The 497,685-nt window shown below is 39.8% G+C and overlaps 9 protein-coding genes and 1 long non-coding RNA gene across 24 annotated transcripts; 6 read left to right on the forward strand and 4 right to left on the reverse strand.

Annotated features, from left to right (window-relative positions):
• The first annotated feature begins 18,467 nt into the window (after positions 1-18,467).
• Positions 18,468-197,003, forward strand: LOC309704004. 5 transcript variants are annotated; one of them, XR_014276106.1, is made up of 4 exons: positions 18,468-18,517; positions 46,993-47,138; positions 89,346-89,399; positions 196,742-197,003. It is a non-coding gene; the product is annotated as an uncharacterized lncRNA (long non-coding RNA). The 5 variants fall into 5 exon arrangements; XR_014276110.1 differs by lacking the exon at positions 196,742-197,003 and adding an exon at positions 91,378-92,075; XR_014276107.1 differs by lacking the exon at positions 89,346-89,399.
• LOC309710160 (uncharacterized protein) lies at positions 27,274-30,040 on the forward strand. Its single transcript, XM_082539409.1, has 2 exons — positions 27,274-28,050; positions 28,168-30,040. The coding sequence occupies exons 1-2, from the start codon at positions 27,745-27,747 to the stop codon at positions 29,728-29,730; spliced, it is 1,869 nt and encodes a 622-aa protein (XP_082395535.1). The 5' UTR covers positions 27,274-27,744; the 3' UTR covers positions 29,731-30,040.
• A 420-nt stretch (positions 197,004-197,423) lies between the features above and the next one.
• Positions 197,424-319,195, reverse strand: LOC309708453 (A-kinase anchoring protein 13). Of its 5 annotated transcripts, none has more exons than XM_082536506.1 (40): positions 318,703-319,195; positions 299,261-299,304; positions 289,025-289,178; positions 284,516-284,670; positions 283,764-283,935; positions 275,922-276,105; positions 274,370-274,565; positions 271,987-274,096; positions 270,584-270,669; positions 258,567-258,621; positions 250,092-250,237; positions 247,104-247,468; positions 242,247-242,294; positions 238,717-238,894; positions 238,170-238,272; positions 237,589-237,714; positions 235,810-235,849; positions 235,476-235,587; positions 230,760-230,919; positions 227,822-227,889; positions 227,644-227,710; positions 226,848-226,995; positions 226,545-226,657; positions 226,180-226,326; positions 224,896-225,152; positions 224,373-224,498; positions 223,752-223,869; positions 219,348-219,596; positions 219,166-219,242; positions 216,359-216,540; positions 215,423-215,505; positions 215,120-215,308; positions 211,384-211,539; positions 208,627-208,700; positions 207,685-207,729; positions 205,692-205,739; positions 205,229-205,501; positions 203,529-203,708; positions 202,791-203,088; positions 197,424-200,147 (listed from the first exon to the last, which is right to left on the reverse strand). In XM_082536506.1, exons 2-40 carry the CDS (start codon positions 299,291-299,293, stop codon positions 200,095-200,097), a joined length of 7,374 nt encoding a protein of 2,457 aa, XP_082392632.1. In that variant the 5' UTR covers positions 299,294-299,304; positions 318,703-319,195; the 3' UTR covers positions 197,424-200,094. The 5 variants fall into 5 exon arrangements, with proteins under 5 accessions (XP_082392632.1, XP_082392630.1, XP_082392631.1 ...); XM_082536504.1 differs by having other exon boundaries at positions 205,692-205,742; positions 318,703-319,194; XM_082536505.1 differs by lacking the exon at positions 318,703-319,195 and adding an exon at positions 311,130-311,233 and having other exon boundaries at positions 205,692-205,742.
• Positions 319,196-330,944: 11,749 nt separating this feature from the next.
• sv2ba (synaptic vesicle glycoprotein 2Ba) lies at positions 330,945-348,953 on the forward strand. The gene is made up of 13 exons (XM_082541132.1): positions 330,945-331,103; positions 334,872-335,600; positions 339,701-339,881; positions 341,551-341,702; positions 342,981-343,114; positions 343,598-343,687; positions 344,871-344,984; positions 345,115-345,203; positions 345,337-345,501; positions 345,596-345,729; positions 345,826-346,026; positions 346,125-346,284; positions 347,564-348,953. The coding sequence occupies exons 2-13, from the start codon at positions 335,123-335,125 to the stop codon at positions 347,745-347,747; spliced, it is 2,082 nt and encodes a 693-aa protein (XP_082397258.1). The 5' UTR covers positions 330,945-331,103; positions 334,872-335,122; the 3' UTR covers positions 347,748-348,953.
• Positions 348,954-355,434: 6,481 nt separating this feature from the next.
• Positions 355,435-356,377, forward strand: LOC309708880 (uncharacterized protein; the record flags this gene model as incomplete). The annotated part of the gene is made up of 2 exons (XM_082537206.1): positions 355,435-356,187; positions 356,294-356,377. The coding sequence occupies 2 exons, from the start codon at positions 355,435-355,437 to the stop codon at positions 356,345-356,347; spliced, it is 807 nt and encodes a 268-aa protein (XP_082393332.1). The 3' UTR covers positions 356,348-356,377.
• An 8,011-nt stretch (positions 356,378-364,388) lies between these two features.
• LOC309709881 (aminopeptidase Ey-like) lies at positions 364,389-377,655 on the reverse strand. The gene is made up of 21 exons (XM_082538793.1): positions 377,482-377,655; positions 373,521-374,130; positions 372,559-372,701; positions 372,262-372,404; positions 371,565-371,691; positions 371,329-371,483; positions 371,129-371,242; positions 370,872-371,015; positions 370,405-370,470; positions 370,220-370,285; positions 368,642-368,814; positions 368,437-368,513; positions 368,218-368,351; positions 368,082-368,137; positions 367,843-367,990; positions 367,560-367,651; positions 366,211-366,321; positions 365,819-365,986; positions 365,467-365,607; positions 364,839-364,920; positions 364,389-364,718 (listed from the first exon to the last, which is right to left on the reverse strand). Exons 2-21 carry the CDS (start codon positions 374,126-374,128, stop codon positions 364,560-364,562), a joined length of 2,907 nt encoding a protein of 968 aa, XP_082394919.1. The 5' UTR covers positions 374,129-374,130; positions 377,482-377,655; the 3' UTR covers positions 364,389-364,559.
• Positions 377,656-378,920: 1,265 nt separating this feature from the next.
• Positions 378,921-402,770, reverse strand: LOC309705917 (aminopeptidase N-like). 3 transcript variants are annotated; one of them, XM_082531996.1, is made up of 21 exons: positions 402,528-402,770; positions 391,136-391,846; positions 390,283-390,425; positions 389,876-390,012; positions 389,582-389,708; positions 389,348-389,502; positions 388,837-388,950; positions 388,545-388,688; positions 388,136-388,201; positions 387,889-387,954; positions 387,578-387,753; positions 387,188-387,264; positions 386,913-387,046; positions 384,414-384,469; positions 384,188-384,335; positions 383,986-384,077; positions 383,781-383,891; positions 382,659-382,826; positions 381,674-381,814; positions 381,335-381,416; positions 378,921-381,206 (listed from the first exon to the last, which is right to left on the reverse strand). In XM_082531996.1, exons 2-21 carry the CDS (start codon positions 391,738-391,740, stop codon positions 381,054-381,056), a joined length of 2,895 nt encoding a protein of 964 aa, XP_082388122.1. In that variant the 5' UTR covers positions 391,741-391,846; positions 402,528-402,770; the 3' UTR covers positions 378,921-381,053. The 3 variants fall into 3 exon arrangements, with proteins under 3 accessions (XP_082388122.1, XP_082388121.1, XP_082388120.1); XM_082531995.1 differs by having other exon boundaries at positions 402,519-402,770; XM_082531994.1 differs by lacking the exon at positions 402,528-402,770 and adding an exon at positions 393,875-394,086.
• Positions 402,771-403,601: 831 nt separating this feature from the next.
• Positions 403,602-412,710, reverse strand: ap3s2 (adaptor related protein complex 3 subunit sigma 2). Its single transcript, XM_082533914.1, has 6 exons — positions 412,515-412,710; positions 410,617-410,708; positions 410,018-410,129; positions 407,287-407,358; positions 406,039-406,146; positions 403,602-404,603 (listed from the first exon to the last, which is right to left on the reverse strand). The coding sequence occupies exons 1-6, from the start codon at positions 412,581-412,583 to the stop codon at positions 404,478-404,480; spliced, it is 579 nt and encodes a 192-aa protein (XP_082390040.1). The 5' UTR covers positions 412,584-412,710; the 3' UTR covers positions 403,602-404,477.
• Positions 412,711-422,875: 10,165 nt separating this feature from the next.
• Positions 422,876-483,525, forward strand: LOC309720403 (insulin-like growth factor 1 receptor). 3 transcript variants are annotated; one of them, XM_082557310.1, is made up of 22 exons: positions 422,876-422,997; positions 423,756-423,890; positions 433,539-434,105; positions 463,850-464,156; positions 464,479-464,615; positions 465,656-465,800; positions 466,812-467,020; positions 467,254-467,380; positions 467,928-468,163; positions 469,561-469,728; positions 469,821-470,025; positions 471,278-471,582; positions 471,688-471,821; positions 472,646-472,805; positions 472,947-473,046; positions 474,022-474,092; positions 474,582-474,811; positions 474,950-475,057; positions 475,265-475,427; positions 476,328-476,457; positions 476,591-476,725; positions 477,835-483,525. In XM_082557310.1, exons 2-22 carry the CDS (start codon positions 423,800-423,802, stop codon positions 478,358-478,360), a joined length of 4,254 nt encoding a protein of 1,417 aa, XP_082413436.1. In that variant the 5' UTR covers positions 422,876-422,997; positions 423,756-423,799; the 3' UTR covers positions 478,361-483,525. The 3 variants fall into 3 exon arrangements, with proteins under 3 accessions (XP_082413436.1, XP_082413437.1, XP_082413435.1); XM_082557311.1 differs by having other exon boundaries at positions 422,876-422,987; XM_082557309.1 differs by having other exon boundaries at positions 422,876-423,890.
• A 716-nt stretch (positions 483,526-484,241) lies between these two features.
• Positions 484,242-496,898, forward strand: lrrc28 (leucine rich repeat containing 28). 3 transcript variants are annotated; one of them, XM_082534124.1, is made up of 10 exons: positions 484,242-484,428; positions 491,826-492,066; positions 492,163-492,203; positions 492,432-492,469; positions 492,552-492,689; positions 494,267-494,473; positions 494,566-494,668; positions 495,064-495,248; positions 495,351-495,510; positions 495,596-496,898. In XM_082534124.1, exons 2-10 carry the CDS (start codon positions 491,899-491,901, stop codon positions 495,663-495,665), a joined length of 1,110 nt encoding a protein of 369 aa, XP_082390250.1. In that variant the 5' UTR covers positions 484,242-484,428; positions 491,826-491,898; the 3' UTR covers positions 495,666-496,898. The 3 variants fall into 3 exon arrangements, with proteins under 3 accessions (XP_082390250.1, XP_082390249.1, XP_082390248.1); XM_082534123.1 differs by lacking the exon at positions 484,242-484,428 and adding an exon at positions 491,307-491,411; XM_082534122.1 differs by lacking the exon at positions 484,242-484,428 and adding an exon at positions 491,309-491,544.
• The last annotated feature ends 787 nt before the right edge of the window (positions 496,899-497,685 follow it).

Genomic DNA, 497,685 nt, shown 5'->3' on the forward strand with positions numbered 1-497,685 from the left:
TTGTCTCTGTTTCCCTTGGGACTGTGTAAATCATTAATGAGCATTTGGTTATTTCGAGTATTTTGTATGAAAGGCGAGATCCAGTCCATTGAGTTACCCAAAGCATTGAGTTTTTGTGTATTCTCTTGTGGTAAAGATAAACGCTTAAAGACATTATGACACAGACCGTGAGCGTTTGCAGGGTATTGTAATCCTTTCATGGTGAGTTGAATATTCTTTAAAAAGTCTTTTTTTTTTTTTCTTGGATGAACTAACTGAACACTTTTTGAAGCAAAGTTGGCATATTACCATGTACACATGTTACAGAATATTAAAATGTGGTATAACATCTACAGTATATAAAATACTGGTATTCCATGATAGATCTTTGTATTAATGTGACTCTCTTAAGAAAATGTCTTCAAACAATCAGACGATCTCTTTTTCCATTTTGTCCTGTCTTATAAAGATGTGTGAATTTGACTAAATCTTGTCTTCATCTAAATCTCTCACAAAGCTGAACAGCATGGGTTCAGTGTGTGTCTGTGTTGTCTTCTCCTCTTCTATCCATTGTTGATGTGATAGAAGTGATAGAAATATGTCTTTTTCTCAGGTAGTTTGGTATTTCTAAAGGTACATAGTTTATATCCTTGGATACTACAGGATGAGTCCAAGGGGAAACCTATTCTTCTGAAAAATGAAGCCAATGCTGTTTATCTAAGGCCCACTGAGGCTTTTCCATAGACTCCCATGTTAAAATGTCCAACTTTACAACAGGAAAAAAACCCCCACATGTTTACAGCCTGGTACAAAAATCAGTTTTTTATTTATTGAGTTTATTTTCCTTTTTGTGACAACTTAACAGGAGGTACATTTCATTTCATATATTTTATTTTGCGCTACAACATCGTAGGGATAACCAAAATTATTGCAACTGTGTGCAATGAACTTGGGAATTGATTGCCTTTGAAATAGTGGCTCCAAAGATAGGGACCAGGTCTGCAACCACTCGCAGTCAGTTGCTGTCAGAGCAACTCTGATGTGTCAAGAGGATAGTAAAAAGACAGAGTCAGTCTGTAATCAGTCAACTAGATTCCACTGAATAAAACCAGGCAATTACATACAATCTGACAATTAACTGACAAACTAGTAAAAATCACAAATTCTTTTCCCATCTGTTGTAAACCAGTTTCAATCTACATACACAAACATTCATATTAAACAGTAATTCACATTAAAGACTTAGTGTACATTCAGCCAGATTGACATCGATTTGAAACAGGGACTCAGAAATACCTCCACAACATATTTGCTGCAGGACTGCAATTTCACTGCAAAATAACACAGGCCTTGGCAACCTTGCTTTTATATAGGAATATAATTAGAATCTAACCAGTTGACAACCTGACAGTTATTTGCAGACAAGTTGTGCTCATTGATCAGCTCTGATTGATTCCAGCATATTGGCAATCAGGTTTGTAAATTAGATGGCATGTATTTCAGTCACCTTAAATACTTGCAATCAGTTGCCAAATGAGAAAAGAAATTCAATGCAGTCACCAGGCAACCATCAGTTAGTTGCAAGGAGGTTGGCATCCTATTTTAACTCTGGTGTGACTGAGCATTTTATAATTATTTAATAATTAAACTTAATAATAATTTAATGATTTTCTGAATCAACGTGAACGTGATCAACATGAGCACAAACATTATGGATAGTAAGAAAATTTTCATCAAAATATGCACCAACAGAGCCAAACTTAAGTTTAAGCCTTAACTTATATTAAGGTTAGAGGTCACCATAGAGACCAGCCTGCAAGCATATTAATCCCTCAGCTTGGACGTTTTAACAGGGAGTCTATGAGGATTGACTAATTTGGGGGTTAGCTTAGTTTTTCTGCTGATTGCTCTAAATGAACCTGGTTACGTGGTTAATGTGATGGGTTATTAAGAGCATGGCTGCTTTGAGTGACAAGTAGGTCCTAACACCAACACTAGCTGTCTGCTAAGCTTTACCTTCACTAATTCCAGTCACTGAATTAGACCTCTCAACATTTGGTATGTTTGTTAAGATAAGATAAGATAAGATAACCTTTATTAGTCCCACACGTGGGAAATTTGTTTTGTCACAGCAGGAAGTGGACAGTGCAAAAGTTATGAGGCAAAAATTAGAATACAATAAGAATAAATACAGTACACAACTGTACAGAATAGAATAAAATACTATATACAGTAGAATACAATAAAATAAATATACAATAAGATAAAAATAGAATACAAATACAAATACTATATACAACTGAGTAAAAATACAACGATGACAGAAAGGATTATTGCACTTAGTATTATTGCATATGTATGGATGTGTGTGCTTGATCAGTTAAAGTCTTTATTATGGAGTCTGACAGCAGTGGGGAGGAAAGACCTGCGAAATCTGCCGCAGTCTCCCACTGAAGGAGCTGCTCAGTGCTGTCACAGTCTGCTGCATGGGGTGGGAGATGTTGTCCAACAGGGATGACAGCTTAGCCGCCGTTCTCCTGTCACTCACCACCTCCACTGGGTCCAGAGGGCATCCTAGAACAGAGCTGGCCCTTCGGATCACCCTGTTCAGTCTCTTCCTGTCCCCAGCAGAGATGCTGCCGCCCCAGCAGACCACACCATAAAAGATAGCAGAAGCCACAACAGAGTCATAGAAGGTCTTCAGGAGTGGGCCCTCCACTCCAAACGATGATACCCTGCAAACGATGTTGGTGACTTTTGGAATATTTTAATGCAATTATCTAGGATTACACTATTATTAATTATACTAACAGCCTCTCCAAGAATTCTGTGCTCTAGTTTTGGTGAGAAATGGGAATTCACAAAATGACACAAAGGTTGAAAATATGTAGACTTCATTGTCAATTCTAAAGCTGTGTTGGTTTACACAGTAACCAGTAAACCTATAAAATATCTTAGTGTAAGTACATACATATATATAGAGAGAGATAGATATAGATAGATACACACACACACACACACACACACACACACACATATACTGGCTGTTTTCAAACTCAAAGTTTCAGTTTTAGGTATTATGCTGAAAAAGCCTTTACAGTCCAATTACTTCCTGAAGTCTTCACTGCAGACACCTACAGCTTCTGCCTGCTGTGGAGTGTATCTGACTTTAAAGAAGGGAATGAATGCATCTTTATCAGACTGAGATCAAGCAGCTGATATCAATGGAGTATAGTCCAGCTCTTCACCCTGAAGAACTCAAGTTGAAAAGATCTGGCTGATAGATGAAATGTCATGCAGTGAATTTTCAGCCATACATGCCCAAAGCCATAACACACACACACACACACACACACACACACACACACACACGTTTAAAAGAAGCTGGTGGTGCGCTGGGCCATAAACTGCTTCTTTCTTTTCCTCCATTCATTTCAGCACTTTGCAAGATGTTGATCTTCACCGCTCTCTAGAAGTCTGAAAGTTTCTTTCTTTATTTGTGAGTTCTCAATTTATTGATGTTTATCAGAGTTTGCATCTTGTACTGAGTCCTTGGAGGTTCCACTCATGAAATCTTGACAGTTCACAGGGAAACATTTTTGCCAGTAACCTGGAGAGCTTTGATAGCTGGCTATTCACTTGTATAGGTTTTGGGGGGTTTTTTTCTCTTGAACATTTCAGATGATTTTGAACCTATTCTTGTCTTCAAGCTTGTTTTCCATTTTCTGCATTTTTCTTAGATTATTTTTTAAAATGAGCCGAAATGTTGCTACTTTTGACAACACTCTAAAATTTTTGAGCCCCATAATTTCTTTCTTCTTGTGTGGTCAACTTATGTAAGCTTTAAATTATGAGCTGATGGCAGATTCCAATTAGCAAGGGCTTGAAAGAGCCACACCTCCCACACAGTTCTTTCACCCTACTCAAAACAAAGGTGAGATCTGGCAATCTAGCATCATTTTACTTTAAAATTAAGCGACCTGAAGCACTGCCTGACTCATGGCTCTGAGGTCATGATGAGCTAAAACTGTTAATCTCAAACATATTTAGTTCCTCCCTTCTTCATCAGGTCAACCTTACATGTAGAGAAGAACATTTAAGACACTGATGCCAAAAGCTATGACCCCTTTCAACTTTTCAATCTTATCCTACAGCACAGATATGCCACAACTCTAAATAAACAGGTGAAGTGAATAAGTGAATAATATTGATCATATATTTCAATGCAATCTGTTTCTGGAAAGCAACAGATGCAAGCAGTCAAATTAATATTACCATCCACATGAATATTGCTGCAGATCTGCACACATGGAAAAACTTCCGTTTCCTAGTGGTTTTAAACCTCGAGTCTCTGTTGGCAAGTGTCCACATTAAATGACAGTGGTTTCCAGTATTGTTTTAGCCATATGTGTGCAAACAAGAAGAAAGCTGAGACACAGGCAGCGCCGAGGGATTTGAGGTCAGTAAGCAGTGTGTTATGACGATGGTGCTATAATTGTGTATTGATTTACAATTACAAAGTGTTTTGTGTGCTAGGATTCAGTGTGTGTGTGCATGTGTACTCATACTGAGGTTTGGGTTTTCTGGCTGTTGCCCAACATCAGCTTGAGGAAAAGTACCACAAGTATGACACAGTACATTTTTCTTAGTAATTAAGTTTAGAAGAGTTGAATGTTTTTCTAAGTTTTAGATAACTGTGTTAGATTTCAACTGAGAGCAAGAGCATAAGTGTCAGTTAACTTGCTGGACAAAGGTCCATTACAGGTTGTCTGCAGCTTTAATGCCTGAAATATAAAAACACCTGCATGAAAATATTGCTCTTGTAAATGTAGATGATGGAAGTTTAATTTTATTTCATCTGGCAGCTCTTGAACTATGACACCAAAACTGTGTTTTCAAATGTTTAGTGTCAAACAGCTAGCGGGGTTACATAAAGGAAGCATTATCTGTACACATGCTGATAAGAATTTTATTTTCCTGCTCAGTGAAAAAAGCCTAACAATATGAGTCACATATACAGAGAGCGAACAGTTGAATGCATGGCACACCTTTAGAATTATTCATAGTAATGATATTAATGCTATAGCTATGTAAAATAATAATAACAATACTAATTACACTGATAACAATAATATTATCAGTAACATTACTGTAGTAAGGTAGTAAGGGAGTCTGTAACCATAAATGTAGAGAAGCAATAACAAAATAACAATTACACGGTTATTTTGATCACATTTACATTATTGAATGATTGATCTGTTGTTATAGATCAACTTAGATTTCATATAGAAATATAAAAGAAAACAATATAGCTTTAATCGGTGTCAATACATGAATACTGAAGATAAGCCTTTAGTTGATGCAAAAATTGATTTCAATTTAACTGTTAAAAACCTTAAAAACACCAACCGAATGAGTAAAAGAGGAGAACCCACTCAGATGCTTCCTAGGCAAAATCACTGTCTGTTTTACTGCAACCCAATCAGGTCTTGCTTTTTTATGGACATATGTACTATACATGTGCATATTTACAATTAATATTTCAGCTCACTAAATGCAAATGAACTTTTCCTTTATTATATGCTATCAATTTAAAAGCAAGTAAAGTCTGGAGAAGGAAATTATTCTTCTAATAATAATGAATATAATTGATAAAGAAATATAACATTCTTTAAAACCTTTAGTGCCTAATCACTTCAATTTGGATTCAATTTTTTTAATTCACACATTTCTATTCAGCTCTATGTAGACATGTTTAAAAGAGCTGAAGAAGATTTTCAGATTAGGGTGAAATATTTTGAAGAATCTAAACAAGCCCAGTTGCCTTTTTCTCAAGCACTTTAAACCACCAAGAATTGGATGAGAAGGAATGTCTGCAGACATAAGCAAACACACACAAACAAAAATGTATTACTGTTTGAATAATCTTGCATAAAACAGAGACACTGCTTTTGTCTCCACAATTTCTCATAGAATCAATTCTATGTTAAGTATTTTGTTAAGTATTATATAAAAGTGATGACAGATATCATGTTACGTTCATTGGTAGATTAAAATATGAATTACTGAGATTGCATTTTGCATTCTTTTTATTATTGCGAGTGTGGTAACATGTCAACAAATACAGGATAATTTGTCAAGCTCAAGATGCAGCCCACAGTTAACTGACTCCTGCAGCCTGGAGGATAATGTTAAATGTGAACATGCAGACACGATGCATATTTTTAGATTCACTGTGACTCACACTCTCCAAAGATAGATAAACCAGACGGTCTTTGCGTGAATACGCACTGGATTAAAAAAAATTGTAATGGTTAATTCATTCGCTATTTTTTGAGTAAAATGTAATGTAAACAGGATGATGTAAAAACCCCAGCCTAAATAAGCAGTGGTTGCTTTAATCCTCTTCAGGAATTGACAACTGCTAATATTTTTTCAGGTGAGGTGAGGCATGTATTAGATTATAGTCAGCAATGTGTAGGGTAACTTAGCTGAACCAATGAGAGCAGGCTTTAAAAATCCAAACACAAAATGTCACTTACATGCATAGGATACCAGTGCCTTTATTGAGGCAGTATACAGGGAGTGCAGAATTATTAGGCAAATGAGTATTTTGTCCACATCATCCTCTTCATGCATGTTGTCTTACTCCAAGCTGTATAGGCTCGAAAGCCTACTACCAATTAAGCATATTAGGTGATGTGCATCTCTGTAATGAGAAGGGGTGTGGTCTAATGACATCAACACCCTATATCAGGTGTGCATAATTATTAGGCAACGTCCTTTCCTTTGGCAAAATGGGTCAAAAGAAGGACTTGACAGGCTCAGAAAAGTCAAAAATAGTGAGATATCTTGCAGAGGGATGCAGCAGTCTCAAAATTGCAAAGCTTCTGAAGCGTGATCATCGAACAATCAAGCGTTTCATTCAAAATAGTCAACAGGGTCTCAAGAAGCGTGTGGAAAAACCAAGGCGCAAAATAACTGCCCATGAACTGAGAAAAGTCAAGCGTGCAGCTGCCAAGATGCCACTTGCCACCAGTTTGGCCATATTTCAGAGCTGCAACATCACTGGAGTGCCCAAAAGCACAAGGTGTGCAATACTCAGAGACATGGCCAAGGTAAGAAAGGCTGAAAGACGACCACCACTGAACAAGACACACAAGCTGAAACGTCAAGACTGGGCCAAGAAATATCTCAAGACTGATTTTTCTAAGGTTTTATGGACTGATGAAATGAGAGTGAGTCTTGATGGGCCAGATGGATGGGCCCGTGGCTGGATTGGTAAAGGGCAGAGAGCTCCAGTCCGACTCAGACGCCAGCAAGGTGGAGGTGGAGTACTGGTTTGGGCTGGTATCATCAAAGATGAGCTTGTGGGGCCTTTTCGGGTTGAGGATGGAGTCAAGCTCAACTCCCAGTCCTACTGCCAGTTTCTGGAAGACACCTTCTTCAAGCAGTGGTACAGGAAGAAGTCTGCATCCTTCAAGAAAAACATGATTTTCATGCAGGACAATGCTCCATCACACGCGTCCAAGTACTCCACAGCGTGGCTGGCAAGAAAGGGTATAAAAGAAGAAAAACTAATGACATGGCCTCCTTGTTCACCTGATCTGAACCCCATTGAGAACCTGTGGTCCATCATCAAATGTGAGATTTACAAGGAGGGAAAACAGTACACATCTCTGAACAGTGTCTGGGAGGCTGTGGTTGCTGCTGCACGCAATGTTGATGGTGAACAGATCAAAACACTGACAGAATCCATGGATGGCAGGCTTTTGAGTGTCCTTGCAAAGAAAGGTGGCTATATTGGTCGCTGATTTGTTTTTGTTTTGTTTTTGAATGTCAGAAATGTATCTTTGTGAATGTGGAGATGTTATATTGGTTTCACTGGTAAAAATAAATAATTGAAATGGACATATTTGTTTTTTGGTAAGTTGCCTAATAATTATGCACAGTAATAGTCACCTGCACACACAGATATCCCCCTAAAATAGCTAAAACTAAAAACTACTTCCAAAAACATTCAGCTTTGATATTAATGAGTTTTTTGGGTTCATTGAGAACATGGTTGTTGTTCAATAATAAAAGTATTCCTCAAAAATACAACTTGCCTAATAATTCTGCACTCCCTGTACAAACTGACAGAATCTAAACTCAGAGGTGCGGTGTTGGTTTGAATCACTCATCACTTTCGGCCAGGAGATACATTGATTTTTTTGGTTAGGTTTAACTTAACAACATCAACCAGAAGTTAGAAGAACCTTCTCCCATCAGCAAAAAGCTCCTTCTTCATTTCTTTGCTACCTAACACTGCGATGAGTCATCCTTTTCTAAAGAGGTTGCCTATTGAAACTCATTATAATCTACTTCAAAAATCCATTACTATTGTTGTTAGGGGCTTTATTTTATATAGTTTGACTGGACATTTGAGAGATTAAGGTCACCAGTGTGAGGAAAATCAATACATTACTCGGGTACAGAACAGTATTTATTTGCCAGTCCATATACACCAGCTAGCTGGCTGATTGCTCCCCTGTGACATGAAAGCTTTAAATATGGTGAGAGCGTATTCAGAGTGAATATGCTGTATTGTTGCATGTTTCAGGAAGATTGCTTCTCTCTATTTAAGTATTGCTTGTCAGCATGAAGTGCTGCAACACAGCCGAGCAATTTGAGAGGCAATCCAAGCATATAGAGGGAAAAGATTCGCTCCCAAATTGCTTTTAAAAGAGACCTCACCTTGATTCATCTGCATTTTTTTTTAACGCAAAACGACTACAGGGAAATGATTCACCTTCCACACTGGAGATGGTCTGTCTTCTTTTGTCAAAATAATCCTGAAGTTAATACAGCTGTGTCAGCTCACCGTGGATAAGCTTGTATTGGACTTCATTGATAACTGTGGCAGCTTTATAGCAAACACAAGCACAGGAAATGGGGGCTGAGGGCTCTTTGCATCTGGTCTTTGGTGCAAAGAGGAGGAGGTGAGCTAGTTTGTGAAACAAAAAAGCGAAGCTGCGTTTATGCTCATTATATTATCCTGCACCTTGTTCTCTTACCTGCAGACTCACAGGCAAATATACTGGCCTTGAATGCAAAATTGCCTGCTGCTGTTTGATCAAAAGCAGTTTCTTCCATAAGATAAGTTGGGAAATCCTAATCTTCTGTTCTGCCTCAAAGCAGTCTCTGGTGCTATCTCACTGCAAACAGTGTTTTTGTTGAGTACCTGAACCCAGAGCAGCCACTTCACCACCCAGGGAGAATGCCTTTGACTAATCCCTACGGCTTTCTTATCAAGTATGATTGAATAGTGCCCTCAGTCCCCAGAAGACAGGCTAACCTTTATCTTTTTATTTTCTATTCTTGCGTCTTTCTTTTCCCTCCCAAAAAGTTGTTTGTGGGGAAAGGAGGCCTATTAACTGTTTACTCCCTCCAGTATGCGCATCTTTTCCCCAGTAGGTGTGCGTTTAAAACATAAAAGGCTCAGAACAAAATAGGAAATTTCCACTCCATTTGCCATGCAGCCAATCAGTGCGCAGTGACCCAGATAAGGAGTGTGATATTGATAATGACAGCAATAAAGATGTATTTTCACCACAAGCCTTCCTTCTAATTAGGTTGATGTGTGAAGAAAATAAATTAATTTTGACAAAAAGCAAAAGAAAAAAGAAAAAATGTGCCCAGAGGATTAGACAGGCAAGTGTGACAGAAGAGGAGAGGGTGAGATTCTGGAGGTTTCTGGGGGTTAAGTGACTCCACTGTTGGGGAATGGGTGACAATTACCAGTGAAATGAGATTTTGTGGCTTCAGGTGCCTTCCAAATACGGTGTTTGGTCAGAGTAATTGTTCAGGGTCAAGTGGGTGATACTCACTGATGATGCTGTGGCTGTTTTTGCATCTCTTAATGAGCCCTTCCAGAACAGAAAAATATAAGGGTATTAAGAAGAATATAGGGTAGTGACTGTCTTGAGAACTTATTGTTGTTATAATACCAGGCTGGCTTTAACAGTTTGGCAGTTGGGAAGCTCTGCCTTCACTCAGTCAACACACTTTCTTTGTCTTTCTTTTTTTAAGGTACTATTTTTTTTTCTGTCATTTAAAAACTCTTTAAAAGCTACTCCCTGTAAGGAAGAAGGCAGCAATTAAGCCACAATTTGCTAAAAGGGGCCTGTAATTTTCAAGTAATTTCACATGCTCTCTTTCAGCAAAGCATTTTTGTTTCATTATGTGTTTTACTTTAAATGTGCCAGCTGACACAAAATGAACATTATTTTTAAAAATCTGTCCATGGGAAATAATTACATTGAGCGCATTCATGAGAGTGTCATTGAAATTATTTTAAAATATATATTTTATTAAATGGAATTATAGTTTTAACACCTTTCAGAATGCCATCAAGTTCATTATAGCAAGTCATTTATTTTTAGATTGTAGATTCTGGCTGACTAATGCTGTGAATTAGAAGGAAATAGTTCAAATATGATTCATGATTTTTTTTCTTAGAAAGTTTTACAAAACTAAAAAAATATGTTTGTAAAAATTTCATGCTATCTTGTTTCAGCTTTCTTGTGCATTAAAATAAATAGGTAAATAAATAATAAAAATTGCAAAAGTTCTTTCATTTGTAGGACTTAAATGTGTAATTTCAAACTAGGGCTATTAGATAACCAGCCAGTCAAATTATCTGATTATCTGAAACCAAGCAATTTAATAAAATTCCACAACTCTGATCAGATTTGAGAGTGTACAGGAAGTTGGTAAATTCTGCTAAACTAGACTAGTTAGCTTTTAAATCATGTGAGGTGCAAAGTGTAGGTACACTGGGAATATTTTTTAAGAATTAAAAATAAAAAGGATACAATTGTTAATTAACTGTGTAACCCACTACAGTTTGAACATGAAAGTTGAACATGCCAACAAGCCACGTAATATATATATATATATATATATATATATATATATATATATATATACAGACGGACAAAATGGTGGTGGCTAACCAACCGGACATAGTGGTGGTAGACAAACAGAAGAAGACGGCCGTAGTGATCGATGTAGCGGTTCCGAATGACAGCAATTTCAGGAAGAAGGAACACGAGAAGCTGGAGAAATACCAAGGGCTCAGAGAAGAGCTCGAGAGGATGTGGAGGGTGAAGGTAACGGTGGTCCCCGTGGTAATCGGAGCACTAGGTGTGTGTGTGTATATATATATATATATATATATATAACACCCAGCACGCCCCTGCGGGCGGTTTATCCTTCAAGCTCGGGTCCTCTACCAGAGGCCTGGGAGCTTGAGGGTCCTGCGCAGTATCTTAGCTGTTCCCAGGACTGCGCTCTTCTGGACAGAGATCTCCGATGTTGTTCCCGGGATCTGCTGGAGCCACTCGCCTAGCTTGGGAGTCACCGCACCTAGTGCTCCGATTACCACGGGGACCACCGACCATCGAAATCCACCGAGCAGTAATTTTTTTTAAGCTTCAACAGCCCGCGCCATCATGTCCACTGATCACTGCATTCCTTCACACAACTGTTTCTGTACAGAAAACATGTCCTCAGCCCACGGGAAACATGGGACTACAGACCCTATAGAAGCAGTATTAAAAAAATTATAATGAGTGTAAGTTTGACTTGAAAAGACGTCCAAGACAACCATTTGGACGATAAATTGCCCGTACACAGAGATCCTATGGACATCAACACTAAACGTTCACATGTCACCTGGTGTTACAAAACAACCCAAAGACATCACTCCAATGTCACTTTGAGCAGTGGATAATTTTACTGTTAAATCTATACTGTTTGTAAAAGAGGGTTCATTCCACCATTTGTTTCTGGACTCCACATTGGGAAGACTCAAATTGAGCATTTTGGCTGACAACATGTTTGGCACCATTCACTTGTCTGCTCTCACATGCATATGAATTCGAGGGACATCTGCTTCCTATTCCATAGAGTTTAATATGATATGAGCCCACCCTTTGCAGCTACACCAGCTTCAAGTCTTCTGAGAAGGCTTTCCACAGGGTTTAGAAGTGTGTGCATAGGAATTTTTATCTATTCTTCAAAAAGTGCATTTGTGAAGTCAGATACTGATGTTGGATGAGAAGACTGGTTTGCAGTCTCTGCTCTAACATCTAAAGGTGTTTTATTGAGTTGAGGTCAGAACTCTGTCAAATCCTTCAACACCATTCATCCATGTCTTTATGGACCTTGTTTTGTGCATTGATGTGCAGTCATGTTGGAATAGGTAGGGGAAATCCCAGACGGTTTCCAAAACGTTGGCATGAATGTCTTGTCCAAAATATCTTGCTAATGTAAGCATTAAGAGTTCTTTCACAAATGCTTGCGGAAGCAGTCTCCATGTCTAGGTTCTTGATTTTATACACCTGTGGGCATGGAAGTGATTGGAACTGAATGCAAAGAACTATATAAGTCAATTACAATTACTGCATTTCCACAATGAAAATATTGTTATCACTGTTTTATCCTCTTTTTCACAAGTTTTTATTTATGTTATATTTCCATAATCATGTTATCATTATATCATCAATGAGTTAATAGAAAGAGTTACACAATGAACTACAGGCTGTGAGAATGTTGCTTTCTCCAAGCCACCTAAAATAAATATCCTGCATTCAAGCCCATATGAGAATATCATAGAGGAGTATGGGAGTGTGGCTAGAGTGGATAGGAAGCAATCAAGCAAGCACGTAAGGAGGTCAGCAGCCAACACTGCCAGGAGGAACCGTCATGCATGGCAGAACAGAAATGCCAACCCCTACACTTCCCACTAGAGGAAGAGGAGGAATCAGCTGCTGTGTTAAGCTTCTACAGCATAGGGGAAGATGGGAGATGTCACCCCACAGCAATATGCTGCAGACTCAGCAGGTGTTGACATCTAGATTAACCTTGGACTGCTGTGAGCACAACTCCTCTGGAAGTGCCGACCTGTTCTCATTTCCATGGCATCAAATACTGCCTTTCAGTCAAAGCCGCTGGCATCTCGGAGATATACATATATATAAGTTGTTCAACACCCTTTGGTGCCATGACACATCAGTCACAGCAATATTGGACTTGGAAAGCAAACCCTGGTTTGAAAGAGTGACAAAGTTTGTGTCCAGTGTGGAGGCCTTGTTTTTACTTGCTGTGTACGTTTTGTTTTCACTTACTGTTGAGTTTGAAATTTTACACACCAAAATAATAATTAACAGTACACCCCTTTACAAAATTAGCTATACAGAGTGAAAAAATAGGCTTTTAAAATACCCAATATTTTAAAATTTGATGCCAAAGGGTTGTGGCCAGGTTTAGGATGTGACAAGCTGGCAGTGAGGCTCAGAAAGCAGGGTCTTATTAGAATGCACACAGAGAGCTTGTACCCAGTCCCCGAGGCTTTCAGGTACTGCCCCTCATTTGCTGACCTGTCAGTCAAATCATCAGAGAGCACTGCTGCAGGGACATGGCAAACTTGGCTGGGACTTTTAACCCAACAATGCTTGCCCTAATTCATATTACTCTGGCTGCTCCTGGTGCTTATCAGGTTCATTCATATGGGGCCAACATCAAAAGGTAAATTCTGTATCAAATGTACAACTTAACCCTTAAAGTGGGTGTATTATGCTCATTTCCAGCTCCGTATTTTTATTCTGAAACTCCAGAGAGATGTTCTGCATAATTCATAGTTTTAAAAAAAATCCTTGTTTATCTTATGATTGCTGTGGCTGCAGTTCCTCATTTTGTTCACTGTCTAACACAAGCTCCTTTCCTTTTAAGCCTATCCTCGTTTTAAACTAATTTAAACTTCTTTTTTTTTTTATCTTTTCACCATATTTCACCAAAATTTTATATTGGTAAATTGCCTGTCTACAAACATTGCACCGACATAACAAAAAAAGGAGATCCACACAGCAATTTAGTCAAAAACTATTGAAAAGTGTATTAAAGATGAACCGAATAGAGCAGCTGATAACCCAAAACAGCTTGTTGCTTGAACTGGTTACAAAACTAGTGATAACTCCAAAGCATTCAATGCAAAGAAAATGTAAACCAAGCCTTTCAAGAGAGAGAGAACTACTGGGGGAGGAAACTGACATACGCAAACTCCTAAGTATGAAAACCTATTGATCGGGACCTGAAAAAGTGAAAGCAAGAGAAGCAAAATTAAGAGTAACGTCTGAGGCATTGTTTATAGCAACATCATTTAAATATGACATTGGACACACCTGCATTGTTAATTGTTTTGTCAGAGCTTGACAGCTGCTGTTATTTCTGATAGCTGGTGTAATAGTTCTTGTGACTTCTTTTATATTTACAGATACAGATACCTTTAATTAAATTCATAACCTGTTAGAATGTGGCAAGATATAGAAAATAGTGAAAGGCAGCACATTTAAACATAATAATAACAAATGAATACATGTGAAGTTTTGTTCACACAGTCCTCCTCCTGTTTGGTTTATGTATTCCAGCTGTGGACCATGACGCTTTAAACACTGAAGGTAAAAAACACAGGTAACACCTACTGTATAAGCTCCTCCAACAAGCCTCCTCTTCCCTCTGTCTTGTGTCCTCCAGATGCATTTTAGGAACAGAGACATCCTTCAGCACTGAGACTGATTTCTGGGTCACGGGCAGCAGGATGGAGGACAGAGTAGACAAGGGAGCACAAATTAGAGAAATGAGAAAACACCTACCATGAGGCCTGGGGCTGTCACAATATGTTGTACAGTGATATACTTTGGCTGCTCTAACACCTCAGAGATGATTCAAACAAATTAGTCAGCACAATATCAAATCAGAGCAATTTCCTTGTGGTGTTGTCGTCGCAACACCGTTGCAATCCAGCATTTTGAAGTCAAGTTTGAATCTGGTGAACTTGTTACATTTGTTTTGCATCACACCTTTAAGACCACTGACAGGTGAAATGATTTACTATCACAGACCGCTTTATTAGTTACACCTGGCTAGTACCAGACTGGACACAGATTCTTTGTTGCAAAGATTCAACAAGGTGCTAGAAACATTCTTCAGAGATTTTAGTCTGTATGGACAAAATAGCATAAACGATTCTTTATTGTCATTCTTTATGAAAGAAAAATGAATGAAGAATAAAAGATAGTTACCTAGATCTTGCGGTTGATGTAGATTTGTCAGGAGCACATCTATGTATACAACACATTGTATAGGTGCGCTATGGAGTTGAGATCTGATGACTGTGGAAGCCATTTGCATGTGGAGAACTCACTGTTATGTTCAACAAAACAGCACAATATCCTACTGAAAGCAGCCATCAGTATACTGACAGAGTGTGGTCTTTCACTGCTGTAGCCCACCTGCTTCAAGGTTCAATGTGTTGTGTGTTCAGAGATGCTGTTGCGCATACCTTGGTTGTAATGAGTGGTTATTTGGGTTACCGTTGTCTTCCTTTCAGCTTAAAGAGGTCTGGACATCATTCTCGGAACTCTCGCATAAACCAGGCTTTGTCACCCAGAGACAGTGGATATTTTCTTTTTCTGTAAACCCTTGAGATGGTTGTGCAGGAAAATTCCAGCCATTCAACAGTTTCTGAAATGCTCTGTGTGGCATCACAAACACGCCACATTCAAAGTCGCTTAAATCTCCTTTCATCCCCCGTTTTGATCCTTTGTTTGAACTCCAGCAGTCATTTGTCCATGTCTACGTGCCTAAATGCACTGAGGTGCTGCCATGTGACTGGCTGATTAGATGTTTGCTTTATTGAGCAGTTCAGCAGTGTATCTAATGAAAAGGCTGGTGAAGTTATCCCCTGAGAATCACACGAGAGGAGGGAACAAAACAAGTCCATCAAACTACAAAGACGTGTAGTACAGCACGCTTACATAAAATAGCTAATAATGAGACGGTGTGGATGTGGGTTTAAAATAAAGATTACTTTATTAATTCATCTCAAAAAGACTAATTCAAAAATACATTATGTTTCAATACATGTGATTACAGGTTACTGTATAGGCAAAAAAAATCAGGAATCTAGTATCTGAAATTATTAGAATAAGTAATTTTAAGTTTGAGTAAATTATTGCAAACAGTATAAATGCTGCATACTTCTCAGTTGAGTTCATTACACGCAACTTTGTGTCGAAGACATGGCAGTTGTCTAGAGGAGGACAATCATAAAACATGGCAACTAATGACATGCTGGTTGAGATGAATTGTAATTCTTCCATCATTTCATCACCACTGCTCCTGAGCAAAAGCCATGTAAATACTAATTACATATATTTACTAATTAACCCATACACTGTGAATGAAATGTAATCACTCCACAGTGGAGAACATGAATATCAGCTGGCAACACTGAATTAATATTCTCTGCTATGCGTAAAATCCATAGTGGAAGTCACACAACCTGTTGTCAGAGCAACTCTGAGAAAGAACAATATTTCAGATGGGGTTGTCGGTCAGTTCGGACAAAAATGGAAAACAATGTAGATTCTTTCCTTCTGCTTGAGGATGAATAAAAGATGGCAAAACTAATATATTTTCCTAAACCAATACAGCACATTGCAATGAAAGTGGGTGGTGTAGCTCCAGTAACTGTTTCTTGTGAGGAGATGCTGGTGACCCCATTTTTGCCAAGTGGGAATAACAGTGTTTATGATCTCCTGTGAAACGCACAATAATCTAAGCAGCTCTCGACCTAATCCACTGGCAGTTTTCACCATTAAATGCCAAAGCAGCAGAAAAAGTGTTTTTGGCACATTTTAGTTGTTTGTCTCAGTCATATAAAGAAACAGGCTCTTAAAGGCATACGATTCTGTATTTTTCAGTTAGCCCTTAACCTATCTGGTTTCAAACAATTTGTATCTTATAAAATATGTGAAAGATGAAAAAATCAGCCAGTTGCCTAAAGTTCATAAAAATTCAAGCTTTTAAATAATAGTTGAAAAAAAAATGGAGTGTCGTTATTCCCAGTTTTACCCCAAGGTATGCTATGTCCCAAATAAATCAAGACACAGTCATTAAGAAGTGCATCTATGTGGCCTTCAGCTCATCATTTTATTGGTGTTTGTATTGGCATCAAGATGAAGATGTACCTGAAGCTACTGAAGAGAAGTGTCTGTAAATGTCTCATGTCATTGATGCAGATCTTTTGAAAGCAGGAAAAAAGACGTAATCTGGTTTGCAGAAGGCTGTTTTAAATTCATCATAATTTCTAATATACGAAATGGTGACTTTCAGAGACCTTTCATGATCTCAAAATAATCCGATCGCATGGAGAATTTTCTGTAACATATGGCAATGTTATACAACAACACAAACAGGACATATTTTACCAACATCAAGGTATTTTTAAATATAAATACAAGGTATATTGTTTGGTAATGATGCAGCTCTTAGGCTCTGGGGCTTTGTGTTTCACGATGTGTGTCCTTGCATTAAAGAGGGCATTCGTGTCAGTGTTACATTTGTTTTTTATATATGTATAATCCACTGGAGAAACAAATTCCATAAAGTGTTCTTTTATTTTGGACTATTTCGTGGTTGGTCAGTCATTGACTGTCAGGTCGAATTCGGTGTCTGATTGGTTAGAGAAGGAAAAATTTCCTGTTGAATGAAATGCGTAAAGCCCCGCCCATGCAGCCTAGCAAGACCAACGGAATTGAGTTAGCGAAAACTTCTTAGCTCTGATGCGGAAAGAGCTTGTAAACATTTTGGAAAGGTGATTCATTTGTGTTCAAATAGGTGTTTTAACGCAATGCATAGCAACTGCGTGACCTAAATAATACACCTGTGAAAATTTACTGTCAAGATATTACAGGTACAATTTTTGAACGCTTCTGCAATGTCTAATGGTGCTTTATGCTTAGCTGTAAGGAAAGTATTCTGCTTGCTTAAAGCCTAAATGATGATTTTATTCATCCATAAGAAAATATGTAAAAGACATTGTGTATAATCACTTAAAATATATTTTTTAATTTGTATGTATAATTTTGATATTTATGTTATTTTAGCGTACATTTTGTACTGTTCCTGAGCTCATGATAGATGTATTCTGTGTACAATTTCTATGGTTTACGTTTTAAAATTCAGAATTAAAATGAAAACGCATTTAATGGCTGATTGAACTGCAGTGTCATGTTAAGGGTTATTGATTAGCTTATGGCCATACAGGTGTTTCCCTGCCATATAATTCGAGGGGTCACTTCACACACTGGTTCGTGCAAAGTCAGTTTTATTTAAAATAGAAATATGAACATTTCCCTATTTCTGATCGTTTATTAATAATATGAAGAAATGAAATCCCAATAAACAAAACTGATTAAATATCTATTTACATTACAATTCTGGTGAGTTTTGGGTGCTTATCAATTTACTATTCAGGATATACTCTGCAATAATACCCACAATAACAGTCCTGTTGGTGTCTGTGCCAGGTTTTTGAGACTTCTTAAGGATACTGTGTCTTGGACCTTGGACTCTGGCTTATCTCTAGTGATGGCAAGTTACCAATCTTCAGAAAGAAGAAGACAGACCTCAGCTTGGCGGGAGCACTATGGTAGGACAATCACCCAGTTACTGCAGTCCTTTTGCTTGAATTGCCAGAACTTGAAACAAAACTGATTTTAGCTTTAAATGGTAAATGGTCTGTATTTGTATAGCGCTTTACTAGTCCCTAAGGACCCCAAAGCGCTTTACACATTCAGTCATCCACCCATTCACACACACACATTCACACACTGGTGATGGTAAGCTACATTGTAGCCACAGCTGCCCTGGGGCGCACTGACAGAGGCGAGGCTGCCGGACACTGGCGCCACCGGGCCCTCTGACCACCACCAGTAGGCAACGGGTGAAGTGTCTTGCCCAAGGACACAACGACTGAGACTGTCCAAGCCGGGGCTCAAACTGGCAACCTTCCGATTACAAGGTGAACTCCCAGCTCTTGTTCAGGAAGTCCTGACATTACTATCCAGAGTTATAATTTTTTAATGTAGCCCTAGTAAAGAAAACACTTCACAGATATCACCGAGATATCACCAAGGTCTCTTGGATGTTTTGGATGGTCCAAATAAAACCTTTAATTTCTAACCCAATTTGAGTGTTCACTGTTTAAAAGACCTTGGGTAAGTCACATTTTCTTCCTTTCGTTTCTTTTTTTTGTGCCCACACTTTCAATTTAGTTTAACTTTTGTAGTGCCAGTAAAACGACAAACATTTGGAGAGATTAAAAAAATCCTAAAAATACATCCATGCAGAAATAAAAATTAAAATGGGGAAAAAGGAGGATAAATGAATGAGTTCAATTAACTTGTTGAAATGTTTGTTTTGTTTTGTTTACATCTTCATTTATATATTTTTACCTTTTATTATAATAACTTGGGCGGTCCCAATCGCACTTGAAGTGATTGCGCAGTTTAAAGCAAGTAGACATCTGAAGATGATATATCTGATATATATGTTCTGACTGAAGTATTTCTAAAACAACTAAAATGAAAAGTAGTGGTTTTAACTGATGGATGCGAACTATTAATGAAAATTGAAAAACAGTTGAGGGCTTATAAAGTTTCTCTAGTTGGTGTATTGTGTAACGATGTGTTACCTGCTGTTTAAGTAGATAGCTGTGGTTGTATTAACACATCAGGATGAGGGTTAAATTGTTCTCAGTGATAGTCCATGTTGAGAGCATCTGATGGGCAGCGACAGATGCCATTGTATGGCGCAAATAAGACATGGAAAATTGACCAAACTTTACCAAAATGAACACCAGGTTTGTTATTAATATGCTGCTGTGTGGTTTTGATTGAAGTGCTAAAATAATCCAGGACAAAAGGGTTTTGTGGTATGCTGTGAGTTCTTAAAAACTGACCTTAAAGTGCAACACATAAATAGTGCTAATAAAAACTCTAGGGGCAGAATGGCAACTGAATCGTTTTTTTGGGGACTTGTGTCTGTGTAGATAACAAGGGACAAAGCACAGCAGCACGCTAAAAGATGAGCACCTCATCCAGCACAGACGAGGCCTGGACCTGGAAATGGAACATTGCTATAAATGTTGAAGCTCTCACTAGCCAGCCCTAGAAATACATGTTGGTTAAATAAATTATTATTCTAATATATTAATGTAATGCAACGCCAGTTAGCTGCTGTTTTTTGAGATTCTGTGTTGTTACCAATCACTAACCTGTGCCCCAGCAGGCAACAGCTGCAGCCCACTCAGAAATATGCCACTTTAAGAACCGTGACATTATATCATTTATGCCCTTCTGCATTTAGGAAATCTCTAGATTTATTTCTTGAGATATTCAGTTTTCTTTTAAATATATATGGCATTAGGTTATGTAAGTATATTTAACTGTTTATGCCATCCATACTAGAACAACATATGGCAACAAAGTTTCTCCCCTTATAATAATTCAGTAACTATTTAAAACAAAACTGCCGGCTGTGTCGAGTCACTATGAAGGAATTTAAGAAAAAGAAATGAAAAGGCTGAATCCACAGTGGGAGGTGAAGGGTTAAGATGAAAACTGACATACAGTTTTTGATGATAATAAATGTGATGCCTCAGCTTACTAACACAGAGCAAAAAAGTCTCAAAACATCTGCGTCCCCCTCTGTATTCCTGTTATTTATAAAATTTCTGTATCACTGCACCTCTATTCAAATTCAAATTCAGTGTCTTGCAACAAAGTGTTGAATTTACTCAGCTGTAAACCTGCTGACTGGCTGCTTGCATGCTGTGAATGACATGCAGTGGAAGTTTCACACTAAATCCCTGTTGCAACGCTGAGCTGGCTTTATGCTGAAAATACTCAAAATCTGATAGAGCATGTGCTTCTCTGTGGACTCGCTAGGGCACAGAAGATCAAACAGGGTTAAAGATACTCTCTGGTGGTGACTGAATATTAGGCTTTAGTGCTGGACATTTTCACAGATCAAATGTAACTCTGGTAGTCCACAAACTGCACAGTCTTGACTTGTGGGGTCTTTTTTGGCTCCCTAATATATGTACCTGCACCAGACCTTAAAGTTTGGAGTCTAATTACGCTGGTCTTAAGCGTCCTCTCGACTTTATTGCTATGCAGAAGTCCGGGCCTTTGACCTGTAAAGGTATTTTGATCTGGGATTATGGTTGTGTGATGGAAGGATTAAGACCCAATTAACTGAAGGGCTGTGAATGATGATGATGTTTGAGGACTTTTCTTTGCTTTCTTCAAAAGTGAAGCACCATTTCCTGTGTGAAGCATTCCAAAATTCTTGAGAATTATAGTCCATCAACAGCAGGATTTTCAACAGCTCATGTTTTTTTAGACACTCCACAAGCATTTGTTACATATTTGTCCATGTCGTATATATAGACATATATTTATATGTGAGTTTGAGTGTGTTTTGGGGGCATGGTAGTGTGTGTGTGTGTGTGTGTGTGTTTGTGCACAGCAAACTGCCCACTCTCTATGGCAGTGAAGTCAGTGGTTCATATTTTGGATGATATAAAGATTAGATATGCTCTAAATTCAAATAGCTTCACACCGCAATAATTCCACTCTTTGTGTGTCTTTGTATGTGCACACATTTGTGCGTGCGTGGGCCGTGCATCTGCACATATGTTTATGTCAGTATAATAATACGATTCTGCATTAAATTTCCCCTCTTACTGCGATTCTCAGACTTGGCTGTGACATTATTGTAAATCCTTCAGTAGCGATACAGTAGTACTACATCAGACTCAGCGAGCCGGCCTTCCTCCTTAGAGCCAAAACACCTCCGCCACTCACGCACACATTCAGGCAGAATTGGCATCTTTTATCCTCAACTGGCCTCTTTTTTCAGAGATTGAAATTTACTATTCAACATTCTTCCCCTTGTTAGAAAATAGAATATTGCTTTCTGCCACTGACAAAGTTGGCTGAATTAGAAAATATGCAACAACCTGACACCACCTTCTGTTGCAGAAAAGAGCCTCTTTTTCATTTTTTGATTGAATTATGTATAAAGACTTAGAAGACACTCCCTGGCCATGGTGGTGTTACTTTCCCCATATTACTTATTCAACATGTCTAACCTTAGGCCCCATTAGCGTTGCAGAAGTGGAGCTATTTCCTCAGCTCTTCATGTTCAAACACAAGACTAACATAGAAGCAGGAGCTGAAACCCCACAGTGAGTCACACAGTCACAGTGTCTTCCCTCTCTGCCTCCTGCTCTGCCCACCTTTGGCAAATTAAGGCAAGATTTCATAGCTTTAACCTACAGATAGCATGCACTGCCACAGGCAGTATGGTCCCAAGGTTTGCCATATTTGTCTACAGGATGTGACATTGTTCCTCTGCACGTCTTTGATCTGCTTTGTCTTTTTATGTAGGCTTGTCTCTGTGAATCAGCGACGGAGAATAGTGTTTATTTTTATGAAATGTGTAGTACTCCAGCCGTCACCTGGATGAGGTGATTTGTATGTACCTCCGATGCACATATCGAGTCTAATGCTTTGACTGTTCTGTTCATTTTATATCACGATCCCAAGCGTTGTGCAGCAATTGAATTTGGGCATTTTTTTATTCCTTTGTGTCTGTCTTCCTTTGACATGTTGTCAACGTGGAAATTCACAGCACCCCGCCACTTTTCCTCAAGCAACCTCTTGATGTGCCACAGTGAGAGTCGTGTCATGAATAAACATGCTGATGTACAAAGGGATGAGTGTTGGTTAGAGATGAGATAGACAGTTTACATGTGTTTGAAAGGGAGGGCCTGCAGAGAGGAGAGTGACAGGGTCACGGAGCCCAAATGTTTAAAAAAAAAAAAGCTGCTTCCACTAACATCTTTTTCTTTTCTCTTTTTTTTTTCAGTGGTTAAAACATGCTTCTGTTGAAATTCTAGTTGTGGCTCCTGCTGTTGCTCTGCGATTAGTGAAATCCTGTTTGCAGCACTCCTTTTTTTTTTAAAAGTTAAAATATTTTTTCCAGAAGTCGGTGCTCTGAGTGGTAAAAACACGTTGAGTTCTCAGCATTGTCAGGAATGAGCAGCAGCACCTTCTTAAGTTTGGAAATAATCAGAGGAAAAAAAGCTGGTACTTTACACTGAGACTCCTGGAGCTCTGGCAGCACTTGTCAAATCACATCAGCCTATGTCAGACCATAAGACCACAAAGCTGATAACCTTCTCTTCCAACTCTGTATACTCCTAGTCGAGCGCTAAGACCATCAGGTCAATTACTCTTGGTGCAACCTAGGTCTCGGCTGAGGACCAGAGGCGATCGTGCTTTTGTCTAAGCTGCACCTAACCTCTGGAACAGCCTTCCTGCTACTATTCGTGCCTCGGACTCTATCCAATCTTTCAAATCACGGTTGAAAACTTACCTATTTAATCTGGCATTCCCGACTAGCTAGTGCCCTCATCTCATCTATTTTAATCTTATTATTGCATCTTTGTTTAGCCTCCTAGTGGATATTTTATATATGTGAACTGACCCTATCTCTGAATTGAGGTCTGATACCTACTTTATTGAGCCCACACTTCTGGTCTAATTAGTGCTTCCCATCTGTTAGTGTTAGTGCCTTATTTTGTTACTGCCTTTCTATATAGGGCTGGGCCATATCATACTGTTCACGGTAATACCAGTATAAGGTTAGGCAATAAGAAAATTAATTGCCCTGCCCTACTTTTATATACATTTATTTTGGTCTATTGTATTATTGTGAAGCACTTTGATATACCTTTGGTTTTAAATGTGCTATATAAGTAAAGTTGTATTATATTGCATTGTTATTTTATTTGTTTTATCTGGGTAGTTATTTGTTCCTACTTTTGCAGAAGGATAGTTAATCTTGAAACATTTAATGGTTGTTTCAGCTCTTCATCCCAATTTTTAAGCATTTAGCTAGTACAAAATAATGTGAAAACAAAAAATATTTGACATTGATAACTGATAATTGGCTGATGTGGGTAGTTAGTTATTCAGGTGATTTATCTGTATTCCATTTTAAGTTTTGCAAAGTGTGGTTCATATAGTGGTTTCATTAATTGGACAAAAAGATGATGTTAAAAGTTGTGAATGGACTTGGAAGAAATCTAATTTGTTTGTTTTTGCTATACTTTAGAAAGCACAGCAAAATTTTAAAATGTGGCTTTTTAACATGAGATGGTGAAGCATTCCAGGTTTCGAGTGTTTAATCAGAAAAGGCTTCGCCACCAGCTTGTTCATGGGCTCTCCGGTGCGAGAGCAGCAGGGGAGTATTGGAGGACCGTGGGATACGAGCTGGGATTAGTACCTCTACAAAATGGGTTGGGGCTAAGCCATTTAATGTTTTGCAAATCATTAAAAGAACTTTAAACAACTGACTTTTAAGAATGACTGGGGAATAAGTTGGAGAAGCTAAAGTCGCTATCCTGTCCTCACACTGGTTGTGAGCCTCAGAGTGGAGCTTTAGATAAGTTGTTGCTGTTTTGTGGCTTTTTTATAAGTTCTTAAAAGTAATCAGATCTTTGAAGGCAAGAGTGATTTTTATCGCCTTCCTGTTTTTTTTATTAAATTACTGAGGTCACTGAGTAACACCCAGGCTTGTAACTTCTGATTAGCTCGTCCAGCTAAAGGACCAATGAGCTGATGCCATTGTGCCTCTGTCTACAGTTAACAAGAATCACTACTACTCCCAGAGTATTGTTCAGATTTCAGTGAAATTTGCACACAATGATAATCTAATGGGTCTTTACTCAAATGCATGGTCAAGGTCATATTTATCATTCTGCAGCTGAAACCAGTATTTTGTTAGCTAGCTGTGCAGAAGCCTGTTTTCTTTTTATGAGCAAAGCCACTTCAGAACCGTTCCAGCCATTCCAGACTTTTAGGGTTTGACATTACCTAACCTTACATTGGTGACCATTTGTTTGGAATGATTATGCCTTGAGTTCTGGTCTATTATGTGTTTATTACCTTGCGGTCGTGTCCTGGTGATTTGTGTGCGTTGCCAGACATGATAGAAACAACCAAAATGCGGACGTCTTTGTGCAAGTCATTTTTTGTCAGGGGAAAACATATTTATTCCTCTTCTTTTTCCACTTCTTTTTACTTTCCCGTACATCCATTCTGACAGTTTCAATAATGTCCCAATTTGCTGACATTTATGAGTGCTTATATTGATGCTGTGATTATTATTCTTTATGTGTTATTCTCTCACTGAGAAATTCAAAAAATGTGGCAGAAAAGTAGCTGGAATTGCACAGAAGGAATCTATGCTACTGAACTGGCCAATCATAATAGTTGTGGGTAGGGCTGTGCGATATGACCAAAATCTCATATCCCGATATAAGAATTCTATCGTCCCGATAACGATATAAATCACAAAAATGTAACATTTTCTGTAAATTCTGTGAATCTCGGGCAGCTCGACTTGCGGGAAGTGTTTCCAGCTGCGCGTCATGTAGCTGGAGTCGAGTGTTTTAACCAATGCATCAAACTATACATTTTTAGACATAAGTTGTAACAGCCGCCGTTTTCTTTGTATTTATTATACGGCGTGCTGCGGGGAAAAGCCTGTTCTAACGTTTGAGTCTAAGGTTTATTTTTTAGCACCTGGAAGCTATTTTTTTGCTTCTCATCCGTAAATAATCTGCTCTTTCACGTGGTTCAGTTTATTTTGAAAAGTCTCAACAGGATCTTGAGCTTTATTGTGAAAGGTTTATGTGGAACATAAACAAGCGGACACGCGATGCTGTTACCGTCGTTGTTGCTAACCACAACGCATAAAAAGAGGCGCTTGTCCGTCCGTGGTGTGGTTATATTAAATATAAGAGAAAGAGAGAACTTTAAGAAATTAATATAGCCACTACAGTGACTAGAGATGGACCGATCCGATATTACGTATCGGTATCGGTCCGATACTGACCTAAATTACTGGATCGGATATCGGAGAAAAATAAAAAATGTAATCCGATCCATTAAATATCACGAAAGCACCTCACAAAACTTGCAACACGCGTAACTCACCTCAGAACGTTAGCACGTCGGAGCAGTATGCATCACGTGATAGAGCGGCTGTGACATTTGTGACCTGTCGGTGGTCTGGATAGCATGTGGAGCTTCGCTAGCAACCCGGCATTTCATCTCCGACAAAGTTATCCCCGAGAGAAGTAAAGCAAGTGTGTAAGTCCATCTCTGAATGTTTGTAAAGCATTCCTGCGTTAAGCTTAACAAGCGACTGCCTCTTCTTGCTGCTACTTCAATCATGAAACTGCTTAATGATCAGCTGATCGGCTTTTCTGTCGCGACTCCGTCTCTCTGGTTTGTTTTTGGTCCACTTTGCACCAGAAAGAGGAAACCAGCGGCTGAACAACAGCAGCGCTTGATAAGCTGTTGTTAGAATGTATTTAATATTACTTTCTACTCGAGGATCTTTTGTAGCTGACGGCTGGTAACTGTGCAGGGGCGGATCTAGCAAAGTTTAGCCAGGGGGGGCGATAGGGCATTAACAGGGAAAAGAGGGCACAAAGACATACTTTTCTTTCTTATTCTCATTTAAAATGTCTAGCTTTTAATAAATAATTATCTGACACCCAAAGTTTTAATTTGATGTAAAATGAATAGAAGTCCATTATTGTATATAGTAACTATTAAGTCTAATATACCCTAGTAAGCTATAGTACTTTTTCCTTTGGGAAGGTACCATCTGTGCAGTCTGCAATTTTGTTGAAGAAAGATGTTGAATCTATTTAATATTTCTTGAAAAATAATTGATTTCTGTGCATTTTTTTTTTTCACACTGCATCAAATTAAGGTTGATTACATCGATTAAGCATCATGAGGTGGAGCGTGAGGGGTGGTTCACTATTTTTTATTTATTTATTTTTGTTGTTCCTGGGAGTTGGAACCCTATTAGTTAGGTTGCTTAATATTTACGCTAAGTACTCTTTAAAATACCAGAATAGGGAGGATGGTGTAGGTTTAAGTTTATTAGATTGATCAGTATTGCTGAACTATGAAATTTTTTTTTTTTTGCATACAGGTATAACAGAATAGCTTTAGTGTAGTTGTTGTTTTAAACTTGAGTATGAACTTATACAAAATGCAGCAAGATATTTAAAAAACAGTTTTGTTGATTAAAAAACACTATATCGGATTCATATCGGTATCGGCAGATATCCAAATTTATGATATCGGTATCGGACATAAAAAAGTGGTATCGTGCCATCTCTAACAGTGACCATCAAAACGATGAAAAAATATTGCCGTAAACAGTTTATTTTGCGACACCACGAAACAAATGATTGCGTAAAATGAAACGATAGACGTTTTTATATCGTCATCCGATATATAGGGGAGACCGGGGATAGTTGTAACGTGGGTCAGTTGTAACACTTTTAATTTCTCCAATCAGGGCTAAGTTTCAAATCATGTGATTCACTCGGTACATGCGCAATTCAGTTCTTCCATCACTGGTGAAAAATCAGCACCCTTCGACAAACACAGACAATTTTAGAAGAAAAAAACTAATTTGTATGCCAAAAAGTAAGTTTTTTGACTTTATTTCATTTTCTAATAGCACTAACTGCTTTGCAGTTAAACTCATCAAACTTAAATTATGTTATTTGTATGTCTATGGGGATATATTCTGTGCATGTCTTTAGTGCTAATGTTTTAGGTGTTAGCTGTAATGCGAACTAGATCGTGGCTATAGGAGTCTGGGTCAGTTGTAACAGCAACAGCCTGGGTTAGTTGTAACAACCACGCAAATGTTACAACTTACCCCACTATTACTTTAACTCATATTTTTTTGTTTTCTTTGAATTACAGTATGCCTAGGTCATGGAAAAGACAGACTGACCGAGGGGTGCCACTCAGTATTTTGGAGAGAGCATCAAATGATGTTAGAAATCAGGGAAAGTCCACCAGATCTGTGGCAAAATTGTATGGCATTTGCCATGTCACTTTGCACCGATTTTGTAAAGAGAGGAAGAAGCTGGAAGAGCAGGGATCAATGGAACTCCCACCTGTAGGATACCATAGTGGAAAGAAGGTCTTCACTGATAAACAAGAGAAGGAATTAACAGAATACCTGATGAGAGCTGCAGATGCATTTTATGGACTATGTCCACGTGAGGTAAGCAGATAGGAAGCAATAAAGGATAAGACAAGGGAAAGTTAGAAATTTGTAATGGTAGCAATTTAAAATATAGTATATCAGAAATACTAACATATTTCGTGATTAAAATTACAGGTAAAAGAACTGGCATATCAGCTTGCAGTGAAACATGGATGCAAATATCCAAAGTCATGGGACAAATTCTCAAGGGCTGGACCAGACTGGTTCTCAGCCTACATGAAACGAAACCCAACTTTGTCCATTAGAAGTGCTGAGGCTACAAGTCTGGCACGGGCCACCAGTTTTAATCAACACAATGTAGCAATGTTTTTCCAAAAATTTGATGAAGTGCTAAAGAGACACACCTTAACAGCAAATGACATATGGAATATTGATGAGACTGGCATAACAACTGTGCAAACCCCGGACAGAGTGATTGCAAAACGTGGCACTAAACAAGTTTGTGCAATGACATCGGCAGAGAGAGGTTCACTGGTCACCCTTGCATGTGCAGTTAATGCCATTGGCAACACAATTCCTCCAATGTTTGTGTTCCCACGCATACGTTATGCAGACCACTTTGTCAGAGATGGGCCAGTAGGAAGTATTGGCAGTGGAAATAAGTCAGGATGGATGCAAGAAACAGAGTTCCTCATCTTTTTAAAGCACTTTGCAAATCACACCAAGGTCAGCAATGAAAAAAAAGTGATTCTTCTCATGGATAACCACAGTTCACACCTGTCAATTGCAGCCATTGACTTCTGCAAGAGCAATGGAATTGTGATGCTCACATTTCCCCCTCACTGCAGTCACAAACTCCAACCACTTGACAGGAGTGTTTATGGCCCACTGAAAAAGATGGTGAACAGTGCAAGTGATTCCTGGATGAGAATGAATCCAGGAAAGACCATGACAATATATGAAATACCAGGTCTTATCAGGACGGCACTTCCAGCAGCAGCTACACCAAAGAATATACAGGCTGGATTCCAGTGCTGTGGAATTTGGCCATACAATCCAAACATATTTGAAGACAGTGACTTTGCTCCATCACAGGTCACAGATCGTCCTTCTCCAGCAGTCCATATGGACATTTCTCCAGCTGACCAACAGTCTGCTCCTATTGCTGCTCATCTCACCAGTCCTACAGCTGACGACATGACCACTCCTCCAGATGCTCACATCTCCAGTCTCCCAACTGACCTCCAAGCTGCTCCCTCATCAGGCTGTGATGAAAACCCACAGACCTCCTTGGGCTTTAACCCAGAAGATGTGCGACCCTTACCAAAAGCTGGACCTAGAAAAACCCCTTCAACGGGAAGAAAAAGGAAACAAACAGCAATACTCACTGATACACCAGTTAAGATGGCCCTTGAGGCAGAACAGAGAAGCAGGAAAATAAGTTTTCCAAAGAAGAGGCTGTGCCAGAAAAAAGGCAAATCCACTCCCACAAACCTAAAACAATCCAAGCTTTCCACATCACGAAAGAAAAATCAGAAAATGAAAAACACTGAACAGGACAACACAGATTCCTCAGATGCTGATGAGAATTTCTGTATTGTGTGCATGGAAAACTTCAATAACTCAAAGCCAGAAGAAGCTTGGGTTAAGTGCCTGACCTGTGCACTGTGGGCGCATGAGGCCTGCACTCCAGGACAGCCATACATCTGTCACCACTGTGATTCTGATGGTGATTAAAAACTTGACAGAAACACATACAGTTCATTTGATGAAGCTGGTGCACAGCTACATTTTTTCAGGTTAATTATTATGTTCAAATGTGGCAAGAGTTGTCGGTTATAATCCCCACCGAGCCAATGAAGACTCAATGAAGGCCAACCAAAAGTATTGAAAAATTCAGTTGGTGAAAAGTTTTTGTTACAGTATGTTCAAAATCTATATTTCTGCACTCTGTCACACACTCCTACACACACTCACAAACACACAAATAGCTACATAAATGTTTATAAGTGCATTCAGGTGTTGAATAAAATAGATTACATCTTAAGATTTTGTCAGTACCCTTATTTCATTGTGTTACATCTCACCCCGGGGTATGTTACAACTAACCCAGACTATGGGGTTAATTGTAACATTTCACTCTTTGTGTTTGAGAGCATACCATGCAATGGGTAATTGTGCTGCAGAGAAAATAGCTGCACTATTTAATAGCAGAGACATGTAAATACTTTGCATTAAATTTTGAATCCACTACCTTAAAAGAGCTCCAAGCTACAGACAGAAATGTCAAAAATGTTACAACTATCCCCGGTCTCCCCTATCGTTATATCGAACAGCCCTAGTTGTGGGCTGCGTTGACGCAAACTTTAGCTACATTTTTAGGTAGGTGCACACCAGGTTTGGCCATGCAGAGAAAAATGTTGCCCATACCTGAGCTAGGGTCAAAGCAAGACATTTGTACAGAGTTGTAATTTCCCTTTATTGCTACCACATGTTAGCTTGGTTTTGAACCTTTATCCAGTTCTACCAATATACATTATTAACTGTTGTAGTACTACCGAACCAGCATTCTGAGTGGATTATCAGATGAGTCTCACAATCATCTGCTTTTACATGCATGTGGCACACACTCTGTCTGTCTCCTATCCTCTGTGGAACGTGAATGAATAGGATGAAGTACTGAATAGCGGTTGCTGAATGCTATAGTGAGAAGAAAAGCAGCAGTGAGATGTTATCAGTGGGGGAAATGGTCTCTCCTGGTTGATTTACTAGTCATGTAGTGTGCTTGTCTGACTGCAGTATAGCAGATAGTGTCAGAGGGACATCAGAAGAGGCCCAAGGGACTGTCCGCTAAGAGATCAACCAGAAAAACATGTTATCAGTGACATACTGTGTGACCATGAGCTAATGCTGGCTGCGTTTTCACTATGAGATCAAAAGGGATTTTTAAGATCAACTGTCTGAATATTTGCTCAAAGCTGCACCGAAGCAAATTTATATGTACACAAGCACCCGTCTTATTAAATCAGAAGTTTGAGCCCTACAAGAGTAATGCAGTCCAATATTTCTAACTGAGATGCCATTGATTTACCCTGTTTGGCCAAATTAAATTCAGGTATGGGCACTGATACAGCAGGAAATCTGCTCACTACAGGAAGTCACATTCAATAATTAAGACTGAAATGCAAACAGTATTCTAATCAGCAGTGAGTAAGTACCCTCTCAGAAAACTTTACCTTTGAATATAAGCTTTTCTTTCTTCCCCATCTGGTTTTCTTTTCTTTTCTTTTCTTTCTTTCTTTGTCTTTCAGTGTAAACCATCAGGTATTGGTTGTGTCTGTTATGGTGGTTGATGTAAGAGTTTCAGCGACAATCTTTTGCCATCATTTCCTACAGCAGACATTCCCAAGACTGCCACGGCCCAGTTTCAAAATCTAAAAATCCACCCAAGCCGATTATAACATGAGCTCAACATAAAGTAATTCCTTCATTGTGTTTTTGTGCATTCATTTTGATCACTATTTGCTTATTTAGGTTGATTTCCTATTAACAAGCCTCTGCCACCTGATAGCTGCTTCTTTGTCGCTAGTAAGAAAAACAAAAAATAGACAAAATACTTGGTAACCACTTTACACCTACAGGAGCTGACTTGATAATGAAAACTTGTAGCATGAAGCTCCTGGTGCACAGTTCTTAAGTTTTCATTAGTTCTTAAAGTTGTCATTAGCTAGTTCCTCCATGGCCCACACTTTGGAAATCACTGTCCTCCAGGGTATCAGTGAGTCATTTAAGAAGATGCTAAATTTCTTCTTTTATGTATTAATGCTGGTAGAAATATTAGTAACATACACAGGGTTTTCCTGTATATAGAAAATCTTGGCGCTCAATAAAAGAATAAATCAGGACTGTAATTTAAAATTGTTTTTTGTGAGTTTTATTTCCTCTAGATTAAAATACTGTCAATAACTGGCAAAGTTTTGTTTATTAAAGTAATACTCATTCTTTGGGTAGTTATTTGTGGTATTGGAAAACCTGTCCATTTCCCATTAAATAGTACCACATCTGAGTATGTGGGTTGCACCAATTAAAAAACTTACCTGTCTGGACCAAAACAGCTTATTCTACTATTGCATCTTGTTTTGACCTTCTGGTACCGTAGACAATCAGGTGCTGACAGTTAAGAGTTCTGACTGGAACCTGATTAGGGCTGTTTAGCAATGAGTCTAGATTCTGCCTATGGCATTTGCATCTAAGGGTTGAAGGAGAAGATGTAGAGAACTCTATCCTGATTGCTGGACCAATAGGGTAACAGAGTTTAGTGGAGGCAGTATCATGGTGTGGGGCGACATGTCCCTCACTGGAAAAACAAGGCACTTGTGGGATCAGATTGGGCGTGCTGTTCGTGTCAGAGTGAACTACACTGCCACACTGGCTGTTGACTACAATTACGAGTATTAAGAGAGTTCTCCTAATGCTACAGTCACACAGGGAAAACAATGGCTGAAGACCATGGCACAATCAAAATTATTGTGACTGAACTTGCAATCAATACGATTAGATGATGATAAGTCTGCTGTTACTTTTCTACTGAATGGGATTAAGTTTGCAAATACATGCAATGTATTTGTGATAATGCAACAATAATACTGTGATACTTTGGTGAAAGTTGCAAACCTGCTGTCATCAACATACACAGAAATTTACATCAAACACAAATTGATATTAACTACAGTATTCTGCAACCTGAGCCAACCCTCATTTCTTTATATATTGCTTCCAGAGAGCCAGACTTACCTGTATTTTTAAAAACTGGTATTAAGCAGTATTTCTCTAAGCTGTCTGTGCCTTAACACTTAATCATAGGTTAACTTACTTATGACACATTCAAACATTAAAATTGGCACCTAACTCAAGGTATGAACTAGGGTTGTGTCTACACACAACAGAAACTGTAGGAAAAAAAACAGATTTAAATGATATCTTTAGGGACACTAGGCACAGCCTGTTGCATAAACACAATTTGTTACCATTTTGTTAGTCAAATCCATGAAAACTGCCAACGGGCAAGAAATAGAATTCTTGCATCAACAAGGTTACTCTTGAAGACCTATTAACAAAAATCTTGGCATATCTAGACATGTTACAACAGTTATTTAACTGCAAAATGACACAGACACTTTGTAATCTTGCTTTTGGCATATAGGAATATAATCAGCATACCAAACACCAGACTCGACTCCATGAGTCTGCTGTTGCAAAGAGAAATTGCAATTAATGTCAGACTTTATAAATTAGACAGCCATTATTTGAAAACCTATGCCAATCTGGCTGGGAGAGTTTGCGGTCAATCTGAATTGGACTAAAATTGTTTGACAAGTTGCCTCCCACCAGATAAACTATGTAGTCACTTTGAGATTAAATGTAGTTGTTTAGAGGTTGGTGGTGTTGCATGTCAAGCACTTGTCAGCCAGTAACAGCAATTACTTGCAATCGGATGCAGAATATGAGAAAAGATTATGCGATCAGGCAGATTTTTTGTTTGTTTGTTTGTACTCTAGTATTATTCTATCAGGCTGTCATATCAGTGTAAACTATAGGTGAAGAATCCTAACTTGCTGTTTACATGTGTTCCCATTTTAATCTACAAAATCCACACGGGCTCTTCCTGTAGATAAAAGCCGAAACTGGTTTATTAATCTCCAGGTCGGCAAGTATCGACAAAGGGCAGTTGTCAATGACTCAGTTATGACCCTGCAGAAAAAACTATTATGCTTCAGTATTCTCTCACTGCTGCTGCCTGCCTTTAAGTACTCATTAAGCACTGTTATGTATTGGTAGTGGTCTTGTATGAGTATGCAACTCTACGTGTAACTCTACATTCATCAGTGTTGGGAAGGTTACTTTTAAAATGTATTCCACTACAGATTACAGAATACATGCCCCAAAATGTATTTTGTAACGTATTCCATTACGTTACTCAAGTAAGTAACGAGTAACGTATTCTGAACACTTTGAATTACCTATTATATTCTCATGCTTTTTACAACCACATGAATGTACGATTGCTGTGTGAATTATTATTTTTACTGACGGTTACTCGCCACACCCCCCATATGGAAAAGATATATATAAATCTTATAAAGTTTGTATCTGTCTTGTGTGAAACTTGTATGAAAAGCATACAAGAGTGAAAACAGATATAAGATCCCTTGAAAAATTATATAATGAAACTTGTATGTTTTGGATACTTACTAAAACAATAAATGAAAGTAATGAGAAAGTGGCCACTTTCATGAGTAAATCATGTAAGTTTTTACTATTTCTTTTCCATATGGGCAATACCGACTAGATCTTTAAATCTTAATATAAAATGAGTAACAGTAGGGTGGGCATTAGGGTAAGGCTGCATTTTTGCAGCGATGTCGTATAGAAAACTGTTTTACGTGTATATAAAACAGGTCCGCGGCTCCAAACCGTAGTTAAGGAACCTCTGGCTAATACGTCGGGTTCCATGTCGGGCTCATAGCCGAAAACTAGCTTTACTTTGTTGTCTGGGTCAACTTTGCTTGTGAGAGACAAAGAGAGGCGTTGAAAGGCTGCTCCAACGGAACTTATTGTTTCGGAGGAAAACACGAACACAGTGTACAGTCGAGTTTTAATAGCTTACTTACAACTGGGCTCGTCAGGCACTGTTCTTGACTGCAGTGGTTATTATTATATTTACATGCTTCCAGCTCCCATTTCTGCTCGGTGACAGCTCGGACCTTTCCACTCTCCTTTTTCTCCCTTCCTCGCGCTCACAAACACATAACGGGTATGGCAGTCCATTCTCCCTGGAGTACGGACTACACTGCCCATGAAGCTACATTCTTTAGGGCTATGCCTGTAACACTCTGCCTATTGCCTTTATATTAAATCATTTTTGTGAAGAATTTTTTAAAATATTTCTTCACGTCATTATGCAGGCCGCAAGTAGAGGTGACATGGGCCGCAAGATTGAGACACAGACATGAGCCTCTTAATGCGTGTTTTATTTGGGGCGTGGAAACCAAAAATAGAGAGGGCATAGCCGAACATATGAAACAGGAAAATCCCTTTATTTCAGCAAAGTAACTATATTCTGAATACCACCTTTTTAAACTGTAACTGTAACGGAATACAGTTACTCATATTTTGTATTTTAAATACGTAACGGTAGTACATGTATTCCGTTACTCCCCAACACTGACATTCATGTAACTCTACATTTATTATACAGTTGGGAGGAAATTATTCATGATAATGCAGATTAGACTACAACTAAAGTGTCATTTTTTAGCACTGTGGCTGAATGTAATATGACAGTAAATATTAATACACTGTAATTTGTTCAAACTGCAAATCAAATTCACATCCTCAGATACGCCGCCTTGTCGAACTAAGTCAAAAAAAGCCAACAAGACTCACTTTGCTATTATGTATGATAAAGAAAAACATAAATTAGAGTTTTGTAAGGATTAGTAAACTGTTGAATATTTGCATACCTGACTAAGTAATTATTATTTTTTAGTGTAAAGTTTTGTTTCTAAATCGAGGTCTTACAAAGCCTTTAAAAAATTTGTTGTGTTATTTATTTCTTTTTTTAATGAATGGAGCAGGAACACTGGCATAGTAGTGAAGTCCAAGGTCTGTTGCCAGTTTAACTAGTTCCATTTTAAGCTGTGTGTGGGATGTCGGTGTCAGTGGTCAGTGTTTATTTGAGCTGCCAGTGGGTAAAGAGGGAGGAAAGTTTCTGGATAGGTCAGAAGACCATCATCGACCAAAAAATGTATTATTTTTGTAACAGTTAACTCTTCATTTGATATTTGTAACCACTGGACTGTAATCAAAATGCCTATAGGAAAAAAGTAGGCTGTCAGCAAAAGACTGGAAGCTTTATGTTATTGGATAAAACTCATCAGAAACAGAATATTTTATTAATCCCAGAGGACATTATGTGGTCACAGTTGCTCCAAGACAGTAAGAACATTAACTAACAAGTTAAAGTACCAATCAAATATTACAATATTTTACAAAATATTGCAAAATAGCTCTAATATATAAATATCTCAATATATTACACTCAATTAAATATAGATAAAGTTGTAATTGAGGTGCCCCTCTTATCATCCCGACTTGATGTTATTTTCTCTGTAGAGACTGTGCAGATATTAACGGTGTGCAACTACTGCAGTGTGTACTTCTGCTTTTAGATGGAGGAGTTGTACAGAGAGATGGCCGCAGGCAGGAATGATTTTCTGTGTCGTTCAGCGGTGCATTTGGGTAATCTCAGTTTCGCACTGAACATGCTCCTGTGACTGGCCAGCACGTCATGGAGTGGTTGGGAGAATATTGTCTTTAGCTTAAACGACATCTACCTCTCTGACACCGCCTTTAGAGAGTCCAGCTCCACCTCCGCAATGTTACTGCTGTGCGGATCAGTTTTCTGGCATCCACAACCCTCAGCCTGCTGCCCCAGCATGCAACAGCAGACAGTATGGCACTGGCCACAACAGGCTCATAGAAAATCCTGAGCATTGTCCAACAGATTAAAAGACTTCAGCCATCTCATAAATAGTCATGGCTCTGGCCCTTCCTGTACAGTGCATTTGTTTTTAACCCAGTCTAGTTTATTGTCAGTGTGTACTTTGAGGTATTTATGGTCCTCCACCATGTCCACATCAACTCCCTGGATTGAAACAGGGTCCACAATCATGTCCTTGGTCTTTATTACGTTGAGCTGCAGATGATTGTGCTTGCACCATATGACAAAGGAGTCCACCACAGCCTCATCGTCTCATCACCCCAGCGGATGCATCTAACCACCGCAGAGTCATCAGGTGCAGGTGTCGGTGCAGCAGCTGAAGTCTGTGTTGTAGAGGGTGAATAGGAAAGGGGAGAAGATGGTCCCTTGTTTTGCTCCAGTGTTGCTGACCACCATGTCAGACACACACAGTGTTAAAGACGCTCAAGTCAAACTTGGGATATAGTTTGTAGAGAAAAAAAAGTGGTAATAATGTATTGCAGTTTATGGTATTGTAATACTCTGCATATGGAAAATGTTTATCATTGAAATCGTATCATTTTATGAATTAAGATTTCTGATGATATTGTGGACTCTACAGGGATTCCAACCTGTAGTGAAAAATTAAACCTGGACAGTTCTGAAGCTTTTGATGTATAAAATGAAGGGTATGTAATGTTGGCTGTTTCTAAGTAAACTGACATAATATGTTGTGTTGTGTACGTGCCACATATTTTAGCAACATTTCAAATATAATTAGGTTATTGAAGAATGTGTTTCTGACTCTTAAAAGGCTCTTATATGTATACAAAATAAGTACATACAGTATTTGGTTGGAAAACAGTTTAACTAGCCCCGTTTAATTGCTCTTAATTTTGACTGTTTTCTCATTGTTTTCTACTTTTACACTAGTCTATTAGTTTTATATTTTTTCTCCAGTTTAATGGAGTCTGAAATTAGTCGCCAAGAACATCTCTAGTCCATTTACCATTGCACACTGTTCCCAGTCAGTGTGATTATGTTCATTTGCAACAAAAAGTCACAAACGAGCATAATCCTGAGTAAGTAAGATTGGAGAAGGCAATTTTTCCCCTTTTACAGAAACTTCAGAAGTCAACAAATCAGTGATGCTGAAAGGGGCCGTGGCAGCAATCAAGGACTATTTTCCTATATACCTATCTTTGACTGAAAAAACATCAAGTTCAAACATTTTCTCTGGGTCTGGAATTGCCATTCAATAAAATACAGAAAATAACTGACTAAAGTACAAGTGGACAAGCTCTTTGAAGGAAAAGTCGGGGGAACAATAAAGTAATGCAAAACCAAGCATAAGCTTGATGTGTTAACAAATGTCTCAGAGGCTGAACTGTCCTCAGATGAATATGAATGAACTTTTACAGATGTATGTGGCTAACATAAAAGAAAATGTTAGAATAAGAGGGAAAGGGGTATTTCCAGTGTGTTAAATAAGATTGAAATGCAGACTGGTAGCCTAATCGGGTTGTTCTTCTGTTCCCATTGCTGCTGTAGTCTGCCTCCATCAGGGAGTGCTGTTAAGAATCTGCAACTATGTTCCTTCTCATCTTCCTTCCCTACTTTAATCTCGACCCGAGTGCTTGGTTTTACAGTGAGTGAAGTGTGTCTTCTAAGCTTTGGTGAAGGAGAGACAAGGTTCTTCAAGTCCCAGCAGGTCTGAGAAGCTTCTTATGAGGCCCCTTAAAGACAACTTTTCAACAGAAGTGAGATCCTGACTGACTACAGCATTTTGCTTCTCTACAGAATTCTAGTGAAACTTCTGTACATTCTTGATAATTATTTGTGTTGTCCACATTGATGGCAAAAGGTGAGGAGCATAAAAATGATGCCATCACAAATGGCTTCATTTCTTGGGAGTGAAATGCTCTGAACCTATAGCCATTTCAGTCACGAACTGGATTAAGCACAGATAGAAGAAAGCATTTCCCTGCTGGGCATCTGTCCTACCCAGTGGCTCATTTCTTTCACTTAGAAGAGTGGTGGTCTTACATTAATGAAGCCTGTGTACCCAGGATGCTTCAGGCCAGCATTGACTTTTGGCTGTTTACTTGACTGTCTTTCCCTGGAAAGCTGTCAGGCCAGACAAGACTTTATGATGCCATTAAACATTAGCGTCAGACTGCTGAGGGACTGGATCTGGTCACTCTAACTGAGGTTAAATTAGCTTTTTTGGCAGACAAAAGAAATGCTACTGAGCTTAGAGCAGTATCAGAAGTGGAGCCATCAAGCCTAGTGTTACCTCAATATAGAAAGAAATTAGGTTATTCGGTTGACTTATGAATGAGCCATAATGAAGGTTTAAGGCTTTTGGGAATAGTGGCTTCATTACAAAATGCTTTATGTTAATAACTGGCATCTCCAAAAATAACTGAATTCAGCCTAGCAAAAGGATTCAATAAGGCAAAGCGGGCCTGATTTTAAAAGGGAACATAAGACATACAAAAAAAGCAATGAATGATGTCATAATTACTGCTTCAGGTAGTCTTAAATTGATAGGTTTTTACCTCAGTGACCTGGTGCTGATCATAAATCCAGCTATGTCCTGTAGGACACATTACTAAATATCAACGAAACACAAACAGTACTCATCACACACATTGTTGTGATGTTGTGCGATCATTGTGTAAAGATCTTTTGTGTGTTAACAGGACTAAATAAAGAGTTATACGAATACACCTTATTAACCTTATTTTGAACTGCGCTTCCTATTTTAGTCAAAGTTCTATTTGCCTTTTTTTTTTTTTTGCCACATGTTAGTTCTCATATGTATATAATAGGGGTGCAACGATACTCGTATCGATATTGAACCGTTCGATACAGTGCTTTCGGTTTGGTACGCATATGTATCGAACAATACAAAATTTTTAATTTTATCAACTTTTCTTCTGACTATGCTGTCTGTGTTGAGAGCTCAGTGGATCTGCGTTCGACTACTCCGCCTAGGCTGCACTGTCAAGCGCAGATCCACTGAGCGCAGCGCAAGCTAGCAAGACAGAAGCTAAGCTCGTTGCAACATGGCAAATTGAACCTCCCCCACCCTCATTCAGATCTGGCCTTTGGAACTATTTTGGTCTTCATGTGAAGTATGACCCTAAAGGTAAGCGCGTCATGGACAAAAGTAAAACAGTATGTCGGATGTGCACCGCAATGCTCAATTACATGGGTGGGAACTACTGCGTTAGCGCAGTTTGCTCGTTAACGTGTTGATGCTGTCCAGCCCCAGGCACGGGGCGATCCGAGGTAGCTTGTTAACGGAGATTTGCCGTGTTGTGGCGTTAACGTCATTTCAGATTAACACTGACAGCACTTGTGGGAACACAATGAATATGACTGCCCATTTACGCCGACATCATCCTAGTGCAAAGACAAGTGGAAGCAGACAAAAACAACAAGCACGCATGCTACAAACTTTACCCGAGTCATTTAGACAGCCGTTAGCACACGATTCTCCTTATGGGGACCTGATATGTTTAATATGCTGCTGAGAATATAGCCCAGAAGAAGCGTATAGTATAGCTTTTATTTTGGAAAGAGACATTTCTCTGTAATAAACTCTCTTTTCCAAAGATGAGTGATTTCTCGATCAGATAGATTTATTATTTTATCCCTTTGTTGTTTCAGCAACATTAAATTTAAAAACTGTACTTTTGAGTTAAAATATATATTTATAATTTTAATAAATGACAAATTAAAAAAAGCATGAGCATTTTTTGTATCGAAAAAATATCGAACCGTGACACCAAAGTATCGAACCGAACCGTGAATTTTGTGTATTGTTGCACCCCTAGTATATAAATATGATGTGCGATGTTGTATCTGTTACTCAGGATATCTGCAAGTCCTTAAAAAGTCTTTATTTGCTAATTAAAATATTACAAAATTATTAACTGTCCTAAATTTAGTTTGAAGGATTCTTAAATGTTATTTGGATGTTTCATAAATGAGATTTTGAAGTACACAATGTTTTCACCACCTGTTCAGATTTAGATCACGCAAAATGACATGAATTTAGACGACAGAAGACATGACAAGCAGAATTTAAGCTGTTCTTTAAGATTTTGTTCTTTGTAGGCTTTTTTTTAAAATACATTTTAAAAAAGTTAATTGTAATAGTAAATTGATAAGACACATTATACTTCAAGGTTGGTTCATCTATATAAGATACTTTTGCCTGATACATATACCTAGTGGGGTCATTTTGGGTCCATTTTCAGGCCACAGACATGTTTCATCATAGTAACTGAGATTACACTGCTTTTCAATCATAACTACCGCAATCCCTTCATACCTTTTGTTACTGCTCATACTAAAATCCAAGTTCTCCTGAAAAGTCCTGAAGAAGCGTGAATGCACAGTAGCATTGTCTCCATAAAACACATTAAACTACTAAATTATTTCCTCTGGGTCTTAATCACCTTACAGACTTTGTTCATCTTATTGTCCCAAGACCTCACATTCCCTGTGATGATAGCTGGAACAGGTGATTTATATTTAAACTTAGATGTCTACTTTGCTCGACCTCTGAAGCCTTGTTGTCTCCCCCGTAGCTCCTCTGGGATTACAGGCCTTCCTCCGGGCAGTAAAACTGTCATGACGATTAGCTGCTGCTGATTCCAATAGTGCAATGTGAAACCACAATTAGACTTGCAAAACTTGACTTGCCATTTATATTTTTTAAATAAATTTTAATGGATGATAAAAGTCATAAAAATAATAACATTAAAATAAACTAAAATTAAATTGGTATGAAACATTAAATTTGTGGTTTAAATGTAGACAACAGCATCTTGGTGCAGTTGTTAACACTGTCATCTCACTTACAGTATATAGGTGTTGGTGACCTGTGCAGTGTGTATTCTGCGTCTTGCTGTATGACAGCTGGGATAGGCTCAAGTCCCTGCCCCAGAACACTGAAATGGATAAGTGGATGAAGATAGATGGATAACTTTAGACAGCCTGCTACCACCGAGGAAGCATGTAGTCATGCCCAAAAGTTTTTGATTGAGTTCCACCAGTTCAGCTTTACAACAAGATGGCAAGGTAGGACGAACCGTGACAAATTCTCCAAGGTGCTGGGAACAATTCATACACAAAGTACCTTTAAAAAAAAAAAAAAAACAGAAACCTTGCACGATACACAATGGATAAAAACTGGTGCTAACATCAAATTTTGTGGTTTGAATCATTCACACTTCTCTTGTAGCACCAAATACATTTCCACAGTACAGATTTTTTTTTTTCAGTTCCCTTTTAACATGGTCAGAGAATAACCAACAGAGGATACGTCTTTAAGCAAGAGCTACACTTTGAATCTAAAATATAAAACGCATACTAAGCAGTAGAGGCTGCACACCACAGCTAGTGCAAGCATAGTGACCCAGTTTTCAAAAGAGCGTTGACTAAGTGGGACTTGGATCATCATCCTTACTTTTATTCTGAAAAAGATCCTGATAACAAGGAGCCCTTACATAGTGGTTCATGCTGTATTTAATTGGTGCACCATAATATACTGATTTTAACAACTTGTGTTTTTATGTGTAGCAGGCCTGGGTTTGACAAAAGAGGATACAGGGCAGTTTTAGATCCTTGTGTTGTGATCCCTGGTGTTGATGGAGAGGAATCCTGTGAGTTCAGTGATAAATGTTTTTCTTTCTGGAGTTTAACACTGAATTTTGAGCAGAGCAAGCAGTTTTCCTTTGTCTTTTGAGGGCATTAAATAGCTTGAAATTAAAATACTGGTGGGCAAATTTCCATTTTTTTCACATATTGATGATGTGGAGACAAAAAGCAATTAAGCTCTTTGCAATAATGCAATTAGACTCTTAGTTTTAACCAACAGAGAAGGTTATCCCCCTTTAATTTGGACACTTTAATGATAGTATGTGAGGAAAATGAGGGAGCATTTGTTTTCTCTACTTAAATTTGTGTAGCTGATCTGCGGATTCTAATTGGCAACATTCTCACCAGTCCAGCTCTCTAATCTAAAAGCCACCAACAGGCCAAATATACCGCAGTCAAGTTAATTTAAATTGGGCTCTACCAGCATGATGAAGAGTAAGGCACAGTGCCAGAATAACTGCATCTGCAGTTAGTCCCAGTTGGAGATGGTATTTCACTGAGACAAATGAAGACAGACACTGAGAGAATTGGGAACCCCCAAATTAAAGGCATAGCACAGTAAGGATTGGCCTAGATTGATCCCTTTTTTGAAGCATAAAAGCAGCATTTGTTTTCTCAAGCATAAAAGCACTGTCGACTGTGTGAGTAGATAAAAAAAAAAAAGATGTTTACGTTTTTTAGTTTTTCTAGTATGTTCAGTCCCTTATCTGAAAAGGACACTACAAGATTAGCACAGGTAATGTTTTATTCAGTTTTTCTTGCAATTTGGTTTGTAAGATTTTTGCTTTTGTAGAATTCTAAAAAAACTACAAGAAGAAAAGCACGGCTCCTTTGAAAGCTAATGGGACTGGCTTGGAAAGATTGCATAGTTGTAAGTCCACATACTGCTGTGCTTTCATAGTATTTTACATGTAATCACAGTGCTTTTTTTTCATCAGAGTTACATATTCGGTTTCTGACTGAGGCAACTGTTGTTGTGATTTGGTGGTACATACATAAAATTGAATTGAACTAATCTATGCTTTACATCACTTGCACTTTCCCACACTGACGGGCTCATTGGTGACGTCAGTGGTGTAGTCCAATAATCTTTCTATCCGACTTCTTCAGGCCAACCAGCCTCCACTCTGTGTACTTTAAATTCTCATTGCCCATCTGTCATTCTCCCTTGTAACCTACCTCCTCCCCATCTATGCCTCTCCTCCATGTTACTCAGGCTCCTTCAAAGCCTCTATCTTCATAACCACCACCAGCACGTAGACTTCAGGAGGTCATGACCTAATACTATGGACTGGACTATTGGAGTCAAATCGCCAAATAGGTTAATTGAATTCTATACATGTATATCAAGAATTCCTTATTGAACTGATATTTGGATCAGATATCGGGGACAACAAGCCTAGTTGCATAGGCCTAAACCATCTGGCAACCACCGACCACTAGGGGAAAGTATGTTCTGTGACAGGTTGGCAAATGGTTGCTGGGAGTTTCTAGGTGAAATTGTTTGCAAAGAAGCATAAGGATGCAGAATCAAAAAGCTCCTTTGGAATTCTTTTGGCAACGAGCAGTTTGCCATGCTCGTCAGTAGAGGCTCATGGAGGAGCTAGCATTAGCTCAAACACTTGGAAAGCCGAGAAAAAGCAGAAGGAAGAGAAGACAACAAAAAGTAATTAAAGTAAAAACGAATTCTTTAACAACTTGCAGAGCTTTACTCAACTGAACTCAGAGTGTGGACTCAGAGGTTTCATAGCACCTGTTAAACTGAGCTGCGTGACTCAGTCTAACTTAGCAGGTTTGTCATAGGAGATAGGAGTCTATCGGTGTTTGAGAAAAGTTGCAGCAGTGACAAAAAAGTGAATGCAGTTTTAGTGGCTGTCAGATTATTTCAGTCATCCATAAAGTGTGCTGATAAGCTGTGGTTGCGAAAAAATAGTAAGTGAAACAGGCTGCCAAGTTAGTCTGTTACCCTAATTGTGCTGTTGTAGTTTGCTTACTGCATTTCTCTATGCATGTTTGGAATGCAGTGTGAAATTTACTGTGCAGGGGAATCTGGAATATACGTGGATACTACCACATGACACATACCATCCATATTAATGTTGTTGTACACCCCCTGTGGGACTATAGCCACTCCCTGGTAGCAGCAGCCTAACCTATCATGGTAAAATACCCCATAACACTGCACAATCGCTTATGAATGGTTCAGAGACACGGCAGAGATCACTCCACATATGATCACCTCATCTGCCTCAGTTTATGTACACACTTCTTTGTGCTGCTTCCTTGTTTTTTAGGGAGTGGCTGAGGTTATTGCCAATTGTTCACAAAGATGCTTGATGAGTGCCAACCCTATCATCAATATTATAGTAGATTTTCACTGTTTAGAGAGCTCTTTATATAAAATATTAAATTTTAAAATACCTGGGAAAAAAAGCCTGAGGACGAGCCAGTTGATCAGATTCTTGCAATGAATTATTAATGAAACACAGTAGGAGCACAGCACATTCTATCTCTCTCTATCTTTTTCTCTCTCTTTTTTTTATAAGTATGCAGATTTATTTTCTCTTCTGTTCCAGCAACTGCTCGTCCTTTTTTTTTTTTTATCTGTCACACAAGTAACAGACAGAAAAGATAGAAGTTGCAGAAACATGAGCCAGTGTGTGAGGATTTAGCTCCTGTCACTTAATAATCAACATTATTCAAGGCTGTGTCATACACAGCAGTCTTCACCACAAGTGTGAAACCACAGGATTTCTGTTAATAACAAGTATGTTTGCGTGAAAGGCATCAAAAGAAAAGGCAGGTGCATATTGCAGGTAGAAATAACAAAGAAGCTTCCAGTAGACAAGCAGTTTGATGGACACACATTCTATAGGGAGGATGTATAGTCTACATTAGGGCTGTGCGATATGACCAAAATCTCATATCCCGATATAAAACATCTATCGTCCAATAACAATATAAATCACAAAAAATTTAATATTTTCTGTAAATTCTGTGAATCTCGGGTAGGTGAAGTGTTTCCAGCTGGGCGTCGTGTACCTGGAGTCGAGTGTTTTAACCGATGCATGAAACTGTACATTTTTAGACATAAGTTGTAACGGCCGCCGTTTTCTTTGTGAGTATTTATTACACGGCGTGCTGCGGGGAAAAGCCTGTTCTAACGTTTGAGTCTAAGGTTTATTTTTTAGCACCTGACGACTTTTTTTTTGCTTCTCCTCCCTCCATAATACTTTTTCACGTGATTCCATTTATTTTGAAAAGTCTCAACAGGATCTTGAGCTTTATTGTGAAAGGTTTATGTGAAAAATAAACAAGCGGACATGTGATGGTTTTACCGTCGTTGTTGCTAACAACAACCCATAAAAACAGGCGCTTGTCCATCCGTAGTGTGGTTATATTAAATATAAGAGAAAGAGAGAACTTTAAGAAATTAATATAGCCACTACAGTGACCAACAAAACGATGAAAAAAATATTGCCGTAAACAGTTTATTTTGCGACACCACGAAACAAACGATAGCGTAAAATGAAACGATAGACGTTTTTATATCGTCATCTGATATATATCGTTATATCGAACAGCCCTAGTCTACATGTCTACATCTTTTTATGAATCTGACAGATATCCATGGCGATGCTGGCCTCCCAGAATGTTGCAGGAAATGTAGATGTGATTTCAGAAACTGAAAATGTATTGTCCGGTTTTAAAAAGCAAGATTTTGATAAAATAATCAGTTGCAGGAAATGCAATTTTACGATAACAAGAAAAACATGGCTCAGTCACAGAATCAAATAATACAGAAGCCATTCCTGTTCCAATATTCTCCCAGATAAATATCAATGAAAGGCTCTTTTCTTTCCAGATGGCATCTCATTCAATCAAGTGCTACCTTAGACCACAAGCTGGGCAGTAATTTAGTAGATTTTTATTGTTTATTTTGTGAATCAAACAAAACAGTCAAAAATCAGCTCTGTAATCATGACTCATCTCTGCATGCTTTAGAGGAATTACTTCATATTAGCCTGTGGCCAATCCATGCAAAAGAGAACAGGTCAGTATGTCAAACCTCAAATTTATGAAAATAAGGAAAATAAACATAATCACGCAGTTTAACCAATATTTATTTTGCATTTTTTTGGTCTATTTTGCAATAATATAATTTTTTATTGACAACAAGACTTTTTACAGGAGCGGCTCCCATCCATCAGCATACACACAGCTCAGTGATACACGTGATAGCTGGTCTGCCTTCATTAACCATGCACGCCACATCCATGTCTTGTTTGATGGATAACTTCTTGGCACATGAGTGCATTTCTCTGAAACATCTGACCTTTATTGACACAGTCCACTTCAATATACTGAGCAATGAAGGGCTCCATCTATTCAATACATGATTGCTTTCGTGAAACGCCTGCTTAAAGAACTCTTTTTGGAATATGTGGGTAGAATTAGCATTTTGCCAAATAAATGAAATCAAGTGACCTTATATGATGAATAGAACAAACAGCATCCTATTCATCACATTCATCAAGAGCTGAAGATGAATAAAAGATTATCATTTACACCCACAATCAGTACAGGTCAATGATTTTAACCCAGACAAATTATTTAGACAAATGTCTTTTTTTTACTCTGAGAATTTTCTAAACGAGCCTCTGTATTTGTCAGGAAAATGTATAGACATAGACATAGTTGTGAAACTTGGTTAATAAAGTCATAGTCATCCAGTGCACAGTGTGAATACAGAGGTTTAAGTTCTGTTATAATTGGTTGGCTTTGATCTCCGAACTCTGCAGGAGACTGCTTATGATCCATCCCCAGAGAAACCTGTACTGTGCGCCTCAGTCAGCTCCAAAACCTCCAGGTTCTCATCCTTTTCCAGAATTGAAGACAACACAGCCGGCAGCTCATTCTGATGTAACAGCTTTACTCTTACTTGAAGGTCAGTAACTCTGTTTTGTGGCCTGAAGCTTGTAGTCATTTCTTTCCTGACTGTCTTAGCTGGGACTCCTCCTGCAGGACTACGAAAGCCATATGTCTTCTCCTATTAATATTTTAATTTAAATTTTTCCATATCTTCAGTTTAGGATCTTGATTTCTTTTTTATTAATTAGCTATATTTACATGTATCATTATATCATTTATGTAGTAAGTTGAGTTTCATTTTAGTAATAGTATTGTTTCCGAAACTATTTTGGATTGAAAGTTCTTTTGTATATTACAGTATAATTTATCACTGATAAATTGTTGTTTCTAAAAAAAAAAAAAAGGACAGCTGGAAAATTTGTTAATCATGGATGCATACATGTGCATCCGGTTCTGATATACATTAATGCAGTTCACTAGTGTTATGTGTGGGTTCAAACACACATCTGTGTGTACAAATCTGCACTCAGAGTCGATTAGAAAAATTTCAGTAGAAATGACTGCTTGCCTGTGTCTGTCCACATATTCAAGCAAATATATAGGGGGGGGTCATGCTTCATCCAACCTATACAGCCACATTGACGTATCGACGCAATGAACAGCAGCGGTGGAAGACGGATGAATGTGTATATATCCATTGGCTGTGACAGCTAAATTAACTGTTGCCAACTAAACTTTTCACCACCTACAGCTTGTTAAGAGACTTCTTTGTCTGATTAAATAAGATAAGTTGGAAAGGCCAAGGTTATAGTTAAGTATATGATAAAGCAAAGGACAAAGCAAAGTAAACATATACCTTAACATAGCATCTATTCCAGTTATGCTTCCCTCGCCTAAGCATGGTATTAATTATACAGTAATAAGGACTCAAAACAACATCATTGACTTTGGAGGCCACCGTTGTCAATATCATCCTTTTCAATAACAGGCCACCAGTTGATGTTACTTCTTCTCTGTGCTACTTGCTTGTGCTTTGTAGACATGCTGCAGGGATTGGTTTGCTGTCTGTATACATCCCTGAGAGAGGGTCTGTCATTCATAGCCACACTGTTTATTTTTTGACCTTTGCATTCGTTGTATCCATCTGTCCTTTGGCTGGCTTTGCAAGTGGAGCCGTGTCCTCTGAGGAAAGGCAAGGAGGAGGAGATGAAAGATTCATACAGGCACACGCGGCATGAGGGAGGTAGCAGGAGAGCTCCACCAGAGAGAGTTAATTAGGATCTCCCTTTCCCAGGCAATCACTCTGCTCTTGACATTTCATCTCACTTTTTCCCGAACAAATCTCCCTACGACTTGCAGAGACAGAGAGGAAGTGCTTGACCTTGGTTAGGTGTTGTGCTGCATTGCTAGTTTTAGCTCACATCAGTCTGCCTGCCCATGATAACGTTCAACATGAAACAGTGGAATAATCCCACAGCTCTCCAAGCAACCTGTCTCTAACAGTCTGCCTCCTTTCACCTGAAAGGAAGAGCCCATTCTTTTGTCCTCCCTGGTGCAAATTCATTATTTTGTAGAAGAAGCACACATATAAATGTTCCACAGACACATTTCCGAAGGCCCATACTTTCCCTGCTGTATCAAAACCCCCAGAAAAACACATTCATACGCAAATCAGTCCCAATGGTGAGGTTAGCAAGAGTGCAGCGATACAATAAATGAACAAAACAGACCATCAACACTTTAGGATTTTTTTTCTTCTCATAATAATAAAAATAGGAAACATAATCATAGCTTGGCTAAATTGAAAACCTTCAGTGTTCAGTGAGAGAGAGAGAAAGATCTGATGATCAAGCCATAACAAGAGAAAGGATTGGTCTGAGAGAGAGACACTGTGAGAGTGTGTGAGGAGGTAAAATGTGTTTATTGTCCCTGTCTCCCTGTCTGTCATTTGAAATTGAAGAAAGCAGACTGTATTATTGGACACCAGTGCCAGTCGCAGCCAATGATCTGGCTCCGTGATAGATCTGTTTAATGCTCACTTTATAGCTGGCAATCCCCTGCTGAGGATTTTTCAGAAAGCTGACAGAGTGGTGTGTAGGTAACCTGCACGCAGAGAAAGGGGAAAATTACTGTTCTGAAATTACTTTGACTCAAAGCTTTAAAGTGGCATCTCAGTCCCCTCAACCTTTTTCGACTAGGCCGAAATAAATGACAGAATTTCCTCACCTCTCAAAGGTTTCATGGTGATAGGAACAAACAAAAGTGGGAGTATTTGTGACAACACACATAATACGTATGAAACGTGACTTGCCTCTGACATCCTCACTGAGTTTTACAGCCATTCGTTGCTGTTTTTATGTAGTCTGGCATGAAACGGTGCAAGGACTTCTTTGATTACAGTTCTGAGATGCTTGTCACATGACCCGAGGGGTCATGAAGTCAGTGGTGGGCATTCAGCAGGACCTTGGCAGAGGCATTACCAATTTGTTCATTAGACCTTTATATGGGTGTAGGTCAGTGGGGCTCTGACAGGTGTTGTTGAGATGAACGACTTGGTTGTAAACTCGCACACATTTCGATCTTCACTCGTCAGTGAGGGCAAACGCTTCCAATAGAAACAGTAGTCATGGAAATGAGGGTTACTAACCCTGCCATGCTTAATTCATAAATCAGCTTCTGTGACCGCTAATGAAGCCAGTGTTTAGCGGAAGAGTTTTTCCATCCAAGTGTTGTTTTTTTGACACAAGAAATAATATCAGTGGAATAATTTCCCAGTCCTTTGTCAGATGTCTGACAGCTCTGAAGTGAAGTCCTTAATGATTTGTATAATTGTAATCATCTTTCTTTTTTCCATTTTCCATTGTCTTAGGAACTCCACTGTCAGAATAATTTCATTTTAAACATTTAAATAATTCTCTTACTATGAACACAACCCAAAGAAATACATTGCAGTTCACATTGTACTTCACTAGAACTCCAAGTTAAAAGTCAAGTCTTCCAGTTAGACCATGTCAAGTCTTCATGTAGCCTTATATTTAACAATTGTATGGTAATTTATGGTAATAACAGTTGCCTCTAGATTAAAGAATGTCACGGCTTTAAAGTGTTTTTTAAAATTAGCTAAAACAGAGTCAGCTTGGACATTTTAAAACTGTTTTTCGGTGCTACAGTTGAGTGCTTAATTATCCCTAATTTCCTCTGTCAAATTGTCTTCATCTGCAGATGGGGAATGTTTGTCAAAAGGAAGTACTAAAACACATTCAGAGCCAACTGAAGCCGTGCAGCAAAATGATTGCAACTAGTACGTTGAATTATAAATAGCAGCTGCTTTCAATTTGCTGAAATTAATATTTTGAAAGAATGTATTTGGGGAATACAGTTATTTGCTTCCTTGCTGAATGCTTAATGAGGAACTGATACCACACTCATGTTTGCAGAGTAAACATGAAGTTACACCAGCAGCCATTTAACTTAGCTTAGCACTGGGGGGAAAGGCTAGAAACAGCTTTACTAAAGCATAAAAAACAGGTTTACAGCTGCTTTCTTTCTTTCTTTGACTGGATCTGACCCGAGATTTAGTCCTGTGCACTTAAGAATTCATCCTATTACTTTTATGAGCAATCATAAATAAGCACTGGAGACTCAGTTCCACTGGCTTTAAAGGCAAGTCCTAAAAATTACATTGTGCACAAATGACTCATGAAATCAGTTAAAGAGACTGATGATACAGTAAAGAAAAATTCTTGTTACTTTACAATAATTAAAATCAAAATAAATCAAAATAAATGATCAAACTAAAATTTTAGCTAGGGAACTGTGTGGCAGCGCACCTAAATAAGATCATGTCTTAGAGGTACACACTGTCATTTCCTGTTATTTTCTGATTTCTCCAGTTTAAAACATTATCCTCGTGTGCACAGTAACTAGTGTTTTCACTGTGCTGGAAGTCTATAGCTCTATCTGTTTGGAGATATTCATATGGATCCTGCTGCTATATGAGGCTACAGTGAAGAAACATCTGAATATTAATCCAGACAAATGATCTGTGACACTATATTACCTATAATTTTCAACTAGTTGTCTCTGCTCCATCCACAGCAGGTCTGTGCTCTATGTTTGGGGCCTGCCCCACAGTTTGAGAACCACTGGTGTACACATATCGCGTATTGTTATTTCGGTAAGCTCTGTGTATCTTCATTGTGTAAACACTGGAGCTGAAATGTGGAAAAAGCCTGATACTCAGACTTTGTCCAGTCTGCAAAGAAAGGCTGGTTAACATATAAAAGGAGGGACTTTGAAGCTGAGACATAGCCTGAGAGCTGGTGTCTTAAGCGTGACAGTTTGCAACCCTGGTATAAACATTTTCCTTTTTTCATATTCTGTACACAGTTCAGTTCTGTTTACTTTAGCTCAAGGGCTTTAAAGTCACTGAAACCGAGTATGTGGTACAGACCCTGTGGAAGCTCCTCTGAGACCAACTTAGCTTGGTGTGCTTGCTGATTCAGGGTCATGCACCTTTGTGTGTCTGGCAGAAACACAATGAAATATGAGTTAAAGTTTGTCAGAATCCAAAGAACTTATTGTGCTATGCCCATCTTTTGAAGTCTTCTGTATTTTGTGTTTTATTGTCAGTGAAGTGTAAACTCAATAAAAGTAATGAACAGCAAGTTTATCTCTGCATCACTGAAGTAACAATTTTCATTTGATGTACTGTCTATCTTACTCTTATCTAAAGTGACTGAGTGGGAGAACACATCAAGTGCATTACTGTAATAATCGGGGACTTAATGTTGTAATATTCCATTAAAGTTGGGCACTTTGGCCTGTTAGAAATCCTGCACAGAAGAACGTTCCAGGAAAATTGAAGGGGGAAAATGAGTGAAGCATCAAGAAAGGTTAAGAAAGGATTATTTTACCATATAAGAGGACATTAGAGTAAGTACGGGACCAGGGGAAGCAAGTGACTGGAGCGCATACTGTGAAGATGATTTCATACAAGCAAAAAAAGTGTTTGCAACCAAAAGTTAATAATCAGGTCATGTTGAAAGAGAGAAAATATGATAAGTATGTTTAACAGGAGCACAGAGGTTCAGCTTAAAGTTATGATTATGACACAATGAAAACGTTTTTAGTATAAAATCCCTTAATTAAAGATCCCATTCTTTTTCGTGGGACTTTCTCACCATTTATTTAGTCTATAGATTTAGCCGCTCTTTCATCACCACACAATGGATGATTTTCAGCTATAAAACACAGATCTTGATAAGGCGTCAAACGTTTGTCCAGAGACATTTCAAACAATCCCCATCTTGAAAGAGACAAATTATCAGCTAGCCTGCAATTAAATTGGATGTCATTTGTAGTGAAAAAGAACTCAAAGAGAAATAAGTGACACATTATAAAACTATCTAATTGTCTCGGTTCATTGCACGTTTTTTTTTTTTCTATTCTCGCTGATTTATGTCTTTCCCTGCAGTACTTAGCATGTCTGTCAGCGGCCATAGGTTCTGACAGAGTGTCCTCGAGCAAAACAAAACCTGTTTATCTTGGAGCCCACTCTTCCTTAAATTATACTTTGTCTGTTGAATTCCTTGAATATAACTACAATCCTGTCCTCTGAATCAACAAATATTTCCCCATCCTTTCTTTAATGTGAATCTTATCTGGTACATGACCACTGATCCAAAAAATTTGGCTTATTCTTTCTTAGCGTAAGCATGTACTGGATTCGTATACAGTACATGCAGATTTAAAAACAACCCAGATCAGATTGTAAAGGTTTAGAAAATAATCCACCTCATTTTTTTCTTTTTGACGTGGGACAAGCTGTTATTTTGGTTGTCTGTTACAGGGTTTGTGTCATTAAGCTGGACAAAAGACTCTTGCTTTGTTTTAATTGAACATAGGTTTATTTTGGGAACACTGATTCATTGTTCATTTGTCTGCATCACTTGGTAGATATTCATTAACACAAAAGAGACATGCATCAGCCTGTTCTAGTGCGAGTCATCTGACGGCATTTGTTTCGGTTTACTTTGTTTTATGGATCTGGATGTTTCTCACTGCTGCCCACTATGTAGGACAGGTGCTATTCCACCGTTTTTTAAATTTAAATCCTACAGTGTACAGTTCACCTTTGCTAAACTCTAGGGTATAGCGGCATATTGGAAAAATACAAGTATTTTAATTTGTTAAACCATTTATGCATCTAAAAAGGAACATGGCAACAGAGATAGATTTGCAAAGATCCAGTGAACAACCCAGAACACTTTAATGTTCTTTGGGAAGACAAAAGTAAAGTGGCCATAATACATTGCATTACATTTACCAAACGTAGCATATCAGGACCTCATGGGCTTTAGGCGTCTTTTGGAGCTATAGGACCTAGCAATGTTGCAGTCTCTGAGCCATCCACAAACTTCTCTGTATACCTTAGTATTCTAGCGTCAAATGTAAGACCATCTGTGCAACAGCTTGGCCCAAATTGGGTCATGGAACAGAACAATGCTCCCAATCACACCAGTAAGTCTACAACAAAATTACTGAAAAAGAATCAAGGCAATGGCTGACTCGTGGGATGTGCTCTTTTACAAGTCACAATTTTCTTTTGATTTTTTTACAAGATGATAATTGCAGAGCACTGTCTGTTTTATACCTCATGAGTTTGTCATGATTTCCAAATGTCTAAACTTAAGTCAGAGATAATCTTATTCTCTCTCTCACACAGACAAAAAGCTTCCTCTAACTTTAGGTAATTTCAGGTAATTTGGTATTATACCACGCCCTAATGATTACTGATGTATATTATCATTGAATGAAATGTGCTTAGTGTGCTTGAAATTGAATTGGGAGGCGCACATTGGTTTTGACGCTGCAGGGCAAATACCGAGAGTCATTAGACGCGCTTCTGAGATAAAAACGTAAACTCTCTCGTTGTAGATTCAGCTCCCTCTGGCAGATAGTGCCTTATTAGGAAAATATTGTCTGACTTGTTTGTTCGCTCCAGTGTACAATTATCTCCACAAATATAACATACTAAAGACACAACAGTGAGAATAGCTTCAAGTCAGAGAATTTTAAGAGGTTGCGTGAACTTCCTATACTTGTAACATCGGTAATCCAGAAACAAGAATTCAGTCATTCATAAACCATGTCAGGTCAGTGAGACAGACACATTTGACAACAGTTACCCATTTTACCATGCATTTTATTTTAGAAGTTACAGACATATAAAGCCAGAATACATAAATATTGCAGGAGCTGAAAATAAGAGCAAGTTTTATCACTTTTTTCTGAATAGATTGCTGCCTTACGCTCTGCTGTCCTAGTTAACAGACCTGCAGGACATTTTTCCTAGAGGCCAAAGGGACAGTAGCGTTTACTCATGGAAATTCAATCTATAGATTGAACCACCATAAACACATAGAAACGTGGTGACAAACAGACAAAAAAGAAAAACAAAATAACCACAAAGCAATACACAAAATGGTCACAAGGAAGTACAAAGAGAAAAAAGATTAATAAAGATTTAGATTTGTAGTACCCCAAAAAGTTGATTCTGTTCATCTGGACATAGCGAAACACTACCCTCAGATGGCATTTCCTGGTTGATTGAGCATGCATCAAGACAGATCTGTTGTAGATTTTATTTTCTGAGGAGAGATTTTGTATTTAAAACCAGAGCTGATGAGAGCAGTGACATTAAATGGAAACCTTAAAGTTATTGCATGTAGGTACAAAATGTTGACCTGGAAGTTAAACCATAAACCATAAAAGCTGAAGTCTAGTTAGACAGAATTTTGCATTTCAAGTACACCCTTTATGTGTGCACCTAATCTCACATACAGCCTCAGATGCCAGGCCCATTGGTCATTTAAAAGTATTATTTAAAATCATTAAACGACATTGGTCATTTAACAAAATTATTCATTAACTTAACAAATCCATGGTGTAATGGTTTAAGCATTCACACAACATAAATTGAAAGATCAGTGGTTTGTTCCTGGGAGGAAACAAAGATCCGTCAGGAATCCAATGTAAAAAAAACACACCTGCCAAATCAAAACATGCAGAGCTACCCACTGTGGTGACCCCTTGTGAATAATGAAGCAGCCAAAAGCAGCTTTTAACAAAGATACTGTACAACAATTAAAACACGGCATCAATGGAGAACCGTGTTAAAACAGATAAAAGCATAAATATCAAAAGAATATCAACTGAAGGCCTGATTAAACAAAATGTTTTTGTTTTTTAAAAGACTCCACTGAGCTGGAGCGGTAAACTGTTCCAGAGCTTTGGTGCCACAGACTTACAGACCCTGTCACCCCCTAGTCTTTATGAGGGGCTACTAATAGATTTTGAGCTTGTGAGCGAAGACAGAGAACAGCAGTGTGCTTAATAAAAAGTTGGGATAAATATTCTGGAGCTTGTCCATTTAGTGCTCTGTATGCAGGAATGAGAATTTAAAAACGAATTCTAAAATCAACTGGATGCCAATGTAAAGAGATAAAATAGGGTAATGTGAGCCCACTTACTAGAGTGTGTTAGAAGTGTGGCTCTCGGTAGGGGCCGTGCTAACACCTGCTGCTCTCTGGCAGCAGCACCATGCTCTCCCGTGTTTTAAATGCACCTTAGAACAACACGCAGCAACACTACACATGAGCGAGAGGAGGGAGGTTTGGGGTCTTCACACACCCCTGTTCTCTGCTGGCCATCGGGGCGGGGGGTGGCTGGGTGGAGGTGTTGGCCGTCCGATTGGGATCTGGGATGCGGGGCCTCCCTGCTGCTGCGGAGCCTGGGGCGGTCTGCTTGCCTCCACCCCGAGGGAAAGGGTAACATCTCCTGGGTCTAGGTGCCGTTTCCCCCTCCAGGGGCGAGGGTACCTGGACCTGGGGTATAGAGTTTGTTTGGGGAGTGTGATTGTGTGTCTTTCTCACTGTCCCTCTTCCCTTCTGTCTTTCTTTCTCCCTTTCCTATCCCTCAGTCATGTCTGTCCCGTCTGTAACAACTGAAAATAAAATAAAATAAATAATAACAACAAAGGTCGATCAAATGGACCAATACGGCAAGGCCGTGATGATCCATTTGGCAAAGTAAATCCATTGGGTATCCTTGTTGTTCTTCAGACAACAATTCTGACGGCTAAAGAACCAAATGGGACAGGCAAAAAAAAAAAAAAGAAGTGTGGCTGCAAAATGTTGTACAGAAAGACTGTCGTTTGTGTCTTTTAACAGAACTCTTATGAATAAGAATTAAATAAGTTTAAAAAAACATCTGGAGCTGATAGAGGTCGCAGTTAAAGCCCATTTTACAAGGGCAACTGTCAGCCCCTGTCAATCTGCCTCCATATCACAGACTTTGCAAATGCAGGTTGAAAAGAGACCCAGGCAGCAGTGGGCTTATGTGCCCGAAGGAACTGCAGTGACAGAGACCCAAGTGTCGAGTGCCACCGAACGTTGACTGAGTAAGATTACCCCAAGTGATCAATAGGCAAAGGCAACTGTTAATGATCCTTCCACAGGTTCCTCCCTCGATGTCAAGTTCACGTCTTTGTCTGAGGCTGTGTGTGTGTGTGTGTGTGTATTACTTCCTGTTTTATTTTGCAGTCTCCTGTCTGGTTTGTGATGCTCAGTTTTGCTTCCCCTGTCTCGTTAGTTATGATGTAGTTTAGCACGTGTCTTCACTTTCCTTAATCACCCTCTTGTGTATATATTGTCTGCATCTCCTCTGTCTGTTGTTGGTTCTCCTTCATTGTGGGTGTTGTTTCCATCTGTCTGTCATTTCAGCTTGTTGTCAACTCTGTAGTCAGTCGGCCAATTAATTCTGTCCTCTGTTATAGTTTTGCTTTTGTTTTTCTTGCATTTTTTTTTGCCAGCAATAAAGCTGTGATATTTGGTTTTATTTATGTCTGTTGAGTCCTTCATTCTACTCCCTGCCCACCACTTGCCCCGCTTCACATGACACGTTCTAGCAACAAAATCCTTATTCACCTTCATCATGTTATTCATTAAAACACAGACACATGTATCTCACAGTCATTATTTAATTTTTATTGTATGTGTACAACTGCAGTGGGGAAGAGCCATTTGTTCAGGCTTAGTGCAAACTGTATGCATAAACATGGCAAATAAAAATGCATAAATTCTGTGTGCATGTATATGTACAAGAAATTTCTCTTAGAAACACTGTTTAATAAGAATCTCAATAAAACAAAGCACACAGTCGTATGTTTATAAATACAAATAACCTTTACTGCTACTTTCCAGCCAGCTAGCTTTTTCATTTACTTTGGCAGAGCTGATAAGGCTTTGTGCTTGTTGCAGCTCATCCAACTACTGATTTTAAGCATGTAATTTAATCCTGGGGTTTGCCAGTAATTGATCTGAGGGGCACACAAAATGTCAAAAAGCAGAAGTAAACTGCTTTCAGCTTTCAGCATTGTTGAATATTATGTAGGGCTGAACGATTATGGAAAATAATCTAATTGCGATTTTTTTGCCCCAATATTGCGATTGCGATGCGATATGCGATTATTTTTTAAGGTCTTTGTCTTCTGTATTATTAAACAAAGACAAGCAATACATCATATAGTATGGCCAATACTATATTACATTAATTTTAAACTGTTCTTTCCTGGAAGACAGACCTCTGTTATGATGACATGAGGTGATGCATGAATTGATGACTGACATTTTTATTTAACTTCTTCAATCACAACAGTATATTTGAACATACACAATAGTTTATTTTTAGCTTACAAACATCTGAGCATAAAGTGCTGACAAGGAACCCTGGTGTAAACATTAAAATGAAAGTCAGTACAATGTGCAGATTGCAGAAATATACATAAAAAAAATCAGTGGCTTTACCACACTCAGTTTTTCGACATCTGTGAACTACTAGACAGTCATTCAATTAAAAAATAATATTAAATAAATAAAACTAATAAATAAAAAATACACACATCTTACTGATCTCTGCAGTCAGTAACATTACACATAAAGTGCAAACATAATAGCAATTGTATAAACACACACACAAACACGCCTTTAAAATTTAAAGGCGTGAAATTGGACGGTCTAGTTCTGATTAGCGTCACCGCTGTCTCGGTGGAGTTTAATAAACTCGGCCGTCTGCTTCTTGCTATCTAAAATATAACCAGACACTGGTGTAAATTCTCGACTGTCTCATACTTCTGTTTAATAAGTTTTCTGTTTGACGTTTAGTCAGCTGTGTGAAAACCAAGGAGGAACCTACCCGGGGGATTAATAAAGTTTTATTTTATCTAATCTAATAACTTTAATCTCAGCCAAACCGATTTACTCACGAACAAACAAAACACTGAAAAAAGCCCAACAATAACATTTTTAGGTTGTCTAAGTGACTTATATATTACGTTTAACCCGAGCAGCGAAACTCCGCGGTGATCTGAAAATGATGTGCCGGGAGTTGTGCCGTTCTCGGCCGCATCAGTAACCCTCGAGCTCCCGGCTAGCTGTCGAGCTGGTGGGTAGCAGACGCCTCTGAAAACGTCGAAGCACTTTTGCAAATATGGGATATCTTGATAAACCGAGCAGATATTTGATGTTTACACAACTACTTTCTCGCCTGAAAATATGTTAAAAGTTTATTTTGTGACCCAGAAAGATTAGTATGAGTAATTTTAAAACTTAGTAGCGGCCGCCATTGCTGTGAAACTGGAGTTTGGCTGGGCCGCGCTATGAATTCTGGGATATGGTAGTAATTTGGACAGCCTTCGGCACGTCGCTGTGACGTAATCGGTCTACAAATGTGGCCTCAGGAGGATGCAGCCCATGAATTTGGACATGTCCAGAGTATAATCGCAGCCTTTGCGGTTAGAAAATTGCACTTGATCATGTCGCGATATTATCGCAAATGCGATATATCGTTCAGCCCTAATATTATGCAAAGAAAGGTTGATTAGGAAGTGTATGGAAAGAGGTAACTGTCAATACATTTGAATGTATTCATACTGGAGCATTTGAATCACATATAATATACATTTAATTTATTTTTACCATCCAATCCAGTTTTGTGGGTTTGTGTTTCCTCTCAATACTGGAAAATGTTATTTTCTTTTTGTTATCATCTGTGTCTTTTCTTTTAACTTACCAGCCAGCAACCTTACCAGCCCGTTCTCACTCCCGAGGCGTAACATGCCAACGTTTTGTCACGTCCCGCGGCGTTCCTGAGGAACGTGAAAGGAGACCTTCGGCGTTCTTATGGTACGCGGCGGGTTATGGCTGAAATCCAGTGCAATGACGCTCCCGCGGTAATAGACGTTGCAGCCCTGTATTCCAGCCCTAAACCTAACCTTATCCCTAGCCCTAACCATAACCTTTTTCCTGATCTTAACCAGGACTTTAATGATGTTAAATAGCGTGTTTCTAAGTGATTTGAAGAAAAAGAGAAAACATGTGTAGATTGAGTCCATACAGTTGTCATATTTCCTCATTTTTCCGAGGTCGTCATTTAGGAACGTGGTGGGATTGGTTCAGATCTCTAGATTCATGTATGTCCAAATTCCTTTGGAAAAATAAACCCCCACGTATAAGCTTAAAAACACTACAAAAGACTAGAACTGCCTAACTTTCAGCACTACTTCTTAGCCAACAGGCTTCAGTTTATCTCAGGATGGCTAAAACATACCCTCTTAGATGAACCTTGGCTAGATGTAGAACAAGCACTCTGCAATAATGTAGAGATCTCAGACCTACCATTTATCAGCTCAAACATCCAACGACATGAATGCTTTAAAAGCATCAACATCAGCTCTTCTCTGACAGCATGGTGAGAGTTTCTAAAATTGATGGCGTCTTCATTAATCCCATGCAAACGTACACCTATCTGGAACAACCCTGACATATTACAAAACAATAATATGATAAACTTTTCAGATTGGAGTGGTAAAGGAATCAAATATTTAGAACATATACTAGAAGGAACAGAATTTATTTCATTTGACGGACTAGTTACAAAATATGGGATCAACAAGAAAAGATTTTTAGAATATCAACAAATTAAATCCATAGTAAAAAAGAAATTTAAACCGGGTCAAGTTGAACTACAAACACCACCAAGTGTGGTTCAATTTCTTACTCTTAAAACCCCCAAATTACTATCCAAAATATACAGAATGCTTTCTAAAACAGAGGAATCAATATCACTTCCTATTGCAAAATGGGAAGCGGATTTATCAGTTAACTTAGACCAAAACTTCTGGTCTCAGATTTGCTTAAAAACCTTTCATCTAATTAGAAATCCCAGTCTTCAATTAATTCAATACAAAATATTCCATGGAGTGCACTATACAGGTCATCGGATGTTCAAGATGGGCTTTACGTCTACCAACAACTGCTCACACTGCCAAACCAATTCACCGGACAATTATATCCACGCTCTTTGGTTCTGTCCACCAGTTCAGAAGTTTTGGCGCGAGATATGTGAAGACTTATCGAAGTGTCTGAAATGTAACACTCCAACTTCCCCCTTAGTGTGTTTGTTGGGCAGCTTAGATAATGTCACTTCAGAAAAGAATATCGCCCATATGGTTTTCACTGCCCTATGCATAGCCAAGAAAACAGTCCTCATGAACTGGAAAAATAAAAATAATCTTAATTCTAACCAATATAGAAATTATCTATTAGATTACATTGGTGTGGGGGTAGGGACAGGCTTAGGGCGTCGGGGGGTTCCCCGGAGGCATCTTCCTTGGGGGGCTCAACCCGGGGTAGCGGTCATGTCCGGTTAGGGGCTCTGTTGGCTCTCAGGTGACTGTTTCCTCGCGGCTGCGTGCAGCGGGGCTAGGGGAGGGTCTGTGCTGACGGACGTGGGTTACTGACCTGGTAGCCTGGCTGCCCCTGGGTGGGTCCGGGATGGGCGTGAGGTTCTGGGGGCGCTCCGTCTCTGGGCTGGGACCCGGACCGGGCCTCGGGGTCTTGGGTCCTGGTTGGTGTGTTGCCGGGGTTGTGGGCGGGTGGGTGCATGGGGGCCTAGCCCTGGAGCAGGGTGCCGCCGGTGCATCGAGCCACCTGGGGGGCTCTTCAACTGGTGGGGGAGATTGTCACATCTTGCAGGAGCTTTCCTCTCCTCAGGAGCTCCCTCTGCAGGAGGGGGAGATACAGAAGAGGTAGAGGAAGATCTCAGCCTGGGTGTTTATTGTCTTATGTAGTCTGGAAGATGAGTGGATGGTGGGGTGGGTGCAGTTTTGTCTGTGGTGGGGTTGGGTGGACTGTCCCGGGCTCTGTGGGGCCGGGAGGCGCTGCTGCACTGGTCCCCGGTCTGGATGGGCCTGGGCCCCCTTTCCCTGGCGGGTCGCGGAGTATGGGGGTGCCTACTGGGGTCAGCGGGGGAGCTCTTCCCTCCCCATCTCACCCCCATTCTCTGCGACCTGCTGGAGCGGGGGGGCTAGGAGGAGGAGTTGGCCGTCCGACTGCGGTCTGGAGTGTGGGGCCTTCCTGCTGCTGCGGAGTCGGGGTGGTCTGCCTCCCCCCACCACAGGGAAAAGGGTAACACCACCTGGGTCTGGGTGCAGTTCCCCCCTCCAGGGGCAAGGGTACCTAGACCCGGTTTGTAGAGTACGCTTGGGGAGTGTGATCGTGTGTACAGCGTCTCTTTATGTCTGTCTCCACGTTGGTTGAGTGTGGAGTAAGTGCATATGAGAGCATGAGGGTGGGAATGGATGTTTGTGTCTGTGTGTGCCTGTATGTCTGTGTCTATATGTCAGGTTGGGTGTCAGGCGCCACCTCTCTTGGGACATCTCAGGCCCTCCAAGGTTTGGAGGCCTATCTCCCCCTACCACCACTTCCCCTGCCAGTGGTGGACCCCCTCAGACATCGGTGCGTTGGTGGTTCTTTGTGTCCGGGGATGGGCGTCCAGGTACACACCGGCTCACTCCTTGGCGGCCGCTTATCGGGGCCTGGAGCCTGGGGCTCGCTCGGGCCACTTCGGAGGTGGGGTGCCCCCGGCCTCTCGGCCTGGGGCTCGGTCACTCAGGCACGGCTGGCTGCCGGCGGAGCTCACGGGCGCGTCACTGCAACTCCCCCTGGCTTCTGCTCCGCGGCTGCTGAGTGAGCCCTCATCTGGGACTCTCCTCAGCTCTTTCTGGGACAGTGGCGCAGCTGCCCCTCTGTTGGTCTTCCTTGGTCTCTTGTGTTCTGGGGGCCTCTGGATGTCTGGAGTTTTGATCTCCTCCATACCTGCTTCATGCCCTGGAGGACGGGGCTGTGGCCCCCCCACACCCTCTAGCAGATTATTACATGAAGGAACCTTTTAAAAAACAAAAAACAAGCGCGTCCATGCTCACAGGTGTACACACGGGTGATCACACCCACAAACTACACCCTTTTTGGCTCCTACCTCAAAGCACACTGTGTTCTGTTGATCTTATGTGCTGCACAATAATGTTTAACATTTAGTATTTACTGTCATATTCCCATATATCATTGTGATGTTGTTTATTCTATTACTCTTGTTCTCTTCTGCTTGTTTTCTTTTTTCTTTCTCAGCAGGTGATCCAGGTGATTGATATATGCATTTTTTTTATTTTTTTTTCTGCTCATTCTGTTGGTTTTTGTTTATTGCCCTTCTCCCCCGTCCCTCTTCTCCACTGCTTCTCTTTCCCTCTTTCTTTCTCCCCTTCTTTCCCCCAGTCAAGTCTGTCCCGTATTCAGTAAGTGAAGAAAAAAAAAAAAAAGGAACGTGGTGGGTAGCCGAAAAGGTAACATGTTGACGATTTGGCACCTAGCGCAAAATGTTACGCTTTAGGAGTGAGAACATGTTGACCTTACATATGTACACGTCATGGTAAAGTTGGTGTGCAAGGCTGTGTAGGTACATCTGGTTTAAAGAAACACAATTGTCAACCAGATGTAGACGTACAGTAAATGAGTGGTGCTCAAAGAGGTTTTAATTTAGTGTAGCTGAGCATACTGTGGAGCATTGCAAGGAGATGGATGTTTTTCCACATTACAAGATGCATACAGATAATGGATGCAATATAGAAAAGTTACATTGTTATTTTTTTACCCATATTTATGCATATTAAATGTGGGGATTTTAAAAGCCTTACTCTGTGTCTTTCGTTGACATGTTGTCACACTGTGCTATCCAGTATCACATATTAACTTAAGCATATTTAAATGTTGGTCAAACAAAGGCAATATTGTGACTGAGGAAGATCTAAAACATGTTAATGCCTGACTGTCACAGTAATGTCTTTCATGTGTTATTTAATTGAATGTCATTCAGGATTTTGCAAAAACATTAATTTCACTGATATACTGTTTGTCCCTCACAGCCGCCTTATTGTCAGATTTCCCGTCAACTTTACACAACAACAAATATTAAAAAAGGGCTTCATTTAATTGAGTGGGATGTCTATGTTTGTGCACGTGACAAGCAAGGGTAATTTCATTAACACATAGTCAGGATCAGACGGTAGAACGTTCTGAGTTCTTCTACACATCTGAAAGGTTAGCCGCTGCACACAGTGTACTGATGGAATTGTTTGTAATAAGCTCAGCTTCATCAGAACTGTCAGTGCATTTTTATTAAGACAAGGTTATCATTATGCATACAATTAAATTTCAGAGTTGGAACATCAACTTCTGAAGGTTAATTTTCTGACAGCTCAAATAAACTTACCGGTCACTTTATTACTGTTGGTGCTAGTTCTGGGTTGGAGCCCAGTTTCCTTTTAAAACTGCCTTAATTCTTTGTGGCACAGATTCAACAAGGTGTTGGAAACATTTGTGTGTGATTTGGTCCATATTGACATCATTGACATGACCATGTCGGTCAGCAACAACACTGATTTAGGTTGAGGCATTTAAATGGCATTTAATATCCCGACATTTTTACAGTCTTCTGCTGTGCTGTTTTGAGGAGTCTGGTATGAGTTATAGTTTCCTGTTCTTAGTTGACATGGGTGGCACCTTTTGCTTAATCCCATATGTTTTAAGGTTCTATGTGTTGTCCATCGAGAGGTGCTCCTCCTCATATAATGAGCAGTTTTTTGAGTTACTGTTGCTGTCCTGTCAGCTTGAAACATTCTCCTATGACAAAGTATTTGGGTTACCCTTTGCATGGATATGGAACTGCTGTTATAAGTATCCTAAGGTAATAATAGAGCCTAGGTGTATTTTTCTTAATTTGACTGCCTATGGGTTATTTCAGTCTTTTTTAGGCTGACTTGTTTATTTTAGTGTTTATTTTATATTTTTCTTTGTTTATGCCCTCTACTCCCATATGTGCCATCTAGAAGACTAAGATTGCCCAAACAACTGCATTAGTCATCTCTGATAATTGGTTACCCAAAATAGCCACAGAAACAAAGAGTGCACTGCTCTCAGTGTGTGTGTGTGTGTCTGTGTGTGTGCGTAGGTTCAGCAGCAAGCCAAACTCCATTCAAAAGAACACACTGCAACGCCACTCTGAATCAGAGTGAAACTAAAACCTAAAAACAAAATAATACAATAAGTAAGGTGCTTAATACAATGATATAGTACTGCTCCACGTGTATCTGTTTGAGAATGCTTAAGATGTATTGTCTCTACTAATGTTAAAGCAAAGAGAAGAGAAGCTACAATATGTCAAATATAAAAATACAGTTATCAAAGCTCCTTTAAATGTCCTTATTTACTTTACAGCAGGTCAAGAGGAGCAATAAAAGACAAGGATATGTTTATATAATAGGCCATCTTATATATACACAACATGTGGTTACATACAGAACACAAACCTACCAACCTGTTACTAAAATCTGGTTCTCTACCCTTAAGTTAACAAGTTCTTACAGACGATCATTCAAAGGCATAATCAAGAAAGAGGTTTGCAGAAGATAATTACAGGAACCCTTCAGCACATGTGCACCTGCTTATCCCAGCTAACATGGCTCACAATTCGAAGTTTTTAACTCCGGATCCGAGCCGGCCGAGTGAGATCTCGAGGGAGAACAAAGGGAAGCGGCGGCGGCCTAGAGGGAAGCGAGCCGGCGTCAGGAACAGGCTGAGAGCTCGTGCACACCGCACACCTCTGCCTAGCATCCTGCTCGCCAACGTCCAGTCACTGGAGAACAAGCTTGACGACCTCAGGGCCAGGATAAAGTTCCAGAGAGACATTCGGGACTGCAATCTCCTGTGCTTCACCGAGACATGGCTGAACCCAGCGGTGCCGGACCACGCCATCCAGCCGGCCGAGTTCTTCTCGGTTCACCGCATGGACAGGACACGGGACTCGGGGAAGTCAAGGGGAGGCGGCGTGTGTTTAATGGTGAACAACAACTGGTGCAACAGTGCGAACGTTGTTCCTCTCACACGCTCCTGCACACCAAATCTGGAACTACTGTCCATCATGTGTCGTCCTTTTTATCTACCTCGGGAATTTACATCGGTCATTGTAAGTGCCGTTTATATTCCACCACAAGCGGACACGGTCACCGCCTTATGCGAGCTGCATGAGGCACTCACACAGCACCAGACACAACACCGGGACGCTGCGCTTATTGTGACGGGGGACTTTAATAGCGCCAACCTCAAACGCGCAGCGCCGAACTTTTATCAACACATCACCTGCCCCACCAGGGGTGAAAGGACACTGGACCACTGCTACACTACGGTCAAGGACGGCTACAAGGCACAATCCCGCCCCCCGTTTGGCAAATCTGATCACGCCGCCATCTTCCTCATGCCAAAATACAAACAAAGGCTGAAACAGGAAGTTCCGGTCCAGAGGAAGGTCGCGCGCTGGACGGATCAATCGGTGGCCGCGTTACAGGACGCACTCGATGACGCAGACTGGGGCATGTTCAGAAACAGCTCCGACGATGACGTCAACGTGTTTACGGAAGCGGTTGTGGGATTCATCGGGAAACTAGCGGATGATACCGTGGAGACAAAGACTATCACAACGTTTCCCAACCAGAAGCTGTGGGTGGATAAAACCATCCGCGACGCTCTGAGATCCCGCACCGCTGCCTACAACACGGGACTCATGACGGGGGACATGGACCCGTACAAAGCCGCGTCATATAACGTGCGGAGGGCGGTGAAAGAGGCGAAGCAGCGCTACGGGAGGAAACTAGAGTCACAACTCCAACAGAGTGACTCTAGGAGCCTGTGGCATGGACTAAGGACAATAACGGACTATAAAGCACCAACAACCGGTATGACGAACGCGGCCGTGACTCTGGCAGACGAGCTGAACACTTTCTATGCTCGCTTCGAGGCTGCAGCTAAGGTCTCCAACAATGCTAGTGTTAGCGGCGCTAACGGCTGCAGACAGGAAGATACTGCCAGCACCGGAAACGTGCTCGTCATCTCCGAGCATGAAGTAAGGAGAGCCTTCAAGAGAGTGAACACCAGGAAAGCAGCAGGACCAGATGGCATCCCAGGTCGTATCCTAAGAGACTGCGCATACCAGCTAGCTCCTGTGTTCACTGAGATATTCAACATCTCTTTATCTCAGTCGGTGATCCCCACATGCTTCAAAGAGTCCATCATTGTTCCTGTCCCGAAGAAACCCCACCCTGCTTCTCTCAATGACTATCGCCCTGTAGCCCTCACCTCAGTAGTGATGAAGTGCTTTGAACGCCTGGTCAGAGACTTCATCATTTCTTCACTACCAGACACACTGGACCCACTACAGTTCGCTTACCGTCCAAATCGTTCCACAGACGATGCCATCTCTCATCTCCTCCACACATCACTCACTCACTTGGACACTAGAAGGGGGAATTATGTTAAAATGCTCTTCATAGACTACAGCTCTGCATTTAACACCATAATTCCCTCCACACTCACCACCAAGCTGGAGCATCTGGGACTCAGCTCATCTATGTGTCAGTGGACCTCCAACTTCCTAACTGGCAGACCACAGGCAGTAAGGATGGGCGGACATGTCTCAGCCTCCACCACTCTCAGCACTGGAGCCCCCCAGGGGTGTGTTCTGAGCCCCCTGCTGTACTCTTTGTACACATATGACTGTGTGGCCACTACCAGCTCCACCACCATCATCAAGTTTGCTGACGACACCGTCGTGGTGGGCCTGATCTCTGATAACAACGAGACGGCCTACCTGAAGGAGATTAGGAATCTGGAGAACTGGTGCCAGAGGAACAACCACCTCCTAAACGTCAGTAAGACAAAGGAGCTGATAGTGGACTTCAGCACTAAGCAGGAGAGGAACTACCAGACCCCCGTCATCAACGAGTGCCCAGTGGAGAGAGTGGACAGCTTCAAATACCTCGGAGTTCACATCACGCAGGACCTGTCATGGTCCTGTCACATCAACACCGTGGTGAAAAAGGCCCGTCAGCGTCTCTACCACCTCAGACGCTTGAGAGACTTCCAACTGCCCTCCAAGGTGCTCAGGAACTTTTACTCGTGCACCATAGAGAGCATCCTGGCGGGAAACATCTTAACCTGGTTCGGGAACAGCACCATGCAGGACAGACGAGCTCTACAGAGGGTTGTGCGGTCAGCTGAGCGCACCATCCGCTCCGAGCTCCCTGACCTGCACTCAATCTACAGCAGGCGGTGCTGGACCAAGGCCAGGAAGATCGTGAAGGACCTCAGCCATCCCAACAACAGACTGTTCTCTCTGTTGAGGTCAGGAAAGCGATTCCGCTCCCTGAAGACCAACACAGAGAGACTGAGGAGGAGCTTCTTCCCGCAGGCGATACGGTCTCTCAATCACACCACCACACAGTACTGACCCACACATATGGTTCTTACACACACACTGGACTTTCTGGACTTTGGTTTTGCACAACACTGGTCACTATATTCTTCATTTCCGGTTAATACTTGTACAGCTGCTGTTATTGTGTATATATTTATTTATATTTAGATTTCTTCATACATTCTTATATAGTTCTATATTGTGTATTGTGTATTTTGTTGTACAGTTATTTTATTTTCAACTTTAATTTATATATTTATCTTTATCTTATTCTTCCCAGTTAAATTTACCCTTCATTCTAATTTGTGTTGTACAGTTATTTCATTTTTAACCTTAATTTATATTTTATTCCTTCCTAGTTAAATTTACCCTTTTTAATTTTTCATATTTATTTCCTATCTTATTCATAGCCTTTTCCTTTTTTTTGTTTTCTTTAGGTCACGAGCAGTTGTCCAAGCATTTCACTACATATCGTACTGTGTATGACTGTGTACGTGACAAATAAAATTTGAATTTGAATGGCTAACTTCCTGTTCTGGGTCAAAGTGTATGCCACATTAACAACAATTTGTTAAACCCAGGGCAGAACAAAGAGGTTTAATTGCAGCAATCGGGCTGCAGCAAACAACACGCTGGCGATCACAGTTTGAGAGCAACAAGCCGAGTCCCATTAGGTTTCCCAGAAAAATAAACACTTGGTTTTTTACAGCCATGTGGAAGGTGTACAGAAATTCTGTGTGTAAAATTAGCGTAGATTTTACTTGTTCCGGACAGACATGGCATCTTTACTCTATCATAACATTTTTTTTATGCATAACACCTGCCAAATGATTTGTGATACACTAAAAATGTAAAGCTCAGCACACAGAGAAATTCATTTTTAATTCCATTAATCAGTTAAAGCAGTTTGAGTTTGTGACCTAGTATGTAAGACACTGTATGGAGTCTGAGCTGCTACAGTCATGTTTACCTGTCATCATAAGAGGAGGGGGTGGGAACTGGAGGCCATTTTTGTTCTGTTTTTCAGGTAGCTAAAGGAAATAAGATAAAATTCTGCACAATGATCACAACTTTTGTTTCAACCAGTTTTAAATCATCAGCCAAGTTGTAATGACTAAAAAAATTTACTACAGTATCTAGTATAGTAAGTGCCCTATATAGATAAAACATACCAAATTGTCCAATTTAGATGCCCACTAGGACACCTTCATTCAGGCCTGAGTGTTGTTTAGGTAACTAGCTTTTTACTTGCTCTTACACAACCAAGGTCACAGGGCTTAGTCAGTCCTATCTACATGTGCTTGTTGAATTTTGAAAGATTCCTGCAGATATCCTGTTTAGGCTGTCAGATTTGGTACTCATGATTCATTTCCTCTGTGTACAGTTAAACCGAGAATGTTATCTGCACTCCTACGTGGTAAAGGTAGGCATGAGTATTCTTTCATTTATATTTATATTTGCTGAAAGTACTGAGTTTGTCCATTACTTTTGTCAAGAATTAAATGATTTTATAACTGATTTCCATTTAAATTTGGTGCCAAAATTATTGGTTCCCTTGATGATAGATTCCATAGAGTTTGGTGATTTTTTTAATACCAGCGTACTGAGACTGAAATTTAAGGTTTGTGCAGTGAAATTCTGAAATTCACACTTGGTTGCTTTAGACCAGCAAACTGCCAAAACGACTGCTTTTATTGGTGGTAAAACTTTCTGATGATCATTTAATCAAGTGCATTTTATGGGCAGAACCTGGATGTTCCTTACCCTATTAATTCCTATGGAAGAAGTAGATCATTCTTCACAGGACCATATATAGTCATGTGAAAAATATGTTCAAACAAATCATATGGACTTAAAACCTGTAGTGGAATCAAATAAGAAACAGTTTGATTTTCATTTCATTGATTTTTAATCCACCGTTACTTTAGCTGGATTAGTACCTGAGGTGTCAATTTAAAGGGCCATCAGATACTCTAGGAGTTATCACAGCAGTAAATTATATGTATTGTGAGAGGTTTAACTAAAATATCTGATTCATTTTGCAAAATGGTCTACTGGGAATTTTTGCTTGCATGTATATACACTCAACAAAAATATAAACGCAACACCTTTGTTACTGCTCCCATTCCCCATGGGATGGACGTAGAGACCTAAAATTCATTCCAGATACACAATATAACCATCCCTCCCAAACAGTGGTCACAAATCAGTCCAAATGTGTGGTAGTGGGCACATCTGCCATATTGAGATAATCCATCCCACCTCACAGGTGTGCCACATCAGGATGCTGATCTGACATCATGAGTAGTGCACAGGTGTACCTCAGACTGCCCACAACAAAAGGCCACCCTGGAATGTGCAGTTTTGTCTCACAGCAAAATGCCACAGATGCCACAAGCAATGAGGGAGCGTGCAATTGGCATGCTGACAGCAGGAATGTCAACCAGATCTGTCGCCCGTGCATTGAATGTTCATTTCTCAACCATAAGCCGTCTCCACAGGCGTTTCAGAGAATATGGCAGCACATCCAACCGGCCTCACAACCGCAGACCTCGTGTAACCACACCAGCCCAGGACCTCCACATCCAGCAGGTTCACCTCCAAGATCGTCTGAGACCAGCCACCCAGACAGCTGCTGGAACAATTGGTTTGCACAACCAAACAATTTCTGCACAAACTGTCAGAAACCGTCTCAGGGACGCTCAACTGCATGCCCGTCGTCCTCATCGGGGTCTTGACCTGACTCCAGCTCGTCGCCGTAACAGACTTGTGTGGGCAAATGCTCACATTCGATGGCGTCTGGCACGTTGGAGAGGTGTGCGCTTCACGGATGAATCATGGTTCACATTGTTCAGGGCAGATGGCAGCTGAGAATGTCCCAGTTCTTGCATGGCCAGCATACTCACCGGACATGTCACCCATTGAGCATGTTCGGGATGTGCTAAATTCAACTAGGGTAAGGCCTTAGATGGCTGAATATACTGCTATTATTATCGATTACATGAGTGGTGGATATATTAACCATTAACCAGCTTAAAATGTAAAAATAACACACAGCTTAAACTGTAATTTTGTGTTCTGGGAGTGAGGTTTTTGTCTAACTATCCGTTTAGTTTCTCCAAGGGACTCACTTTTGTAGAGCTTGTCCTTCAAAGGAATCAGGCACTGAACTGGGGCACGGCTATTGTTCTGATTAATTTGAGTTTTTAAATAATGTCAGCTAGAAGGAGGCCATCAGCTCAGGAGAGTAATAAATTACAACAAGGACAGAAAAGCTGTTAGCGGTGAAAATCTGTGTAGTTAAAAACACAATGTGAATGTCTTCCAGAAAAAATGAAATTGCAAATTTAAAAAATAATTTGTGCTATTAGGAGCAGAGTACGTGGGATGTTGTTTCGAGCGTAGTGCTTCAGTCTAAGGATTCAAACATACATGTGACAGACAAAGGCCCGCCGCAAGGAAGAAAAAATAGAAAGTGAGAGCGAAAGTAAAGAGAGAGGCAGAGAGCAGTGTTGCGTGTGCGATCTCCATTAGCTGTGACAGCCAAACCAGGATCACCGTGCCAGTAAAAGCCCACAGGTGAAGGAGCCAATTTTATAACTAAAAAGGTTTTCAATATTTCATTGATGGTAACGCTGACATTACCTATGAACTCGCCATATTTATTTTACATGCCCATTTTAGGCAACTATGCTTTTTAAAGTGCAAGTTGTCGTATGTGGGATGGATGAAGATGAGTGCTTTGTGCAAATGGGAGCAGATATGGGCCCAGTTAGCATGAGAAATTAATGAAGGCACTAGAAGGTATATTTTAACTTGAATCACTAAGAAAATGAATGCGTATCATGGTTTAGACTTATACTTGCTGTCACCCCTGTCAGGTGAAAGATTGTGTTTTAAAAGCTCTTCTGAAAACACAGAAATACTTCTTATATTATCTCATACTTGAAAACATGCAGTAATTAGATGATGCTCATTTATACTGTACAAACACATGGGGAAAGCATCCACAAAATTTATTCATGTTATTCAGTGAGTTTAGAAGCATCCACAACAATCATGTGCTGCTAAGTTTTGGAGAGCTCAGAGACACCCCCCCCCCAAACATCCCAGCGCACCTCACTCCCTGCAGTTCAGCTCGTAATGACACAGTGATTTGATCCTGCAGAGAAAAGAGGCATGTGCATAAGAATGAAACACTAATTAAGAAATTCAGTCATGTGTGAACCTGGAAGAGCATGTAGCATTCAGATTAAGTCGCCAGCCCTACTGTCGTTACCTGGCCACACCCCATCAATCAGATAAGACTTTGCAGCTGAAAGGACAGGATTGTTGCAAAGAAGAGGGAGCCTGTACTACTTACAGATACCACAGCAAGAGGGAAGTAATATGCTGATGTTATGCAGGTTCACCATTTATTGTGTTTAGTGTGTTTGTTTACTGTAATTGATAATTAGGTAGTTACGTAGTATAGTTGAAGCTGATGTTAGTGTTCTTATGGGCTCAAGACCATCAGTGAGTTTTGGGAGTGTGGGGTTTTGGGGCCCTTGTTACTGGCTATTATATCCTGTACAGCCATAACTAGAACTTGGTTAGCATTGCAGAAAATCAGACTTGTTTGCGATGGGTATTAGAGCCCACCAGGGCTGCCCTTTGTCACCAATTTGGTTCAGACAGAATTTCTAGGTGCAGGGTATGGAGGGTGTTGGGTTTGGTGGCCTCAGTATCTCATCTCAGCCTTTTGTGAGTGACCTTTGTCATGCAGGCATCACTAAATGATGACCTTCAGTTTGGAAAGTGTTGCAGCTGAGTGTGAAGTGGCTCAGATGATATTTAGCACCTCTAAGTCTGAGACCATGGTTCTCAGATGTGGGTTGGGAATGAGTTCCTGCCCAAGTAGTGGAGTTTAAGTATCTTGTGGTCTTGTTCAGAAGTGAGGGAAGAAGGGAGTGAGAGATTTTTTGACAGATTGGTGCAACACCTGCAGTAATGTGTGTGCTGCACTGGTCTGTTGTGATAACAAGAGCTGACCGCGAAGCCGAGGCAGTCGATTTACTGGACACTCTACATTCCTGCTCTCACTTCTGGCCATGTGGTAACCGAAAGAATGAGACTGTGGATATAAGTGCCTGCAATAAGATTCCTCCAAAGGATGCCTGAGCTCAGTGTTAAAGATAGCGAGAGGAGCTCAGTCATTCAGGAGGAGTTCAGAGCAGAGATGCTACTCCTCATCAAACCAAGCCAATTGGCTTGGTTCAGCAGAAAAGGATGCCTCGTGGACACCTTTTAGAAGTGTTTCAGCCATGTCCATCCAGGAAATCCTGGGGCAGACCCAGGACATGCTGACAAGATTATTCTAAAATTTTTATTGTCAAAATCATGTAACTATAATACACATACAGACAGAAAAAAATGAAGTCCAAATTCCGGGCATACAAATATAAATCCATAATAAATTATATTTTCAAATCAGATTTAGTTAAACTAAAAATATAAGTGATTACATGAATCCTAAAACACAAGTAAAATCTGTTGATACAAATATGAATGACACAGGCTAATAACATAAATCCCTTGTTGTTATAAGAATCAAATTGTAAGTCGCAGCTCTCTGTAATCTCAAAGATCTGTGAAACACTTCTCTCAACTCTTTAAAGAGAGATCTGCAGTTTATTTTCAATATTTCTTCTTGTTAACTGTCCACTATGCTTTGCTTATATAGAGAATAGTTTTTCTCTTTGTTAACAGTTTCTAGAGTTTTGGAGCAGCTTGAAAAATAGCAGAGTCGGCCATAGACATTGTTGATGATCTGATGCGGAGCTTGTGTAGATTCCTTCTGTTTAATCTTCAAGTCCTTTTGAAAGCACTGGTGTGGGGCTGTGTCAGATAAGGAATTTCACCCATTCATATGTACGTTTTTGAAAGGAAAATGAGTAAAAGTTGTTACTTATCTTAATCAGAAGTTAAACTTTAAAGTAAAAGGTTCATCAAAGTTACTACAATCCACCAGTTTTGCACATCAAAGTCTGTCTTGAGGAGTACTACAACATATGTGAGAAAGTTATCTGAAGCTTTTATTTTTAGTCTGCAGAGAAAGCTCTACAAAATGTCTCACAAGGCAGTGTTGTTTAGGGCTGATGACTACAAGTTTCTGGTGAAGATAGAAAAAAGTGAGTTTACCAGATCTCTGAAGCTCTGTTAGAGGTTAAAAACTCAAGGCTACACTAATTGTTTCTGCTGTGACTTTTGCACATGGCTCAGCAAACTGTTTGTGGGAACCAGAGAGGAAGGATTAAAATGGGTGAATTTATAAAGGTTTCATTGGGATGTCAGTCTGTTTTTCTTACCCATTTCCCTCTTTACCTTTGGAGCTTCCACAGATCTGTAGAACTATTGAGATAAACATAGAGCAAATCTAAGCTGCATTTAAACACTGACTATAATCATCTATGCAATTTAAAAAAAAATTGATGACCTACCTGCTTTGATGGAACCCTGTTTTCCTCCAAACTCAAAACATATGCCATGTATTTTTTTTTTTTACCTGAGATACATGGTTATTAACTACTTTTCCATTTTGCCTTCCTGCTGTCTGCTGGATACCTTGACCTCTGCCAAGCAGTTAGTTAGTAAGGCTGTGTCATATAGTCCCGATCAAAAGTTTAAGACCACTTGAAAAATGGTAAAAAAAATTGTATTTTGCATGTTTGGATCTTAACGTTTCAAGCAGAGCTTCAACATCCAACAAGAAGAAATGGGAGTGAGACAAAACATTTTTTGAGCATTTATTGAAAACAATGTTTAAAGTGAAACAGGCTGTTTTACAACAACCCAGGCCGTTATGGCATCCCCTCCACTGTGGCGCTTAGAAAACCATCAGGACCATCAACGTTACATTTCTTTGTCATCAGAGAATAAAACTTTCTTCCACTTTTCAGTGTCCCATGTTTGGTGCTGTCTTGCAAAGTCCAAATGGTCAGTTCTGTGGCATTCAAAGAGATGAGGCCGTCTGATGGTTATGGGGCTGCAGTCGGCACCACTAACCGCCTTAATTTGGGTCGAGGATTGTCCAGTGTCGTTACAGACAGCCAATTGGATCCTCTGGCTCAGTGCTGGTGAAATTTTTTTTTTTTTTTGGTCTTTCACTTGACTTTTTGTGTTCCATAACCCATAGGATCATTTAAGAAATTCCAAATGACTGTCTTACTTCGTCCCGCCTCAGCAGTGATGGCGCACTGCAAAAGACACTGCTTATGCAGTTCAACAACCCGCCCATGTTCAAAAAAGGCCTTTGCAATCAGAATGTCATGACAGTGTGACTACATGACAAAAAATGGCACTGAATCCACATTTTTGCACAGGATTGGATTTTTAAAGGCATGTGGTCTTAAACTTTTGATCAGCTGTAGAACAGCCTTTTTCAGTTTAAGCATTGTTTTCAATAAATTGCATACTCAAAAAATGTTTAGTCTCACTCCCATTTCTTCTTGTTGGATGTTGAAGCTCAACTTGAAACGTTGTTAAGATCCAAACATGCAAAATGTGATTTTTCTTTGCCATTTTTCAAGTGGTCTTAAACTTAAACGTCCTACCTCATATATGAGTTGGTTATGAAACGTCTTACACGGACCAGAAAACTGTACTGCTGCAAACTGGTAGCACAGCAAACCTCGTCTACCACCTACGCAAGAATCACCTGGACAAGCCGAGTAACACATCCCTGTATGAGCACTTCATCCGAGACTGCACACTCTGCAGTTGATGACTGAAGACGGGCTATTTTCCTGATGTGAGAAATGATAGCCAGAGGCCTCAGGGAACCTCTTGAGTCATGTGGCTTTGTCCATGTCACTACAGGTAACAACACATAAGGCCTATATTTATTTTGTTTGAAGTGTTTATTAATCTTATATAGTTGTTTGTGTTTTATTCTTTTCATATTTAATATATGTTGTGAGCCTGATATTACTGCTACAGTTTGCATTTTGTTGGTCTGTGTATTTAATATAGCAGTATATTATGTTGGGCCTTTTATCATTTGTTACTGAAAAAAGATTTTACATTTATGCATTAATATTTTTATGTTTACATTCTTAGTGAAATATTTTCCCAGGTGTTTTAAATAAAAGGACAGAAATCACATATGAATGCGTAGCCTTTATCTTTGACTATTTAATTGAAAAAAAGAAATAATAATTCTGTGTGATCATGATATAAACTATTCATTGAGTTGACAGAAAATGCACTATATTGTGATATATGTTATTGGAAAAAGAAATAAGTTGCATTGGGATATGAGATTTTGGTCATATTGCACACTCGTTGAAGACAACTTTCAAATTTTTCTGCCTGCAAGCACTCCTGAGCTGTGTGCAGTCACAAAGATGGACCATGGTTCTGTGAAACAAGCCAATTGAAATAGTGGTGTTCCAAGTGCAACACATAAACGTCTGGTGTGAACGTATCTTACACAGCAACATCTTCAAAGTTTTTTTTCAGTCAAGTTGCATGGCCAAATTTTCTATGCAGTACAGAAAAGTATTACGTTTTTGTCCTTTAGTGCTATAAGGTACTAAGGTGCCAAAAATGTGCTAAGAAAACTTAAACCCTACATCCTGTCTTAATACAAGACGGATATATCTATAGTATGGAAATTCTGTTACCAGAAATATGCTACCATACAAAATCAAGACTCATCAGACCAGCCCACTCACTGGCAGCTCTCTTTTTTAGACCATTAAACCCTATAGATGGTTGTGTGGGAAATTTCCAGTAGATCAGCAGTTTTTAAAATACCCATTATGTTGTTTCAACTTCAGCAGGCCGCCTTGACAATATCTATATGCCTAATACATAAATGCTTTGAATTGGTCCATGTGATAGATATTTGCATTAATGGATTTTGTTTTTTCTTCGACATAGCTGTGCAGATGATTTCTGCAAACTGTGCAACAACTGCAGTAGTGTTTGGATTCATGGCATATTGCAGTTATCAGTGGATAGAACAAATGTAAACTAGAGGCTGTTTGAGAAACTGCACAGTTATCTGGAAGAGGAGACTGCCTCTGAATTCCCCAGCATATGGAGTTGTAGACTGCATTATTCACATTGCACTGAACTCACTCTAAATTGTTCTTATTGGCTTTTTTGGGAATCCCCAGCCAGAAGTGACTGTTGCACTGAAGTAACGGTTCAGTGGTTGTGCCTCTCAGATACTGTCAACATAGATCGTTGGAAAATGTCACTAAAAAGGCAAAAAAGAGCCATTAGAATATATCCAAGGGCTCTAGACATGCTGTGTGCTGCTAATGTTAGTGCCTTTACAACTGTAAAAAATAAATGAATTCTTTTGGTCTGTTTAAAAAAACAAAACAAAAACAGAACCCAAAAGACATGTCATGTTATTGCTAAAAATCAAAACATCTTCCTCTCCATTGCTCAAGAGTGTCACGCTTCTCTAATAAAGTTTCTAACTGATAAGCTGATGCTACCTTTCCTGGAAGATGATCTTTTCACCACACTAAAGTGCTTTCTTCAGGGATTTGTCACGGATCATTCACTTAAGGAGGTGGTGAAGCTCTTCTCAGACAACTTCAGAGGTTGAGTAATTCACAATCATGCCTCCGTTATCAACATAGGATTTGATCAGGAAAAAGATTTTGCCAGTGTCTGCAACCCGAGTGAAATACCTCACAATGACTCACACGTACCTTCAGATCTTCTGCACACCAAGATCACAGACCGAGACCTTCGCACCTTTTCATCTTTTGCATGTCTTCTTAACACAGTTAACCAAAGAGCATCCATCAAATATCTATGAAATATAACCCAAAAGGTTCTCCTTTCTGTACCATGGAAAGACTTCTGTAGAAAAAAGGTTTTCTGCTTGCAGGTATTGGTACACCCCCTGAGCAATGGTAATGTCACTACTAGCTAAGGTATAAATGGTAGACTATGGCAGTCTGCTGTCAGTGCAAGATGAAGAGAGCGGAGAACAGAGAAACAAAAGTAATTGAGCAGTAATGTGAAACAGTCTGCATGATAGTTTGGCCTGCATGGGAATTTAGTTTAAAAAATATCTCAATTTTTTTCTTTGTTTTTGGAAAAAACTTCATAAAGTAGTATACTACACCTTTCCCTTAGACATTTGGGCATTTGATTTTTGCTGAGTTTGACTTGAGTGACAAATTTTTGTCTTTGCAAGCCATGGCTTGCACTGTCAAGCTCAGACTTGTTTAAGCAAGCTGCTTTTTTTTTTTTTTTTTTTTTTTTTTTTGCTGTGAACAAATTTAACTTGTACATCGAGTAACTGCCACTTAAAACTGACGTGAACAAGCTGTGAATAACATACCAAAAAACAGCATCTAACATTAGATACTACAGCAAAGTGAAACAGTTCCAGCATGAAGGAGGTTAGTACCATATATGCTCAATAATTCAGTATGGCCCTCAACGGATGTTATAAGAACTGAAGTGGCCTTTCATAGGAAAAAGATCCTACATTCCTGTACAGGGTGAGGTGGATCCACTTAAGATGAAGAGAAGAAAGCTTCAGATGAGCATTAAATGCACTTCTGTTATGTGCAGGTGAAGTTGCAGTTGCAGTGGTGGGCACCGACAAGATCTTGTTCCTTGAAATAAATTAAATAGATAGCAAAAGATTATTCAGTCTAGAGTTAAAGAATGGAGCACACAATTACTTAGTAGACAAACGCTGACCCTGTTAACCTGGCTAAAAAAGCCTGCAACTGCACAAGGCTTTCAAGCAAGCAGAAATGTATTTTAATTGGTGCTGTCAGCGCTAATCTCGATAAAATGACGTTAACGCTATAACCGCATTAAAGTGGCAAATCTTCAAATCAAATCAAATCACTTTTTATTGTCACATCACATGTGCAGGCACACTGGCACAGCACATGCGAGTGAAATTCTTGTGTGCGAGCCCCACAAGCAACAGAGATGTGCAAACACAACAACACAAACGAGCAAAATACAAGAATGGCCAATCTGAAACTAATAAATATATGTACAATATATAATAGTGTATGCATTTCTGGATGTGTATACTAAATATTTTCCTACGTGTGTGTGTGTGTGTGTGTGTGTGTGTGTGTGTGTGTGTATATGTATACACATTTTTACAAATTAAATAGTAAAAAAATAAAATAAAATAATAATAATAATAATAAAATATATAAAATATACAGAGTTGAATATGTGCAAAACAAGTGGCATTTATATACAGTGTGGAGTGCATAATGTTGAAGTTCCAGTAGTGAAGCTGAGGTGTCTATGACGTGTTCAGCAGTCTGATGGCCTGATGGAAAAAGCTGTCTCTCAGTCTGCTGGTACGGGACCGGATGCTGCAGAACCTCCTTCCTGATGGAAGCAGTCTGAACAGTTTATGGCTGGGGTGACTGGAGTCCTTGATGATCCTCCCCGCTTTCCTCAGGCACCGCTTCCTGTAGATGTCTTGGAGGGAGGGAAGCTCACCTCCAATTATCCGTTCAGAGCACCGCACTACTCGCTGGAGAGCTTTGCAGTTGTAGGCGGTGCTGTTGCCATACCAGGTGGTGATGCATCCAGTGAGGATGCTCTCAATGGCACAGTGATAGAAGGTCCTGAGGATGCGGGGGCTCATGCCGAATCTTTTCAGTCTCCTGAGAAAGAAGAGGCGCTGCTGCGCCTTCTTCACTGTTTTGTTTGTGTGTACTGACCACGTAAGATCCTCAGCCAGGTGTACGCCAAGGAACCGGAAGCTGCTCACTCTCTCCACAGCAGTGCCGTTGATGGTGATGGGGGTGTGTACTTCTCTGCACCTCCGGAAGTCCACTATCAACTCCTTTGTCTTTGCGACGTTGAGGGTGAGATGGTTGTCTTGACACCAGTGGGTCAGGGCGCTGACCTCCTCCCTGTAAGCCGTCTCATCACCGTTGGTGATAAGACCCACCACTGTAGTGTCGTCCGCAAACTTCACAATGATGTTGGAGCTGTTAGTGGCTGTGCAGTCGTAGGTGTAGAGTGAGTATAGGAGAGGGCTCAGTACACACCCCTGTGGAGCACCAGTGTTCAGTGTGATGGGGGATGAGGTGATGCTGCCCAGTCTGACCACCTGGCGTCTGTCAGACAGGAAGCTAAGGATCCAGCTGCAGAGGGAGCTGCTCAGTCCTAGATCCTGCAGTTTCCTGTCCAGCTTCGAGGGAACGATGGTATTGAATGCTGAGCTGTAATCTACAAACAGCATCCTCACATACGTGTCTCTCTTCTCCAGGTGTGACAGGGCAGTGTGTAGTGTCAGGGCTATGGCATCATCAGTGGACCTGTTGTGGCGGTATGCAAACTGTAGAGGGTCCAGTGAGTCGGGTAGTGCAGAGCAGATGAAGTCCCTGACCAGCTTCTCGAAGCATTTGCTTACGATGGGGGTCAGGGCTACAGGTCGCCAGTCGTTCAATGAGGAGATGGTGGAGGATTTGGGTACAGGGACGATGGTGGCCATTTTGAAGCAGGCTGGGACTACAGACACTAATTTTAATCCAAATCTTCGTCAGCGAGTTAACGCGGATTGCTCCGTGTGTGGGGCTGGATGGCGCTGACGCGTTGACACAACACACGGGGCGATCCGCGTTAACCAGCTAACGGAGATTTGCCACGTTAATGCGGTTATAGCGTTAACGTCATTTTAACTAGATTAACGCTGACAGCACTAATTTTAATCCAAAGTGATCTTTAACTAAATCTAAACAAGTGGTACCACAGTACCAAACTGTGACTGGAAATAACAGAAAAGAATAGACATACGGCCAGACAGTCCTCACATGTCATAAACTCACATGTTGAATTGTAACTGGGAGGCTCGTTTTTATTTCAGTCACACATGAAGATTCTGTTCTGTCTTCCTTCTCTCACACCAACCAGTCGCAGCAGATGGCCGGCCCTCCCTGAATCTGGTACTGCTGGAGGTTTCTTCCTGTTAAAAGGAAGCTTTTCCTTCCCACTTTCGCCAGAGTGCTTGGGTTTTTGTCTGCATGTATTACTGTAGGGTCTACCTTACAATATAAAGCGACTTGGGGTGACTGTTGTTGTGATTTGGCGCTGTATAAATAAAATTGAATTGTTACGTCATTTAGTCAACTTCAAGTTATACATCAGTAGTATGAAAATTAAATTGAAGAAATTTTAGTTGGGAGCATAGCACAGATACGTGCTTCTATGTTGAACCACTGGACTGCATTTGTATTAACAGAGAGAAATGTTACAATTTGAACTACAGGTTTGAATTTGATTGATCAGGCTCAGTATTTTTGCTCAAATATCTGGAAATTCCCATAGTTTAATCTTAAATTTGAGATTGTCATTGGTGGATTGCCACCAGCTATATGTGTTATTTCAGGCTAAATTTATATCAAAGCAGTCTCCTAGTATAGGGATTATTGTTTCATCTAATCTCATGAGTAAGGGGCTCCAAGCTGATCCACTAAGCTCTCTTTCATTGTATTTTAAGCTTTTTAGTAGGTTTGATCCATTGCTCTCCAGGTCTTTGCTGACCTAGTCAGCATGGAGGGCGCTGGCATTTTTTAGCAACCAGCATCACATCTCCAGCAGTGGCAGCCGTCTGGCTTAGCACAGCTTCTGTGTGTTTGGCTGTTTTATGAGGCAGAAAATGCTTCCACAATGCAACTGCTTTATGATGCATTTCAAGCTTGGCAGCGATCGGGGGGGACGTTGTATTAGGTACTTGCAAAATCGATGTCCTGGGCCAGACTGGAGCCAGAGCTGATGTTTGGCTGATCTCCTTGGCCCTGTGAGATCAATACAGCAGGAGATCTTTTATTTAGCAATGCTTGACTTCATCTTATATGCCTTACACAGTCACACGTTTACTACATGTCACGTGTGGACTATTTGTGTGGCTGTTCTGGCTCTATGGGTCATATTGACTTTGCTTTCCAAAATTCAATGTATTTATAGTAGTTTTGGCAAACCTGCATTTGCTCCCTGGTTTTTCCATTTTTTATCTGATGATCAAAGGCAAAGGACTAAAGGAAATAAAGCAAATGCCATCATGACCTCAGCCGTCAACACTGTGATTGATTATTGTGTTTTTGAGATGATCGATTGTTAATGTGTTTATTAATGCATTCACTGACATACAACTATACCAGCAGATTTATGTAGATATATAGCATTCAGCCACAACATTAAAATTACCAACGGGTAAAGTGATTGATCATCTCATTACAATGCAATGGAAAACATGGTTCATGCTGTTCATGTGAATGGTATGTTGACATTTAATGGATGGGGCGTGTTTGCAAAGACCACTCCCATCAGGATAGATATGTTTCATCATAGGATAAAGGGGTCCATTTCTAGAAAAGTGCAAAATTTCAAAGATTACCTATGCTTTCACAACAGTAAAACCTTTCAAACTTGTGCTGTTGTCTTTATGAAATTGCGATGAAACGTAATTGCAATTACTTTCATTTTTACCCCTTCTTTCATAGATAATAAAGCAGATGTTGGTTAAAAAAGAGATGTTGTATATTTAGAGAAATAACGTCATAAATTTGCAAGAAAAACTATTTTGTTTTATTTTATATTTTGTCTAAGGATCACATCCTTTTGCTTTTGCAAGTTCAGATCAATGTCATCATAACACAAATGGCACCAGGAAACAATTTAAACAGTATATTACAAGTTAAAGTTATATTACAAGTTTTTCTGTATTACGATTTGCAGTCATACAGTAATACAAGTAAAAGCATCATTTTTTTCTCTCGTAGTAATAACCTCTTCCACTTACTCTATAGCTTCTTGTTCTTAAAATGGCCCTAATGTTTTTTTCATACTTTCTTTGTAATCAGCGATTTATTTACTGCAACCTTACACTGGTATCCCTCTTTCAGCTGCAAATAGCAGTTTATGTTGCTGTTTTCCCCATAGAGCTGTATTAAAAAGAATCCTCCAAGGCTGAAAAATGAGTGTCAAAAACTGCAGTTCCTCTAGATCAGGGCTGCCCAATCCCGGTCCTCGAGAGCTACCGTCCTGCAGCTTTTAGATGCATCCCTACTCCAACACAGCTGAATCAAATGGTTTGATTACCTCTTCAGCATGCCATCGTGTTTGGCAAAGGCCTGATAACAAGCCATTCATTTGATTCAGCTGTGTTGGAGTAGGGATGCATCTAAAAGCTGCAGGACGGTAGCTCTCGAGGACCGGGATTGGGCACCCCTGCTCTAGATGAGGCTGGTTCAGAAGACAGTCAATCCCCACAGACTCCCATGTTAAAAAGTATTCTACAGCCAGGTACACGCTACAGTTTTGGCCTCTATGGATAATTTCTCCTTCATAACAACTCTGAGTAGGGCAATTCTTCTTTTTTCTTTTTTTTCCATGACTCATTCACCTGGATAATTAAATTAGGGGTGTGGCTGATTTGATTGACAGGTGTCCTAGAAAAGGCAGCTGGGGCTGATGGGTGTCTGCAAGCATCATTTCTGCTACTTTGGTCATTAAATTGGACCTCAATACTATGTGTGTGACATTTGGAAAATTTTAAATGATTTTCTGGCTTGCTTTGGCAGAGACCGTCCACGAAGTTCATGCCTAAATTTTGGTGACTGAACTTTTAGTATTTGGTTTGTACCTAAAAAGCAGGTATCTGGATCTTTGCATTGCACCTGTACAATTTAGGTATGCAGCTGCTAAGTAAACTTGCTCTTGTTAGCTGCTAACCTAGCGCTTCACCCTCAAGAAAACAACATGCTGATGGGCAAAAAATTTATGTTGAAGCTTTGAAATATGAATCTTAAGACCAATGGATGTTGCCACTTTAGTTAAGTTCATCTTTCATACCGTCTATGATCTGAATGCAGATATCTGTTCTTAAACAGTCTTTGTGACTGAAGCTCCTCCCATCTGACTTTGAGTTCATTGTCAGGAAACAAAGTCAAAACAATCTTTCATCTAGGCATACTGATGCAAAATTATTATTATCTAGGCCTATTTAGCATTTTTATACACACCTTATAATAGCTCAGGTGTACCATGCAGTGGATTAGTATTTCTCCGTTTTTTTTATCCAGGGTTTTCCTTTAATTTGTCACTCGTCTGTACATTTATTAATGACTTTAACTAATTGACTGACTCCGACAGTGAAATTTACATGCAGAGCTCTACGCAGCGCTGAGATATTCCTGTGAACCGTAATGAGTGTGCATTAGCGTAATCAGAGTATCAGCGGAGTGTGTGTATGTTTTGGAGCTGAAATGCATATGAACACACTCCGAGTGTTTCCACTTTGCTGAGCAGAGAGGTCTGATGTGGAGGTTTAGAGTGAGGCTAAGCTGCAATTGAATACCAACAGGACTGGTGTTTCTGCTCAGACCTCTGAAGGAAGATCTGACCTTGAGACGCTACCACTGATAGACAGCAACACAAAGACCGGGCTAGCTAATTAGATTAAAAAACATGGATCCCAAGGGATGGAGATGTGACAAGCACATTGATTCACTACATCTCTTCAATTTCCATCTCTCTCCAGCCTTCTCCCTCCTTTCCACCTCCCCCTATCCACTCATTCCCTGCCGGGTTTTTTTTCCCTTCTCATTGTGCTATATATCTCAGCTCTATATTTTTCCTTTCCCACTGTCTTTGTTGCTCCCTTTTTGTCTCTTTTCTTAAGATTCACAATATCCACATATCTTAATCAAATATTACTCAGGAATTGATAGGAATTGTGACATTTTCAAAAAAGTGAAATTGACAAATGATAAAGTAGTGATATAAAAATATCTAAGACCGAATGTCATCGCCTTATCTTACAAAGATGTCTTACAAATGTTTCACTGTCATTTCAAAATCTTATTGTCACTAAACTGTCTGTCCAGCATGACCTCTATAAAAGTCATGTCTGCCATCTGTCCCTTTGTATGAGGGCAAGTAGCTATTAAATAGCCATTACCAAAGCATTGCCATTTCTTGATCTTTTTTCTGCAGACATTCTATCTGAAAAGTACATATAGAAATAGAAAAGATTAATGTTATCAAAATGTGAATCTTCATACTAAAAAAAACTAAATGTAATGCAGTTTTCTAGATTACTGGCCAGTTCATAATAAATTGTATTCTCTTGTGTTTTGCTTCCTCCTTTGAGTTTTAGGTATTATTAGTACAGTGAGTTTGGAACAGGTGTATGGGGCATTAATGCTGGGTGGGATGACCAAAATAATATTGTCACAGCATTATATGATGATCATCATTATTATTAGTAGTAGCAGTAATAGCATTTCTAATCCTCCATAAGAAGGGCTTCATAAAGCTTTACATTAAAAGTTATGTGGCTCTGTTAGCAATAAATTCTTTTCCAGTTTTTTTAACAACATATGAGTAAGAATAACAAAAGAAATTATTTATTTATCTCAGATTTTTGTAAGCGTTTTGTGAGAGAGGTTTGTATAATAATACCATCAATATTAATAAGTGAAATATTTCAAAATCAATGAAGCACAACATGATTTAAAAATAGTAGAAAAGAACATTCTCTGCTAGACAACTGTGTTGATTTGTAGAGAGAGATTGCATGAAGAATAAAAGATTTGATTTACTCGTTAGCGGTAACATTACAGCTTTGACACAAACTCTAGTTTGATTTATTCTTCTAAATTTTGTGGCATAAATAAACCTGTCTCCACTTAAAAAATACCTCTTAGCCATGAGTAACACGTTTTATTTTAGTCCCTCTCTGCTCTCTTTTCTTCCTCTTCTACATTTCAAAAGATTTTGAATCATGCACTGTGTACCAGTCATGCAAGTCTGATCCACCGCTCGCTTGTTACCAAAATGCTCGAGGCTTCAAAACAGGACTTCACAAACTAGTGGCTGCTGTCATGAAACATATAAGGAAAGATATAGTCCTCTAACTTTTTAAATACAACTCCCAAACAGAAATCTCTCTGTGACTGCTTAATTCAGAGCGGCTGTTAGTCACATGCATCGGTTATAAAATTCACCTTTTTTTTTGGATTAAATAACTAATTAAAGCAAACTCTTGAATGAATATAAGTGCCATAAGAACTGAGAGGATGAGACAGTATTTGTGAAAATTAATAGAAGGTATACAACCTTTAACTTGACTGAGCTTGTATATTGGATTCAAGTGATTCTCATGTCAGGCTCCATAATATCTGGCTTTTGTTACTTAGACTATGCTCGTTAATACAACAGATTAATTGTTGCGCATCATAATCCTTAAAAGTAGCAGAAGGCAATGAAATACTACAACTACTGTGTGTTTCATAATGCTCATCTTAGCAGTCTTTCCCACCCCTGTTCCCACCACTAACACATGACCCTACGCTGTGTTCACTGCATCATTCCATGTTTGGCACTGATCACCACCTGCACTCATGTATATATCTTTCTACGTAGCACTTTTAATTCTTATTCTCATGTATATATCTCATGTATATCTCGTGCATATATCTTTCTACGTAGCACTTTTAATTCTTCTTCTTACTTTTATTTTTTCATGTCTATTTAAGCGCAATTTATGACAGTATGTTTGCACTGAAGCACCGCAGCAATTTCCTAATGTTGTAAACCTGCTCAACATTTGGCAATAAAACCCTTTCTGATTCTGATTCTGATTCTGATTCTTTGGAAAGGGCAGAAGCATCAGTTACAGATGGGGGGCAGGTAATCCTAAGTGCAGACCTCGGTAAAAAGAGGCAAAATGCATCATCATTCCACTCCCTTCTTGCTCCTTCACTAATTAAGCCATCTCCTGTTAACAAGGCTGCAGGCCCTGCTCTTTATGAAGGGATAGACTGAAAGGACACCAAGCAAACTCCTGACAGTTAATCACTACATTCTCCCACATCGATCACAGACCAAAGAAAAATGTCAAATGAGCAAACTGCATATGCTTACTTTTCAGATTATATGGAGAGGCTTTGATATGCATACTGAGTATTATTTTCAAGATATCACTATGACACTAAAAAAATCTTTCTTGCTTTAGAAACCGTCATATGACTAAAGAAGTAGTATTGATCTTTTTTTCAAAGAGGAGGATAAAACGTGCACGTTCGTGATCCTATTTAATACAGTGAGAGAACTGTAATTCTCTCATCAGCTTAGCGCGTACAGCATTGCTATCCATACACAAAGGAAAGAGCGGGAGACATTCATCAGCCTGATTAACAACTTCAGTCATTGTCTTCTTTAATTACAACAAAGTCAACAGCTCCATTACTTCCCTTGCTATCTATCTTTCATCTCTGCTCTCTCTGAGGATTGCGATGTTGGAACAAAACAGAGCAGGCTTTAGTCTCATCTGTAGGCCGTCGAGAAGGTCGACTCCCACAGCGGAATATAATCAGCATTCAGAGGAAGACGAGGAATCGAGACATCCAACCAAAACATGTATCCGTGGCTCCTGGTGGTGATTAGTGTTCCTTCTGCCAATTGGGCTCAGTTCTCTACCGTTGCAACCACCGCTCGCCTTGAAATTGATTTGCTCGGTATCAAGCGAGTCAGTCAACTCAGCCAGTCACACGGTAAACCAATCTCTCAGTCACTCAATTAGTTTCTCAACAGTTAAGTAAGTCAGCTAGTAGGGCAGCTGTATCTGTTAGTGAGCAGATAGTCTTTGAGTAACACAAACTTATCCAACAAATAAATAAATAACTCAGTCCACCAGCTTTCTAGTCAGAAGTTCTCTCAGATGGTTACTTATCAAAGATAAATCAGTCAGTCGATCCTCGTCTTGTGTTATAGTGGCTACTCTGAAGCGGAGGGAGCTTAAACTAATGCTGTGCAGCTTTACGAAGAGAGTGATTGCCGACACGATCAGCATAACAAATGATCTGCGTCGATTTGTGCGGTTCTAAAACAGCACAATGAGAGTTATGGCGTGCCGTTAATGACTGTAACATTTAACAACAGCTATAATATCACTTGGTAGTGTGGCTGGAACCGCATTAAGACTGATAAGAGATGATAATGGTAGTTTACTTCACATTATCTCCCAACAGGGGACAATTTTGGACATAATGTTTTTTTCTAAATTGGGGCAGCTGTGTGGTATAGGTTAGAGAGGCAGGCTTATGATTGAAGGGTCAAAGGCTTGAATGGGGAATGTTAAATGGGAAAAATCTGGGTGAAGGAAACGGGTGAGTTGAGCACTCTTCTAAAAAGTGCTCTTGAGCAAGAGTCTTAAGCCAGACACCTAACCCCAAAATGCTCTAGCTCCTCATTTAAAAAAAAAAAAAAAGGAATTTAGACTATAAATAATAACCTGCTCCCTCCTCATATCCAGATTCACTGAAAGGAGGCAGTGTGTTAAATCACAGCAGCCCTGCAGAGCCAGGCACTTTACACAGCTAGGCCAAAAATGGATGCATGACTCTGTACTGTATAAGTCATCTTGCCTAAAAGCCCCAAATGTTATAATGCTGCATTTTATTCTCACTCCCCTAAACCTCTGTAGATCTACTCAAACACAAAGACAAAAATAGCAACTCAAGGATATAAGGATATATTTTTAGCCAGTATTGTTTCACAATCCAAGCACATGTGTTAATGGATAGTGGTAACATACTGCTGTGCCTTGAGGTAAACCCAAGTGTGCCCTGGGATTTTGTGTCAAATCAAACATTAATATTATTGCAAATGCACAAAAAAGTAATGAATTGAAATAAAGTGTCAAAGGCTCTAAGGACCAGCTGATCTTACATTTTTCACAGGGCAATTGCATAGGTGGCCTAGTGGTAGGGAACAGCTTCAGACAAATTAAGGAGCTTGAAAAGAAAAAGTGACTGGACTTCTTCATCTCTCATTTGAGAAGCTTCTTAGGGACAAAGAACAAATGGTGGAAAGTCCCAGCTATTTAAGCCCTAGTGGGAGTTGTCCCTTAAGAGGGTCGTTGACCCACTATCGATCAGGTGCCTCATCACATGAGCCAAGGTGTGAAAAAGGGTGTGGGTTAGTATCAGCAGTGGTTTCAGGTGAAACCTTTACTTACCCTATCATGTGACCTATTGAGATCAGCTGACGCCAGATGTGAGTGGGCGTTAAAGTGCTGGGGAGAAGATCTCAAAACTGGATTGTAGGTGGCAGACAGTGGGCGTGATAAGCCGACCGTCTGTTCAAGGATGGTCGTTCACAGATGGCTTCTTCACTCCTCTTTCAATACGTTTATGGAGTGGCTGTTTGGTTTCTCTAATGTAGAGGTCTGAGCGTTCCTCGCTGCACTGCACAGCACACACTAAGTTGTTTGGTTTGTCTCTGGGAGTTTTGTACTTGGGATGAACCAGTTTTTTGTCTGAGTGTGTGGCTAGGTTTGAAGTGCACTGGGATGTCATGAGTGGAGAAGATTATCCTGAGTTTCTCTGATAAACCTGCTACATACAGGATGACAACGTTGTTTCTGTTTGTTGTTGTCTGACCTTCTAAATTGTGCATCTTTGTTGATTTGATCAAAACCCAACTGGGATAACAACTTGTTTTAAGAGGTTTCTTTACATGTGTGTGCTCCTTCTCTTTTGGTCTTCTTTTTTAGATGGATTGTTTTCTGTTGCAGGGTCCTGATTACTCCAAGTCTGTGTTCCAGAGGGTGGTGGGAGTCAAAGAGCAGGTACTGGCCTGTGTGTGTGGGCTTCTTCGGTGTTGAGGTTTCCATTCTCCTCAGTGTACACAGCACGGTCCACAAATGGCAAACTATTATCCTTTGTATCTTCCCTAATTAAATATTTCTTTTCACTGAGTTGATTTGGACAGTAAAGGTTGGTTACAATAGGTGGGACTGGGGTGCCCATTGCACATCCATGTTTTTGTCTGTAGAAACCCTTGTTGTATTTAAAATATGTGGTGGCAGAGGTCTAACAGTCTGCATATCTGATCAAGGGTAAATCTGATTCTGTTTTTTTAAGGAGCTGTCTTGCTGTAGTCGTTTTCTGACTCCACAGCCTCAGTTATAGGTATACAGGTGAAGAGTGAGACCACATCAAAGGACACTATGGTTTCATCTGTGTACGTTTCTGGACCTTATTGGTGAAGTCAATGGGGTTTTTGATGTGATGGGGTGTATTCCCCACAAGGGGAATCAGGATGGTGTCAAGGTGGTTGAAAATGTTGTAGGTGGCTGAGTTTATACTGCTAACAATGGGTCTGAGAGGGACTCCTTTGTGGATCTTTGGAAGTCCATGAATACAGGGTATAACATTCCCTGGGTACAGGCAGTGGTATGTAGGATGGTCAATGGCTTTATCCTTTCAAGTTGTTGTAGCCAACTGATGATTTTCCTTTGTAGTTGCTTTTCTGGTCTCGTCTTAAGGCTTCATAGGTATCTTTGTCACTGAGGAGTGCAGTAATTTTTGTGTAATAATCAGTTGAGTTTAGAACAAAAGGCAGTTGGTAATATGGTGATAATAGGAAGTGATAGTCTTCTTTTCTTGTATTGTTAAGTTAAACAGAGTAATTTTTGCTCAGGAAAATGTATCTGAAACCTTTAGCGTGATTTGCTCTGCTTCAGGTTGTGTTAATTTATTAATCCTTATCACTGTTTCTGTGGTTGTGATGAGTTGCTGTTGTGGAGAAATGGCAGAAATGAGACCTTTGGCTAACACCTTCTTTTCAGGTTCAGTGAGGTTCCTGTCTGATAAGCTCTTCACCAGTGTTGGGCAAGTTACTTTGTAAAAGTAATTAATTATAGTTACTAGTTACTTCTTCAAAAAAGTAACTGAGTTAGTAACTGAGTTACAATATTCTAAAAGTAATTAATTACTTGAAAAGTAACTATTGCGTTACTTTTAAAAAAACACGTTTAACCCTCTGGGGTCCAGGGTATAATTGGCCATTTTTAACTACTTTTGATTTTCCCTCCAGATTTTCCCTTTAAAAACGATTTACTTTGCCTTATTTGGTATCATCCTTTTCAGCACAACCTCACGTGTCTGAATTTACAGTTGTGTTTTCATTTTGACATACTGTATTAACAGAATTCATCTAAAATCAGACAAAAAACATAAAATCAGAGTAGAAAGTTATATTTTTTACTGTAACAACCACAAACATGTTTAATGAATCATATTTCATAACTTTCAAATGCAAATATAAATTGTCAGTTTTAAAATCCTATGCACAAGTTTTGCAAACAACAAAGTTATTTGCATCCATTTACATTTTACCTTGATTTTTTAAATAACCATTTCAAACTATTTACAGAACAATCAGCTGTTCTGCATTCAATAAGATGCTACACAAATTATTTGTGCCACTCCAAAAAATACTTTCTGTCCACTATAAAGGAGAACATCACAGCCTGATACCTGCAGGTCTGACAGCAGCAGGTGTATCGCTCCTTTTTCTACCTGGAGACAGCAGTCGCCCCATTGTTCTGACACACTACACAGAACTATCCACAACACTACACACTAACTACAAAAGACAACACATTAACTACACACTCCAAACACGCTTGTCTTGTCTGTATGGTCTAGGGATTGATTTGGAATTATACGCTTTTGTTTGCAATGTATTGAATTTCCAGAATTGTCTTTCTTTTCCTTTAATGTAAGCTGATCCTTATCCACAAACTCAGAAATCTCTTCTAGGACTTTCCAGTTTTTGATGGATGGTAGGATAGTAAACAGCCTCCCAAAAAAACCGACATAAGCTATCCTGAAGACAATATAAACACAGGTAAAAATCATTGTTCCTCCAATTGTGAGAAAGGGTTGAAACCTGCTCTACTCATCGATAAAATCAACGAAACAAAATCACGTGAAGAAACCGATGCTAGATGTCACACAGCTAACCTGGCTTCAGATGATCCCAGTGAAGGGGAACATCTGATGAATTTAACCATGATTCTTAGAGAAATATGCAACTTCAGACAAGATGTCAAAGAACAGCTCGAAGATACTAAAGGAGAAATATCGAAAACCGACACAAGACTGGATGAGGTGGGAGCTAGAATCCTGGAAAATGAGGAGAGACTGCAGAAAACGGAGGAGGCTATATCTAAGCTGCTAAATATGTACAAGCAGACCCAGCTGAGACTAACCAACCAAGAGCGATGCTTAAGAAGAGAAAATGTGAGAATATATGGTGTCCTGGAGGGAGCTGAGGGTGAGCCAAAAGCGATGATTCAGTTCGTAGAGAAATTACCGAGAGAAAATTTGGACACTGACAATGAGAAAAACATGGTGATTGAGAGAGCTCACAGAGCGTTGATTCCAAAGCCCCCACCGGGAGCACAGCCCCGATCCATCCTCATGAAGTTCCTGAATTACAGAATGAAGGAGGAAGTGGTGAGGCAGGCCTGGCAAAAGAAAGGCTACCCACGGGACAACTGTAAGATCAGCATCGACCGCGACTACGCTCTGAGAATCCTTGCCAGAAGACGTGATTGCATGGAAGTAAGGAATGGTCTGAAGGATAAAAACCTCTACCCTGCTCATCTCAGCATTCTTTACGAAGACGAGACAAAGATATACGAGACTGCTAAGGATTCAGATGGTGAAGCCTCCATGAACAGCAATCAAGAAAGCCTCAACTTACAGAGAAAAGTTGAACTTTTCGGACTTCAATTTCAAGTTAAACCCTATACTAGACTCATTGTGATCATCACCTCAGAACAAACCCCTTCCTAAACAAGTGAAAACGTTAATGGAAGAGATGGACATAATAGATGTTTCGAGAGATCTTCACCCAAAGAGTAGAGGCTACATACACTACTCCATCCCACATTAAGTTTACTCTATAATTGATTATGTTTTATATTTACTGCAGACAGATTTAAAATGAAGGACTGCAAGATTCTGACAATTGACTTGGTTTGTCCCTGCTACCCGGAATGAGAAATAGGAAAACATGGACTGACTGATAGCAAACTGACTCTTATTGCAATTTTATCTCTGTTGTGATGTGCCAACATTGGTTTGAAGAAAGCAGCTGTGAGTGTTCCCATACCTGCCTTCTGTCTTTGAAGCAGGCATTTCAGTAGCAGTGCAGCTACAAGTTCATTGAACACAGTCGTAATAATTCTGGTAGGCAAAGTCTCCAACAACTGTTTTCCTTAGTGTGACTCTCGCATAAGGGGATGACAGAGTGAAATTAAGCACTGTTTTGTGCAAAGCAAAGCACTGTGACTTAAATTGTAGGTGACATGCTAGCACCATTATTTCAAAAAGAGGAATGACAACATTCCAGATTATATCAAGGTACTTTTGTTTACTTGTTTTAGCTATTATAAATGCAGTTTTCCCTTTACATATTGGTTTAAAACATGTGGTTTAAAAAAATCTACATTCTCAGACACTGTTTCCGTGCTGTGTTTTTGGTCATTGTGGTTGGAGAAAAAAGTTATTTATCGTAAATCTCTCTTTCCTGTCCTTTGCATTTTTTCCAACTGGCTGCAGGGCATTGGGACCCAAACACCGTGAAAACAAGCTCCATGCATAATGAGCAATTCTACTGTTTTTGCAGAGATGTTAAAAAAAGTTTGTGCAGTGGAACTCAAACCAGCAACCTACAGTCTTAGTCTTATTTGAGTTGCTCTAGTATTATTTGATTATACCCCATTTATTAAATGATTGTGTGGCTGAGTTTAGTGCCAACCCAGCAAGTCTTAAAAATAAAATTTCACTTTCTTGTTATGCTTTATTAAGTATAATTTGTTTAGGTACAAATCAAATGTAATCAGATTAACATATTTGCAAAAATGCAGGACTCTCAATGCTGTTACTTAACTTAAATATCAAGTGCGGGTCAATTATCTGCTCGTCATTGCTTTTAGAGACAACTGCACTTACAGTTTTGTGTTCTTGTGTTGCTATATGGAGGCCCTGATTAGTGTGTTTACAGATCCTAGCTAAAAGTCGTAACTTGGTCAGAGTGTGCAGCTGAATGTGCCAGGAAAGGAACATCCATTTTTTGTCGCCTGTTTCATTATGTATATGAATGAGTCATTTGTTACTTTTGCTCATTTCGCCATCTCTAATTAGATTTAGAAAACAAAGTAGGAAAGTATGGCTAAAAGCAGTGACACAGCCTGAACCAAATTAGAAAATGACAACGTGATTCAAAGGCCTCTGGTGTGGAACAATTAATGAACTCTGCAGACTCGCTGTGATAACCAGGGAGCTAATGTTGTGCAGCACTGCCAGAGCAAACAAGCAGGGGCGCTTTTGACTGCGAATCCTGGGTAAACACTGCAGTTTGGCATTCCTCAAAACAGCAAGTTTCACCCTCCAACAAGTAAATAACATCTCCAGAACATCTTCTCACAAACACTACAATGTGTTGTTGGAGTAAACAGGTTTAAGGTCATTCTGTTACATGCTTAAAACTTTTTTGGTATTAACAACTGTTTTTTGCAGTTGAATTATGTTCCACAGGCCTGGGAGTCGCACAAAAGTTTTAAAAATTAAAACTGTGCTAAAACTGTAACTTACAAAAAAAAAATCGACCCTTGCTCTTTTATCCTTTTCTTTATTCTCCCCACTAAGCATTGCTCAATGTGAACTCTTGAATCAGCAACCTGAGAGATGTAATGAAATGTAATGGGAAATGAAATGTGAACCAAAGAAGCTGCAGTTCTCTGTGTTCCAAATGCACAACTTCTGAATCCCACCTGTTAAAATGGATTATGTGTCCATTCACCACATGAGTTTTTGTGTAGCTGTGCCTCCTGAGTCAGCTCTCTGGTCAATTTTTGACATTTTCTAAAGCAGTGGCTGCAGATCATGTTTATCAATGAGTGATGCTCCACATAGAGAGGGAAGAACATTAACTCAGCCTCTCCTTTCTTTTGCCCTGCTTGGCTCAAGCCCAGCAATGTGAACCAACACTACACAGCCTCTGGGCTGAATCAACCAAGCCTCAATTATAAAAATTATGGATATTACTGGCAACTGATTTCCTAGTTGATTAAAGAGTAGGAAAAAAGCAACTAAGCAACTAGTCTAAAAGTAAGAAAACATTCAGAACATAGTCCAAATGTAGCCAATTTTAGCTAATGGGATTAGACATACAAGTCCATGCAACTACTCCATATGTGTTTATGAGGTATATGGCACTGTTATTAACATCCTTCTAAAATAAAAATAGCATTGTACATACACTTGATGTTTTGCCTAATATTGACTAGTTTACTGAGTGTGGCTAATGTAAGCACTGGTTACACCGGCAGCTTTCTTTACTTGCTCGTTAGCATCGAAAAACACATTCAGAATGTGTTACACGTGTGGTAATATGCCACTTTATTCTCCCACAGCCAATATAACGGTTCAGTTTGTTCATCACAATGCTAAAGAATCAGGGTGATTTTACTGGGATTTAATTTTTTCATCACCCTGCTTGTTTACAGCTTCCTGTCAGACAGAGAGTGTTGCTTTCTGTTGCATGTACATCTTAAGCCTAACAGTTATCTGGCTTTGCATGTCCATGAATATCAAGAAGTACAGCTGGACAAGTTGAATTTTAATTTCAGTTCTGATTTTGGCTTCCAACGATTATCAAAAAGAAATAATTATGATCAGCCGAATCCTTTTCACAGATTTTTATTCTGTGCACCAGTGCATTTTCACCCACCCCATAACCTTCAAACTCACTCACTGTTCATCTCCAGCCAAGGTGACGAAAGGAGGGCATCCGTTTCTTTCTAAAAGAATTAAAACTCACAATGTTTCCAATGATCAACCACTGGAAGGATATTAACGGAGCTTAGCTTTTGTCTCAACATCTCAGGGTCTTCATCTTTTTTTGGCAGACAACACAGTTTGCTGTTGGCTTCAGCTCTCTGCAAATCACATGGCTTTCTTAAGGCCTCTTTACTGATTGAGGCTCTCAAGGCTCCCATCTGCATACATAGACATCACGCAGTGGAAGCAGGTGGCCAGAGAACAGTGGTACCCTTTGCAACACAAGCTTTAGAGTCAAGATCACCTCATCAGGATACCCTACTAGGTGACTGTGTGGCAAAAACCTATTCATCACCTATTTCTGTAATATTTTCATATCTTTCCCTTTCGTTTTATTTTCAAAGCACATAAACGAAATCCTTAGTTAAAAAAAAAGACAAGGTTTTAGTTTTAGTAAGTGCATGATGTTCATTAAGTAAATGAATAGTCTTTTTAAAAGTTGGAAATTACAGTATTGATCAATATTTATTTATTTTTGCTATAGTCAGACTACCTCTGCTCAGTTGACTGGGGTTTTTGGTGCTAGAATTGCTTACATGGCAATTTGAAACACCCGTGCATCTATTTTCTTAACCTTTTTTCCAGTATACAATAACCACAGGCCTGAAGGCTGTTCCAGCAAAGAGCAATGAGCAGGGTACATCCTGGACAGGCCACCAGTCCATCAGAGGGCTGCCATAATTCCTGTTCACAAAACACAAAGAGATAGAAAACCTTTTTTTTTTTTTTTTTCCACATTCACCCCTATGGGCAATTTATAGTACCCAATTAAGGGAAACAACAATCAACAACAATCTTTATTTATAGAGCACATTTAAAAGCCTTGGGCATACCAAAGTGCTTTACATAAAACAATAAAAGGTTCAAACATTGATAACGGATAAAAAAAATAAAAAATAACGAGTTATGTTCATAGATAAAAGCTACCAATGACTAAGAATGACTACAGCACATGGGTAATAGCAAGATAAAAGCTGTACCACCATAATAAAAGACACCAATAGAAAGATAGGAGGGAATTAATACAAGAGGTCAATAGGTCACAGCAACCAAACAAACAAACAAACAAACAAACCAGCAATTAAAAGGTGGAGAAGGCAAGTTTAAAAAGATATGTTTTAAGCTGTGATTTAAAAGAATGAATAGAATCAGATGCCCGGATGCCAATCGGGAGATTGTTCCACAGCACAGGTGCAACAAGAGCAAACGATCGATCACCTCTAGTCTTAAGTCGAGATCTGGGCTGAGCCAGCAGTAACTGTGACGATGACCTTAAAGCCCTAGCAGGAGCATAAGGGTTTAAAAGGTCCTTAAGGTAGCTGGGTGCAGTGTTGTTAGTAATTTTAAAAGTAAACAACAAAATTTTAAATTGAATACGATATTTGACAGGCAACCACGCTGCATGTCTTTGTACTGTGAGAGGAAGCTGGAGTACCTGGAGAGAACCTATGCAGGCACAGAGAGAGCATGCAAACTCCACACAGAAACAATCCAGCTGACCAGCTGGTTAGAACCAGGAATCTTCTTGTGTGAGGTGATGGGACTAAACACTGTTTTACCATGCTGTGCACTATTAAAAACAGATTCCTTAAAGAATGTAATGTTACTATAATGAAGGTGGTCTTTATTCTGTTATTGTTTGCTTTTGCGAAGGAAATAGAAAGTTTAGGTTTGCATCATGGAGCAGGAAATATAAAGTGCATCCCCTCTCTGTTACATGTATCCTACTGAACTAGTAAAGCCTCTGCTGCCATTGTCACAGCTCTGCATTTTTATGACCAAAATCCATATGCAAATTAAAAGCATTCTCCAGCTGAGCTGGTTCAGATGATTATGATGTGGGTCAGACATGGTGGTGGAACATTACTGATGATTAAGTTACCAAATGAAGCATTGTTCATTGTTCTGCAGCTTGCTACAAGTCTTTAATGTGTTGGGCTGAATCATTAAACACTTTGTACAACAATGGCCTTTCCCGGGATATTATGATTCAAACTTGTTATGTAATAGTTGCATCACATTATTAGTATGCTTATTTTTATTACAGACTTCTACACAGCCCTCTTAACACTGTCAGGGTGCTGCTGTTTTGTCAAAGCTGCTGGCATCTCACAGATGGTAATAGTGAGACAGATCTGTCCTATGGACACTTGTAGTGGGCCCATGATGTCACATTTAACATTAGCAGCGTTAATATTGTGAAAGGGACTATTGGGATCCAAATAAGGGTCTTCTAAATACAACAAAGTAGATTTGTATGAAGGGATATTAGAGCTGCATTAAGAAAAAAATATTTGATTATTTTGAGAATAAAGTTGAATTTTTGAGATTTAAGTTAAGTCATTAAGTCATAATTGTATTTTGAGGGAAAAAAGGTCAAATTACTGTTTCAAGTCAAGTCAAGTTGGCTTTATTGTCACTTCAAACATATACAGTTTAACAGTACACAGTGAGGCGAAACAACGTTCCTCCAGGAACCAAGGTGCTACATGTAACATAAATTTACAACATAAATTAACAGAAAACACTAAACTAGCTAACTAAGAGGCCTAGTTAGCTGGCTAGCAGAGACAAGACAGACTGACCTAACATAAATTACAACATAAATTAACAAAAAAAAAACTAACTATCTAACTATCTAAGGAAGACTTTTTTTTTCTTTTTGTTATCAGACAGCAGACAACAAAGTGCACGTGCAAATGTGCAAACAAGAGCAGCAAAGTGACAGAATGATAGAAAAACACAACGTAACATAATAATAAGGTTTTGTGATGATGAGTTGAGGTAGTGGAGGGACAGTAAACATTCCTTAGTGTAGCAGCAAAAATTAGGAAGTACAGAAGTTAGTGCAAAAAGTCCAGTAATAATATTGTGCAAAAGAGCATTTACAGGTTGGTGTGTACGATGGTTTGGTGGTGTAGGTCAGTGTGTTTGCGCTTGTGTTGATTAGTCAGTCCAGTCTCAATGTTTTGAGGTAGTTGAGTTAACCTGAGTGATAGTGTGTGTGTGTGTGTGCGCGTGCGTGCGTGCGTGCGTGCGTGCGCGTTTATCAGTCCAGTCCCTTTTTGCTGAGGAGACGGATGGCTTGTGGAAAAAAGCTGTTGCGCAGTCTGGATGTGTGTGCCCGAATGCTTCGGTACCTTTTTCCAGATGGCAGGAGTGTGAAGAGTGTGTGAGAGGGGTGTGTCCGATCAGCCACAATGCTGGTGGCTTTGCGAATGCATCGTGTGGTGTAGATGTCCTCATTAGAGGGGAGAGAGACCCCGATGATCTTCTCTGCTGTTCCCACTATCCGCTGTAGGGTCTTGCAGTCCGATATGGCACAGTTCCCAAACCAGACAGTGATGCAGCCGCTCAGGATGCTCTCGATAGTTCCTCTATAGAAGGTGGTCAGGATCGGTGGTGGAAGCCGGGCCTTTCTCAGTCTCCTCAGAAAGAAGAGACGCTGTTGTTTCAAGATAAAAGTAAATGGTTCAAGACAAACTTATATACCTTGCTATACCCTCAATATCTCAATATCTCTCACTAAGTCTCACTAAGTCATCTACAAAAGGAGGTGTAGGAGGTGTAGCAGCCATGGCAGATTGCCATGAATCAATCGTAATCTCCACATTATGACTTTTTTCTGAAAATTTAATTTCAACTTTATTTCCCAAGATTTTTCTACTTTAATTTCAAAATTTTGTCTGTATTCTCTAAATGTTCAATCAATTTTTTTTTTCTTAATGTGTCCCTAATACTCGTAGGCTAGTCATAGAAATTTGATGCCTAAACCAAATATATGCGACTATATACAACTATAGTAAAACGTGAAAAGAAAATCAACACAAAGCAACACCTTATGCAAAACATAAAGATCCCAAGTGGAATATGCACTGCACTAACCTGGCTGGCAAAGTCCTGCTGCAGACTTTGCCAGCTTGGAGTCACCTCTTAGTGACTCCAAGTTTCAGTCATAATCTCAGAAACAAACCATTTGTCTTTGAACTGATGCTGTGGATCCTATTTGAATGAAACTTGCTGACCTTGATGTCATAAAGCGAGCCATCTTTAAATGCACCAGAGGTGTCAGTTCAGCCTGCAGCAAAGTGCCTGTATTCAATATGTGTGGACATAAGGCAGAGCTATTTTCACTTGTCAGTAATGGCTACTTTGATGAGTGTCTACATCAACAGCATATCTGTTAAGTTTCAGCTCAAGAATGTTAAGAGATAACGGCCAAATGGAGCCTTTGACATGACTGTGTTTGGATCAATAAGCACTCTGATCTTAAGCTCTATTCAGATGGGATTAGGGTGATTGGTATAAGAGATGTAAACATGTCTATGTACGTATGTACACTTGAAGACAAACTCTAAACAGAACAGTAATGATATGACAAGGTGAGTTATATATGAGTTATATATAAAAGTATATTCTAAAATTTTCTTTTACAAACTAGTCAGAGCAAAATTTTGACTTTTATTTATGTTTTTTTATTTTACTTTTTGTTTTTACGTGAGTCTCGTGTGTTTTTTTTGTTTATTACACAGTATCATTCTGTTCATTTTGTGAATAGAAATTTTGAATTGCGCAGGTTGTTATATTTGTTCGATCTGGTGTAGCATGACACCTAAAGGGGATTGTCTTTGATTTTCCTCAAATATGTCCAGTCAGAATGGTAGATATTCATATTATACAGGGCCAGGACATGTACAAATCCAAATCTCAATTTATCCATTTGAGAGAAAAGCTCAGGCTTCAGGCTGCTCTAAAGACTTAATTCCAGGGTTATTGTTTTTTTTACCCATGGCTCTGTATGTTTTCAGTAAGAAAAGGTAGTCTTAATATGGCCATTTCAGGCAGACAGCCCTGAGTGTGAAGCCAAAAGAACAAAAGAGGGGCTGCACCAAGGCCCAGTATGAGACAAATGAGGACTATTTTGAACTGTAAATGCAGAACTGCTGAAATTAAATTCAAGAATAAAAATGTGAAGTTGTAAATCAGAATAATTAGTCCTCTATAAGTAGCCACAGAAGTGTCTTCTATCCTGTTTCACACATTTTATTTAATTAAGGTTTGTCTTTTATTTGTGCCGTCTTGTTGCTGTAGCTGGTGGGAGATTTAGCACCACCAGCTGGTGATCTCATCTTGATTCTTCCTATGCATAGTAAATTGCACGTTTTAAAATGAGGTCTGGAAATTCTTTTAAAAACACCATCACATCAGCAGCAGTGAGACAGTGGTGCAGTGGTTAGAACCATCGCCTCAGATCAATGACGTTCTGGTTCCAAACCTGCTGCCTGGCTGGAGTCATTCTTGGTGGAGTTTATATCTCTTTCAGTGTGTTTGCAGTGGATTCTCTTGGGGAGCTCTGGCTTCTTACCACAGTTCAAGACATGCATGCTAGGTTTAAGTGGTGGGTCTCAATATGAGCATGGATGACTGTCTCTCTGTGTTACCCTATGAGTGTACTGCCTCTTGCCAGAAATCAGCTGGGATGGGTCCCCTGGAACCTTGAATTGGATAAGCAGTTAAGACTTTAATGGATGGATTCACTGTTACTTTGTAGTGTGCTCCTGGAGACATTTCTGTTATAGTATGTACTATTAGAAGGTCATGTCTGCATTCACCACTTGTTTCTGTAATTTGTGGTGCTGAAGTTTTGTGCTGAGTTCTCAGGGTCATAGGTTTATAATTTTCTACTTAAATAAATGCACTGGGAGGATAAGTGGTAGTGCAAAACAACTGTACAGAAAATAAAAAGAAATGTCTTTAACATACTGTAAATTAACTGTCAGTATAAAGAATGATCACACCCATAAGATGACACAGTTCTGCAACTTTGCAAAAAGATGTATTTGTGCTTGACATCCTGTACATCGGTTGTTACAGTGATAATGCTTAAATAAACCATGCAACATTTTTCACAGTTTGATCCTGAGCTGCTTGAACAATAACGAACCAGCACAGCTGTGGAGGAAAAAGAGAAAGTGAACTAAAGCACAGCGTCTGAGTCTGATCTCAGTTTGGAGTGAACTGAGTGTTTCTGTGCTTTTAGGTATAGTTTAGGCAGATGGCTCTCCACCATATGCTGTTGGAGGGAGGCTTGCCAACATCCTCATAGACATCATTTTGCACAGGTCTAGTTACATGTGAGCTTATTTTTTACTGAGTATTTAAGAGAAGGTTGAAAAGAGGACTGAGTTTTTCCTGGCGTGACTGTAAAAATTACTGGCTTGCTGAATCCATGTGGGACTACAAATGCAGGTGTAGGTAATCCAGTTCAAATATGCATTTAGCAGACGTTCTTATCAGGGAGACTTGCAGCAAGCGTGCAGTAAAATAAGCCTGAGTTCTCCTATCACCAAGAGGGTGCCAACAGGAAGGAGTTTATAGCTCTTTTTAGAAACATGAAATATAATCAAAGGAAAAGCATGAGAACAACTTCTTTGTCACAGAAGGAAAAACATTGCTTTGATTTGAGTCCAACCAGATTTCTTACCATGTATGAATCCCACTTAAAATAGGAGTTTTTACAGAGCTTTGAATAGTGAGACAATATATGAATCACTAGTTCTCCACCATCCAAGCAGTCTTTGTTCATCCTCTTACGTTTGACATTCCCTATTTTAAGCCCTACATGTCATGTCTCTTTCATATGAAATTAGGCTTTGATGAATATTGTATGAAAAAGAACCTGCTCGCAAAGAGACTGACCTTCACAGCTGCTTTGCTACTGCCTTTGAAGTATTGTCAAGTCCTGTGAGCTTACGAAGGCACTTAGACTAACAGATGTAAAAAAAGAGAAAAGGACTGCAAAATATTTAACTACCGTCGCATTGATTTGAAAAGGCTAGCCATGAGGCTCAACAGGCGAGGGCTTAATCACCAGGATGGTGGTATTTGAAGCGGCAGTTTAAATGCCCTTTCTCCTTGTTCTGTATTGGTGAGCTGTCTGCGTTGGTCCATTCAGCTGCATAGCTGTGATAAAGGTTAATCTGTCCGTGTCAGATATCACAGTGTAATGGCTGTCTTTGGATTAAAATAACAAACCAGGAGAAACCAGGCTAAAAGATGCATGCACATACACATCAAGTCTTTGACTCTGTCTCCATTAGTGATTTTGCTGTATAATGTGTTTTATCAATCTTTTTATCAGTTTGGCTCCTTTGAAAACACACTGTCCTTCCTGCTAAAGGCACTTTATAAATAAATGTATCTGGACTTAATTTTTCCCTTTCACAGTCTGATGGTCTGCGGCACTGCCAGCCATCTGAAGAGTTTTGAGTAAATAACTACTGACTTTTTAATCAAAGACACTGAGGCTTATGGCCCCACCTTAACACACGCGCCTGAAACATCTGGGTGACCAGCTGCTTCTTTCACTAATCCGATCGACTCTTTAATGTTCTCTGAGAACATCTGGCAGCGCCTCAGATCTTTGATTGATCTCACCTGGCAGAATCCTGCTTTTTGGCTGCTACCTTGCTCAGTAAGCATTTTTTTAAGAACACGCTTTAAAAATGTCATTGCACCTCACTGCGATGCGTCGATTGAAAAGTGGAGACATAACCGGTGGCACATCTGAGGTGCTAGTCAGGTGTTTGGCCTGCAACTTTTTATGTTGACACAACGGCCTCAGGTGACTCTGATTGCTGGCTCATTTGCTCTTTTTAACGTGTCACTGACTGTTCATACTCGGTGTTATTGTGACCAGCAGCCTGTTAATATCAGCTGCTCTGATGTGGGGCAGAAACGCTGCAGGCTCCACTGACTTCACGCTGCATCCTTCACTTTCCTTCAAAGCAGAAAAATGACAGAACCTTGATAGCAGAATGTGACCAAGGTGATTGCCCCTGTAGATCTAAATCAAACCTCAGTGCATGATTACCTTTCAAAAGGATGTATGAGATATGTTTGGAATGTCTGGAGGAACAAATGATAGCTCTTGGTAATGTGCCACCATTAGTAAGGATATAATAATTGGGGAGGTAGGGGATAACATAGAGGGCCATGCTCTTAATCAGTGTTGATTATAATTCTAAGACTGATGGCAATGGATTATCCAATAATACTTTGAAAAATCAAATCAAGCATTCTATTTTGAGCGTAATTCAAAAACATTTCACTAGTTAAACAGCGCAGTCTGAGGCTCTGGAGCCACAGAGTAAACAATAAAAGATGCTAAATATGAGAACAGACCTCCATATGCATAGAATTTGTCAGACTGGCCTATAGGGCCGCTTGTGCTGTGCTTGGCCCACTTCCTGTTTGAAACCTGAGATGCAGAGCGTCTGTCGGGGCAGTTGTCCAAACTACAGCCTAATCAGGCCCTGTGCCATCTTTGTACAACTTCACCACAAGCTGTCGAGCTCAAGAAAGCTCTGGTGCCCTTGTGGGCAGCGAAAATGGCCATCACTTACTATGGAAACACAATCTTGGTAAATTTAGATGGAGAGACGTGGAGCACAGCTCTGTTCACTACATGCTGTGCAGTTTCTCTCCTAGTAGCTTCTTACCATAATGAAACTGGCAATTGAGATGCTTATCTGAACAGCTGGGTGGCTCAGTCTGTAGATATCACAAGCAAGACCACTCTCAACCCTTTTTTGTGCCTTTCTCCCTCTCATCCCATCCACGTCATCCTGCTGAGTACCTGGACTAAATAAATGGTTGGAGTCATAAATTGTATGTGGTGCACCCTCAAAGTGTCTCTATTCTGGGATGTTATGCAGTTGAGGAGCTGGCTTCACCCAGACCACGTGCTTCTCTCTCCGTGCTGTTAAAATTGTCAGCTGCACTCATTTTCACCACTTGAGTGCAGGTTCTTATGAACTCAACCTTGGCTAATCCGCAGAGCAAGACTTCTTATAGCGTCTTTGTGGAGATAATATTATTGGATAACATGTGATAAATCTTGATTGTTAGCAATCTGTTTTAGAGAGATTTGGAGAAGAGGGGGAGGTAGGAAATGGTAATCAACATTGTGAATGGCCTGATCACCCTTAGGGGATGTACACTTGTTACTTTTCAATTCAATGAGCTTCACAGCTGTTGATTTATCCTACAGCAACCCGTGTCTGTCTGTTCTGTGTCTGTATAGACAGTGATAACCTATTTTAAAAGTCACAGCTCCCAGTTCACACAAAGAGCGGGCTTGTCACTAGAGATGGCACGATACCACTTTTTTATGTCCGATACCGATATCATAAATTCGGATATCTGCCGATACTGATATGAATCCGATATAGTGTTTTTTAATCAATAAAACAGTTTTTTTTTTTATATATTGCTGCATTTTGTATAAGTTCATACTCAAGTTTAAATAAACGCCAACACTAAAGCTATTCTGTTATACCTGTATGTAAAAAATACACTGCACCCAAAATATTTCAAAGTTCAGCAATACTGATCAATCTAATAAACTTAAACCTACTCCATCCTCCCTATTCTGGTATTTCAAAGAGTACTTAGCAGAAATATTAAGCAACCTAACTAATAGGGTTGCAAACTCCCAGCAAAAAAAAAAAAAAAATAGGGAACCACCCCCCACGCTCCACCTCATGATGCTTAATCAACGTAATCAACTTTAATTTGATGTAGGGGGGGAAAATGCACAGAATTAAATTATTTTTCAAGAATAATTAAATAGATTCAACATCTTTCTTCAACAGAATTGCAGACTGCACAGATGGTATCTTCCCAAAGGAAAAAGTACTATAGCTTAATAATAATGGATTGGATTTATATAGCGCTTTTCAAGGCATCCAAAGCGCTTTACAATGCCACTATTCATTCACTCTCACATTCACACACTGGTGGAGGCAAGCTACGGTTGTAGCCACAGCTGCCCTGGGGCAGACTGACAGAAGCGATGCCGCGATATGGCAGCCTCGGCCCCTCTGGCCAACACCAGTAGGCGGTAGGGTAAAGTGTCTTGCCCAAGAACACAACGACCAGGACAGAGAGCCCGGTGATCGAAGCGGCGACCTTCCGGTTACAGATACGCTTCCCAACCCCCTGAGCCACGGTTGCCTTACTAGGGTATATTAGACTTAACAGTTACTATATACAGTAATGGACTTCTATATATTTTACATCAGATTAAAACTTTGGGTGTAAGATTCAGATAATTATTTATTAAAAGCTCGACATTTTAAATGAGAATAAGAAAGAAAAGTACGTCTTTGTGCCCCCTTCTCCCTGTTCATGCCCTATCGGCCCCCCTGGCTAAACTTTGCTAGATCCGCCCATGCACAGTTACCAGCCGTCAGCTGCGTAGAAAAGGATCCAGGTGTAGAAAGTAATATTAAATAAATTCTAATCAAGGTTAAACGTGCTGCTGTTGTTCAGCCGCTGGTTTCCTCTTTCTGGCGCAAAGTGGGCCAAAAACAAACAAGAGAGACAGACTCACGACAGAAAAGCCGATCAGCTGATCATTAATCAGTTTCACGATTGAAGTAGCAGCAAGAAGAGGCAGTCGCTCCATATATTGGTTGTTAAGCTTAACGTGGGAATGCTTTACAAACATTCAGAGATAAACTTACACACTTGCTTTACTTCTCTCTGGGATCACTTCCTCGGAGATAAAATGCCGGTTTGGTAGCGAGGCTCCAAATACACACAGCCGCTCTATCACGTGAGCACACTGCTCCGACGTGCTACAGTTATGAGCAGAGTTACGCCGTGTCGCAAGTTTTGTGAGGTGCTTTTTTGATATTTAATGGATCGGATTACATTTTTTATTTCTCTCCGATATCCGATCCAGTAATTTACGTCAGTATCAGACCGATACCGATACGTGATATCGGATCGGTCCATCTCTACTTGTCACAATGTGATCATAATGTGATATCGATAACAACACAGCTGAGTCTTAAAGCCCAAACACTTCTGTTCACCTTCACTTCCACAGTTTATTCTTACAGATGGAGATTTTCTGTAGGATAAAGATGTTTTTGAAGAGTGAGAAGATGCAGCTTCACTCATCACATTAAAACCCAACTGATGTCCTCTAGGATTAGGTGGAATAGGATGTGGCAAAAAAAACAAAACAAACTATGGCAACTGCTATGCCAAAATGGGCAAAGATCCCTGCAGCATTGCTCGCTTAGTTCACATGCAAAGACAGTATGCTCTGCGTGTGTATAAGCTCAACGTGTCAAGCTATCTTTCACACATTGCAGCAGCTCCTGTTTTTGTTTTGTGCCTAACAAACTCAGACATGCTAAGCAGAAACAAAGAGAAGCAGGGACAATAGATGAAAGGAGACAAGGGGAAAAGAAAAAGCAAAGGCACAATGCTATGTGTTTTTCTCAGTGAACAGCTATTGATGCATAATTTGTTTTGAACTGATTAACTAGCATGCATAAGGACTGTGAGGTGCTATTGTACAGCACTGTAATGATCTGTCACCTCTCCTGGGAGCATAGTGTTTTTCGGATTGAGTGTGACACTTTTCTTGGTGGATAACCTTCAAGAAAGTGAGAGTGGACAGCTTTGCAGCAGCCTGGTCTCATAGTAATAAGTTAAGTTGCCATAACCACCAACACAGTGCATGCTGTGGCGGTAAAATATAGACTTTACAAAACAACAAAAAACAAATTTGGATTACACATTCTCAGTTCAAGCGGCATGAATCTTGAATCCAATTTAGTTTCAGTTAATTTCCCAGAGTGAGTTAGCTCAGTTTAATGTTTGTTCTATGAAACTTTTTAGTTTTAGTTGAGGTAGTTGGGCAAAGATACAGTTTTTGTAGTTTTGCCTTTGTACACCACAAGAATAAAGTTTAAATCTGACAACTTGAGCTGTGATTGAAGTACACGGCTTTAAGTCAAGAGCATTAACTGTTTTAAAATTGTGGCCAGTCTCATACATATTATTCCAGATATACATATCAGAGGCAAAATATTAACATCTTCCTCTCCTGTTGCAAACACACCCTTGTGTTTCAGACTAATTATAAAGCTAGAAAAGTGAGAATACAAAGCTTGTTTTGTTTTTGTTTTTTTTATATTTTTACCTGAAGTGAAAAGGCCATTGCTTCAAAAAAGTACTATCATTGTAAATTGTTTGTATATAACCCCACAGCAAACAACTAATACCTGTTTAAATAAACAGAACATAGCACTGAACCTAAGCCTCTGTTTACATCAAGAACTGGTATGGTTTTTTTTTTGTCACAGTGTCGTCTATTCATCTTAAAGCTTCAGATGCCATCACAAGGCTATTCTAAGCTGCAGGCCATGCTCAATCTATCATCTCTTTGTAAAAAAAAGAAAGAAAAAATCTATCAGTGAAAAAGTCAGCCATAGCCACCTTCTGTGACATCTCAAAGTGGGTCTGAACCGCTGCTGTATCGCTACAGGATTACAGGTGATCTGTCAAAGCAGCCAGGTGTTTTGTATGCTCTTCAGTGTCCCTTAGAAACAGCATCTGCTCCCTCGCATCCTCCCAATCAGCTGCCCTGTGCACACACACACACATGCACTCTTTGTGCTCTATGCCCTCTCCAGCCCTGCTGTTTATCTACACTTTCCCTGACACTGTTCACCTCAACTTGGAGGCGACACAGTCATACCTGGGCACAGGCGTTTTCTAAGTAGCAGAGTTTGGCCTGTCAGCAGGCTGGATTTGCTGTAAAGCTCTGTGAATGCACAGGGAATTAGGCCAGTAGCGGTTGGATGGGCACAGTAACAATTAGTTGCGGTGGAAGACAGCGAGAGGCGTCTCTGGCTGTGAATATGCATGCTGTGGTTCTCCACTCCTTGTCATTGGGACTTAATAAAAATGCACGACTCAACAAGGGGCACTGAGCAGAAAGATTAAACTGGGTTAAGCCACCAAACTGCCTGCATCTCTTGAATTTTACATCTTACAGGGCTAGAGGCACAGTCTATCCTTCTGACATACTCCACTGGTCTTTCAGGCAGATCTCAATGCATTCACCGATGTGTGTGAAGTGATACAGGAAGGCCCCTCCAATCTCCTTACCAGTGGACTGGAACGAAGCTCACCAACACTGCATCTCTGTATCTGGACGGGGCTTAGATCTGAGCCACAACATTCAAAAGGAGTCCTTACATGGGTCAGCCTAAACCAGGTCTAAACAGATACAGGGAAGAATGACTAACCATGACTCACATGACGATGCAGGTGGGAGCATTTGGTAATAATACACACTGACAGCAGGGAGTTACCTCAGACTTTGAACTTTAGTTCAAATATAAAGTAGTAGATAAGGTGATACCCCCAAAATTTGAATAAATAAATAATCTGCAAAGTCGGAATGTGGTTCCAATTCAAATATTTGAGCTAAAAAATGTTTTACTTTAAGCTGAGACTCAAGAAAATATTGTGGCCAAATAATTCAGACTTTGTCTGATCTGACCATAAAACGTTTCTCCAGAAAGCATTTGGCTTCAAATTTCAGATGAACTGCAGGGTGTTGATTTTGGAGCAGAGGCTTCTTTCTTGGTCAGAACCCCCTCTGTTCATAGTGATGTAAAACTCGATTCAGTGTGGACAGTAAACCCTGGTGTTTCACTAGTTTTCAGGTCATGACAGGTTTGAGCTTTTGGGGTTGTTCTTGAACATCCTAACCGATGACATGTTGGAAGAACTTGCACTTAGTACATACAATTGTTTGAACTGATGATGCTGTAATATGCAGTTGTTTAGAAATGGCCAGCTAATCTTCTGGAATGCATTCCCTATAAAAAAAATCAGAATTTATTGACTAAAAGCAAGCTTTGTACCAACAAACTAACTAATTTGAAAGCAGTCTACTAATGCTGCCAAGAAGAGTAATCAAATATTCAGCCAGATTTATGCCAGAAGCTTATAGAATAGAATAGAATAGAATAGAATAGAAAACTTTATTTGTCAATTTCTTCAAATGTACTTGCCATACAAAGGAATTGAAATTACGTCCCATGCGTAGACACTGACAACAATAAAGTGCAGATGCACAACAAAAACAGCCCTAACAATAAGGTAATATTAAATAGGTAACAGGATAGACAAAAAATAAATAAAATAAAGTGTTCCAACAGTGTTCCCTGGAACAGCTTGATGGGCATCAAAGGTATCTGGTCAAGGTGCAACTTCCTAAGGAACATCTTAGTGATGGATTAAATAGAATCTAAAATAATTTTGAACTTGTGTACCGAATTTCTTATTTTTTAAGTCGTTAAAGATGTATGCTGTTCATCTTTCCACCCTGGAAAAAAAAATAGTTCAAAGAAATCATTAAAAACCCAAACCAACTGTGATATTCATCCCCGTGATAATTGTATGTGAACTTTTGACCACTATTGTATCAAATTTGCACATAGATTAAACCTCTGGTATAATTCTGTTTTTATAGTTATTTTTTACTGTTAAACACTGATGAGACTACAGCTAAAAGAATAAAAACAAAATCATTCTCACACAGATTTTAATATTAATTCAATTTAATTTTAATGGAGAAGGAGTTGTGAACGATTCCTCCATGTTTTAATGTTGGAGCTGTGATGCTGGTAAGTCTGTTAACTCGCACAGTTGGCAGTTTTGTCAGCTTCAGATAGGCTAAGCTTTTCCAAACAGTACATCTTTTCAGAACCTTTAAAGCACACAAACTGTAATACAGCTCCTGAACACAAAATGACTGTTCAGTGCTGTTCTTGTTACAGAAACTCTGCTAGCATATCACTGAATTTTCTGCAACAACGGTAAATAGCATGCCAGTCACAGCCAAGTCAGAAAAGTAGGCGTATTTTACGCCAGTGACTTGAACGTGTCTCTCAAATTAAATTACATATAAGTGACATCACAGCTTGATAAAAAATCCTACTGTAAATTGACAAAACTGCCCACAACTATGTATTAAGTCTAACATGATTGAATTTGCATTGCTTCACGCATGCAGCATTGTCACATTTTTCACCTGAGCGCCACACTTTACAAACAAAATGTTCAAAATGAGGTAGAATGATGATCATGTAACATAATTGATCACAGTAAAAAACTAACTTTTTAAGGCTTTGATACTTTTTGAGACGATGTGAAAATTTGTAACCATAAAATGTCATTGGAGATATGTGGCTAAAAAAAGAAGGATTATTTAGATTAATATGAGTACTGATTCATCCTTCTCCCACTCGATCATATGCAATAACGACAGTAGTGGCCTGTCTGTGTGTGGGCTACCATCTGCTTCTCTTTCGCATTCACTGGGCATCTTCATTGCAGTCAAGAGAGGAGGGATACATCATTCATCAGAGGAAGAAAGCCTTCACTTGATATTCAAAAATCAGCCATGTTACTCTGTCAGCGTACAACTTCTGATTTCCAGGCTCTTTGTAACACTCTGATTTGCTCACCTTCCTTCTCTGGTCTTCTTCAGTCCATTCCTTTTAACTTTGTCAGGGAGAAAGGATTCATTATTTGAATACATCCGCTCTGTCACTAATTTAGAGGAGAGTGAAATGGAGACTGATGCCCTCTCCGACCTGAATCTGCCGTGTCTAATTATGCAGTCTACTTTTTTTAGGTCGTACCTGGTGTCACAGCGCCACACTCCAGCAATGTTAAGTGGCATTTTAATGGGTTTCCTGCCACTGGTTCATGTTAAAAAATAAGGACTGCTCCGTATTAGGGATCAAAATTACCTGCAAGAGGGGGCAGAGTCATTTACTATCTTGAGTAGAGGGGTAAAATGAAAAATTGAAATGAAGCAATTCCCGTCTTGCTGGCTTTCTATTAATAATTTTGTTACTCATTCATTATTGTTACTATTAGGTAAACACGCGCAGGTTCATATGTATGCAAAAACAGATGGTAGAAGAATACGGCATCAGTTTTCTAGCTCTGGTTGTGTTTTGTTAAAAAGATAATCAGGATTTCATTTATTTCTCTTTCCACAGCCCTCAAAGCGCTGCCTTCAGATCTTTAAATGACACAGCATGAAAGTCTGTTGCTGCCGACCTAATAAACAGCCAGGCTCATACTCAAGATGTTGTATAGCTAAAAATGAGATGCTGTCCTAAAGGACACCTGGCAGGTCAAATAGACCAGATTTAATCTGTTCTACTTAGCTGCACTGTGTCAGGAAAAACAAGACTGTGTCAGTAGAAAAAAATCCTAAATAAATCAGAAAATCTGTGAGGCAAAAGTACAGGCTAACAGAGAGACTGAAAAGGAGACACTCCCACACCTGAAGCCAGTACAGAATCACCTGTGGTAAAATTGTAAAGCTACATCCACACAGGGAGAGATGCTCATTGAACATCACTTAAAAGCTCATGGATAGTCCAGGCTCTGGTTGCCTAGGTAACACTCTCATATCTTTACTAGGTCATATGTCAATCAGTGATACCCTGCGCTCCCACGAGTACTTGCTGCAGTCCCTGGCCTTAAAATTTGAGAAAAGTTTATTTCAGGACCCAACCACTTCCGATCAGAGTTTTTTTTTCTCTTTTTTTCTAAATTTTGTTCCCCCATTCGTAATCACTTGAAGTTGCCAAATGCCGCTGACTTTCTATGGTCTTTGCTCGCCACATCACAGTGAATCACTTCCTGTGTGGAAACTTAACTGTAAGCTTGTCTTTTATCCCTTCTCGCATAATGCTGTCTGCATTTATGTTTGGCAATTATTTGTACCTTGTAACGTTCTCTCTTTAAGCACAGCTGATTTACAATATCTGGTGGGTAAGCTAACCAGGAAAATGCATTTAAGTATTAAATAAAAAATATAAATATTAAGATCAGAAAAGTATCTCCTACTATTATTATTATTAATAATATTAAGTGTCAAGTTATTATTTACAGGGGATGAGAGAAGATGTGTGAGGACAGATGCGTAATGCCACCAGAGCATAATGAAAATATGACAGCAGTATGCTAATGATATACAAAGCGTCAATGGATTTAATCTTTTCATTAATTTCTATTCATTAGGATTTTTATTTCCATTTTTGATAGAAAGCAGAAGGCCAGCCCAACTGAACAGGCTGACGTCAGATGTGTGTCCTTCTACAAACCAAGTCAGAGTATAATAGGCAGTACACAGCCTAAAACAGGACATATAAGCATGCGATGTAAGCTTCTTTAGTGTGCTTGTATATTAACAATATAAAATGTAAACCTCCTGAGACAATTTTATAATAACCTCACTTATCTTAGCTTATTTTTTATATAAATGTGCGGGTGCTTTCAACAAGTTAACAGTTTCTTCTTTAACATTCATTTTCATATTTCTAAGGTTTAAGTTAGTAAACTGTGATTGCTATTATAAAGACTAGTGCAACAGGTCATTTCTGTAGAAAGTCTAATTGTGAGAACTGACTAAAGGAGGAAATTGCTTTGTTATTTTATATTTTGTTTGCATTTGTTCATGTAGTATGTTTCTTCATAGTGCGTCACTTGAACTATTTATTTTAATTTGGTGTTGTAGCAATTGTGAGAAATGCATTTCCCATGAATATTGTTGGTCATTGTTTTGCAGAAAGGTCACTGGGGCTGATGTTCGCAAGGAAAACTACTTAACTTTCTTAGTAAACCTAGCTTAATACTCGATATTACCATAACTTCTTACAGACGTTGAAACCAATTTTTTAAAGCATTTTTATTCAACTTTTTACAGGTATACAGGATTGAGATGTTCTCCTTTGCACAATACTGTAAGAGTGCATAGCCATAAGCCTTTAAAGGTTTTAATCCTTTTTTGAAAAATTTTATGTTATCCACATTAGCTTTACATCCTTCTGCCATCCTCCTCTAAAGTGAAATATTTACCCCCTGAATGTCCTACCAGCTGCTATTGGCCCAGTGAGGGAAGTCTGTGGTTGTACTTATATGTGGAACTCATTCAACTCTCTGCTTAAGTCCGGATTAAAATAAATACTTTTATTGCTCTGATACTATGAGTGCTCAGTATAAAGACTTATGTTAGACTAAGAGAAACGGGAAAGCCCTATTTTGCAAATCAAAAGGTGAGTAAACTGAGTTTAGATGGGTTTATCTTCCTCTATAAAGTGAATTTCAGTCTAACTCCCTTGACACTCAGGCTTTGCTTAACAAGAGGAGCTGAGACAGAAAGCCCAAGGCACTGAAAGTGAAGGACTGTTAAATAATTTTTGTCAGAAGGGGTGGCAGGCTTGGATTCAAGCAGACAAGGCTTCAGCAAAACACAAGGGATCATCCTGTGGGGGGAAAAAGAATGTGTGTCATGCTCAACACCTTCGCAGGCCATTCTGATCAAGCTTTTTCACTAGATTGGCAGCTGCTGAACAGAGCAAAGTCCTGAAACACACACTTATATAAGTCACACACATACTTTAGATTGAAACTGAGGATGTGCATTTCAAGAAATAAATGCTATTTGATTTTCAATGGGAACTATTCCTTTGTTTATCGAGGAGTTCCCCAAAACTGGTCTCAAATGCTGCACTTAGTCCATCCATCCATCCAACCATCCAGCCTCTTCCTGGTGGGACATGCCCAGAACACCTCACCCAGGAGGCATCCAGGAGGCATTCTTGTCAGGTGCCCAAACAACCTTAACTGGCTCCTTTCGATGTGCAGGTGTAAGTGGCTCTACTCTGAGCCTCTCCCGGATGGTCGAACTCCTCATCCTATCCTAATGTGGGCAACAACAGTGAGACCTGGCTGCACTTAGTTGTGGCAGATTTGTGAAGTGATAACTTTATTTGCCACAATTTGCACTGGACTTGAATTTTATTTTGTTTTGTTCTAGTACCGTCTAATCCCGCGTCTCACACATTTTATTGGTCTTATTTCTGTTCTTCTAATTCTGTTTAATGGTCATCAGCAGACCACTTCTCGATACATTATCACCATCTTCTGGCATTAGCAACACATTAAATGAGGGCAAAAATTTTGACAAAGGGGTGTTCAAGTCGGTCAAGGGTCCTTGTCGTGATCCGATAGTTAGTAGGTAGGAAAAGCTCCTCTTGTGCTGCATTACTTACAACGCTTTACCTCTGCTGTGCTGATTACTCATACGTCTGCTATACCTCCTACTCAAAACTTCCAACCTTATCTGTTTATTTCCCAGAACTGCATGCCACAACACTGGGTGCATCTTAATTGGAAAAAAGTAAATGTTTTTAGTGTTAGGAACTTTCAAAAAAAAGGTTATTTCTCTGTGTTACTAGTAGAAACTTTCTAGTTATGTTGATATTCTTTCTCATATATATATTGTACTTCTCACACAGATGATGATCACAAATGATCACCACAGAGCTGGGATCACAGTCTCACAAAATGATCTTTAAATTGGTCTATATATCATGAGCCCAATGTGCCGTGGGCCTGTAGCTTCTATGCTCTCTGACCAAGCTAAAGACAAAGATATGAAGAGCTGTAATACACTATTATGTGAGAAAGACATATTTTCCCAGACACACAAGGTTTTCTACAGATGAGTTTTCTGTGTCCTTCAAGTTCTGTTTTTTAAAGTAAATTTGGCCAACTGAGTTACTTGGACTATGGAAATATCCACAAATGCTGTGCAATTTACAACAATAGGATTAAAACACTTGAGAACAAATTGGATGATAATAGCCCCAGACATCAGATTCATGGAGAAATGTCCTGCAATTCTTCACAGATTATTCTTTTCAGCTGCTCTTTGCTGCTGGTGTTCAATTCGTTTAAAATCAAGATAGAGAGATAGAAAGAACTTGCACTTTTGCCTCCTTTCAAACCTTGGGGAGTCAGCGTCATGTTGTAATATCATATCCTTTTTGACACTGGGTGCAGGACTGCTCAATTATGAATTGAAATCTGTGCTATTTAACATAATTAATCAGGAACTTAACAACCATTGTGCATTTGTTGAACCTAAAAAACATTTGCGTTACATGGGATTCCCATGAACGTAAGTTCAATGAAAAATACCTAAACAAATGTATCGAATGGTACTATGGTAGTGGGGACATGTAGCAAGTTAAACTTAATTTGTACTTTTGGTTAACGCGTATGTAGAGCCAGCCTATACAAGAGGCTGACTTGGCAGCATTTATACCTGTACATCTCGCGGCTTCATTTCTCTGGATTTTCACGATGCGGTTTCTGTCTTTGGGTTGACATAAGTTGATCCATTCTCTTCTAATCAGTTTGTAAAATTATGTGACACAAGAAGTAGCTAAAGATGCATAAAAGGAAATAATGGTGCTTTACAGGTCAGTCGCAGTTACTGCAGGCTATGTCGACATGAAGTGTGGACAACCACCAGTCGCGCAGCCACCAGTCCCAAATCCTCCAAGTGGGCTGCCTGGGTGAAGAGGCCCACATGGGAGTGGATGGTAATCACAGCGAGAGCAATGGAGAGCTGACAGCCAGCCAACACTTGGAACATGGAAAGCTGAAAGCAAGTCGCAGAACCCAGTGTTGTGTTCAGAATTTTTGGAAGGAAGTTTTTGGAAGAAATCTCAGGAGAAAGATTTGTCTTTTAAAAAAGGATTTACTTTGCTTTTGGCAGTTGAAATTACAAGTTTACACAGCGCTGCGGACCTCTATGTGAACCAACAGCATGTTTCACAAAAAGGATGCCCCTCAAACGGGCTGTACACATCTTCCTCCATATTTCCATGTCCTCAAAACTTCTATAAATCTTTATCTTTGTTGCTAGTGTCAAAGTGGATGCATTTTGAGCTCTTTTGATTTTCCGCTGATTTTTCTTGTCCATTGTCCATGTTGTTCCAATCTTCTTCTTTCTCCCTCCTTTACGGAGGGAAAGTACGGCAAAAAGTACGGCATTTACAATTCCGTCTTTTTCAGAAACTCCCACGAAAATCTATTTTGTAAAGGCCACTCCTTGTGCCAGTGCCTGTTTGTTCACAAAAACGCCACTTCTCCTTTCTGAGTCCAAGTCAGTTCAGCTGTAGAATGTCTCTTGGCAATGGTTAAAATGTTCAATGATGAAATTATTGCTCCAGCATCAGCCATCGAACACATCTTTTCATCCTCGATTGTACAGGTCTCCATTGGCTCCGTCATAGGTGTTGTAATTGAACCTACATATATTCCAGGGTCCTATCAGTATGGGTTTTGGTCCAGATCTCGGGAACCGCCTCTCCCTTTAAGCGGGGGCCTTTTTTGGTAGTCTGGTGCTCTCTTATTATCATACTCTGGAATCCATTGTTGTCATCCAGATGTTGGTCTCTGGGCACTTATCTGTTGTGGATATTGGTTTGGACATTCCTTCCTTCAATGTCCTCTCATTCGACAGGCAGAACAAAGATCACTGTCAGCGTGAGGCCTTCCTTGTAGTCTTTCATACACTTCTGCCTGGCGTTCCCCTCTCAAGCATTTTCTTTCAGCATTCCACATTTGTTAAGGTCATGGGCCTGGACCTTGTTCTTGTTGTTGCCTTGGTTTACACTCAGGCTTTGTTTGTGTAGCCAATGCAGCAGCCACAGCTTGTCATTTCCTACAATATATTAGTCCGGACAGTCACGCCGAACGAAGCTTATGACCTTCAGAAGACTGAGTGCCAACTCATTATGAGCACGTTTGCAGTAAATGTATGCAAATGATTATAACCACTTATTTTATGAAAAGAAATCAAACATTTTCAATCCCAACCCCAGAGGTAAAAGCAGTGGTTGGCTGCTATTAATGATTCCTCTACAGGTTTACCTGCAAAAAACTTTTACATAGTTTGAGTGCACCTTAGATCCTCTTTCTATTTGGGTCGTAAATGATAAACAAAGATGGACAATGTGTCAGCACATCTTCCCATTGTGCAATTGTGAAACTACAAAAGGTACTGCCATCATTTACAGCCTCGTTTCATCTTCAAAGTTCTCACTGATGGAAGAAGGTTTCGGCTCAAAATCTCACGATACATGGCCCCATTCATTCTGTCCTTAACACGGATCAGTCGTCCTGTCCCCTTGGCAGAAAAACAGCCCCATAGCATGATGTTTCCACCCCCATGCTTCACAGTAGGTATGGTGTTCTTGGGATGCAACTCAGTATTCGTCTTCCTCCAAACACGACGAGTTGAGTTTATACCAAAAAGTTCTACTTTGGTTTCATCTGACCACATGACATTCTCCCAATCCTCTGCTGTATCATCCATGTGCTCTCTGGCAAACTTCAGACGGGCCTGGACATGCACTGGCTTCAGCAGCGGAACACGTCTGGCACTGCGGGATTTGATTCCCTGCCGTTGTAGTGTGTTACTGATGGTGACCTTTGTTACTTTGGTCCCAGCTCTCTGCAGGTCATTCACCAGGTCCCCCCGTGTGGTTCTGGGATCTTTGCTCACCGTTCTCATGATCATTTTGACCCCACGGGATGAGATCTTGCGTGGAGCCCCAGATCGAGGGAGATTATCAGTGGTCTTGTATGTCTTCCATTTTCTGATGATTGCTCCCACAGTTGATTTTTTCACACCAAGCTGCTTGCCTATTGTAGATTCACTCTTCCCAGTCTGGTGCAGGTCTACAATACTTTTCCTGGTGTCCTTCGAAAGCTCTTTGGTCTTGGCCATGGCGGAGTTTGGAGTCTGACTGTTTGAGGCTGTGGACAGGTGTCTTTTATACAGATGATGAGTTCAAACAGGTGCCATTCATACAGGTAACGAGTGGGGGACAGAAAAGCTTCTTACAGAAGACGTTACAGGTCTGTGAGAGCCAGAGATTTTCCTTGTTTGAGGTGACCAAATACTTATTTTCCACCCTAATTTACGAATAAATTCTTTACAAATCCTACCATGTGGATTCATGGATTTTTTTTTCACATTCTGTCTCTCACAGTTGAAGTGTACCTCTAGTGCAAATTACTGACCTCTGTCATCATTTTAAGTGGGGGAACTTGCACAATCGGTGGCTGACTAAATACTTTTTTGCCCCACTGTATATGGATAACCTGCTATATAAGAGACTTCAACTGCCTTTTAACTTAGTGTGAAGGACTAGGAAAGAGGCATGACCTTGGTACTGATTCTCTAGACCCCTGTCACTACTGTACATACACATTGAGATTGGAAGCATCACCAGTGCAAAATGGTAGCTCCCATTTAAGACGTATTTTGCATTTATACAACCCCATATCCCCATTCTCCCACCTCTTTGTTTCGCATTCAGCACTAGTCACTGTGGCAGTGCTGGCCAGATCCAAGTCAAAACACGCTGGACCCCATCTGTCCCAAACTAATCTATTTTGGTTTCATCTGACCGAATGTACTGCCAAACTTCACCAGCCTGTTTTTCGCCTCTTCCCTGTATTTGGAGACATTTATTCTTGTATTTTTGTGTCCTTTTGTGATTTTCTTCTTGTTTATAGACGTTGATTTCATAAAAAGTCCTTCGCACTGTTTGAGCATCTCCAAGACACCAGTTTTCAGAGTTAAATCCTCTGCCAGATCAGAATAACTTAATATATGTATGGGCAGAGAAATTAATCAGCATTCAAGGATAACCTCTGTAAAAGAAGACACACAAGTTCAATACATGCATTCTTTGGGCTAACTAAACAAGATTACAAGTCATGTATTCAGTCATGTTAATTATTTTTTCCATATTCAAGCAGCTCTAACTGGAAATGATTTTTACTTTGCATGCTCCTAACCACTGCAGCAACTTTATGTTCAGAACTTGCTAATTCTCATGTACCTTTGTATCTTGGAGTTTTTTAGACTGTATCTAGGGGGATTTGGGAATTTCCTGAAGTTTTGTTTTACTGATGTTGTCAAACACCTGTTTAGACCATTACACAAAAATGTCCCCACAGGTCAGTAAGTTGGATTAGCTACCTATAGCAGGCTGAACCTGGGTTTGGTGTAACTTTGGCATCCCTGAGGCTCTTTACACAAACATCCACTACAACAGAATTGTGCAAGCTATAGCTAAGGGGGTAGTGCTTTCAAACAAGGGCAAAAGGTTTTATTATTTTAATGAGGGAGCTAAAGACTGTCCAGAATTTTATGTATTTTATGTATGGTATGTCCCAGTATAATTCAGTTTGTTACCTGTTCAGATAGAAAATGTTGTTAATGGCTCCGCGTGCTTCCACCAAAACAGGAAGTTCTTTTATACCTGTAGGAGGTCAGGGAGAAGGAGAGTCACAGTCTGATTAATATTGTAGGTCTTGACTTCTCTTGGATCTGCATCTGATTTCTGTTTGAGAACTCCCCAATCTGCTCCTCTGTGTGAAAAGTTTTAACTCCTGGTAGACAAAATACAGTGTTTACATTGAGCTGTCTCCTTTGAAATGATAAATATCAGCAACAGTATCAATATCTTACCCATATTTTGGTCTTTTAAAGGCTTTTTTATCCTATGAAATGCTTTTAAAGAAAACTGATGATTTTATTGTGTGCACTTTAAAACATCAGAATGTGCATGTGTATGAATCTATAGTGTGTTTACAGATGGCAATGCTTCAAGAAAGTATGTGGTTGTGCAGGAGGCATTTCTTATGCACATGCACATGCACTCCTCCTGCTGCTAATGGCCTTTTGCTTTTTGCATCTGTATGCTAGTCGTGACGCTGCTTTCTCTGTCAGGTCTCCCTGGAAAAAGAGCTTTAATCTCAACAGGATTATTCTGTTGCTAAACAAGGTTAAATAAAGTCAATATGAGTTAAATATGAGGTTGAATAAAATAATAAGGTAAATACTGTGCCAAATTATGCATGCTAGACTTGGTCCCAGTTTTGCCTGATTTGTGTTTGGTTCACTCTCTCAATAAAAACAAACAAACAAAAAACAAGAAAGTCTTTTACTGAAGACTACAGTGGATGTGTGCAGTAGCTGTTAATCATGTGCTGATGTGATGTCACATTAGATTTCTTTTCTAATGTAGCATGGTGGGTAACTGTGATTTAATTCAGCTTTATAACATTATCAATGATGTGAAGCCTGATATATTTTGAAGGGTACAATGTTAAACTATTTAACTGTTGATGTTAATCACACTGCTACTGCTCTTATGTTACATATGTTATTCATTACTACAATTTTTTTTGTTTTTATTGTTCACATCATTTCTTCTATATAGAGAGTTTCACATAAAAATTTGGCCCAGTTGCCCAGATCCAGTTCAAAAGTATGTTGGGCAAACTGATTTGCTGTTTCCACCAATCAAATCTGTCTGTGAAGCCAACTGGTTGATACGGACTCTTGTAGGGAGCTTTTTCTCCGACCTCAGACTTTTCACATCAAAATACCAATAAAATTCCTTAATTTTCGAACAGATATTTTATATGTGAAGAAAACCAATGTTTATAGCTCTCCTAAACTGTCAGTTTGTTTTATAGAGTGACAGCAATACAATTAAATTAAGAACAACCTAAGATACAAGCTGTCTGTATGCAGATAAATGAATAAATCTTTACTTGTCAGATTTATGTAAACTCCTGTTGGCTGACTGTTGCCACACTCTCTACCAGCAGTACCTGCAGCATTCAGGTATTCCATGCTGCATGCAGACTAAAATAGTACATCTGATCTTAAATGTTAATATGTAATCTACCAGTTACGTGGCAGCAACTCGGTGAACTTGAGTGACGATCTTCTGGAATTCAAGTATCAAAGAGAAGATAGATGAATTGTGAGTAACTTTGAACATGGCATTATTATTGGTGCCAGTCAGGCTGGTCTGAGTATTTCAGAAACTGATGATTTATTAAATTTTCCCATAAAACTAATTCTAGGATTTACAGAGAATGGTCTGAGAAAGAGAACATATCCAGCAAGCAGCAGTTTTCTGGGTGAAAAAACCTTGTTGATGCTAGAGATCATATTAGAATGGGTTGATTGCTTGGAGCTGATAGGAGGGCAACAGTAACATCTGTGACATTCAGATGGTAGAGTCAGAATTTTGCTTATACTGCATGAACATATGGATCAGTGGTTCAGGCTGATGGTGGTGTAATAGTTTCGTGGGCATTTTTTGGCACACTTTGGGCCCCTTAATACTAATTGAGCATCATTTAAATGCCTACCTGACTGTTTGTACTGACCGTGTCCATCCCTTTATGACATGCCATGTCATGCTCAATGTGTCTCAGACTGGTCTCAAACTATTGAATGTGACAGTGAGTTCACGATGGCTACCAGAGTGAATCAAATAAAAGACCACTGGGATGTGTTAAAACGGGAGATTTGCATCATGGATGTACAGCCAACAAATATGAAGCAACTGCATGATGCTGTCATATCAGTATAGATCAAAATCACAAAGCAACATTTCCAGCACCTTGTTGAATCTGTGCCACAAAAGATTACGGCAGTTCTGAAGGCAAAAGGGTGTCCATACAGGTACAAGCAAGGTGTACCTCACATAGTGGCTGGTGAATGTAGATTGATAATTTAGAGAATCCACTAAAAAAATTTTTTTTTACCACATTAAGCTAATAATTAAAAGAATTCAAATAGTCTTTTTCTGGGCCAGTCAAGTTATACAGAGGGTAAAACCCTGATCTGCTATTCCAGTAGGAAAGAAATGTTCTGTTTGAACACTGTGTACTGTATGTTAAACTATACAGCAAGTGTTTGGAAGGACACTGAGGAGGCATAATAGGTTTTATATAACTTAAATACCTTTTACTCTTTAACCAATTTAGAACAAATGAAAGCATTTTCTATGCCAGGGTTCTGGAAAGGAGAGTTCGTCCGTTAGTCGAACCTCGGATACAGGAGGAACAATGCGGTTTTCGTCCTGGTCGCGGAACACTGGACCAGCTCTTTATCCTCTCCAGGATACTTGAGGGTGCATGGGAGTTTGCCCAACCAGTCTACATGTGTTTTGTGGACTTGGAGAAGGCATTCAACCGTGTCCCTCGGGGTGTCCTGTGGGAGGTGCTATTGGAGTATAGGGTGTCTGGCCCATTGCTACGGGCTATTCGATCCCTATACAACCATTGCAAGAGCTCGGTTCGCATTACCGGCAATAAGTCGGACTCGTTTCCGGTGGTGATGGGCTGCGCCAGGGCTGCCCTTTGTCACCGATTCTTTTCATAATTTTTATGGACAGGATTTCTAGGCGCAGCCAAGTGGCGGAGGGCTTTCACTTCGGTGGCCTCAGAATCTCATCTCTGCTTTTCGCGGATGATGTGGTTCTGTTGGCTTCATCGGGTGATGGCCTCCAGCTTGCACTGGAACGGTTCACAGTTCAGTGTGAAGCAGCGGGAATGAGGATCAGCACCTCCAAATCTGAGGCCATGGTTCTCAGCCGGAAAAGGGTGGAGTGCCCACTCCGGGTCGGGGATGAGTTCCTGCCCCAAGTGGAGGAGTTCAAGTATATCGGGGTCTTGTTCGTGAGTGATGGGAGAAGGGAGCCGGAGATCAACAGACGGATTGGTGCTGCGGCTGCAGTGATGCGGACACTGCACCGGTCCGTCGTGGTGAAGAGGGAGCTGAGTATAAAAGCGAAGCTCTCGATTTACTGGTCGATCTACGTCCCTACCCTCACCTATGGCCACGAGCTGTGGGTAGTGACCGAAAGAACGAGATTGCGGATACAAGCGGCGGAAATGAGCTTCCTCCGAAGGGTGGCTGGCCTCTACCTTAGAGATAGGGTGAGAAGTTCGGCCATCCGGGAGGGGCTCAGAGTAGAGCCCCTCCCGGATGGCTGCTCCACATTGAAAGGAGCCAGCTGAGGTGGTTTGGGCATCTGACAAGGATGCCTCCTGGGCGCCTCCTGGGCGAGGTGTTCCGGAGAGACACGCTGGAGATATTATATCTCTCTGCTGGCCTTGGAACGCCTTGGTGTTCCCCCGGATAAGCTGGAGGGAGGAGAGGGGAGGTCTGGGCTTCTCTGCTTAGGCTGCTGCCCCCGCGACCCGGCCCCGGATAAAGTGGATGAAGAGGGATGGATGAAAGCATTTTAATCTTTTATCTTTTATCTATCAGAAGTCCCTAACTGACTTTTAATGTCCCTCCCACTTTGTGTATTCACAGCACAAACTGGCAGTGCAATTGTTTGTCATTTGGCTTCACTGTTGTACTGTTGGAGAAAGCAATAACACATTTTCCATCTATTAAAAGAAGAGCAAATTCACCTTACCAGCACCTCTAAAGCTCATTAAATTATGTTTTATCTTGCTTGTTTAATCTGCAGAAAAAAAAACAAAATGTAAAAGTGGAAATTAAATCCACATTGATAACCTCGTCTAACTTTAGTTGTATAAGCCAATAAAAGTATTGACTTATTGACTACTCCTTTAATGAGTTATAATGAAACCAAGCAGTTTGAATAAATCAGCATAACGAAAAAGTACGAATAAGGTGCTTTATCAGTCAAGAAAAAGATAAGGGGAAGTGGCATCCATTGACCACCAGCACACTTTCCTATTCAGATTGGCATCATCAGGATTGTAGGTTTGGAAATAATTGTACTTTTCCAACCTGGACACCACTCTGAAGGTAAAACTATATCGCTTCTTGTTCTCTTTCCACATTCTTTGCACAACTTTTCAATCAGCAGGTCACAACTGAGCACAATACCATGAATATCTGAAAGGGAAAATTACCAAAAGCATGCGCCATTATCCATATTTGTATGATTTACGGCCGTGTTCCCATCTCTGACAGCAGCCTTTCCACTCCACCTTCTAGTCAGACCATTAACAGACTTGTCGCCAAGGGCTCTAAGCACGGCTCTACCTGCCAAAATTAATTTTAAAGCACAAAAAATGGAGACTGATTAACAATTACTGTGTCCACAGAGGATGCTGCAGCAAGCTGGTTTGCTTGAAGCATATTGAACCGTTTATTGAGCCAAATGGACAGAAACTCAATGGTGAACGCAGTGCATTTACAAAAAAGGGAGAAAACAATGAGCTGCACTGATTAATTTTCATTAATATGTGATTAATGGCACTCCTGACATTTTGTGTCAGGTAAAGACATTTAAACACACTATGCACCATATCTGAACAGTCGTTGCAGTGATGAACTAAAGCAATAACAATAATACCACAAGTTGTTTCAAAATTACATTAGTTGCTTCTAAGATATTGAAAGGGTCTGACAAATGAATAAAACATGCATTGTGAGAGAACCTAAAGTTCACTTTGTCTTCTCCTATCAATGTTACTAGAGGAGAAAACGGGCCGCAGCTGTATTTTGACAGACAACAAACTAATGTTTCAGTCATGCAGCAAAAAAGATTAACGAGAGCCTCCCATCGAGTTTCATATCGTGCAAAACATGATACTAATGTTCCTTTTTCTGCAGATGATGCCGTGTTTCTGCCTCACGGAGTTCATCTAGCTGGTTTCATACGTGTCTTTACCACATCATTAACGAGTCAACGAGGCGAAAAACTGCACTGGCCTCAGACAGACTGAGACTTGCAGCCCAGTGCTGAAAATAAAAGTAAGAGAAATATACTACTTTTCTCCCCATGGCCCTTATTTCTCCTAGAATAGGGGTCTGGCTTTCTCCTTGGATTCTATTTTCAAGGCTTTGTTACTGTGACCCATTGAACACCTTTGTTAACGCTTTGTAAGCATCAAGGGGTTGTGTTTGTGTTCACTCAATTTTTTTTCTATCACCTTTTGCTGCTGTCACAATTGGTCTGTGCACTGCTGAAGATTTTCTTCTAGTGTCTGTGCCTAACACCACAGTTTCACTTGGACAAATAGTCAATAGACTTAAGTTGTTCTTATTATGGGATTACTTTGTTCTGTTCCAAATTCCCTTTTACACATTAAGAAAATAAAAGTTCAGAATTTGTCTCCCTTGCATTTTAAACATCTTCATTTAAATCTCCATCCACGTTCAACTTACACAATAATAACTAGATGATGATGAATTGGCTAATCGCATTGGGAAATTAGCTAGCATCCCAACGAGACATTCTGATTAATTGCTTGTGTGTAATGTAAAATTAGGTGGCATATTTTAAAAACTAGTTATGGACTAAAAATTGTTCTGTATGTATAATGTCCTGGTCAAAATTTTAGTTCTAACCAGAAAATTAAACCAAAGTCAGTGCAGCAAACAACTTTGTAATTGCGTTGTTTCAAGGATTCAAGGAGGATTCAAGGAGCTTTATGTCATTCGCATCACATGTTAACATGAGGCGGAATGGAATTATGTACACACGGTCCAGAGTGAAAAGAAACAAAAATAATGAAGAAACAGAAATTTTTTCTTAAAGTTATAATAAATAGTTGGGGTTTTTTTGGGGTTTTTTTTTTTAACAAACAGAAATGACAAGTAATAAGACAATAAACAAGTAATAAGACAATACGACAAGTAATAAGACAACACGACAAGTAATAAGACAACACGACAAGTAATAAGACAACATGACAAGTAATAAGACAATAAACAAATAATAAGACAATAAACAAGTAATAGACAATACGACAAGTAATAAGACAACACGACAAGTAATAAGACAACATGACAAGGAATGAGACAATAAACAAGTAATAAGACAATAAGAGCGTGAGTAGCTGCTGCTCTACTGTGCGCCGACATGTTGAGATTAGAGTTTAGAGTTCCTTATCAAAAATAATGAAGCCAGAAATGTATCATCTGTAAAAATATGAGCACCCTTCTTGGGGACATAGATTCCAAAAGGTCCTTTAATGAGATTTTAATCCACATTAACGGAATGGGCCACAATAATACTTAGGTAGGATGTGGTGTTTAAACAATGTCTATTTTGTACTAAGGGACCAAAGTGTGCCAAGGAAATACCACCCACACTATTACATCACAACCATCCGCCTGAACCATTGATACAAGGCAGGATGGAACTATGCTTTCATGCTGGTCAAGCCAAATTCTGATCCTACCATCTGAATATTTTCGTTGAAATTGAGACTTACCAGACCAGTCTTCCTTTTTCAAGTCTTCTGTTTTGCACTTTTGGTGAGTGGATGCAAATCGTAGCCTCAGTTTTCTGCTCTTAGCTGATTGGAGTGGCAGCCAGTGTGATCTTGGGCTGCTGACCCATCTGCTTCAAGGAGTTGTGCATTGAGAGATGCTCTTCTGCATACCTTTGTTGGAACAAATGGTTATTTGAGATACTATTGCCATCCTATAAGCTTGATGTAGTCGCTCTCCTCTGAACTCTGGTATCAAAAAGGCATTTTGGCAAGAGAACCGCCACTCAGTGGATATGTTGTCTTTGTTTTAGACGACTGTTTGTGAAACCAAATCGACTCCACCAATGACCAACGACCATGCTATGTTCAAAGTCACTTAAATCACCTTTCTTTCCCATTTTGATTCCTGCTTTGAACATCCAGCAGTCAAGTTCACATGACTACATGCCTAAATGCACTGGCTAATTAGATATGTGCAAATAAAAAATTGCAGTGTGTAATTACTAGGGCTGCCACAAACGATTATTTTGATAGTCGACTAGTCACCGATTATTTTTGCGATTAGTTGACTAATCAGATCATGCATCCATTGGACGTAAAACGTACAGCTTATTGCACCATCATGCATCTGCTCTTATATAACTATCATTAGCTTACAGCTTTAAGTGTTTAAGGTATGTGCTAACTAAAAATAAAGACAAGATGATAGTTTATTAAATGTTAATGAAATTTGTAGATTGTTTCGCTGAAGTTTAATAAACTCCTTGCTATCTAAAATATAACAGGACACTGGAGTATATTCTCGAGCATCTCACACTTCTGATAATCAGTTGTCTGCTTGACGTGTATTCAGCTGTGTAAAAACTATAACTTTAATCTCAGCCAAACCGATTTACTCAGGAACAAATAAAATACTAAAAAAAAAGCCAAACAATAACATTTTTAAGTTATCTAAGTGACTTATATATATTTAACCTGAGTAGCGAAAGAAGGCGATGGGTTTGAAAACGATTTGCCGGGAGTCCGGTGTTCTCACGGGTTCTAGTGAGCCTTGCCCCCGGCTCGCTATCGAGCTAGTGGGTAACAGACATCTCCGAAAACGTCGGAGCGCTTTTGAAAATATGTGGTGTCTTGATAAACTGAGCAGATATTTGAGGTTTACACAGCTACATTCTCGCCTGAAAATATGTTAAACGTTTATTTTGTGACTCAGAAAGAATAATAAGAGTAATATTAAAACTAACTAGCTGCCGCCATTGTTGACAACTGCGCTGGGCCGCGCTATGAATTCTGGGACACAGCTTCTTCTTCTTCGGGGTTTAACGGCAGCTGGCATCCTTGTACATGCAGTGCTGCCATCTTCTGTTTCAGTCTGTTATTACACTCTTAAATCCTACTACTTATTCCTGCGTCTTTTGTGATCTTACAAAGCTTCAAACGACACGTCGACTATTAAATCAGTCGTCGACGATTTTGATAGTCGACGTAATCATGACTAGTTGACGAATTTCTAGAAGGCATTTCTTGTTTTGTTTTTTTCCTGTAAAATATAACTGATTTAGCAATCCTAAAGCAACATCTGCATTATGCCCGCTCCACAGAGATAATTTTGCTGTCATCAATAAATAATGTGATACAGTTTGGTAAAGAAACAGTGAAACACCTGAGTGTTTCCCTCAGGCGTTTCCAAAACCCAAAGCTAATTATTTGGTAAATTTTAGCTTAGTGTAGCGTACTAGCTTTTGCTTGAAGAGGCTCTGCACCCAGTGTTGGTCCCAGTGTGTGGTGAGTTAAATCTCTCTACTTTGCGCACAATGTTACTTTATTTAAGTTAAGTGTTGTTAACCTAACCCTACATATTTTCCTTAGGCCTTAATTTCTTTTTGAATGACTATGTACATGTAGTTAGAATTGAAACAGATAGAATTATACATGGATCTATAATCGCACATATAGTTACAATTTGTGATGTGTTTTGTAGCCTGTAAAAAGGATTGATTAATTAAATGTGACTGGCACTTGCAGCACTGTCTTAAATGCAATTTTAACATTTTGTTTGTTTGCTTGTTTTTAACCGGTCATCTTGGTGTAAAACACTCATTTTTATTCACACTGTGTATGTGTGCAGCCACAACTATACACATAAGTGTCAACTCTGTCATAGTTTTTATGAAACACCAATGTGAGGTGAGCCAAATGCCCCCCAGAAACGTCTATCCTTGCTGATCAACATCAACGTACCTATACCAAGGGAGAGAGAAAAACTTTAGCATCAGTATATAAATCCCTTGAAGGTGAAAGAGAAGAGAGGAGGTGCTCAGTGCGTCATGTGAGGTCCCCCACAAGCTTGAGCCTATAGTAGAATAAAAAGCCCCTAAAATAGACTTTATTAAAAAGGAATGTTTTAACCCTGTTCTTAAAAGTAGAGTGGATGTCTCCCACCTAAACCCAAACTGCGAGCTGGTACCACAAGTGAGGAGCCTGATAGCTGAAGGCTCTGCCTCCCACTGTACTTTTGTAGACTCTAGGAACGACAGGTAAGCCTGCCTACATTCTGAAAGTGGAGTGCTCTATAGATACAATGCAATACCGTGACCTCTGCAAGATATGATGTAGCTTTGCTGTCGAGGGCTGGAAAGACAAGGGTTTAAATTCACCTGAAGACTTTTGTAGACTAAGTGACAAGACAACTTAGGTGGGAATAATATGAACCCTCCTAGTCCTGTCATTGCAACGTTTTTGATCAGCTGGAGGCTTTTCGAGAAGCTTTTAGGACAACTTGAAAATAAGAAAGTAGAAATGCATGGGTTCGTTTTTCAGCATCATTCTGCAAAAGAATATTTTTACTTTCAACATTGTCACTCAGATGGAAGAAGACAATCCCAGAGATGTGTTGTGTGTTTGAGCTCAAGGATATATTCTAGTTAAAAATAACTTCAAGATTTCTCACAGTAATACTGGAGGCCAAGAAACGATTAGATAGTATTGTAGTTTGGGAACTGACTTGATAAGATTCTTTATATTGTATAGCCAAATATATAATATAGCCAATAATATTTAAATTATTGGCTATATTTCAAAAGCATGCCAAAGCTGTCGTTTTGGAAGCATAGAGTATTCAGCTGTTTTAGCCCTAATTGTGTCTAAAGCAGCTTCAAGCAGCACAGACATAATTCTTGGATGTTTTCCATTTCCTCTGTGTAGCCGCAGTGTAAACCGCTGCTTCCTTTGGCTTTTCAAGGACAGCGGGGTGCACTGTGTGGTTAACCTCTGTTGTTGAATATAATAAAGTATGCAGCATTGTGCAGTATTTCGCCGGTGAGAGTATGATCCATGAAGGAGAGAGCATTATAAAACCATCATAAATGAAAAGAGGCTGCAGATAACATTCCCTAAACACTGCTGCTGCTCTACCGCTATCCATAATCACCAAAGAAACGGTGCATTACAGAGCGCCCAAACAAAATACAGCACAAACACTTGGTCATTTAACCTTGACTTAACATCTAATTCTCTCCAACAGAGGATAGATATTAGCTGTGTCATCCAGCGGAGAGGAAAGTACAATGAGGAATCTGTTCTTTTGTTTGAAATGAGTAATTTGTCTTTTTTTTCCCTGAGCATCACGCCGCACCACAGGCAGACAGTTTAATCTCAAATGTACATATTCTGCACTCATTTCCCGTTTTTAAATGTGTTATAATTTAGATTTTTACTTTGTAGTGTAATGGTGCAATTCTTTCTCATACATTTGTATTCTGAGTGTAATTGGCCAGATGGAAGGATTGGATGCTTTACTTTATAATTTTGGTTGATGATTTTAATGTTTAATAAAAAATCATTTAGAGTGTAGCCTTGAGTATTTCTGTTCAAACTGCTCCATTTCCATTTCTTATCGTGCTCTAAAGTTTTTTTTTTCTCGTTTGACACAATTTCCCCTGGGGAATAATTGGAAGATTAGTCTACTTCATATGTTTTGCAATCCAATTCATTCATCTTAAACCATCATTTATGAATAACTATTTGAATACAGGTTGCAGAAACGCAGACATTTAGGCGTGGGGTGGCTGTGCTTGAAGGAGCTCACAGATAACAGTGTTTGGTTGCTGATTGGCTGTAATTGTGCAGCAGAGCAGTGGGAGGCTGGCTTTAAAGGTGGCTGCCAGGCCAATATTCTGCGTGTGTGCTGGCGTGGCGATGCCAGTCCAGGCTGCAGATGAATAACAGATGTCGGCTGACAGGCTAGGCCATTTGTCATTTAACTGTCTAAGCAAAATAGGCTGGAGGGTGTCACCATAAGTCAATGTCACCAGCTTGGACGGCAAGGAAGAGATCCAAACATTTCAATACTGTTTAACCCCTCTCAGCTTTGTAGCATTGTATAACAGTGTGACCTGTTGTGCCTTTCCACTGCAGATACCCACTCTTCTTCTATGATCCTGATAAATTGCCGGATGTCACTCAGCTTAGAGGTGCTGACGAAAACTCTTCACATGTGTCTTCAGAGTTGGTGTAGTGGTTTAGACATTCTAGCTTCCTGTCTGTGCTTCTATATTTGGAAAAAAAGAAATCCCGACAGCTAAATTGTGATATGAAAATTGATTTTTTTATGCCTGCTGTTCTCACTCTCACTAGACTGTTTTGAAGAATATCGCGGCAGTTATCTCGATTAATTTCTGATGAAGTCTGATGGTTTTTCAATTCTTCCGATTTCTGTTATTACTTTCTGTCACCACCTGTGGAGAATAAACTGTCCCAGTCTTAAAAATGCACAGATTTTTTTTTTTACCATGTTCTCAGGCCGTTGCTTTCAGAACACTGAGATTTACCACTGCCGTTTAAGCAACTGAAATGGAACTATAACTGTAAATCATGATATTTTACTAGCGTGAAATGCATATGCTCCATTCCTTCCTAGCTACCATCTTTAATAAACAGCTGAACTGCCTGGAGGTAGTTTAGAGCCACAGCAAATGCCAAATTGACCATTAATAGTCAAATATATAATAAAAAGCTCTATTGTCCCATGATGTACTGTATTACGTTTTGGTTTAATAAATGTCAAAAAGCTAATAACATATCAAAGCTGTGAAAGGCATGCATCTCTGGGTGGTTCATTTCTTCATGTTGTCGAGGTACAGACTGTGTTCTGTGGCGAATGATGGCTGCTTTTATTACCAGACAACAGCACAACAACATCCCTCATGTTGACAGGTCTCCATATTCTCCTCAGTACTCTGGAGGCGCAGCTCGGCCATTTCTTCCAGAGCTAAACTCAAGGTCACCAACTCCGCTCGCACTAAAAATCTCTCCCGGTTGTTTTGTAGTGCGCGACGAGAGTGGGATGCACTCAGCTAGATTTGGATTCTGTCCTCTCTCTCACCCCTCCTCGTGGAAGGATCGCATGTTATTTTCTGTCGCCGTCATAATGCTGCCTGTGGATAACTGTGACACAATACCCACCGGAAAAAAATGGCAACAAGACATCACGGCAAGGAGGCGTGATGCAAACAGTCGAAGCCCTGCGAGATGTTGGCCCTGCGGCATCACAAATCAACCCTCCAAAAATCCTCATGAAACTTAACTTACACTCCAACAATGAAAAATGAGCAGTTATATCACTGCACAGACAGCTGCCAAAAAGAATATTAATAGAATTCAATTGCGGAAGAGATTGGACACAGATCTTCTTGTATGCATGTATTAATAAGAGGCAGCCTCTGTCCACGACGCCAACTCTAATGTGGGGTTATGAGGAGGAATGTATAGAAGCGGAAGAGAGAAAAGCATTCACAGTTAGAGCACTGATCTGAAACTATTATCCAGGGTGACATACAATGAATAAGAGATAGAAAGAATGAGTAAGAGAGAGAGGCAGCGAGGAGGCTCACGGAGCAAAGGAGGGTTAAAAAAACTTTAATGAGAGAGAGAAAATGAGAAGGATAGACAGACCTCAGCAGCACATCACAGCTGGGAATTGGTCTCTTCCTGAGGCTTTCAGTCTGAGAAAAATCTTTGAACCTGTTTTTCAAAACCTCCCAATTTCTTTTATTAAATTAGTCAAATTCCTACAAGAAAAAAAAGAATTCTGAACATTGGAATAATAGCAATGAAGTAGAGGGGACACAGAACACAGTTAGATAATACCCGCTGACCCTGCTTATCTTATGTATAGACAGCTTAACACGCATCAAAATCAAGGCTTTTTCTTGACTTAAACCAAAAGTTGAATCTACAGTGTACCTGCAAACTAATAAGCCTTCTATGTAGCAATCAATGCAGCAAAAAGGAAAGTCTGTGCTGAAGCCAGACAATTTCAGCTGAGGTAGGAGACTGAGTAGTTTACGTCTTTAAGCGAGTGCAAAGAGAGGTACATGCACCCATTTACCACGAGATGTCCTCTGTTTTTGCTTTTTTTTTAAAAACATCGATGTTTGAATCCATATACCAGCAAAAATTTGGAGCTGTAGAGGGAGAACACAGGCTTCAGAAAGTTGCTGAACTGAAAAAAAGGCATGTATCTGCAGCAAAATAAGTTTTCTCAAGCTCAGTCTCAAAGTGATAGAGCTCCAAGGTTTTGTTTTTATGTTCAGTCAGTTTCATGTCTGGAGGGAGGGCTGTATGTTACAGGTAAACTAAATTATCAAGATTTTTTTTCTTTCTTTAATGAAACTTTCCACGCAGCCATTGAGTCGTGATGTTCAGGCTAGGCAGTATTTACAGAGATTATAGTGAAATTAAAAATTTAATTTTAAAATTGAGTATTTTGGTCTAAATAACCCAAAATGTGATGTCCACATATGTGGATGCCAGGTCCTAGGAGGTTAAAGGTGGTTCTACAACCTGTAGCCTTTAGTTTTTAGCAGACTGAAGAAGCACCTGGTATGCTGTTGGAGCTGATCTGCTTACAACACATTGTTTGTTCTTCTGCCTACCTGGTTTGTAACAATTGAGTTACCAGTAACAGTATGGACAAGTGTGGACCATTCTCTTGTAAACCCCAGGGATGGTCTCTTTTCCAGCAGATTAGCAGCTTCTGAAATACTCAAACAGCCCTTCGTTCAGTTACTTATGTCACCCCATTCTGATGTTCAGCAGGTCATCTTGACCACGCCTGTTTGCTTAAATATAGGTGTTGCCACATGATTGGCTGACGAGATATTTGTGTTAATGGGCAGTTGAACAGATGAAGTGGCCAGTGAGTAGTTTTTAAGGGATCTTGCTCTAACCTTGATCTCTGATTGTGTTTAACAGGTTACCTTGCATATGCACCTTGTCTTTTTTCCCAGATTGCTATTATTTCTGCCCACATTTTAAAAATCGTTTCCCTTGATTAGGCAGCTGCAATATCTATGAATCCTCTGAGTCTAATTTGGCATGCGGAATTGCTCTCATTCAACAATTGTTAAATGTAGTGTTTCTTTTTGTGGCATTCGTGCTCTATTTAATTTAATCAGCACTCTTGTGCATTGGGTATCATGTGTTTTGGAACTGAATCACTTGCTTTTTACTCTGCTTATCCTTAATCAGTTAGTCCAGTTCACCCTGTCCGCTCTTAAAAGTTGAACTTTTCTCTCTGCCTTGACTGCTATCATTATTTTCAACTTTGGGAAAATGATGTGCAAAGGGGCTTGCTCCTCGCTCCTCGCTCTGCTGCCTTTTTTTGTGGACTGAGACAATCCTCAATAGGCAGGATTACAGCAGGTTATTATATTTTTAGGGATTGCAAAGCAGTATGCTAAAATCGCCAGCGACAAACAATACTGAAACAATATCAAATCTTGAATGAATATTAGAGTCTGCTATCTTAGAATAGCTCTTATATAGACAGAAGGAGAGGAGGAGTGAGCTGCGGCATCCATCATCATGACCATAAAGCCAGCACACACCTTCAGGTGAATCCCTGCGGCCCGTCATATCCAGAAAACACTTTAGTCAGAAAACATATCCTCATCCAAGTCTGACAGTGAGCAGGTTGAGGGACTAAACTGAATTTGCATATAAATGAATTTGGGAATTACTATCAGTTTGTTCTTGAAGGGAAGCTTTACTTGTTTGAGTGTATAGAGTAATAGTATGTTGAGGGCATGTCAGCGTATGTACAAAGACATCTTCTGCAGACGTTCATGCCTTCCATCATTTATGCAGGCGATATCTGCATCCAGCCAGTCAAAGGATCAGTCTGACTTTTATTTTAAGGGGAGCTCTTTTAACCACAATTATCAATAATAGCCATCAATTTCATGGCTTATAGGTAGATGTACCTATTTTCTCCCATAATTAGCTTCTCTTCATTGGCTTAAATCCTAATAATTTCACATTCTTCATCTTTCACACTCTTTCTTTAAACGTTCCTTTTTGATAAAGCTTATAGTTGGTGCTTCCATCTGGCACAATTAGTTGAGGCAGCTCTTCCATGCGCCCAACATCATTTCTCATAGAGGTTTATCTGATTGTTGGGGTTCTCTCTCTCTGATTTTGTGTGGTCGTTACTGAACAGTACAAAGCACCTTGAGAAGACTGTTGTGAACCGGAGCTATATAAATGAAATGGAGTTGAAAGGTCTTTTACAGTGACAAATACACGGCATAAATGTGTCTCCTCCATTAGTTACTGTAAGATTTCACCACAAGCTTTCCTTCTTCAGACCCAAAACAGAAAGAATGTGTGATCTGTCACAAAGCAAACTTCTCTCCAGTTCTTTAGTTGTGGAATGTATGAAAAACATTTACAGTCAGTGTTTACTTTATTCTTTTTTTTGTAACATCTGGTAAACACTTGTATTCTAGTTTTTGTACATGTTTCAACAGAACACCAGTGATTTAAGAATTGGCATCTGATATAGGAGAGGCATGCACTTTTGTTGTGTATTAAAAAGGTAAAATTGGGGATCCAGAGTGTGAGCTGTTGATTGTTTTTATATATTTGTCATTAGTTTCAGAACTTTTAGTTCTGAAATCTTTAGTTCAGTTAAGTAAATATCTAGTTACTTAACTCAAGACAGAAGTTTGCGTTTATCCTTAGTTTGTTATGCAATTTAGGGAAATAAATTATAATTCTTCTTAAGGAAGCTATTTTTTGCGTGTGTTTAAATATGTTTGCAAATTGAAAAAGAACAGATACATTCTGAAGACATTTACTTTTAACCATTTGTTTATATTTTATTTACAAAATAAACATTTCTGTAATTTCATTCAAATCCAGTCAGTTTCCTCTAATTCAAAACAAATACTACTCTTACAATCTAGGCTTCTAGGCCTTACTATCCTACTTCGGGGTGGTATAAGATGCCATAGGGACTTTATTTGTCAGAGAGGAGTTGGTAAAACAGACGATTCAGACGTCTGGCTGAGATGAAGTTAACATCTATGCAACCACTTCCTGTTGAAATAGAGTGAAAAGTCCAAAATGCATGCTGCCCTTCTCTGCAATTTGCACATTCTGCAAAGCTATCCAGAGAGTTACTCTGGATTCTGTCGCATTCTGGTTTTGGCCCTCAGGCTGCATGCTTGACCTACTAATGGAATGCAAAATGTAATTTCTTTAAATTAGCACAACTAAATGATTAAATTTGGATGTCATTTTTGCTCTTAAAAATACAGTATGCTGATGTTTTTGTAAAAGGAAGCTACAGCTTACATTGAAAAGGCAAAAAACATCACACAGTCAAAAGACACGTCCCATTATAGTTTTTAATTTGAAAAGCTAAAAATGTTAATTTTTACCTGATGAGAGAGCATGAGATGAGAGCAGAAATATGTGCAAAGGGATCATTTAAAAAGTAATTTAATTGGGCAATGGAGAATTCAACATGGTTATTTAATCAGGAAAGTTGGATAGTAAGAAGAGTAATATAGCAAGATAGTAAAAGCATAAGAAAAGTAATTAAACCAAATAATAAAAAAAAGGGACATTTTCAGTAAATTATGAATTTTGTGAATTGATTAGCTGTTAGCACGAAGTAAATGAGTTTCTCCTCTTGCCTGGAAGTTTGGGGTCTAATATCTTACAATATTATGATGTCTTAATCACCGTGTTTTTTTTAATTACATTGAACAGAGTGTGGCTATTGACAGGCAGATTATAGGGGAAGATTATTACATAATGAAGGATTTGCTTTATGTCAAGACACACTGAGCAAATAGTATGTCATGCATTAAAGGATCGGCCATATGATGTTGCACAATTTAAATTTGAACACATCAGCAGCTTTTAACACAAACACAGGAAGTTGAGGAGGTTCACCACACAATGTCCAGTTTAGTGTGTAAATGTAGTCTTTGTTTAAATTTCACTCTAAAGTAATAATAACGGGGATTTTTCAGGATTTAAGATTAAATCAACACTCATCTGTTTCAGCTGTGTGGTACATAAGCAGTGATGGATTTTTCTCTCCTGCTCGCAGGAAACTAATGAAATATGTGATGTCTTACAAATGCTTCCATTAAGTGCGACATCATCCTTTTTCTCTATTTCCCATGTGTCAGTAAGTGGTTTTCAGGCCTATGGGAGCCTTCCACAACTCTCATTAGAAACTCAGTTGTGACCCTGCCTTAAACATGTCATCTTGCGAGCGTCTCTGAGGAACCATGCATTACTTAAAGGGCTCATTGATTACCAGCAGAATCACTCGGCTTCTGACTGTCAGCCAGGCTGATGAATCCAGAGGGCCGTGGACATCCGCCGACTCCACCAGCCTCCCGCAGTTCAATTCCCTCCACATCAGCGCATCGGTCAATACCGCTTTCTATCGATAGGACACTGAGGAGAAAGGAATGGGTTTTCATCACCTGAACTGCCCACTGGTACTGACAGCTGTCAGCATCTTCAAAGATAAAATCAGAAGTACTAAATAATAATAGCGGGCTGCGCTGGAAACGGCCAGCCCATGAAGACTTCAGACAACCATGTTTACCTTTAGCCGGGGTAGGGCTGGGCGATATGACCCAAAATTCATATCTCGATATTTTTTAGCTGGATGGCGATATAAGATATATATCTCGATTTTTTTTTTAAGCCATAAAGTAAGAACAAAAAGAGAGTTCTTAGTCAAAGCTGTGTCCCAGATGTCACACAGGCACTTTTATTAACATACAGCACAGATGTACATGAAAAATTACTCAAAATTAAATTATGAGCATTCATTAAATAATAATGCTCCATAAATAAAAGAAAACAAGGTTGTTTTTGTGCTAAACAAAGAGCTCACAATTGTGCAGTCAAAATGTAAACTAAAAGACGCTGAGCGTAATAACAAAGACAGACAGATTTCACAGCTGCTCTGTTCCCAAGTTTTACTGTGTGACTGATAGCCTGGAGTTTGAAATCCGCTTCATAACCACGTCTCTTACAGGTGCCATTTATGGTCCTTATCCACACACAATACGGTAATATTACGTTGATGCACAGTACGTATCACTCCGCGAAGCTCCTCGGTAGCCGTAATGCGCCGACAATCTATCAAGCGGTGCAGCTCCGTAGCTTACCAAAGTCGTACTCAAACATTTGTGACAGATTGCTGAGCGCCGTGTACCACATAAAATCAGTTCGCGGCCATCAAGCACAACCAGAATTCATACATAAGGCGCGCTATCAACTTTTGAGAGAATGAAAGGATTTTAGGGTTAGCGCTGTTAGCTCGTTAGCATGTTTAGCTTGTTAGCACGTTGACGCCGTCCAGCCCCACGCATGGGGCGATGCGCAGTAACTCGTTAACGGAGATTTGCCGTGTCCGTCTTGTCGCTGCCTGCATGTGAAGCGATGGGGGAGGAGGGGGAGTTGTCTTCAGTGAAGGCGAGGCGGAGTAACGTTGCGTAGAGACAAAAGTGGACGAAAGAGAGGCAAACTTGCGGCTCCACAACTATAATTATAACGTAACATAGACTATATCGATATAAAGGATATTGTCACATCTTATATCTCGTATAAAAATATATCGATATGTTTTAAAAACTCGATATATCGCCCAGCTCTAAGCCGGGGGTATAATTACTCGCAGGTGATTGGGCGATTGAATCAGCCATTGATTCTCACTGATTGTGAGCAGACTGACAACAGAGGAGTGCATCTCTCACTCTCAAGATGAGCAACTGTTTACGTGCCTAAAATCAACTCAACTAATTAAGACTGTGTTGTCTCCCTCTGCAAACAATCAGATCACTTCTCTTTGCGAAATTTAAGATTTTTGGTATGGAAGAGAGGCTGTGCAATTACAGTGTTGTGCCTCCCTTTAAATTCACTGAGTTCTGAGGTGCATCCATTAAATTAAAAAGCCTGACTTGCTATGACAAGGGGGGTGCCGTGTCTTGGTGTGCACACACAGTGCAACTGATTGAAGGAGAATGCCACTGATGGAAAATGTGCCAACTGCTGAAGGAAGAGAGCAGTAGATAAAACAGGAGAGATAAATATCCCATCAGCCTCAGGCATGGGATTTAATTTTCCTCTATGAGCATTTCTACTTCAGCTTGGAAATTGATCATTTATATTCCCACACCAGGTGGAAAAGTGGAAGGGCTTGTGTGCACGGCGGTGTGAGTGTGAAATTCGATGTGTATGTGTCTGGAGGAGAGAGAATCTGAGAGGAGAGAATGCATGAGAGCATAACTAACCACACCGAGCCCAGAACAGCGATTCACGGCGGCGATACAGTTGTTACTCAGTTAAATGATTCAGCAGTAACAGGATAAACAGAAAAACAAAACAAATATCAAACTGACAGTCTGCTGGGGAAAAACCAACAGAAGCTGACAGGTAGATTAACGCAATCCCACAGCCTGTTTAGCTCCCAAGAATAACATGATCATATTAATCACGCCTATTGATTGATAGCCACTCTGCTAGTTGACATCTCTATCATGCATCACCAACTGCGTGGTATTCACACGTGTGCAGTCCCTCCAGCTGTAGTCATGTTTCATCACAGTATATCCAGCATCAGCCTGCTCTTCACCCATCCTGGCGTTCTATAAAACATTATGCTCCTTTTATGTACATTATTGGAGATATGCAACACATACAGCGTGTTCAGTCATGTCCTTGTCAGCTTTTTTCTCATAAATAGACATCAGTGCTTGTGTGGGCTACGTGTACACCACTGTTGAAAACAATCTCTTCAGCCACGCACGGTGACATTAAGATCACTTGACAACAACACACAAATACTCCCACGAGGCAGAACATGGAAACGCATTTGCATTGACTCGACTGCTCAGCTGTAATACCTTTCAGAGCTTTAGGGCCCTGCTGGGAGGCAGAAGTGTGCAGTGTAGGTTTGAGATAATGACCTTGTTTATACTACGGCTTAAAACTGTTTCACTGCAGTGGTAGGAAATAATTCCCATTTTGAACACCAAAAACAGCGTGTTAAAGTAGTATTTAACTGCAGTTGAAAACTGGTCAGCGCAACCAGATGTCGCCTTTTTACTTTTAGTTGCTACCTTCTTGGTATTTAAAAGCAGTCCAGGGACTCATAAAGTCCTTCTTCACCAGTACCTACTTGCTCAGCTCAACTATGTGGTAGTACCTGGTACTAGGTAAGTTTTTTTAGTTCAACTCAGCCGGGATTTCAAGCGATCTGAAAATGTGACATCAGCAGACTGCCACCGAATAGCTTGTCAGCGGTGTGAGTCGATGAGTCATGAGAGTAATTCCTTCAAGAAAATCAAAGCCACCATTTTTGAAAGCCAGCAATGAGGGAATTGGCCGCACAAAAACCAACACTGTGGTTACAGAATCTGACAAAAAGCCAGACACCGAGCAGCAGGTGCACCGTCACCTTGACGTCCTCTATTACTGTGTTGCATTTGTGTCGTCTACAAATGGCATCACGAGACTTTCGGCTGCGTTGTTATGACAACTTCATGCACAGTGTAGGTACTAGAGATGGACCGATCCGATATTACGTATCGGTCCGATACTGACCTAAATTACTGGATCGGATATCGGAGAAAAATAAATGTAATCCGATCCATTAAATATCACGAAAGCACCTCACAAAACTTGCAACGCGCCGTAACTCACCTCAGAACGTTAGCACGTCGGAGCAGTATGCATCACGTGATAGAGCGGCTGTGGCATGCGGCAGGGGCGGAGCGTGGGGGTGGCTTACTGGGCTTAAGCCCGGGTTGTTTTGTCAGAAGCCCGGGGTCTTTTGGAGTGTAATTTTTTCATAGTTAGATGCCTGGCTGACAACTGTATAAAACAAAAAGTACACATAATATTCGAAGCACATAGTGCACACTGTGGGAATTTACGACTGTGCGTGAATCCCCCCTGATATTGGTATGATCCGAGCTCAGGCACTAAGCGACTGAGCGAGGGGGCGGGGCAGCTGCTACCTGTCAGTGCGCTGTTGGAGAAACAGAGCCAGCCATACTAAGGAGAGCTTAAGTTTGACCAGGTACCAAAGAAAATCATTCGTACCGTACAAATAATGTAAATATGACGGTGCATCACGAAAGATTGATATCAAACTGATCACTTGACCAATATTACGTTACTTGCTCTTCAAGTGAATCAACAAATGGCGAAATGAAAAGCCGAACAAATGCTATTTTTTTTAGAGAGTCTTAGCTTACGTGTGTTTATTTCATATTTTCAGTTCTTACCCTCCCCGACTAAATTGGTTTCAGTTATGTACTGAAATATAAGAATGGATGTCAGAAGTAAACAGTTATCAAACACTCAGGTGAAGAAATGACACTCAGACACTTAGAGCAGTTTTAACGTGCACGGGTGAGAGCTCAAGAGAGACTCACACCCCCTGCAGCAGTTCTCTGCTTTGTGTTCCCATACAAGGTCGTTTCTTGGGTGGCGATTTCCTGTAGCTTGACAGATAATATGAAGGCAAACAGTTTCCGTTGTAGAGCAGAGAGCCAGCAATTAAAAAGTGCAGCTGGTTGAGTACAAGTTGAGTACAAACAGAAATATAAACACTCTTAGCTGATTATTATATAAAAGTAAAAGTAAAAATCCTCTGACAATGGACATTAGAGTGTTCTTTCAAAGAGAAAACTCAGGTAAATGTTATTTTATATATTATGCTTTGTATGTTGTTCAGTATATTTCTATGCAAAACAAGAGGGATTTCAGTACACAGCAGGATATTCACATTTGTAACCAGATATTTACACTTTAGGGAGAAAACATAAAACATTTTTACTGTACAACAACAATTTAGAGTAAACTGTTTGTTTTAGATAAATATTGAAATATATTTTGAATTAGTTAAATGTCAGAATAAAGAGAGACAGAGCTGTCTATTTTTTATCACTTTCATCAAATTTAGGAGTACATGTACACTAAGTTTGTTGATTAATAAGAAAACTCCAGACGATTCCATTCTGAGCTGCAGAAGCTTCTGATAGGTTAGTAGAGTCCATGTGAGTAAATTGGTGGCACAGCTATGGATGCATATAAGGCAAAACACAGAGCCTGTTTCTGTGACATGGGAACATCAAGAGATGTCAACCAAAACACCAGGAAAAGAACTGTGGAGCTCCATAAGTGTGGCTCAGTTTTGAATACAATTTGGTGCCATTTGCAATTAAGAAATACAGACAGTTTCTCTCTTTACTCTTAAAGTTAACAAATATGTTTTTTATATTTATCAATCTAAAAAAAATAAACATTTAGTCTGATTTGATGTTACAATTAAAAAAGTGTTTGTGTTTTGATCTGAAGAGTTTGTAAATATCTGGTTTCAACTGTCTATTTGATGATTGTCAGCACAAAGAGGGAGAGAGAGGAACAGAGAGGGAGATGGAGAATGAGGACAGAACAGAGGTGGAACAAGAGCAGGTGAGACACACATGTTAGTCAAATGGTTGTTTAGCAAAAGTATCACCGTATCATAGGTCCTCATGTATCTCGTACCTAGTGTTTCTTTTTAGGTTTGTTATTTTTCAAATTCTATATTTATTAAGTTATGCAGGCTTGTTTGCACAACAAGGCTAAATAATTATATAAACTTTTCTCAATCTAAATAGTGGACTTTGGTAGATTTAAAAAAATAAGTGTAGTGCAGGTCTATGATGATTTTTAGTGCTACTATCATCTAGTTCTGATTCTGGTTCTGTCTTGGTTAAATCCTAAGTAGTGCTGATTTTGAACTGTTGCAGTCCTGTTTTAATTCTGGATCAGTTCTGCGTCTGGTTGAATTGGGGTTAGTCCTCGTGTCTTGATACAGCCCCGACTTCGTTCTGCCTCGCTGCTTAATTAAAAAACTAGTTTAAGGTGTCCTGCATGTGTGATATATATTTTTCCCTATATGAAGTCATTCTTTTTTGAACAAAACTCAAAACAGAGCCAATTAATCTTTCAGTCATTTCTAAGCCCCCCCCCCCCCCCCCCCCCCCCAAAAAAAAAAAAATCCCACATGCATACTACCCTTTAGGGCTAAGCCCCGGGTGTTTCAAATGTCTGGCTCCGCCTCTGGCATGCGGGACCTGTCGGTGGTCTGGATAGCATGTGGAGCTTCGCTAGCAACCCGGCATTTCATCTCCGACAAAGTTATCCCCGAGAGAAGTAAAGCAAGTGTGTAAGTCCATCTCTGAATGTTTGTAAAGCATTACTGCGTTTAGCTTAACAAGCGACTGCCTCTCGCTCTCCTGCTGCTACTTCAATCATGAAACTGCTTAACGATCAGCTGATCGGCTTTTCTGTCGCGAGTCCGTGTCTCTAGTTTGCTTTTGGCCCACTTCGCACCAGAAAGAGGAAACCAGCGGCTGAACAACAGCAGCACGTTTAAGCTTGATAAGCTGTTGTTAGAATTTATTTAATATTACTTTCTACTCGAGGATCTTTTTCTACGTAGCTGACGCTGGTAACTGTGCAGGGGCGGATCTAGCAAAGTTTAGCCAGGGGGGCCGATAGGGCATGAACAGGGAAAAGGGGGAACAAAGACATACTTTTCTTTCTTATTCTCATTTAAAATGTCTAGCTTTTAATAAATAATTATCTGACACCCAAAGTTTTAATTTGATGCAAAATGAATAGAAGTCCATTACTGTATATAGTAACTATTAAGTCTAATATATATATATATATATACCCTAGTAAGCTATAGTACTTTTTCCTTTGGGAAGGTACCATCTGTGCAGTCTGCAATTTTGTTGAAGAAAGATGTTGAATCTATTTAATATTTCTTGAAAAATAATTGATTTCTGTGCATTTTTTTTCCACACTGCATCAATTTAAGGTTGATTACGTTGATTAAGCATCATGAGGTGGAGCGTGAGGGGTGGTTCCCTATTTTTTATTTATTTATTTTTGTTGTTGCTGGGAGTTGGAACCCTATTAGTTAGGTTGCTTAATATTTATGCTAAGTACTCTTTAAAATACCAGAATAGGGAGGATGGTGTAGGTTTAAGTTTATTAGATTGATCAGTATTGCTGAACTATGAAATATTTTTTTTTGCATACAGGTATAACAGAATAGCTTTAGTGTAGTTGTTGTTTTAAACTTGAGTATGAACTTTAAAAAACAGTTTTGTTGATTAAAAAACACTATATCGGATTCATATCGGTATCGGCAGATATCCAAATTTATGATATCGGTATCGGTATTGGACATAAAAAAGTGGTATCGTGCCATCTCTAGTAGGTACTGAGGGAAAAACGCTATTAGCGTTTAACCGGAACGGCACATCCACAGATGGAAAGCATTTACACGCGTTTCCAAGAAATAGACTTAATTTACTAGTGGACAATCCCTTTGCTAGCTTTTGGAAAATTCAGTTGTTGTGAACCAACCACTACTGCCCTATCCTGTTTTCATGTTTCCCAGCCAAAAAGCTCACCCAATCACTGAATCTTATCCTGCTGTTCAGGTAACACCATTATCTGGTGCAAGCTAGGGCTTTGCTAACCAGAAGCTGCTGAAAGACAGATGATTCACATGCAGCTAGTATGACCTCCCTAAAGGTCTGCTCTTACAGAGCAAAACAAAGATCACTGTTATCAACTACAGTTCAAGATTTTGGAGTTATTAAATCACATCACCAAACATCACATCACATCCTGCCAATTGGTGGACACAAATTTTTACAGGATTTACATAACACCGCCTTTTTGACCCGGAAGGTCCTCTTATCTACTAACCGTTGCATTGAGCATGGAGAGAATCCTGTAAGAAAAGGAACTGTTCAATTTTCCATCCATTTTCTAAACTGCTTATCCAGTTCAGATACGTGTGGGGGCTCGACCCTATCCCATGTGTCACAGGATGAGAGGAAGGGTAGATCTGGACATGTCGCCTGCATATTGTGAGGCTAACACATTTGTTTAATCTTTTTCTCATTTATTTGGTTACATTCTGAAGGAATGTTTTAAGAATACTTAAATGTCAGTTAATTCCATTCCATAAGATTAGATTTTAAAGGAAATGGAAATGCCAAGATGATAGATGCCTTAAGGATTGTACATTACTGTGTAACAGTCTTGAGACATTTCACATTTCTTTGTATTTTGCGTTCAAGGAGTCATATAGTTTTGTATTTCTTTTAAAAGTGACATTAAACAGTAATTTTCCAGGTTTTCTGAAGTTCTTTCAAACTTTTGCTTTGGACACTGACTGCTTATTTTTAGTCCAGTTCTTGTACCTCACATTTTTTTGGCACTTTTTTTTTATTAATCCACTTAAGAGTGACATGTGAATCATTCAAGTCTGAAAAGAATTACAAAGACATTTATAAGGCTTTGGGACTTTAATGAATAAGGGGAAAAGTTCCAATATAGCTGAATTAAAAGATTTCTGCCAAAAAATCGAGTGGGCCAAAATTCCTCCATAGCGATGTGAAAGACTCATTGCAGAAACTTGTACAAACAACAAACTGTCCAAACTCTATTTTTGATTTAATACTGTATCCGTGTATATTTACACAGTATTCAATAATTAGCTTAATTCCCTTCTCCTAGCACAATGTAAAGAAATAAGGGATGACTCAAGACTAGCAAAGTTCTATCATCCTAATTTTTTTTAATTCAATTAGCAGTTTGTTAGCATGGGCATTTTACTTTATATTGCATTTGTATTTATTTGTCTCTGATTTTTATTTCTCTTGTGTACAAAAAAGAAAATCCTCCATCTAATGACCCACCTATCTAACTAACCATTATTAATTAATAATAATAATGATAATGGATTGCATTTATATGGCGCTTTTCGGGACCCCTCAAAGCGCTTTACAATACCACTATTCATTCACTCTCACATTCATACACTGGTCAAGGCAAGCTACAGTTGTAGCCACAGCTACCCTGGGGCAGACTGACATCGGCCCCTCTGGCCATCACCAGTAGGTGAAGTGTCTTGCCCAAGGACACAACGACCGAGACTGTCGGAGCCGGGGCTTGAACCGGCAACCTTCCGATTACAAGACGAACGTCCAACTCTTGAGCCACATTCGCCCCCAAATTGTAAGAAACAAACCTTTGGAACAGCTTTCTGTATCCCGTGTATAAGTGCGCATAGCACATAGGATTTTCTTTGGTCCAAGGAATCCCATTTACTGTAGTGTTTTCAAGAGTTTTATTCTGTCCACATGGTCACAGACTCACTAGAGAGACTAATTAGTGTGCTGTTTTCATATATATATATAAATATATATATATATATATATATATATATGAAGGAAACAATTTCTGGTATTATTTATTAATTTATGCACACACATGGATGTTTTGCTCCTCCTGCTATGTCCACAAAGAAAATACAACACTGATTTACGTCAACACAACAAGTATATCATAACCTTTGGTCCCAAGTATGTTCTCTTTGGGGAAATGAGAAAAATGCACATAACCAGAAACAGGAAAATAAGGGATTTCGTGGAAACGTTCCTCCCAGTACTGGGTTCCAGACCCTAAAAATTCAGAGAATTGCTTTTCTAGGTTGTTATTGAAGGAAATGCTAGTAAGATGCAGCCTTAGAACTGCAATAGAAGGGAGAAATCTCAGTCTAAACACATCTTAAGAAAATAAAAAATAAAAAGATGTATCACTGTATGTGCTGGAGTTTAAAATTAAAAACATCTATGCCATTTGAACATGTACTGAATATTAGTACATAATATGCAATTAAAGCAAATGATGTTGTGTGTAAAAATCTAGTTTAGCAGCATGAATGCTGGTAGATCTTCAAGTGTACAGATATGTAATCATGCATAGTAAAAATATAATTATATTTTGTGAAGCACTGCAGTCTGAAACAGCTTTAACAAGTTTGATAAAAATGTGTTTCCCCTTTAACAGCAAAGGGCTAAAGAAATGATAGTCGCCACTGATCTGAATTTGGAGGAAAAAGATTTAAAAAACATCCTTAAAAAAAGAAATATAATTCATCTTCTGCACCTTCTGATTGCGATTCAAGTGATGCCGTTGGTGGTGGCTCCCATGGGAGAGGCTCTGGGGGAGCTGGGCTAATCAGATCGCTTCGTTCTAAATTAGACCTCCAGGGAATAAAATGCCCAAACAAACCGAAACATTAAGTGTGTTTCTCCGAACACAGAGCGACAAGAAAGATTTCCCCTACAGTGCTGCTGAGATTGGACTACCTCTTCTCCAGCTAGGTTCTCTCTTATCTCGTCCTGGAAATGTTTTGGTACATTTTTGTCCCCCCTGTAACCCGCTTCTTGTTTTGTTACTCCTTAAAACACAGTGTTGTCTTGTCAGGCACAAACAGAGCAGGTTCCCACAGCTCCGGAGGTCCGACAACAACAGCAGACTATCCAATCAGCTGTCACTCCGTGTCTCATACCAACAGGGAAGTAGCTTTCCTCCCTGCCGCTGAGCACGGAAGCAGCCAGCAGTGCTGCTATCTAGCATCCCCACTTAGGCAAAAAGGTGTAATTAGCTGCTACAAATTACAGGATCCTTTTTCTAATTATGTATGAATGTTTGCCTTTAAAAAAGACTTACATATTAAAGAAGGAACTTGCTGTTGTAATGAATATATTAATGTCCAAAAGTTACTTGTTAGAATTTATGCAAAACTTGGCTGAATGTCTTTGCTATGTTTATCACAGGGGATTCTAGACAGCATGCAGTTTGAATGAGATACTGATGAGAGTAAGGTGGGACACTGCAGTGCCAGTGACCTTCAAAGATAGAAGGCAACAAGGCAAAACAAGGCATGAGTTTGCCTAACAAGGCACACTCATGAGCTGCGTTATCTAACATGCATAAATTAAACATAACCTTTGGAACTGAACTTAATCTGTTGATTTTTCTGTACTTTCGCAGCACTACCGTCACTCTTTTAATGCATGCGGAAGCCACTAATTATGTGCTGGGTTGCTTAAGTGAGAGCATCACTCAAATATTGTCGTGAGCAGCAGTATGTAAGCTTGTAATGGCTTTCTGAGACATCCTGTTTCAAATACCTCTCATGGCCTTGACTCTTTTCCTAGTATTCACACTCACATCTCTCACATTTGTCATAAAATCTGTACTTGCAGGATCCCATTGCAGTGAACATGAGAACCTATAGATGTGTTCTGAGCTGTAGCGTTTAATGCCCCTGCTGCTAAAAATGTTATATGTGCAGATACGTGAGTTTGGCTTGCAGTGTGTGGCATTGCTAAAGGAGACACTTTCCCACCTGTTTTGTTGGGTTTCTCTGCAGTACCCTTAATCTAATGAGAAAAAACATCATCACATAAGTGAAATATGAAATAATGTAGTAAGTTAAGTCTGCATTTGTGGATCTCAATTATCAGGCACAGACTCACACTGGCTCCTTTTGGCTTCTTGAAGTGGTCAGAAGCAGTTCCCCTGACAGTTCCCATTTTTCCCACAATCTCTGTGAGCTCATCATCTGTGACAGCAGTAATTCTTTGCTATTTGGCAGATTGATTTCGAGATTCAGCTCTGCAGTGAAGACGTCAAGAAATGCTATGAGTTTGTTAGCTGGTGAGTTGTTGTTTATTTCATCTGTGGCATCAAAACATGTCATAGATGCCTTTAGAAACTTCTGCTAGCTAAATTGGGCTAACGCTGTTAGTTATGACTAACTCTTAATGTTCCACTAAACTGGCTGAATGTAGTCTCTAGCATTTCAACATTGAAGTTAAAAGAAGCTACTTTTGGCTGCTCACTTGTCACTCGGGGTTGTCACAGCGGGGAGCTCCGCATGTTTGATTTGGACAAGTTTTACACCAAATAGCCTTCCTGACGCAACATGAAAGAGGATTTGTGTTTCCAGCTGTAATCGAACCAACTACAAATGTCCCATAATGCAACACTATCTGTAAAAGATGTAGTGTTCCAAATGTTGACTAGATGCAAGTGATTTCCAAAAGTAAATATAGTCCTTTTTTGTAGCCATAAAGTTTGATTACATTTGTATGTGTTTTCACCCTGGGGGGGCTGTAGAAGAAACAATAAGTTAACAATATTTGTCCTATTTTTAGCCATAGACAGTAAAAAATGTGGACCTAGCTATCGTGACGTCACCCACTGAACGTCAGCTTCAGCTGTTTGGAGCTTCAGCATCTCCGTGTGCACTGCATGCAGAATATTTTATCACTTTGCAGCTCTTTTTTTTCTTTCTTTTTTTTCTAGCACCATATTCTTTGGATGTTAGAAAGCACCCTGGGAACATGCGTTTGCATGATGAATTCATAGGTAGCTATCAAACTGTGGACTGTAATACCAGTAGTAGTAAATGGAGAACTGCTGATGCTAATGCACTTTGATGTTTCTAAATTTATATTGTTAGTGGAGATGGCGTGCTAAGGTCACTTGATATGTCCAAAAAACCGATTAAAAAAACCGTTTTCACTGTCAAACTCTTAAACTCTACATGCCACGTAAATTTAGAAACAAATCTTTGGTTTTCTTGTAAGACCTTAAGACTAAAGATAGGAATTAAGAACCAATTATCCAGTCCTTATTTAGATCTCTCCAGGCTTATCAGCTCCTTATAGCATTGGCATGTTTTCTGACAGTTGAACACCAGAAAACAGTGGTGTGAAACTCTTACATGCTTGAGTCATATGCAAACATTTTTCTTTGTGTTCAGATAAAAAAAAAAGTAGTCCTGATGGTTTAAACTCTATGTTGGCCAGCTTTGCTTCTCACACAGATAATCAGGAACGCAATCTGAAATTGAAATCATTAAAGAACTGGATCGGTTAGCAGGAGTGATGACTCTAAATGGTGAATCATATTAATTTCCACTCCTACTTAAGACAAGATCCTAACAGGATCAGCAGTCCCTGTGCTGCTTTTTAATCACGAAACCACACTGGTATAAACCTCCCAGTCCTGAAGCTCTACAAGCCATCAACCGCTGAGTTTCTGTGTAGAGTGGAGGTCAGGACTGTGCCTCGCAGGTTACAGGCTTAAACATTTGGGAAATTGGCCTTGCTGCTCCATGCATAATTTAAATCAGGACTGGTGTGAGGACAGATATAGTCAGGAAGATGAAAAGGTCTGGCAGCTCACACATAGCCCGAGTCAGAAAAAAAGTCCATAATCTCAGTGCTAACAGTGGTTGTCAGGGATGGCTTGAGCACCTTGATCTTCATAATGCTTGTTTTTTTTCCCCACCAGAATCAGTTTCTGAAATGTTCTTTCCCTCAAGTATTGGAGGGAAACAGGTTTGATATGATAATTCTGCTGCTCAGCTCTCCACTCTGCCATATGCCTGACCTCTCTGTGGGGAGAGGAATGCAGCTGGCTCTTCTCACTATTAATCAGCCTGATGGGGGAGGTGGAGGATGGTGGTTGTGGTGATGGGGCTAGGATAGGGAGGTACTAGCTGCATCCGGATGCCGGCCAAAGTTTCATTACACAAACACACACACACACACACACACACACACACACACACACACACACACACACACACTACTACATGTGTGAAGATAGCTGGTTCAGCATTCTCCTGTTTGGCTTCTCCTCTGTACATCTTTTGCTTCTTGTCTCCTTCGACCCTTTCCTCGCTCACCTGTTCTCGCCTCCTTTCTTCTTACATTTAAAAGTCTCTAACATCAATCACCCCTCAGACCAAATACACTGAGCACAGAGACTAGCAGTGAAGGCCCCAGCAGGGCAAATCTACCGAGTGGACAAAATATGAGGATATCAGGAGCAAGTACTGTCTCCATCTATCAGCCTGCTCAGGTGAATCCAGGTGAAAGCTCTGATCCCTGATTGATTTACCTGTTAAATCCACTTGAGTCATGAAGGAGAGATGGAGATGAAGGAGACTAGACAGTCGAAAGACAGCGGCATAAACCTCGAGGAACCTGAGGTATGAGAGATGAGTCAGACATAATATCAGGCAATAAAAACAGAATCTTGAAATGCAGAGAAGTTAAATGTATAGTGAGGAGAAAATTAAATAGCATAAAGTGAACATAAAACAATGAATCAAAGAATGGCAAAAATGTCATTTTCATTTATTCCACTGCTTATTTGCATAGTTATTTATGCAGGAATGCACAATTTTACTGATTAAAAGTAGCCCAGTGGATTCATTTCTACTGCAAGCTAATAAGGTTACACTCAACTTCGCAGCTCTTATGCAGTAAAGGATGTTGCAGAATACCCTATGAGGCGGAATCATGTTGAAATACCACACAAGTCCCTAAAGGTCTCACCTCTTTGTTGCTAACAGTTGTACACACTACAGCACAGTAATCAGGCTAAGTAGACTATTCTCTGTAGTAATATCCACATATGATTTGTATTTATCCTGCAATTGCAGGCAACACAGAACAAGCTGTCCGAAAGGTTGTAGTTTGTAAAAACTGAAAAATACTTCTGTTTTTTTTCTGTTCCACAAAATGAAACATTTTGAAGTTGTTGATTTGGTAAATGCACATCTAGTTTACCCTAACACCTGCAGTACAGCTTCCTTCAGCCTCTTTATGAAACTTTCAGGGATTAATTCAAGAATACTGTACAACTCCTTCAAAGATAATGCTATACTTTTACTACGAAGATGCACGATAATTAGGTACCACTACTGTACTTTCTGCTAGGCGTAATGCCCTTTGACATCTGGAAATCTCACGGCTCATGCATAGTGCCATGTTCAACTCGTACTGTACAGAGCATAATTGCAAACAGCTAGAGAAGAATAAATGCTCAGCCTCCTACTTGTAATTACAGGCTGTAGATGGAAGATACTCTGAAATCTGGCAACAACAGCTACAGTATAAGATTGCTGCATTACTCACAGATACATCTAAAGGTTTTTACAACTGAGCTTTTGCTTCACTTCTAAATGAACTGCTACAGATATGTAACAAGATATAAATAGTACATTTGGGTCAATTTATCTAGCACGCCTGTAAGATTAATAAACAGGATAATTACATTTTTGATAACTTGGAGGCTGACATTAATAAACCTGAACTATCTATAAATTATCTCCCATTTGGTTATTATAATATGAATAAACACTCTCCACCTCCAGAAAAAGGTTGTTTGTAATATAGGTCCCAATAATTTCTTGCGCAGAGTACAGCCACCTCTAATGTTGTGTGAATAATTGGATGTAAAATGTGGGCTTGTGTCATGACCTTTAGGTGGGAGGGAACCCTAGAAGCCTCAGAGAATGGAGCTTTATTTCAAAGACGTGTTTAACGCTGTAGAACCTAAATTATGAACTTTTCCTGCTGTGGTCAAGAAGTTTTGAAGACTAAACCTAACCGGACCATGAGAGGAAAAAGAAAGCAAACATTTAACAAACATGAACTCAGATCTCCAAGTCAAATGCAAGTACAGTGTGTGTTTCGTAATACTGACTTTTTGGTTTATTTAAGTCTAAATGCTACTCTACATCATTTCTAATGACTTGCACAAGTCTATTTTATGGGTTGCGCCAACTCGAGAACAAGCAATGTAGAACTTTTAAATTGATAACATAAATGTATCTACTAAAATTCTTGGATGAGGTTCAATCTCAGCGACCTTGGCCCCAAAGTCAGAGGTCAAGCTTTCTGAAAATCTTGTGAATGCCATAACTCAAGAAGGAAGTCATCTAGTATTTTCTCATTCATACCATAGGTGGATCTATTAGGAGGCTGGTGGCTGCCACTAGTGTATTTATTTGCAGCCACACAAGCCTCATGGCTCAGTATTGTGCTCTCTGTTTCAGTCCATTGCTGACAGTGTCAAAGTATCAAAATGGATTGAGCCAACTCTATATCATCTTTCAGACAGGCTGACTGAAATATAGGAGAGAAGGATAGTGCTTTTGGATGTGTTTCACAGGCTTAAAAAACTCCCCTGTGTTTTACCATGAAAATATTTGCTTTGGGAATGTGGCTTTTAACAGGACACGGCATCAGCCTCAGGGTACAGTATGATAGAAAACAGATGGCCTATTCGATTCGTGCCTTGTGGTTGTTGGTGTGGAGTTACTGGAGCTGTAATGGAATGTGATGGGAGAAGATGATAGGTGGTCTAGATAGGTGTTGAAAACAGATCAATGGTTAGATCCTCGCTGTTTTGTTTCTCAAAAATCTTTTTGTGGGGTTTTTTTCTGTACATATTTTTCTTTACAATAATTTAATCAGTGAGATTTTGATTAAATCTTCCAAAATTAATTTCTTCTACTTCTTACCGTGAATGGTAAAATCTGAAATATAAGATCAGGGTTTTATAAGGGTTTTTTCATATTGCACATTTCAGTATTCTGATGTTTTTCACTAATTATAAGTGGGTGGGACTCCACTGTAAACAAACTTATGTGCACCTAACAGACTTTGGCAGTTTTTAAATACTAATAAGGCTGCTTTAATGTCAACCCACAGGAACAGCCATGAAAGTGTTTAAAAAAGTAATGCTGCCACTAAGTTGAATAAAAGTTCTTAGTTTTATGAAAACAAAAATATTGTTTATATCTACTTAATATGATCCAAATGCCATTTGAAGCCACGGTAACTTTATTAGGTACACCTTACCTGAGACATCTTTCAATTTCATTGTACCTGTGACAATGACAGTAAAGAATATTCATATTCATTCATATTCATATTCATTCATATTCATTCATATTCATTCATATTCATATTCAACTGGGTTGAACTTTTTCCTGCCTTCAGAACTTCTGTGACTCTTTAACAAGGTGCTGGAAACCTCCTCAGAGGTTTTAATGTCAGTGATACCACATCCTATTCTCTGTTAGACTGAGATCTTTGACTGTGGAGGTCATTTGAGTACAGTGAACTTATTGTCCTCTTTTTTTCTTTTCTTTTGCCTGTCCCATTTGGCTCTTTTGCCATCAGAATTATTGTCTGAAGGCGAAGAAAGATGCCCAACGGATTTACTTTACCAAATGGACCATCCCAGCTTTGCCGTAATGGTCCATTTGATTCATCTTTTTTTTTTTTATTGTTTATTTTATTTCATTTTCACTTGCTAAATACGGGACAGATTTGACTGGGGAAAAGAAAGGGGAGAAAGAAAGAGGGAAAGAAAAACAGCGGGGAAGACAGACGGGGATAAAGGGCAGACAACAAAAACCAACAAAATAAGCAGCCAAGAAAGAAAAAAGAGAAAGAAAAAAGAGAAAACCCCTTGCCCCTGGAGGGGGAAACTGCACCCAGACCCAGGTAGTGTTACCCTTTTCCCTGGGGTGGAGAGAAGCAGACTGCCCCGACTAGGCAGCAGCAGGGAGGCCCCACATTCCAGACCCCAATCGGACGGCCAACTCCTCCTCCCAGACATGTGTTCTAAGGTGCATTTAAAACCCAGGAGGACATGGAGCTACCTGCCAGAGAGCAGCAGGTAAGCGCATAGCCCCTCCTGATAGCCCTCAATGTCTACATGTATTTAAAATTGAGAGGTGGGCAACGACGCCAGGGGTGTGGTGTACACCCTGATGGTCTTTTGGATTCCGTGTAGCGTGCCCACCCCCAAGGTCCTATATGTATGTGTTATGAGAGTGTGAGTAATGTGAATGTCTAAGTCAGGGGTGCCCAATCCCGGTCCTCGAGAGCTACCGTCCTGCAGCTTTTAGATGCATCCCTACTCCAACACAGCTGAATCAAATGGTTTGATTACCTCTTCGTGTTTGGCAAAGGCCTGATAACAAGCCATTCATTTGATTCAGGGAGTTGTAGGGATGCATCTAAAAGCTGCAGGGTAGTAGCTCTCGAGGACTGGGATTGGGCACCCCTGGTCTAAGTTGTGGGATAAAATTGAGGCACAGGCAGCCAGAAGGGGACAGAGGGGGGGATGGCTCCCCTGCACTCTGGTGAGTGTACTGGTGCTGACAGCCACAGCAAGACAGTGTTGAGGTACGGATGATCTGATATCCTCGTGTTGGTGTTGTTCCCAGACCATCATGAAAATGTTGTTCCAGGTTCAACATTGCAAGTGACCAATCACATTGTTGTGACGTTATTCTTTTGCGCGCCAAGCCATTCGTGCATTTATGAAATTCCAATGTTGCAAGGACAATATCAATTCTGCTTACTGTTTATTAAAGGGTTACGGTTAGGGTTAGGGTTAGGGTCAGGGTCCGTTGATCGCGGACAGAGGCGGTTTCTCGCAGCTTAAGTACAGTTTTTTGTTTTACGCCGGTTTTTCCCGAAGTCGCAAAAGTATGACGTCACAACATTCTGATTGGTCACTTGCAATGTTGATCCTGGTACAACATTTAGTATGATGATCTGGGAACAACACCAACACGAGGATATCAGATCGTGCTTGAGGTACACAGTTGGGGTGACAGAAGGATTCAAGGTGGGGGTGGGATTACACCAGGTGTAATTTCTGAGCACCTTCTTGTTTACTGTTTACTTATGATGGACAGGTTGACAGATGATGAGGTGAGACAGGACTCCCCATGGACTATGATGTTTGCAGATGACATTGTGATTTGTACTAAGAGTAAGGAGGAGGTGAAAGAGAGTCTGGGGAAGGGGAGGCATGCTCTGGAGAGAAGAGGAATGAAAGTCAGTAGAAGCAAGACTGAATACATGTATGTAAATAAGAGGGAAACGGGTGTAACAGTAAAGCTGTAAGGAGTGGAGATGGTGATAAATTTAAGTATTTAAACCTTAGCTGTTTACATGATTTTGTTGAGACCTGCAATGAAATATGGTTTGGAGACTGTGGCATAGGCACAAAGACAGTAGGTGGAGCTGAAGGTGGCAAAGCTAAAGATGTTAACGTTTTCGTTGGGAGTGAGTAGAATGGACCAGATTAGCAAAGAGTACATCATAGGGACAGTACAGGTTGATTGGTTTGGAGACAAAGTTAGAGGTGCAAAGTTGAAATGGTTTAGGTATTTGCAAAGAAGGGATAGTTGATATATTGGAGGAGGAAACGAGGAAGATCACAATACAGACGTTTCTTAGATGTAGTGAAGGTTGGTGTGACAGAAGAGGATACCAGGCATAGGACGGGACGGAGGCAGAAGATCTGCTGTGGTAAACCCTAAAAGGAGCAGCCATAAAAAGAACAACAGATTATACAACTAGATTATTCTTGCAGTTCCTGAGGTCCATTAGCTACAAGCTAGCTAAAAACACAACCTTCAACCAAAGATTTCCTGTTTTCCTCTGTTTGTGAGAAAGCTCTGCCTCTGACTGATGTCAGAACTCACCAAGAACCCCTGCTTTTTTCCCCCAGTTGGCTTTTTTCCTCACATCGCTGTTCATTTCAAAGTAGATTCATAAAGCCCAGAGAAATGCAATATTTTTACAGGAGTTGAAGCATTTTCAGCTCAGCCTGATGCATCACCTGCTCAGATTGCAACACTCCGAGTGAATTTGAGTCTAATCATGCCCACTGGCGTCTTTTCATTGACTTTGCATGCAAACATCCATCCCATAAAATTTGTATTATGTTCTGTCTGAGAGCGCCTGAGCACATTTTCCATAGAAAGATTGTTTGACCAGCTGGATGGAACTGTACACTGTGTGTTGCCCTTGCAACAGATATTCAGAGGCCACATAAACACCTCCCAAGTATTTGATGCCAAATCACCTCTGTGAATGTCATCTCTTAAAGGTGGTACGTGGCTGTGAAGAAGTCCAAGAGAAGCACAATGCCAGGCATCCAGTTGTAGTTAGGATTCCTGTCAGGAAATGTGACATGAAATATTAACCTTGATTTTGTCCTAATTGGCTGATGCTTCTAAGGAGGTTAAAGGTGAAGTTTAAAAAGCACTTTGAACATGAACAGAAAGAAAATAGAAGGCGACAGCTTACGGTAGGATGCTGTGAATGTGAGAGGTCACATTTAATGAAATTTGTTTTCAAGCTGTTTCCTACTCTTCGGTTAATAAATTTCCCGCACATCTATCCGTATCACTTACCTGCTGTACCTCTGTGGTAGCTGTCTTCAGGAAATGTTCTGCAGGAACACAATAATAATATAAAGTCACTTTTCAGGACTGTGACAAATCCTGCATGGCAGCCAGCAGCTTGTACCATTGTGTTTCACATTAAAACAAATCTATTGATATTCAGTGGGTATCAGTGTTTTGAGTTCCTTTGGACTTTCTGGCTTAAATATTTATTCAGTAAGTTCGGGAACACAACCGTACCTGTCACTTTTCAATCTTTCCTTTCTTCTTGTGAACATTCACTCCACCCACACGCACTTCATTCATTTGTTTAATTCCTCTTGCCTGTTCTGTATCTCGATGTAGTTGTGTTCCTCCTCTCTATTGTGTTACATAATTTCGGTTTCTTGTACCTGTTTATGTTTGCTATCTTTATTTGCTATCTCGATTTGGTGAACTTTATATTTATATGATTTTTATTATGTTTTTTTTTTCCTCTAAAGTTTTTCTATATTTTCTTTGTCATTTGGGAGTTGATAAAACTAAGCTATGGTAAACAATGATCTCCCTTCTTTGTTAATGTGAAGCAGGAGCTTGTTTTCTAACACAAACACTGCTAACTTTAAGAGAAAACAATGTAATGACGTAAGTGCAAGAACGTTAGGTGAATGTGGGCTCAGTGCCTTACCTTTAATTGAATCCTTCCTTCTTCTCCAGACAAAAACTTGTGCCACAGCAGCACCCTTTATTTATTGTCCTTCATCCTGAATTATTACGGGGGAGAAGAAAGGGAGCCATTAATTAGACAGGGATATAAGATGTCTCAATGCCAACAATTTGTCTTGCAAGTGATTACTTAGAGAAAAGCTTTTTCTTTGATACGTGGCTGAAAGCCACAGAGTTCCCGGGAAGCTGTACAGGAATGAAGATAAGGAGCACGGTATCCTTCAAAAATACGCAAATCCAGATCGGTGTAGTGACAATGGTCACCTATTTATGGCCAAGAAAAATTCTGATACAATGGCTAATTATGAACAACCACAAATCATGTCCATTGGGATAGCTGAAGTATAAACACTGTTAGATCACATTTCATGTCTCAGCAAGATCACGCTAAAGATGGATTAAAGTAGCAAAGTCTATCCAGAAGAAAGTCTCAATACCCAGCAGATATTTTGTTAGCAATTCTGAGCAGCTATTTGGACAATCAAGTCCTTATCTGTATGAATGGGGTGGGAAGTTCAGCTTTTATTATAGTAGTGTCGTATAACCAGTCAATCGGATAAAAACTGTTTTAAAACTTGCGTGACTTTGCACCAAAATTAAATTTAATATTTGCATTTTCTTCTTGCAACTTATGATACTACTAGCAGAAACATTAGAGAGATATGTGGTCCTCAAATCAATGGGAGATGTTCTAAGACCAAAGTGCTCATCAGTAGTTAAACCAGTTAACGTATGAGCCAATCATGTTGTTGCACTGAAGCGCTGGTAATGCAAAGATGTAGATAAGTGTACTCTTGTTTATCTTGACTTACTGTGTTCATTATGTGCATTACCATAGCAGTTTTTCCAAGTGTCCTGATGGGATGAACCAGATATGTTGATAAAGCAAGTCTCACCACTCTGCAGCCATATTTTTAACATCTAACAATGGGTGATCGTGGCTCAAGAGTTGGGAGTTCGCCTTATAATCGGAAGGTTGCCGGTTCGAGCCCCGGCTTGGACAGTCTCGGTCGTTGTGTCCTTGGGCAAGACACTTCACCCGTTTGCCTACTGGTGGTGGTCAGAGGTTCCGGTGGCGCCAGTGTCCGGCAGCCCCGCCTCTGTCAGTGCGCCCCAGGGTGGCTGTGGCTACAATGTAGCTTGCTATCACCAGTGTGTGAATGGGTGGATGACTGGATGTGTAAAGCGCTTTGAGGTCCTTAGGGACTAGTAAAGCGCTATACGAATACAGGCCATTTACCATGTAGGTGCAGCTTTGATGCCCCTGTATTAAATAAAACAGGAGAGAGCAACATATTTAATTTCAAAGGTCATTTGGACACAAAATGCATGTATCTGATAATCTGACAACAAATGCTTAAAATATTGTTGACTTACATTCTGTTAAATTAGTACTACATGACAGCTAAATTTACAGCTCAGAGACAGCCGATACGATCAACGCTTTTCCCATCAGAGCACTAACTCAAGGTACAGATATGGTCAGTGAAAAGAAATCATCAGTAGACTTGCCTATATCTTTACTGTGCTTAAATTGTGTTGTATGCTATATGTGTGAGTGCAACACTGATTGGCTCAATATGTTCCACAGTTCATTTGTTAAGTGGTTCTTTGGGGCAGGTCAGCTACCATCTTTAATTTAAGAAATTCTCCTATAGCTTTCTATTCAGGATTCTTCGAGTGTATCACTCCCTTATAATGTCTCTGGCAGTAAGCTTTCTCATACTCCTTAATTAGAGCAGCCTAACCATGCTGAGAACAGACTGAGATCAGCTGCTTTCACACTTAAGCTGTTAAAATATGTGAGTAGAACATGTGAGGTAGCTTGATGCACATCCAGTCATTGATGTAAAAATACAAGTCCCATGGAAAAACTTGTTTTTTACTAAAGTTTTTGCAGATAAAAATGCAAACAATGATAAGCAGAAACATTCAGTTTTACGCATAGATAATGAGTGTGTAAAATATATTGTGATTTTTTTCTGTGGAAAAAGTATGTCTTAGAAGCTAATATTGCTTCTTTGCAGCATTTTTTGACCACTCGTCCATGAAAAATTCCTTAACTTGGAAGATGTTTGGAGGGTTTTCCTGTATGCACTGCCCATTTTTAAACCCCCCACAATGTTTCAATGGGATTCAGCTCTGGGCTTTGACTATGCCATTCTAAACCCCTTTCTGAGTTATTCCTTGGTGGATTTGCTGGTGTGCTTTGGATCATTATCCTGTTAAAAGGTCCAATTCAACTTTAGCTCCCAGATAGATGGGCTCACATTATCTTCAGGCACTCTTTGATATGATACAGAATTCATAGTTGAATCAATGACTGTGAGTCTCTGAGGCAGCAAAGAAACCTTAAACCATCACATCACCGATCTCATGGTTAGTATGGGATTCTTCTATTTGTACAAGTGACCAGCTTGTTTATTTCATTCATTTTCATGCAGTATACTTTTTCATATGAATGTATATTTTAGTGCAACATGTTATATGCAAGTAGTATTTTAACTTTAAAATTCATGTTTAATGTTGCCAACTGGGAACTGGTTTTAGTAGTTGCAACACACAAGATCATAACATCACTGATTGATTAATGAAGATATTGGCTTTTTTAAACATTTTATTATTATTGCAAGTATTATTTTTTAAAATTAATGTATTATTACCCCTGATTAATGAAATTAGGCATTCAATTCTATTTAAAAAAATATTTTCTCATACCTGTCCCCTCTCCTCTTTATCACTGGGACTCCTGAGAACAACCTGTCAACAAGTGTGAATAGAACATGAGGCTATTTTTAAGAGAAGCGCTATCTATAAATTATGCCACCTGAATTAAATGTTGAAATAAGCTGCAGACTTAATGCAACAGGCCTTTGGATTGACTTTACACATGCATGTTATGTATTTATCTGACAGCTAATCCCAGGTTGATGGGGCAGGCATTTAATTAGATACGCAAAAGCCAAGCATAAACAAATGGATGATAATAAATAAGATTAATGAATGTTATACTTTCAGACTCAGTGTTTACAGTAATATCACATGGCAACACTAAAGTACAAAGTTAGAAATACGTTTAAATATTTCTACTAAAGTTGTAATAATAATATGATATATATTTTTCAGGGATCTGAAAAGGTATCATTGTGTCCTCTAACAAGCCCATGGGCTTGTTAAAGCTGTTTCCTATTTATTTAGTCAAAAAAAAAGAAATATCCTGGGCGTGCTCACTGCTCTATTAGGCTGTGTGGTAAAACCTGCTTCCATATAAATCAAACTTTCTTTAGGTTGTCTGCCTGATTATAGCTATTTGTAACAGGGCTGATAGCTGACAGACATACATCTCCTTCCTAAATGCCTCCTCAGTGAGATATCCAGTGAGAGCAAAGGCAGGATTTCTTTGAAATCTCTGTTTTGAACATTGCAGCAGGACAATGACTGGGCTACAGTTTCTGTTTGCACTTTAATCTGGATATGACATTAAACAAAACCACGGGTGTTTGCTGCGATTTATACCATACATCTGAGTGCATGACTTCATTTCTGTGATCATGTCTAAAACCCTCTCTGTGCTTGAAATCGGCTTTTCAGTAATGATTAGAACACGGGCATGGCGGCAGAGCGGGGAGGTTATGAGCATGCTAATCCATTCATAAACATTGCTTTCTCACACAGGCAGTGCAGTAGACAATACTGAGAAGTAATGCAGAGTCGGTCGTGTGCTTATACTTGATGCTTGCCAAGATTTTCCTTAAGCAGGCAAAAGGTGTTTGATTTTTTTTCTCCAAATCCTAAGCAGTGATATTAAGAAGTTTTGCAACAAGATGAGATTATTATTAGTGCTCTTCATGTACCATATGTCCCTCTGTCATTGTGAGATTGCCTGACAGTTCATTCTTCTCTATCCCTGTCTCTCACTCGCTCTTATTTTCCTTCTGCTTGCTGTGTTGCTATCAGCAGCAAGTCAGAAATGTTCCTGTTATTGATGCACACCAATGCACAGCCTCTGACAGGAGCAGACAGCATGAAAAGAGAAGCTTCTGAAATAAATACATATGTAATGAGGGAAAAAGGGGCTGCCAAATGACTTGCCAATTTGTGTTTGTCAAAGGCTGAAATGGGGTTACACTGACATATAGATCTATAATAGAACCACTTCTTAAGTCATTTGGAGGGGTCTACTCAAGGCGTCACACCTTCCCCAACAGCACAATCTTTTTGGAGAGGTACTAGATTAGCGAACTGTCCAATTTTTGTCATTACAGAAAATTGTTTTGTCCAACGGAGACTTGAAGGCACTTTGGCTGTCTTCATGGGGAAAATCACACACCATTTCTCCAAAGGCAAAAATTGCAACCTGGAGCTGCCAAGCTCTGTATTTCAACAGCAATTTCTGTAATGTAGAAAAGTATAGCAGCTGCACTCACACTAAGTTAGTAAATTCACAAGATTTTCAGGTGGATTTCAGTGCTGTACAGCCACACAAGTCTACACATGTGGGTATCTTTTTGTCTCAGTAGGTCTTGGTCACAGTCACAAGGAAAACAAAATCTGTGGTCTCGTGTTTTACCTGCTTCCACTAAAGTTGGGGATAAAAGTTCATTAAAAAAAACAAAGAAAATGATTTCCATTTAAGCCCTATATTTAACTGAAAATAGTACAAAAAGAGCAAATCTAACATTGAAGCTTTAAAATATTCATTTTTGTACTGAAGGCTGATCTGACAGGAATCCAGGAGGAAAATCCAGGAAAACCTGCTACATAATAGATGCAAGCATAACCAAAGTCAACTACTAAGGCACTCTGTCTGCTGATATTCTTGTATATCAGGTGTTATATTGATCCAATCAAAGTCAGTCCAGTACTGCGGTGCGACCTTAAGAGAGTGGTGCATGAATAATACCAACAAGACACAATTAACTGAAGCAAGGCTGTAAAGAGGAGTGGGTTAAAATTCCTCCACAATGATTTAAGAGGTCATACAGAATGAAGTCATACAGGAAATGATTCTTTCAAATTATTGCTAGTAAAGGTGCTCCTATAAGCTACTGAACCATGGGATGTACGTAGTTCTTCAGACATTGCTTCTGCATTTTGGCTTAGTTTGTGCTAAACAAATAATGGCACACTGTAATGTATCACATGATGTTGTCAATTTGAGGTTTTATTAAATAATATTAGAACCTGATTAGGATCAGATGCTTTTTATGATGTCCTGATATGTGAAAACTTTAGGATTGTCGGTTTTATTAAGACTGTAAACCTCTTAGACAAACATTGAAAGTAAATAAGTAGCAAGCAGAAAAAAGGTTTAATTACATTATATTTAGGGTTTTCATTCAGTGTTGCTTTTTATTATCCTTCAGGATTTGCTCCTTTTGCAGAATATGTACTGTTGAGTGTACTCCTCAGGTGTTGCCTTTGTATTTATAGCATCTTCTATGCAATATGCACAATGCCAAGGGCTGCTATTTAACTCAGACTGAGTCGGTGTTTGTCAGATGAGGACTAAGTCAGTCGTGCTTGACTTTTTATTCTGACAATTTGCTCAAACGATAAACTTCGGTATCAATGCTATTTTGAGTTTTTTTGCTACTCTTTGGTGAAATTTAGTTTGAATTCAGAAAACATTTAAGAAAAATTGGGATATGGAAAACAAAACAAGACTAGTTTTGAGGCTTAAATCACTGTTAATAACCGTATCATTAATACAGTTTACAGGTTATATCCACAAATAGAAAAAACCTCTTTACCATATAAAAAAAGAACCTTATCTGGTCCAAAACTCATCAAAGTGTTAATTTTTAGCTCGTCCATAAAAGCGCCAATGAGTTTATGCCATTGCAAACTGTCTTCCTGTTGCTATTTGTTCTTCCACATTTCAAAAGGATCGCTACTCTTTCAGCAGCATTGGTCAAAATGTAATCAGATTTGCATGCAATGGTCATCCAATGGGCTTTCACCTAGTGACCACCTGCTTGTTATCATCACACGGTTTAAAAGCCAGCACACCTAACTCTGTGGATGGTGCATTAGTGTAGCGCTGTTCCATCTGGGCAAGCAAGGCAACCAGTGCTACTTTAATGAAAACATATTAAAGTAAAGCAATCTCACCATTCATCTAGGTCAAGGTCACTGTGAGAAAGCTTCCCTCATGCATGTTTGCATCCATCCTTTGCATTGTGACCAACTTGTAGCCACAGTTGGCTATTGTCTCCGTAAGCAGAATTATCTGTGTTTGATTACAGATCCTGAAATCGGCACGGTCCTGTCTGTGTCCTGTTAACAATGCCTCGAGCATGTCGAGCTGATGGGCTGGCAGCTTTTTTCTTGTTGTTTCAGCAGGAGTATTTAGAAAAGTGTGTGATTTTTTTTTTTTTTTTTTTTTTTTACAGAACACTGATGGAATATTAGTGCACAAAGCAAGGACGAAATTCATTATGTGGACAGATACTTATTGTACAGCTGCCATCAGGAGTACCTGTAATGACTGATTGATTGATTGATAAATTGTAATCCACACAGCCAATTTGTAGTTATTTCACTCACTGATATGCAGATCTATTTATACCTTTTATGGAATGTGTTTCTTTTCCAGATCTTTGGTAGCATTGTGAACTTAAAAAAATGATAAAAAGATTACAAGTTTAAAAAAAAAAACCCAAAACACTAACTTATTAGGAAGCAGGGTTTTAATACACCTGAAAAAAATGTTGATTTACCTTTCCAAATCACCAAAGAAAACTCAGTTCTTACTGTAAATTAGCTTTAACTATCTTTTATATACTCATATCATTCCACAGGTTTTATACAATATTTTTAACAATGTGGACATGCTTACCTTTAACAAAGTATGTCCACGTCTGTGAAAGAGCCGCTCACGGCAGCTTTTCTGAGCTTTATGGGAACCATCCAAGGCTGTTTCCCACACAGGGAGCGAGGTCATCACAAGCATACTAAACTCTTAAACAGCTGAGATAGAAGTCATGCTCTGATGTCAAATATCTGCAGTGTACACCAAGAAATCTAAAGTACAGACAAAGTTTCAGCAAACACAGCTGTTTTTTCACCATAGCACTGCTCACACTCAGGATAGAGGATAAAATAAGTTTCTAAAAGGAGCTGCTGGAGTTGTTATATTTTTAAAATGTTTTTCTTTTTTCTAAAATTATGTTATGTAAGCTGTCAGAAAAGAAAAAAGGAAAAATCTAGCCGTAGAGCTCTTTCAGTGACAAAGAAAAATAAATGAGTAAATGTGATGATTCATATTTGCGCTCACTGGCTACAGTGGCGATTTGAGAGCTCCCACTGACGCACATGATTGTTTCTGTGGAATCGGTCTGATAAATCAACAACATGGAACTTGAAAGTTTTGTTTCACTGTGGTAAACATCCATTTTCTCTCTGGTAGGGAAGTATGTACACACCGCTGAGCACTGGTCAAAAAAACAGTCCAATGAGTCCAATAACAGAACAGTTTCTTTCTTAGCTACATTTTTGTGTTAACACAGTTGATCAGTTCAGATTAGTCTTGCTTTGTGTCTAGACTGAGTGTTTTCCACTCATCAGAACACTCCTGTTGCACATTTCTCAAAAAATGAGTTAAACTTAGCTTTCCAAAATTTAAAAAAAGGCAACAGAATGTGAATAAACAACAGCTTTATTGTTATGCCCAGCTCCGTTTAGTTTTACACATTAGATCAGAAAAATCAAATTATTTAGTTTTGAGTAATATCAGTTTTTACCACTAAAAACATGTAGCGAGTCAGTGTGTCTTTCCTGAGCCGAACGGGAGAAAAATACTCCGGACAGCTTCCAGGTTGGAAAAATGAAGATGTGTGTGAAGACCACCTCATGGTGATAGCTGTGGTTGTGACAAAGAATACATGAACACGTGTAGGTAGCTGCTTTCTACACCTGTGCAAACACAGTGAGTGAATGAGAGAAGCAGAGGGGAGTTTGTTCCTCACTTCCAGCATGAGGAGACAGGTTTTTACCAGCCAAAGCAGAGAGTCTATGATTAACTGTGTTTACATACAGAAATGGATGATTAATTCTACTGTAATTAATCAGTCAACTGATAGGCAAATTGTGTAAAATGGCTTTCCCTAATATTATGTGTATTCTTTCTTCATATTTCTTTATCTTAGAGGGGAGGGTAGCAGTAGGCTTATAAGGTATCTTTGCTGAACAATAGCTCTATTAAAAGTTGTGGCTGTTGCCTGTTAAATACAGAACCCCTGTTGCTTAGGCTCAGCTGGGGAAGCTAAGCTGGGGTCAACTGTATCCAACTGTTACTGGGGGATCTCACATAATCTATAAATCAATTTTCTTAATCATGTTGGGCTGGAGCATAGACAGAAGAGTTGCTCTAATGTTCACATTTACGGCCAGTTAATGTAACAAACCCACCTTTTTAAACCGTGGAATAACAGAAAGACTCCAGATGAGCAGGAAATTTGAGCAAAAAAAACTTTTTGTTGTAAGGAATCGGTGCTGACCACTGCACCACCCCAATTTCATCCTAAATACAGCATTTCTTTGTTTATTACTGCAGGGAGAGCTACACCAACACTTTCTCATTAAACGTTGCCCTAGTGGTGAAATTTAAAATTGTTTTTTTTTTTTTTTCAATTCTATTTGCTCCTTTAAAGTGGTGATGAGATATATTTTAACCCAAAAAAGGACTTTTTCACAGGCCTAAATGTCTTTGGTGAATAAAATCTAGATAGAATGAGATTAACAGCAAATAACAAAAAAGGGAATTAACCTGTTGCTTCCTGATTAAAGGTGTTGTGATTAAGTAGGATACCTTGTGTGTAACTTTGATAAAATATTTGATGCCCTGGAATTGAGAATGGGTTTGTCAGATTACAAACCTCAAATAGCCTTTAGCTTGTCAACTATGCTAACCTGATATGACATGCCAGTACATTAATTTCAGTCGATTAGCAGTGAACTAAAGAAGATTATTGCTTTTCTAATACTTTCCAGCTCATTTGTATCAATATGACCACTATCTCATTTCTTTTTTTTTTTACTCAGTTGCCTTTGACAGGAAGATCATGAAGAGTGGAGAGCTGGAAAGTAATAAATAAAGGCCACCCATCCAGAATACAAAAACAGAAATATAAATATCTGTTCAGCCTTTAAGGACTCTGGACTCTGAATTGCCTGAATGTCAATCACGTCCTTGAGTGTACCTGCATCTTGGTTGCCCGCATTTGCATTTTTTTGTGTTTCAAATTCAATTATTCTATTGGCATGAATGGAAATGGAAAGTGGTGAGAAAAACACAATTTAATTGTCCAAGGCTTTGACAGTATTTTGCAGAATGCTTGCTGCGGCACATTTCCCCCGAGGAGTGTGCAAAAAACATAAGCTTCCCTCTCTGTTTAGCTACATTTAGCCTGGAAACAAATGGCTCACAGATAAAGAAGTTTTGTTTTAGGGGAGCAGAAGACGCATAGGACGTATACAGTGTACGGGTATGTTTGGTGTTCTGTGAGCTGACAGAAATAGCCGGTGCTCTGAAAGTATTTTTGAACTTATAGTTGTTTGTAGCACATCACATCTCTGACATCTGAGTGAAAACTGCATATGTATGAGTACTGCAGTCATGTTTTCACTGGGGGAAATTGTTGAGTGATTGTTCCACTCATTTTGTCACATTATTGATCGCTTGTTGCGATTTATATATATAACCATTAGTAATTACAGCAAGAAATGGAAACGCTCACAATGAGCCCTAAAACGAAAGATTTTACATCAGCTTTCAATTTTTCATTCTGCAGCGGTGCCTCGAGACAGGGAGTAAAATTACCAGCATTACCAGAGGAAACAGGAAACAAATTCTGCCTAATTTACCTCGAAAACTAAATAACTACTGCATTATTGAAAATGAAAAATAATATTGCTTTTATAATTCAAGATTAAGAATCGTTTAATTTTCATTACACAACAAGAAACTGCACAATGAAAACACAGATTAAGTATCCCCAGTTTAAAAAGAGCTCAACATTAAAATGTTTTCTATTAAGCTGACTCCCAGGAACCAAAATCTGTGTTCATCTGGTGCACATTATTCAAAGTATCATTGTGAGAATAATGTCATTCCTATTTCCCCAACTTCTTCTTTTCACATCTCTTCTTAGCACTTCTTTCTTACAGTATATACAGTTATAAATAAGGTACTTGTAATATTCATTATCTAAGATCTGGAAACATTTGCAATGCTCATGTAAGAATAGTTTTTATATACATGTTTGGACAGCAGTTCTGTTTTGAATTGTTTTTCATTTTTTTTAAAAAGCGAGGAGTAAACTGAACTAATTACACAGTCTGCTGATCCACTCTTAATATAACTCAGCATTGGCAAAACATGGTAAACAAAAGTTAATTTTGACGGGGTTAGACAGCTAGAAACTTTAGAAACTAACCAGTTTCTTGTAAATTCTTATCTAAGATTAATCTAATTACATTATGGATATTGTTCAACCCTCATGGCTCAGTCACATAAGTGAAAACAGAATGGCAACCTCATTGTGAGCGGGAAAATTTGGTGCTTTCAAGACAAAGAAAAATAAATGAGTCAATGTGATGATACATGTTATATTACAATCATCTAATATAATGTGATTATATTAATTATATTAGATTTTTTTTACTTTCGGTTGCCAATTTCAAGTGGTGGCAACCAACTGCAACTTTTGCTTATGTATCCAGTAAATCAATATATTTTATATGACTTCAAACCTGATCTGATTCTATCACAAACCGATACTGACTGGCTGTCTTTTGTCATTTTATAGCCATGTTCATGTACCAAAGTCACTGTGATGACGGAAGCTGACCGCAAGAAGCCACAGACCACTTTAGCAACCATTTAGTAACAAGATTCTAGTTCATTGTACATATTCGTGGAAATTTTGGTTGTTCCGCTGTCTAAACCACCACTTTCACTAGTGTGACTGCAACATTATAGAAAAGGATGTAAAGCAATATTTATATACTGGAAACGGCTATCACAAAGTTTTGTAGTATATCAGGTGTTTCTGTGTTTCAATGTAAAACATACCAAATGTGAAAGTCCATCTTGGGAATGAGACAGAGGATCTTTTAATCATTATTATCAGTTATACTTTAAAAATGACAGAAAAGAAAACTTTTATTACAACTAGAGTCAAACCGTTGGTGCCAAAAACATGGCAGCTGTTGCTTTTCTGTGTTAAAGTAAAAAGTAAGTAAAGTGTAAAGTGTGCGTGTTAGTGGAACTGACACTACCATCATTAATAACTTTGTAGCTCGCTTTATTAGCAAACCTATAATGTCACCACCTCTTGTAATATTAAAATTCAAATATGCAACCAATGAAAACCAGATAAAGACAATATATTATGTTCTCAGTATTTTTGGTTAGCCCTGCAGACCAACTGCATTGTTTGGACTAGATAAAATGTACAATACTACATCCATTACTTTACTGCAATATAATAGCAGTGCTGATTCTTCCTTTGCATGTCTTTGTGAGGATGCTTTAGCTTCATTCTTATGTCATATATGGAGGCAAATAAGTGCATTTTTAGGACAGGGCTGCCAACACTCGCTCTCTGGCTCCATCCACACAGCCTGAACAAACCTAACACTAGAAAACACAAATATTCAATTTTACAGTTTGCAGACTGGTAAACATGAGAGGATCCACTTCCAGTTAATGAATGTGAAATTGAGGGTGGCTATCAAGCAGTATGAATGCAAGCAGCAAAGACTTAGTTCCCCCATGAAACCGTTTTTTCTTTTACTTTTTGTGTTTCCGCATTTGTGCTGTAAAATGCATAACTTGTGGATGCATTGTGTGCTAGGCATGAAAGTATGAAATTATGTTTTACTGAAAACAAATTCCTTAAAACAACCCATTAAAAAAATAATGGCAGAAATGAATGTGAGTTACCAGTAATTTGTTTGGACAGTGGAGTTTAAAATTAAGCAATATGAACATGGGCTTGTACTTGACTGTGAATAACACCACCAGTTGGTTTGTTACGGGTTAATAGTTTTATAGATGTTTAACTGTTAGGCGCCAATATCAAAGAACTGTAGAAGATGCCAAAAGAAAACACTTATCTGACATTATTTTGTCAAACTGCCACAACCCGCGTGTTTTATTTAAAACTATTAACTCTGTTCTTAATGCACCATATACTGACTGTATTGAGCCCTCATCAGTCTCTGTTTCCTGCTCTGCTGTCTTTGACAGGTTTGAGCCTGTGACTCTGTCCTTTTTAAAGGAGACTGTTGGTCATCTTAAGCCTGCAGGGTCTCCAAATGATGCTGTCCCTCCTCGACTTTTAAAAGAGGCGTTACCTACAGTTGGTCCTTTGGTTCTTGAGCTAGTAAACCATAGTCTGATGTCAGGTGTTGTCCCTAAAGATTTTAAACATGCAGTAGTCAAACCCCTGATTAAAAAACCTGCTCTTGATCCTACGGTTCTTGCAAATTACAGGCCTATCTCCAAACTACCTTTTCTTTCCAAAATTCTTGAAAAGGTAGTTTACAGCCAAATAATGGCCTTCCTGGAAAAGCAAAATGTTTTAGAGGTTTTCCAATCTGGTTTTAAACCCTTTCATAGCACTGAATCAGCCCTTTTAAAAGTTTTTAATGACATATTTTTAGCGACTGATGCTGGGGACTGTGTTGTTCTTGTGCTTTTAGATTTGACAGCTGCGTTTGATACCGTGGATTGTGCCATTTTATTCTCTCGTTTGGAGCACTGGGTGGGCATTAGGGGCACAGCACTGGAGTGGTTCAGGTCCTACTTGACGGGGCGAACTTTTTGTGTCAGCCTTGGTGACTATGTGTCGTCCTCCGCTCCCCTCTTGTGTGGTGTCCCACAGGGCTCAGTTCTAGGCCCCCTCCTCTTCTCTTTATATCTGCTTCCTCTTGGTTCTGTACTGAGAAAGCACGGCATTGCTTTCCACTTTTATGCTGATGACTGTCAGATCTATGTCCCTCTAAAGAAAAAAGGCAGATACCTTACACAGCCATTACTTCAGTGTCTCGATGACATTAAGGCTTGGATGTCTGTTAACTTTTTAAAATTCAATGATAAAAAGACAGAGGTGATGGTTTTTGGTAGCCCCACTGAGACCCCCAATGTGTATGTAGATTCCCTGGCACAGTATGTTAAGCCAACTGTCACAAACCTGGGGGTCAAAGTGGACCGTGATCTGAAGTTTGATAATCAAATTAAGGCAGTGGTAAAATCTAGCTTCTTTCACCTCAGGCAGCTGGCAAAAATAAAGCCAATTCTTTCACGGCAGCACTTTGAGACAGTGATCCACGCCTTTGTTAGCACTCGGCTGGATTACTGTAATGCACTTTATATTGGGGTCAGCGCATTATATATTAGTCATCTACAGAGGGTGCAAAATGCCGCAGCTCGTCTTTTAACTGGCACTTGAAAGTTTGAGCACATTTCCCCTGTTTTAGCTTCACTTCACTGGCTGCCCATTTCTTTTAGGATTCATTTTAAAATTATTTTATTTACTTTTAAAGCTCTCCATGGCCTAGCCCCATCTTATCTCTCTGAGCTGCTACAGCCTTATACACCCACCCGCTCTCTCAGGTCAGCTGATCAGCTGCTACTGAAGATACCCAGGACTGGGCGTAAACTTAGAGGAGATCGTGCTTTTGCTGTAGCAGCTCCAAAACTGTGGAACGAGCTTCCTTTAGAGATTAGACAGGCCACTTCTTTATCTGGTTTTAAGTCACTCTTGAAAACCCACCTCTTTACCCTGGCCTTTGACACCACGTGAGATGTTGGTTTTTTATTTTTTATTTTAGTTGTTTTTAGGTGATTCGATGCTGTTTTATCTTGTTTTTGTTTTAATATAGGGCTGTTTTAATTTTATGTTTTATGTGTTTTATTTATTTATTTTGCTGTTTTCTGTTATTCTATTGTTTTAACTTATTTTCTGTACAGCACTTTGTTCCTGTGCTGGGTATTTTAAAGTGCTTTATAAATAAAATTGGATTGGATTGGATTGGAACTGTGTCATCACACATATAAAGCATTTTGTTTATTCAGAAAATCCTGGTTAAACTTAGAGAATTCTTCTGTTATAAAAATAATATCATCTTTAATACAAGGTCATTCAAAAGGTCAGATTACTGTAGAGTATTACTTTAGAACTTTTCTCTCGGGATGCATTGATATATCGTCTGAATATCAATATTTGCCTGGCTGACTGATATTGGCCTACTTGATGTTGACATTTTCAAATGTTGATGTTTGTCTACTGTGTAACATCAGTTTAACATTGACTAAAGGTTCAAGCAGTTGAAGGATGCAGTAAAAGACAAAAAAAATACTATTTTCATAAAGATTATGTTTGTTCTTTTTTTCTTTCACAAACAAGGAAATGAAACAAAAAAATGAACATATACAATTATTTGCATAATTTGTTGGACAAAAAACTTTTTATATTTTTGCTTTTGTACTCAATCATAGTGATTTTAGTGATTTTGAAATCAAACAATCAAGACATGATTGAATGCAGACTTTTGAATTTAATTAAAGGGGTTTTACAAAAAAATTTGAGCTCAACTGATCAGGAAGAACATCCATTTTCAGCAGCTCAAAATTAATTGAACTGAGGGAGGAGCAGTTTCATGGCCAGGTGACCCCTGTTCCTTGTTATTTCATGACAAATGAAGCAGGCTAATTAATATGTGAAGTTGATTCACAGTATTGATTTTGTATTTTACTTTCATTTTAATTATGAAGCCAAAGGAGGCCATGAATAGGCTTAGGAAGCACCAACTTCAACTACCTGGAACATTTTTAAAATGTTAATGCATTCACCAGCTCAGCAACACCAAAAGGCCTGAAAGACCATAGAAGACACTGCAGAATCATTTCTTAGGTTTAAAAAAAAAGGAAGGTATGGAGAATGAGAGGAACGCCTTATAATCTGAAGCACATCATCCGTCAAACATGGAGGAAACAATGTTAAATCCTGGGCACGTATGGCTGCCAACTGTCTGGACTGTCAAGTCCGCTGCTGAACTGGATCACTAGTATGTATTGATGATGTGACTGTTGATTGAAGTAGCAGGATAAACTGTGAAGTGTAAAGGGCTAGGCTCTTTGCTCAGATTCAGTCAAATGCTGAAAATCTGATCAGACAGCAGTTTGGTGCAAATGGATAATAACCCAAAGCATACTGCAAAAGCAGCCCAAGAGTATTCTAGATGTTAACCAGACACTGCTGCAAAGGATTTTCTCAGAAACTTTAAAAACTATCCATATATTTCAAATTATGCTAGTTTGCCATTTAATTTGGATCTCTGAGGGGATTATGCATTAAAATGTAAATGACTTAAAGAGTTAATCATTTTAATTCCTTGAATCAAAACTGAAAGTCACATATTCATCATTGATCACATATTGATTGTATGACTGAAAATCCACTGCAGTTGTGTAAGGGTGCAATAAAATTGTGCCTTAATCCAACAAATTATGAACCTAACTGTATATACTGGTGTCAGCGTTGGTCATTGAACATTGTAGTTTGGTTCATGTTCATTTGGTCTGAACGTTTACAACGCGGATCCAAAATTAGCAGAAAACAGATAAAACATTTATGTTACCAGTGCTTGTTTCTGCTGCTCTACAACAAGGATGTTCTATTGATATAGTGTTGCTATCAAGGCCAAGACATATTCCAATAATATTGATGCTCAAACTTGGTTTTAGAAAAAATGTGCTGAATAAAATCAAAGTTTTGGTTTAAGCTCGACACTTGAAGTGAGTGTAAAAGCTTCAAGTGTCTTCAAGTGAGATGGTTGCAGTTTTTAACAGAGTTTGTGTTTTTCAGCTGTGAAAATATAAATATACCACATCTATTATAAAATCTAAAAATATAAATATCATATAAATTTTTCCATTATTGTACAATGACATCAGCTGATTCTGAGAGGGAACTTTTTTCAGATTTATACTTTTTTTACATTTTTTATCAAGATCTTCTCAAATACCTCTGGCACTCTCTGCATCCAGATATGTTTGCGCACATACTTGTCCTTATATATTTATATTTAGAACTGTTTCTCTATATTTTCTAATTGTCTTAATATTTATCTATCAATATCTCTGTTTCTCATTTTATATGAGTGCTTGATGTTTGTTTGTTGTATATTTGCTGCTATGACAACTCAATTTCCCTGTGGCATTAATCTCTGTTAAGTGTCATTAAGTGTCTCTGATTCTGATCCTCAGTTTTAGAATGGTGGAGTTGTTTTTAAGGTGGAGATGAATAAAATAAGACATACTTACCGTACTAATTCCTCTGTTAGAGCAGGTACAAATGAAGTTAAACACAAGGAATAACATAGATATCTTAAGACGGTAAAAACGAATCTGAAATTGAATACAATGATTTTACTTAAGATGATTTTGTTTTTTGGAACGATTCTTTCCGAACAACCGTTCATTAACACAACAGAATTTTTGTGCATTTTGCAACAGGGTCTTTAAATGTTGTCCAACATGTTAACATCTAAATCAGTGTGAACAGCATCTTAGAAACGCCTCTCAGATTCGGTGCAAATGCGGTGATAGTGGAGCTCCACATTCACTGATTCATGAGCCACAATCGCAACTGAGACATCAGGAAGTAGCTGCTGTTGTACCCACAAACAATCCGTGCTCCTTCACTTATCTGCTTCCAGCTGCTGCACATCCCAAGCATTCAGATTGCGATTTGTTTTTGTTTTTTTCGGAGCAAATGATCTCTGAGTGTGAATACAGTGATCAGCTGCTCGTAGGTAATCAGTCAATCAGAGATACATTATGCAGTTTTACACTGCGGCACTGTCGGTCTGTGTGTTGTTTACTAACAGCCTGCACTTTGCTTCAGTGGAGAGCAAATCAGATCCCCGTGGTCCGCGTGAAAGAAAAATCACGCACATGCCAAGTTCATATTATGGGCTGTGCAAAAACAGGCCTACCTTACATGATTTTTTTTCTCTTCTACTGACTGGAAGGCAAGAAAAATAGAAAAGCCCCAGCAGCATTTCCTGCTGACGGTATTACTGCTCCTCCCGCTCCCTCCTCTCTCTCTCACACTCTCTCACTCTTTCTCCGGCGGTCTGATTATCTCTCTCCTCCTCTGACATCAGAGTAGCTTCACCAGTAATGTTCACTGACTGGATCTCATGCCAGTACCCACATAAGTCGACATGCCCCCATCATACACACACATGCAACCGCACATCCTCTCTCTGTGATGTGTACACATGCTTCTTCCCCATCGTTCTCCTCCTATTCGTTCGGAGCACGCAGGATGCAGTATAGGGGATATTACATGGGATCTGGGACCAGACAGTTTCCACCCGTTCCCTCAGTCGCTGATGTGGTTTGAATCCCTGTGTGTCTTTCTCCTCATTTGTCTCTCTCCTCCTCGTTTCTCTCTCTTTACAGCGAGCATGTGCTTTGAGTGAGCGACCTTCTAACTCTGCTGCAACAATGGCAGTCCTATATCTAGCTGGGGAACAGGGTCTAATCTACAGAGCTGCACCCCGCTATGGCACACACGGAGACATACATTAATCCTCACCATTGCACTCAGAGAGAAAAGGGAGACAGAATTCAGTTTTAAAGTAGCTCATAGAAAGACAACACGGGTTGATCTGTTTGTGCCTTTTGTTTCTCGCTCCTCCTGCCTTGTTGTGCTGCTCCCTGGATATCAAAATTAATAAGAAAACATGACTTGCATTATTGTGGTCAGTCACTGCAAAAACAAAATAAGTTTGTTGATGATGAGCAGAGGCGCAGCCCAGCATCAGTGTACAACGAACAGCAATATGTCACAAGTTCCATTTAAATTTAGACGTGCCAGGCTAAAATGATTGGCTCTTTAATTAATTGCATTATCATCAGCAAACACAGTGATTTTCTCCCAGCCACGAAAGCTCCTGAGAGAAGACAGATATAATGTGGCAGAGGCTACTATCCTCTCAGCAACTGCAGGTGGAAATCAACAGGCACATCCCTGACACAAAGTCACAGTGCCCCCTACTGGGTAACATAGCACCAACATTCTGAGAGAGAGCAGTACCCTTGGCACTTCATCCAGTAGCAAAAAACCAAGGGGAGGGCATTTGTGCACAGAGCCATGGGACACTCAGAGAATGGCATCCCTTCAGCATATGAAAAGGATTTTCTGCCAAGTGTTTGGCAGTCCGTGCAGTGCTCATGCATACTCGATTTCAGGGTTGCATTTGATAGAAATATTCAGCCTCCCATGTAAAGCATTTGTAGGCTGCCAGAAGGAGGTTTAGAAATAGAGTCAGAGTGTATCCACATCTGTGCCACAAAGGTTCAGAGGTTCGTGCACTGATATGGATACAGGCAATGTAGTGTGCAAGACTGAATCTACATATCTAAATGCATTTCTACAAGTCTTTCCGCAATCGTCAAACATCTCTTGACGAGTTCCAGATTATTCCATTGAAAAGACAGAATCCACAGGATGTAAATGACTAAAATTGACTGAAATGTGTATTCTTAAGCCGAGCAGCAGAGAGAGACAGGTTATGTGGAGACACGCTGAAGCTGATCCATACACGCTGAATAATGGAACAACTGTTAGCACACTGCACTGCATGGCATGTTTGCAGCTGTGGTGAGAGTTTAATGGGATATCGTGAGATTTTGTGATCCACAGCTGGAAGCTACTGTGATATAAAACTCAGTCGGATTGAATAGCTCGAGCAAAAAAAAAAAAAAAAAAAAATGGTGAGGTAACAAGTCTGGTAGGAAATTTAGCATCAATTACAGAACATAAGCTCAGCAGTTAAACGAATGTCATGCTCTGGAGACTTACTTTAGTGCATCATGACTTCACTGTCTAAAAGCGTAGCTGGATGTTAAGTCTGATTTAGGGGGATTTTCTCCTTTAACCTCTGCTTCTCCAGCTCTGTTTCTAATGCAGAAACTGTCTGCATTAATACTACTTGAAACAGACGTGCCAAACACAGACTTGTTGTGCTAAAGTGATGCAGTTTGTTTGGAAACAGCAGCAGCAGAACGGGCATATGGTTGAACTGGGCAGAGCATATGTCCCCAGCATTCATGCTCAAGTCTATCTCTGCAAACATGACAGACCCAGGCCAACATCCCGGGGCAAAGAGTCTGCTCCTTCCTTCCTTCAAACAACTCCCAAGTGCTCAGTGTGCATTGCAGTTAACGTCCTTTGGAGTGAGAATAATTTACAGTAGAAATAATTGAAACGTAGATCATACTTTTTTTTTTATATGTCCATCCTATTGTTTTACTCATTTAAATGGTATGACTGCAGAGAAATGAAATTCTGTACAGCATCTCCTCTGATCTTGATATGTGGAATCAGCAATCGGGAGAACTTTAATAATCCCCACAAGGAAATTGTTTTGCAATAGTTTCTCAATTTTAGAATGAGAAAGATTAAATAAAATATAACGAAAATTGAGTTCAGGGGAAAGAAGATTTATATAACTAGATGGCCACAGGAATGAAATACCTCTTCGTCTTTTAGTTGGGCATTTAGTCATTTTTAGTCTCTGACTGTTCCCTGGCTAACAAGAACACTGTGTGTAGCCTGGGAGATGGGGTCCATGGTGGAGAGGAGTTTTGACATCATCTCATCTCTACCAGTGCAATTAGATTGTCCAGCTTCACCCCCAGGACTGATGCAGCCTAAATAGGTTTGAGTTGTTTGGTGACATCCTTCTTTAGGGTTTTGCTCCAGCAGACAACAATCTGCAGAATTGCACTGGTGACATCTAGAGCTGAAGGAGTCAGGTCACTCCGGCCCATCATTTAGAGCAGTGCAGAGTTTTTGGTCCTATTTCCTCTCCAGGTGTTTGCATTCATGTACCTGCCCTGTAACTTCTTAAGTCCACCATTAGTTTCACCACCCAAGCTGCAGATGATTCAACTCCCAACTGTCTACAGCACTCTTAGACACACCTCAGTGAGCATCCATCACATGCCGAGTCATTGGAGAGGCAGTTGTGCTATGAGAAAAGAGGTCAAAAACATCCACGTTTGAGTTTGTTTAGTACCTCTAACCTTATTAACAGAAATGCTCAAAGGATTGTAGTTGATGTTGTTGCTGGGTGGTTGATGATCAATGTGGTGAATGTGAATCTGTTAAATAAAGCTCATCGGCTCTATCCGTGTTCTCATCTCTTGTTTGACTGTTGGGTTTAGTCGGTGATAAACATATTCTTTACTGTTGGCTTGAAGGATATAGATTGCACTGCCTTCTACATTTACAAGATTTTTGAACACAGAGCTAAAAAGCAAATTCTGGTACGTGGAATCTGCTTATAAGTGATGATCTTAGATCATCATGTGTTCTCCGCAAATGGCTACAAGCCTAGAAAACTCAGTGGAGATATATTAGAAGATGAAAGTTACCTGCATGTTTGCTAGAAAGAGGATTTGTGTTTGAAAGTTGGACAATAAACTTAAAGAAAAAGCTTTGACGGAAACATCCTATGCACAGCAACAAATAATATACATTTACATTTTAAACAGCTCAAATTAAAAAAAAAAATAGGAAAGATGTGCTGTGATGGATGCTGATCTTAACGAGCCATCAGAGGAAGTGTAGCAGTAATCAACCATGTTTCACAGCAGACACTTTGACGTGTCAAAGCAGGAAAATCTGTGTTTTAATTAATATCGCTAAGGACGCTGTATTCCATTTAGGTGAGTCAGGGGTCTGTGGTTCAGTGTTGTAGATATTGGTTGACTGGAGAAATCTCCTGGGATATTTAATGGATCAGAGCCATTGTTAATGTAAGTAGTTCTGCCTGTGCAGTCAGAATACTGCTGTGAAAATGGGTTATAGTCCCAAATTATAGAAGAAGAAAAGTTATGTAAGTGTTATGATATAAAATATTCCTGCAGTGAAATATGTGACAAAAATGTATCAGCATCCACCCACGCATTTTCTTTCAGATGACTTTATTGAGCAGTGCGGTACACCCTGGTTGCCGGTATGATTTACATTAAAAAATAAAGAGCAGTACACACAAAAAATGACTGAGCTCACACTGCATGTAGTGTAATATTCATATACACTGCTACTAAAGATATTCATATCTATCCATCCATAGATATGATCCAGTTTTTGGTAGTATTAAGTGCCAATACTTTTTTCTTTTTTAACCACATTTGATCAGTGTTTGGATTGATGAGATTAATCTTTGCACCCATCTTTGGTCCTGAGCACTGATACAGATCTGTTTTAATTATCGTTCATCTCGGTTCAGCATTTAACACTGTTGACTGAATTTTTTTAATTGTCTATGTGTCAAACCACTCCTGTGGAGTTTGGGGTTCCCTATTGTGTAGTATCTACATGTCTTTTACTTGCCATTGAACATATAATATTACCTTTCACTGCTATGAACATGATACGATAAATATCTATGGCATCGTAAATGATTTATTGATGATCTCCTGAATTAAAAAAGCATCATGAACATGCTCGTCCTGGTGCTTTTTTTTTTTTATCCAGTTGCTTTTTCTTAACAGTTGTCTTAACTGATTTCATCTGGTCATGTGCGATATGATTATGGATGTTATATCGCTATTATTGTTTTTTAAGTCACTAGGTTAGGGAGTCAGTTTTAGCTGGAAACAAAGCTGAATGCCATCAACATACAACAATTGAAATCAGCTGTTTCATGCTATTAAAGAAAAATCTGAAAAATAGCAGTGGCTCAAGCATTGAACGCTGAGGCGCTTTAAATAGGACCTGATTTCATTTTGTTAAAAAACACCCACACGGGCTCCCAGATGACATGTAATTCAAGTTTAATGGGTCTTGGTGGCAATAACAAGATGCAATGAATATTAATATTTTAAATTTGTTGAATTAATTGAATTTGACTAAAAACAGAAAATGGGGTTCCTCTTAAAAATAATAAGAATAAATGGGACCAGTGGAACATTTTTACAGAACATTTTTCAGAAACAAAGAGAGCACTCTGCAGTATTTTCAATACATTTTTAAACATTTTTAAAAGAAAGGAAATCGGTATCTATTTCTCTTTTGTAAATTTGGATTTCTAGATGTTTAGTGTAAAAGCCAAGCAAGCCTTTCAATATGTAGGGAATATGTCAAATTATACTGGAGTATTTATCAGTAGCAGTTATCATTTTAAATGCTCACTGCATCCTTTCATTAACCCTCTACCAACAATGAAGTGCTCAACCCAGCTGGAATCGGGCCCAAAGAAAAAGGCAGATGGGATTTATTTTCTGCACAATGAAATGCACAGTGACCCTCTTCACTGGAGTAGTTGTTTCCTGAGTAACAGTACTTGTTCTTCTGAAAGCAACAAAGCTACTTGGATCTAATAGATGACTCCCCTATTCTCCCTCACCTCCTCCTCCTCCGCAGCTGAAAGAGGAGCGCCGCTTCTCCTCTGTATGTTCGTTCCAGTCAGCAGGTTCACGTGGACTGCATCCAACTTCCCTGCAGTCTGCAGGGTGAACAGAAGGTCTCTGCAGTACTTGCCATTTCCTTTACAACCCAGCAATTAACTTCACCCGGTGAAAAAACAAAGATTTTTCTCAATGCAATCTAAATAGGAAGTGATTTCATTTTGTTAAAAAACACCCACACAGGCTCCCAGGGGATACAAATGACATGTAATTCAAGTTTAATGGGTCTTGGTGGCAATAACAAGAAGCAATGAATATTAATGTTTTAAAATGACAATAGTGCTCTGTATGGATTTAAAATCCTGTGAGTCGCTGCAGCGTAACATATCAAAGGCTGTAAAACGGCATCTGTTTAGTAGTAGCATGACCTGCTGAGCCAGAGCAGAAGCACACGAGTTTATTCAGACTTGGTGTCACAGTTCGGCCAGGCTCAATGCAAAAACAGATGGTGCACTTAGGAGTAGAGGCAACACAGAGAGACACAGATAGGCCTCTGCAGCAGCCTTGCTCCCAGATTACTTTTTAGAGCGTACTGTAATTATTCTGGGAGAGTCAGCTGAGCTCCACGCTGTTTGTCAGCATCGCCCAGCTTCACGCTCATACACTTCCTCACATTCATGCTGGTAGACAACCAGGGGCTGCTGCTGTCAGCTGCAGAGCTGTCTTATTGGACAAACAGGAGGCCACCCTCCTCCATCCTCAGAAGCATGGATTGTTGCTGAAGGGAGAAGTGTTTGCTTTCCAAGCTCGTAGAGTTTTGCCAAACCATCTAGGATTCACACCACTTACACACTAACACGTTTGCTTCACTTCTCTCCAGGTTAGTGATTCCCAAACAGCAAAACTGGTGCAGGTGCCAACTGATACTTGGAAATGTTGTAGAGCAGCTCGTGGAATAACACAAAATAGGTGTTTTTATTTGACTGATTTCATGTTTTAAAATGTATTTGCAATTTATAGTCTCTAAAGTAGTGGTTTACTGTAATGCAGCAGCTTAAATTAAGAGATAACAAAATTCAAACAGGTATGTAAATGTCAGGCATTTGTTATGTAATGGTATGCATAGAAAGCTGTGAAGCTGAAACACTAAAAGTGAACCTGCATGGCTGAAAATTTAAAGCAAGTACCAAAAATTGGATTAAAGGTAATCTAATATCCACTGTTCCTGATTGCTCTGTACTATGTGTTAACTCAGAACCAGGATCACTTGAATATTTAACTGCGGCAGACAGGATGCCAAGAAGCCTTTTTAAAAACGTATTTTCTTCTGTTGCCCCCACACTTCTGGAAGACTGCACCACCTTCCATGCAGTGAACTCAATTAAACTCTGCTACTGACCCATTTCCCTAGCAATGAGCTCAGGGATGTATCTGACAAATGCTAGTTCATGCCTGCATGTGCCCGGAGGATTGTGGCTTCAAGGAACAAAGTTTTGAGATCAAAACTTTGAGGTAAGCATAATTGCATGCAAATTTCTGACACGCAACAAGCTCAAAGAGACTAGATGAAGCAGACTTTGAGTATTAATAGTCTGTTGTTTTTCTACAAAATATTGCTATGACTCATGTTAAAACTGCAGTTTAATCTCTCAAATCAAATGGTTAATTCCAACACTCTGCATCTGATTGTGTGATAAAATAATAAATTGCACCAGTGGAATGATTCCTTGTAGAATAAGTCACAGGCTTCAAAGGGATTCTATTAGCAGATGAAGTAGTAACGATTTTAGGACACCAATCCATTAAAAGCCATTTCCTTTAAAGAGTTGAGAGGAAGGCTCTATAGTCTTTGGAGTCCAGTTCCACTCCTATCAGCTCCAGTGTGAGGAAAATAAGGAAAAAAAACAGGCGCGCTGGGCCACTGGGACCTTCCTGCAAGCATTATCAGCGCTCTTTAACTATTCTAAACTGACATGAATTGCTGTGCCGGCACGATCCCAGCGGACCTTGTTAGCTCCATTTAATGGCAAAATGAGCCAACTTCTAAGTCCTGTGCTGGCACTGGGAGCTATGAATCCTGCCTGCACTGTTGTATTAGATGGTGAATGTAAGAAGATATCACACTAATTACTGAAGGGACACAGGTTTGGGAAGGCTAAATATTTGTACATTTGTTAACACATGGAGCCAATTTGTCAGAGCAATCACAGAAAGACATTTCCATATAGACACTATAACTATGGCATTATACACACACTGTGTTTTTACAATGACCGTCTCAATGACATGACCTCTGACCCTTGACTGCTGAACTGTAATCTATATTCCAGTTTGTTATAGAATTCTGGACAGCTATACTTCTTCACAATCAAACCTTTAACATGAACCAGAAGTGTTGTCCCCTGATGGCTGTTGGAAGACTACAGATGAATAGAGCTAATACACTCAACAAAAATATAAACGCAACACCTTTGTTACTGCTCCCATTCCCCATGGGATGGACGTAGAGACCTAAAATTCATTCCAGATACACAATATAACCATCCCTCCCAAACAGTGGTCACAAATCAGTCCAAATGTGTGGTAGTGGGCACATCTGCTATATTGAGATAATCCATCCCACCTCACAGGTGTGCCACATCAGGATGCTGATCTGACATCATGAGTAGTGCACAGGTGTACCTCAGACTGCCCACAACAAAAGGCCACCCTGGAATGTGCAGTTTTGTCTCACAGCAAAATGCCACAGATGCCACAAGCAATGAGGGAGCGTGCAATTGGCATGCTGACAGCAGGAATGTCAACCAGATCTGTCGCCCGTGCATTGAATGTTCATTTCTCAACCATAAGCCGTCTCCACAGGCGTTCCAGAGAATATGGCAGCACATCCAACCGGCCTCACAACCGCAGACCTCGTGTAACCACACCAGCCCAGGACCTCCACATCCAGCAGGTTCACCTCCAAGATCGTCTGAGACCAGCCACCCAGACAGCTGCTGGAACAATTGGTTTGCACAACCAAACAATTTCTGCACAAACTGTCAGAAACCGTCTCAGGGACGCTCAACTGCATGCCCGTCGTCCTCATCGGGGTCTTGACCTGACTCCAGCTCTTTGCCGTAACAGACTTGTGTGGGCAAATGCTCACATTCGATGGCGTCTGGCATGTTGGAGAGGTGTGCGCTTCACGGATGAATCATGGTTCACATTGTTCAGGGCAGATGGCAGCTGAGAATGTCCCAGTTCTTGCATGGCCAGCATACTCACCGGACATGTCACCCATTGAGCATGTTCGGGATGTGCTTGACCGGCGTATACGACAGCGTGTACCAGTTCCCACGAATATCCAACAACCTCGCACAGCCATTGAAGTGGAGTGGACCAACATTCCACAGGCCACAATTGACAATCTGATAGACTCCATGCGACGATGTGTTGCACTGCATGAGGCAAATGGTGGTCACACCAGATACTGACCGGTTCTGGGTCCCCAGACCCCCAATAGCGCAAAAAACTGCACATTCCAGGGTGGCCTTTTGTTGTGGGCAGTCTGAGGTACACCTGTGCACTACTCATGATGTCAGATCAGCATCCTGATGTGGCACACCTGTGAGGTGGGATGGATTATCTCAATATAGCAGATGTGCCCACTACCACACATTTGGACTGATTTGTGACCACTGTTTGGGAGGGATGGTTATATTGTGTATCTGGAATGAATTTTAGGTCTCTACGTCCATCCCATGGGGAATGGGAGCAGTAACAAAGGTGTTGCGTTTATATTTTTGTTGAGTGTAAAAAGCTGGAGAGGCCCAGAATGGCAAGTTAATAGTTTTGAAGGGCTGTGTCCGTTCAGAGAACAAGAGAAAAGGCACTGCGGCATGTTAACATGGTCCCAAGCATGGCAGGAACAAGATTATTATGTCAGTAGTTAACAGGTGAATTGTTTAAAAGCAAAGTTTTTAATTTAACTGTTTGCATCTACTTGACTTGACATGAGAACCACACTGGTTTAGAGGCTTTACAGCAGCTGCTTGACCTGTTGAACAGTCTAAATTTTGCTTTAGACTCATGTCAAAGGGTTCATTTCCAGCTCCATAATTTTTATTCTTTTTCATTCTGAACTTTACTGGCGTTGCTTCACTTAATTCAGATTTAAACGAATCTTTATGTATTAAACTGTGCCTTGTTGCAGCTTATCAGTGCAGCCACTGTCTGAAACCAGCTGTTTTAGCTGTATGCCTGGGATGACCGTATTAGCACATCTACTCTCTTTGACATCATCCAGATTCAAGATTAGAAAAACTGTGTGAAACAGGGTGTTTAGATCACTCTGAAGCCTGAGCTTTTGTCTAACAGAGATTAGCATGCACTGACCTCATTATTTCACACTTTAACATGAGCAGCCAACACTGTAACAGCATGCAATAACAGTTCTCCTTAAAAGAAGAACTATCATTGTGATATCAGCAATTTTAGTCTCTTCCTTTGAGCTAAAACTAGACAGTGAAGTCTATTTTAAATAACTAGTGAGTGAGCCCAGCCACACTGACGTGAGGGCGTAGATGTGTTCGTGTTAGGTGAGCACTAAAAGCCGAATGGAGACGAGATCAGATCAGGGAACGCAGCTCTGCCACAGACGGCCACAGTTTGAAAATGTTAACCGAGTTTATTGAACAGAGTCAGACTGTTGTATTGCTGCAGAGTAAAGTCGTGTGTGTGTGCCTGTGTGGACAGTGTAACCATAGTAACTGCCTGGACAAAACAGAGGTGGTGACAGCTGCAATCTCAGACTGCTAGAATGAAATATCTGTGGTTGTTGTATTTTAAACAAAACTAAGGCTGTATCGTGACTAAAGACTTCAGAGTCTGTGTGATATTTTTCTGTATCAGACATGTTTTCAAAACCCTACACAGAAGTTAAAAGGCAGAAAAAGTTGGAAGGGGTTTTGGAACATAATGAAGATCTAAGGAAGAGAACTCACTTCTGCCCTTTGAAAGGCTGGCTGACATTTCCTCCACCTTGCCAATCAGATCAGCACAAATGTCCTGGGGAAGAGGCCTCTGCACGTTGTCATCTTTAGTTTGAAGGATGCGACCCCTAGCAGAAAGCTTTATTAAAAAGTTTGATCAGGAAGTTTGTCTTTACTTCCTGAAGGTGAAGTTAATGGGGGTGCTGGAGCTGTTTATTATATTGCTGTAAATAGTACAAGAGAAACTATGGTAAGGTGTATGAAAGGTTGTTTTGTTTTTAGGTGCACTTACTCAAAATATGAATATAGCACAGGGCGTTTAACTGAGCCCACAGAAATATACTACTCTTATCTTAATCATTAGTTATTACTTGTTTTACAACTGATAATTTTTAATATACAGTATAAATAGGATAATAAATTATGCTATATTAATATTAATTAAGCTAACCAGGCAAAGACAAAGTAATGAAAATGTAGCCGATGCTAAAACATGACATTTTGTACTTAAAGCACGTTCGTTTGTATATTTGCATCATCTGTTGCAACACAGAGCAGCACACACAGTAATAAAGTACTTTTTCCATTTTGGTAGTATTAGTATTTAGTATTTTACTTTTTATTAATGACACGCGGGGCACTCGAGATAATTCTAAATATGTAGGAGCAGATGATGCAAAGACAGACAGCGTTATCAAAATGCTGTTTTATTTTTGCAAACGTATACATTCACCAGCTACTTTATTAAGTGTACCCGTCTAATATCGGATCAAACCCCCTTTCCCCTTTAGAACTGCCTCCTTTCTACATCGCATAGCTTCGACAAGCTGCTAGACACGTTCCTCTGAGACTTTGGACCGCATCGACATACTAGCATCACACCTCAGATTGCATTGCACGTTTGTCAGCTGCACGTCCATGATGTGAATCTCCTTTTCCACCACATCCCAAAGGGACTCTCTTGGATTGAGATCTGGTGACTGGGGAGGTTATTTGAGTATCGTGAAATCAGTTTGAAATGACCTAAGTTTGTGATCGGGTGTATTGTCGTGCTGGAAAAAGAAGATGGGTACACTGTGGTCCTAAAGGGATGAACACGATGATCACTACTAACACTCCAGTAGACTGTGACATTTAAATGATGCTCAATTAGTGCTAAGGGACCCAAAATGTGCCAGGAAAATGTCCCCCACACCATTGATAGAAAGCAGGGTGGATGTTTGCTTTCATGTTACTCCAAACTGTGACCATCCATCCATCCATCCATCTTCATCCTCTTTATCCGAGACCGGGTCGCGGGGGCAGCAGCCTAAGCAAAGAGGCCCAGACCTCCCTCTCCCCAGCCACCTCCTCCAGCTTATCCGGGGGAACACCAAGGCGTTCCCAGCCGAGAGATATAATCTCTCCAGCGTGTCCTGGGTCTGCCCCGGGGCCTCCTCCCGGTGGGACATGCCTGGAACACCCCACCCAGGAGGCGCCCAGGGGGCATCCTTGTCAGATGCCCGAACCACCTCAGCTGGCTCCTTTCCTCCAGCTGGCACACCCTCACTACCTAAACGCATAGTGAGGGTGTGCTGGGAACGTCTAGCAGAGGCCCCAGTCCGCGAGATCTTCAACGCACACCTCCGGCAGAGCTTCAACAGCATTCCGAGGGAGACTGGGGACATTGAGTCCGAATGGACCATGTTCAGCATCTCCATTGCCGAAGCTGCTGCATTGAGCTGCGGCCGCAAGGTGGTTGGTGCCTGCCGTGGTGGTAATCCCCGAACCAAATCGTGGACTCCAGAGGTGAAGGGAGCCACCAGGCTGAAGAAGGAGTCCTATTGGGCTTGGTTAGCCTGTGGGACTCCGAAGGCAGCCGACAGGTATCGACAGGCCAAGCGGAATGCGGCTCGGGCAGTGGCTGAAGCAAAAACTCGGGTGTGGGAGGAGTTCGGAGAGGCCATGGAAAAAGACTTTCAGACTGCCTCGAAGAGATTCTGGCAAACCGTCAGGTGTCTCAGGAGGGGAAAGCGGTGCTCTACCTGCACTGTGTATAGTGCTGGCGGAGCGCTGCTGACGTTGACTGAGAAAATTGTCAGGCGGTGAAAGGAATACTTCGAGGACCTCCTTAATCCCACTGACACGTCTTCCGAGGAGGAAGCAGAGTCTGGGGATGAGGGGAATGACCCGCCAATTTCCGGGGGCGAGGTCACTGAGGCAGTTAAACAACTCCTTTGGTGGCAGAGCCCCTGGTGTTGATGAGGTCTGCCCCGAGTTCCTGAAGGCTCTGGACGTTGTAGGGCTGTCCTGGTTGACACGCCTCTGCAATGTTGCGTGGAGATCAGGGGCAGTACCTGTGGACTGGCAGACCAAACTGTGACCCTGCCATCCAAATGTTTCAGCAGACCAGACAACATTTGTCCAATCACCTATTGTCCAACTTTGGTAAGATTGTGCAAATTGTAGGCTCAGTTTCCTGTTTTTAGCTTATAGGAGCATCAACAGGTATGGTCTTTGCTGCTGTAGCCCATCTGCTTTAAGGTTCAGTATGTTGTGCATTCAGAGATCCTCCTCTACTCCCTCTCCCCTCCCCTTCACCTCAGCTTGAAGCAGTCGGACATCAACAAGGTATTTTCACTCAGAGAACTGCAGCTCACTGGATATTTTCTATTTTTTGGATCATTCACTGTGTACTCTAGAAATGTGTAGAAAAATCACAGCAGATCAGCAATTTCTGAAATTCTCAGAGCAATGCATGGTTGTTGGTGTCCGTCTGGCACCAACAACCATGCTTGTACCATGCAGGCTATTGTGCTAGTAAATGGTGATTGGTCTGTTAAGGATTTAGAACAGGTGATCCTACTTCATTGGCTCATCCATCCATCCATCCTGTTCAGGGTTGTGGAGGGACTGGAGCTTATATATTATATTTTTGGACTATACTTTATTTAGTCATTCTGATTAATCTCACGAGCATCCCTGTATGAAGTAGAAGGTTCCTAGATGAGATATAGTGCATCACTCAGAATTTATGTTTCAAAATATTTCTGCACCTTACGTTCACCACCCAATATTCAGATACAATTTCACCACTGCTGTACATCAATACTGCCTTGACAAAGGACATACAGCAGAACATAATGTATGCATTTATGTCTGGGTAAAAACAAAAACAGCAGCAAAAGGTTCATTTTCTGCCTCCGTCCAGACTTTCTTTGGCTGTTGCAGCCTGTGGGGAGTCGAGGTGACACAGGCAAACATGTTGATCACAGCTCAATAAGCAGCACCGAGGTCATCAAGAGCTTCTTTAAATGAGATGGGCTAACTGTTACCTCGGCAACAGGCTAGACCAATGCACAAACAGAGCATCCCCAGACAATATGAACGTGCACATGTCCGTATGCCGGCACATTTTCATGTGTCCATGTGTGGCTTTGAGACGCGTGTTTAGCAAAAGAGTGTTTGCTCAATGTCTAGAGGTGCGTGTGTGTGTGTGTGCCTGTGTGTGTGCATGTATGGGTGTCTGTGTGTGTTTTATTTTACCATTTTAGACCTCAGACTGCAGAATCATAGGTAGTTGTTTTGTCCTTTCTATTTTACAAAAAGGAGAAAATTGCTCTGCATTGCAGTCCATATAGTCCCAAGATCATTACTGATAATGGCAGCCTGTTTATAACAGTGAACATGTGATTTACTGAAGCAGAATGCCATGTGAAATCTTAAAAGTCATTAAAAAGATTTACAGGAGCTGACAGAGACGCTGAAGTCCTGTTTGGCTTACTATGACTAGTAAAAACTATAAGAGGCTCAGCCACCATTCATTGACAACACTGTTTTATAGAAAATCTGAACCATTATATTCACCACATTTGTTGTGTCGGTTAATTCAGTTCATTTTGATTCATAGAGCGATAATTCTCAACAACAGTTGCCCCAAGACATGTTATATTGCAAGAAAAATACACTAAAATTTAAGAGAGAAAATCTCAACGAGGTGGTAGCAAAGTGGGAAAGAAGAATTCTCTTATAAGAGAAAGACAGGAAGACATCTCTGGCAGAGCCAGGCACAGGGAGGGGCAACCATCTGCCACAACCAGTTCAAAAGAGAAGAGGGAAAAGGATGAGCGTAGAGAAAGTCAGAGATGGCATCTTTGGAAAAGGTCAACAGTACCAAAGCAAGTTTAAAATGGAGCAGGTACCCAAATCGACATATGGAAATATATAATTGAAGCCCTGCTCTGTTGAAGGTGTCCAATGATATGCAATATTTCAGTCTGCTGGTTCCTGCTCCATTTTAGTCCTGCTTGATCTCAGTGCTGTTTTTGATACTGTCAGCCTTGTTTTTGACATGTCTGCAGGGTGAAGGCGGCTAGTAGCAGAACTAGTTTTAAATTGATTTTCCTCTTCTTTGAGTGATTGAAACTTCTCTGTCAGAAAGGGAAATGGTTGCTGGGGCATCCCAAGGATCTATTTTAAGTCCTCTTCTTTTTTAACAGTACATGTTAGCCTTTGGCTCCGTCTTTCCGAACCACAATATTCAGAATTGCTGAATGGCGATGGTGGCGCTGACAAAAAGACAGGAGGTTGAGCTGGAGGTGGCAGAGTTGAAGATGTTATGATTATCAGTGGAAGTGACAGTAGCTATATTGAGCAAATATGGAGCTGCCAGGCAGAAGGAAAATAGGAAGACCACAGAGAAGATTCATGGATGTAGTAAGGGAGGACATGTGGAAGCTGGTGTGACAGAAGAGAATGCTCAACGTAGGGGGAGATGGAGTAATGCTGCAGGTTGAACATATCCGGTCGTTAAGTCTGACGTCACTAGCCGTGTCTGGGCCTAAACTCTGCTGCAGGTCCATATATCAAACGATCACTATGGCATTACTGAGAGTTGAAAAACTGTCTAAAGTCTTTCATCTTTAATAAAATGATCAGCGTTCTGCTCTACCAGGTGTAACAATTGAGTTTAACATCCAGGCATCCATGAAAACGGAGTTTATGACATTTAACGGAGTTAGAATTTAGCAGGGAGTTAGCTCGCTAGCTTCTATCTAAATACAATATAGCATGTCCTGACTGCGGGGTTTTGGAAACAAATTAAAACGTACAGCTCTGTTATCACTTCCAACATAAATGAAGACAGAAAACTAAACAGCAGTGACGTTTGTAGGGTTACTGAAGTTTGGCTAGCTGGTATATAATGATGTGCTACGTGACCGCTAGCGACACAGCTATGTTAGCATAATATAAGCGGTATATTAAGATTAGCGGTAATAAAAGCCGAGGGAGGTCAACAGTGATCACTGACTGTTTTAGGAGCTTTTTGAGTTTAAATAGAAGAAAATACAAAACATTAAACATGTTAACAACACAAAAGCCATATTAAACGCAGACTACTTTAGGCCCGGAAGTAGGATTCGTCACGTCATCACTTAACGACCGGATAGACATAAAAAAGATAACAGATATAGCACCTGGGTCTGAAAAGCAAAGCAAATTGGAAGTGCTGTAAAACTTGTACTTTTTAATGGCCAAACTGGGAGCCAACCCTCAGCTGAGGTCATGTTAAAGTGAATAGAACATGAAGTTAATTTTGTAAATTACGGTCATTATTAGAGTCAGAAAGAAGGATTATCCAGCGTCTGCTCCGCTTGAGTAAATGACAGTCAGTTGCACGTCTTTGTCACTTGCTCCCTGCATCCAGCTTTAAAACACCACGAGTGTAATGGCAAAAATACCCTCTTATTAGGTTTCATAATGGGACTTTACTGACCAAGAGGTAACATCACAGTGGCTCCATCCATCTTTCATACTGTCTAGGGTTGTCAGCAAATGAGCCAGCTAACAAAATGCATCCGCACAAAGAAAAACACTGCTCCTTCTAAGGGGTTTCTGGATGTGCTAATATTTCAGTGCCATCCTTGAAAGGGGTTGAACTGTAGCAAAACCCCATCTGCATGACTGATGGTGAATGGCAGTAATAGCTAAATGTTTATTTTCATTAGCCAGATAAAAACCTTTGTCTTAGTCCTGTTTTCTCATGAATGAGAGCAAAAAACATGTAAACATAGTAATTGGGAACTTGGAAGGTCACAGCTGTGCACAAAGGATATTTGTATATATGTGGCCAACTCTGCTCTTCACAGAACTGCTGTGAGACTGGCTAAAAATGCCAGGATATCGCCTACTAAATCATTGCAGTGAATTAGATAAAGTTATTAACATAATGGTTTTCTAGTGTGAACAGCTTGTGAGCTTTACATTGTGCTATAGTGATGGTGCTTCTTGAAGTACACTGCCAGCTGGTTTTTGACTACAGTGTGGTCCTTAAGTGTGGTGGCAGCTTCCTGCACACTGTTTGAGCCTTCCAGCCATTGGAAAGTGTGTGTAATCAGTGTGTGTGTGTGTGTGTGTGTGTGTGTGTGTGTGTGTGTGTGTGTGTGCAGGGTCATTGAGGAGTAATAGGATTGCTCGGCCCCGCTCCTTCTCTGGACACCCTGGCAAAGACAGGCCTCCTAAATCATCCTCACATCTCTGAGCAAGATGGAGGACCTGGCATAGGCTCTCCCCGCCCTGTATCCCCGCTGCAGCCGTAACTACTCACCCCGCTGTGGTGCTGTGATTTTCCTGCAACCTGCAGGAAGACTGGAATAATATCTACTCAGCATTCTGTAAATATCCGCTGGGAGAAAGTACTCCTGTTCATCGCAGCTGTGCCACATTTAGTGTTTAGGGGCTCGGCTGCTCATCCTAAACTTCTGCTGTTTGTTATTGAACTTTTCATCCTATGACTCCTAAGAAGGATGCGACACGTTAGGTGAAGGAGCCTACTCAGCTGCTGTAATTTATTATTCATGTTCTGTACGCGCTTTCTCCTGTTCAGGGTCGTAAAGAGGCTGAAGCCATTTAAACCTGATGTCTGCATATGACAGCTTTTGCTGGTAAAAAGAAAAAGAAAAAAACGCTTTGAGACAATGAGGACTTGTTTCAAGGTACTTCTTTTAAATTCAAGACATTAAGGTAGTTCAGTCAAGTGGCACAGAAAGTCAAAGTTGCCCTTTTTTCTTCTTTCTTATGTGTTTAGTCCCAAATGGGAAGCAGTATTGGCCCAGAACATAAAAGCAGTGGTTGGGTCTTTATGTATTTTTGATGAAAACAAATGCAGAGGTCCGCAGACACCAAAGTGTCACCAAAGATTTCTTTTAAAAAAAGAGCAGATTACAGATTATTGTAGTCCATCCTTACTAGACCAGATAAGACATGCAGCATAATGTGAGCATGACGAGTAAAAACCAATCAGGTCAAGTGAGATATCGTGTGAATGGCACAGATGGACAGCATGAAAATATAATGCCTCTGGCCACGGCTGTCGCCAGCAGGGACAGTGTGCCACTCAGCCTCGCCCACAGTTTTCCCAGCAGTTACTTGCTTATTGTAACAAGAAAAAAAAATCCACAGCAGCCCCAGAAGGATTATCCACGTAGATCTCCATTTCAAAAGAGATGTTTGTAAAACTAATGTGACAGGAAGCTTCCAGCTGGAAATAAGGCCATTTTGACACACTGCCTGTTATTAATTTCAACCCATGAAAGTTCCTCCTCGACAGTGTCGATGTTATGGACGGGCTCTGGGGGCCCAGGAGCATCCTAAAGGTCACTATGCCCCATCAGCTGAATTCTAATGATGTGTTTTTGGAACTGTAAGTAAAACTCTGCTGTATTTTTGGTAATGAGAGGTTAACCATCCACATTCCTGATAAGATTTTGCAGTAACAAACAAAGTTTATTACTGGTTAATGTAACTTGTTGCATCTGCAGCAAGATGGTGGCATGACCGAGCAGGACTTTGGAGCACATGGGGGGATGCAAGTAAAACTTTGCAAAGTACCCCTCATGTCTCTTTGGAACTAAAAGGAGGTGATTCATCAGCTTGTGAGGCTAGTTTTAAAACTAGCTGATCTCACTTGATTTCACTCCAAAATTGCTAAACAAATGGAAATGCGCTGAGGGTGTTCAGAATTTAAAGTCAGTGACCCAAACGTCCCAGTGTGTGGTGAGTTCATTAATCTACTTCTGCAGTCGGAGAAAATGTCTCTCCTGCTTTTTTACACTATACTTTACACTTTCTTAACATTTGTAACTGTGGCGAGATTTTCATTTTAGTGTGCTAAATGTGTGCAGGCTCATGATGTGGCTTAAGGTAGGTTTTTATTCTTGAATTTGTCGTGTAGCCTGTAAAAGTTTCCCCTCTGATTTGTGGACACGGCTTGTGTGATTGCACGTAGGCGACAGTATGAATGCAGTTGTTAAATGGGATGCTAACTCACCCTTGGAATAAAACTGTCAACTGTTCCTTTATCACAACAAAATGCTAAACAGCATCCACCTTTAAATCACCTAGAAAGTGGCCACCGAGAAAGTGCTCTCAGCAATGAATAACTTGAAGCCTTAATAGAATTTAATTCAATTCCATTCAGTTTTATTTATACCGCATTCACAACAATAGTCACCTCAAGGCGCTTTACATTGTAAGGTAGACCCTACAATAATACATAGAGAAAAACCCAACAATCATATGACCCCCTATGAGCAATCACTTTGGCGACAGTGGGAAGGAAAAACTCCCTTTTAACAGGAAGAAACCTCCAGCAGAACCAGGCTCAGAGAGGGGCGGGGCCATCTGATGTGACCATTTGGGGTGAGGGGAGTAAGACTAGATAAAAGACATACAAAAGAGCCAGAGATTAATAACAAGTAATGATTCAATCTAAACAGGATTCAAACACAAATATATTTTCAGTGCTTGATGATAGGTGATTAGGTTTTGGGACTTTTTTGTGTGTTTTTTTTCCACATCCACAGGTTGATTATACAGTGCACAGATCAGCGTCTCCTAAATTTTGATGCTGAACCCGTCTGGATATTTTCTTAATGTGACTTGATTGGCCGATGCCTGTGTTGGCTTGAAATGTAACTTTTTAGTGCAAATAACCAGAAAAAAAGTCTTGCAGTGGATCCACAATTCAGTCCGGTAACATGTGACATCACTGCATGTAAAGTGAGTACGAAGAGCACTGACGGCTAATCCTGTCTAAGAGGAACGTCTGGAGCTTCTGGATTGGGTTAATTTGAAAATGTCAGAGATTACAGCACGTTTATTGCCCCGAATGGCTAAAATTGGTTCCTGCAGGTTTGTGGTTTTATATTGTGGTATTTCTCCTTTGACTCATGAAGGAAATATGAGTACGTCTTCCACTCCTGAAGATCTGCTGGTGATGGTCTTATTAGTGTTTCTGAGTTCTATTTTCTACTGACCAAAGGCCAAGTGAGTGGAACGAGCTGCAGAGAGATTATTTCTCAGTGAAAGTGAAGCCTTTTGCTGTAACACATCAGTCTATTGGAAAGTGGTGATGCTTCGATAAAGTTGGCCGTTCTAGTTCAGCTCAATTCAAAGCCGCTTTCAAACTATCAATTAGACAGATTTAGACAGTTATCATGTGACGGTAATTAGCTCAACAATGCCAAATTTATCTTATCAGCAGCAGATAATTAATAAATCTGAGAATGTACCATGAAGTTTATCGTTAGTCACTCAAGCCTCACAGAGTTATCAGCATGAGCAGCACGGCTGTTCTCCTCTTCTTCTAAGCTATGATGAAATTTTTAATTTGGAATATTTACATATTCATGCTTTTATTTCCCCTCTTTCCCTCTCTGCCTCCCAGCTTCCACTTTTCACTCGAGGCTGTGTGGTTTTCTGTCACTGCACGTCACAGGCAGACTTGCTGTTTGCTGCTCCAAACAGAGATAGGTGAACTTTTACAGGGGTTTGGACCAAGAAACAGAATTTGCACTGCACCTTATCAGGCTACCAACACGGCTGAGTCTTATCAGCTGGTATTTTGTCTCTGGAGCTTATATGTGGAATGAGCAAAATGGGGAAATATTTAGAAAGATCCCATGGTGATGAACTGGGCATAGCATACAAGATCCTACAGTTAAGGGGGAAAAAAGCCTCCGCAGTCGAGGTTTCCAGAGGCAAAACACCGCCGAGCATGGAGAGATTAAAGCAGCTGGCTCTTTATTTATCAGGAGAAACGAGTGCTGCCGTGTGCCACCACTGCTGTCAATCCATCAAGATCTCTGTCAGCATTTTCCTCTGGTGGTGTTCAAACTGCAGCACGACAACAGGAAACAGGAAATCAAAGCATTAGCACAATTTAGTGATAGCAATTTAATTGCCTCTGGAACAAAAATTGGATTAATGAGAATGATTTTTTTTTTCATTATTGTGATAAAGCTTCCAAAACAAAACAGACACAGTTGCTGCAGTCAGGACCAGAATACTGATCAGGATAAAGGGGAGAGAAAGAATCCCAGTTAAAAACTGTACTCATTACCAGCCTGGATTATGTACTGGGCAAAGTGGGCAAAAATCAAGGATGGTCAATTGGATTATAGTTTTATTAACCTGACAGTGTGGGTCTACATGGCAGACTACCCTGTTAATACACATGGTGGTATAAGTACATGTGTTAGTTCTAAAGTCTAATAGAGCTTTCTTATTGGTAGGCAGTGTCCAGATGTGAAACGCTCACACTTATTTATTACGAGATGACACAGCCTGAGGGTTGGAAATGTGCGAACAGCCACCTTCCTAATGGCAGCGGATCCAGTGAGTGTGCTCGGTCGTGCAGGTAGGCCAGAGGTCTTTAGCATGAAGCAAGACGGGGGGCTTAGCATAGTCACCTCAGGTTTGAATCCATGTTTTCAGTGTTATGAAGGTGGCTTAAAGATGAAGCTGTGATACCAATAAGTACCCTATCATACCATAAACATGCACGTTTGCAAGCTTCCCAAAATGATTTTCTGTATCCCTTACGTTGATATAATGTTGATGGTTTTTGCTTTTACAACATCGTTTAATGTAGTTTGATTTAGAACAGGGGTGTCAAACTCCAGTACTTGAGGGCCGGTGTCCTGAAACTTTTCCATGTGTCCCTGTGCCAACATACCCGCATAAAATTAGTAGCAAGAGTATAGAACTTGACTGCCTGCTGAAGTGGCAACCCCTAACCCTACTCACGTAAAATGTGTTTGGAAAAATTTTGTTCTAAAAGTACTTTTATTGCATCGTGTTCATTCACTTATGAGCTGCTGTAACATGAATCAAATTGTCAACTCAGTTCTACAGAGTCTTGCTAATGACTTACTAATTTTATTCAGGTGTGTTGAAACAGAGACTGGAGTTTGAGACAGCAGTGAGTCGAAACCTGAGCACTGTACTTTGAAACAACTTAATTTTTCAAACCTTTCTTCATCACACTTGGTACCCAAACTCAGGTGGGGGTGATGATATCGTCCCCCTGACCTGTCGTCCGGCTCCTTGCCGTAGCATGTGTCGTCAGTCTCTAGCTGTGAGATCAGTTATCAGTTATCAACAACAACAACAACAAGATCCCAGTTGTTGTTGTTGTTGTTGTTTGTGAATGTTGGGTATCGAAAATTCCATTCCATATTCCAATTCCAGTAGGCTTGGTTAGCATGTGTCTAGCCTAGGACCCTTACTGGATACGAACTTGCGACTCCCACTCCGAAGGCGTGTATTACACTTAACAATATAATGTTCTGTTAAATCAAATTAATTTACTTTTGGAAATCCTGCTAAATAATGAAAGTGGTGCATTTTAAATTCTGTGAGTATCGTTCGTTGGTAAAATAATAATTAGAAAAAATGTTGAGGACAAATAAGTCAGCAAATCTAATAAGTTATTGGGGCAGAAACTAATTTGAAAATCTTCCCCCTGAAGGCACAAAAACATACTGTTCTCTCAAGAACTGCAGTGATGTCTTTTTTCTTTTTCTTTTTACAAAAAGATGAGAACTTTCAGAAAGTTGGACATTTTTTTTTTAAACTACAAGTCTTCGTTCTGTATGAAGTCAAAAAGGGAGGACCTTGATATCGTCCTCTCAGACGCCCCACCATTCTGCTGTTCAAACCATCTGTTTCCATTGGGCTCGAACTGTAACATCAGCAGTCTTGTAAGTTCACTACAAGTCACGCTATGTGACACGCATAAACTTTTTTGTTTTCTTTTTCTTGCAGCCTCTTGTAGAATCTGCAGAATGAAGGCAAAGATGCACCACTGTTACTTCTCTGCATTCCCCATGGTTCGATCACAACAACAGCTGGAGGACAAATATACAAGCAAGTATCTGCTGCCAAAATTGAACTAGATTTTTCTTCTTTGCTACATCTAGTTTGATTTATTTATTTATTTTTTAAGTACAGAAACCAGGAGAAACAGTATACAAGATGGGTGTAGTCTCTGGGTCTCCTGGTTTCAAAAACACTTGTAATAGTAAAACAGAAAACCAGACCTCCTCACTCTTGTGACCTCTGTAACCAAGTTTCTGATGATTTTGTCCTCAATCAGTAGTTTCAGGTCATAGTGAATAAAAAGATGAGATCATCTGTAAACGATGTCCATCGCTAGAGTGAGAAAGGAGTCGTTATTCAGGGTGTACTCTGAATACCACCCTTTTAAACAGTAACTGTAACGGAATACAGTTACTCATATTTTGTCTTTTAAATACGTAATGCGGTACATGTATTCCGTTACTCCCCAACACTGGCTGTACATTACATTCCTATTGGTTGATTAGCAGACATCCTATTTTGTCACAATTCTTTCATGTTGGTTACAGTGTATACAAACTGAAGCTTGACCAAGACAGAACAAAAAAAGAATAGCTGTAAAAAAAAAATAACCCACAAATACTCAGGATGTCAATTGTGGTATTTTTTTATTATGAGAGAAATACACCTTGACATTGTTTATCACCTTGTTGGTGAGAATAAAACATAAATAAAACATTCTTACAAAATGCTTCAATAAATCACAAGTCAATTATTTTTTACAAGTAATTTGTATTATACATAAATCATATTTACACATTTGCCCTTTTTTTTCTTCTTTTTTTTTTACATTGCTGAGAACGAAACAACTGTGTACCAGTTGAATAGTACAAACATTTCCTTCCTTTCAAAGCAGAGGTATAAAAGCTCTCCTCTCTCCCGAGAAGACGCTGGGTTCTACTCTAGTGCATTTTATCATTAAGATTTAAGGCTACGCAGGGTTCACCTAATGGACACACTCGTCTCTCGGACAGGCTTATCATCATCACTGGTGAGGGAGTTCATTTTCCCGACTTGTGTCTGCTGATTGTCCCTTACAGAGGTCTGTGGTTCTGCCCAGTCGCTTCCTCCAACCTTTTTATTCCCCCCACATTAAAGCTGCTGCTGACTGGTTACACTGAATAACCAATTACAATCTCTGACAACTTATTTGTTTCTGCAGTCAATTACAAATGCCGTGGGGAAAAATGTCGCAGAGTGTGAGAGCCCACGCTCATCACATTATCTCTGACCTGCTGAGAAAAAAATACATCAATTTCTCACAGCAGGAGTCACAGGGGGAAAAAAACAAAACAAAAAACGAAACAGTTTCATACTTTCTGGTTGTTGCTGTTGTGTGAGGGAGGGAAATTATTTAGTTATAGGTGCAGTGCTCCCTAGTGGTCAAAACACACCTTAAAGCAACACCAAAAGTCTACCCCTCTCCGTTTCTTTGACAGGATTACACCAAAGCCATAAACAAAAGACATGAAGCAACTAATTGGCAGGCCGCATAAGCCTCTTACAAGACACACTATAATAAACCAGCCTGGATGTGAAGTCAAATCCTCAACACAAGACAGCGAGTTAACAAACAAGCACTTAAACGTGAGAAAAAGAGGCAGCAAGGAAGCAGTTCGGCAATGCTGCTCTGCCTTTCATGGGAAGAGGATCCTTTTTAAACGTCTCTTTGTCCTTCCTACCTGTCCCGCAGGTAGTCCTGCCCACAGCGTGAGCTTCGCAGGTCTTAAATATTAAGACGGGTCATCTTTGAAAAACTCCATAAAAGCTCACAGCCCCTTATTTAATCCACTTAAACACTTTAACCGTCTTTGGATCATTTTGCCCTTGATTAAAAAAAAAGAAATCATATTTCCTCGTATCTCACACCGATTAAAAATAAACGTGTTAACATTTTTAGGACAAAGTGCTCAAAAACACTGATGAGTGCTGACTAATCTGAAATGATCAGAGACTCACGAGCTACCTGCTGAGTCGGTTTAGTCACGAAACAACAACAGAACATATTTGTAGCTAATGTCCACTCTCATTCCCTCTAAGCGGTTGCTTTGTCCGTAAATTAACGGCCTCCGTTCCTACGACCAGCAGCTGTGTCGGCGTTCAGATGAAAGATGAGGGCTGCATAAAAGCCCATTGACAGGCAGATGAAACGACAATCGAGCCAATATCCATCCAAGACTCTAAAACACACTAAAGGATATGAATTGAGCCATTAGACAGAGAGAGATAACTCTCAATCCTTTCATTACTGAGCGTCTAAGAAAATACACATCTGAAGAGCTTCACTCCAAATTGGAGATAGCCATAATTCAAATAAATTAAAACCTCATTAAGGAACATGATTGATGGCATGAAGTCATCATTAAGGATTACACAAGTTAGCCAATTCCCTTTTGCTTGCAAACTGGGGACAGACTCGGCGGATCTAATCGCATCTGCTTTTTGAACACTCGACGCGAACGCCGGGCTATGATTCACTGCGACTGAAGCACTGAAACGGCTTTGGACTCTCTCTGATTAAGAAATGTTGCTAGGACCCGTAAGTTCCCCCCCCCCGTGGGTTCAGTCATCAATTAGCTGTCAATTAATATGATTAGGTGTGAGGAGTTTCCAGTGCCACAGGGAGCTCGCTGACATTCACAGTGGCATTTGGATTTGTCTGTGTCTTTGAACGTGTGGTTAAAGTTGCATGGAAAAGGCCCTGCTTCTGTAAATTAACATCACAGCCTGCTGGTGCGGGGCTCTAGGAAAAAAGGCAGCCGTAACACACGAGCCCCTGACAGACTTGGAAGAGCCTGAAAGGCAATTCGCTGTGAAATGCTTTCAGCGTGATACTGAGCTGTCACAGATGTCTGATTTTTCAAAATGAAGAAATTCGAACCATTTATTTGGAAAAGGAAAAGATGAATTTTGGACATAGAATAACGAAAAAGTGCAGAGACAGTCCATCCTTCCCACTTTAGCTACTGAACTGAATCCTAAACGCACACCACAGCAGAGCCTAATATATCCTAATTCCCAACAAACTAAAAGCTGTGGTATTTGATTTTAAAATGTATCTTCTTCCATGTAATGTTAAACAGCTCTATGTTATGACATGGAAAATTAACTAAAAGCCTTTTCAAGGTGATTCAAAAAGCCTGTGTGCGCAGGTGAATGTGTTACTACTTGGCAGCACATTCCACCGTCAGAGTGGTTTGATGGGTTCATGGTAATGATGATGAGGAGGAGGAGGAGGAGGAGGAGGAGAGCCACTTGTCTCAGCAGAAAAAAATCTCTCCATCCAGAGGCGGCTCTGGAAGGGGCTGGGAGTCTGTGAAGAGGAGAACAGGAGTCAGCATCACCCCGAAAACACAGGATTTTGATTTCTGATCAGTTGCCGGTGACGTTTCACCTTATACACATCAGGATTTTGCAACCCACAAATATTCTCTAAATGCCAAAACGAGAACTAAATGCTTCCAAAATGCAACTCATGGCTGAAATTTAGTAACAGCAACATATTTGCAGAAACTCCCAGCTTGTTTTTCTTCAAGGACAATAGGCTTGTCCTCCATTTTCCATTGCTGGAGGCCAAAAGAGAAACCACAGTCTACGAGAGAATCTGAGTTATAAGGCTTTTGTAACATAGTGTCACCAAATTTTGCACAGAAATTGAAATATGAGTTCCAAATAATTCAGAGTTGCCCGTATCACTGCTGCAAGAACACTTGTCTGAATAGTGTCCACACTGCATGAACCCGGGAGGTCAGAGTTCCTGCAACACAGGGTGTGCCTGTGTGCCTCAGGGTGAGTACTGTCCAGCACCAGCAGCCTTTACATTTACAGTGATTAGCCCAGAAGCAGCAACTGGCAAATTTGTGTTGGAACTGAACACAGAGAAAAAGACCAAGAATAAAGTCCAGGCTTTATTAAGCCTTTATGCCTCTAAGCTGTTATGGAAGTAACACAAGTGAAAATGTTTAAAATTCTATAGCATTTCCTCTAATCTTTCTGAGCCATCCAGGAAATTATAGTGGGGAAAATGCAAGAGAAAATGGTGACGCTGAAATGGAATTACACCCAAAGAAGATCTGAAATGGTTTAGTGGACACCCTTTTTGTCACTGATGTTTATTTGCTGCTAATTTAAACATAAACAATTCATTACTCAAGGGTGGTGGTTGTCATCAATGACACCGTAGCTTCTGTTTAAGCTCTTAGTAACACGTACTGAAAACTGTTACTGGTGGAGTTGTATAATGAAGCTGGCCAGTATGGGTTAACTGCATAGTCTAAATTCAACACTATAGTATCTCTTTTTGAACTCTGCTGCCATTAAGAGACCCACAACACACAGCAAACACACTGCTGCAGTCACAGCTGGGTAGGATATTAGCATTCCCCTTTGGGCACTTTAATGCAAACACAAAATAAACTCCTAAAGATATGTTGTTACCAACAGGGAGTCCCAACTGTGTGGCCTTATGCTGGCTCACTGCTCATTTCAGAACCATCAGTTCACATCTACATGTAGTTCATGTGTTTTATAACAAGTGTAGTTCTTCTGTGTCAGACATAAGCTCACTTCTAACAGTGTTCAAGATCCCCCTAAAAATGTAGGACAGTTGAATAATTTACTTTTGTGACTAATTTAATATTGTAACAAATTTAAGCTCCATGTGAGACCTCGTGACAGCCTGAGCAGATCTGAGCATGTGACCAAAATTACACGTCTGCTTCTCACTGAGCTCACAGTTTTTTCAAGTCTGCTTTAAAACAAGATTGGCTTCAGATCATTCTGATCAATTTCATTGTGACAGAACATATCAGGCCAACAGCTGACACAGAAAGTGGTTTAATATGGTGCAATATAGTGTTTACATGCAGGGATGCACAATGTATTTCTAATCACTGATCAGCTCTCTAAAGGTGGATTTTCTTTTTAAGTGTTATTTATTCATTAAGCATTTGCATTTTAAAAAATTCAGAAAGAAGCTGTTCAGATCAGAAGCAGACATTTCTACAAAGAGCAGAAGCATACGTCACCGCATATGTACATCAACATTGTGGACTTGTGCAGGAAAAATGCTCAAATTTTCTTTAATTGGATTAGGAAACGGAATATTTCTCCACTCTGAATCCAATGCAAATGTAACTAATTCTGGACCCGTTTCTTTCTGGCTGAGGTATTTATATGGAGCCTTTTTATTCTGTTTGTAGTTCTAATGCAGTTAGACTAGAAACACCATCATGCATGTAAACTGGGCAGTAGGAAAACAGGAAACTCCCTGTTCATGTTCTTCCAATAGGGGAAAACAAAAGATAAAATCTAGTCTTCGTGTTTGTAATGTATATTCCAACGTTAGCCAGGTGCATATATCAACTCAAGCGGCTCTCTCCTAAAATATCTTCTTTTTAGTTTACATTTTCATTCTGTTTCCTGAGGCAGTGTCATCAAACTGAGCTGTCGTGGTGGGATAGTAACACAAAGATTGAATTTTGCACCAAAAAAAAAGGTAAAACTTTGAAACATTCTCCTTTCATACGTCTAACTCCGACTTGGCTTCAGATTAGATACTTAAGAGCATACATTTAAACAGAATAAACAGTTTGGATTTTGTCTCCAATCATTTCCGTGGTGGTTTCTCTGAAGTGCTGCAGTTTAGCAGAAAAAAATTATTATTTTTTCTACATTAGTCATAAAGAACACTAACTTTTTTGGCTGGTTGTGACAGATGATGCACTGTGGCAGGAAACAAAAAACTACCTTGAAACTTTGCACTAAGCTGTAGACCTGACATATCCTTCCTTCTTCTTCCATTATCCATCCATCCACATGTCTACCAATAATGTCTCCTTTTCAATAATAACTAAACACAGTACATCCTTGACAAAAAGCACTCCACTCCAACCTGCTGACTCACTGTGAAACACTGAACAATTCGACTCGATCCAGCCAGTTTATCATCTTATACCTGCTGACTGTGCGCTCCCCCCTTTGGCCTTTTTCTTCTTCTTCTCCTTCTCCTTCCCATCTTTGCCCTTGTTCTTGGCTAGCTGCAGGAGGCTCTTTGAGATCTGGTTGTTGCCTTCGCTGCCCTTGAGGTTCGTGGAGGATGAGGTAAAGGGATTGAGGCCTTTCCCTTTGGGCTTGGACCGCTGGGGCTGCAGCCTCGGCAGAGAGGAGGAAGAGGAGGAGGAGAACTCCAGCGGGTCCAGCTCCAGAGACTGGGAGCTGCCAGCGAACTCATCAGACGTTGTAGAGGGAGTCCTCTGGAAAGGAAGGAACAAGAGGCGCTTAGGAAGATGAACAGCTGCGGTCTACATCTGTATGTGAATATGCATGAAAGGCTTTTTGCTAAATGATGAGCACGACTGTTTCTAGAAGAGCTCAGTTTTGGAAAATGATCATATTTAGATTTTTTGGAGAAACATAACAGTGCTGTTTGGTTTGCGTTGCAGCGACGCTCGCCAGTTAAAATGTGGCCAAGAGCTTTTTTAAATCCACTTTTAAGAGGACCCAAGTTCAAGCCTCTGCTGTAAGCATCCATAAACATCAACCAGGCTGGAGTGTCATTGAGTGCAAAAAATGAATCCCTCCAGGCTCACACCGTGTTCCCCTGCAGCTGAGGGGCGACAGAAGAGGCGGTTTCCCTGCAGGGATCAGCAGATCGTGTTATCATTATTATGATTTTCAGAGTGTCCCTGCTCACCTCAGCTAGACGCAGGTCCTCCATCTTGTTGAGGTGCCGCTGCATAGCCTCCCTGTCCCTCTCCAGCTTCCTCTGGGCATCTCTCAGTCTCTCCAGGTCCTTCTGGTACTCCTCCTTCTTGTTCTGCAGCTCCTGCTTCTCCTCCTCCAGGTCCTTCTGCCGCTTCAGGATTTCCTCCTCCTGCAGCGGTTGATACAAGTGTAGATTGATTTATTGAACTGACAGACACGTGAGGCGTCACATCGTATGTTTTCAGCTCCTTTCCTTTAGTGGAAACCTGCAATAACTGAGCCTGAATGAATAAAAGCTAATGACTGCCTGATTTAATATTGTGATCACATTCAGTGTCTCAACCTCTCCTTAGTGCACGTTTCCCCATCAGGAAAAAATAAGCTGGAAAAAAAAAACCTGAAGTCTAGACTTTACCAATGCTGACTGAATAATTTATTGTCTCCTCATATATTAAATCAACTTCATAACTCCACAGGTGCTGCTGCCTGCTGTGCATTATGAAGCTGATCACAACTGCATTTAACTTGTTGATTTTAAACGACATTAAGTTGATTGTGGGCTAAGTATTCAAACTTTGGGGACACACTGCAGGGAATCACACGCGCTGGTGATAATGAGTGTGAAATTCATTTAAACAAACAATGACCCACTCGACAGATGCAAGGATATACTGCTCATATCATCCAAGGTGCAGTCACTACCAGTAAACAAACCATAGACTGCTGCTCTTGTTGCTGTTTACACCTGCAGCATATGATCAGCGTACCACCCTGAACTTTAATCCCTAACCCCATCAAAATAAAATTTCTCCAAAGTCAAAGCAATCAGAAAATACTAACATTGTTATTGCAAGTATCACGATTCAGGTGTGTTTTTTCAAAATGTACGATTAGACGTAACCCTGTGGTGGGTTAGAACTCGAGGGTTAATCCAGAAGTTGTGGCTTTTTAAAAGAACGTTAATCATCTCCATGTCTGCTCGAATAGTTCGGGTTTCTTGTACTGTTGTAATGCTCAAACTCTTAAACATTAGTTTCTTTGCAGATCTGGATGACTAAGTGATCACTATTTTGTAATCATTCTGCCATTTGGCAGTAATTTAATATGGAAAACAATGAGAATAAATTGCACAATTGAGCACTCATGTGTCTCATTCACCCACTTTTTTCTACATCTTAAGTTAACATTCAGACAGATGATGAACGTGTCAAATATCCTTGCCCAAGGATGCTTTGGCACACAGACTGGAGCAGCCAGAAATCAAACCACCAACCTACTAGATGGTTTACTTTACCTCCTGAGCCACAGCTGCCCTAATTCACAAACAGAGAGAATGTTTACTACATGTTGTTCAGCCTTTAGTTAGTGCGACGTTTCAGCCAGCCGTGGAGGTGAATCTACTACCACGCCTTTGCAGCCTTGTCAGATGAAATTTGACCCTGCAACTTTTCTTTCAGCGTTTCAAGCTTGTCAGTGAAAGCTATATTTGAAGGCAGTGTACCATCTCTTTAAAGCACCACAGAAGACTTTAATGCCCTGCACAAGTACGCATTGTAATTTATCAGATAAAACACTGCATGAGGTGAAACACTGCAGCATGAAACCATCCTGGGGGGTTACTGTCAGAATTATAGCTGCCCTGAAACTATTAATAATAAACAGGGCTAGTGGAAGATGATGCATAGTTACCTGTGCGTGCACCTGTGCCTCCCTCTCAGCGAGCTGCTTTTCCCTGAGCTCCCACTCCTTCTCTCTTCTCCTCTTCTCCTCAGCATGAGCTGCCTGTTGTCTCTGCAGGGATGCCAACTCCTGCCGCTGCTTCTCCAGGCTGCGCTGCTTCTCCTGTTCGATCAGCGAGCTGGGCCGGGAGGACGGTCGTGATAACGATGTGCAAGAGGACGAGCGCTCACTCAGGGCCTGCCGCTGGTCCTCTATAAAACTGTCCTGCTGGACTACCACTGCCTGTGTTAGACAGAGCCACAGAGATTAGGTTAGACATACCCATCCTGTGGATTGTGGGGTATTCTGCACTGGCTCTGTGTGGATGGAGGTCTTTTTTCTGTTCTTTTCATTGGAAAGCTTCACAGACTTGCATCATGTCAGTTCTGATCTGGAGCGCTGGATGTATTGTCCTGCTTAGAAACCATCATACCTGCAGAGTGCTTAGCAGAAGATGCAGGTTGGAGACACTGTGGAGGACCTGCTGTTGAAAAAGAGAGAGCAGTGAGTATAACCTCAAACCTCCGGCTGTGTTCTTGTTATCCAGGAGAAAAATCCACTTCGGCTGCAAGGACAAAGCTCTTTGATGTTGCCTTACTTACTGCTCCACTTGACATGTTAAAACTCACCATTATTGGTAGCGGTGTTTTATACAATATCAATTTATAACAATATGCTGATTTAACTTTACAGAGATCTGACCTTTCCTGCGCTCAGATATTAGCACAGTAACCTTGTATTTGTCATCCGTGTTTACAAGGACTCAAAACTGATCCAAACCACGTTACTGCGAACTAAACAAAGCAGCTTTCAGAAAGTGACACGTCTGGAGGAAATGTTGTGGTGTCACACAGAATATTTTAATATAATAATAAAAAACTGATTTTACTAAACTTAAAGTTGTTTATAGCTCCACAAACCAAGTATTGCTTTAAAAATCACACTTTGCAGCCACGATAATAAAACCACTGACAGATGAAGTTACAAACGTTGATCTTCTTTGAATCGTTAAGTCTTGCATTATTGTAAATGCTACTTTAATTCACTGACCTACACATCATGACTGACTAAGCACACACATATTATCAAAAGCACACAAACTACCAGGAAAATGTTCCCTGCTTCACTGCAAAAAAATGTCCAGGAATAGCTCAACGAATATGACAAGGAGCCAAAGGCATCAATACACCAGAATAGGACCCATATCTGCAGACAGAGGCATGTACAAAGAGAGGCCATGGAAAGCCTCCTTAACTCGTTTCCCCCTTGGACTTATTCTAACCCTTGTTTTTCTTTGCTAAAGACTGGCTATTCTGACTAAGGAGTAATTTTACTTTTTAAATAAAATACTTTTAGGAAGAAAAATTGAAGAAATAAAATAATTAGAACTACTTTGGGCATATTTTTATGGTTAATGTTTTATTATACTTAAATAAGTTTATGACTTATTCAAATAAAAGGTTCTAAATACCCATTTTGCCATTTTGCAAAACAGCTCAGGGCTGGATATCAGCTTAAAAATTATTCACAGTGATTTTTGCACAGATTTCCGACAATGTATCTCTTCCTGATCAAATGTTCTGATTTCCTGTTGTTCCTACAGTTGAAAATGCTCCCAAAGCTGCAAAAGTCATGTAGCCTAAGCTCTGCACCATTTATGGTTTTATATCGCGTGCAGCGTTAGCAACATGAAACGCAAACAACTTCACCGACCCACTAACATGGTTTTAGACTTTTAGTCTTGTATTAACTGCTTATTGCTCTTTGATGCTGCAAAAATATCATATTTATTAGTTAAGCCTTATTTCTTCCTGTTATTTTACAGCGCTACGCTGCATGAGCTGCTTCTGATTATTGTGCATTTTAATAACAATTTTCACTTAAAACTCTTCCTACTTTTATTAAATGACAGCTTACTTTGCTTGGCACATGCTCACTTTCACTTTGAGCTATTTTGTTATTTATTACTTAGCAGAGCTTTTTACAGAAACAGCAGTAAATCCCTAAATGTGGGCAGCAGGGTCGTTTAGATTAAGTAAAAACAATTTCAAATTTGAATTTCTAAAAAAAAATTTATATGTTGTTATTGATGGAGTATAAAAGTGTTTGATAGGTGGCAAAAGGAAAGCTGTTAGCGGCAAATCAACCTCAACAAGTGAATAATAATAATTAAACGAGTCGATCAAAACCAAAAGGAGGAAACAGTCCATCACAGTTCTGAGTCATGATCAGTGCTGTGGTTAAAGGTTTGTGGAAGACTTTCAGATTTCAAACTGGGCCGACGCATTCTGGCTGAACTTGAGCTTTACTGCTGTTTGAGACAACACGCTGATTAATGCCGGTAACAATGCCGTTGACACAGGGTTTTGGCAGTTTCTATGTAAACAGCGACTTGAACTGAATTAGACACAGGAAGTCAGTGTTACCTCACTGTTCCTCTTCAGCAGCTGCAGCAGGTTGGCGTTTCCTCCCTGCACACAAACATTAAGACACACTGAGCAAGCTAAAACACAATAATATACTCGCATGCAAACATCTGCTCTTGTGTACAGTGCTCTTGTGGGCCTGTATACTGTATATATCACGGAGCGAATGTGATTAAAGTTGCACATGTGGGTGTGCTGTGAAGTCTAATTGTATCTGGCTATGATTATGTATGACGGATTTAGTGTCGTGCCGCTTTATTTTAAATGGGGACGAGACGAACGGTTCTAAAAAGGTATTTTCAGTTTACAAAAGAACGGCACAGACCAACGTGAATACAATAGAAGATGGAAGGCTGGAATTAACTCTGCATTGTATTTTTTAATGATGACTCGGACTTCTGAACACCGTCCTTTTACTGCTGAACTCTCTTTGAACTTTGGCACCATGCCTGGGGTGAAATGTTAAGAAAAATTAAATGCTTCTCTTCTGTTTTCAGAGAGCAGCATTTACAAGGAATGGCCTGGTGAATAGCTGGCTCCTTTTTCTTTATTAAACAGCACATTACGTTTACTGTAGCCTGTCTCTGCTAAAAGATTCAAGACACAATAATGTGCAGTCCAGCTGCTGGTATATGCAGTATAAATGACTACAAAGGCTGGCATCCAGTGCAGAGCTACAATAGCAGCACCCAAAGGCACTCCATTCATTTCCATCATCTATTGAATCCTACACAACTGATGGTTGCCATTAGCAACGGGACCTGGGAGGAAGAGTCAAGAGGCTAATTCATTGGAGGGAGAGAAGCAGTTAAATTCATCTTAATGGTATTGTTAGTGTTGGAGGACAAATGCACCCCCACACATGCCCTCAGGTTCTCTGTGACGTGTAGGGGCACATTGGCTTCAGAGTCAAGGAGAATAACTGGCTGCTGGGATGCAGACCTTCTTTAAAACGCTGTCGGACTCAGTCCTGCGCAGGTCTCCCGCCATATCCTCACTCTCATCTCTGTCTCCACCTGATATAAAGAGAAACCACAGGAAAAAAAGATGTGATCAAGAAGAGTGCTGCAAGACAAAAGGAGAACTCTAAGAGCTAGAATATGAAAAAAGACAAATGTGACTGGAATTCAACCAAAACAACAGGCTATGTCCTCAAAAAAAACAAACAAACCAAACAAACCCAACAACAGTAAGCTGCTCTGCTCAGTCAAAGTCAAATGCTGGGGGAAAAACCAAACCAAAAACAGCTAGGGTGAACAGGAAAGGAAAGCACTGCAGATCACAAGTTCACCACAAAGAAAGAAAACACACAGAAAAAGATCCGAAACACTGCAGTGGTCAGATGTCATGTCAATGAACAGTTTAAGTTCTTTGAAGTATCAGTGAGAGCACAGATTTATATGAAGCATGCCAGGTAATCCACATATTTTTGACATTGCCTCCTGGTGACAGCAGCTACAGACTACCAGCACCAAATCATGCCAGGACCTTTAGCTTCTCCACAGCTGTGGCACATCTGCAGGCTGCTTTGCAACCCCCACCACCACCCCAGATCCTCTTTTAATGCTAAAACTTCATCGGTGACAATGTCTGTCATTAATGGCTGTTCTGTTATGGCAGCTCATGTTGCCTTTCCTTCCACATATGTGCACACGGAAGAGCGGGAACGTCCCAGAACAGAGCCAAACCGCCAAATCTAAACTACTGCAGATGGAAATAACAACCTCTTGATTACAATGGCCCAGCCTGAATTATGGTTACTTATCAGAATGTGGGTGATTAAATGCAAACTCTTTCTTCTTGGTGAAAAGTTTTGGTGGCGAATATGAGCACAAATATGTAACTGAAAAGCAAAATTCGTGTTTTATGAAGCAGGATGGAGACTTAGTGAGTAACTACAGGTTGGAAAAATCAACCTCTTCAGATCCATTTTTACCAATTTTGTAGTTTTGCTGGGTTGTTTTTCCCACATTTGTCATTTAACACCACCAGGGCTGCAGCTGAAAAACAATGGCATCTAAATGACACATGGATTTCATTAAATAAATACACTGCAATTATAGTCAAATCTCCACATCTTAATGACAGAGCTGTGATGCTGAAAGTCTATTAACTTATGCAGTCTGCATTTTGACCAATTTTCCTTCCGGCTTCTAATCAGGCCCCAGAAGAGGAACAAAATTAGCTAAATGAACACCGCAGCTTTAGCTTTTATCAAAGGAAAAAAGCAGTGTGTAGATTTGTAACTTAAACAGAGTTGGTAGACGTGGTGTACAAATTAAGAATTTGTTTGGTGTTCATACTGAAATAATGTGAGGTGATGTAATGATTAATATTAATATCAACCGAGACCTCAAGCTGATCAACCCCGCCCTGCAAGGAAACACTTTTTCTCTGCACCCTGTCGTTTCCGACAAGGTTAATAAAAGTCCTTCGTTTACCATTAGAGAGAGATCCTGTGCAATTTTGTGTGATAGTGAAATTCTATGATTTTAAAAAACAGAAATGACACTTAAAATTGGGGGACTCGTAGATATAATTCATGCTTTTGACACAGAGTCGACTTCCTTGGCGGCCATCATTTCTTTGGATGTATGGAAAATGAGAAATTCTCACTACATTTCAGTGAAAAGCAAAGTCTGACAGATCAGTGCAGCAGAGCAGGCCATTCAGATATGCAACCTCTCAAACAGTCTGCAGGAGAGCTTTTGTAAACCCCCCCTCCCCCACCACCAAAAAAAAATCCAAAGTATTACAGGTTTTATATTGTCAACAAGTGACTCCTGTGAAGGTTACAGCCGGGTTTGCTATGTCAATAAAATAAGTGGCTCTCACATGCAGAAACTCGGGAAGGAATCAAAAGATTTTCTGCTGACCTACATTCATGTTGTGTTTATGTTGAATCTGACATCTCATCTGATTTATTATTTATTATGAATTATGTTCTGCCTTTTTCTTTTACATTCTTTTAGTTTCACTGCTATTCTTTTATTTACATTTTCTTCCTTCTCCACCTACAGAGACTTGTGTAAAGTCTACATTTACTTTAAAATATAATTAACAGTCAACACATTTATCTATCTGTTATATTCCCTTACATTAGTCTCTATATTTCATTATGTTTGCTTATTTAAATAAATCAAGGCTGCAATAGTGTTTAAGAGACATCCCCCTCAGACAAAAATATCATTGTTTAGCTGTAGTTTTCCAGGTATGCTAGCGATGTAGAGATCTGGACCTCTTAGAGCTCTTGTGGTTCAATGGATTCGACACTATCAGCTTGCAAGCCACCAGTTCAGAGATATCGCCCCAGGCCACCTTTCCCTCAGGAAGCTCCAGCTCTGCTGTCCAAGCCTCCGTCTGAAATGTTTTATCTAACTGCTCTGAACAGGGGAATTGTGGGGAGAGGTGGGTATGACCACCAAAACCCCGTTTCAAGATGAAAAATGAAATATTCCACTTTTAAAAACTGTGCTTTGGCTTTCAGCAGTGTTGTTACACATTTGCAGTCCAGTCACCAAGTCGGTGCAGTTATCTTGACAAGCAGGTGGGGGTTCAGCATGTTTCCCTGCACTGGATTGCACAATGTTTAAAAAAGAAGAAGAAGAAGAAGAAGAAGAAGAAGAAGAAGAAGAAGAAGAAGAAAATAAAACGTAAAGGAAAAAAGACACCAACAAATGTTCAGAGCAGCACACTTACTCTTACTGCTGTGCATCTGGTGACTGTCGAAGCCTCCGAAGGTCTCAGCCCTGCGGGGCAAACACACCGGCCCCGCACCACCACCACCTCCTCCCTCCTGGACGCTGGCCATGGCCCCGCCCAGGCTGCCATTCACCAGTGTCTGTAACGTCTCCACTGTCACGGACACACACAGAAGGAAACATCAGCGTGCAGGTCAGTAAGTGAATTATCCAGCTAACTGTGTTACAGTTCAGCTCTGCAGCCATATATCCTGGCAGGCTGCTACCGGCTCCTGTTGCTAAGCAACTATTGACAACCTATTAGCGCCACAGAGCCTCTTCACTAAAAGTTTAAACAACTTCGCAATTTGAAATGTATAGAAACTCTGAAAAGATGTGTGCATTGCTATCAGCATACAGTGTACTGATGCAACACTGTGACCTTTCCTGTCTGGCAGATTCTCAGTAAAACACAATAACCTGAGGAGGAGAAATCACATTACTGCTGCCAATTCACATATCAAATAAGGACAATTACTGCTCCAGGCTTTACAAGGACGAGGTGAAAAAGACATTGTGCTGTAGAGTAGGTAAACTTTTACTGCTAGTTTGAAAAGTTATAATCATTACAGGAGTTTTCCTTCATTCATCCAACCGCCATTAGAGCTGCAGCCTGTTTTTCTTTGAACTGTCACAAACTTACCAAACCTGTAAACTTTAAAACAAATCCTTTGTATTTTTAACCAGCTCCAGATTTTTGTGGAACACTCTTTGCCTGCAGCGGGACTAAATAATAATAAGGAGCTGTTTCCTTACGCAAGTCACACTCTGACCACCGAAGCTCCTCGGCTCCTTCACAGACAAGAACACACACCAACAACAGGTTCAGCTTTTCTCTTCATTTTGTCATATTTAAGTCATATTCAACTACATTTTAAGAACGGTAAGGATTTCCCAGCATACATAATCAAAATTAATGTTTCACTTCATTATTACTCAAAGCTTGATGTCACTGTGCTACAAGAGGACATCAATGGGCCGTAAAAAGTCCAAAATTGTCTTAAATCCACATTTACTGGTAAAAATCCTTAAAACAGATCAAACTCTCTTAAATTATTTTGGCTTCCAATTCTTAGAACACAATGACACTATTCATGTAACCTCTCTACAGTTCAGACAATGCAGTTGCACTGCTGTTAAGGCCACGGTGGCTTAATTTAGGCCCCACAGCCTGCTGAGTTTGCAGTTCACTGTTAGGAATGCTGAAGATGATGAAGGAGAGGGCCTTCCAACCAGCACGCTCATTAGTCTACGGAAATGGAAAGATAGGAAGCGGATAATCCTAGAAATTTTATTTGTGTTGCGGTCTTACCTGATTTCAACTAATAGATATCAGACATCAGATGGATATGTCCATGAGAATTTTGGTCATTAATTATATCTAAAATGTTATTTAAAAGTTCTTTAAATAAACACTGTGATTGATTATTGGTTATGCAATCATTTGCTTCCATTTTTGACTGTAGGAAGGAGCTAAAACTCTCCTGATCTTGATCTTTTTTGCATTTACAGCTTTCACGCTAATGCTTATTAGAATAACAAACTCCAACCCACTGATCTCTCAAAGGGTACACATGGAAAAAAAAACGTTATTAAACTTTCTCCAATTTATTCTTTTCAATTATTTAAAATCAGAATCAGAATCAGAATACTTTATTGATCCCTGGGGGAAATTAAAAAGCAAACTGTCTAATATTCAAACAGCAATTCCCCATTAAAGTAATGCAAATACAGTTTCAAGCACTTAATCCAAAATCCAAGCACTTTTCAAACCTTGAAAACATCATCTTAAAATTCACGAGTTTGCAGCACCTGCAAAATCCCTGCATGTTGTTGTTAGACTGCATCATGTAAAATCCAAAGTAAACCCATACACTTGAAATAAAGCAGTGCAAATGATAAGTAAAGTGAAAGCTATACATACATATATTTCAATACCTTTAACACAGGATACAGTAATTGCTCTGAGCTCACCTCTCCGCTTTCTTCTAACACATTTGATGAACAACACTGCCAAAGCACCAACAAGCGCTGGAGTAAAATCTCAAAACGCATCCCGACTCCTTTAATGTTTGCTATACACTTGAATCTCTCTCTCGGGCTATGAAGGGATCCAACTACTGAGCTCATTACATACTCAATTACATCATTTCCTTAGGGATTAATAACACGGTAGGCTCTCATCAGAAGAATTAAAATGAATAAACAAGTTTTCTTTACATACAAATTGTTTATAAACTCCTTACATACAAAAAGTACTGAAATTCACATTTTTTTACAGTGAATTTTTCCATGTGGTTGCCAAAGTGTATCCTTTTCACCTGCAGCCTCAAAAATGTGTGGTGGAAAGAATTTATCAGAACTTTTTTATGAAAAGTGAGGGCAGAACTGTCCATATGTAATAATCGATGAAAAACAATAAGGTGCTTTTTTAGCAGATGGCTTTATGCCTCATGTCATGACACAAGTTTTGCTTAATAATTGATATTAGCTATACATATGAATGAGTCAGTGCTTTCTCTTCAATGAGATATTATAATACCCTGTTTTATTCTCAAGGTGTCATTTACAAATGCAGTGTTAGGACCGCTTTGGTGTTAAGAACTCAAACCTCACTAAAAGGAGAATAGACCAAAAACTAAGAGGGAAAAAATGGTCCGCCTGCCTCCCTATCCTCACCTATGGTCATGGTCTTTGGATAGTGACCGAAAGACTGTGGATACAAACAGCGATAATGAGCTTTCTTCGAAGGCAGAGTGGCTTGTCCCTTAGAGACGGGTTGATGAGATCAGTCATTTGCGAGGGGCTCAGAGAAAAGCTGCTACATTTCCACATCGAAAGGAGCCAGTTGAGGTGATTTGGGGATCTGACAAGCACGTCTGCCCGATGTCTAGGACAGACGCCCACCACAGTGGATGCTAATAGCTCAGTCACACCAGAGTTAAAAATAGGAAGAAACCCTCCTTCCAACTAGGAAAAAAAAAATCAGTGGTTGCCCATTGATTCAATTGAATGTTTTTGCTGTCAGAGATTCATTGCAAGTAGTTGCAGTGTACAACATCCTCAGTCACCATGCGATCAGTTTTGATCACAGGTAAGATAAGATAAGATAAGATAAGATAAGATAAGATAAGATAAGATAAGATAAGATAGAACTTTATTAATCCCTCAGGTTGCCTGGTGGGAAGCAACTTGTCTCCACACAATTACAATTTGACTCAGACCGACTGCAACCACTGTGACAGGTTTGAAGGTTTGCAAGTAATTGCAATCTGATTTATATCTGATGTTTATTTTCTAACTTGTGGTATCATTTAAAGTAAAACAGACAATGAAGGGCTGGGCATGATTAGGCCATAGGTATCCTGATTGAGGAGCCGAAAACGCTTCGTTTAAGGCTTAAAAACACAACTTCAGGATATCGCACTTACCCACTCAATCTTTTACATACCTTTCTTATAATCTTTTAAGTTTGCCTAGATGATAAAATTTAAAAACGTAAACAGGATAACATGTGTAAGATGTACTTTATGTTCATAAAGCAGCAATGACACATGCCACATACTAACAATGTGTAACAATGTTAGTATACAAGCCTCTCACTGTGTTTTTTTTCGTTCATTCAAATTTATTTCTCAGTATATTCAATGAATGACGCATCCACAGCACACATCTTAGAAACCCGTCTTTCTTACCTTCCTGCAGGGCATCTTTCATGATGGACGCCCCCCCAGGCGGCTCCAGGCTGCAGGGTGACCTGAAGAAAGGTTGGACCTGCCGACAGGCCTCCTCGCCTGGGCTCACGCCCTCCCACATCCCTCTGAAAAGCCGCACCTTCTCCTCCAGCAGAGACATGATTTCTGTATCCTTTTGCCTCAACAGTTCTGACCAGCAGAGACAGACAGACAGGAAGACACAAAGACAAACAGTGAGAAATCTCAGGCAAATGTGTGTGTGTGCTTGCTATCATACAAACAAATTTAATAGATTTCTCTCACCTCTCATTTCCTTTGCTTTAGTCTCTAGCTGTCTCTTGTCATCTTCTGTCTCACTGGGAATCCCTTCATCCTCATCCTTGTCCCTGTCCAATAAAGAAAATAAAGATGATGTACAACATCCCATAAATTAGACAGGATTAAAGACCAACAAACAACCAGAAATCTACATCACTTACAGTGTACAAGTGTTTAATCAATTAACTGGAGTTAAATTATTCACTAAAGTTTTGGTAATTAAAAACTTAAAAACAGTATTCCGAAACATTTTCATTAATTTGCAACATTTTACAGATTTCTCGTCTTAAAAAGACAAGTCATGAAAATAACCATTAGCTTCCATCCCACAGGACAACAGACAAGTGTCCCAAAAGTTTGAAGCACATGAACACATGGTGTTTTTAGTTCAAGAGAAAAAAAAACAGAAGCCATAGCCTTTAAAAAAAAAAAAATTCATTTCTGCCAATAGCATGATCTCCATTTGTGTTTTGGCAGAAGTCAGACTGCGAAGGAGACAGAGTGCCTAATCTCTCTCCTTCCCACTGGCTGCATTCAAATAATCCTCTGCTTATAGCGAGCTGTCCTTGAAGCCAAACCAGCATTAGACTGTCCCTGAGTACATCCTATCCCCAGGTAGAGTAGTGCTACTCCTCCTGACAGCACAGTGCTCTGTCCACAGAACTGGGCTTGGTCTAACTCGTGGTTTACATCACAGATGGACGGGTGATGAACTCTGAGAGACAGAGCCCTTAATGTAAAGCACAGTGGAGTTTCTTCTGCGGAAGAGGTTGCAGGTTATGGTAAACCAGAAAAGATCGGGGTCTAAGCTTGCTCTTACATGTAGATTACAAGATGCAAAAATAATTGTGTGTCAAGTACAGTAATATATTTAGTCTTCATATGTTTTAAAATAAAAACACTGACATGAATTCTACTCACATAGACTGCATGGCTTCCTGGATGAGCTGCATCCAGGTGTTGCGTTCGTCTTTCGAGCTGGCCAGGACCTCCATCATCTCCGGCTTCTCTATGCCTGCCGTGATGAGGAAGAGGCCGCGCTCTTCGTTAGCGACCTCCCTGACAATCAGCTTCTGGAGGGAGATCACGGTGGAGCGCTGATCCTGCAGGGAGAGAGGCAACATGGGAGGAGAATGAAAAAAGAGAAGGAAAAAAAAGAGAGAGGAGAGATGATAAGGGGAGGGCCAGGAGGGAGGAAAGGGGGTGGAGGGAAAACAAATGGTGAGGATCAGGGAAGAGGATGGAAAAGGCAGGAAGAAGGGTGGGCTAAAGCAGAGGAGGAAAAAGGATAATTACAGGAGAAAAGCGTAAGAGAAACAAAGACAAAGGGGTGGATAGGGATCACAGACACAAAGGGGAGAATGAAAAAATATGGAATAAAGAGAAAAGAAGAAGCCAAATTGACATTCTGGCTAATTTTATGATTATCATGGCTGTCGGCTGATTCACAGAGCCTCTGCTAACCTTGCATTCTTAAGAGTGCCAACACTGTAAAGCACATTTTAGTACACCACAAACCACTCCATCATTTCTTTTCAAACTAGTAAAACTCCAAAGCTGTAACCACATCCCTACATTTTTTCTCCAACCACTTGTCTGAGGTTTAAAGAATAGGTTGAGTTTTTTTCCTGTGTGTTTGTCTTCCTGGTGTGACTACATTGTAAACAATAGGAAGAAAATCCACAGCACACGTTCTACAGTTTAAACCAAATCAAGTATTTTAGAGGGGAAAAAATGTTGTTGATGCAGCACAACAAGTGGAACAGAAAGATTGAGTTTGCACTAAAAATACTCCACATTCAACATGAAGAGGGGGGGAACTATGCATTCCTACATCAGTCACCTAAACATAAATGCAAATAGTCACCTTTAATTGGATACTTTCACCAAAAATACTGCAATAACTGCTAACTGCAGCCTTTATCAACAGCCGTCAGTCTGCAGGAACTTATGTGGGCTATTTCTCAGACACTTCTTTGTCAGTTAAACCGATAAAAGGTCTGGAGATTTAGATGTGGCATTTGCATTCAGAAATCCCACAACATGCAACCCAGAAGAGCTCGCAATACTATCTTTAAGCTGCAAAAGCAAAACTAACGCATCACAGAGAGAAAGAGGGGGAACATTACAAGAGACCAGATCAAGAGCTTTGTTACGTGTGGATGGGAAACAAAAGAACACACAGCTACATAAAAAGGCCTTGATGTCCACAGAAGAGAGCAGTAGTGGATGATCACAGGATCCTTTCCATAGCAAAGGAAAGCAACCAAGCAGAAGGACTCCAAAAACACAAAAACAAAAACCCAACTGAAGACAAGACAAAAACCAGGAAAAATATTTCAGAGGAAGTCTTTTCTGTGTGATGATCATTGGTTCCAAGCTTTAGGGAGTCACTGACTGAAAGTGTTTAACATGCTGCTAATTTGTCCAATTACATGTGAGTTTGAACTACAATGGCTACCATTCCTGTGCAGTTTATGTAACTTTTTTTCCCATCAACCCATGAGAAAAAAGCACTTTAGCTTTGTTTATTTTTGGGCTTCCAGCTTCAAGCTGTGGTGATGATGCACACATCACACTAGATAGAATAGAGCATGGCCACCACATCTGTGCGCCAGCAAGCTAAGAGCACTGAATGCAACAAAATAGAAAGCTGAGGTGTATTTACTGAGTATGTAACAATTTCCTAAGAGACAATTTCTGCTTTCAAAGTCGATCATTTCTGCTGTCATTTTGATGTTTGAATCGTCATTCCAGCTAAGATATGGAGCCACGGACAGAAGAGAGCATCTTTGAGGCCAGCCCCAGAGTAATGAAGTAAAAGCAGGTTTAAATTTTGGAGCCATTGTCACAGCGGAAGGTTGTGCTGTACAGTTAAAGCAAATATGACGAAAGATCTTTTGCTTTTCCTTCTTGTTTTATGCTTTTGTCAAACCTCTCAGCTTTGAGTTGTTCAGGCCTTTGACAGAGGCAAGGCAATACTCCCCTGTCTTAATCACTGTTACTAAGTAACAGCAGTTTGAATATATGTAACACAAAAATATGGAGCCAAATCTATAATATGCAGGTTTGGTAATAAAGCTCCAAATGTTTCAGCTGAAAACATTTAGATTCTCCTCGTCTTTTTGTTTATTTACTATCATCCATTCTCTTTTAGCTCTACAGGTCTGTGTTCCTGTAAAGGTGGTGATGATCTACGACCTGCTACAGTAGCTGCATGTACTCTTGTTGATCCACAGAACTGATGCCTATACTCTCAAAAACAAACCCTCTCCACATGGCTGCCATCCATTTCAAACCACATGTTATTCCCCTTTCTAATGTCAACAGCTCCAACTCAAACATTGCAGGCTTTTTTTTCTTTTTTACTGATGGATGTGATTATTAAGCCACCAGCCTGCCTCTGTTTCCATTCCTGCGAGTGTGAGAGAGGGAGAGAGAGTGTGGCATGCCATGAAGCTGTGAGTCCTGTAAACATGGAAAAAACAACTCAAACCTATATGATTTATCACAGCTGGGTTAAGGAGCCCAGGGCCAGATAAGCTTTATTAGGTGCAGCTAACGTGCTAGCAAGAGGCAGGCATTATTTCACAATGGGATAGCTAAGAAGGGCAGCTCCTGCTAACAGCAACAACAGTGGGAGAGGAAAATATGACAGCATCATCTCTGGCAGCACTCATGAGTTCTTCATAACTGTAGGGCAAAGGAGAGGGAAAGAGATGACCTACCAGCATGGCAAAGACATATTTCTGGTCTTTCTCTTGGAGGAAGACGAAGACGTCTGATAGGAGCAGAGCATGAACCTCTGGAAGACGACCAGAAGAAAATCAGTTGTTGTTGGATTAGTTTAAATACATCGAAATGTTAGACCCTAAAAAGACTAACAAATTTCCCATCCCCAACTCCTCACCCTTTAATCTTCCCTGGGTGTTTTTCAGCTGTAGCGCTCCATCGTGGATCAGCCGCCTCCTAAGCAGATCCTCCCTGGCGAAAATTTGCCCGTTCTTCATCATCATAATTGACTTGTTGTCCATACGGCCGTGAAATTCCTTCAGGCGCCGTCTTTTCTCGTGTTCGTTCACCTTGCTATCAACCGCCGCTATCACCTCCTTCACGAGTCGAATAGCCTCCGTCAGGTCAAAGTAGTCTTCGTCGCTCTCTGTGTTAGACGTGTGACAAGATTTTAGAAAATTTATTCTACAAGAGATTACCATAGGAATGTGATTTTAAACCAGCTGAAGCAAAAATGGAGCACCGTTACATTTGGTAGTTTAATGACTCCAATCTAACACACTTAACCCTGAACGGCTCAGACAGGTGGCGTTTAAGTGCGGCAGACGATGAAGTGACATTTTACTTCTCATTTCAGTATTTTAACCGTGGCTGCATTTACACTCACTGGAAGAGAGTACTGAAAGCTTTTTTATGGTATTAGCTGGTCACAGTGAGTCACACATATTATTATAGAGACATCTAAGACATCTTATAATTGTGTGGATGCCCTCATAGGGCATCCACACTATTGAGTTCCTGTTTCTCTTTATTCTTTATTCCACTATTTTATTCTAGTTGCTTCCGTACACTTTTTGGCGCTTAACTACTCCCACAGTTTTTGTGCTATTTTCACCGTTCAAATCTTAAAAAATTCTGCTCTTTCTGCTAATGCGGGCTTTGACTTTTGGTGCTCATAACTTCTATACTTTTTGAGATATTGAAATTTTTTTTGCAATATTTTTTGCCCATTTCTGCATATTATCAGTGGCCTCACTGGTTTTCCTTGCCGGGTTGACCTGTGTTTTAGCTCAGTGAGATGAGCATCCGTTCTCAGATTGGGAGGCCCGGGTTCAAATCCCGCTTATAGCAACATTTCTTTCAGTTAACAGTTAAACTTTTTTAACTCTTTTCAACACAAATTTCAGTTTTTTCACCACTTTTCAGCACAAATACCAGCTTTTTCAGCTGTTTTCAGCAAAAACCTCTTTTCAGCAGAAATTCTGCTGATTGAACTCTTTTCAGCAGAATTTTCACCTCTTATCAGCACAAATCTCAGCTGTTTTCAGAAAAAACTCTTGAGCAGAAATTCTGCTGATTCATCTCTTTTCAGCGAAACTTTTTGCTTCTTTACCTCTTTTCAGCAGAAATTCTGCTGATTCACCCCTTTTCTGCAAAATTTTTAGCCTTTTCACCTCTCATCAGCACAATTCTCAGCAGCTTCTGCTCATTTCAGCAGAATTGTCAGTCTCTCCACCTCTTCTTTGTGAGAATGAGTTTGGCTCTGTGAGATGAGTAGCCGCCTTGAGACCAGAAGTGCCAGGTTCGAATCCTGCTCAGGGCAACGTTTTTTCAACTTTTTCAGCTTTTTTCAGCAGACATCTTCAGCGTTAAGGCATCCACACAGCATTTTCCCAGGAAATGCAAATTTTTCTAGTTTGTTTTTAATTCTTGTACATGTCTAATGAAAAACCTTCATTTACAGTATGTATATAGCAAATTAAAATGATCATTAAGTTTCTTAGTAAGATGTTCGAGCAATACTTGGAGCCAGAATACCTTCAGTGTAGCTTTAACATCATTTAAAATGTTAAAGCCGTTTGATGTTTTGATAATTTTGGAGAACGCTGCAGAACAATTTAGAGATCGTGCCTGAAAAGCACAAAATGTACAGATATTTGTGATTAAGAAACAATAGTGTTTTACTCGATGATTAAAATAAATATGTCGTTCTGTATGGATTTTGCATGTTCTCCCCATGTGGGTTTTTCCACATACTTGGCTTCCTTCCACAGTCCAAACACATGGAGTTACGGTAACTGGTGAGTCTGAATTGGCCATAGGTGTGAATGTGAATGCGAATGGTTGTCCGTCACCCCTGATGTGGAAGAAAATGGTTGGATGGAAGGACGGACAGACAGAATAACTTGTTTAGACCTAGAAAAACTTTTTAGCTATCTAGACTTTTTCATTCCCCTGTACTTATGCCTTCATGTGCACACCACAAATCACAAACCGTAGTAATTGATGACTTCGCAAAGCCAACCTGTGGGCTGAATTAGACCCTCTACTCTAAGGGGACTCAAGCCATAAGAGCACCCACTGTATGTGTATATTACATTTTCTCTTTTACAAAATGCTCCGATGCTCCTTACTCTACAAATCCAAATATTTAACTTATTTTCTTTGCAGCAAATTGGACAAGAAGACTGATACCGCTTCCTTTGCATTATCTGCTAACTAGCTGCTGGCGATAGACTCATGCAGTGGACACACACCCAATACATATCAGTTTCAGCTTATGCTCAGCAGGAAAGAGAACGAGGATGGAATTATTTCTAATGAAATACATTTTTAATCAGCGTAGCTGCAAAAGCCATCTGGTTATCTAAATAAAGTGCGCACATAAAAGCCTTGATTAACTTGACAGCGGCTGAGTCACTGTCAAGTGACTCAAGCTTAACATTTATTTATAGAAAAGTACTGGGATTTTGTTTTTTAAAGTATAACAACAAAGGAGTAAAATATCAGGGTCTGCCATGAGTCAGGAAACATGGAGTCTCCGCTGGGGTACTCTAAGGATTACAGCAAAGTCACGAGTGTCCTTTAAGTCTGCAAAGTGAGGAAAACCCCAGTCAAACTGTCCCGAATGCACACTTGTTGTACTCTATATAACACTCTTGAGTTTTAGGCTCAGCATGCAACATCCTTCCCTAAAGTGGAATATTTTCCTCCTGCGTTGTATGTCTGTGCTCCAAAGCAAGAAAATATAATCTCAAACTGTGACTCTACTGTGTTATTTCCTCTCAGTACATATCAGAGTTGGCAGGAGAGACTCTTCTTAAAGCACCTTGGGGATTAAGGCAGAGCTCCCCCATCCCACATAGAACTATAAACAGGCTTTGGGGAGGGATTAGAGAGAATGCACACAGTGGGAGGCCAGCTGATGAGAGCTGCTTTAAATCAGATATAAATATGGTGTGAAATATTCCAGCTCCTCAAAGTGTGCTTGATCTATTATCCTATAAACATCCATCCAGCACATGTCTCATTTTTCTCAAAATATATGAAACTGTGTGCGAGAAATTGTACTTTTCAGGATGTTTCCTAAAACAAACGGCACACTGCTGTGGGCGGCTTTTCAGTGTACGAGCGGAGCCGAATGCTGTCAGGAAAAATATTAATAATGAGGTACTCCAGGAGTTTATTTTCTATTCTCAGGATAAAGGTGATGTGATAAATATTACTGTAGATAAACTCTCTAAATAAATATATAAATCATAGAGAATGATGTAAAGAAAATATTGTATTTGGTTTGTGAAAAGTTCTAAAATTAAAAAAGCCAAAACTGAAATGGGAAAAATGACTTAATTATATTGCTTAAATCTCCAACTTTAAATTCACACATTTTTTTCTGCACTAAGTGAAACTTAGTGAAATTTAGAATTAAGATTTAAGCAGCATCCACATAGGAAGTAAACTTGTAGGAACGCGGTGACCAGACCACAGACTTTATAAGCGACAATGGAAATAACCAGGTCAACCGACTGAAGCAGCTACCATTAACATATTTAAGGGTAGTAAATACATTAGGGCCTTGATGCATACTCAATCATGCAGGTAAGTAAATCCCCAAAAGTTGATTCTGTTCATCTGGACGTAACGTCAGTGGAAGAAACGTTTCGTCACTTATCCAAGTGACCTGACTGCAGGATTCCCCAATCTTATGAACAGTACATTTGCATAATGACTGAAACCAGCCCACTGAAGGAACAATGGGCTGGGAGGCCAGTTCCTTGATCATTAACATGCAAATTCTCATGACCATTGATCAACAGGCCATGGCCATGAGTACCATTCACAGAGAGTTGGGGAAGGCTGCAATCACAGCATTGTGAGATGGTGACAGATGTACCCTTAGGCCCCCTCCTCGATTCAGACATGTCTTTCCCTTTTCACGAAAATGGCCTCCTTTGATCAGTGGTTGCTGATCAATGGTCATGAGAATTTGCATATTTTGGTGGTATTAGGGCCTTATTCGGGCAACTGCAACCTGGAATGTTTGCTATCAACAAACTTACAAAGTGATACTCGATTAGGAAACCTTCTGGTTGTTTTGTCTTTGTTAGTTTCTTGAAGTTGCTTTGCTTGTTAGTTTATTGAAAATGTGTAATAAATATATCGATTAATAAGAAATTCAGTATATTTAGCCTGCAGCAGCAACCTGTAGTAATCCAGCATCTGAAAAATTAGAACCAAGTTCGTGCTTCTGATTCTGATTCTGAAAGTAAAAACAGTGAAAAAAGGCCAACATGAAAATAACCTTTAGTGTGCTGCAGCAGTCTCTGAATCAGCACGGGGTACTTCGTTATCCTCTGGGTCACAAGAAGGATGCATTCTGGGATGCCAAGCCTCCGCACAATGCTGCTACTCATCTTTTTCTGAAAGAATAAACAAGAGGTGCTTTTAGTAAAACATGCCCACACACAACAGGTGGCAGGGTCTCACATAACCAGCGAGAAGCTGCAAAACTCATTTGGCGTAGAACAATACAGCAGTAGTACTTGAGAGGGTGTTTATTGTTATTGTTTATGACGGCGAGCACTGGCGTTTCTATAATCTGCCTCGAGGGTAATACAGCTTTTATTCAAATGTCTCCGGCACATGCCCTGATTGAAATGAACTGCAGATGCAAAATAATACAACTAAAAGGAAAGCAACACAGAATAAGAACAAGCTCTTTGTTCAACGCTACTTCAAGCACTTCCATACAAGAGAAAACAATGTCAGAACTCTATTCAACAAACACAATCGTGTCTGGAAAGCCAGACATCCTGAAGAAAAATGTGTTTTCATCAAAAAGCATGAAAAGAGACTTCTCCGGAAAGTTCGTCTGCTGTGTGACAGACACTTGATAAATCCACGAGAGAAGCCTGACGCTTACTTTGATGAACGCTTTGAAGCGTTTGTCTTTGGTTAGAAGATCCTTGTGGAAGTTAACAGCTTCGTTGTGGCGACTGCAGAATCTTCCGTAAACCCTCTTCATGCTTTCACCATTTGATCCCGAAAACTAGAGAAGGAGTTGACAGATGTAAGCACACAAAAACTAATGTTGGTAGAGCAGAAATAAATAAAGGTTAAAAAGCTAACATTATTTTCAAAGCTTCAGAACTTCAAACGTGAGTTGAGACAAATGTTTGGGATTTGTGGGAGCAATATTTGACTCAGAGATTGTGTAAATTTACTTTGGAGGTGTAAACTTAGACGAGAACAAAAAAAACCAACATTAGGCCTTTCATAACAGCCATGAACACACATGCATTCTGTCGATAACCTTTCAGAAAAAGCTCTCGTTTCTGTAAAATAAACAGTCATGTTACCTTTTAGGTTTTCTGTAAAACCAGCTTGTGTTAAATCAGCTGTAAAGAATAGAAATGAATTTTGAACCAGCCCCTGCCCCCTCTCACCTGGCTACCCAGGATGTCCCCTATCCTGCTGATGATGAAGCCTCCTTCAAAGACTCTTCCCTCTAACTGGCTCTCCTTTTTCCTCTCCAGGAGGCGCAGGAGGTGCTGTGTGTGGAGCTCAAGTAGATCATCTAGAACGGGGAAGAGCTTCTCCAACATCTGCTGCTCCAGCTGAACCTCCTTCTGCAGGCCTTTGCTGTACACTTCTGACATGATGCGCAGCGTCCGAACGTGATGCATCTCTGTCTGCATCAGTTCTGCAGGACATGAAGGGAAATGACACTTAAGCCTCCGTTATAGTCACTGACATATAACATCAGCACCATCGCCATTTCCACTTGTATGTGATTCCCTGCATGATTCTCCTAAATAACAGGTTTCACAGCTCAGAAAGAGAACAGCTTCACTGGTGGAACAGGAAAAGAAGTAGTCGCTAACAAAGTGGTTATGGAGGTTTTTCCAAAGTTTTCTGCAGACTTTCTCATATTTTCAAACTGCTGCAGCAATCTGTGCCATCTGGGAATCCCTGCACTCATGTATCATAAGATGCCTGCAGAGACTCATGCCTCCAGCAGGTACCCAAAAGAAAATTGGAGGTGCACAATAAGCTGAAATGACAGCCACCAGCATACACCACCTGCTATTCAAATACATCTATACCCTCCCCGTATCAGAGGTGCACAGAGTTTTATAGAGTTCATAACTTTGCAACTGATCTGCAACTACAGTGGTAGGGGTCACTGCATAGCTCGTGTAAAAGGAATACGAAGAAAATTTGACTACAAATAGATTCAAATCAGCTCAGGCGCATTAAGAGTATCTCAGTGCACATTTCAATCAGGTAAAAAAAAAGCCATATTAGATCACAGAGCCTGGTAGATACAACTGAAGAAAATTCAGGAGAAAGTCCTTAAGTGGGGCCCAATTAAAATACTGTAGGTTCACCCTTAAACAAAGTACATCAGGCATGAAAATAACAATGACACAGATGAAACAGCAGTGACATTTTTATTTTATCTAACACTGTTAATCCTGGGCTTAAAGGCGTTACCTCCTTTCTCGAGTTTTTGTCTGCTTTAAATAACATTGGTCCACTTTTACTAGATGCTTCCTTACTAGCTGACACACAGAAATGTAGGAAACCAGGCCAAGAATGAGCTTGATTAAAAATGTTGCTACTCCATTTAAGAAACTATTACCTTTCCTTGCTTTGCCAGTAACCATCTTCAGATTAAATTACGTTTAATCAAAGTTACTGCAGTGAGTATTATATGTGGTGATTACCGTAGATGACATCTTGTCTCTTCACCAGCTCTTTGTCCAGCTGCTGCAGGTATTGCTGATCCACACCTAAACTCCACGAGTCTGCTTCCAGCTCTTTGGCCTCGGCCTCAAACTCCCCCATCAGCTGCCCATCCATCATTTCTGTTCCTGAGTCAACAACACAGCCTGAATTAATAAAACTAACTTCCATTTATACGATAATCTACAGGTGAGAGGTTTGGATAAACCACATTAAGTTTCTGTTCGGTGCAGTATATGCATTAATCATTTATTTATTTTTTAAAAAGTAATTATTTTTTTCACATTAAACTAGCTTAAATTAAAAAATGTGGAAAATGAATTTGTGTGTGTGTGCCTTTATTAACCTTCATCAGTAAGTGATTCCATGGATTCTGTGACCTGGTTGGTTCTGTTGAGCGAGTCGGTGGACTGAGAGAGATACCGCAGACCTTTAATGGGCATCTCGTCAAACACCGGACTGAATGGAGACACGATAATAAAATTCACGTTATTAATGTTGTCTTTGTAACAGGCCATACACAGTTATGTGTATCTGTTTAAACACATTGTACAGGGGTCAAATAATGCATTAAAAACTAAACTATTAAAAATGAAATTAGATTAAGTACAGAAACATTTCACTCCAACACACACACAGATCAGCTCACCCAGCAATGTTGCTTATTGAGAGACTCTTGGAGAGGTTGTTTCCTGTGAAAGTCATGATGTTGGTGTGTCTCCGTGATGGGATCATTAAGGTGGAATGGTCCTCAGGGGGCAAGATGGCCGACCAGGGGCGTTCCTTTGTCCCACCAGCTGGACCAGAGCAAACTTAGATTACAACAATAATCTGAACACTTTTCAAAACCAGCAGGAGATCCTAACTTATCCTGACTTTTTGGGGCCTCTGGTATAGTTAGAAACCTCGGTTTCATGACAAGTCATTGCTTCCAAATGCTAAATTTAAAAAGCTAAATCACTGACAGGTAAAAGCAATGGTTTTAAGACTGTATTTTGGCAAATACAGTCCATCTTTTTCTCTCCTCACAGACTGTCTACCTTCTTAGACATAATTTATTAGGAGACTTCAGAGCAAGCGGACAGCACAAAGCTTCTCTATTCAAAGGAAAAAAGGTTTTGTCCTTTGACTAATTTAACAGTTTAAATCTGTTTAAATCATATTTATGTGTATGTGTGTGTGTGAGTGTGGCTGAATATTCTAGGAGCAACACTTTGAGCTCTGGTCCTAAGAACAACCCCAAAGAAGCACTCTGTCACGGTGTGTAGATAAAAGCTACACTTTTTGCCAACTTTAGTGTAAGTAATTATCAGAACAAAATAAATGTGCACAAAAACCCTTCAATCTCCTCTTATTAGGGGATCAGAGAAGTTTGGCGATAAATCTGCAAATAATTACAGGCTGTGACAACTGTGTAGGCAATCTTGAGCTGGTTTCACACTCACGTTTGTTCCTCATCGTTACTGTAGGAAACAAGCTCGAATCTGGTACCGCAAACTGCTGGTTGGGCAACTAAGCAGAGAAACGGTGAGAAAAAGCATAAATGAAAAGAAAATCGATATTGGCTTCGGGACAGCAGAGTACTACAGAATCGGTGGAGGAGTAACTGCGAGGAAGCTGTACCTTCATCTTCACCTTGGCACAAACAGCCAGGCTGTCTCTGCAGCCCTTGTGGACGGAAGCATTGCAGTCTGGAAAGAAAAGAAGGAGTGAATACTGTTAGCCTGATGGTGGTGGTGGTGGGGCATGTGAGGGTGTGCGGAAAAGTGGGGGCTAGAAAATCTGACTGGTTTTTCATAGCCGGCCAGGAAACTCCACCAGCCTGCTAATGAAAGCCAGACTGGAGCAAAGCATGTGATGCAATCGAGGAGTAATGCTGCTCGTGGACGATGGGGGGAAAAAAAACAGATATGACACACACGCACGTCACCACCGAATTGCATGGGAAAATTTAAATCATGTAAACATTCTCGAATCACCATTTAAGAACAAAGTCATGGTTTTAGATTGCTGACATTTGACCTCTTCTACAGGCTGATCTGTCCACTAAACTCAAATTCTCAGTTTTTCCTAATATTCGCTCTTTATTTTTAATGCTCACATCAAGGAGGGAAAAAAATGGTGGCTGATCAGGATTTAATCATACGGGCATATTTCCAGGAGACAGAAGTCCACTCAACACACATGTGAAACCCACAAACGCACTATCAGACCTAGTCACCCAAGCTAGAATGCATACAGTGCAACATTTCCGTTCCTGGGATTACTTCAACAGCCACTTTTAGTCTGGGTGAGAAAATAGCGCTGCACGAGTCAGAAAGGCAGCAACACTGTCAGGGCAGGGAGCTATCGCCTGAAAATGTCTCACTGTAAAAATATTAGCAAGTAGAAGATTGCATGATTATCAAAGCACCTTGATTTCCTGCAGTGATTTTTTTTTTTACATGCCTCTGGATTTTATTAGGTTTTTTACTGCTTTTTGGTGACATTCAAATAAGACCAGCTAATCTGAGACAAAGGATCACTGTATTCCTCTGCTGAATGGACACTAGCCAGAGTACAAACCTCCCTCACTGTCTGTGGCTCTAACAATGTGAACCAGACTGACTGAATACAACAGGGGCTGTTTTTGCCAGTCTGAAGCATCTGAGGCAGATTGTGGCCAAGAGGTCTGCTGTGATCCATCGCAGAGCTTGTTTCTCCTTTTTAGGCTTTTTCTGGGCTTGCGCCAAAGACTTGTGCAATAAACTAGAACCTCTTTAGGGCTGCCTCTGCCGCTCCAGTAAAAAACAATGCAAAAAACCAGTTCTGTTGTCTGTAATCAAAGTCTGACTGGGTTGCATTAGAAGTAGCTCTTTGGGGAGTTTCGCTGCAGCTGCACAACTAACTGCTAATATAAAGTTCAGTTGGTGTTTCATGTTTTCTTGCACTGTCCTTTATAATCAAATAAAGAAATTCTAATTTACTTTTTCTTTAAATTAAATCTTTTCATTTAGTGCCTAAATGTAAACACAGAGCCTTTACAGTAAACTGACTTGACCTACTGTAGGGTCTGACTCCTCTGCTACTCATGCAGTTCCTGTTCATGAGCTATGATTTAGAGATATTACCTAAATGCATCACATGCAGGAAATCAGTTGTTGTGAAAGTTAACAGATATAAACATAGCTTTACTGCTCTGAAAACAATGACTGAACACGCGTCTGTGTCACTGCTAAAGGTGTCATTTAACTGACGTAGAAACACTATTTTCTTGCTATACAAATGTGTGTCATGTCCCATCACACATAAGGCAGGCTGTAGTCCACCAAGGATATCCTCCATACATTTATGTTTGTTTTAAAAATTTCAACCAGGGTCCTGCTTTAGAACTACCTGCAAAAGGTGCCAAATAACCTCTTAACCATTTGCTCACTGTCAACTTCAGTCATGCCGGTCACCATGATTGCTATAAAAACACTAAACTACTGTAAACCAAATAATTAAATTGAGCTTGCATTGCATTAACTTAGCAGTGATACAGGTGTTTACCTTTTTTTTTATTACCAAATAGCTTGAATTAATGTAACTTATAGCTGAAATATATCAGTAGAATTCAGCTGAGGGGGCACAACGCTGGTAACACAAAACAACTTTTAGCCAAGCAGCAACCCCAGATGCTACCGCTAAACGAGAATCACTCCACACAGACTCTCATTTTAAAATGCCCAACTTCAGCTACAAAGTGAACACCTTATTTTATTTTTCAAATTAACTAATTTAAATTGGCAAGTTGATATATTAAGTTGGTTTAATTGACAGGTGCGCTGACATGTACAGCTTTGGCTGGCAGCTGTCTGCTAGGCCAGTTCTTAACAAAATTATCTGACAAATAACACGGCCTGCTTTGTGGTACAGCCGTCAAAGAAGTCTGTGCTACATTTTTGGCAGGAGAAATTCTACACTGTATAATTCTGCTCCTCAGCACCAACTTAGCAGCCATTTGTGCCTGTTTGTTTGGGAATGCAGCTTGCTAACCGAGATAGCTAGCGTTAGCTGACAACTTGACTCTTTTAATCCTAATATGGTCACCTCAGGCTTTTTAAAACAAGTGTGTACCAACTATGAAGCCTCAAAATTCATAATCCAGAGACTACTGGGTAATTTCATAGACGTGTGGTCCATCATTTACATACAGTCTGTGCTTTTAGCCAAACAATGAGAACTGCTAATCAAAACAACTTTAGACTCAGCACCGCTCTTACTTAGGTTCTCAGTAACACACATAGCAAGTGTGAAGTGGATCGGATGAATGGTTGTTGAGAGACAAAGACGAGAAGAAACAAACTAACATATTCAAACATGCATATTCCTGGATTTATTGGTGAAATCTTTTCATTTCCTCTCCTTATGTTCAGCATCGTCTTTCAGAAACGACTTGCAGCTTAGTGTGCTTTCAGATAAGAAATTAAAATCTTCTAATAAAATAATTAAAGGTTATTAGGATTTAATATAATTTAAAGCTACAGCAACTCTGCAGAAAACCAACAAGACAAAAAGGAAAAAAAACAAAGTTACTTACATGTGCAATGGAACGCATCCTTGCCATTAAAACCTTTATTGCACTGGGAGCACTGGGTGGTGTGGTTTGAGCTGACTGGTGTAAAAACATGACCGTTCACAATCTTCTTGTCCTTCTCCTTGCCCTCCTTGTCCTTCTCCCGTTTGTCTCGCTCCTTTTCCTGCACAAATGGAAATTAATTAGTTAAGAAGACAACCCAACCTTGAACTTCGCTAATTGCTTCAACTTTGCCATCCAATTAGAAGTTTCGAAGTGAAGCGTGGTGACGTGTAGCATCCACTAACATACCAGACACTGACACTGGGCCAGTCGCTTCTGTTAAATTCCAATCTGAACCCTGCAGAGCAACATTATTACTCGGATGTAGGACGCAGCAGGAGGGTTTGCATATTAAGTGATGCATTATTTATCCTGACAACAAATTGTCTCATTAAGGAACTCTTTAAAATAAAATTCAGACACTTTGAATCCTTTTTTCTGAGGTGAGACAGAAGACTCAGAGGTGGAGATCTTCAATGACCATTTATCCCAAAAGGGCAGCATATTTTCATATTACGTATTCGTTTGGTTTCTCAAGACACTCGAATACTACTATTCAAAATCTCTTATGAAGAATGAGGCATTTCTGCAGGATGCATGACTGGTGACGGAGACACACTGTCTGGGAATCACTTCTATGACCTTTCCATAACAGTGTGGGCTTTCTGCTGCCTCTGCATTAATGGATGAGATCGTCCTCAGCAGCTGGTCATCTCTGGACACTGAGCTGAATCACAATCCCATAAAGTGATGCAGAGAAGAACAGAGCTCTCATTCTCTTGGATTTACATCACAGAGCCTCCACCCAAACCCAGAGGAAATGGGAAAATGCAGTTTTCCAGCTCATTTTAATGACCAGCCCTGGGCCTCTTGGTTTGAAGGGACCACAAAGCTCTGACATACTAGAGCTCATTTGGCTCAGCCATTTCAAGATACCAAAAGCCTGACTGGCCCACGCTATGTTTCAGAGCCAGTACAACACACAGCTTTCATTCTCACTTCCTGCAACAACTGTCTAACCAGCACTAAACCACAATAAACGGCCTGAAAAAGTATTCTTCATGGCAGCAAGAATGCTTGTTTGATATCACGCCTATTGATGCCCGGCAAAAAAAAAACAAAAACAAGAAAACGCCAGCAGTTCAACGCATTTGAAAAAGATGATTCTCTGTACTCTTTGTTTTGGCTGCAAGCATACACAACAGGATAAGTAATCACTAGTGACATCTAAACCAGAGATTTAAACAAAAAGACATTCCAGTAAAACACACTGTTAACGGGCAATGACTTCACTGGAAAAAGACATCAGCCCAGAGGAAAACACCAGCCCCTTTTAACATGATATTGTGACAGTCTCTTTCACTACAATTCAACTGGGAAACCAGAGCACTGTGTTAGCCTACCTCCAGCCAACCTTTCCATCTCAGTGAGAAGCCACGGCTCCCTGGGAAACTCCTGTATAACATCCCTGGTTGTGGCTCAGTGGCTCAAGCTACTACCAGCAAGTCTCCATTAGGAAGGCTGTGAATGAGGAAGTCACTGGCTCGCTGCGGGAGGTGCTATTTCTGCAATGACCCTTCCTTCAGTCTGACAGAGACATGATGACAAAACTGCACAAACTAGATCCCCTTCCAGAACAGTCAGACTTTCAATGTTTAACCTAAAGAGGAAGACACAAATTATCCTCCTTAAAACTGGTTCTGGTTTATTAACGACAGGAAGAAATGAGATTACCAATTCTTCAACACATTTGACAGTTACAGATGCAATCTCAATGCTCCAAGGAGAGCCAATAGACACCAGGCAAACCCATTTTGAACATCAAAGCTTTAACAGTGGCCAATAACTCTGACAGAGAGCAATGAGCTGCAGGCGGAGGGAAGCTTTTTCAGAATCCTGTTGCTTTAAAAGCAAAGTGACGGCTGAGGTTAGAGGGGAGATTATTAAACCACCAACTCTATCTTCCTGTTTTACTTCCTGTTCACCCTTCAGTGTCTCTTTGCAAGGGCTGCATATTTACAGGAAGCAAACAGACATTTCACTTCCCAATCAGAAATAAAAACTCTGTGCTAAATTCAGGGCATTTCAGACCCTTTAATCACCACATGGTACAAATTTAAATGCACGCTTTGTGATCAAAGCAGCTATGACTGGCAGCAGAAACATGGATATCTATCATTACAGCCCGTTTTTCTTTTCTAATACTTTCAGGTAGCATCTAACAGCAATTTTGATCATGAAGTAAACTACATATCAGAATAGCTATCAAAAGGTAATATGTTAATTTGTGGTTTTAGTGAAAACAGAATTTGCCTTTTGTACTTCCTGGTGCTGTGTGAGTGTCCTTTGGTTCAATATACTGTCACAACAATCACACACAGTTTATAGCTGTGTAAGGTCTACCACACAGCCCACAACTGGATATATTGGATATAAAAATGCTGTATAATTACATTACTGCTTATAATCTGTGAATTAAATGTAAGACTATTTAATACCTTCCAAGGCCTCTTTTTTGGGGAGAAGATTGAATGCAATTATTTTTACTTTTAAGCACCCACAGCTACCCCGTTGAGTTTTAAAGTCTTGATACAGACAACTGTATTCCTAAATCATATTAATGGCTACTGCAATACAGTAAATGCCACTTCTGCAATTTAAAGTGAGCAGTGCTGAGCATTGTGATTTTTAAATGCAGTACTGTACAATAATTTCCATGTCATAATAGTGTTGAAGCCATTGTTTCACTAAAGTGTCAGTGCACCCCAGGGCAGCTGTGGCTACAATGTAGCTTGCCATCGCCAGTGTGTGAATGTGTGTGTGAATGGGTGAATGACTGAATGTAGTGTGAAGCGCTTTGGGGTCCTTAGGGACTAGAAAAGCGCTATACAAATGCAGGCCATTTACCATAAAGTAACTTTAACTGATCGATATTTCAACAAACTAACAGCATATTATTGTCACCCTGTGACAGGAATGGAGACACTGCAGCTAGATCCCCTAACAGAGTACGAAGGGCAGGAGAAAGAAAGTCTGCTTTGACCACATCTTACATAGAGGCTTATCTCTCTGAGAAGACATTGCTGTGAGGCGCTTGGGAAATTTGAGAGTGGGAAGTTGCATCTAACAACGACTTGGGCAAAGGCAGGACATATAAGGAGCTTTTGACCCAGAGGGGCCTATTCATAGTTCTTAGAACTTTTTAAAGGAAGTCTTTTGTGTGGCGTTGCATGAGGGACCATCAAAGTTCTCAGAAGCTCATTTGTCTGTCATTTTTTACCTCCTACTTTACGGTTGATCCTCCAGCAGAAGGGGAAGCTCTAACTGACATAAGTGTGTGGTCTGAATGCAAGCATGCATTGCAACATGATGAACGTCTTATTTGTAAAAAGAACACGTAAACTTAACATAGAAATTACAGCAAAACCATCAGTTAGCTCTTAAACATGAAACACAAACAGTTGAGCTGGCAGGGAAGACCAGGCGTTATTAAGCCTGTGTGCTACAGAGGAAATAAAAACTCCTGTCACCTCCTTGAAGGAAAACAAAAGTACTTCCTCTCAACTAACTTTTTCGCATAGAGTGAAGCCAGCGTAAGGAGAAAATAATGACGCTAGAATAGAAACTAAATGACACATTCATCAAAGTGAAGCTTAATTGGTTTGGTTTACTGCATGTTATCCTTGGAAAGAGCCATGCATTTGTTTGTAGAGTAGATGGAAAGGATTTGTTAAGCCTAGTTTATGGTCATCTCATTGGTTGTTTTGCATGCCAACTGCAAAGCTGCAAAAGTACAATCGCGATTTGAACGATAGGTATTCAAGAGAGTAGTAAGGACCCGAGATTCAGGAGCACTGTTATAAGCGTAGAAGCAAAGAAATTGGAGGTTTTTCCCACAGTTTTCTCTGGAGAGTGTCATCTTTTCAAACTCCTGCAGCATCTCACATTGTATCGGAGAATCTCTGAGCTCCTGTACTGATGTTTATTTGAAATGGTGGTAAAGACCAACATGATCTTACATTCATGCCTTCGACCTGCCTGCACCCGGTTCCCAAAACAAGGGGTGCACATCAATCTGAAACACCAAAGCATGACTCAGTTCTGATGCCAACATTGGCTTACGCTGCCACACGTAAACAGACTTTAATAAGGATTCTGGATCCTATTACCAGCCACAGTGGGAGCTCTGCCTGAGGTTCGTCTGTGATACACCTGACATAAAAAGACAATTAGCCACTCGTAATGTTATGTTATTTTAACTTAAATCAGAATGCAAGGCATCTGCCATCAGGAAACTCAAACGCACAGTATGCTCCAACTTATTCTTGTGGTTGTAGTTTAGTTGTTGCTATGCTAATCGCCGCCTGCTTAATACACCACGCACCTATTGGGAGTTGTAGTGAAAACAAAGAAAAGGAAAAAGAGGACAAACATGTGTAGAACTGCCTATAACAGCCCTGCTGTGAGACTGAAGCTAGTCAGGGACCAACAGAACAAGAAGCTTAAGATTCATATATGTGTGAATACTTGAAAACTGTGGTTGGGCATTAACTGCTCACTGCTCAAAGGGGATACACTTGTAAGAAAACACTGAAGGTGGTTGCCTACTGAATGAACTGTAAGAAGCAGACTACAGTGAAGTGTAGTCAAAAGAAGAAAAACTCCATGTTCCCTCACCCTGGTCTTTTTGTACATCTTGTTCTTGAGGTAGCTGAAGGTCCGGCTAACTTTTGTCACACTCTTTCCCTCTGTGTCACTCCGCAGAGGCCCAGGCTCCTCCTCTGATATACTGGAACACACAAACAGGTTTAATTTCATCTCCAGCAGCTGCATTCACACAGCATACCTGTTCACACATTGTGAAATGGTTCTTTGAAGCACCATAAAGGTCTTATGGAATAATTTGACCACTACTCCACACTGCTCTTTATAGGACTATAAAAGGTCCTCCAAGCAATGAAAGCCTGAAGAACAATTTTCTGGTAAAATGTAAGCGCAGGATTAGACTGACCTGTATGCTAGTGACCCAGAGGTGCTGGAAAATCTCATACCTGGAAAAAAAAAGGAGAGGAAGTGAGTGGCAGGATAGTAAAAACAAAAAAATATGTCTTTAGGGGCTGACCGCACTTTTCTTATTTTTCCTGATTATGATTGAGAGTAAGCTACAGATTTGGCTCCCTAAAGGTAAATATGCAACACTTTAGGTACCCTTGTACAGCTGTGTGACAACTGACAACCCACTGACATGACTAAAGGAGGCCAACAGCTATGTCGAGGACTTCCTTTTCTACCATGTCCTTTAAAGGTGACCTATTGTGATCCCCCCCCAATTATGGTCAACTAAAGCACAAAGCTGAAACTATAAACACAACAACCCCACACAACTGCAAGGGGCAGCCAATCAGCAGAAAGTGTAAAAGCTATTTTTTGCCATCCCCAACTTCAGAGGCCAATTTCAAGTAATAATTAACAATAAAAATGATTGAAGTATAATTTTAGTAAAATAAAAGCACAATCACAAATGTAGTTATTATTTTTCCCTGGTTGGCCAGTCCTCACCTGCTGTAGCTCTGTGCTCTACAGAAGTGAGCTAAACTGCTCTGTTTTGAGACAGGGGGATAAATGAGGGGCTGTAATACAGTCAAAGACTAAAATTATAGAGTTTTAAATTATCGTGCATTGAAGGCTGGACAATGGATGATGACTCGGGCAAAATTCATATTTTTTGGTTTGCTCATCCTATTAGAACAAAGCTATGCTGGGTGTAGCTCCTCCCAGACTCTATTGTTGAAAATCTGGATTTTCTGGCTGCAGTAACAGCCAGAACATGTGTGTTTTTCAATTAATCTCTGTGCCAAACGTTAAGCACAGAGTTAAACATAAGGCATGCATCTTTTCTAGGCAACGAGCTGCTTCTCTCTAAACAATCATTTCTACCAATATCCAGACGCACACGAAAATATGCAAAGCGCTGCTCGCATGCGCTGCAGAAGAAAGTCAAACCCAAAACAGGATAATGAGGACAAAATCTTGGCCTGCCTGTGTTCCCAGCAATGGAGACAAGGAGACAGAGAACAGTGCTAATGGAAATATTGCACAGATAAGAAAAAGGAAGGAATGGCTCGGTGTCTTTGACTAAAGGTGACAGGCTCGTATTTATCTGCAGAGAAGAAAGGGCTTCCTCAGTTCACCTGCAGTGTTTATGATTATTTTCCTCTTTCTCTGGTAATTGTGTTTCAGTTTTTTCAAAAAGACTGAAGTAAAGCTAGTTTATGTAAAGGTCATCCAATTCTTGTGCTGCGTAGGAAACACGAGAAGCCAAGGTCTTATTTATTGCTGTCAACATGGATTATAATTTAAACACAATGCTGCCTAGCCGAAAGGTGATTTTCTACACTAGCAATCTGGCTACAAGCGTTGTCTAATTGCATTCTCACACTGCAAGTAGATTAATATCAGCAGCAATTAGAAGCTTCTTCATGACAAGATTGTTGCGGCTGAATGTTTGGACTTTATCTTTGATGAAGTTTAAAGAGTAAAAATTTTAATTTTCCTTCAGACAACTTTGCTTCTTCTGTTTGACTCAGTCTAGGAGCGTTTCACGCACACACTTCATGTTGAGTCACAAGTAAACACTTCAGTGTGGGATCAGGCTAGCTGCTAGCTGATCTGGGTGCATCGCTGTCATCTTTGCAGCTCAGATCCAGGTTGCTAACCGGAGCAGCTACTGTTCTCCTTCTGACATCACAGCTATTTTCTACTGCAGCTAAGTTTACATGTCAGTACTTACTGAAGTCATCCTCATCATCACTAGATGAGGAGTCCCCATAAATGAACTGAGACTTAGATTTGGTGAGGATGGGGGAAAGGTTGAAAGAGAAGGAAATTCGCCTCTTACGTCTCAGGCGTCCCACCGCTGGGGAGCAGGAAGGAAAGAACCACAACAGGCACTGATCACTTATTGAAATATATAATAACCTAATAAATAGTGAGGATGGGGGCAGGAAGTGGAGATGTACGGGAAACGTGTAATAAGAGCGATTCAGTTTAAATATCTGCATGTTAAACTACCACTTTCTCTCTTTATCTAGCTTTTTGACCTTTTTTTCTATTCTCTTTGCGATGGGGCTTACAGTGAAAAACATAATGAACTCTAAATTTCCAATTACAAGCTGAAATGATTGTGTCCCTCTGCTGAGTCTGGTGATGTTAAAATGAGGAAATGAAGAATGAGGACTTGGCATTGTACTTAAATTTAGTAAGTTAAAGCCTAAAGAGGATAACAAAGAAAACCAAAGGATAAAAAGGTGAAGAAAAGGGCTGAATGTTACAAGAAGGAACTTGATAGCTGCCTCATAACGTGTCACTCACCATCCATGTCTCTCTGGCTGATGGCCAGCATAGATACAGACTTAGTGAGGGGCAGACTCATGGGAGGACAGCTGTTTCGCAGGGGCCGATATCGTCTGGATTTCTGCAGCAAGAGACAGGAGACTGAATGAAACCAAGTGCATGAAAATTTAAAAAAAAAAAATGGAGTGAGCCAGGCAGCGATAATGTGGAACAAAGCATTGCCAGCCAGTCAACTGGAAACAGGAACATGAACTAAAAGAGGAAACTCGGCATTTTGAATCGGGACATTATGTTTACAATTTGTTTTAAATTCAATGGGAGAAGTATAAATCTGCCCGAAGAAAGTCATGTTTATTAATTCTCACTAATCCCCAAACTGACAAGGCTCAGATTTCCCTTGACTGTTTATAAGTCTTGTTTATGTACAAGCTTTACAACGACTCTTTTGTCTCGTGAATTAGGCTGTGTGGGTTTTTCAGGATCTCTTGGTGGCCGACTGTGTGACAGTGTAAAGAAGTGGCAACATATCAACAAACTTCATGTGTGAGTGTGTTTATTAGCTCACCGGGTCATGCACTCTGCTATACTCCCCCCGGTCCTCCTGTTCCTCTGTCAGAGAAACCAAAGAGCCTCTGTCATCGCTGTCTTGCCGGGGAATCCTTATAGGTTCTAGGATACGGGGCCCCTGGCTGGTGGGGCCCCTGAGCTCTTCAGGGCTTCCACTGAGCCCCTCCAAGCTGTAACTGTGTACAAACAGAAAGCAGAGATGACCTCAATAAAAGAACACACACTGTATTCAACATAATCACATCTTTCTGAATGTACACAACTGTCGCTGCAGCAAACACAAACACACAAAGATGTACCTGTTGTCACACACACACACACACACACACACACACACACACACACACACACACACACACACACACACACACACACACACACACACACACACACACAGCTGGTCCTACACTGTGTTTAGCCAGCTGAGTTATCACTAGCCTCTGGAGCAGATTTACAGCTGAAGCAGCTGCAAATGACTCCCAACATCAGCATCAGCATGGAGAGCTCTGCAGCTGTGATTTACAAACCCAATTACATCGAGCTATGACTGGAAATAAAAGGCCTTGAAAAATCCAATCCAATGATTATGGAGAGGAAAACTACTGCTACATTTCAGGATGAGCTATGCCACGAGGCTGCAGCTCTATTTGCTTCAGGACAGACTCTATGATAGTTAAAGCTCCAGCAGTAAATCTCTCATCTCCGGCCCATGGGTTTGTATGCTACTCCATTATCCAGCAAATCATCAGTCCAACTCATCCAAGCTTCACTAACTAAAACCAGAGTAAAAGAATCATGATTTGGTGATTATAAGTGTCCAGAGTGGAGCAGCACTCACCTATCCTCAGGGCTGTGAATGTAGATGGCTATATCTGTCATACTAAGGCCTCCTTGGTGGCAGTATTATTACATACTATTCTACAGAGCCACAGGGCCCTCCATGCTCAAACACTAGCAGCTATTTCAGCTCCCTCTCTCTCCTTGGTGTAGAAGGTTGCTGACTGAAAGGGTTGGGCATTCATATACACACGAAAACACCCACAACAACGGCTAATGCAAATCAAGCAGCATGTAAATATGCCATGTTCAAATAAGGACATGTGCCCTCGGCAAATAAGAAAACATCAAACAGTAATGCAGTACACCTGAGGAAACAACTTCCACACTGTAGCCAATGGCGAGGGGGCGGGGGCACATGCTCATACTAAGAGAAAGTGAGGTGAAAGAGGTTAGGAGAGTGATGGGAAGATTGATAAGAGAGTATGGCAGAGTGGCAGTGAAGCACACAGATGAGGACATGAGGATAGAGTTGCAGGCGTATCTGAGAACACTGGCGTTATTCTGAAATAACTGGGCAGAGTGAATGTACTTTACATCGTGAAGCATAAACATTGCAAATGGGTTAAAGCTGATTTCCTGCTGCAGCGTTGTTGTAATATCAGTAGCAGACAGGAAATCAAGTTGAACCCAGGGTGTTTCCCAGAAATGAAAAACTGGCAGAATAGCCAAGGCACCATTAACACAGCTGGAGCCGCTGCTAGGGTGGCCGCTGGCTTCTTGAACGTGACAGATGTGACCAGATGGTTACAGCAGTGGACTGTGACAATAACAGACTTGTCTTCATTACAACTTGACAGAGATGGAGGAGGGGTGATATTATTGGCCATTATTAGCTAGTAAGCGTTGATATATCTGTATTAAAATACATGTCAGCCAGCAAGTGATGAGAATCTGGAGGTAAGAAATACTACAGTCTGTGGACCAAGGAGTCGTTAATATATACTGAAGTCAAAAATATAAGTAATGTTTAACCCTGATTGTGATTCTGTGATTATGCATCTAATTAAAACTAGCACAAGTGTGGAAGACACTAGTGCTAGCGGTGGGTATAGATATTGGTTTTTGTTTATGTTAAATATATTGTATTAACTTCATTTCATGTTTTATTTTCTGTATTTATTTTTCTGTTTTTTTCTCTTGTTCATTAACTAACTTGTGGAGCACTTCGGTCAAACTAGCCCAACAAAGAGTCCAGTCCACTGGATAGCCGTGAATACTTCAGAGATGAAGGGCTTAATATTTGTACTTTTCAGTGTAAGAATGAATCACCTAATGAGAGTGAATCATTGTCAGTCTTAAAGCCTTGTTACTCATAAATACAGCGAAGCGGTGGTTTGCCTAAGGAGCTGTCCAGATGTGTTTGTTTTTAATGAGAGCAGACAAATTGCACCTTCTTTTTGAACAGGACACTTTCATCTTGGTAAATAGTTGTTAACATTTTCAGAATATGTTTGTACCTCTTTATATTAAAAGAAAGAGGAAAACGTTTATATTTTTCCATAGGTTAATATAAAATGGCCTTTACCGGTCCCTGCCGTTTGAGATCAAATTGGACTGTATGGACTAAAATGAGTTTGACAACGCTAATCTACACCATGAACCTGTCTTTTATCACCAAGAAGCTCTCTACACCATTCCTGAACAAACTTATTTTCAGTTAGATATTTTTTTTTAGTAAGTTTTTATTAAAAATGTTACATTTTAGTTTGAGTCTTACTTTAACTCATTTTGATGACCTTATTAAAAGGATAATAATCAGGAGAAAGAGTTGACATGTTTACACCAGTTATTAAAATATAAATACCTAATTCTAATTAGCCTTTAGTCATTAGTGCAAAATATCGCTTCATATATATTACTATTTACAGCCTAGTTTTATTTTTATTTTATTTAACTGAAGAAGTTTTTCCACTCCTAGCTTAGTTTTCAGTTTAATTAACTACAATAACCACGACACACTTCAGATGTGTCTTACTAAAGAAACCTTTTACCGTTTTCAGACACTGTTGTCAAACATTTTCATATCCAACAGACTTTCTGAGTAGGAGTGTAAGCATTCGGCTCACCCAGCAGAGTTGAAATAGATCTATTCTGCATATAATCAAGATCAAGTGAAAGATGCTGACTCTTTTTTTTCCACTGCTTCCTCCCTCCTCCTTCTGGGTCAAAGAGCAACATTTCATACAGTCAACAAAGCTATTTTGCAGTGAGAACAACTTGCATTCTGTTTTTACTGCTGCAGCCCACTGTCTTCTGTCTTCTGATGTTTTAGAGTTTTGAATAATTCTCTACAGGAAGTTATTAAACCCACAAAATAAAAAAAAATAAAAAACAATCGTCTGTTCTAAAACTCTAGCCAATGCAGTTCAGCCTCCAGAAAGAGAGGAGCTAAACTCCTCTCTTTCTGTGTGGCTGCTTGTTATTACCAATGCTATACAAAACAGCGGTGCCACCACCACCCATTTGCCACAGTATTTCATACAAACTCCAACGGGGGTGAAAAGAGAGCAGCATTTTTCAGAGCAGTTGCCTGCAGGGACGGAGAGAATGCAACAGCAGTTCAGCAAGCATACATTAAAAGCCGGGAGGTCCACAAAGGGCACGACTGCATAAATTTGCCATAGCATGCCACTAAAAAGCAGGGCAAGCTTAACAAAACATGAACTGATGAATGTGATGTATTAATACCTTCTCCTGTGAAAGGCCGGCTTCCTCTCACCAGAGCTACGAGTGGAACTGGAGGTGATGGAGACGGAGACAGAGACAGAGTTGTGGATGAAGGTGGAAATGAAGTGGGATTTGAACGGAAGCCATGACAGCAAGAAAATAATTAATCAACGAACTGTTCTTATTGCCGATGGGACCATTGGATTTTTATGGCTACTACTGTATAGGTAATGATCTAAGAGAAGACAAGAGTGATCAGACTGCTGTACTCAGAGTAAATGATGAAAGATGATAAGCATGAAATAATTGTGGTGATATCTTTGCTCATAGTTTCAAAATGATGTTTAGTATTCCCACCTCACAGTGAGATTGCTGGTACAAACTAAAGTTTCCACAGGCAAAAGCTTGCATCTCATCATTCAGCAGCTTGTAGAAGCACCTTTAGCAGCTCTAAGTTGAAGTAATCATTTCATGTATGAGTCATCACACATCAGTCTCTCACATTTTTTAGTGGAGGAAGTCTGGCCAACTTTTCTCTATAAGATTGTTTCAGTTCATTGAGGTTTGTGGACATTAGTGATTGCAAATGAAGGTGCCCAAAGAAAAAAAAAGTAAAAACAGGAAAGCACTGAATCATCACCCCTGCACCACAGTGATTGACAGCAGGTATGAGGTGTTTGTGCTGATATGCTGCGTTTGGCTTTCCCCAAATATAGAGCTGTGAATTATTATCAAACATTTCCACTTTGACCTCATCTGTCTAAAGGACAATGTTTCAGACGTCTTGTGGTTTATTCAGATGCAATTTTACAAAGCCAAGTTGTGCTTCATATTCTTTTTAAGCTTTGTCCTGGCAAAGAAGTCTTTTTTTGTCTGTACTTCCATGAAATATAACATTTAAAAGGCCAACTGAGGCCTGCAGAGTCTGATGTCATTCTTCTGTTTGTGGCATTGCAGGATCTGACTTTGGTGTGAATTTACTGGAAGGTCGGAAGATTCTTAAAACTTGAGCTTTTATAGAGGTTTTCACACTTGCCGATGACTAGTGAAGCCAGTGTATTGGAATATCAGCACATACCTGCTACATTCCCTCTTAATTTGTATGAAAGCAATAAAGGTGTACTTTATTTTTCACATGACTGCACATAATCCTGTGAAAATGTTCTTTTTCGTGGAACTGTACATCTTCTAATCAACTGATAATAACACAGCATGAATTGAAACACTCAATAGACAGAAATGTGTCAAACAAAATGTTTGGGATTCAAAGTTAGAGTTCCAGTTGAGTATTGTGAGCAGAAACCCTATTTGTATCATAACCACATGAAGGACAGAGTCTCTGCTGGTCAGTGGACAACCTCTGAAGTCAACTTTAAAGGATGTTACTGGATTCCGACAAGAATTATCCTTGTGCATTCATCCCCTGTGATACCATTTAGCAAGATAACCTATCCTCTAATTAGTGAACTTTAGAGTTGCTGGTACCGGAGGAGTTAAGAGTAGTGTGGGCGCACTGGTACCCTATTACCAGGCTTTATTTCCAGTCTGTGCTAAACTATGATAACAGCCTCCCGGTTTTTAATGGTAACACTATTTTGAAGGCCACTTCACATTTCAAAGAGTATTCTGCAGTCGGTTACTTGTCCACCTCAGAAATTAGACAGATTTTCATTCTTTCAAATCTATCAGAAGAAGGACTCTGTATCATCGGCAGAGACTCTGAGGAATGCATCTGTGGTGCCCCATGTTTTCGTTTGTTTGCTTCACACTTTAAGTCAATTTTTTCAGGCACACTTTGTGGTGCATGATGTCTCCACAGACAGCTGTTTAAACCAAACAAATTTACTGAACTTGACGAACATAACGCACCATAATACCACACTGTATCTAAAAGTATCGATGATTCCTTCCTGCTGCGACCACATGAAAGCTGCCTTTATCCAGTAAACTTCTGTTTAGACCAGCTGCTCCTTTCAGCTCCTCTGTGCTGACAGACATCTGTTTGGCATCTCTGTCTGAGGATGGAGTTTGTGTGGACTGAACAGATCAAATGCTTCAGTAGGGCTTATGCAACACTCATGTCCCTTTTATTGTGGATTCCTAATAATCTTTGGCAACCAAATAAGCATAATTACCAAATGCTAGACTGTTACTTTAAAATGTCACCAAACACTATACGAGACATTCCGAAATCTTGTTTTTCTCATAATTTAAAATCTCATTACATTTATTTTGTCTTTTTTTAAAAAAGATGTGTCCTAGACCCCACTCACACACAGGCAAACCCCCTGGTAACCTTTGTTTATAGGGAAAAATGTGTATTCCCTGACAGGCTGGCGAGTGTTTGCTGGAGCGGTTACTGTTGCAAGTTGCAACGACGTATATGGTGCTGCACTAAAGAAAAACCTCCTTGCAATTGTTTTGTTTGCTAGCAGATTGCCACGGTTTCCTGTAGTTTGCATAGAAGAATCAATTTGCACCTTGTGAAATGGTAAGCCACGACTTTTACTTTCAAGGCAAACATTCTCCATTTTGGGTTTGTGTTTGTCACGGGGTGGAAATGGACAAGTTAACTAGATTTTTATCTCGCATGAGTTGCTGTGTTTTATTATTGCTAATATTTTAATATTGTATAGTGTTTTATTCTTGTTTTATTGCATGCTTTTATTTTATTTATTGTTGAATTGTCCTGGAGAGACTATACCCCTCCCTGATTACAAACTTGGCAGACCTGGGAGGTCACAGAGGCCCAATAAGAGGGCCTAGCCGGTCAGGAGAAGCAGGGCAGCAGAGATGGCGGAGTAGATGCTGGCAGGCAGCGGCGGCGGCCGCAAGCAGAGGGCGGCGTTGGTGTGCAGTACGTGGCGAGGGCATATGACGGCCAGTGCGTAGAGAAGCAGTGAGAGCTGTGCTGCTGCTGGAATAGCTTGACGCCAGAGGACACTGTGGTGGGGGATTAGTTTGGAGTGGGACAGCGCCCTACCTCCGACGGTGAGACCATAGTGCTGGCGTGCCACAGAAAAGCGGCGGGCAGAGTTAGGAGCTCTGCCCATCCGGGCACTCCGGATCAGAGAGACTGACAGGACGGCCGGGGACGCCGCCGGGTTTTCCTTGCCCGCTCCGATTTTGCTGGATTTTAACGCCGTGGCTGACCCCACTGGACTTTTAGTGTGTTTATGTTTTATTTTGATTTTTACTGTGTGTTCTCCCTGGCCAGGGTTGTTTTAATTGCTTTTACATTTTTAACTGTTTTTGTATAAAAACTTATGTTTTAGTGATACAGTTTTTATATCGTTCTGTTCCCTTGGCTGCTCCACTGCTCCGTCCGTTTTTTGGAGGGTTTCCCTCCTTTAATAACACCTGTTAATCCACTATTACATGTTGACTAGAGGAGGTCGCAGTACCCTCTTTATGATTTTACTTAGCGAGTCAGTAGGCTTCTATGTGACTGGTCCTTATTTAGGTTGATCTATAATGATATGATATGATATGATATGATATGATATGAGTTACTTAGCAAAGCTGGAGAAATGAGCCTAGCTTTTGACTTTATTATGATCAGGAAATCTGGGTAGCAAAACAAGACAGCATATTAACCATGCATGCTTTCTTCATGGCCATCCGGTATAGGCCAGACTTCCAAACACTGTCCTCCAGTGTTTGGAAGCTAGAGCCTATCACAATGTGTCACATGTCTCCGTTTGTGGGATAGAAATGCTCTAAAGTTCCACTTAAAGCAGGAAAACTGCCACCAATACATTGCAGAGTTGTATCACAGTTGAGCAGATGGTGATGCAGGCAAGAGGCATTTTTACATTAAGTTGCTGCCTAACTTTTGAAATAAATAATTTTATCTAAAAAGTAAATAATGATATCAAAAGTTGCTGTAAAACAATGCCTGCATATATACATCTAAGCTCTGTGGCTCATGAGGCAGCACAGGTTACTTAATAACTGAAAGGCCGGTGGTTCAATCCCCAGCTACTCTAATCTGCATCTTGAAATATCCTTGGGCATAATGAACCGGAGTTGCCCCAGTGCATCCATCGGAGCGTGAGCATGTGCACAAACGTAAGACGTAAGGTATAAGAAAAAAGTACTTGTGTGAATAAGGATTGTAGTAAAAAACGTTTCGAGTACTCAGAGTAGAAGAGTGCTATACAAGTTCCTGGCCATTTGCCATATACTAAAAACAATGGCCAATATATGATTAATGGATTTCTTTTAGACTCCCTGTGAATGAGTAATGGTCTCCAGTATCGTCAGGCTTTAACACACAGATGCACATATGAAATATACACTACTGTCAAAAGGAAAAACTTAATAAGACAGGGGATATTAAAAAGAAACTTGCATGTAAATTCCTCTACAGACCATCGCTAAGAGCCAATCATTTGAGCAGTGATGACAAAACAGCGTTAAGAGTCCCGTTCTAAAAGTCACTGTTAGCCTTTCTATTGAACCGATGTTTGTGAAATAATCTTGTTGTCAACTCGTGACAACTGTACAGTGTGGCTCTGAATGTGAAAGCGTGAGAACATGTGTTCATGTTGAAGTGCGTATCTGTGCATTTGTTTATAAGCATCTGTGTGTACAATTTTGGAAGCTCCCTGCCAACGCAAGACAAATGGCAACACAGCTGCTCACAGCATGAAGAGGAAACACTCAACATGGCACAGAAGGACTGACATCAACAAGCTCTAATAATGCTGAAAGAGGCACACATCAAGTCTGCTGACATCTACTGACTAACACCAGATTAACACCAGCAGCCAGTATCTAGGACGGAGGAGAAACATTTCTATTTCTACATCCACTTCATCAACAATGCAATTAGACATTATTCATCCTGAAGAACCCAGTATTCATCACTCTCACCTCCTCTGGTTCATCTCTCCGTCTCCTCCGTTGTTCTTTCCAGGACCCCAGCTGTGGCGGCGAAGAGGTGACAGGGAACGGTTGCTGTTACGAAAGAGACAGGAACGCCGCGGCACCTCAGTTACTCTATCTTTGGCCTCTTCTTCAGCCTCTCCTGCCCCTCCTCCTTCTCCACCTTCACTGTCCAGTCCTTCAGTGGTAGGTGCCACGGTCTGGATGCCCTCTTCTGGACTCCAGCTGCAGCCCAGGCCCTGGCTGCCCTCCGGGCTGGAGCTGGTCGGGCCGACGCTGGCGGTGTCGTCTGTGGAAGAGCAGGAGACCGAAACCTCGCTGGCACTGTCTCCTCCAGTCACAGGTTCATCATTCTGAAAGACATCCCAAAAAGAGAAAAGGTATAACTTTACACTACTTTAAAGCATTACTGTACCATCAAAAAGTTATGGTTTATCATGAGCCAGTATGCTAAATCAGCACTATATGAAGTCAATGCCACACTAATAAAATGTTGATTTATTATTTTAGGGAGCGCGGACACATGTAAATGCAACTGTTTCCACGTAAAGTATTAATTTCCAGGTTTAATCAAGTAATGCGCTTGTGAACCGTGAACAGTAACTGAAAGTGTGAAGAGTCTGGCTCTGCTCTGAGAACCACAGGAAGTGGAGCGTGAGAACATGTGTGTGCTTACTAAGCTATTGTGAGGCAAGGTTGTGGATGACAACTTGAGGAATTAGTGATAATCAACGGCAAAAAAAATCCCACAAAAAAGCCTGCAGACGCTATGTCTCAACAGCTGCTCAGCTGATATCTATCCATTTATGGTCCCTAAGTGCATAAGGCTAAATCATTTATTGTAAGTGAACAAAGCTGTCCTGCCCTCTCACTGGCTGGTTCTATTTTTGCTTGGGTCACATGGTACACATTACACAGAGTGGATAGCACCACCTTACATTAACCCTGGCCTTGGTGACGGTATCCTACAATCCTACAAGGGAACAATAGGACTATATGAAGGACCCAAAAGGTTAATTCTGTTCATCTGGAAGTAGCGTAGTGTTTTCTATATGGAGGACCACACAACCCCAATAACAGGAGACTATTTAAGATCCATAATGTGATTTTGCCATTTTATTACACCTGCAGTTTAAGGGCAGAATGTAACAGAACAGGAAAAAAAGGGCACTCCAACACAGCATAATAAATATGAATAAAACATAACACAGCAAAACAGATGTCCTTGAAATCATTGTTAATTACTCGGGCTATCACTTTGTATATCCATCAGCATTTCTTCACTGAGGCATGAGATGAATTAAGAGTAAGCTGAAGAGCCATTTAACCCACAGGAATGGAATATAATGAGGACCAAATGGCATGGCTTAGGGATAATGAGCCAGCGCCACTTTATAGCAACACTGGCATTATAACAAACACCAATAAATGATAGCAACCTTGTTAAAACAAACCTTTCCCAGGAAAACACTTCTTAGTGATATATAGTCTTTTTAAAGTCCATTTGTCATTGTCACAGGACCATTTTAGTGATCCAAATCCACAGACAGTTAGCAGTTGGCAAATATAAAGTGTACGTACACCGCATATGTGTAAACTAATATGTATTCTTGCAAGTTAATTAGCCATATGCTTGTGTATAGTTTGCTGATTTCTTGACAAGTCTTCACCTGACAGCTCTATAATATAAGAAGCACGCGGAAAACAAATAGTTTTAGTAAAACCACTCTTTGGGAATGGTGGGAAAAAACGACTGCCCACACACACACACACACACACACACACACACAGGTTTGGGATAGTCCATTTAGAGTTAATTTGTAGGTGTGAGCTTTAACTGGGTCTATTGTGCTGCCAGCTGCAGTGTGAGGGCCGAGCATAGAGCTGCTTCTGTCGGAGAGCTGCGAATGAAAGATCTGCTTTATGCTGCAAACACAACTTCCTCTGGGAGTCGGACAACGCATGAGCATACATCAAGGGCAGAGACTGCATGTGAACGTCAGCTTCAGCGCTATAAGAGAAGGACCCAGCTGAGTTTTAAACTTTGTTTTATTTCAGGATTTTAAATGTTATCTGATGGCACAACATACATGTTAAACTCAGATAAGTCACGACTGTTGAAACCGTCTATGTCCTCTTTATTCTACATTTACAGTATTACATTTCACAAAAGAAGCGTTTCCCTTCAGAGAGCAGCAAAGACGTTAATCCTCTCTTTCAGAATTTAGCTTCTGTAGTCTTTGTGCGGATTCATTTTGCCCATCACGGCCTATGTACAGTGTCCCAACCCTCAGCACCACACTGTATACTCCCAGGCAGCTGATATTCTCTTCTCTGGCTTTGTTTGCACCAAACATGACATACGGTTCACATTACAATGAGCATGTTTCAAGTGCTCAACACAGCAGAAACTGAGAGATACAAGTGTTTCAACTTTAACCAAAGGGTGCCTGGCTTCAAACAGACTTTCAACAGCAGCAGAGTGACAGCAGGGACCACAGCTTGCACTTTCCCAGCAGCGGAGGAGAGCTGCCGGCTTAAAAAGATGCTTAGTAGATGTTTGGCATCTCTGCCTCAGGGTACTAATAAATAAAAAAACAGACACAGACTGAGAAAATAGATACTTCATATATAGTATATAATCCCTATAGGAATAGTTGCAGAGGCAAAATATATTCTTGGTGTTCAGCGCAACTGAACCGGATGTTTGGACCACAGCCAGCCAAGGATTTAGTAAACAGGGAATTGGCTGCTACATTTATACATTTAATGATTGATGTGTTTGCAGTTTGGATGTGTAAGAAGTTCATTCTACAGCATATATAGTGGCAATGTTTTTGTTTACATTTTTAAATATATATTTCTTCACAGATTTGTCCTCATTTGCTTTTCTCACTTTGCACAGATAATTAAACCAGTTTAAAAGAATTGTTTTTGAGCACTTTAACATTGATTTGAAGTTGATGGGGGTCAGACCTTTCTGAAGATGCTGTCATATCCGGGTTCTGTGTTCAGGAAGCTCTCTATGTCACTGCCAGAGTCTCTGTGAGCTGAAGAGGGGCAGCTGGTGGCACTGCTGGTCCTACTGGGCAAACTGGAAAATGTTGAAGACTCTGAGGATCCTGAAAGACACGACATTTAACACATCGCAGGGTTAAAATCAAACAGAGGAGAAACGAAGCATTCTTGTGAAATCAGATTTAAAATACATTCACTGATAAGTTTCTCAACAGAGGCTGTTAAACTGACCCCCCCCACACACACACACACCTTGTTTCCAAAACAATAAGTCTTCATTCTTTGTTCTAAAACACAAGCAGGTCTGTAAGACATCAGTGAAAAGACTTGTGGGAATCTGAGAAGGTGTGAAAAGCCTGGTGGATCAATGGCTGACTGTCCTCACCAAAGCAGTCTGTGCTCAACTGCAAACAACCAGTGTTTGTGGGTTTCATAAAGGTACCAGGGCGGAACTGAAGTTAAAATCTGACTCGGAGAAAGACAACGTAAACGGTTATTGAAGTACTGCAAAACTGCTTTCATGAAAGAGCTGCATTAGTCACCCTAAGGCCAAATGGACACTGATGCTTACAAAGTCTGCACCTTATTGTAAGCTTTAAAGCAAGAAGTAATTTTTTACTTCTGTTGCTTGATCGATAGAAATTACAGACATCAAGCAGACAGTTACTCGAGTTCATATCAGCCACAATGATATGAACTATAATAAGTCAGAATCACGTGTATCACACTGACTACTTAAATAATGACTATTTAAAGTAGTCACTCTCAGGCCTCGGCTGATGCCACGTTAGTTTTTCTCAGTAAGTCTCTGTGCTCTTTACCCGTAGCAGCTCACCACAAGCCATTTTTACTTTATACCCACTATTCTATCTCACTGAATTACAAACAGCCAAATCTAAAGTCAGCACAGAATACAACAACTGTTATGCAACAAGGTTCTGGGGCTACAGCTTTTTGGACATGTAAGGACATGCACAGATAATATTCCAGGCCAAACTAAAAGAGGAAGCCTGTACTCAGGCACAGACATCTACCAATGGGCTGACTTTAGCCAGCAGCCAAGAAAAACTGCATGAGATCATTTGCTCAGTGTTGTTATGATTTTTTTTTTTTAAACATCTATTTCTGCTCAAAAACCGGAAGTCATTCTTAATCCCCCGGGAAGACTTGCATCCCCTACACTCATGTGAGCAAGAGGAAGCTAGATTTTGTATATGTATGTGCTCATGCTTCAAGAGCCTGGATTCTGTGTCGCTGAGTGGGTACAAGTAGATGCCTCATACATGAGATATAATTCAAGTGGAGAAATACAAATCTATAAATAAATGTAAACTGAACTAAACATGCCACAGAAAAGGGCATATTTAAAATAAAGCATGCCCTGTATTCAGCACAACCCAAAAGCAGAAGCAGATTATCTTGTTTTTCATAATTATTCACAGCCAAAATCAAGACTAAAAATAAAAGTAGATTAATTAACCAACACCAGCAAAGGATGGCTCGAGGAATCCTGAAGCTGGCAGAAACATAACCCTATAAAATTCAGCACCCGTCAGGGGTGGGGAGTCTCTTTACATCATAGTGTTGTTAGACTTGAGGGAGTGGGGGTATACAATTTTTCTGTAGAATAACCATGAGCGCCTTTAACAAACATCGCAGAGAGAGCAGGTCGACACAGTCAGCTCTTAATGAAAGGAGGGTAGTCAGATCACAGCACCGACAAACATTATGGTTTCATAATGTTTCAATCAGCCCAATTACAACGCCAATGGGACATCACCACTTTGGGTCGAGTGATACCACTGAATAGTGTGTCACAATGGACAAAGGTAGGTGCTATCCTGACATAAAGATTGTGAGACTTCCTTAATTGTAAATTCTTACACAATGGTTCCGTCACTTCTATCTAAAATAGTCTGAGCCTGACACAAACAATCCAAAAACATGAAAATATCAGATAAATAAGCTGCTTCAAGTACTTATTGAGCAGCAAAAGTCCATATGTTTTTTCAGACACTGACAAGTTGTTTTCGCTAATTAGCACATTCCTGCGCTGAGAGGCTGAACTAAAGATGGAACTCAACTGAGTAATACAGCACAGATTTGAGTATCACTACTATAGAAAATAATCATTCCTCATTAGAGCACTTGAAAGAGTTCATGAAGTCTCAATCGAAACGTTGTAATCAAAGGAGTCAGCAGTTTAAATCATATTTGGGAAATTAAAGTTTCCATATTTGCATCAACACTGCTTTATGAGTCCTGCAGCAGACACCACAACATGACAGGCGCAGGATTATTTCTGGTTTCTGCTTTGAGAAGAAACAAGGTCACAAGTTTAGTTATTACCAACGTGTTCCTACATGACAACTGGGCAAACCACATCCTGCTCGCTCATACTACAACATGTAGACAACATGCAGAAAACATTAAAGGGGAAGGCTGCCATATCATGACATCAATAGATCTTTTCAGTTAAGATACCAAATCCACACTGACCTTTGACCTCAACTGCTGCAACAGAGCTTAGTCTTGACCACAGTGCATTGGTGGCTCGATACAAAGACATTTTGCCCCTTTTTACGTCATATTTCCGCTATTAGCAGACAATCCAAAAATGAACGTGCGTGAGAATGTTGGAGTTGCAAGTGCTGGTGACACAAGTGGACTCAGGGAGTTTTCCTCAGACTCCACCCCCCTCACAGCTGTCTGTCACAACTAGCAGGGGACTGTGAGTTTTGACAGCTGTCCTCCTCCCTCTGTGTCAAACAGACCCCAACACCACTACCACAGCACACATAGAAAAGGCTCAGAGAACAGGTGTAAAAGTTGCTCATGAGTCGACGGGTGGTTGAGGCTGCTGGCCAAGTGTGAAGAAGGTCAGATATATACTTTATATATATTATATCATATCCACTTTTTTGCACCTTTCATGCAATCTCTATAAATTGATCTGCATATACAAATGCAGGGGACAAGATTTTTGGTTTCTATTTAAAGTCCACTTGTAGTAAAGGAGGATTTTGTTTCCTGAAGGTAAACAGTCTGCCTAGCGAGCAACAGAGGGAACACATCTGATACAGATTCAGCATTTTATTAGCTTTTTAAAAAATGAATCTAAATTCATAAACCAGCAGACACAAACAGAAAACTTGGCCTTGACTGCAGAGATACACATCACTTTTTAACCACAGGAGCTTTCCCCTGAGAGTAGAAACTCTTGAAGGAATTTCAACTGCATTTCCACTGCAGACACCTGAGTCTAAATTAAACTCTGGGGAAATTATTTTACCCCCCAAGTCCCTACTTGGTAGGCAGTACTTTGTCAAAGCATGGAAACTTTGGGGATGGGGCTTGAAGCGATGAATACTTCTGATTGGTCAAGGACTCTTCTGTATTGCCACCTACTGGTCTACAGTAGGTGGCGACATTTTTTTGTATAGCTGCACGCAGAAAAGAACGGTCAAACTGTTCTAGCTTTCCTTGTTTCTTGCAGAAACAATCCTTACATTTAAAGAAATGCAGCTTTATACTGCAGTGTATACTACTTTTTGATTACTGCAATTCAAATCATTTGAGTTTAACTGCAGGTAAAAACACCCCGAAGTGATTAGATTAGATGAAACTTTATTAATCCCTCGGGTGGGTTCCTCCGGGAAATTCAGAGGGTTAAAAATAAGTGTAACGTGCAGCTAAAAAAATATAAAAGTAGATACAATCTAATCTAATTTCAAGTCTGAAATAATTGGCAAAAAAAATTAATAAAAAATAATCTGTTGGGTTAGAAACATTCTTCTCTGCAAGTTTTCCCTGTTAGGAAAAACACTTATTTCAGCTAAGTGTAGATTTTATCAGAACTTTCATATAAAATCGTATTTATATTTTCTTCGACCTATACTTCCTTGTCCTGTGTTTTTTCATATTAAATGTGTACAAGGTTCTCTGTCTAACTGGGCTGATTTATTACACATAGGAGGTGTTGAAGATTCCAGTTAACCTTTCTTAAAAGTTGATCAAAGTGCATCAGACTACCTGCGAAATACACCATCATCTTGCTGTTTCTTTTTCTTTGAGTGACCTTTGTCTGTAGACTGGTTCAGTTCATAATCAGGTATCACTTCACCATCTGCATTTCAACACGTTTACAAAATTAAACATGCGTTTTTTTAAATTCAGCAAGGGCAAAGGACAAAGTCCTCATACTTCTGAGTAGAGGATGTTACCACATAGCCTCCTATTTTTCACAGAGATAAAAATCTGTCTGCACACAGTTTACAGAGTATATTAAACAAAACGGCAATTCAAACCTTCCAAACGGCACATGCAGAAACATCCAGCATGATTCCTGTAAATATGGGAAATGAGTTCCGATAAACAGAACAAGGCTTTACCTAAAAGTATTGCACGACCTACAATGCTCTAAAGCAGAACAATGACTTAACATATGTTAGCAAACCACAGCAGACATGCACCACAACATGTACCAGAAGCATGATGGGATAATTCACCCTAGAGCACAACAATGCACATGTTCTGCAGCCACGAGAAGCAGCCTCAGCTGTTCTTTTTTGTTTTTCTTTTAATGTCTGATCAAGTCAAATGAAATGTCTGCAGTCACTGAGGTTTTGCATAAATGTGTAATTATTAAAATTATGGTAAATGGCCTGTATTTGTATAGCGCTTTACTTAGATCCTAAGGACCCCAAAGCGCTTTACACTACATTCAGTCATCCACCCATTCACACACTGAACACTGACTGCTATTTATGTAGCTTGTTTGCCTTTAAGTGTCCTTTATTCTGTCTTTTCTACAGAGATGTACAGAATATGGCTAAATGCTGCCTGATCATCCACAGCAAAACAGTATCACAAGGGTCTTTTCAACCAACAGAAAATTTGCATTACTTCACACAAACACAATGTCTAGCACCAAGATTACTCCTTAGCAAGTTTAGTTTAGTTTTTTTCCCCAGGTCTTTAAAAGTAAAGATGACAACGGTGTCTCCAGACAACACAGAGATTAGATCTGACAAGGTCTGGTTCTCACTAAGAACCAATGTTTCAGTTTCCAAACAAATATACAGTACAGGTCAAAGGTTGGAACACACCGCAGAGCGTGGGCGTTTCTCGTTATCTGAGACACATTAAAAAGTAAGTAAGTAAATAAATAAATAAAATAACATGCACAAAAGCACAGAGTGAACATGAAGCCTTTGCAACAAACTCCTTATAAAGGTAATAATTACTTAAAAAATTTTCTGAACAAATTAAATTTGCAACAGAACAACAATGAGATTTATATATTTATAAATGAGAAATTTTACAGTGCCACTTCTAATCATTTTAATTCACTGTAAATGTGTATTCATAGCTTAGTCTTCCTCTAACTGAGCTGTCGAGCATATTTAGTTTAAAAAAAAAAAAAAAAAAAAGCTAGGACCAAAGTACCAAATTTCCTGGTTCAACAAAAGCTCAGCTGGGTCACTGAAGAAGTCAGGTGATGTTATTTTATTACTATGATTACTTATCATATGGAATGCAATGAAAATAATGAACTAGTACAAGTGTATCCAAACTTTGGATTGACTCTTATTTTTGCAGTCCAGTTGCGTAAGACTGTGCATATTGACTTTGAAGAAGGTTTGAGTATCGACTTTCACCTGGAAGGTTTTTGCAGTCAGTAAAATCACATTGACCTTTGACACCAAAAACCAAAAGATCATGGAGAACTTTTCTTCTATAGCCAAACAAATACTGTGAGCTACTTTGATTTTGACCTCTATCTGAAAGGAGCATCCAGTCACCATTAATGTTCCTACACAATAAGAATAATAATCCACAGCGAGTTGTTCTGTTGGCTCTACAAGGCCGTGTTGATGCCAGCATCTCCCATCTCACAATGATAGTGCTATGTATTACACCTACCAATATGATCATGTGAGAATAGCACGCTACCATGCTAAACTCATCGCCCAGTTTTGAAGATTTCACTACGTTTAAACCAAAGTACTGAATGCAGTGAGACAATGAGGCACTGAGTCAGAGGGCTGCATATATAAACCACCTTTCATGAAAAACAGCAGTCTGACACAGTCCACTACAACACCAACGTTGACCTGAATGATATTCAAACAACATATTACCTATGACTGGATATCACAGGCATCATGAGAGTAGGCTGTAATTAATAAAGTGGTCATTATATGTATATTACAAAAGCATTCAATGAAATTGGTAAGTAAATTTAAGTAAATCGTTTCAAGCAGCAACTTAAAAAACTACTTTTGCAGTGGTTGAAACATGGATTACATCCCTCTGTTGCCAAGTTAACTAAATAAATAACTATCAGAGAGAAAGAAAGGGAGGGCAGAAAGCATCTGGCTTAATGAGGAAGAAAAGGAAGTGATGTCAACTGATCCAAGCTGCAACAGAGGAAATCCCACCGTCACCCACCCTTCCATTTTTACTTCCACTTGACACCCATGGTTCTTCTCCCTTCTGTTTCCATGTTTGACTTTTTTTTGTTTCCTCAGTATGTCTCATCCATTTCAGCCTCTTTTCCTCTCTGCCCCTGTCACACACACTGATGTTTCATCTGTTTTCTAGTGCAGATAAAAGGCAGTTTGTTCTCCGCCTGATCCAGCTCATCGATCTGTTGGTCTTTTTTTATTGAGACCAGTCTCCCTACAGACAGACTCATCTTATGAAGGTCAAAGAATCCCTTTTTCTTATCTTGCTTTGGCTGTTGCCCAAACTCAGACATATCTGTGTCAACATCTAAAATGTTTCACATTAATATTTCTCCTACAGTCATTGCCCATACTGAGTGAACTATATCCCCATGGCAACAATCAACCACTTGCTGCACTGACAAGTGAGCTGATATTTTTCCCAGCTACACTTCCCGAGTGGCTCGAGGAAACTGCTACTGTGGTCCAGGCATAAATGACGTGATAAAAAGTGGGCATAAATAAATTTTAAAAACTATGCAATGTCAAGACATTTTTAACCACAAGTGAAAATACTAAATGATCTTACTGCTGATGCTGTAGGGTCATATAACTTTGTACATTTGAAATAAAAGTGCAACACGGAGGGACAATAAGGTTGTTAAACCTTCTGGAGAAACTAAACTTTGTAAGCATTTCTAACATATCTGAGGTGGGACTCCATACAAGCAATTCTGTAAAAATGTACTTAATAAAGTTGACGACTGAAATTAAAGCTTTGGCTCTCATTATCTGTTAACTGCCAAAATAACTGCCCTGACGTGTTACCAAGTTGGTGGCGGAACTTCCTTCTAGAAGGAAATTGTCTAAGCCTTTAAAGCTAGTGTTCCTACGCTAACATTAAATGATTTATGGGGTCAATTCCAGAAATTTCATACACGATCAACTGGGATATCACCAAATATTGTTGTGGACTTTACTGAAATATAAAGCACAGCATCACCTTATTTGTAAGCACAATTATATTTAACATTCAAATATAATACACAGTGAGTCTAGCCTATATTGGTCAACAGTCCCACAGACAACACGAACTATATAACGACACTTCCTTCTCATTTGGGTTTTCAGTGTTTCTTTCCTAACAGCAGTCGTCTAAATCGGTATGAGCCCTTGTTGATACAGAGATGAAATCTTATTAGAGTGTGCATGTTCTGGCCCTTTTCACAGCAATCAGGGTCACTGGTCCCCATCTGTTCCGTATCTAACTTTTCATCATCTGTGTGTGCACATGCTGGCAAAACACACCAAGTCAAAAGCCCATGTTTCTACTCTAAAGTCTCATTTGCATCTTACTTAAAAACCTTTTAAAGTAGCCTCATAACATCTCCAAGTGTCAGCAGACTTAGACACTTAAAAGTGTGGTTTCAAGAATATTAGAGCGCAAAGGCAGCCTGGGCACGTGTCCTGGGTGACAGGTTAACCACTCAACCATTTGGCTTGTAAGTGGAAACTTTTTGTTAATGTCAGACTAGAAACAATAGAGCGAGATCGGGCTCTAACAACACCGATATCAGGCAGCAAAATCTTATCTTTGTCAAAGTTGGTGTTTTAGGTCATCTGAGTAGATCAAACTAGGAGAAAGAAAAAGCTACTTTCACAAGTTCACAAACAAACTGCTGCTCTCAAGTCTCAAACAATGTAACGATCTTACTTGATGTCAGTGCTACTTTAACCAGGCCAAAGAGAAACATAGTATCACTTCAAACAGGATACAGGCTTAATCAGTACTAACACTAATCCACACACAACCCAAGAGCAAAACATTTCTTGCTAACAGCAAAGTACCCATGTCAGGCAGATTGCTGCAAAAGGAACCAAAGAAGAAGTCATAACAGAAATAACCATTAAGAAATTAAAAATACCCATTCTGTCAATTTTGACATGAAAATTTAGAGCAGCAGGAGCTGCCAGTAACTCTTACCTGAGTGCTGAGTATTGCAAGGCTGATGGAACGACGTCTCTCTGTCTCGGTGGATCTACAGAGAAACAGGAAGACACTGAATCACTCTCAGCAACATGTGATCATCACCCACAAAGAAATAATGATGCAGACCAGCATGTCTGTTAGGAAGTGTTCCTCCGAACACAGGATGGGAGGCACCGATAAGACACCCTTTATAACAGCGGTCTTAAGAGTATTCACAGGATTTAGTGACTACACTCTGGCTCTATCTCCATCCCCCCCGAGGAACTGTCTGAAAAGATCCAACTTTTTCAGCCTTCAGCGCTCACAGTCACACTGACACCAACTCACACACACACGCAGTGCCTGTCAGAGCTCTGTGGCTGGCTGTGAACACGCAGCGCTGTGGCTCCGCTTCCTCTGTGGTCTCTACAACAGCTGTGTATATGTGTGTGTGTGCATTTGTGTGTGTGTATATGAGCTGGTTTTAGCTACAAAAGCCTCAGACTCCCTCCCTCCCATCTTTGCAGGCAACACAAAAGATTCGACAGTTCGGACGAAGCTGTGCAGATTTGACTGACAGCGCTGAATGTGAAACTAAGAGTCAGAGAGAAGCTCATTGTATTTTAATGAACTCCATCAATTATATCTAGCTAAAGATGATGAACTTTGACTTTCAATGTGTGGTTCATGCAAAGTCACAAGGCAACTAAAATCTGATTACTAATTTATTAACAAAGCCAGATTAGCAAACCCACATGCTTCAGATAATTACAAACCTCATGCTGATTGAAAATGCAGTTTTTTTTAAAGGGTCAAGTGCTTTCTGAAGTAAACTGGAGCTACTGTCATTTACACATATCATCTTCTATAAGATGCTTGTACGACCTGCTTCAATAATTTGTTTCCTCTTTTCTTTAACTTCCTCCTCACTTTAACATTTAACTCCCAGCCCCAGCAAGCTCGGATCAACACGCTTTAGCATGACCCTGTAAACTTTAAGATTCATGCAAAGAAACCTGAAGGAACAGTATAAACAGGTCGCTAGTCTAAAGACCTCAAATGTTCATCTGATGAAGGAATTGTTGGAATCAAAGACAGCTGTCCCCCACAAGCTTAATTCACTGTGACTGTATGGATGCTGTAGTTTTTATCATACAAGTAAAAGTGGTTCTGTAATGGCAAAAACTGAATACCTTCAAATGGACAGGCCAGTGATCAGAGTAGAAAAAACAAAAAAGGGGAACAACTTACTTTTATTTTGTTCGATAAGATCAAGTCTGTGTTTAGCTAGCAGCTAGTTAACTTCGCATGAAATAAAGACAAAGGCAGCAGACTAAAACAGCTTGTCTCACTTTTTTTCCCCAAAGGTAAGAAGTAGAAGTAGTATCTGCTTGCAATTACAAGCAGAGGCTGAAAAACGCCCATTACAGTATCCCAGAGCTTCCAGACCAGCATCCAAGGAAGCAGAAGATTTTTTGACTGAGGTTCAGACTGCGAGGGCCGGAGCCCTTGACAGCCACCCAATCCAAGTGTTACTGAACCCTGATGGCCCCTCCTTGTTGGTGGTGGTCCAAGTAGTTACTTCAGACACTTAAGGATGTGCTAAGGCCTGGCCCCAGGCACTCACCTCGATCACGCCTCCTCCCAATTCCTCGTCCCATAACTGTCAAGTACACACACGCTGGGGTTCAGTATGCTACCCAAAGGCACTTCAACATGTGCTGGAGAAGCCAGGCATTTCGTTTCATCGCAAATGTTAGAGTCATAAGCAACAAAGTAACAAAAGAGAATATTAAAAACAAAAAGAGGAAAAGAAGTCATAGCTAAACAAGACTTAATATAATGCTCAGGGGGAAAAAAGAGAAGAGAGACTGAAACAAAAAACAAAAACAAAAAAACCCATATAACACAGAATGATAAGTGAGTCCTAGCCAACTAACAAGGTCAACCCACCCCCAGAATGCTTTGAGGGTGAGGGAGCTGATCTCAGCTTTTATAAAACTAACCCTGTGCTATCTATTGAGGAGCCCACTGAGAAGCAGAGAAACACTGCACTCTGTTTTCCAGGCCTGGGAGTGGCACGTCTGATCTTCCCATTTGCATTCCGACAAAGACACTGACAACTAATTGCATACCAACTGGCCCCATGTACAGGCACCTACATCATGCATGCATGCACCCACATGACAAACACTTACTTATGCTTCCTTTCCCCACCCCTCATCAAGTCTCACATGCACACAACAAAATCCCCCACATTCACAGATGCATGCGTAGAACACACAGACTTCTTCTTCGTGTCTCACAGCTGTGTTCAGATATCAAACAGAGCCCGCTGAGAGAGAACAAACACGCTGACGAGGAAAGACTAGCTGGTCACAGAGGGCGCCAGCACACGCACACAAACACAGACAAACGTGGACACATAAATGCATACAAAGGTTCTGGTCAGAGGTAAAATGACTGCCAGAGATTGCAAAAAATGAAAAAGGAAAAAAAAAAAAAAGGACAACAAGACTCGACCCTTAGCAGAGGACAGGAACAGCAGGACAACTTCAGAACAAAGAATTCAACGAGGCGAGAGAAGCAGCTCTGTGTGTTTTAATACTCTACTCCACAGTGTGTTTTGGCACTAATTATAAAATGAACTGAACCCTTAAGTATGATGAAGTATGAAGTGGATACTTTACCTAAGAAGTAGTTATACAGTGTGTGCAAATTCCTCCTTTTAATACACGAATATTACTCAAATATTACTGCTGTATTTCCTTTCTTTTTGGCAGTGTGTTGCAGGCTAAGGTATGAAAGGTGAGTGTACACAGCTCAGTCTGGACAAAACAAAAGCCTTTTCGATTTCAGTCACAGCATCAACTTCTTTCTCTTCTCAGTTCATATGTTCTAATTCAGTTCCATCATGCCTACTGCAGAGCAGCTACAATGCTTGCACAAAAGTCATTGATTTGCTTAAGAACAAGTCATTTTTATGATTGTTTCACTGAGAAAAACATCGACTCAAAGGCAACAATATACTACCAAGAAGCAATTTAAGGGTCATAAAAATGATGAGAAATAAAAAAGGAGGGGAAAAGTCACATTAAAAATGTGTTTATTTTTCCTCACAGACGCACCATGGATAAATGTGGCAGGCGATGTGGTTAGTATGCTCGATATAAACCAAGACGCACAATGATTCAGCCAGTAGAGCAGCCACTCATTTAATCAGTTGAAGAAATCACACATTTATCAAATCAGCAGTTAGCAGGTCTGCTAAACAGCTAGCCATTCAGGAACTGGTCCCCCGTCTGAAAGCTGGCAGCCTCGATTCTGAACAACACAGAGCATATTTGTATTGCCGGGGGAATCTAAACTGTACCCAGTAAAAACACATCTGGTTTAAAAATAAAAAGGCGGGATGGTTTGTCTATACGCCGGGGCACGCAGGACTTGGACGGCTGCCTTGTTTCTAAACAGGCAGGCGGCCAGTGAGGCTCTGCAGCACTGAAGGATGCCATGGTGGAATGAATGACTGTATCCAGTCCAGCATGTATACATGGTCTCAGCAAACAAGGCCTGGTAACAGCAAACCCGTGGATGAATCTCCTCTGTGGTTCACCTTGGAAGGACTTTTATGAATTGTTCCATTCATAGAATGAGCTTGTGATTAACGCTATAAAAAGATTGCAATAAAAAGGGTCAAGAAGGTGCCACAAATAGAACAACTACTTTTCGTATCTTTAAAATCACATCACAAATGCTCTAAAAGAGCCCAAATAAAGAAATATCTGGGTTTGCCAAACCAGGAGTGTAGTACAACAGAATATACACCTATTAGCCTAAACATTAAACATTATACATCCAGCCTGTTATTCCGGAGGTTCCCCTTGTGCCACAAGGCAGCTCTTACCCATCTCTGGACCCAGATGGTTTAGGAGTATGTGGCATCTGGTGCCTGAATGTTTGGGTCCTGCAGATGTTCGCTCAAGATCTGGATATTTATGGCACATTGGGGCCATACTGGGGTGTGCTTGTTCTGCAGTAATGTTTAGGTAGAAGTATAACCCGACACCTGAAGGCCAGCACTCAAGATTTCCCAGCAGAACATCGCAATAAGATTCACTTTACCCGTCAGTGGTTTTATCGTTTATGGCTGATGGGTATATTTACTGTAGTACTATGTTAGTATAAAGGGTTATTCACAGTTACTGTAGATGGTAAGTGGAGTGATGATGTGTTTTGTGATTCCAGGCCAGCAAAGATGCTGGGATGTGAAACACTGGTTGGAATGAAGTCATTTGGCCGAATGCCTGTTTCCATCTGAGGCCAGAGGAAACCGTTAGCCCAGAGCAGCCTTTTTCCCACACCATCATATCTCTACCTCTCCCTCTCTCTCTCTCTAACTCACTTGCACACACCCTTGCTATTTCATACCTCCGGGGTAAAGAGGAGCTGACATTTGGAACAAGTTTAGAAAGTGACAACAGACTAAAGAGAGGTGTTACATATACCAGAGCAAGTCTCTTCACTGATTTTCCTCTACTCTGCCCTGAGTCTGGATGTCACAACCAGCAGACACTGTGACAGTAAACACCCCATATCAAACGCCCACTGCTGCGTAGTTACTAGTTTATTTTATGCACGATAATTAATAGTCCAGCCATCAGTAACTGATTATTAGTTTAGATTATAGTTTATAGTCATCAACCAATAGGAAACAGTCCAGCTGAGTCATTGGCTAAGTGCGACTTAAATAAAACGAGGCTCATCACAGTCTGTTGACACCTATTTTGGTTCAATTTTACAATTACAAACAGCTCTAAATGACTTTACAGTATTTGCCTTTATCACATAATAATTAAGACTAAAACTGAAACCTATTTAAAATAAAGAACCAGACAAAGTGAGGGTATTACAGTTTAAAGGGAAAGAAACAGCAAATCCAGATACATCATAATTTCACTTATTTTTACAATGTTTGACAGCTGAGTAACCAGCTAACGACAGACTTTACCATGCTTTTTGAGTACATATTTAACCATCTACTCTAAATAGCTGCATAGATTAGTTTTTACAGCCTGTGAAATTCTTTCCCGAGTCTGTATCTAGAAATTATCTCTAGATCGATAAGTTAGTGAACATCATTTTCTCATTACTATTTGAGATTTGACAGGAAAAGCCTGATTTTGTTCTATCTGGAAAAATCGCTGGTACTTACCCTGCTTACAAATCAAACCAGTCACTTAATGTCCCTTGATGGAGTTTCCTCCACTTGTGACCGCTAACTAATGACATCTAGGGCTGTGTAATATGACAAAATATAATGGATGCTGACTGCAACACAACAAATATCCCGGCCACCTACAATCACATGAAAGAGTGTCGAGAGAGCTAACAAACAAGAAGCAAAAAAAAGAGCCGTTAGGTGCTCAAAATAACCCAGAATGTCAAATGCTAAAATAAGCTTTGATGTGAGGCACGCTAAATGCTTACAAAGATGGAAGGAGATAACAGTGGAAACTTTTAAAGATATGATCTGAATTTACACTGTTGGTCAAAAAACCCGAATCCAGGTACACAATGCCCAGCAGAAAATGCTTTACACAAGTCAAGTTGCGTTGTTTATATTACGAGTGTCGGGCCAGAGTAGAGGATGAGACGCAGCACACAACGTTACAAGAGATATGTGGACGAGCCAAACAACTCATTCCTGTATGATGTTAATGGTGCACTTCATCTGAGCACTTCACTCTGCGATAGATGCCTATTGTCCTGATAACCATAGAGCAGAATTGGAAGCTAGAGGCCTCAGAAAAAGCTCTTGAGTAGCGGTGACTGCGTGAGGGTCATCTATGTGCGTCACTACGGATAACGCCACGATTTTTAGAGCGTTTACTGAACACTTATTGAAAACTGTTCTATATTTTATACATTAAAATGTTATGGTTACATCCTTAGTCAAACATTTTTCCAGATGCTCAAAATAAAAAAACAAAAATAATCACATATGAAACAATATAAAATAAGTTATATTGGGATATGAGGTTTTGGTAATATCTCACTCTGTCCGAGCGAAAACTTAGAAGGAGCACGTTTTTCCTTTGTCTTTACTAAACAGGGATCTATCATGATTAAGATTTTAGTTACATAAGTTCCTATTGCTTTGATCAACAGTGCACAAGTCTCTGAGCTGCAGCAAGGAGAAACTCCACAGTGGAAAAATGTTGTAAAAGGTTCTATATATGCAGAGAAGGGAAAGTGCCTTTTGGGCTTTAAATAGCACAAGTTTTGGGAGCTGTAAACATCTCATTTAGAAAGATTCCATCGAACCTCCGCTACATTTGGTTTAACACAGAACCTTTACAACACAGTAAGGGCACCTCTGAGCGAGAGGGAAATTAGGGTATAGCGAGACATTTTCAGCAACTTTATCTTCTGCTTTAGTTTGCCAGACAAGTACCCACTGAGCTGACCAAAAAACCCCCAGAAAGACCTTAAACTGTCTGAGCCTCATTAAGTTTCATACACAGTTTATTCCACAGAGACAGATAGAGCGCAGGCATCTGTCTCTGTGTCGCATACAGCATACACATGCAGCGAACATCCAGAAACCACACTCCACCCAAAATAATCAGCACTCTGTGTCTGGAGGGCCACTATCAACAACCATGCAATCATCTCCCAGGGAGCAACACAACGAAAGCCATCACAACATCCCTGGCAGAGGACTACAGGTTTGCCGACACACGCTGAAGCACTTTGTGATGCTTATGATTACCTTTTCAAAATAAATATCTTTTCTGAATAGCTTTAAGGGGGAACGCTGATGAGGCCTTCAAACTGTCTGAGGACTTACGCTGCTAAATCACTCCAAAAGTATCCGGTTCACAGGCTTAGTTTCAGGTAATAACGTCATTTATTATCTTTAGCCTCTGTTTTATGGTTTACTTTTATGAATTAAGTTCTGCTTTAGACGCCTTACCTTGCTTTTATTGCTTTAGCCATTACATTTTATCTGTCTGGAGCACTTAACTATGCTTTCAAAGCTTCAGCTCAAATGAGCGTTAATACTGTGTCAGTAGTGGGATCACCACACCAAACGACTTTGTTTGAAAGCGCCGATAGGTAGCCTACCTTAATCAAAACCACGTCTACAGCTCTCTCCCCTTTGGCACAGAGACTATACCTCCGCTTGTGTCGTTCGTACATTTTCCCTTAAATATCCAGGGCTGCTTTATTGAACAGAAGGTTAAAAAATCCAAGAGAAACACTGTTGAGGAGAACTGAAGCAGTCTGCTAAGCTTTTCACATCTGGCCGCAGAAGCAGCTTTCCACCAGACTCCAGCTCTACTCCTCCCTCCTTCACTTCTCCCCACCTCCCTCCCATACTTTTCTTTTCCTCTGTCGTCTCAACTTCTCTCTTGACTGTGTTTGACTCATGCCTTTGCTCGCTCTCTCTCTCTCTCTCCCTGTGAGGCTGTGAATACCTCTCTCTTTTTGTATGAATCAGCCATCCAGAGCATTGCATTGTTACTGTGTGACAGATGACAGTGGAGCATTATTCCTTCAGTTAACGTTATTCAACAACATCAATTAACGCTGCTGAGCTTTAACACCCCCTACTGGTGAGCACCTTCTCGGTGTAACTACACCTTTTTCAAGCTTTTTTTGCCAAAACCATCTCTGACATACAGTTTGTAAAATGTTAAAACTCTTAAATATCAAGATTAATCCAATATGGATATGTTATATGATAGATGTCAGCATGGCATGTGTATGCACAATCACAATCAAAAATCTATGTATAGGAAAAGAACACCATGGAGGGCTATGGTGGGGTAGCTGTAGCTCAGGAGATAACGCAGGTCACCCACAAATCGGAAGGTTGATGGTTCTGCTCCAGTCTCCATGTCAAATATTAACCCCAAGTTGCACCAGAGTATGAATGTGTGTGAATGTTAGATAGAAAGCACTTACACTGGGAAAGTATAGAAGAAAGTGCTTGTGTGAATGGCTGAATGAGGCGAGTTGTATAAAACGCTTTGAGCGCTCAGAGCAGAAAAGCCATTTTGTGGACATAAAGACACTAAACGCCCAAACCCTTATTTATTATTTCTTGCAGCACATTAAGCTCCTGCTCAAGCTGTTCTCTCTTTTAACTCCCCAAACGAGCTCAAAGGCAATATGTTTGAGTTTCTTGATAAGATCAAAAATGAGTACACACAAAGAATAATTTAGAATGCCAAGAAATCAAGCTCACTAGCAATTCTGGCAGATCAGCTGATCTCAGTGCCAGTAAAAAAAAAAAAAAATCAGCTGAGATTCTTCTAAATATCCAACTGGCAAACTGCAGACAGGATGTGATATTAAAGCTGATGAACACTGCCTATAGTTGCTTTGCATCCACAAGCCGCGTTGTAACCCAGCTCTGGCACAGCTCCTCTTTCATCCTGTTTCTGATTTACTCAGTGTCACGTCAAGATTTCAACGACGCCTGCTCTGTTCTATAATACTGTGCGTGGGAGGACATGGAGGTCCTAGAACAAGGCCAAACCACCAAATAGAAAAGTGCAAATAGAAAAAAACTGTAACCATAGAGGTCTGAACTAGTTTGTGTGTGTGCATGGGTGTACACATGGGCATATTTCATATGTGGCACGCCTAACAGACCTAAAAAGTGTAAAATGAAAAGAAAAAACTGTATATTGCAATTCTAAAAGCAGCTGGACAAAAGCTTACAAAAACTCATCTAAACATTGTCCTGAACCTGCTTCTGATCTTTTGTATTTGCACATTTCATCACAAATTGCTATTAAGAAAAATTAAATTAAGCATAACAGATAAATCACAAATCAAAGTAACAAAGTTTAATCCCCCGCTGCCTCTGTAATCAAATCTATGCTGCTGGGAAGGAAGCCTGAGGTTGAGAACCCTCTGAACGATATTTGGATGGTATGCAAATGTGTTGAAGTCCCTGCTGTCTGTGGGTTGTTGCTTACATGAGAATCCAGCTTTGACCTACTTGGCTATAGTTGTCCAGTAGCACAAAGGCGTGAATCTCAGTAGCCACAAACAAATGAAGCTCGACGCTAACTGAAACTTTCACAGAGCACCAGGTGCCTCATAGCTCGAGGAGGCTGCTGAATGGCATTTTATTTTTTTAAACAGAAAACATGATGTTTGATTCTGAAGTTCTGTTTGGTGGGTTCATATATTATTCTGCTGCAACCAATAGTTCAATTCAATTTACCGGTATATGGCACCAAATTACAACAACAGTTGCCTCAAGGCGCTTTGTATTGTGAGGTAAAGACCCTACAATAATACAAAGAAAACAGAAAACCCCAACAATCGTATGACCCGCTATGAGCAAGCACTCTGGCAACAGTGGGAAGGAAAAACTTCCTTTTAACAGGAAGAAACCTCCAGCAGAACCAGCACAGGGAGGGGCGGGCATCTGCCGCAACCGGTTGGGAGTGAGTGGATGAAGACAGGACAAAAACACCCTGGGAAATAGAGCCAGAGATTAATAACAAATAATAATTAAATGCAGAGTGGTGTATAAACACACAGGGATTCCTTGAACAGCTTCTCAGCCTTGGCTGACCATTTTTCCTCACTGTAAAGACAGAAAACTGTGTACATCCATGTAAGAGTGCATTTTAAAACGTAAAGGAACAAAGCTATTCCGTCACATGACCGTAACCACTGACTACAGGAAACCCTTAGAATCTCTTATTTCATTGTGAAAATGTCTCTACAGACCATTGCTGTCTCATTCACCAGGGGGTCATTTGTCATGTGCAGTTATTAATCAAAGACATATTTCGCCTTGAAACTGCACTTTACCAGGAAAGGTTTCCAGTACACAAAAAATTATGCAACAACTCCTCCATATTCTCCCTATAATCTATTTTGAATCGGATGAGTGGAGGAATTAAACAGAGCACACACTGAAAGCAAGGACACAAGCAGAAGTTAATGGGTCCATCATATTGATCTAGCCTCACTGTGATGTCACATTAAATGATACTTATGGGTTTTGTCTAAATAACAAAGCTGTTGGATTAAAAATCCTCAACAAGAGGAGATTATAGCTTTCACTCTCTCTTACACATCTGGAAAAAGACAAAAAAAAACCTAAATCTAATCTAAATTTATCTCGTGTTCTTATCTTGAATATTTTACACTTCTTTACACTTCAAACAGACTCACAGCTGTTGATGAAAACAGTTTTTGTCTGCTTTGACGCGCAGTTTGGAGGAGAGAAAAGCATAAACTTTATGGGTCAGAGTGTCGCCGTGCAGATTGGCTAAGTCTAAAATATGAAACGGAAAAGCTGTCACACAAACTGAATCATCCAGGACTAAATTATCTGCAGTCTAAACAGCTTGAATCTCGTCAAAACACTGTCACACTCTTTTTGATTTTAATTACTTTGTTAACCTTACGCATCTCATTTCATGCAGCTAGTTGTTGTTGCTGTCACTTAGATTCTGTTAAGCAGTCAGGTGTTTTTGCTTCCTGCTGCCTTGAGTTTTAGAACACACTGAAAATATATTTCATGTACACTTTAACCCACTTGAGTTATTTTTAATTCTTTTTCTAATTATTTACACTTTTACAGAATAAGTTGAATAAATAAGTGTGCCTTATTATTGTGATTGTTCTTATCGATTGCCATAAATGCTTTTGAATTCAAAAACTGTAACTTAGCATTCTTAAAAGAACATCTGAGGCTCTGTTTTCAGGCCATTCTTCACCTCAGCTTCTACTGCAGTTTGTTCAACACCAGCATGACTCCAGATTTCCTCCTCATCATAGCAATTAGGGGATATTTCAAAAGGATCAAATGACAGGTCATTAAATTGGTCAGAAGAAGAAGCTCCAGTGACGCAATTGAGGTTACATCTCCCTCTGCTGGCGACCCCACATTCCTGCACACTGTGTGTATACCCTCCTGCAGTCAAACATCTGGCATTTAGAACAAGCCGATGACTTCGACCGCAACCCAGGAATAAGCAGAGCCACTCCAGTCTATGGCTGCAGAGGAATCTGTCAGTCAGCAACATTTCAGAGTAAAGTCTCGTCTACCAAAAGCTGCATCCATGCCTTCAGTAGCTGAGCTGATAGTAAACCAACTGCATGGCAAGTCTCCCACGAGATGAAGCAGGGAAAAGTTGTGAGAGTTTATAGGAAATCAAATGCATCGGTGTTACATAAAGAAACTTCACAGAGTAATATATTCCTTTTGAAAAATACAAAATAAATAAATAAATAATCCAGTCCAAGCTACAAGTCTTACAATGTTCCAGACAGCTTTCCTCCTGAACTCTTGCCAAATATCTAGCTGGCACATCAAGCTGCTTGTAAGAGAATCTGGCTTTTCTTTCTCCTCTAATATTTGTGGTGTACTTTTTCTTTACTTGAAATTTTTTTGCAATCCCTGGCTATTGCTGTATCTTAAGAACGTCAAACTTGGTTACTGTTTCCAGAAAACCTGAAATTTGACTTGTGCATACTCTTAAGGACACTTTCAGCAAAACACAGCAAGTTTGGTTAAAACTAGCAGTAAAAGCCTTTTCATCCATACCTCACATTAGATTCTGTGCAGAACAAAAAAAAAAAAAAATCAAGTATTAACTTTGCTTTAAATCTAGACAGATTTTAACAAACTGTGCATGCTAAAACAATACACAATTTCTAAACTGAATTCAGAACAGAAAACAGTAGACTCTGCATTAGCAAGAAACAGCAGCTACATCTGTAACACTCTTCCATAAACTGTACAAAAACTGCATATGAAAGTCCAGCTGTCCATGTAAGAACACAATTGTTCTTATTTCCCATTAAAACAACAAAGACTCACCTTAGCTGCATAGTCGCTGACTGTTTGGTCAGAGCATTTTTACTCCAAAAGCTACTTTGGTTGTTTCAAAGCTTCAGCAAACAGTGACTCATCTTCTGTTAATCAAACACACATCAACAGCAAAGCAGAGCTTGATAGCTGACAACAACAGAAGAGACTTCAAGCATACCGTGGAGAAGTCTGCTCCCTCCGCTGGGCCATTTTGTTCCTCCCTTGCATCACTTAAAGTGTCTTCAGACTTGATGACATCCACCTCTAGAGAAAGGCACACGACACAATGCAATCAGTGCAATGGCAAATCTTCCAAATATAGGAATCAATAAGTGTTTAGAGTGAATGGTTCTGAGACTTATCTTTCCTGAGCACAGATACACTGATGAGTCACAGACTTTGTACAATAGCAAAGTAGCAAAGTGTTTCTGGATGGTTTTATTCACTATTATCCTTCACTGAAAAGGTTGGTTTCTTTTATTCTATATAGCTGTGAGAGAGAATTTGAGGGCTTTATATCTTGGTATTATTAGTCAACATGAGCTGATGACTGTCATTGGAAGCTTAAAAAGTCTCATAAATATTCTACAGAAGAGAAAAATAAATAAAAGCACTCACTAGTAGCAGATTCGATTTTCACTCTTCATACCCAAACTGGGAAACAACAGAAATTTTGTCTCTGACAAGCTCACCAAGATATTACCTGATGCTGTGACACTGTCATGCTGTAAATATATCCTCTAATTCATAATGACAACGCACTCCCTGTGTGACGCACATCACAACCTTGCCCTTGACCTCTCTTTATTGGACTCGGTTCCGGCACAATTATTTCAGATGAGCAAAAACTGCCAACAGAGGACTGCTGAAGGTTCACTCTGTGAGTCTCCCTTCCTGCAACACGCTCACATCAGCTGGCTTGTGTATGTTTGTTTTACAGATTCCAGACTTGTAGCTGTGTATCTGAGGCCGAGTCACGTGCACTTGTAATGTGACTGTGCATGCTGACTTAGACTGTAGCCAGACCGTGCTTTCGTGAGTGTAAGAGAGACTAACAAAGAACATATGTATATAAAGGGTGTTGTTGTCAGACTAATCGTGGCCTAAGTTACTGGTGGTACAAACCAGCTCCTTACTTCCCATTGCATAACATGTCAAAGTGTCTCATTGTGAGCTACTATGGCATAAAAATGCGTCTGTGGATGCCAAACTTTGATCAAAGTGTTTTAAAATCCCATCTTTTTTAAAAATCAGATAATTGAGATGTACTAATAACTCTTCATTAGAATTACAATTTTCTCAAAATAATATAAAGACTCAGGACAACATATAGTCACAACAGCAATGCATCACAACGGGATGTCACAAAAAAGCTAAAACCCCTGTGAGCTCAATAATGGTGAGCTATGTGGCATTTAACTTTGCGGAGCTTTTGCCATTAATCACCTGAAGAGGACTGAATCTAATTTAGCATATTTGCTTAGGAATAAGACTTTGACAAACATATTGGCGTGTGATGCATGAGTGTGTGGACCTGGAATAAACCTGAACAAGGACTGAAATAAATCAGCATTTACCCACCTTGAGCTTTAGTGCTGCAGCTCTCCAAGGATCCATCCACAAAATCAGAGGGATTTTCAGTCATCTGATTCTCAGTATGAAGTTCTATGGATCCTTCACTCTTAGGTGAAAGTGCCGTTATTTCCGAACTTAGATCAGCACTATTTGAAATCACAATGTCATCCTGTGGGATAGACAAAGTGATCTGATTCTCAGGTGGCCTTTCCTCTGCAGTTATCTCAGAATTATCCTGTTTAGGTTGAACATTTCCACTCTCATCTGCTGCCACTACCACAGGCATATCACTTGTCTCACTGGTCCGTTGAACATCCTCTTCAACTATGTTGGTGACTTTGCTCTCTTCTGTTACAGATGGCTCAGTTTCGGTAAGTACCCCGCTGCCCAATCCTGATGCTGAAAGCTCTATCCCTACATTCAGGTCAGAGCTATTGGTCTCCTCAGTTTCACTTTCCTCCACCTGTGCTGCTGGAGTATCCTCACTCCCAGCTGAGTCAAAGGACAGATCCTCTTTGGAAAGATCTGGGGCTAGATTCCCAGTCGCTTCAGAATTTAAATCATCCAAGCTCAAGAGTTTGGGTTCTGATTCAAGATGGGTGTCAGGCTCCGATGAGAGTCCTGTATCCACAGTTGTGAAATGTTCACAGGTTTCTTTAGGTTTAAAATCACTGGGGGCCTCAATCTCAAATCCAGCTGAGGGCTGCCGTACTATCGTTGACTGAAGTAAGTCCTGATCCTCCATAGTGATGCTGCCATGAGCGGGCTGGAATATTTCTGTTGTAGAGCTTCCAGCTGATCTGAAACTGCCATCGTCATCACTGGAGAGTCCGTGGGCCGTACCTGAGTCATGGTCAGCTTGTCGTTCAGTCGGCATCTTGTCAGGCAACGGCTCACAGTCAAAACTATCAGTCTGTGTATCTACTACGATGTCGCTGAAAGCCAAAAAGACAGCTGAACTGTCAACTTCTTCCGCAGGCAAAATTCTGCTTTCAATACTGTATCCAGAGGGTTCTACTACGTCTTCACTGTGTAGCTCTTTTCCACCAACTGCGTCAGTACAACTCCCAGAATGACAACCACTTTCTGATGCCAAACCCCACTCCTGCTCTGTAGCATAATCCCTACCAGCTGTTTCCTGGTTTTGTTCCAGGCTGTTTATGTCTGGTAGAGGTTCCCCTTCGTGGAGACCTTCTATCAACAGACATGGAACAGGTTCAGGCTCCTTGATTACATCACCACACTCTATCAGCGTTGGGTCTGGGAGGTCCATCGGGGTTGATAAAGTGTCTGTTAACCCTTCACTCTCTTCCTCGTTTGCATCTAGAGATAGTACATTACAAACATCCCGGCTGTGTTTCGCGTCTTCTTTCCCAACATTCTCTTCTTCTTGGGAGCACTCCTTCACTTCAGAATCAGAATTGTCTGAAACCTCAGAATATGATGATGATGCTGACTGGCCCATGATTGACTCGTTTGTGTCTCCGCTGGCCTTTAGTAGATCTGTTAATTCAGAGCTGATCTCCTCCTCCCTCCTCTTGGCTGTGCTGTCCTCTGCTTCCTGCTCAGATCTATCCTCTCCCTTCTTGGCCTCCTGTCCTTCCTGGATCACAGCCTCTCCTCTATCAGTTTCCTCTGCCTGTTTACCACAGCCTGCCTGTGGTAGAATTCCCACAGTGAGACCTTTCCCTTCAGCCTCACTCTGTACTCCTTCAGTCCTGTCAGACAAACTCAAACCCTGCATGGAAACAACAGGCCGCTCCTGTTCCTCCTCCTCCTCGGCTTTGGAGTAATCTCTCTCCGTGTTTGAACACACCCAGTCCTCTGGGGGAACGAGGCCATGCTCCTGGGGGTGTACTTGTGATGTTGGAGTACTCACAGTCAAACTACAGTCTTTCTCTGCATTTCCAGGCTCACTGTGTCTACAATCAACAGTGCTGCTGCTCTCCACTGGGCAATTTTCTAACCAACTCCCTTGTGTTGTTGTATCCGGGCACTCCGACGCCGTATCAGACTGCTGGAGTTGATCCAGACATGTTAAGTCTGCTTTGACACCGTCAGAACATTCAGCAGCAGTGTGCAGAGAATCAAATTGCAGCTTCAGTAAAGAAACTCCCTGCAGAATACGGAACAAGACAAAGAAAATGTTAGCTCTTCTTTAAAAAAAAAAAGAAAAAGAAACAACAGACCTGCTCTTCAGTTCTTATCAAGCGCCGACTCTATGATTGCATAAGGTGTTCCACTGGTTATACAAATGAAGTTTGAAGGTTAAAAAATGAGGTCAGTGAAAAGACAAACAATCCAACAATGTTCAGTAGCAGCAGAGCTCCTGGTTTTAGCCAATGTGAGCACAGATAGCGTGCTAAAAGAGGAAGGTGGCATGACTCACCTTGGCATGAAGATGACAAATCAAGTGCAGCAGCTGCTCAACACTCTTCTGAAAGGACGGTGTGTCACGCCCAGGGTGTATGCTCAGTGTCAACGTGTGTGTGTTCAGTTTGGGAAGGTGGCAAAACACCTGAACGTCTTCAGAGACCTGCTGGACAGCGACAGACTCTTCGTCCTTCTCCGGATCGGTCTCAGCCCTGCCGTGAAATAAACACTTAGATCATCCGGAAGGGTCTGCATTGGCTAACACGGAAAGGTTTTAACAGTGATGTCAGCCAATTCACAGAGTGCAGTTTTTCTTCAGTAACTCACATCCTTAAACTTCAAATGGGCTAAGGCTGGTTGTGAAAGTCTATTCCAGTAGTCAGCAAGTAATCAGAGATTAGATGTTAGTAAATGTTAGTAAAACTTTAAAAGTTCCAGATGCCATATCCTGTCCACTAAAAGTTATACTTTTCTTTCCAGTAGTAAAATACACGTACTTAAAGGCCACTCCTAACTGATAAGCTTTCCGAGAAAACATCTCTCCCCCTGCTGCATTTAATTTAAGAGTTGACGGTAAAGTATGTGCAGTTTTTCATTTTTCATATGTTGGTGCTGCACAGGGGAGACGCCTCCTAGTAAGGCAGATCTGTTTGCATAATCCTGGGTGGACTTCTTTAACACCGAGGCCCGGCAGCTGAGGTCACCAACCAAGGCTACAAGTGACTTCACTTTTCATGAGGCAAATGTAATTACCAGCACATAAAGAGCGAGATGGAGGTCATAAACTGGCTTCAGTGCAAGCTTAGCAACAAGGAAGCTCGCTAAGTGGCAGTTTTCCTTCAGTGTGTGGCATCTTCACTTTGAGTTTAGTGAAACGTCCTCTGCAAAGACATAAAAGGAGTCTCTTTCCACTTTAAGCTCTGTCTAAGTCAATGCACTCAAACGCTCCTTTTCCCCCCTCTGAGTTTTAATTTTGAATGAAAGAATTTGACCTCACTAGACTCTGGAAGATATTATTAGAGGATAATACTTGACAACTTTAAACAAAACACATACATCACCATGCCATTAAACTGCAGAGAGAGCACTGCAGTGTGTTTGGATTAAAGTGGAGCTGCGCATAGTGAGACTGAAAAGGTACTACAGTGGAAATAGGAGGCTTTTGTGTTGCAGAATAGTTTCACTTTAGATTTCCTTGGAACAATACTGGCAGCCCACAACTTTTCAATTTGCCCTCAACTATCTGACTGCAGCTGAAAGTGCTAAGCTAGGCTGCTGCGTGGCTTGGTGGTGATGTTCTTTGAATACTTCTATTGTTCTGTGAGGACAACAGACAAACAACATTGCTATAAAAGAAGGAGGAACCACGCCATCTGCCCTCTGATATATTGACATGGAACTGTTTGTACAGAGAAGAGGGCAATGTTCACTGAACCTCAGGGCTAATGTCACTGTCACACAGTGTGAGGACAGTTTAGACAAATAAATCTTTTTCAAGCATAGCCATATGACACGAGACGTTCACGTGAACCTGAACTGAATGTTTTGAGAATAATACAAGCGCTTACTTTGTGAGGAGCTCATGGAGGCATTTGTGCCCTCGTAATTCCGCAACGGCGGACGGGGTGTCGCCTTGCCTGTTGGCCAAACGAAGGGCTCCTCTTGCCCCAGCTTGCTGCAGCAAGAAGTGTGTAACCTGAAAGAGACCTCGACGTGCTGAGAAATGCAGCAGAGTCTCCTGAGGATTCAGATCTGAGGAAGAGAGAGAAGATGACAAATAAAGACCAAAAGAATCAAAAAGAGAGAGCGTGACAGAGCGCAGCGGTCCAGGGAGCTAAATCGTGGCAAAGCAGCCAACATACCATCAATTGTGGCAGCCTGGCAACACTGCAGAGCAGTCTAATTAAACCAGTTCAGGATCCATGATGACCCAGCATACAACAGACATTTGCACACTCACAGACTGATAAAACCATAACTTGTCTCCTTCCTGCTACGTCCATCAGATGATCAGTACAGGTATCTGCAGGACATAACTGTCATTTTGTGATCAAACCCAGCATGCCGACTGAGTGTAATTGTAATCATGTCTTCTGTGTGCCTGAAAAATACAGACCATATCAAGATTTTGACATGTTCAGTGAATGCGGAAAAGCCTTTGAAGCATCATCGGACAAATGAAAGCAACAACAGTAATGGCTCTATGAATAAATCAAAAGACACCATTTCATTTCAGATGTTAACCACATACCAGCACACCACAGTCCCATTTTTAATTTAAGTCCATTATTACCCAGTATATCAGTCAGACTGCTAATAACACCATCAAACACCAAGATCCTCCCTTTCACACATTCAAAGAGACACTAACAGAGACTCATGGACACACACACACACACACACTTCATCTTTCTGCTAAAGCAACAGGTTGCCAGCAAGGCTCTCTTCAGTACTAAAGGCCGGCTGAGGGCTGTTGGCTATCCCAGAAATTTCCTCGTTTCAAGTTGTGTAATTAATTCTCTCTCTGTCTTCATTGGAAAAGATTATGAAAACACTTCTGGGTCTACAGGAGTTGCCCAAACTTTTGTGTTATTATTAATCTCTTTTACTGCCCAACCACTGGCAAATTTATTGTCAATTTAAGAGGGTACGCTGACATAAGGATGCCCTAGTTTTAAGTTAGTGGGAAATCGAGTCCTGAAGTGCAATAAATGATAAATTGTCAATGGAAAGCAGAACAAGCAGCTCATTGGAGAGAAATAAAAAAGTAATAATATGTGAGAACTGGTAATCTAAAACACCACACAACATTGCAAGCTTGCGAGTTTAAATGTGGTGTTCAACTTCAGTACCCAGATGTCTTTAATGTAGTCAGTAAACTGCATATACAGTGCTTTTGTTTATCACCCAGCTGGTCTGTGGTTATTTATAGCAGCAAAAAGTATTGTTGCTGCTTCCAGATTTCTCTGGACGGTGTTTCTGCACTGTTTATTAGGAAGATTGTTTTTGTTCTTTCGCTTTCATTTGTCACTGCCTATGAGCAGAGGATTTTCTTCCAGTTCGCAGTACAGGAAATCAGATTTATTTGCACAAACAGATAAAATATAAGGCTTTTGGGTTAGACACAAACAGGATGTTCTATATACCAACTCCTCTGTGATTTCTTCTGGGACTATTTTACTCTGCCTAGTGTAGGTTTTAACAGCAAGATATGATCAGCTGGAAAAGAATGAAAAAATAAACTGCAGAACAAATGCTTGAGAACAGGGAAAGGGGCAGAAAACACATTTTCCTTGGTGTTATCAGCATCACAATAATCGTTAGGCAACATTCACAATGCTGGTTGTGTCTGCTGATGAGAGGTTTCAGTCCATTTACTGTGGGCCTTTATGAACAAGCCTGCCCTGATCAACCTCAAGCTAATTGGTCAAATTTAATGCTCCACTTGGCCGAGCTGGGCCGGTGTGGAATGTGAGGTGCCAACAGCAGCAGGAAATGCTTTACTGCTGGGTTTGTTTGCGGTTCCTCAAAACTGGCTGCCATAACAGCCATGTCATTTTCATATTATGAGTGCCAGCTAGAATATACATGCAATTTTAGCTTTCTGATCTGGGACAGAAATCACCAACACAATGTGGCTTCAATGAATGATTGGTCACAACAAAGCAGCTTCACCGCTTCCTGGCAGAGATCCTGGCTTCTTGCTGATTCCCCAATTATTCGGTATAGTTATTCATCAGGGAAATGAGCCAAAAAAAAAATCCTTTACCCAAAAGTGACATTTTACTTTTGTAGATAGCTTTGGAGAGAAAACAGAGGAAAGCAGCAAATCCTCAAAATTCAAAAGCAATTTTTAGCCTTGATAGTGGCTCTCAAAAACTACAAGGCAGAAAATCTGGTACAATCATAGAATGAATACAGACTTTGGTCGTGTGAAATGATTTAACAACTGTCAGAATACTTGCCAGGATATTATCACCTGATTTTCATCTAGCGCCATCTTCAGATCAGAATTTTATTTGTCCAATAGCATCAGTAAAAAAACAAAACAAAAACACAAACAAACATACCCATTAACCTTAGAAAGACTTTGTGGTAATGAGCAAATTTCTGCACTGAACCTTAATTTTGCTAGCGGTTAAATGTGATGAAAAGGTGAAAGAGGTTAAAACGGGTCAGTTATTTTTCTATAGTGAGGATTTCCTTGCTTCACTGGCACAAAGGGAGGAAAAACAAAAATAAATTAACAAATTGGCATCAGCTGATATCTGTATCAGGCCCTAGTTCGCATGCAAAAACATTAAACTAAACTGAATACAATTTTTATTATACAACCTATGTAAGTGTTATTATCTCACCTTTGACATCAGGAAGAATGGTGGGCCTAACCGAATTGTTAGCAGGGCTGCAGGCTCTTTGTCTTATTGATGAATGAAGTAAACAACTAATACATTATGCAACAGTTCTGTTAGTTGACTTTAGTGAATTTAAAGGCCACAGATCATTGAGTCATCTACTTTAATGGCACTGATTGACAACCCACGGGCTTTAGATAATTTGACACTAAATGCACCTGTTCAAAACCGAGGAATCAGTTGGGAACTGTCAACCATCTTTAATGATATGCGCAGTTTTTCCAGGTGACGTTCCCAGACGACAATAAATGGGTGGCTACAGTTAGAGCAGCGAGTGCTGCGTGCCCACAGCGTGAAGGATGACTGAGATGAAGCACCATCACCTCCACCTATAGTCTAATGCTATCCATCATCTGACAGATCTGATAAATGGAGAGCCGAGTCGCGCTCCTCTTCCCTCCCCGCGGCTCGGCACCGCTGAGCGTCTTGTATTGAAGCTGTGACATATTGTGAAGCAGAGCCTATTAGAGCACACATCACTCACCACAGCATGAAGGCGCCTTCCACATCAACAACATGACAACTGACTTCAATGCAAAGGAGCCTGTACGTGTGTGTCCATCGTTAAAGCGCTCTGACACACTTCACAGTAACAAGTGGATCGGATCTAATCGGGATGAAGGTCAATACTGATAAGCTAATTTTTGATATGACGAGTTTTCTTCCTAGAACAATAACAAACTCAAAATTTTAAGAAGTGTGTGAGCTTTTCTGATCTCCACTCCACATTACTCCAGTCTTCCCAGCTTTTTCTTTTTTCCAGTCAGTTTTGTCTAAAATCTTGCCGGCTCTTCTGGTTTGGTCTAATATCCAAATCCAAGTTTAACCATTAGCTATTATCTGAGAAATAGCCAGAGGCTGAGGCAGCGCTCTAACTACTCCCAAAAGTCTTGTTTATGCCGTTTCACAGAGAGCAATTACCTCGCAGAGTTTATCATCTGCATTGGCTCATTTGGCTTCCTTTAACTGATTAAAGTTGTCAGAGTCAATGACTGGAGAAAATTGGCACTTTGATTTTAATAAAAATGTATGTTTGTTTCCACTGATGTAGCAGTTTCTCACTACCTCAAGTGCTCAGGCTTCAGCAAAGGGATACTCAGCTCTATTTGTTCATACTAATACCAGAGTTAGAGATAAATCCGTGTAGTGGCGTGTTCTGTAAATACACCAGTGTTCAAATACAATGTACGTATTTGAACACACGCACTCTATTTTAACTCTGGAGTTTTCTGCTCTGGAGATCAAACCTGCTGTTTACGTCTTTATTTTGACCATTTAAAACAGCTGACTAGCCACTATTTTCACTATCTTTACATTTTGCACACGGTCACCTCATATGATAATACAGCACCTTTGTTCATCATGTAACAAAGGTCTATAGAGAAAAGCTAAACATGACCCATTATATTTGAAAGACAAGGACAAGATATTGGGCCTAGGTGGGATGTTGTCACATGGAGAAATGTCGCTTGCATCAGTTAGCCCAAATATTATAAAATGTTGACATTTTGGTTTGATCATCTTCACCACATGTCTGTCTATGGATGTCTCCATGACAAACCTTTTTTCAATTATTTTACAATGCAGGGAACAAACAGAGGGGATGCAAAAAAAAAAAATGCAACTTTACAGTCCTGCTGCTAGGAAGGTCAAATCCAAGGTCAAAACAGAGGCCAAAAGTCAAACAGAGCTAATAAACAATTTGAAATCTGCCACATTTCATACCTGACACCTATAAGTCATAGAAACTTAATCAAAATTGGAAGCTTAAATAAGTGGCCTTCTGAAATTATTTGCCAAAATTCACCAGTAAAGATGTGCTTCAATCATTTTTGTTCCAACAAATAACTTTTAGTCTTAGACATAACCTCGTGGCATATCATGAAGACTAGAGCCAACCCAACCAGTTTTAAGTGTCACTTTCACTTTCAGTGAGCCAAATTACTAAAGTGTGATTACATTTATTTCACAAGCATTTAGGCTGTAGACCAGTGTGAATAATCCAAGTACAGAAATATTTCTTATAAATAAAATGAACACACATAGGCGATGATGTAACGGTGTCAGCTGTTGCTTTCAACTGCATAAGCTCACTGTGAGAGACCTGAAGTTGCTCTTTGATTGTGTCAGAATGGCACTTCACATGCATCTGACACCCCGAAGAAAGAGTGTGATGACAAACTGAAGCAACTCGAGGGCTTCTGGTATCAATCAAGCCATAAATGGTATGTTGCAAATGTTTATTTTGGGATACTTTGAAAGCACCTGTCGTATATTATTAAGCTCTTAAAAATAAATATCCAAATATAAATAAATAATAATGAATATATAATTTTTATATATTCATTGCTTATTGCTTTCATGTTAAGCTTTTTAGCACATCTATGATTCTCATTTGCAGCTCCAGGATTTTTACTGTTGGATTCTCCCAGAGTAGCTTTGCATGAGTGACAAAAAACAAAATAATAAATTTTTATATTGGGCCTTCATCCGCAGTCTAAAACACAACGTTTGAGCTCCCTCTGCACTCTTTAAACCAGCCCTCTTCTGATTGGCTGCACCTCTCAAACTCAAGAGTGAAAAGCAGGTGGATGTGGTTGCTGTTAAGCCAGAAATATACTCCTGAGATCACAGTTTAAACTGAGAGACCACAATAAATATGTAGAAAATTTAAATTGCCATTATTCTTATGGCATACTCATATTTCTACAAAAAAATGTTCAGCATTAAACCCTTTATTTGTGAATAAAACTGGTTTTAACTACCCAATACCTGATCCTTTTTAGGTTGAATATGACCATGTCAAGAGAATAAAGGCGTTTGAGTGCCTTTAAGTAATTTTTTTTTTAAAATGCCTTGGAGGTCTTGGATTTTTAATTCCCAAATCCTCTTCAAAAAGCACCTAAAACATTATTTGTATCTAGGAAATGCTCCTCCTCAAACACTCTTCAGTGGATGAATAAGACTTCATCTGCTGTGACCACATTGACATTAGCACAAAGAAAATACACAACATTATTAAAGACACTACCTGGCAGTGTCAAGTCAATGGAAGATTTAAGACAAACTATCAGGAATTCATCTTTTGAGTAAAAATGGTTTACATCCATATATTAGCCAATTTGTTGATCAAATTTCTCTGCTACCTGAAAAATGTGTATTTTGACAGCAAGTCTGGTCAAAGCTAGATTTGCACTTCTGCATTGGATTTTTAACTGATGATATCATCACTTACTGCATAAAATCAAGATGCCACTACTTCAGTATGTGCAGCTGAAGAGGATGGTGTCAAGTGGTACCAAATCTTCACTGGGTGTTTCAACCCTTAAATGCACAACCCTCTAGTTGGCAAGTAAGCAATGGTGTTGAAATCTCTGTCCATCAATTCCAGACCTCAGGCTCACCTCCTGCCATGTCCGACAGCAGGTTCTTTCTGCTGCCTCAAGTCAAATTCTGCGCACAGCTGTTTCAAATCCTCCCCTGATATTATCTGTGAGCACCGTCCATGTAGATCGCACTAGCAAACATCTAAACCAAACTTCCACAATAAACAGCCAATATCTCTTTTTGTACTCCAGGAAAATTAACTGGAACATACAGTACTGCCTCCTTCGCATCTCTGACCAAAAGTCCATCCTCATCTCCACCCACAGAGAGTTCCACAATTGCCCTTTTTATTCTGTTGTAGCCGTGTTATCAGCTGATGGATTAGTCAGTATTGTTTTCACTTTGTGGGTCTGTGAGTGTTTATGCATGTGTCCTCGGGGCAAAATAAGAGACGTAATACAGCATGAACTACAACAAAGGGGGTTCTGGACAATTTTCTAGGTGTTTATACAACTGTCATGGGACAGATGATACCACTGTTTCAGCACAGCAAGAGCAAATCAAAAAACTTTACAGCTATGTGGTTCAGATGAAAATGGAATGCCAGATTCAACAACAGCTGGTATAATACTGTGGTTGCATTTATGCGGAAACATGTCTGATATGGTCTCAGGTCGCATATATAAGCTCCACAACAGCAAGTTAATAATAACAGAAATTTGGGAGAACAGTGGAAGGCAAATGTCACAAGCAAAGTCACATTTAAAGCAAAGTGCCAAGAAAAGATTAACCATAAACTGCTGAAGAGGGAGTGATCGTTCTACAGAGATAAGCTGCGACCACAGATACCTCTAAGTTAGTAGTACATTTAAACTTTCATAGTGTCACACATTTCCAATTTTTATAAAATGATGGATTTCTTGTGTTTAAAATGAACGAACAGTTTAGTGATTTAAATTTTAAGCTAGGAGCTGAAATGATTCCTGCTGGGTTTAGGTAGCCAATTTAAATTTACAGACTGTGAAGGTCAGACAGAAGCGGTACCTTAATGTTATTTCTTTCCCAAAAGCTGTGTCATAACCAATTTCAGACTAGCGTTGTGAGACTGGATAACTTCTACAGTTGCACAGGCTAAGTTCATCTGTCAGAAGGGGCGACAGCCGACTGTGATTAACCCAAACATCAGTGCTCCCGCTGTCGTAATGTAAAATGTGTTCAGTTCCACTCTGCCGTTGCAGTAATGGAGGTGGTGTTCCAGAGTGAGAGTGCAATATATAAATCATCCACCAGATTTGTCTATAAAGATAGAAGTTAAATGGAAGTCACTTTCAGTAACGCATGCTGCAAAGCACACACATACCCACACAACGTGGAGACAGTAAACAGCTTGTTACATCCATGCACTCATCTGAACTAATCAGTAACAAAGTCTTGTTGTTTTGACCAGTAATTACAGTGTCTCTCTGAAAATGCCAAAAAATAATCCTCAGTCTTCCTAGTCTGCTGATATCTGCTCAACAACATAAAAGGAGCCAGATAAACAAACACACAAACAGCAGGGTCATGTGTGTCAGTATGTGTTATACAACCATAATTTGTCAGTATGTTCCTGCATCAGTGCAGAGACATTCTGCCTGTTTCAAAGGGTCCACTGCCCTCCAGACTCACCAGTGCTGTTGGATCGTTTGTTCCCCAGTAAATTCCATCCTGTAGGCAGTTTGAGGTGGTGTAGGGCCAGTGCCAAACTCTCATCCAGACGCTCACACTCCTGCAGAGGAATCTGACACTCATCCAGCAACAGCGCCCCATCGAGGCCATCAGCCCGGCCCACAGTGCTCACCTGTGTGGAGGGTGATTACAGAGATGAGTCGAGTTTCATAGAGGTTGAAGTGAGCCGCAGACTAATGGGAGCACTCATTTTAAAGCGCTCAGCATGAAAGCATTAACCAAATGCCTTTTGAATAATGAAATATGTTAATGTAGGAAGAAACATCCACATGAGTGTATCAGCGCTAAGCTCGATTTGGGGATGCACTGTTTTGACAAAAAAAATAAATAAAAAATCATGTTCGGATTTATAAATTGGAACATGTTCCATTAAGTTTGAGTGCCCAAGAAAATTATTTTATCTTGTCCTACTCCTCAGAAAAGCAAACTCATAAAATTTCTATGGGATGATAAACTATGCTGAAAAGAATTCATTAACTGAACGCCAAGAACTGTCAGACATTAGGCCTTGTCAGGAAAGAAACAATAACATGGCAATCTTTTTGTTTAACTGTCACTTTGTACACAGAGCTGTATTACTTGTAACCAGTGGTAACCAATTTTGTTTTCCAGCCCTGTGACAAGCTTCTGTATTTCTATTATTCAACTGATGACATGCAGTAGGAATAGAAATGACTCGTCTTTCTGCTCACCAGGAACTGGGCCATGTCAAACGCCAAATCCTGAACAAAGCTGAATTGATGCTCGGCCAATGGCGCCACGTGAACCAGATGGGATTGTGGCTCCTCGGGGACACCTCGGGTGACTGAGCACAAGGTGACCAGCACCACTTCGCAGCAGTCATGAGCTACAAGAGACACAAAAAGCAAGGGTGAGAAGAGAGAAAGAGGGGATTACAGAGAACTGACCTGTGGAGGACAGTACCATAGTGTACAGCATTTTTCACAACGACAAATAGATTATATTGTGTATTTTCAGTGTATGAGATTAAACGTTTCTTTGTTAGGATTAACCCATTTCGGCTATAGATGACTGGCCTTGCTATAAACTCAAGTCATATGAGCTTAAATAATAACAATACAACAATATTTCAACTAAACAATAAAAAATTATTGCCCTAGCTAAAACACTAGTTGCTTGAACTAATTATTTATACTTTATTGATGTACAATGCCAGCTAACTGTAGGGTCTAAGATGTCCTCAGATGCCAGTCTTGCGGAAATTAACTTTAGTTACTTCAGTTACAGAGTATATATATTTCTGTTGATGCAGCCCACACAACTATCACAAATCATCGCAGCAATATTGGCTACTTGCACAGTTCATGTCGCAGGTTTAAAATAGATTCACTGCATGAGGTATAAAATGCATAAACGATATTTCTACGCAAAATTTTTAAACTCATCTGCTGAATTGTGTTCAGTTTTGAGCGTTTTCTTGTTGTGAGACCCAGCTTATGCAGGCTGAATCAATTGAAATATTGGTCACTGACAGTATCTCTAATAGTAAAGTAAACATCGTCAACGCTGTAGTGCCAGAAAACTACACTTTCTGGCGTGGCCACTAGTGGCTGGCAAGAACTATTTTGGTCTCTATGCATACTTTTTGACTACATAGCAACTATACAGTGGGTATACAAACTAGGGCTGTGCGATATGACCAAAATCTCATATCCCGATATAAGAATTCTGTCGTCCCGATAACGATATAAATCACAAAAATGTAACATTTTTGTCAATTCTGTGAATCTCGGGCAGCTCGACTTGCGGTAAGTGTTTCCAGCTGCGCGTCATGTAGCTGGAGTCGAGTGTTTTAACAGATGTATGAAACGACACATTTTTAGACATAAGTTGTAACGGCCGCCGTTTTCTTTGTGAGTATTTATTACACGGCGTGCTGCGGGGAAAGGCCTGTTCTAACGTTTGAGTCTAAGGTTTATTTTTTAGCACCTGACGGCTCTTTTTTACTTCTCATCCGTAAATAATCTGCCCTTTCACGTGATTCAGTTTATTTTGAAAAGTCTCAACAGGATCTTGAGCTTTATTGTGAAAGGTTTATGTGGAACATAAACAAGCGGACACGAGATGGTTTTACCGTCGTTGTTGCTAACGACAACGCATAAAAACATGCGCTTGTCCGTCCGTGGTGTGGTTATATTAAATATAAGAGAAAGAGAGAACTTTAAGAAATTAATATACCGTGTGTAAAGCCCCTCCTTTTGCCCCACAGTGTATAGTCGAGCAGAGTAGAAAGCCATAAAACAAAGTTACTTGAGTTGAGGACAACTTGATATATTATTGCGGTGGCTCTTTTTTGGCACGGCCCACTTCAGAAGCAGGAAAAAGTACACACAACGCACACCTCACTTTTCATCGGTTATTTACAATGAAAAAAGATTCACTGTTAATTTCTCCTAAACGTGGGTACATGTTATCAGTGCAACTGCACAGACATACTTTTTTGAAGAAAAAAAAAGCCTACATATTTTCCCTAAAAAACAAGAAAACAATCATATTAATTCAAGTTCATTTCACTTTATATTTTTCACCTTGCTGTGCCGCCCCAGTTTTGACATCCTCTGTGTTACTGTAGCAATTGCTTTTTAAAATGTGTTAATTTGGCAAAATAAGATTGAAAAGTTGCTCATTTTTTCAGTTTTGTCTAAAAGAAGAAAACAAAGAGAAAGTCAGGGAACACTGCCATGGTCCATCTGTCCACTCCCAACAAGATGTCAACACACACAGCCAGTTTCAAAACTGATTTCCCACTTGTAGTTATTAAGCATTGCATGAATTCACACATAATTTCTGGAATCTACTCCACGTCACTGTGTGCTCTACAACAAGATCAGCCACATTTGCACGTCTGCAATACCCTTCGTTCTGGGAGAAAACTTTCTGTAACGACAGATCCATATATTTTATAATTTGTCAATGTTGTATGTCGCTACCAACGCAGTCAGAAGGCTACTAGGCAGCTTGATAAATATTATTTGAATCAGAGATATCTTAATCCAAAGCAGTGATTCAGTGAGTTTGCAGTCATTTTCCCAGGTCCCCTGGGAACTCTATCCCGCGACCTAGTTGATCCCTTTAGAGCCCAGAAGGGCCTGATGGAGAAAGCATTGAAGCAAAGCTAATCTGCTGGTAAAGTGACACCAACTCCCTCCCAACTTTAAGCATTAATTTAGTGGAACTCGTACCAAGATAAACACAGTTTATAATCCTGCCACTTTTATTTTCCTCTGTGGAACGTGGACCATTGAAGGAAGCAATGACGTCAGTGACATTTCTTATATCATAAGACCAGATTTTATTACATGAACATTTTGGTAGCATAAACCCTTGTTACCACATCCAGAACATGTGACCTCCAGTAAGCTCTGATGTTCCCTAAGAGCTCGAGATTTTTATAATGTAATATTTATTCTTCGAAAGCCCAGATGGTCTGGAATAACTTAATGTCATAGCTGATTCCTCTTATGCTCTGATCAGTCAGTGACTGAAAATATTCAATTAACATGAACTCTGGTCACAGGGTCACAGCTGCATTGCAGTTTTGACTACCTACTTTGTATGTGCAGAGATCTCTGACTTTTTCTATCAAGGTTTCCTGTTGATTCTTGTTTATTTTCCAAGAAAAAGCACAGAAAAACAATTCAGATCAAATATGTTCCATTTTGCAAGTAGAAAAAGTGGGAAAAGCTCCAAGAGGAGTGATAAATGGGATAGACTCTAGAAAGTGAAGTGATTCCTCTTTCTCCAAAACAAAACATTAGTTTAAAATGAGGACAGCGGTAGCAGATGATTAATCTTTTTTTTCTCCTTCCTGGTTTAACACCTCTTTTAATATTAATTTGGGATGCAGCACATGATGAATACAGAAGAATTTAAAACCACCTTTTAAGATAATGTTCAAACTTTTCCTCAGTTCTTCTGGAGCACTGCTACTACGTTTTGACTCAAATACACAAATACAATACAAGTGATCTGCCATAAAGTCGACTTTTATGATGGCTATAAAGGTTTAGAAATGAGGTCAAATTACTGGGGGTGCTCTTTCATGTATGTAAATGCTGATACTGTACTGAATTACAATAAAGTGGACAGGTGCTAAAGTAAAGTGACAAGTAAGGGGATAAAATACATTTACTTTGTTAGATAGACAAGTTCAGTTGCTTCTTAATGCAAATATTTACTTAGTCAATCATGAGGAAATGCAACTCAATGCATTTATGCATGTAGACATGGTCAAGACAACCTGCTGAAGTTCAAACTGAGTGTCAGAAAGGTGATTTAGGTGATTTTGAACATGGTTGTTCAAAATGGGCTGGTCTGATTATTTCAGAAACTGTTGATCTACTAGGATTTTCCCACAAAACCATCTCTAGGGTTTATATAGAATGGTAAGTAAAATATAAAGCGAGCAGCAGTTCTCTGGGCAAAAGAGCATCGCTGCATGTGAAATGCATTAAACCTTGAAGCAGATGGGCTATAGCAGCAGAGAGCCAAACTGGGTGCCAGTCCTGTCAGTTAAGAAACTAGTCAGAATTGGTGTAAACATAACAAAAGCAAACATCCTCCCTTTTATCAATGATTCGGGCTCTTCTTGGCAGACTCAGGGCTCTTTAGTAACAGCTGAGCATCAAACACCACAGCCTACCCATGTTTTGTTGCTGTCCATCCCTTTATGACCACAACATACACCTTTTTCTGAAGGCTCTTTTCAGCAGGATAAGATGTTCTGCCAGAAAGCTCAAATCAACTCAGCTCCAACTGGTTCCTTGAACACGACAATGAGTTCACCATACTTAAATAGTTTCCACAGGCACAAGATCTCAATCTAACAGAGCACTTGTGGTGTGGATGTGGTGGAATGTATCGCGGATGTAACTATGTGATGCTGTCATGCCAGTGTGAGCCAAAATCTCCATTTGCTGACACAGACGTAACATCTTGATGAATTTACGTCAGCAGTTCTTAAGGCATGAGGCGGCCCAACGAGATACTAACAAAACATTCCTAAATAAAACAGCTGGTGCACTTTCATAGAGCATCAGCTTTAGTTGTTAATAATCCAGGCTAATCTTATTTAAAAGTGTCTGCAAACACAGTCTCTAACAAATATTAAATGCTGTAGGTGGAGCTGCCATCCTTTGGGTGCTAGTAAGCTGCAAGGCATTGTGGGTACGATGGCTTACCGGGACACAAAGCCTGCAAGGTGTCATGACTGCTCCTCAGGGTGCTGGTCAGGTGCCTCTGTGTACTGCCAGCGAACAGCAGGAAGTAGTCCACGCCCTCCTCACTACCAGCCAGCTCGTCATCACTGAGCTGTACTGTGATAACACAATGACCCTGCAGAGGCACGCAGACGGAACGTTAGGAGGGAAAAGGAAAAACAGAAAGAGACAAAAAGAAAAGACATGTTTATAACATGAAATGGGCACATTATCATCCACCTGCAGATGCCTGCAGTCTAACTCAGCCCTCTTCTCAGTGGCCTACATGTCTTGGTTCATCTACTTAGCCATAGATACCAATCTAACGCCATCAAGTCAGTGTAATTCAATCACTGTCTGTCACTTTAGATGCATTTATTGGCTGCAGTACCAGGTGTGAACTAGACTCTGGACAAGTGGATACCAGATTTTAAGAGTGAATAATAGTGCGTGCGGAGACTCCTGATCTTCTTAGCACCGCAGTTGTTTACAGCAATTACATTAACGCCTCAAATTAAATATGGTAATGTTTGTTTGCTGATGAAATGTTACACACCACATCATTAACAAAGAAACAAGCAGACAACATGGAGGAGCAGCTGGACTTCTGCAAAACAGTGTGAGCACAGTCACCATCAGAGAACAGCACAACAAGACAAAGAAGCACATTCAGCTTAGAAATCTAATACAATAATAATCATCACAACAACAACTAAAACAAAAGTCTTTAAAAAAAAGAAATTTGAATAAACAGTCTTCTCATGTAAGCTGGATTTCCTATTAGCCCTTTTTTGTTAGAACATTACAAATAAAAATATACGTAATGAAATAAACACCACAGTGTAAGCTAAGCAGCTAAATAGGTTCAGGATGGTACTAAAAACACAGCCTGGTCAGTGTAAAAACTATGCTGTTTGTCCTTTTTCATGTATTCTGCATCATCAGCAGGTGCAGATGCTAAGTTTGTGCCTTGGGGTTCAGCATTGCCATGGCTCTTTTAGTACGCAGGATTTTGTTTTTCCACCATTAAATGCTTCCAACCAGAAATTACAGGTGAAATTTAACTTATAACTGGTATTTATTGTACACTGCCACTGGTCAATAAACTAAATAAAATAAAATAAACCAAACCATCAATTTGTCTACACATTTTCTTAATACATTTAAAGGTACAGTTTTAGTGACAATTGGCTGATTTGTGACAGAGCATCAATGTGTCATCTGAGGACACTGAGGAGGAGAAATAGTAACAAAAAATAGGGATATTGTTCAGAATTAGCTGCTTTCCACTGTAGGACTGCAGCTTCTTGACATGGAGGAGGGATAATGGGACATTTCAACCCACTTAATCTGGCCACCGTTGCAGTCTTTTTACTGGCCTCGTCCAACGTGAGCAGTCTGTCGTGACGATCTGAGCTTAACGGGGTTAAAGGTGTCTCCTCCTTCTCTTATAAAATGGGAGCCTCCGGGCCATGTTCCTCGCAGGCGGATATCAGCAGGTGGACAGCAGCGAGGCAAACCAGCAACCCCAACATTGCAAGGTCTCTGTTTGGCAAGCCACTACTGATGCTTAACAATGTGAGGGGGCAAAATGTGCTCAAAGACAACCACATAGCCCAGAGGCCATACAGCCAGAAAAAAAGCCTTCAGTAACCTTCAGACAACCAGGACTGCGCACAATGTAAAGGGTGTAGGCTTTTCTATGCACAGCCAGTATCAGTTTTAAAAAGCAGAGTCACTGAAGTAAATGAGTAGTAGATGGGAGGAAGCCAGCAGGCATGACATTTTCTCCATTAAAAACTCATCTCTTATCCTGAGCCCAGATTGGAAATTAGGGCTTGGTGCTATTGAAAGGATTGGTACCTCAGAGGATTTGTGAGTTTGTACTCCATGTGAAAATGAAAACGTATTAGTGTGAAATAAGTTCCACATTTTCACAACGAACAAAAGAGAAGCAAATGGAGAAATGGTTTTCTCTCCATCGCTGGAGGCGAGTGGGAAATTACCTCAGTCTGAATACCACTCTGCTGCTTTTTGACACAATAGGTGCTCAGATTTCTTAAAGCAGCCCACCAAAATCTCCTTATTCCACCAAAGTTAATACCCACCTTTGTAAATAACATTATAAGCGATTGATAATTTCCTAACAAAGAAAAACACTTTAAAGGGGACAAAATAAATAGCACAAATCTTAGAATATTCAATCTTGGTGTTTGAAATTCAATTATTTAAACAGAAGAAAATTACAGCATAGATCTGAATGATCAGATCAACCAGATCTGATCAGTTCCAGTACTTCAAATATGTCGGCAGGAGGTGGGAGTGAAGGTGAAGGTGAAAAGCCAGAGATGTGAAACATCTGCTGGAGAAGGGAGGAAACGAGCACACAGAAGCCCCACAATAAAACTAACCCTGCTGACATTAAGTTTTCAAAACAACAGTAATTAAAATGGGAAAAAGGAAATATTGCAGTGACTCTCCAGCTTAATATAGAAAAACAAACCTGTGGTTTTAAAGCGGTGCTCAAATGGATGTCTTTCAGCCACACTGTATGACTGTGCTCTCTGCTGGTTATAAGTACTTAACTAAGTGACCTGCTGGGGTATTGACCTCCTAATCATGGAGCTTCAATAGGGAACAGGCAGCTTTTAAGCAGCATCAAAAGCACAGCTGGAGACTATGAACCCAACCCCCTCTTTTTAAATATGCATATACAGTGGGGCAAAAAAGTATTTAGTCAGCCACCGATTGTGCAAGTTCCCCCACCTAAAATGATGACAGAGGTCAGTAATTTGCACCAGAGGTACACTTCAACTGTGAGAGACAGAATGTGAAAAAAAAAATCCATGAATCCACATGGTAGGATTTGTAAAGAATTTATTCGTAAATCAGGGTGGAAAATAAGTATTTGGTCAATAACAAAAATACAACTCAATACTTTGTAACATAACCTTTGTTGGCAATAACAGAGGTCAAACGTTTACTATAGGTCTTTACCAGGTTTGCACACACAGTAGCTGGTATTTTGGCCCATTCCTCCATGCAGATCTTCTCGAGAGCAGTGATGTTTTGGGGCTGTCGCCGAGCAACACGGACTTTCAACTCTCGCCACAGATTTTCTATGGGGTTGAGGTCTGGAGACTGGCTAGGCCACTCCAGGACTTTCAAATGCTTCTCACGGAGCCACTCCTTTGTTGCCCGGGCGGTGTGTTTTGGATCATTGTCATGTTGGAAGACCCAGCCTCGTTTCATCTTCAAAGTTCTCACTGATGGAAGGAGGTTTTGGCTCAAAATCTCACGATACATGGCCCCATTCATTCTGTCCTTAACACGGATCAGTCGTCCTGTCCCCTTGGCAGAAAAACAGCCCCATAGCATGATGTTTCCACCCCCATGCTTCACAGTAGGTATGGTGTTCTTGGGATGCAACTCAGTATTCTTCTTCCTCCAAACACGACGAGTTGAGTTTATACCAAAGAGTTCTACTTTGGTTTCATCTGACCACATGACATTCTCCCAATCCTCCTCTGTATCATCCATGTGCTCTCTGGCAAACTTCAGACGGGCCTGGACATGCACTGGCTTCAGCAGCGGAACACGTCTGGCACTGCGGGATTTGATTCCCTGCCGTTGTAGTGTGTTACTGATGGTGACCTTTGTTACTTTGGTCCCAGCTCTCTGCAGGTCATTCACCAGGTCCCCCCGTGTGGTTCTGGGATCTTTGCTCACCGTTCTCATGATCATTTTGACCCCACGGGATGAGATCTTGCGTGGAGCCCCAGATCGAGGGAGATTATCAGTGGTCTTGTATGTCTTCCATTTTCTGATGATTGCTCCCACAGTTGATTTTTTCACACCAAGCTGCTTGCCTATTGTAGATTCACTCTTCCCAGTCTGGTGCAGGTCTACAATACTTTTCCTGGTGTCCTTCGAAAGCTCTTTGGTCTTGGCCATGGCGGAGTTTGGAGTCTGACTGTTTGAGGCTGTGGACAGGTGTCTTTCATACAGATGATGAGTTCAAACAGGTGCCATTCATACAGGTAACGAGTGGGGGACAGAAAAGCTTCTTACAGAAGACGTTACAGGTCTGTGAGAGCCAGAGATTTTCCTTGTTTGAGGTGACCAAATACTTATTTTCCACCCTAATTTACGAATAAATTCTTTACAAATCCTACCATGTGAATTCATGGATTTTTTTTTCACATTCTGTCTCTCACAGTTGAAGTGTACCTCTGGTGCAAATTACTGACCTCTGTCATCATTTTAAGTGGGGGAACTTGCACAATCGGTGGCTGACTAAATACTTTCTTGCCCCACTGTACGTGTAGCCTTTTCCACACATCCTGCTGCAGCACTGGTTTCATCTGTCCAGGTAAGGTAAGGCTTGGTTTTAAGCATTTGCATATACTGTTACGACTTCACACTGATAATTATTTTTAAACTTATATTGAAATTTTAGTGATTGTTCACTTAACTCAGGCTTTGTTTCTTACTACAGGCAGCTCTATCCTTCACTTCACCACCCAAACTAATTGTCACTTGTTACTTAAATCCAATAGATCTTCATTTGTATCTTTTTGTGCACTCTGTCACATGAAATCTGCGATAACAACACATTTTTTAAAAACAACAACAAAAAAAACATCCTTTAATGATGTTCATTAAAAAGTTAGCCTCAAAGTTTATGGGTGTAATTGCTTGTCATTGTGATTCATCCTTCGTGGTATTAAGCCATTTTTATTTTTACAAGCAACTAAAGCCAACTCAACATGAGACCCTTCTTTTGGAAGCCATATATTGCAACCTTTTGCATGGTTTACCCCTTGCTGCTTTTGTTCCCAACATACAATTTCAAAGCCAATTTACGGAGCAAAACCGGCCCCTGTTTACACACTAACATGAAACATTGGCAGAGCAAATTAATCAACCCACAACTTACAAGTCTGCTGACATACAGAGCATCCCTTGTCCCTTCAGGAGGTAAACATGCACCAAGCAGCATTCTTCATGCAATGAAATGTTTGTATTGCCAATATGTGAAGTGACTGCAGCATAATCTAAAAAATTAGAGCTTCACAAACGGTGTAACTAGCAGATCATCAGAGTTAGCAAGTAAGCTAATGTTAGCTAGGATAATGTATATTAAACCTAGTTGTATCAAATGAAACCCTTCTGGCCAAATATTAATGTCAGTAAAACTGGGGCAAAACTTCTTTTAGCCAGAAATTCGTGGAGCAAAATACCAGCATGACTAAGGCGTAAGGAAGTCCTGTGACTGACTGACTGTTTACGTTATTACAAATGTTACAAACAAACCATTGCCACATTCACGCAGCAAGGGACGGGATTTTTGGGATATTAATTTATACAAAAAAAATCTAATAGTTTATGCAGCTATTTTAATTCTAATCTAAAAGACCCCCCCCCCCCCCCCCCCTTATTTTTCCTGTAGTCTGGTTTAATGTGCTATTAAAACATTAACAAAAAATAAACCTATAAACTGTTTGCCCACAAAAAAAAAAGAAGAAAAAAAGAAACTGCTCAAATTTACCATCCGTCAGACCAAGAAAAGCTATTTTGTGTGGGACGCCTTTAAATAAGAACAAAAATGTGAAATATCACGCAGGCTACTCCAGGTGAAGCTAACATGTCACACTGATTTTAGAGCAGTCTGCTCTGGGGGACAATCTTTGGGCAATAATCCTAATACTATACTGCCAACAGTGAAAATCAGAAAGTATTTTTGCCTGAAATGTCCAACCCTGAGGTTGCTTTACTGCTTGATATAGATACAGGCAATGTAACAAATAGGTCACAAAAGCTAAACCAGATAACTTCACCAGTTAATGTCATTCATGATACTAACTTGTGTACTGTGTCAAATGGTATTGAATTTAGCAGCATGCACATAACAGTGCAAAGTAAATGTGTATGTATGTATGTATGACCCACAGCCCACAGTAGCAGCCAAGAGCAATACAACACTGGCTGTTAGCTATCAATCTGTAATCTCCCAGCATGTGCAGCTTTATCATTTCAAAGTCAATTTTGTCTTTATTATGCTAATAATCAAGAAATCACTATGGCGGTCTCTTTATTGCTTTGAAAACTAAGTACTCACAGGACAGCTTATAGAACTCCCTTTATAACTTGAAGTTATCAGTTCCTGTATCATTTTATTAGGCTCTCGTATCTTTGTGGGGAAATGTTGACCGACTCTTCTTTACAGCTTAGCTTTATGCATACCTTAACGTCCCACAACAACATTTCAGCCCGACTGAGGTCTGCACTTTGGGCGATTGCAACACTTTTCTTTTTCAGCTATTCTGTTGTAAATTTGCTACTGTGTTTGGGATCATTTTCAGCCAAGCTATAGCTGTCTGACAGCTGGCCTCACATTTGACTAGAATACTTTGGTACATAGAAGAATTCACAGCTCACTCTATGACTGCAAAGTGCTCAGATCCTTAGACTGCAAAAAAGCCCGAGTTATCAACCATCAACCACTGCACTTAACAACTGGTATGAAGAGCTGATATGCTGTGTTTGGTTTGGTTGGCACTGTTTATTATGGACAAACATCTCCAAATTGGCAAACATCTTGCAAGTTTGCACACCTAAGCCATGCTGCCATATTTGTTTCAGAAAAAAGAGGCGTTCTTCAGGTAACCCTTTCATACAATTGCTCATTCTGTTTGTAACTACAATGTCACAAACTGGCTTATGTGCAGTTTTTCTGAGCATTACACAGACCCAACTTCTGGTGAATTTCCTGAGATGTCCAGTCTGGAAAGATTGTCCCGCTGTGTTAAAACATGTCTGAATGTTCAGAGATTGGCAAACGGCTAAAGCGTCTGTTTTTACAGAGATGGTCATTCTTGCAGATGGTTAGTTAATCACGTGCTGATTAGCAGCACCTGGCTACTACTTACCCTCTTAATTCCTACTTCATAGAGTGAAAACGTTCCTTTTTCTCATGACTACACATGAAAGCCAGTACATAAAACAGTCCGACATACTTCATGACAGTGTGTGTACGTCTCGTAACCATTTTGGCTGTATTGATACATGCCATGTCAATATGCCAGCTATAGAATGTTGGCTGCAATTCATTTAAAGGCTCTGGATGCCATTAAAAAATAGTATAATTGTAGTTATCCAGAGAAGCTTTAACCTGGAGACAATAACCAAGCAGTCAGTTCACAGGTTCAGCCCATGTAACTGGTACCATGCCCACAGTCACGCATGCTGTGTTAACCACTGAACCCCTACCTGCTTATTTAATTGTAAGCCGCTCTGGAAACATTGTCTGCTAAATGCCAAGAATGTAAATAGCATGTTTACTCACAGCTAGAACAACAGAGTCTCGCTGTTATGGAAAGAAAACTCATTTTGTTAAGAACACCCACAACTAATCCCCTGCCTAACAAATCATGTAACCCTCTCCCAGCGCTCGCTAAAATAAAATCAGCCCTTACTCAATTTCTTTACCCATAACATGCTCATTAAGAATCCTTCTGAGGACAAAGTAATATTGCAAGAATATCAAGGCCTTGACCTCTGTTCTTCTCAGAATATGTAACTTCTAGATTTAGTTCTACACTTATAGACTGGGGCTGCCATTTCATCTAGAAGGTAGAGCCCATGAACTATATCTTTTTTTTTTCTTTTTCTTTTTTTAACAATACAATTACAGGCTGGCTACTTAACCCCTATGAGCTATCTCACTGTGAACTGCTGTGATAAGTTTCTAAAATCTGATGTCTAATGAGGCCTGACTGCCTGCCTGGTTCCACTGAGGAGTTTGAGTGTAAATCACAGATAAGGTTGTCTGGGTGGTTAATGTGTGAGCCAGTATAGCCTTTAGAGAGGCACACATACACAAACACACACATCCCTCACTTATCTCATTTCCTATGTGCCTTCTACACCTGCCAGTGATAGGAGACCAGTGTAACCACTAAGATCAACTCAGAAACTCCCCTCAAAACACAAACCTCATTAAATATTTATCAAATAGTGCAGAAACCCCGGTAGAACTCAAAGACATTTTAACTCTACCTGGAAGTCCATTTTGGACGCAATTCAAAAGTCAGTAATTAAGAGTTATAAATGAGCTATAAATGGAAATTTTTAATATTAAGGGATTGCATATATCACTGACATGTACCAATCAGTTTGAAGTGGTGCATGTAACCATATCTATATTAGGTTTTGTAGTTTAATTACAGATACTGAGTTATCTGTAAAACCAAGGTTGTATAAAGTGGGTTTAAATTTACTTTAAAATACTAAATGACGCAAATGTGGCTTATCCTCCTTAAGCGATGCACACTCAAAATAAAGATTATAATTCCCTCCCTTAAATAAAGACTACTCTTTTTTAAGCAAGTTTGCAGAATTGCTATTCATTTATTTTATTTAGTTTTTTTAAGTAAAGCCAAGTTATCTGTTTTTACACCATTATGCAAACTCACCATCTCCAAAACAACAATAGCAGCTAAAAGGATCATGAAATTGAGTGAACTTATAAGGAGGAGTGAGTGGAAAAAGCCATATGGCCTGATCAGCAATATAAGCAACAATGCAAAGCGTTACATTTACAAGTTGAACACCAGCTGTGTTGCCAAGCTTTAGGCAGCGACAATGAAAGTAGCTAGAAAACTGCTGACATAACCCACATGATATGCCACACAGTTCGGCAATCTGAGACGACCTCAGCAACAAGCTACATCTCATCTACTTGATCTACCTCACGTGACTTCGCTGAAGCAAAACACACAGGTGCCTCGCTCCAAAGGACGGGACAAAGGACCGAGAATGACAAGAGACTCAAGCAAGCAGCAAGCTCCAGGGTTAAAAAGTTAAGCCATTGTGTAGTGGCCGCTTGAGACCATCTTCAAGAGTCACTCCCAACAGACTCCAATGTCCAGCTCGTTCATTTGTACCCAAATATGGTTTTAATATGTCCAAACGTGCTAACTTCGTGCTCCAAAAATCAACATAGCAATGATCAAAATGCCCACACTGAGCATCACAATGGCTATGTCCGTCATTTAGAAACAGTGTCTCGCCACATGTTTTCGCCAGCTAGTTTATTCCAGCAGACAACTGCACAGAAATTTGTAATGATTAGCATACAGCACCTTTAGGTATTGTTTTATGTAGTCACAAATGGAAAACGTCTCTACGCAAAGGATATCAGGGGCAACATACTCAACCTGCAGCCTTGACATCCCAAACATTCGCCAATGCGGTTAAAATATGAATGAATTGATGAATATATAAAAACCTACTTCTGGCTGCTCACAAGGGCTCGCCACAGCGGGGAGCTCTGCGTGTTTGATTTGGCTGAATTTTTTATGCCGGATGCTCTTCCTGATGCAACCCTAAAGGCATTCGTATCTCCTCGTCAATAAAAAAACAGTATGACTATGAATGGCTATGATCAACTTATCATGAACAAAGGGATGTTTGGAAAGCTGGTTGTCTTTGAGAATGTTCATCTATTTATCTCTGTAACGTTGACATAATAACAGGTGGTTAAGATACCTATGTACTTCAAAGCTACACAACACTAGGTTAGGGTATTCCTGATGTGTATCTCTTCAAAAATGAATGGATCAAAGAAGACACTTCCAGGAGTGAAAGGTTTTATTCTGACTGAAGCCACAGTGCTTAAATGTTATTTAAAAAATTGATTAAAAATTACTTTTATGCTGTCTTGTAATATTTCTTGTCATTCACTTCCTACTCAGTTATGTGGGTCTATTTTCTTTCTTTTTCATCATCAGTGTGTCAACATGCAAAATGATGACCTCAGACATAAAAGCGGACAGTAAAAACAGTATAGACCATTTTCCAGTCAGCAAACATTAAACATTTAGTTCATTTGCATGCAGTCCAGCATGCTCTCCACTATCTGGTCCTGCACACCCACACAGCTGTTTTCAGTTGTTCCTGTTAATTAGACCTGTTATCAGGTGGAGAGGTGGAAATCAAGAACTGACATTCCAGGCATTATATGAGATCATCAAACCATGTAAACAAATACTGATAAAGAATTACGGTTTCCCGGCCTAACGGGTTCAACAGATCGAGCGCCTTCACCACCACACCTACACAGCACGTGAATGCAGAAGCGTTAAAAGAAAAAATAATTATGTGAACTGGAACAACAGCTTTGCTGCTAGTGTTGTGTGATTATGTGATACTTACATACAATGGAGCTTGCTGTGGATTGAGTTTCATGTCCCTGGACACTGTAAAAAGAAGAACAAATTAAGGGTTACAACTCTAATTAGGCATCTATATTGTAATATAAAACAAAATCATGTCTTAAAGCGGTACTAAAACCTGTCTGGCCGTTAAGGGCACCGCAGCAAGCTGTAAACACAATATTATCCTATCAACAATTTGTAAAACCGATATTTATATTGTATTACATTTGATGCAGGCACTAAGCAAAATTAGCATATATTGACATCTAGACTCTGGTGGGTCTTGACTTTGTGTTTAGCTCTGTTTTGCTTCACTTTTTACTCGTGCAGGCTGCCTACATATATTAACAAATGCCTAAATATATGTGGCGACCAGGTCAGTGTTATCCATACACTAAATTATTTGTGGCAGCAACCTCGACTGCCATGTATTGATTTTTTGATCTCCTTACGATTTAAAAGGGTACGGTTTTATTCCAGTGCTGAGCTGCATCCAAGGAAACAATTTTGCTCAGCTTCTTCTTGACCTGCTCTCACACACATACACAAATACAGACTGACACATTGACTTTCTGTGAATAGTCCTTCTTTGTAGTGCACACAATCTGAATGTATTACCATGCACTGAAGGAAGGATTATTATTGGTCTTTCTCCACATAGCGACAGGTGACATCATCATAAAAGACACAAGTTTGTTCAAAACTGGTACATCAAAGTCTGACAATGCTCTTACTCCTCAAATAAGTTATTAACATGTTTATGCCCAGAAAGAAAGAAAGAAAGTGCGTGGGTGGGTGGGCATTAAAAACTAAAACAGAATTCACTTCCATAACCATATTACCTTCAATAATCTACAGTCAAGTGTGTCAAATAAGGAGCAAAGCAGTCAGGTCGGATATGGTTTGAGGAGATTAGCACTCTGTTATTAACTGTTAATAACTAGACCTGCAATCAAATATTGCTAAAGTTATTTAACTCAGATGCTCAGGGCTTACTGAGATCCAGACATAGTCTGAACCAGAGTTTTTAACTAAACAGAGTCCATAAAGTGTCCAGGAGAATATCCAAAAGTCCAACCAGTGTGATAGCTTACCACTTAAATTATTTATTTCAGTATTTCCATGCTTCAGCCAGCACTGATGTGGCAGCTAAAGCAAATGAGGGTCAGAAAAAGATATCTATAGCTAACATGAGGAGGAGGACAGCAGCCAGCATGCCGCTGTGGGAGAGCCAGAAAGGGCAGAAGCAGCAGATGAGATAGGCACGCACTGAAAACGCCTCCTTGCTGCAGCTGGTAATTATCCTCTGAGGGTTCATCAGTACAAGCGACATCTTTCACTTTATAGAGTAATTTAGTCCAAATGAGAAACTGCTCTGAGGAAGAACTATACGCTGCCTGCCCAGACAAAGGTAGGTGTGAGCTCGTGTAAACATATAATCGAGGCCTTTAGCTTTTAAAAAACCTGATATTTCCCTAGGGTATTGACAAATACCAAACAAATGATTCATCAGGTAGCCAGAAACTCAACTTCACATGAATGCCTTTACTCCTCCATGCTCACTGGTTGTATAAATAAGCAAATATTTTCTAACATGTCAGCCATAACAACTTAATGTATTGATAATGTATCAGTCACAGCTCCAGAGCTTGCCGCACAGTTCAAAAGGGACAGAAGATAATTAAATAATGGAGATTACGACATGTAAGCTTAGTGGGGTTTTGTTTATTACCCTTTTAGAAAATCCTTTAAGTCTGTGTCAGACAAATACATATCCAGAAAATCATACTGAAAATTAATTATTGACAAATTTGTTACATTGACATTGCTTACTTTTGAAAAAGCCAACAAAATGCAATATGGAATAAACACTTTATTTCCCAAAACATTAGAATATTATATATCTGAAAAAAAAAAGAAAAAAATTATATTAATGTGTAAGACCCTTTCCTTTCTTAGGCCCTCCTTTTGCACAGTACAGACATTCATTATTAATAGAGAACACGGGCTACAGGGAATACATGTGTAATATATATGCCTGATTAAATAAAATCCCAATTTATAAAACAGGCTAAAAAATAACTTAATTCCAGTACTGGTTATTTATTTATTTATTTGGTTAAAATCTCTTTGGGGTGTCAAAAATTACTTTATGCAGAAAAGACCCTCGTAGCTAGAACATTAAACCTAAACATATTTTGTAGTACTTTGGAAAATGCGAGCAAACTGCCACTGGGACTACTCTATCCTAGTGATGCTTGCTAACTGAAATAGTCTGGATACTGGAACAGGAAGCATGTACAGCAGCTCTTCAGAACATTGCTGTGGACAAGGTGGCAGTTAAGCTTGGCTCTGGCAGTTGTCCCAATACTCGGTGGGAGATTAAGAGTACAGAACAGACACACACTGGATCACACGTGGGTTCCTGCCTCCTCTTATCACTGATTAGTCCCTCACTAAAAAAAAAAATAAAGCAAGAAAAGTAAACCACCAATATATTTTGACTTTTAGTTCTTTTACAAGGATTTGTATGATCAGTTAGCAGGATTTATCAGCTTATGTTCACATTTGATTCCTCACTCCCACTCGAGGATGCAGGCCTCAAAGCCTTTCTCGGGGCACAAGGTCAGAGGCGGTGGGTGTGTAATTACATCCAAACAAATGCATAACAGCTTTAGACTTGAGGATGAATGGATTTGAAACCTTTGTGTTGAACTTTCTTGTGGAGATATTTGGCTGCTTGTATTCATCAATGAGTCAAGGGACTGGTCACTTTTGAGACCACTCTCCTTGGTTATTTGCAGAGAAAATTTTCTCTTTTGTTTGCTGTTCTTTGGCACTAAAACAAGTCCTTGCTGCTGGCCTGCAGTGGTCAGCAGTGCATTAATCACATGAACCTCACAGCGGGGGAGGCAGCGTCAAAAAAGGCCAAGACCTAATGAGTTCAGCAGAGAACTGCTGGACTCAACAGAGTGCTCAAGTGCAGCGAGACCAATTCACTTTCTGTAGCCCAAACCAAACTTTTTTCCACTTTTTCTGCTAAATAAATAGCCTTGAACTAGAATTAGGCAGATCAGGTAAGGGGATAATCAGTAGCTCTAATAATACTCTGAAGCCTAATCCGCTTGCCTTAAGTGCACTGGGCCAGAGACCAGCTTCCTCACTCACCACATGCACAACTTTGACTGATAAGACTCTCACGTAATGTCCTCAACAGTCCCACTGCTTCTTTTATATTTTGATATTTGGAACATTTGTCGTCTCCTAGTGCTCTTTTTATAACTACTCCAGGCAAGACATGGGTAGGAGCCTTTACTCAAGGACGTTTCAACAGGGCAGACTGACAGCTTTATTGACTTGTGCAGCCAGTGGGTCCTTGTTATTTTGCTAATGTGATATCTAAGTGACCGCTAACTTAACTCAGTGCACAACACAACAATATCTGGTTGGAAGCAGAGGCTGTGCTACATTCACATTTTTCACTATTGAGGACAGAGATGATAACACTTACTCATCCAAATGCAGGTTTTTTGTGCCCTTTATCAGCTGTGCCATGCACACAGCAGCTTATTTTGCTCACTTCTTCAAATTCATTAAGGGGGCCAAAAGTCCTTGTGACACCCTGATTTTGCCAGCCAGTTATGGTAAATGTTCTTTTCCAAGAAAAAGCTCTTGTTAGGCTCTTGTTTTGTTTTAAATCAATCTTTAACATCTACAGATCTCAACAACAAACAGAATAAGTGGCCGTTCGTCTGTTTAGAGTGAGAGTGCATTAAGCAGCCGTAAACTAGTAAAACAGTTCAAGCTTACAAATATTTAGTTAAGAGAGAAAATAAAACAAGTGAGTAATCGGAGTACAAAAGTTAAGCACACTTGAAACACACTATCTAAATGCACTTTGGCCATTTCCCTTTTGAAAAAAAAGCCAAGCTATACGCTGGGTGGTGATATGGCCATCCACCTCATTCCATACTCTGGTCACTTCTGTTTTTGAGTTCTTTATTCCTGATATAATGTAGAGCTGTGCACGCCAAATAAAAGGAAATTGACAAAGATCTACTGCATCATCTCAGGATGTAATTGCTCCACCGTCTGCCTAGAGTTCATGGAGGGGCCTTTAATATTACACCAGACCTCCAGAACTTCCTCTTGGGTGATTTTTCATCTTGTCATGGCAACTAACTTCAGCTTCATGACTAACAGGCAGCACACACACAGAAACACAAACCCACTAGTTAATGCAACTAACCAATACTTGTCTGTTAGCATGTTTGTAAATAATTTCCAAGAAATAAGTTACATGTCACCAGACCAAAGGTGGGAGATATGCTGATGTCATACTCTGCCATAACAGATTTACAATACTGTCATTACTTTGAGAAACACACACACTCAGGCACGCACACACACACTTAGGTTTTAAATAAACTGTTAAATGACTGTCCCTCCCACTGATTACCTTTATTAACAAAAGCGTTCACCTTTAAGGACTTTTGGATAACATGATCGGTCCTGAAGAACAGAGAAGGCTGGGCCTTAAAACTAATGGTTATAAACAGTGGGTCAGTTTGCCTGTATTTATATCTCAAAACAAAACATCAAGAGGAAAGATTAAACAAATTCTGAACAGGTTGATGGAAGCACAGCCTGTCAGGGGCTTACAGAACTCACAGATGGTAACAACCTGCGTTTAGCACACAGGCTACACTCCACTGGTTAGTTACTATATTCAAAGTCGTAGCTAAACTCAGAACTTTAAGTACAAAAAGTACCCAGTTTTTGCTTAAGGTAGAGTAAAAACACCACATTGAAGAAATACTAGATTAGAGTTAATATCCATTGTATGGCTTATGTGTTTCTGGTATGCCAGATGACATGCAGATGACCATCCACTGAAACAAGCTGTTTTAGCTCCTTTCGCCTTAAGACAGCTTCTTCCTGATTGGCTGCCTCTCACAAACACAGGGACCACTATCCTCACCGACAGACCTGGAGCCTTATTGCATTTTGACACCTGCAGTTTGCTTACTCTGATGCAAACTGCAGGTGTTTGCATCAGAAAACCTGTAGGTTTTCCTCATGGTTTAGTTTCTTTTCACAAAGAAAACACAAAAGAGTGAGATCTAAATTATTTTTAAAATGTGTTCAGAGTGAGGTATCCATTTAAGGTTTAAATACCATAACAGAATACAGCATTGATGCAAAGGAAAAACTGTGATACAAATTTCAGATTACATCATCTGCACAGGCAATATTCTTTATTCACCTTATCACAATTGTTTGGTATCTTGACAAACTCCTGAGAAAATATTTGCACCTTTATCTAGCACCAGTTTACTTTGGCTCTTATTTGACATTTTGTGTTGCAGGTCCAGGAACAATCAGGTTTCTCTGAGCTTTGTCCACTCGCTCCTTTTTTTCCAGGGTTCTTAATAGAGGTGGGATTCAGACAATAACAGTAAATCAAACCAAAACAATGAACTAACAATTCTCTATGTATTTATGACCCCAGGAAGCCCTTTCACAGGGAGGATAGGGAGTCGCTTGATTAAATGTAATAAAGTATAAAAATATTACTGAATGCATGTCTGGTATCAGTTCATCAGATTGCCATTGATCTGCTTTCTTCTGCTGACCTCGTGGTCATACAATATAGTGGGTGTGACAGTTCATTTGGTCTAACAGTTCCTCTTGGCCAGCAACAGTCATTCAGAGAGAGAACACAGGGGACTTCTTAAATAGCTACATCTGTGGGTCATTTCTGGTGCAGGAAATTACAAAAAAGGTTCACACTGAATGCATTGATTTCTGCATCGCATAGGGCTGCTGAGAGGTAAACAAGTTCCAGGCAATTTACTGCAGCAAGACAGTATGCTGCTGTGAATAATACCTGGAGTTCTGGGTCAAGTTACAGAGTGCACATACAGATTTCATCCTTAATAATGCTAAAACCTGACAAAACAAATACTGCTTGATGTTCTTTTAATTACCGGTAGATTAAAAAAACAACAAGAACAACTGTGTCATTTCCAAGTGTGAAACTAAGCAGGAGTAAATATTACGTTAGAGCTTTGCTTCATTTAGACAGAAATGAGCCTAAACAAAACTTTATTTTGCCTGTGCAATCAGATATTGAGAAAAAATTGTTGACCCAAAACTGCACCAAATCATACCACAAAAGAAAAAGAAAATATTCAGTGAAAGAGAAAACTGTGAAAAAATAGTGTATAAAGCAAACCCTTTCTCTGGTAACAGAAGAACCTTGAGAAATGACATCCCCTAAGCCTGCCCTATGGCCACCCGACACCTGCTTATAGAGATGACACAACCCATTAACTCCACCTAAAGCACTGGGTGCAGCCAGCCTTTGGCCAAGCTGCTTAAGAGTCTCTTTTACAGCAGAAACTGCCTTTGAATTGCTACTAAAACAGATTTTTTTTCCCTCTGTAGCTGAAAGGCTGCACAGAGGCAGGGCATGAGCCACGTTCAAATGCACAGCCGTCACAAATGGACCAATGAATCAAGAGACAAAGGCCCCTGAAAGCTGTTATCGAGGCAGCGATGTGACGAGTCAGGGGTGCTGAATGGACCTGTTATGGCTTCCGCTGATCCCATGGCTATCAAAATAAGCCATAATAGCCATGTGACTGCAGAGTGAATGGGAGGATGAACAGGATTAGCTTCCCAACTCATTAATCGGACCGTCTCCAACACCCTTCCTGATAATCAGCTGAGGATTCCCTAACATAGCCATGTGCACAAGACACATAATGACTGTTTATTAGCTGATAAGAGCCTCATTCTTACGGGGCTGCCATACAAGTGATTCTCCCTGAGGAAAAATGTAGCCAAAAAAGGTAAATATCACAAAATGACTAGTTTAATTTTAATGTCATCTTTGGACATCCCGGCCTGCATCATCACATCAACTACATCTGGCTCAAACAATCATGACTCAGTATCCCAGAAGAGCTTCCGACAGAGAAGGAAGTTGTTATAGTGTCTAGTTATTGAGATGCATTCTGACACATGTTCAAAAACCTGGAATAACAAAGAGTAGAACTACACAAACCCAAGGTGCAAAGTTGTGAAATAATCAAGCTGTTATCTTTTTTATTTCTCTTGGTTTTACTCTGTACTTTAACCTGGAGTGGCATTATGTTGGTAGTCCACAGGTGCTGTGCAGAGCTTTGTAGACATGTCTACATAATGCAGTGGTCAGCTAGGGTAGTGAATAGAAAAGAATATGTGGAAGAAATTATAACATGCTACTTTTTATTGTGCTTTAGTTGGTCCTGGATCAAAGTAGAAACAAGCATGCATGTATGTGCAACCTTTACATTTTTAATCTTTATATTTCAAGATTTTTAAAGGATTTTTTTTGGTTGTTTCAAAATGCCTGAGATTACTATTGATTGGATGAACATGTAGAAACATGTAAAAGCCCATTGACACAGGCCTAGGGAATGTTGATGACCCCACTAGGCAAAAATATGTATTCCTCGCTGACTGAATGATTTACTGACAGTGCTACACCAACAATCTCTTAGCAATTACTTTTATGACTAGCAGATCACTATGGTTACCTGCAGTTTGCATGTAAGGCTAAGTTGTCTACAAAAACTCACCAACTAGTTGCCAACAGGAAATGAAAGTGAAGCAAAAAACCAGAAACAGAGACAGTTTATCTTTGAAATTAAAGTTGCACCTTCTGAAATGTGCGGGTCAAAAGTAGAGCTAAATGCAATCATAAATACAATCTTTTCCATCTCTCTCTGAGAATTCCTGTAGGACTACAAGAATATATCGGCCAAAGGCTGTATCAACACTGGCAGAGCATTTCAAAAACAAAACGCTTCAGGAAATAAAGACATTATGGTTTCATGGATTATCCTAAGGCGTTGACCTAGCCCCACCCCACAAGTATGATCTACGTGCCCATTCTCAGAGAAGCACTGCTCATCATTTATAGAGTTATTATCCCACCTCAGTTTAATGACCTATAATCTTATTCATAAAACTGAATTAGACATAAAGTTCAGAACATGTTTACAGTGCTGCTGTATTCACTGGACAAAAAAAGAAAAAAGTTTGTATGAGATTTTATTAATGTTTTTAATTGTAGTGACTTTTAAAGAATTATGGTCAACATTTAAAGCATCATCAAAGCCAGCAGGCTTGAAGAGAAGCGGTTTGCCTCTTAAAACCACTTATTTCGAAATATTTAGCAAATGCTGCCTCGTTTAACAAATGTCATTAAGCAGATCAAATTTGGTTGTATTGGCCTCTTCCTGAGTCTGTATCTTTACCTGTGATGTTACAAAATGCAAAAGACACAACAAACCTTTCCTGGATACTAATCCCAAAACACCAACATGCACACTCTGGTGCAGAAAACAGGTCAGACCACTGGACATGACAGACATGTATACCTTTGCATTAGCATTTAATAGCCTTAAAGCTTCATACAGCAGCCTTTCTAGGCCAAAAACCTCCCATTGGCCATTAATTAACTTGAAGAATGTCAATGAGGATCCTTGTTAAAGGGGCAATAGTTACCTGCGGCTGCTTCTTCACACAGCTTTTTGAATATGGCTGTGCAGAGGGAGCTGCCATCAAGGACATGGAGGTACTCTAAAGAGGGACAGAAGCCCAATATAGACCTGAGGTGTCACCCAACACCCAGGTTCCATGATGACAACATAGAAAAGTCTCAGGGAGGGGCAAAAATGAGTTTGTGCCTCACCTATAATACAAAGGAGATGAGGACAACCTGGCCTGGATACTTTATCCTTTCTGCCCTTTTGGTGTTTTTTGCTTTACACACACACACACACACACACACACATATATATATATATATATATATATATATATGTGTGTGTATATATATATATATATATATATATATATATATATATATATATATATATATATATATATATATATATATATATATATATATATATATATATATATATATATATAGTTTTAAAACACAGAAACCATCCCTTAAAAGCATCTACCTGGGATTTTTGTCTCGATGCATGCTAAATCATCCGGGTAAGGAGATCCCAAAAGGTTCATTCTGTTCATCTGGACGTAGCGTTCTCAGTGGGGAGAAACATTTCGTCACTCATCCAAGTGACTTCTTCGTTCTCAGCTGAATGCAGGTTTCCCCAATCTTATAAACAGTACATTTGCATAATGACTGAAACTAGCACCACCAAGTCATCGGTTCAGGTATGTGATACTTGGGATTTTTGCGAGGCAAACTAAGATCACTGACACTAGGAGAAAGTTTACAGGTTCACAGCTCAAGTCACGCTTGCTTTAGTGTAAGGCCTCAAGGTACAGTAAGAGGCTTTGAAAGAAAGCCTCCACCAAATGGCATACAAGAGTGCCAGGGAGACAGCTTTCAGGCTGGTTTTAAAGTCTCACGAAACACAGGCATTAAATGTCCTTGATCCCCACGTCAAATGCTTTGTTAAGACTTAGAAATGAACGTGCTCTGAATGAATATTGAATCAGAGTTTACATGTTAAAGTTGCTGTTTAAATACTAGGCCTTTTAAGGATGAAGGAGTTCAAGCAGTTTGTCCAAATAAATGTTTCATTCCAAACATGAACAATATCTGACTCACAAGGCCTCTAAAACTCTAGACGATGATATCAGTCAAATTCATGAAGAATTCACTGGTACATTTGGGCCCGTTGAGAGTTTGCTGCATGAATAGAGCTGTGCCACACTGGAGGAGGATTAAAGCGCTGTATGGCTCAGCTGGGTTTGATGTTTAACCCAGAGGTTTGTTTAACCTCTCACATTCTCTCTCCCTGGTTAACCGCTAGTTACTCACCTACTGCTACAACATGACCATTGCTGAGAGAGAGCACCTGCTTTACGCTGCACCCTTGTCTGGTTCTTTTTACGGTTCACTATCAGCCCTGCTCCTCTGAAGCACTGCTAAATTAGTCAGGGCAACGTCACCTCCTCAACAACCCCACCACAGTTACTTCGACACACCATGTTGACTACCACTTAGGTAGTCACGGCTGTTTGATTTAATCAAACCGGGCTATTGTCTCTATGAACAGATATGAGACCGCGGTGGTGACGCGACCTCACCCTGCCTCACAAAAGCTGCCTCTGTCCAGAGACAGCACACAAATGCTGGCTGACAACACAAGGCCGGGGTATGAAAGGTCTCCTCAGTGCGTGGTGACAGTTATTACCCTCTCCACTGAAACCAAATACCTGTGAGCCCAGATAGCATTATCTTATTGTGAGGCACACTGGGGGCCAGCCTGTAATCAGGGCCCAGGCCTTCACCAACTCTCCTCCTTAGGTTTAAAGCCATCCCTTCCCTTCTGTTTCCACACGATGGAAAATCTGTCTATTTGATTCTTCCCTGACACCTAGATGATTTATATTTATTAGGAAGTTTAAATTCTCTCAGGACTACATGAAAAAAATCTGTTGAAAATGAACAAGAAAGCTTTTATGCAATAAATTCAGCAGGATTCCAAATGTACAATCCATTCACTGGCAGGCGATGGGTGAGCATTGCACAAAATCTCTCAAAATGATCATCTGACATTTCATGGGACCACAGTGTTAGTTACAAAACGAACTACTACGGAGTACAAAACAGAGGGCAAAAAGCACACAGAAAGATGGGGAGACAGCAAAGTTTTAGAAAAGGAAAGTGCTGGTTAGTCTCATTTGGGAGGTAAGAGGTTTAGCCAAGAGAATCCTGAGCAACGCTAACCCCAGCTTCACAGCAGGCATGATCAGATTAATATTACGTCTACAGCGAGACTGATGCACATTGTTAGGTAACTGCTACATGAAGTACCAAAGTTACATGTGAAATTAATGTATGTAAATACTTAATTCTTTGATAGCACAGCAGCTTTTTGGTTAGTGTTAGCATTAGACAGTATTGGCCTGAACCTAAGGTTTGGTACTCTCTCAGTCAAGTTAAGACATGCAAGTTCTGTCAATCAGACCCTCTAAATTGCTCCCAAATATGCATGTGTTTGTGTGTGTTTACACTCCTGACCTCTCTTGGATCATTTCGGTGAGTTCCACAATTCAGATAACAAGTAGCTGTCAACCTTTTCACCACTTCTTTAGAAATGGTTTTAAAATAGGAATCTACAGTTTGTTTGGGGAACTGAATTCCCAGTGGGGCATGCAAGTTTCTACACAAGACACTTTTAAGTTGCATTATGAGAAATAAATGACATCCACCCCAAAACGGATCATGCCTGCCATGTGATCAAACAGGAGACAACTAAAAAAGAAACTGAAGAGTAAAAAATTTAGAACAATAATATGAATGAGAAAGCCGTCAGAACCCTGTTTTCACCAATTACAGGAAGATTTTGGAAAATAAAGAAGTGAAGCTTCCATATTCTGTCTCAAAGCACATCTTTCACAGTATTCCTACCAGTTTAATGATGCCCTATAGAATGTATTAATTTGCAGCTTTAAAAATGGCTTTCAAGGAAACGTGTGTTGAGATAAATATGTAAATTCCCATGAGGAGAGCCCAATTACAACTTTAACAGCGGTCATATTAGTTGTTATTGAACACATTATCAGTGAGGCAGACATTGCTAGGTGCATCACAGACTTTGCCCCAGGGAATTGCATCAAAACAAACACGAGAAAGACAACCTGCAAATTCAGTGTGCCGCTTCACACATGGCAATGCTTTTATTTAGTCGTCATCACCGCCTACAACATAAAAGCTGCTTGTTGAATTGCTCTTATAATTCTGTCACATCACACTGAGAATCAACTTTCAAAGCTTTTGTCTCAGCCAACTAAGACGCACATGAAGGCATCAATGGAAACCTTACCCACAGTTTATTTGACGACACCGGCTGTGAGCAGACTCCTTCAGGTGATCATTAAATTAATTTTAAGTCCATCAGAGAGAGCAGGTGTGTTTATACTAGGCAGGTATTCTCAGTAGGCATGCAAGCTCTCACCACACTGATTACACTGAGCTAAATATGGCTTTGTGCTAACACAGACAGTACGCTGATCAAAGCCCTGATGTCACAGGGCACAGGCGGAGCCAATAGACTACAGGTCAGGTGTATGCCGCAACTGCAGTGGCATAACTGCAAGTGTACTCTTTTTTTTTAGCAATGCTGCAGTTTTGAGCATGTGCAGATACACAGGTTCTACTTATGGCAACATGTTTGGGAATTCAGATCACTTAAATGTTGTGATGATTTTTATATATTAATGTAAATCCTGATATTGAACCAAAAAAGAATAGATAGTAAACACACTGTAACTGATTTCATCTGGTGGAAAAGTAATCAGAAGTAATCAATGGCAACAGTGGCTTGGTACATTAAAAGTCCTGCAGTCACATTTATAAATCAAGTGTGCATTCATCAGAAAAATGGTTTATGACTTGATTTATCTGCTAAGTTTGGTTCAAAACAAGTCAATTGGTCCCAGGTTCTCACATATAAGAATATTTAGTTTTTCAATCGTTTTAAAAAAATTACAGAAAATTTGGGGGGGAGCTTTCACTGTTGAACAGATTTTACATTTTTACAAAATATAACTATTTAAGTCACAACATATTCAAAAACAAAAATAATCATTAGCTGCAGCCCAATTCAGCTACAGGGTATTTTTATTTTCTAGGTACAGACACCATCTACCCCCACACTGTTCCATCTTTTTCCCCCTCCTTGTATGCTGGTCAGGTTTTTGTGTGGAAAACCTCAGTATCATCCAGATCCATCTACAGAAACTATGGACTGTATAAAAGTTGGAGGCAGCCACCGTGACCTCTTCTATTTTTTTCTCAGCACCTGAATTTGGTTATTAAACTACAAGAAACCAAACTTAGACAAGAGGGTGGCGTTCCTAGTTATTAGCTAATGCTAGTGAGCTAGGTTAGCAACCTGCATCAATAAACTGTACGATTGAAATGTATCTGCAATTTAGTGCTAACTGACTAAAAAACGAACAAAATAATAGAATTTTCACAAAACATTCATTTTTCAGCCGCTTGAAGGACACATGAACCAGCTCTGATTGGACTGGCCCTAAAACTCAAGTCCACTTACAGAAGGATGACAGGACTGTGCAACAACACTGAATTAGCTAATCTGCCAATTAGCTAGTCAGTCATACGATGGCAACCTGCTTGAGACGAGAATGACTGCATTCTGGTTACGTTCCTATATAAACGCACATTTGCCAAGCGAATTTATGTTTTAAAACTTATGTAAGTCTATGTAGTACATGTGAATTTCCATGTCAGACTTCCAATTTTCACATATTCATCATTTATCACCATATTACAACCAACAGATTACATGTAATTGCCAATTTGATCCCATTCAATTGCAAATCAATAGCTGACTAAGACTTCGTCTTATTGCCACTTTACCTCCATCTAGATGCACCAAAATCACTTTGAAGACGGCGACTGAGCGTGAGCGGTCGCAGACCTGTTCCCTATTTTCGAATCAAGTACTTCAAAGGAAACAAGATCACAAGTTTACTGAATACGGTCAATAATTTTGGTCGTGCCTCATTCTTCAACTACCGTTTTCTCCAGTGCGACAGTAGCACAAAGGAGACACGACACAGGACTGGTTTAGCAGCGACAGAACTTTCAGAATAAAACACATGTAACACTGCTGCAATTTATCCTTCTACATGTTAACTGTGAGGTAGAAAAAAAGCAGCGGACCAACATTCAGAAAGAAGTGTTGTAGAGATATATCTCATGACTTCTGGTTAGAAGATGCTAGTTGGTTTGTATCCTGGCAGGCTTTATAATCTGTTAGCTAGTTTAAGTAAATCAAGTAAATTAGCAGAAGTTGAGGATCATCATAACCTTTTGACTATCTTGCACACCTTTGTTTCTCAAGTACGGCTCCCAAACATCACCTGCATACTGAAATCAGATTTCACTATGTAAACACAAGACCTCCTCCAGATGCCTTTAAATCCGCTAGTAAATATTCAAGCTGTTCCTCATCCATCTAGGCAATCCAGTTTTTGTATGTTGTCTTCTGTTTGTTCTGTTTGTCTTCCCGTTGTGTTGGCACAAAAAGGCTTATTTCTGTTCAATAAAGAAATTCCCAGAGTTATATTTATTATTAGGTTTTTAATAAAAGGCTATTCTAACCAATTCCCAAGGTGATTTAAATTATCTGACATCTGTGTCATTAAAAAGAGCTAATCTGATCAAACACAAGTAAATAACAGAGGGTTTAGCAGAATGCATGCAAATGGAGAAACTGCTACGGTTATACTTGTTTACAGGATTATAAAATCCTGCTGCACATGTTGGTAACAGAGAGAGGGTTGTAAATAATTCATCATAAGCAAACATTAAGAAATCAAAGTTAGCATTTTGTCACAAAGCTGGTACTTTTCATGATGTCAAATTTTGATATCAACATAGGCACATTAACAATTAACATCAAAGCGTTCTCAATAATTTCCAGAAGAAAATAAACTCTGCTCCAGGGCACAAAGTTTGGACAAGCTGTGGAAATAGCTGCTGTTTTGGAACAATGAGTGCGGCTGCTGTTTGGCGTGCTGAGAGGATTCCAGCGATTCCAGCCTTAACAAAAACTAAGTCAAGGCTTTATTGTGAATATCAGTGGGGAATTCAGCAGTCGCCCTCCCAGGCATACCAAAACTTATCCCTGAGACAGCACTACATGATGAACTAGTACCTGTAAGACTTCCTCTAATGCTTCCATTCTATAGCAAATACAGTGTAATTACAAGGCCCACACTGTGCGTATCCTCCATCATCATTAAATTAGGGGGTTTGTAAAGATGAGAAATTGACGGGGTTCTGCTTGGAGCCAGCAGGATCCTCATGGAAATTTACAGTACTCAAAATGGGAGGCCAACTCCTCTTTCATTTGTCTCTCATAACGGAGCTAAACATATATCGCTAACTAGGACGTCCTAAGAAATAAACCTGAATTTTGCAGGGAAAGCTGCAGAGAGTAAAGTAATAAGCTTTTGTTTAGTGGAAAAGTTGCACAGTCCTCTCCTGATAGCTTGTGTGTTATGGAAAAAAAACGTGGAATGATGTGTACTGGTGAAAGAGCTCAGCTGCAGCTCGGTTTAATGTTGCGCTCACTTTCTGTCATGTTTGTTAATACCATCATCTGAAGATGGATATAATACATGGTGTGAGACCATTTTTAAAAGACGACATATCCAGTAAGTGCCACTCTAACAAAATCACGATATTAACATTTCATTCTGGTTTGCAAATCTCAAGTTAGTGGTTTGAATTTCACGCTGATCTTCACATCTAAAACTTCAAAAGAAAGTAAAAAAAAACATGTTTGTAAAATATTAAATGAGACTTATTATGCTTTCTCTTAAATTTATAGATGCCCATTAAAAATATGCCCAAAGTTTCAAATAATAAAGAAACTGTTTGTCAAAGTAATCTCTGCACCAAAAGCTCAGGCTTCATACTCCACTCAACGTTTCAGATAGTTTTTTTTCCCCACTCTTAAAGTTGTATGACAGCAAATATGTATGAGAGCAAATATCCTTACCAGTCATTTCAGTCAAAAAGCTCTGGATGTGTGCACAAAGCTAAACTGACCTGCTGTTCAAAGCTAGTTTAAAGGGAGAGAGGCCGCAATTGCTTACTTCATACAGTGGAAGAACTGAGGCCACACCAAGGCCCAATATTAGTGAAATAAGGATTATTTTAAATGGCAAAACATACAAAGCTTATCTAGGAGTGTCCTCAAAAAGACCAATATGGAAGATGAAAATGAACAGGTTCCCATTAAATTCACAAACAGTCGTGAAAATTTGGATGATTTTGAATTACTGCAACTGAAAACTTCTTTGACCAACACCTGACAGGATAAGCAACTGCTCAAACACTGAGAAAACAGTTTAACATTATTCAAACACATTGACACATTACACAAGTACAAAGCACATTTGAAGTATAGAAGTGTTAAGTTAATGAACTAGGTGAGTTTGCAGGGCTGATTCGAAGTCTTTATAAAGCTATTCTGTACTCGCTGTCAAAGTACTAATAATTAAGGCACTGCAATCTCACATCTCTACAATATATCTGCTTCATATTTATCAACTTGGAAATTTCCTTTTGCAACATAAAAGTTCATATCAACTAGGTGAAGTGTTACTGCAAATGTGACACACCCACTGTGTAAGAGGTTTCAAGAAGGAAGTGGCAACAGGTCCATTTCCTTCTTTCTGTCTTGGTCAAAGAATATAATATGGGGATGATGGATACTTGGCCTACATTCATTGGCGCCGACTCATTTTTACAGGACAATTGCACAGTCAAAGGCATGCATGGAGCGATACAAAATAGATGAGTGGGCTGCTTGATAGATAACAGAGCCAGTTCTACCAAGTCAACAATGACAGCAGGAAATCTCTGTAAACAAGTCAGATTACCAGGGTCATGAGGGAGTGACAACAAATGTGAGCAGTGTCACCTGTTCTCACTTTTACTCTTGCCATTACTAGGGCTTATTTAAAGATGAAACACTAGTGTGGAATCCAAGGATCCAACATTATTATAGACTGGGTGATAGCGTGAGTATTAAGAAAGCGTAGAATCACTTGTCAGATTAGTGTTGATGTTGAGACCAGAGATAATCCTCAAAGACACTGGAAAAATGTAAAACATTTAGCACCCGACTCTTTTTAAGAGAATAAGAAGATTCTCTTTAAACAAGCCACTGATCGGCTTCACTGCTTGTACCCAGGCAAGTGGGATAAACTCAAATTAACCAGGAAGTGAAGAAGATGAGGCTTGTGTTGTGACTTCAGAGCGAAGCTATGGGTGTGTTACAACATGGGAACCCAGAAAGCAGCCATGCCTTGGTGCCTCGCCCTTTGAACATGTTCAAATGGGTGAGGTCAAGCGGGTGTAAGTGAATTAGTAGGCCACTGCTTTTGCTTACATGTGTGCAGACCTTCCCAACAAACCAGGAAGTAAAATCAGCTCTTGGAAGTAGGCTTCCTTAATGAGGAAAAAAATAACCCGGAAAGATTTTAAGTATCTGCCCAACCCAACAATGACTTTAATTTGTTTTTGTGCTTGTGGGGGGTTATTAGAGGCAGAGTCAGTATAATTATTGACAGTTACCAGGGTTTCGGCTTCATACAAAAAACAAAAGAAAAATAGTGCCAAAGATCCGACAATTTTTTTTTTAATGAAACCAGTTGATTTATTTTTGGTTATAGATCATTTTATTAATTTAATAATTAACATAATTTAATATAAATTTTGATCATTTAATTTAATAAACAGCCAAAATAGGTGTAATCACTTCAAAAGACCAACTTTGAGCCGATAAAAAACTCTGATAACAACTGGGTAATCTGAGTGTTCCTCATTAAATCCTTAAGAGTGGTAAAGGTCAATCATTTGAAAATAAGTAATCATACAAATCAATTTTATTTCTCTCAGAATGACATATATATATATGTAAATATAGCTAATTATTAAATTAAATTCCAGGCCTTTTTTTGAGAACCAACTATGACATCACTGTTGAGGATGTATCCATTTCAGATTCTTTTTACATTTGCACATAGATACACCTTACCAGAGCTACCTTAATTTTCATGGCACACATTCATCCAGGTGCTTACGACTGGCCTCCTATCAGCTCGAAGCAATCAGGTTGTTCTCCTCTATGGTACTTTGAACCAGAGAATGGTTACTCACACTCACCTTCCTTTTTTACGACAGTGCTGAGATTATTGTAAACAATGGAGAATATGCTATGCTAAACAAACTATGTAATGACATCATTTCCCATCATTCCCGCACACACACACACACACACACACACACACACACACACACACACACACAGATAGATAGATAGATAGATAGATAGATAGATAGATAGATAGATAGATAGATAGATAGATAGATAGATAGATAGATAGATTCATTTTCTTATTGCCACATATCAAATAACCATTTAAATTTAATAACTACTTTCAATCTATCTATCTTATTGCACTTATCCAGTTCAGGGTTGCAGTGGGATATGCTACTTAGCCAAGCTGCAAAAAGGGCAAGAGCCAGGGTACACCTTGGACAGGTTGCCATTATGTCACTGTACTAAAATAGAGATACAGACAACCATTTTTACTCACATTCACACCTTTTGGCAGTTTAGAATCACCAATTGAACTAACATCACTACCAGGTTTTTGGACTGTCGGAAGAAGCCAGAGTACCCAAAGAGAACCCATGAGGAGAAGACGGTCACTAGATGGTGGATACAAACTCAGAACCTTCTTCTATGAGGCAACAGTGCTTACCACCATGCTGTGTGGCATTAGTGTGGCACATTGGTGGATGTTTTTATTTTAAACATTGCACGTATATTCAAGTAATCTCTATGTGCCAATAAAAAGCTTTAAATGCCTGATTTCTGACAGTTTTTCTACCCTTAAAACTGTATCATGTCAACAAGAAGGGATCTTTTTAAAATATTCATCTCAGATGCAAGAGATGAGAGATATATCTTAATTTTTAAATGACTCAAGCAGGTAGCAGACCCACCCACCTGCTTTTAGACTTTCTGTTTGCTTTTAGACTTCTTCTACAAGTTCTTCTACAAAAAACTTGTAGAAGAAGGGAAAACAGCTTCTTTTCTGGCAACGCAGGAACCAAAGAGCTACACTGAGGCCAAGTATGAGATAAATAATGATTACTTTGAACTCTGAATCATGCAAAGTTACTCTTTGACTATTTTATGACTTGATCTATTTAAACTACATACACCTGAAGACTTTTTTAACCAAGCCCAAACACCAGGAACATTTGGTTTAAAATTCTCTTGGTGGGGGTTATACACTGCACAAAGCACAAAACAGCCTGAAATCATGGTAAAAGAAGGTCAGCGAGCTGGGTGGTGGAAATGAGGGGCCTAGTATAAGATAAGGGTTAGTTGAAATCATGCAAAGCTACTTTAGTAGAATTAACATATAAAGAATAATAGGGCTCCTTAAATAATACAATCCTAAATACTATTATCTAATGAGCACAACATTTAATGCTAGTATGAGAGCTTTCGGAGTGGTGATATAAGCGTACTTGCATAAGTCACAAGCATTTCTTCTTTACCTCCTAAACTTTAGCTTCTTTTGAACAGTATCATTTTACACGTCTATGTTGGTCTTCGTCGTTTTAAAGCTAGCAGAAACGTGAGAAGCTCTAGCTTTTGGCCCCACAGGCTCTAAGTGAAGATGTCATGGCTACCAAGCAACATGTTAATAAACCCACCCAGCAGCCATTTAACAACTTCTTTCACTGTAAAACAACCCCGATACGTACAAAGCCACGCCGGGCTCCATTCATAGTACAGCTGATAACGGGTTTACATAAAGGAGTCCTCTTACCTTCAGCACTTGAAGCTCAGCGTGAAGAAGATGAAAAGGAATGTTCTGAACACATAATAATCCTCCTGTTGGTGAACTCGCAGTATTTGGATGTTCAAAAAAGGAGTGAAAAGTTGCGCAGCGATCAGGTTTTCAAACCAAAAGTGTTCTCTTCAAGGAACAAGACTGACTTTCTCAGAGTTGTTAGTGTTTCCCAGGACAACTCAATGGGGAGGAGTCAGCACGAGGACTATTAAAAGCTCAGTGGTTTGTTTTTCATGGAGTAGACTTTCAGACAAGAGGAAGTCAGTGTAAACTCGTGAGGGGGGGCTTGAGTAACTTTAGTGATTTCCCAAAAATTACTTCGAGAGGGAACTAATATTGTGAAACGGTCACTGTCCGGGTTTGTGAAAAAGTATCGTGGTCGGTCCCCAGAGTCGAAATGAAAAAGCGGAGGAAGCTGGAAAGATCAGATTAACATCCCGTCTGTGCTTTTCACAATAAAGGAACACGAACCCTGCACGCTACTAGGACCAAGGTGTCATGGACCGCATACCACCGAACTAATAACTAGATCACTGAATGAAAACACATTCAAAGTTACTTCGGAAAACTTGAAAATGAAAACTACGTGAAAGTCTGTGTCATAAATGAGAAAGGAATATATGAGAAGGACTTTTCATTTTTATTTTGAGAATAAAGTTGAAATTGTGATAGCTATGAAAATAAAACATATGGGTGGAGCTGAAATATTGCTTTGAGAATAAAGTCAAAATCTCGGAATAAATGTGAAAAGTTACATCCAGAAGAAACAGTAGTTTTTTTTTCTTTCAAAATTAAAGCTGAAATCACAAGACTAAAACTCAAATATTAAGATAATCAAGGAAATGTTACCGGTGTTAAGTCAAATTAGGGGCAGCTAGTGCACAGCTCCCCAGAAAAATGCCTTGTGCTTAAAAATCATTTAATCATTTGGATAGATCCAAAAAAAAAAGTACTTTAACAGAACAGGAATAGTAATGCGTTTAGTAACAGTAATACATGCAAATGATTTGAAGGATGACTGCATCCAGTGGTTTCCAGTGTGTTTGACACCGCCTGCTCTGGGAGACACACAAACGATAATGGTTTGGCATCACTTTGCCATGTATCTGAATGAATTTTTAAACTTAGAAACTGAAATTTGTTTGTATGGCCCAATGCAATAGTCTGTATTGCATTTTTCTAATGGAATGGTTGGGAGTACTACAACATTTATTGGTCCTATGATGGGTCAGATTATTTGGGAATGATGTCACTTACATGGCAATTATTGGAACTTGCAACATAATTGTATTTTTATTTTTATTTTTCAGTACAACTGTCATGCATTTCCCAACACTCAACACTGACAGCAGATCATAATCAGAATTTTTTTTTTTTTAAAAAAATAGTGCTTGAAACTGCACATCCACAACATACACACACAAAGCACTTTGCTCTGTGTAACACCAGGGAAACACTTATTCAAAGTCTCTATTTTCGATTTTCATTCAGTAAAAAGAAATAAAATAACTTTATAGTTCACAAATTGTCATTAGTAGAAACTAGAAGAAAGGGGGGTAACTTTGATTTTGTTTTATACAGTAAAATTCATCAGCATATTGAAAATTTAACTACCCAAAACATAATCACACAAATCCAGATGATTTAACTATAAATGTAATCTTGTAGTTACTAATTTATTTGTAGTCAAATACGCTGAAACCATAGCAAACCCCATCTTCCACCATATAAACTTTTATTTTGAAGGGAGCGCCTCAAGCCACTAACCTTAACCACTAACTGCTGCTCAGCTGACAGACAGTGATCCTACACTGCTTTCTGTAATAAGGCTAAAGAAGAAATTAAGTGAAGGTTGCTGCACATTTTGCTTAATTTAAGTTGTAGCTTCTCTGAACTACAGTGACCTTTATATGCTGGGCGGACTCTACTTTTCTATTATTACTTTGCTGAAGTCACAGAACTGCTCTGCACAGGGCTGCTATAAATCACGTCTTGTAGCAACATTAGTTGTAAGTAACGCTACACAGAGATTAAAATGCATTACACAAAGACACTGAATTCATTTGATCCATGCTGGTTGCATGCCATACAGTACGGTAAAGGTCACTGATTCCAAACACATTAAGCTTCCTTTCTTGCTTTCCCCTTTTTCAGTTTGGTAATGTATCAAAAAGTGATCTATGATTTAGACTATCTATGATCTATGATTTGGACTCAGTGATGAGAGGTGAAAAGTACAATCTCCTGACATTACATTGTGAATCACAGGCGCTTTCATTTTTCAGCAGTGCAAACATTAGGTAGATGCTTATAATGTAGAACAGCGAGTTTCAGTGTTGTCTCATCATGACTGCAAATCCCTTCCAGGCAGAGGGGCGAAAAAAAACTCCTGTGGTTTCAGCTGCCCTCTGCAGGCACAGGAGGTTTTCTGCAAGGATCTCTGTTCCCAACACATTATATACAATATACTGGTAAAGGAATGCTGTTTGAAACTTTTATAACACCCCCCTCCAAAATGCTGGAAACGCAAACATAAGTAGTTTCCAAACCCATGAAATACATTAGTCTCTTTCTGTGTTAAATGTCAACAGAAAGAAAGAAAAAAAAGAGCACAAAAAACAAGACCTTGTGTGCTCGGTTTACTCAGTCTTGTAAAGAATGCAGTGTTTAGAATAACCTTACCTTTCTTATACATACTGATACAAAGCAGGGCAGCACTGAAAAGGAGCTTTCATTCCCTCTGGCTTAAGCCGGCCAGATTTATAAATAAATAAATGTATGTTGTTTGTGACTTCTATTATTTTCCTTCGGGCATCAACAAAATGAATTAGAGCTTGCAAATACCATCACATATCCTCATTCAAAAAAAGGATAATGCATGCTTATGTGTTTAAAATCAAGCCAGAGTTATTTCTGGATCTTTAGAATGACATGAACTGAGCTAATGAAAAAAAATTACTGTTTTTCAGCTGAGCCTTGCTGGCATGTGAGGCCACACTTCCGGATGGAATCACTTTTAATAATGTCACAGTGTCCCTGGGGCAGGAAAAAAGAAATCTTGATAAGAGAAAATCTTTTAAAAAGAAAATCTACTGTGTAACTTCATGAACCAACTAAGAGTCTAGATAGATGACTGGCTGCCTGTATGGACAGACTGACCCGTCAGAATGAAAAAAATATTTCTGAGTATCAGTTCCCAGCTCAGAATTTGAGTTTGAGGCTGTTTCTCTCCATCCACAGATTATCTGCTGTTATGGATCACAGCTGTGACAAAAGCATTACTGATAAATCAGACCACTCTGCTGCCTTGTGCAAGTAAATGTCTCTTGCCAGAAAGAGAAAATCACAATAAATACCCCATAATCTCCAATGGTGTGTCTTTGGCTGCAGCAGAACCGGATGGATAGATGGGTGTAAAATAAATAAAACATTTTTAGACTAAATTTCTGCACAATTCTGGGAATCGTGGGTTATTGTGCTTCCATTTTTGTCGTTTCACAAAAATGAAAATACTGATCACGCTGAAAAAGATGAAAGCTTTAATGTCATAAACATGCATATAAAAACACTAGAAACTAGAAAATGTTTAAATATTTAATGCTGAACCTGAAATAAAAGCTATCAAGATTTTACCTGAAACTCATACAAAGACATAAAACTTACTACCATCTTTAAAGCTCACCTTTCTGCACAGACGCTGGTATCTGGCACCTCATCAAACACATGCGTACGGTGTCATCAACACAACAGGCGTACTCTTTCCATCACTGTACGTGAAATTGAACCGCATAAAAGTTGTTTTGGAGGCCCAGCAGGGATCCAGGCCTCCCAGCCATCACAAGCATCTGGGCTCGGAGCTACGCCTCTCTCCTGCACCTGTAACCAGCCGAGGGTTAGATAAATGGCAGGTGGTATTGAAAAGGGTCCCCATTCACAGCCATACCGAGCTGCACTTAGACACATTATTGCAGCCTGGAGGAGGAGTGGAGGGATGTGGGGAGAATGATGAAGCAGGCGCGGTCTACAGAGTGCCAGAACATGAGTGAGACGGGGTAACAAGCATGACACAAAGAAGTACATAGCTGCCTTTGTGTGGTGATAAAAGAAGGTTTTGTAAGTTGGAGGATTTGGATGGAAGAGATAGAGCTGGAAAAAAAAGCCCCATCCTGAGTAAACACTTGGACAGAGAGACAAAAACGCACTAGTTGCAAGAGGAGGGAGGAGGTGGCAAAGAGAGGAGTGAGAGGCATATCATTTGGCTGAAGTGCCTTCAGAATAAACTGCCTCACAGCTCAGTGGAAGGACCCTCTCACTCAGCACCAGTGTCCACAAGTCTTTTAACTCTGACCTTTGTTGTTTACATACAGTTAAAGCTACACTGGGAAATGTTTGCAGTCCAAACAGCCACAGTGGGGGAGATGTTTGAAAGTGTTTTTAATACTCAAGGTCAATTTAGCAGCTCTTTTGTTTGTGGTTTTTAAATTTATAAACACATAACGCTCCAGGGATCTTGCTTGAGGTTCAATTTTTAGTTTTAACCTTGTTTAACAAAGCAGTCATAGCTGCCAATTTACAAAAACTGACTCCACAGGACACTCGTGCATACAGCTCATCTAAGCCACTTGAGGCTACCTTAAAAAGTCATTCAGTCCACACAGACCCCAGTGTTAGAAAGCTCACCTTCAAGACCCAGCTGCACAGACCTAGATTTCAGATGATGACCCCCCCTGGAAACCCCAAATCTGTATAACCTCCAGCATCTGATAAATAAATAATGAATATATATAAACCACCGGTTCCCAAGGGTCTCCAACCAGTCTCTAGACCTTTGTGTCTGGGACTTTACAGTAGAAATAAAACATGCTTATACTACAAAACGGTATTCTCCATAGCTATACAATAGGGAATTTATTTGCTGAGGCATCTATTTAGTTAATAAAAGGTTTAAAGTAAGGAATGTGGCCACTCCAAGTGACTAGACTGCTAAGTCTTTTTCAAAAATAACCTGAGCTTATTTGAGGCACTGAATTGGACTGCCTGTGTTTGCAGTGTTGATGGCGATTTCAAACATATTAAATGCAACTGCCTGACAAATAGCATGGCAAGTTGTGTGGTTAATTATAATTAACTGCCTCGACAGCCAGCCAAAGAGGTCTGTGTTCCAGGTTGGACAAATGAAATTGTAATATTTTACTGTTACGTTACTTACAATTAATTAGAAGGTGTCTGAAGGTGCAGTGTGCTAAGAAAGCTTGCAAGCCACAACTAAAACCGCATCGCAGCCAGATATGGTTACCTTTAGGTAAAAAACTAAACAAAACAGGAAATTACAAGCCAACAGAGGCCATTTTTACACACCCTTAGTGTCATTATCACAACGCCATCTAGTGGCTTTGATAATTATTAGAAAGGTGAAAGTTAGTAAACTCATATTATTATTATTATTATTATTATTATTATTATTATTATTATTATTATTATTATTATTATTATAGCTTGTGGTAAAAGATTGATTATGAGGGTTATTTTTACTTAATAAAATAAGGCTCTGTTATATTTTGCAGCATCATGCAGATTTTTTTGTAAAAATTTGCTTAAAATCTGATTTAGATAACATGCTAGCTTGATTTAAAGCAGCGCTGCTGGATTTCTGTCCACAACACAAGTTAAAGACAAAATGTATGTACTACCACTCTATATGGTGTCTAAGGTAAACACTCAAGCAAAATCTGCATTCAAAATGAGCATTTTTATCAAGTCTTCAGTCATTTAAGTCACTTCAGCCAGTACACATTAACCTACAGGAGCTGGTTACCCATGGAAAAATGAGATGATGCTCCTGGTACACGCTTTCATGCAGATGTTAATGCCATAGTTGTAGGCAACAGCAATGCACCATGCCTAGCAGCACTCAGCAACCCTGCTCTGTAACTTTGCATAGTCTGACACTTCTCAGCTGAGTTGCTGTAGTTCCCAAAATTTGGGAACCACATCCACATCAGATTACACCACCATACTAGATTTAAATGAACCCACAAGAATTATCCATTATTTTTCAAATGTTAGTAAAGAGAGGCTGCATGACTAGGTGTTTGATTTTATATACCAGCAAGTGTAAACACCTGAATTCAAAGATGAAGAGGTTATTATTTTGTTTGTTGTTTTTGATTATGGCTGATCCCTCAGAAATAACATATAGTCATTTAACCTTTAATATAACCATATTGATAAATGCAGTTTTAGATTAAATGTAAGGAAAGAATGAATCTCTATGTAAATACACAGCTTGTATGTTAAAAAATATCGCGCCAGATGCTCTGACTATTGTTCTTTGAAGTTTCATATCATTGTTACTTTGGGAAAGTAGACACATGTTCAGCATAAAAAGTTCTGACACCATAAAGATAAAAGCTTCCTCTGGGCTGTAGCTGTCTGTTTTCTCAGCAGCACTGTTCACTCAGCTGCCGCCCACCATTTGTTACAGCAGAGCTTTTCACATGCTCACCTTACAGGTACAACAATTCTCAGGATACTTCATACCAATTCTCTGTAACTGTCAACTTTAAATTGACTCTGGGTTTGAGATTCTTACCATCAGATCCTTATTTTCTTCATCTCGGTGTGCAAAAAAAAGCTCCAAACTTCAAAGTGTACCTTATTATCATGATACAGTGTGGTATAATTGCACAGATAACAGTGCACCAGTCATGCTGCTGTCATTCAGCTGAATGGACTGGCTGACATCCAAACTGCCACCCCACAGTCATTGTGTGTGATGAATATGTGGATGCTTGTATTTTAGTATCAACAAATGCCAGGAAAATACCAAAATTAACATTTACGAGTATTTCCTGTGAGCCTGACATGAGGCCTCGTGTAGCTTATTTCCACAGTGTTCTGTGAAAGGTCACAATAAAGATCTCGATGACATAAATCAATAATGTTTTTGTAATTAAAAGCATTTATCAATAATCTCAGTGCCCACAAGATGTCAGTATCTGTGGCGCTGCAGGTCAGTAAGTCCATTTGATCCTCATCACCTGGGATTTACTGTCTCTGTGCAGTCGAAACACACCACAGTACAAATCACTGTCACATAAACTCTGTGTGTGTTCCACCAATCAGAGCAGTTTTTGACCAGTTCAAATGACTCCAGCGACGCAAAACCATGACTGCACTTTGTTCACACCCGGAATTGAAGTCAACCAACTGCTTTGTTTCTTCACACTTCTGTGTGTCTTTGCATGCAGTCCTGGATCTGTGCCAGAGAGCAGGTCAGGTGACTTAAGCTAAGTTGGCGTGTCCAACCAGATGACTGGGATTTGGGGTGGTCGGACCCTGGCCGTCTCCCACCCGCCACCACATCCCACCTCCATTCACCAAAGCTCAGCAGATTAACTCCCTCAGATCTTTCCTCTTTAATTAGGAGCAAACAGGAGGCATGAAGGCACAGCGACTCCATACTAATAATTCATGATAAGCACAGCTGGGGAAATAAACAAAGAGGCCTCACTTAGATTTCACCAGAAAATTTGTATGTAAAACCATTATTTTTCTGCTTCTGAATATACTCCACAAAACAATGTTTACTCAGCTGGGAGAAAAAACTCATAAATTTCATCTATTACCATTTTTACAAGTCCGTTGGATCACATTTTTATATATAGTTTTTTATCTTTCAGCTATAGGCAAATATGAAGAACAGGGGAAATGAGCTACATATAAGACTCGGCTTTAACTTGGAGACCCACAATCATGTGGAGCGTCCTCTCTAAGCTATGTAGCACTGACTCCATTAAGGCCCAGTCAGCAGATGAGAAAAAACACCAAGCTATGTCTCAGTAATTGTACCAGCAGGGTTTTGTTTGCTGTATTCTTCTCCGTCTTGTTATCTTAAAGTTATTTTGCGCCCACATATATAGAAGATGAGGCACTCAACAAAAGGAAGCTGCAGTGCTGAAAAGAACTGACACTTGAACAGAAGATGCAGAAACCCTGAGGGTCTTATAAACAGTATTTTAAGCAAATCAGACTGTAAACAAACAGCTGCAACAATTGAGTTTGCATTAGACATGAAAAGGAGAGAAAGCAAGGAATTTCTCTAACCCACGTCAATACCTAAGTCAATGCAAAACATATAGTAGAATGTAGTTCTTTGTATGACAATGACTCAAAAATAAACTTTAATTCAACAATAATGCAAGGTTGCAAGGATGTCAAAGGTCACAGAAATAAAAATTTATTTGGTCCTGCAGTCTATAAAGATTTCACAGGAGGTAAAAGCAGTAAATAGTGAGTTCATGCTAAAAGGGATGCAAGAGTGGGTTTATCACGCCTTCCCAGAATCCTCCCCTGGAAGCCATTCATTTCCTGGATATTTGCATGAGACGTCTCCTCAATTCATTGCAGGGATTGCCCCTCCTCCTGAGGCAGGCCTATGGCGGGCACCATCAGCTGCAATCTCACTGTGCTGCCAGAGGACACAGCTCTGCAAATGAAGGACGGAGACATTACAAAGTGTAAAACCCAAGCACAAATTTTCAGAGTCTACATCAAGTGTGCGCAGCTGTGACACAGTATCATTAACGCTGACAGGAGGCAGGGCCAGAATAACAGGCCGAGAGGGTGGATTATGTGGATGCGCATGTCTGTAGATGTCATGATGGCGTAATAAAGAACTGCAATGTGTGATTGGTGGATAGTGTCCCTACATGGATGGGTAAAGGCAGTCACAGGTGGGGCTTGGAGGAGGGGTTAAATGGAGACTGGTGAAGACAGAGAGTAAGGGGGCTAAATTTAGCCAATGGCTCTGCTGGGGTGGAGCTAATCCTCTTTGCACTCGAATTATCTGGCCTTCGGATTAGAGAGCTTTGCCTCTATGTAAGACATCTACTCTTTATAATGATGTCCCATAGCAGGCCGTACCAAGTCCTCTGATGGGGGTGTGAGAGTTGACAGACTGACCACAGATATGAATTTTGTGTGCGCGTGCACGTGTGTGTGTTTTGTCATGGCATTTCACACAAATGTGCGTTATATAGTAACAGCAAGTTAGTTCTCAGCTGCATTTGAATAAAGCACCAAATCCACACTTTTAAGCTTAAATTTCAAAACTTACATTTAACTACTGATTTTATCTATTGTTCTGATTTTATCTGTTTTGATTTTATATACTGTTTTGTTTGTTTGTTTGTTTGTTAATTAGTTAGTTAGTTTATTTGCTTGTTTTAATCAATTTTAAATCATGCTTTTTATTTGTTCTTGTTTCTAATGTCTCTGTAAAGCACTTTGAATCACCTTGTTGTTGAATTGTGCTATACAAATAAACTTGCCTTGCCTTGCCTTGCCTTGCCTAGTAACAGCTATCATATATTGCTGCATATGGTGCATTTAATATTGGATCAAAATTAAAATTAAAATCTTAACACAATATGTACACTAGTGAGCAAGGCACAAATGATCTCTGATATATACAATGCACAACTCAGACACCATATATTCCTTAATATATAATTCCATCTTGTTAATATTTAATAATGAAACTTAGATGTGTCTGTGGAAAGAGATTTTGAGCTGTAAATGCTGCATACATATCTAAACCAGCAGGTAGGTTTCTGGTTTACATATCAGCTGTAGAGACTCCAGTTAAGGCATAGAAAAACTAATCTGATGGGTCACAACAAGATGACTAACGGAATAGAAAAGCAGTAAATAAGTATTTGTATTACACTGCTGGATTTTTTTTTTTTGACAGACTTTTCCCGCAAATCTTATTTTCGTGTGAATAACCAGGCAATTTTACCTCTGAAAGCTTCTTGTAAACAAACTGCATTTATATACCACTTTTATCCAAACTACCTTAGATTGTGTCTTCAATTCACCCACTCAACACACACATTTTTGAAAGAGAGCCACCACCACTATCTTGATTTATCAGAACAGTCATTGCAGCTGAGGGACAGAGCTGACTGAGAACCTTCAGAATTTTTACATTCAATACTTTATTCTAAACGGGTCCCTAATTTACTAAATGAACACAATGTATTAATTAAAAATGACACAGGCAACTAAAACCATAAACTCACTCAAAAAGTTTTTACTGAGGTCATAGATCAGTAGATTCATAGATAGTCCAATATATCCGCTGTCCCTTCTCTGCACATGTCCAAATGAGCCTCATCTCTCATCTCTCTAACTGCTCAAGCTGAGATTTTGTCCATCCTGGTCAGTCCCAATGAAAGCCTCAACATCTTCAACTCTGGCACTAACCTTTATTAGTGCCATCCTCTCACTCACCAGGTTTATGTTAAACAGTCTGGTCAAAAACTCCACTGCTCTGTCTCCTAGACATCTCCATATTTTCACAGGTATGTTTTCTGGACCAACCCAGCAACATGATTCAGAGCATAGCTGCCATGGTCCTGGGTCTTGGACCTAGCTTTTGCGTTTATGACTGTGTGATTCCTTCTTTGGGATTTAAAAGATTTTCATGTTTTAGTTCTGCATTAGTTTTCTGTAGTTGGTATTCTCTAGTGTGTCTGAGTTTGTTATTTCTAGTTCCTGGCTCTTGTTTTATTATGTTAATTCCCTTTTGTGTTTAGTCTGTTCCTGGTCTTGTCTTGTCATCAGCATCTCCTTTTGCAGCCTGTCTAATCTCCATGGTCTTATCATTTGTCTCCCTGGTCATAGTCCCATGTCTGTCTGGTGTCTCTTGTCCTTTCATGTTAATTCACAGGTCCAGTACCTGAATCCAGTTAATGTGTCTCAATCTAGATCTCAGTGTATTGTTGTTTGCTGTTTTATTTTGATAGAGTCCTGCTTCATGTGTATGATTCGACTTTGTTCCCCAGGGGTGTCCTCTCTGTCTTATCTTCTCCCTGTGTATATATTATTTGCATCTCCCTCACGGCATGTGAGTTTCTGTCTGCCCAACCAATAGCTTGGTTAGTTAGTTCATTTTCTCTGTTGTTATTCCAGCATTAAATAAAGCTGTGATTCTTAGTTTACTTCTGTCTTTCAAGTCCTGCACTTTGGGTACATCCTCTGCCTGCTACCCACCTGCATCACATCACAGTAATAAAGTGGATTGTATCATATCCATCTGGGTAAATAGACCTATACATAAGTGTTTTAATGTCTTGTTCAAGCAGATTTGGACACTTTCTAGCCTTTCACTTTTATATTACAGGACAATGTAAATACCCTCAGTAAAAACAAACTATATAAGGATGTTTTGGCCCAGGGAGACTGCAGATAGACGGTGGAGAAGGCCTCTTGAGGCCTATGTAATACATCTATATATTAAAGCCTTTTATATTATATAATCTACTATCATTTGGGAAATGCCGGGCATCCATATACCGCACCGTCAAACCATAACTGCAGGGTTTTTTTTGTAGCATCAGACCTCTCTTCTATCATAGTCAGTATATTCTGTGTATGTAAACCACAGGAATGATATGTGGAGCAGCAAAGCTATGATTATCCATCTTCCGCTCTAGGTGCCACTCAGACACATCCATAATAACCTCTACACTCATCCACACCCAGAGAAATAAAACTGCCAGCCCTTCCTTCCTGCTTCAACGGAAAAGGAATATTTCATCCAGTTTTGCTGATATGCTTATCCAGAGTTTCTCAGGATGGATGAGCAGCCAGCAAAGCGAGCCAATGTCTCATTCAAGGATACTTTGGCATACAGCTGTTCCTCAAAGGAAGCAGCTCTTCTGCTTCTGGGACAAAAGGGAGCGTCCCTGACTGGGGTTACTATAGATAGTCATTATCCTAACATGGCGTAGGCAGTGAAAACCACTTGGTGTGGTGATTAGATGTAAACTAAAATGTGCACCTCTTGGAACTTTCTTCATGTAAATTACTGAAACCACATTCAGGTACCCATGACAACGAGCATCTGCCCTGCTGATGTGTCCTTGAGCCAAAAAGAGAAAAGGAAAACAGAAAATCCGAAGGCTGCTGTTCTGACAGCTGACTATAAACTCTGACCTCTGTTAATACAGATCAGCAATATCCCAAAAATCCTGCAGAGCAACTACACAGTTTGCAGTCAGTGTCAGTTCAGCCTGTTGCTATTTAAACCTTTAGGACTGTACCATTACCTCCCAGAGGGGTGGTGGGGTTAATTCTGGGGAGTTTCCCGTGGGGATGAGCCCTGGTGAGGGAGGGGTAGTGTGTGGTGTGTATGTGTATGCATGGGGTGGGGGAGTTGTGAGCTTGGACCCTAATCCCTTAGGTTTGTCTACAGCACGGCCTTAGGATAAACTGACATGTAGGCGATCGACATTTGAAAATGCTACTTGGACTTTAGCACATTTTTAAGTTCAGAAGTCATTTTATATATTACAGGAATGCTTTCTCTGGTAAGATAACATTTGTTATTTTTCAATGCTCGCTGCTTTGTGAGATGAACTAGTGAGGAAGTAGATAACAATGATGGAAAAGATAGCTGCAGTATGATTTTGATGTGGTGCAGCAACACAGGCCTGATGATATGCAGCAAATGCTCCTTTATGGTCAGCACTAATTCTGATGTTTATAAAACAGAGAAATTTTAGTCTGAAATTATTTGTGTCAACTGGTTTATCTTTTACAAAAAGACATAAAGCTGAATGCTTGATGAGATTTTATGCGTTGAGTGGAAAATCTCCAATCTCTTGTCTATCAGACATAGAAATGGGTCAGTTAGCAGACAGTTGTCCCAAGAAATCAAACGGGATTCTCCTTTGACCTCTGGAGATCAGTGCAGAATTGAGATTAAAAGTAACTTGTTTCTGTTATGGTCCAGTTATTCTATCAACAGATGCACGACATTTAGCAGATGTAGTGCAACTGATTTTGTGTTATATCTCAATAGACACGAGTTGCTTAGCAGGATCCTGGTGTTGTAGGCTGATAAGAATTTCAGCAATTTCAATTTGGACTAACAATTTTTAGCGAGCAAGAAAAATGTTTGGATCCTCTCAGAATTGCTTAGCTGTAGGTAAGGCTTTGATCAAACAGCTGTGTTGCAGAAATAGGGGTGGGTGGGGGTGGGGAGTGATCCAATCACCAAAAGGGGCCAAATTAAAAAATACTATTGTAAAACTGAAGGCTAAAATTTAATTAGAGGACAGTGACTTGTTGCAGACAATTAATAAGCACAACGCTCTGGGTTCTAGGGTTGATTTGTGATTTTGTCAATTTCTACATTTCCTCAAATGTAATTAAAACATAGATTAAAAAGCAGGAGGTTGGACCAGCTGGGTATGAAAAAGTGAATGAATAAAGCTAGGCTCCTACAGCTAAACTGGAGCTGCCTGCAGTGGTACTGCAGGCAGCTCCAGTTTAAAATTAAACTTAAAAATTAAATATAAGAATTGCAACTGGAAAAAAAAAATCAAAACGTAGACCACTGGGCAGCTCTGATGCTCTATCCACTGCATATGTATGTGTGTGTGTGCGTGTGTCTGTAGAGCTATTCTTCCAAAGTCCATTATCGCAGCATTAATATGTAACGCCACACGAGTCTGTGGTTCCATTGCTCTCTGTAGAATGAGCTTCAGAGTTTGGCTCAGTCAAAATAATAAATGATCTGAATGGTAAAAGGTCATTTGTGAAATTGAAATAGCTTTCTGTAAATTAGGTGGCAACCTCTCTGCTTCCTGTTAAACCTCAGACTCACATTGATTTTCGTGATTTCAAAGGGGCTCTCTGACTTTTCAACAACGGGACACACTCAGAGAAAGGCAGATTATGACCTATTCAAAAACTGCAGAGGCGCAAATGGTGATTTGACATCTGTGTAAGTGTGTATGCAGTGTGAGTTACGGCTGTGAACGCAAACCTGGATCAATAGGTTAGAAAACAAGGGCGGGAGATAGAGGGGAAAGACTAGGCAGCCCAACTGTTATGTAAGCGGCAGCTGTGTGAGAAAAGGAACTGCAGCAGGATGATGAAAGCAACTTCTCTTCCCTCAACATGACTGCGCATCCATCCTAACACATTCCCTCTCATGAACTGTTCATGTATTATTCACACCGCTTGAAGAAATAATAAATAGATGATGGTGATTCTATCACAGTACTCGACTTCTTCTCATTACTTCCGACAGTAAAACTGATTCAAGCGTAGATTTTAACTCAGACTTTCTGATTTCAAAAACCTCGCATCTGAAAGCACCAAACAGCCTACATTTCAGTGCATCAATCCAGACTGTGTAATCCATCGCTGCTACCAACCACCTCTGTGACTTTCATGATGAAACAATGATGTGAGGCAACAAGGGCAGAATAAAAAAAAACCTGCTGTCGTAATCTGGATTAATTTACAGTATTCGTCATCCTGCTTCCAAACCAGCACAGACCCACCCAAACCAAACCAAGCACTGTCACATGATAGGACTACAAATATTTCTACAGGGCTAATAATCACCGGATGAAAGTTATGCCAATAACACTTAGGTGGACACAAATGGTCCATTAGGAAAACTGCAGTAAATCAGGATTAAAACGGTTCAAATCACAATAAAAGTTATGTGAAAGGATTCAGGTGGAAATACACCACTGTTTTTATACAGTTAGCAAACCGTCTTTCTAACTTGTATCACTTAGTTATTTCAAACAAACTTATCATTCATCTTATTCATTGAAACTATTAAGGATTCTATTAAAACGCATATGTGGAATGTATGGCTGATGAAATTTAAGGACAAACATGCTAAAACCTTTTGGTATAGTTTACTCTGGGGAAATCAGTTTGCCATCAAAAAGCAACAGAAGTCAGAGAAACAGAGATTGTGTGGAGATCTGGGTTATTTAGGTGATCTAGGTATTTATTAATTAATCATGTTAAAGACTGTCATTTGCATTAATTAGTGTCAGGCTAAAAAAAATCAATTAATATATTCTGTTATTTAAGGTGAACTTTGTGGGTTACCTTTTGAAATGTGTTTTTAATGAAGAAAAATATATAATTAAACAAGATCTTAATAATTATAATACATACAGTTGCAAGTACAGCATTACTTGGTCTGGCGTGGCCAATATTTATGCTCCTAATGCTACTTTATGCTAATGTTAACTAATGCAAAGACGATTCAGTTTTCTAGATTTACTTCTTTACCAGTTTTATGTAATTTCTGCAGTAAAGGTTTAATAGGTTGCTTTACAGTACTATATACTTCATAAGTAGTACAGATGTGTGTAAGTGTGAATGTGAAGCTGTAGCTGGAGGAGGAATAAAAAGCTAAAATTTGCCTGTGACTATACAGTTAGAGGTTAAATAAAGGTTTGTCTTGTTTAAATGTTTAACTGTGTGACTGAATTGTGTGCTGTGTTTGGTATTCAGCCATTTAGTTATCTGACACAAAGCATTAAAAAAAACCACGACATCATATTTTATCGCTAAACTACAGAGGATAACAGCTTCAGGTTAGCAATTTCTTGATTTTACAAGCATGTGTGTGTTTGGCTTCACTGTGATACTCATTTAATCACGTCAGGAACGGATGCAGCACCAAAAATCCTCAAATTTAATGGAATTTGTGTTTCTCTGTTCGTCGGCATTAGATGCTCTGGCCTCTGGTCACCAGAAAAATCAAGACAGATCTGAATGTGTCATTGCAGCAATGCTGTGTGATGGATCAAAATGGCGCCAGAGCATTTGAGCGGGGGAGACGATGAGATTATCTGCTTGTGTGGAAGGACAAGCAGCCTACAGAGAGGGAGAAAAGCATTACCAAACTTGTTTTTCCTTCCATAAGACACTTTGAAAAATTGAATTTTTGGAAGAAGGATAGGATTTTAGTTCACAAGCAAGTTTTTTAAAAGTTGGAAAAATAAAAAGGAAATCAACTCAAAATCTGTTTTAATAGATGCAATAAATACAATACAAAGATAAAAACAGGTTTAAAAATCTTTCAAAAATTAACACGTTTAATCAAAGTTTAACCATTAAATCTTATTCTAGTACTTTCCCCGATACTTTTATAGAATTTTGATGTAAGTTTTATAAAATGATTGTTTGGAAGTCCGTTGAGACATTACCTGTTACCTGCCCAAAGGGCACCGTTGCATAGCAATGGCTTTTCCTCTACAAGTGATGTGGGGCTAACAGACAATATGTAATGTGTGGTGTTCATTGTTTTTCAGGTTCAGCATGCAGCACTTTACGTATCACGGAAGGTAACAGTCTTTCAGCATACTTGTTGAGGCCTTAAACCTGAGACTTAACTACAGAAGACCTGCAGTTTTCTTCTGACACCAGGAGACTGCAGCTACACGAGAGCAGCTCACGGCTTCTTGGGAGGATTATGCCATTATAGCTGACAACTTGAGCTTCCTCAGCACACGACGGCTCCGAGACAAAGTCACTCCTGCTCTCCTTACATGCAGCAGGAACCATGGATGACCCCTATCACAACAATGTAAACCAGCAGATGACCGAAGGTGGAGATTACACCTACACCCAAGATGGTGGAGGTCAAGACGGCTACCCTTATCAGACGGACTACCCTCCACAGGATGAGGATGCTGCTAGTGATGCCACTGAAGGGGCAGATGAGGATGATCAGATGTATGAGGGGGAGTACCAAGGCATCCCGCACCCCGACGAGATCAAGGAGGCACGACGGGCAGCTCGAGTGGAGGCCAGGAGGAAAGCCCGGATGGCTGCCCAGCAGGAAGAGGAAGAGGAAAGCCTGCCAGAGCAATACGAGACCATCATGGAGGACTGTGGCCATGGACGCTTCCAGTGGATGCTCTTCTTTGTGCTGGGCTTGGCGCTAATGGCTGATGGCGTGGATGGTTTCATGGTGGGCTTTGTCCTGCCCAGTGCTGAAAAGGACATGTGCATATCTAACGCTGACAAAGGATTACTGGGTGAGTTTAACTGAATTTCAATTAAATTTTATGCAGATCAAGGGTTGTTTAGAGCCAAATCAAATCAACAGTTGGGTCAAGGTAATATAAGTAATGTTGACGTTGTTAAATGAGAAAAATTAAGGTCACAAATGTGAGATATAGTGAATATTAAGTGTATCCGCTCACTTTCTGAGCCACTGATGATTAAGAATTGTTTTTAAAAACTGCAGTAATTTGCTGACTCGCCTTTTGGGACAGTGTTTCAGGTACAAAATATCTGGATAGTGGATAACACTGATCTTATCCAAATGTCCGTCAGTGTGGAATTCAACAACTGCAGCTAAATTTGATCAATGACAACAAATGCAAAGACCTGTTTATCTTTTTTGTACACAGCTGTTTTATCTGCATGGCAACCAGAGTATGTTAACTTTCAGCATAAAAAAAATCTTGTTCCTTCTTGACAGTTTATCTATATTGTTTAATATGATAATGATAATATGATAAATATCCTCATTAGAGATCACAGTCATGTTCACAGATTTTCAGTTGGTCAGAAAATGTAACTTTTACCCATATGAAAGGCCCGGAGAGGCCTATAATTCATCCAAAAGATGGCATACTCATAGCATTCTGTCCAATAGTTGCCATAATTCTCAACTTCACGAGGCTAAAAAAATATCAAGACATCCCTAAAGTCAGTAGAGTTAAATCTATTTAAAAAAATCAATTCAGCAGTATGTCAGTTTGAACAGACTACTGACAAACTACTCCCTCTGCCATTATTTATCATATGGCTAGCATGACAAACATAAATTATATGTAGAGACATAAAAACCTGCAAGACTACCTAATTACAGTCATCTGTCGAAGAGTTTCAGTCTTTACCCAGGGAGGAGGATCTCATCAGTGAAATGATCTGTTGTTGTGCTTGGCTGGAACAAAATCCCGCATATGCTTGGCTCTTGACGGCACATGGCTGCAGCCCACTGCTTCAGATAAAAATATCCCCCAGTCGCTGGAGCAAATTAGGGGGAAAAGGCTTGGATCTTTCTGGGCAAATGCAAAAATAAAGAACATAATGAACATTGTGTGTCCTAATGGAGTTTGGGTCCACTGTGAGCAACCAGATTAGCTTCACTGAGCCTTGGCAGTGGTCCTCCATGTGTCTGGGAGTTGGCTTGAGGGTGCCAACAGATATATTTTAATTATTTAGTTATCTTTAGGACTGAAATTTGTATGCAGCATGGACTTATCGGGAGATTACCTTGAAAACGTCAGTTCCTCACTTTCTGTGCAGACAACTGAACTGCAAATTAAAGCCTTTCACCTTATTTCCCAGACCTCGTGTGTAGCCAGGCGATGTGGCAGATTGCACATCGCTCATTTCATCTTAACAACAGGCTCCTGGGATGAAGCATTGCGAGAGATTGATGAGGAACCCGGTGGTGATTGCATTCGGTGTGTGTTCCCAGGCTAATATGGAGCATGTTGCAGCAGTCAGAGATCCTGGCGGCCTGCGGAGCTGGTGCAGAGCTGTCAGATATGCTTCAGGCCTCTGACAGGCTGCGGTAGCAGGAGGAAGGCCTGGCGAAAATGAAATCACAGCGTCTGTTTGCGCAGAATGGGGGCAGAGAGCTGATCATTGGCTGAGAATATGAAGTAGATCTGCAGAATGATCCTGTCTGATTCATGCTCATGCTCTGTCCACTAGACACACAGGAACAGAAATTACTTTAATCGTAACCTTAGTCCTGGAAAGCAGACAGACTCCCAAAGCTTTTGTTAAACACAGGAGGGTTAGCACACTTACCTTTAATGACAGTTATATTGTTTAATCTGCAGGGTGAAGTGTTCAGTAGAGGAAGACACAGTGGTGGACACAAACAAAAGGAACCTACACCTGACTGATGATATCAGAAATTCTGCTCAGATTTAATCTCAACCCAAGCTGCTATACTTGATCCACAGCTACTGCGTACGTAGATAATTTTATGATACCTGCCAGATTGTCTTTGGTGCTTCATGTCTATTACTGAAATGTTTTGGCAGACTGGGAGAAATCACGCTAATCGTTCAAAATGTCAAGGCCTGTGATGCTCAGAATTTGAATTTTCACATGTTTCTAGAGATTTCTGAAAACAGCAGCTTCACTGCCCATTCAGAGCCTTCAGTTCTTATTTTCTTTTTTATCTCACAGATTCAGTAGTTTCTAATTTAGTTTTAGCAGGAAAACTTTGCTAATGTACTCAACAATGTTGAATAACTACTGCCCTAACACATTATACATTTTTCTTAAAACATAAATTCAAATACTTTCAGAAAAGTTGGAAAAGTATTCAACCATGGACACAGTCGATTAAGGAAAAATGAACACGCTAATGCTAGTTTTTTAAATTTAGTTTGGTTATCTTAACAACAGTTACACTTTTAATTGAAGTAACAATGTATATGAAAACTCATTTGTGATAAATGTGTTTTAAAAAGTGAGGCATTTAAACATAGTAAACAACCTAAAGTAGCTGAGCCAGAAGCTAACAATTAAAATAACTTCCATCCTTTAGTATGGTCCCTGTGTGAGATGGCAGCAACGATCAACATTTTCACTTAAAGGCTTTTCAGTGATTTGAAACCATTTTGTGTTGGGTCTAATGTTGGGTATTTATAAAAGATGATATTCTCTTAAACAAAGTGACTCCCATGCAGGGATAGACCCACTTGTTTCACAAGTGCTGACGTTTGCTTCCCAGTTTTCAAGGGACTCATGGATTAGTAAGTTAACAAATGATCAAATATCATAAAATCACAAAGAAAAACTGCACTGATTCATGAAAGTAGGTAGCAAAAATGTGGATCATTCACCTGGTTAGAAAAATGCATCGATTTAACAGTTGAAATAGTCACAAATGTGCTATCTCGGAAGTGGGCTTAATTCATTTTATTTGGAAATTAATTTATACAGCATCTATTAACGTTCAAGAGCATGGAGTCTCTTTTACTATATATTTTGTATCTCTGGCATCTTTTGCAGCTGTATTTTGTTCTGTGCCTACAGTTGTGATAAAAGCACTTCAGCACAGTGCTTTCACTTTTAATACAGGAAGGAAAAGATAAATTCTCCCTTTTCCTCCAGGGACTAAGTGTCTTCACTGTATTCAAGGACACTTTTGCAAGCTTGTTGCTGCCAGGACAGATCCTAGGCCTCCATGTGAAAGATGGGATTTCTAAATGCAAGGCCATCCTGTTAATTTATCCTTGCAGATATCTGAGGCGTACACATTTCCTTAAGCAACTATTTGGCCAGCATATTAGATGGTATGATAGCTTTTACTCTTCTTTCCCCTGTGCAGTCTCGAGTTGAATGGGATATGCAACTTGGCGTGTGGAGCATCAGAGCATTTGGGTAGTCTAGTAATCCACGGGGAAGGTGCACACTATGGCTCCACGTGCTGTTAAGCTGCTTAGTTCCTCTGTAGTTATGGCTGTGTAGTAAAAACACAGACTAGGCAGGAAGTATGCATTGTTCTAGTGGTTTAAACAACACGCTGAAGAAGATAGCTGAGGCTGTAGATTTGAGTCCCTAAACAGCTAAGACAGGAGAGCTTGTTTCTCTCTCCAGAGACATTAAAATGAAAAATGGAGTATGCTCTTGTGTGGAGCTGTGGAACAGCTTCAGAACAAGAAGAAATGGCAGGCTGGACCACCTGCCTGCTGCATGCTGACAGATTCCAGACCGGCCTGACTCAGAGTGGGAGTCTGCAGTGATAAAGCATGTAATCAAAGAAACAATAAAATGTCAGAGAAAGCCCAAATAACAGAAAACTGAAAGCAGGTTTTAAAATATGGAAGGTGAGTGTTGTAGAAGCGGAACGCTCTTCCTGGGAAATTATTGTGACCTTTATTTCTTTGTCTCAAATGTAAGAATGTGTCACACTGAAACACTGTGTGACGATTTCTCTTCTTCCTACTTCATACAAGGGTAAAGGGAGCCCCCTTGTGTTTGACTTGAGTTTTAAAAGTGAAGCGTTTGTTTGTGTGTGGATGTGTGAATCTGTAAAGGTCACATTTCAAGTTAACCAGGTTCCCAAGTGATTAAATATGTGCGTGTGTATTTGCAGGTCTCCTGGTGTATGTGGCCATGATGGTGGGTGCACTGGTGTGGGGTGGTCTGTGTGATAAAATGGGGAGGAGGAAGTGTCTGATCTACGTCCTGACCATCGACCTGGTCTTCTCCTTCCTGTCCTGCTTCGCTCAGGGCTACGGCTTCTTCCTCTTCTTGAGGTTCTGCTCCGGCTTTGGGTGAGACACTGACTTAGCCAAATTTACATTTACATTACTTGAACAAAGAAAAAAACATCCACAGGCTTTTGCCAGACTGACTGACCTTTTCTATAAATAAGTTAGTAGAAAGAGATTTCAAAATAATACCCCTGACATTTAAAGAAAAAAAATGTACCTGGTAGAACTAACATGGTCTGTGGTACATTTAGTCAGACTGCTCAGAAGAAAGTAACTGATATGCATGTTAAAACATTGCATGTTCTATTGTATCTAACCTATTATGCTTCTTAGTGCTTTAATAATGGAGTGTTTTAATTTGGTGGGCTATATTAGACATTTCAGACTGCTAAATTAGTTTAATTGGTATTCTAAAAGAAAAACTGACCCAGTGTTTGAGTCTAATTGGTGTTTACTGTGTTGGGCAGTTTGACATCAGTTCTTTACTACTATGCAAGGTCCTCCAACTACATGAGGAAGTGTAAAGCAAAAACTGTTGTTTAAGCCATTTAACAATTGCAGGAGAGAGCCAGGAAGATTACAGTAAAGTAGGGGTCTTGTAGTACCTTCTACTCTGCATGCTATCATGTGCAGCCTGCTGGCACATGTCACGAGAACACACTGTTAACACCACCTCAAAGACTGCATGCTGCACACGAGGAGATTTCTGCTTATTTACTTCAACAGAGCATTTCTTTATTACACTAATTAAAACAAGTAAAGAGTGCTGTTTGATTGTTCTTATTTTCAGCTTTATTGCTCAGTTCCTGCTGTTGCCAGCACCTTACGGTGAAGCTATTGGTGCGCACTGATTGATTTTGCAACTTTCAAAGACACATTTATTTTGATAATGGTTCCAGCCAGATCTGCAATATTGATGTTTGAGCTTGTTGTTCAGCAAGAAAATACAAGGTCACCGAAATAAACTGTTCTGCTGTCACTGATTCGCGGTGATAATGAGTCCCACGTTAGTCATTAACACTCACATTTGAAGAAAAACTATGTGCATTTTTCTGGCATGCTAACAGGAGGCTGACTGCACATCCCTGTATGAAAAGATTTGCTACAGTCATAAAAAAGAGAGGAATCTTCAAAAATGCCAATAATCCTTGAAGTCATTTTAAACCTACAGATGTGATAATCTGATTTTTTTTTCCCACAGTTCAAAAAATGTTTCAATGTCCCACAAAGTATGTAAAAGATCTGAGAAATGGAAACGGCATTGGCCAAAACGATCAAATATCCCTGCTGATGCCGTTATTAAACTGTGACCATCGCCAGCATTGAAACTTCCTTATCGCAAGGCTCCAGAATTAAATCAATAATCGCCCTCATGACAGGAACCAAAATCTTGACTTAACTCGTGCCTGTTCAATAAAATGAGCTCTAAAAAATCTATCAAATATTCTATCAATGCCAGTAATTCTGTCATTATATAACAAAATGTTTTTAATCACGAGTGTTTGAAGCTTGCATCATCATGACTTTTAGATAAGAATTTTCCATTTCCAGTTAGGGTTTGGCCTTAATTTTTCATTTAAAATGCAAATGTGTGACAAGTTGTCTTTAAAGCAAATTTGACGAACATCCAAAGGAATAGGATGTCCTAAAATATGGACAAAATCACATCAAAATCAAAAACATCTGTGTAAGATTACACTCATTTTATGTTTTATGATCCCTCCTCCAGAATTGGTGGCTCCATTCCAATTGTGTACACCTACTTTACTGAGTTCCTGCAGATGGATAAACGTGGAGAACATCTGAGCTGGCTCTGCATGTTCTGGATGTTTGGAGGCCTGTACGCCTCCTTCACCGCCTGGGGAATCATCCCTCATTATGGTAACGCACAAACTCTGATAAACAGACAAACACATGTAGAGTATTGAAACATATAAGATGAATAATTGAGACCCCCACAAATGGAGTCTGTAATAACAGTGTCCTCTGTTAGTCTCTCACGGCTGTCAGTTCAAATGCCTCGTGCATTAATGTTTGCACAAGTTTGCAAATTTAAACGTTTGCCTTCTAAAAATATTACATTTAATAACATAGTATAGTGACGATACCCCAATTTTGGTATGTGATACCAAATGCAGTATTAGCAATTCGTAATGTGTTCGTAGGGAGAACAGCATTACTATTTCAGTTTTAATCAGTGTCTGAGACCATTACTTGCTGAACAGAACCTGATGTCTTAATCTTTTCTGCCATATGGGAAGTCACTGCAGTCCAAAATGTCACATTTTTTTGCCTCTTACTCCCATTTGCCCAAAATTCTTGAAATGCTACTGAAGTTAATCTCTTTGCTTAATAATCGTGTTCATAAGATTACAATAAAATTTATTTGATTAAAATGTGTTCATGTGTGACAGTAAAGAGAAATGACGACGACAAAAAAATAGTTACTGAATGTAATTTCTGGAGGCAATTTATCTGAAGTTCAACAGCAATTTGACACCTCATACACTCGCCTTTTAACTTTTATGTCTATGAACACCATCCTGCACCATCCTGCCCCACATACCCTCTATTCACAAAAGTACTGGGCCATTACTCTTAGAGGAGCTGCCACAAAGCCCCTAGTACACTGTTTCTGTGCTGCTGTTTATGCCAGAGGAGGATTTGAACTCTGAAGATCTTTGCTTACTATCCATCCTTGATTCTCTATTAGTAAATGTCATCTAATCATGTTTGAGAATGTAGCTCTTGCTCTTGAAAATTGTGTGTAGCCCGCCCTTGGCTCCTCCCTTGCTTTTTGTTGGAATTTTTCTCATAGTGGGAACATTTTGCTTCTTCTCTTTCTTTCTCAGTCTGCATAATGTGGTGAAATGTATTGAATAACTCATTAATATGGCTTATCTGGAACCTTATCTAATCAGTTATGTTCTGAATTAATTATTCACAATAAAACCAAACATACCGCCAGCATCCAGTTTGAAAAAGATTCCCAAACAGCCTCACAGTTGGCTACTTGTAATTGACTTTTGATGACTCAAATGTAAACAACTCAAGAAAAAAAATTGCAACACATTAATTCTGTGATTTGATAATTAAAGCATTCCAGAAAACAAGGTTTGTGGAAATATTAACGTGTTCTTCACTGGGTGGTTTTTGCAGGTTGGGGTTTTGCCATCGGTACACATCTTCAGATGCACAGCTGGAGACTGTTTATCCTGGTGTGTCTCTTTCCTGCACTGGCCGCACTCATCGGACTCGTGTTCATGCCGGAGAGCCCGAGATTCCTCCTGGAGGTCAGATACTGGAACCAGTGTAGCCAGTTTGTAGTAATAATATTGATTGTCAGGATTATGCATCCAGCTGTGATTGGTTAAGAATGTTGAGTCATCACCACACCAACATCCCACTGCTGTGCAAAGGTAGCGATGAGCTGCTAAGACAGCACCAGAACACCACCCACCCCTGTTTCTCATCCTGGACAATATCAGGGCTTTAACCACATGTGGTATTGTATTTGTATGCTACTGCTGCACCACAAGTTATCACACATTACCCCTTCTAATAAGAGGCAGACCTAATGGGAACATTCATCTGGCTGCAGTGCTGGTGGGAAAGTTTAAGCGCTCAAACCAAAACCCATGATTAAAAGAGTCACTCTTATATATAGTGCACTTTATAATTTCAGCTACACATTGGAAAACCCTGAGAGGTTTCACAGGGTGCTCTTTAAACTTGTTTAAATAGATATTTATATGTTTGTACGTGTGGTTTTTCAGAATGCACGACATGATGAGGCGTGGATGATCCTGCGACAAGTTCATGACACCAACTGGAAAGCCAAGGGGGAGCCAGAGAGAGTTTTCAATGTAAGCCCTCATTTACACTCATGTTTGGCTCAGTCAGTTGACAGAAAAGTTATCTACTTATTAACAAAATAAAATAAATGTAGCTCCAATCTCCCTGCATTTGTGCAGGTGATATCTCTTTGTAATTTATGTAAATACCTTAGAGTTAGTCTTACATCTCTTCGTCCATCTATTCATTGTCTGCTGCCTATCTTGGTCCAAGGGCAGCAGTCTAAGCAGAGATTCCCAGACCTCCCTTTCCCTAGCAGCCTCCTCCAATTCTTCTAGTGGGACACCAAAGGGTTCCCAAGCAAGCTAAGGAACATAATCTCTCCAGCATGTTCTGAGCCTGCCCTGGGGCTTGCTGCTCAGCAGGAACATTTTTGTCCAGTTGCACGTGCCAGCTGGACAAGCCCAAAATAACTCATCCAGGAAGTGCCTGTGTGGATAGGGTGGCAGTCAGAGGGAGAGGCCTTGGTGAAATGAAGCTGAAGACGGTTCTTGGGCTCTTGAGTGTGCAATAAAGTAAAAATCATTGAGGAGAAATCATTTGAAAGAATCCAAAAATAATAATTTATTGAACCAAAGAGTTGACCATTCAGCAACTCCAATGAACTAACATAACAGGACCTACAACTCTAGACACTGGTGGTGATGGACTTGAAGATTTGATTGAGGTTCTCTGTGCAACTAGGATGAGGTGGAGATGGGGGCGAATTGGGTTGGACAAATGAGAGTCTGAAATTCAGAATAACTGAAAGGAACACATGCATGTAAGAAATTAACTAATTAGACTAGAGTAATGATGAAGATGCTTCATAACAAAACCAAAAAAACAACATAAATCCCAGAGCCCCATCTGTTAACATACTGATGAAATGTTATTCACAAGTCCTGATAATCATTTGTTTTTATTAATTAATCTGGTTAGGAAACTTTGATCAAAATTTCCAATGTTTGTTTGTCTGTGTGCAACACTCATTACCATGAATATCCCCGACAGGTTTTTTTGTTTGTTTTATTGTTTCAACTCAAGGATCTAACACAAAAACATTTTTTAAAAACTCGATCATATATTAATTTACATGTTTTCTGCTTAAGTTAAAGTTTTATTTATTTTTAATGTTTTTTTTTATGTCACACTTGTGTCATCTGTAATTGTACATGAAAAAAAATATCAAAAAAACTTGATGCCTTTGTCAAGGTAACCAACATCAAGACTCCACAAACTCAGGAGGATGAGTTCATAGAGATCCAGAGTGAGACTGGGACTGCCTTCCAGCGCTGGACTGTCAGAAAAATGACCATGCTGCAACAGGTCTGCAACACTTTACAGTAAAATAAAACAGAATTAAAAAAAAATAGACAATTTTTTGCTTTGCTTCTTTTTTAATGCAGACCTTGCATGTCAAGTTTGATTGTCTGTCGGTCTCTTTCTCCTTCCTTAGGTGATGGCCAATATCATGTCTCTATCAGCGCCGGAGCTCCGACTACAAGGCCTCCTTCTGGTTATTGTCTGGTTCTGTTTGGCCTTCAGGTAGATCTACATTGAAAGCTGAGGTCAAAACAGACCTGTGCTTTCATCTACAGAAAAAAATTAAAATTTTCTATCTCAGGCGAATCATTTTAGTTTTCTCCACTCATGCTTCCAATCCTTCTGTGTGTATCAGCTATCACGGGCTTGGAGTGTGGTTTCCTGATATGATCAAGTACATGCAGTATGAGGAGTACGAGTCCAAAGTCCGAATATTCCATCGAGAACGTGTGGAGCGTTTCCACTTTAACTTCTCTCTGGTCAACCAGATCCACCGTGAGGGGGAGTACATCCATGACAAGTACATTTCCGTAACACCTAATGTTATAAATTTTTTCTCAGTTTCACAGTTTCGTTTGTTTGTGCTACTGCTTCATGTCATTATTTTCATTTAGGTTCGCCAACATTGAAATCAAGTCGGTCAAGTTTGAGAGTTCTCTGTTTGAAAACTGCTACTTTGAGGATATCAAATCCACCAACACCTTCTTTGAGAACTGCACTATTAAAAACACCGTCTTCTATAACACAGGTACCAGACCAGACTGCACTGAAACTGTACAATTAGCTAAAGCAATAGGTTTCTCCTGTAAGCACTTTTTACAGTCTAACCCTCTGTACTCTTCAGATCTCTGGCAGGACAAGTTCAAGAACTGTCGAATGGAAAATGCCACCTTTCTCCACCCGAAGAAAGGCTGCCATCTGAACTTTCAGGAGGAGAATGACATCGTCATCTACATGGTCAGCTTCCTGGGCAGTTTGGCTGTCTTGCCTGGGAACATCATCTCAGCGTTGTTCATGGACAAGATAGGAAGGATCCGCATAATAGGTGACCTCAGGAGAGAGCAGCACAGGAACGATGAGCTTACGTAGCCAAATATTCAGTCAAATATTTGTCAGTATGTCCTCATTTATTTGTCTTTCTAGGTGGTTCTATGCTGGCGTCATCGGCCTGCACTTTCCTTCTGCTGTTAAGTTTCAGTCAAGGAGCTGTAATATGTTGGCAGTGTCTCTTTTATGGCGTCAGTGTGGCAGCCTGGAATGGACTAGAAGTAATTTCTGTGGAACTCTACCCGTCCTCTAAACGGTAATCTATCCCATTTTTACGTGTAATATGAGCTCCATTATAGTACAGATAAATTATTATGACTCTTCCAAAAGGGTAGGCCAAACCCACCGTTCAGTAAAGGCTAGAACAACAAATATGCAGCTGCATTTTAACCAAAAATAGCCTGGAATGCACTTCATGCCTTCTTTGTTCAGTAGTGACTCGTTAGCTTTAAATATATAATCTCCCCCCCTGCTGGTACTGCAGCTTAGGCATGCATGTCCATTTTATGCTTGGGAGAGGCAAAGTGTAACATCTACATCCAGTAAACCCGAAGACTTGTTGTTTCAAATGGAGTGAGATATTTACAACATATAAGAACTGTAACTAGTAAAGGCAGGACTTTAATGAGTAACTGAGTAATCACATCTGCCGGGGGAGAAAATGAAAAAATATGCAACCAGGAGCTTATATGTGAATTTAATGCCTGATATAAAGGGAGTTATTTTGCAGTTGATAACAAAATTATACATATTATATATAGAAAGGTAGCTGTTAGTACACCAATCTTAGCTGTGTTACTGTGGTTTGCTGAGGAATGAAAAACAGTATACCATTACTGCACAGCAACACACTGCAAATGTCAAAGTAGCTTAACTAAACTCAAAATGTGGCACCTGCCCTTAGAAATGATTGAAATAAGGAAAGCATACACCAGTGTGTACCACCGAGATGGAACGTGCCATCGCGCTAATGTGTAAAAATATATAAACCAATACAAAAATGACAAAGTAGCTTAACTAAAACCAGCTATTTCCTGAACAAATACATTGCACAAACTCGTGCATTATTCTTTGTGGCCTGCGCTCATAGCTGGCTCCCTAAATCATTTTCTCAGATATCTAAACTCTGACACCCCCTAGTTGCGCAAAAATGACTTGGATATTTCACAACATCGGTGACACAATGCTTGGTACACACAGGCGTTTTCGCTGTTCTTTCTGCTGATGCCTCATGTCCTATTGCCTGCATTCTGTTTTGTCTTCTGTGAGGCTCAAGCTTTCAGTTTGGCAGCTTTGTTCTTGGTTCCTAACATTGCAGGTAGTGCTTCGCACCTCACAGCACCTGTGAGGCATATTTGATGTTTTTTCCTGGCAGACAGAAGTGAACACCTTTGTGCAAAACAATGCCAGCGGAGAACAAATGAACTCAAACGTTAACCTGCATCCATGGCCAATTCGGTTCTCCACACATTCACTTCATTAGTAAATCAGCCAAGTTATGACTCTAACCCTTCTCTGTCTTTCTGACTCTGCAGAGGAACTGCGTTCGGCATCCTGAATGGCATCTGTAAGTTTGCGGCCATCATTGCCAGCTCTATCTTTGCCGCCTTCATCGGCATCACTAAGATCATCCCCATCTTCCTGGCCTTCGCCGCCCTCGTCTGTGGAGGCATGGTGGCTCTTAAACTGCCCGAAACCCGGGAGAAAATCCTCTCCTGAAAAGCCAAACTCCTGCAGCCTCTGGGCCCCAAACGCAGTCTAGCTATGGGTGAAGCCGCATATTCTGGGGAAAGTATCAGCTTTTTAAACTGAAACAGAAAGGTAATAAAGAAAGGCCACGTTGTGCTAGATGTGTGTCATGGTTATATGAGTAAAACTATTGAAAACCTGTCTGGTTGCCTATATAAACCTGTGGTTGCTTTCTGTTCTGTCTCTAAGTACCTCAGGCTGCCCAGCTTTTCTGTCACATTGAATAAAAAAACTAGTCTTTGTCTTCCCTCCATCTTTCTCCCAACCTGCGTTTGCACACATTGTAGTAACATTTGTGTTGTTTGAGGTTCGTGTAAAAGATTAATATGAGATGAAAATGTGTACTTGAAAGGTGTTGTAGTTCTTGTTACCATGTCGTGCTTTGATTTCATTCCCTCTCAGAGAAAGAGAAAGGACTCGTAGTGATAACTTGAAATGAATTAGAATCCTGTTGTATTCACCGCCGAGACTCAGCAGCAATATCACTGCAGGTGTTGTTATTCAGAGAAAACACCCATTTCACCCACACAGTCTTTGTTTATTCTGCGGTGTCCTGTGGTGTCTGTAGTCTTCTTTAGTTGTTGCTTGGTTTGTTTTCTGTAGACTTGAATCCAGATTCACCATTTTCAATAATGTAGAAGATTTTTTCTTTTAAATGAAATCCTCTCCCGTCCATTTCTCCCAGCGTATCCAACCAAAACAATTCTCCTTGTCTGTCGTCGTGTCCTCGACTCTGAGACGTTGTGTCTGTCCTCAGTGGTAGAGCTGTGTTTTGCTGGTGATAATGTAGAATCAGAGTCTTGTTTGTCACATCTTGCCATGACAAAGTGTAAGGAACTGTTTAATTTGTTTTTGTCTGTTTTTTTTTTTTTAAAGAATGACTGTGAAAATAGATGTTTTGATATGATGCTCTCATTTTAACATACTGATGAAGAACTGATTTACAGAACTTGTTGCATATTATGTTTCAAGACTTCTAAAGAAGGTGTTACTTTTTTTTTTGGCACAACTGAGGTGTGTATGTGCGCGCGGCTGTTATCCACACATCTGTGAATTCACTGAATCACAACAGTCTTGAATACCAGTATTGTATTTGTGGTTGTACATATAGACCTGTGTATATTAGTTGTAACATAATAGCTGCATCATGACTTGAATAAAGCTGAGGGCTCATGATCTGGTTTCCTGGTTCATGAACACATGAAAAATGTCATACATTTTAAACTTTATGGAAAACTGTTAGTACCTGTTTTGTGTTGATTTAGAAGTCACTGACAGATGCATATAAAAGCAATGGAGGTGCTCTTCTTCTGGGGATTAAAATCTTTTCTATGTGATCCAATGACCCTCTAAGTACAGGTGTGATTGGCTCAAAGACACACCCCATCTGATTGTGGTCACCCACTGGTTTGTGGACTTGCATTTTTAATTTTGGAGCCAACAGTGACCATATTTAAAAGACAGGGTTGATTCCAAACCAGTAGATAGCTCAGCATAGCCATTGCGTGTCTTTGGATTCTGGGAGAAAGCCAGAAAACCTGGAGAGAATCCACACAAGCAGAGAGAACATGCAATCTACACACAGAAAGGCCCCGGTATGAATTCAAACCCATGACCTTACTGCTGTGAGGTGACAATGCTAACCATGGCAAAATAATAAATAAAAACTTGGAGACTTGTGCAAGACATGGACTGGTTCCCATAGTAGAGAAATAATGTAGGTTATGTGCTTCTTTACATGTCCTGCACATCTTCTGCATACAAGCTTCACCGTTTTATAATGAAACAGAATATTTATTTATGTTTTATTCAGACACAATGTGCATTTATCATCATCGCACTAAAGGGTTCACTTTTCACTGTTGTCCTGTTGCCAGAGGTTAATCTTAATCCTCAGTAAATACTGAACTTCATTTTGATTCACCCTGCAGAAGTGTCCCAACTAATGTTACATCTCATTTGATTTAGTCACACAAAAACAAAGCAATAATCACAGGGGGGTTGTGTGTCAGCGCTATCAGTCTTATCTTAGTCTTGGCAAGAAAGCAAATAAGCGCATTTCTCAAAATGTTGAGCTTGTCCATTTGATATAATCTGACAATGTACAAAATACCCATAAGAAAACATTTGACAATAGTGTTTTGCTTGACAGATGAAGGTGTGCTTTCAGTGGGAGGTGCACTCTGAATATAAACTGTGACACAGTGATGAATACTGGCAGAACATTTAAAAATCTGTTAAGAGATAAGGAAGAAAGATACAATCAGCATAGCCTTCTTAAAAAAAATGTCATTTGAATTTATTTATTTGGTCATGTAAACACGATTAAAAAAAATGAGATTATATCTTGCTTATTTTTTAATGTAAGCATTTGTGACCTCTTCGTTCGATTGTTTTCTAGCAAATTGTTTTCTCCTTCAGGTACGATGACTGCGAAAGGGAGCGGAAAAAAATAGCTGTTCCCATGTCAGAGCCAGCTGTGTGATTGTGGGGAACTAGTAAAAACATGGCAGCACACAAGTGTGAGCAAGTGCCAGTAGTAGGAGGATGTGTTTACTCTGGCTAAGGTGTGAAAGACACTCTGCTGATGTGTCTACCAGGCTTATCAGAATGTCTCATGGCTGTAGAGGCCAGTGAAACGTTGTCTCTGAAGCTAATATTTAAATTTAATCTCGTACTGACTTTTGCGCAATTTGACCTATTTCTGCAGCCTGACAGCGTCTTCCTGCTTGGAGAAGAAGTTACCTGAGTCGTGTTGGCCAGCTGGATTCTTTGATGTTCTGTGAACGTCACTTTCTAACAACTAGATGAAATTTACTGTGCACCTCTGGCTGACCCCTCCGGTTCCAGCACTGTTTCACACCTAGGGTGTAAAATGTGCTCCGCTCACATGCCACCTCACCCACTGACACACACACACACACATACACACACACACACACACACACACACACACACACACACACACACACACACACACACACACAGAATCTAACAAAATAGCTGTTATTGCCGCATGAATTTGGGACACATAGGACTAAAGTGATACTGCTTTTCACAACTTTGTTTTTTGCTATGTTTAACTGCCTCTGTCAACTCCATCAATGCCATTTGGATAATAATGAGGCCTCTGAGTTAACCTGTGAGCTCTCTAAACCTATTATAACTAAAGCAGCTGTGGCTCTTGAAGAAAAAAACAGACTGACATTTTTTCGGCACATTAGAGTTCTTCATCCTCAGTCATCATCATCATTTTCTAGTCTCTTTGTAGGACTCATTTACTCCTTTGGCGCCCTTGCATTGCAGCTACATGGGTGTCCACACAGAACCATGAGTGCACCCTATAATGACAAAATGTACAGTATGTCATTCAGACCCAAGCAAACCCCCACATGCCCACAGTAGCAAAAAGTGTAAATCTAGGTTTATAATGCCTTGTGGATGTCCACATGGATAGTTGTAGACACCACAGATAATTAGTTACTCTTATAATATTAATTTATAGTCCACTTGGGAGGACTGACTTGCAGTGTAGTGTAGACCATGATTGTGAAACATGCGGCCTGACACCCAGAACCTTCGCAATTGATCTGCAATTTAGCTAATGCAGTGATTCTTGGAATTTTTAAAAAAGGCTTTTAGCCTTGACCAAATTTAGCAAAATGTTTTTGTTCTGTCACCCAAGTGAATTGTGTGCACTGCCATTGCGATAGCTGATACTCATGTTTCTGCTTATAGAGCAACATCCATTGCATATTCTTGCAGACTGTTTCGAGGAAACCTATTTTAAACTGGAAACTGTAGCAGGCCCTGGGATTTGTTTTTAGGTTTGAACATGTCTAACATCTCTACAAACAAGAACGACAACAACAAAATTCCCCCCAAAACCAAACCTATCCTCTATCAGTCCAATGATATTGTGCAATTTAATCTTTCTTGAAGATATTTGGTGTTTCACAGTGAAGGAGAAATCACAGTAAGACTAACCTAACCCTGAAATTGTGTATCTGAGTATCAAGAGAACCTGAATTATCTAAAACCCTTGAGAGCCATAATAGTCGTGAACTACAGAGTTGTGCACAGTGATATATTTGCTATAAAGTTTTCTTTTACTGTTGCTCCTGAAATGAGTTTCACATCAATGAGATAAAAGTCAAAATAACGTAGTTATGCAAACTATTTTGCTATGCATGCATGTATAATATGTTTGATTTCTACTGTGTTCTACAGTGATTCATCAAATTTCATATCTCTTATCTTTTTTTAAAAAATTTTATTTGCTATGTCACTACCAGAATATCCAAAGAATGATGTTATAAATGATGTCAAACTAGCTTTTAGTCCAAGCAGAGGGAACACCCTGGAGGTCGTGGTGGGGTTGAGGGAGGCACAGACAGGTGGCAGGCAGCCCAGCCTCTGAGCCTTCTGTGGGTGGGCATCCACCCAGAGGTGCCAAACTCTCAGCCAGGCTCCCACAGCCTCACCTTGCTCAGAGTGACTGGCAGGGTCGATCAGCGGGTTCAAACCCAGTTCACTCTGCCCGCAGCCTGACATAGCACATACCTATCCATCACTTTCAGAGCTCAGGCCACAACAGTATCATATTATACACTTATGTCCTTTTATCTGTCATATTTAAGCCTTCTGGAGCTTCCAGCTCGTCAGTTTTCTAGTCAGAACAACTGAATGTGCTCCCAACTGGAGGACACTGTCTACAAACATGTATTTATTTAATTACCTGCTTTACAGCATGCCAGTTCTCCATCAAGGAGAATACACCATTGACACAAAGCCAACTGGAAAGAACAGAATTAACTGCTGTGTTGAACAGGGTTTGGATTTATGACAGCTTTGATGTTTAATAGATGATTTAATAAAGAGCAGACAGTCCAACACAGACAGGAAAGACAAATTGCCTCCTAGCTCAGAAAAGGGGATGCATCCAACTGGAAAATGCTGTGAAAAAGCATAAATGCACAGACTCAGCATTCACAGACAATCAGTAAACATGTCATGTTGTTTTTTTTAGTGAAGTTCTACACTCGAATAAAGCCTGAATGTTTTATTATTTGGAATAGGTTTCAGATTTAAGATGCCATATTTTTTTAAGACACGAATGCAAAATTTAAAACTTTAGTTTTTCACTAAAATGGGAAATTTATCATCTCTGTTATGTTCTAAATCTACCCCATAAAAAGCCCTCAGTAGGGCAATCGTTTTTATTTAAGGGGACAGAAGGCACACCGGTCTCCCCTTTGGGAGATATGAACTGGGGAAATGTTTGCCTTCTCTTTGAATATATTGGAACTAAACTGTGCTCACCTGGCCTTGCTTAAAGTGTACAAACACATAAAAATAAATTTCAAAAACTTGACAGAAATGTCTCTTTCCAAAAATCTTCCTTTAGTTAAACATCCACAAACTTACTGTGAGCCATTTAATGCAGGGATTATTTCTACCAGCCTTATCCTTGAAGAAAAAGCCATGTATCTGTATGTGTAGAGAGTTTGTGGGTCTCACCCATCTCTTGGTTGGTGATGTATAGTGGAAAGACAATAGTTCGTACGAGAAACTGTTCACAGTATGTGTGTATTATTCTAAGTACATTAGCCAAAATTTACGGAAAGATAAATTCTGTTTAGTTTTTCAAATGTCTTAATTTGGTACTTTTAGCACCATAAATCAAGTATAATCTCTCAAAAACTTGACAACTCACATCAAAAATAATGGAAATTACAGACCAGAGGAAAAAATAGAACACTTAAAGGGAATTTTGGGGTGAACTGTTCCTTTAATACCGAGCCTTTTCCAGGGAAAACACAGAAAGACTGGGGACACAGAGAGGTTACCAGCGACTATATTTTCCAGCATTCCTGGTTCTCACTGCTGAGGTGTGAAGTGACGCCTTCAGACTCATCAGTTCCCATGAGTGTGAAATAATCACACCTCAGCTTTAACTGGATAACAGAGGTTCATTAGGCTCCATTAAACCTCATTATATTTGCATTTTAGCCATTCAGGACATAACTTTTCTTCCTTGAAGCACATAAAAACAAGAGCAGCGGTTTCAGTTCACCGATTGAGGTAAAGACAGAAGAGGATTGGCGCTCACGCCTGATTTGCTGTGACAATAAAATGATCACACAGGTGAGAAATGGTGGGATGTAAAATGAAGGAGATGAAGTGAAGAATAGAGGACGCTGTCAGGTTCAAGGCTAGAGAGAGGTGAGGAGAGGCAAAGACCTGTTGAAGCAGCACATCCACTGTTCAAATACATGCCACACATGATTAAAACAACACACAATCCCAGACTCTCGATTTAGCGTTTTCATTCTGCATGCCAGCTTTTAATATTTTACTTAATGTCATTCATTAGTGTTGTGTTTTAAGACATAAACAATATTTATACCCAATTCAAACCCTGCACAGACCAACCTGCTACATCTGACGTCAAAATGAATCAGATAAAATAATTTCCCCCAGGGATCAATAAAGTATTCTGATTCTGATTCTGATTCTGATAATAGGAGCAGTCTAATATCTGGGCTTGCCTCAATTGGTTTAAATCCATAAAACATGCATTTAGGCATAAACTGCACTTCATAGAAGAATTTAAGAGCTGATCGCACAGGGTGTCGGGGTTTACAGCCTCATGCAACATATTGCTTGGTTGCTGAAATACATGTTTAAGTGTTTGCATTATAAAAACCTGTTCTGAATGTAAATCTTGCATGTTACTGCCAAACTGTAACTAAAGAAGAACCCAACTTTGGAAACCCTAACCGAGAATTGAAAATGGAAATGGAAAGCTAAGTGGAAACTATAATATCAGTACTATAATAACTCTGATGTTGAATCAGATTTAGAAAATGTTATTGTTTTAATACTATCTATCTTTAGTACTATCTGTCATGCAGCTGTTGAAATTTAGCTCGTTGATAGATATTTGCTGATAATGGATCAGAATCCTGATTAAGTTCCACATACTTCTAATTTATAGTAAACGTTGACTTTTCTTGGTACTTTTGCAGATTAGTGTGAAGTACATATGCACATAACATCCATCTTCAGGAGCCAATGTAAAAAACTGTGGTTAAGTCAGCATACAGGCAGGTTTTTCTGTATCGTATATCATTGCTTTATTTCTGCAGTGTATGTCTTCTTCACACTCTTCTGTCATATTGTTGAGTGCGCTGACCTTTTCGCATGTTTGCTTGTGCGTGTGTGTGTTTGTTAGCAAGTGAATGTAAGAAAGAGAAATGAGATTATTCCAAACAAAGCCCTTAAACATGTGCAAAATGCATCAGGCCTGCTGCAGGGACAAAAAGCCAAAAAACCAAAATCTGTTTATTGTTTTCAGAAGGAGTCAAAATTCACACGTCGACTGCTGTAGCTCTGGGCTTTCCCAGATTCAGAGAAGAGGGAGAACCAGAGGGAGAGGTACAGAGACAGGGTCCCACTCATGATGTGTGTGTGTGTGTGTGTGTGTGTTCAGGGGCAGTAGCCTCTGCTTAGACAGTGATTGTGAGAATCTGTGAAGGTGTCACTTCGCACCTCTGTGGCCTGGCCTGGGCTTATAAAGCACTGGAGCAGAGCTGAGGAGCACTTAAAGCTTTCCAGTCTCTCCGGTCACACTGTTGAGACCCTTAAACACAACATGGATACCTCCTCAGTTCCTCACCTTGACTACAGTCTGCAGTACCAGTGGTTCTCCGACTCGGACCTCTCCAGCATCTCCTCCCCAGAGACACTTTCTCCTGTCCACTCCATGGACTCCAGCCTCTCTCCTGGCTACCAGCAGCTCCCACAGTGTACTCCCAAGGGAGCCAAAACCGGTTATTCCCAAAGCCTCAAGTCCTCACCGTGCTCCTTGTCCGGACGTGGGCGCAGGACTGGGAGGCCCACTCGGATCCGGAGCAAGCAGAGGGAGAGCGCCAGCGAAAAGGAGAAATTAAGGATGAGGGATCTGACTAAGGCTCTACATCACCTCAGGTCCTACCTCCCACCTTCAGTGGCACCTGCCGGACAAAATCTGACGAAGATAGAAACCCTCCGACTCACCATCCGCTACATCTCCTACCTCTCATCCCAGCTGGGCCTCAGCGAAGAGGTGCTGTTTCAGAGGAGGGAACGAGCAGACACCTCAGTCAGTGACACGTCATCCACTGACATCCTCAGCTACTTCCAGAGTGCTTCCACAGGAGGACAAGTGACTCAGATGCAGAGCCAGAATCTGATCCAGAGCAGCCTGTACCCAAAACCATGTCATAGCCAGAATACTGTGCTGCATTCTGGGAATTGTAGTATTGGAGTGGATCAGCACCACAGACCATACAATGAAGCTCCCCAGAGAGATATGAGCATGGACGGTATCCTACAGTCGCCTCCAGTGCCACAGCCTTCCTGTCAGGTTTGTGAATATTAAATCAGTCACATAATTCAGAATTCACTGTTTGTACAACAATTTTTTTTGCATGTTTCTAATACTAATATATCTTCCACTTTCTTCAAAACAGATGTGTGGCAAAGACTTCTGCACCCCGCTGGTTCCAAGGGAGTATTGGGGTTGAACGCTCCAATCTCTGTGTGATCCTCAGCAGAAAAAGACAACAAACTTTACTGTGTTTACTGCCTCACTGTGAATCAAGTTATTTATTTGAAATAATCATTCTAATTCTATCTTTTATTTATTTTCTCCTCTGAAAAATTCCATGTAAATATTGATATGACTAACAGTTATTTTTCTATTTCTGTATACCACTATTTATAATAAACCATTTAAATATAAAACATCTTGTCCGGATTCGAAGCTTCTCTTGCACAATACGCCAGTCAGTTTCTTTCATTCACATTTCATGTGCATGGATGAGGTGTGCACATGTGAAAAAGGAAAGACTGCAATAACACACAGCTAAATAAAATATAAGTGAGCGCACTTTTGACAATAAAAAACAAACATGTATGTTTGTGGTTATATTTTGTGTTCATTCTTGTATAATTTAGTACTGAGAAACTATATTAAACATGTAAAGCAGCATGGAGCTCTGGGGATTTACCAGAGGGCGCCCTCTGCTGGTAACAAATACAGAGGAGAAGAGCCCATCTCCCACACTCATTTGTAGCTGTAATACTTTGAAAGGAACATATATATATATATATATATATATATATATATATATATATATATATATATATATATATATATATATATATTCAATAAAATATATAATATTTCACAGACCTTAAAAAATAATTTTAGATGGGAATTTTTATATTATATTATATTATATTATCCATCCATCCATTTGCTTCCGCTTATCCTTTTGAGGGTCGCGGGGGGCGCTGGAGCCTATCCCAGCTGTCATAGGGCGAAAGGCGGGGTACATTATATTATATTATATTATATTATATTATATTATAGCACTGGTTGAGCTTACATTCATTTGGGTTCAGGATTTGTTTGTTTCATTTCAGTTTTGTTTTGTTTTTTAATATTTAACAAGTTTTTATTATGGTTATGGTTAAGTTTTTATTACTTTTATTAAATGTTATCTGTAGGCTTTTTAGGTATTATAACATAGTAGATATTTGCCACTAGCAAATATAACTCATATATAGCATTATAGAAACATAGAAAGTCATGTACAGGTACTCCAGCTTCCCCCCATAGTCTAAAAACATGCATGTTAGGTTGATGTGTCATGGCTGTCTGTCTGCGTTGCCCCTGTGACAGACTGGCAACCTGCCCAGGTTTACCCTAAGCCACCTGGGAAGGCTCCAGCTGGCTGCAAAAATTAATTTAACTTATATTTTTATAGGGATAAGTATGTTACGTGAACTGTGCCACATTGAATGGCATTTATAGCCTTAACTAGTTTGCAAACACATACAGAAAAATATCAATAACATAAAAAGAAAATGATTTCCATAACAGCCCCTCACATCTTCCAGTAGATGACAATCCATAAATAATCATTACTTTTCATATGGATTTATTTCTCTTTTATTATTTTAGCCGTCATCTTCAAATTGAATCATGTTATCTTCATATCTTATTTACTTTTGCTCTTGTATCGCTCTGTCATCATTTTTTAGGTTATGAACACCAGACTGTAGTGGTGTAAGTTTGAATTGTGCTGTTTTGATTTCATTTTTTAAACTTTGCTTTAATTTCCCCGCACAACGTCTGTGTGTACAAAAGTTCTTTCTATATGAAACTGCCTGGCCTTATATTTGAATAACAGTTGTTTTTGTTTATTTCACATAAATGAGAAAAATAAAAATTTCATTTGAATATTACAAGTTCAGTCATCTTTCTTTAGTGCAAACACACACATATACCCTGGAAACTAGCCTTTCCAGAAGCCTCTTAAAAATATCTCTGTTGGGGGGCTAAAGTACTTGAAGAATCTCCACAACATGTCAGAGATCAGTCTCTGTGACTGGTTATCTAGTTTTCTTTTAGTGTATCTTTGTTAATGGGGCACTGCAAACACGGAGAGGTTCCTGGCACCACTGAGTCTAGACTAGGATCCCTCCCTGCTCTTTCCCTTTTCTTTCACCTCATGCCCTAATTACCTGCTAAGCCCACCGAGAACACTTTAATATTCATAGAGAATAGTGGATCTGCATATCAGGCTGGAGAATTAGGCCCCAGTGTTTCATTTGCCACCTACATGTGCTTCATTTGATATGCGAGCAGTAAGCCTAACACAAAGCCTAATATTCTCACTGAGGTCTTTCATCGTGGTAGAGTTAATAAACTCTGGGCTAAAAGGGTTTGGGATGAAAGGGTTAGCACCGCTGTGCCGATTATTCACTCATTACATGTGAGTAAACAACATCAGCGCTAATGTGGATTAAGAGAAGGAAGATCCTCTTTATCACCGGCCTGGGAGGGAAGAAGACAGTTGACAGCCGGGGAAAATCTGCAGAAGTTCAAAATGAAAAAGAAATTAATGAATAAAATGTGAATACAGAGTTGAAGCAAGTTCTGTCAAAAGAAAAATTATATATATATATATATATATATATATATATATATATATATATATATATATATATATATATATATAGCACCTTTGTGTGCTTGTGCTAAAAAAGTAATTTGTATGTAACAAGAGCACTGGACCAGCTGGTAGTTCATTCGATATGTAACAGAAACACATGAATGAATAATAAAACATATATAAATCCAAACATATATAAATGCAACGTTTCTCCCACTGAAAATGCTACGTCCAGATGAACAGAATCAACTTTTGGAGATTTACTTAACTGGATGACTGAGCATGCATCAAGACATAAATGCAATGTTGTTTTTAACGGTGACTCGTGGCACAGGGTCAAAGGTCACTGTAGTCTTTAGTTGCTTACACTATGTCCCTTGTCTTTTCCTCAATAACAAATAAAAATTCATGAGGACTTAGAGAAAAAAAGGTCAGCCCCAATCAACAGAAATTTAAAATGCTTAATGTAACGTGCTGTAATGAAATTGCACTGTTCTGAGGGTGAACTGTAAAAAGTACATCTAAAATTTAAGGTTGCAACTGTGCCAACATTATCTTCACATGTGCATTTGCCGGTATGTGTGTGTTTTTACAGACTCTGTATGCAATTTTACTTGTGCCAACCTGTAGTGCTTCCCCTCTTTTGAATGTTGTCATTATGAACGTTGTCCTGAAGTGTTTTTGTCTTGTCTTTGTTATTTGATTACTGAGTCACTGATTTCATCACCACCATGGCCACCACATAGATTTTGTTTCAATGGAACTTTTCAAAAATTCAATGAAATCTTCTACACGAAATCCCAAGTATTGTGCTATATTCCACAACAATAAGGACAGGATAGGATTCATAACACAAAACTACAAACTGAAATTTAAAGATCATTGTTTTATCATGTTAATACAGTTTTTCTCAAATGTTAAAACACAAAAGCCAATCCTGTAACCCAAATGACCAGTAGTCTAAACACATTTACTAAATGTAGCCACCATATTCCAGTACCATAAACACATGTCACATGAAGACACAATTCACAAAACACAACCCTATGTACTCATAAATCTAAACACATCTTTCCTTGCTAAAACACATGTTGCAAAACAACTCTGCTCATATTCTCAAATGAAAGCCCATGTGATGCAAAATGCTTGCCACAGTCACCAATCTTTGAACACAGGGAACACACCTGGCGTCATTCACTACACACAATGACTCAAAATTGAAGACACTTGTTGCTAATGCTGTACCCACATGTAAAAGCAAGTTCAGAGTGCACAGTATGCTGAAGGTTCCAAACAAACACAATGGATGAAGGCAGAGTCAGGGGAAGAGGAATTTGATGCAGAGGAGGGAGAAGAGCTGGCCCTGGAAGAAGAGGAGCAGGCCAATGAGGAAGAGGAGAAGGCCAACATGGGAGAGGAGAAGGTCCAGGAGGGAGAGCAAGACAACCTCGCACCATCATTACGGACGAGATGCGAGCAACAGCTCAGCGACATGATGCCGCACAGTGATTGTGGTGTGTGTGTGGTGTGAATAACGTAAATAAAAAAACTTCACACCCTGTTCATGTTTTCAAGATTACTGTTGTGTGCAATAGATTCTGTTTTTGCATTGAGTTGTGTTACAGTAGTGTACGTACATGCAGGATTTTCTATAGATTTATACTACTCATATGAAACTCACAAATCTAAATGCCTAATCCTCTGCAGAGATCTACGACGATCCGTTACTGTATAGTTTCTAAAATATGCATTGGCAGTTATGAAACAAAGAACCTTCTCACAAATTGAGCATTGTGTTTTCAATTGTTTTGCTGTAGTGTGTAATGCTGTGTATAGTGTTTACAGTTTTGACAGCTTCGAGCTGCTCTCTTGGTGTGGGAGTTTGAGTTTTGCAGTGGGAAGGTGTGGTTGTGTTTATGTAGCTTTAGAGAAGGGTGTTGTGTTTGGACATTGGGGGACCTGGTGGTAACGTTTGTGACATGTGTTTTAGCATTTGAGAAAAACTGTAACTGAACTGAACTGAACTGAACGGTCTGTCAGTATAGTTTTGCTACAACTAAAGTACAGTTGTACAATTGTTCTACAAAGAAAAGAAAACAGAAGGCATGTAAACATAATTTTGGCACTAATTTATTATGCACCTGTCTGTACTTATTGTGTTGGTGAATGAGGAAAAATATTATCCAGAGAAATCATAAATATATAACAGTGGTATAACCAGTTGTTACAGCGTCACGGAAGTCCTCTCCCGGACTTATTCCTTCTTCCAGCTGTGGACTTTAATGTCTCTCATTTCAGTATAGCTCAGAAACTTTATTTCTAAGCAGATATGATCACATTAATATAGCATTCATAGTTTACCCAGTTTTTGGGAGTTCGAAATATATCCACACTTCAGCGAATGATAAAATAAGATGGAAAACACAACAGTAATTTATGTGAAACACTACAACTCCTGCCAGTGATGTTGTGATGGTGTCTTGCTTTGGATTGTGGGATGGCATTATTCGCTTTCTTCTGGAATGAATAAATACCGACACTCTGTTCATCTAGATCAGATGTCCAACTCATATTGTGGCTGTCACTGTGATACTTTATTGTTCCCTCATTAGGAACCTTCTTAAGCACAAAAGACTGCAATGTTTAAGTGAGCTGACTAGCTTAGTGTCTCCTAAAACCCTTTGAAGCTTAATTAATTTAAAAAAATCAAATCAAGTTTCAAAATAACCAAAGTTGACCAAGTTCTCAAACACATTATTCAATAGGCAACATCAGAAATATGTACAAAACAAAAAACATTCAAATGTAAATATAAAAAAAAGTGTTTTCTTTGAATTAAGGTGGCTGTTTTTCTTGGGGAAGTTTGTTGGTGGGTGCTGTGCGAAACGGGTTCGCACTTCCTAGACATAGGTTTCACCTCTGCTGCAGAAAAGGAGACAAATGTGACGCGCTGGTTTGTGGGAACACTGCTCAGGACTCAGATCCATGGTTCATGAGTGAAAACAAACCCACCAATGGGCAATTAGTGAAGGGATGTGATTGCGTGAATATTATGTGTTTGTAGTTATAGGTGTTATTGAGCATAATTAAGATGAATTTCAGATATATACTGCACAGCAACATGAAAAAAAATATCCACAATAATATCATACCTGTTTTTATTGTCTTGGCATTACTTCTTGACGATCCACAGTTTTACCTTCCAGAAGCACTGAGTACTGCTGCTGTCCAAACAGCTCAAGGTGCAAAATCCTCACACCTCACAGCTGCCCAGACACACTTCTTCCAGCCTGACCTCTGTTACCACATGCCAGAACTAAAAACAGTTAGTAATACACACAACAGCTACATCATCAGCATTTTTTTAAAGTAGGATCATATTTTGAATGGTCATTCAGTGAGCATCCATGAAGCAGAAATGCTGCAAGTGAACATTTTTCCTTTTGTGGAGAAATTGAGATGCGCTTTTGGTAACATACACATTTGCTGCTTCCAATCGGTGCCTTTGGGTTTTTTAATAAAATTCTAAGATTCAAAGAAGAACTTGTGACCCAGGTACAACCCCAGTCGTGCCAGGGTCATGTTCCCAGGCTGTGGGAGCATATAGTGTGAACCTGTAGAGTTTATAATGACCACGCAAGTTGCCAGGTTACACCTTGTGCTGAAGCATGCCAGATTCCCATGGGACCCCCTAGCCTAGGTGTCATCTGTGGTCCCAGAGTTTCTCAGGACCAGAGGTGGCTGTCAGAGGTGCAACCTCACACCTCCCACCACATATATGGAGCAGCCTCCATGTACCTCCTCAGTATCCTCTGCCTGCCTTACCAGCAACATACTAACAGCTGACTTCTCAAAGAAGAGCCTACAGCAGCCACAATGGAGGTATCCTACTTTTCTCCTCTCCCACTCCAGGAGAACTCTTTCCTCTTTGACTGCGAATCTCTGTTAGAAAAATCTCTGGCTTCTGATCCTGCCTCAGACGCTGGTTACAGCAGCACTGGCAACAGCCTGTCTCCTACTTCCTCTGTGGACTCCTTCTGCTTCTCCCCTACTTCCCTCCTAACATTTGGAAGTGAACAAGATCCCTTGGACTGCTTAATCTTTAATACCCCTGCAGCACCTCATCTCACTCACCAGACTCCACTCTGCTCCAAATCCTCTTCTGCAACAAAGAAGTCCAGATCCAGGTACCCGGGTAAAAAGCGCCAGACTGCCAGCGAGAGGGAGAAGCTGAGGATGAGGGATTTGACCAAGGCTCTGCATCACCTCAGATCATACCTCCCACATTCAGTGGCACCAGCCAGCCAGACTCTGACCAAGATTGAGATTCTGCGCCTCACCATTCGCTACATCTCTTTCCTGTCAGCCCAACTGGGCCTCAGCGAGGAAGTGCTGGAGCAGAAGAAATCCTCAAACTCAGTGGAGCATACCCAAACCTTCAACAATTTCCTGGGTCAGCCAGCAGCCAGTTACAGTCCCGAAGAGCCAAGCTGTAACACCATGAGCAAAGCCCAGCAGCCCTTTCTGCAGAATTCATATCAGGTATGTTAATATAATAAACATAACATATATTATTGAAAAAATATTTTCTATAAAGATTTGCAGCACAATTTTTGATTACATTCCAAAATGTTAAAGCTAAATGAGTTTCTAATAAAAAAAAACTGTCTTCTGTTGTCAGGTTCCAGGTGGAGTTTGCTTGAATAGCGAGCAGTACTGGATGCTACAGCAACAAAACCAAAATGTCACCTTCTCTGGACTGTGTTGAGAGATGTGGTGATCAATCCACTGAACCCTTTTCATTGCAACAATGACAAGATTTATGCACAAAACCTCTGTTTTTCTTTTGTTAATTTTAACAAAATATGTATTCTAACGTTTTATTTTTGTATATAGATCTTTGTATTTATTGAACTTTCATATTGTGAGCAGAATAAACATTATTTATCAAATTAATCCTTGCTTCTTGGCTTATTGGTGCATTTACTTTTGGCATCATGAATGATGTAGATTTGTAGCTTGCCTGCCACTTCCTTCCTAAACAAACACTGCAGCTGCAGGACAATGAGGTGCTAAACAAGGAGCACATCCCCTCTAAAGTCTTTAAGGAAAGACCCCCACTGAGAGAAATGACAGCTGAACTAGAACCAGTCAGTCAGCACCCTTTAACATCCTGTGTAAACATTACTTGATGGCTGAGATCCTTTTTTAAAAAATTAATTAATTAATCAATGTTTGGGTCTGATATAATTTCAGACTTGACTGTTAAACAGACTGAGCGTGTCTCATTGGGATGCTTTATTTATACAATTTTGCCCCATCCCACTTGTAAGTTGATGCTTCACAGTGTGATCTATGATGCTGAACAGATGTCTGGAGCAAAGAACAACCAAAACTTTTCAAACATTCATTTCCAGTGTGGCATTTTGCAGACAAACTGACTCTTTTATCTACCCTCAGAATTACAAAAAGTAACAAATTAAGACTTCAAAACATTTTTTCTATGTACTTACATCTGCCTAATATTTAAAAATGGGGACGACAAGCTAACCCTATAACATATTAAAAGTTAACGTGCCAACACACACAAAAACCAAGAGAATTAATCAAATCCTTTTTTATTCTTAAAAAGCCTTTTTTAATCAAAAATTTACAATTAAAAAAATCTCCAATACATTTAAAATATACATATTTCAAAAATACATTTGCTTTCAGCAAAGTTAAAGATTTGAACATTTTCGACATTTAAAAAGTGAAAACTGTGTTTCAGTTATCAAACTGTCCCTGAGATTTCATTGGTGAACCAGTCAAACACTAGTTTCTTATTCAGAGCCAACCAGTCCATGTTGGCCTTGGTTCTCTCAAGCGCCTGCTCAAGAGATGAGGCAGCTGAGCCAAGTTGGTTTATGTTGTCTTCTTTAAACTGCAGCAGCTATAGAGGAAGAATGTGAAAAAACGGACATTTAAAACTGACACTAATTTGCTGTAATTGTAGCAATGTTAGCAAGTATTTAATTTTATCTGAAAATATGGAGGTGAAAAGAAAATGTACCTGCTTATACTCAAACTCAGAGGAGAAACGTTTGGTCACTCCATTAATAAGTCTTCCAAAGGACATTGATCCTCCACCATAGCTGAAGAAAAGGCAAACATTAGAGGGCTTTTATCAGTATGCAAACAGCTACGTATGACAACAGCTCTTTGGCTGTGCACGTTCATCCCAATATGCCTCCAGAATCAAGGAAATATCCATTTTTAATTTGTATTGCCAAATATTGTGCGTATCACATGAAATGTCATATGCATTTGCACTACTAGAAACTAGTGCAACTACAATTAAAGCGCTTTAACATGGTCCTTTGTCAGGTAAGTCCTGGAAAAGTTCAGGGATGCAATGCATGTGGGAAACTGGCTATGCTATGTAAAGCAGGGATAGCTCAGTAGGCAAAGTGGTCGCCCCATTAATGGAAGGATGGGGGGTCAAATCTACAGAATGGCTACCCTGAGGTACCCCTGAGCAAGGTACCGTCCCTACACACTGCTCCCCGGGTGCTGGATTGGTGGCTGTCCACTGCTTCACTGAGTGAATGGGTTAAATGCAGAGAGTAATTTCCTTACAGAGGATTACTAAAATATGCATAGTATTGTACATATTATTATTAAATAAGGAGAAAACTCACTTATTGAAAATGTGATCCCAGTTGGCTCTAATAAAGTCCCAAGCCAGGGGCTGTCCAATTGGATTACTGGCAATGTAATTGATGGTGAAGGTGGCATCCTGCTTACGGATCATCTCTGGGACCAGACAGTATTCCAGATACCTAAAAGATCATTTACATAATAATATGGATTAATAAAATATTCTGACTCTGATTCTGATTCTGATAAAACACAATTACAGTGAGGCTGAAAGACAAAATGCATCATCAAAGGTGTTGTAAAAGTCACTCAGACCAGTCTGTAAAATGTTATATTACCTAAGAAGTACCAAATGAAAGGGCAGAGCGTTACCCAGCTGCTATTGCAACTGACCTGTTCAGCAGCCAGGGCTGTTTGGTGCAGGACAGAGCATACAAAAGTTTTTCAGCCTCCGAGGCAATGGTAGCATTCCTATACATTCCCCAGGCAAAGTCCCACTCCACCACTCCTCCTTCAGCAATTGCACTGCAGTACACTGTGGTCCTCAAGTTGGGGCTAATCCTGGATGGTTTGAACAAGACAGGAAAAAAGGTGATGACAATCACTGCCCAAAACAGAATCATACATGTCAGATCAGAGCTAAAATGTTTGGGAAATGTATATCTAATAAAAGTTAAAGTATGGTAGTGAATACCTATAGTGTAGGCAAACATATGAAGTAAGAATATATGATTATACAAGAAGCAAAGGGGATGAATATAAGTAATAATTGTTGTTTAACGTACTTGTTATTATCAGGGTTGTCCATCCACTCTTTGAACCACGCTGTTGTCAGTTCCTTACAACCCTCCACTCCTGTGCTGCAGCCCCAGGAGAGTGCGTTCACCTGATTGTACCTGGATGTAAGCGAGTCAGGAGAATGCAAACATTAATGACGCTATCCATTAAGACGAGGCATAGCCAAAGACACATGGCTCAAAATGTATTTCACATTTCTGAATGCTAGAAGTGTGGAGCATGCAAAGTGTTTAACTGACTGCATTCAGGGCTCTGCGAGTACCCAAAAGTACTGTAGTACTCATAATGGAGTGTGGAGTGCTGCACATTTCACACTCTCAGTGGATGTTAACCTTGCTATGTGGCAAAAGAGAATTCAGGGACCACCAACCAGTGTCTAGACACCAGGAGGAGTAAAAGTTGTCAAGGTCATGCTAACCAGGTAGCTTTCAGCAGCAGAGACAATGTGAGTTTGTAGCCACACTAGCAGATATACTCTGCAGAAAAGCAGATAAGCTCTTTCTTCAGTCTCCTTTTTTCACTCACTATAAGTTTATACACCTCTCTGTATTTAATCATTTGTTATTATTAATCTCTTGCTCTCTTCCACAGCATGTCTTTTGTCCTGTCTTCCTTCCCTCACCCGGCCTGAGCCTTGTTCTATGGCAGGTTTCTTCCTTCCCACAGTTGCCAAAGCATTTCATCATGGTGGGGGGTTTACATGATTGCTGGGGTTTTTTCTGTTGTATTACTGTTGGGTCTACCTTACAATATAAAGTGCCTTGAGGAGACCGTTATTGTTGTGATTTGACGCTGTTTAAATAAAACTGAATCGAATTGAACTGAAGCTAAATGCTATCTGGCAGTGCTAATACGCAGAATGTCTTTAACACATTCACATCACATGGTTTATTATATCATCATGCTAATATGTGCTAATTAACAATATAAGTTCAGTATAGCTGATTTGATTTCCTTTTGGGTCACCAAGAAAAATGATCTGATAATGCTAAAAAGATCATTGCAGCACTAATAGCTCAAGTTAATGGAAATCATTGAGGACACACAAAGCGAACTTGATGATAACTGACCAGATTAGGTTAGCTTATAGAAATGCAGTGGTGGGGGAGAAAGGGAAGGATTATGTGCAGACTTGATCAATGATTGTTGTGAACACTTTCAAGAGATATGTGAAGTACTGTGTCTTACATGACATTGACGGCACATTCTTTGCAAACTGCAGGCTTTTGCAACTGGGATAATAAGGTTTATCTAGCCTACAATGTAATTGTCATTCATGGCATTTATAACATGTTCAAAAGAGTAAAAAAGACAGGCAGCAGGTTAACATCCTTACTGGTCGGTGTGCTTTTCAGGGATCTTTGTCCAGTTGGCAGTGAGATCTTTGAAGTGTTTAAATAGAGGGGTGACCTTTTTATTTATGTAACCCTGAGGAATGAAGATGAAACAGTTTGTTTACTGTGCAGAAAAAATGATCTACGTTTGATTGCCACTGACTCTTCTACTTCTATGATTAACTTACACGATTAATCTCAAATCATCATTGTTCCAAAAACTTGTTTGGATTAATTTATTGATGATGTACTGATGGTGATGAGCCTTAAAGTTTTCCTACAAACCTGCATGGGTCCGTACACTTCGCTGCGGTCAAACATGAGGACGAAGTAGTCCAAGTTGCGAGTGGCCGTCTGCCAGGGCATGTACTCCAATTCCGCGTTGAGGAACCTCGTAGTGCTCAGAGCCAGAGTTGTGCTGACTATCTTCGCCCTAAAAATAACCCATACAGCTGTTCAGTTGTTTATTTCAGTATTTAGCAGTACTGCTAAAAATCAAATCAAATCAAAAAGCATGGCCTCACCTTGCCAGGTTAAATGCATCGTCAATAATCTGAGCGCGGTTGATCACTGGAATAGCCTAAAAGGCACATTAAAAAATTAGTTTGGAGGCAATCGTAGCTATTACGAGATGACGCAGAGGTATTCTAGGTGTTATACCTGATGTTGGGTGCTCAGCTTGGTGAGGATACGGTCCCAGTTTTCAGAATCATAATTTACTCTATAAAAGCCCTTCATGTCTATGTTGGCTATCAACCATTCACTAGCACCAATCGTCATGTCTGGGTTTGTTGCTGTTTGGGTGAAGATTAAAAACGAATTAATCGTTTTAATTTATCTTTGCCAAACTACAGTGACCCGAAACACAGTAAATCTTACCTTCTTTGGTAAGAAGCCAGTACTGATCTTTAGCTGCACCAGTCTTAATCCAGGTAATAGGGACAAACCACTCATAACTGGAGCCACATCAGCCAGACACACATGTAAGTAAATAAGGTGAGAGAAGAGAGCGGGTGATTTTAACATGACATGATCAGAACATGTTAAAAAATGTGCTCATGAAACATGAAAAAAAGGATCATACTTGAACTCTGAAGGTACGTCCACCACAGAATCTGGGTTCAACAGGAAGTGCTTCTGAGAGATTTTTCCAGTACTGGTGTCGATGGTGACCACTGGGAATCCCATCTGTAGGATCCACCGGTTCATAATCACTTCCACAGAGTGGGGCAGCTGTATGCCAGCATTATCCACTGCCTGATAACAAGAACAACCGAATTAATATAATAGTATAACAATCTGTGTGTCAGCTCCTTTTCACATTTCAGTATGGTCAGTAACAAAGAATATTTTTGATATTTTTTTCAAGTATAAGTCATCATCGTTTATTTATTTATTATCGTAAATGATGAAGTCATCGCACTTTTAAATTGCTCATCTCATACTCTGCAGTGATCTTTGTGTTGCAGTCACTAGTTCAGCATTTTTTTAAGTACATTTAAACTGGGTGGAAAGCTATAATATAGTAGAAACATTAATGTTATTTATACAGAAATGGAAGGAGGCCATTCACGTTCTGAAACACGGTCTGAAACAATTTGTTTTCTCTCTCATTTGGACCCATTATACTCGCAACGCACAAGCCTCATTTTGGAGTTTTTTTGGCTGTGCACCTCTCAGTTTTTGTAATCTGACTTCTTCTTCACTACCATCAGCTCCACACGAAACCTGTTATTCAGGCAAATACTGCAGCAGTACAGCCAGTTTGGCAGATTTTTGCCTTTCCCTCAAAACACTCCAAAGACATTTGTATCTTGTCCTCTTTTCAAACAAGGAACCTTTCCATAGGCAGATGTATAAACCACCACAGAGATGTGGCACCCTCAATGTTCATGCACAGCACGACTGATATGGTGGGTTAACGGACCCTTAAGGATACCCTGCCTTTGAACTCACTCTGTTCTGATGGGTTACCCCACACAATCCAAAGTTTTGATTAAGACATTGTTGGGTTGTCTGTACTCTGAGTGTGCCTGAAATAACCTCATTAACATTCAGAAGTAAGACAAGAAAAAACGGACTGAAGTGGAGCGTTTAAAGCAATCTGAAGCCAGATCTTTCAGCTTAGTTGGATTAGTTGTTCATACATGGACCTCTTTCTTTAAAACGTGGCCATGTTTAAAATCAACATCCTCCTGTTTTAACAGAAATGTAAAAGAAAAAGCAGTATGCATGTTTGTTGCTGGAATAAAAAACCCTGCAAGAACCCACAAACTCTAGACAGAAGGTTTCTGACTGGGTTAGAACCGAGGACCCACTTGTGATGAGGCCACAGTGCTAACACTGAGCCATGCTCCCTATAGTCCCACTCACTACAATACCCATAGTTCTTGGCTCCATCACACAATTTGCTTCAGAGGATAATTGATCCAGTTATATTAGGACATATGAGGAAACATCTTGCTGTTGTTATTCTTTTAATAGTCTTAATATAAATTAATAATAAAATAAATATAATATGACATTTTCCTTTTTAAATCATATTTTCATATTTAAATAATAATAATAATGAATAAATAAATAAATAAATAAATAAAATAAACCAACAAATGAATGAATACATTTAAAAAAAAAAAAAATTATTTCAGTGTTACAAACTTACCGTTTGCAGGTTCTTCCACAGGTCTTGGTAGACTGTGTTTTTATATTTGAACTCTTCTAAATACATCTGTAGACAAATTATGAATGACTTAGATTGATGCATGTCAATAAAATGCTGATATGAGCACATTAACATTTATCCTGATTTATGGACAGAACCTTATAAGTTGAATTAACAGTACTCACACTGAGTCCATTTGAAAAGACCTCCTCGGTGATGAAGCTGGAGAGCATCCTGAGAACTGCAGCTCCCTGTGAAGAAACATATCAGCTGTTAAAAGAACTACCAAAAAAGTCCAGTTATGCTCATTTTTAAACTCTTGGGAAAGAATCTGCCATTATACCCTTGATTGGAGTACTTTTTTGTACATTAACGATTTAAGTTGTGATCCTCTAGTGATAGCTATGTAGCTATTGATTATATGTCGATGCACATGGAAGTAGATTTGTATATGTAAGTAACAGTCAAATCAAATCAAATACGACTATAGTAGTCATCTTCAGGTCCAGTAATTGAACCCATATTTCTGAAAGTGAAGTTCCTAATGAAGTTGTCCTAACAACACACTGGGTCAGTAACTTGATTAGCGGATCTTGAAGAATACAACACACTGGGTTACTGTAGTTTAGTTCTGTTGTAAATTACACTGCACCTTGCTGTATGTGATGGAGTCAAACAGTGCATTTATGTCCTCTGGTCTCATGACATCCGCCTCTTTGGATGAGAGGGGATGGGAAGAGGCCAAAGCGTCCACAGCCATCACACCAATGATCTCGTTCAAAACTATTAAATCGCTCTGGAAAAGACATGGAGAAATATTTGTACTGTGTTCCAACCAGACGCATTATTAAATTTTAAATTGACCTCTGCGTAAAACTACAACAACAACAACAACAACAAAAAACTCACCATATTCCAGTCTGGCTCTGTGTAGTTGGCTCCAAGATAAGAAACGTAGGTGGCAAATCCCTCATTAAGCCACAAGTCATTCCACCACCTCGTGGTCACTAAGTTTCCAAACCACTGTGAGGACAAAGCTTCATGTCACTGTATTGGTTTGTAAACATATTTGAGTCTTACCATATTTACAGTTAAGGTTTGTTAGGTACCATATGAGCCAGCTCGTGGGAGATGACTGTTGCCACCCACTCTTTATCTCCGTTAGATGACACTGCAGGATTGTATAAGAGCGCAGTCTCTCTGTAGGTGATCAGACCCCAGTTCTCCATGGCTCCAGCACTGAAGTCAGGCAGAGCGATCTGGTCTGAAATTTATCAAAGATGTCATTTTTGGATTATATATGGTCCTTTTTGTTGTTGTTTTTCTAGGTATTTGTTGTTCTCACCTGACTTTTTAAGGGGGTAGGGAATTTTGTAGTACTTCTCAAAGAAAGACAGTATGGGTCCAGTCTTCTCCAGAGCATATGCACCCTGGCCCTCATCTATAGCCTTCCTGCGAGCCCAGATCCTGATCTGAAAAAGGGAAAACAGCTGTATTAACCAGACAGAAGGAAATGCATGTGGACCTGAGAGCTGAAGTGAGCTCTGAGTCCAGCAGAGGGCAGCAAACAATCACTGTGACCAGCAGAGAGGGAAAACAGCCGCTCTCGTGATGTAAAAAAAAATCCATTACATTAAAGGCCAGGTTTAGGTGAAAATAACTGAGTATTGCTGTGATTATTTTCAGTTTAATACATTTCTTCCAAGAACTAATGCAGCAATTATTCTCTCTGAAAATAGCACCTATTATCTCTGATAGTTTACTTCAACATCCATGATTTATCCATTTCAGCCTATGCACCAGAATCCAGAGCAGAAATGAGCATTGCATATATTTTAAAATCTTTTATATGAGGCCTCACTGCTCTAATTTTAATTCAAACTATCATGAGCACAGATCAACTTGAATTATCGGGCCTAACATAGACCAGAGATAGTAGTTTATTTATTTATTTTAATCTATTTAAAAGGAACCAAAAATATTAAATAATATGTTGCCATTAGTTTCTGTGATTCTAACTGAAAGCTTTAGTAAATACTCACCAAAACCTCTGCACCTAGATCTGACTGAATGAATCCAAAGTCACACACAACAAAAGCCAGCAGGTAGGTTGACATAATCTCTGTGGGTCCAAAGCTTGTCTGGATTAAATTCAAACCATCCGGAGTGGTGATGTTTATAGGTTCTGTTTTGGGGTCAGAGACAGCTCCGTATTAATGATAAATGAGGAAAACAGAGGAAAATAGACAAAATGTAATTGAGATTAATTTAAAGTCGTCACACGGGGGCAGTTGATACGTTAAATGTTGCTCTGAACACTAAACAAGAATAGAACTTGCCATAGTTCATGGAGTTAGACAGAGCCACAGTCCCGTGAGGGTGAATGAGAGTCATGTGGAAGACGGCTTTCATAGCTGGTTCATCGAAGCAGGGGAAGGCTTTCCTCGCGTCCGTTGGCTGCATTTGAGTCGTGGCCAAAATTCTGATAATGGAAGAAGAGAGAACGTAATAATTACATCCACATAATCGAGTCAGGTGTTGAATTCTTTTTGACGTACTTGATTTTCTTTAAATGGAAAGTTTAAAACAAACTTGACCGTGACTTTCATTAAATCCTTATCAAGATGAGTGTTTTGTATTTTAAATCCTACACATATCAGCTTTAATTACAGAGGTCCAAAAGCAAAACTTGGTTTTGTATTGAATTCTTATTTGACTTCATTTCATAATATTAGTGGTTTTGTTAAAACTACATTGGTTGATGTCCATGAATCATAGCCTGGCTGTGAAGGTGCTTGCATTTAGGCTCCAAGTGATCATATACAATACATACGGTTTTGTTTTTTGTTTTTTTTGTTTTTCACTTTAATAAATATATATTTAAATTACCATAAAGTGATTGTGATTACACAATTAAATCTTTACATTTTTAAAATGATTAAAAATGAAAACATACAGTGGTTTGATTTAAAGTAAAGTTATTCTAAATGTATTAATTCATGCATTTACTTTTAAACTAGTGCACATCTGATATTTCATTAATGGTGGGAGAACAGTTAAAATTAAGGAGTGGCTATTAGGTAATACTTAGATGCAACAGTCTTAAATTTGGGAATGAGGCAACTTGTTAGACATTACAAATTAATTTGTGAGCTTTTAGCTGTTTCCCCATGTTTACAATCTTAGTTTAACATTCTGTCATTTAAATTTTAGAAAGAGCAGAGGACTTGTCCAACTTGCAACACTTTGCTCATTTGAATCATGTCATGAACTTAAGCTTAATAAAAAAAGAAGTTCATACTTTCGCACGCCGTCTTCATAATATTCACTCCTGTAGAATCCTCCCAGGTCATCAGCCAGCTCTCCGACAAACTCTGTGAAGAGCTCATAAGTGCTGCCGGCCTGCATAGGGCTGCTAAGCTGGATCACCAGATACTGAGTAGGAACCTCCAGCCAACTCTTTTTCAGCTGGGGTGCAGAGGCTCCATCCACAGCTTTCAGCTGTGCGTGGTATCCGTCAAACATTGTGAAGTTCAGCTTGTTGGAGTGGATGAGAATGAGGTCAGTCTCGTTCACGCATGTGAACAGCACCGTGGAGTATCCGCTGAAGATGTAGAGGCCATCAGGGTTGGGAGTCAGCCGGGGCCACAGGGTCACATTGTATGAGATAGGAGACAATGAATCTGGAAGTCTGTAGTGCTGCCAGGGCTCTTTTGGGGTGGAGGGTGTGGTGGTCTGGGTGCCAGGTCCAGCAGTCGTTCCAGTCGTTGCAGTCGCCGGAGTCTCTTGATTCTTTGATTTCTCCTGAGCATAAACAACTGAGAGGGCTATGATGGTGGCCACAGCACTGATGGCTACAACCACGCAGACCACTGCCACCACTTTGCTGATGAAGAAGCCTTTACCCATGTCTTCACCAGAGAAGAAGAGAAAGACAGAAATTAGGGAATGATTGTAATTTATATCCTACCTTGCTGGATTCAAAGTTAATGATTCATTTCCTGGGCGGAGAAAATGTCCTGAAGTCAGAAATGTTGAGTTGTAAAAAGTTCCAGCGATAAGAGTAAGCTCTACTAATCTTTAAACTTTTTATCTGCATAAAGGCTCTGAACAAAGGCCATCTGTAGAAACTGGCCTGTTTCGTCTCTGTGTGTTGTAAACTATGTGGTGGGAGATCTGCGGCAGAGCCTCCTATGTGTCTGTCTGCATATGCGTCTGTGCATAATTTTCAAACGTCAAGTCAAGAAGCCAAAATTACATAATGAAATAGGCTAAGTATGGGTTTACACAAGGCCATAAACTTTTATTTTTTCCCAAGATGCTGTGAAAAATCTAAATTTACTCCAGCTAAGTGACTGGAGATGTTAAAAAAGAGAGAAATTGTAGGGTTAGAAATGAAAACACATGCCTTTTAGATTAGTTCAACAGTATATTGTTGAATTTCTGGATTTAGGTCAACAAGGAGAAGGAGAAAAGCAAAAATGAGTGTCACTTAAACAGAAAGCATAGGTATACTGTTGGCAACGTCATTTCAGCGTAAGTGAGTCATGTATCTTTAAAAGTTTACTGTAATAATGAGATGTGGTTTATGAGTCAGTCAGTGCTGAGAAGCAGCTCAGCACCACCGTAGTTACTACATCACCCACGCCACACCCAGGATGCGTTCATTCAGGTTGTTTTGCCACCAGCACAGGGTGATGCATTTCTCTGTAATACATTAGCTATTATGATATCATATTACATCTATAAAAATCTTAGTAGTCACATCTGAGCTGCTTCAGATCCATGTGACTAATGTGTCACATGGGTCTGTTTCTAATGGCCTAACAACGCAGGAGTCAGAATAAAGGCTTACAGAAACGGTATTGGGGTAGCTGGTCCCCATCTGAAAATATTCACTATTCATTGAGGCACAACTTTATTTTTATTCCATGTTATTTGGCGGCTGTAGAGCAGGCATATGCCACACAGTTCTTTTCATAACTGCTGCATATTATACAGCATTTGTGTTTATTCCACAACGGTTTTGTAATGTTTTCCCGTATGTCCTCAAAAAGGCAAAACTCTGCATTCAAGGCTCCAGTAGCACTGCATGAGAAGTCCAGCTGCATGTTTATTTAACTTGAGCGATTTTCAATTTTTTCTTACTTATTATCACCAAATCCCATAAGTTTCACAACCAGAAAGTTGTTTCTGGAAAGTGAGAGTGTAATCATTTTTCTTCTCTGTCACTGTTTTTTAATAAACTGGTTCCCATATGTTCAAATATTATCCATTGTAACTGTGAATCAAGGGAGCTTAACATATTTATTGCAATTCATTGTTGGTTTTGGCCTTTTAGTGATATTTGTCAGCTGGAAAATGTTGTGGTTTTATCTGCAAAGGATGGCAACGTGCTGTCACCATCCAATGAGGCAGATCAAATTCACACAGTGGCCTCTGTTTAGGGTAGATTCATAATCATATACATTTATATTATCCAGCCCCCTCTGCACTGAGCAACACGAAGCAAAATAATCTTTTTTTCTTAAAAGATTCACTATTTTTAATCTGAAACACATAACAGGACCAAAATCTTACATGTATACAGGATTATATTTAGCAGCTACCCATGCATTCAAAACAATTCATGAGTTTTTCAGGCTATTTTCCCCAAATTAGTGTTTTTCTCACACCAGTCAAGGATCTCCAGTTTACATGCATGAACCTAAAGTTCCATCTTGTCTAAAATATGAAAGTTGTACATACAGTGGCTTGCAAAAGTATTCGGCCCCCTTGAACTTTTCCACATTTTGTCACATTACAGCCACAAACATGAATCAGTTTTATTGGAATTCCACGTGAAAGACCAACACAAATTGGTGTACACGTGAGAAGAGGAACGAAAATCATACATGATTCCAAACATTTTTTACAAATAAATAACTGAAAAGTGGGGTGTGCGTAATTATTCAGCCCCCTTGAGTCAATACTTTGTAGAACCACCTTTTGGTGCAATTACAGCTGCCAGACTTTTAGGGTCTGTCTCTACCAGCTTTGCACATCTAGAGACTGAAATCCTTGCCCATTCTTCTTTGCAAAACAGCTCCAGCTCAGTCAGATTAGATGGACAGCGTTTGTGAACAGCAGTTTTCAGATCCTCGGACCTCTATTGGTCTTTCACGTGGAATTCCAATACAATTGATTTATCTTTGTGACTGTGACAAAATGTGGGAAAGTTCAAGGGGGCCGAATACTTTTGCAAGCCACTGTATCATTTAGAGCTGGATTTATATGAAATATGTTTCACTCACAAAAATATTTTCTGATTTATGTAGGAACAGAAAAAATGCTTTGACTCCAATATAACAGTAAACTGAAATGAGAGTTTTGTGCTTGTCTCTATACATTGCTTAAATAATTTTTCTGGAAAAGTATGCAAATCGTTGCAGTTAATGAGATAACTGTCCAATGTTTCTATGATGCAAAATAAATTGTTTAAATGTACATTTTATCTTTGATCTTTCTCCCTACCAAGTAGCAGACATATGTGGACATTGTTTTCCAGCCTCAGGCAGTGATAGACTTTAAAAAGAGGCCCTTTAACATTTAAAGTTTATTAAAAGTTGTCTTTTTGGGATTTTACAAAGACTTTAATTCAGTCCAGTTCAACTGATTATCAATCCTTTGGGCCTTGTTTACTCAGAGCGCAATTTTTTGTTGACTAGATGTGTGAAAAAAAATGTCAAGATAGTACAAACCCATCAAGACTAAAATGGGGTTAAATTTGGTTCAAAAACGTTCTGGTGGTCATCTAATGTGAAGTGTCCTTAAACTTTTAATATTTTAGACATGTTCTTCAAAGGTTTTTCATCTTTCACGTTTACATATTTGGCAGCGTTCTCTTGATCATCTTATGAATGAGTTTTGCTGTGTGGGTGGTCTTAAGTGTGAGATCTAAAGTGATAACCCAAACACTACTCTCAACCCTCTCTTATGAAGAAAAGCGAAAAAGATCTTCTTTCTCTATCCTTCTTTTTCTATTTTAAAGTAGTTTTTGCACTAAAACAAAAACATTTTTTGATGCATATCACTTCGGATAGTCTTGCTTTTTTCATACTTCACGGTTGAAATGGTTAAACAAAGTGCACGCGCGCACACACACACACACACACACACACACACACACACACACACACACACACACACATAAAAATGACTAAAAATACATTGTAACTCTAAACCTTCAGCTAGAAACACAAACAGTAGAACATTTTTCTTACCTTGAATTTACTTAGCATCAAGTCACTGGTTTCAGTTTCCTTTTCACCTGTGGATCCAACTATCTTGTTGTCCTCCAAACTTTGAGCAAAGCGGCTGCTTAACCAGAATAAATATGTCCTGTTATTTTGATGATAAAGGAAAATACTTACTGAATCAGCTGGGACTTTCTCAGATTTGAGCCGACAGTGACTGCGTACAAATAACATTGGAAGCTATTACACAAGCACTGATGTCATAAAGCCAGAACTGCAGATACTTCTGGACTTGTTGTGTCTTGTCTTGATAAGGTCAATGTTATGTTTACTGGCATTTCTCCAGCACACCTGTGTTCCAGGTATTTCATGATAGAGGTATTATTACTATTACAATTACGTTAATACTATAATGTTCTATCATATCGATTTTCCATCTGTATTCTTTATTGTGTGGATATTGTAGATATTGTGTAATGCACTACATTACAGATGCAGGAATACACCGCATAGGCCATGACGACCATGACTATGAGAAGAAGATAATGATTATCATCATTATAATTATTATCATTGTTGTTGTCATTATTTGCATGCATTGTTTGTTCCGCTCTTATCCTAAATTGTCCTGTTCTTTTGTTCGTTTAGTAATTAAAATTAAGCCAAGTAAGAAATTTAATTAATTTAATTTAATTGAATATAAGCAGCTTCACCGTCATTACAGACAGACTCTATATGAGTTTAAAAAAATCAATAGAGTGTAAGAGGAAAGTGAATAATGTTTTATTAACCTTAGTGTTAATGTTAAACATATTGGTAAAAACTTTCACCAGCTCATCGTTTCACCTTGAAGTGTAACATCCGTTTCAAACGAGTAGAAACAAGAATGACTGATTTGACATCTTTATCCCGTATATCTTTTTTTTGACAGATGCTGAGGCTTCCAGTAAGACTGTAATTACACAGACTGTAATTACCGGCAGATGATTCCTTTTAAAAATATATTGGAAAAGACTCCGTTTTCCATCTGATTACATTCCTGCGGCTAAAAGTACAAGCTTGTATTGTCAGGATTAGACCTGCAGTGAGATGCTCCTGACAGGGAAAGTTCATCCAAGCGCTCAGCTTAGAAAAACAACCCTTCTTATGACCTATTATGTTTCTAATGAGATATTTTATGGGAAAGTTTTTAACCTGTCACTGCTCAATGGGGAAAAACGACTCCATTCATCTATGTTAACTCTTTAGGGTTTGCAGGTCTTTTATTTTGATTTGGCAGGTGATTAAAAATGTAATAATTAAGTTTAAAAAAGCCAAAATGCGCAATGAAACATGTACTATTATTCTAAATGTAAACTCATCCACTTCAATTAAAAACTCAAAAGCTGCAGAAATTGTCAGTAAACAACGATGGGAAGAAAAGAGGAATCTATAGTTACTGCCCGTTTGCAATAAACACACCAAGAACAGGTACAAATGCAAGTTTATTCATGGGAAATCAGTTTGAAATGTGACATGAAGTTTGGATTAAAGGCAAGCTGTTTTCACACATGAACTTTGGAAAATATATACATATGTAAGCTCAGTGTGCTTAACACAGAAGATAAAAAAAAAACATAAAAACACGCTTAGTTATTGAGTGCAGGCCTGTGTGAACAAAGAGATTTGGAGTTTGTTTTTGAACGTCAGCGCAGATATAACTGATCTTAGGTGAGCAGCCAGCTTGTTCCAAAGAACAGGAGCACAGTAATTGAGTGCGCCCTCATCATACACCTTTGTGAATCAAATCCAGGTAAGAGATCTTTGCCTGATTGCTAGACAGGTGTGACTGGCTTATGAATCAGGACAAATGATTCTTATTGATAAACACAAGTGTGGGGAATCATCTGGAGAATCAGAATGATTTTAAATGGAAGGGTTTGTGCTTGTTATCTGTATGTTGCCACCTCTCTTTGTAAGGAAGAAAATTGTTTATCTCAATGCCAGTCATGGAGGAGCCATGAAGGTGTTGTAAGGAAAGCAAAAAAAGCTGATGAATTTGACAACTAAGGAAAATAAAACAACAGTATGTGAGGAGGAAATCAGAAAACCCACACCTTTCCAAAATGTCTACTTGAGAATGACGATGGTTTAAAAAAAATTAAACTTGATTAGTAAAATGTTTATCCCTGAAACAGTTTGTAGCTGCCGGCATTTACTTTTGTGGTACTATCCGCCAGCCTAGAGCTATAAATAAAATACTGGGACTTTTTCCCCTCACTCTTTGCTTCTGGGGCAAACATAACCACTTCTTTGGACCTTCCTTCACGTCCATTCAGATAGTTTTAGCAATCTCCCTGCAACAATTTGCTGAAGTTTGTGAGCCCTGACATTGGTGCTATCATCATTATTTCTTGTATTGACACAATGTTATTCTTTCGCTGATAAATTCAAAAAATTTCGTAAAAAAGTAGCCAGAAAGGCATGGGAGGAATCGCACTGAACTGGACAATCTCAATAGTTGTGAGCTGCATCAGCCTGATGTGTAGTTACATTTCTGGGAAGATGCACATCCAGTTATGACACAGGTTAGGCTATAGATTTTGATGGGTCTGCGGTTACAGTGTAGCTGCTGAAGCATAAACCCCCAGTCCCCTCCTCCAGCTCTTCAGGAGGGCTACCAAGGTGTTCGCAAGTCTCCTCCCTGAAACCCTTCACCTAAAAGGTGTCCATGGGTACTATTCTTTCTACGACTATTTCTTTTTGGTTGGTGTTGTAAAGTTAGAGAAGGAAGGCTGAGATGGTTTGGGCATGTACAGAGGAGAGACAGTGGATATATTGGACAAAGGATGTTAAATATGTAGAGCTGCCAAGCAGCAGGAGAAGAAGAAAAGCATAGAGGAGGTTTATGGATGCAGGGAAGGAGAAGGACAGTGTTGGTGTGACACATGATGTCACATGATGATGAGCAACATAAAATTAAAATTTTGTGAATGAGGTCATTTGTCTAAAGCTGTCCTTTTTCACAGGTGACAGGAAGTACACAACTTTAGATGTGCTCTTAATTCTGGAAATACTTTGTGTTTAGTGGTCACCACTTGCTGTAATTCAGTGACTTATTTTAAGTATAATTCTACCATGGCTTCAACTGCACATCATATGCACTTTGTACTAGGAAGTTGGCAGGATAGAGACTGTTTAATGTCTGATCCCACCACATCAGACATTTCTCCCATGCATCTCTGTCTGTCTAGGAAAGTTCAAGCACATGCATGAAAACAGCTGTCGTCAACAGATTTTAACCACTTGTAGAATTGCTGCCATTAATCTCTGCCTCTACTGCTCTACATTAAATTTACTGCCTTGGGTAATAGTATAAATCATGATAAGGATCAACTTATAATGTAAAATATGTAGAAAACAAACACGCTGTCTTGGTCTCTTCCCTTCCCTTGCACTAAAGCTGATGTTAAGTGGGCTATTGTGTGACAACAGTTAAACAGTCCTTCTGCATTTGTCAAGAGAAAAGGCTTTTGTTGTTTCCGTTGATTATAGTGATTTTCATTAATTACATATCACTGTCAGTACTGAAAAAAGGACTGTGGTGGCTTTTGGTGTTCTCACGTGGACTCCTGAGCAAACCACCGCTGCACTTCAGCTTTGTTTTCTGTCACCCACTTCATGTTAGCCGTTGTTTTCTCTATGGCCTGCTCTAGGGCCATGGTGGCAGAACCAAAGCCAACACTGAGGTTTTCTTCTTTGAATCTTTTAAGCTGGAGAGAAGAGCAAATACAAACAGACAAAATCAGAAATTTAGCAATCGTTGTATTTATTTTCTCCCAAATGCCCAAAGGGAAATTCTGTGTTTTTCTGTGTGGTTGAGGTTTTGTTGGCTCCATACCTCCTGTAACTCATACTCTGTAGAGAATCTCTGTGTGATTCCACTGACAAGATTAGAGAAGGAAAATGATCCTTTTCCATATCTAAAAAAAGAAAAGGGAAAAAAAAAAGCTGTAGTTCAGCAGAAGGAATTAGTAATAGGTAGGTAGTCATGCTTGAAAACTCAAACTGGGCAAGTAAGTGAAAAAAAAAAGAAAAAAACCCAGCAGGATTTGCACCTAAAGAAATGTGATTACTTCTTAAATCCTGCTGTTAAATTCAGCTTTTAAAATTCTTTTCTGTCTTTAACAATTCGCTTGTGAGTACTGACTATTTAGAAACAAAAGGATAGAGCTCTCACTGTTGGAAGATGTAACTCCATCTAGCATTGATGAAGTTCCATGCTAGCGGCATCCCCACAACATTTCGGGCAATATTCTGGATGGTAGAGGTGGCGTCTTGCTTACGGATCTTAGTTGGGTCTAGTGTGTACTCCAGATACCTGAGTCAACGATATACCCACATACAACGATTATTTCCGAGGGAAAATGGAAAATATCTGATATCATTCAAAGTTGTGACTGCACAATGCCTGCTATAGATATTGCTCAGTTTAGTGCTGCATAAATAAAACTGAATTAAACTATAAGGGAGGGAATCAACAACCAGAGACCAGGAGATAAAGTAGCATTAATGGTATATGGGAACTATTTTCTATTGTGACCACATTAATATTTAACAAAATTATAGCACATTTATAGGCAATAACACACAGCTTAATATCTTGGAGGTGTGGGGGGGCTGCTAAAGGCTTTCTTTAATTTGCATGGCCACCCTCATTATTTGGAAAGGGGTCCTTAGGGAGTGTAACCCACTCGCTTACTGACCGAACTGACAAACTGATTAAAAATGAATTACCGTGCATTTGTTGATGAGTTTATGGGACTGCATAAAAACAAACTCATCCCAGACAAGATAAAAACACCCTTGGTGGCCAGCATCCACAAGCAGGATTTATTTGTTTGTGAGGATATAATTAAAATAGTACTGTTTAGATAGCACCATGATGGGTGGTAAATAGAGTACAAGCCAATTGGGAAAGCTCAGTTCGACACACTTGTTTTTCTGCTATGATGTGAATCTCTTCACCACCAGTTCACAGTGTTACATTTACTGTTTTTAATGGTTCTATCATTAAGATGTAATTGCTATAATTGCTCTTATGCTGCAAAGCAGGTTCTCTTTCTCTGTGTTCAGTTGTGAGTTTTATTCTGAATAAACAATCAGTTTAGCTTCTTTGAAAAGCATTTACATTGCTAATACATTACTATACTTCCACAACACACCTGTTCAAAAGCCAAGGTATTTTGCTGCAGGCCAGTGCAGACCTGAGCCTGGACGCTTCAGATGCCAGAGTAGCATTCTTGAACATGTTCCAGGCAAAGTCCCACTCTGCCACACCACCAAAGGCTATGGCGTAGCAATAAACTGTGCTTTTCAAGTTGGGATGGATCCTGGTGAACATAAAGATTATGCAATGAATTTCAAATGAATCCTAGAACACTGGCTCTCTCCTCTCCCTCTCTCTGAATGCACACACACAGACATACTTGGCATATAGGTCACTAGCTGTTTAACAGTTTTGTAAACAGTTCAGCAGTCACATTTAAGAGGTCTGAATTATGGCAGATTATAAGAAATATTCATTCTCACACTGTTCTAAATTCCTTACTGCTCTTGCAGTGGCCAGGGCAAGAGTCTTTGGACAATTGCAAATTGTCAGTGTCTGACAAAGTGTGGCATGTCTGAGGTCAGCATGGGAATGACATATCTACTTGCATGTCATGATCTGCTGGATTTGTAACTATGAAGATGCATTCATTTAAATTTATTTATTTATTTTATTTAGAAAGAGGGGCAATACATATTAATGAACATTTTAACAAATGTAAATATGCCAGATTATAGCCTTGGGCTAATTTCCATCTGCAGAACCTCTGGCAGGTTGGTGTTAAACACAAGTTAGTAAAAAACATACAGAGACAGTATTTACAGGTCATGTGACAAGGACAAAAACAGTGATCACATTATACTAGAACAAACAATGACAAGAAGAGTGGACACAGAGGACAATATAGATAATAATAACGGAAGCATAAATTTTATTGCACAAGACCCAGTATTGCACAGGCCCTTACTGTCCTGATATTGAACTGACCCATTACACTAATGGGTCAGTGCATTTGACCCATTACACTAATTACAGGTCTTGTTTCTAAAATCTGTGGTGTCAATCTCAATTTCATGTTGCTGGTTATGAGCTGCATCATAACCGCCTAACCCTAAAAACACCTGCTACTGCCAAGATTTGCCAAGACTGAGTAGTAAAAGACAGATATAAAAGCCTTAAACGTGTATGAGAACTTTCATGGGCTCAAAAGAACAGATTGAAACTATTTTGTACTCACGGGTTGCGACTTGGATTTTTCATCCACTCTCTGTACCAGCTTTTTATAAGCTCCCTACAGCCTTCCACTCCCGCACTGCAGGCTATCCCAATAGCATTTATCTGATTATACCTGAGAAGATTTTTTTTTACAGAGACAAACAATATATACAAAATCTTAGCTTTTTGATTTCATATCAAAAATCTGTGTTTAAAAGAGCCCTTACTGGTCGGTGTGTCCTGTAGGTACTCTTGTCCAGTTAGATGTAATTGTCTTGAAATGCTCAAATAGAGGTTGTATTTGTTTCTTAAGGTATGCCTAAAATAAGAGTTAGAGTTAGTTTTTTTTCCTGTCAGTTGACTCTTTTATTTTAAACACTCACAATAGGCAAGAATAATAATTAGCATGTAAACTAAAGTAGGGCTAACCTGCAAAACTCCGTAGACTTCATTGCGGTCAAACATGAGAATATAGTAGTTGAGGTTTCTCAAAGCTGACTCCCAGGGGATGTAGTCTCGCTCTTTTGACAGGTATTTGGTAGTTCTCAGAGCCAGTGTGGTGCTGATTATTTTGGCTCTGGGGGAAAAAGAAAAGGATGCTTTTTCACACATAACTGTTTAATACTTTAACTTAAGATTTTTCTTTTTCCTTTACCTTGCTAAATTGAATGCATCATCGATAATTTGTGCCCTGTTGATGATTGATACAGCCTGAAAGAAAGAAAAAAGTCACATGCAAAGTGTATAAGACAAAACAATTTAACATTTAAAATTATGAAATGTAATACACTGAAAATGCAATATGAAAAATGACATTGAACAAAGCCAACATATTTCTGTCTGTTAAAGCTCTGAAACCTTGGGCTTTATCAGATCAGCTGGAAGGACTCTCTGTTCTCATGTGTTTGTTTGTTTTGCACTCCAGCAGTTGAAAAGGCATTCACAAAGGTTGCCTGGTAGCCAAAAGTGAGATTGTTGACTTGACTGCTTGGTTTTTTAAATTCCTTTGCCACTGAAGGGTAGCCTGGATGACTTAGATTGTGACTGATTGTGATTTTACACGCTTGGGTACCGACCTAAAAAGTACTATGAACTCATTGTCATGTTAAAGAAATCAATTTGAGATGATCTCAGCTTTGTAAATTGGCGTCTTATACTGCTGAAAGCAGCCATGAGGAGATGGATGGACATTGTCAGCAGCAATACTCAGGTAAGCTGTGGCATTTAAATAACACTTGGTTGCTTCTAATGGGCCCAAAATGTGCCAAGAAAATATCCCTCACACCACCACCAGCTTATACCACCAGCACCAGTCTGAACTGTTAATCCAAAGCAGCATGATCCATGCTTTCATGCTGTTCATCACAAATTCTGACCCTACCATTTGAATACTGTAGCAGAAATTAAGACTCAGATCAAGAAACATTTTTGTCCAATTTTGGTGCAAATAGTAGCCTTGGTTTCCTGTTCATAATTGATGGTAGAGGTACCAAGTTTGGCCTTCTGCTTCTTTAGCCCATCTGCTTCAAGGTTCAATGTGTTTTGTGTGTATTCAGAAATGCTCTTCTGTTACTTTTCAATCTCAAAGCAGCCTGGACATCACCCTCTAGCATCAGCAAGGCATTTTCACCCAGAGAACTACTGCTCACTGAATGTTTTCTCTTTCTGACCATTCTCTGTAAATCATAGAGACAGATGTGTGGGAAAATCCCAGTAGATCACCACTTTCTGAAACACTTAGACCAGCCCATCTGACACTAACAAGCATGCCTGTGGCGGGGGCGTGGTCTTTGGCCTGCTGCAGAGGAGGGGAGCTCACGGGACGGCGCTGAGGCGGGAAGGAGCAGGTGCCCGGAACTGACTTGATGAGGAGAGACTTTTCTTATGTCTTGCAGTGAGAAGGAGTGAGAGGGACAACGGGAGTGACGGAGTGGCTGCGTCCGGGGCAAGAGCCAGAAACCGCAGGGAAAATCACAACTGTAAATAAAGCACTGTTGAACTCTCAAACGCGGAAGTGCCCATCTGTGGGTCGTGTGTCACAATGACCTTCTCAAAATCCCTTAAATCACTGAGATTTAGATGCTCAGTTCTATTTCCACCATGCCTAAATGCAAAGAGTTGCTCCCATGTGGCTGTGGATCTGATAGTTGCATTAATGTGCAGAACGTGTGTACTCAACAAAGTGGTCAGTGAGTGTAGTCTCAGAGCTCAAATAACTGACAGAAAAAGCAGCAAATATCAACATTTGACAGCTAATACGTTTCTGAAATGTAACAAATTCAGCTCTTGTCTCGTCTTCCACAACAAACTTTGATCGGTGCACTCAAAGAAAAAAATTTAGTCAAAACCCAAGAGTTACACATACTGAAAGCAGTTCAAATTGTCTACAGCTCAGTGTGTAAATTTGGCAAAAATGCATAGATTGCACCAAATATCTTTTTTCTGCTAAGACTTTTAACTTGGAGTTTTTGTGGAGTTATTGTGTTTTTAAGATTCTTTGCCTAGTCTGGTGCTGTCTGCCTTAAGCCATTTAAACACATGAACCTCAGTCAAATTCATGAGACATGGTTTTAGATATTTTCCAAATTATCCTTTACATTCATACTACTGATAATACTGTGTTTGCTTCAGGCAAAGGAGTCTGGAGAGCCTTAACAGGAGGCAGCACACATGATTCTCACTTGATACTGTTAAATACACAATTGTTGTGCTATTTTCATATCAGTGCAATAAGATGGCACACAGAACAGAACAACAGGGGCAGGTTGAAGACCGGCTAATACTGGTTCAAGAGTACCCAGACCTTTATCAGGTGGTATCTGTAAAAGTTCAGGGCTGCAGTGCTATTGTCAGGAAAGTGTAAGATACAGCTAAAAGTATAATAACCAGTCACAGCAGAAAGTCTTTGTCGCTGACCCAATCCAGCACAAACCGACCTTAAACATAGGCAACAGAAACTAGGGGAAATTCATAGATATAGTTGGAGTAAATTTAACTTTTTATCTTATTTTGTTTTATTATTTTAGTTTAGTTTTATTTTTATGCATCTATTCCATCCAGTTTTGGTTATTTGAATAGCCGTTGTACAGTCTTTAGTTGTCATACCATATAAATGTGGACATAAAGCACAAACAGGAAAACACTTGTGACTCACCTGGTGGTTGGTGTTGAGCACGGAAAGGAGACGGTCCCAGTTATCAGGATCGTAGTTCACCCTGAAGTATCCAGATACATTTGTGTTTGCGAGTACCCAGTCCTGTCCTGACACTCTCATCGGAATATGAGTGTCTAGTTAAACAAAAGAAAAGAATGACACACAGCAGATTTGATTAATTTAATGAGCTGTGGTTAAACCAACTAATCTAGTAGGAAATGTCTTGTTTTTTAGTCTGTGTGCAGAACTAATACAGCACCATGATATGAGTGTACCTGTTTTTTGAAGGAGCCAGTATTGTGGCTGCTGCACACCCATCTTCATCCATTTGATAGGGACATACCAGGTGTAACTAGACAGAAAAGACATAATGGGAAAAGAAGATAGATAATTTATTGTTTGTCATTTCCATATTACGATTTCACTGCTAGTGGGTACACTGGATTAATACAACAGATTCTTATTGGCTGCTGTCTGAAAAAAAAAAATCAGCTTAGGTAGAAGCAACACAAACAAATCAGAGTCACATCTCATGTCAGCAACACACGACATCAGCCCCTTCAATGTGAATGAGAACCAGGAGCCTAAAGCACATATGTGTAAGTGCAGCCCCTTCATTTCTCATCTGAGTGAAACTTGCAGCACAAGGTTAAACAGTTTCCTACTTGAACTGAGAGGGTCTGTCCACTGTAGAGTCTGGATCCAACAGGAAGTGTTTCTGTGTGACACTTCCTGTCCGGGTGTCAACACTGACGACTGGGTAGCCCATCTGGAGAGTCCAGCGGTTCATGATATTTTCCACAGAGTGTGGAATATGTATTCCTGGTGAATTTTCAACTGCCTGACAACACACACACACACACACACACACACACACACACACACACACACACACACAGAAATTTAAGATAATTGCACACACACACACACACACCCAAAAAACACAATACCAGTGAAGTCATGCAGGTTAACCAACCTGTTGGAGATGATCCCACAGGTCTGTATATACAGTGTTACCAAAAGCGAATGTGTTCAGGTAAGACTGAAGACACAAAACGGAGATGAGGATCATATGATGCAATCACGAGGAAAGGAAAATAGTGTGAATTTACCAGGAAACATTTTTTGGCATAAATAACCACAGACACAGCATCATTAATTCCTAGTCTGCTGACAGTCGCACACACATTACGGCAGCAGAGATGAAGTGATAATATACTCACACTGAGTCCTCTAGCAAACACAGGCTCGGTGAGAAACTCTGACAGCATCCTTAGCACTGCTGCACCCTTGGAAAAACAAACCGCCAGAATTTGGTGAGCTTGAATTTCTCATAACGGAAAGGGATTTTCCACAAATCCCAAAGCAAACATTAAAACGAGTTGCCGTCCTGATGGTGTGATATGAATCACACGGATGCAGGAAGACTGAGTGAATTGGGAAAACTGAGCGTTTTACTGCAAATTAGCTAAATAAAAGTAATATAATTTAATAAACATGAGAGTTTAAAATCAAAAGGGCTTCAAATCTGGCTATATTGTCCGCAAATGTGGGTGAAATTGTAGAATATATACTTAATTTCTGTGAATCAACTTGCATAAAATGTTGTGTAAAATTATCGGAGGAGCAGACCTTGCTGTAAGAGATCGTGTTGAACATTTCACTGATCTGAGCGGGCTCATTGACTTCCTCTTCTCCACGTGACAGTGGGTGAGAGAAGGCCAAGGCATCCACAGCAAACACCTTCTGAACATCATAAAGGACGATGTGATCTTTCTGCAGCCAAGCAGAGAAAGAGAACCAGGGTAGGTTTTATAAGCCAACAACATCCGTGAAAAGTTACCAATCTGTGACACAAAAGTGTACATCTGTTAAGAACTGTATCGAACTTTGCTGTCTGTGGAGATGCAAGCATGTCTCTTACAATGTTCCAGGTGGGCTCGGCGTAGTCGACTCCGAGGTACTCAACATATGATGCAAACCCCTCGTTTAACCACAAGTCATTCCACCATCGCAGAGTTACCAGATTTCCAAACCACTAAATAAACACATGAGGAGTAAACAGATGAGCATTTCTGCCATGACCAGGGAATTAACGTTTCCATGAACCTAGACTTTGGCCAACATTAGCACTATCAGTCACATCCAAGCAACACAATAACCGAATCAGCAGGGGATTAAAACATTTCAAACCACAGGATTTCCCATCTGTTTTTATGTGTCGAGAGCAGGGTGAAATTACTCCACTGTCACGATTTGTCAGCTGCTCTTGCAAAAGGGAGTAACACAAGTAGATTTATTTTTACAGTACTTGATGAGTGAAGGAAGGAGACTTTGCTGCAATCACGTTCATTTCATAATATAATGTTGCTTTAGTTTGTGATGCCTAAAGCTTTGAGAAAAGAGACCGTCTGGGTTAAAAACCAATGCTATACCATGTGTGCGAGTTCGTGGGCAATCACAGTTGAGACCCTCTCTTTGTTTCCAGTGGAGGAAAGGATGGGGTCATAGAGCAGGGCCGTTTCCCTGTATGTGACCAGACCCCAGTTCTCCATTGCTCCAGCGTTGAAGTCGGGCAAAGCGATCTGATCTGTGGAGATGAAGGGTTAAAAAAACATGCTGTGCTCAGGGAGATCATTGAAATGAAATGATTTAGCAAAATGGTCTACCTGACTTTGAGAGAGGATATGATGTGTTGTAATAATGCTCATAAAACCTCAGGATGGGTCCTGTAACATTGAGAGCATAGCTCCCCTGACCATCATCTATTGCTTTTCTCCGAGCCCAGATTCGAATCTGCAAAGAGTAATTTAAATCTTTGAGTCCAAAAAAAATTGCTCCTTACCATTTCATGCTCGTTTTAACTTTCCAAGATCATATTTGGGAAAATATAAGCTGGGAAATGCTTTTTGGATCCCGGCCTCACTGGGGATTTAAGTGAATATGTAATCCAGGTTTCTTACCAACAAATCGTTTTGGTTTGACTCAATGGGAACAAAGTCGCTGACGATAAATGCCAGTAGATATGTTGACATTTTCCGCGTGGGCTCAAATGTTGTAATTTTGACAGCCACACTGTCAATGACAGCCTCTGAAGCTTCTGTGCAGGCAGAGAAAAATATTAAACACTCTGTTAGCATTAACAGTGTTTAGTTACTTATTTACTTTAATAACTTGGACAAGGTGTTTTTTTATTAGTTACAACCAGTGACTGAAGAAACAGTCATTGGCTTTTCTACAGTCACTGGTTTATGAAGCAATCACATTACCTACTACTTACAACATGATATCTATTCTCATTTTGAGCTTGTTTTTCCATTTGCACTGAAAAAAAATAAAAAACTGAAATAGTTTTGTTTATCCAACGAACCCTTTTCCTTGCCATTGGACAGAGCCACAGTGTCTCGTGAGTGAATGATCGTGACAGTAAAGACTGCTTTCATGGCTGGTTCGTCAAAGCAAGGAAAGCTTTTCCTGGCATACGTTGCCTGCATTTGTGAGGTAGCAACAACTCTGCAAAACATTGGAAATAAAAAACATTAATGGAAAACATTCACCAACAATCCAAAAGCCTTCAAAACTGACCGAGAGAAACATTAAGCAAATAATACTGCAGCTTTATCACGGACACTGGCATCTTAAAATTATGCACAATCTCATTTGGTGTTTGCATGTGATTCACTAAATATTAGACACAAATCATCACATATTAAATAAATCAGAACATCGATAACACAGTCATTCATCCAGCTAACAATCATAATTCACAAGTTACTGTATTGTGTGAAGTACAAAAAGAAAGTGATGTCCACATTTGATTGATTGGCTGTATGGCACAAAGTGATGAAAACTGCAATCTACAGAGAACGACAAATATGACTTTCACATACAGTTTGGGTAAAGACTCATTCTGCAGCTTTCACTCAAATCTGACCCGTCCACTGGAAGGAGTAGAAATTCTTGCGATAATGGAAATGTGCATGTTAAATGATAAATATAACCTTAATCTTGACCTTGAAATGTAGCTAGTGAGTAAAACCATAAGCAGAGAACAGGTTCAAAACATAAAGCTAACAGTGGTTACCTGTCTGACAGCTCTGTGATTGCAACCTCCTAACGCTGACATGTTTGCTCTCCAAAAAGAACCCAATATCTCACCAGCAGCATCTGACAGAACAGCAGTATTTGACACCGTGGAATAAGAATGTGTTGACAAGTCTTACTTCTTTACGCCATCCTCAACATATTCACTCCTGTAGAAGCCCTCCAGGTCATCCGCCAGCTCCCCGAGAAATTCTGTGTGAAGTGAATAGGATTTTCCCGCCGATAATCTGCTGCCTAGCTGAATAACCAAAAACTCAGTTTTCTTCACAAGCCAAGAATTCAGTATAGTGGGCACTGGGGCCTCACCCTGGCTGCTCAGTTTAGCGTGGTGCCCAAAGAAGGTAGTGAAGTTGAGTTTTTTGGAGTGGATGATGATGAGGTCTGTTTCTTTCACACATTTAAAAATTACTGTTGAACGTCCAGTGAAGATGTACAAGCCCTCTGCATTGGGCTTCAATCGTGGCCACAGGGTCAGATTGTAAGAGACGGGGATGAGGGAATCTGGAAGTCTGTAGTGGTCCCAGGGTTCCTTTGGAGTGTCAGGGGTGGTGCTGGGTGTAGTTGTACTGGTGCCATCTGATGCTCCATCTCCTACGTTACCTTGATTCTTGGACTTTTCCTTGTCGTAAGCAACAGAAAGAGCTATAATTGTAGCCAGTCCACAGACCGCGAGTACAAGCATCCCGAGGCCCACATTTTTACTTATGTAGTAGACTTTCCCCATGTCTGATCAGAAGGTCAATGCAGGAATCAGAGGGATCTCAGTCTGCTTATGTCAGCACGGCAGAACTCCTCCTTCTCAGTTAATGGGTGAGCTATTTACATGGCACCTGCCGAAAAAAAGAGGAAAAACAAGAAAACCTCAGCCATTTAATCTATAACTTGGCATCTCTATTTTTTGTAATAAACGTCAAGGATGCTTAACAAGCCATGTAGTTTCATAGTTACTGTTTTGAAAGAGTTATGTAACATTAATAAATCATTCCATTTCTGTGATGCATTATAAAACCAGACTTCCAAACTAGTACTACTTGAAAAACGTTTCATTATTCCTCATCCTGCAGGCAGCGGGTTTAACACTGAAAAAGACACCAAAGGGTTGAAGGTGTTGTTACTCAGACTTCTTGGCTTTGGTGTTTTGCGCTGGTCTCATGCAAAACAAAAAATGTTTCAGCATCACAAGTCGATCCGAAAAACAACTTTATGTATCACAATGAAAATGATCAGTGGTACTATAACGTTAAAAGAAAAAATCATCTGAGAAAAATTGGGGGTAAATATTGTCACAAAGGCAGCAAGCTGAATAATGAAGCATTAAGCCAGAGCTCATCTTTTGAGTGCCTTTAGCTTTTCTGTGGGTAAATTCAAACTATTCCTGTTCTATTTTCTGAGTCTTTTCCGTTTTCCCACACTATCAAAACATCAGTGCTATTCGATCATCAAGCTGAAGAAAACAGGACGGGAGGAAAAGGGAGGAACTGTCTGCTGTAATTGATGGTTGGGGTCAATCTCTGTCAACCGCTGAAGATAAAACAAATGAAGCCCGTGTGCAAGTGGAAAAAAAAACTGCAGTTCTTGTGGGTATCACTTGAAGCTGAATAATTAAACTGGACCTTTTCACTCTGTTGTTAATGGATTACCTGACAGATATCATCATTTGCTGCAAGTTAAAGACCACCTAAGAATTTTTTGCTTCAGTTTGAATAAAATTCTAGTGTTTAATGAGCTCATAGTACTTATTAGACCAATATCTGTCTGTGTCACAGACCCGGTTCCGGGGACTCGGGGTCCGTGAACAGTGTGGACCATTATTATTGTTATTGTCGTTGTTGTTATTGTATTGGATGTATGTTTGCTGCCCTGCGCTCTTGTGTTCCATGCTGGTGTGTGTACGTGTGGGTGTCTGCGGGTGTGGCTGAAGAATGAAGGACAGCCACCTGCAGACCTGATGGGCGTGGCCCTGCCGACTGCTGGTCACGCCTAGGTTCCCACACACCTGCTTCTGATCAGGCTCGTCGGGGGAGCTACTTAACAGAGCGATGGAGCGTCCTCCGGCGCAGGATCGTTGAGTTAGATTCCATGTCAGTGTTTGAAGTGCTATTCAGTGTATGCCTGCTGGAGTTGGTGCCATAACGGCTGTGTCTATCGTTTTTCCCCAGGAGGACAGCGGAACACAGGACTGCAAGACACACGGGGTGTGTGAAGGCACAGGGGCAGAGAGCACGAGATACCAGCACTTATTGGAGGACACGTCACGGGAGTCGAGGGAGCACTTTGGAGATTTATTGTGTGGTGTACTTTTACTTCACTGTAAATAAACCCACTGCTCATTCCACTAGTCCAGCGTTTGGGTCCTTTCTCCAACATTCCCCACGGTATGCCACCCAGACCGTGACAGTCTGTGCCTCACACCCATACAGTTTATAAATGCAGCTTGCTAAATTTATATGATAACACCACTCTTTCATCAATACAAGGTAAGTTCTGGCTACAAAACGTGGCAGTGGCCAAAAAGATAACAATACATGTTCAAAAAGCAAAAATTAGACCAGTGGGTAATATCACCATGGCTGCATCCAGCTTTTAACCTGTCTACTGTCTATGGTCAGAAAATGGAAAGCTAATCCAGTCAAGGACCAACCCTAGAAAAGCCCACAAATCCAACTTCTACCTGAATCCAGGTAGTACCCGATTGGGGTTCTTCTGTCGTTCCAAATTTCAGACATTACCCAAAATTGACCTTTTTGTTTTTGTAACCAAAATTGCAGTCATGTATTCCTAAAACTCTAACAGTGATTATTTTAAATGAGTCAGAGATAATGAGAAGAAGTTCTTGTTATTTTTAAAACTTCACCTACAGACAACGAGACGTGTAGCTCCTGTATTCCTTCTTGTTAACTCCTGTTTGGTTAGGAAGTAGCAGCATGCATCCAGCTTCAACTCTGAATTCTTTCTAATTTTACCAAAAGACGCTGCTGAAATCAAAAGTGTCATCCCAGTTCTTGTTACTCCTTTTGACACGACAAAGAACACTCATTAGCTGCCAATTCGGTTCAGCTTGTGCGTTAGATTACCTTCCAGCTACGTCTCTTCCTTGCCTCATCAGTATCATAAAGCACTCTGCATGCAGACCAGTGCATCCTATCTCCCTACATTATTTGCATCAAATGGTTCAACTCTTCACTCTGAATTCTCTGTATTTTTAGCAGGCAACCAGCAGGTTTTCCTGCACTACCTGCAAAAGTTAGTCATTTAGCCTCTTTGTAAACAAGAATGCCTTTCCAATGAGTTGTTTTCACCATATGTCATTTATTCATATCATCCTGTCTTTCAGGCCTATAATCACACAAACCTACTCCTTCTCAACACCACCTTAACTTTAGCTCAGGAAGTTGCAGCTCACTGTCCACATTCTTGCTTTTCTTCACCACAAATCCACAGAATCCTGTCTCATCACCATGACCTTTTGTGACGTTTTTACTGAAAAAGGAATTTTTCTCTGTCACAACCTCTGTGAATATTATCATAGGTTTCCAAAGACTGTAATCTTGCCTTATAGTCATCTAAATTCTAAAGCATTTTGGTAAATATGCTTGTTCACTTTCTTTTCAAGAGGTAAAGAAACTGACAGAATACTCATGTGTGTACAGTAAACATGAAATTGGGCCAGTGGCCAGTTAGCAAACAAGGAAACATTTTTTCACGGACAAGAGTCACAAGATGCTTTACAGAAAACAGTCTAAGACAATACAAAGAGGACAGAAGAGAAAAAGATAACGAACACAAACTGTACAGTGCAAAAAGTGACATTTACCCTTATATGAAGCAAGAACTGCACAATAATTAAAACAGAGTTAAAAGAAGACCCAAAATTATGCTACACAAAACCTCAGCTGGCACAAAATATGTTGCTAAAATGCTAACGTAAGTAGATATCTTGTCAGCTCTCAACAGGATCGTGCTAAGTGGCTTCAAAATCTCCGTTACCCCGCATCCTTATGTGGGTGCAGGGAACAAACCTATAGGTATGGCCTGTATTTATATAGCGCTTTACTAGTCCCTAAGGACCCCAAAGCGCTTTACATATCCAGTCATCCACCCATTCACACACACTGGTGATGGCAAGCTACATTGTAGCCACAGCCACCCTGGGGCGCACTGACAGAGGCGAGGCTGCCGGACACTGGCGCCACCGGGCCCTCTGACCACCACCAGTAGGCAACGGGTGAAGTGTCTTGCCCAAGGACACGACGACCGAGAGGTAGGTAGGCCAAGCTTAGCACAAAGACTGGAAGCACAGGAGGAAAAAAAAGAAAGAAACTGTCACGATCTGAGGAGACAGACCGTGCGGTGGTGCGTGTGGTGGACCCAGGTGCGAACACAAGAGAGTAGACCGGAGTAACTTAAACTGAAAGTGAGCCTTTATTATGGCTGAAGACAGGTCTCAAACAAAGCAGAAATACCATGACTGAACTAAACTAAACTGGGAAACAGATACTGATAAACTATGAAGACTCGGAAAACCATGACGAAGCCTGGCCATGAGGACATGGAGGGTGGGAAACACAGACTGCATGAAACACAGAGACTAAATACACATGAGGGATGATCAGGGGAAGTGGCCACACATGGGAGCACAGCTGACACACATGAACCTAAAGACAGGACAGGAGAAGTGAAACTAAATACACTGACATTGAATACAGGCTTTCAAAGTAAAACAGGAAACATGGAGATTAGACATGACATGAACTAAACATAACCACGCAGACATGACAGGTAGACGCACGAACCAGGGAGACTGAGTACAGGGGGAGATGACATAAACAACTAAGAAACAAAGGGCTAAACAGCACCCTAGAAATTAACTAGACGAACTAAGCTAAAGCATAAATGAATACAAAAGATACATAAAACTCAACACTGGATCACACGACCCAGGACCATGACAGAAACCATATTAACTGGTACTTGCTGTATATTAAAGAATGCCTCAGGTATTTATTTGAGGTCCTTTTTAATATTGGACTGTCCATTTTGGTTTTAAGCATTCAAATATATATTTCCATGTAGTAGCCTTTCCCACTTCACTTTGTCATTAACTCATTTCCATTTGTGTCATTAATATTTAACAGTAGGAGATCAAACAGCCTTCACCTCTACGCTGGTAGATATGCCGTGACATCATAAAAACACTCTAATGAACCTGTTATCAATAATTTCTCAATATTTACAGCTGATTCTTTCCATGGAAGACTTTGCATCCCGAGTTTTATGGAGTCTTGGCACAACAGTTCATAAAGTGTAACAGGGTAACAGTTATAAATGAAAGTGAATATAAGATTTTTCTATTAATTCTGTCTGCTTCACCCGGTTTTGACTTGAAAATGAAAGAGAGAAATGAAAGAGAGCAATGTAACAATAACACCTCTGTACTATTTAGACATCACAACTGGCAATAGAAGTAATAATACCTTGTTTACCAGTTAAAGAGTGAAGAGATATAGAAAGATACAGAAAAGAGACTATTTTCTTTCAGAATCTTCTCACATTATCGGTATTTTCAGTGAAATTGAGTCTAGTTATATCTGCTAGTGAACAAACAAACAGAATACAACCCGAAGTCAAAGCACTCTGTGTCACTTATGACTTGTACCAAACCAAAACCCTGAACATGTAGTTATTTATTTCATAATGAACGGTCTCACTTTTCCTTCCTGTCTGACAGCATGTCCATGTGACTGCTCATCAGAGTGTCCTGAAACACAGGATCATCATGATGTTGTCACAGCCCTGGGTCGTGTAACCTAGCACTTTGAGTTTTTTTGGTTTTTTAAGTTCATTATTTATTTTTAGTCTTTTTGGTATTAGCACCCAGGTTCCTCAGCTGTACTTCTTCGTTCATTTAGAGTCCCTTGGGTATTCACCCCTGTGTTAAAGTTCCCCTTGTTGTTGAGTGTCTTGCCTGTCAAGTTTTATGTCTGCACGGTTAATGTTGTCATATTCATGTCATGTCTGCGTCTCGCCGTGTTCATTGTTCTGTGCGTCATTATGTTCATTCTAGTCATCTGTTTCCTCATGTGTCTCCACTTCCCCAAATCACCTCATTTGTGCGTATTTAAGTCCTTTTTCTATAACTGTTTGCTGTCAGGACGTCTGCCCATTTTCCTTCATGTTATCTACTCATAGTCACAGTTTTAGTCACAGTCAAAGTCATAGTTCATGTCATACGAACTTGTCTGTTTATCTTCGTGTAGACTTGGTCTTGTTTTTGGTTCAGTTCATGTGTTTGGCCAGAATTGGCCAGAAAGCTCCTTCCTTCGGTGTCTGTTTTTGGGTCCCCACCGCAGGGAAAAGGGTAACACCACCTGGGTCTGGGTGCAATTCCCCCCTCCAGGGGCAAGGGTACCTAGACCCGGTTTGTAGAGTACGCTTGGGGAGTGTGATTGTGTGTACAGCGTCTCTTTATGTCTGTCTCCACGTTGGTTGAGTGTGGAGTGAGTGCATATGAGAGCATGAGGGTGGGAATGGATGTTTGTATCTGTGTGTGCCTGTATGTCTGTGTCTATATGTCAGGTTGGGTATCAGACGCCACCTCTCTGGGGACACCTCAGGCCCTCCAAGGTTTGGAGGCCTATCTCCACCCACCACCACTTCCCCTGCCGGTGGCGGACTCCCTCAGGTGTCGGTGTGTTGGTGGTTCTTTGTGTCTGGGGGTGGGCGTCCGGGTACACACCGGCTCACTCCTTGGCGGCCGCTTGTCGGGGCCTGGGGCCTGGGGCTCGCTCGGGCCCCTTTGGAGGTGGGGTGCCCCCGGCCTCTCGGCCTGGGGCTCGGTCACTCAGGCACAGCTGGGGGCCGGCGGAGCTCACGGGCGCGTCACTGCAACTCCCCCTGACTTCTGCTCCGCGGCTGCTGGGCGAGCCCTCATCTGGGACTCTCCTCAGCTCTTACTGGAACAGTGGCGCGGCTGCCCCTCTGTTGGTCTTCCATGGTCTCTTGTGTTCTGGGGGCCTCTGGATGTCTGGAGTTTTGATCTCCTCCATACCCGCTTCACACCCTGGAGGACGGGGCTGTGGCCCCCCCACACTCCCTAGCAGATCATTACATGGAGAAACCTTTGGAATGCAAGCATGCTGATCCACACAGGTATGCACACATGGGTATTCACAGACGCGGACTAAAGCTTTCTTGGCTGCTGCCTCAAAGCACACTGTGCGCTGTCTATCTTGCGTGCTGCACAATATCGTTTATTATTTAGTAAATATTGATATCTATGACTAGCTAGTTTATTGTGATGGTGCTTTGTTTTCTCTATTATTATGTTGCTCTTTGTTGTTTGCTGTCTCCTCTGTTTGTTTTTTTTGTTTGTTTTTTTTTTTTTTCTCCATACAGGTGACCCAGGAGTTCTTTTTTTTTTCTCTCTCTCTTCCCCCCCCTTCTCACCGTCTCTTCTCCCCTTTGGTTTTCTTTCTTTCTCTCCCCCTCTTTCTCTCATTCATTCCCCCTGTCCTATTTATTAAAAAAAAAAAAAAAAAAAAAAATGACAAAGGATGAACTGAAGCTCTGCCATCACGTAATGTCGCATACTGCTGTTTCTGATGTCATTTAGAAAAGAAAAAAAAAAAAAAATGTTGTCATATTCATGTCATGTCTGCGTCTCGCCGTGTTCATTGTTCTGTGCGTCATTATGTTCATTCTAGTCATCTGTTTCCTCATGTGTCTCCACTTCCCCAAATCACCTCATTTGTGCGTATTTAAGTCCTTTTTCTATAACTGTTTGCTGTCAGGACGTCTGCCCATTTTCCTTCATGTTATCTACTCATAGTCACAGTTTTAGTCACAGTCAAAGTCATAGTTCATGTCATACGAACTTGTCTGTTTATCTTCGTGTAGACTTGGTCTTGTTTTTGGTTCAGTTCATGTGTTTGGCCAGAATTGGCCAGAAAGCTTCTTCTTTTGTTGAGAACGCAGCTCCTTCCTTCGGTGTCTGTTTTTGGGTCCGTGCAACAAAACACAGCAGCATACCCCGCCGTGACAGATGTGTTAAATATCTCATGATTTGTTCTGTGTTAAGAAGGCTTTTCATTCTCTATTTATAACAGAGTATTTTATATCTATATATGAGGTTGTTATATAGTTTTTTACATTTATTTATATTATATATATGCATATATTATATGCTTTCAATCGTATCTTTTTTAATAAAGGTAGTTGGTGATTAGCGTTGTCACCTGAGTTTGAATCCACCAGCCAGCTCGGGCCTTTTGTGTGGCATTTTCATGACTTCCCTGTACTTATATGTGTAAACTTTGGCTCCCTCCTGCAGTTCTCTATGTGTCAGCCCTGTGACAGCTGAGATAGGCTGTAGTACACTGCAACGCTAAATTGGATAAGTTTAAAAAGAAACTTGATGGCTGAATTGTGTACAGAAAATACCTTGTCTTGGAATCTATCATAATCCTTCACAGGAGGTTTATATTTTAAGTTGAAGGTTAATAGTTTCATTTTTGTATTCGAAGAAATACATCAGTGTTGTGTGTGAAAGTTTTATTTATGACTTGGACTTTGACTTAAATTTGATACCCATTACAGGATGACATCCGAGCCAATTTTATCTGTTTACTTGTTAGAAAAGCTGACCTAGGCCATAATGACTAACTTTCCGATCAGTCATAAAAGCGAGTAATTGATTGGAAATGAGTCATGGTGTTAAGTGTGTATTAAACCATCATTATTTAAGATGCTATTGTTCATTTTGAGCTAACACATTTTAGTCTGAACTTGCCACTCTTTCTGCTTGTGTTATTTAGCTTAGTTTAGTTTGGATGTGAAGTGTTAACAAAGATCAGTTGTATCTTCTTCCAGTTAAGTATACGCAGAGCTGTGTCTTCGGTTTGTTCACAAACATCTAATTAAGAACGACATAACTGATGGTTGATAATAGTCCATGGTCCATTGTAATGATAGCTTGTAACACTCATCAGAAGGTGAGTCCAAAGCCATGATAACATCCACATCATGATGATTCAGCTTCTTTAGAAATGAGATGCTAAAACAATAAAATGTGACAGCTTTTATGTTTATAGACCAAGAGAGGGGAAACAACGATAAACATTTACCCCGCTTACTTCATACATAAATTCATTTGTAGAATAAATTGATTTAAAAGATCAGTGGATTCCTTGAGTATGCAAAGACCCACTGCAGTCAGTGGTATGTGAACTCAACAACCTACAGGTGGAGAACATGAGGAACATACACTGGAATGCAATACTGCGGGCCAGGACAGAGAGTTATTCTTCGAGCTGGCTTAGAAAGCCTGCTCTCAAATGTCTGAGCTTTTCCCACGCAACAAAAATGAACTAAAAGCCTACTGTTTGAAAGATTGACTTATACTTGTAGACTACACACAAAAAAGGAACAGAAGCTCAGGCTGGAAGACACAGCAGCATGTAGAAAGATTATAATTTGGTGATGATTTTTTTTTACAGAACAGTCATTGCCACATAACAATAATGCACTCAAATTATTATTGTCTATATCTCTTTCAAAGCTTATTTCTTGTGTTATTAATGGAATACCTTTTTAGTGGCAGAGAAATGGAGCAGTGCTTCTTAGGCGCCAAAGAAAAGGTGCTGATGGAGAAACAGCAAGCCGCAAGAGCTGAATGTTTCGATGGAAATAACAAGAAGAATTCATAAAATATTATTGCGTCCCCATTACACAGTTTACAACTGTGGCTTTGGAAGACTTAGCGTTTTGTTGAATAAATATTCAATCGAGGGTTTGGGTAGGTCACAGAAATTGTTTTATCCAGCGTGTGGAATTTACAAAGCTTGTTTGGGAGCATGAGTGTGATTATTTACAGTCACTGGGATGTGTTTGTGTGACTATTCATATTTATATTGAGAGTGACATGTGGACTGTTGTGGAGCTGTGAGGATATCAGCACCTTGCTGTTATAAAACTGGATATGACAAAGGTGAATTTTCCAGGAAAAAACGATATGCTCGTACGGTAGCAACTTCTCAGTCCCAACATGTGCTGTTTAATAAGACTTGAAACCATAGATTGGAGTCATAAAAACAACATATTCTCATAGACTTCTAGGTTATCTGATTTAATTTAGCAAACAGTGGAGTTGCCCCCTGCGGGGTATTAGAAAGAATATAGATTTAATGAAATAAAGCTTTTATACATTGTTTGTTTGTTTTTGTTTGTTGTTTTTTATTGGTATTGCTGTCATTACAGCATAAAGCTTCAAAATCGCACAATGTGTTACATTTTAATGACGGAAAAGTTTTATAGCATACAAGGCTCGGCTTCTTTGCTGGTGCTAACTTATAAACAATGTTGAAAAGAAATCTAATTTTCAAACAACAGGTTATAAAGTCTATTCTTTCCCATTTCCGCAGTGGAAGGTAAATCAACTGTCTGCGAAATCAATCAGGGAATGAATTTTAATCATCAGTCTTTCAAATAAATCCCCTTACAGTCACTTTAGACCAATTCAATAAGAAATATGATCCAAACAAATCACGAGAACGTTCCTCTTTGCCAACTGAGAGCCGGAGTGGGAATGTTTATCGTGGGGAGGGCAAAGTCACATATTTTCATGGAGTAATAAAATGACAGTGAAAAAGCAATGTGACAAGGCGCATTTCGCGGTGTGATTTTTAAAAGGCCTCCCGCTTACATTCTCTGTAAGTGCTGTGTATTCTTTTTGAAGAGCCACAGAAGAACGTCTTTTTTCTATCATGTGATTAACCGGAAGACCGAGAAATGCAGGACAGCGCACCTTCTTTTTTGTGTGCTCCATCCGTGTCCTATCACACTTTAACCTTCAACTTTTTTTAACAAGATTTATCATTATCCATCAATAACTTTCGACTTATCTCAGACATTTAAAGGTAAAAATACCTTTTAGCACTCATGCAATCATTCCACCTGTTCGTGAACCTGTGACCGACACAATCAACTCTGTGTTTACTCACTTCCACGCTGAACAGATAAGCTACAGTCAGTTTATGGGGGCTGCAGAGTTTACATCCAGAACAGCCCATGCTGGATGTTAACAGATGACTAATAAATCCACATCACAGCCACTAAAGCCAAACACTGATTTATCTCACAGCTGCTGTACTAAAGTATTTACTTTGCACTCACTGCAAACTGAGTTGCCGTTGCATACTTTGGTTTTTGATATCAAGTAAGAGCAGCGTAACTCAAAGTATCATGGATTTTCTTAAACGGCATCACAAGACTGTACTTCACAGCGGAAAGTCTGCCTTTGATCCATTCAGAGACCATTTGTGAACAATTACACCAACTTCTTGCTGCACAGAAACTCTAAGGGAAAAAGCAGTGCAACAATTTACCAGATGGCTGTAAAACTTGCACAAAGGACAACTAATGTTACTTTTCTTAGAAAAAAAAAGACTGGATCAACAAGACTGGTCTCTTTGGTCATATTTTTACTAAAGATATAGAAAACAGTACCTGCCAAACCTTGTGTAGCTGCATGTCCAGCGCTCGCCCGGAATTAAGTCCACAAAAGACGTTCAAGTTGAGCTGGAATGATCCCAGGCTTAAAGACTTGCAGTCGGCATCTGGGAGAACGGAGGTAGGAGGTGGCGAGAGTTATGACAGGTTTCTCTAGAGATGTAGGGAGGGAACAATCTTCTCTATCCCCCAAAATCCCTAAGTTTAGTGGGAAGGGGGGACTGAAAGAATGCGGCTGTATCAACACTGCATTGTGGTCAAGCAGAAAGAGCTCCGATCCTCAGAGGTACAGAGTGTCCTGATCATTCTGATTAAGGTTTCATATGACGCACATAAACCCCAGCCCCAGTGCCTCAGCTTAATTCAATTCAATTCTTTATTTATTTGTCACATGTAGTTATAGCTGGTACAACATACAGTGAAATGTTTTTTCTGGCTAAAAAAGTACTCCCCCCGACTGTGCAAACATGCTAAAAAGGATTTTACATAAGCTAAGAAAAAAAAGGAAAAGAAACAAAAGTTAAAAGTAAAAAAATATATATAAAAAAACAATGTAAAAGTCCATATGTTTGTGCTTATAAATATATATCCATGACGTGCAAGATATTGCACTGTAATGATTTGAATGAGAAAACTATAAAAATATACATATTTACATAGTACAGATGTATATAATAAGGTACGGATAAGGTTCAGAGAAGAAAGGTAAAGTGCAAATTATGTACTGTGTGTGAGATTGTCCATCATGTTGTCCGGTTTGTGTTTTGGTTGAGGAGTCTCACAGTTTGTGGGTAAAAACTCCTCCTGAACCTTTCTGTTCTTGTTTTCAGGCTACAGAGGCGCTTCCCTGACCTCAGTGGCCTGAACAGTTTGTGGGCGGGATGGCTAGAATCCCTAATGATCCTGATGGCCCTGGATCTGCACCTTTCAGCATAGATGTCCTGCAGTGCTGGTAGAGATGTTCCCATAGTGCGTTCAGCTGTGCGCACAACCCTCTGCAGGGCTTTCTGTTACCTGCTAATATCCACGAAAAACTCAAGGTTTGTTATATGCAAACCGAATAAAGCACAGCCACAGGGATTTCAATTTTCATTCATTTAATTTACCTTCGCAAGAAAGGTCTTTGACACCAGGACACATTTCCTTCCTAAAAAGGATTTCATAATAAAAGTCTTAATTTGAACATACCTGACCACTAAATACAGCCAAAGAGACACAAATATACTTTATACAAACATTTCAATGATCCAAAAATGGTTATAGTCATTGCACTCTGCTGTCTCTCCTAACAGATTTTGGCAAGATCTTGCAGTAGCACATTAAAAATTTGGGCATAACCAAACATCATTTGCATGTTCTGCACCCTGGAGAATGACACCATTAGTCACAAATCGCAAAGACATCAGGGGGAAAATATATAAAGGAGATGGACAATAAAAACAAGAGAAATTGGATAAGTGGCAAGAACCAATAAGTTTGCCAGAAACAGAAGCCTAAGATCATATTTCAGTGAACTGAATGTAGTCCAGAAACTCAATCCAGAAAGGAGGGAATGCTTTGAAAACAGATTTGGGAGAGCTGTGTAGAAAAATACACATGGCTAAGACATCATTTATTTATCCTTTAGAAAAGGAAGGTAAATCGGGTGGCCCCAAAATCCCCACAAACAATAGTACATATATAATAACAGCACGCGTAATGCTTTCTAGAATCAAACCTTATATCATTGTGCAAATCCTTCAAATAATCTGTAACATGGATACAACAGACATCAAATATCACTTACAGTTTACCTCCCATACATACAGGAATAAAGGTGAAAGTAAACTTATGTGGTTTTGTGGTACATTTATTAAAAATAAACAAAACAATGTTCTCAGTTTTGACCAGAGAGCTGGGTGGAGAAGGACTATATCAGTAGTGCACCAGCCCCGCAGAGCTCAGCGGGAAAGCTGTTCAGAATGGGGAGAGGCTCGGCACTTTGATATTGATGTCTCCAATGTTGATGTTGCGGGGAATCTCGGGCAGGTTCATGTTCTTCACAGCAGAGACAGCACGAGCTGGAGCCGCTGACAGACCTCCCTGCCCAGAGAAACATGGCACAGAAAACACCTTTAAAGGCTTCGTGTGTGGAATCATCACGTTTCATCTTTAATACTGCTGTAATGGCACAAGTCTAAGCATCTGCGGGGGGAAATCCTGTAGTAAAACTGCAACAGTGTTAAGTTACACATGTTGTGTATATAGACTTTACTATGAAAGGATCATGTGACTGAATGAGAACCTCATTAACCTCATTCAGTCAGACTGACACTGTGTTCACGCTTTGATTCCCATAATTTCGTGTACATGTACAATGACAATAAAGGGCTATTCTTGACCATTTCAAAGTCTAACTGAACTGCTACGGTCCTGTTTTGGCTCGGTGAGACGATTTGCTCAATACCCAAGGAAATACAAATCGCTGCAAGTGTGCTGTGTAAAATCTCCTTTTGTTTACAGTAGTTTTATTTGTGGTGCACCTTTACATGAAGCATTTTTAAAGTAAGGTCATCTTAATCTGAAAAGCTAATCTTAAAGCAGACGTAATCTTACCTTGTATAGGAGTTATATTTCTGTCTACTTGTACATACCCGTGCCATCTGGTGTAGGATTTTAGCCAGCTGGTAGTGGGCTGTTAGCAATGCGATGATGTCATAACACATCAGGCAACATTCAGGTTTTTTAATATAAATTCGATTATTGTTATTGTCGTGAAATTAAAATTATTTATAAGGTGTTATAGGTGCAAAAACACTACAAATGAGTCATTTTAACCTAAAATTGGATGCAACATGATAAGATCATAATGTCTAATATAGATACTTCAGGGGCTTAAGATATGCACGTGTGCTAATTTTGGTTGCACAACTCCTGATCATGTAGGGTGAGTTTGCAGAAAAAGAGGTTTCGTATATTACAGTAAGACTAACTTCTTAGTATTATGAGTGGACGCTCAGTGCAAATAGTCTCTTTAGTCAAGTGAGTGCTCACAGTGCTCTTATTCTAAAAATTAGTTAAATAAACACACACATTTAGACGCCCTTGGTGCATCATTTTCCAACACATTGTGACAAGAGATATTGCAACTAAACCACAATTTCTGAATGGTGACCAAAACAGTACGCCAACTCTCACAACAATGCAACACCGCTACTTGCCTACTTACAAATTCCAGTATTATAAACATCAGTTTTGGTTCTAAAACAACCATTTAAATCATGTTTACATTAAACATTTACAAAGTTTCATAATCAGCAAGTGTAACTTTACAAGAACCATCAATTAATGTTTATAGAAGGTTTGCAAATCAATTACTTGTAATTCATTCTATGCTAACAGTAAATCATTATTACTTAAAGTTCAATTACCAAAGTTATTATGAAGGATTAATTTTAGGGGTTCACAAGAGTTTCTGTTTTCAAGCTAAAACATGCAATAACCCTCAAGTGCGCTCCTTTAACAGAACGGATCTGACCTCTGACTTCTCCATGCGGTTCTGCACCTCCACCTGAGCTACAATCTCATTCATGTTAGTCTCCAGCACCATCCCTCCCATCACCACCTCCTGCAAAATGTAATGGACCTGCAGAAAGAGCAAAGCACGGCAATTAAAACTAAGCAATGCTGAAATGCATGCAGTTTAGTTGGAAAGCAAAGCAGCTTTCCATCACAACCTTCAGATGTTTGAATTCCTGTGGGCACAAAATGCTTACAGCAGCATAAAACTGTCTTCTACTGCAAATCTGTCAGCCTCTTTTAAACCCCTGACTGTAAGTATCAATGACATTTTTACAATGCCATGTAGGTTAGTTGCGTCTATCCTCCAGAGATGTACAAGAACATGTTTTTCTTTCAAGAAGAAATACTTCCAGGTTTCACTTTGGGAAAATTCCTTAGGCCAAACCTAACAACACCACATGACATCCATTTCCTGCTGGGAAAATTCAATCAAGATGGCCGGGGATGTGTCTGATTAGTTTCCAGCAACACATCTAGCTAGGCTCAGAAGAAGAGAAAAACAGATTTAAATGTAGCCTGAAGCACATACACACATCTTCAATTCTAAAGAAGCCCTGCACACAGTTTTAAAAATCTTTATTATGTACTGTGATATATATTATTTGAAATGCAATCATTAATTTCTGAGGTGAAAAGGTTAAGTAAAGAGGCTGTTCCAAAAAAGCATCTGGCTGCACAGCTAAGACTAATAGACTGCACATTACCTGAGGGTCAGGCCTACAGTGCAGTCATAAACACAAAGTTCCCTTTTATCTCAACCTTTTCATTGAATGGGTAAAAAGAAAAAAGCTGTCCATGAATACAGCTCCTACACAATTATTCTGCTACAGCTTTACCGTCAATATCAAGACAGCGTTTATTCTGTAATGGCAGCATGTTAATGTCACATTCAAATATTTATGGACAGTTTCCCACAAGTTCGAAACACCAGTGTATGTTGCTCCGATATGGAAGCCTACTCTTACTCTGTGCTTTTAATACAAGACAGACCCACTAAGCTGTGCCTGACCAGTGCTTTTTTTAAACATTTTATATCACTGTCTTTAAAATTCTTGAAAATTGAGACGGCTCTTTTTGCCAAAAAACTGCCAGAAACCACATTCGCACAAAGCTGAAAACATTTACTGACACATTTCGTTTTATTGAGCAATTATTCAACTAATACTTGCAGCTCTACAGAAATGCATCCCTATCCCCCACTTACCTTATCCATGTGGAATATGAGGTCTAGTTCGCAGACATTTTCGAAGCATTTATCCAACGTTTCCACAAACACCTGCAGTGAAGAGAACAATGGGGTCAAAACGGGAAATATTTTCAATAACAGATTTGTATTACTGTCTGAGTGCTGATTAAGTACATACAGTTAAGATGGTCACAGGCCAAATGTAGAACAACTTCCAAATTTCCCAAAGGGACAATAAAGCTGTGAAGCCAGATGTCAGCCCGAATCAAAGTGAGTGCATCAGCACTTTGCGTAGTAATGTTGTTGAGAGGTCTGTACAGCCTGTATCTGAGATAACAGGCTTTCTTTTTAACAAGTTACTTCTTTAACACAACCACCAAAGGAAATTTAAGACATAAAAAAGTGAAAATTTACTGATGTCAGTTTAAAATACAGTAAAAGGAATTTGTTTTTAAATGGTTCAGTTTATAAACATTGTCCAAATTTGTTCATTAATCTTGGATGTAAACAAAATAACGCAATCATGTTAAGCCATTTATTGTTAAAGCAGCAGCATCTTAGAATACTGAGAACACAGAGAACAGTGAGTGTTGTACAGTGTGTTTTCACAGACGCATTCCCAAACTTCAACACTTTTCGGCTGAACGGAACAGTAATCTGAGTGATAAGATAAAATGTGGATACACCAGTTCTGATTGAAAAGTGGCATAATCCTAAACACCTCACTGCAAAAAAAAGTTTCTCTGTTAGCTGCTGGAATGCATCCATGCTTGCAATAGATGCTGAAAGAATTTCCTCGAATCATTTCTGCTTGAATTCAGTTTGGATCAACACAGTGTTTGGATTCATCCATTAGCTGAGGTCATCCAAATAACTGTGCCTCTCACCTCTCACATCTGTTTCAACTCTGCTGACAGAAGCATAATAACAGAGGGATTTATTTGTAAGATTTCACTCAGTAGGCTCTTTCTTGTATCATACACCTTGTTGCCAAAAGTATTCATTTGTCTGCCTTCACATTCATATGAACTTGAGTGAAATCCCATTCTTAATCCATAGGGTTTAATTTTATGTCAGCCCATTCTTTGCAGCTACAACAGCTTCAACTCTTCTGGGAGGCTTTCCACAAGGTTAAGGAGTGTGTTTATGGGACTTTTTGACGATTTTTCCACATGTGCATTTGTGAGGTCAGACGCTGATGTTGGACAAGAAGGTCTGGCTCACAGTCTCCACTCTAATCTCGGAGGTGTTCTATTAGGTGCAGTCATGTTGGAACAGGAAGTGGCAATCCCCAAACTGTTCCCACAAAGTTAGGAGCATGGAATTGTCCAAAACATCTTGGTATGCCAAAGGATTAACAGTTTGTTTCACTGGAACTCAGAGGCCGTGCCCAACTCCTGAAAAACAACCCTGCATGATAAACACCCCCACCCACCCGTGTGTCTACCTTTACACTTGGCAAAGTGCAGTCAGACAAGGACCGTTCTCCTGGAAACCGCCAAACCCAGACTCATCTATCACATTGCCAGACAGAGAAGCATGATTTGTCACAAAAGACAACACACCTCCACTGCTCTAGTCCAGTCTAGTCTAGTCTTTACACCACTCCATCCAATGCTTTGCATTGCACTTGGTGATGTAAGGCATATATGCACCTGCTCAGACACAGAAACCCATTCGTTGAAGCTCCCTGTGCACTGTTCTTGAGTTAATCTGAAGGCCACATTTAGTTTGGAGGTCTGCAGCGACAGACTCTGCAGAGAGTTGGCAGCTTTTTTCACAAATTTTTTCACAAATGTTTGTAGAAGCAGACTGCATACCTAGGTGACTAATTTAACAGACCAGTGACAATGGACGCGATAAGAACACATTAAGATTTTAAATCAGTGTTCTCTTGGCTTTTTCTTTTTTGTTTGTTTGTTTAATTTTCTATTAAAGTGAGATCTGTTATTTGTGTAATTTTTACCCGTCCAAGCTGTTTTGTTACATTGCATTTATTTTATTGGCCTAAGTTGTTTTAGGTTTTGACTTTGTCATTTCGGTTTAAAAATCTTCAATATTATTCTTTCAGGCTTTTGACTGAGTTTTCACTGATTGACTCACCAAAGAAGCAAACTGGTTGAAACACAGTCGCAACTAATTTGCTTTCATCTTTCTTGCAGTCAGTATTTTCACAATAAAACACCAATTAGTCACATGTGTTGATAGTTTAAATGTGAAGAAAAGCGATATTTACTTCTTCCCATCCATTACTAGATTGTTTTACATAACACACTCACAGCTATCATTCATCATTTCACCTAAGCTGGAAATTGTCCGTGTGAAGATAAAATGATAATTCGTTAAATTTGGCACCTCTTATAAACCTGCCAGAACCCACCTCAAGTCTCATGGCACAGTATTCAACACTGATAACTCTTACCCTTATGACTGAAAACCAGAATTAATTTTTTAGAATATTTTAGAATATATATTATAGATAAGGAAAAGAACATATGTATTCTAAACAGAAACAGAAACTGACGAATGATCCCACCTGGTCATTTTTGTAACTAGAATAGTTTGAATGCTTGAGAGTTAATACTCCTAAGGCCTTTAATGGATATTTGTGTATTTAAGGACCAGTAGACACCCTGCAATTGTACTTTTTGCTCCAGGGTCAAGTGTCTGCTTTACAAGCCTGGTGTAGTGGTTGTGTGATTCCATGTCAAATATTTCCAAAGAGCCATTCAACAAAAGAGCAGCTGACCTGGATCAGGTCCAATATGCCGAGCTCGCTCTCCGATGAGTCGACACAAAAAACAAAGTATAGAGTGGCGTAGTGTCGGTAAATCAGCTTGTAGTCAGAGCCACCAATGAGACTGAAAGGAGATTAAAAAAAGAACAACTTCAAAAGGCATTCAGGAGTAGCTTCATTCTGAAATAGACTAAACTTGTTTTCTGTTAATTCACTTGAAAGATATGATGGAGACTTTTGAATATTTGTCTCCATCTAGTGGTTAAAGCTAGACCACTGCATCCACAGCTGCTGTAAAGTAATGTCAGAATGCCCAAACCTGGCTCAGGATTTACAACAGTTAGTATTTGTCGAATTAAAATGTGACAACACACAACTAGTCAAACAACAAGTGTGCCTCTCTGCCTCTGACAGAGATCCCAGGTGAGCATGTATCAAGACACTCTGACAGAGATCTATTAAACCAGCTTTTGTGACAGCTGTGCCTAGCTAAGCAGTAACAACCTTATCATTTATAGCTGTACTTAGAGTACACACATGCATATATAGAGGATTTGTTTTATTGTAACCTGTGATACAAACAGAATTGCATAAAAGAACACCTGACTTACCTTCCACCCTCCAAGAAGTTGCAGACGTTGTCATCTCTTTTAGATACCAAATGAAAAGTCTCCCGAATGATCTGCTGCTGCATGTCCTCCGCCTGCAAGCAAATACGTTACAAACTCCATTAACTCCATAATTGTCAAAATAAATAAATAGAAATTAATTTTAAAAAGTCTAAATATATTTGCCAATAACGCATTACTTAGACTTTTACTTATTTTTAACCGCGTTAAGAAGTAAAACCTCTACAGTAGGACCTGAACAATATATCGGTTAGCCAATATTGCTCCATCACAGATTTGATATATTTGCTGTCCTATACAATAAGTTTTATCAATATAAAATAATGGAGAAAAAAAATGCACATGACTATTTAGAGATGCCATCAGTTGGTTTAAAGAGTGGAGCAGAGGCCTACACTTCATGGAAGGATTAGGGATTTAGCCAGGTAACTTCAGGTTTTAACCCCTGTGGGGTTTTGTGACAGCTGTGGGGTTAAAACCTGATAGGAAGGTGGCTCACTTTGTAATAACTCATGAACACACACAAAACTACCTCACACTGACTAATCAATTTTCTCTAAAATAATGTCATCACTCCAGGAAAAGCCTGTGAACCTCAGTAACCTGATAGCTCACTGAGGTTCATTCTCTTATGTACATCAGTAAGTAAATAGATCATGAGGAGTAACTTTATTCCTCGTGTTCCCTGCAGCTGTCAGCAACTTTGATGTCATTTAAATGTTAAAAGTGATCGCCCTCTTCCCAGTGTTGCCAAGCGCTTACTAATAGGAATTGTCTTAACGTTGGGGTCTTTACCTTGCAGTATGAAGTGTCTTGAGCTGCCTGATGCTGTAAATTGTCATTATATAGATACATTTTAATTGAATTATGAACCTTAAAATAGGAATATGAACCTAAGACAAATCACCTAAGCCTTGTGCTTGCTGACTTTATATAAAATTTGCATGCAAGCCTACTTAGAGTTAATTGGTTACTTTCTTTAAAACCACTTTGCATCCAAGAAACACTTGAATGGAATACAAACTGTAGATACGGAAAGATCCCTCTAAGTGTATAGCTTACATCCTACACACTGCTTACACACATATACACCTGTTGCCTTTAGTCTACATCGTGTGTTTAAGATATTATTTTTTGTGCTATTAGCACATATTAGCAAAATGATGTTAGGGTAAATGACACCAGATAAATAAGCAATGACTTGTATACACTGGGCATAATAAAATCCTAATTCCTTTCCCATGACTAAAGTACACTCCATACTGTCATAATTTTTATATTTATAAATAAAAATATATAAGATGATATAAACCCACATCATATGTTTTAGAGGCAAGTCTACTTGATTTCTATTATACAGTAAACAAATTAAATAAACCTACTTACAGACAAATCTGCAGTCACTGAAGCACAGCCGCCATTTTTAAATGAGTTTTGATAACTATGATAAAAGAGTTCTCCTGGTAAAACCATTTATTTATGTTGTATGTTATGTAATTAAACAGACAAGGATGAAGCAAAGTCAGTGATTTCAGGACAGATAGTCCGGCTAATACATACATATGTACGATTTAAGTGGATTTATCTTCACAGATAGCTGCTCCTTCATTATATAACGCCTATATACTTTTATATAGAGAGAGGTCTATTTTAATAGAAAGGAAGTAAAACTGAAGAGTGACTGAGCTCCAAGTTTGTTCCCTTTCTTGCTCACGTGATCCGCTAATAGTTTTACTTGGCTACAGGAAAATATCTCATAATATGTCAGGATCTCTGAAATATATGTGGTGCTGCTCATTACACGAAAGGTCACAAACGCTAATCAAATACAGACTGTAAGGTAAACAAATTGTTTCAGCAGTATTTGCTACAATACTCACAAAATACTGATAGAATCTGATCAGCCGCGGCTTCCCGTGGTTGTTAAAAATTAATATGGCTTTAATCATCTCTGTTCTTTGGCGTTATCAAAGTACAGCGTGGAAAATTCTCAAAATGTTACGATTTTGACTCTCTGCTCGACGTTAGCTTCCGAGCTCCCTGCAACCGGATCTCTCGTTCAGCTACATCCGGTTGCACCGCAGCGGTCAGCCAGACCCGCTCATGACAAAAGGTTCCGCATAGATTTTCGTTCTGGGTCTGTCTGCCACACAGGCTATCCAAGAAATAATTAACGTCAATAAACCAAAAACCTGAGCAAGTACGTTTGTTGTAGTGTTGCTGATTTATGGCTGAAAGCTAAACTAATATACAACAAAACCAGATCTGAATGCACATCACATTAAACCTTAAAACAGCAGAAGACCACACTGGGTGCCATTCCAGTTGTGTAAGAACAGGAAACTGAGGCTATAACTGTCAGTGGCATACCAAAACTGGAAAACAGAAGATTTGAAACAAGTTCCCTGTTGTATCTCAGTTTCTGCCGTGACATTTAGATAATAGGGTCAGAATTTGGTGTAAGCAACATGAAAGCATGGCTCCATACTGGTTTGTATTAACAGTTCAGGCTGCTGATGGTGTAATGGTGTGGGAGATTTTCCTGGCACACTTTGGTAACAAATGAACAAATGGCAAAACCTACCTGAGTATTGTTGCTGACCATTGTGCCCACAGTTTGCTCATCATCTGATAGTTACTTTCTGCAGAATAATGTGCCATATCACAAATCCTTAAATCCTGTTAAACTGGTTTCTTGAACATGATGAGATCTTAATTCAATAGAATACATTTGGGATGTGTTGGAACAAGAGATTCACATTATGTACGTGCAGCTGATAAATCTGGCATCATGTCATTATGGACCAAAATATCAGAGGATTGTTTTCAGCACATTGTTGAACCTATGCCATAAAGAATGAAGGCAGTTGTAAAGGCAAATGTATGTGCACCTAATGAAGTGGCCAGTGAGTGTATTTTGTAAAATCACTTGCATAACTTTAGTAAGCCTTAGCCAAAAGTGCTTAAAAACATAAACAAAAACCTCTAAAACCCACATAAAATCAGATATTAATTTCTTCTTGCTTAAATATGTCTGCAGTTTTTGGCTTCCTATCAGACAGCCAAAGGTTTCTTGGGATTCAAATTTTATTCCAGTAAGTATACCCAGTCCTCAGTCTTCACAGTGGTGGTCTATACTTTTCACTTTGTGAGGCTGTCCACCTGACACATTATGTAATTTTCGGGTCTTCGTGACTAATGCACCATCAGCTGAGGCACCATGTTAATTATTGGAACCTTTGTACTTGGGTCAGCTGCTTCACACTGCCTTGGAAACTCTTTTTCCTTTGATCTACAGTGGGTGGTCAAAAAACCGGATCAAGACCCAAATTATGTAATATTGTAGCAAAAGTTCTCAACAATTAACACATGTGTGCCAAACAGGAAAATTTAATTGCCCAAATGGAAAAATGGTGAAAGATGGCATGTTAGCATGCTTTGAAGATGTTTTTTTGTCTTTTATTTTTTTCTGCCGAGAAAAAATAAGAAGTTGCTGAGTTTTTCTTTAGGGTATTTAAACATTTCTAGTACACTTGGAGGTTTTAATCATCTACTATAAAATATGTTTCCATAAAGAAAAGCTGTCATTGTAAGATGACATTAAGCTTATATCTCAAGTTGTATCTTCAAAAAAAGTGTTTCATTTTGCATATTTTGAATCCATTGTTTAGTTTTTCATTTAGTTTGACAAGGATTACGTATTCAAATTAAATTAGTTTGGGTTAGATAACGAATTGTACTGCATGACTCCATGTAACAGATGCGGGTAGACCAGGCCTGAATTTTAAAGCCGTCAGCCTGCAATCTATATATTGTCCACCAGAGGGGAAACTCTGATTTCCAAAAAGAAGTCCAGCTGTACAGAGCCCTTTAAATGAGAGGTCTCAAACTTAAGTGAGCCGTGGGGCACTGCTGGCACTTTCATCTCATTGGGGGTCCACTTTAGTGTTCACGGAGTACAAAAAATAATGCCGCGTGTTTTGTTTTGGGGGGGTTGCTCTCGCTAAATATTTGTACTAATCCTGTTTTCTCTCTCTTCGCACTAGTGTTTTCACGGTTTCACCCTTTGTAATAAGTTATTGCCACGTACATTTCGCTTCCGTGTTGGATCTGTTCTGTGTGTAGTGTTTTGTTTTGGGGGTTGTTTTGTGATTTTTTAAATTTCAAATCTTGTATAACAAGACAAAACTGTAAACGTGAATGCAATTTTTTCCATTCACTCTCTTTCTGGTCAGACACGTGGCAGCACTTATGCTATAATTTTGTTCTTATTTAACAAAAAAATGCAGACATGTGTGTACACATTGGTTTTTGACTACTAGTGAAAATTGTTTTCTTTACAAATAACTCTCACTGAACTAACAAGGCCAATCCCTCAACGTGTTTGTACTGTGCTCATATTTTTGCTTTTTAAAGAACTTACTTCAGCATTGCACTCAGCAGCGAACAAATCCTCCTTAAAAAGGTAACTTGAAGTGCCAAATTGCTATATATTTCTTCACGTCAATATACAGGCTGCAAGTTTGAGACCTCTGCTTTAAGTCCATTGATATATGATCTCAGAAAAAACTTTCCTGATAAATTTATGGACTCTAGCTAGTTTAAAATCTTACTGGATACAACATAATATTCATGTTAGGGAGGTAGGGTAAGCCTATATACATGTTGTTACTACAAGTTCCTCAGGTGTGTGGTGTTCTTGATAAAAGTGAAACACAGACTGTGTTCATGACATCCAATTTAAAGCAACAAGAGGAATATTTTAATAGAAGGATTTACTGAAATTTTTGGGTGGCATCAAGGTGTCTATGTCCAATATACAATTTAAATACATCACATGCTCAATGTTAAAAAAAACCCTCTTTACTTTAGGTTTCTAAGGGCGACACTTTCAACATATCTAAGAATGACTAAACCAACATGCATTTTACGTGCTCATACAGCCACTAGAAGCTGGTTAATTTTAAAACAAACAGGTGCATGTGTTTGCAGTTTTATATAAAGACTTTTTTCTTGTAATATGCAGATTCTCCTTCTAGAGATATATTTAATACCTTTTTATGGTCTTTCCCTATATTAACAGTGGATAAATCTATAGTTTCCAGGAATGCATGCATATAGAAAATACCCCAAAAGGGCTCAAAATATTAATAGCCACCTTTTTTCTTCTTCTTTCAGCTTCTTCCAATAAGGGTTGCCGCAGCAGATCATCTGCCTCCATCTCACCCTATCCTTATGCACAATCCTCTAACACGGCAACTCATTGCACACTAGCTTTCACTCTATAATTTGACAGTGGGGAAAACCTAAAAGTCCTTACTTACTTATTTACCAGGAAAGCACCTTAACATCCACAATCATGGACTTTGGGATTGGGCAGAATACTTACAGGTATCCTTTGCTTCATCACCTTTCCTCCAGAATGAAATGAGCTTAATATAAAATAAAATAATTCCTTTGTTATACTTTGTTAAAACATACAAACAAGACAAGAGATGAAGTGATCAGTTTGGGAGCAACCAAAAGGTATAAATAATGATTTCTTATTTTAGTTTCAGGAAGAGACCAAATGCAATCAGTTGTGTTTTACATTGCTGCAACACATAAGAAAAACAGTCCCCATAAATGTTTCAATGAGAATAACAACAGATTTTCTTAATTCTAATATTACCAATGAGAGAGAAATCATAAACCAAGGTCAAAAATACTGATCGGAAAATCCCTTGAACTACAACCTGAAACTCCAAGGCTTGTGACTTTGTTTATGCATGAGGACACTGCTGATGATGAAATACCCCTGAGACATCCTTGCAGCTGCTTCCCGAGATACTGCTCCGTCACACAAAGGTGTCCAAGTGACAGTGCTGCTGCATAATGTTTCTATTCACGGGATGCTAAGCCACTTTCAAACTATCCATCTGCTCCAGCACAGATTTAACAGGTGAGGGTGACAGAGGAAAAAAGGATATCACAAGCTTTAACATCATAAGCAGGACACGAGTAAGCCAAGCTGTGAAAAAGGACACACAGAAGGAAATTATTCAGGACAGAAAGAAGACCAGGAGTGAGTGGACCAAAGTCCAAAAGGCAAATGACAAAACCTCTTCAAAACCCACCTGTCTTCACAGTTTTCTCTGAGTCAGCTTCAGTGGGTACCAGAACTTTAGGAGAGGCATAAGTGTTTCAAGTAAGTTCTGATTTTTTGCTGCATTGTCTTTGTATAATACTATATGCTTCTGGGACTAATGCCTGTGCACTTCTCATGCTCTGATCATCTCGAGTAGCATTCTTTAAACAAGTTGCATAAAAATCTAAACTCCTTCAAAAAACAAACAACGAAAGAGGGGTTTTTTTTAAACTTTTTGTTGTTGAAGTTTCAATGCAAAATGTATGAATGGGAAGTGAGGCATGTACCTCAAGGTAATCCCATTTCTTTGAGTACAGCTCAATAAACCTCCACGTTGTTTAGGGCGAGCAGGTGTCCTGGTTCAGGTGGGACTGCACAGTATTTGTCTTCCCATAACACAAACTGAGATAATATCCTACATTTTAATTAGCTGTAGTTTGCAAGCATTAACAGATAAATCTCACAATAAACATGTAGCTAATCTTTAGAAGTATCACTACTGAAAACCAAAGATGAATACCAGAGAGACAGTCGGCTGAAATAGTAGTTTTATTACAACAGGTTGCTCTGTGTGTAATTCTTATTGATTGATTGCATAGAAATAATTGATTGCTTTGGCTCAGACCAAAGTAGTGGGAATTATTAGAGCCCAAATTTGACGAGATGAAAGCATGGGTGACTTTTTTTAAGGTCAAATGAAAAAAAAGATCTTTTGAAACATGTCTTAACTAAAGAAAGGATGACAATGTGGTAATTTGTAAGTAATAAACAAAGCTCAGTGAAAGATTACATGTAGGTGTTGAGTTTGAGTAGTAGAATGAGGAAAATATCACACATTGTGCAAGACAATGTCCCCACCTCTACAGTATACAGTGAAAAGTAGTTTCTGCCTTCCTGTTTTAAAATTAGACAAAGATGACTCAAGTAAATACAAAGTGCTGTTTTAAAATAACTATTTCAATAATTTAGGGGGGGAAAGCAATCCATACCTTCCTGGCCCTGTGTAAAAAAGTCACTGCCTCCTAAACCCAATCACTGGTTGTGCCACCCTGGGAAGCAAGAACTGCAGTCAGCATTTACGATAACTAAAAATCAGTCTTTCACATCGCCGTGGAGGACTTCTGTCCCACTCTTCTTTGCAGAATTGTTTTAATTCAGCCATATTGGTGAGTTTTCCGGATCATGTGCTCATGTGAAAGCCTCAACTCCAGACTTTTACTGGGCCACTCCAAAACCTTCATTTTGGGTTTTTTTAAAGCCTTCAGAGGTGGACTTGCTGGTGTCTTTCTGATCATTATCCTGCTTCTTAACCCAACCCCGCTTGAGCTTCAGGGCATGAACTGATGGCCGGACATTCTCATTTAGGATTTTCTGGCAGAGAGCAGAATTCCTGATTCCATCAATTATGGTAAGTCATCCAGGTCATGAAACAGCAAAGCAACCCCAGACCATCACACTACCACTTATGACATCCTGTGTTAGTTTAGCCAGATATAATAGAGCTTGTCAGTCTGAATATTGTCGGAATATTTTCCCAAAAGTCATGGGGATCATCAAGATGTTTTTGTCCAGTGAGAGACGAATCTTTGTGTTGTTTTGGTCAGCTGTGGGGTTTGCCTTGGACCTTTTTTATGGAAGCCATTTTTTTTCAGCCTCTTTCTTACTGCAAAATCATGAACACTGACCTAAAGAACGAAAGAAAGAAATCAGCAATGGGGCAAATATTTTTTCACAGAGCTTTCTTCTTGATTCTTACTGTCCATCCCTTTGAGGCTATATGACGTACAGTATGCTGGCGCTGTGGTTCCCAGAGAGTGTGTGGGTGTTTGCCTGTGAGGGTTTACAATATCTACCCACAATAAAAATGCACTGGCTCATTAGTGTATTCCATTGTGCATACAAGTATATAATTCTGCACAGTATATTACAACTTATTTGTCACACACGCAGTCAAAGGTGCCTAACCTGCAGCTACTACTTTCACATGGGGCCAGACGCCATTCTGTACCTCAGGCCCAGACTCATCAAAATGTCACACCGCATTTCCTGTTCTGATTTCATTTCCATTAATTCTCTGTTGTACGTTTTTCATCATTAGTGCTGCAAAGCCACCCAGGCTGTTGTCTGCATATCATCTATTATTTCCCCCCTAAATTCCCTTCCTCCTGCATGAGCACAGTGGAAAACAAACAGACGCTCATTAGCATGTGTGACCCGTTGGTGGTAAACAGGCTTATTTCCACATGAGTGAAGTGCGAGAATGGATTCCACCGGGACAGTTGAGGTAGGTGGGCCCGCCGGCTGCCTTCATGGGGACTTTAATAGGGACTTAACAAATGCAAGTGGACAGGCACAACATTCTCTGGCACAGGGGGTCATGTTGGTACAGTGAGCACTTGTTAGAGGGTGACTCACTGTATTTGGACTCTTGGGTGGCCACTGATATTCACTTCATTTTTAATGTGAATTTTTTTTTCTCCTCAGTGCTAATTGTTGGATTGTGACGGATGCTGAGTGCTGTCTGCCAGAGCTGAGGTAATGCGTGGCTTTCAAATAATGCTTCTGTGCTCTGCTCTTGAAGTGATGAAAGCGGCCTGTAATTACAGGGATAATCAAAACTGTCAGAGGCTCTTCTATGGATGGTTTTGTTTACTGTCTGCTTCTCTCACAGCGTCACAAGCTGCTGGCCCTCCACTTCCTCTGGCTGGGCCTTAGACCTCAAAAGATCACAGCAGTTGTATCTGTCTGAGAATCAAATGTAAGTAAAAGTCAGTTTCATTAATGGGTTGTTTTAGAAACCTGTTCGGCTTTCCTGTACTCAGCTCATAGGGCTACAGTATAACAAAGTTGCAGAACAAATCAGGTGGCTCTTTTATCATTTGTCCCTCGCAGGGATTAATCTGTTCATATCAGTACAAAGTCCTGATGGGAGTGGTCGCTTTCAGGGTGCCAATGCCCCCATGCAGAGGCCACCGGAGGTCCCTAAACTGTATGAAATTGATCTGAAAAACAATTATATGCTACTTTACTAATACACTGTTTGCTAGTTTTTCTTCTTCTTGTCACCTGTCTACATTTTTCCTCTTAGTTATGCTGCTTTTTCAAATAGAGATCAATATGTTGTCCAAGGAAAGGATTATAAGGATCACAGCTTCCATGTGGCATGTAAAAAAAGGCACATGTTACCTATAACTTCAAGAGGAATATGTCGGGTTCTTTTTGTTTGTTTTTTTTTTTTTTAAAAAGCGGTATAAAATTTTCCATTCAGTCTTTTTTGTCCCACACTCAGTTACGTCTGTTCCCCTCAAGGTGGCAGCATTTCAGTATCTTTTCATTCCTTTGTTGTTGCAGGAGATGCTACAACAGTCTCCACAAGCCATGACAGCATGATACCTTTTAGGCATTTAAGTGAAAGTACAGATAAGTATCTGTACTATTAAAAAAAACTAAACAAAACATAATTGTGTTAAAAAAAATACTCTGATAAAAGCTGAAATACTGATTCTTTATTCAAGTAAGTGTGAAAAAGGACAGGTCTGAAATTTGTTTTCGTTTTTCCCCCCAAGCCAAGTCATATTAATATCATAATTAAACAATAGTGATATAAGAGAAACCTCAACTTTAATTCTAATTTTAATGAATTCACTTGAACATCTGTTACATAGAACATAATGTTACAGAGTGAAATTGATTATAATCAGTACACACCTAGTATAGAGCTAGTATAAACCACAAGTGAATCTGATCAGCATCATCAGCTTGAATTTGTGTGCTACCCTTGATGTGATATCACACTGACTTTGAACAACACAACTGCCCTGCACAAACTTCATTGTGGTATTGTAAACCAACCAGTGAAGCCTGCACTAAACTGGCCAGCATTTTCATGCAACCTCTGAATAATAACATTAGTACACTTCATTTTGTTTAGCAGGGTGTTTCACAATATGAAAAAAAAGGAAACATAACTTGAGATATAAAGTTGTATTTTAAACAAATGCTCAAATTAACAAGAACATCACATGATATAACCTTTAAATTTCCAGTTCATCAAATGTCACTGAGCAGTCCTTAAATTTTTAAAATAACCTCTCTTCTTCCTCTCTTGTCTTGTCTTTCATACATCTTTCTCTACCTCTGAGTGATGCTACCTCTCATTCTCACTCTCCCTGAGAAATGTGGCAGTTGCAGCACTAGCTAGCAGACAGATTTTGTGACAAACTGCACAGAAACAGCTATGTGAATGCCAATATTTGTTGAGCTGGTAGAAATGTTGCATTTTAAATTACCTACCACTTAAAAAAAACATGTCACTGCCTTTATGCTCAGTCCTTTTCTGGTGTGCTATTTTGTTTGGTTGTTTTTTCTTTCGCCTATCTCTTTGGACGTAATAAACATCAGTGATGCATACACTCACCTTCCCTCTATTTAGGTTTAAGTGAATTTGGTATTTCAAGGTGTGAGGTGAGAGGAAATAATGATTCCCCTGAAATGTCATAAGTCTAAAGTAAAAAGCCAGTTTAGAAAATATAAGAAGTAGAGAGTCTGGATATTTGTGTTAAAATGTGTTGAGTAAGAGTAAAAAAAAAAACTGTCAGAAAAATAGATATCTGAATTTCTATTTATATACAGTAACAAAGTACTTTGTTATTTATCACTATTGGTTTTAGAGGTTAATTTTCCACAAATTTCAACTTTTTCCATCTCTTGTTTTTAGCATTTTAGTGAATAATTGGTATTAGGTATGCTAAGTAAGATCAAGTCAATTTAGGGATTTTAATTGTTGTAAAAAAACAAAAAAAACAAAACAAAAAACAAAACAATATTATTATTGTATTATTATTATTGTAAAACACTAAACACTAAATACCTGAGCACCATATCGCTATCTAGTAACACTTATGTTTACATAGGTTATCATCCTATAGGAAAAGACAGATAGCATTCATAGATATGTGGAAAAATTGGTCTATACAGCTAAAGATACACAGGTGGATTTGTTTTCCCTACCGTGACCAGGTTAGTATTTTTTTTCTGTGTATTTGAACCCTTGCTTCCCCTTGTGTATTTACAAGTAACTGCTAACAGTATAACCAGTAATTAACATTTCTGGAACACGACACAACCTTTTCAGAATAAACAGCTTGAACTCTGTGGGGTTTTTTTGGAACACAAATATTATTTCCTTTGGGTACCAATGGCAGTAAGAACATGGCAGAAAAAAGTGTATGTTTTCTTCCCTTGTGATAATTTGATTCTTAATGAGGGTCAAGTGAAGACCACAGAAACAGCATGCTGTGTTCACTGTAAATGGAAATCCTCTTTAAGGTGCAAACTTAAAGTGGTAGATTTAGAAATCTTTTAGCAGGCTAAGCACTTTATGAGCTTATCTTTTGTTGCATCCTAGGGAACATGGGAAAACGGATGCAAAATTTATAAGCCAGTTAACAAGTATCATATTTGCAGTCCGAGTCCAGCCTTTGGTAAGATACCGTTTCTGTAAATTATTACATTTGTGTCATATTGCACTGCTTGGTCACAAATTGTTGGCACGCCACTGTTAAAAAAAAGGGGGGGTGCACTTTTGCGCACCCCCTTTACAACTACACCCCTGCAATCGTGCAGACAGACACGGTCATTGTATAGCTGGCCCTCCACTGTGTTTTTTGAGCGGAAAACAATCCTGATCCTGGATCAGTATCCCTGATTTCCTTCATACCTCATCATCGTAAAGGTAGTCGCTACGGCGGTGCCCCGAGAGGTGACAAGAGGTCTCACTCTGTTTACATTTTTCCATCCGATTTTTAAATAGAAGCTCCAACGAATAATTGCATCCCCCTGTAAAGCCATTTTTCTTCAGAGACCCGCTATTCCCATGCTATATCCATGCTGCCGTGTTTGATGAGAATGATAGCGTAACGAACACGCCTTGTGTGGATATTATGCACTTAAAATAATCCGATAGGGTGTGCAGTGTATGTAGTTTTACGCTTAATTCGACCAAAGATGCTCGAAACTGTTAAAAACTGAGGATTTCTCCCAATGAGCGCCACAGCAGTCACTATGGTAACTGCTCTCCATGGTGGCAAAGCTGCAGTAAGAGCGACGCCCTCTTTCACCGAGGCGGAGTGATTCATCACACGATGCATATACGATCTGTACGCATGGCGCCGTGTTTACGGCTAAAACGGCAGACTGCAGACTGACCGAAGGAGACTGTGTGTGTGTGCGTACCTGTGAGTTATTCCATGTAACTGCGCGAACCGCTCACTTATCTATCGACCGAGGGCGTTAGAAAACCAAAGAATTTGACCTCAACCGCAGCAAAAAGCTCAAATATTCATTTTAGCCCGCTGGTATGAAGGTGAATTACCACAACAACGCGGTGCGTGTGTGCATGATGAGCGGCTGAGGAGGAGGAGGAGGAGAAGAAGGAGGCTGCGGTCTGAAGCCAGATTTTATCCTGGATATTTCGAAACAAACGCCGTGCCGTTTACTTAACGGGGCACTGTACAACTGGAATATGTTACTGTATCCCCCAGTCCATCTCGGTCCATCCCAATTTTAGGGGAGGTTTGACCCGTTTTCTGCCTCCTGAGGATCCTCCAGCAACAGCAGCGGGACGGTGAACGGTTTTTCCTCCAGATATGGAGTGTGAAGATGCGGATTACAGAGGAATCCCCGCCGCTAGTTTAGATACAGTGGTCTTATATTCTCCAGTGCGGCGCTATCCAAGAGAAGAATAACTATGAATACATATTTTCTGACCTCGGGACTAAATCGGTGATATCGCTCTCTATATATGCTTTTTTAATTTTATTTTTTTTGGAGCACGACTGGACTCCCGTTAGGAAACGTGAGAGTGCAATCCTGCTAGCCTGTTTGTAGTAGCTATTAGCTCCATTAGCCGGCTAACAGCTAAAAGGTGCTGGCTGGAGCTTAAAAGGCGTTTTGATAACTCTGACTGGGTTTTCCCCACGTTTCCTTCCCACAGCATATTTATTTACTGGATTTAAAGTGTGATTCACTCATTCGGGGATGAGGTCTCGAAAGGAAAGGAGCCGCTTGACCTTGTTTTGGGGTCTGATGCTGGGTCTTTCGTCCTGCCTACGGCCCGCCACCGCAGAAAGTAAGTAATGCCTCTCTACGCTACTACACACACGGGCAAACTGTGTTTTTCCATGCTTCGTTAGTGTTCAAACACGAGGAAAAGGGTCATTTTTGTTAACCCGAAAAACAGTGTTTTACTGTAAATATCGCACATGTAATACTGCACTGTGTAAGCAGAGTGTTATTTCCGCTATTTGCACATTATTTTTATGCATTTAAAGTGAAAAACAGGTGTGTTGTTACTAGAAACGAAAAAAATATGGAATGTCACTTATGGTTTCACTATAGTTTTGCATTATTTCGGTCTAATAGATCATGATTTACTTTTCTACATTAAATTTGCGGTGTATATATTTATTTATCTTAAGTTGTTGTATTTATTTGGGCTTTAAATGGGCTTTTAAGTCACTGAGAGATTTTTGGGGGCTTTCTACATAATAGGCTAGTTTGTTATGTCGAATTTATTTTAGAGGCAATTTTCCAACTTTGGAATAACTAAACTTTATCTTGTTCTGTCTGACACTTATCTTATTGCATGGAATTTGCGCTTTACACCTTGACATATTTTTATGAGACAAAAGGAAATATAATTTTAACTCTTGGTGAAAACTTTTTTTTTGGTGTGACTATAATAGATCGTTTTAATATTTTACTTGGCGTTTCTAACTACATCACAAACATGAGTCAGCGTTATGACTATTCATTTAGTTTGTTTTTAAATACATCGCTGTGACTCATAGCATGATGAATCAGAACAAACAAAGTGGAGGTATGCCAATATAAAACCCCATCAAAAAAGTGGAATGTTAGGAATTTTAAAATGTAATTTTTAGTTTAGTTTGACTCTAAAATTGAGAAATAATATTTTCACATTCAGGTAAGAAAAACAAACAAGATCTCACCTTTTATATAGCTTATCATATATCACATTTAGAGGATAAAAAGAAGAAGCACACCCAAGCATTTATTTCCTGTAAACATATTATATTTCGTTAACGTTTCAAGTTTTCCAGGAAAACGGCGTCCACCTGAAACTGACTTGGTTAAACACGGCCCTTACATTCAGTTAGGCAATGTTTTGTGTGCATGTTATTCACAATATAGGTTGTAATTTTTAGTAATGTTCCCTCGGGGCTGAGTGAAACTAATGCAGGTTTTTTGTTTTTTCCCCTCTCGCTGTACAGTCATTTATTCTCCTTTGTCAAACAAACCTGGGGATACCTTGACCTTGGAAATGCTTTCATGAATACCAGACACAAATCATTTGAGCGACAAGAGGCCACAGATAAGAATATTAGAATATTGTGGGGTCTTTTTTTATTATAATATATTTTTTAATGAAAAGTTGATAGCACTTTAAGGAGCGCTAATCAGACTGCATGGATTTTTCGCAATAAATAAAACTCGGTTGAGCACATAAACCTTACGACTTCTGTCAGCTTGTAAACCTTTTAATCTGATGCAGTTAAATTGTCTATAAATTTATATTCCTACATTTCTTTTTTATGTGTTGCCATCTGAAACGTTTCCATGTTTCCAGCTAAACTGTAAACTGGGCTTCCCGATTCATCCCATTCATGGTGACGTGCTGGGGAGGGCTGGGTTAGGTGGGTTTTTAACCAGGGTCTGGGTTTTAAAATAGAACAAGCCAAAGTACATTCACAAGCAACACAGACCAAGTTCTGTTGATTGGAAAGACTGAGGAGCTTGTGAACTGTGTGTTATGGGGTTTTGGTTACAGGACAAACCTGAGAGCTGCAGAGAGGTTCTCCCATCGAAGTCCTGCATTTATTCTTACTCTGGTGTGGAGCTGTGTAAAGATTCCTTGTGTGGCTTAACTTTGAGCCTTTTTACTGATTTACAGTATCAGATGGCACTGAAGTTCATCTGGCATGAAGGGTGTACTATGAAGCAAGTTCTGCATAGCAGGGCTTTCTTTGTGTTAGCTAGTTTGACAGAATCTAAAAACCCAGTTGGAGATAACAGGTATAACGTTTTTGGTTACCCTAAACCTCCTACTTCAAACTCTGTGCATGTTCACATAAAGAAGGTGCGTTCGATGTCTTGTTCAGTCATTTAAGCCAATCAGAAATTCTAAGAGAAAAAGGTAATAAAAAAACTCAGCAGTGGGATATTTAAATAAATCAGAGGCAGATCCGACATTAGGAAGAGCGCAATCATAAATCTTGTGAATTCATGCATGAATATATGTATTTTTACATTCAGAGGGCTCTGGGTTCTGGATTTTAATGTCTAATGACAAAGCTGCAGATTAGCACTCAAACTTTAAAATTGATCCAGTTAAATGACAGTCAGGTCTGAAGTGGATTTCAGGTTACTGCCTTTGCTTAGGTGTTTGGCTTTTGCAATATGAAGGATTTTGGATATGGTGTGCTTGCACGAAGTTGTGCATAAAACAAAAGCACGCAGCCTGACGGTGATGACAGGTAGATGAGACAGGTGATGATTGAAAAGTGGGTTTGAACAGGAAAGAGGATGAAAGCAGAGTAGAAAGAAATGCAAATAAATAAAAAACAAACAAACATACAAAGCACCGACAGTCTGACAATGTAACCAGAAGTTGGAACTTATGCTGTAACTTGCATCGTAACTTACGATGTAACTGGAATCTTCTGTTAACCCTACGCTGTAACCAGTCAGAGTCATTGTTGGCATTTGTCAGGTGCATGTCAGGTTGCACGGCTGTACCTTTTCTGCAGTGCTTCTTTATGTGATAATAATTAGACACAGCTCAAAAGGTTGCATATAATGTATTCTTTGAATGAACAGAATAGATTGTCTGTATCACACTTAGAGCATGCTAAAGATTAAAAGTAAGGGTGAAAAGGTGGTGCTTTCAGCTGATGTTAAACCAGAACTCTGAACAAGGCTATGTGCTAGGCATTAGTTACTAACCAGGTAAAAAGAGAGCCATAAAAACGAAATAAAATAATATACGTAAAACTCAGATTTTAAGCTTGACATACCTTTGCAACACCTTAATCTTAATTGGTAGCAAACCGCTCTGATTAAGTCCTGCTGCAGACGGAGCTTTCACATTACCCCAAACAAGTTTTATCTGTCACCGGTGATCTCTTTCTTAAAGCTTTCCATCACGTTTCTTCTCACCTTGCCTCTCATGTGGAAAAGTATTTATGACTACGCTTGCCCCTCAGGCAGTCTGTCACTAACGGGACGGAAACGAGGAGTAAACAGACTTGCTGCAGTCTAGTGGCAGCGTTTGAAGCACCAGCTCAGAGGCCTGTATTGCTTCCTATTTCTTGTCTCATGGAGCTTCTAGTGGATTTCCTCTGATTGTCTGTGGACAGTCTGGATGCTGCAGGCGGCTCGGAAAAGGTTATCAAAAGTAAATATGTGATCTGGAAGCTCATCAGAGCTGCAGAGATAGGCTTGTGTACTCAGCTGTTTAAAATCTGTCAGTGTGGAAGGAGAGGGAGGGGGAGTTATTAAGCTGCTACACCTGCTATTGGTATTTTCACTTAGCCGATGCGCACAACATACATTTTGATCACAAGCTTTTGTTTTTCACAAGCGGGATGGGAGCAGTTCCCATGAAAGATGGCTATGCTGGTGCTGCAGTGAGGCCACAGAGGGTGAACTGATGAGGCCGCCTGTGGTGATGTAACGTCACCAGGCAGTGTGTCTTTTTACAGTCCTGGGTGTTGGAAGTGTATTAGCAGGTATGCGGCTCACTGAAGCCTGCTGACAAGTAGATTACAGAGAAAGACATAACGATCATGCAGCACGCTTCCTGCTCTAAATCACACCAAGCGCCCTCAAGCCCTGCCTAGAGAGGTCTTAAACTCTACACACTAAGGGAAGCACAGTGTTTCCACTAAAACTGGAAGATAAAGAAAATAGTTTCTAAACTTAAATTAAAAAGAATATCTATCAGATTGTCATAGATGGTATATGTCCGTCAAATAAGTTAACAGGGTTGGTGCCTTTACCGGTACTGTACATTGACCAGTCATGTGTGCATGTGCAGTAAACCACCACAGATTTTTCCTGCATTAAAAAGGAGGTTTTGACCTCAGCTCATTATAATTTTTGAAGTGGGGTTTAATTTACATAAGCTTTAATAAATTTGTATTCATCAAATGGCTGAAAATATGAAATGCAGACTCTTTGCCTTATATGTGGACCAATCATCATGACTGTGATAGATAAGAGCTTAAAATAGGGATTGTAAAAATTAACATTGAAACTGATGAAAAGCTGAACTACAACTGAAACATTTTCAAACAATAAAAAGGAAGCCAGCTACTCAAACGAACTGAAACAGAACTAAAAAATCAAATTCAGTTCAGGTATTTATTTTAGTTCACAGAAACCTCCAGCTCCGTGTGTAGCTCATGGTTTGTATCCAGGAGATGTTGGTTTCACTTGTACCCTTGTATTGACTAGTCTTTTGTAAACATCCCGTAGGATGACATTGTCACTAATATATTTTCCAACATATTTTGGAAAGCTTAATAATCCAAAGTGAAAAGTACTTTTTTTTTAAAGATTAGCAGGAATATTACCCATCTTTATCAACAAGTAGTTGGCTTACAGTTGGAGGGAAGTAACGCTCTTGCTCTGATTTTATCACTTGCCTGCAGTTTGCATTGTGATGGTGTCATACAATGATTTTAATGACCTCTGAGCATTTGTTCAGTTGAGGAATTAAAAATCCAGATTTTCTTGGATCTGGTTTCATTGCAAAGTTTTTCAATTTTGGGTGATTTCAACTTTAAATAAATGTCCTCATTCAAAGGTAAATGATTAGTTATTGTCAGAGTAAAACCTGGAACACTGTGCTATTGCAGTGTTGCCAATATTACATTATTCTATGCCACTAAACTGCATTGAGTGGTTTGGGAAGACATTCTGCCAGCAGAAAGGTTCATAGTGTTCTTTTTGAAATTAAACTTTGTTCCACCTCAATAGGAGCGAAGAAACACCACATATGTTTTTTTGTAGAGTTCTATATTTTGGTATCGGCGGTACTGTCTGTAACTGATCCTGTGACATTTTGCAGAGAGCCATTTGCTGGGGTTATTTATTCAGTATCACTTTGTAGCGCACCGTCTGTCTACTCTTTATGATAATCATACATAAAACATGATTTGTTAGAAAACTGAAGGGATGTTTAAAATGAAACAATGCATTTGTTATAGCCATACCTTTGCTTTTATGGTAGATTTAAAAAAACAGAACAACACAAAACTCTCCTTTCTAGTCTTAAGTAGCACCAGACCTAATGTTTAACCGCAAAATGTATTAACTCAGAAAACAATAGTTCTTTTTCTGGGAATGTACGATCTCCCCCTCTCAGTGTTGCTTTCGTACAGTAAAACTTTATAGACCAGCAGTAAAGTAAGTAGCAGTGTGACAACCTGTTAGCTGGTTGGTGTGAGTTTTCCATGACTCAGTGCCCTCCAGCTTTTTGAAGTCTAAATCCTCCTCACAGTGATGTGTGATAATGGCCTCCGCGTTTCTGTGGGTGCTGTGGGGCTTGAGGCAAAGTATTGTGCACACCTAAAGTGAGAGGAAAAGTTGGAAAGGCAAAATCAGTCTACCGATCATCACCTGTTTTGCCAAACTATGCCTCATGCTGGTTCGGTTTTATTCCACATAGATTCCAGCACAGTGCCTCCTTTTAAATCCTTCACTTTGTAGTTTGTTTGGTTTAGAGGTTGTCTTTGTCTAAAAAGAATCAGCCCACTGACTGCCTCAGTAAATAAAATACTTCTCAAGAGGTTAAAAAGAAAACAAATGTGAACAAATCTATTTTTACACTGAACATAAAAGTACATAAATGCATGTTTTTGCAATTAGTTCTCATCAGAGGGGCTGGCAGCTGTCCTTTGTTGTCAGTGCTTTGATCAAAAGCCCTAACATTTCACTTCTGACCTTGGCAAATACTTCTAATAGTTATAATACTTTTAATGTAGTTCACTACATCTTAGTGTATGTAGTGAATACTAAAGGGCGAGACATGGATCACGGCTTTAGGGGGTTAGAGGCATTAGGGGTCCATCTTTGTTTTAGAGCTAAATGACACTTGTTGGGGAAACTTTTGTTAACCCTTTAGAGCCGATCGGAGCGGGAACGCTCTGTTATGCGTAACTATTTTTAAATCCCAGTAGCACTGCAACCACGTAAGCTAGCGCAAAAAATTTTTTTGCATATGAAACCGGAGGAGTTGTACTTACATCTGATGCCATCAGCTTGTCCTAGGTCACGGTTTCCTTCCACATAAAGCTTTGCAAAAACTGCATAAAAAGCACTTGCAGGAACAAAAACATAATATTCCAGAAACACGCTTTACCGATCTGATCAGCTGTTCAAAACACTTCCTACGTTGGAATAGACGTCAGCGCGAACTTTTGCATTTCCGCCATTACCTGCCCGAAACCGGAAGTGACGTCATTTTCGCGGAAATGTAGTCTTTTTTGCGATCAGGGCCTCAGGGCCTATACTGCTCTTTTTAAAAGTTATCTTTGACTTTATGACTTTCTGTGTCGTTTCTGGGATGCTTAGGACTCATATTGCACTGCTGGAAATAGTTTATTTTGATGCATATGCTGCTTTTTTGCAAATTTGCAGTATAATATTTATTTTCGTTTTTCCTGCAGTGTATAAAAATTGGTGTATTTCAAAAATAAAACTATGAAGACACTCAAAATAATTTTCCTGTGGTGGGAAACTATTTTGTGCAACTTTTTTGTATTTACAGTTTTGAGGGATAAGACTCTTAAATTTCTCTAACTACAAATATATGTCAAAAAATCAAAAACGATTTTCAATTTTTTTGTAGTTTATTGCACTTTTTTGCAATTTATGTAATTACTATGCACTTAATGAATACATATTATTAAAATCTGGGCTATAATGGTTGTATTGATGTATAGCAACTTGAAATGCTCCCAAAAATGGCTCCACAGCATGTAAAAATATAATATAAGCTCTGGCGGACTTGGTTCTATGGTAGGTCTTAAAGGGTTAAAGGCTAACAAGCTAAGGGGAACTTGCACTATTCTCTTATGCACTACAGCTCTGTGTGCTCTACTTTATCCCTCTCCCCTCTCACGTACACAAGGTGAAACTACTTGAGAAACTTGTAAGGACACATATGAGTCCAAAATGCATTAAATGCTGTGACACCGCACTGAAATTAAACAAGGACACACAAATTAGGTAAAAAATGGGGTGACCCAGAAGACAGTGGTGAAGGAAACTGATCACTGGATGGATTGCCATTATTGTCAGTGTGCCCTCAGAGGATATAACCTGTTACTCTTATCTCCTAACTTTTTCCTACAAGTTCCATGCTCACTCCCCGTTTTGTTCAGATGACAGAATGTTTGGGTCACCAAGATGTATCTAGAAGTTGTGAAAGGTTTCTATAGGTGCACCTGAGGAAGGGTAATTAACAGTTGCTTAAGGTCGTTGCTTTCAGCTGCTCTTGAATGAGTTGTTGGTTAGTTGTCATCTTCAGCTTGTGTGGAAAATGTGCAGGTCTCACAAGGAGTTTGAGAGACAGTTGTACATCACACTGACATCGATTAATCCTTCTTCTATTGCCTTCACATAAAATATAAAAATATCTAGATAAATAAACCTTATATGGAAAGATATCAATGCATTTAAATAAAAAAAGACTGTGTGTATAGTGGGAAAGGGGCATTGTATACCCAGATGATTGCCAAGAAAAAGAACAGAACAGAAGTACAAAGGATGCCCAGTTTGTCATTAGTCACACTAACTTCACCACCTTGGCTCACCTACTTCTAGCGCCCTACTTCATGTACTCATGGGTAGGACCACATCATCCTTGAACTCAATCTTCAAGTTTCTAGATGTACCTTGCACAACATACTCAACACACACATGTTGACCAAAGGTTTCCACAGACTGTCACATCTCATCTCAGGAAGCATCAAAAGTGGCAATAAATGCCTATAAAAGTATTCAAAAGTGCCTTTTTGTAGTAATTTCTTGCTACTTTAGGTTTTATTTTATTTCATTTCACTTTTATTAAACAAGGAATTCTCTTGAGATTAAAATCTGTTGGTCAAGGTACAGCTGGCCAAGAAGGAACACCATTACAAAATTATGGATTATAAAATCCGTACACCGTGAATGCACATTCACAGACAAGGTAAAGTCATAGTACAAAATACAAAGTCCACTGTGCAACACATAGTGTTGCAGATGGAAATGACATGTTTTTGCAGCTGATTAAAAAATCTTGAAAGTCATAAACATTATAACTGCTAAATACAGGTTTTTGGCATTGTCATCATGATTCTGTTGGTCTGAAGCACAGCTTCACCTCACGTAGTTCCAGACTCTTGTTTCATGAAGAGTTATGTTACTACAGTACTTGTAAAACCTTGTCATCATTAATTATGTCCTTTGTTTGACAAGTTATTTTATCACATAATGTATTTGATCAACTGACACGGTGTACATGTTTTATGTACGATGTCTTTGATAGTCGAATAGTTTCTAACCCTTTGATGTTGATGCGTTACGAAGGGTTGATAAAAACATACAGTGAAACGAAATACTGTGGTTGTAATAAATGGCTGCAAGTGTAACAACAGCCTCAACGCTGTGCAATCAAAACTTTATTGCACTGTTAACCTAAGCTTGGATCGAACGTGACTCAAGTGTTTACTTTGTCACACCATGTTAAGTTGCCATTGAAATGAGAGCTGCAAGGCAAACACACTCTGTCAGCAACAGCACGGCTCAAATGTACTGTCAATATTTAAAAAATGTACTGGATAAACCTTTAGGTATCGCTATTGCAGAGCTGGAAACCACTGATATTCTTAACAGCTATTTATTGCTAAGGGTGGGTCCATGAGTTATGAATTCTCCATCATTTTTAAACAAGGTTTTGTTGTCTAGCTTCTAAAGATCAGGCAGGACCGTTTGGATTTAGCCGAGAATGCGATTGTAAAGACGAAATTGTTCTGATTCCTGACCAGAACTTTAAATTAAAGGACACAATACAGCTTTAGTTGCAATTGTGGCTTCTGCTAAATATTCTTAAAAAAAAAAAAGAAGAAGCTGGGATAAAAGTTGCTTTTTTTTTTCTTTTGCATTAATTCTGACACAAACCTCATTTTCTATCTTGTTATAATCAGATGGACCTCTTTGCATCTCTCAGCAGTGCCTTTTTGAGTCACTTCCAGTTTAGTTTTGACCTGGTCAACTATATCTATTTAAAGACGCAAAACTCGCAATGTTTCTGTAGGTTAAGTTATGGAAAGACTTAAAGGTTGTTGAAGTTCCGTTTTTCTCTAGATGGCTCAGCTGCTCTGATTACTAAGATGTTTTCATGGTTAAAAATTTTCTTCAGACTGGGACAACCACCTCACTCATGTTTTTCATTTGATTTATATTTAACATTCAAGGAAATTCCCTGCAATAAGATTCATATTTTTCACAATTTTGTCATTGGCATGATGGTAAAATAATAAATAATGAAAAATACTGGGATCATACCTTTTGCTGCAGTTGAGCAGCTGTATTATATAGCAGTGAAATACCTGAGGTGTTACATATTTACTTTTCGATGTAACTGATACTGACCTATGTTTTATTTTGGGTTTTTTTTGTTTTTGTTTTTTCTCCTCCCCTGCAGTCTGTGGACCCAACATTGATATTGGCAATGACATCACTGAATTCAGGCGTCTGGAGAACTGCACAGTGGTGGAGGGCTACTTGCAGATCCTCCTCATTGGTGACAAAAACAACAACATCAACAACCAGGAAGTCTTCCGCTCCCTCAGCTTCCCCAAGCTGACCATGATCACAGACTACCTGCTGCTATTCCGGGTATCCGGCCTGGACAGTCTGAGCACGCTCTTTCCCAACCTCACTGTCATTCATGGTCGTAACCTCTTCTACAACTACGCCCTGGTGATTTTTGAGATGACCAGCCTGAAGGACATCGGCCTGTACAACCTGAGGAACATCACCCGTGGAGCCATCCGTATTGAGAAAAACCCTGAGCTCTGTTACCTGGACTCCATCGACTGGTCCCTCATCATGGATGCAGAATTCAACAATTACATTGCTGGAAACAAGCAGTCGAAGGAGTGCAGTGATGTTTGCCCAGGTATCATGGAGAACAACCCCCAGTGCAGCAAGACCATGTTCAACAACAATTATAACTACCGTTGCTGGAACTCCAATCATTGCCAAAAAGGTAAGGAAAGTGTTACAGACAAAAACTTATCAGGGATTTAAAATGTAAATATCATCCGGGCAGCCTTTGGTCTGATTAGTGTAGATTTGAATTTACCAACCTGTCTGTTTAACTGCTTTATTGTATTTTGACGCAAGGAAGGAGGAAAGCTGGGAGGATGTTTTTATGCAAGATTAACTTGTCTGCAGATCTTTGCATTACAATTTCCCAGATGTTTATCTGCAGAGCTCAACAGTGGCATCATTTTTGGCTCAGCCCATGGTTTTGTTGTGTAAGGTTTAGGAACTACTAGTCTGTCTAATGCTAATGTATACTTGCTTGTTTAGAAAAATATGTTTTAAATGTTTCCAAAAAGAAACAGTAGCTCACATATCGCAGTCAGATGTTTTGTATGGTCCAGTAGTTCTCACCTGCCTTAAAAAATGAAAACACTAGGTGAAGGAGTAAATGTTACAGAGCTTAATTAAACCGCTCCGGTTACGATGAGTGCGAAGGCGGCCTTTAATTTTGTGTTTATGACTGCAGCGTTTTAGATGACTTGTTTTGCTGGTGCTTTTCAGACGATGTGTTTTGGCTGTGTGCGTGTGTGTCTGTCTGTCTGAATTCTTTCCCTGGTGACTGGCGCCTTGCTGCAGACTCAGCATGTTGATGTTTTCTGCCTTGTGACATAGAACTGTCGCTGGGCTCGCTTGGACTATAAGCACGCCTGTATACATGCGCGCGCACACACGGTAATGATCATCAAATGCATTCGCAGCACATACAGAGATATAGACACATAAACAGGTAAATTACATATGCAGATATCTCTGACAAGCACATCTACGCATGGCCTGCTTCGTGAGTTGTTGGATTGACAGCGTGTGGGCATGATGGGAAAGAAATCAGAAGGTGAACTGAGCTGGAGGAGGATGTGTCGGATGGATGGATGTGGATGGAGGAGGTGTTAGGTGGATGAGAATAATGCTTACTGTTTGTCATTCCTCTTGAGAAATGGACAGTCTTTGTCTAGAGACTTTTCCTTTTCTTGCATTAGACACAAGGAGAAAGTACAAGATAATTTTATCATTCAGTACTTTATGAACGATGACCTAGAAAATTTACCACAAGCAATCTGTCTAAAGTTGTGTCTTGCAGGAAGGCCATGTGCCGCCCCACCTGCTGCTTCATGAAGTCAGCAACTTTTTTGTCTTAGTATACCAGTTGCACAGTCAGCGAGGAGATCAAGTGTCGCGCTGTACAGAAACAATAAGGTTTCTTCCGATAAAAGGCCATCTTTCTGTCTTCACTCGGAGATAGTAATATTGTTTTTCAAGGGGCAGAGGAAAATGAAGGACAGTAGATTAGGTTCACTGATGAACAATGGCACTGGGTAATATTTTATACATCAAGTCTGCGCACATTCAACAATGCCATGTTTGTTTTGTTGCATCAATAAGTCCAGTGCTTTAAACTGCAGCGGTAGTCTTTGTTCTGGTCAGGCACATGAACCAGTTCTCCAACCTCTCTAGTTGAAGGAGCTATCGTCACCAGCCGCAGCGCACATTTCTCCAGCCACTAAAGGAGGGACACTCTGGAGCTGCCTGCACATAATGCTCACTGTCGCTGCCCAACGGCACATGCCTAAAGTGACATTTCAACTGCTGGCAGGCACTTTGTGGTCTCTTCAGCTTGTCTTACACCACTTAAGTTTTGTAACCTGGTACATGTGGTGTCTTTAGGTGATATATCAATGGAGGACAAAGAGATTCACAGATAACTAAGAGGGAGACCCTGCAAGAGCTGGAAAAGATCAGACAAATAATAATAATAATAACAATAATAATAATAGTAATAATTCTTTATTTAAAAGGGACAGTACAGTTTAACATAGTCCAAGTATAAAACATGAAACTGATGTACTGCACAAAAGTTTATGGCTATTGCTAATTTCCAACCATTGTCCCTTGTTGGGCTGCCTTTATGGAAAATGTTGTCCAAATTTAGATCTGCGATATGACATTTTGCTATTATATTATATGGTATAGGGCTGTGCGATATGACCAAAATTTCATATCCCGATATAAGGCATCTATCGTCCCGATAATGATATAAATCACAAAAATTTAACATTTTCTGTAAATTCTGTGAATCTCGGGCAGCTCGACTTGCGTGAAGTGTTTCCAGCTGGGCGTCGTGTACCTGGAGTCGAGTTTTTTAACGCTGTATGAAACCATACATTTTTAGACTTAAGTTTTAACGGCCGCTGTTTTCTTTGTAAGTATTTATTAGGGAAAAGTCTGTTGTAACGTTTGAGTCTAAGGTTTATTTTTTAGCACCTGACGGCTCTTTTTTTGCTTCTCATCCGTAAATAATCTGCTCTTTCACGTGATTCAGTTTATTTTGAAAAGTCTCAACAGGATGACTTACTGTCTGGAGATATGGGGTAATGCATATAAAACGAACACTCTTCCTATTTTCAAGTTACAAAAAAAAGCTATAAGAATTATAAACGTCTGGCAAATGCCAAACGTCCTGCATGGTGTTGGGCTGTAAGCACAGCCCCCCACCTGTGGACGTCGGGCCCTCAGGCCACTCTCATGGAGTCTGTTTCTGACCGTTTGAGCAGACACATGCACATTTTTGGCCTGTTGGTGGTCATTTGAGAAGGCTCTGGCAGTGCTGCTCCTGTTCCTCTTTGCACAAAGGTGGAGGTAGCAGTACTGCTGCTGGGTTGTTGCCCTCCTACAGTCTCCTCCACATCTCTTTTTTTTTTTTTTTTTTTTTTTTTGGCCTGTCCCGTTTGGCTCTTTTGCCATCAGAATTGTTGTCTAAAGGCAAAGAAAGATGCCCAACGGATTTACTTTACCAAACTGACCATCCCAGCCTTGCCGTAATGGTCCATTTGATTCACCTTTTATTGTTTATTTTATTTTCACTTACTGAATACGGGACAGACTTGACTGGGGGAAAGAAGGGGAGAAAGAAAGAGGGAAAGAGAAACAGCTGAGAAGAGGGACGGGGGAGAAGGGCAAAAGACAAAAACCAACAGAACGGGCAGAGAAAAAAAATGCATATATCAATCACCTGGATCACCTGCTGAGAAAGAAAAAAGAAAGCAAGCAGAAGAGAACAAGAGTAATAGAATAAACAACATCACAATGATATATGGGAATATGACAGTAAATACTAAATGTTAAACATTATTGTGCAGCACATAAGATCAACAGAACACAGTGTGCTTTGAGGTAGGAGCCAAAAAGGGTGTAGTTTGTGGGTGTGATCACCCGTGTGTACACCTGTGAGCATGGACGCGCTTGTTTTTTGTTTTTTTAAAAGGTTCCTTCATGTAATAATCTGCTAGAGGCATCTCCTGATGCACTGGCCTGTCTCCTGGTAGCGCCTCCATGCTCTGGACACTACGCTGACAGACACGGCAAACCTTCTTGCCACAGCTCGCATTGATGTGCCATCCTGGATCAGCTGCACTACCTGAGCCACTTGTGTGGGTTGTAGACTCCGTCTCATGCTACCACTAGAGTGAAATCACCGCCAGGATTTAAAAGTGAACAAAACATCAGCCAGAAAGCATAGGTACTGAGAAGTGGTCTGTGGTCACCACCTGCAGAACCACTCTTTTATTGGGGATGTCTTGCTAATTGCCTATAATTTCCACCTGTTGTCTGTTCCATTTGCACAACAGCATGTTAAATTGATTGTCAATCAGTGTTGCTTCCTAAGTGGACAGTTTGATTTCACAGAAGTGTGATTGACTTGGAGTTACATTGTGTTAAGTGTTCCCTTTATTTTTTTGAGCAGTTTGGTTTTGTGAGGTTTAACCTGAGAGTCTGGTGTCTCGATTTTATATTTAAAAATTGATTCAGGATTTTAATGAATCGATGTCGCTTTGTTCAAGCTAAAATCGATTTTAATCGGAAAATCGATTATCGAAACCCACCCCTAAATTAAAGCATTCAAAGTAAAATGCTGCACAAGTGTGACATTAACATAAAAGGACTTGTAGTTTAAAGTGCTTTGAATGGTCAGTAAGACTTAAAAATGCGAGTACATTTCATTACATTTTGCGCAACCATTATTAACAATAACAGTGGCGTAGGAGTGCCGTGATCATTCATGGGTGCACAATAAAAGTTAAAATCTGTTGAAAAATAAACTTAGGTGGCTGTTACTAGACCTCAGCTGTAAAGTAAGTGTGTGTGTGCGTGTGCGCGCTGTATCTACAGCAAATGTATCTGCATATTTTTTTAAATTAATAATTTAATCCTAAATGCCTCAGTACTTAATTTACCAGTGCCACTGCGAAAGTTGCTTCCACTGCTACTTCAGCTGCTAAACCATCTGCTGCTACAACCAGTACTATTACTTCTGCTTCTCCCACAAAGACTACAAGTTCTGCTGCTAAAACCACTGTTAACACTACTGTAAGAAGTGCTAGTACTCGGGGCCACATTCCTCTTGTTTGCAGCTGTATGAGGTCAGAGCAGAACACACAGACACAGGCAGACAGAGACCTCTGCTCTGCTATACTGTTGGCTAACTGGTGCCAGCACATTTAACGTGGTGTCTGGGTGAAAAGTCTGTTGTTTTCCAATTACCGGTAATTTCACCACTCATGTTCCAAAGCATCTAAGTTGCTGTTTACCCCCAGCAACAATATTTCAGAACCTGACTAACTGGACACTTTTAGTCATGACTTGTGTATTTTTGTTCAGCTGGCATCTTCGTGCCTTTTTGTTAACTAGACTAAAGATAGGGTGGCGAATGACCCTGCAAAGATGCGTAAGTAGTCTACCAGAGGCTCCAGAGGGAGTGTGTCAGCCAGGGCAAATGGGCCATCAGTTGCTGCTGCTGCTGCCTTAAAACAGAATTGATCTCAGACAACATGAGCACTGCTGCTCTCACTGCAGAGACTGCGTGTTGTGCTATTTATTAGGCACTTTATTGGAAAAGTCTGCTGGTAGTAAAGCTAGGCTTCATTAAGTGAGGAAGGCCAATGGCTGGAGTAGTTGAGCAGGCTGACCAAGCATGTTGTCTGGCCACTCCACTACCTGCAGCTCAGAGGCTTTACGTGCAATCCTGTGTGTTAATAGTATGTAGCAATAAATAGAGCAAAACTTGGTTCTGTTTATGCAATTGTAGCAGCAAACATTGCGGCCACACAGGATCATACTTCATCATCATGATTTGTCTCCTGTGATAACGCCCTGTATCAAGCTTCAGTAATCTTATCTGGAAGCTATTGTTTAAATATGTGTCTGGCTCACAAGCCTGTTGTGCCAGCACTTTGTATTCAAAGGCATTTTATTTCCAGACACAGTCATTCATGGGATCAATATATGACGAGAGAGAAGAGTGCCAACCCTGTTTTCAGAGAGTTTATATAAAGGACGTGCCTTTAGACTGAACTCATTCATAAAACTGTTACAGCGAAAAGAAGGTTCAAAGCCTGCTTTCTTCTCTGGGAAAGTTTGGTGGGGGGGGGCTGCATTCTCCTGTGTTTACTTCCTCATTTGTTTTTTGGAATCTGGTTTGGGTGTTTTTGTCTCCTTCATAACTCATGGGCTGCTTCTAAAGAAGAGCCATGTCCGAGCATGCTGGGAAGCAAACACGTTGTTTCAGTCGCGCTCTCAAGCACACGAATCCACACACTCTCTCACACATCGAACAGCATGGGGGATGTTTTCCGGTGCTTTGTACGGTCTGAGGAGATGAAAGCACATCATTAAAGTACAAAGTAGGACTTCTGGGATTTACTGGAAGGAATTTTTGTCTTTTGTTAACCCCTGGCTGAGGGGATTACACATTAAACTAGAAGGATTGTCTTTAGCGGTGCTGCTCATTCAGTTGTTAACTTAGTTTACAGTACCTGGCGTGTCAGTATTGGAGCGTTTATATTTATAGTCCTTAAGCTAGCATGCCCTCCTGATGAGGCAGTGTGCATTGTGCGTTAGTATTATTAGTATATATACAAAAGGAATGTGCTTATGTGCACATCAAGATAAAAATCAAGGATGGAAGCAATTTTCCAAACCTGTTTGTAGAGTTTGAAAGTTTCTGTCTTTGGTGACCTATAGCGGTAGACTCAAAAATGCAGTGGCATAGACTATTTGACACAATTTCACAGACATTTTGAGAAGACTTTTTTTGACTTCTTACCATGAATGGGGAAAATAAATGATTGTGGGCTAGTAAAACCTAGAATTTGTATCACTATATTTTTTAACATTCTGCTGTTTTTATATGGGATCATCAAAATCAATATTTGCGCAAGTGATTCTTTATATAATTTTGCAGGCCCATTGCTGTATTATCAGCAATTAACTGCAATTACAAATTGCATGTTATTTGCCTATTTACCCTATTCAATCGCAGACAAATATGAGACTGATAGCAGACTGTGTTGGGTCTGCGCTTCCACAGGCCCCGCTGGTTTAGAGACTTATTCCCGTTAATGAAACAAGACGAACAGCAATTGATCGATTTTACTTGCTAGCAAGGGAGGCTGGTCGGAACCAGGCTCTTGGAGCTGAACGCTCCTCACCTGTTTCCTAGCTAACTTCAAATAAACAGCCTTCCTTGCAGCCTTTTTATTGAATACAGTTACAGTTTACACAGGCACCACCCATTGTAACACCCCCTGTGGTGTGTCAGGCCCTTGTAAATGTGTGTGTGTGTGTGTGTGTGGGTGTGGGTGCACGTGAGTGTGTGTGTTTGTGTTTGGGGGTGCATTTGTGTGACCCCCTGTTCACCAAAGGGTAATAAAGGCAGGAAGTTTACTAAACAAGAAAACAGAACCTTCACCTAGGATGCCTATAATAAAACACTATAGCGTCCCCCACCATTCAACAGGCTGGGGAGGGGGTCAGAAACAAAGGAATGTCTTTGATCATACAGTTTGAACCAAGACTTAAAAATTTAAGTAACACAATGACAGCATTTAACAATTTGACTCTAACAGACTGACTGCTTTTTTTGGCAACATTTATTGTTTTTAAGACGTATATAAGCTGAATAAAGGTTAGAAATCAGAATGTGTTGCAATAACTGGCATGTAACAAAATGTTCAAAAGTGCGATAATATTGTATCATAAGTGAAGAATTTTGATAATATTGTATGGTTGACTACACATGCTCTCATGTAATGTTTTCCAAAATATTACGTTACTGTAATTGTTCTATATTTTTAGTATTTCATTCTAGGGCTGTTTGATATAACGATATATATCGGATGACAATATGAAAACGTCTATCGTTTCATATTATGATATCGTTTGTTTCATCGTGTCACAAAATAAACTGTTTACAGCAATATTTTTTTTCATTTTTTGATAGTCACTGTAGTGGCTATATTAAATCCTTTTTTTCTTATATTTAAAAAATAACCACACTACGGACGGAAAGCAGCTGTTTTTACACCTTGTCATTAGCTACAATGACTGTAAACCTAGCGTGCGGCTCTGCATCCGTTTGTTTATTTTCTAAACCTTTCACAATAAAGCTGAAGAGCCTGTTGAAATTTTTCAAAATAAACTGAAATAATGACAAACAGAAAGACCAGTCAAAACAAATCAAGTACCTTATTTCTAAACGAGGTGCTACCTCTGTAGCATGGACATGGTTTGGTTATGAAAAGTCTGGCACGGACCAGAAAACTGTACCATGCAAATTATGCAGGAAACCGGTCCCCACCTCACACTCAAACACGGCAAACCTCTTCTATCTCCTACGCAAGAATCACATGAAAGAGTGTGGAGAGAGTTTACGGATGAGAAGCAAAAAAGAGCAGTCAGGTGCACAAAATAAACCTTAGACTCGTTAGAACAGGCTTTTCCCCGCAGCATGCAGTGTAATAAATACTCACAAAGAAAATGGCAGCTGTTACAACTTATGCCTAAAAATGGATAGTTTCATGCATTGGTCAAAACACTTGACTCCAGCTACACGACGCCCAGCTGAAAACACTTCATGCAAGTCGAGTTGCCTGAGATTCAAAGAAAATGTAAAATTTTTGCTATATTTATCATTGTCGGGACGATAAATGTCTTATATCAGGATATGAGATTTTGGTCATATCGCACAGCCCTATTTCATTTATCTCTGAAGGGAAGACAGAAAACAAAGCTGTACTGCTAATAATAATTAATGTAGGCAAAGGATAGAAAGAGTAGAGAGCTCTACAACTCTGGAGGAGATATGAACATTACATTATTTCTTATTGCACAAAAGGGTAAGAACTTGATAGTAAAATGCCCCAGAAAACAACCTGCTGCGACTGTAACAGTATATCAGCTCTTTGGCATGTTGTCTCTGTAGAGATGCTTGGAATCTTGTTTATACACAATCTATAATGCTAACGCAAAGTTAGCATCAAAGACCTCAGCTAAAACTGAAGGTGCTAACAGCATTGGCAATTAAATTAAAGTTTATATTAACAATGTGACTGTCCATATCAGGGTATATTGTGTCGTAATGAAGAAGCAGTGGAGTAAATCAGTAACTTAAGGCATTATTTTTATTGATCAGTGTTCCCAACACTGACCATCATTATCAATAAATGAGTGAAAATGGGAAGGGTATTTATTTTTGCTGCAGTGTAACTGTGTTTGAGAAGAGGTAGTAAATCTGTTTCTCTGCAATGTTGTGGAGGAGAGACTCGTGAGCCATTTTCACATCAGTTTAAAAAAATTACAAAATAAGCTTGTTCATTCCATGTGTCTATTTTCTATCTCACCGGTAGCAGTAGTTGTTTGAGCCACACAGTTTGCATTATGGTAGGACAACAGAGCTAACTTAACAGAGTGCATTCTTAGCCCCCTAATGCAGTAGTTTTCAGTTGCTGGCAAATTTACAGGCATTGGTCCTGGCACTGTACCCACCAAATATTTAAAACAAACTACAGATTGCAAAATGCAGATTCTGAGCACCCGTCTGTAGTATCAGTGAAACTGTGCATGTTAGCTGGCATGTAGGAAACACACTATCAGCTGTCTAGCAGGAAAACGCACTTCCACTGTGTGAAAGAGCTAAAGAGAGTCCAACAGTGTGTGAGTCACTGAATCGGTGGACTCGGTCCCAGCCTCTCCTTCCCTCTCCTGTTTTCTGGTTGCTTTTGGATGTCGTAGATCCAGTGTTTATTTGCCCAGTGCTTCTCTAGTGCTAAATGTGAGGCCATTTTTAAACACAGATTTCCTTAATGTGAACTAGCCTTTTTCAGTTTTTACCTCAGACATTTTGGAGTGTTCCAGTAGTACGTTGTCCCCGTTGAACTCTGCCAGTATGATTTGTGTGGATTCTATTAAAGTCTTGATTTTATTTTTTTAATTTAATTATTTGAGACATATACCTTAATTAGTTTGTTGCAGTGTTTGCAGAAGTCCACGTTTCTTTCATGATATGATGATTTCATTGCTTCATGATACTTCTTTCTTCCTCCCTTTTCTGACAATTCTTTTCACATGCAACAATATACCTGGTTCAGGTATCAGCATGGCTACAGCAACTCAATCTGTGTCACTTTGAGAGCACATCTGCTTTAAATGTGCGCTTTTCACTCCAGAGACAGGAGAATGATCTATTTTGACTCTTAAATTGCGAATGAAAGTTACGAAAGGAAATATATTTACCCTTTTTTCTTTTTTTTTTTTAAATTCACACCTTACCTTAATTGGGTTAAATTGGTCTTGTTTTGTTCTGAACATTTTTGTAGGAACATTTTTTATGTTCACTTAAAGAGACATTTTGATTTTTAACTTTCTGTTTAATTTTGTGTTTGTTGTTTGGTCGAGTGTGTATGACAGATAAAAACTGGAATGGCCTGTAAACACGGTTATAGTGGGGGAAAAGAAGCAGTTTCTCTTTGTTTCCCTGTGTTTTTTGTTTGTTTGTCTTTTAAATTTAAATAAAACGTTTTTGTTTTTTGTTTTTTTTGCTATTATTTTGACTGCGTTGACTTCTTCTCTTAGCGTCAACCAACATTATTAGCAAATTAATCACAGGCAAATAAATAAATAACTAAATTGCTCTTGTAAAAACGATTGGTTGAAGGCTCAGCCTATCGCCCAATGTCGATATAGTCATCAAATCACCCAGCCTCAGTGGAGGAGGTTTTAAACCAGTTCCTGCACTGCAGAAATGATCATGGTTGGATTTATGTATTTATGAAAATGTAGACAATCCATGGCATGCTCATTGGCAAACAATTTGTCAGAAGTTGCTAGCCAGTGAACACAAATCAGATCCACCCAAGATGCTGACTGCCAAAACTCTCACCTAGAGGCTGCATAACAAGACTTTACTAACTGATCAATAACAACATCTATCTTTTAGACATTGTATGAATTTAGCAAGTCTTTGCTCTATATTCCAAAAGGCACCATCGGCACAACACACTTCTCAGTTCAGTTGGCCCATGTGTCAAAGTGGCCACCCCCTGACTTTAAGCATTAATAATATCCAAATTCACACAATGCTGGTTTTTATACATGGCTGTAAATACCTTTTCCTGCAATCAGGTCGGACTCTTTAACGTGGGAAACTATGGGCGCAAGTGGCTGCTCCAGGAGCTACAGTTTTTGGCACTTTCACCTGAGCCTATTTTTTTTTTTTCCCAGCACCAAAGGTTGCTGCTTGCTTCGAAACCACACACATATATGACAGCAAAGCCTCTAGTATACAGCAGTAACAAAATGCATGCTGACAAACAGAATAGTGGTAACATATTGTAGTAAACACATTATGTAAGATAAAAGTCAGAGATACATGGGTTGACAGAGAGGTCATCTTATCCAGTCTGACTTGTGTGACCCAGTGCTAGTGCTTAAGGCTTAAGGAAGCCCAGTGACTATAAGTTCCTGCTGAAGTCTGCCTAATCTCTGCTATGATTAGCTCCATGCCATCATGCACAAAGTACAGACATCCACTCTCTCACTTTATACTAAGCTGGAGATGGATGAAGAAGCCCTGGGACCATGTGGTTGCTTGCTTGTGGTTAAATCCCTGAAAGTGAATGAGAGATCTTCTTCTTTTCACCATACTATGAGACGTACCAGTGCTACTGGCTGAATTTCAATCAGCTTGCGATTTTGGGAAATCACCTTGACTTTCATCAAAACACCTCCTACATTACCTTCTTTGGGTCATTTGTGGGTGTGTCCTCACATTCATAAAAGAGCTTTTGATTGTCAGTGAATACCCACTCCCATTGAAGAGCTGAGCATTTCTGTCAGCATGCAAAGCTGGATACATTTAACACACAATAGACTCTGAAAGTGCTGCACACATCTTGGACTCTTGATTAGATCTTTTGGCTTAGACCTGTGATGGCATGCTGAGATGTGTTACTTCCACCAGAAATTCTAATCTAAGTTTATCACAGTATTTTCTCAGTCATTGAAAACCAGTGAAACAGAGTGATTTTGAGTCTTGCTCTGTTTTGCAACTGCAAAAGCAAAAAACCCTTGTTGGACCAAAATGCCTCAATTATAGAGCTTTATAAGGCAGGTAAATGGGTAGTAAATAAATATAATTTAGAAGGTATATAGGAAAATGTGGTAGTCAGGGCTTGTGCAAGGGTTTCAGAACTTAAGGTGCTCTTTGGCTTCTGGGAGACACTAAATTTTATTATTATTGGTTATTTTTTTTAATCTGTTTACTTTTATATTTTTACTTTGAATTTTCTCCGACATCATATTTCAGATTTGGTGATTTAAAAGACCAAAAAAAGTAATAAACAAAAAAAAGAAAAACCCTGCAAAAAGTATCAAAAAAACAACCTTTTACTGAAGGTTAACTCTATCATAGGTCATGTTACTGTCTTCTCATTCAGGAAGGTGCTTGTGTGGGTAACCTGTGTGGGACATAGATTCTTGTTTGGTTAAGTGAGCAGCTCTCCATTGCTTCTTCTCCACCCTCATGGTACTATTGGGGGTTGCTAGTCTGGAGCCAGTTCTGCCTTGATTTGAAAACCAGCCCGCATTTCATCAGGCTTGAGAAATGATTATTATGTAGTGTTGTTAGCAGAGGTTTGGGTAATTTCTGTTGGGGGAAAAAATAGTGTACGGAATCTGTGGGCTGCATCTGCCGATCATTGAATTTCCTGCAGTAGCATCACAGCCACACATATCAGCGGTCCAGGGGTGTTGACTACCCATTCCTTTTACTTTTCTGGCACAAAAGGGAATAAGTAGATAATAACAATTTAAAAAAAAATAAAATAGCCATCGACCAAACTATTGTTTTAGACACTTATATTTGTCCCAGTTCATCAACCATAAAGTGTCTGTGCTGGCCCATGGTTTAACATGTATATTTATATGTAGTAATCCCAAGCAGAAGTAAAGCTTGCCCTCCTCTACTGTTTCATCACTGCAAGCTTGGTCCGGACAGCAATGGCTGGTTGCGAGCTATGGGGCAGCTTAGAGTAAAGTCACTAAGCTTAAAACTAGATATCTCCCTACCACAGTTGGGAGCCACGTATCTGGAAAGGTAACCCTGGGGCTTTGTCTAGACCCTTCTTGCTGAATTTGAGCATCTGTCATATACCAGACACTGACACTGATTGTTGATTGGCAGGTCATTCTTGTGGCCAGCCTACCTTTCAATTTCGATCAGATCACCTGTTGTTTTCCATTTTGTCAGCACATAGCAATCTCATAGTTGTCTCATATTCATTGTGATATGCTCCCTATTTATATGTATTTATATTTACTACTTTCTATGTTGTAAACACATACCGAAGACATATAATATATGAAGCAAGGTATGTAGAATAGCAAAGAAAAAAATTGATAAATAGTCTCTGAATATGTCTTGTTTTTTGTATTCCTCAAAGCAGCCACCCTTTGCTTTGTTGACAGCACTGCAAACCCTTGGCCTTCTCTCAATAAGTTTATGATGTAGTCACCCGAAATAGTTTTCACTTCACGGGTGTCCCTTGTCAGGGTTCATATGTGGAATTTCTTGCCTTCTTCATGGGCTCAAATCATCAGTTGTGCTGTGCAGAGGTCAGGTTGGTACACAGCTGACAGCCCTATTTGACAACTGTTAGAATTCAAATTATGGCAAGAACCAATAAGTTAAGAAAAGAGAAATGACAGTCCATCATTACTTTAAGAACTGAAGGTCAATCAGCTGGAAAAATTGCTAAAACTTTGAATGTGTCTCGAAATGCAGTCGCAAAAACCATCAGGCCTCTACAATGAAACTGGCTCACATGAGGACCACCCCAAGAAAAGAAGACCAAGAGTCACCTCTCCTGCTGAAGATAAATGTATCCGAGTCACCAGCCTCAGAAATCACAAGTTAACAGCATCTCAGATTAGACCCCAGATAAATGCCACACAGAATTCCAGTAGCAGACACATCTCTACATCAACTGTTCAGAGGAGACTGTGCGAATCAGGCCTTGATGGCCTATAAAGCAACAAGCAGAAGAGATTTGTTTGGGCCAAGAAACCCAAGGTATGGACATCAGAACATTGGAAATCTGCGCTTTGGTCTGATGAGTTCAAATTTGAGCTCTTTGGTTTCACCTGCTGTCTCTTTATGTGACGCAGAAAAGGTGAATAGATGGTCTCTACATACATGGTTTCCACTGTGAAGCATGGAGGAGGATGTGTGATGGTGTCAGGGTGCTTTGCTGGTGACACTGTTGGGGATTTATTCAAAATTGAAGGCACACTGAACCAGCATGTCTACCACAACATCCTGCAGTGACATGCCATCCCATCCGCTTCTTTTTCAACACGACAATGACCCCAAACACACCTCCAGGCTGTGTAAGGGCATTTACCAAGAAGGTAGCGTGATGAAGTGCTGCGCCAGATGGCCTGGCCTCCACAGTCATCTGACCCAACAGATGTTTTCGGATGAGATGGACCGAGGAGTGAACGCACAAGGGTTAACAAGTGCTCAACATCTCTGGGAACTCCTTCAAGACTGTTGGAAAACCATTTCAGGTGACTACCTCATGAGGCTGATCAAGAGAATGCCAAGAGTGTGCAAAGCTGTAATAAAAGCAAAGGGTGGCTATTTTGAAGAATGTAAAATATAAAACATGTTTTGAGTTATGTAAATAATCATGAAAATAAAGAAAGACCATTAAATTAGAGAGCCAGTACTACTAAGGTTATTCTGTCCAGCAATAGCAGTAAGAGGAGGAAAAAAGCAGTAACTGATCACCAAAACAAAAATGATGCACGACTACTTATGCACCCCTTACCCTGACCCAGAACCCGGAGGCTGTCAGGGCTGGTAATTATAGGGGCTGCTTTGTAAACCAGGCACATCCATGACTGCTTTTAGTGAACGGACACACCCATCCCTGGAATTCCTGGAAGAGAACATTGCTGGTTTGGCTGTGTTTTAGTGCCTACTGTAATTATGTGGCCTTTAATTGTGTTCTGTTAACACCGTTAGCTTTGGATGAGCGGTGTGACCAGGGTCTCAGGTCTTGTTCGTGAATTCAAAGCTGGCAAAGAACACTCGTGGGGAAAAAAAATATAAACAATCTGTATGGTGACACTCGTGACGTGACTTGAAGCTCCTTCCTAATGCATTTTTGTATGACAGGCAAGAGGCCGGTGACCAGGTCTTATCCAGTCTAGCAAGGTATCAGTTTAAAGTAAAAAGAGCAATCAATGGAAGAGTATTAATATTAAACCACATGCCATCGTTTCTCTGATCTCATTAGGTGTGCTTATCGGAGAAAGCTTGGCAAAAAAGCATTCTGGTTGTGATGAAACCTTTCAGCCTGTTTTAAGGCTGTCAGAGAATTGCTGTTGGTCCTTAGCACAGCCAAACAGACCAGGATGCCACAAGGTGAATGGGAATCTTATACTCAGCCTCCTTCATCCTTTCCATCAAATTCCAGGGATATTTCTGTCTTCCCTCGCCAAACACACAAACCCATAAACACAAAGAATCAGGAATGTGGACAACTCCTTCTGATGCTCTGTGTGTGGGGAGGGCATGCGCGCCTGGTGGTTCTTGCCAGCAGAATTAGGAATTAAGAAACTTTTCAGATTTTGAATCTCTTCTGACATGTTTGTGCATCCACTCATTAAATGGAAGTTTTTGAACTCCGCAAATTTACTATTTAGGAGGTTTGAGAAATTACTGACCTCTGTAATCATTTTAAGTGGGGGAACTTGCACAATCGGTGGCTGACTAAATACTTTTTTGCCCCACTGTATGTTGATCTTTTGAACTGAAGGGCACGTAGAGTTTGAATGTGTACAGCAGTCTGGCACATATGAATATCACTGCCAAGCTTGTGAGTAGAGTGAGATAAAGTTAATTCAGTGGCACAACATTTGTTTCTTGTATAGCATTAGATTATGGACACTCTTACACTGTTTTTGTAATTTAATATTTTTTAACCTTGTTGCTTATCAACACTTGTCACCGCCTTGGGTGACTCAACATGCGACTCCATCCTTATGCAAAGTAAACCGACTTGCTGTGCAGCTAACACCTGAACTGTATGCAGTATCGTTTGTTGTCGCAGCTTAACCGGATAAGTGGTGTATTTTTGTGCAAGCAGCCTGCAATTTAACAATTCAAACATTAATAGTAAAATTTAAAATGGCACATGCAGATACTTTTTTTTCCAGTCATTTTGTTTTAAAATTGTACTGCCTGTCCTGTTTTAAAGGCTTTTAGCTTTTCATAACACACTTTTGAGAATTTAGGCATGACCTGCATTGATGTGATATTTTATCAGGTTTTCAGTCAGTTCTGAAATATCAGCCCTCCTCACCACTTGACTAACTGACATAACATAACTATTTATTTGTTGATTTCTTCACATATTTTATAACACTTTTCAGTGAGATCATTTGAGTTATTATTTTGTTATTCTATGTCCTTAGTGTTTTATCTTCAGTATTTACAGTGAAATTTTGAGTTAATCTTTAGTTGTTGCATAATGGGTACAAACCCTTATTCTCTTCCCTTTTCACACAGTGAGTAGTTTCTTGAAAGGTTGGCATGTAAACTATGTGCTAAGGCCAAATCTTCTGAGGCTAAGGTTTCAGCAGGCTTGTTTGACCTAGACATAACTCCCAGAAATGGCAGACTCCTAATGTGTCAGTTGTTACTTCTGTAAAACTATTTTTTCCTCTGCATCTGTAATCTGCAATATCCATCCTAATCTGAATTTATCGTGAAACTCCAGGTACCAAGAAACTAATGTGATAGATCCTCTGTTATTGTGTGCCCTTTGGGGGACCAAAGGGGATTGGCTTTGTGCTTCTCAGGTCAGTCAACAGAGGGATGCCAGGAATTCCTTTTGTCTGTACTTGTCTTGTACTTATTTATTTAACCTTGTGACTCTTGTTGAAAAAAGTTAACGGTTGGCTCTGTTTAGACTACCTTTAACTGACTATTTTTCTGATGTTATTTAGTAATTGCAAGGAATGTCATTATCATTTGTTCTGCCAGCAGCCATTGTTTACGGGTTATTGTGTTGCTATGTCTTGATAGAACTTGATAATCTTAAAATTAAAAAATTATATTAAAGACATTATTTAAATGCTGCTTATGTGCCAATCCTCGAATGAGAATGGTGTGTTACACCAAAAAGCAGTATTTCCTGTGGGAAAAAAACTTCAGTTCAGCAGGTTAGTCAGGTATATTGATGCCTGCCCAACAGAATCCGTGATGGAAAATACAAGTGGGCAGTCCCCGTGTCTTATTTTAAACGATCAGTCATTTCTAACATGCTAACTCTATCCCTTCCTGTGTCATGTTTTCCGTTCCAGTTGTCACCCTGGTCAGGTTACTGTTGTGATGGTCATTTGTGTCATTTAGTTCTTGTCTGATTGTTCAATGGGCTTACCCACTTCACAGTGTTGTATTAAATCTAAGTCATAGCTAAGGTGTAGCCCTAAAACCTATACAGTGGGGCAAAAAAGTATTTAGTCAGCCACCGATTGTGCAAGTTCCCCCACTTAAAATGATGACAGAGGTCAGTAATTTGCACTAGAGGTACACTTCAACTGTGAGAGACAGAATGTGAAAAAAAAATCCATGAATCCACATGGTAGGATTTGTAAAGAATTTATTCGTAAATTAGGGTGGAAAATAAGTATTTGGTCACCTCAAACAAGGAAAATCTCTGGCTCTCACAGACCTGTAACGTCTTCTGTAAGAAGCTTTTCTGTCCCCCACTCGTTACCTGTATGAATGGCACCTGTTTGAACTCATCGTCTGTATAAAAGACACCTGTCCACAGCCTCAAACAGTCAGACTCCAAACTCCGCCATGGCCAAGACCAAAGAGCTTTTGAAGGACACCAGGAAAAGTATTGTAGACCTGCACCAGACTGGGAAGAGTGAATCTACAATAGGCAAGCAGCTTGGTGTGAAAAAATCAACTGTGGGAGCAATCATCAGAAAATGGAAGACATACAAGACCACTGATAATCTCACTCGATCTGGGGCTCCACGCAAGATCTCATCCCGTGGGGTCAAAATGATCATGAGAACGGTGAGCAAAGATCCCAGAACCACACGGGGGGACCTGGTGAATGACCTGCAGAGAGCTGGGACCAAAGTAACAAAGGTCACCATCAGTAACACACTACAACGGCAGGGAATCAAATCCCGCAGTGCCAGACGTGTTCCGCTGCTGAAGCCAGTGCATGTCCAGGCCCATCTGAAGTTTGCCAGAGAGCACATGGATGATACAGCAGAGGATTGGGAGAATGTCATGTGGTCAGATGAAACCAAAGTAGAACTTTTTGGTATAAACTCAACTCGTTGTGTTTGGAGGAAGAAGAATACTGAGTTGCATCCCAAGAACACCATACCTACTGTGAAGCATGGGGGTGGAAACATCATGCTATGGGGCTGTTTTTCTGCCAAGGGGACAGGACGACTGATCCGTGTTAAGGACAGAATGAATGGGGCCATGTATCGTGAGATTTTTGAGCCAAAACCTCCTTCCATCAGTGAGAACTTTGAAGATGAAACGAGGCTGGGTCTTCCAACATGACAATGATCCAAAACACACCGCCCGGGCAACAAAGGAGTGGCTCCGTAAGAAGCATTTGAAAGTCCTGGAGTGGCCTAGCCAGTCTCCAGACCTCAACCCCATAGAAAATCTGTGGCGGGAGTTGAAAGTCCGTGTTGCTCGGCGACAGCCCCAAAACATCACTGCTCTCGAGAAGATCTGCATGGAGGAATGGGCCAAAATACCAGCTACTGTGTGTGCAAACCTGGTAAAGACCTATAGTAAACGTTTGACCTCTGTTATTGCCAACAAAGGTTATGTTACAAAGTATTGAGTTGTATTTTTGTTATTGACCAAATACTTATTTTCCACCCTGATTTACGAATAAATTCTTTACAAATCCTACCATGTGGATTCATGGATTTTTTTTTTTCCACATTCTGTCTCTCACAGTTGAAGTGTACCTCTGGTGCAAATTACTGACCTCTGTCATCATTTTAGGTGGGGGAACTTGCACAATCGGTGGCTGACTAAATACTTTTTTGCCCCACTGTATAGTTTGGTATGCACTTCCTATGAAATGTAACTACACATCATATCGACACAGACCTCAACAAGCTCGAGGGGTATGTAAACACAGTATGTTTATTTACACAAGGATAACACCTCTGTGGAAAAAATGTAACAGGTTGTAATTGTATGAAGCCCGCTTACTATAATAATATAAAAAGCTAGTATTCTGTCGATGTAGACAGATGTTGGTTTTCTTGGTTTCATAGCTCAAACAGTCCAGGTGTAGACTCAGAGTTGACCCTGAAATATTTTCTCCTTCCCACAAAGTTAACTGTTGATCAATATTGAGCTCCATGTCCAACATAAACATCTTAGTTTCACTCATGAAGGCAGATTGCTGAACACACCCCAGCACACAAGCGTAAATGCAAATGACATTGTCCACTACAACACTGAGTCTCCAGGGATTTAAAAAAAAATACTCGAAATTAACTGTCTTGGACTTCACCTGGTTTGGTAGTAGGGCCACAACTGGAACCTGCAGCAGGTGGAGAACTGCCAGCTGTAGTCTAAGAGGATGAAATAAAGTTTAAGATTTACTGGAGAAGCTTCTGGTTATATTGCCCAATTATTTATTTGTTAAAACTTACTTTGCAATAAAAAACATTTTACGGAGAAGAACCTAATGAGCTAGCTTTGATAATTCGTTTAACCGACCATGTGAACATCTGTGCAGTTATGTACACATGCCTGATTTTACATACACCCATGTAATACAGCCTGTGCACAAGCCTTCTTTAAAAATGTTCTCTCTCTCTAGTGACCATCCCAAACAGGTTTTACAAAGAAATGGTATGTGCTCTCCCATCAATCATAATGCACACATGAAGTGAACACTGGATGTGTTCACTGGATGAACAGAGCTGTGTTGCGTGTGCACATTGATAGGCTATACCTGTGGAATGGTCATTAGACACTAGAAATGTCTAGTGTCTAAAAGTAACATTCAAAACTATGGAAAATATGGAGGTAGCTGTTTTTAAAAGATATTGGGGGGGGAAAAAATAAATGCTGCTGTAATCACTTTCCAGAGGTCTGCAGTCCTGCCTTGAACAAAAATAAATAGTCGTCCTTGTATCTAATAAGCCTTCAAAGTGGGCCACCTGCTTGGTATTTCATCTTCTCACCAGTGCATCTTGCAGGTGTTTTTATCATAGCTACACAAAATAAATCTTTAGCTCTTTATTTTGACCCATTTCTCTAACCTGTACCACCACCCACACGGGCAAAGTAGACACTTAATGCAATGTATTCTTCTCAGTAGAGTCTTGACAGATGTGTGTGAATCCACTCTTGTTGAGAGTGTGAATTAGAAAGAGAATCCAGTTTAGCCTTTTATCGCTAACAGGAATAATGATCTCTTAGTGTTTTGCTTTCAAACAGACTGTAATTATCAACAGGAAGCTTCAGACCACACATCTCCAGTGGGGGGACTCCTCTCACTAGGAGGAGCGAGGGAGGAGGAAGAAATCCAGCATGTCGTCTAATATTCCTGTTCCTGAGCAAATTAAAGCTCCCGATCTGTGTGTACTCAGAGCGAATGGTGTCATTAAAGGAACTTGGAAATGTTATTCTTCATTTTGAGTGAATGAGTTTTTCACAAAAGAGCCGACAAAGACAAATTCTATTTAGGTTTTAAATTAATCAAATAAATATCTGCCATTTGATTTCATTAGGTCTTAATTACTCCATCAATGTATGCATTTTATTTCCATTTTACATGGTGCTCTGTCAAAGTTGGTTTGTTTGTTTTGGGGTGGTTGTTGTTGTTGTTGTTTTTTGTTTTTTTTTTTAAAGCTTTTTATTTTGTAAAACTGCATTTTATCAGCATATTCTGCTTTGTGGAGGGTATGTTTAATAGACTTTTTAAGTGTAGCCAAACATTTTCCTGTTTTTTGGATAAACAAAGTCCATCAGATCTCATCTTCAGCTAAAGCAATAAACAATTTTAAAGCATTTTTGTTTAGATTTGTACAAAATTTTAATATATTTTTCTGTTTATATTTTAAGCCTTGGGTTTTTCCAAAGTCTTCCTGGTAATGTTTTGGGTAAACTTGTGTAAGTAAACAAACTGATTATGGACTGTACCTTCACTTCAACTCTCGTCTTTGAGGCAGATATGTTCTCAAGATTGCTCTAGAGTTGCACAACTAAAACATTTCTAGGAACTCTAACTGATGGTTAATGGATGTCGGCAGACCAAACACAAACACAGCTGTTAAGGTCAATAGCGTGCTCTGTCTTCATTGTTTTCCTCTATGGCGCTAAGCACTTTTTGAACAGCCTGTTTGTTGGACTGAACTGACAGGCAGGTTGTCACATGTGTTGGAGGTCTCTTGTACTTGACCACTGGATGGCTAGTTGTGATGTCTGTTATCTACTTGGAGACTCAAAAGATGAACAGCACAATAGTGGCCAGCCATGTAGAGCTGTGAATGGGCTGAATGAATCAAGACCCTTGTTCTTGCTTTTGTAGACAGCACACACAGACTTTTGACTGGCTGGTTTTCTGAATGACTGATTCACTGACTGAACCTGTACACTGACAGTCTGTCTGGCCAGTACAGAATATGCTTTGTATGAGACTGGAAACACAGCGAGATTGTTGTGTTTTCTGTACATCATCAAGTTCTTCCCAATTCAGCCTGAGTGCTGGAACACACTGGGAGGCCATGGAGTGTGTGAACTTGAGAGAAAGGGCGGGGATGCTTCCACGCTCACTGGATTCACACAGCTTGCACGCACACCAAGCCTAAAAAATGAGGAAAACAGTGAGTGTGGAAACATCTGTTGCCTCAGTTTCTCAGTGGCCACTTTGAAGCTGTTGTGTATGGCTTTCAGAGTTTTGCATTTGGTTATACTTAACGTATTAGTCAAGGTGGCTTGGTAATTATTTAATATGCCTAAAGAACGAGTAACACATTCACCTAAAGCGGGAAAAACATACAGAAAACAGTGGTGTGTCAGATGAGGGATTTGAATAAAAGCATTTTATTTCCAGTGTAATTGTTAAAAGATACTCATTATACCATTAAAGTCATTTGTCATTGATGACAACATAACAATTAAGTTTTCAGTATTCCTAATTCAGTTCTTTTCCTAATAAAAATAAACAGGTAAAAGTCTGTTTTCCCAAATGAAGATAGCATAACCTACAGGACACCAGTGATGTGCAAAATGATTTTGGTGACACTATGCTACATACATTTATTTTGTTTTATTTGCATCGAGCAACTATTTCCATCAATATGTTCAAGCTGTATGAAAGTGGTTGGAATTTTGTGCAGTTGGAAAGAGAGGCATTGTTTGGGTTTTTACAGCATTTCTGTTTTGGAATCTTGATTTGAAGAATATCTTACCAACTGCCACTTTACTAAACGAAATAGTGGTGAGTTGAGCCATATTGTATGTGTGTGCATGTAATGACAGTTGAAATGGTCTAACAATAGCTAAGATAGTGACCTAATTCAATCAGTTTCCAAATGGTGTGTTTGAGTCTGGTTGGTGGTTGCCAGGTTACACTGACAGATGGATTGAAATTGTCTGTAGTGTGTGTGTGTGTGTGTGTGTGTGTGGACTGTTTCATAGACAATCTGGCAACTCGGGTACCATTATGAACATGAGAAGCTTACTGATGCATGCATCCTTAACATTCATAATAAAGTTTGAGATCAGATGGTCTTGAAATATTGGGAAAACCGAGGAGTGTTAGCAGGCATGCACAACAAGATATGTAAAATGAAGTACTGTTTGATCCTGTGGTATTTACTTGTAGTGAAGTAGAGGGGTAGAGGCAAAAATCCAGACATTTTCCCGCCATTAGGGTGGTGACTAGTGTGCGTTTCCCAGCCAGCCTTCCCACTGGGCTGGTATTTCTGTTTCCCTGGAAGCACTGTATTGGCTTTTTGACGCACAACAAGTGATCTTTCTCCCAGAGCCAGAATGCTCTATAATGACGGAGTGGAGAAGGTAAACCATTTCCCCGAATGGACATTAACAACTATACAACTGCCTACAACAACTTTTGACATCCCATCACTTAACTCTCAATTACCCCCAACAAACAAGCCAACAAACAAACTAATCCTTACTGGTTAATGGGAATATGAAGCACAACCTGTTCCCATGCAAATGCTGTGATAACAACGAGAACCACCTTTGCCAGCAATCAGCATGTTTTGATCAAACTGTTAATTCATTGTTTTTGCAGTTTTATTCCTTTCAGCTGCACTTCCATGATAATTTACATGATTTTATTAACCAGCTTGTTTTCTGAGGTTAGGGGAAATACTGACATCACTCAAATACAGCCCAGTACAGCAACACACACACACACACACACACACACACACACACACACACACACACACACACACACACACACACACACAATATCTCTGCTGTGTCTGGTAACTTTCCACAGTAAAATATATGTAGCACACACTCAGAACAGCTGGCTAATGAGGATTCAACCAGATTACCACACAGCGAACATATACTTGACTTTTCTTTATTCCTTGGTCACCAAGAACTCAAGTGTTTGTTTTAATAGTCTGCTAAATGTTTAGAGTAGATCACCAACATTGCATTCAGGAAAAAAACCCCAAACAAAACTTTGAAGTAAAATCACATTTCGATCTTCTCTGGCTCTTTTGACTGAAGGACTGAAGAGCTCAGGCGATAGCAAGATATCTGTCATCCAACAGTGCATAATTTGCAAGAATGGCTACTTGGTGTACGGTTTTTTTGTTAGACAGGCTTTGACACAATAATCATTAGATGAACTGAAATTTAATTTTGCACAGAGTCAAGGTCATGTTTGTTGTTCTCAGTAGATTTTAACTCATTAATTTGTGCAACATAATCAACCAATGACAAGAAAACTTATCACCTTTTTTCTGTACTTCCCACCTTACAATAATTGTTTTGGCTTGTTTTGTTTCTGCATTAACTACTACATCACTGATGTTTTGGGATCGTGTTAATGTTGGATAGAAAAAAAGATTAATAAATAAAACAAATTATAATGCTTAAAAATGGTAGGAATTTTTGAAAATTAATTGTTCTCTGGTGATCTGAAACTCAAATTGCTTCACACAAGATAGCAGGACATTTTATTTTATTTTTTCCCCCTCTCTCTCGTTTTGATTTACTGACCAACAACTTCCCTTCTCCTGTTGTTTGGGTGAGTGGGTCCAAAGAAAGCTGCCCCTCTCAGCCCACTGGTTCTGGACAGCAACAGAAAAATCGCAATAGAGTTGATCCTTTTAGCTTTCAAAATGGTTGCCTGCTTGTGATGTGTTTAGAGGACATCTGTAAATTGTAGCTGAAAAACTTGATCTCATTTCCTCATCTGTTAATTTGTGGTGTGTAGATTACAGACGCTGCATTACGTGTGTATGTGTGTGTGAAAAAGATGCAATATACATCTTCATTTCCATCTTAAATTCCTTCCTTTTCTACTTCACTTCACCACTTCACTTCTTCACACTCTGTACCTTGCTCCCATCTCTTCCTCCTCCTGCAGTTTTTCTTTCTTTCCTTTACGCTTTCTCGTTTTCATTCTCTTCCTGTTTCCTTTTCCTTGCCTTGTGCTGCAGCGCTGCATCAACCTGTCTCTAAAAGTGTAGTAAGGGGGATTGAAAGTGAGAAGCTTTATGTTGCAGATGTCCAGCTGAATGCTGATCTGCATTACTGTATGCACCCACTGACCTCTCCACCTCCCGCCACTGGTCAGTCAGGGAGTTGTGTTCAGGGGTTTGCATGCAAAAAGCCCCAGCTTGAGTCAAACTTTAAGCAGAGACTCTCTCTTTTTTTCACCCAACCCTCAGTGGACCTCAGGCTGTACATTATTGCATTTCAGAATTACACCTTTCCAGCTCACATCACCCCATTGTAAGAGGTCAGAGGGCAAGATGGAGTTTTCGGGGACTGGCAGACGCTGTGAGCAGAGAAAGAACATTTTGTGCCTGTGAAATGCAGCGCTCGTTTCCTCCTGCTGAGCACAAACAGCCTGCTGAATGGTTGGTGGGACCACACAGTCTGAAGGTTCTGATTGGCTTTTGTGTCAGTTGGGAGATGGGCTAGAAGGTCATCTCATGGTCACTGGCCAATCGGGGAAAGACAGCAGTTTTCAGGAACTTCCTGTGTTCCTGTAAATGACAAATAAGAAAAATTAGCCAGTGATACTTAAAATAACTGACAAATGGATTCTGTAGTTGATTTTTGATTTGAAGTTAACATCAGGGCTGTGCGATATGACCAAAATCTCATATCCCGATATAAGACATTTATCATCCCGATAACGATATATATCACAAAAATTTTACATTTTCAGCTAATTCTGTGAATCTCGGGCCAGTCGACTTGTGTGAAGTGTTTTCAGCTGGGCGTCGTGTACCTGGAGTCGAGTGTTGCATAAGTTGAAACAGCCTCAATTTTCTTTGAGTATTTATTACACGGTGTGCTGCGGGGAAAGCCTGTTCTAAGCTTTATTTTTTTTAACACCTGACGGCTCTTTTTAGGTTCTCATGCGTAAACACTCTGCATTCTATTTCACATGATTCCATTTATTTTGGAAAATCTCAACAGGATCTTCAGCTTTGTTGTGAAAGGTTTATGTGGAAAATAAACATGCGGACGGCGGAGCCCCGCGATGGTTTTACTGTCGTTGTTGCTAACGACAACGCATAAAAACAATGGCTTGTCTGTCTGTAGTGTGCTTATATTAAATATAAGAGGAAGAGAGAACTTCAGGAAATTATACAGTGACCATCAAAACCATGAAAAAATATTGCCGTAAACAGTTGATTTTGCGACACCACGAAACAAACGATAGCGTAAAATGAAACGATAGACGTTTTCATATCGTCCTCCGATATATATCGTTATATCGAACAGCCCTAGTTAACATTATAATTAGGAATTTGCTATGCAAGTGTACTGAAAGGTTTCTGTATTAGATGGTGTCAGTATTCAATATTTGGTCATGCAGGATTTGCAAATTATGCAAACGGTAGTAGTGTTAAGGGTAAAAATCATAATCACAAAACTGAACAGCAAATAGTTGGCAGCTTTTGCAAGTTGTAGGTCACTGTTGTTGTTGTTTTTTTGTTTGTTTTGTTTTTTGTTTTTTTTGGTTGTTTCTGTCTCGCATTTCTAATTCTGTAAACAAAAATAGATGTGATATTCATGTTTAAACGTGTTGAAACTGAATGGAAATTACTGAATTTCCCGGGGGAACGCACCTGAGGGATTAATAAAGTTTCATCTAATCTAATCTAAAAACCAAGCAGCAGCATCTGGAACTGAAAAATGAAGCAAATGCAGAATTGCAGTTCCTCCAGCAGCCACTTAAAGCTGGCTCCAAAAGTGAGTCACTCCCTATAGACTATTACGGTAAAATGTCCGACTTTCTAATAAAAATAAGCAGGTTTTCACCCTGGAACAAAACCTTTTTAAAGCCTGGTCATCATCTGCAGGTCCTCAATACCATGGAATAGTTGTGTATGCTTGGTGTAGTGATTAATGCATTTGCTTTGCATGCAAAGGACCTCTGGTTAGATTCTGGGAGGAGAAACGAGCCTCAGGAGGTTACAAGCTAGTGTACTACTAGTGAACGTCCCAAGCTTGGATAAATGGAAGATTTATGTCAAGAAGAGCATCATGCGTAAAATCTGTGTCAAATCAAATATGCCGGACCATCTGCTTTAACGACCCCTACCTTTACTGTAGAAACACCTAATACTCTTTATCTAATACATCATATTAGGCTACTGTGCCTCTTAACTGCTTTTATACATACAAATAAACAGCTTGCTCTAATACAGTTTTAAATGTTCATGTAAGGAAGACTGACTCTTTTATCATTGCATTTAAACAATGTGATCTAAGATTCAGTGCTCTTTGCATAAGGTACTTCCTTTCTGAACGTGGTAAATAAATTCTCCAGTGTCTCCCTCCTCTCTCCTGCTGTATGCAGAGCTGCCGGTCTTTCAGTGCCCCCACACTTTTGGATGTTTTATTATTAATCCTCTATTTATCCAGGCAAATCTCAGAGATTCAAATCTCTGGCATCATGGCAGTAAAAATCAAAACACAAACAACACATAACAACATAACAATTAAAAAATACAACGGTCCATACAAACGAGTACAAACATGTGAAAAATATACAACAACTGATCATTAAAACGGTCACACTGACTGAAAGAGTTATCCTCTCGTTCCTTTAAAATGGACTTAAACTCCCTCATGACAACCATTTCTGAATCACTGTAGCTGTCACTATAAGGGGTGGATAGCAATACGTGGACATACAGCAATGATGTGTAATGCACTTTATGAAGGCATCTTATGTACCAGGTCTGTTAGTGTTGAGGCTTTAAAACACGACTTCACAAACCAATAGGTAGTGCCAAAGTGAATGTAATTTCACAGTTGAAATGTAGTTTTGGTGCATTTCAAATGTGAAATTGAAATGCACCAAAGGTCAAATGAATTGATTGGTTGATCATCTAAAAATAAAAATAAACAATTTTGTCAATTACTATGGCACTCTGTTTTTAATCATATTAAAGCAGAAAAGCCGACCTGTACTGGTTGATTTCCTCTTTCCTGAATACCTTTGCTATTCTTTCTGCTACTTATACTTAAAGAAAATCAAAAGCAGATTAACAGTTAATAAATACAGCAGTTTGGGTATGCTTTTGTAAGTTGCTGCTTTTTAGTGTCTTAGAGTTGTTCAGAAATTGTATTAATGCAGCATTAACCCCTGAACCAAACACAAACTTCCTAATCTTTATTCTTTAAGCACAAACATAGACAGGTTAAAACCATCTGTTCAATCTTTCTTTTGTGTTTTAGTCTGTGCTATCATCCACTACGATCTGTCTTGTAATGCTATATACTGTGTGTCCAGATCTTTCAATATAATATAACAAGTCTCTGTGGATAAATCATTGAAATATAAATAAAGGGGAGTAGCCATACGCATCTGCTCTGGCCTGTTGTCTTTGGTTTGTTTGACAGAGTTGGTGGAGGCAGCATGTTGAAACGTGTTCCAGTGTTTTATCGCTCAGCATTCTATAAACAACACATCATTTCTTATAGCTTTGTGTTGTTTGGTGCTGGTTTAAACAGCCTCTGGCTAACCTATGTGGATGACACAATCAAAATTACAGTTTCTTTGGCTTCAGAAATCACTGTCCCTTTGTTTATGCCTCAAAGGACACACAACCAAATAATTTCAAGCAGGGATTTACAGTGTTTCCATAGCAGTTAGTGTTTGTTTCTGTGGCAGACACGTTACTGTTTAGAGTCAGTTTGAGCCAATCAGCTTATGTCATGTTGAAGCAGTGAGCTGCCGACAGTAAAGGTGGGTTAAAGGCTGCTGCTGCTCAGCTGCGTGATGGTGATGGTGAAAGGTATGTGTCAGCTAGTCAAATAAGCTGCCTTGGTGTTTTGTTGTCTATCACGCTTCATTTAAATTCCCCCGCTGCAGAGACAAAGGCCATGACGAGATGTGGCTGCTCTCTATATGTATGTCAATATGGTGTTTTTCTTCTGGAACTCCTCAGTCACTTTTTCCTGTCATCAGTTACAATATCCTCTTATTTAGAGGAACACCACAGCAACTGGACGAGTTATTTGTAGCTCTGTTGGCTGGAAAATCCGGAGTGGATCAGGGAGGAAAGCACAGCTGAAGCACCTTTTTAGAATTCTATAATTATCATTATTCTGTAATTTTAAGAATACTACTACTACCACGACTACTTCCTTTGGCTGCTCCTTAAAGGATCGCCACAGTGGATCGTCTGTCTCAATCTTACCCTATCCTTAGCGTCCTCCTCTGTCACCCCAACTTATCTTATATGGAAATCTTGTTCTTCGTAATCTGTGTGTTTGATTTGGCAAAGATTTTACAGTAGATGCTCTTCCTCACACAACAATGCCCATTTTTCCAAGATCGAGACATGCATGAAGAGTACACTGGCTTGTGGCTCCCCATGGTTGGGTTGCCTTTTATAATAGTAAGACTAAGAAAACAAAAATTCAAATGTGGTTGGTTGGATATGAAGCAGCTTGCATGAGTACCTCATATGTGGCTCTTGGTGTATTTAAAAGCTTTAATCTGGGCGGGTGTGCATGCATGCATTGTCAGTCATTCACTGGTAAATGCAAATAATTTGTTCAGAACTGAAGCCAGTAGTGTCATAACAGAGGCATGTTCACACTGAAGGCTGACTGGTTATATTTATGTGTTATGGTTTTAGGTTCACTGCAAGCTCTGTTTGGTTGTTAAATATGGATTTGCATCAGTGGGAATAAATCAGTGTTGTTGTTTGCTCCAAAATTTTAACTTGTTTGTAGTGGTATTAAGGGCGAAATATTAGATTTTGAATGGTGTGACGGTAGAATATTAAACAAAAATATTTTTAAAAGTCCAAATTAAAACATAGAGGATATTGGCCTTTTGCAGTAGCTGCTCCTAAATGGTGGTACACACTCCCCCTTCACATCTGGAGTTATTTTAGAAGTTATTTAAAACACAGTGTTTATTTTTTGGCTTTTAAACCAGGCTGAGGTTTTAATGAGGTCTTCTTCTTCTTCTTCACAATTGTTTGTTAAGAAGTTTGTTTGCTTTTTTGTTTCATGTTGATTAAAAGATTTACGTTGTTCTTTAAGTGTGCCAGGTAAATAATAATGGCACATGGCACTCTACGATTGTGCTACAACCTGGAAATTTGAAAACCTTTTTGGTCTGCCTTCAGGGTGAGATTATCTTTCCTGCTGCAGCAAACCTACATGTGCATCATCTGTGCAAAACATTCACATAGGAAACGTATAAGGGAGCAGTTAAATCTGTAGTCATCTTTACTAAATGACCACTGGGGCTCGAGTAATAGAACATGTTATCAACTCAACTCGTTTGCTGTTGGAACCTCAGCCTCTCCATAGGCCAGAGTGCCTTTGAGCAAGATGATGATAGCACAGCAGCACTGCCATCATGTATTTGAGTTTGTGTGGATAGGTGTATGAGGAAACACTGAAAAGTGCTTTGAATTCTTGAAAAGCAGAAAATCAATTTTTAACTACAGGCTATGTACCTAAAAATTAATGTCATGTTCTGATGTTTTGTTTTGTTTTTTTATTGTTTTTATTATTTTCTGGGGGAAATTGTCTGACTAAAATACCCCCCTTTCTTTCTGTCTCCACAGTGGGGTGCCCAGAGAAGTGTGCACTGCGAGCGTGCACAGCAGACGGCGAGTGCTGCCACCCTCAGTGTCTGGGCAGCTGCACAGTCCCCGATAGTGACACAGCATGTACTGCATGTGTGCATTACTATTACCAAGGCCGCTGCATGGCTGACTGCCCCCCAGGCACCTACAAGTTCGAGGGCTGGAGCTGCATCAGTGCCGAGCTTTGCTCCAAAGCCCAATTTACCGACCTTGACAGATACGTTATCCATGGAGGAGAGTGCATGCCTGAATGTCCATCTGGGTACACACGTGCTGCACCAAACAGGTGAGCTGCTGTTCAACCTGAATTTAGCCTGGTTTAACACCCTCCTTATTGTTGCTTATTGTTGCTTTGCTAATATTGAATTTAGCTCCATCATAGTCTCTGTATGGCCTTCCAAATAGTGAAGGCCGTTAAGCATGCCGAGGAATTTCACCTAGACATGCTTTGGCTGCTTCTGTGAAATGTTGACGTCAAATCTTTCAGGGACAGAAATTTTAAAAAAGAAAGAAAGAAAACCCCGCTAAACCAGTTTGGCAAATAGATGCCTGTCAAGAACGACGCTGTACATTCACTGTCTCCTGCCTTTCTCTCTGTCTGTCTCCAGTATGTTTTGCACAGCTTGTGATGGTCTGTGTGATAAAGTATGTGATGGGAAGGTCATCGACTCCATGACTGCTGCTCAGTCTCTCAAAGGCTGCACTGTTATCAAAGGCCACCTGCAAATCAACATCCGCAGAGGCCGTAAGTACTGCGGTGTAACACAGCAATACGACTGTTAATACTCGCATTTCTTTGTGAGGGAGGCCCGAGGAGCTGGTGTAGAACATTATGAAGATCTGTTATATTCACACCGTTAAATCAGACGCAAAAAGAAGTTATCACAGATTTTGCTACTTGAGAAAGTCACATGAGAACTCAACAATTTGAATATATTTCATTGTGCATTCAGGAAAGCTGTCGTCATGGATTACAACAGTTTAAAAATGGTTCTATAATAACATTATTTTACAGTAACAATGTAATTTCCAGTTCAAAATAATCCTTATTTGTCTCCTCTTGGGCCTTTGTGCAGCCTGTGATTTAATCTACTGACTGAAACAACCTGGTTCAGTTCCCCTGTCCCTACCTTTAAGCTACCTTTGCTCTTATTGGCTTCTCTTCATAAATAGAAGGTTTGTAAATAGTAGGTGGGTGGAGCTTTTGTGCTCACAGCCAGAGTCTCAGGGTTTAACCCATATGAAAAATGCTGACACACTCCAAAGCAGTTTTAAACTTTAAACAAAGAAAAATAACCAGGTTTGTTTTTTGTAAGCGGGGCTTAATGTTCTCAAGCTTAATGCATTTATGATTATCATATGGCCAGAAATGACAGGAAAATGTTGATACCTCTGTTAATTAGGTTCTACAGACCTTTTGGATGAAACACACTTGTTTAGTCATATGTCTGAAGGTCCATTTTGTTCCAGGAATAAGTCCTGGCCATGTGCCTAAGATAAACATATTACATATATCTGCTTACTTTCACACAGTATAGAGTCAACCGTCTGAAATGGAGCATTTAGCCCATTTTATATTTCATAGTTTTCACTCATGGTGATTGCTTGTACACATACTGAAATTTTAGCCATGTTTAAAAATTAGCATCCATCATTGTAACAGCATATATATGACAGGAAATGCGTAAAATGATAATAAGTCCTCTTTAAGCCAGCAATGAAGTACTAAAGGGTAAAATGCATCAATAGATAAATGAATGTGTTTGTGACGGTCTGTGTGTTTAGATAACATGGTGGCAGAGCTGGAAAGTTTCACAGGTCTGATCCAAAGGGTGACTGGTTACGTACGGATCATACACTCGCACACACTGAGCTCCCTTGCATTCCTTCGGAGCCTGAGATACATCGATGGAGAAAACCTCCATGAAGAGTAAGAACACACACACTTCTCTACGTGGATAAACATACAGCCAAGGTTTTAATCTCAATGCCTTACAGTGGAGACGGATGTTTGTGCATTGGGACACTCTGAGCTCATTTCTTCTCATGTACTTTTCTCAAGGATTCACCTGAATATTAATTAGTTCTATTCATTTATTCAATTCTGTTTTATTAGTTTAGTGCCACTTCACAGTAAACATTGCCTCAAGGTGCTTTATAGTGTAAGGTAAAGGTAAAAGTGGTTCTCTCTCTCTCATTTTACTTTTGAAAACTCTAGGAACCACAAAAAATTAGTGCTCAACAAACACAACTCTTGAGTAACTACATTTTCAGCTAATATATAAGAATGATGTGATCCAACATCCTCAAGATGTTCAATCTTTAGTGAAAAAAGTTAAACAAAACTTGAACAAGTGCAGTTGTTTGTTATTTGTTTGTGAATGAGGTATAACCTCCAACAGTCCCAGGAAAGGTTCTCTCAGGGTCATTGAGAGGCCTTCGTTTCCCTCCTCCATCTGTTTGTGTTCACAGGAATCTTACTGTCCCAAGGCCCACATTACAGTCATTCCTTGATGTCTGGGTGTTACCCAGAGAATCATAAAAAAAAACCTCCTCTCCAGCACACAAAAAAATGTCAGCCCCTGGTTAATCGGATTTGCCAGGTGATTTTTATCCTGCTGTCAAGCAGTCCCTCTGCTGTCTAACTGGGTCATTAAACCTCCAGCTAGAAGAGAGATCTACCGAGAAGAGTAAAATAGCTACATTTTGTTCAATTAGCATAGCTTCCCCTAATAGACAAGTCGCTAGTGGATATGTTGTGTAGTTTTCCATTACGTGCTGAAAATAAGGCCTTAACCTTGGTGGGAAAGTTGGCTCTCAGCCTAGCATGAATCACTATACACACAATACACTCATAGATAAACATACACGAATGAATGTAGAACGAAGCAGCATATTGATGACTGTAATCCATTCATCTCCTCCTCTTTCTGCCCTCTAGCATGTATGCCTTCTCTGCATTCGACAACCAACAGTTACAGTATCTTTGGGACTGGAAGCAGCACAATCTGACCATCAAAACAGGAAAGCTGTTCTTCAGAGCCAACCCTAAGCTGTGCATGTCCGAGATCCGCAAAATGTGGAACAAAACAGGCATCCAGGCCCGCTTTGATGAGAGTGATTTCCGAAACAACGGCGACAGAGCCAGCTGTAAGGGTCAAAATGAGCTTCAGTTTGAAAACCACAAACATTTAAATTGCTATGTCCAGTTCATGTGCTGAAGTTACTCTAGTTTACTAGAAGTTTGCAAACACCTCTTTTGAGCGTGATGCTGTTCTGCTTCTTATGTCAGTATTTACTGCGCCACTCTGTCAACACTAATTGCTGCATATTAATGCACACATACTGAAGCGCTTTTTCCCCCCTCTTTGCTCCCTCCATAGGTGAAAGCACTATTCTGAAATTTAAGTCTAACAGCACCAGCAGCACAAGGATCAAGCTGACATGGCAGCGCTACCGGCCCCCTGACTACAGAGACCTCATCAGCTTCATTGTCTACTACAAGGAAGCGTATGTTTTTTGTTTATTTTAGTTTATCTGCAGGCTGAGTGTTACTGAGCTGAATCTTAATCCCACCACTTTATCAGCCAACATGTTTTAAGTTAACTGTCAGAGGTTAGGTTTCAGAAACATTAACAGGACTTTAAATACAGGAAATTTTACTTTAATCAAGTTTTATATTAACTTGGTACGTAGTTTCACAAATGTCCAGAGAATCAGCAATAGGAAATCTCACTTAATGGTTTTCCAGCCACAACTATTAGGCGAATATTAGGAGCTGACTTTAAGTGGACATTTAAGTGTTAAATCGTTGCAGAAGAATGAGGGGGAAAACTGATGCAAAGACATGATGTATTAAAAATGGTGGGCCAGGCAACAAACAAATACAGCAAAGTAAAAAACACGATGGAAATGTGGTCTTTCTGTCTGTGTTAACTATTATTTTGAGGAAGATGAGATTTTTGTGTTTTGCTGACATTCTTCATTTGTGTAATAAAAAACACATGAATTAAATAGATGTACAGTAATAAATTAATAATTCGCCCTTTTCTTCCAGGCCCTACCAGAACATCACAGAGTTTGAGGGACAGGATGGCTGTGGCTCCAACAGCTGGAATATGGTGGATGTGGAGCTGAGGCCTGACAAGGAGTCAGATCCTGGAGTTCTTCTGTCCAACCTGAAGCCGTGGACACAATATGCTATCTTTGTTAAAGCTATCACACTCACAGTGGAGGATAGACACATGCCAGGAGCCAAGAGCAAGGTGGTCTACATCCGCACCAGCCCCTCAGGTAAACACCACAACAGCACAGATCAAAAGTTAGTCTCTTACAGTCTGTACTTTCTTCTCTCTAAAAGTGGAGAAAGTACTTTTTTGTTCGTTAGAATAACCAGGGAGTTAAAGAGCAAAATTGTTGTTTGACTAAGCCGACACTAAATATCCCCAAGTAATGCCTTTGTTTTCATTCAACATAAGCAGCTGAAATGGGAAGGAAATTTAAATAAAATGACATTTATGTAGCACTTTTCTGGTGTTATTAACTTCTCAGTGCTAGACACTGCAAACCCCATTTTCACCCACACGTTCATATACTGCTTTATTCTTCAGTGTGTTATCTATTTCAAAACCATCTGTCCAGGGCAGTGTACACCCTGGACAGGTCACCAGTCCATCCTAAGGCCAGCACAGAGTGACACACAACCATTAATTCCTACGATCAATTTAGAATCGCCGATTAATCTAACACGTACGTCTTTGGACTGTAGGAGGAAACCAGAATATGCAGGGAGAACCAACATGCGCACAGGGAACACAAGCAAACAGCACAATCTAACCAGGAAGCTTCTTGCCATGAGGCAACCGTGCAAACTACAACTGGTGCCATTTAACCCAACCCAAAAATAAAGATTCATCATTTGGTTTTAGTGCCAAAGCTAATCGTAAACTAATCAGTCAAAAAAACCAAAAAACCATATTTACCTTGTCCATATCTTTAGTTGCAGAATTGCAGGTATCCTGCTGTGGCCATGTTTTCACCACCACTGCATTGTAGCTTTATATGTGTTGTTCGACTCCCCTCTATCGTTCAGTCTAAACAATCCCAAAGGGGCATTACTGTATCCCCACCAATGCATAACATTGTTTTCAGCTGGCTTTCTGGCCTTACTGTTTGGCTGCTGCCATACTGTCACTGACCTCTGGTGGTTTGAATTAGCAACTGCTTTATTTCCCTTATTAGTTTAACAAAAGTAGCAAACAACTGTGATGTTACTGAAAATCATATCCTTGAAGTATATTTTTATACTAAATGGTTTGGTATACCTTAAAACCACCGTACAGCATATGCTTAGTTGTTACTTGTTTTGCAAATAGAAGTGGATTATTTCTCTGTCAGAATTAAAGCATTTCTGGATTTTATCCAAACATACTGTAAGGAGATGGAGAGGAAGACTGTTTGAAATAAACACAGCTGCAAGTCAAAGAGATGGAGAAAATCTGATTTAAACAAACTGTAATATACTGCAGTAATTAGATGAAATGGAAGGCTGCTTTAAATAAGTCCAGCTGCAGTGTAAAGACATAGCAGCACTGTGATGTCAGACGATCACATCTGCACTGGCAGCCTGAAGGAGAAAAGAGTTTACTCAAAAGTTGTTAGAAATCAGTTTATGCCTCTGTGCTTCTCAGCACCCTCCATGCCTCAGGATGTGCGAGCGTACTCCAACTCATCCACTCAACTGGTGGTACGCTGGTCGCCCCCTGTCTCAGCGAATGGCAACCAGACGTACTACTTGGTAAGATGGCAGCAGCAAGCGGAAGACCGAGAGCTCTATCAGCACAATTATTGCTCCAAAGGTACACGCACACAGGCATAAACTTCCATTGCCACCCCTGCTGCTAATAATTAAGTCACAAACGGACTACAAATCTTTCTCTTTCTCCTGCAGAGTTGAAGATTCCCATTAGGATCGCTGCCATAGGGGTGGGAGACCAGGAAGAGGAGACAAAGCCAACTAAACTAAATCCAGATGGGGCAGGTAAAGGCTGTTGTCCCTGCCCCAAATCAGTGGAAGACCTGGAGGCTGAAGCTGCTGACGCCTCTTACCGAAAAGTCTTTGAAAACTTCCTGCACAACTCCATTTTCACACCAAGGTGATTAACCCAAGATCGTTATTTCTCCATGTGGCACAGCCGTTGTGTAGCTACGGCAACATTTAACTTGATTTTTACCCCTATGTGAACTAACCAAATATCTATGCATGCACAATTTGAGTAATTTTTCAGGTTAGAGATCAGTTTCTTCCTTTGGTCTTTAGTCATTATACAGTATAATTATGCATAGCAGTTACAAGCCTAATGAGGAGTGATAATTCAGTCTTTATATTTTTTTATCCTTCTTGAAATTTCCCTACAAATGTATTTACTTTTTCTTCATTTCCCTGCATAGTGGCTCAGCTTCTGTTTGATTTGGTTAGTGATAGGTAGTCACCCTGCTGCATTGCACTTCGGACATCTGCATCACATTATTTCTTTGTCTCAACACACATGTGCAAGTCCATTGGGAATAATTAGTTCTTGGTGTGTTTTGCCAGGCCAGAATAAAGGGATTTGTGTACTTCCATCTAAAGATAAACATCAAGTGTCATCATATTTTCTGCACTTAGTTTTGAGCTTACCTTTAACAGATGTGTGCAAACCAACATGAATGGGACAGTATCTGTAAACTCTGCTGATGTGATCATTACACGCCTACCAGAGTCTTTTATGGATTGGCTGGAACTGTTTAACTATAATTAGCCAAAGAAAACATTTCTTTCTTGGTGTTAGACGAAATATAATTGAGGATACATTTTCAAAAGCCATTTAAAAGGTGTCTATATTTCATTCTGGTTGAGACAAAACCTTGGCAATAACATTGTCTGGTATTCCATCCAATGAAATATTATGAAATAAAGGCACATGCGGGAAACTACTTGGTAATCTCTTGTTGCTCAGCTGTGTTAGTGGGTCTGATATATCACATTTCGGCACGTACTGTGTGCTTTGCCTGTAAGAGTTTAGTAACTAGAAAATTAACTGAGCTGTTCAGTAATTCTGTTTACAGTGTTCCTACCATGCTTCATCAGAGCTGCTGAACCAAAAGCCAAGTGGCAACAAAAACAAAACAGATCACTTAAAACGTCAAGTTTGAGCAAAGTATTCCAGTAACTCTGGAATCAGCACAAACCTAAAGAGCTAAGAAGTAAACAACAAAGGAGACAGACAGGTTTCAGCGTCTTGTGGTTTACCGCAGTATTTCACATCTTGCTCCAAAGTATGAAAAATTGCACTCAGGTTGGGCTTAATGTCACTTAAAATCCACCTGTTTCACACTTAGAATTTCTCCTCTGACTCTACTTTTCAGGCCAGCAGATCGTCGCCGCAGAGATCTGTTTGGCATCGCCAACTCTACTCACTCCCGCCGCAACCACCTGCACGGCAACAGTAGCACTGCCCCTCCTCTTCAAGCCGCTGGCAACAGCAGCACCCCCGAACAGGATCCGGCAGACCAAGAATTTGAATTCATTGAGCAATCAGTGACAGAACGTGAGCTGCAGATCTCTGGCTTGCAGCCTTTTACGGTTTACCGCATCGATGTTCATGCGTGCAATCGACAGGTCGTACGTTGCAGCGCAGCGGAGTTTGTCTTCTCCAGAACCAAGCCTGCAGGTCAGCAATTTGTTTTGAAACATTACAGGCAACTGGGACACACATGACCAAGCTGTGATTTCTTTGATACCCATTGTAATTAAACTCTGGCTGTGATTTTACCAGAAAAAGCCGATGACATCCCGGGTCCAGTGACCTGGGAAGGCCACGAGGACTGGGTGTTTCTGCGTTGGCCGACGCCGCCTCGTCCCAACGGACTTATCCTCATGTATGAGATCAAGTTTAAACTGGGTGCTGAGGTAGGACAAACTGCCTTTGTTTCCAGTAAATTCAGTAGTTTATTCAGAATTCTTTTTGCTCGTAGATCATCTTCTCCTCTGTATGAAGTGATTAATCTGAAGTAATACTTATAATACTGCTAACTTTTAAGACTGGCAGGAAGTTCACAAAGTACATTAAAGCAAAAGGGACAGATGCTAATAGCAAACAAAAAACACAAAAGAAAAACAAAAAAGGGATGTGGCATCAAAGCAAGTCTATAAAAATGAGCTTTAAAGAAGAGATTTTTATGTTACCCAGTCTGTCTGCCAGTCATTTAGCTAGAGCCATTTCACGTTTGCAAGTATCAAAGTCAACGCCATAATCTCTCATTTTCCCTTTAATGAAAAACAAATGATCACTATTCCTTTAGTCTTCACTGCACAACACAGAATTTCAGTTTAACCTAATGCTCTGAAAATGTTGGGAAGTCAGTTCTGACACACAGAATGTGATGCAGAAGTGTTCTCATGTTAAAATGTGCTCATTTTAAATGCAGAACAGATTGAACCAACAAACAGGAGTTACGTTTTAGAAACGCCATAAAAACAGTGGCAACGCTGGGTCTCAGAAGTACATGCTAACCAATCAAATACGCCACTGACCAGACATGAGACTTATTATTTATTCATCTTGAGGCAGAATGGGTCTGGCACCCTAAACCCTGTCCTTACTATTTATTGCACAGTACAAATTAAAAACAGCAGGCCCTTGGATGTTTGATTTGGATTTAGTAAAACTTACTCCATAATAAGCTCTCTTTTCTGTGTGTGTGTGTGTGTGTGTGTGTGTGTGTGTGTGTCAGACTGAGAAGCATGAATGTGTATCTGGTCAAATGTATCGGGCCCAGCGTGGCGTTCGGCTGTCCAACCTCAGTCCAGGAAACTACTCAGTCAGAGTGAGAGCCACGTCTCTGGCTGGCAATGGCTCCTGGACACAAACTGTGGATCTCTATGTGGCTGAACGTAAGTAAGACGCATGCGATCATGCATCATTAGAGTTGATTGCAGCATTTTTTTAAACAAAATGTTGTGCCTTTTTGTTTTCTAACAACTGAATGACGTCAAAACTACCAATGATATTAATCAAACTGTTCGACCTAGCAGGATATGAAAATATCTTCTACGCCATGATCTTCGTTCCCATCTCCATCATCATCTTCATCTGCCTTCTGATTGGAGTGATGGTTGTTCTCAACAGGAAAAGGTTTGTGCACAAGAAGTGTTTCGTCACCTACGAAAGATCTATCCTGAGAAAGAGAATGCCATACTTTTCCCGAAAGAAACGCGACCCTGTATCAGGAAAAAAACCAAAATGAAAGGCATATGGGCATGTACTTTTCTTCCTTTTTCTTCCCCAAAGTAAACACTTAAACAACGTACTAATGGGTGGTGTGGTCACACTGTGATCCACAGTCACTCAACCAACACACTAACCAAAGCAAAAATGCTTTTGCCAATTGTAGTCCATAAAACTAAGTGGCAAATAAAGCTAGAATTCCATCTGTTACGTGATTGGCACCCTGTTGTATGTGGAGTTATAATATTTAGTGTTTATGTTGAAATACCAAAATTATCCTGAAGAGAACTGAAGATCATAAATTTGCATGATTTGAACTCAAAACAACCTGAAGTAATATGAAGTAATGAGTCTCCAGAAGAAATTAGCAACACCTGTCATACTGTGATTTTACTTTAGGGCCTATTAATCTTTTTTTCTTTTTTCTGAGCCAGCCACAGTAGGTTTCCTAATTGAAATACTACAATACTTGTTTTCACACGTGCACTGCAACAACTTCTCTAGTTTGTAAATCAGTCAGTCTTTAACCTGTCCATTCCTTAGTATGAAGATCAAGTGCTAGAGAGCTGTGCATTGCTGCCTCCTGCTCTATCCAGGCACTGTTATGCCTAACAAATGTCGAGTATATCTGGGAGCGTAAATGCATCTGAAGCAAAAGTTCACTTGTGTCAACAGTGAATGTTGCATTTTACTAGTATTCTTTGTAAAATAAAAAAATTGATGTGCATGATTATACCCTTATGCATGCTCCCTGTTCTGTGTCTGTGTGTGTGTATATATATATATATATATATATATATATATATATATATATATATATATATATAGATATATATATATATATCTCTTTTTTTTAAATTATTATTATTATTTTTTTGTCAGGAACAGTGATCGGCTCGGAAATGGAGTTCTGTACGCTTCAGTGAACCCAGAGTACTTCAGCGCAGCAGAAAGTGAGTGAAGTTAAGCATTCCTGTCCATTCAGTGGCCTTTAGTTGAAAAACAAAACATTTGATAAGTACCTGTGATCAGCACTGCTGAGATGGAAATCTTGGTTATTAATAAGACTGCCTCAGCTTCAGCCACCATACACCTATAGGAATTTAAATCACATTTATAACCTATGCACATTAATGTGCCAGGGAGCAAAGCCAGCCAGTTTTTATCAAATTTATTACTAATTTAAAGCCATGAAAATATATTACACTTGTACAACAATCACAATCAACCAGAAAACAACTGCAGTAATAACTAATAATTTGTCAGCTGGACTCTCTCCACTAGAGCGAGGCTAGCTAATGTGTTTTTGAAAGATTGAATCTTTACATCACTATCTCTCTGTCTGCTTTGTTAAATAGCTAACACTGGATGTGGATAGGCAGCACACATCAGAAAGTAATCACGCTTCTTTTGCTAACATAAAAATGCCTTTTTCTGTGCAGTGTATGTACCAGATGAGTGGGAAGTGGCACGGGAGAAGATCACCTTGAGCCGGGAGCTTGGCCAAGGGTCATTCGGCATGGTGTACGAAGGCATAGCCAAAGGTGTGGTCAAAGACGAACCAGAGACGCGTGTTGCCATTAAGACTGTTAATGAGTCGGCCAGCATGAGAGAGCGGATTGAGTTCCTCAATGAAGCCTCCGTCATGAAGGAGTTCAATTGTCATCATGTGGTATGTGCTCACATAAATTCAGATCTTACGGAGAAATCAGGGTAGTTCATATTTTCTGACTAGTTAAGAAGAAATGGCCACATGGTTACATCAGTTCCCTTTGTTACCTGTGTTTGAATCATCCTATGTTTGTTGCAGGTTCGTCTCCTGGGAGTGGTCTCTCAGGGCCAGCCCACGCTGGTTATCATGGAACTGATGACCCGAGGAGATCTAAAAAGTTACTTGCGCTCCTTGCGACCTAAAGAGGTAGTAAATTGTCGTCATAGTGATCCACAGAAAATGAGTACTGAATAAAAACAAAGCTAAATATTTAATCAGTAGGGTTTTTTTGCATGATAGTAACTTAATTGTATCTCTATCCAGTGTAATGCAATGTTGTAATTAAGTGCAGTGAGAGAGTATCACCTGTGGGTCAGATAATTCATGTTCGCTTGTTCTCCTTCATGTCTCCAGCAACAGTGGTCCAGCCTATCTCTCCCTCCTCTGAAGAAGATGCTTCAGATGGCAGGGCAGATTGCTGATGGCATGGCTTACCTCAACGCCAACAAGTTTGTCCACCGAGATCTGGCAGCCAGGAACTGCATGGTAGCCGAGGACTTTACTGTTAAGATCGGAGGTAAAGGATGAGTCTTGTCACTGGAAGTATGCTCACTAAGTGTAAACTCAATTACAGAGTAAAGTAGAAAACACACCACTAGCATCATTAGCTATTTTCTAGACAGTTATAGCTACAATGATGTGCCTTGTTAAAATGTCTAAGGCTCATGTGATGTGCTGTCTAAGGGTGTTGTCACATCTTCTGTGTTTAATCAGTTTAAATTGAACTGTTCGTTTGTGCAGATGCTAGCACAGTAATAGCACTCGGCAGCGAACCAAAACAACTGTGCTGAAACCCTTTAGAGGAGGTGGTCTCAGTGCAGTTCCAAATGAACTCCAGAGCGGTTTGTTTATGGTGGGAACGTAATCCGACCCCCATCCGAACCAACTACAAATGCTTTGGATTCTGAATGGGGCAAGGCACTGTTAATGCCTGTACGGGCTAGCAGCTAGCCATGACATGAGCTTAAATTCTCCTTCTTCTCTGATAGTCCAGAACATAGCACTTTCTTCCTGTATTTGCTTTTGTTGCTTCCATCCACAGAAACTTCTGGCCAATGAGGGGACTGGGTTGTAGTCATGCATTTTGCTTTGCTTAGAGTTTACTTGGATTTTTCTCTGTGTGAAAACAAACCAAACTGCAGGGAAAAGCTACAAGTTTACAAACTGATTAACTGATTCGGACCAGAGTAAACAAACCATAGGTGTGAAAACACCCTAAGTGATGGCAGTGAATGTAATGCTGTTTTAAGAGTTATAATACCAGTAAAAAGCACCACCGTATGAAATACAAACCCACTCAAATTACACCAAGAAGTCAGAAAAAATTTGAAAGCATTTCTATCGAATGAAGTGACTGTTTTTTGCTTCACTTTCTTACTTTTGGTCTGTGTGCGCTTGTGTTTGTGTGTGTGAGTAGATTTTGGCATGACCAGAGACATCTATGAGACAGATTACTACCGCAAAGGTGGTAAAGGTTTGCTCCCCGTACGTTGGATGTCACCCGAGTCCCTGAAAGATGGAGTCTTTACCACCAACTCGGATGTCTGGTAAGCAGACGCATGAAAACACACATGGTGACTTCATTCTATCTGTATACTGCTTCCAAAAATATGTCATCATTGTCATAAAGATAATGGAAAGCACACTTTTTTGCCCCCCTCCCCATTTCCCTCTATACAGGTCATTTGGGGTTGTGCTGTGGGAGATTGCCACTCTGGCAGAACAGCCCTACCAAGGTCTCTCTAATGAACAAGTTCTCCGTTTTGTCATGGAGGGGGGGCTTCTGGAGAAACCTCAGAACTGTCCCGATATGCTGTAAGACACACAAACTCCACACTGCACATTCACATAAAATGCTCTCATGTCTGTTTTCCTCTTCTCTGCTGGTTAATTTTAATTATCCGCTCAGTGAAGGGGCACTGCTGCCCTTCAGCCTGTGGTCTCTGGATTTGCTGAACTGCAGTACTGATTGCCTTCACAGCCCATCTATATTTCAGTGTGTGAACTTGTGTTCTTTAAGATGTGTTTCTTCTTAATGTGAAACAGCCGCAGTATAAATCCACATCAAAAGAGTCATGAGTGTCACAGACAAATTTGGCAACCAACAAGAAAACACTGAAGGATGCATCAGATGGTGAAGTCATGCGGAGAACAAATGTGAAGTCCCAGGGTTTGCTCTCTTCCCTAACAGCAACAATTTTATAAATAATATTATTCATTAGCATATCTAGAAAATACGGTCTTACTAGTGCACTTCCTTAATTAATAATGATGTGTTGTGTCCTAATTGTTTGGTTTGCAGCGGACCTCATCTCTTGCTTTACAAAATAAAAATCAGGCCCAGTTTGACATCCTGGAGCTGCCACTTCTGAAAAAAACACTTTTAGGTGCATTACTGCCCCCTTCTGGTTGTAGTAGCATGTTTGATACTACCAGGTACCAGTAAACACAAGAGAAAACGTTGATTCTAAGAAGATAAATATTGGTGTAAATTATTAGTATAATTTTTTTTAAGTGACCATTTTAGAAATAGCGGAGTCCACCTTACAGCAACTCTAAAACAAGTTAAGATGCTTCTTTAATCCACTCAAACTGCAGTGTAAGTTTGATAAGTTATGACTGCTTGAGTCATAAATTTGTTTGTCAGAATCAGGTTGGCTGCAGAGCTCTCTGTGCTGGATGCATGTGAAGGCAGCATCAGCTCAGCACTTCATAAACAAGAAGCGAGTGCACGAGGGTCATACAGCCATTTTAGCAACAGAAAGCAAACATTTGGCAAAAGTAAATATTGGTTTGTTGGTAGGAAAGTACAGTTCCTCTGGATAGGGTCATTACTGCAGGAGGACATGTTGTTGCTGAATACTGACCTGACCTATTTATTTGTGTGTGTGTGTGTGTGTGTGTGTGTGTGTGTGTGTTTGCAGGTTTGAGCTGATGCGAATGTGTTGGCAGTACAATCCTAAGATGCGTCCATCCTTTGTTGAGATCATCAGCAGCATAAAGGATGAGCTGGACCCGTGTTTCAGGGATGTCAGTTTCTTCTACAGCGCCGATAACAAGCCCCCCGATGCGCCGCAGCTCCACCTGGAAAAGCTAGACAACATGGAAGATGTTCCTCTGGACGTTCCGTCATCGACACAACTGCAGCAGACTCCAGCTCCCCAACAGACGCCCCCTTCCCCAAGCTCAGAAGCACCACCTGGCCCATCGCTAGCTCCCAGCTCACCTTCCTCTCCCTGCACGTCGAGAGCTGCCATGGACAAGCACCCCTCCAGCCAGCAAGCAGCTAATGGGCTGTCGGGGGCGGGGCACGCAGCGGGGGCGGGGCTCGGGACGGGCTCGAGCGTCACAATGCGGCCGTCTCTGGATGATCTGCCACCATACGCGCACATGAATGGAGGACGCAAAAATGAGCGTGCCATGCCTCTCCCGCAGTCCTCTGCCTGCTGATTGGACAACCCACCAGACTGCAAACCTTCCATCTGCTGGACATCTCAGTGGATGGAATAAAAAAAAATTTTGTTGTTGTTGTTTTGGGGAATTTTTTTTTGTTTATTTTTTAAATCAAATACAGCAAACCGCGTGGTCCACTAGCTGGATGTGACCATTCAGTGAGACTTACAGGAAGACGAGCAAACATGTTCTTCTTTTTCTGTTTTTCCTTTTCATAAAGTTTTGGTTTCTACCAGCTGGCTGTCCAACGTGACACTGCCCTCGAGTGGGAAGATCAAAAACACTACAAATAAGAAAAATATCAATAATTTGTGAGATCTCTTTCTCTCTCTTTATGGCTGAACTTATTTTATAATCCATCATTTGTTACTTTTTTATATGTATTTACAAATGGGAGAAGAAAAATCTATAGGCCTTTATATAAAACGAGCGGCGTTTTGTTTGCTTTTGAACGGGCATTATGGTGAAAACGTTAAGCATATCTAATGAAGAAGAAACTCTTAAGAGTGACTGGCATGTCTCGTCGGTCGTTCAGTAGTGTGGTTGCTCTGCAGGCTGAGTGTCAGCGTAATGCCGGATCAACAGCCAACTCGCTGAAACAAACAACCAGAGGGGGAAAGGTCAACTCTGCCAAATTTATTGCCAAATTTATACTGTTTGTCAGATTCTCTCTTCTGCAGTTTTGCCCTGTAATTCTCCAACACACTCCATTGAAAATTAAAGCAAAACAAATCTGCTACTGCACTATTTTGAAATAAAAGGGATATTACCTTCCCTCTACAGTGCTACACTACAGTAAATCTGACATTATAGACTTTGAAATTATCTGAAATTGAGCCACATCTTTTCACAAAGTGCTGTACCATTACGGTTAAACCGCCAAATACAGTCCATAAAGAAGCAAAAAAAAATAAAAAATTAAAAAAACAAACAAACTCAAAGCGAGGACTGCGGATGGAAAAAGTGTAAATGGGAAAAACAAACATAAACACGAGTTGTACAACGTCTCTCAGTCGGGGTTCTCCGAGTTCAGAGGCGTCTTTGTTGTTGTATTCGAACAGGTATTTTTTTAGGCTAGTCATCGGTCTCCAACCTTTACAACATCTCTCTGTGGGCAGAGCATTTATGTACACACCAGTTGTTTGTGTCACTTTTCTAACTTTTCTACAGTTGGAGACATTCATCGTGTACAGAAAGAAGCTGCTATTCCTTATTTCTCTTTGTGGTTGTAATATAGTCAATATCTATATATTAAAAAGAGAAAAAAAAACTCCTTCAGGTTGGATCTACGAACGTTTCAACTACAGTCCATTTTTTTTTTAATGCTTGTAACTGTGTAAAGTGTATCTGAGCTGGTTTCGTTTCTGTGTTTGCGTATAAGGTACGACTATTTGCCTTGTGTTTTGAAACACTTCCCCTCCCATCTAATTAGGGGACAGCGATGGGGTGCGACGACCATCGGTGTTCTTGTACTCTCTCGGGACCCTTTTGCATCAGTCCTCTATGGTTTGGATTAAACCGCTTCTACCCATCATTATCACTCTTAAGAGGCCAGGTGTCCCAACTAAATCTCAGGTCAAAGAGGAAAGTTTAATCCTGTTCTACTTTCCCGTTTGTTTTCTTCTTCTTCTTTTTTTTCCTTGTTCTGTCAAAACCCAGAGACATCCAGCCTGGTGTGTGTTAAACCTCGGTCTCATTCTTATTCTCTCTGACTGCTTTTCTTTTTTTAACAATACTCAAAAGCAGTGTTTTTACAACCGAATGGTTGTCAGGCTGCGTTTGATTTGACCTTTACACTTATGTATAGAAACCTAATACTGACAAAATGTAGAAGTGAGACATTTCAAAATGTAGCATTAAACACTGATAAACAATACTGTTAGTTAAATAATTCAGAAGGCATATTAAATAAAGAAATATGTAATTTATGATAATCTTCTATTATACCAGCTCATCACCTTAGTTTCCCCCTTTTTTTTGGAGGGTTTGTGCACACTTGCTGTTTGTTTAGTGCCTTTTAGCCACCTAGCTGCAAGAATACACTAAAAGGGGGCACGCAGTGGCGTCGGGGTGAGCTAATCCTAGTTATCTACCTGAGCCACCTGGTTCACCCAAGCTAACTTATTATAAAACAAACTCCAGAGTAAAAATTAAGTTACTTACTTTAATTACTCCTTTATTTGTTACCAACTATACAGGTGATAAGTACAGTTTACATTTTTACCTGAAGCATTTTACCCAGCAAGAAAATATTAACACATTTTCTTGCTGGCTCATGCTAGTTATACCTTTTTTTTGTTCTGGTTTATTATGAAAGAAAAGTGTTCATTAAATCATATGCTGCCATAATATGCCCTAATTCATGTTAAAAAACAAGAGCCGAATATGAAGATAATTGTGTTAAAAATGGGATATTTGTACCAGAAATGGTCCTCATGCTAGTTTAGTTGGGGGGAAAAAAGGTTAGCTGTAGCTAAGTGGCTAGCAGCTCTGTCAGATGATCCCCACACATGCATAAAAGTCCTGAAAAAGTAATTAATGACCAGATTAATCATTAAATGTGTGCCAAAACCCTCCCAAAATCTCGGGCAATAAAAGATAAAAGGATGTATAAAATGTTCTTTTTAGTCCACATTGTAATCATTTAGCTAACAGTATTATGTGAACTCACATTTCTTTTTTTCTGATACTGCATTTTTGTCAGTTTCAGGGCTCTGTGTTAGTGCCGTGTGCAAACCTTAAGAGTACAATGCAAAACATAATTTATGTATTTCAGGCGAGTACAGAAACCTGTCTGTGGGATACTTTCACCTTCTTCTAATCAACTTCTGTCTCTTCATCAGGGGTGGTTTTCTTTAGGCTGCTAGAGTAACCCATATTATTTATCTTTTTTCAACATATAAACGTGTGTTTGTAGAAGATTGGGCTGAGACATGGGTGAAAATTAATCTTATAGCATTGAGAGGTTTTTTTTTTCCTTTGGGAACATTAAGATGTCACAGGTGACACTAAAAGGATTTATAAAAGGAACAAGTATTGAGGCCCTTCTCTTTGAGAATAAATCTTAATGGTATTCTTTATGAAGATTTACTGAAGAAAAACCATAATGTATGATCAGAGTGGACCACATAGAAAGATTTTTAAAGGTTTATTTGCCTCTGAAAGCAGCATTTGTGTATCCCTTGCCCAAATGTTTCTTGGTTATTTATGTCCTTTTTGTGTGAAGTGTAAATCACTGTAAAAAAAAAATCCCCCATTAGATATTTTTGTTTTCCTTCTGATATGTTGTCATTTTGTTTTGTTTTTTTCTCTATTGTGGGGGAAGGTCTTGTTATTAATCCTTCAACCATCCATCTACCTCACTTTTTTTCTTTTTTTTCCAATCTATCTACATGTACAGAACAACAAAACATCTCACCTACAGTTGACTGGCTGTAATGACGATCTCACTGCATGCTGTCAATAACATGGTCAAATCCAAACCACAAACCAAACCATCCTGGAAACATGGTAAAAGTTCCAAGGGGAAAAACATGACCATCAAACATCTTGCTATTGAAGTTTGGCCCACGATGGCTTTTGTATTTGGGCTTTCTAAAGTCTGGAGGAGCTGCTACAAGCATACAAGAATGGAGGAAGGGCAGTTCTGTCCTTTGCACCTACTCTGCACATAATCCACCACCACATTGTAGGGTTACGAAGTAGCATGTAGAATCCCCCCTTTTTATCTTTTGTATTTTTCAGGTTATCCTGTAATCAGGTGGATGAAGTTGTGACCTAAGCTAGCCACTATATGGCAAATCCACCTATTCGCTTGGTAAAACACACACAATGCAAACTTTCTTTATGGTACTATAAATTACTAACGTTTAATATGAAAAAATATAATGAAGAGTACAACTTAAAAATGTTTTATGGGTGTATTAGGGCCACATTGAGAAATTACTATATATTTTTTCATTATGTTGCCCTAATATTTGTACAGTTCTGGATGCCATTGTTGCTTGGAAAAACACTGTCGAGTGGGGTTTTCAAAGAGAGGAGAAGTAAATATAGCTGTAATTTAGTAGTAGTGCATGAAACTGGGTCTACCTGAAGGCCAAATTCGCACCTTTTAAATCCCACACGTGACCTGTGCCATGATGGTTCCGACCTAGAAAGCCCACTGAAGATGTTAGACAATCATTCACTTTATTTTTCTGGTTTATAAAAACAATGCTGCTACTATATGCTGTTTTAAAACTTGTTTAAACACATAAGGATACATATATGCAGGACTGCAGGCTGACAACCACCAGTTTCACCATTTTCAGTGTGACAGTTTAAATCCGTGAAAGCCCTCACTGCCTTTTATTACACTTTGAAGCACCGCCGAGTCTAAAACGAGCTTTCTCTGGTGATTTCTTCTTCTAGCTGTGGACAGTATAGACCGGTTTCAGCAGGCACACATTTTATGACTTTTTTTTCTGTCAATACTTGCAGCAGGTATTTGGTACGTAGAAATGTTGATAAGTGAAGGTTGTGTGACTTCTGGATTTCACTATAACTATTACTTGCTTCATTTGAGGATTTTTTTTTTCAACTTTTTTACTGCCATAACAGGACTTTAGAGCTGTTGCTTTTGCCTCTAGACCTGTTTCCACATCAGTCAAATGCTCTCCCTCGTTTTTCTTTTCTTTTTTTTTAAACCCTTCTTCCTCTCCTGTCAGGGTCATAACTTCAAACTGGAGGTCTCTGTAAGCCCAGCTGCAGGAAACGAATCCATGTTGGGTGGTCAGGATGGGTATTTTGGAGTTTGTGGTCTGAATTTTGCCTCACTTTTACCACTGGAACACCTCACAGAGCCGACATAAAATCAAATTTTGATATTTTTTTCTCTCCTTTTTTGTTACATTGATGGTCATTTTGTTACCTGTACTTTTGATTTGTGTAAATTATTCATAGCCTTCCAACTTTTTGCGTTTTTATTGAAATGATCTGTTAGACTGAGGTTTCATTTTGGTTTCTCTTTTGTACATGCTGTTGTAAGAATTTTTCCTGTTATCGATATATTCTGAGTTCTGGGAAAAATTATTGGCTGAAGGAAAAGAGAATGTCTGTTTCTCTGATTCTTTTTTTTTTCTACAGGAGATTTAAGATGAATAAAAATGTATGCAAACTGTTTTGCTGCGTGTTTTGTTGGAACGGATGTTATTTGGGATGAATTTTGTATATTTCTAGTCAAGGTTTAAGGAAATATAAGTAGAACATCTCAGTGTATTTAATTTATAGTTCAATAACATGAGCACAGTGAACGAATATGGCTGAATTTATATAACAGGTTTAACATAAACGGCTGAAGCATGTTGCTTATTTTTCAAAAACAGGATTTGGTAACAGTAACCTGTGACTATAAACTGGATGTTGGATGCAGCTGCCAAAACCACATGTGCTGTCCGTGTTAATTACAGTATTCAGTTTTTATCCAAGTATTCCCTGTGAGCCAAAAGGTCAATTCAGGAGGATCTAAATGCTTTATTCAAGGTTCAAGGTTCTTTATTTGTCACATGCATAGTTATACAAGTATAACACACAGTGAAATGTAGCCTGACACGCTCCTCGACATGTGCAAAAAAATTGGGGGGGGGGGGGTGTAGAGGAAGAACATTATATACATATAATAATAAAAACATATATATATATATATATATATATATATATATATATATATTAGGGGTGCAACGATATTCGTATCGATATTGAACCGTTCGATACAGTGCTTTCGGTTCGGTACGCATATGTATCGAACAATACAACATTTGTAATTTATTTTATCAACTTTCCTTCTGACAATGCTGTCTGTGTTGAGCGCTCAGTGAATCTGTGTTCGACTACTCCGCCTAGGCTGCACTGTCGAGCGCAGATCCACTGAGCGCTCAACACAGACAGCATAGTCAGGAGGAAGAGCGCAGGGCAAGCTAGCGAGACAGAAGTTAAGCTCTCCTTGCAAGATGGACCTCCCCCACTCTCATTCAGATCTGGCGTTTGGAATTATTTTGGTTTTCATGTGACGTATGACCCTGAAGGTAAGCGAGTCATGGACTAAAGTAAAACAGTATGTTGGATGTGCCATGCAATGCTCAATTACATGGGTGTGAACTAGTGTGTTAGCGCAGTTAGCTCGTTAACGTGTTGGCCGTCTAGCCCCATGCACGGGGCGATCGGCGGTAGCTCGTTAACGGAGATTTGCCTGTTGTGGCGTTAAGGTCATTTCAACGAGATTAACCTGAAAGCACTAGTGGGAACACAACGAATATGACTGCACATTTACACCGACATCATCCTAGTGCAAAGACAAAAACAACAAGCATGCTACTAACTTTAGCCGAGTCATTTAGACAGCTGTTAGCACGTGATTCTCCTTATGCTGCTGAGAATATAGCCCAGAAGAAGCGGATAGTATAGCTTTTATTTTGGAAAGAGACATTTCTCTGTAATAAACTCTCTTTTCCAAAGATGAGTGATTCCTCAATCAGATACAGGGCTTGCAAAATCGCTAGCCTGACGTCCTGGAGCTAGCGATCTTTCCAGTCGGGCTACAAAAATCTATCTCTTCCCTGCCCGTCGGGCTATTGTAGGAAAAATATATGTCAATGCTTTTGCATTCTTTCAGAAATGTAGCTGGGTAATTATGTCATTGGCATCGGTGAGCCACTGTCAATATGTGACATATTGAAATCGCGTTTGAATTTGCGCTTGTTTTTTTGCTTTCACTTTGCAATGACAGCACTGATTTGTGAGTGATGATAATTTGTGCACCAATTCCTCTGACATCGTCTTATTAATCGTTAGCTTACTATGCAAACATGACAAGTGAAATCTCCCGCAGCAAGCTTAAACATGTGAGAGGTTGATCGCGCAGAGAATCGCTGAGCTTATGTGAGTCCGTGTGTAAAAGTAGCAGTATATATATTTTAGTTCTGCTGAGCCAAATAAGACAGGTCGGTGAAGAAGTGACAGCCAAAGAAAAGCTTACCACAAAACGGAGAAGTTATGACAAATGAGACTATAAGGCAAAAAGAAAGTGCAGCTTTATGGTTTCATGGACAAAAGAATTTCTGTGGCTGCAATATGACGAGCTAAATAACCAGGGCTGCACATAAGTGGTCCGCAGGTGCGCATTCGCTGTCAAAATAAAAAACGCGCACAAGGGTTAGGGTTAAATTTAAAAACTGTACTTTTGAGTTAAAATATATATTTATAATTTTAATAAATGACAAATTAAAAAGGCATGAACATTTTTTTGTATCGAAAAAATATCGAACCGTGACACCAAAGTATCGAACCGAACCGAACCGTGAATTTTGTGTATCGTTGCACCCCTAATATATATATATGTAGTATATACATTGGGTGAATGTGCAGTAGTAGCAGCAAGCAGGTGAATTCTGTACATTAATATGAATAGACATCTGACTATTTACAGGATAGACAATATAAACATATTTAAAATTAAAGGAATTGAAATGTACATTGTGCCTTGGTTTAGAGTGCCTGGAAGAGTCCTGACTCAGTCAATTATAGATGATGTGAGAGGGCGGGTGTGTGTGTTTAGGGCACGGATGGCTTGGGGATAGAAGCTCCTCTTGAGTCTCTCTGTCCTTGCCCGGAAGATGCGGAACCTTCTACCAGATTGCAGAAGTTGGAACAGTTTGTTGCCAGGATGGGACGGGTCCTTCAGTATCTGCGCTGCTCTAGTCCGGCATCTCCTGGTGTAGGTGTCCTGAAGCGGGGGGAGAGCAATCCTGCAGCAGCGTTCTGCTGTACGGATCACTCTCTGGAGAGCTTTTTGGTCCTTCACACAGCTGTTCCCAAACCACGATGTCATGTTCTGTGTGAGGATGCTCTCCACAGCGCCTGTATAGAAAATCCTGAGGATCTTTGGAGAGACCCTGAACTTCCTCAGTTGTCGTAGGTGATACAGGCGCTGCCTAGCCTTTTGGTCTGGACCTGAATGTGGGCAGCCCATGTCAGGTCTGAGGAGATGTGGACACCAAGATACTTGAAGGACTGCACCCTCTCCACTGGAGCTCCATTGATGATAATGGGCTTGTAGTCTCTGTGCTGACCCCTTCTAAAGTCCACCACCAGCTCCTTGGTCTTGCTGACGTTCAGCTGGAGGTGGTTGTCCTGGCACCACGATGCCAGATTCTTCACTTCATCCATGTAGGCCGCCTCATCGTTGTTGGAGATGGCACCCAACACCACTGTGTCGTCAGCAAACTTCACAATGGTGTTGGAGCCATGGGTGGCCACACAGTCTGAAGTGTAGAGGGAGTAGAGCAGTGGCGAGAGGACACATCCCTGAGGTGCTCCTGTGTTGATGGTGATGCTGTTGGAGAAGCACCTGCCCACCCTCACCACCTGAGTTCTGCCAGTGAGGAAGTCCAACACCCATGCACACAGACGGCTGTTAAGTCCCAGATCCCTCAGCTTTGTGAACAGTCTGCAGGGCACTATTGTGTTAAACGCTGAACTGTAATCAACAAACAGCATTCGCACATAGTTACCCTGTTTCTTGTCCACGTGGCTGAGAGTGGTGTGTAGGACGTGGGCGATGGCATCCTCTGTGGATCTGTTGGATCTGTAGGCGAACTGCAGCGGATCTGTGGTGTCTGGGATGGAGGAGGAGATGATGTTCTTCAGCAGCCTCTCAAACACCTTCATTACTACCGAGGTCATTGCAACTGGCCGGTAATCGTTCAGGGATGAGGGTTTGCTGTTCTTGGGCACAGGGATGATGGTGGATCTTTTGAAGCATGTGGGGACCACAGACTTCGCCAGGGACTCTTTATCAGTTTTTTCTAGTCTTGGTTCTGTGTGATGTCAGTGAGTTTAACATGGCCATCTCAGGCACACAGCTCTCTGTATGCAGAGGCTCTACTCCAGTGTTTTCCCAAACCACAACAACACTTCCCTCATGGTGCTTTATATTGTAAGGTCAAAACCCTACATTAATACACAAAAACTCCGACCCCCTATGAGCAAGCACTTTGGCGACAGTGGGAAGGAAAAACTCTCTTTTAAAAGAGAGAAACCTCCGGCAGAAGCAGGCTCTGGAATGGGGTGGCCATCTGCCATGGCCAGCTGGCGATGAGGGAAGGAGGGCGGTTTTAAAATTAAATTTAGAAATTAAATTTAGATGCCCAATTTAAATAAATATTTTACGCCAATTTAAGAGTTTTGTCACATAATCGCATGCGCGTTTCAGTTACATTTTAGCGCTGGCATGAGAAAGCCCTAAAGATGACATTTTGGCTCTTCAACTTGGCATGTTTTTGGAAGGTTTTGACGATTACTTCGTCAATCACTGAGTTGCTTGACCTCATTAAGAGTACTGGAGAAGGCAACCTTTCATGGAGTTCATTGTATACTGTCAGGCTGCGTTGTTAAATGTTCTCTGAGGACATTTTGTAGTTTTTGGACAAAATTTTGTTCCAGATCTTATGGGAAACCCTCTGCATAATAAACTCAGATGTATCTGGATGCCATGTTGCCGTCTCATTTCCTTCAGCCATAGCGTGCATTACCAGATCTTTAGTGAAATTTTTCACAACTTCCTTGTACTCTTCCCTGTTTTCAGAGACACTGAGTAGTCTTTTTGGTAAAGCCAACAGGTGTTTGGTGAAGATTGGGACAGTAATGTTATCAAGCTGTTCTCTCAGATTAAAAGTCAAACGTTTTTCCTTGCAGTTATGTGTTTTGAAAAGATCCTTGAGAATGGCCTTGTCTAGATTTTTCAGGTAATTTGGGGATAGATCCATTTTGGGAAAGACAGACTGTCCTTCTCCTGTTTTAGGATCAGGATTTCACCGTCTCTCTGCTGAAGCTACAAACTGGGGTGTGTTTAAGACTGCTGCCATAAGAGAGGACGGTTCTGTGAATTTAGAGGAATATGCATCAGTGGTCACCAGCTGCATCAGCACATGCATTGACAATATTGTCCCCACCAAGCGATACAAAACATATCCAAAATCAGAAAACACGGTTGAACTCTGAGGTACGTTCCATGCTGCATGCACGCTCCACTGCATTTGCCTCTGGTGCCGCAGAGGGCTACAAAAAGGCCAGATATGACCTGCGCAGATCCATCAGGGAAGCCAAGTGGCAGAACAGTCTGAAGCTGGAAGGACACTACAACAATTCAGACTCCTGACACATGTGGCAGGGCCTGCAACACATTAGTGATTTCCAGCTGCAACACGCTACCAGATGAGCTGAGTTCTACGCTCGCTTCGACACTCTCAACACCAACCGATACAGAGGGATTCTACCAGCAGGGGCAGCACAGAGCTCTTCACTCACTGTGACTTCGACTGAGGTATGCAAGGTTCTGAGGAGGATTAACCCGCGACAGTGACTGACTTTGAGGGTGTGCTCTTCAGAGCTGGCTGAGGTGTTTACAGACATTTTCAACTTGTCCCTCACCCAATCAGCTGTGCCCACATGCTTCATGTCTACCACTATAGTGTCCCTCCCCAAGAAAAACAACATAACCTGATTGAATGACTATCGCCCCATCGCACTCACTTCAATTGTAATGAACTGTTTTGAGAAGATAGTCATGTCCCATATCAAAGCAGACATCCCGGATACATTAGACCCTCTGCAATTTGCATATCAGCGCAATCGTACTACTGAGGACGCAGTTAATGCAGCCATCCACACAGCCCCTTTCACACCTCAAAAATAAGGACACCTATGTTCAAATGCTGTTTATAGACTACAGCTCAGCATTCAACACCGTCATCCCAAGCAGACTGGTGGAAAAGCTCTTCACTCTTGAACTGACACCCCAGTCAGTCAGAGTTGGTATCAGGACAACAGGTACAAAGATAGTGAGCACAGGGACTCCCCAAGGCTGTGTGCTCAGTCCACTCCTGTACACCTTCTTCACCTATGACTGTGTTCCTGCACAGGTATACACTACATAATAGAACTGTAATTACCCCTAACCTGTAAATTTGCAATTTTTGTACAGATCTCTGCATATACACCTTAATATTGCATACTCCATATATATTATCACTGTGACAGTGTTGCAACTACTTTCACTTTAAATTCTGTTAACACCCACATATAAGCTACAAGATTTACAAAGCACTGTTTTACTTATTATTACTTTCTTTTAGTTGTGTGAAGGGAACCCACAAAGTAAGAATTTATCAGTCCCATTTATTAGTATTAATTCAGATATGTCCCTCTGAGGAACAGCTGGACTGGATGGTGAATTTTTGTTTTTATGGGCCAATGTTTGTTTGTTTGTTTGTTTTTGTAACGGTATAAACAATGAAAGGTGGGGGATTGGCCAATTGGTAACAGTTGACTCTGGGCTGGACCAATTACAGCCAAGGAGGTTGGATGCATCCTCCTCCTTGCTTGAGTAACGGCTCTCAAAGCAGTCTTATCAAAGGCAAACAGAAGAAAATGGTATTGAGGTATCCGTATTGAGGTTAAAAGGGACGCGATTTGATCTGTACTTCAGCTAGAATGAAAAAAAGACACAAAGCTGGAGTTATTCTGTGTCTTTGCTGCACAACTGCCTCTTCTTCTCTCATTCTCCCCCCTCCCTCTCCTGTTGCTACTTCAATCATGGAACTGATCAATGATCAGCTAATTGGCTTTTCTGAAGCAAGTCTCATCTCTCTTGTTTGTTTATCACCCACTTTGCGCCAGAAAGAGGAAACCAGCAGATGTCACGCTAAACAACAGCAGCACGTTTAAGCTTGATCAGCTGATGTTAGAATTTATTTAATATTACTTTCTAGTTTCAGCGGATGTTTGCTGGAGCCACAGCTGTAAAAGCTGCTGGTCATGATATCTGTTTGGATATGTGGTGAGAGGGAAACATGAAGATGAAACCAGGAGATGTCCTTAGTGAATCATCAGAGCTGAACAGGTGATGGAGAAACAGGTTTACCTTTTAGGTGACATGAAGGAGTTGAAGGAAAGTTATGAACTGTTTCTGAGAGACAAATAACAAAATAAATCATTTTCTATGTAGCTGACAGCTGGTAACTGTGCAGGGGCGGGTCTAGCAAGGTTTTGCCAGGGTACCCGGTAGGGGACAAGGAAAGGGGGGCACAAAGAAATACTTTTCTTTCTTATTCTCATTTAAAATGTCTAGTTTTTGATAAATAATTATCTGAATCTTACAACCAAAGTTTTTATCTGGTGTAAAATGTATAGAATTCATACATACATACCAACAAGACAGTGTACATTACTGTCACAACAGCGTTTCTTTTCATTCAAAGGCTTTATGGCTTTTCCTATAATACCTCGTGGGGCGGTCTCTAGTCAAAATGCCTCTGCCGATTTTTTGTCCCAGTCCAGCCCTGATAAAAAATCACCCCTGATATTCCTCTCCATCCACTCTGCCCTACCTGCACTCTCCTTTACCTTTCTTGTGCACAGACCATTGCTTTGGACGGTTTACCCCAAGTATTTAAAGTCATCAGCTTTCACTTTCTCTGCTCCTTGCAGTTTCACCATTACGGCTGTGTCCCTCTCATTCACACCTATACCTCATAGCTGTCTTCCTGTCCTCATTTATGTACTGCAACCCTACAACACTCCTGATAACCTCGTGTAGTACCACTGTTTCTGTCTTAGCACCCTATCATATGCTTTCTCTCGATCCACAAAGACGCAGTGCAACCTTCTCTATACTTTTCCACCAACAGTCTCAAAAGTCTTTTTCTCCTTCTTTAGTGTTCAGCCTCATATACAAGTCGGTATAAGCTACAATTCATATATATTATATCTATTATATCTTCAATGTACTAATAACTTGAGAACAAAAATGTTTATCCTGAAATATTTACATGTTTGGACTACAGTTCCATAGAGCCCATTCTTTTTGTGTCATCTCGCGAGAAAACGGAAATAGAAATACACGAATGACCTGAAGAGGGCAGTAACGCCCCTTCGCTCCGTCTAGTCCGCCGAAAACTTCCCCACAGGAAGAAGACGACGAAGAAGGCGTTAGCCTTGACGTCTGGCCGTGGTTGGTTGTTGTTGTTTAGCAACCATTTGCTAGTTAACGGGTAGTTTACCTTTGACATCGTATATGGCGCATTAAGCTGGTTATGAGTATATGTGAGGTTTAAAGGGGATTAAAATGGCCCTGCAAAGCTGAGGTAAACTACAGTTTTCATGTTATTGGACAGTAGCAGCCTGTTAGCTGTCATGCTAATAGTTTAAAATTACTACTTATTATGTTTTCTTGTGTGTCATTTGGCGTCTAATTTTGTCTAATATTAAATGAACTAACAGGTTCCTACTTTATGCAACCGTGAGCCATTAACTGTAGTTGCACATCACACGAAAACCCCCTGTTAATGTGGTCTGGGTCCACTTCATGTCGCCATTGCAGCTTGGAATATCTGTCAGGACGTCTGCTCATGTGTTTGTCTGTCAGGATCCAGTGATGCCATAGAGGTAGGCGGCACTGCCAGGGCTCCTCCACCGGAGGACGAGAGGTCTCCTTAGCAATGGCAACCGAACTTCATGAGACCATATTCATGGCCAAGCAGGAGCGCCACAAAAACCTGTTTCTTAACTACAAAAACCTGAACATTTTCCCCGTGGAGCTGCTGAAAGATGAAGGCCTGCAGTTTCTGGAGAGACTTTACATGAAGAGAAACTCACTCACTACACTGGTATCCACACAGTGCATTTTCATTTTACCATATGAGACACTTATGAAACCCAAAGAAAATTTCTAACTACTTCTGCTTTTGCTCTGTCTTTATCAGCCTGACAATCTTGCTCAAAAGCTCCCAAATCTCATTGAACTGTAAGTATTTTGCTAAACTAAGTTTTGTTTTATAAATGATGACAACAGAGAGTTGACACATGCTGTCGGAGATTGATGGTGTGTTTTGTGTTTATCAAGAGGTTTCTAGTGAAGTTAACCACCAGATGTTGCATCACTAAATGAGATTAACTGTCTCTCACATTTAGGTGTTTTCAGCAGCAAACACCAGAGCTGTAATTGTCTTACTTGTCTGCTTGTACATTTCAGGTATTTGCACTCAAACAATTTGGTCATTATTCCCGAGGGTAAGCACATTGTCCAGTACAATAATATTAATAACAGTGTTTAATTCACTTGTTTGAATATTAAGATTGGTTTCATTCCCAGCTATTGGAAACTTGGCCAGACTGCAGTCGTTAGACCTGAGCAATAATGCCCTGCAGGTTCTCTGTCCAGAGATCGGCAGATTGAGGTCTTTGCGGCACCTGAGACTGTCCAATAACCAGCTCAAATGCCTTCCTCCAGGTAAGACACAACAGTTGTCTGTCTTGTTTTTAGATTTCCTTTTAGAGGCTTAAATTATTTTACATTATCTTATATTAGCCTGAGTCCTTTATTCAGGGGCATCGGTTTAAGTACAGCTACCTAGACCAGTGGTTTGTCTTGGAGCAAGTCCAGATGTTCCTTCTGATTTTGTGCCAACCATACACTGCAGCAGCACAAACTGAATGCTTAATGTTTGCGAAATCTGATACAAACCAGAATTTAACCCCTGCCCCTCCCCCACAACAAACGTTATACTTACACTATGCATTGGCAACATTTTTATATCATTAGGACCTAATTAAATGAGATCATTGAACAAAATGTGCTTATTCACATTATAGAAAACCAAGAAAAGCTTAAAAAAAACTGTGCTTAGCTGTGTCTTTATGAGCACAGAGAAGGAGGATGTCCGCTGGAAACTGTCATAAAATTCTACTCTGTACTCGTGTCAGTGCAACAACACGATTGGCTAATGTATTCATGTTTGAACTCTTGATTGTCACTTGTCTTACATAAAAGCTTCAAAACAAAACACTAGTGGAATAAAATCGTTTACTCTGAAATATTACAAAAAAAGAGCAAAACATGTACAACATACGTGTATTGGTAATGCTTTTACCTGCTTCAGCAATTTCTCTGTAAGAGTAAGACTTATATTTCATGTTTGGCATAAAATCACTTTGAACTGTTGCTTTTTTTTCCCAGCGTGTTTGGTTTTCCCGACTTGTAAATATTTTAATTGCCAGCAGAGAGCAGCAGAGCTCTACCTGAGAGAAAAGTTGTTTAAATTTTTTTTTAAACACAGATTATCGAGGCGCATGTAAGTAGTGTAGCTGAAGCTGAAGGGAGGTTGTGCAATTTCATATACTTTAAAATAAATAAAAATAGTTACCTTCCGTGGATTTTGTCAATAACTTGAAACCATTAGATTATTATTTGTTGTGCCCATAGTCAAATTCTCAGTAACGCCTGTTTTCTTTTTGCCATGGTTCTTGATTTACCAGGAATGTTTCCTGAACTTAGTGACAACACCAACAATTTCTTTTTCGAGTCTCACAATTTCTGTTGACTGAATTTCATCCTAACTATGAGACAGTGTGTGCAAAATAAAAATAGTAGTGATGAGAAACAGTGCTTCCAGCCCTATATCAAAGTATACTTAACCAAAACCAGAGAGTATATTCAGTTACAGCTGTGGTTCGAAAATAATATAATCATTTGACTGTGCTGCTGTTCTTTTTGCAGCGATGCTCTCGTTTTGCTTTAGAAATCCCACAGGCTCCTGCCTCCTTCTAAGAGGAGGGTATAATGGGCTTACATCAGCTTTAGCCAAGATGATGAAAAAAAGACCTGTCAACAAAGATGTTATGTCTAGTTGAGATGTTTGGAAACCCTTTGGTTTTAAGGCATCCAGCGAGGAACAACAAATACAAATCAAATTTCTGATAAAAGTTTGACAAAACTGGGATTTTCTTTTTTCTTTTTTTCATTCAAATAATAAAGTTTTGCAGCTTTATCTGAGATTTACATCTCTCACATATTTGTGACACCTGCAGAGATTGGTGATCTGCAGGACTTGGAGACGCTTGACGTGTCGATGAATCAGCTGATGTCTCTACCGGACCGACTGCATCGCTGTCTCTCACTACAGAATCTGACAGCGGACCACAACCTGCTGAGCCACGTTCCCCGGCAGCTCTGCTGGCTCCACCGCCTTAACCAGCTCTCTATGGCAGCTAACCGGCTGACTTTCCTACCACTGGGTCGGTGAATCCTCTTCTCTGTCCCTCCGTTATTTGCTCTAGTGGTGACAATAAAATGAGCGAGGTGGTGTTGAAATCTTTGTGTGTTTCAGATCTGGGCAGATCACGGGAGATGCAGTTTGTGTTTGTTGACAACAACGTGGACCTGAAAGGACTCCCGTCCTACTTGTACAACAAAGTTATCGGCTGCAGCGGGTAATACACCATCCCAACAGCTCAACAGATACAGTTTAAGACAACTGATAAAGGTCATTGCTGATAAGCAGAGTGAAAAAGAAATGCAATTCCATGATGTTGGATATAAGTTAGCCAGAAAATTAACTGGTATTTAGCCCACAGACTGTTGGAAAAGTGTAAATACTAAATGTATATAGAATGTGGCTGGTTGGGACAAGAGCGAGGTGGTAAGTATTATCCTCTGCATAGTGGTGAAACTGTCTTAACATATCATCTTAAGATCTGCACATGTGAGGGGAGGATACTGATATACGTCTTGTATAAAATAAAGGTGGTTTGTAGCATCTTTACTAAATACAACTGCAGACTTAATGGGCTGCATACTTGTGTTTGTGTGTGTTGTTGTCCTGCAGATGTGGCTTATCTGCTCAAGCGCTGGAGGGTGGACTTGGTGAAATGCTGGGTGAGGAATTAAGTGAAGCCTTGGTTGGCCTGCCAGCTGAAGTGAAGGTGGTGGGCTCAGAGACAGAACATGTTGTTCCCCTGGAGGAGCTGGCTATGAGGACGCTGCACCGCATCTACCACCGCCGCCCAACAGGTGAGCAGACACTGTTCACTCTTAAGTTAGAAAACACCTGCTGGTTATAATTTAATAACTTCAAACTTTAACGGCACCTTTTTTGTTTACTGCTGTTTTTAGAGCTCAGCTTGCTGCCTCCCATCACCCTCCCAAAGAGCCTGCGGGATCTGTTGCAGTTCCCCCTCGGTCACTGTCACCGATGCAGCCAAGCCATGTTCACGATCATCTACCCCAAACTCTTCCCCCTCCGTGACACCGCCCTGGCAGGAGTGCACCGCAGGTCAGGCAAACACACCGTCTTTTTTAGTTTCCCCCTGAAGAAGGATTTAACATGCATACTTACGTCCTTCTCCTCTCCTGTTCAGGACCACTGTGAGTTTTGTAGCCTACTGCTGCTCCAGTCACTGCCTCCGAACCTTTGACCTCCAGGGGTGATCTCATTTCCTTCTCTCTCCCCTCCCCCACTCACACACTGACATATAACATCAGCTGTGGATCTTGAATGTCTGTGGCTCGCTACTTGATAAAGAACCTGACAGAAGCAGCGTATGCAGATGTTTGGTAGGTCAGATGATGAACACAAAGCTCAACATTTCAGAGCTTTGCATTCCTGTTTGTGTGGGGGGGAGGTCAGCAGCAGTGCACAGTAGTGCTCATTAAATGGTAACTACCCACTCATAACTGGGCACTTTTAAGAACAAACACTTTCATCTTTGTGGAATAAGATGTTTTTTTCCACTGAAGCTTTTTGCAGCAGACTCATTGATTGCAGAGTGATCTTTGAGGTGTTAACATTTGTAGCATGCTTTTGTTTTTATGATAACCGAAGAATATTTGAAGGTTTGTGAGTTCAAAGAATGTTTATCAGTTTGATGTGTGTTAATTTCAGAAGAAATTAAAGTGAATGTCTAAAATAGAAAATCTACATTTGAGACAACATACTGCATGAAGTCATGTTCTTAGTCACAGTTTTTGTGAACTCTAAGACCTACTAAAGACAATGAGCCAAGGATTCATGTTAGGGCTGTCACGATATCAGACTTAAACTTCATCATTATAATATTGTAATATGAGTGGTTGAAAAAGAAACATCTGTACTTATGCTTTCAGTCAGATTCATTAACTTTGTTTATTGGCCAGTTAATTAAACTCAAAATTCGTAGACATGGCGAGAGATGCTATGATGCTTAACCCTACAAAAGCATACAAAACAAAGTTTTTTCATATTGTGCATTGACACAATATTTACATTTCATTTTTAAATATCAGGATTTTCAATACATGTAATCGTGACACCTCTAACTCGCATTTATTTGACAGGTTATGAGAAAGTTTGTTATATTCTATATCAGCTTTTAAGATTTGACCGTTTTATATGTTAACAGCAATGTCTTTTTGTCATAACAAGAATTATAATAACACACTCTGTGTTTAAAAAAAAAAAAAAATACACAAACCAAAAAGTCAGATTTTCACACTTTTTAGGGTTTAAAGGACACAGACTGTCTGCCTGAAGAAAAAGAGAGATTTAAACACAAGCAGCGCTGTGTGTTTCTCTTGTTGAACTGATATGTGTGTGTGTGTGTAATGTTTATTACCATATTGTACAGTTCTAATTTATCATTTGTTTTGTTTGGCAGTAAATATTGACTGATGTTTGACTTTGAATTTGTGTTTTTCTTACAAAAGAGAGTTCATCATAACAGTTGTCCATAAAGAAAACTGCAGAGAGGACAGAAGCATCTATTATCAGATCCATTACATAAAGTTCTGAAATGTCTGAGAAAACACAGCTTTTAATGTGACTCAGGTCTGAAGCTTGTGAGAATCATGTCAGTCTTACAATATGTTGTTAAAGCCACAACAGAAAACATGCCGTAGTCGCCTTTTGACTGTACCCATGTAAGCACCAACCTCTGCACCACCATGCCGTTCTCCTTTACAACAATAACTCAAAGGTCTGGAGATCTGGGAAAAAGAAATAGAAAGAAGTAGCCTTGGGTCAGCCACACAATCGCCAGAACCCAGAACCTCCCTCCCTAAACTAATTACGTAATTTGAACTAAGCTAACAAGTAAAAGTGAAAAACAGACACTAGGAGAAGATACGAGAATGAGAATTGTTATTTGTAATAAAGCACTTCACTTAGTTTGTTTCTTAGTTTCGTTTGTAGTGGAAGACTTCAGTCTATAAAACGACACAGGTTTAGATTTTATTTATTTTTTTGTTCTCTTTCATGTGACTGATGCCTTACAGATGATTGAAATTGCTGCCCAGATCACCCAAAACACTTTCCACTTGAAAGTTTTCAAACATGAACACGTTCAAATCTTCTGTTTTCCTTCTCTTTGCATTTCACAACTAAGAGTGCATGTTTTTTTCTTTTTTTGTTAGAGTTAAAGTTCCGCTGCTTGGCTATAACAGTTGTTTGTGTCAGTAGGTCAGGAGAGTCGAG

This window comes from Aulonocara stuartgranti (assembly GCF_965226115.1).
Source record: "Aulonocara stuartgranti genome assembly, chromosome: 1".
Taxonomy (NCBI): Eukaryota; Metazoa; Chordata; class Actinopteri; order Cichliformes; family Cichlidae; genus Aulonocara; species Aulonocara stuartgranti.

What these genes read in the sequence shown, in the direction of transcription:
- LOC309710160 (XM_082539409.1), top strand. Translation starts at nt 27,745, where the DNA reads ATGCCTAGGTCATGGAAAAGACAGACTGACCGAGGGGTGCCACTCAGT. An exon ending in ATGGACTATGTCCACGTGAG is followed by an intron (nt 28,051 to 28,167) that starts GTAAGCAGATAG and finishes TTAAAATTACAG; the next exon opens with GTAAAAGAACTGGCATATCA.
- LOC309708453 (XM_082536504.1), bottom strand. Translation starts at nt 299,293, where the DNA reads ATGAAACTCAATCCACAGCAAGCTCCATTGTAT. An exon ending in GGAGAGATGAACCAGAGGAG is followed by an intron (nt 242,295 to 247,103) that starts GTGAGAGTGATG and finishes CATCACCTCCAG; the next exon opens with TTCCACTCGTAGCTCTGGTG. An exon ending in GTGCCAAGGTGAAGATGAAG is followed by an intron (nt 227,711 to 227,821) that starts GTACAGCTTCCT and finishes TTCTCTGCTTAG; the next exon opens with TTGCCCAACCAGCAGTTTGC.
- sv2ba (XM_082541132.1), top strand. Translation starts at nt 335,123, where the DNA reads ATGGATGACCCCTATCACAACAATGTAAACCAGCAGATGACCGAAGGT. An exon ending in GGGGAGTACATCCATGACAA is followed by an intron (nt 345,502 to 345,595) that starts GTACATTTCCGT and finishes ATTTTCATTTAG; the next exon opens with GTTCGCCAACATTGAAATCA. An exon ending in CACCGTCTTCTATAACACAG is followed by an intron (nt 345,730 to 345,825) that starts GTACCAGACCAG and finishes TGTACTCTTCAG; the next exon opens with ATCTCTGGCAGGACAAGTTC.
- LOC309709881 (XM_082538793.1), bottom strand. Translation starts at nt 374,128, where the DNA reads ATGGGTAAAGGCTTCTTCATCAGCAAAGTGGTGGCAGTGGTCTGCGTG. An exon ending in CAGCCCTGGCTGCTGAACAG is followed by an intron (nt 365,608 to 365,818) that starts GTCAGTTGCAAT and finishes ATGATCTTTTAG; the next exon opens with GTATCTGGAATACTGTCTGG. An exon ending in TGGGATCACATTTTCAATAA is followed by an intron (nt 364,921 to 365,466) that starts GTGAGTTTTCTC and finishes CCTTTTCTTCAG; the next exon opens with CTATGGTGGAGGATCAATGT.
- LOC309705917 (XM_082531996.1), bottom strand. Translation starts at nt 391,740, where the DNA reads ATGGGGAAAGTCTACTACATAAGTAAAAATGTGGGCCTCGGGATGCTT. An exon ending in TGTTTGCTAGAGGACTCAGT is followed by an intron (nt 387,955 to 388,135) that starts GTGAGTATATTA and finishes TTGTGTCTTCAG; the next exon opens with TCTTACCTGAACACATTCGC. An exon ending in AAGTCTACGGAGTTTTGCAG is followed by an intron (nt 384,078 to 384,187) that starts GTTAGCCCTACT and finishes CTCTTATTTTAG; the next exon opens with GCATACCTTAAGAAACAAAT.
- ap3s2 (XM_082533914.1), bottom strand. Translation starts at nt 412,583, where the DNA reads ATGATTAAAGCCATATTAATTTTTAACAACCACGGGAAGCCGCGGCTG. An exon ending in TCAGATTCTATCAGTATTTT is followed by an intron (nt 410,709 to 412,514) that starts GTGAGTATTGTA and finishes ATTTGCTTGCAG; the next exon opens with GCGGAGGACATGCAGCAGCA. An exon ending in ACCGCATGGAGAAGTCAGAG is followed by an intron (nt 404,604 to 406,038) that starts GTCAGATCCGTT and finishes TTCTCTGGGCAG; the next exon opens with GGAGGTCTGTCAGCGGCTCC.
- LOC309720403 (XM_082557309.1), top strand. Translation starts at nt 423,800, where the DNA reads ATGAGGTCTCGAAAGGAAAGGAGCCGCTTGACCTTGTTTTGGGGTCTG. An exon ending in CATCCGCACCAGCCCCTCAG is followed by an intron (nt 468,164 to 469,560) that starts GTAAACACCACA and finishes TGTGCTTCTCAG; the next exon opens with CACCCTCCATGCCTCAGGAT. An exon ending in GGATCTCTATGTGGCTGAAC is followed by an intron (nt 472,806 to 472,946) that starts GTAAGTAAGACG and finishes TCGACCTAGCAG; the next exon opens with GATATGAAAATATCTTCTAC.
- lrrc28 (XM_082534124.1), top strand. Translation starts at nt 491,899, where the DNA reads ATGGCAACCGAACTTCATGAGACCATATTCATGGCCAAGCAGGAGCGC. An exon ending in GAAACTCACTCACTACACTG is followed by an intron (nt 492,067 to 492,162) that starts GTATCCACACAG and finishes TGTCTTTATCAG; the next exon opens with CCTGACAATCTTGCTCAAAA. An exon ending in CTGGCAGGAGTGCACCGCAG is followed by an intron (nt 495,511 to 495,595) that starts GTCAGGCAAACA and finishes TCTCCTGTTCAG; the next exon opens with GACCACTGTGAGTTTTGTAG.